Here is a 570,208-nt window from a genome sequence, read left to right as displayed (position 1 = left end):
AATTGAGGCTTTCTTGTGTAGTCTGTTTCCTGATCTGTTCTACCTCAAAGGGCTGACAAGTGGTGAATGAGACTCAGATCTCAGATCTCCATTAGGAATATTAATCAGTGTTCTTGGAGGCCTAGTGGTATGTGTTGGAATTCTTTTATTTATTTTTGGAAGATTAAAGCATTTGACAGTGGGACAGAAGTTGGGTCATGCTACGCAGAGAGACTTCAAGACATTTTGAAGCCAATGAGATAGCTGTAAGAGGAAAAGGTGACTGTTTTACTGAGTGTCATGGAAGTTGAAGTTTATTGAGATACTTAACTGCCCCACAAAAACCTTCACAAATCAACGTTGCAGAGCTTGGTACACATTCATTCCAGCACTTTTCTTTAATCAGTTTTGCATTTAATACCAAGGACATAAGCTAGTTTTGTTTGTGTGTTTTTAGTAATTGCACCCAGTTTGTGGAAATCCCTGTCAAAGAGGTTTGCTCCTCCCCATCCTTGGATTTTTAGCAAAAGAAGGAAGGAAGGAAGGAAGGAAGGAAGGAAGGAAGGAAGGAAGGAAGGAAGGAAGGAAGGAAGGAAGGAAGGAAGGAAGGAAGGATCCACCACTTGCATTAAATTTCATGTGGTAATATGTTTTTAAATGATCATAAATGTAAATTAGTTCGTGGCCTGTGGTTGCTATGCTTTTAAATGGTTTAACAGATTTTAAATAGTTTGATTCCATTCTCTTGCTACTATAAAAAAATACCTTCTCCTGTTCTTCATGTGATTATTTTGGTTTTTAAAATTGTCCATTGACCTTTGGGGCAAAACAGCAATTCATCTCCATTTTAATACATGAAATAAATGCACTGAGTTTGACTTAAATCTCATTATCTTAATTGAATTTTGGAGCCCTTGGAGGGACAAAAAGGTGGGCTAGAGATGTCCTTAAATAAATGAATCATCAAGCAACTCGTTGCAAATTCTTGCACCATCCAAACTACACTCTCAGGGGGGCAATGCAATCCTATACTTCTTTCCTGGGAAGAAAGATTCGCTGAGTTCAATGGAATTTAATCATAAGTTAACATTTATATGATTGCAGTCTAATATTTCTCTTTTTGCTCTTGTGAGATTCCCCCCTCCGCCCAATCTATTTCTCCTTATTTTGGAGATTCAGAGGGCAATTTTTGGTTTTCTGGGTCACTCAGAGAAGTAATGTAATTGTATTAACAGTAAAGTAGCTTTTACTATAGCTTGAAAGAGAATAAATTAATTAGGAAGTGTCTCCTTGGATTCTTCTGTCTACCATAAATGTACTCCTTGCTTTAGAAAAGAAGTGACAGCATGGCAGTCTCCTTCTACTCGTCTGTACTATGGAAATAATAACAATATTTATCTTTACAAAGAATCTGAATACACATACACACATACACATATACACACACATATATATAGTTACAAGATAATGATTGCAAAATATTGTGCATTTCCTCTTAATTCCAAGTAGATGCACCGATGAATAACTTTACCTTGAAAAACCTGAAAAATTCCTCACCCCAGTTAGATCTTTCAAAGACCCTTCTGCTGAGGAGAGAGAAAGAGGGAAAACACGATACTCCTGACAATTTTGTTTCTCACAAAATCCAAGAACAAAAGATTAAGTAGTTTGAGAAGGTGCATGTTATTTTAAAACATCGAGAAAACTATCTTTTCAACCCATGCAAAGTGCACATTGCCACTGATATTCAAAGAAAAAGAGAAAAAAAGTCTGCCGAGGGACTTTGTATGGAAGCACACAGTGATTCAAATAAAAGAAATTATAGGCTTAATTCTGGAAAGAGTCAGCCCGCCTTGGGACTGCGAGTGACTTTCCTCCCTCTCTATTGCCCCCTCAAGAACACTTGATGGCTGTGGCTGGCACTTTAATTATTGGGGTTTTATCTGCTGGATAAAGGGACGCACTCCGTGGTGACTCCCACTGACTCAACACTTGCTTGGAACTGCAGCTGTGAAAAAATGACAGAGGGCTTCACCTTGGAAGATAATAATCTTCTCCCTGGTTCTTGCTGCTCCTTCAACAGTCATGTTTGTTTTCTCTTTGGTAAATGATCCAGTGCCATTTGCAATACCGCCACCAGAAACACAGCAAGGGAAGGGTCAAACCAGGCAGAGGTGAATAAGGCACAGAAGAGCATGAATCGACATAGCATGTGAAACCCTGAATCTGGATTAACAAAACACCAGTGCTGTATTCACATAACTTGAAATGCCCAGACAAATGGATCGTTTTATGGCTTAAGGTGATGGCCTGGTTCATTTAGCATCTTAAAGGGATGGCTGGGTTCCTCACAAGTCACTGAATTATAGATTACTCAGCTCCATTTTAGCTAAGTTTAAGTATGGCATTTGACTAGTTTAGTATGGCATTGCAAACCCAGCCAAATTATTAGATGGTTTGGAGAAGGGGGAAACTCTGAAGATACATTATAATCCCAATGGTGTATGGCCTCAGAAGAGAAAGAGAAACCAAGAACAGGGCCATTGACAATGGGACATGTTCTCCCAGGCCAGGCGGAGGGGAAGTTGGGAGCAAGGTTGCTAGATTTCTCCTCATCCAAGTTGGTGCACTGAACCACAGTGGAAAACACTGTCTCAATGAATTAGTGTCACAATGAATCCTGGGACTGTCTGGACACAGAGCCTGGTGTGGAGGTGTGAACAAGAGAGAGTTGGCATTTAAAGGCCTGGGACTGCCACATTTTTGTCCTGGTCCCTATGAAGATGGTGAGTCAGAAATGGCTTTGTTCATGCTGGGCGTGACATTTGCTAGGATCTAGATGATGGAAGTGTGCCCCTTCTGGTCCCTTTAGTTCCTTCAGTGACCCTTGTTATTGTAATAACCATGTTATTCTTCTGGACCTCCTGTATGGGTTGAAGAGTGGGGCTCTGATCTTCAACGTTTCCACTCCTTTCTTAGTAGATGGTTCCAGTGAATGATGGTAGGGGAGGTCAGTCCAGTGGCCACTCACCTGTGGACTACCACAGAGCTCAGTTCTCAGTTCTCTCCTGCACTACCATATACAAGAGGCTACTAGGTGAAGTCATATTTTGGTTTAGGATGTGCCATCTTGACTATGCTGAAGATATTCAATTGTACATCACTGCCCTGAGATGCGGATCATATAGTTGAAATCTTATCTCAGTGTCTGGAGGCTGCTGGGGCCTAGATGGGAAGGAACAGGATGGCTGAACACCTGCATAACAGGATGGTGTTTATTTATCAAGGTTATCTGTCTGTTCTTGTTTTAATTCTCAAAAGGTAGTACTCATCCTGAGGGAGCAGATCTTTGACTTGGGGCTCCTTCTTGACTCAGAAATTATTGCTGGATGGACTGGTGGAATCTATAACTAGGAGGGCCTCTGCCTGGCTCTGGTTAGTGCATCAGTTGCAGCCCGAACTGGAGCAGGAGGATCTTGCAATGGTAATTCATGTCCTCTTTACTACCCAGATGGACTACTGCAACGTGTTCTACATACAACTACCTTTAAGGACCACTGAGAAACTGCAATGGGTGGAAAAAGAACAGCCCACCTTTTAACTGGCACAGGACTCCAAAGCATATTACATTTTTGCTATAAACCTTGCATCAGCTGCTAATAGGTTTCTGGATGTAATTTAAAGTGTTGTTTTTAACCAAGAAGATTTATACGGCTTAAAGCAAAAACTCCTTTAGGACCACTTTCGCCAATCGGGATCAACCTGTCCAAGACACTTCCTGGAAGTAAGTGGTAAAATCCATACGTGAATGTTTTTGGTATGTTGTTCTGGTGGTTTTAACATATATGTTAAAATCATCACCATCATAATCATTAATTCCCAATAAAGATTAAACCAGTAATGTAATTCTTCCCGGTGGTCAGCATAACTCAAACTTTCTCATCCATCCCAACAACTGTAAATTAATGTGCAGAACAATTGTATGTTATGATACGGGTTAGTTAAATGAATATGTTTCTCCATCTAGTATATACTTCTTTTTGCTTTGAATTTCTGTATACAGGTAGTCCTCGACTTACAACCACAATTGGGACTGGAACTTCTGTCGCTAAGTGATGCAGTCATGAAGTGAGTCGCGTCCAATTTTACCATCTTTTTTATCACATTGTTAAGCTAATCATGTGGTCATTAAGCAAATCCAGCTTCCCCCATTGACTTGGCTTGTTGGAAGCGCCCTGGGAAGGTTGCAAAAGGCAATCACATGACCCCAGGACTCTGCAACTGTTGTTAATACATGCCGGTTGCCAAGCGTCGAAATTTTGATCACATGACTGCGGGGATGTTTCAATGGTTGTAAGTGCGAGGACCGGTCATAAGTCACTTTTTTTTAGTGCCATCGTAACTTCAAATGGTTGTTAAATGAATGGTCATAAGTCGAGAACTGCTGTATTATAATGCCTTTATATAAATTAATGGGGAGACTGCATCTGGAATATTGTGTGCTATTCCGATTGTCACACCTCAAAAAGGATATAATGGACCTAGAGAATGGTTAGATGAATGGTCACAAGTCAAGTACTATTTGTACACCTGCTGCAAAGGCCATTGCCTGAAATAAATAAAATGTAACCATCCTTTATTGTGGGAATTCAGGGTAGGTGTTCCTGATATAGATGATAGAAATTTAGATGGATATTCTACTATTAGTAAGATTAACCCCACCTCCTTCAGATGAGGGGATGGTGATAATATATTGTATTATTGTAATGTAAGTATAAAAGGACTATTGTTGCTCTTTTCCACTCTCAACAGCTGATCTTGTTTTTTTGTGGGTTTATTTTTTTATTTTTTTTAGCATTTAGGAAATATGCCAAGAATTGAATAGCATCTTATATTTCATGTTCTTAGCTTGAACTTTGAAATGACAATCTTTGAAGTGTGATTGTATTAAAAGCTATGCATTAGTGCATTGCATCAGGATTTAGCCAAAATCTTAAGAATCTGTTCATGTTCTAGGCATTCTGACCATATGCTATATCTGAGGTGGGAGACATTTTCTGGATTAGGAACTGTATTTGAGGATTTATGTGGGCCTTTTTTCAGCCTCCAGGGGCCAGCAGTGTTAACTTCACCAGCTCCTGGAACGTCATGACACCATCAGCCGCCCCCCCCCCCCGCCATGCATTCCTCAGTCAATGGGAATGTTTATTTTATGTTTCTCATTTGCTTAGGGGGATCAGTTGATATATAATCAAAACTGTATTTGATAGTAACATTAATGAACAGATGACAAAGGCTATATGTTGTTTCTGTTTGGATGTACAGAACTCCATGCTTATTTACAGAATAATAGTTTACTTTTTCACAATGGCCATTTGTCTCTTCTCTTCTCTTCTCTTCTCTTCTCTTCTCTTCTCTTCTCTTCTCTTCTCTTCTCTTCTCTTCTCTTAACAGTTATGTAAAGATCTAACTCTCTTGAGAAGTTTATAATGCTGGGAAAGATGGCAGGAAAGAGAAGAGGCCAACCAGGAACAAAGTGGGTGGATTCAATTATAATTGTGATGGAAGCACCATTGGAAGATCGGACAGACCAGGTTGGGGACAGATCATCCTGGAGAATGTCTATCTATGTAGTTGCTAAAAATCAACACTGACTTGATGGCACATAATCAATAATCAAGCCAACACATCTGATTAGAGGGGAGAGGACAACTCTGGGAACTGCGGAAAATAAGTGGTCCATGCTCTAATCTGAACTTTTTCAAGGGTGGAAGGAAGGGAAGGGAGACACACAAAGGTTATCATTATACTAGGGTGTGTGAAGGAACATACAGTATAAGGACTGCAACAGCCACTATGTAGGACAAACAAGCAGAAGACTAGCAGTACACATCCATGAACACCACGTATCAGTCAGAAGACACAATGAAAACTCCTTAGTCTCACAACACATGGACAGATTCAACCATAATTTCAACTGGGAAACTGTGAGCATCTTAGACCAAGCTAAATCCAAAAATGCTAGGGAATTTCTGGAAGCTTGCCATTCAGACAAAGCAGCCATCAATGGATACATAGAGATAAACCACATTTACATACCATTCAAAAGAGACAATGAAAAAACTAAGAAGGAAACAAAAAGTCCAGAACACATTCTCTCCAGCAGCTTACACCCAGATAAGCAGGGATTAACACCAGACAAACAATCAAGCAGAAAACAATACCCTAATCAAGGAACTACCAAGGAGAAAACCACACCCCGACCAACACCGGCAGGGCAAGTACTGTATATAAACAGGGAGCAAACCTCACACTCCCTCACATTGATGATGTTACCGAGTCAAGTAATGAAACGTCTGCAAGCAAACAGCCAAGCTCAGAGAGCACCAAGGACTCTACAGTTCAACCCTGAACTACATATATTCTGTTCTATTGGAGATAAGAGATTCTTATTAACAAATGTCTTCACTTGACTATGCAAAGGAACTGGCCTTCAGCAAAATCTCATTCCTTGTTTCAAGAGCCAGACATTATGAGATGGAAACATTTGTATTTCAAATCAGAAAATTACAAATGATTTCAGGGCTATTAGTATGAGTGAATTATAGCTTGTCAAAAAGATCCATTCTAGCTTTGGTGGCCTGAATCTGGATAATGAGTTTTATCAGCCAACATTTGTTAGTGTGATTCAAAAGAAAGAAAGAAAGAAAGAAAGGGTTCCCTTGAGATGAGCAAAACTCCTGATAAACCCTACTCATTAAAAATAGGACGGAGATTGTTAACAGTGATTTATTTGTAAGATTTATAAAATGCTTCACTTCTAAGGGCTCCAGGCAACATGCAAAATAACAGCAGCCACATAATGACAATATATATTGTAAAGCAGAAGAGACATTTCATATTGTCTCTCAAGTTGAACTCAACTTATAGTGTCTACATGAACACCATGCAGTGTTGTCCACAATAATATTGATGTGGCATGCTATGGATTTTGTTCAAGGATGTTTTTCGATGTGCCCATCTAGTTCATAAGCCCACTAACCCTTAATGGTCTCTCATCTAAGCATCAGCAAATCCTGGCACTATCTAGCTTCTAAGTCCAGACAAGGTCACCTGGTGCTGCTATTTATTTAAATAGATTTTAAATAGATAATAATATTTAATAATAATATTTAATAAATAATATTTATTAAATAAATATAAATATAAATATAAAATATTTAATAAATAATATTTAAATAGATAAATAAATATTTAAATAGATAATATTTATTTAAATATTTAAATTTAAATTAAATTTAGATCACTTCTGCTATCCGTTGAAAGTACCTCTAACCCTCCCCAGTGTTAATAAATTTGCTAGACTTTGCTAGATCCTGAAAAACTCTTCTTTTTCCTATAACCCACACCAAATCAATCCTCCAGAAACTACTTAAATTTTCCTACAGGTCAATAATTGCTTCCCTGGAAACTTATTTAGGACTCTGAAGGTTTACAGAAAAGAAAAATGTCCTAGTCTGGTTAAGGCACCATCTTAGAGAACCAGCCCTGCTGAAATTTTGCTTCACCACCTTGCAACAAAATGACTAATTTGGGAAAAGTTGAGTCTGCTTGACATCACTTCACCTAACTTCTCATTCTCATTCTTCCTCTAAACTTCAGTCAGAGTCTGTCATATGTGAATCCCTTAAGAATATAAGTGCAGATGATCTATGTCAGGCTAGATCAAGGTATTCCTTAGCTGCCTCTTTCTTATTTTAAGAATCAGCATGACAGTCAAGAAAACTCCACGGGGTGCTTTTCCCTGGAGGACTAAGCTACATATTCATTCTAAAGCTTTATAGTTTGGGGACTAAATAGATTAATCTTGAGTCTGTGGAAACTCAGGAAAGAGGAAAAGGGGCAGAAGAAGTCTCTACTAATCCCAGATATGTGCACTGGAAGGCTAGATTCTCTGAACTTTCTCTGCTTCCTTGCACCATCAGAAGATGCAAGATAGCAAATCACCCTCTGAGTAACTTCTGAAATGCTGCTAAACTAGATAAAGATATTTTCCTTTTTAATATATCTCTGATGTAACTAGTTGTTACAGTTAGGTGGTACACCAAGAAAAGTAAGAACATTCTCTGAGGTCTGCAAGTTCTTAGTGGTTTTCTCAGAATGATGAAGGCCCTGGAAAGTTGTACCCCAACTCCACTGTCTGGGGCAGGTAGGTGATGCTGTGACTCATGTGAAGAAGGGGCAGAGCTTGGATTGCAGTGCCATGATGCTGCCTTCATGAGTCTGATCTCCCTTGTCCCACCGGCAGATAACATTGTTTGTAACTGCTGGGTATGACTCTTTTGCCCTTTTGGGGTTAAATTAACTCCCCTGGAAAGATGTGTCATATGAATATTAGCCAGAGCGGGGAGGGGGTGGAGGGGAGGTTAGCTACCTCTCCCAAGATTGAGATGATATCCTAGATAATGGGGCTCTTCTAGGAAACTCATCTCTATTGCTATTCTGGTTTCTATCTCCCAGTAGCTATAGGGAGGAGGAAAAATGGTCAGAAACAATGGAGTGAGTAGCTCCCCCCAAACCTGTCTGTGGCGGTAGACCCTCACCTCTGTGATTCTTTTTTTTTTTTTTCCTCCCTCCAAAAAGGAAGGAAATGAGAAATGAGACAAAAAACAGCTGCCTACAAGCCCTTGTTTAGCTGGCTTGGAGAACTGTGGAAAAAAAAAAAAAGGATGGTGCACGAAAAACCCACTCATCCTGAGGTGGACTTAAGATGGGGCACAAAAATCCAGATGACCATTAGATGGCAACAAATCTTTGTTTTGAATCATTATCCCAATTTTAGCAGCTTGGATACTTACTCTTCTGTTTACCCCAGCAATTCCCCAATTCCAGTCCAACGACGACATCATATAGGTATCCTGTAGTTGTGTTCTCATGACACACTTAGGCATAGCTAACTCATTCATGATGTACTCAATTTTCTGAATTTTCCTGGTTCATGTGATGCACGGAACCACAAACTATTCCCAGGCATTCACTTCACACAAGCCACCAAACTAAAATATGGTCGGTTCTATTCATTGGACAAGCAACCGATTATTTCTTTCCTGTGCCTGTGCAAAGAAAGGAATTTTAAGCTAGGATATTTTCCTCTGTGCGTGTGTGTGTGTGTGTGTATGTATCTCACACACCAAAAGTGCTTCTATACTATTTGTTCCTTTAATAATTCTGAAGCAATTCATAATTATCAGTCCCGCTTTTTTTTATACTCTTCATGTACATGGGCCAAAGAAGACTGATTCTGCAACTGTTGTCCTTGTAATCTTCCACCAAACTGTTGGAAGTCTAGTTACAAATAGTATCAATTAGGAAGAAGAGCAGGAGCAACGGCATGGATGCTTCTTAGCCCTATGCTGCTCTACGCTGTAATACCAAGTGCTGATATAATTAACATAAGCACTTGATGTCAGTTAAAGCCTTGCATAAAAACTCACACTTGGTAAGTTGGGTATCCAGTTCACGTTATACAAGGTGACTCTTTCCATGCAAGAGAGAAAGGAGGAAGTAGGGAGATGGCATGAAAAGACAGCTGGCTTGCAAAGCAATTTTTCAAGGAGCTGAACTTTTTCTCTCTCTCAGTGACACTCCCAAACAGTGGCCATTTATCAATAAGTGAAAGAGATTTATTGGAACTTTTCATGGGTTAAGGTAAAGGAGGAGGGGAGAACTAAAGATAAGATTCTAATGCCACAGAAGAATGGCCTTTGGAAATGATGCCCAGGTTAGTTCAGCCAAATTTTAAAGCACGTTTTGAGCCTGATCAAATGCTGTCCATGTTCCTGCACACTCTATGGAGCCATATAAGATCCTGAACACAGATCAGATGGCATAGATATGAACATGGAGTGAAAGGGGACTGAGAACATGTCCCTTTGACATGCTCCAACCCATTGAGGACCACATGCCTCAACTGTGACATGCATAAGCTCTAAGTATATCTTTTGTAGTTCAGGATGGGCCCAGTGAAGTGGGAGCACTTAACTAACCTTGGTTAATCTTACAAAGCTAAGCAAAGTCAAACCTGACTAGTGCTTAGACAGAGACTGCCCAGAAATCCTAGGGTTGCAGACAAACTAGCAAATTGAAAGAAGAAAAAGTCAATGACAAACCATTTCCATGGATAGCAAATCCCAGTTTACTACCATTGAAATCTATGGCTGATTGCTTATGCATTCTTATATTTAGTCTACAATAATAGAAGATACTACTAATCACACATTCCTAGCCTACACACATTGAAGAGTATCCACTTCATTTTCAGCCCATCTAACCAACTGATGGATTGATTTATTTTAATCCAGTTTTAGATGACTTTCAAGTCCAGCATCAGGAAGATTGAATAGGAATAAGGTGGTGTGAGTTCCCCTTCACTGGACATCTTCAAGCAGAGGCTGGACCAGCATCTTAGGGATTCCTGCACTGAGCTGGGTTTGGGTTGGGTTCCTTGGCCTAAATGGCTATTTCCAATGCTATGATTCTAATGTCTTACCTTTAAAAAAAAAAAAACCTAACTGTAATGAAATATAATCCCAAAATATCCAATATTAGTGAATGCCATGAGAATGTTTCAATTAAAAATCAGAGACATTGGAAAAGATTCCAAAGATAATCATAAATGGAACCTGTCTGAATCTCCTGCCATTGCTTTTGATCAAGTGAGTAGATCAGTGGAGCCTGACAGTATCCTTCTTCTCCTTGTCTCACCATTTACACCTATTTTCCATTTACTGAACCAAGAAATAATACATTCATGTTAAGCAAGATGGCAATGCAAGAAAGAGAACACGGGAAAGCCGTGGGAAATCTGTCAACCATGTATTGATCAAGTTCACAGTAGAGTTATTGGAGATGCAGTGAGAAGAACACTTCATTAAAACATATATTTTTGCAATATCCCAATATTCTGGGAAGAAGTAATTACGTGTATTATTTGGACTTTGAGACAGTTTAGTATCTTTTGAACTATATACTTATTACAGGGACATTTACAGCCGGACAATAGAAATGGATTGTCTGTGCCCTTCTTACTGCTAAGACACTTGTAAAGACACATTTATGGCCCCAATACTCAGTGGGTTGAGAAGCTGATGTTGCTTGCATGATAGAGATAGATAGAGATAGAGACATATAGGTGATGTATGGAAGATTACAACGAAATATAGTTGTCCTTTATTGAAATGTTATGTACAATTTCATAAACATATTTATAAATGTATGAGAAGCCTGGGTATGTATAAATGACGTTGTATTGCTTTCTTATGATTATTATTGTTTTATTCTTTTATTGAATAAAGTTTTTTTTAAAAGAAAATAAAAGTTCACAGTGATGGGTCATGAAATCTGCAGTACTTCATGAGCACAGGAAAATACCAGGAATACTGTTACAGCACTATACTCCTAGATTCGTGTAACTGGACAAATGCAGTTCTCTGTAGAGAGTAAAGAAGATGACCCTGATGGAGATATGCAGGATCCATTGCCCAGGCAGAAGGGGCTGAAGCATTTGTTAGGTCCAGATCTACATTATAACATTTGGAAGACGCTCAGGGAGACACCTCCCTAATTCACTGAACTATAAGAAGGAGGAGGAGGTACAGCACAGTCAGACATGCAAGATTCTGTTATTATAGCCAATGTCAATAAAAGTAGTTTTAGCCCTCCTGTAGAGTTATTTCCTGGTCTGAGAAATGGGGCTGACATTCTCCTTTTCAAGTGTTTATCTGGTTTGAGCCAAACTCAACTCAAAAACTTCTTTCTCTTATAGGTATCTCTTCAAGTATGGAGGGCCGCTTTTAAGTGAAGGTTCTGATCCAAGTTTTGTTACCTTCTGATGTAAGCAGATTGATGTGAAGACCAAGGCTTTCACAGTCATAACACCTTACAAAATTTACTCTCTACAGCAGTGTTTCTCAACCTTGGCAGCTTTCAGATGTGTGGACTTCAACTCCCAGAATTCCCCAGCCAGCAAGATATCAAGCAAGCAAGCCGCCCACCAATCACTTGAATGGAATTATATGGACCAAATCTGGAACAAGAATGACCAGGAGGAAAGAATTAGTTAGTTGTAATGCTAAATGAAAATCCACCCTGATGGATGGTCAAAAGAATGTTTACTGGCACAGATGTAATGCTGCAGTAAGAAAACAAGTATTAATTCAAAAACTAGAGTTTCAAATAAAGTTTTGACTAACTAAATAACCTGGTGATTGCTCAATCTTAAAAAGCTGCACAAAAATTAAATATCCCCCCCCCTCCAATTTTTTTTTCTTAAATACAGCAGATGTTGATGATGCTGAATACCTCTGCTTATCCCATTCCCAAACAACACATAGCATTTATGATAACAAGTTTCAAATGTTTCCTTGGAACTTTCAGTGAAAAGTTACACTTCTTAAGACGAGCTTTGTGGAATGGAAAACTACTGCTCTTTCTATATACTAAAAGTGTCAATAGCTTTTACGTGTCATCTTAATACTGTTTACAGTTCATATAAATAAGGAATGCATTGCCCTGGGCAGGTTAGCATGAAATTCAATTTGTATTAATCTGCCCAACATCAAGAGAGTGTGAAATATATTGCATAATATGAATTACACTCGCAGGAAGTTCATTGGTCAGACTTATGACTCACTTTTGCTTGCGTTATAAGATATGGTTTCCAATGTGTAGTATAACATGCTTCATGGTGTGTTTATGTAAATATGCACTACATGCAATATATGTCGTTGTTGGGGGGTTTTTAATCACACTGGTTCTTGTACACACAAAAGAGAGACAGAGAACACACACTTAGGGGTATCAGAATGGCCAAAGCAATTCCTAATGAGTTATAACTCTGAAACTCACACATTATCTGAAGCGTAATGGTCTGTGGGAACATCCTTGAGAAACCGGAGGAAGAAGAGCCGCAGCTGGTGCAATGGTCAGATAAGAGATATCTCAGCCCACAGGAGAAATGGAAGTAGAGAAAACAACTCAGAAGGGACCCTCCCTTGTCCTCTGGAAAGTAAAGGCAGGAGAGAAGTACTTTCAGACTTGCAAGATTCTGTTACCGTAACCTTACAATAAAGGTAGTCTTAGTACTCACAGCTTTGGTTTCCTGTCTGGACTACCTTGAAGGGTTGACAAGCATTCAGATATTAAGAACTGGAGAATTAGCCATGTAAATGTTTCTCCCCCTCAGAAAGAACTCAGAAAATAGACTCCAAATGGCTACACAATTCCCAATCTTGCAAGGAAACTGGAATATAGTCGATGCAAAGTGTACGCCCACCCTGATTCCTAAACAAAGGCTGAAACAAGGATGTGTATAATTGTAATAGTATGTGGGAGTGACTTTGGGAGACTGGGCCCAGAGATGCTGCCTAGAAAACGGTCAGATAAGAGACAGCATAGTCCACAGCTATGGGGGCAAGAGGCTCAGAAGACACTTCCCTAATTTCTTGGGGTGTAAAGGAGACGAGGAGAGAATTGTACTTTCAGACTTGCAAGATTCTGTTAATGAAGCCTTACAATAAATTAGAAGTAGCTCATCGGGTCATATTTCCTATCTGGTGTACCTGGTAAGGCTGACAATAATTTTCTGCTTGGAAAAAATGGTCTCAAATGTCGAGTTTAGGAGAAATGCCTGAAAATGGAATGCTAATATAGAATCATGGACTCTATTGTACCATATGCTAGATAGGACTAATATTGTATGAGTCAGATCATCATGTTAAGCTATATTGTTCATTTCTTTGAATCATGTTACGTGAATACAGGAATTGTTTTTTGTTTACATGGATGTAGTTATGGATACCCAGCTAGGAAGTGGGAAAGGTCTATTTAGATTATCAAGTCCAATCCACTGCTCAATGCAAGGATATAACAGAATGGGATAGATTGTCCCTCCGGGGGAGATGGGCAGCATACAAATTTAATAAATAAATAAATAAAACCTCATCCAGCTTCTGTGTGGACACATCTAATGAAGGGCAACCCACCATCACAACCTGTTCTCTACATTCTAGAATGAAAAGCACGGAATAATTAAATTACAGGAAGAGAAATTCCAGATGAACGTTGGCAAAATAATTCTAATGGTAAGAGCAATTTGACAGCAGAACCAAAGACACAGAAATATGGCGAGATTCCTCGCCGGATGTGTTGAATGAAGACTAGACAGCCATCTACTAGGGATGTTTTAATTTGGATTCTTGCACTGAAGGATTGGCTGGGCTCATTTATCCCACTCAACATTTCTAAATGCAGCAATCTATGATTCTGTGATCTCTCTGGTTCATTGGTTCCACCATTAAAATGCTATTGGTATTAGGACTTTCCCTCCTTGCATTTAACCAGAATCTGCCTCCCTGAACTTAAAATTGTTTATTTGTTTAAGCCATTATTCAACATTGGGCATGCCAAAATAATGGAGAATGCATCTAGACTGTCTTCTGTATGGTATCTAACTGCTGATGCCCAACGTAGTTTTCCACATCCAATATCCTCCTCACATTTCCCAATATCCTGATCTCCCATTACTGAGAGGTGAATGTCTGCAGTGGGGACTCTACTTGTGTTCACCTAAATTCAAATAGCACTTTTTGTGCATTCCACAATCCCGTGAAAGCATCGTTCCCCGTGTGTGGACAATCTATCCTGTTCTGTTATGGTGTTGCATCAAGATGTTTGAAATGGTTCCATTTTGTATGATCCAATTTGGAATGAAAACTCCCTTTGTGAAAGACTCAAGATTTCAGAATCAATGTGAAAGTTGCATTTTCAGATCCCTTGGCATCTTCACTGCTACCATAGAAGCATTTCAAGTATCAGGGGTTGGGGAGACCAAAGTAAGAAAAAGGAAGGGAAGAGAAATCGAGATTTCTGTTGAAGAAGAAAACAGGAGCATGGGGAAGAAAGGAAATCCCGCTATGCCTGCTGTGATGTTTTGAAGGATTTGGCAGGAACTGTGTTATAGTCAGAACTCGATTCAGAATTAATTCAGCTACATTCTTTTTGTTTCATTAGAGAAAAAAAAAAAATCTTTGCCAAGCCAAAGTCTAATAAAATTGGTGTTCTGAAGGAAAGTATTTACTTTTAGTCCTTGGAAAGAATCGGGTGTTTTTGAGAACTGGCAAAGTTGTTAGTTTGGGGGCTTTCCTTTCAGCGTTTCAACGGATGGCTTTCCCAGCTTTTTGTTAATTAATACTTCCAGTTCTTGTCAGAGCAATCCATCACTTCCTCCAGCAATCTTCATAATATTACCTACTGCAGTGGCACAGTTATTCCTTGTTAGGTACAGTCCAAATGATCTTTCTAATTACTAGCCCACAGTATAAATAGTCTGCTATCCTGCTTGGGGAATATAAAGGGTGACTCAGAATCAAATGGGGAGAAAAGATGAGATCAGCAGGTTTAGGTCTTTTGCCAAATGAAGGGGAGGAATTTTGTTCTGATACTGGACGAGATTGAAAATGTTTGCCGCAGCTGTAGTATTACCAGAATTGAGTTCAAAATTAGACAAATACAGGATCCCTAGAATGGCTGACCACCAGATGTGTTGGATCACACACTTCTTGAAGGTAGACTTCACTGGGTTGGACTACTTGGCCACGGGGAATTTTGGCTGAAGATTACATGGGCCTTTAGCCTATCCCATCTGAAAGGCTCCTGAAAGGACAGGTGGCAGCTTTTGAACTGAATTCCAATCAGCACTATCATCATGATTTTATTTCCAAATGAAATCGGAAGTGCTGATCATTCTCTTTCAATTCCTGAATGACAAATTTATTTATTTATTTATTTATTTATTTATTTATTTATTTAATATTTCAAATGTAGACACTGCCCATCTCATGAGGAAGTGATCCTGGGCAGTTTACAATAAAAATAGCAAATAAATATTAGTTAAAATAGAATATAAATAGTATAAAAATACAATAAAGCCAAATACATACATAAATAATATCTTCCAAGATGCGGGTGATCAAAAAGATATTAACATACAGGAGTATCTTCAAGGTACTGGCCACCCCCAAGGTTGGTTGCCCCTTTTCTCGTCCCATGCAAGTTGGCAGAGCCAGGTCTTGACTGCTTTCTGGAAGGTCAAGAGAGTAGATGCCCGCCTCACCTCTGGGGAGAGGGTATTCCATAGGGTGGGGGCCACGGCAGAGAAGGCTGCCCTTCTGGGCCCCACCAGTTGATATTCCTTCATTGATGGGGTCCACAGCATACCCTCTCTGCTTAACCGGGTGGGACGGGTCAATATAATGGGGGTGAAACGAACCCTCAGGTAACCCAGTCCCATGCCATGTAGGGCTTTAAAGGTGATAACCAACACCTTGAATTGGACCCAGAAGCAAACTGGGACCCAATGCAGTCATTTAAGGGAATCCCTTAAACATACCAGCGAGGGCATAATTTCTACAGGACATTTGGGCAACCCAGCCTGCAAAAGTTTGACCAGTTGCAATGGGGGTCCTCAATTGTCTCAGTCACTTGAACTGATCCTTTGAACACGCTGTCTGTGTATGAGATAAAAGGCCTCCCATCTTTGGTGGCCTTTCAGAAGGGCTTAAAAATGCACTGCTGGGGGACCTAGTGGATGTTTTAATAGTTTAAAGATACTTTAGCGGATTTTACATTTTTAATGCCTCCAGCTGTGTTTAAGTGTTTGTAATCATTTTATTTATTATTGGATTTTCCTTGTAAACTTCCTAGAGAGGAACAGCAGGCAGTAGAGAATTACAGAGTTGGAAAGATGAGGCCCAATCTTCAATTGGGTCAATGCTGGAATCCAAAAGTAAACATCCTTTTCAGATGTCTGCCTGTCTTCTGTTTGAAGTCACCACCTCACTTAGTTATGAGTGATTGCTGAATTGCTTTTCCTGGTAGGAAAGATGTTTTTCCCTTAACATTCCAAGCCTACACATAGAAAAACAATATTTAATTAAATAATTAAATGTTTGGCCCCAACAGGTGTGAAGCATACTTTATTCCATTGCAAGTTTCAACTATTGGAAAAGTTCATGCTTAGCTTCTTTGTACATGGTGGGCTTCGAACAGGCAAAACCTTACTGGTTGGGCTCTGAAAAGATTATGCCTAAGATAAAAGGGAGATATGTAAGTGAAACTCTTTTGATGATACTTTTTAATATAATGTTAAGAAGAAACTGTTTGTTAGTTGTAAGTCATGTTAACTGGCTTAGAAATGGGGAGGGGGGAGCAGCATCCATCTGTGAATGATGGATGGAATCTTTGGAGTTTGCTGGAATGGATAAACACATAAAATGTATTCATAGGTGAATAAGCAATTCTCAAATAATTTGCACAGCTCATAAAGTACCTAAATTTATTTTGGATGGGAATAATTATTTAAATTTGCCAGACCTGTATCAGAATCTATTTGAGATGTAATGGAAGTGTTAGGGGGAAAAACCCCATCATTTATGCTCAGTTGATAGGCAGAGCTGCAACAGCGGGGCACTGCAAATTTAAACCAAGTTATGCCACTGGTTCATCTAGCACCACCTCTTTTGTCAAATGGCAGGTGCTCTCCAAGGATGAGAAGCATTTTTATGCCATGTACTGCTACAGCCATGAACCATAACTACGTTCAGAAGTTCTGAACTCAGGCCTTCCTTGTAGATGATGGAAAGTGTTAGCAGATGGTGGAGAGTATTGCTATACCCTTCCATAAATGGTGAGAACCTCAAAGTTCAGTACTAACTGGGTTTTGTGCTCTTATGTTCAGGTTCAGGTTTTAATACAGTGGTACCTCGGGTTACGAACTTAATTCATTCCGTGACTCTGGTCGCGACCCGAATTGGTTGCGACCCGAAGCAAATTTCCCCATAAGGTTCAATGTAATTACCGATAATCCGTTCTGGCGTGGAGGACAGGGAGGCGGCTATTGCTTGGAGGGAGAGTCCCCCTCCCTACGACCATGCGTCAGGGGCGGAAAATGGCCGCAGACCACGTGTCAGGGGCGGAAAAACGGCCGCAGACCACGTGTCAGGGGCGGAAAAATGGCCGCGGACCACGTGTCAGGGGCGGAAAAATGGCTGCGTATCCTGCTCATACCCCGAGGCGGAGTTTGCAAACCGAGGTAAATTTTTGCGGCTTGAGTTGGTCGTAACCTGAAAAGTTCATTAACAGAGGCATTCGTAACCCGAGGTACCACTGTAGTTCCTTTGCCTACAAATGTCCACGTAGATTATTAGTTCAGCAGACTCTCATCTGTCACATCCCAAAAGAAAGGACCCAACACCCTTAATTTCATGATCTCTTCTACTTCATAGTACATTTTCTTCCAAACAACTTACTCTACTATTTTCTTTCTCTTGTTCTCTTTCTCCTTCTCTCTGTCTCGCTGTCTCTCACACATGCACACACATACCCCTCTCTTAGTTGCTATTAGGGAAATGTAGAGACTTTAACTGTGATAATTCCATGTAAAAGCCATCTAATCAGTGTTTGCTTTCCTGAGTCTCAGATAAAAGTTTTGTTTAGATTGTTATTGTTCAATCGAATAGGGTAATGCATTTATTTTGAAGAAGACAGGTTAAACAAATGGAATTTGTTCCTATTGGCCTTGTAGTATAGATTGTTTCAAGTAAGAAAAGTTCTTCTAATAAGCTGATACAGAGTTACTTTGAGCAGCCCAACTACAGCATATCTGTTTTAGGCAAAAAAAAATACTGATATGATTAGCGTGTCCCATATATGCAGCATCATGAGGATAATCAAGTCATTTTCATGAGCTTCAAGGAAGAACCAGTATAAATTGAAAACTGAGAAAAGAGTGGACCAGAAAAGACAAATGTCAGGATGATGAGAAGGAATTCCAGCCAAGGAATTTTCATTTGTGCAAACTGACTCCCACGTTCCTTCACATCCAAGTAAATGCTCCATAATGATCTGTGTGCAGAAAGCATATCTGAATGATTAAAAGAACTCACTAGCATCCACAGAACAGCCACTTGCCAGCAAAAGAAGCCCTCCAAGCCAAGATCCGTTAAGTTGGGCTAATTGTATCCCCAAACTAATAACACTTTTAGAATGAGAAAATGGAGGGAAAGAATTTTGGGAAGCAAATTGGATTGTCCCAATCTCCAAATACCAGGTTTTAATGAAATTGCTGCTAAGGACTACTGGATTCTCATAGAGATTCAGTTATCTATGTACTTAACTTTTCTCCACATCCAGTGTTTTGCCATTTTCTTTCTTGGTGCTTTTCCAAAGAAGTATATCTTTCAAATGCTTTAGTCCTAAAATGACTTGTTGTCAAATCCCATGTAGCTGCCAAATGAAAGAAGTGAGAATGAAATAGATTTCAGTAAGGTATCTTTATTGCTAGTCTGGGGTAGATACAAAATCTTGCAAACTATAATGAGAATTTCCCAGCCTCTTTTATAGTGAGTTAATTAAGGTGGAGTTTCTTTGACGTGCTTTTTCCCAGATGTCTCCCCACCTGGGCTGAATTGCTATTTATGAGATAATCCATCAACTGACTCACCCTCAGCTTTGTCAGCCTTCCCACTAGTTTGAAGAACACTTGTCTGAAGAAATTAGATTGGACTGAATGCCTCATTGGATTTTACCTAATTCTGTGGTCCTCATTTATTTGTGTCATCCTAAATTCTTCAGGCTGATTAAGGTATCCCATAATGCTTGTACACTGCCACCTGCTTGCTACTGCTCACCCACCAGCCCATTCTCAATTGCTTGAACTCCCCTTTCCATTTTAATTTCAGATTACCCAAAGCTGTTAAGCAGAAATAAGACCCATAAAAGCCATATACTATCTGTGAAAAACAGATATTCCCACACATAGTAATTGATAGACCTGTGGCAAGGTGATCTGGATTTGTCTTGATGAGTTGCTTCATGCTGCAAAGGCAAACTAATAGACCTCCTTGAGGTGAAGAGTTGACATAATTTGTCTTAGAATAATAGAATAATTTAGTTAGAAGGGACTTTGAAAGACTTCTAGTCCAGCTCCCTGCTCATTGAAGGTTCCACAACAGCAACTCTGACAAATGACCATCCAGCTGCTGTCTGAACACCTCCAGTGAAGGAGAACCCACTACTTCATGTAATAACCTATTCCACTGGCCGAGAGCTGTTCCTCCTGATGTGTAGTTTGAACCTACTTAGAGTTTTAACTTATTGGTTCTGTCTTGTTCTTCCAACAGAGAAAAAGCCTTGTCCTGTCTTGACAAAGCCCTCTGCTTCACAGGTTCTTATAGCCCTTGCAATAGTCAGCCACTGAAAATATGTGAGGAAACTTCTGCCTATGTGCACTATTAGATCAGTCCATCCTGATTGGGTTCCAGAGGGAGCTTGGGGTTGTTCCTGAGGGTCTGCTGCTTGGTCCGACTATAGTGACCACCTGGAATGAGAGGGTGGAGAGGATCAGATCGCGCCCCAGTGGGCTTTCCCCACCCAAAACTCCCTGGTTTACAGAAGAGTTGAGGGAGATGAAGTGGATGAAAAGATGCCTGGACCACTAATTGAGAGTCATGCAGTACAAATCTGATCAAACATGAGTTAGAACTGCTACTGAGGCCTATCTTGTGGTGGTAAGGGTGGCAAAACATCTATATTACTCCACCTTATCTGCAGATAGTGCCCTGAGGCCTTATTTTGGGAGGGGATGGCTCAGAGGTTTGTGTTGAGGTATTTGCAAGGCATCTGATGGGTAAAGTAAATCAAATTCATGCTACATTGGACTCTGGCCTTATAGCAGGTCCTGTGGAGGTGACTGGGGCAAGATCTGGCTTGGTTATCTAGGAGGTGTTTGATCCTGTTGGGCCTGAGGAAGTGGACAGGGTTCTTTCAGCTGTTAGCTCAGTCACCTCTGTATTAGATTCATGTCCCTCCTGGTTGGCTAAGGCCTCCCAGGAGATGATGTTTGGTTGGATCTTGGCAGTGGTTAGTTCCTCTTTGAGAGATGCAGTGGTTCCAGTATTTCTTAAGGAGGTGGTGGTCCACCATCTCTTCAAGAGGCCATCATTGAACCCACTGGTACTGGATGATTTTCATCCAGTTTCGAACCTTCCCTTTTGGGGGAAAGTTGTGGAAAAGGTGGTTGTGCAACAATTTCAAAGGACTCTGAAAAAGCGGATTATCTGAATTATCTTTCAGTCAGGATTCAAGCCTGGGTATGGGACTGACATGGCATTGATCAGAGACTTGATTGATCTGGCACAAGCAGGAGAGGAGTGGTATGTTCATCCTTGCTTTTCATGATCTCTCAGCAGCTTTTGATACCAGTGATCCTTTGAATAGTATCCTTTTGGACCAGCTCTGGGAGTTGGGGGTGGGCCACATTGTATTCTGCTGGTTTTCTTTCTTCCTCTGGGGCTGGTTCCAGTCAGTGTTGGTAGGACAGAAGAGGTCCAGCCCGCAGCCCCTGCTATGTGGGGTGCCGCAGGGCTCAGTGCTGTCTCCTCTCCTGTTTAACATCTACATGAAACTGCTAGGTGGGATCATCCTTCAGTTGAGGGTGAGGTATCATCAGTATGCAGATGATATCTAGTTATATATCTCCACCCCAGGCTATCTGAGTGATGCTGTGGAAGTCCTGTCTTGGTTCTGGATAAGGAACATCAGGTTTCAACTCAACCCTAGTAAGACCAAGACAAAACTGGGTTTTGAACCTCCTGGTTCTGGGGACCTTCCATCTCTTGTACTGGATGGGGTGCACTGCTGCAGACAGATCCTATGTGCAATTCAGGGGTCCTGCTAGACTTGCCACTCCTGTCAAAGATCAAGTGGCAACTGTGGTCAGGAGGACCTTTGCATAGCCTCATATTGTGCATCAGATGTTCCCATTCCTGGACCAGGAGGTTCTACTCACAGTCACTTAGCCTTAGTCACTTCCCAATTGTATTACTACATTGTGCTCTACATGAGGCTACCCTTGAAGAGTATTCAGAAGCTTCATCTGGTGCAGAATGAGGCAGAGTAGGCAGTTATGGGTGCTGGTCACTCAGCATATGTATCTCTTCTACTCCACATGCTGCACTGGCTGCTGGTATGCTTCTGAGTGGAATTCAAGGTGCTGGTAGTTACCTTTAAAGCCCTTCATGGCTTGGGGCTGTGTTGTTTATGGGACCATCTCTCCCCAGTGGTATCTACCAGGAGAGGCATGTTCTGGGTCCTATCCACAATAAAGTCCATCTACTGCGACCCAGGAAGAGGGCCTTTTCAGCTGTGGCACCCACCCTTTGGAACATCCTCCACCTTGAGATCAGATTTGCCCCGACCCTGTTGACCTTTCATAAGGCACTAAAAACTCAGCTTTGCTATCAAGCCTGGGGCCCTGAAATGTGGTTAAGCCCACTTTTCGATTATATTGACTGTGAGGTGTTCAATTATTCTCAACTGCTATTTTATGCTATGTTATTTATGTCCTTAATTACTGGTTGTGTTTTTATTCTGTTTATATTTTGTTTGAACTGTTAGCTGCCCAGAGTCATGCATATGAGATGGGCAGCCATATAAATTGATTAAATAGATAAAGAATGAATGAACGAACGAACAAATGAACCAGAAGAGGCTGTCATGGAGACTTCAGAGCTGAATTTTAAAAAGCAGTCGAATTCATGCACTTACAAAGTAAGGAGGCCATCATGAAACAAACTTGAAGAGGTGCATCCCTTGAATTTTGAACCTTTGTTGCAACGAAGGACACACTCTATATTGATATAACATATAATTTGATTCAAGCATTTAATCCACATAAATAGCAATACTCCCCTTGGGCTCTTCTGCTCAGTAGTCTTGAGCTGCTTGGCTCACTTATTGTAACCAGATGGAAACAAAAGCCAGCTTAAGAAATTGCTGTCCACATTTCAGCCCTTCAGCTTTGGCAATATTGTTGGCCAGACGTGGTTACCATGACCCCTGACTGGTGGCTTTCACTGCTTCTTAACCTCTCTCGTCCATGCTGGGAACCAACCGCTTTCCCTTCTATGGGCACATCTATTATCAAACTTTAAATGAGCAACCCCCTCCATTGACTCCCACTTGTATTTCTGACTTACCTGTCCAGCAGTTCCATAAGTGAACCAGTAGAGAAAACAAAAAAGGAAACCCCACAGTTTTACCATTCTTCCTGGCAGAATTCTTCTAGGGAGGGAGGGAGGTCTACTAGTGCCTTCTATAAAAAGAAGACTCCTCATTCCACTAATCCAGCAACCCACAATAAAGCAGTCATGAACATAGTGAAGAGTGATTGGAAGGATGGAGCCACATGGTATTACTGTGGTACTACATTATATTGGAAGAAGTTGTAAAACACTGTTTTTGATGTGGTGCAAGAAAAGATAACAGTGGTTGCCTCTTTTTGGACTGGGTACTGGTTGAGGATGATACCATTCATTCCATTCTCAGTATATAGTTAGTGGGCCTCCTTGCAGTGGGACAGTGGGATGTGTGGATAAGCCTATAGTTGCACAGCACATGAAGGATTAAGTGAGAAGGGCCATACTCCCCAGCCAGCACATGGCTGGCTAAGTCTGAAGAATGCCTGTCTCCACAGAGGAAACCCAACATGCACAGATGGCTCATCTCTTTAGAATGAGTCAGTCAAACAGAAGTCTACCTCCTTCAGAATGGGCCCATCATGAGTCTTTAGGGGTGCACGATTAACTAGCCAAAATTATTCCTGTTTTTTTTTTTTTTTATTCACATAAGCAAACTTATGAACCCAGTTCTAATTAGAAGCAAAGCTAGTGAGTGGTCACTTGGGGTAATGAAGGCGTGTCCATCCATATGCAAGGTGGATAATCTTGAACTATAACTTGGTGCATCCTTAGTATTGGCCATACTGGCAGAACAATCTGAGGGCCGCTAGACATGCAGTGCTTTAGAACAATTTGAATGACAGTTCTTTGCCCCCCAACTAAAAATAAACAAAATGGAGAAAAAAGATAAGCAAGAAGAGTGTAGGGTAAACAGAGGAAGAATATATAAACTGGGCAGTGCTGGGCTTCAAGGTTTAGTGACCATAGTCTAGACAACAGATTTCCTGATGTTTCACTGGCAACTGTGGCTGGCATCTTCAGAGGCAAGATGGTCTGCTATGCAGGCAACAAGCAACTGAGCAGGGACTGACTGGGCTCCTGTCTTTATAGACAGGTGGCCTGATTGCTGATTGGTCTTTAGCTGAGCTGGTTTCCGATTGGTGCAGCTTGGTGAGGGCTGGTCTCTGATTGGTATAGCAGCCCTCACCAACTGTGAAAGCTACACCAGGATAATATATGAATTGTTTGGCGTTTGTCTGTTTTTAATTTACAGGCACATAGTAATAAAATGTTGACAATGCCATCAATCTCTATGGCTTTCTATACCGTTTAATGATTAACAAGATAAGACTGTGCCAAAAAGGAACTTGCAATCTAAATGTTAGCAGGGGAAGAGGCAAAAGCAGGAAAAAAATGAAAAGAGGAGCTTAAGGTCTGGATATAAATACACACAGTTGTATGTACTTAGGGTTTTGTTCAAGATGAGGTGAAGCTGAAGCAAATTTTGAGAAGAGGGGTGGAGTCCTTGGGTTCTCTGAGCTTGGTTGTTTTCTTGCAAATGTTTTTTTAACTGGTTAGGTAACATCTTCAGTGCTAGAACGGGATGGGGCTTGCTGTCTGTTTATATACTGCAATGTATATAAACAGAGAACAAACCCCACCCCATTCTAGCACTGAAGATGTTACCTAACCAGTTAAAAAAACATTTGCAAGAAAACAACCAAGCTCAGAGAACCCCAAGGACTCCACAGTTCAACCCTGAGCTACACATATTTGCTTCTATTGGTTTAAGAAGAGGGTTTAAAGGAAGGGACAGGTCAAGTCCATGCTGAAGAAGGAAGCTAATCTGAAAAAAAAAATAAGAAACTCATTATACAGATTGGCAACTTATACTTCGTCATCTCTGTTATATGGTCAAGATTGGCCATTGGATTCTATATTATTAGTTTTATCGTTATTGTTGCCACCTCCACAACCAAGTTCTGACAAGCATAAGGTTCCACCCTAAAGAATTTCCCACCCAAAGAGCAGAAATCGGGAAGGAAGCTGGACACAGATGTTTCTGAGCATGTTCATTACTTTCATTTGGATACTGCGGTACAAGGGAATGAAAAGTTTTCCAGCAGAGGTAGCTCCAAAGATGGGGTTGAAAAAGGTGCAATAAAAATGGACCATTCGATGCAATGTTATGTGACTTATAGCAAGCTTCTGTAAGTTGTGCTCCACCAATTTATGAATGTGAATCTCCAGCATGAGAGGTAGGCTATCAAGAATTCACCAAATCCTGGTCAGACAACATACATGGCCGCTCTAGCCAGTAAGGAATTCTGGAAGGGCTACTAGCAAAAAGGTTTTCCTGTAAGCCTTTGTAGATCTAATTTCCTCTACCATGAGGACTTTAAGTAGTGTTAGCAAAATTTGAGAGTTCCTGACTCTCCCCAGTTAGGATTCAGTCCGGCAGAAGATCAGACATGAAAACACCAGCTGAGATTTTAAAGTTTTATTGAAAGCAAGCCAATAGAGTCAGCTGAGGTCTCCCCTTAAGGCAGAGAAACACCCCAATCACACTCAAAGAAGAAGATTTTATACACATTTCTTACACAGAGATACAGCAATTAACAAATTGATTGGCTAAAATTGGCATAAATTCGGGATCCTCATTATTGGGGGAAACCTATCTCCCCAATGACCCATTGGTTGCCAATCAAAGTTCAGGGCACCCCCTTTGATCTTCTGGTATTTATTGTTTCATGGAATGCAGAGACATCACCAGAGCAGCTAAAGGGTGTTCTGAAGTCTATCAGATTGGGGTCACTTCCTCCCATATCTTTATGGCCTCGACACTTAAGGAGACAGGATGTCTGCCCAATATCTTTCAACAATAACAGAAATGAGAGAAATGTGTGAAGGTTCATGAACATTAGTTTCCTTGTCATCCCTTGGCTCCCCAAATGTAAGGAAATAAAGATGAGAGAAACTGAGAGCCCTTTTTCATAAGGTTTCAGTAGTATCTTGCCAAATTCTCATTTAACACAGAATGTCTGGCTCTTCCTCCTCTTTGATTCCCAGTATCTGATTTTCTTTGCGGGATGGTTGGGCAGAATACTCTTATCTCTCTAACCATAGGTCTCATGTGTCATTCTGTCTTGATCTTTCCCAAGGAGATTGCTTGATCTGATGCAGGTACTTTTGGGGAAAGCATGCAGAAAGTGCCGAAGCAAAAAAGAAAAAGAAAGAAAGAAAACAGTTGTTGTTGTTGTTGTTTAGTCGTTAAGTCGTGTCCGACTCTTCGTGACCCCATGAACCATATTGCGCCAGGCCTTCCTGTCCTTCACTGCCTCCCTGAGTTTGCTCAGTTTCATGCTCATTGCTTCAATGATGCTATCTAACCATCTCATCCTCTGCTGTCCTCTTCTCCTTTTGCCTTCAATCTTTCCCAGCATCAGGGTCTTCTCCAAAGAGATCTCTCTTCGCATTAGGTGGCCAAAGTATCTGAGCTTGAGCTTCAGTATCAATCCTTCCAATGAGCAATCAGGGTTGATTTCCTTTAAGATTGACTGGTTTGACCTCCTAGCAGTCCAGGGGACTCTTCAGAGTCTTCTCCAGCACCACAGTTCAAAGGCATCAATTCTTCGGCGCTCAGCCTTCTTTATGGTCCAGCTCTCACAGTCATACATTACTACTGGAAAAACCATAGCTTTGACTATGCGGATCTTTGTCGGCAAGGTGACGTCTCTGCTTTTTAATATGCTATCTAGGTTTGCCATAGCTTTCCTCCCAAGGAGCAAGCGTCTTTTAATTTCATGGCTGCAGTCTCCATCTGCGGTGATCTTGGAGCCCAAATAAATGAAGTCTGTTACTGCTTCCATTTCTACCCCTTCTATTTGCCAGGAATTGATGGGTCCAGATGCCATGATCTTAGTTTTTTTAATGTTGAGTTTCAAGCCAGCTTTTGCACTCTCCTCTTTCACCCTCATCAAGAGGCTCTTTAGTTCTTCTTCACTTTCTGCCATTAGGGTGGTATCGTCCGCATATCTGAGGTTGTTGATGATTCTCCCTGCAATCTTAATTCCGGCTTGTGATTCTTCCAGCCTGGCATTTCTCATGATGTACTCTGCATATAGGTTAAATAAGCAGGGTGACAGTATACAGCCTTGTCGTACACCTTTCCCTATTTTGAACCAATCGGTTGTTCCATGACCGGTTCTAACTGTTGCTTCTTGGCCCGCCTACAGATTTCTCAGGAGACAGGTAAGGTGGTCTGGTATTCCCATCTCTTTAAGAATTTGCCACAGTTTGTTGTGATCCACACAATCAAAGGCTTTTGCATAGTCAATGAAGCAGAAGTAGATATTTTTCTGGAACTCTCGTGCTTTCTCCATGATCCAGCGAATGTTGGCGATTTGATCTCTACTTCCTCTGCCTCTTCGAAACCCAGCTTGTACATCCAGTAGTTCTCGGTTCATGTATTGCTGAAGCCTAGCTTGTAGGATTTTGAGCATAACCTTGCTAGCATGTGAAATGAGTGCAATTGTGAAGAATGTTTGAGCATTCTTTGGCATTGCCCTTCTTTGGAATTGGAACATAAACTGACCTTTTCCAATCCCGTGGCCACTGTTGCGTTTTCCAAACTTGCTGGCATATTGAGTGCAGCACTTTAACACCATCGTCTTTTAGTATTTTAAATAACTCAGCTGGAATACTGTCATCTCCACTAGCTTTGTTGTTAGCAATGCTTCCTAAGGCCCACTTGACTTCACTCTCTAGGATGTCTGGCTCAAGGTCAGTGATCACACCAGCGTGGACATCAGGGACATTAAGATCTTTCTTGTATAGTTCTTCTGTGTATTCTTGCCACCTCTTCTTAATCTCTTCTGCTTCTGTTAGGTCCCTGCCTTTTTTGTCCTTTATCATGACCATCTTTGCACTAAACGTTCCTTTCATATCTCCAATTTTCTTGTAGAGATCTCTAGTCTTCCCCATTCTATTGTTTTCCTCAATTTCTTTGCATTGTTCATTTAAGAAGGCCTTCTTATCTCTCCTGGCTATTCTCTGGAAATCTGCATTCAGTTGCTTATATCTTTCCCTTTCACCCTTGCTTTTCGCATTCCTTCTTTCCACAGCTATTTGTAAAGCCTCATCAGACAGCCATTTTGCTTTCTTGCATTTCTTTTCTTTGGGATGGTTTTAGTTGCTGCCTCCTGTACAATGTTACGGACCTCCGTCCATAGTTCTTCAGGCACTCTGTCTACCAAATCTAATCCTCTAAATCTATTCATCACCTTCACTGTGTACTCACAAGGAATATGATCTAAGTCATACCTGAGTGGTCTAGTGGTTTTCCCTACATTCTTCAATTTAAGCCTAAATTTTGCAGTAAGAAGCTCATGATCTGAGCCACAGTCAGCTCCTGGTCTTGTTTTTGCTGTCTGTATAGAGCTTCTCCATCTTTGGCTGCAAAGTATATAATCAATCTGGTTTCGGTATTGACCATCTGGTGATGTCCATGTGTAGAGTCGTCTCTTGTGTTGTTGGAAAAGAGTGTTTGCTATGACTAGCTTGTTCCCTTGACAGAACTCTATTAGCCTTTGCCCTGCTTCATTTTGTACTCCAAGGCCAAATTTGCCTGTTATTCCGATTACTCCTTGACTTCCTACTTTAGCATTCCAATCCCCTATGATGAAAAGGACATCTTTTTTTGGTGCTAGTTCTAGAAGGTGTTGTAGGTCTTCATAGAAGCGGTCAACTTCAGCTTCTCCGGCATCAGTGGTTGGGGCATAGACTTGGATGACTGTGATATTGAATGGTTTGCCTTGGATACGCACTGAGACCATTCTGTCGTTTTTGAGGTTGTACCCCATTACTGCCTTTCCCACTCTCTTATTCACTATGAGTGCAACTCCATTTCTTCTAAGGGTCTCTTGCCCACAGTAGTAGATATAATGGTCACCCGAATTAAATTCACCCATTCCCATCCATTTCAGTTCGCTGATTCCCAAGATGTCGATGTTCAATCTTGTCATCTCATGTTTGACCACATCCAGCTTGCCTTGGTTCATAGATCTTACATTCCAGGTACCTATACAATATTGTTCTTTACAGCATCGGACCTTCTTTTCGCTTCCAGATACATCCACAGCTGAACGTCCTTTCGGCTTTGGCCCAGCCGCTTCACTCTTTCTGGAGCTACTTGGAAATGCCCTCCGCTCTTCCCCAGTAGCATATTGGACACCTTCCGACCTGAGGGGCTCATCTTCCGGCGTCATATCTTTTAGCCTTCTAACATTGTCCATGGGGTTTTCTTGGCAAGGACACTGGAGTGGGTTGCCATTTCCTTCTCCAGTGGACCACATTTTGTCAGAACTCTCTGTCATGACCTGTCCGCCTTGGGTGGCCCTGCACGGTATAGCTCATGGCTTCACTGAGTTACGCAAGCCCCTTCGCCACGACAAGGCAGTGATCCATGAAGGGGAAGAAAACAGTAGCCCTTCCCAGAACCTGGGTTGGCCGTGCAATTTTATAAAAAGCCATGCGACCTTTCATCTGAGCAATCCAATGAAAGGGAGAATTGAATTACATTCCTTCTGAATAAAACTTGATAAAACAAGGCTGAGGTTATTTTGGTAATCAAGAAAGACATAACTTCCCTCTCTTTTTAATTGTTTTTACAAGCATGTAGGGGGAAAAAATGCTAGTGATTGTGCAAAACATAGAAGGGCCAAAATAACAGGCTGTTCACCCACGAAATTCATATTGGGATGGTATTCCAAACCTTCACTGTGATGTCAAACATCCCTGGTGCTTTCACTTCGTCAGGCCGAGGCCATTCTGTAACTGCACCCAATGTGGAAGAAGCAGATTTGTGGACTCATGGATAGAAACGTAGTGATTAGGCAGGCTGATAAATGCACACAGAGATGTTTCATGAGTTATTTATTTATTTTATTTATTAAACCAATTTATATAGCCACCCATCTCACCACAGGAGACTCTGGGCAGCGTACAACAAAGCTAAAAACAGCAAATAAATACATTAAAAATATAAAAATTGAAATAGAACAGAGAATAAAAGGATGTTAAAAATAAGGGAGCCACCTCACCAATTCCCCCAGCCCCTGGAGTCCCCAGCCCTGCTGGCATAACCAAGTTTTAAGGGACCTCCGGAAGCTCAACATTGATGAGGCCAACCTCATCTTGGGGGGAGAAGATTCCACAGCGCAGACGCCACAGCAGAAAAGGCCCACCACCTGGGGCCTACCAAATGTAGCTCCCTAGGTGACAGAACCTGTAACATGCCCTCTCTGCTGGATCTGGTAAGATGGGCAGATAAAATTGGGGAGAGGAGGTCCCTCAGATAGCCCAGCCCCATGTCATAAAGGGCTTTAAAGGTCAACACCAGTACCTTGAATTGGACCTGGAAACAAACTGGTAACCAATGCAGCTCACAAAGCAGAGGTTTAATATGTGTTCTACTAGAAGCACACAGAACTGCTCGCACTGCTGCATTTTGTACCAGCTGAAGTTTCCAGATACTCTTCAAGGGCAGCCCCATGTAGCCCAGGAGGTGACTAGGGCATGCATGACCATAAGTCCCTCTCATCTAGGAATGGGGACAACTGGCACACAATATGAAGTTGTGCAAAAGCCCTCCTAGCCACGACAGCCACCTGCTTTTTGAGCAGAACTCCTGAGTCAAGGAGGACCCCCAGTATGGCCCCATCCAGTACTAGAGATGGTAAAATCCTAGAACCAGAGGGGCTCAAAACCCAGTGCCACTCCATCTTACCAGAGTTCAGTTGAAGCCTGTTGTTCCCCATCCAGATCCTCACAGCCTCCATACACTGAGATAGGACATCCACAGCATCGCTTAAGTTGCCAGGGTAGAGATGTACAATTGAGTATCATCAACATACTGATGATACCTCACCCCATGGTGACAGATGAGCTCACCCAGCAGCCTCATGTAGATGTTAAATAGGAGAGGTAAGAGTACCAACCCCTGCCACACCCTGCATAGCAGGGGGCCGGATCTCTCCTCCTCAATCACCGCCAACTGGAATCAGCCCTGGAAGAAGGAGGTTTACCAGAACAATACCATGCCACCTAGCCCCAATTCTCTGAATCAATCCAGAAGGATACCATGGTTGATGGTATCAACAGCCACCGAGAGGTCAAATACGGCAAGGATGGATGCCTAACAACCATCCCGCCCACGCCAGAGATCATCCAAAAGCACAACCAATGCCATTGCTGCATCATGCCCACATTGGAACCCTGGCTGAAAAGGATCCAGATAATCCACTTCATCCAAGGTCCTCTGAAGCTGCTGGGGAGCCACCTTCTCAATCACCTTCCCCCAAAAGGGGAGATTGGATACCTGACGAAAGTTGTCCAGTATCGTGGGGTCCAGCGGTGGCTTCTTGAGGAGGGGGCGAACCAGAGCCTCCTTAAGAGGTGCAGGAACAACCCCCTCAACTCAAGGAAGAATTCACCATTGCCAGAACTCACCCACATGACACGCCCCCCCGGGCTGCCTTCACAAGCCAGGCAGGGCGTGGATCTAGAGAGCAGGTGGCTGAGCTCACAGTCCTAAGGACCCTCTCTACCTCCTCAGGTCCAACAGGTTCAAACCATTCCCAGATAACCAGGCAAGACTCCACCCTAGACACCTCCCACAGATCTGCAGCAAAGCCATGAGTTCAATAATTCCTGATTCAAACTCAAGATTTACCAAAAGGTTGTGTAACTATCAATGAACCCACCTTCCAAGAATAGTTTATTCCCAAAGAAAGACTATTCTAGCTGGTGAACATGAATCACAGAAGCACTAAAAGGAAGAAGCTAAGTGCACCAAAATGATCAGAATAGATGCACTGCAAAGTATCTTGGCAAAGTAACTCAACAGTAGATTTGCTAGATCTCCTTCCTCAGTGGCCCAACACAACCATGCTGAAGATATTTCTAAATTCAATCTCTGGCATCTTCAGTTGGTGGCAACATCAGCTGAACTTCACTTGGTTTGGAAGCTAAGCAAGTTCAGGCCTGATTAGTAGATGGATGGGAAACCACCCTGTAGGCTGGGAAGCTAAAAAAAACATCCTGGGAAAAGTTGTCAAGACCCACACAGCTGGACAAATTCACCCTCATTTACAGTGAGCTAATTAAAGTGGAATCTCCTTGAACAGTCTGAAATGTTTCTTCCCAAGTTTCTTGGCATCTTATGAGATAAGCTATCAGCTGAATCACCTGCTATCTCTTAATTGTTTATGTCTGATTTCCCTTCCCTTCCTTTCTCAGCCTCCTCACAAATTGTACATCAGCATTTCTGCCAAGAAAACTGCATGGAGATGTCTACATAGTCACAAGGAATGGAACTCATCTCAAAGGAGACTTAACTCTTCTTACTTTACCTTTATGTAAAATTGGGAAAAAACTTATTGAAACTTTGGAGAACTGCTATCAGTCAGCATGATTGCAGGTATCTGTTCAAGAGAAGGTAATTTTTTGGGATACTAAACCAGATACAGTAGTTCAAAATCATGCCCAGCAGAATTGTAAAATTCTGAAGGAATCACAAGGCTATTCTTCACAGGAAGCAATGGAGTAACAGATGTTTTTGCAACTATAGCCTGGCTCTTCTGAAATTTATCTGCTTCCCCAAAAGCTCCAGGAAGAAGGTTGTTGTTGTTGTTGTTCAGTTGTTAAGTCGTGTCCAACTCTTCGTGACCCCATGAACCATATCACGCCGGGCCTTCCTGTCCTTCACTGCCTCACTGTGTTGGCTCAGTTTCATGCTCATTGCTTCAGTGATGCTATCTAACCATCTCATCCTCTGCTGTCCTCATCTCCTTTTGCCTTCAATCTTTCCCAGCATCAGGGTCTTTTCCAAAGAGTCCTCTCTTCACATTAGGTGACCAAAGTATCTGAGCTTGAGCTTCATTATCAATCCTTCCAATGAGCAATCAGGAAGAAGATAGAACCACCAAAACATCAGGTCAAATCCTCACAGTGAACAGCCTTACCTGATTCTCATCAAGTGCATTCTCAGTTGTCTTTAGAAGACTGAGATCTTACTGCTTACCTCACAATCTTATTTTATACATCCTTGTCGTTCTGCTTCTTTTTTCTCTGCATATTTATGGCCACTAAAGAAAGTGCCAACTGTACAACATTAAAACCATGTCCTTTAACGGTGCTGACACTGTACTTTACTTTCAAAAACCCAATGGGCAGAACAAATCCAAAGGGCTGTTGTGTAAGTTTTAATAATCTAGCAAAGAAGATAAAGATTTGTGTTAGAAACGTTCCACAGATAGAGCAAGCTTTGAAAGATCAGATGTTCATGGAAGAGAGTAGAGGAAATTTTTCCCCCAATATACTTCTATTCTATAATGGACTGTGAGAATAACCTTGGGAGAAAGGAGGAAGAGCCACATCCGGGGCAATGGTCAGATAAGAGATATCTCACCCCACAGCAAGAATGGGAGTGGAGAAAGAGTCTCAGAAGGGACCCTCCCTCATTCTCTGGAAAGTAAAGGCAAGGGAGGGGGAAATACTTTCAGATTTGCAAGATTCTGTAACAGTAAAGTTTATTGTACATTACAATTATTTAATTTTAATTTAATAATTTAATTTTAATTATTTAATATATAATAATTTACAATTATTGTAAACTTTATTGTACATTACAATAAAGGTAATGTTAGTGCTCATGGTTTTGATTTGTGGTCTGGACTACTTTGAAAGGCTGACATCTTTTCTAAGGTCAAAGACCTTTTCAGAAAGTTTAAAATGAATGTTGATTCAGTTTAAAATGCAAAGATTGGCATTGCAACCACAGACCTCCCTGTAGCTTCCATGTATTGAATGGTTCTCTGTGCATAGATTTTCTACAGGCAGCTGGAACATGCGGGAAGTTTCTGTACTTTTACAAAACTTATCCATGCTTGGAGGTTGGGAGCAGAATGTGTCGGAATAATCCTGACCCCACTCTTCTATGTACTTCATTTATTTGGCAAAGGACTTTTCTCAATGGCTACTTCAAATTACTAATTGTCTTTGTTTTTATGATGATACTAAATGACTTTTTTCAATGGTGTTTGAATTGCTCCATTAATCTTGCAACTGCAGCTTCTAGCCCATTTAGAAATCTTTCCAAAATTCAAGAGGGAGTCAGAGGGCCAGCGGAATGAATCAGTAAGCAGAAAGATAGTTTGGCTTGATGTTACCATAGTTCCCCCCTCCCAGTTTTCCTCCTTAACTAGGGAACTATTGAAGACAACACCTTCACATTTGTATACATAGGTTTCAAGGATCAAATTCTTTGCATTTTCAATCTCAAATTTAAATTTATTCCTAATAAATTTGCCGAGGAAGAAACTGTAGAGTTCACCTGAGTTTGCAACTCAATCTTATGTACGTTTATCTGGAATCAAATCCTAGTGAGTTAGTGAAATCAACTCTCAAGTAAGTTGCCATACAATGGATTGAAAAGAGAGACTATCCCATTATTTAGCAAGTCCTGTGCGCTCAGATTTTTTCACCGCCACCTAATGGTTTTTTATATTAAAGTCTTTGATTTACATAGCGTCATTCTGCAAGTTCAAAATACATAAAGACTTCCCGTAGTCTCATATTTTCTGTATGCTGGATGGAACATTGATATGAATAATTCTATTTTAATGGTTACTGTTATTGTAAACTAGCTAGATGCCATATAAATAGCTAAATAAATTAAATATATTTATTAAATCCATCTGAGAATATCAGTTGTCTTGCCAAAATTCTTTTAGATTATCTTAGAATCCCTTGAGTGTTTTATCCAAGTAGGGACCTCTAAATTCATCCTAATATTCAAGTTACATGGGATTCAGAAGTCACAATTCTTTTCATTATCCTTATCAGAACTGTTAATAACACCCAGGCCTAGTCCAAACTGCATGGTAAACCAGTTTGCAAAAACTAGTACTTACATGCACAAGAGGACTATATGCAGAAATCTTTGGGTATCAGTTTAAAAAACTGTCTGGCCATCTCCAAGGCTCAAAAATGTGCAGTGCTGTGCAAAATGACTCTACTTTGATTTCAAAGCAGAGAAGAGAAAATGGAGAAAAAATGCTGAGAACAGGGTAATCTTTCTTTGTCCTTAGATCAAAATTAATGTATCATACTTCATTGATGAGCGAGCAGTCTTTTCCTTCAGCTCACTGGTCTGAAGGTAAACATGATATACTAGAATCAATGGTGCTTATGGCACTTTCTGTACCTTCTGGTCTTCTAAGAAGAACCATTCTTTTTTTCTTTTTCTCCACACAAGATAAGGCTTGATTTTTCCCCAGACCACTGCCTTGCAATTATCAAAGAAACATTGCAGCCAAATTTGACAGATCCATTCCTGTCTATTGAAAAAGTCTCAACTTTTTGTTATCCCATTTTACCTCTTTATCCCTCCTTCCTTGGTTTTGACATCTTGCCACCTGAAAGTTTCATCTAAATTAATTATCTATGAAGTGACTTTCCATCTGAATAAGTAGTTTAGCTCTCTTCTGATGAAATCATGGATATCTGCTGAGCACAGAGTACTCAAAAAGATGAACAAATGAGGAGCCTGTAGATCCTTTTGTGTGGCTGTGGGTTGTTTTCACTTGTTTGTTTGTTCATCTACCCACCACACTCCAGAGACTGTCAGAAAGTTACAATCAAGCCATTAAAATGGCACAATACATTAAGTAAGCAATTATAAAAAGTCATAAAAAGTTAAAAACATAAAATAAAAATCATACAAACAATCAACGCAAAGACAAAGAAGAAAGATGGCATCATTTAAGAATCATGTCATCTTAATCATCTCTATTCAGAGTAATTTTCCAAAGCTTAACAAGGTAGGAGCTAATCGAATTTCAACAAAGAGTTCCATAATTCTGGTGCCACAATAAAAGAATTATGTCTGTGGGCCTTCATCCTCCATTGTGCAGGAATGTGGACAATGGCCTTGGGAACTGGAAAGGAATGAGCAAAGTACTAATGGGAGAACTTCAGAAGACATTCCTTAGTCCTGAGAAAGAAGAAAGCATGACAAAAAAAATCAAATAATCTCACCTTGATTTTGATTGGTATAAGATGGACTACAGAGAAACTCTGACTGACAAGGTTCCATCATTCTACCCCACAACAATAAAGAGCATTTATTGAGGTCAAAATCAAGAAACAGGCACATCAGGAATTCTAAGGATGCTTTTAATGGTTGTGGAGACAACATATAAGGAGATCGGGAGGAAATCTCAAGAAGAGTTTTACTGATGAATGTACTTTTTTTTCTCCCCTTAATTCCATTTCTTCCATTTCCACATTAATTTGCCATTTTTTTTAATTGCATTTCTTTTAATAAGGAAAATACTGTTTCTTATTATCTGCATTTTTGGCAATCCAGTGTATTTTTGGCAATCTACTTCCCTATACGAGGAATTTCATATAAAGCAAAAAAAAAAAAGCTTAATAAACAGAGTGGTATTGTAACAGGTAAATGATAAAGCAAAGAAGAAAAATAAAGAACTGGATAAATAAAAAGAAATAAGTTAGCAAATAAGGGCTATGTTTCAGCGTTTTCCTAAACACATTCCATTTCCAAGCCTTTATTGCTAGGTGGGTTTGCTTTCCCACCACCATTTTTCTCCTTTTCATAACTTTAATCACCATTTGAAAGCCAGTCTTGTGCATTGATTAATGGCACCAAGCTACAAACCAGAAGACTGTGAGTTCTAGCCCTGTCTTAGGCACAAATCCAGCTGAGTGACCTTGGGCCAGTCCCTCTCTCTCAAACCCAAGAAGAAGATAATGGCCAACCACTTCTGAAAATGCTGTCAAGAAAACTTCAGGGACTTGCCCAGGCAATCACCAGGAGTTAAGACTGACTCAAAGGGACAGAGGGGAAAAAATCACCATTTAGCTTTTGGTAATATTTTTGCTGATCTCCTCCATGAAAAATAAAAGTATGATGCCAGAGATTTGCTATCAAAATAAGAGAAGAACTGGAACTTATTCACTGCTTTCATTTTCTGTTACTAATTTTTCCTAAAGAGCTCAACAATTTTGGTAAGTCCAAGTTCTATCACAGCTTCCAAGGACCAAATGGCAAAGAAGAACCCAGCCCTTTAGCCAAACTGAAGAGGTTGGAAAAACTAAGTACCATGTGTTCAGATCTCCAGCGATTTAGGGGCAGAACAGATGTGACACATTTGTAGGCTGACAGCATTCAGCTTGAGAGAATGATCTACAGAGGAAAATGGTGAGCTAAGAATTGCAAATGATCAACCATAGAAAAATATGTTGAGTTTGACTTCCACAGCTAGCTACTAATTTCTTTTTTGGCTCAGATTCTTTTGATTTTTGTTTAAAGTGCATAATTGGGAAGCTGGCATCTTGAAAAAGAACTGCCAGTCTGTGCGATCCTTTCATTTGCAAGACTACTCTGGGTTCCATTCTGCCTTCAAGGGCATTCTTAGAAAATAAGAATGCAGGGACTGTAGCTTAAAGCACTGTTGGGAACTAAAGCCATCTACCAGAAAGGAACCCAAAGTAAGTTGAAGGGGTAAGGAGCAATCTTAAAGCCAGACATGAAGAACAATCCTACCAGTTTTTCTTCTGATAAATGGAGGTTTCACATGGGTGTTTATGGGAGGGCCGGTGGGGGACATGATGTCATGCATATAATTCTGTCTTGACTCAAAGTCTGTCATTTGCATCCTTTGCACAAGAAAACCATGATGCATCATGGCTTCTACCAGACACTTCTGGGGTTTCACGACTGAGCCCAACCACCATGGCAGCCATTTTGAATATATGCAGATCTGTCTCCATGGCATCCATGGGGGGAAAGTTAGTGCCACTTTCTCAAATTTCAGATGTGTGCACTGGCCCAAAACATTCCTTGATCTGCACTCTTTTATAAAGCAGTGTAGAAAGTTTCTGTCCAATTGCTTGTGGAGAAATAACATTAAATAAATTTAAACATTTTAGGTCATCTGCACATAAATTCTGGCTATTCTTTGTTGACTGAACTGTAATTCAGTTCCAATGTTAATAATATAACTATTTAGAACTCAATTAATATCTAGCCTTTTGACCCAGTAGGAACAATTGCATCTTTAACACTGAAATTAACTGTGCATCTTGATAATTCACTATTAACCTGCCCAATTTCATTTTTTTCCCATGTCTATTTTTTAAATTGCATTTCTTTTAATAAAGAAAATACTATTTCTTATTATCTGCATTTTTGGGAATCCAATGTATTTTTGGCAATCTACTTCCCTATACGAGGTATTTCATGTGATGAAGATAATTCCAACTTAAAACAAAAATACAGAAGTGACAGCATTCTCATGATTGTCTGAATGATTGGGAAACACAAGCTTATGATTTTGAGATATTTAATAAAAAAGGTTCCATGGTTTTCATTTTATGGACTACCAAACAGGAGATGACCTGCCCAAAGCTTCTAATGTCCATTTTTCTTCCGTAGAAAATGGATTCCATATCCTTGCAGAATGCATCTGTGTGTGTGTGTGTGTGTGTGTGTGTGTGTACAATATGTCACTGAAGTTCAAACTTGAAAAAGCTACTTCTGACTTGCATGACAAGTTCAGATATTGTGAAATTAATATTTATGCAGGGGTTTTTTTCAGAGGAAATGCTAACAGACCCCTGGAAGTCATTCATTCAGCCGTCAAGCATCATACTGCCTTTCTGTAAACTAGTTTTATTTTAAATCAAATAGCTATTTATTTTGTCAGCATATCATAGTAGCACGATTTGAGCCTTCAGGTAATTTGATGGGCTTTCAGTCCATCTGCCTACAACCAGGACTTTCCAATAGGTTCATTTCCAAAATCTGTAACCTGATTTCTGGAAATTAACCCTGCAAAAAAGACGGGATTCAGCCAGATGAACTGGATATCCGTACATCTCACGAAGGACCTCAATGCCAAAGTAACCATATTTGTTCCTAATATACCACTGCATTCTTTGATTTGGAATATGGAGCCTAAGATTATTTTACTACATTTCTTTCTTTTACAAAAGCATCAGAAAAGCTTTAGCTCATACATCTAGCCAAGGCATCTATTTAATCCATCTTCCTGGCAGAGATTAAATGGATTCCTTGTTATGTTATTTATTGATATGTTCAGAATAGCTGTCTGTAAAACCACCAAGCTGCTTTTTAAAACAACAGCAAGAAAATAATGATAATAATATCAGCAATAATATTCACTAGTGGCATGAAAACAAGCAATAAAACTCCCCTAAAAGATTATGAGGGTTGCCCAGAAAGATGGTGTCGAGGTAGCATCTGTTGTTAAGAGCTCCCTCTAAAGCCAAATTTTAATTTTTAATTAGCTCTTTTGCTTTTATTCCATTTTATTCCATTTTATTTTATTTTATTGTTATTTTCATTGTATTCTCATTCTGCTGGAGATCTGTATTTTTACTATTTTTACTATGAGGAAATGGAAGAAGAGGCAGTGTTCACATTCTGCTTCCCAGATTTCACTCGAGCCTACTAAATAGTTCAAAGTTGACAGATACCTAAAAAGCAAACAGCTACTTGCCGTAAGTAACCAACCCACCCACTCCCCTTATTCTTCCTGATCACTGCTCTGATAGATATGACCCCTGGAATGCGATCTACAAGCAGAGTTAGAGAGCTCCCAACTTTTAGATCTTTCCACTTCTGTGCCTGAGGAATCTTCCCCCTTGCAGATCACAGCCATCTGCCCAGCTGCTGCAAGGCTTATACAACAAAGGGGTGAGGACTTCAAAAACGAAAATGTTACTGATTTTATATCCAGACAATGCTTACTGACAGCACAAACGGTATTGTCAATTTCTGAGCTTGTAACTACAGATAACAACAAAGTGGACACCCTACAAGAGACCTTGATTAAGCTTAAACAAAGTCGTCCAAATACTACTGCTGAAACAGTCCAAGCAAGCACATTCAGGGACAACTGAGTCTCAAAAGCAGTTAATAGTGGTGGAAAGGCAGGTCCTATTTTGAAATCTAAAAAGAGAGTGAGGAATAAATTAAGAGTTCTAAACCAACATCCAGAGGAGTGTGTGAGGCAAGTCCCTCTCTCCCAGGAAGTATTGGATGAAAGGCAAATAAATCGTAACTGTCACTTACAGCCAAATCAGATCACTCTACAAATCCAAAGTAACAGAGCGAATAGAGGAAAACGGGGACCCAGAAGTGCAGCCATTCTTAACCCTCAGTCAGCTTCCACACTGTGAAAGGCAGCTGATTGATTTGCAGAAGGTTGAATGGCTCCCATTCAGGAGAGACTCCAAACAAATCCTTCTAACCTTTAAACATTCTACGATCGCCAGCATGTTGTTTAAAATGAAGCCTTTTCTGAGCAAGTTTGAGATCTTCCCGTGGCGGGTGTTTCACACAGAGGGAGTTAGCTCATTAATAACTCATCTTGCTAATAAGAGTGCTTTTACCTTAAAGTTTAATTGTAGCAACATAAAGGTAGGTAACTCCAAGGACGGTCTATCACTGCGGAGCAAACAATCTGTGCCTCCCTCAGCGAGTCAATCCACCGAGGAACCCTTTGAGACAAACTTGATGAACTCTTTCAGTACCTTGCCAGAACAAATTTGGGCTGCATCTCGCTTCTTCATGTCTATCGGCCTCAATTATGATTCCATTCCTTACGTTTTCTGAGTGGTGTAATATTTTATCAGGAAGCAGGGGGGAGTATGGTAGAAACTCCTCCCAAGGACTCTTTGTTGTTTTTTTACATGTCTATAATCTGTATTAAAGTAGGAGGAAAACCAGCAGATGGTTTCTCAAGATAGATACTATTTTCCTGGGCAGTTGGGGTGACCAGCTCTATTAAAGGTTAGGCAGCTTTACATGCTTTTGCTAATAATTCCCTCGGATCATCTAGCTTTTTTATAATACCCACTTATTCTGGCAAGCTACTGAAAGAGTTAATCGAGTTTGTCTCTAAGGCTTTAGGAAGTAAAGAATCTGGTTTTATATATCCTTTTACATACCATTCAGGAAACTCTAGCAGTGTTTTAGACTGTGTATGAGTTACACGAAACAAGACTAGGCTGTTTTCAGACATCCAAGCCCACGTGAGGGAGGGCAGCGATCACCAACCAATCACAGTCCATTTCCAAGGCAGATCTGATACTGGATAATCCATGCCTCATGATAAGAGGTGACTAGCTAATCTTGATGTGAGGCAGAATAGAATAGAAGACTCAGCTGGGCTAAGGTAGATACTAAGGCGATATCCACCTTCCTGAACTCAGAACGTCCAGATCTGGATGCCAGATTCGAAGTGCAAGCTGGCCAACACAGAATAGAGAGGAACAATGTCTTTTCCCTCTCAAAAGAAGCTTCAATTTTTCTTACTGTCAAGTTGTTTGAGAACTATAGGACATATCTATTTTGTTTTTATTTATTCATTAGATTTCTATCCTGCCTTTCCTCCAGAAGCATGGGACAGTCTTCATAGCACTTCCCATTTCTCCTCCCTTGCAAACAACTCTGCAAGTTAGGCTGGGATGAGACAGAGTTGTACCCTACTTCATTCACTGATTTTCCATGGTTGAATGTGGCTGGAGATAGTCTTGAACATGGGCTTCCTTGGTCTTAATCCAACACCTTAACAGCTAGGCCACACTGCCCCTCTGATTGCAACAAAAAGGCTTTACAAATATAAACAATAATAGTATCTGACAGAAAGGTAAGCAATTCTTATCTGTTTCTGCATATTAAGCACTGTTGTGTTAATTATAATTCTGTGGCTCCATTCAGAACAGCCTGAGCTTTCCCATGTAGGCGCAAAAAATTATTTAACAATATCTGGCACATATTCCAGCTATTTTTATCCACTGCTACATAGGAATAAAGCATCTTTTAAGTTTTCTGTAAGAAAACAGACCTGCCGCAAATGTGCAGGGGTTTCTTGTACTCGGAGCTAGTAGCAATTTGTCTTCTTGTTTGACAACTCCATAGCCGAGCCTACTTCAGAATATGCACCTATTAGCAATACAAGCACTCACTGCTGCTTGGCTGATCAAAGAAATCACAAATCATACTTATTCTCCAGTCATGGGTTGTAACTGAGTTAAAATAGGGTTGTCATGATCCTCCAAAAGAACTGATTTTGAAATTTATCTGAAGATCTGCTCTTCCATCTGCCTGAACAATGGCTGATTGGTGACCCGGTGCAGGTCTTTAAAAGTGGAGAACATGATCTGCATCTCTATCTCCATTGTTTAGCTGTCTAGGGCCAGTGTTTTATTACCACTGAAACTTCTACATGCTTTTCTAGAATTGTTCAATGAAAAGAATGTTGGGTCTAAATGTGATCCAGTCAGCATAAGGATCAAATGTAAAGTCACCTTCAAGTTGAGTTCAACTTCAGATGACTTCAAGGACTTCATGGACATATTTATGTACTTTTCTTGGCAACATTACCGAAGTGGTTTTGTCATTGTGATCTTCCTGGGTGTTTGTTAACTTCTCCATTTAGCCTACAGACTTGGGATTTCCTGATGCTCTGTCATCCAGGCACTTATGAAGTATGACCCTGCTTATTTTTCAAATCAACCATGATCAGTTAAGTGCTGCCACCTATCTGGACAAAGTAAAGACAGCCTTGAGTTGAACCGAGCTCCTAGTGACTGCATGCGCTTTTCTTGCAACACTATAGAACTGATTTCCCTCTGGTTTTTTTTTTTTTCTAGGGTGTTTCTTCTACTTTCCATGCTAACAGACAGCCTGGATATTCCCCAGTGATCTGCCATCAAAATACTAACCAAGTGTGTCCTGGCTTAGCTTTCACATCAGACAAGTTGAGACAGCTATAATCAAAAGATAAGGTCTCCTTCAACTTGAGCTGATGACTTCATGCCACATATGAAGGGTTTTGCCAACAATACAGAAATGGTTCTATACCCCATCTCTCATCCTTTTCCAAAAACGATTCATTCCAAACTTCTGTTCAGAATTTCTACTGACCAACAGTACCTCTCTCTTACCTGGATTTAATTTCAATTTATTCATCAACATTGAAGTTGGCAGTTTGCTTCATGCCTTAGTCCCTTTTTGGGAGCCCTTGGAGCTTCTTCTGACCATGATTACTAAAAATGGAATGCATTGTTTCCCGCCATAATGATGCACGAAACCCCTGAGAAGTATGGTAGAGTGGTTAAGGTCTTTCACTAGATTTGGGGATGTCTAGGGTCAAGTCCACCCTCAGGCACAGAAACTCACCAGGTGACTTTGAGTCAGTTGCTCTCTTTCATTCCAGTGTATCTCACAGGGTTGTTGTTTGAGAGAGAAATGGAAGGGGAGTGCTATATATGCCTCCTTGAACTCCTGAGAGGAAGATGGGATATAAATATGAATGAATGAATGAATGAATGAATGAATGAATGAATGAATGAATGAATGAATGAATGAATGAATGAATGTTTGGCATAAACTCTAACATAGTACAACATAGTTAGAAAAAAGAAACTGGAGTTGAGATCAACTGAAGGGCATCTTTTTACTGACTTCCACTAAAGTCACCTCATCTCTAACAAGTAACTAACATGGTCTCTAGAACTTACTCTAAGGAGATTGCACCAGCAGGAGGCAGTGGTTAGCCAGCCTTGGCTAATTTAGAAAATTTAACAGGATTAGCCCTGATTACTATTTCGATGGGAGACTATAGGCTGGATTGGGAAGTTGAAAACAGTATCTTGGAAGCAAGCAATGGCAAACCACTTCTGGAACATGCCAAGGAAATTGGATGCATCCATGAAGTCACCAGGAATAAAAATCAGCTCAAGCGAGACTTGATTTAAGTCCTAAAATAGCTGTGATGTTGCTTTAAAAAGAAAAAGAAAGAAAGAAACTAGTAATACAAAAAAAGGAGGAAGAAAATTAAAGCCCAAACTCTATGTGTGAAAGAGCCCTACCTGTTTTGCATCATCTCATCTATGATGGCCCTCATCTACCTCACTCATCTATGGTGACCTTCATCTTAAACACAATCCTTTCCCACCAAAACGTGACCCACCCCCCAAAAAACTATAGAAGATCTTTTTGCATCATTCAGACTCCAGATTTGCCTTTCATCTATTCCTTTCAGCTTCCCAACTCACCTTATTGTCCTTTTTTCATCCTGTGGTTCTCTCACCAGAGTGTCTCTGGGCAGCCATTAGTTCTAGCCACTTCTTTTATCTCCCAGGTGTGTCTCTAAAGGATGAGGACTTGGGGATCAGGGGTGGTTTAAGACAACATATTAAACACAAACAAAAAGTCTTGAAAACTGTCCTCCTCACCAATTTTTCCAGTGGAACTTTTTGATTTAGTTTTAGTAGACAGGAAAACAAAAAGTAAAGCAATGTGATAATCTGGGGTGTCTACAAGGTTTTTTTTTTTCCCCCAAAAAATGTCAAGATGGCACAATCAGCACATGATCATAGCCCCCCCTTTTTTACATGTGTTGCATGCACGCTGCATAAAAAAAGGAGAAGGGTTTTCCACACACCACTGCAACCCCCTTCACTTTTTTTGACCTCTTCTGAGAACACCTCTGAAGCCAAATACCCATATGAGCTTGTTGATATAGTCAGTCAGGTATTTTAGTCAGATTTATAATGGCAAGAGGTGATTGTTTCAAAAATTTGGCCCCAATTTTTTTAAGACTTCAGAATTATTTGGGGTTAGTAAATCTACAAGCAGGGTTAAGAGAGGCATAAAGTGCATTCTGGCTGGTACATTTTGAACTAGCTGCGCCTCCTGGTTGCCTTCAAGGGCTGCCCCATGTGTACAGCATATTGCAGTAATGAGTAAAGCTTGGATTGCTGTGTTTATATCCATTCTTCCAGGAAGAGACAGATCTGCCCCGTAACTGAAGCTGAACCAAGGCGCACATGGTCACAGCAGACACCTGTATAAACCCCACCCTAGAACAAGGCTGTCCCCAGAAGAATGCCCAAAGTGTGGACTTATCTTCAGAGGTACAACCCTGTGCAGAAAACACTGGATAAGCAATCCACAGTTCAATATTAAGCAATAAAACCAATACATTTATGACATATCAGTAATTTTCACTAGAAAATTCCCAATTTATACCCTTCTCCCTTCTGTAGATATTGTAACCATGGTTGTTTCAATATCACTTTGAATTCTGCCACTCACTTCAACAGTAAGATTATAGCACCATGTGAATATATGTCCAGAATGACTTTTCTCTTGAAATGAATTGAAATGCTGACTTCCTTTGGCTGTTTAATTATGTACCTTAAGATTTATTTGCTCCAACTGAACCCTTTTCTTTCCATATTCTTTTGCTTCCCACGTTGCCACTGGTCCTACTCCCCAAGTCTCATCTTCCCTGTTTTTACCGGGGCAAAATAGATCCATCAATTAATTGGTGTGATTAGCCAATTTACCTATCTAACACAGCTTTGAAACGTGACCTTTCAATTAGTTTTTTAATTGGAGTGATTCCCTAGATGAGGGCTCTCACTGCTGATCGTGTTATTGTAAATAATTTATGCCTCATCTTTTGCTCCTGGCAATGTTCTCTAAAGTGATTTCACAAACAGTAACAGATTTGTCTGGGCTACTGAATCAGGGAAAACATTAATTTCCATGAAGTATCTACCAAATATTTTCCTGTTTTGCTTTCTGTCAAATGTTGGATGTTAAAGTGTCTGGAACGGGAACATTTGTATTAGATGACATGTACAAGCTGCCATAAGAAACCATGTGCATTAAAGCATCCATACATAGGGAAGATTCAAAGGCTTAGAGGATGCGTGCCCACAAGAGTTGTTTTAGCAAACAACCCAATTCTCCTAGGACCGATCCAGGGTTTAAATCTGGGTCTTTTCATATTGCTCATCACTGGACATTAAAAAACAAAAGAAAAAAATACAGTTAACTTTTTGTGTATTACACAGAATTAGTTGAAATAGTGATCATAGCAGAATTTCAGAAGAATAATTCAGGGGCTTTGGAATTATAATGAATGAAAAAGCTTTCTTTGTAGGGGGTTTTATGTTTCATGTTTCAGTTGGTATCAGAATCACAGACAATGCGATAGTCTGCAATTGCAAATTTCATTTAGGCCATTTTTCTCCTGAACAGGGCTGAGTGATCTAGTTGACACTGCAAGATCAGATGGGGAAGAATAATGAACTATCCAGACACAAGGCCGCTGATCTATGATTTTTCATCTTTTATTCAATGTTTAAGGCTAACCACAGAGAGAAAGAGACAGGGCAGAGACAGAAGGGAGATGCGATACAACATGTAGGAAACCATCAGCCTAAACTATTCTAAAATCTCATAAAGAGATAATTTTGCAGTTGGACTTATATTTGCTGCAAAGGAAATTGGAAAATTCTTCTTTCTATCTTTTTCTTTTTACTCTTTTTTTCTGCACTTTTGCTTTTTCTCTCTCTTCTTTCCTTTCTTCTTTACTGTTTCTATTCTTTATTAAAACTTTTAATAAAAACATAATTTTAAAAAAATCCAAAATCCATATTTTGTCAGTCACTTTTTCACACTCACATTACTATATTTTTGGATAGCTCATATGTAGTAGGAGCTAGGAAGACAGATGAGCTTCTACAGGAGGTATTCTGTAGTGCATGTGACATCATCTCTCTCTCTTTAGGGCTATGGCTTTTATAGAACTCTGGCTTGCCATCCTTTGAACCTTCTTGTAAGACCTGCCCTTGAAAACAATCAGGACCTTCAGCTGGCCCAGAATGCAGCAGTGCAGGTAGTTATGGGCGCATCTCATTATACCCACATAACACTGCTTCTCCAAGAGGCGCACCATCTTCCACTAGGCTTCCAGTTGTGACAAAAGTTATTACCTTTAAAGCCTACATGCATAAAACTGGGTTACTTGAGGGACTGCCTTCTCCCAAGAACATCTGCCTAGCCCACAGACTCCCACAAGGAGGTCATGCTTAAGACCTGGCTCTTCCACCAGGAATTAGCAGCCAGTTCAGTGGGAGTCCCCTTCTGGTTGTTTTGTTATGGCACTTGGTCACCATTTTATATTACGTATTTATGTATTGTCTATGTTTACTGAAAATGGTGGGTTGGCGGGGGTGGGTTGGTTTTCTTTACTGGCCATGCTAGGTCATATGTCTGGGAATCTTCACCAAGATTTCAACCAGAGAAGAATGAATGAATGAATGAATGAATGAATGAATGAATGAATGAATGAATGAATGAATGAATAGGATTAATAAGGATTAAATCTGAGAATAGCACTTGATATGAGTCCCCAACATTTTTGGGTACCCTCCATAACCACTCCAAAACTTGCCATTAAACTGTTATCTGTGAAGTATCAGAAGGAGAAAGTACATGGGGAGTAATCAGATTTCATGTATTTAATTGTATTTTTGCTATATTTAAATTGTTTTGTTAACTAAAGAACCTTGGAAAATTGGATCGTTTAACATTGGCAGTAAACCCTGATGAATGGATTCCAAGGAAGGAATCCATAATTTGAGAGCTGTAGCAGCTTGGCGCAGGAGAAGCAAATTCGGTAATGCAGGAAGAGTGATTGTATAAACTTAATTTAAATCTAAGTTAAATAAAATTTAAATTTTTATCTAGTGCCTGCACACTCTTTGCCCTAGCTGCACCTAATTTTTAGATGTAGGGTGAGTTAAATGTGGCCTTCAGGCAATAGAGATTGTGAACTATAAAATGTGGTCTCTTGGCCAAATTAAATTTCACATGTGGATATTTGGAAATACCTAGAAAATATTAGGGCCTGTTTGAGGAGAATCTCTGATTGATTGATTGATTGATTGATTGATTGATTATTTATTAAATTTATATAATTCACACGCTTTCTTTGTGGGCTTCTGTTTTTCTCTCTTCTGTCATTTTGGAGGAAGGGTTCAAATTCCTCATTTGAGCTGACTTGATTAGTGGAGACCATGCAGCAGAAGAGGTTGCTAGTGGTTTTCCTATTTTCCATTATTTTTCATCCCTTGGAAATCTCTCTGTCACCACAATCTGAAAAATAATCTGGGGGAGTTCCTTGATGAGGTATTTCCTTGGGATTTTAATGAAAGCGCGAGGAACCTGAGAAACAGCAGACCTTGGCAAGTATGATTGTACACCGAAAGGCAGAACATTGACACAGACAGTGCCATAAAGTTCATTGCTAAATAAAAATAAGAACACCAGCACTCACCCATGACACCAATATCACCTTCTCCTACAAAAGGAATTTTGAAAGTAAATTCTCTTTCATCAAACTGAAGGATAATGGCTTGAGGGAGGGAGCAGATCTTTTATTTATTTATTTATTTATTTTCTGTACAGAAGTACCTAAAATTAAAAATCTGGCCTAAAGCTGAGAGATTTCATTCACTCAGGCCACTTCTTGTTTTGCCTCTCAGGAGCCAATGCTCCTCTTGTGTTGTAGTAGGTTGAGTGGTCAGGCACTTTTTGATAAAGTTACGTGGGTATCCATTTTGTTGGGAGATGTTGCATAGGTGGTCTTTTTCCTTTTTTTGCTGCTCTGGGTTGCTGCAATGTGTTTGAGCTCGCTTGAATAACATTCTTACACAGCTCCTCTTGTGGGAGGTCGGGTTGTTGCTTTGGTAGTGGAGTACTTGATTGGTGTGGGTTGTCTTCCGATAACCTACTACAACACAACCCACACAAGCCATGAAAAGGATCACACTGCTATACATCAGAAACATCTCAGAAACCACCAACAAATTATTACAACCATATGCATCTTGTAGCACACAAACCAACAAAATCACTCCAAAATATCCTAAGTAAACCAAAAGACCCAGTAGCCCAAGAAGAAAAAACAGGAGTCATCTACAAGATGCAGTGTAAGGACTGTAACAAACACTATGTAGGACAAACAGGCAGAAGACTAGCAGAGCGCATCCATGAGCACCAACTAGCAGTCAGAAGACATGATGAAAATTCCTTAATTGCACAACACATGGACAGACTCAACCACAGCTTTAACTGGGAAACTGTCAGCGTTTTAGACCAAGCCAAATCCAAATATGCAAGAGAATTCTTGGAACCTTGGTATTCAGACAAGGCAGCAATAACAGACACATAGAGATCAACAGCATCTACATACTATTCAAAAGAGACAGAAGATCAGAAGATCGCCTCACCAGCATTCAATCACTAGCAATCATCTCCAGCAATCATCACCCAGATAAGCAAAGGTCACCACCAGGCACACAATCAAGCAGTCAACAGATGCTAATCAATGAACTACCAGAAGAGCAAAACAGAACCCCCACCCTCGCCAGCACTGGCAAGGCAGGCCACAGCAAATAAATAGAGAGCAAACCTCATCCCATTTTAGCACTGAGGATGTTACCTAGCCGGGTAATGAAACATTTGCAAGAAAAGAACCAAGCTCAGAGAACCCAAGGACTCCACAGTTCAACTCTGGGCTACACATATTCGCCTCCATTGCTACTCATGGTTTTGGTTTCCTGTCTGGACTACCTCGAAGGTCTGACACTTATGCTGCATACAGGAATCCAAATTAAAGCATCTTTGATGGATGGCTATCTAGCCTCTGCTTGGACATATCCAGTGAAGGGGAACCCTTTAAGTAGCTGGTTCTACTGAAGAACTTGTTCTACTGATGAGTTTTTCTTCCTGTTAGAATTTGCATGCTACCATTCTTTCTGTAACTTAAGGCCATTATTCTACATAATGCATTCTCAAATGACAGAGAACAAGTTTGCCCTTTGATGGTATGATATTATCTTTGGTCTTTCAAGAGTGATTTCTTTTTCCCCTTCCTTACTCCTGTTTCCAGTACTTTCGACCTCCCTTCATAGGATTTAGCCTCTAATATGCTGATCTTTTACACCGCTCTTCTTAAAACCACTTTCAGCTTAATCTTTCTTAAAGCGTGATGCCCAGACTGGTTTTACCAATGCAAAATACACTGAAACTATTGCAAGTCTATATCCATTTCTGCAGCCTAAAACTGCATTTGCCTTTTAGGCAGCCACATCACACTGCTGGCTCACATTCAGTTTGTAATCAGGTACTCCTCTTTAGGATCTGCTCTAGAAAATTCCCAGTTATTGATATGAGACTGACTAGTCTGTAGTTCCTCCTTGTTTTCCTTCATGTGGATAGGGATAATATTTGCATTCTTCCAGATGTCCAACATTTTGCCCATTCTGTAGGATAGTAATAACTATCAGAACTGGGTGATGGAACACATACCTTCTTGATGGACCCCAAACAGGAATTGAATAGCTCTTCCTTTTCATAGGATTTTGCTGTTTGCATGGGGCACCTGGTCTGTGATCCTTTTCTCTTCCTTTTATTCTGAACATATTTGAAACATTCTTTGCTATACCTGGCATCCTTCACTAAATTCAGTGCAGTTTGAGCTTTTCTGACACAATCAGTTCTGGACAGCCTGCATGTTCTCTTCTTTTGTGATCTGTCCCTATTTTCACATTCTATATGTGTCCTTTTCCCTCCCAGACCTGGATTCTTTATTAAGCTTTTTGTGCAGCTACAATGGCTGTTTTTCTTCCCCTTCCTTTTCTTTCTCCATTTTTTCTATTGAAATTGTCTGTACTTGGGCTTCTACTGTTTCATTTTCCAGCAACTCTCAAGTCACCTTGGACTCCTTTCCTCATTGGTTTCTCCTGCTATCATGGAGGAATCCACCAACATACATATTTGACCACAGTTAGCTTTCATTTCATTTAAAATCAAGAACTTCAGCATTACATGGTTACTTTCCCTCAAGATTTCTGCTACTTCTACTTCCTCAAGTCTTCCCCTCAGTTAGTATCAGATTCTTGTACAGCCATCCTCCTCCTGAAGGAGGAATTTTTCAGCAAGACAAATCAGAAATTTTACTGAAGGACCATGCTTGGCAGAGTTTGCATCCCAAGAGTTTTCAGGGTGATTGAAGTCCCCCATCGCTACTTCTTCACAGCTGTTTGAATGATCTGCGATTCATCTTTGAGAGACATCATTTACCATCTTCCCCTTGGTTGGCCAGGAGAAAGTAGACATCAACAACATTGATTTTATTTGTTCCTTCATTTATTTCAACCCAGATACTCTACAGTTTTGCCAAATTCATTCACTTTGATTTCAGAGCAGGGGCAGATACTTTTAACTTACAGTCAAACTCCTATTCACTTTATTCATCCTGAACAAAATGTATCTTTCAATATATTGTTATATTCCAATCGTGGGAGTCATCCCAACAGGTTTCCATTATACCTATTAAAAACTGGCACTAGGAATTCAACTTCATCTTGTTTATTTCCCATATTTTGTTATATATTTTAAAGGGGAAAAAAGTCAAAAAAGAATAAAACACACAATGAATAAACAAATTTACAAACATAATTAAATTGAATATGTTAGATAAGAATTTTCAGCATAGTATTAGTTTGGTTTTACATAGCTCAATCTCTTATATTCTTTTAAAAACTGCAGGTCATTACTAAAATCAAATTAATATACATGTATCAACAACAGTAATCAACACAGTATAATTTGTGAAGCAAAATAGGAAGTTGCAGTAATTTCTGTCTAGTCAGTAAAAGGTCAATCTTTATTTCAAAGATAATTGAAGACTTAAATATTAAACTTTATGTTAAGAGAAAATTAAGTATCAGATGTGCTATAAACCCATGTATGAAATTATAGTCCAAAAATGATTTCCATATTGATTTAAATTCTGAATTAGTTTCGCTTTCAAATAAAAAGTTTTTGTAGACATCAAGTTGTACTTCCACAAACTGATTTGTCATTCTCCTACAGCAGACATTGTATATACTTCCAATGAGAAGCACAAAACTTCTTTGCAGCAGTTATCATATATATGTCTAATTCAGTATTTTTATGTGGATGAAAGCTTTAGTGATATTTAATAGAAATATGGAAGGTTAGAAAGGAAATTCAACTTTTAGAATTTGTTTTCATCTATCATAAATCATTTTCCAAAATTGTTGAGCTTTGCCACCAAATGTGAAAGAATGATTCAACCTGATTGTTTCATTTCCAACCATCCAGATTATTACATTTACTTTAGAAAATAAACTCTCAATTTTAGAAGTCAATACTAGAATAATATACCATCAGTAAAACATCTTATACCAGTATAATATTCACTATAAATTTAGTGTTTCTTTTCCACTGAAATTACCATTGCTGCATAACAACTGTTATGTCTAACTTCTGCATTCATCTGATCATACGGTTTTTAACTTGTTCAGGTTTTGAGTCATATTTCACCAACAACATATAAATAAGACCAAGAAAATATTCCAAATTTAGTGTTGAAAGATTTTCAAATTCAGGCAAATCCCTAAATGTTCCCCACTGTTTTACAGTTCTTTTAAAATTATACTATCTAATTGAAAATATTGGAATCAGTAAAGTGACTCTGTCCATTCCAAAAGACAGAGTCTCAAAATATTTCATGTTGTGCTATTAATAATCCTGCAATCTGCGTGTTTTTTTGTCTCTCCATTGAACAAATTTCTTTGAACTTTCACCTCTATGAAAAAAAATGCTTAATAATGAAGCAAGAGGTGATATATCTGAATTGTTTTTTTTCCTATGTTTGTCCAAAACTTTTAATGTGTTGCATATTATTGAATGAATACTACAAGTTGTCTGTTCCTATTTGTATTAATCCAAAAGTATTCGTGGCAGCCATTTGGAAGACCTGCCCCTCAACCAAAATAGCCTAATCATAAAGGGATACAATCCAATCTGTAATCCAAGTTAGACAGCCAGCTCAATAATACAATTTGAAGTTTGGTACTGCCAGACTATCTGATTCTTTTGAATCCTGTAAAAGTGCAAAATCAGTGAAGGCTGTGAGGTTGCTCCAGCCATAATGAATCAAGTGGAGCAGCCTCTAGTGTGATCGTGCAGGGCAGTTCTGAGGAAGAAGTTTTACAAACTGATGCACCTACGTCATCAGCAATCTCCAGAAATTCTTCCTCACATATCAGGTTGCTGTCCTGCTGTGCAGCATAGTCCATGGTCCAGAGAAAATTCTATTCTCTCACTTGTATTTAATTAATTAATTAATTAATTAATTAATTAACTTTTCAACCACCCATCTCCCCCCAATGGGGGAACTCTGGCCGATTCACAACAAACATGAAAAACATAAATATATATAAATACATAAAGCATTAGTTAAAAACATTACTAAAAAGGAGAAGGAGAGTCCAAGAGGATGAAAAATCTGAGGCTGAAGACAGAAGGCCTCTATGGGGCTAGCCATCCCCATGCTTGAGTTATTTCCTCCCCACCCCAGGCCAGGTGGCAGAACCAGGTCTTCAAAGCCTTACAGAAGGCCAGGAGTGAGGGGACCAATCAGACCTTTGGGGGTAGAATGTTCCAAAGAGTGGGGGCTACCGCAGAGAAGGCCCGCCTTCTGGACCCCACCAGTCAAAGTTCTTTCACTGAGGGGGTCCGAAGCATGCCCTCTCTGCGTGATCAGGTGGGATGGGTTGAAGTCGTGGGGAAGAGGCAGTCCCTCAGGTAACCTGGCCCCATGCCATGTAGGGCTTTAAAGGTGTTAACCAACACCTTGAATTGGACCCAGAAGCAAACTGGCACCCAATGCAGCTCGCGGAGCAGAGGTGTTACATGGGCCCTCCTTGGGGCTCCAACACTAGCCCACGCAGCTGCATTCTGGACCAGCTGTAGCTTCCGGATACTCTTCAAGGGTAGCCCCATGTAGAGCGCATTGCAGTAGTCTATCTGGGAGATAACAAGGGTGTGAGTGACTGTTCAAAGGGCTTCCCGATCCAGGAAAGGGCGTAACTGATGCACAACCCGAAGTTGTGCAAAGGCCCTCCTTGCCACGGCTGCAATCTGCTCTTCAAGCAGGAGCCGTGAGTCTAGGAGGACCCCCAGATTACGCACTGGGGCAGTGCTACCCCATCCAGCACCAAAGATGACAAAATCCCGGATACAAAGGAGCCATTAACCCACAGTCACTCTGTCTTACCAGGGTTCAGCTGAAGCCTGTTGTTCCCCATCCAGACCCTCACAGCCTCCAGGCACCGCGAGAGGGTGGCCACAGCATCACTTACTTCACCAGGGATGGAGATGTATAGCTGCGTATCATCAGCATACTGATGATACCTCACCCCATGATGACGGATGATCTCGCCCAGTGGTTTCATGTAGATGTTGAAAAGGAGCAGAGAGAGAACCAAGCCCTGTGGCACCCCACAAAGGAGGGGCCAAGGATGGGACCTCTCGCTCCCTATCACCACCGATTGGGATCGGCCCTGGAGAAAGGAGGCGAACCAGCACAAGACCGTGCCGCCCACCCCCAATTCCCTGAGCCATCCCAATAGGATACCATGGTTGACAGTATCGAAAGCCGCTGAGAGAGCAAGGATGGTCACACTTCCACCATCCTGCTCCCACCAGAGGTCATCCATAAGTGCGACCAATGCTGTTTCCATTCCATATCAAGCCTGAAATCTGACTAGAAGGGATCCAGATAATCCATTTCCTCCAGAACCCTTTGGAGCTGTGATGCCACCACTTTCTCAACCACCTTCCCCAAAAAGGGGAGGTGGGAGACTGGATGAAAATTGTCCAGCACAGCAGGATCCAGGGAGGGTTTCTTGAGGAGGGGGTACACCAATGCCTCCTTAAAAGCAGCTGGAAACACTCCCTCCTGCAAGGATGTAGTAACCATCGCCTGGATCCAACCACATGTCACCTCCCGAGCTGCTTTCACCAGAAGATGGCAAGTGGTGGCCTTCACAGTCCCCAGGATCCTGTCCACTTCCTCAGGAGCAGCAGGATCAAACCATTCCCAGATAACTGGGTAAGAAGAGTCCCCCAGTATCTCCCCAGACCCTGCCCCACACTCGGAGCCTAACTTGGAACAAATCCAAGTGACTTTGTCCTGCAGATGCTCTGAAAATTCCTCTGCATGCCCTGCAAATGAACCCCCACATCCCCCTTACCAAGGAGGGACCTAGTGATCCTAAACAGAGCTGCCAGGTGGCATTCTGCAGATGCGATAAGGGCGGAGAAGTAATGGCACTTCGCTGCTCTTATTGCCACAAGGTAGGCCTTGATAGCGGCTCTAACCTGTGTTCGGTCGGATTCGGTCTTTGTTTTCCTCCAGCAGTGCTCTAGACATCCCTTAACCCTCTTCAACATCCTCAACTCCTCCGTGAACCATGGGGAGTGTCGGGGCTGATGTGGCAAGAGAGGTCGCATAGGCGGAATCCTGTCCAAGGCCCCGGCTGCCTCCCTATTCCAGGCAGCAGCCGAGGCCTCCGCTGGACCGTGCAGCAGATCCGTGGGAATATCCCCCAGCTCCTTCTGAAACCCTGACAGGTGCATCAGGCGCTGGGGGTGGACCAATCGCATGGGTCCGGCCTCCCTGCTGAAGAGGGTGGCATAGGAGAAACTCAGAGTCACCAGGATGTGATCTGACCATGACAACGGGGAAAGCTGTAGAACTCCCCTTAGATCACTTTGCCATTGCTCTGACAAGAAAACCAAATCCGGCATGTGGCCACTATCTCAGGTTGAGTCCCGCACAATTTGAGACAGGCCCATGGCTGCCATGGTAGCCATGAACTCCCGAGCCGCCTCCGAGGACCACCCCGGGGACGGTAGTTTGAAGTCCCCCAGAACCATAAGCCTGGGGAACTCCACCACCAGCCCCGAGATGGCCTCCAGCAGCTTAGGCAGGGAGGCTGCCACGCAGCAGGGAGGCTGGTCCAATAGTAGAACTCTCAACTGTTCATGGGCGCCCAACCTAATAAACAGTGTCTCACAGCCAGAAACTTGTGGAGCAATGCCCCTGAAGGCCACTAGAGATTCCCGGATCAAAACAGCCACCCCTCCTCCCCTGCCCTGGCATCTCCGCTGGTGCCACACCGAGAACCCAGCTGGGCACATTTCTGAAAGGGGCAACCCCCCCTCGGGCCCCAGCCAGGTCTCAGTAATGCATGCCAGGTCTGCCCCCTCCTCGGTGATCAAGTCGCATATGAGGGGGGCCTTGTTGTTAACTGACCTGGCATTAAGCAGCAGCAGCCGAAGGCCAGGGCCCCTACAAACCTGCTGATCAGGCTCTGGGAATGAGCCAGGAGGGCCGGAACACACCACCAGTAACACCCAGGAATATCCCTTTTAATCTCCTCCAAGATCCCAACTTCACCTGGAGGCTCCAGATAATGCTCCTTTCCCATCTTAAATATCAAAAGCAGATTTCACACTACCCTTAATGATCCAGATACGGGGGGGGGGGGGGGATACAGCATGGAAATCAAACTGGCACAGGTTATGATGACATATTGGAAGATGAGGCCATCAAGAAGCAGGAGGGAAGGCGAAATGAGGGCATGATGAACCCTTTCTTCTTGTCAGTGGTTCTTGAGAAGGTTTTCCATACCAACACCCCCCTGCTCTTCATCCTGGGCTAAAATCCAGCCTTCAGTATCTCTGCAGGCTATATTTCAATTTTGTAGTCTCAGGCCATATAAGCTTCAAGGTCAAGTTAATGGGAAAGGCAAAAAGAATCACCCTGGATTTCTTTTATAAATGAAAAGCAAGTTAGGAGATTTCAAAGAAGGAAAGGAAGAATCAGGGGTGAGATACTTAATTCCTTTCCTGCTGTCTTGATTCTTAAAATCAGCCACCCATAGAGAGGCCATATACAAATCATCAAAAGAAAGGACCATATTTTAGAGGCAACACAAGAAAAGTTTCTCTTCTGCACATGTGATAAACAGCCCTTGACAGCATACAATCTTCTGAAGGACCTCTTAATGTCTCCCTCAGTTCTCAGCAGGAAACCAGTGCCTCAAACAAAAGATTTTAAAAGTCCAAATCAACTCCTTCACATTGTACCTTGAAGCGAACTGGCCACCAGCACAGATGTTTCAATACGGACACCATATGATCCCAGTATCAGGCACCAGTTAGCAGTATGTTACACTTATCAAAGCTTCTGAACCTTTTTCAAGGGTGGCCCCTCGCTGAATGTGTTCCAACAGTCAAGTCACAATGTAAAAAGGCACTTAGAAATCCAGGGATCGCTGAGGATCAAGGAGCCAAACGGTCATCAGGACCATGCATAGCTCAAGGGAGCATTCAGTTTAAAAATAGGACACCTGACAGTAGGAAAAAAAAAATATCAACCATCTCCATGACTTTATGCGACCTAAATCTCTACAGCAAAGGAAGACAGAGACAGGGAGTGTGTTTGGAGATCGGTATATTGTTTCTTAATAGTTTTAACTGCACCTTATAGTTCAAGGAGGAGGTTTGAAAATAGAACTGATACTGATCTGCATGCAGGTTATTTTTAGAGCCAGCCTGAACAATATTGAATTATGAAGGCGTCATTCTTCTTAATACTGTAAAATGCAAAATAAGTATACTTTGAAGGGGCTAGAAATTTTAGAAATCGAAGCTGGCAGCACGTTCATTCTAATTCTGCAGAAAGCTTGGGAGAAACCCACTGAAAAGAGGGTAAGCTAGATGTCAGACTTTATGAGTTATGTCTTACACAGTAGAAGGCCTGCCAGGAACACATTTGCTTATTCTAATTCCCTTGAATATGGAAAGATAAGGTCCAGCTTAAAGTCTTCTCCCTACTGGCAGTTCATACATAAAGCTTCAGGTGTGCTGAGACTACATATTCCAGCTGGCTTGGAATTCTGGGAGTTGTGGTCCCAACCCATCCAAAGGGCTGGCATACATAGTGAAGGTACATTTTAAAATGCATCTTGGTCCATAGAAGAAAAAAAGAACAAATCCAACGTTTACAATATTTTTATTAAGACCAACCAAAATGATACAAAACGGTATGCAATTCTTCAGGTTATCCAGAATTTTTCACTGGGTGAGATGCTGTAAAATCCAAGGAAGAACCAAGAATCGAATAAATGCCTCCTGGTTCTTGAAGTCTTCAGGTCACAATCCGCCTCAAAATGCAGATTGTAGACAGAATGCATTAGTGTGTGGCAGGTGTTAAGGATATCTGGTTATATGCAGCATTTCAGGGGAAATGTTTGACTTTCCCTTCCTACCTTTCAAACTGAAAAGGCCATTCAATCTACAGCCCATTTCCTCCAACAGGTTAATCAACAAGCACAGAGCAGAAATAAACATTACAGAAATACTAGCAAAGTCAGAGAGTAATTTCTGCACCGCATTAAGTACTATACTTTGTGTGACAGGTTATATCAGCGTTTCTGAAACTCAGTGGAAGTCAGGACACAATCAGGGACAGCTTGGGAAGTAAATATACTTTCTGCAGTTTTCCAGAAGTGATTTTTGGGGCTATTTGATGCAGCTCTTTTCTCTCAAGGACAAAGAAGATGATGACCAAAGATTGAGGACAATAATGATGGAGGCAATACTTTCGTTAGGACAGACATGGGCAACCTAGAGTCCACAGAGCACAATCAGCTCCCAACAGCTTTTTCCCAGCATTCCAAAATCATGCAGCCAAAATTCAGTGCCAGATAGCTGAGTTTTCAGATTTAGGCACATGGTCAGGCATTCACAGTGGGGTCCATCAAGGTAAAGAGCAAAGGATTAGTTGCAAGCAATGCTAGGAATAAGCAGCAAGGCTGCTTAGATCCTCCAGGCTGACAGTCTCCCCTTAGGTCCTGCTTGATGAATCTGCTGTGACAGCATGGATTTTCACTGTAAGCTGCTAGCTGTGTCTTAGTCCCTGCATCTTGACTTGTCTACATTCTCTAGGAATCAACTTCTCTTCACTAGTTGTTTCTGCTGTAGAAGAGGCATTCCCCTTCAGCTTCTTCTTAATAGGTGTTCTGGTTTTCCACTTCCTGCAGGTCTTGGTCTTGAAGAAGCATCACCTCTTCCTCTTCATCCAAAGACTCTTTGGAGCCAATCCTAACAGCTAATTTTTCCATGGTCTCTCTGGGAGGTGAAAGCCTTCAGATCTGGTAGTTGGATTATGCGCTTCATCAACCAGCTAAGGATGGGATCTGAGGAAGAAGAATTAATACTTGAAGTAGAAGTTTGCAACATGTCACCTAAGTGACGTCTACAGCCCAAGAAGGCATCTATGTATCTGGTTTACTAAAATGGAAAGATTGACAAAATTTTGCAAGATCTTGCACAGGAATACAGAGATCTCTCATTGATCAGCAATGAGGGAAATTATTGTGGTGATGATCAAAAGGATCCCCATCTTTGCCATGGATACATTTACATTTTTCTCAGGCTTTGGAGACTCCTGTTATCTCCATTCTTGCGTCTAATTTTGGAAAAAGATAGTTTATACAAAAATACAAATGCATCTATGTTCCCAAGAGGGCTAGAAACTTGCCCACTGATGACAGAAACCTGATCTTCTGAGTAAATATGGAAATTGGTAGTACTTCAAGGCTAACCAACTTCATTGGGGCATAAGTAGCAGTTCACAAAAGCTTACACCCCTATAAAGTTGGTTACTCTTGAAAATGCTTCCAGACTCCATATTGGCTTTGTTTCCACAGACGAACGTGTTTCTTCCTCCCATCTGATCTTCTTATCCATCAAAGTTTCCAGTTGCAGGACTGGAGGTTGTTTGTCTTGATTTTCCTGATGGAAACAACCACATCAAAAGCAATTTTAGACCTCCTATTGATGAGTGCAAATCAACATGGACAGACAGAAACAAAGGAGTGCATCACTTTCTTATAGCTTCCTTCCTTTCATCATCACCAGATCTATCCCTTTTTCCATCCACACTAAAACAGCCTCTGAGCTGTGCTTTAGTAATTTCCCATCTAGACCTTCAGTAATCTTCTCCTGCCTTCCAAAATGCAATCTCTCTCCTTTAAAGCTGCATTGTATCTCTTTTGTTACTTTCTTTTTGCTCAGCTTCAGTCTAACATGGCCTCTTTCCTGTATTTTGATCTATTGGTATCTTCTCCTTCATTTTATTTTGCTTGGTTTCTCATTTTTCTTAAAAGCTTCTCTGTTCCTCACCTGCTTTATCTCTACTTTCTCAGTCCTGTGTTTTTCATTGCAGCAATCTGAAACCTATAATCTTTATTTAGAAAGTCAGTCTTCACCAACAGAGATCCATCTAAATGTTTTGGATGAAAATTCCCACTACTTGTCATGCCAGCAGTCAAGATATTGGAAGAGGTGATTTAAAAAATGGAGGGACTCATGTTGGGATGTCTCCATTAATTCCATCCATTTCTTCCCCTCAGTCCTTCTTATAAGCCATGAATTTGGTGGGAAGGCTCTCATGGTCCATCTCACCTGCATTTTTCTCCCTTGATCTCTAAGTAGAATTGAGCACAAAAAGCCTTGAAAAATTCTCCACCAAACTCATGGGCAGGGCAATTAGGTGGCTAATTTCTCCAGAAAAGCCTTCATAGTGCTTTCTCTTGGGAAACCAAAGACTGCTGGAGAAAGAGTTGTACAGTTAAAACAGGTTATCCTAAGCTGCACTGATAGAAGGGTAGAGTCAAGAAAATTCACTGTTCATCTCTATTCCACATTGGGCAGATTACACTTACCTAGAATATTGAATCCTATTCTGAGTACCACATTTTAAGAAGGGCATTGATAAACTGAAGCATGTCTGGATGGCAGTGACCAACATAGGGGGAAAAAATCCTAGAAGGAAAGAAATATGGGGAGCAGTTGGAGGCACTGGATACATGTAATCTTGAGCAAAGAAGATTGCATAGAAACAGGACAACAGTCTTCAAGATTCTGGTGCTGTCATGTAGAAGATAGGCAGAATTGTTCATGGTTATTCTAGAAGGCAGGATGAGCAACAATGGGTATAAATTACAAGGAAGTAGATTTTGATTGAACAGCAGGAAAATTTCCCTAGCAGAAGAGCTGTTCAACAATAGAAAGACTGTGAGCCAACTAAACCTCCATCTAGCTAACGAAGCTGGTTTGGAAGGCATGTGGGAGTTTCACTTTCACCACTCCCTATTCAGCAGGAGAAGTCACAAACACAAAGACCCAAGGTGCAGGGAAAACAAGGGTTGAAATGCAATCAGTTATTTCCCCTAGGAGAAAAGCAACACACTGAGACAAGAAGACCCCAGGGGAAAATCCACATTCAGACAAAAGAAACATTTCTATTTCTATCCTACAACTTCAAGGAAAAAAAATCATAGTTTGAAAATTTCTGGAAAATCTCTGCACATAGTAAGTGAAAAGTAGGCATTGAACATGGAGGTCTATTGCTTCTCATTTTCACCTTCCTAAATCAATCAGAACTTCCTGGCAGAACAAAGCCTTATCTTGAATCATTTTTGATCTATGCTTACTTTTCAGTACATGCTGAGAATTCATTTAAGCCCAACTACCTCTCTGCATGTTTAGCTACTTATTTATTTATAACTTTTGCATTGCTGGAGATTTCATCCTGTCTTTGCATTTATGAGTGTTTGGACCACTAGAGCATTCTACCCTAAGTCTTTCTTAATAAATATACTTTTTACTTCAAATATCATGAATGTCTGTAAGCATACAGTGGTAGCTGAGCTAAGCTTGCATTCTGCATCCAAGAGAACTATATTATGAACATTTTTCTTTCTTAACGGGACCTTCTGCTACTTAATTACCCAGCATTCTTTCAGTGTTCTGCAAAAACTCCAGAGCAGTTCTTCTAACCAAGACTCCTGCTAAACACCCATAGACTCAAGATGGTTGACCTAACAAATCATAACAACTTAAGGTGCAGAATAGCATCAACAACAGTTATCAATAAACTTCCTCCAACAAATTGATTCCAGAATCAACCCCTATAAACCCTTTGAAAAAAAAAAACCACATTAAAAAAACACTGCTCAGCCTCACCATTACTGTCCAAATATCCACCTAACTAAAATTGTTTCTGCAGGTTACAGAGTCTACTGTTGTTTTAATACAAGAGCCATTTTCCTTTTTTTTTTTTTTAATTCTTCTTTCCAAATGCCATTGGCTTCATTGTGCAACAGACTGTTAAATCCTATTAGCAAAGTTTCCCCAGGAGATGCTGTATTAAGTTAAGAACAGGTACACCCTTGCCTACATAGCTCCCTTTTTTTGGAGGGGGGGGTAAATGAGTGTATTCATTCTGCAGATTGAAAGAAAAAAGGCAAGCTAGATTGATGTGGGAATGAATGAGAGAGATCTGTGCTGCTTCCCTGGGTTGAGTAACATGTTCTCTCAAAGGAACCATAACTATCCATGAGACCATTTGTCAAAGTGACTGGGTGGAGAACAGGGGTTCGGCCCATATTTAGCATTATAGTATCACACAAGGTTCATACTGCCCTCCTCTGTGCTAGTGGGATTAGGACAAAAATTCAAATCGATTTCCTTTCAGTAACTTCTGATTGCATGTATTTATTTGTTTGCTTAAAAATGACTTTTTATTTATTTAAAACCATTTGTAGGCTACTCCCCATTAAAATATCTCAGTGTAGTTTCCAATATAAATATAAATATAATTCATTTTCTCATTTGTTTGTTTGTTTGCTATATTGGTATCCTTACCTGTTCTCCCAGAAAAATATAATGAAAAGGAATATTCATGGAGTCCTTGGTGCTCTCTGAGCTTTGTTGTTTGCTTGCAGATGTTTCATTACCCAGGTAGGTAATATCATCAGTGCACTGATGATATTACCCAGTCAGGTAATGAAAAATTTGCAAGCAAATAGCCAAGCTCAGAGAGTACCATAAACTCCACAGTTCAACCCTAAACTACAGAAATTCTCTTCTAAGAGGAATATTCTCTAGGAATGGGTTTAGCAAATTTCCCCTTGTGTTCTGCATAGCATTATAATTCATTAACAATCTTTGGAAAACTCAGGGGGGTTATCCAAGACTTTTGGGTCTGGCCCCACATAGCCCTGGGGCCTAATAGTACAATCTGTAATAGAGGATTTGAAAATATGAGTGATCTTTAGCAGAAGAAAGCCTTCCATCTCCCATCATCCCTGATAATTGCCCATCTCAATCCTTGATGAGACTGAAAATTACAAAATTAGCAACAGGCTCAAGAGAGATAAAAAAGAATTTACTCACATAAGGCATAATAACCATAAACTGACAGAATTCATTGCCAGAAAGTGCACTGATGGCCCTCAGACATCTTTTCAAGGATTTTGAGAAGCTGAGAATGATTCTCAACCAAGAGTCATGACTTTAAAAAGCTAAATGAGATGGTTTCTGGGTCTTCTATATGATGGTCCTTCAGATATCTAAAGACTGCCACCATATCTCTCCTCTTCTGCAGGTTTATCATACCCAGATCCTTTAATTGTTCCTGATAGGACTTTTAACACAGAGAAATTTCAGGATATCCCACTAGATTATCAGTGACAACTTTAGACAAAGAAAGAGAAGCAATCAGTGAAGTCTTTCACATGACAACCCGGTTCCCTTATTTGAATATGGTATCTCTATCTTTCACTGGGTCTGTGTAGAGTTTATGAGTGTTGACAAATATTCCACCTAAGAGGGAATGTGTACATAGGACACTCATAGTTCTTGTCTCTTTCTCCTTCACACTGTTGTTGTTGTTCAGTCGTTAAGTCGTGTCCGACTCTTCTTGACTCCATGAACCATATTGCACCAGGCCTTCCTGTCCTTCACTGCCTCCCTGAGTTTGCTCAGTTTCATGCTCATTGCTTCAGTGATGCTCTCTAATCATCTCATCTTCTGCCGTCCTCTTCTCCTTTTGCCTTCAATCTTTCCCAGCATCAGGGTCTTTTCCAAAGAGTCCTCTCTTCGCATTAGGTGGCCAAAGTATCTGAGCTTGAGCTTCAGTATCAATCCTTCCAATGAGCAATCAGGGTTGATTTCCTTTAAGATTGACTGGTTTGACCTCCTAGCAGTCCAGGGGACTCTTCAGAGTCTTCTCCAGCACCACAGTTCAAAGGCATCAATTCTTCGGCGCTCAGCCTTCTTTATGGTCCAGCTCTCACAGTCATACATTACTACTGGAAAAACCATAGCTTTGACTATGCGGATCTTTGTCGGCAAGGTGACGTCTCTGCTTTTTAATATGCTATCTAGGTTTGCCATAGCTTTCCTCCCAAGGAGCAAGCGTCTTTTAATTTCATGGCTGCAGTCTCCGTCTGCGGTGATCTTGGAGCCCAAATAAATGAAGTCTGTTACTGCTTCCATTTCTACCCCTTCTATTTGCCAGGAATTGATGGGTCCAGATGCCATGATCTTAGTTTTTTTAATGTTGAGTTTCAAGCCAGCTTTCGCACTCTCCTCTTTCACCCTCATCAAGAGGCTCTTTAGTTCTTCTTCACTTTCTGCCATTCGGGTGGATCGTCTGCATATCTGAGGTTATTGATGTTTCTCCCTGCAATCTTAATTCCGGCTTGTGATTCTTCCAGCCTGGCATTTCTCACACTACCTATGATAGAATCCATCAGGGCAAAGCTGAGCCAAAGTATTTTCAAGGATCACAAATGCCACACTTGATTCCTTTACAAACTGGTGCCATGGAAAGAATGGAAGTAAGAAGGGGATTAGAAGGAAAAATCCAAACTCTGTTTGTTGCAGAATGGGGAACTTGGTGCTCCAAACCCATGTACAACCTCAGGGGTGTTCACAAAGTGTGGACAAGAAAGTCAAGATAGTGGCTGTGATGGTGTAATTGAAGTCCTGCCTGTTTTGTATGTGTATCACATCATTGTGGCCATCTTAACTTTTTTTTTTACCACATCCTGTAGACTCTCCTCTACAACCTTGCAGTTCATCCATGTTAAACCCAAATGTGGCTTAACAAAGCACAGTTCCTATGTTCATATAACATGCTATGCCCAAATGCATAAATAAAACTATCTATGAAATGTAAATTGATGTACAGTGTAAGTTTTCCATACTTCATTACTAAGTTATCACTATCATTAAATAATCATAAAAATATCCCAAATCTGAACAGAGTCTAGTCATATCCCTTTGGAACATCTTTTTTCCTCCATCTCTGTTTATCTAAAACAAGCTACTCTCATTTTGGTTACTTTAAACAAGCTTGCTTAAGCCTCTATTCCACAGAATGCATTCTAATTGTGTTTGGGTGAGAAACTAGCTTTTACCTCTGAGTGTAGAACAGGTTGTGTGAACAATGTGACATTATATGCTACGTTGATTTATGATATATGTGTATGTCTGCCAAAGGATGGGACTTCTAGCATAATAGTAGAATGATATGGCCCCCACTGCAGCATCTGTGTTTTCTGTGCAGAAGATTCCAAATTTAACTGTTACTGCCAGAAGAAATGCTACTGACTTCGATAGTTTCATATGTCCAAAATTGAGAGGCTCTATTAGGGAGAAGATCAAGCCAATTCAAATTCATTTGTGGTGTATACTTTAGATCCAAGGAACGGTTGAGCCAAATTGGACCCACTCAATTCAACCCAAACGCATTCTGAAACATTTTTCCTTATCTCACTCACTCACCATTTGGGCCACAAGATGCCCTTTATCAAAAGTAGGAGATTATGTTGTAGAACAATTTCCTTGAAGGCTCCATTTAAAGTATCCAGAATGCTCCAGTTGTGATGTTGTCACAAGGCATTCTGGGAAAAGAGGCATGTAGTTTTTAAGAGATTCTGAGTAAATAAATCATGGCCGCCATTAGTCACCTTCTAATATTAGCGTCACCAGGTTTTTGATGAATAAAATGCAATAACTGTTAAAGCATCAGAATGTCTCAGACCCAGAAAAGGCCAAGCTAATTATAAGGATACACATTTGTGCCTTTTCTTTCCTTTCCTTTCCTTTCCTTTCCTTTCCTTTCCTTTCCTTTCCTTTCCTTTCCTTTCCTTTCCTTTCCTTTCCTTTTTCCTTTCCTTTCCTTTCCTTTTTCCTTTCCTTTCCTTTCCTTTCCTTTCCTTTCCTTTGTAACATGCTCAAATGAGAGAAGGGGTGAGAGCAGAACAGCAGGGAAGATATCTGAATGGGCCTTAACTTTTTTTTTTTTTTTTTTTAGCTTAAAACAGGTGTGAAAAGCAACCGCCCCTAAGATTGCCAAGCTAATTGTGGTTCACAAACCTTTCCCTCTCACACCAGGCCTTCATTAGACAAGCAGTCAACAGGGTAGACAATACCAAAAGAAGCAATCAGTTCATGCAAATCAGCTTCCTTAATGGGCTGCAAAAGTTCCAGTAATTAATTTAACTAGTGGGGCTGAAAGAGCAGATGGAAAAATTGGATCCAGTTAAGGAAATGGTTCTAGCCAAAGCTTTTGGTATTAAGTGTCTAATTGGACCAGTATGCAGCATTTCTAAGAGTCAGTACCTAGTAATTTACATACTTGTCAGAGCTCCTCATGTGAAAATAGTATTTTGTTAAGATTTTTGGCACACATCGTTCAAGAGGCCTGGAAAAAAAGAGGAAATTGGGAAGCTTAAAAGATACATTGATTGTCCAACTCAGACACCAATTACTAGGCAGAATAGAGTCACGACATAGTGTTAATCAGATATTTGTGAGTCAAGGATTATACATCAAACAATGACTATGCCCCATGTTTTATAGTTGCCAAGGTCTCTGCTAACCACACAGAGACTATCTGGGACTGGATGCAGGTTACTAATTCTATGAACTAAAGTCTCCATGTAGAAGACTGAGATATGGCATTTAAGGTTTGTATTTCTCAAGAAGCCATTAGCTTCACGCTTCCCCACGTAGTTCGCATGAACATTATGAATATTACTTTATATCTTTGTTGTCTAATTATTTCACAATACAGCAACTTTTTGTCAACTGGCCTTTTCATTTGAGAAGGCCATTCATCATTGGTAAGTGCCTTGTGTTCAGACTGGTTATGAATAGATCTGATGGGAGTTTATATTGTTATCCTATCCCTATATCTACCTATATAATTAATACCAGCAAAAGGAAACGTGTTTTCAAGCCTCTAACCTAGAACCGCAGAGCATAGCAGTCAGAAATGGAATGTCATCCTACTAAGACAAGCTGAGAAGGCTCTGTAAGGACTCAGAGTGTGTTGACCAGGAGTAGGGCCAAGATGATATGGCCATTGCTAAGAATTCTAGGTTGAATTCTGAGTTTAGCAGTTCATCAAAAACACCACAATGAGGAAATAACTTCATGTTCTTATATGCATGCTTCAGAGTCTTGTTCATCCTTGTCTTTGTCAGATGTACAATGAAAAGTAACTCCTACTCTCCATCTTCATCTTCCCCATCCTCCTCTTATTAACCACTGATTGAAATCAGTCATGTAACAGGACTTTTCTTCTTAGTTATTCAGGATGACTCACTGAAGCAAAGAACTTTAAATCCAATTTAGCAAACCCATCATTAAAAACAGAATGGCATGAGGCTATATGGTTGATAGCTACAAAGACTTGCAGATTGGATGGTCATGGTGTTGATGCTTAGAAACTGCTACTCACTTTTCCATCAAGATTAAAATAGTTAATGTGAAAAGGAGGACAATACTTAATGGTTTGCATGTCCATGGTTATGCACATTCAATGTGAATAGCAATGCCCAGTCCAAGCCATTTCACATTAAAATGATCAGCAAATAATGAAAACAGCTTTGCAGATGGCCTACTATTCCGCAGTTAAGATAAACCAATGGCCCAACTCAGCTAAATATAATTTTATATGTTCAGAATAAATGATCATATATGTGTGTGTGTGTGTGTGTGTGTGATTTTTATTGAAACTTTAAGTGTTTCAGTCAGTGGTGACTGAAGTCACCAATAAAAGTAGATAGTGTCTATTCTCTAATCAAAGAAGTTAATTTATCCATCTCAGCAAGATCTGTCAATTTCACCAACCATTCCTCCATAGTGGGTAGTGTCGAAACTTTTCATCTCTGTTCATATAGTAATCTTGCTGCAGTAATCATATCTTGAAATAATCTTCCATGGTTTTTTTCTAATTGTTTATCCATTAATCCTAAAAGGAAAAGTTCTGACTTCAATTGAATATTGATCTTTAAAATCCCCTGAATCAAAGTATATATTTGAATCCAATTTTTTTTTTTTTTTGCTGTTTTACATGTCCACCAAGCATGATAAAATGTCCCTTCATGCTGTTCACATTTCCAACATACATTTGAACTGCCTTTATACATTCTAGATAATATTTGTGGTGTCATGTATCAATGATACATCATTTTATAAAAATTCTCTTTAAGATCATAACACAATGTAAATTTCAACCCTTTTAACCACGTTTTCCCATTAGTCCATCTGTATATTATAACCAAAATTCTTAGCACACTTTATCATACATTCTTTAACCTGTTCTTCCTCTGTTTCAAATTTCAATAAAAGTTTATACATTTTAGCAATTATATGTTCATCACAATTGCACTTCAAATTCTGTCTTACTTTGCTCCATACCATAAATCTTTTTGTCCACTTTAAATCTTTCTGACAACTGTAAATGGGGAAACTATTGACAACTATATCCTTCTGCTATTAGTTGCTCTCTTGATTTAATTTTAAATTCCCCTTGATGGTTTTCCAATAATTCCCAGTATGTCAACCATTTGTCTTTCTCTGCTGTTTCTCTTCTATGATAGGCTTCTTGAGGGTGTTTTTGAACACAACCTGGGTTTATATCTATTCCATAGTCTCAATCTGGCACATCTAATGAAATGATTGTTTAAATCCACATTAACTTTAACTTTACTGTACTATAAATATCCATGCCATCCAAACCTCAGGTCGTGATCTTCTAACTCTAAAAATCTCTTGTTTCTTAGCAACATCCATTGTTTCATCCAGACCAAACAACAAGCAGCGAAATACAATTTCAAATCAGGTAAACCCAGTCCTCCTCTTTCCTTTGCATCTTGTAACACTTTGATCTCAACTCATGTCTTTTCCCTTGCCATATAAATTTAGATATATCTTTTTGCTATTGTTTAAATGGTACATCAGTTGTAAAAACAGGTATTGTCTGAAAAAAAAAAAAACCACCATTCTTGGCAAAATATTCATTTTTTTATCACAGAGATTCTCCCCAACAGTGCAAGTTTTAATTTCTTCCATCTTAACGTGTCCTCCTTAATTTCATTCCATGTCTTAACATAATTATTTTGAAATAACATACAATTCATATTTGTCATGATAATACCCAAGTATTTTACTTTTTTCTCAGTCTTAAAACCAGTTTTCTCTCAGTTGTATTTGATCTTATTTCATTTTTTTTTTGTTAACATCTTTGTCTTCTAATTATTAATCTTAAAACTTGCTAACATACCAAAGTCCTTTAATTTTCCCATTAATGTTTCTACTCCCTCTATGGATCTTCTAACATTAATACCAAATCATCCACAAATGCCCTTAGCTTATAAATTTATATTTTAATCTTAACTCCCATAATTCTCTCAACTTGTCTTATGCCTCTATTCAATACCTCAAAAACTAAAATAAACAAAAGTGGAGACAGCGGACATCCTTGTCCCTTTTTGAATCTCACAGGGTTTTGATAGTTCTCCATTAACAATTATTTGTGCTTTCTGAGAAGTATAAATTGATCTTCCCCATTTAATAAAATTAAGGTTCATATATTCCAGAACTCTAAACCAAAAAAATCCAATTCAAATTGTTAAGGGCCTTTTCTGGATCTAAAAATAGCAATTAAGTTTGTTTTTCATTATGTTGCTCCACGTATTCCAAAATATTCAAAACATTTCTAATATTATCTTGTAGTTGTATTTTAGGTAAAAATCCACATTGATGTTCATGAATAACATCCTATAAAATTATCTTCAACCTTTTGGCCAAAATCACGGTAAACAGTTTGTAGTCATTATTCAATTAAGGTATTGGTCAATAGTTTCTTGTTAAAGTCAAATCTTGTCCCTCTGTAGGTATTAATGCTATATTAGCCTCTTTCCAGCTATCAGAAATTTTTCCATTCTGTAAAATAATATTCATTGTTTGTTGTAAAGGTTGTAAAAGCTCATCCTCAAAACATTTATAGTAAGAGGCCAGCAACCCATCTGGGTGAGGTTCCTTTCCTGTTTCAGTCTCTTTAATAGCTTCATACAGCTCCCTTTTTGTTAAAGGTTCATCCAAAATTTGTCTCTGATTCTCCAAAATCTTCAGTAAATTCTGTTTATGCAAATATTCATCCACTTTTTCTGAAGAGATTTCTTGACCTTTGTATAAAGTAGTATAATACTGATAAAACAATTTTCACATATTTGCATTATCTTTTATTGCAGTATTTTCTTCTTATAACTTTAGTATCACTTTTTCTTTTCTTTTTTTTCGCACAACTTGAATGCCAACCATCTCCCCGGTTTCTTTGCCAATTCAAAATGTCTTTGTTTTGCATTGTTCATCTTTATTTCCATCTGTCTCACTGTTAATATAGATAATTGCCTCTGTAAAAGCTTAATTTAGTGAGTAATAGTTATCATCCCTGGGGATTTTTTAATTCTTTTTTTCTAATCTCATCCAAAATCATTTGTATTTTTGCTTGCCTTTTCTTTTTAAATTCACTACTATGTTGTATAAAATATCCTCTTATAAAAGCTTTACTTGCATCCCAAATCAATCTTATTTCTGTTCCTTTATTAACATTATTCTCAAAAAATTCCTTAACTTCTTTTTACAATCCTCCACCACCATTTCCTTTTGTAACATCTCATTCAATCTCCACCTAAAAGATCCATTTTTCCTTTTAAAAGTTAAAGTCACTGGACCGTGATCTGAAAAACTCAGTAATGTCTCCAGTTTATAAACATTATTAGCCAAAGTCTTAGAAATCCAAATCATATCTATTCTTGAAAAGATCTATGTCTTTCAGAAAAATAAGTATATTTATTTGAATCACCATTTTTATATCTCCATGCATCAAAAGCTCCAAATTATCCATTAAATTAAAAAAAAAATCTTTGGCAAAATAACTCCATTTTTTTTCAATCCTGCTGAAATAAATTCTTCTCCCAGATTTTTATGACTTTTTATGTGACTTATATGACTTATTTTGACTTATTTTACATCTTATGTAAAATATGACTTATTTTACATCTTTTTTCCTAATATGTATTTCTTGTATGCAAATCAAATCTCGTTTTAACTTTTTCAAATAATGATTTTTTCTCTCTCTCTCTCTTTTGAGGAGCATTTGCTCCATTTATATTCCACATTAAGCATTTATAATGCATGGTTGGGCCAAGATTTTGGAAAAGTCAATACCTGTATTGCCCAGCGTGGAATCTTCTTCAGGTCTTCTATCTGTTGTAGCATTTGTTTGGTCTCATCTGTTATTGTCACTTTCATTTGCATTTCCTCCAGTTGTTCTTTAAAATTTTCCAAAAAATCTCTTGCTTTCCAAATCTCTGTCATTTAAAAGTAAAAATAATCCCTTCCAATTTATCCCATCTAAATGAAATTTTCTTCTGTTTAAGTTTGTTTGTCAGGTAAAAAAATACTCTTTACTGTTGTGTAGTATTCTAATTGGAATTTCCTTAAATACAATTACATCTGTGTTATCAATCCTCAATCTAGTATTAAAATGCTGCTGTAAAATTTGGTCTCTTGTCTTCTTCCTGATAAAGTGCACAAGTGCAAAATGTGTATTAATCCTATAGACTTTATCAATCTCTGTCTCAGTGTCATCTTCCTCCTGGCCCAGAAAATTAGAAACTTAACAATCTTTTCTCTGATATCTTCTCTATGTCGTTCTAGAATTGCTCTAAATCTTAAGCAAAATTCTTTTTCTCTCAGTTCCAGTAATGCCAAATTGTTCAAATCTTTTTCCATCTCTCTATTTATAACTTCTGTTTTACTTTCCAAAATATCCACATTGTCAGTTGTTTTAAGTCTGCCACCAGTTGCCCTACAGAATCTTCAATGTCTTTAACTTCTTCGTTCACATCTTTTTTTTATTCCTGCAAATCCTTCTTCCATTCCTTTTTAACTGTTGCAGTCATCTTTTTGCCAAATTCTTCAAACATTTTCTGCAATAAATCTGGTGAAATTCCCTTATCTGGAAATTCTAGTGAACCCCTGCGTCCTTCTCCTAATTTAGCAGCTTGTCTAATGGCAGTTGCCATTATGAGAAAGTGAAAGTATGTCAAGTAATTTGGTGAAAGTAAAAGGCAGGCTTCTTCTTCTTCTTCTTTTTTCTGTTTTGCTTTTCTCTATCTTTAGCACTTTAGTCCCAATAGTTCTCCATAGCTTACAGTCTCACAGTTTAGCCAATATTATCCTTATCTTCTTGTTTTGTAAAATCCACCAATTATCTACTGTCCTTAAAAATAAACAATCAGCATTGCCACAAAGGTCCAGTCTGTTAGTCTAATTAATTTTGCTATTTTCATAGGCACTTTGGTCAGAAAAAAATATTTCTTCTGGGGTTTTTTTAAATCACTGTCCCCTTTATCCATTTAACATTTTTTTAGATCACAATCTTGTTAAGCTTTTTGCTTTTAGATTAACATCCTTTAAGATAGTGTTGTTGTTGTTTTTTCCCCTCTTCCTAATTTCAAAAAGAAGGCACATCAAGAGTCTTTGATCTTCACTGCCATTCGGAATACCTCTCTTAGGCTATAAAGTAATTAAGTCCAAAGGTGTTTAAGAAAGTGATGCTTTTGCTGCTCAAATGTCTATTAAGGTTGCACAGCAGTTAAGGGCACATTGCAAATACCTCGGCTCTCAAGCCGTTCAACTCACAAGAACCACAAGAAGCTCAATTCCTGTGATCTCTTCATGAGGAGCAGCTCTTGCAGAGTGCAAGTGGGCAGTCCCAAAGATCTATCCTTATCTCCAGACAGATTTTCATCAGCCAGAATCTGGCTGGCAATTCCACCACAGTTCTATCCCCACTCAAGGAGCTGATCACAGGGACATCTAACCCGCCATCAGTGCTCACCTGGAACCCATGTCAAGAATAAATTATCATGGTCAAACTCAAGTTTAATGGTTAAGTACCTCCAGATGGAATTGTAGGAAAGATTCTTCTCAGCTTGAGTGCCAAGAGTTCTGAACAAGCAACACTGGAAAAGGTGGTACTTGATCTGATCTGATTATACTTTATATTTTCTATAAGGTGTTATATGTTACAGATGTAAATTTCTTACATCTGGCTTTACTTTTTCCTTGCTACAAGTCTCTACCCCTTTTAGCCCTGATTCTGTTTCATTTCACATTTCTTTGCCCTTGAATTTCTTCCAAATGCTTCGGCAATTTTTCATGCTAGTCTTTTCGTCAGATGGAGATTCAAGTGGATGGAGGATTGACTGACAAAGTGAGCTCCCTTGAGGGTGCTGGGCTAGGAAAGTGGATTCATAAAGGGCTAAACTGAAAAACACAGTTCCTTTGTTTGCATAACAAGCTATGTGTCTCCCAAACAGACCAACTTGTAATGACCCATTTCATACAACATACTAAGGCACAATGTGAATTCTACCACACTGAATCACAAACTACACAATCCCAATCTAGCATAGTCTAATACATTTGGCATCTCAGTTGATAGCAGCATCTGGCTGACTTTGTTTGGGTTCAGAAGCTATGTAAGGTTGACTGTAGTTATTTCTTAGTATGGTGTGCATGAAGCGAAAGATTTGTTTTGTCCATGCATGTTGTCCTTCAGCTGGACCATTCCAGTTGAGATGTGATCCAGATGCTGTGAAATCCAGATTATTTTGGTTGATTCAGATTTCAGCCAAAGCAATTCCAGAGAAGACTTAAGGGGCAAGTAGGACCAGACTGGTGTATCTTACCCCTCTATTTAGGCCACCTCTTGTCATTCACCCTGCAGACCCACTGCCCACCTCCAGCTTTTCTTTCCCCTGTTGTTTCCCACCCTGGAACACTCTTCTGTAACATGTATGTCCTGGGTCCATATATGAACCAAATATGTATGCTGCAATCTGAGCACAGACTGCCCAATATATATGGAATGCCTTATACATAGAACAGTTTGCCAAAATTGAATCTATCATCTGTCATTTAGTGAGGGCCAGTTGCTGGTGCTCCCCCCACCCTTATGAAATTCGTGGGTTTAGGGTTAGACAAGAGAGCCTTCTCAGTGGTGGCTCCCATTTATGGAACACTTCGCCCACAGAAGAACAGATGGCCCTACTCCACAAGTATTTTGAAAAAAATCCAAAAAAGCACTGTTCCAGCAGTCCATTGGTCCTTAGGTTATGTGAATGGCACCTTTGATGTACTAGTTTTTGTTTATTATAAATAAAATATATCCCTAATACTTGGATGGAAGAGCTTGTGCTGGAAGCTAGACTGGGAAGTCTAAAACTTTCTAGGAGAAGACAATGGCAAACCATTTTCATACTGTTACCTGGTTGCCATATAGTCACCAAGATCTGAGTTCAGCTCAGGAGGGTCCTTAACCTTAGTAATTTATTATCCAAACCCTTAGAAACTGCAACAGGGGTGGGGATGCGGCTCATTAATCTGAGCACTAAATAATTAGAGAGCTCTCTCCACTTGAATGAAGGGAAACACCATTCTCAAGCACGTAGCACTGCATCTACAAATCAGATCAACTATGGCAACTGCAGATCTTTGGATCAAATAACAAATAAGGGGACATTATGCTCATGACTGTGTAGATAAATCCTCAGAGGTGTACTATTTCCATTCCGTACACAGGGAGAGAGAGAAAGAGAGAAAAAGGGAGGGAGGGAGGGAGGGAGGGAGGGAGAGAGAGAGAGAGAGAGGGCTGCTAATGGATAGGCAGAAGATTGTTTTAAGCAATACTCCTAATTGAAGATCTCACCAAGGTGAAGAAAACTAATTACAATCAGTTAAGACACATTCTGTTCTACTTGCAGGTACTTGTGTAAGCACCTGTACAATTCTTTTTCCTGGTTTCTTTACCCTTGCCAAACAGGATAAATATTATTTTGAAATCCATGCAGGGTAAGAAAGGTACGTCCTAATGATGAGGCTGGAGAAGAAACTGAATAATACATAGTCCACAGTGGCAGAACTCAAGCACCAAGGCACAAACGTAGGAAGGCAGGAACAATCATGATGCAGGCATAGTAAAAAATTACAGTTCTATTCCCTGGCTGACTTTTCCCTTCCTCTTCCTCCTTCTCCTTCTGCTTCCAAATTCTGTTCTACTGCAAAGGAGCTGATCAGGGTTGATCATCTGAGAAAGACTGAAAAAAGAAAACCCTGTGATTACATACAATGGCTGGTGAGGCAGCCTTCTAGTGTTCACGCTAAGTAATCCATATCATATCATTTCTATAAAAGAGAAGTCTTTGATAGATGTCTCCTTGCTGACCTCCAACAGGCCTGGTTACATCCTGCTCTCCACAGACAGCAGAAAGAAGATTGTAAACCTTTTCATGCTAACCTACGTGAAACTATTATCACATCCCTCCAAAACAAGAATCAACTGGTTATTAATCTTGGTGGGGTGGGATTACAATTCAATATATTAATCCTAACTTTTAAATTGAGAATTTAGGATGTGGCTGTCAAGGAAAGTTTAGGATGTGGCTGTCAAGGAAAGTTTATCTCGCTATGAACATTCTCAGCTCTAAAGATCTCCAGGAAAGGATGTTTTGAGGACACTTCAGCTTCCAGAGATCAGGCATCCATGAAAGGGCATTGCTCCCAAATTGTGGCAAGCTTCCCATATCAAGGTACGATTGATTCCAAACCTACTAAGCTTTCCCCAAAGAGGTCAGCTAAATCTCTTGAACATAGTCTTAGAAAGTAGCCAGTGAGGCAATAAGATAGCCTTGATGTTTCAATGCAGTTTTGTTATTTGTGTGTGATTCATTGTATAGTCTCTTGACTGCATTTGTGGACAGAGGTGGAGAATGTCATTTTTTAATGCTCTCCCAGACTAAACAAACCAAAAGACAAAGCCTCTAATCTAAACAATCAAAGAGAAAGGTTCATAATTATTTGTAGCTGGCTGGGAGTTTTATGTGTAAAGGAGGATCCAGGCATGCAATCTTTCATCTGCATTCTGAAATGGTTGGCTCTATGTGGCTATTCCAGAACCAGAATTTATGGAGTTGGAAAGTCACCTTAGCAGTGGATGTCCAATGTTCCAGTTCATTCTTCCCCCTCCCTACACAGTCCTCTGCCTTTTTAATTTTACAGTGACCAACTAACTACACAATAAATATCTCTAGGAATCCCTGTATTTCCTACAAAACAGGCAGACTCCAACCTCTCTCTTTCACAAGAGGTAACTGAAAACTGTCCCATGTGAACACAGACTCTGCTTTCAAAGGTTTTAAGAAAACGCTGAGTATCTCGCAGATATGTTTTACATCTGGTTCCACTCAGCTCTGTGTCCTGATCTTGCCTGACAAGTCGTTTCAAAAGCGTCCCTAGATTCTGCTTCTAGAGAATGAATAAAGGAATTAAAAAAAGGAAAAAGAGCAAATCCTGCTTGAGAGAAAAGCCATTTATGACAATCTGAGCTATAAAATGTAAAAGGGGATGAAAAAGTACCTGTGGCATATGCACGCAGCATCACCATTGATGTCGCCAGTAATGGGTCTACAACTTAATTTACTGCAGCGCTGTGTATTGCTAGAGGATATATTATCTCTTTTCAAGTTCTCTACTGTGTGTTAGATGTATGCGATTGTTGCTCATGGATTAAGTGAAGGCATTTATTACAGAGCCTTTTGCCAAAGAGGAAAACAGTTTCCTGCCCAAGGTGTAAGCATCAGCAACACGGTCAGCTCCGTGTCTAGTTGGGCTAATGCAATATTAAAGGGAGAACAATATGTACTGTCAAAAATGACTAGTCTGCTGCACTTGTGTTCCTCCAAGAGAGCCATGAATTCCTCCTTTTTAAATTGCAGAGTCAGGTAGAAGACTAAGTAGATCAGGAAAGGATCTAACTAGAGCATTTTTCATTTTCAAGTCATGGCTGGGCTAGCATTTTTTTCCAAATGCAACTGTTGCTCAATAAGGGCAGGGCACTGTCTGCCATGTTTGAAATGTGATTTGGCACCATTCACCAATGTTCTAATCATGGAGAAGGTAGATCATGGAGTTAGAAAATCATTGGTGTTTTATCATTATCATTTGTAATATGATTATACACAACCCATTGTCTATAGCAGTGGCATTGTCATGGTGTCTAAATCAAAGCGCTTAAGCTGCTCAGGGCAGAAATCTGTGTTGCTTTGAGTAAGCAGTTGAGCCTCTACTGAAATCCAGTTCGTAATTTGAGCATCCTTGCCACCATGTCAATCTCGTTATTGAGGCTGTTGAAGATTAGCATCAGCATCCTGAGTCCATTGGAGTTATCAGTTCAAAAAAAAGAAATAAATAAATCCACAGCTCTGCAGCTGTGCCTAGAAGTGGTTTAAAAACAAAGAGGGTGGGATTATTTACAGTCACATAGCTGTGTAAGGAGACCATTTAAAAAGAGCCTTTTTAAAAAGTCCATTGTGGATTTCACACTGCAGAACTTTTCCCCATGTTTGAGGTCACAGAAGAAGGTTGGAGAAAATGTATATGGTACACCAACATGAAGATTTATGAGGAGGTAAAACAACATAGTTATGGGATTTCTGCCATTTTCTTTTAAAACAAAACTAGTTCCTCTATCTTGAAGTGGGGCCGCAGGGGGGCCATCATAAAGAGCAAGAAGGCAGCTACAATTGCTAAATAGAAATTGTGCCCCTTTTTACATACATCATGCACACCACAAATGTATAAAAGGGCCAGTTTTGATCACATGCTCAGGTTCACCATCTTAACTGTTTTATCCCCCCCCCCCCTGCTAGAAGTGACATTATATCATGGCACCCAACACTTGAAAAACTTACTCCTCTGTCACTCTTTTCTTTCTCATCCTCAGAGAAACAAAATACAAGATTAGGATCTCAGCAAGATGACTTGGATTAGCCTCAACAAAGAGCTTCTCCTTGTAGAGTCAAGCAATTCTCTTCAGCAAAGCCACTTGCCCTAACGTAGTGCTTCATGTGGTGCTTGCAATAACTAGAAGAGGCTTTTGCACAGAAACAGAGCAAGCACACAAAGCTCTTCCAACTTTTGCAATGACCGGTTGAGGCAGATGAAGCCAAGCCGTGTGGCCATTGTGCTCCTTAATCAGGGAGCAACACTGCTTTGCAAAACAGCTTCGATGGGATCCATCTTCTTGAGCATGAGTCAAAAAGAAGCACATCTCAAAAGTCCTCACAGACCTAATTTAGATGTACTCTCTAACTTCCATTTTCCATCTCATTTGATTGTCTTTCTGCCTAAATTTAGACTGTTGACACCTTGGGGAAAAGAACCTGCTCCTACAAAGAGGGGACTGGATATAAACAGTGTAGTTGAATAGCGTTCTTGTTGCTGCTGATTGATTAAGCATGCCTGTGATCTTATCTTGTTTCTTGATTACCTCAGCCTGCCTGCATATGTTGTAATTTTTGCAGACTCCTTGGAATTAGTTCTTCTGGAAGTTTCAGTAAAGCAGGAAGACAAAAAGCAGGCTTCTGGCTCGAGTGTATTTTGTTGCATCAGTAGAAAAGATGTAATGAACAGTTATCATCACTTTTTTATGAGGCATTTTTCATACTTTGAGAATGATGGCTCTGGAGAATGACTAGTGCCACTGAACTGGGTACCATATAGATCTCCTTAGCCTGCTTCACTGCAACAAGACAACAGTTGGTTCAGCTCATGTTGCTTCTGTAGGGTTTCCTGGCCCTGAAGTGAGCCAGGTGCTCAGAGATGATGAACTGGCATTTGCTAGAGCAGGCCCATTGAATCCGGAAAACACCTACCAACCCCAGGACTCCTGCCCACTTTGCTAACTAATCTGAGCAGTGTCCTTTTAATAGACTCTCATTCATTATATTTATTGTGTGACTTAATAAATGCAGGCAAAGACCCAGGATTTAATTCCTCCACCAAAGCTCCTTGGAGAAGAGGAGACAAATGTACCAGAGCCAGGAACCAAGTTGGCTTGTTTTCAGACTCACTAACTGTTAAAAGATGCTGGGACACTGCCAGTGCTGGAAACAATCAAACATCTTTCAAGCTCTCCAAAGACCTTGCTTACTTCAATGCGACACTGAGTTTCGGGGACTCTGGTCAAGCCCCATGTATCTTCTGTTAGCATGTTTGAAAGCAAGCCACTCTTTCATGATCATATTGTCAAAGAGACTGTTTTTCACTAGTCGCATTTATTTCCATTATGACTGTGATTGTTTACCACCTGCTTCCATGTAGAGCAGTAGATCTCAGCTCACCATGAATATAGAATGTAATGTGACCCAGGAGCATGGATAGGTAACTTCAGGTCCTCCAAATATTTTGATCCATCTCCCATCAGCTCCAGAAAGTATAGTCAATAATGAACCCATTTGAGATAGTCCAGACAAGAAGTCCTTTATTAACTCTCTTTATTATAAGGTTACATTAACAGAATCTTGCAAATCTGAAAGTACCCCTCCTGTCTTTTACTTTTACTCTCCCAAAAACTAGGGAGGGTCCCTTCTGAGTCGCTTTCTCCATCTCTCCTTCTTCCGACTCAAATTTCATTTATCAGACCATTGTCTAGACTGCGGCTCTTCCTCCTGTCTCCCAAGGCCATTTCCACATATCATTACAATGATGAGGGATTATGGGATCTGTAGTCTAAAATACTCCCTCCAAGTCCAGCTGTGCTGCCTCATTGTTTTGGGGGGGTGGTTCCTGGGAGAGATGGGAAGTGGGAATCTGAGAACATCTCATTGTCCTCATGCAAAACCTATACACAGATCAGGAAGCTGCAGTATGGACAGAACATAGTGAAACAGACTGTCTCCAGGTTGGCAAAAACAAGAAAGACAAGGCTGTATACTCTTCCCTTATTATTCAATCTATGTGCTTAATTCTAATGAAGGATGCTGGATTGGAAGAAGATGAGAGTAATTTTAAAATTGGAGGAAGAAACATGAATAACCCACATTATGCTGATCTGCAAGCTATAGTAATGAAAGTCAAGGAACAGACTGAAAAAATAGGACTGAGATTAAATATAAAGAAGACCAAACTAATGAAAAAAGATACAGCCACTAGTCAAAAATATTCAGAGTCCCACGTTGTCTGTTTCTGGTACATTGTTTGTGCCAGTGGTCCTCCAGAAATGTATAGTCCTCTAGAGGTTTCCAATCTACAGCTTCCAGCACCCTCAGTCAGCCAGGGCAATAGCAAAGGCTACTAAGATTCAATAACTTCTGAAGGATCACGGGTTCCCTGCCCCAGCCTCCAAGGGATTTCTCTCTCTCTCTCTCTCTCTCTCTCTCTCTCTCTCTCACACACACACACACACACACACACACACACACACACAGAGACATCATTGGACAATTGAGAAAATCTGCTTCTTCTTTAGGATGGTGGGTTCATTTATATGGAACCAAAAACAAGTTGACTTACTAACTGGCTGAATCTGACTTATCCAAATAATTGCTTTCATTGTTCACATTGTTCTTGTAGCCTACTCCCTTTCACACTGTGAGGTATCCTCAAGGAGGAATGTATGCTGAACCTCTGTGAGCACTCCACTTTATTTCAGCATTCATAGAGTTAAATTTTGCATTACAATCTCATTCTGAATTCTGCAACAGACGAGGTCAACCAAGTTGGATACTATAATAGATCCTAATGCCAATCATTACTAGTGAGGTGGTGGTCAAAGTCAACCTGCTGCTGATGGACCTAAGAAGAGTAGCAACAACCCAAATCAACAATGAAGTGGTGGCAGGGTAGCAGTGCAAGTTGACTTGTCTATGAAGTAATGGGGACCGTTTTTTGTTTTTTTTTAAGCCAGAGATTTGGGAGAAGGAGAAAGGACTGAGATAGCCATTGTCTCCCCTAGAGATTCGGGTTCAAACTCATACCCAACTAAGACCTTCACTGAGGTTAGATAATGATGGTCACCAGTACAGAAGATTTTAAAACAAGAATGGACAAATGTATCACTATCTATTGATGGCTATGTGTCAGTTCTAACTTCCTGAATCATAGATTACGTATTTCAAATATAATCAAAAGAGGATGTAAAAGTATGTGTTCCAGTATCCAACTTCAACTTTCAACTTTTCAACTTTATTGATTAGTCTTACAACCATATCAACAAGGATAAGAAACATCAGCAAAGGTGAAACAAATAACTAATACACAAAATCCATGATACAATAAAATATTATAATAATAGAATGGGATAGTACAAAGTATAATACTACTATAAAATAATAATGTAACGCTAATATCATAATCCAGATTCATATAAGACCGTCACCCCTACATGATACTCCAATCTGTTCTATATATCGGGCTCTCAACTGAGCTGCCTTATCCACAAACTTGGCAGTCCTACTCACAATACAGATATTTGTGCCCAAAAGAAAATAGGATAATCTGTGTTTAGAGTCCCATGTTCCAGTATCCAGCTGGCCATTGACCAAATCCAGCCTCAGGACTCATGTTCTCATAAGGAACTCATGTTCCTTATTGTTTTAAGTACCTCTAGAGGAATAGTGGTTTGAGTAAACCCTCCAAGGAAACTGTCTATTGATGTTTGCTTGAAATTTATTAGGATATTTTGTCAGACCCAAAGCTTTCAAATGTAGTGTTTCTGGTCCAATAGCATTCAGTGGGAACTAGAGGGAAGAATTTATTATTGAAAAGTAATCATACATCTCTCCACAGGGGGAGCTCCAGCTAGAGTTGAAAACCTGGAAAATATTCTGTAAAACAGATAATGGTAGAGTTTCATACTCACCAATTCCATCAATTCTTGGAATTTATTTATTATTTATTTAAGACTGCTTTTATATTGTATTTTAATTGATTTTATCTTCTCTGTAAACCACCCAGAGTGGCTTTTTAATGAGATGGGTGGTGACAAATTTGATATATAAATAAAATAAATAAATAAAATACTGTTATCAAGAGAAATACTTGGGCATAGCTGTGGGAGTACCAGGAGTCAACATTAACTGTGGGAGACTTTATTAGTTCATAGGAAAGTAAAATCTCTTTTCCTCCCACCAGATGACAGCTAGAGATCTGACTTTGTTTGGGCTTTCTTTTAAAAAAAGTAGCAAACTCCAAACCAGTTGAGATTGGGGGGGGGGGGGGGGAATCATTTAAGTCAGTGCTAGAGAATTCTGGGAGTTGAAGTCCACACATCTTCAAGTTGCCAAGTTTGAAAACACTGATTTAGGTTCTATGGACCAAATTTTCTATATGCAATATTGATTTGTGCTAGCCAAATAATCAGAATTAAATGGTTCTTATTCTATCCTACTCATTTTCTGTTCCAAAAGATACAACCAGATTTCTAAAAAGAAGGGAGGGGGATTAATTTGAAACCATTACTGCTATGATTCATTTTTAATGTATTGCTGCATTTTAATTTTTTAAAATCACATGATACTGATTCATGAAGGAATCTTTTTTGCAGCAGTAATGACATATATATAATGTCTCTTTTTCTAAATATCTATATTTTCTTACTCACTAAACATGTCCAACGATATGATTGATCTTAATGCTTTATTTAAAAAGGAAAGAGAAATATTACTATATAAGCCAAATGGCCCTTTTTTTTTTATTCCATTAATACTTTGTTGGAATAAATTCCAGGTTCCACACTTTGTGCCCTTTTCTTGTCAAAGCTGGACTGATTCCTTGCACTACAAATCTACTTGCATGGTAAATAGATTATATTTCTGAAAAAAGCAATAACTGGCAAGACTTTGCATTGAAATGTATAAGCATGAACAAATTGTGCAATTCCTTATACCTTATATTATTCCGTCAATGTATGCGCAAAAGCAGGCCACCTTTGAAATATATCAATTCAGGCACAGAACTGGTAAGCTGGTACTAATTCAAACAGGGTAAGGATCAGAAGAAAGCAAAAAAGCTAATCAAACTAGAGAAAGATTTTTTTGAGGATGCAGAAAGTCAAGGATGTCCACAAGGGAGGTGAAAAAAAGTCAAGATGGCCGTCACAAGTGGGTGATCAAAGCCCCGCCCCTTTGTATGTGTGTCACGGTATGTGCAAAAAAGGGGAGGAGCTTTGATCACACAATCATGGCTGCCATCTTGACTTCTTTCATCTCCCCCTGTGGATACCCCCGCAAGGAATCCTTCTAAATGAAAACTATGAGAATTCTGCAGACAGCTCATCACTCAAGTCCATATAGGGAATCTGTACAGCAAGTTCAGAAAAAATTTAAATGCCAAACACACCATGGCAAATGGTTCATTAGCAAAAACCATTCACAACCTGGTGGTAAGGTATGACACGGGCATGTTTGCTTAGACAAGCAGATTAATCACTGTAAATATTTTGTGAACATCTGCAGGATAATAGTGTAGGTGTTTGTTTATTTATTTATTTATCCTTGGTGCTTTCTAAGCTTGGTTGTTTTCTTGCAGACATTCCATTACCTGGCTAGGTAACATCTTCAGTGCTAGAATGGAGTGGGATTTGCTCCCTGTTTATATACAGTAGCTTGCCCTGCCAGTGTTGGTGGGGGTGTGGCTTTCTCCTTGGTAATTCCTTGATTAGGGTATTAGGTAACCCAGACTTTTGTATGGGGATGCGGTGGTGCAGCGGCTTAATGACGCTGAAAGTTGCCGGCCAGAAATGGTCGACACTTCAGCAGTTCGAGCCCAGCTTTTGCGCAGCAGAGTGAGCTCCTGCTTCCTCCCCAGCTCCTGTCAACCCAGCAGATCGAAAACTTACTTGAGTAGATAAATGGGGACTCTCACCCCGGTGGGAGGAAAAAGGCTGGCGGCGCCTTGCAAAAAGGAGTCGGGAGCAGTTGCTGGTAGCACGGAAGCCGCGCACACCCAAAAAAGGCGTGAAGCAATGGAAACCCCACCTCTTGCACCTGCCAGCTGGGCTCTGCTCTAGGAAGGAGGTACTGGCAAACCACTTCTGAAACACCTTGCCTTGAAAACTGCAAGGACTTGTCCAGGAAGTCACTGCAGAGTTGGTAACGACTGAGTGCAGATTAAAAAAAAAAAAGACTTTTGTATCACCAGATTATCTCCTAAATAAACCTTGTCCTGATTGTTTTATTTCACACAAGCACCAACCTCAAGAATACTTGCTGTGAAAAGTTGCATTTCTAATGCTAGTGTTTCCTTCTCCATACACTCTTTTCAGCATATAAAGCTACCTGCCATCCAACATATGACTACTAAAAAGCCTTCACTGCAGAAACCATGAAGCACAGTTCATTTTTTTTCTTCAGAACAATCAAGGTCAGACTGTATCTTCCGAAACTCTTGTTTGGCCCATTGTGATGGAGGACTTGGATGAGGAGGGTCAAGGACAGAAGCATTTCCTCAGCCCCCAGCATGAGCATGGGAAAGCAAAGAAGATGAGGCTGCCACCACCCTAAGGAATTCGTAGTGTTTAGTTGCAGACTTTGGGAGTTAGAGTTAGTCTGGTGAGATTCTATGTATTGTCGAAGGCTTTCACGGCTGGCATACGATGGCTGGTGTGCGTCTTCCGGGCTGTGTGGCCGTGGTCTGGAAGTTCTGTTTCCTAACGTTTCGCCAGCACCTGTGACCGGCATCTTCAGAGTGCAGGAGCACAGACAGGTGAGATTCTGTCTAGCAGGGGCAAGCTAATAACGTAGCTGAGCTGTTCCAGTACTGTCTCATGGAGTTTCTTGGGGTGAACCTGACACCCATGTTCATGACAGTATTGTAGACCGAGAACCAGTTGAACCAGTGATTGTAGTCCATTCAGGTAATCATAAGTGTGTTTGGGATGTGCAGTGCAAGCTTAAAAGTCCTCTTCCATTTCTGTAAACAGTTCCCATGTCTGTAAAGAAAATGCAGAAAAGGTAAGAAAACATAAGCAAACACCATGTATGTTTTTAGAGACAGCCGTGTTATTGTGTCTAACAAAAACAGTGTAAGATGTAGCTCATCAGTAGCCTTCACATTATCTAAGGCTAGGTAAAATAAATATTTTACAAGTCAATCTCAATTCCTGAACTTATTCATTCGTTTTCTTTGCAACAATATGGAATTGTCTTGCCTTTGCCTCCTCCTAAGATGTTGATTTGTTTATTTGATTGTTTTCACTTCCCAATCTAGCCTACAAGCATGTTATTTCCTGGCAGGCTCCCATCCAAACGTTAAGCAGGCCTGATCCTACTTAGCTTCCAAGATTAGCCGAGATCAGTCAGTATACACAGCCAAATACACAGGATGGTAGTCCTTGCACCTGCAAAAAAAAAAAAAAACTATCTTGACAACATGTCATAGGACAATATTCTGGAACATAGAGCCATAAGGGACTAGAGGCACCTTATGATTATACAACAGAGGCACCCTATTATACAATAGTCTCTGTAATCTTGATAGTTCCAGAATTGTTTATGTGGCCCAAGATATATGGCATCATCAGGGAATTAAAATATAACCAAGGGTTTTACAGCCAACTTATGCAAATTAAACCCTGTGCAAAGTCTTTGTGTGTGTGTGTGTGTGTGTGTGTGTGCATGAGAGAGAGAGAGAGAGAGAGAGAGAGAGAGAGAGAGAGAGAGAGAGAGAACCTTTAAGTCAATCATGACCCCAAGTCCATGTAGTTTTCTTAGCAACTTTTTCAGAAGTAGTTGCCTTCTTCCTAGAGCTGAGAAAGAGCAACTGTCCCAAAGTCATCCAGCTGGATTCACAACTAAGGCAGGACTAGACCTCACCAATTGCCAGTTTGTAGCCTGGTGTCTTTAACCAAAGTGGATCTCATGCTTTATGTCCAGGTGTCTCTTCTCATTCACAATTTCTCCTTCTCTGCCACCATCAGTGCTGAAATTCACTGGAACCATTTCAAGTTTTTTCCCATTGGTTTTTAGTGTTTTTTTTAGGTGCTGGAAACATTAAAAATTATATGTGGCTACATATCAAGGGAGTCGGGATATTCTGGAGACAGATCCCAGCTGCTTTTCTGGTACATTGCATTCAATCTCCTGACCCACCCTGCATGTAGACTTCAGCTTGGGAAGAGGTTTTATTTTTTTAATATAATTTTTATTGAGAATTTTTACATGGATAAAAGGCAAATACATAAGTATATACAGAAAAGAGAGAAAAAAGAAAAGAAAGAAAAAGAGAAAAGAAAAAGTGCAGAAAATAGTTTTAAAAAAAGAAGCAACTTCTGACCTTCTTTACAGCAGTTACAAACTCATTATCCCCCCTCCCTCTTTCACATTACAGTCACCTCTTCAGCCTCTTATTCAATCCTTTTTCAATCATCAAATCCAGAAATCTCCATTTCACTTTTTTCTATTTCCAGCAAAAATCCATGAAAGGTTTCCGGTCTTTTATAACAATACTTATTGTTTTTTCCCAGCCTGGGAAGAGTTATCCATCCATTCTTTAAAGCACTGCATATAATATATGTGGACTTCATACATTATTGATGCTATATTGGTACATCATTCGCCTTGTTATTTATGTCAGCTGCACTGTAGTTCTGATGGTCTCTGTGACTAATATATCAGGGTAAAGCGCTGGCCCCATCTTTTCCACCTAGCATCATCATACGCTTTGTAGAGTGGCCGAGCCAAATTGAGAAAGCTGGCACTTCATTCCACTGACAGCTTATAAAGACTCCTTTCAGTACATCTTCCATTCATTCTAGATGTGTCTCCAGTAATGGTTTTATTTCCCCCCCGGTGTCTTTTTTGCAGATGATTTTGAAGAGCATGCAATTTTCTTCTCTAATCATGTATGTTTATGATGGGCTGACTATATATTTGATAGACAGAAACACACACACACATATACACACACACACACTTATGCATACATAGATGGGAACTTCCCAGAGGTTTGCAATATGGAGTATGGTCACATCAGAAGAATAAAGGACTTTTTCGAAATTGTGGGGGTTAGGGTTCATTCAATCTCTTCTTTCAATCTCTTTCAATCATTCAATCTCTTCTTTCATGCCACTTTTTCAGGCTGAACTTGGCTGTTCAAAGGCTGGTTAGAGGCTGCCTTCCATAAAGTAGATGACCAATGACAAAGGAATAGGTATGTGGACAGAAGCAATATTTCAGCCTTTTGTGGCTGACATTACTGTTTGTAACGGTATGTGGGAATGATCCTGGGAGATGGGGGGAAGAAATGCTACCTAGGGAACAATCAAATAAGAGGGGGAGAGCCCACAGCTGCATAATGGGCAGAGAAAGGAACTGAGAAAGGATCCTCCCTAACTTATCAGGCTATAAAAAGAGACAGCGAGAGATTTGTACTTTCAGACTTGCAAAATTCTGTTAATGTAGCCTTATAATAAAGTAGAATTAGCTCATCTGATCATGCTTCCTGTCTTGTCCACCTGTAGGGAATATCAAAAAAGTCAAGGTGCCAATCAAATGGATGTTTTAGGACAACACCTCCCAGTATTCACAGCCAACCAGTAACCCATTTGGAAGATGTAATGTCCAGAAAGGTTGGTTTGAACTGTACAGCATTAGACCTGGATCAGATGGGTTACTGGCTTCTTATTATAAATGCTTTGAGGAAGTACGTTTACAACCTTTACAAAACATGATAAATTCTATTTTACAGAGGGGAAAGATGCCAGAGAGCTAGAAAGAGGTTAATATAACATTCATGCCTAAGAAGGGACAAGATTTGACTTTAACAAGAAACTATCGGCTGATATCATTATTGAATAATGATGTTAAATTGTTTACAATGGTTTTGACTGAGAGGTTGAAAATAATTTTGCAAGAATTTATTCATGAGGATCAATATGGGTTTTTACCTAAAAGACAGTCAAAAGATAATATAAGAAATGCATTGGACATTTTGGAATACTTAGAGAAATTTAATGAAAAACAAGCTGCATTGATTTTCTTAGACACAGAGAAGGCCTTTGACAATTAGAACTGGGCCTTCCTGTTTAAAGTTTTGGAAGATATGAATTTTGGAGAGAATTTTATTAAATGGGTAAGATCAATTTACACTTCACAGAAAGCACAAATAATTGTTAATGGAGTTCTAACAAAACCCTGTGAGATGCAAAAAGAGACAAGACAGATATTCCCATTGTCTCCTCTCCTATTTATTTTAGTTCTTCAAATATTGAATAGAGCTATAAGGCAAGATGAGAGAATTGTGGGAGTAAAGGCTTTAAAAAAGAAACTTAGAAGTTAAGCACATTTGCTGATCTTGGTGTTGATTCTGGAGGATCCACTAAAGGGAATAGAGTCATTAATGGGAAAATTAAAAGAATTTGGTACACTAGCAGATTTTAAGATTAATAATCAAAAGACAAAAATGTTAACAAAAATATGAAAATAGAGGATCAAACAGAATTGATTAAGAAAACAGGTTTTAAGATTGAGAAAAAAGTAAAATATCTGGGTATCATCATGACAAATATGAATTGTATGTTATTTCAAAATAATTTTGTTAAGACATGGAAGGAAGTTAAAAAAGTTATGTTAAGATGGAAGAAATTACAGCTGTCATTGTTGGGGAGAATTTCTATGATAAAAATTAATGTTTTGCCTAGAATGATGTTTTTGTTTCAGACAATACCAGTTTTGACAACTGATACACCATTTAAACAGTGGCAGAAGGATATATCTAAGTTTGTATGGCAAGGGAAAAAAAACATGAGTTAAATATAGGTGTTACAAAATGCAAAGGAAAGAGGAAAATTGGGTTTACCGGATTTGAAATTGTATTTCACAACTTCTTGTTTGGTTTGGGTGAAAGAGTGGGTGCTGCTGAGAAACAGAAGGCTTTTGGAGTTAGAAGAACATGACCTGAGATTTGGGTGGCATGGATAATTGTGGTACGATAAAGTTAAAGTTAATGTAGATTTTAAAAATCACCATGTAAGACGTGCTGCATTGAGAATATGGAATAGATACAAATCCAGGTTGTGCCCAAAAACACCTTGTGGTTCTCAGCACAAGAAGCATTTTATAGATGAGAAATAATAGGCAGACACAAATAGCTAACTTACTGTGAGATAATAGAATTTTGTAAGGGGAATATAAAATAAAATCAAGAGAACAACTGATGGCAGATGGACATAACTGTCAATGATTTTCCTATTTATAGTTATCAGAAAGATTCAAAGTAGACAAAAGAATTTATGGTATTGAACATTCTAAGACTGACTTTGAAACGGAACTGTGCAATGATGGACATGTAATTGCTAAAATGTATAAACTTTTTTGAAATTTGAAACAGAAGAAGAACAAGCAAAAGAAAGGAAAGTGGGCTAAAAAAATTGGTTATAATATACAGATGGAACAATGGGAAAATATGTGGTTGAAAGGATTGAAATTTGTACTATGTTATCATCTTAAAAAGAACTTTTATAAAAGGACGTACTGTTTTCTGGTATATGACACCAGAAAAATTATCTAGAATGTATAAAGGTACTCAAATCTACCTTGGAAATGTGAACAACAAGAAGGGTCATTTTACCCTGCTTGGTGGATGTGCAAAAAAGCTAGAAGATTTTCGGCTTGATGTAGATACTGATTCAGAGGATTTTAAAGATTAATATACAACTGAATCCAGAACTTTTCCTCCTGGGACTGATGGATAAACAGTTGGAAAAAAGTCATGGAACTTTGTTTATATATGATAACCTCAACAAGATTATTATATGCACAAAGATGGAAAGGTTTGGCAATACTCACAATGGAGAAATGGTTGGTGAAGATGCTAGAACTTGCTGAGATGGCCAAATTGGCCTGTTTGATTAGAGAAAAACAATATCTACGTTTATTACTGACTGGAAACCCTTTGTAGACTTTTGTGTAAAACAGAAAAAAAAAATAAACTTATGAACTATGATTTTGATGATTAGATAGGATAAATTATAGAAAGAAGAGAGTCACGATGTAACTTTAGAGAAAGAGGTAAATCTACAATTGTACTTAGCTATAAAGAAGATCAAAAGCTACTTTTTAATATCTTTTTTCTTTTTTTTCTATTTTTCTTCTACCTTTGTTCTTTTTTCTTTTTGCATTTTAGCTTTCTCGTTTATTTCTCCCTTTTTCTTTTTTCCTTCTTACTTCATTTTAGTTTGTATTAATTTTTACTCTTGTTTTTAAGACTTTCAATAGCATTACATTAAAAAAAGAACTGTACAGCATTAGAGAAATAGAATGTCAAGGTTTTCTAATTCAAAAATCCAATTTATTTTCTACATTAAATAACTTAGATTATAAACCCAAACAAATCAACTGTTCACCAATCTTCTGCTCTTCTTCATTGATCCACAGCATATATTTATCTGTGACTGCCTTGCAAGATCAGGCCAATTTATAATTTCAGCCAATAGGAATTATAACAGCAATCCTGACAGTTCCTGTAAAATATATGGTGTCATTGTACCCGACATGCAAATAACAACCTTCACAGTGATGTATTTTCAGCTTTCCTACCATCCTAGTGCATTACTTATCTCCATCATTTATTGACTTTTATTCTTTTCTTTACAGCTTTATATGTAATAATAGTAGGAAATGATCCTGCCCTAGATTCCTAGTTAATGAATCTGAAACTGTCAAATATAAGTTTGCTATCCAATCCTCTATTCACACGTACAGGTTTTCTTCTATTGGGTGGAAATAGTGAGCCCAAAACATATCTTGGCCTAAAGACTTTGGCTGTCGACCTCTTCTCCCACAACAGCAACATTCCTGCCTGAGCTGGCAATGGAGTCTCCAAGGTTGGTCATTCTATAAGTCTTTAAATTGCCCTCATGTGGCATAGGGTTTGGTGTGGCTCAGGAATTTGTGGCCATCACAGCTACCATAGACTTGATCCATGCAACTGAAAATCTGATACACATGGGTGGTTACACATTAAATCTAAAGTTTATCTTGGGGCAATTGAGATGTCAAGATCTAAAGGCAGAGGATGCTACCATCAGTCCTTTGTCAGATCTCTTTCTGGGTACTTTTCAGATTACTGGTGCTACTCCTACCACCTTCCCCTCCCCCCAACAGGAAGGTAGGACCTATTTGATTGGTCTACCCTAGGTGACTAATAGACATGGATGGGTTTCAAAAGGAGCTTGGGATTTTGGTAGGAAGTTTGACCAAGGCTTTAGTCTCTACCTGGAATGGAGGCATGACAAGGGCCTTGTATCAGATTGCTTCAATGTGGCCGCTCCTTGTTTGTTGGTACCATGCCATTCCACGGTCTTCTGAGGAGCTCCAGGAAATGAAATGACAAAAGCAACACTTGGGGTTCCATTGGAGAAAGATGAAGATTGAACACAACTCAGCAAGAATCCATTTTAGGATGGATTATATCATGGTAATAAGAGTGGCAAAATGTAGTTATTTTTGTAAATGAAGTATGCCTCCCCCTCAAGAAATATCATTGGATCCAAATGTTCTGGACAATTTTTGTCCTGTCTCTAAACTTCCCTTTGGGGATAAGGAGGTTGAGAAGGAGGTTAGATTATACCGTGGAAGGCCTTGGAAGAAGCTGACTATCTGGACCCTTTTCAGCTGAGTTTCAGGCTGGGGCATAGTATAGAAAAAGCATTGACTGAGCTTGTTTATGATCTTTGGCAGAGCCAGCGTGGAGGTGATGTGACTATTCTGATTCTGTTTGATCTCTCAGCTGCCTTTGAGACTATCAATCATAATATTCCTCTAGACCAGCTATCAGGTTTTGAAGTGGGAAGCTTAATGTTGCCGTGGTTCTCTTAACTGTGGTCAGTTCCAATTGATGCTGACAGCTGGGGAGTGGCCTATCCCCAAACCCCTATTTTACACAGTGACTCTTTCACCTCTCCTGTTTAACCTCTACATGAAACTGTTGAGTAAGGCTACTCATCAGTATGGGGCCAGATATCATCAGTAAGCTGATTACATTTGTATAGTATAACTCAACCCCTAGTTGGCCAAGGGAAGCTGTCCCTATACTTGGAGACTGTTTGTGTCTGGATGGGGAGGAACAAGATTAAGTGGCTATGGGTGCATGGTTCTTCCTATGCCAGAGGTTCTCCATCTTTGGTTCTGAATGGGGTGGCACTTCCCCATATAGAACTGATAGGCAATTAGAGAGTCCTTCCAGTCTCATAGCTCCTGCTTGAAAAGCAGATCACAGTTATGACTAGGAAGGCCCTTGCACAGGTTTACTTAATGCAGCAACTATGCCTTTTCCTACATTGGGAGTCCCTTCTCATGGTCACTCATGTCTTGGTCATCTCACATGTGGATTATTGTAATGCACTTACAGAGCATTGCCTTTGAAGGCCAGTTGGAAGCTACAGTTGGTCCAGAATGCAGTGGCTTAAGAGTTATGAGTGCACCTTAGTACACTCATGTAATACCTCTGCTATGTGAGCCACAATGATTACCAGAGAGCTTCCAGGTACAATTCAAGGTGCTGGTTATCACCTATAAAGCCCTTCATGGCATAGGGCCTGGCTGTCTGAGGGACTGTCTCTCTCTCATCACTTCTGCTCACCTCATGAGATTCAACAAAGCAGGCGGGCTTCATGTCACATCCAACAAGCAAAGAATGCATGCCTTCTTTGTTGTAACACCTACCCCTTTGGAAGAGCAATGCTCAGGAGGTTCAGACTGCACCAGCCTTGCAAGTCTTTGAACAATCTCTGAAAACCTTGTTTTCTTTTCCTCCAAGTTCTGTGATGGGTTGGGGTGTGCCCATCTGGGGTGCAGTGTCGGTTTTGGTTAAGCTATGTCTGTTCCCTGTTGTTACATGTGTTGTTATGTTTACTTTTTATTTGTTTTTAGGTATTATCTTGGTTTTTAATCTGTATGCCAGCCAGAGTCATTGTTGAATTGGGCAGTTTTATGAATGTAAATGACAAACAAATACATTCTCCCATCATACTATAAGGGGGTAGGATTTATTTTACTGTTAAGCTACAGTTGATTACTGCAAAGAACAGCCCTGAGATTACATTCTTCTAGATCCTATACCAGGCTGAATGTGATGTTACCTTTAAAGCACATGGGAACATGTGAAGCTGACTTCTAATAGGTCCATAGTCCATCCAGTCCTGCAGCAATGATTGCAATCATTTTTCTGGGCTTCAGGGAGATATTTTTCAGCTCTACTTGGAGTTAGCAGGGGTGGAACAGGAACCTTCTACATCCAAAACAAGAACTTAACCTCTGTGATATGGCTTCTCCCTAAATGTTTGGAGTGGTGCCTACTGCTATGGTAATGCTCCATCTGAGCCCCGATTTCCATTCTACTTTACATGGCATTTCAAAAGGGCTCAAATGCAGCCTTGTAAACTATCTTACAGACATTAGTATCAGGTGGATTATGGAAACTAGGGAATGATTAAGTGTGATATATAACAATCAGATTTCCAAAGATTAATAGAATTATACAAATTGAACAGTCCACTTTATTCAACAGCTAGCAGGCTTCATTCTTCACAAAATAGAGATGCCTCAATTAGTCACAGCCTTTAAAAAAAAAAAAATCTTGCCTGCTCTTGATCTAGGAGAAGAATCACCCTGCAGTGGTATCTTCAGGGAGAGGGTTCAAAAAGTCAACAGGGTGGCCACCACTATGTGATCAAAGCCCCCAAGCAAAGTCATGACACACATTAAAAAGGGGTGGGGCCTTGATCACATGGTGGTGGCCACCACCTTGACTGTTTTGACCCCCTCCATGTGGACACCTCTGCCACACTGAAACTTACGGAGGCTGAAAATGTACAGTGGCAAAGTTGCTAATGTCTGCAACACTGGCCTATAATGTGCAATCATTAATGTTACCCATGAACTCAATGTGCTCAACACAGTGACTGCTTTGGAAAGAAGACAAAGCAAAGCCATGTTACAACAGCTCAGGCAATCTTATTTGTGCAGACAGTACTTCGATGCCTGTGCTATTTTTAAAGCCTTTAAGAATTACTCATCTATGTTTAACTCTGGGAAAGGAGTGAAAAAAAAAATCCTTCCAATATGTCTCAGATGTTCATGTCAGCAAGGCAGCCTAGAGGCTGGGAAATGTAAAAAGGCTGTTCGTGAAGACTTAGCAAGCTCCCTATCAATCCACCCTTGCATAAAGTGATGGGAACCAAGGTTGGCAGGGGAAGTTTGGCAGCAGACATCACTGCCATGAGAACTATGACTTCATTGGTTGGGTCTGCAAGCACGAGTTGCTGCTTTCAACAGACAAATGTGGTGGTGGAGGAGGGTGTTTTTATATATATTATTATTTGTTCACTGGATTTCTAGACCAGCAATTTTAACAGCTGAAAATGTTACAAATAAAGAGCAGTGCCCAAGTGTAAATGATGGTGGAATCTAACTGAGAACCTTTTTCATACTACACCACACACACACACACACACAAACAAATGTAACAATAGTCTAAAGTCTCCATCTTTGAGCTGGAGTCCTGTCCTCATTGTCACACCTGCATTGATATGTAGTGGGGTCTATTTCCTTTTTTGATCTATTTTCCTTCCTTGATGTTGCACAATCACTCAAAATTGGTTACCATTGCAGGCAAGTTCCATGACATCCAACGCTGTGTTGTGTATCATGACATTTCAGTGGTTTAAATGTTTCTTGGCTACCATTAGGGGCAAAGAAGTAGCAAGGACAAAAGCTATTTGCTCTTTTCCAAGTAGACTTTTTTTTCTTTATGCGGGCCACACTTTGATGCTACCCTCAAAAAAGATAGTCTGAAGAGCATAGCACAGGTATAAGAACATAAGGACATAAGCAGTGCCTGCTGGATGGGACCCCTGGCCCATCTAGTCCAGTAGTCTGTTCTCACAGTGGCAAACCAACTGCACCAGGAAGTCTACTAGTCTCCCAGCAGATGGCCTTCAGAAGCAGTCCCACTGCCATCAAGACTAATAGTTATTGATCCCATGACTTCCATGAATTGGTCCAATGCTTCCTGGAAGCTAGCCAAGCAAATTCCAACATTTAATTACACATTGTGTAAAAATATATTTCCTTTCATCTGTCCTTGCTTCTTCCAGGATTTATTGGGTGACTCCTGGTTCTAGTATTTTGGGAAGGGGGACAAGCTTCTCCTTGTCCACCTTATCCACCACATGCCTCATCTTGTACACCTCAATCATGTCCCCACTCATTCACCTCCTATCTAGACTAAAAAGCTCCAAATGTCACTACCTTTCCCCCTAGGGAAGCTGCTCCAACCTCTGATCATCTGAGTTGCCCACCTCTGAACCTTCTCTAGTTCCACTACATCCTTTTTGAGGTGTGGCAATCAGAGCAGCAGACATATTCCAAATGTGGTTGCACCATTGATTTATATAAAGGCATTATAACACATTGGCATCTCTACGTTGGCTTCAGCATGGACATCTTTAAAACAGCCTATTACTGTTCCCCCCTCAAAAAGTCCTCCCAATTATTGCCACATTAACTTCAAAAACCATTGGTGCAGTGCTTGTTATCCAAGACTTGGGACTTTTTATAGAATCCTGGGGATTAGAAACAGTTAAGTCACTGTAGATTGCTTTGAGTAAGTGTGGCTTTCAAATCAGATTACAACTGGGAATGGTACAATGCCTTTTAGACATAGCCTTGTCAGCCAAGAAGGGGAAGAATTTTTTAAAAGGGATTTCTTATGTTCTTGAGCTCTTAGAAGGTTTCCACCATTAGAAAAGGCAGGATGGAAGATGAACATCATGCATAGGAGACAGGTGGGAATTCACTGGTCTATTTGCAAGGTCAGACACAACACAGAGAAAAAAGATTTATCACACACAGAAGGAAGAGAAGGTTTGTGGAACAAACACCTTTTTCCCAGCTGATTGAGTTGCCTCTGTGTCACTGTCATTCAGATTCTGAAAAAAGCCCCTCTTTTTTGAGTTGCACAAAAGACCACTTCTGTTTATTTATCTAATTTATTTCATTGCCGCTCATGGGAGGAGGAGGAGGAGGAGGAGGAGGAGGAGGAGGAGGAGGAGGAGGAGGAGGAGGAGGAGGAAAGGGTACATGGAAGAGGGAAGTAAGACTGGTAACAGCAGCAGATGAAAATGGGAGAAAAGTCATCTTTTTTGATAAGGAAGAATATCTGAAGAGAGAATTCTCTCACCACTGATTGCAGCCTGTCATTTCAAAACAGCAAGGGACTGTTACCTTTACAGTTTTTGGACAACAGTAAAAAAAGAAAAACATCAATAACTGGCCTGTGCTGATGACACTACTCTGCTGAAAATGCACATGATCTGCAAGCTCTAATAATGAAAGACAAAGAGCACAATGAAAAAAAAATGGGACTAGATAAAGAAACCCAAACTAATGATCAGGTAGAACAACCAGCCTTAGAACTGACAATAAAGATATCAAAGTGGCAGATAGCTTCTGCCTTTTAGGATCAACCATCAAGAGTAAAGGAACAAGCAGTCAAGAAATATGCCACAGACTAGCATGTGGTAGAGCAACCAGGAAGGCCTTGGAAAAGATATTCAGATACTGTGATGTGTCTATACTTACAAAGATCAGAACTGTGCAGGCAACTGTGCAGTTTTCCCTACGACATTCCATGGAAGCAAAAATTGGTCTTTGAAGTGGCAGAATAGGAAAAGTATTGATACTTTTAAACATCAGTGTTCAAGAAGACTCCAGAGAATACCATGGACAAGCAAGAAAACAAGCAAATGAATCACAGAACAGACCACTCCAAAGTTCTCACTCAAGGCATAAATGATCAGGCTCAAATTATATCTCAGACATGTTATGGGAAGACCTAGGTCTCTAGAGAGGTCTATAATGTTGGCAAAGGGAAAAGGAAAGGGGAAATGAGGATGACTAGCAGCAAGGTGGATGCTCAGTTATAGCTGTGTTGGGTCATCATTGCAAGATTTGAAGGACCAAGTTATGGACAGAGTCCTGGAGAAAATCTATCTATGGGGTCACTAAGAATCAATACCGACCTGATGGCATGTAATCAATTTTTTAAGAAGTTTATATTTGGTTTGTGCAGTACAAGATTATTTTTCCCCACAAATAACAACCTTGTGGGTTAGGCTGCACTGAAAGAAAGTCGCCTAGTAAGTTTTTGCAGCTGACTAGAACCTGGGTAGCTGTAATGGGATGTGAGAATAATCTTGAGGAACAGGAAGAAGAGCTGCAACCAAGACAATGGTCAGATAAGAGAAATCTGAGTCTAGGTCAGAAATATAATTTGGGAAAGCACCTCAGACTTGACCTTCCCTAATTCTCTGGAACATAAAGGCAGAGAGGGGAGAGGCCCATTTATACTTGCAAGATTCTGTTACGGTAACCTTATAATAAAAGTAGTATTAGTATTCATAACCTTGGTCTCCTTGGTCTGGACTGACAGTTTCCTTATTGCTAGTCTAGTACCTCAGCCTCTACATTACACTGGTTCTCAAATAATTTCAAATCACCAAAGGAATGTCCAAGACAGCATGGAAGATCTCCAACCTGGTGCTTATCAGATGCATTATGACTAAAAGTCTCAGAAGTCTTCCTGGGAATTCTGGGAATAGTGGCTCCCTCCGTGTACTGGTGGGCATCAGATTAGGGAAAAGTAGCTTCTGTAAAGCAGCAGTATCTTGTTACTATTTCTTTCTCTTGCCTTCTTCCCTCTGTTTGTGAACCACACTGGGATAAAACTTCAGCAACCTCCAGATTATGTCCTACCATGGCCTGATAGATGGCCTTGGAGCAAGAAGGTCCCCCCAGCTCTTCCATCATTCTTCTGTTCCTCACTGTCGGTGCTATTTTAATTTCATTCGTTCTGCTCTTCTGCTCTGCAAAATTGCTCCAGAGTGGAGGACATCAGTAAAGGAATCACACTCCTTCTTTCTCTTCTTATGGTTTATTTATTTATTTGGAGAAGTCAAGAGAAGAAATGGTAATGAAAGGGGGGGGGGGAATAATAGGGCTAGGAAGCCTGGATTTAATGGATGAGAAGATATAAGCCTAGTAACAATTGTTGGGTTTGTGATGCAATTTTGCAATTGTCAAGGTTCTAAGGCATTGGGGTTGAATTCTGGTCCAAACCATCTAGGAAGCACAGGACTGCCAACTGTTCTTTTGAATAACAGATGTTTTAACAGGTATGTTTAGGGGGTGCTTGTGAACTCTGCCAAGTGGTAGGGCCAATCCCACCCCCTTTCCTCAGCTGCAAAGCCCTCTGGTGACTACAGTAGTCAAAAGAGGGCAATAACTTTCCCTTTCAAGGCGGGAAACACAAAAATGAAGCAAACCTAAAAACAGATTTTATATTTGAAAAATAAATTAAAATCTCAAGACTCTTCTCCTCAAATCCAGAAAAAAAGCTATTGTAAAACGACACAGTCCACACACCTTGCATCCTCACTGTTACTTTTGTGGGCCTTCTCCTTCCAAAAATGTTATGTGTGGCCTCTGACCATCACAAGATTATCTGCCTCTGCTGTAAGGAAAAGAAAAATAGAAAATGCATGGGTAAATAAGGTTCTCCATGAAAGAATTCTTAACCCCAGGGAGCTAACTTTTTCATGGCCTTTAACCTTCCTGCAGCAGAAATGTTTTGATAATAACAATAATATGTCTCTTGGAGTCCCTGGTTCCCAATCTCTATTAATGGAGATAGTAGCCCTCCCCAGAATGTTGGGAAGATTAATTAGCTAATGGTTGTACAAGGGCACAGTATTAATTATTAAGTCAGGCCGCTGCTAAAGAAAACTAAGATTTTTTTCCCTGCCTCAGATTCTCTCACTGCCTTCTGCACAGATTTACAGCATAAAGTAGAATCTGAGAAAAAAGGAGGAAGGAATCCACAAACTTAATTAACAGAAACAAGGAGCTTTTGGTTTGGAGGCCTGATATTGATTGATTAACTGATTATGTACCATCAAGTCAGTATTGCCTGTTAACATCCATATAGATGGACCTTCTCCAGAAAGATCTCTCCAACCTAGTCCTTCAGGTCTTCCAATCATGCACCCAACACCACTGTAACTGAGTCCATCCCCCTTGCTGCTAGTCATCCTCTTCTTCTCTTTCCTTCCACCTTTCCCAGCATTACAGACTTCTCAAGAGAGGAATGATATTGTGTAACTGTTTTCCAAAGGAGTCTTCAATAGAAACATAGATGTTACCATTCAGAGATGGCCTTCTGGAAACATCAAGAGCTTTTCATTCATAGCTTCAACTTTGCAGCCAAAAATAGCTGGCGAAGAGCTGAAAACAATTTTCCCAAAGAGATTTCAATCATGCAAAATATTCCTTTGCTTTTTCAAAACTGACTTGACAAAAGTATGTACTAGTTGAAGCTCATAGAACTATAGCCTTGCATGGTGTGCAGAATCAATTTTCCTTCCAATTACCCTGGAATGTAGACTCCTCCATGAATATTATTTAGTCAAGTCAGTTTTGCTCACCCAAGGTCTTTAATCGTTTGAAAGTCTACTGTTGGTTCATGGAATTGCTCTGATTTCAAATGCTGCTGTAATATGGATTTAAAAACCAAGGTCTCCTTTGAGTTAAGCTTTACTTCTGAAATCTTCAGGGACACATCCTTGTAGGTTTCTTGGCAATGCTAGAGAAGTGGTTTGGTACTGTTTTCTTCCAAGTTTCCCTGGTGGTCTCCCATCCAAGTGTTAATTATGCCCACCCCTGCTTAGCTTTTTAATTCAAACAAGGACAGCCAGGTGCTTCCACTTGCTTAAAAGATTTATTTTAGGTAAGTTTTCAAGCAACTTGATTAGGGGTGGAAAACTGACTATACTTTGATGCACTTTCCTTTTGCATGTGTTCGCCCTTATGCCAGTTTTGTACTGAGTTTGGGTTTGGTTTTTTTTTTTAATGTTCATTGAAATACACCTTTAAAAATACATTGAAAAGTATTTTTAATTATTGAAACACACCTTTAAAAATACACCTTTGAAAAGCTCACTGAAACACATCTTGAATGGAGAACTGTTTCAATGCATTGGGGAAAGGCAGCAGATAACTCAATTCCAATTGACATATCAGCCCAGAAGCTACAAAGCGGATCATCTCATATTGGAATTTATCAAAGGCCAAATGCCTCAAAGAACTCTGAACTTTAATAGTTCATATCCACATAATTACCAGGCAATCAGTGCACCAGGCCTCAAGCTAACATCAATAATTTGAGAAACAACACCACAACGTTGATTGGTTATCACATGGGATATATATAGTGTGTTTGTGTGTTTGTGTGTGTGTGTGTGTTGTATGTTTCTGTGTGTCATCCTGTGGAGACCCCCGCTTCCTGGATTTAAAGGCATAAATAATCCCAGCCAATCGGTGATTGGTAACACAATACATGAAACCAAGACATTCCCACATGTATTATTCAGATTTGTCTAGAAAGTGTCATTCTTGTAAATAAATAAAGTCCACTGAGAGACGCAGAACTAGAAAGATGAATATAAATGTATAGGCAGACATTGTCTCCTTTCGGTGTTTTCTTATCATGGAAGTTCTCCTGTTGGTCTATGCTGGTTATCTGTTTACTGGTTGTGTGCATTAATCTTTTATGCAGGAGTGATAGCTAATATAGATAATTTGGAGATATAATCTCCAAATTATCTGTATTAGCTATCACTCCTGCATAAAAGTTTAATAGATATATTAATGTATATGTGTGCATTTTCTATGCTTATGTGTGTCATTATTAGCTATCACTCCTGCATAAAAGATTAATATATATTAATATGGGTGTGTGTGTGTGTGTGTGTGTGTGTGTTGTATGTTTCTGTGTGTCATCCTGTGGAGACCCCTGCTTCCTGGATTTAAAGGCATGAATAATCCCAGCCAATCAGTGATTGGTAACACAATACATGAAACCAAGACATTTCCACATGTATTATTCAGATTTGTCTAGAAAGTGTCATTCTTGTAAATAAATAAAGTCCACTGAGAGATGCAGAACTAGAAAGATGACCATAAATGTATAGGCAGACATATATATATATACCCTAACCCTATTGTAGTGATATGAAACATCTCCCTGAGCAATCATAGCCATAGTACATTCAGTACTAATTATCATCATGTTTTAATTCTTTCTAGCAACATTTGCCACTGAAAATTGGATTGTTAGAAATATTATTATCATCCTCATCATCATTTCATTTCATTTCATTTCATTTCATTTCATTCCTCTACCATTGTTCCTAAACTGCTTTTGTTTCCAAACTATCGGATCTCTGTGGATTTGGCCATTTTTTTTTAAGAGAAGAATTGATGCTATTTATGAATCAGGAATTGCCTTTCTTCACATTTTAGTTTTAAGTGTGAGCATAGGCTTCTGTAACATAGGGCAAGGGAGGGCAAATCCAACACATACGTGATGAGGTTAAATGCTGTGAGATACAATTCTTGCATTAGATGTTCAGACACAAATATATAATGGCAACATTTTGATGTCATTGTGGGTTCCGGTGAACTCTGCTATGTTTCAATAATAGTCAAGAGTGGTTAGATAGTAGTATTACTGGAGAAGAAATATTTCAGAGAAAAGGAGTGTAAATATTTTTGTCAGTTATAATGCCACAACCTGGGGGCAACCAAGGAAAGACTTTTTTATAGTGCAGAAGTAACTAAGGGTTTCATTTTCCTCTAAAGGCGATGACAGAATTTGTCTCTAATGGTCTTTAAAAGGATCAGACAATTCATAAACATGAAATCATCAGAGAAATTAGGTATTTAAAAATATTGAATCAGTAACTGTTTCAGGCACAAGATATGGAATGAAATTAAATTCCAAAATCTATAAAAAATGCAAAATTGCATTAGATATCAGTGATCTTATTCCTGAGAGCTGCATGACTGCTGAATCCTCACATCTTGTAAGTCTTACAAGAATCCCAAGATCGCTTGAAATTTTGGCATCCTTACTTGAAATGTGAACTCTTGCAACAACAAAAAAAATACTGACATTTTGTGAGATTTGGCAATTTTGTGTGATTTGGGCCATTTTTTCCTCTAAAGATATCAAACATAGGACTACAAATATGTAGCTGACATGGAATGGACAGTGCGAGTTACCTCTGGGACCGTGTACTCCAGGTAGAATCTAATCCAATACATGTTGGTCTTTGGGATCGGAAAGAGTGGAGACCTTCTTAGTCAAGGCCTCCTCAATATGAAATAGTTCATGCCTCAAAGTTAGGGTGGCCCCCTCCTTATTGACATTCCAGAAAAGCATTAAATAGCATTAGCTTTGGGTACAAGAGATGCCACTTAACTGGAAACAGCTGCTGAGTGAGGGCTGGTTGTTTGATTTGGGGTGATATGGGGCCATTGCAAGTGTGCCTAATTTGCATTTTATTTCATTGATTGTGAGCCACCTAGAATCTCGAATGAATTAGGTGGCATGCAAATTTGTGTAATAAATGAGTAACTATCCCGAGAGGCAATTTTACCATGAGCCAAGGAAGAAAAGCTTCACCGTTAACTATCAACAGTGAAATAAATTATTGCAAGTAGGCAAATGTCTTTTAGTCTGTATCCTTTACAGAATTCACCAAATCCATTTTTCTGGGTACCGGGTTACGATTTCTTTCCAATGCAAATGATTTAGAGCATTATATTCAGGGTGGAAGAGATATTACACAGATGTACATGAATGATATTGACTATCTGGATCCATTTCATTTGGGCTTTCTGGAGGAATATGGTATTGGATCTGCTTGGTGGTTGAGATATGCCAGAATCTGGACAGAGCAAGTGGAACCCTACTAAATCTTGGTCCTCTAAATGGCTTTTCATATCATTGACCATGGTAGACATGTGGACTCTGGTAGGACTCTTCAGGACAGTATTTTGTAGTGGTTTCAGTCCTGTCAAGCCCTTTTGATTAGCCTTGGTGTGGTGTAATACTATGAGTACTGATTTCTTAAAAGGCTGCACAAAAGAGAGGAAAAAGATAAAATCATTTTCCTCCACTCCAGCCCTGAGTTCTCTAGGTTTAAATCTTTTTCTTTCTTTCTTTCTTTCTTTCTTTCTTTCTTTCTTTCTTTCTTTCTTTCTTTCTTTCTTTCTTTCTTTCTTTCTTTCCCCTTCTTTTTATCTCTGTCGACTTCTCTGTTCCCTTCTTGTCGCAAAGAATGGACTGACTCTGGAGCTTAGGAACAACCTGCCTTCTGTTATATCGCTTTTTTCAGAATGATTCATTCAGCCTAGCTTTTATCTCATTAGATTTACTCTGTCAACTGAGGTTAATTCCTGCAGGGACTTGGGAAAAGCGTTGCCCTTTTGCTCCTAGCTGGGAGATAAAAAGTGCTCTCTCTTTTAGTCTAAAAAAGCAAAGTAGTTTCAGACTATCTGAATATCTCTCCCTCTCACGGGAAGGAAGATAGAATAAGTTAGTTCATGATACAATCCAATCTTGTGCATGATGGAAGAGATGTCCAGGGGTATCTCTGTCACGGTGAAGGCTATGACACCATCTGAGCCAGTATGATGACCTGGTGACAAGACTATTAGAATATGTGAACTCAGGCTTCTGTGAAAAAGGGAAAGCTGTCAATTTCATTAGGACAATGAACTACAATGGCCACAGCACAATGCGAGTTTTGTTGGAGGTGATATGAGAAAGTAGAGAAATTAAGTAGAAGAGGTAATCCAGAATATGAGAATCAAAAACAAACCTGAGAGAAAAAGGTAGAGAAGATAAAATACTGGGGGGTGGGGGAGTGCTTATAAGACATTGGGATTTGAAGAAGCCTCACATGATGGAAGGTTAGGAGAAGACAGGATGGAAACTGGCTGAGAAGATGTTGGACAAAGTAGCAAGAAGATCAAAAGTCAAAAACGTGAGGAAAAAAGGATGGTGGATGGTGGAAACAGAGCTGGAGAGAGGAAAAAGCAAGTTAAATGGGTATAAAACCTCATATAGAGCCCAGGCACAAGACTGGTTGTACATTCCCTACAGAAAGAAAATGGAAAGACAGGAGAGGTTTGGACAGCAATGAAATATGGATTAGGGAACCAAATGGAAAGGGATGTTTCATCTAGATCTGAGGCCACCTGCGGCCCTCATCCTGAATTAGTGTGGTGTATCATTTGGTTCTTTGAACACTGTGAGCCCTATTAAGCTTGTGGCCCACCTTGTTGGAAGTATAGAGTTCCCAGTTTAAGAATGAGTTTCGTTCCCAAGGTCTGTCCTTAAGTCAAATTTGTATGTAAACTGGAACAGTATTATTGTATCATACTGTATAAGTAGTATTGTGTAATGAACTCAAAGCACTGTGTATTTAACTCAAATCACTGTGTATTTAACCCAAATTTTGCTACAAGAGGCATCCTACAGGGACTACCTGTAGCTTCATTTTCTAATTTTGAGTATGAGAAGGATTGAATTTTTCATGTTCAACCAGTCCTTCGATTATCAACTTCTCTTTATTATATATTTCCTTACCTGATGTGGCTATATGAAACGGATGTACTCTGGTTTGCCCTGACTGTCCCATGTACAGGACTTGTTCTTTGATGAAGGGATTGAGAATTTGCTCTAATAGATCCCTTCACCCTTTGTTTACCTATCTTATAGTATCCTTGGGGTGGCAGAGATAATTCGTGAGTGACAAATTTGTGAGTGACAAGGCTTTGCCTATGTTACTAAGTGGCCCTCTATCAGTGATTGGCTGATCCAACATGGAGTGTTCACTAAAATGTCAAGAGATAATTCCAATTTCCAATGATGCACTGCAATTTATGTGAATGAATTGAATAGGGATGACATGAACAACTTAATCGGCACCAAAACTAGAGGGACAACTACACTGATGCCAGGTTAGGAAAAATTAAAAACATGAGATAGAGAGGCAAGTGCAAAACTCAGTTAATGAAGGCTAAGGACAAAGGAAGGTTACAAGAATAAAAATACAGAGGCAAAGTTGGTAAGCTGAAATCTGGTGTTTTTCAGCATCAAGAAATGCTTGTTAGCCAATTTTAAACATCTCACTTTTAAGCATGAAAGAAGTGTTCTACTTTCTTTAAGTATAGTCTATTTCATCAGTTATCACTGTGGATATGATATTTTAGCAAATCCAACTTCTTTGGTTTGATTGTCAAGCTTACATGCTTAGCAAAGAGTTGTCATTAAACAACACATGGTTTTCCTTGTGGGAATTGTCTTATTTGAGATTTCTCTATGCTTCTGACATTTGAAAGTGTCTTTAACTCAGTGCTAGAGTATATATTTTGTGCATAGCATCTTTTCCATTGTCCCCTGGTGTTTCCAGTTAAAATGAGGTGGTAGAGCTAGGTTATATCTTTGAGGCCCTGCAGATCTTCCATGCATTGGATAGAAACATTGAATGGAGAGACTATTGGCCATTGAACTGGCCATAGTTTTTCTGGATCAGGCCAAAGGCTGATTTATTCCAAGCATTTTCCTTCCAAACTGGATTCTACATACAGATGTATAAGCATGACATGAAGGCAGCAGGCCCACTTCCATTTTGTCTTCCAGCATCACACATGCCAGCTGTATCTGACACTGTCCGGATTGGGTCATAGCATAGTGACAGTGACTGATAACCTTTTCCAGTCCTGAGAATCATTATGCCATCTCATCTCTGCAACCCCCAAAAGAAAATCTATGTGGTGAGATCATGCAATATCTCATCTGCAATTGCCAGAATGTCAGCATCCCTATCTGAATGCTCATGAGATGTCTACACCCTCACATGAGATACTATGCAAGAACTTCAAATTTTCATAAGGGTTTTCTATGTTGTACATTTGGAATGATTTTATATGGAGTCAGGGGTACCTCTCTGGGATCTGTCAGGCAACCTGGTTCCTGGTATGCCAACCTGATTTAAAAGATCAGTCAGCAAATGTTGTGAAGACCTTCTTTGGCTAAAACTTGAGTGGGGAGAGGGGCGTCTCTAGCCAAAGTAGGCAACACTGGTCTACTTCAGTGTTTCCCAGTCTTAGCAACCTCCAGGCCATTGTTGGCTCCTACATCTGGAAATTGCCGAGGTTGGAAAACACTAACTTAGATGAACAAATAGGATGAATTGGTTTAAGGTCTTTTCTTTGTCATTCCTACAAGCAGAATTCAATTGCCAACTACTTCTCAGTATGGACGTTTCATATAGTGACCCTGATTGATTCATAGACTGAATTACCTAATCAGGGGCGGCTTCATATATTTGAAGCACCAAAGCTCCTGCCTCTGATGTATTTGGCCACAAAAACAATGGTAGAGATGTCTAAAAAATGCAAGAGTGCCTTTTCTGCTCAGTCTTACTATGAATCATTCACAGTGAGCCACTGGAGAAGACTATTATTTTTTCACTCCCTGCACCCCTCAGCTTCGTCATGTAGATCTCATCGTAACGTTTTCATTACTCCAAAGAAAATAGTTAATATTTCTTTTCCCAGCATCTATTCTTGGCACCACACTGGGACATTGCCATGGTAACAGTGATAATCTGGAATTAAAGGCACACTTGCTCTTTCTTATTTTGGGTGTTCATAGAAGTATCAGCTCTGAAGATTATTTTTGTTCCTCTTTCCTGCTGTATGTAACATTTTGGTTGTGTTTAACTCTGTGATGTTTATTATTGGCATATATTGCTTACTCTCACCCATTTTACTTACTCTCAATCCATGAAATAGGTAAGGCTGGGAGAAACTAACTAGCCCGAGACCTCTCAGAGCTTTACAGCTGGATAGAGGCTTGGACTTTATTCTCCCCAGTTCTTCCTCAACAATTTAATGCAGCCCTTCTGAACCTGATGCCCTACAGATTTGCTGTCCTTCAGCTCCTATTATGAAAGGTGAACTGGCTCTCATATTTATGGATCGCCTAAGGGAGAAATGAGGAAGCTGTGACCTTACAGATGTTCCAGTTGTCCCAAATTGCATGGTTAGTGGTGAAGAATGCTGAAGGCTATAATTCAGCAACATCCTTACCCTAAAACCTCTTTTCATATATTGTTACAATAGGTATACATAAAGATGTAAATGATGAATGCCATCAGACAGAAGCTAAAATTGTAGGGAGATTGTATCTCCCCACTCCTCAGGAAGTACATTAGCAAGAGCAAGAATAACTTATAGCTGCAGGGAATGTGCTTTGCTGCAAAGAACTCTTGGTCATAACATCTTCAAATCCCTAAGTCTATTTTTTTTCTAAAGGTATGTTCAGTGTCCAATTTTTGTAACTGTACATTATCTCCAGAAGACCACTGTTGTAACTACAGTATTCTGATCCTCATCCTTTAGAAATATACACCTGGAAATACGATATTCGCAGGTGCTTCCTACTTGCTATACAACTTAATGGCAAACTATTATTGATATTGTGGACTACGAGAACTGATTCACCCATGCACATAGGTATACCATATAATTTGGGGTCAAACTCCATGAGAAGTGAACTGTACATGCCTTGCCATAAAATGGACAAAATCCAGTCTAAAATAGTCCATTTTCAGATCTGAGGAAATCTGAATTCCACTCTGGAAATCACAGAAATGAGTAGTATTACACTAATTCTGAGTGAACTTGGTCAAATGGCATGTTCCATTCCTAATCCTATGTTTGAATTTACAAAACTGGGCAACATGTGCTTTTAAGCTGTTTTAGAGAACTCTGCAAGACTGAAGAAACAATGAGATCATCAGTGAAGGTCAGTTATACTGGTGACCTTTCCATTTTTCCTGTTTTTTTTCCTTTTATCTGAGTTATCAGAAAGTTGATGGAAACTACATTCCTTTGTCTATAACTTTATTATCAAGGCAGATTCTCCTCCAGTATTCACTTCTGATATAATCTAATAAGATTAAATGACCTAAGATCCACAGTCGAAGCAAAAGTTGAAACCAGGCAATTAACATTCTTCCTACCTCTGAAAAATCTCAAAAACGCACCAGTGCCATAGGTCCACCACTTTAGGCTTTAGGGTTGCATATGGCCTAGGAAAGCCTTGGATCAATCACCAGATCCCTTCAACAGTTGCAACAAAATTATGTAATGGACTTAAATACATTTATATCTATATGTAAAATTAATTAAATGTTGTTTTTGTCCTGGCTTCACCAATATCTTTGTCTGGTCCTAGAGTGTTTTTCATTCTAGCCTCTGGCACTATTTCCCAAAATAAGTTAGCTGTGTTTCTGTTGGACAAGTGTTAAACATTGCTACATACTGTACTTCCTGAGCATACATAAAACCTTTCCTGGTTAAGGAGTAGACTTCATATTTGAGTGGCATGCCACGGACCATACTCAAAAACAGCAAGGTTAGAGAAGTGGGAGAAAACAAATGCTAAATTCACTTTCATTCATAGCAAATTTAAATTAAATCAGTGAAATTGAGATTACAGGATTCATTCCTATGTGATTCTCTCCTTATGTCTCATATTTTTTAAAAAAATCACAATTATTACATTTGGAAAGTCTCTGAAGGACCACCCAACACCTGCAGGGTTGCAGGATATTGACCTCTTTTACACATTCTTTTATCACAAAGACCTCCACAACTTCTCTATCCAAATAGCTCTATGACTGACTCATTAATCTGCTCCTTCTCAGCTTTTATGTCTTCAACTCAATCTGTTCTCTCAAAGAAGAAATATTCTCCAAATTGGCTGCTGGCTTCTCTATCTATTGCTTCTGAGGATCTCTGGCTGTCACTACAAAGTGACTGCACTTTAAACTATTCTTTCTCTTCTAACCATGTAATCAGACAGTGACATTAACATTCAACATGTCCTTCCTACCAGAATGGGTGCTTCTTTCTGGTTCCTGCAAGAACAAAATCCCAAAAAAAGACTTCTGTACTTTGTGGTCACTTGGAAGACTGGAATGATTAATACTTGTCCAGCTCTCTTTCTACCAAGAAAATGTAGAACCATCTGTAGGAGAGTTCTCTGTGGCAAGCAAAAAGGACAAATCCTGATGTCCTAAATGCATGAGGCAGCTGAGCATGAAACAGTATGGTACAGAAACAGAAAATGAACGATGTAACTGGGGTGGAAGGATTCAGGAGAGAGGGGCTTTTTAAAATGTTGACGTGTCATTACAAAGCTAGGAAATTGACGTCTTTCTCAAAATCTGACCCAATCAAGCATTCCAACAGTGGGTGCTTTAAAACAGGAGCAGGGAGTCCTGTGTTTTGTTTTGGTTTTTTAGTCAAAAGACATGTGCCCTTGGGTTTGTCTATAAAGACAAGTAGCAGTAGATGTGTTCAGCACCAGACGTTGGTGGGTCTTGATGTGCTTAAGTCCCATTTTCTCTACCTGCTGTTCTCTTCTCACGTTCTCTTTCCAATATCTCCTTCTCTCCACCTCCCCCCCTCTTTCTTCCTCCCCAGCAGATTGTTCTTCTGAGAAGTCTATCTGGACTGCTTGCAGCAATTGAGGATGATGTGAAATAAGGCCAAGGGCCATGTGCAGCCTTCTGCCTTTGTTCTTGTACAGAGAAAGGCCTAGGATAATTCTGGATAAGGCACTGAGTTTTCAAGCATTGCAGTGGACTGGTGTCTGCATGAACACTGTGAAGCAATTTATATGCATTTTTGCTGTAGATTATGTGAAATATTCCCCAAGTGACCTTTACTTTACCTCAGAATAAATGTGATTGAAATAGGCAGGGTCAAAACATGTATCATTCTATGTGGAAATGTGTCCCAATGCATTAAAAACAAAATGGAATATATAAGGCTTAATTTTAATTCGGTTTCTGCAGATATCTTCCATCAGAAAGTATATTGCCAAAAGCAGTGATAATTTGCATGAGAAAAAATGTGTCCTAAATTAGATATTACTTTGGCTTTAGCTCCCCTAAGGTATCCTGTTCATATTAGAGTCCCTCGCTGAGTTGGAAGCTGTGCTGTTTGTTTGAGCATCTCTGTTGACACACAGAAAATAAGGAAGATTATTTTAGAGGACAAGATTATTTCAGATGTCATGCAGTGAATGTCAAAAAGTTTTCAGTATACATCGATATACATGCGGTATATGACAGTAAGTCAGTTAAAATGATGGTCAAGCAGATGAATGGATAATTGTCTTTTTTAATCTCAAGTACAAGTTTCTTTGCAGTCTGCCACTCCAGTTGGTAAGTATGTCCATTGATCTTGTTAAGAGCAGAAACTCTGGTTTTATGAACAAGTCAACATTAGGAGAGTTGGGGGAATCTTCCTAACACAGGAAGGGGTTCTACAGGGTATGGCCAAAAAAAATCAAGATGGTGGCCATAATGATGTGATCAAAGCTCCACTGAGATGCCCATGAAAACAGGCAGAGCTTCAATTATACCCATCTTGACTTTTTTGGCTTCACCCTGTGGACACCCCTGAACAAAGAGATGTCGGACGTTGCCTATCAATGCCTGCATTACCTTGGTCAAGATTTGTTAAAGGGTTCACTCTCCAGGAGGAGGGATGACTAGAACCCAAACTGGAAAGGACAAAGAGGGCAGGTGGAGTGGCAGATGTAATCCTTACCTTCACTCGGTATTTAATGGAGAAAAGACATTTCGTGAAGGCTGAGTTTAATTAAACCCAATCTTCTGCAGGTTTTTCTCTCAGCCTTGCAGCTGGGGAATAGAGTAGAACAGTATAGGAAAAAAAATGCCAATAGTCTTTAGAGTTCTTGCTGACCTTGGTGGGTTTTTTTTTTCTTTTGCTCTAAGTAGGCAGGAAAGAAAATGTTCCTCCAAGCTGTTAACTCTGTCAATGTTGGTCACTCTTCAGTTTTAACTGGAAGGCTATTTTCACACTGTAATGCATGAGAGGCATGCTTGTTTCTTCCTGCATTCCCTGTGTTCATTGAATTAAGGAGAACTTTTCATCATAACTTATTGCTTATTACACTAGGTGATTCATAGGTGGAGGGTGAATGTGGTGCAAGCATCATGAGGGGAATAGCCTGGAGAAATCTAGCAGACTCTTGGACTTCCATATTTGGCTCATAACCTGGAAATTATGTATGGGTTATGTATCAGTTTTGCATTGTGGTTTTTATTCTTGTAAGCTGCCTAGAGTCACCGTGATTGAGTTGGGCAGCCATATAAATTGCTTAAATTAATTAATTAATTAATTAATTAAAAATTCACTTATCCTGCTCTATGTTGAGGTGATAGATTATAGATGGATGAGAGAGAGAGATGATAGATAGACTGTCTATTTCTATGATATCTATCTATCTATCATTATTCATTCATCATGGTCACCATACATAACCATCAATCCCTCTTAAGGATGGCTAAAGAGTCTTCTCACAGAAGCAGAATCTTCACACTGGTTTCCACTAGGTCCTATGAGACACAATCCATGGTTTTCATCAGAAGGCAGAGAAAGAAAGGTGAAGCTCATTTTTCTTTTTGAAGAACAGCAGAATAGAAGTAAGGCAACGGGCTGTGGGCTGAGCTGAGCCAGGAAAAGGTAACATTCTTCAGCCCCTCCTTTATCCATCAACAACATGCAATAATGCTGGCATAACAATGTATAGTAATTTTGTACACATGACACGGTAAAAGCTAGCTCTCTGAGCTTGGAGAAGCTGACATATCTCCATTTGAGGAGACAGGGTGAAGAAAATGTTTGTGGACAGAACTGAACAAACATGTTATAGGCCAGAGCAGGGTCAAGTTTACTCCATGAATACTGCTTCTGTATCTTACAAAAACATATTAGCATGAGATTTGCTTTCAAGCCAAACTCTGCTGATGCCTTGGGCATTTTTTTTAACCACTTGGAAATGGAGAACACATAACCATATGCTATAATAATAATATTACAAATGTGTTGTGTCAGAGGTTATGTCCAGGTTGGATAGAATCTGGACCCTCTCCAGAGAACAAGAAGTGGGAGATGGGAGACATCAGTGTGCACCAAGATGGTCCATCCTCTGACCAGCAACCTTTGGATAGCTGTCCATACGATTACATCAGTGTGCCACAAGCAATGTGGCACAAGCACCAGAGATCAAAAAGAGAAAGACGTGTGTGTGTGTGTACACAGAACTTGTCTGTATCATCTTCTCCCAACAGTATAAGACCATATTTTCTTAAAGTAGATCTCCTTGAAATACACGATGCCACACTTCCTCTTGCATATCCCTGTTTATAAAATAAGCCCATATGCGTTTGAAAACGTGCCATAAGATTTTAATGAAAAAATTAGAAAAAGTGCATTTATTTTACAACACTACAGTAAGTGATTCTCTCTCTGCATTGTTTTTCTCTTGTTTTGTAAAGACATTGTAAAATATATACAGGGTTGCTTAGTGCATTCGTTACAGGAAAAAAGAAGAAAAGAAAAGAAGAAAAGAAAAGAAAAGAAAAGATCCAATCCCTTGCATAAATTACATATATTTTACAGGGGTTTACTGTCTACTTGGACTTTGTAAACATTGGTCTGGTATAGTTTCCATCCTTTAAGTAAGCTGCAATACATTGTTTTCTGCTCGTCTGCCTATTAAGCCATTCTGCTGAATCAAGTATGGCATTTGAAGGCCATGTGTGAGGTCTAGATCTCCCAACATGGAGAAGACCAATAAAAGAAATGAAACTGAGACACAAGAATCATTTTGTTTGGTTCACATAGTAACACGATTCAACTGGTTGCAACTTGAGACTTTTCACCAATTCTTAGTTCACTTGACAGCAGATTCAGTCATTCAAACACTGGATCACTTTATCCATGGAGATCATTGAAAGTTAAAACCAACCAAGAATGTTATGGCACCTCAAAGACTCATCATTTGATTGCATTATGGCACTCCATGGCCTAGGGATTATGTGCAAAGGTCCTTGGACATTTTTGAAGTTTCATTGAGATGTGTTTCTCTCCCCCTTCTTTGGATGTTCCACTTGAATCAGGAACATTCACATTAAAAAAAAAAATTCATTTATTTGATAGATTTAAATCCAACCTTCCCTCTGGGAGCTCAAGGCAGCATACATGGCACTTTTTCCTCCAATTTTCCCCCCCAGCAACCATCCTGTGAAGTTGCAGGGCAGAAAGAGAGTGAGAAGACTAGCTAGTGGACTTTTACCAATCAGTGCCATGTAAACTGACAATATCACCTAGTGCAGCCAAACGTTGCAAAATTGTTATTACCATGTAGGAGGCTAATAATTTAGATTTTTTTAAAAAAATTATGTGCTTTAAATCAGTGTTTCTCAGACTTGGCAACTTTAAGACATGCTGGCTGGGGAATTCTAGGAGTTGAAGTCCACCTGTCTTAACGTTGCCAAGTTTGAGAAACACTGATTTAAATGCCTATTTTCCCCATGCCATGGATATGATTAATCAGTAACTACTTTCCTTCTTTTCCGTGTTTTATTTTAGCTTTGTTCTATTTCATGTTATTTTTTTTCCTGCTTGGTTTTATTTTGTTGTGACTTCTCAGACTGCAAATAAAATAGCCATTATTGTTGTAGTGACTGGTCCAAAGTCACCCAGTGAGTTTCCATCGCTCAAGGTGGTCTCCCCAGCCCTTATCCTATTTCATCACTACACCACCCATTTCCTTTGAATTAACAGTCTACATGGAGTTCAGGAGCATGCTGTGACTGCCATTCTTCAACAGTTGCCAAACTGACTGTAATAAGCCCTTGATTTAACGGACCTTGATTTAGTGGACTTTGGATACAACTGACAAAATGTACCTATACAGTATATGCTTTTGAGTATACACAAAATCCTTCCGGTTTGCCAGACATAAAATGAACATGTGTAAAACTCCAGTTTCATTTTATGCATGTGTAAAATGTGTAAAACATGCCTGTTTAAAAGCCAATTCAGATATCAAGGACATTCTGTTTTAACAGACATCCTTCCCAGATTCATCTATTAAATCAAGGGGTTTTCCTCAGGTACTCTTATCTGAGGACCAGCTTGCAAATATACTTTTAGATTTGACACCAGGCAAAAATGTATTTCCACACTCCTGGCCTTGGCATCCAATAATTCTTGCCATATAGATTTTCCAAATGTTTGGTGCCATGGGATTACACCCCGTATTTGCTTTGCACATTGCAAAAACCACTGTTACGGGTTGCATCTGACATGGGAAAGTCATTGTAAATGATCTCTCCAAAACATGATAGTCTCCAGTTGCTATGGATGGAGATTTCCGTTCATTTCTGTTTCTATCTATTTCTTATTTTTTCTAAGTTCATTTCTACCACGTTTCTGCATCTATTTGTAAGGCGGTTTTGAAAAATCCATATAAAGTTTTGTACTCATTTTCAAGGTCATTTCTCCTAATGTAGGCATCTTCATTGATTCTTTTTCCCAATGCAACACTTCTCCCTAGCAAATACAATTTAGCACATTTTTTTCCCCACTGGAGAATACATTGCAAAATTTAGAAAAATGCAGACATCTGAGTATAGCTGTATTGATTCCCATCATGGTTCAAGAAGTAACAATTAAATATGTTTGCATTAACTTATGAAATAATATGCGTTATCTTAGCCAAATGGTCAAGAAGCAAGTAAATCCATTTCTACCCAAAGCCCAGGTAGGTCCATCACCTTGTGGTTTGTGTTACTCTTGCTTTGCATAATTTGCTCATACAGTAATAGCTCTAGTCTATCCTTCCCCAACCTGGTACCCATCCAGATATATAAGGATAACAAGTCCCAGAATTCCCAGCCAACATGCATGGAAGCTTGCAGAATTCAAAGATTTCATAAAAATGTTGAAACATGCATTGACATCTGAACACATCTGGAAGGTACCAATTTAGGGGAAGTTTAATCCACAAAAGTGCCTTCATTCTGTTGCGGGAAGAAAAGCTCATATCAGCATTTCCAGTGGCAATCTATGTAAGCCTTCTGTTTCTGCTCTTCATCTTCAGTAATACGTTCACACAATGCCATCAAAGTGTCAACAGAAACAGCATTAACATGTACACACACACATGCACGCTCATGGACACACACCCACATGAACATACATGGATAGTGACTGCAAACTCCAGAATGAGGGTAACACCTCTCATTCTGGCTGGGGCCCTTTCTGTGTTTATTTTGAATACAAGCCAGGCATAAACTTCGATATGACTCTCTAAATCAACACTGGAAAACCTTTTATCCCTGCTTCTGATGGACAGAACAGTGAGCTGAAAGAAGAGCATCTTAAAGAAAGAGCAACCCAGTATTTGGGGACCTGCTGGAAAACTTCATCCATTCCATAAATTTCAGGAGATTTACTGAGTCCATCTGCTGTATCAAAAGCAACACTAAGTTTTGTGGTGTCTTAAAACTTAAAATGTTGCTTATGAGATGAGTTTTGGACTTTAGTCCACAAATATTTATTCCTGGAGCCCCCAACATGTCACTTAACAGTGTCAGTATATTCACAGATACCTTCCTTGGTGCCCACCAGATTTCATGTCCCAGCTCCCTTTTTACATTAAAAAAATATTTTTTTTTTCATTTTTGTTTCGTTTTTTTAAGAAATGTTGGCATGCTGCAAAGGAAAACACCAGCCTTGTCTTAATTTCTAAGAATGTCTCTGGGTCCCCAATGGGCAGCATAAGCTTTCTTAGAAAACCCAGAGTTTAGTTTGGAAGTATATCACCTAGCCAGGAAAAAAGACAAAATGAAACTACCTGCTGATCTAAAGGATGAGGCAGGGAATGTTCTGGCAAATCCATGCTTTGTAAACTGGTGGTGTCCCTTACAGCAGCGATTTGGTGAATGGAAAAGCCCCTCAGCATCTGTTCTACAATATGTTCTCAAACTTCCAAATGAACCTCCACCCCAGCCCTAAAATATTGAAGGGAGAGGGTTATGTTATATAATACATATATATTTGTAGTATTTGAGGTGCCACAAGACCATTTGGTTTTTCCGTTTACTTGACTATCTGGATTCTGCGATGACGACACAATAACAGCAAAATGGAGTAAGCCATAATTGTTCGTTGGTAAGGATGACAATAAAGGATCCTCAATCCAATGACAAACTGTATCAACGTGAACTATTTCAGCTTTCTCCAACTTGGTACCATGCAGATAGGTTGGTTTTCAACCCCGAGAATTCTAGCCAATGTGGAATTTAGTTTGGCCATTCTAAAGGGGAATTCTGGAAGTTAAAGTCTGCAGATCACATACAATAATAGAACTGGGAGGATGACCTCTAACAAATCCCTGCTCAGTGCAAGAATCCAAATTCAAGAATCCCTGAAAGGTGGCTATCTAGCCTCTGCTCTAATGGATCCAATGGTGATCCAATGTGAATCCACCAGATCTAACAGTAGGTTAGGGGAGAATAGCCTCCTGCTTTTGTTTTCCAAGAATGATCCAAGATTAAGAATGGTGGCCAAGGTTCCTTGAAAAAGAGCTCGCCCATATTTACCATTCTGCCTCTCCAGTGTGGAGGGAAATGTTAAATATTTTGGTCACCTGGAGTTAAAACTAAGGCCTTGTCAGTGCGCCATTAGTTGAGTGTGCTCTTGGAACTGCCTTCTCAGCAGACACTTTTCAGAAGGTAGAAAGTTGTGCATCTAATGTTTAAGACTTTAAGGGCCTGAGTCAACTGTAGTGTAGCAGCTGGATTTTTATTTCACTGGAATTATGAGATAGGTCATCTGTGAATGGCTTTTTTGTATAGAAAACTGGAATATAATGGGGGGAGGAGTGTGAACTAGAAGGTCAAAATCAAGTCTCACCTCCTCAGTTCAGTGACCATGGGCAACCTAATTCCATCCCTTAGTTCCCTCTCAATCAGTTGTTTGGGGAGCCTGGCCAAATTAGTCATCAGTAAGATTGTCTGTAAGATATTCTTTAAACATATGAGATGGGGAATATAAAGGCAAAGGAGTATGAGCTGGTGGACAGTGATAACAAACCCTTCACCTCAACTCATCGCTAGGTCTAGGAAGAAACATGGAAGACGAGGAAAGAGGCCAACATTATCTGTGGCTAAGCTGGTTGGTATCCAAACACATCTGTTGAGTTGACACTGGAAATGCAGAGCTAATATAGACTTAGTCTCTGCTTCAACCAGTAAATCGTTTAGTTCCTGATATGCAAAGAAACCTATAATCTAAGCAGGTTTTCAGCACCCTTTGATTAAGAACTGAACTCCATGATCCAGAGGCTGTGCAAATATGCACACTTATTGTATTTGCACATATAAGGACAACATAGTTGTTATAGGGCTTCTTATTGCTGGAATTTTCTGTTTGTTTGCTTGTTTTGTTTTTAATTTAGATACCAATCTCAGCCTGCTCTAGTTGAATCTTCCTTTGTGTGTATGTCTTTCCTGGCTTTGAGATTGTAATGATTTTTAAAATGGGGTAGAAATTTTATACCTACAGTATATAAAATAAAGATGGGTGTGTGTATTTCTCCATCCCTGTTCTGGTTTCTTCTTCATCTCTTTCTGGGCTTCTCCATACTACCTAGTTTATGCTCTGTCTTCCTCTTCTCTTTGACTGCCACCACCAAACCTACCTATTTCTCCTTATCAGTTTATCAACTTCCTATCTTAACCTTGCTCTCTGGCCCTGTTTCTCCACCTTTTTCCTGCCCCTCCTCAGCTCTTCTCCTTCTGCTTCCGCCCCCTACCCCCCACCCCCCAGCTTTTGAAAATTTGGAAATGGAAAAGAAACTGATGATGTTCCCGTATCTGGAATGTATGTTCCTCATCTGGGTGAGGGCTGGGAACTGATAGGAGGTGACCCTTTAACTCACTCTTGCTTCTGGATTATGGCTGTATTGAGATTCCTGCTGGGGGCAAAAGTGAAATTTTTGGGGGTGTGCATGAAAAGATGATGGTGCTAGTGAGGGGTGGGAAGCTTTATGGATCCTTTTTCTAAAGTACTGGACAGAGAAAGTATACCTTTTTGTACTAGTTCTTATTCAGTTTGGTAAAAGACAAATTGCTTTAGATGTTTCTTCAAAGGAAAAGATTTCAGTGAAAATTTCATGGGCAAAATGTGGAATTTTTGTACTTCTTGGCAAAAGGCTGAATGTAAATATCCTATTTCTCATTGCACCATTATCTCTCCAGCCACCTCTAGCTTCCCTGCTGGATTTCTACATTTCATTTAAATTCCAAGAAAGACTTCATTCAATAATTTCTCCCATGGAGGCTTTTCAGTAGTGGTGCTAAGAGGAAGCCCTACCCTAGGGAAATTATCAGAGAATCTCTCCTCCCTCTGGAGAAACTTGAAGAAAATGTCCACCCCACCTTCCCAGTCCCCCAATTTGGTGAAGAGGGTTGAAAGAGCATTTGTGAGAGTCTTACTTTTCTTTACATTGGCTTCGCTGGTCTTTGCAGCTCTGCAAATTCATAATAACTGAAGAGGAAGCACTGGATCAGAATCCAAATTAATTAAAACGGAATTCAATTTGGAGGATTCTGATGGGAAATTCATTGGCCTGCTTTGGCTGCTGTGAAATTTAAATGAATTCCAGTCATTATTTCTAAATGTTCCTCTAATAACATAAATTAGCACAGGCAAGTTTTAAGCATCAATGCCTAGTTGTTTAAAGGCTCTCTTTAAGGCCTTGCCATTTCTTGCTCCCTCTCCATAGTCACCCAAAACAGGCTGTATTTCTCTGCTATTCACGGCCTTCCTGGTTTTTTCATAATATTGAAGAATTAGGAGGGGAAGTCATCACCCTAACATAATTGTTAACATTCCAAAACATTGATGCCAAGGGAAGATAGTGAACAAACAGGCATGAAAAAGAATCAGACAAGAAACCTGTCATTGTAGCTCCTTAACTAGGATTTCGCTTTTCCTGCATCTACAACCTTGTGATCTTGATAGACATTTTCCAACAACCTATTCTGCAGGGGAAATGGCACATTTATCCAAGCCGCTAGATGAGTACAAACAGAGGTCCAGGGAGGGGGGAAAATACATTTTGGAGCATATATTTTTAGTTACCAGAACAACCATACAATCCACTCCAAAGAAGCAGCAGTGCTAAATCCCATCAGTCTGCTGGATGAATTCTGCTTCTTATGCAGAGCCTAGAGAGAACAGCGATTGCAATGGTGAATATTAATTACTAAGGGGACTGCACCATTAATCTTGGTCTGGATTCTCTTTTCTTTAAAAAAAAAAAGTGTTGTGAGTGTTGACATATAGGTTTGTGCCTTTCATGATCAGCAGCCAAGGTAGGAAAAGGTTGACAAAACAATTAAGTAAACATGGAATGCACTGGGATTAGATCTTGGTTAATCAGAATATCCATTTATCGCAAGCGAAAAGGGGGAGAGAGAAAAACTCTATGAGAGACGGACTTAAAAATAAATTCCATGAGTATCTTTCCAAAAACCACTAAAAGACAGTGTGGAATAGATTAGGGCCAGATCTGAATCCTCAGTATTCCATATCACTTGTAAACTGGGTGAGTTAATCTGCTCAACCCCAACAAATCATATCATGGCTTAATGGGATGGCTAAATTCACATAATATGCTAAGAGGAGGACTGGGTTTCTAACACACTCTGGACAAGAACCCACTAGGGATCTACACAGCGCTTTGCACACATACAAGATACTCAACCTATTGTAGCCTAGCTTGTTGTGCACACCCAGACAAATGGGGGCCCTGAAATTCCCACAATGCACATCCTTTAAAGACCTCATGGCTGAATTCACCCAATATACTGGGTTTGGTTAATGTGAATTTTGATTCACTTTTGTAGGGCCCAGCGTGTGGTGCCAACCCAGCCCTTTGTATTGGTTAAGGTTCTACATATTGTGTAAACCCAGAAAATGGGTTAATTCACTAACCAAGATGAGTGTGTGTTGCAAATATGAGCTATCTTGCAATCTAACCTATCTGGTGGACTTTTTATGACAATGGAGCTTCTTTGAGGAAAAGTGGAATCTGTGCCTAGATGCCTAGAGGATTGGATATTCGCTAAATATCTAAATGTGCAGAACAAATAAATTCACCTGTAGATTTGCAGCCTAGATTGTCACTGTCACCTCTTCCTGACACCACAGTATTAATGTTCTAGTGTTCACATGCAGGAGTTATGCACGTGAGCATCCACAAATCACCCCATGTATATCAGTCTCCCCTCTGATCCCTGGAGGATCACTTGCTGGGGAAAAAAATCTATCTATCTATCTATCTATCTATCTATCTATCTATCTATCTATCTATCTATCTATCTTCAAGTTCCTGTACTCATCCTTACAGCTGGATCAACCAAAATTATTACAAAGCAGATTTAAAGGAAACATCTATGCTGGGCCAGTACAAAACAAGGACAAGACCAGTAGGGCCTTGGGCCCCTTCAAACTATTTGCCCTTTCAACATTGCTGTATTTTCTGACTGGAAGCTCTCGAAGACTCTCAGGAAGATAGAGACCTTTCTCATCAACTATTATCTGAGATTTTGAATTGCAGATGCCAAGAACTGGACCTGCAACCTTCAGGATAAAAAATAGGTACCCTACCAATTTATTGTCTCAGTTCCCTGTGCTTTGTTCAAAAGATCTGGATTCGTTCACCAGGTTAAGCCATGGTTTAATATGTTTTGCTGAACAATCACAGAGGCCTTGTTTGCTATAATCAGTGTTTGGCTTCTCAGTAATCGGATGTTTTCTTTGTTCCGTGTGATATGCTGCAAATCAGTTTCCCTGATCGCTATAATCAGTTCTTCTGAGATGGAGCCTTGATTTCTGTAAAGCAATATTCTGATCAAATTTCAGGCCTCAGCTTCAATAATCAATTTAGCATATCTGCTACCTTCTTGTAATGGAAACTCCACGTCTGACTTAATTATGTGCTTTAATTGCACTTTAATTATTTGCAAATCCCACTCAGAGGAACTGGAAGATCAATTTTTTACTTTAATTTGCTTAACAAATCATTAAACTGAATAACAAAAAAATATCCCATAGTGCATTCAATCATTAATTAATTTTATATACTTCTCAAAATCTCATGGAGTTTTAGCTGCTCTAATTTTCAAAATTAAAGGTTTCTTTGGATTTTTTTTATACAAATGATGCCGCCAAGCAAGTGATTTCTGTTTTTCATCATCCTAAAATGATGTTGCATTTCACATTGCTGAAATAAGTAACATGTTGATTTAAGTTTGCACTAGACAGCATCAAAACTGTATTAAAACCTACATTTTAAAGTCCATAATATTACTGTGATACACATATTCCAGAATCCCTTTCTAAATGACATGCCTTTAAAAGATTTTAATTTAATGTCTTAATTAGATCCCAGATATTAGTATGAACATTATAAAGGAAAAATATGCTATAAATCTCAGATTTGTACTATATCTTTTATAATTCTTCCATTCTTCCATAATCCTCTGTATTCCTACTAATGGAACAATATTTCCATTTTCCTCAATAATCTTTTATTTAATCTTAAACCATATACCTGGTCTCATCCACCCACCCCAAAATAAGTGGATAATCAAGACTACGGCATCAGATTCTTAAAAAGGCAACCTTGGATTTATGGTGGAAAACAGCACAACACTATTTCACGGGTAATGTCAATTTTGTTCCCTGAAAGTTGCTCAGGCAGAGGTGGGGGGAGCATAACTTGAAAAAAAGCACATAGGAATTGAATAGCAAAACAGATGTTTTGCATGCTGAAAGTCCAAAAATTGCAATGCTGGACTTCTCCAGATTAAGGAAGTTCTTCAGTAGGAAACATATTTCTCTATGACATTTTGGAAAGCAGCCATCAATCAAAGCAGGTGATATTATTGAACAAGAGACCACAACTGTGTTGAGGGACGATTGACAGGACTAGGCAAACCATGCTTTCCAGGGAATGGTCAAGAGAAACACAGAAGCTCCACTCAGGTTGATGCCTTCATTATCACCTGAGGTCTTCCAGAAATCATCTGCATATAGAGATTGGAGGGTTACAACGAATTAGCAGCAATATTTCTGACTCAGTATGAAAGGGTACATGCCATGCAAGGAGCAGAGCATTTGCAGGAATCTCTATGGACATGAGAGAGATACTCTACTTTTGTGATCACATGCAAGAAAATGTTTCTGTCAGATTCATTCTTTTCTTTCCTACTCCTTCCTCCACCAATCACTGGGACAGACTGAATAGTCTGGGACTGTCTAATGCTTCTGGTAATCACTGACTGAACAAAAGGCTATTAGAAATCATAGAACAACCCTGAAATTTTAAAAATGAAAAGTCTGATAGAAGTGTGTTTAATAGATTAAAAATAGCAGGAGTCCAAGAATGGCCTGTCCTTAATACTTGAAAACCACTAGCAGAACTGTCTACTCAATCATCTCAGTGAAAGACGCCTCAGTGTTAAAATCAAAAACTGGATTCAGACCTCAAGCTATGCCATAGTTTGTTTAAACAGGTTTGGTGGATAAACCCCAATTGAACAAATCAACACATTAAGCCATAAACCGGGGTTGGCAAATGTGATCGCAGATCCACACAACTTACTAGGTCAAAACGAAAAGCCATGTTATGGCTTCAAACCAATGTTCTCACACTTTGCGAGGCCATGACTCTGTAAAAGGGTAAATAAATTTGTGTGAAAAGTCCCCATGAAGAAGACAAATGATTTCACTGGGGTTGGGACTGGGCAAGAAACAGAGCACGTATTTTTAATTCTTAAACTTTAATCTATAATCTGGAGCCCTCCGGATGTCTCCCAACTGCAACTCCAAGGTGAAGGATGTTAGGCACCGCAGCTCAGCGCCATCAGAATCTCCCTGTTGCACCTCTTGATAGATCCTGTCTCTGATTGGGTTAATCTGTATTTAGTCTCCCTGAAATTGGCTTACCTGCTCACTCAGACATAGAGTAGGGTATCCACTGTCATCAGGCTGTCTTGGAAAGGGACACTCCCATTTCCAAGGAAGACACATTCCTTTTCTGCTCCCATCCTCTTTCCTCCATCGCCTCTGCTCAAACTTTCAAACCTGCTATTGGATGCAAGAGTGGAACCACCACACGATTCCTCGCTTGCCCTGCAAACAAGATGCTGGGGGCAAGCACACTAGATACTGGAGGTAGGGTAGTGTAAGTAGATCAAACACAGTAGGCAGAGAGAGTAGCTGGAGCCTCGTCATACAGTTCTGCTCTGACGGGATCAGCTTTTGCGTGTGCAAACCCAAAAAGAAAAAAAAGGCCACTCTTCTCAGATCGGCTCACGACCCCCTAGGATTTGTAACCCATAGTCTTAGTGTAGTATGTGAACCAGGACTTACTTTCTGAATGCGTACAAGTAAGAACTAGTCTCTCGCACACATCTCTTGAATTTCTACACAACTCAATTTTATGGATACCTTTGCTCTAAGGTCAGGACATCCTGCTGTGTCTCTGACTCATAAGCATTTGGGTGATCTGACCCCAGGGAGGCTAATTACCAATTAACACGCCCAGAACTATGATTTATGAGGAGCTACCATAGAGAGAAGCCTCTTAGAGTAGTTGTGGCTCCACTGGTTGTACACCTCTGCAACTGAGTGATTCTGTTGCATCCAGGCCAGACACACTGAATTATGCACTGCGAGTTGAGGCTGATTGGAAAGAGTCTAGTCAAGAATAGGGATTCATGCAGAGACACAGCAGGGAAGTCTCCTCTTGCAGGAGGGGCATATTTAGGACTCACTTATGCTTTTCCTTTCTATGTTAATTTGTTTCTCATCACGCCCTGGTAATCCTCACAGTTTGGGGATTTCTGGATCATGACTATGTCCTCCCAGATGTATTTTTTGTAAAGAAGATTCCAAGGAGATCCTAAGTGTTTTGCTCATCTAGCTGAAGCAACTCCATTTAAAGGCGTTCAAGGCAGAACTAGTTCTGACATGCGCAGTTGCCTCTATTCACTGTGTCAGGGAAGGAAGGAAGGAAGGAAGGAAGGAAGGAAGGAAGGAAGGAAGGAAGGAAGGAAGGAAGGAAGGGAGGGAGGGAGGGAGGGAGGGAGGGAGGGAGGGAGGGAGGACAGACAAACCTTGGCCTTACATGCATATCTTCAGCAGGTCAAAGCACAAAGGATTTCTGAATCCTTCCTGAGACTAACCAGCACTTCTTCTACTAGTAGCATTAGTATTAATATCAGTTTTTATTTTTATTAAAACAAGGAATACCCTGTTTTCTTTTATGAGAAATAAAAATATTCATCCACCTCTGTATACCATCCTTGTTCAAGCATTCCCAGATATAATTCCTGTGCATGCAGGTACAACTGTACACCGACAAACACGCGATCACCCCTGTCGGGCACACTCATTACACTCACACAAATAAAAATAACACAGAACTTGTTGTTATTCAAAGCTAAATAAATAAGGCCCTAAAAAAATAAATAAACACTCATTCATTCTGACCATTTCTTACATCACACCCACATACACACAGAAATCTCTACAAGCCTGGTGGATACTTGAAACACCAATGGGAAAGAAAGAAAATGCATTTAAAATCCATACTCTGCTTCTGAGCATTGTTTCCATCCTGTGGGATTTGTTTTCCTCTTGTGTTTTCAAAATGCATATCCATTTTTACAAAATGCATGCTTGTATTTTTCATATATATATATATATATATATATATATATATATATATATATATTCCATAAGGACTTGACCTGGCAAGCAAAAGCAACCTTTCTTTCCTGCCTTGTTCTTAAATAAAAATAAGAAGTTAATACAAACTAATAAAATCTAGCCTTAAAAAAAAACAAACTTACAATGGTTCACTCAGTATATTGACCATTTATGGTGCATGCTTGACTCAGCGAAAGAAAGAAAGAAGGATTTGCAGCTCTTCCCTACCCCCTCCGTTTTTCTTCATTTCCTTTTTTCGTTTCCTTTTTTGTTTTTCTTTTGGATCCAAGAAAGCAGGCCAGAACACAATTTCTTCAGAGGAAGAACACATAGAAAATGAAATCAATACCTGAAGCTTTGATATATACTTTTGTTAGTCACATGGCACTAGTAGTGGAATTGTGCGTGTGCACCCGTACCCACACACTCAACACTCGCATACACACCCGAGTTCGCACACATAACGACCTGCTTGTGAAGGAGAAGAAAGAGTTTGTTAGGTCAAGAGTGCCAAAGGGCACAAGAAAGCTCACAGGTGTGTAACTTTGGAATTCAGATACCCACTTCCCATCACCTCAAATCTCAGATAGCTGAGGGAGGGTAAATGTAAGGCATATTTTTGCTGGAAAAAAAAAAGTCTGTCCATGCTTCATGCTCCAGAGCCGAGTTTCAGGGGAGAGGGGTCCTTCCCTTGGTTTCTCTTTCCTGGATTTAGGTTATCCTCACTCTGGCTCACACGAGGAATTGTTTAAAAGAAAAACCTTAGGGGAAAAAAATCCACCCACCCACCCACCCACTCTGCAAAGAAAATGCCTTCAAATGGATTTCCGTCTTCTCATCAGCCTGTGGTTCTCTGTAAAGCTGTGCAATCCAGGGGAGATAGAACTGACCGGGGATGGGAATAGGCTGTTCTTTAATGTGCTTGGTGAGATCTCCTCAATCTTGTAGGAGATGGAGTGAAAGTACTGAAGGTTCAGCTTGGAACTGAAGGAATTTTGGTGGGAAACGACCCGGCTGGTGTATTCATGGGACCTGTAACACATGCAGGAACAATCAGACTGAAGATCCGTGACCTCAGCCTTGTACCGTGGACGGCCATGCTGAGAATCCTCTTGAATGTGGACCACCATGCTGCTCCGGTTTCCTGCCAGGGAGGCCCGCTCCTCGGCCTCCCGTCTCTCTTCCTCAATGTTCATGAACAACCTGAGAACGACCAGATTGAGAAATGCCCCAATGACAGTTAATCCCACCAGGATGTACATAAAGCTAAAGGCCACATAGAGCGGCTTCTTCTGAAGGGCTCCTTTCGTTTGAAGGGCCACGTAGTCCCCAAACCCGATTGTAGTCAATGTGATAAAACAGTAATAGAAGGCCTGGAAAAAGGTCCACTCCTCACAATGAGAAAAGGCCGCTGCTCCAATGCAGAGGGTGCCAATGCAGGAGAAGAAGCCGACAGCCACCATGTTTTCCATGGAGACCTCTGTGCTTCTCATCCGGCAACATTTTTTCATCCGTTGCAAGAGGTACTTGACAAAGGTGTTCATGCGTTCGCCAAGGCTCTGGAACATGACAAGGGTGAGTGGAATGCCCAGGGCGGCGTAGCACATGCAGAATGCCTTCCCAGCATTTGTCCCAGGGGCGGCATGCCCGTAACCTGGAGAAGCAAAAGGACGACATGGATAAGTGATGGAGGAGAGAGGCAGTTTTGATTGCAACTAAGGGGCAGCCAGAAGAATGAAATGACTAGAGCCCTTATGACATGAAGAACATTTACAATGTTTGGGACTTTTGGGGGGGGGGGGCGGGAGGAGAAAGGCACAGCCTGGAGGAAAGAGAGAGGGAGATGGTCCAGTCTCTTGGTCATAATAATGAACCTCAGGGTCATGTGCCAAAGCTTAATGGTGGGATTTACAATCACCCACCTTTGTAACAATTTGCCCACACCTTTGGTAGCCAGAGCAGGGTAAACTTCATGGGGGAGAAGGCTATCAAGGCTACCTGTCATGGTTTATGGGTTCAGAAGGACTTCTGGTATCAGAGTCAGGGGTTGGATTCACACCACACACAGTTGTTGTGTTCACCTAATACAAGGCCAAGTTGTACAAGATTCTGAAACCCATTTCTGCAGCCACAAAAAACTTCTCTGACCACCCATCCTAAGCCTGTTGGCAAAACTTTGAAAAATGGTGAAGCGGTATTCCTTTGTACTCAGGTTTATATTACTGATTTAAGCTTTGAACAAACCCTTAATGAGCCCCTGAAAAGCAGGGAAAACATTGTAAATTATTTTATGATTCATCTCCGCTCCCTGCCATGGGTATCCATGGAAGGGGCAAGTGTCATAATGTGATTCATAATGTCAACACACAAATGACACAAATTACGTCATCTGTATCCTTGGTGCAATGACACTGTGGCACAGGTGATGTCATTGTGGCTACTACTGGATACCATACAGGTGCACTGTAGTCCTCAGAACTGGAAAAAAATACAGTCCAAAATACAGTTCCCATCCTGGCCATGAGACGCTCTCTAGCCTTGAATTGATTGTCAGGGCCACACATTCCAAGTGACACCTTCTTTAAAGGACCAAAGTTCCTTATTACCTGGAAATTAACCTTTTACAAATCATGAATTATCTCCAGGCACTGTATCCTGGGGCCGGCTTCAACAACATCAAATTTGCCCAAATTAATTTCCTATATGGAGCATTTTTAGAGAGAAGGGTTGAGCTCATGTGCTGCCTGAAATGGTTCCACTTCAGAAAAATGCGGACTGTATATATTTTTTTCATCCTGTAATCCAGAATTAGAGTCACTGGGAATCATGTGGCATATACATTTTAATAATAATTATAATAATAATAATAATAATAATAATAATAATTTTTAAAGAATGCATGAACAACAGTTGAAATGCAACCCCTCCCCCCGCAAAAAATATGACCACATTATTACAATTCCAAATGTAATGCCCCAGTATCTAAGTTCAGTTGAAAAGGCACACATTCTCCTCAAAAATACATCTTGCCATCATTCTTGTACAGATGAAGAGTGTGGGGAATTTAAATCAGAAATTCCCAGTTTGGAAAATCAAAGCAGCAGGCAGCCCCCAAAACCTAGAATATAGCCCCAAGTGTCTTCCAAATATTGTTATTAAATTATAATTGTTAATGTGACATCAGGGAAAATTATTGAAAACCTGGACGGAGATTAATCCGATTACCTATATTTAATGTAATTTTACTGTAATTTGCATGCAAATGAAATCAATTTCGTTTTCTTCTTCTGCTCTCTACTTTATGGAATGTGATCGTCTATTGCTGCATTTGAAGAGCAAGCCACAGCTCAGGAAAAATAAATCATTTTTTTTAGGGGGAAAAAAAAGTTTTTTTGAAAATCTGTATATACTCTTCTGGAAATAAAATCACCAAAAAAGTACACCTGGCACATTTAAAGTCACCCTATCAATTGCCCCAGAATCTCAGATAATAATAATAATGGTGGTGGTGGTGGTGGTGATATGGCCCATGGAAGAAGTGTACTTTCAAGTTTTTTATCTGGTTTTGGATCTTTACTGCAGTGTCCAGATCAAACACCAGTGCTTTTTGCTCTTATTGATTCAATCAGTTGGTCTATAACAGTGTTTCTAAACTCTGGCAGCTTGAAGATGTATGGACCTCAACTCCCAGAATTCTGAGAGTTGAAGCTCATACATCTTCAAGCTGCCAAGATTGAGGAACATTGGTCTATAAGAATAATTGCTGAAATTCTAGAGAATTCAGGGGTGCTGTGGATATTAATTCAGGATTGTTGTCAAACTTATTTTGTTTTCCAATCTCAGCCTGGAAACCCAAGGAAGGAAGCGTGCAAAAAATCAGTTTTTGGGGAGCCCTGTCTCTGTCTCTCATAACAGCCAGTATGATGCAGTGGTTAAGGTACAGGAGATCCAGGTTCTAGTCCTCCCTGGTGTGTGGAAGCCAGCTAGATGATTTTGGGCCAGCCCCTCACTCTCAGTGCAAGAGTTAAAGAGATATAGGGAAGACTCAGGTTCTACTTCTCTCTCAGTTATGGAAACTCCTTGGAGGGACTTGGGCCAGTCACTCTCTCTCAACTCTTGACTGGGAAGCTGAAAAATATCTATTGACCAACCCACATTAAACTAGCATGGGAGATTATGGTCTATAAACTTCTGTGAAGAGGCCTTCAACCTTCAGTGGAGTGATTTGGGCTGATAACAATTTTATTTATATAAACTATTTTTTTTTTTATTTCCATAGTGAATATTGTGAATATTCTGCTAGGATGTAGAATTTGACTCTCAAAGATGGTTTCCTGGAGATTTCCATTAGTTTCTGAGGCAAAAACAGCTTACGGTATCATAGAATCACCCTTCCTAAAGTCTGTTGCTTTCTAGTTGCCTTTATACAACTCCCATAATTTCCAAGCAGTGTGGGCTTTAGAACTAGTCTGGGGCAAAGTGGTGTATGTACACCAAAGCTGGCGGCAGCCTTAGATGGCAGATAACAAAAGAATACAGTAATTGCCCCAAAACATAAAATGTACAGTTCCAGTATAATGCAAGGAAATGTATGCCACAAATGAAGGGGGGGGGGGAACCCCTGTGTTTCTTTGGGGAGGGAAGGCAGGAAGATCTGATCAAAATATATCAGGAATCATCTCAAGATGCTCAAACCTTGCATTCCTTCACTCCATTAGGCTATGAAGGCCTAAAGCTGTGAGCTACGGTCTGAAAGATGGGCAGTGGCAGTCTTACCTTAACTTGACCCATCATCTTTACACTTGGCAACCAGTCATGGCCCAGGCATTGGTTGCAGTCCATTTTGCCCCCCCCCTCCCCCTGGTAGTTCTGTTGCCCAACGGTGACCCAGAAAACCCCATGCCACGTTACCATTTCTCTTCCTTCAGTATGCTGAATCTCTCTATATGAGACTTGGGCAGTATGTATCTGTGTGAGAGAATGAGAGAAAGAGGCTATGTGTATGAGAGAATTTGGGGTTGATTTTTTGCTTTTTGTTTCATTTTGTTTGATTAGTGAAATCACATACTTTTTCATGTTATTTGGACCTGGTAATCAAAGGAGAACTGAAGGGGATCACCACAGCTACGTTTCTGCGTGTTAAAACTAAACAGCTTCATAATTTCAATCATTAAAAACAATAATATTACAATGTCATTCATTTAATTTTCTTCTCCTCACTGTGTTATCTTACTTATTTGGCTCTTTTTTACAATGTCAATGTAAATTGTAATTTTTTACAATTACAATCTCATTCATTTAATTTTCTTCTCCTCACTGTGTTATCTTACCTATTTGGCTCTTCCTTCTTTCACAGTCCAGCCCCTCCCAACATGCTGTTCAAAAGCTGGTAAGACCCTCCACCCAATGAATATCTCAAAGACTGGTGAGACCCTTGGACCAAGGCCCCCCAGTCCAATGAAAATTGGGCACCCCTGTGCCCTTGAATCTCAGTGTAGTGAGATAAAGTCTTCTCCATTCCATCTTGCTTGTGAGTTTCCAAAAGGCAGTGGAAGATGCTGGATTAGAAAGGACTCTTATCTGATCCAGGGCAGCTATTCTTCTCTTCTCCCATTAGGAGGTATCATTTTCATCATCGAAAGCAAGGGCAGCAAAATCCAGAATGCTAGGGTTGCTTCTCATTCTGGTCCAATTTCACATTTTCTGTTGAGATGGTGTGGCTTTGGTAGTATATCCCAATTGTTTTCCTCCTGTGCTCCACTGTGGAAGGGCAGTAGCTCAATAGAAAAGCACCAGCATTGCATGAACATGGCCTTGGCTTCAACCAACAGCATCTCTAGACAGAGCCAGAGAAGCTACTCTGAGATCCACTAGCTATCTTCATTTGTAGCAGCAAAACAGACAGTCTAATGGCACCCTATGAAAAACTGGGCAATAATAAATGCATTAGAGTGCGAGGTGCCGCGAGACACTTTGTTGTTTCTGTCAGTTATTAGGCAACACTGAGCCAGACAGACTGATGGTCTGATCTGGTAGAAAGCAAATCAATTCAGGCGTTTCAACTCTTTCAACAGCAACATTTTTCGTTCCTAAGAAGCTTGGCAAAAGCAGAGCTCGGGTGCAACCTTAAAGATATCCACCAAGTGTCTCCCATTGCCTCCCACTGGACTTAGCTGTCCTGAGTTTGTGCTGTTAAAAGTTTGCGAGAGGTATCTGATAATCGGTGACAGCTAAAACAGGAGTTTTTTGTGGTACCTTGAAGCCTGACATATTTAATGAATTTAACTTAATTTGAACAACGAAAACAAAAGTAAAGTCAAAAGCAGCATAGAAGGAGCAGAACTTTCACAGTGAGCCAAAAAGAAAAGCACAGTGATATCAATAGAAGAGATTATCTGTAGCTCAGGGTTGAATTGTGGAGTTCTTGGTGCTCTCTGACCTTGGTTGTTGGCTTGTAGATGTTTCATTACCCAACTAGGGAACATCATCAGTGCACAGTGATATATATGACAAAGATTAGCTCTAAGGATCAACATACTTCCAACAGCGTCCTGGTGCCCACCAAGTTCCTTGCCTCATCTGACTTCATAAAGATTCCTTTAACTAAATTATTGAATAGGAAGTTGGCCTGTTGCAAGGCAAAACACCCACCTTTGAACTCCACAAGGTCTTAGAGCATCTTGAGAAGGAATGGTATATCTTCTGGTAAATAGGCATTGTAATGAGCCATGCTTCCTCCTGGCAGACCTTTTACAAGTAGGCAACATTTCAAACAGATCCCTGGTCCATAAATGTTGCCAAATCCTGCAATATGGGGTCAGGGATAACCCAAGTCAGCAAGGCAAGAACAGAGATCAAGCCAACTTCCCCAACTTAGTGTCTTGTGGGTGCACCAAACTTCGACTTCAATACTTATCAGACAATCTGGCTTTGCTGCAGGAGATTACTGGTATGTAGTCTAACAATCAACCAGCCATCCTCAAAATACATAATGGGGACTTCTGAACCAAAGTCCACCACACTGGTTTTCTAAAAGAAACAAATGAAGTGAAGGAGCTTGTGACTGTGAGATATGGTATGCCTGAATTTTGTTTTCTCTTGCATGCCTGAAAAATGAGTTTCTCTGCCTAAATCATCAGTTAGCAATTTCCAGATGCCAGTCAAAGCTTGGTTATGGTAATTCAACTTTTTTTCCAGGGATTAGAGTCAAATATGACCTGCTTTGATGAATACAATGCAAAGATCTTTTTGACTCAAACCAAAGGACTTCCTTGAAGAATCTCCCCAAGAAGAAACTTCTGGTAGGCATGCAAACTTTGACTGCCCCAACCCCCAGTATTTTCTCTTTCTATCAAGTAGCTGAACTGACTTCCACCAAATCTTGTCTAAAAGTGAATTTCAGTACAAAGGAAATGCTGTTTGGAATATAACATTTCATTTTTAAATTTCCTATTATTTTTTATTGCTTATGTGCTATCATGTTGTTGTCAACTCTTAGGGACCACAGAGACAGATTTCCTCCATGATCCTATTATTTACAGGCTGCTTTTCTACAAGGGTGTACTTGAAGCAATGTACAATTAACAGCAGTCAGATAAATCAAGCACTGTTTTCATTTTGCACTGAACGGCAAGTGAGATTGTACAATCACCAAGCTCCAATTCTTGAAATTCTATGACTCTGAAACAAAAATTAATTGTGAAACTAACTACCAAAGAGGAGACCGTAGAGGATGCCAGTACCTAGCTGGCCTTGTCTGTACTGAGAAGCTGAGCAAGATCAGATCTGATTAGTAGTTTGGAAATTCTACGGCTGCAGTCTATGGTGAGAAGTGACAAAGGCATCCCAGAAGAAGAAAATAACAGACAATTTCTTTATTGCTACCAAGAAAACTGGGCCGTTGTCTCCAGCCAGTCATTCAGGATCAAAGTGAGCTCAAGGACATCTTTATTTTTAGGACAATAAGGTACCGCCAGTTACAAATTCTGAATGTCTGTTTAAAAAAACCCATAAATAGCTTGCTTAAAAATGCCCGAGGTGGGAACAATCATTCCACTTGTTATTCTTGAGAAGACTACATAGTGCATGATATGAGCAAAATACAAGTGTATTTTGAATCTATAAAGTAAGCAAGAAGTGAGCTAATTAGAATTACAAAGGGAGTCAACTTTCTTTATAGCTAGGCAGTGGACTATACCAACAGATGAGGATAAAAACTCTGAACTTCAAATGAATCTCCCGCATCATCCTGGATACAGGTAGTTCTCACTTAACAACTGTTTGTTTAGCGACCGTTCAAAGTTAAGACAGCGCTAAAAAAGCTACTTACGACTGGTCCTCGCACTTATGTCCATTGCAGCACCCCTGCAGTCACATGATCGCGATCTGGGCACTTGGCAACCAGCTCACACTTATGACAGTTGCAGCATCCCGGGGTCATGTGATTGCCATTTGTGGCCTTCCCAGCTGGTTTCCCAGCAAGCAAAATCAATGGGGAACTGTGTGATTCACTTAATGACCAAGTGATTTGCTTAACAACTGCGGTGATTTGCTCAATGATTGCCGCAAAAAATGTCATAAAGACAGGTGTGGTCACGTGATGTTTCACTTAATTACTACCCCGTTAACAACAAATTTTCCAGTCCCTATTGTGGTCATTAAGCTACCTGTATAAGCAACAGAATCCAGTGTATTTTCTCTCATAAAGTCTATCACATCATTTGGCTGACTCTTGATTCAGAAGGGCAGAAGGTTGCTCCAGCATTACTCAGAAGAAGGATGGCTGCCTCATCATGAAAAATTATTCCCCTTCCACCACCACAGAGAGGACTATAAGTAAATCCCATTAACATAGTTCAGTGCTTGTCAGAAAATCAAACAGATGACAAGCAAAGAGGCAAGATTATAAGGGTCACTCAGAGAGAGGGAGACAATGGCCACAACATCCGTACTTCTTCTCAGAGTCGGTCAACAATTGGAGCAGCATAGAAGCCTAGTAAAATGAATCAGTTGATTGATCAATCAATTCAGCATGGGCAACCACCAAGAAGGATGCTGAGTTTTCAGCAGTAGCTATGGCTTGAAGAAGTCAGTTGGCACCTCCTTTTCATTATTAGTTGTTTCCAGTTTGATTTTCTTGTATTTTTAAGTAATGCATTTGTTTCATCAATCTGAGATGTAAATAAAATAAAATAAAATAATTTAAAAAACAAGCAATCCATTGACTGAGGGTCCACGGAGAGGAGCTTAGCAGTGCTTCCCTTTGGGAATCCATAGAATTCCCTCCACAGAATTAGAAAATCTGAAGTGGCATGTCATCTGCTTTGACATCATCAGGCATATTTGTCTATCAAAGGCCTTTGTCTACATGTTTCTATTTTTCTTTAATCTAAACTTTCTATCTCTGTGTTCCTATTCCTATGTTGGTAGCACTATACTTTCTTATCTTAACTATTTCTTCTTTAAATCTTTCCTTTTCCCTTAGGTCTTGAGCTCTTGCAGCCAATCTCATTCCATTTGCATGTAAAACCCTTTTCATTCCTCTATAGATTTGCAAATGGGCTTTTCTTCCCCCTCTCCCCCCAGCACTCCCACTCCTCTGTTTCTGGAGCTGGTGTATGGAGTTCTGCCCCTGGGCTGCTGTGTGCCATGAGCTTGGTTGGGTTTGCAGACTCTGGTTGGGCACTGTGCCCCTCAGAAGTCTTGCAGCTCCAAGAATTGCAGTTTTCTCTTGCTGTCTGAAGACAGCTACTGGGGTGCTTGCCTTTGGGTCGGAGGCCTCTCTTCCCTGCGTCTCTGCTGTCTTCCTGGCTTGACTCCTTTCTTGACACACCTATCCCACGAGCTTGCTTCTGGATCTCTTTTATGAAACAAACTCTCCAGTTAAGGAGAGGGTGGGGCTGTTTTAACCCTCCTTCCCAGCAACACCAAAACTCCAGATCCCAGGAGGGAAAATATGCCTTCTCACTCTGGGTGGTGAGTTCACTCTTCTGCAGGGCTTAAATTAAATGCTCACCCCTCCATAAATAACTTGCACATCCCAAACTAGCATTCCAGGGAGAATGTTGGGCTGAAATCTCAGGTGATCTTCATTTACAGTTTGAAGTAGAATAGCCAATGTGTAGATCCTCCACATCTGCCTCCTCTCTGCTCACGTTGTTGGACAGGTGCCCACAGAGTTCACATCATGCCTGACCTGATGTCTCATATTAACACATTCAAGAGATATCCTCATCGCACGCCTCTCTCCCCCTTTGCCCATCTGTCAAACCTCCTAAACATTATATCACAGGACGAGTCAAACCTTGAACAAGATTCAGTCAGAAAAAGCAGATGGACAGACAGATACAAATGAAATAACAACTCTTTAGGTCAATCCAGAAACCCTATCCCATATATCAGTAGTTCCAGAGTATCTAAGGTGCAGAATATCTCATTTTTAATGTCAGGTGATGCACCCAGGGTGTCGTTATACAAATTCAGGTTGATCAGGATTTCATTTAATCACAGAGTTGACAAGTTGGAATTGGCCACTAAGGCTATTATTTCCATCCTTTTTGGGAATGCAGTTCAAAGCATCCCTGACAGATTGTTCTCCAGCCTCTACTTCTAAGGAATCTGGAAGCATCATGTGGATACTTGCTGTTTACCTCTTGGTATCTCCAACAGGAAGGCAACAAGAAAGGAAAACCTCAGGGCTTGACCCAGGAAGGGGTACAAATATAGTTCTGTAGAGGTTGGCCAGAGGAGCAGCACATGGTAGTGTATGATGGGAAGGGTCTCCATCCTCCTGGCTGCACCTGACATCCCCACCTCCTTCCTCCTGGGTGCATGGTACAGCTTCTGGCTATGGGCTATGTAGTGTTTCGCTGCCATCACCCACATTCCTAGAGGAAGGAAATAACTTGACCAGGTTCCTCCTCTAAGAGAGATGGATTTTTCATAGCCTGTGCAATTTGCTCACCTGTAACCTGGGCATAACAATGGTGATGGCCATAATAATGATGGTGATAATGGCAATAATGATGAGAAATGAAAACAAACTCCATAACATCTCCTCTTTGCCCTAGTAGCTTTGAGTTCTGTGGCCAGAGAACAGCAGCCTGTTCTCTTTTTAAGGCTATAATGGTAGACCTTCGTGTTCAAAGAAGACACACTGTTGTGCGGTTCATCTGTGAACACAAAGGCAGCTCTGCAGTCCCAGTCTGGAAGTGCAGAGTCTACCACAATGGGGGTGCTGGAAGTCGACTATTGCCGTAATTGTGAGTGTTCTTCTGTGACGCCACTCATGGTTTTCTATCAGTTTTTGGTGGTGCCTGTCCTCAAAGCCAGCGGAGGCTTCATAGCCCAGGCTCACCAGTGGGTTCTGTCAGCAGCCTCAGCTTCTAGTTCCCTTGGCTGGATGTCACAGTGGTGTAGGGTTTCTTTCACAGTGTCTTTGTATTGCTTGTGTGGACAACCTCGAGGTCTCTTCCCAGACTCCAGTACACTATAGAACAACTGGCAAGGCATACGGTGGTCATCCATTCGGATGATGTGTCCCACCCACCATTTCTGAGCTCCGATGATCAGTGATTCAATGCTGGTGGACTCCATGCAATCTAAGACCTCCAGGTTGGAGACACAGTCTTGCCAATGGATGCCAAGGATGGAGCACAGAGTGTGCTTGTGAAGTTTCTCCAGGTGTTTGATGTGTCATCGGTATGGAGTCCAGGACTCACATCCATATAAGAGAGAAGGGATAACCACAGTTCTGTAGACTTTCAGCTTTGTGGAGATATGGATGTTGTATTGGTAGAGCACTCTAGTATGCAGCTGTCCCAGGGCCTGGCTGGCCTTGCTGATCCTGGAGTCAATTTCTTTGTCCAAAGATCCATCGCTCAATATGATGCTTCCCTAGTATTTGAAGCTTACGTTTGTCAGCTGAGTGTCATCAACAGTGATTTTTGGTTGGTATTTGGCATGGGCTGGTAAAGTACTTCAGTCTTGTCCAGGCTGATAGTCAGGCCGAAGAGCATAGCAGCGTTTGAGAATTTGTTCGGCATCGACTGTAGATCACTGTCTTTGTGCACCAGAAGTGCACAGTCATCAGCACTTCAGAGGGTTGAATGACTGTATGGAGGCACTTCATCCATGCATTTGAGCAGCAAAGGTCAAAGAGAGAGCTGTCCAATTGGTACCTGATGTACACTCCCTCCTTCAGACCCTGGACAGCATGTGACAACATGCAAGCAAAGAACAGATTAAAGAGGACTGGGGCTAGCACACAATCTTGTTTTACTCCATTGGAAATGGCAAATGCAGCTGATGTATCACCATTATAAAGGACCTGTCCTGTCATTCTGTTGTGGAGTAGCTGAATCAACTTTGCAAATTTCCTCGGGCATCGATTACATCTCAGGATGATCCAGAGAGCCTCCCTGTTTACAGTGTTAACAGTTGTCAGGTCAATGAAGACAGAATAAAGAAGTTTGTTCTGCTCAATGCATAACTCCTGGACTTGCCTCATGGCAAATATCATGTCTGCTGTACTCCGTTCTGGCCGAAAGCCACACTGCACCTCTGGGAGGTTCCTTTCCAAGGCAGTGACAAGTCTGTTCAGGAGAATTCAGGCAAAGATCTACAACTACAGGTGAGATACCCCTGTAGTTTCTGCAGTCTGATTTGCTTCCCTTATTTTTATAGACAGCCACAATAAAAGCATTGCGGAAGTCATCAGGCATCTCCTCTGTGGACTAAAAGTCTTCCAAGATGTCTTGGAACGCCTGTAAGGTGTTTGGGTCTAGTGCTTTGTAGATCTCAGTAGGAATGCCATCCTGCTGAGATTTTTTTAAGGAGATTAAAAGAAAAGCATCAATCTTATGATTTAAAAATCAATTTCATTAAAAATAAGGGAAAGAATAACCTTCTTGTAGCTTGCATTGCCAAATGCCCAGTTACAATAGGATGGAATAAGGCATTTAGCACTGATGAATATCCAAACAGTGTCTCAAATGTCAGTCTTCCATAGAATGCTGTAGGGAGACTGGGACACAGATCCGATGGGTGGGCTCTGGACTCAAGTAGCTTGAGATGGTACAAAATATACAAGACTTGAGTTAGCACAAAAACAATAAATTTGGGGTACATAAATCAGAAGCAAATTCCTTGAGATAATTAGCAGACACTTCTCAAATATGAATTCATAAAGGAATTGGAATTCATGAAAATAAAGGTATCTGAACACAGATCCTGGAACACAAGTCTGAGTTTACCTCTGAGAAAAGGGAAGTCCCCCCAGCTTGCATCTGAAGCCAGACGGTCCTGACTAATCCATGACTCCCTGGATTGCTACTTTCAAACAAAGTTTTGGAGCACTTCCTCTTAGCTCCTGTTAATTGAGATTTCTGGGTCACAATTTGGTGCCTCCTCTCCCCTCTGGCCCAGATGCACTTAGCTTTGTTCCTCCCGTGAGCTCAGGTGTCACACTGTCCACCCAAAGTCTCTGCCTCCTCCCCGTATAAAACAGGCCTTATTTCTGCTCCCTGAAGGTTTTCTTGGCTCTGAGTGAAATGTTCGGTCCCAGAAATGTTCAGCTTCACTCCTACCATGGTTCCTCCTGACCAAGTGCTACTTAGTTCTCTGATTCTCGTGCAACCTAGCTCACCAAGGCCATGTTGCCTTTCTCAATCTTCATCTTGCTTACATCTTTCATTTGTAGTGTGTGTGAAATTCAAAGAACATGAGTCCTTTATCATGCTTCAATCACTTCCTCATTCAGATGAGATTTGTCACTGTCCACTGCCTCCATAGGGCACGAGGGGCCAATTAAGATGGTCTGCCTGAGCACCTCTTAGTCCCAACAGATCTCAGAAGATGCTCATAGGAAAGAATTGGCTGGAATCAGAAGGCAGCCAGGACACTTGATGTAATTGCTCCTGAGTGGTCTCTGTCTGGTCAATCCCAGGGTTCTCTTTGGTATACTGAGGACCTCCAGGAGAAGTTGTGGAAAAGAGATGCCTGGAAATTCAGCGGAGAAAGGCAAAAAGCAAATCTGATCAAGCACAGGTAGGAGCTCATGTCTGAGCCCACCCTGTGGTGGTACTTCTCTGCTCTTACCATATCGAGGGTTTTGCAATTCTGCAGCCTTTCTGAAAGCTTACCTACCCATTCCTTGTCAAGGAAAGAGAGGCAGAGTTTCTCCCTGGCCATTGTGACTTGTTAGCACAACACTCTACTGATAGAAATACTCAAATCATGCTGGAAACAACATCTTATATTATCTAGGATTTTTTTTTTTTTTTTTTTTGTCTGTATAGTCCAATGAAGTGGAGACAGGGCTCTCTAGTGTGTCCTCTGCCAATGTGGACTTGATCCGTACCCCTCTTGTTTTCTTTGGCTGCTAGGGGAAATGTGATGGCTGGATCCAGGAGATGATTAATATTTCCTTGAAGGAGGGGGTGCTCCCATTCTCTATGAAGGAGCTGGTGGCACACCCCCTTCTTAAGAATCCTCCTTCGGGCCTATTTGTTTTTAAATAACAGACCCAGTCTCTCAATGTCCATGTTCAGGGAAGGCTGTTGAGAAAGTAGTGTGGAGCCAGCTACAGCTTTCCTTTGAAGAAGCAGATAATCTGGACCTCTTTTGGTTTGGATTCTGGACTGGCATGGAATGGAAACTCTATTGGTTGTTCTGGCTGATGACCTTCATTGGAACTGGATGGGGGAGTTTATCTTTCTTAATCTAACTGGACCTCTCAGTGGCATTTGATGTCATCAACCATGGTGTCCTTCTGGGTCACCTATATTGTTGGAAGCTGGGAATACCGTACTGCAGTGATTCCATTCCTTTCTGAATGAGCATTTGAGAAATCAGCCTTGTGGGCATTTATGGATTCAATCTCCTGGAAGAAGTCATTTGTGAGTTTGGGATGAAGTATCACCAATACATTGATGCTACACAGCTTTTCATCTTCACCTTAGGCCAAGCTGGAGATACTGTGGATTAGCCTTGTGGGTAATCCTAAAAAAGACGTAAAATGTGATGGCTGACTTTTTACACACTTAGAAACGTGGTGGACAATTTTTTCTACAGGTGGAAAAGGTCAGTTGCTGTTCACACATGTGCAATATAGTAGCTGATTTTTTGCTCATGTGCAAAAATTAGAGCTGGGTTTTTCTGCACAAGCAAAATGGCAATCCAAACTATATAAAAGTTGATTACTTGCACACAGGTAATAAACAGGTCATGTAAGCTAGTGATAATTGTATTCTTCCCAGGGAATGGAATCCCTTTCCACACTTTTCTTACATTTGCACAAATCAAAGGATGATGCTTCTATCTCTTTTTTTAAAAAATGAAATCTGAAAATTCAAGCAAAGGCATGGCATATTTTAGCACCTTTTCTTTCCTTAGAGTGGAACTGCTTTTCAAAGTCATTTCTCTGTCTCGCTTTTGCTTCTTTTGACCTCGTGCTGCTCCTCAGTCCTGTGGTGATGCATCTGTTTTGGTTTACAAGCTTGCCATGACATCACCTCATCAGATTTAGCACTGTCTCATCATCAGCAAAACTGTGTGAATCACCAGATTCGGCAGGACTCAATGGAGGTGTAAGGAAATGAGGCCAAGAATTTTAAGGGCGGTGACCAAAGCAAATTGTCCAAGGTGAAGACAACCAAAGTGAGGGAATTTCATCTCAGTTCTTTTCCTCAGTCTTGGAGTAAACAGTCAGGCTTTCTCTTTTATATCTCAAACAACAGCCTCATCTGCATGGCCAATAGTCAGAGGTTATGGGAGTTTCAGTCCATAACATCTGAAAGGAGCCAACGTTGGAAACACTAGCCTAGACTTTTTGTCACTAGAGGCTTGCACTGAAATGTTTTAGTCCTTTCAGATTTTTTTCAACATTTGCAGCTTGCTCATTGGATCAAGCAGTTGTGACATTTGGAAGATTAGAAGGAGACCAAAAAGCAAAAAGAAAAAAAACGGTGTTACAAAAGCTGATCTAGAATTAGCCTGATTCTATGTGATTAACATAGTCCTCATCAGGCATACCTGTTGCCCCTCAAAAAAACTAAATGTTCTACTATATTCAATACTGGTAAGACCTCACCTTGAATTCTCTAAGTTCTGAATTTCATGCTCCAAGAAATATTTGGACAATCTGGAACAGGTGGAAAAAGCAACAAGGATCAAGGGATTAAGGTCTTATGAAGAAAAATTGAGGAGTCTGTAAATGCTCAGCCTTGAGAAGAGGGGGATTAAATATCCTTCTTTAAATAATTGAAGATAGACCTATTTTCTATCACTCCAGGTAAAAGAGATGGAACATTCACTCACAGGGAGGCAGATGCCAGTTGACTGTTGGGAAAAACATCCTAAGAGCAGTTCAAGAGTAGAATCCATGACCCAGAAAGGTGACAGTATTCCCCTTGTTGGATTAATTCAAGAAAAGGCTGGACGACCATCTTTTTGGGATACTTAATTTGGACTCCTGCATGAATGTTGCTCTAGAATCCTTGAATTCAAAAGGGCCACTAAAGCTATGGAGTAGGAATTGGATTCCAAAGCTTCAGTGGTCCTTTTGAATTCAAGGATCCCAGAGCTACATTCACAATGCTTTACTCAGTCACTGAATTTTCTCCATTCACACAACACATTGAATCATAAACATGCCAACATGCTAATCCTAAACCAACCAACCAATCCTAAGTTTAACACAAACCAAGCTAGCAAGCTGTGCAAACACATCTGGGAGGCTTTACTGGACCTGTTTGGGCAAACTGTGAGAATACAGCCACTTTCTCCTTCACGAAGGAAAGTGAGCATGCAAACCATAAGAGGTGAGCACCGGTCAGCTGGACTAGTTTGACTGGTTCCTTGCATTCCCTCAAAGATATCTTGACCCGAATTCATTCCTCTAGCACCCGCTTAAATATTTATTCATTTCTTAAAAGTTTCTGCTGTTTTGCCATGAAAAGAAGAGGAAGAAGCAAGCAAATGTGCCAAGTAGGTGTTCCATATTAACAATAAAATCAGTGGAAAATGGGGCAACAAATTAGTATTGGTATTCAAAACTATACGTATAGTATAGAAAAATATAACCTACTTTTCTACAAAAATGAAAAGGTGGTTTATGTAAGAGCAGCATAGAACAAAATATGATTATATAAAACATAACCTCAGAATAAAGCACATGAAGAACCAGAACAATCAGCCAGGAAAAACAGACCAATCATGCACCAACCTTGACTCTCTTCATCAAGGTTTGGAATCAAAACCTCTCAAGTGGAGAAAATCTTATCAATCTTAAGCAGTCTGCTTATTTATTTATTCAATTTAGGAACCGTCCAACTCCAGACCAATTCTGGGTGGCTCACGATGTAACAAACAGGATAAAAATATAAGACAAATGATCATTAAAAAACAGGTGGCAAATTCAGCCAACAACACAAGATATATTCAACAAGCCGGCAAGGGGCCCCAGCCACCTGGCCTAAAGCCTGGGAGAACAGCCAGGTCTTTAAGACTCTCTGAATTGCCATCAGGGTGGGAGGTTTCATACAAGGACTAGTTTCATACTTCGACTGATGTAGGATATGTCACAACAGGGTCATAATTTTGGGACCCAATTTGGGGGCTTTTCAGGGTTTGGGAAGGGTTAAAGAGCACAGTGAAAAAGTGGGAGTAAGATGAAATGTAAAGACGAAACTCATGGCGAGAGGAACAGCAATCAGTTTTAGAATGGCAATGGTGATATTGAAGTGGTGAATAACTTCTGCCTTTTACTGACTATCAACAGTAAATGAACCAGCAGTTAAGAAATACACTGCAGATTAGCACTTGGTAGGGTAGTAATGAAAGCCTTGGAAAAGATATTCAGATGCTATACTTACCAAGATCAAAATCATGCAGCCAGTGGCTTTCTCTGTGACATTCTATAAAGTGAAAGCGGATTTTTAAGTAGAATAGAAAGAGTATTGATGCTTTTGAACATTGCTGTTAGATAAGACTCCTGAGAATATCATACATAGCCAAGAAAACACACAAATGGATAATACAATAAACCAATCCAGAGGCACTTGAGGCTCAAATGACCAGGCTCCATATTTTGGACGTGTTATGCAAAGACCCAGCTCTCTTGAGAAGTCCATAGTGCTGGAAGGAAAGAAAAGAAGAGGATGACTAGCAGCAAGGTGGACGGGCTGGGTGATGGGTGATGGGTGATGGGAAGTGATGGGTACACCATTAGAAGACCCAAAGAGCCAGACTGGGGACAGATCATCCTGAAGAAGACCTCTCTGTGTGGTCACTAAGAGTTGATGCTGACTTAATAGCACATAATCGATCAATCAATCAAGGATGGGGTTGATTTTCCTCCCAGAGGCTTCCCATTCCCATTCCTGCCCTTAATTTTGCATATAAAGTATCACTCCCCCAATACAGGAATGTCTCTTTCCTATACTAACTCACACTGAGCATTTTAGGGAACTAAACGCACTTAACAAATAGGGAAGATCCATAACAGTCAAGGCAGTATTGCAACAGGACTCTGGACAGTGCAAGGGGAAATATCTCATCGAATGCAGGGCAATCTCACCCAAAACAATCTTTTGTTTTCCTGGAGGGCAGAAGACTTCTGATGCTCTACATGAACTGACCAGTCTGGATACCTTCCCACCCTTTCCATGGAACTGTTTACAATCACTGGTTCCTACAGCATGGGGTCAGCAAGTCTACAAGAAGAAAGACAAAACTGCATCTTCTTGTCTGGATGGTCTTGAAGGGGGGGGGGATAATGGGTCTCCAAGGAATGCTTGTTTTCTTTCCTTCTTATCCCAAGATGGAGGGGAAATTGAGGCCAGAGACGCTTAAGAGTCTTATAGTCAATGGACACCCTTTAATCTTGTTAGATTTATGAGATTAATGACTACACCTCTTATGCTTGATTATTTTGGAGTTCTAATGCTTTCTTTTTTGCAAAGTTGAATAATGGCAGTGTTAGGAAAGACAATTTTCTATTCCTCCTCCAATGCTAGTATTAAGATTAGGGCTGCATCACACAATGTCTCATGTGTGGTAGCATATTATATCCAAAGCCAATCATGTTAATAGTATCTGTGGGTCCTGCTACCTTGAAACCCATTTATAAAACAGGACTCAAACATCTCCATGAAGAAAGTCATAATAAATGATCAACTACACAGTGATGGCATTAAAATATAAGTTATGGAGGGAATTGGCTTCTTCAGTACTTGACATTGTAACATTCAGGTCAACTACTTCAAAAACCCATTGCCCCATAGCATTTTTACATCCTCTAGACTCCACTACAATGCAAGCTCTCAGAGAGCAAGGGAGAAACTTCCTCATACATGTCTACTCCCTATTATTTAAGCAATTATGGTCATGACCCATGTCTTTTCTGGGGTGATAATGGCCACCTTAGATTACTGCATTCATGCACTATTAGTCCCAAACTATCCTTAGCTGCCAGCTCAGCTATGAGTCTGCTAATAATACTCCCGGCACCTGCTATGAGACAATCTTTTCTGAATTTAGAGGCTCTGCCAGAAGGAAACCCCTTCAATATCAAAAAGATTCAATGCATTAAGAAATGGCTATCTTGGCTAGAAAAGATCCCACTTGTCTTCCTGGCGCCATCAGAAAATATAGGATTTCACTTAACAAGCAAGAAAGGAAATCTCAAGCTTGATGTGGCCAGAAGTTTTCGTTTTTCCTTCCCCTGAGAGCATAGTCATACTGTTTCACTTTTATTTGGATTTCTGTCCCACCATCTGCCTGATAATCACAATGTTTTAAAGCAAAATACATGAAAATACCCCTTATAAACAAAATTTATATCAAGAATGGAACCACTGTTGAAATCTGCATCTCTCATATTTCTCAACATTCCTGGAGGCTTTGGGCCAATCACCCAATCTTGTTCCTTTTGCAGAATGTTGTACAATATGCCAGAAGCTGCATCTGGATGGGTCAAAGCAGAAGAAGGCTTGTCCAAAATAAAATATTCATCTCCATTTAGCCTATCTACTTTTCTTCATAATTTGATTCTGCCACATCCACTCTCTCCCATCTTCTGCAGTCCTTGTGAGAGCCAGTGTGGTATGGTAGTGAAGCTGATGGACCAGGATAGGAAAGACTTAGGTTCAAGACCACCACTAGCCATGAAAGCTCACTGGGTGACTCCAAAGTTTGGGCTAAACACTGTCTCTTAGCCCAGCTCACAGGGTTGTTGAAGTGTGGATAAAATGAAGGCAGACCTCCATATATACTGCTTGGAGTGGAGGTCTTGGAGAAAAGGCATGATGATGATGATGATGATGATGATGATGATGATGATGACGACGACGACCCAAGGTTTAATTTCTAAATTCCAGAATTTAACATAGAAACTTCTGTTAACCTTGGTGTTTAACTGGTGATGGTTCCCCCATTACTTGCTTATATTGCAGGTTTTCATATATGTATCTGGGAAAACAGTGATACCATGTTGCCATTAAATGATTAAAATGGACCACAGAGTGGTTTGAATTCAGCTCATAATGGAATTGGGACATTCTGATCTGAGAAAGTTTGCTTCTGGAGGTTAGGTACCACTTCCTATATGGATTATCAGAGAAATCTGGGGCAGCTTCACTTGCATGTCTTCACCCCAAATGGCCAGCGAAGGAACCCAGACCAGTTTGCTTGTGCCATCTGCTCCCAAAGGGCCTTTAACTCTGACCAAAACAACGCTGATCTATATTGTGCAAGTCAATTCCTCTTAGTGTCTTAAAATAGGAAGCCACCTCTTGTGGGATATAGATGTGCTAGACAAATACGAAATAATAATTATCCCCAAAGCCCATTTATATGGGGGGGTGGGGAGAAAAGCCAAAGCTGAGCCAACATTGCTCAGAATATTTTTTTTTTCCTAAGTAAAATTTAGCATTTTCTCCCCGCTCGACTCTACGCCCACTTCCCAGAGAAAGATAACATTCTGCAAAGTATTTCCTGGACCTTTATGGGAAGAATCAGTGACTGTTTTAAAGATAATTGACTGTTCTGTGCATTTTTCCCGCCAATGCCTGAGGTCTTTGGCATTTTATGACAGAATATTGATTTGCAAATGTAGAGAAAGTTATGCTTCTGCATTTCTTATTGTTAAGTTATGACTTACGGTCAAGGGAACCAGCAAACCAAAAAAAAACCCAAATCTTTTCCATGCAAGGAAGTTGACTAGCTCCAGTTCATCTTCTGGGGAGCACAAGATCAATAAATATGGAATGTCCTTTCAACACCTCGTTCTTCTTCCATGGTGGTGGGGAGGGCTCAACCACAGTGCCTCAATATGCATTTTGTTTCTCCCTTCCCACCCCCCATTTGCTTTATCATTTTGTTTTATAATTATATGGTACCCCACCAGGAGATGCAACACATATAAAAAATAGGAGCTTTGACTGCAGCTGGCATCTTGACTTTTTTGACCATACCTTCTGGACACCCCTGTTATCAATGTGGAGAGCTGAGAAATATTTTAAGAAATAGAAAGTGAGAGCAAGGCAGAAGGAACAGCCCCAACCTTTTGATCTGGAAGGTTCCAAAACTCTGATTTAATCTGTAACCAAGAAAACACTACCACATGGCCTTTTGACAAATCTCTAGGTTCTAAGAGCCTTTGCAAAACAATCTCAAAGGCTCTTGAGATACTAACATCTCTTCAGGTGTTTGATAGGAATAACCCAGTATGAGATCATTCAGACATTGTTCATCAGTGTCTGGCAGGGTAAGTTATCCTGATGATCTGAAGGTTAAAGTGTTTCTCTGTATGCCAAACCCAGATTCAGAGTCCCATAGACACCAAGAAGCCTCACACCTAATGAAAACAGCTGGATGCAGGCACATCTGCATTAGAGCTAAAATTATATAAAAGGCAGAGGTGTTGAGCAATGGAGGAGGAGATGGCTAGACATGGCTGGAGTTGTTTGGGTATAGCCTGGAGTTATTGTTTGCATCAAGGAACATGAGGAGGAGGAATCTTCAGTTGAAGACCTAGCAGGACTAAAGGACAGAGCTACTGAGGGGACTTGCTGGTGGAAAGGTCTATGGCTTCTAGGGGACATCAGTGACATTAGCTTGACAAAGGTGCTGGAATCCCAGAAGCTCAGGAAAAGTTTATTTTTCCCTCTTCCCCTCTCCCCAACCCACCCAAGGGTACAAGCAACCCAGGAAGTGACAGACCCTACGTGAATCAGGGATGGAGTGAGTGGCACAGATAAGCTCCATTTGAAATTGTCTGTGGAGAACTGTAGATGTACTGTTTGTCAAGCCAAGGCCATTTTATCGACTGGAAATGCACACAAATTATCCACCTAACAGCACCCTAACAATAAACATTGCCATTTAGAGAGGAATGGTGTTCCTGACTCTGTCTCTGGAAAGTTCCTGTCCCTTTTTCTCACTCTCTGAAACCATGGCAGAAACCTTTATTACTTCTTTTTGCCAAAGAAAAAAGAAACGAGGGGCCTTAGATTAATGAAAGCTCACTGATTTGGCTTTTCCCATCAGAAGAGATTCTTATGTTCTCTCGCCACCACATCCCCTCAGGGTTCGGAGCCTAAAAACTGCTTTGGGCCTCATGTCTCTATGGGTCAAGGAGGAGTCTGAGGACGCCTCCCAGACTGGGAGGCGACCCAAACTGTACTGAGGTTTGCATTTTCCTCTTCACTGCGTTATATATTCTTGCCTTGAAGGGGAAGACATTTAGTTTGATAAAGTTTAAGTGCTGAGATGAAGTCTCTTCCTGACAGTTCAGATTTTTATTTTATGTTCAGCACATCCACAATTTAGGAGAGTGGAAATTTAAGCCAAATGCATCCATTATCTACACAGCTAAACAAAGTTTTGCTGACCTCCGTTGTTCACAGCCATAGGAATCCACTGAACTGTGTGCACATCTGGTACTTAAGTTATCATTTCTTTTCACGGAGAATCAGCATTAAACTTGTGAAGTCTCCTTTGAGTTGAGCAGAACTCCTAGTGACTCCATGAAGATGTCCATGTAGTTTTCTTGGCAGTAATACAGGCTTTCTTAAGTCTGTCTGTCTGTCTGTCTGTCTCTCTCTCTCTCTTTCTCCCTCTCTCTCTCATTGTTCCCCATTCTAACGTATAGCCCGGAGACTTCCTGGCAGTCTCCCATTCAAATTCTAACCAGGTCTGGTCCCACTTAGTCTTTGAGATCACCCAAGAACAGGTAAGTGCTAATTATCTTCCTATTCCTGAGACACTGGCCTTGAACTGACTCTGAGAGTCCATAGATGTTGTTCTGCAAATAATAGGGTTCAACACAAAGATAAACCCCCAATGATCTGCCATCTCATCTTTGGTAATTATGAATCCTTATGTCAAGGTTAATAGGCAACAGGGGTAGATTCCAGTCCCTGGGGAGTTTCAGACTACCTGGAGGGCTATCTGTTGGGGATAATTTAGTGGATTTCTATACTGATGGTTGAAAAACAAATTTAAATGAAGAGTGCTGGCTTAAATGCAGGCCCATGCTATGTATAGAGTAGGTCACCAAGATGTGGGAGAGACTCTTCAGGAAATCATGGGGATTGACTACCAGTCAGAACAGACTCTTGGTCTAGAACATGGCACCCAGGGATGGCAATGGGGCATGCCTACCTCCCAGACTTTCTCCCTTATTTGATTTTTTAAAAATTTCCTTTAGTTTAAAACAAAATAGAAGCTGCCTCAAACAAAGATAGTTGTATAAAATACAGTGGGTGGTTTTTTGTAGTACATTGTTGATTTGTGGCAGTTGCGCCATCAAAATTCAGCAGCATGGTTGAAGGTTGCTCAGAGGGCCTGCGGCAAAGGGCTTCAGGGGCTTCAGCTTGCCCCTCTCTGATCTAGTCCATCAACAGAAAAGAATCTCTCTCTGCTCCAAGTCCTTCTGTCTCTCACTGGTTGCTTTTGGTGATGGTACCTATTTTTGTAGGCTCCAAAATTTCTGATGAAACATGACAGAGTCCTGAAGGACTCCGTCCAGTTCTGGATGCTACAGTTTAAAAGAGAGATGGAAATGATGGGGCAAATTCAGAGTAGAGCTACCAGAAAATAAGAGGTATGTAAAGTAAGCCTATGAAGAATAGTTAAAGCAGCTGAGCACATTGAGGTTACAAACAAGAAAGCAAAGAGAAACATGAGCGAGCTACAAATACCTAAAGGCCTTCACACGCAAAAGGAAATGGAGCTGTTCTTTGCTGAAATTGCTAGCAAAAGAAGGAGTAATGAGATGAAATTCAAATAAAGGAAATTCAGGCTGAATGTTAAATAGAGCTATCCGGGGGGGGGGGGGCAAAAAAGTCAGTAGGATGGCCTACATGCAGTGCATGTAAAAAAAAGATGATGGGGCTTCACAATTGCAGTTGTGGCCACCGTATTGATTTTTTTAACTCACACTCCTCCCCCCCCCAACAGAAGTTCCTGATGCCAGAATGAATTCCCTACTTAAGCCATAGAACAGCCTGCCTAGAATAATGGTGGAGTCTTCTCAATGGAGTTTTGCAAATGGGTTGGATGGCCACCTGCTGGGGAAGGTTAAGTAGACTCCTACATTGAGAAGAAGTTAGACTAGATTACCTGTAAGGTCCTTTCCAACTCATACATTCTGTTACTTTTGAGTTTCATTCCAAAACTAGCCTCCTTGTGCTTTAGTGAAGCACATTTGAAAAGCGGGATGGAGAGAATCATGTCTTTTATTAGCTTGCAACCTCTTTAGCCAGAGAAACCTCCCTTGCATTCTTCATTTAAGCCTGCATCTTCAATCACAGACTCTTCCTATCACCCAATTTCCCCTCCTTAATCAGCAAATGTAGAAGGGTTGTCCACAACTCATAATACTTAGCATTTTGGTAATTAAGTGGCATTATTAGGAGTAGCACCATCCTATGTTCCTTGCCTAATTAAGTGGTCAGTAAATGAGATCTTGAAGATCATTAGTCAGGTCTGTTACTGTATTGGGTCTTCTTTTTTCCCCCCTGTAATGAGCTGCAGAAACTTGTGTTTGATTGTTGGCAAAGGATCCTGCTTAACTTTCAGTAGAAATACTCAATATACATGTACCCCTGGGGGTCTGCATTGTATTTTCTCTGCTCAAAGCGTAGAAAGAATAGGGAAGGGCCTTGAAGAACAGAAGGAAGAGTCACTACCAAGGCAATGGCTTGAACCTTGGCCAAGAAAATAATGTGAAAAAGTGTCTCAGATAAGTCCCTCTCTACTTCACATGAAGATAAAGAGAGGGAGGGGGAAGCACATTCGGACTTGCAAGATTCTGTTGCTAATGCTGTTACAATAAAAGTAGTCCTGACCTATATGACAGTGGCTTCTTCATCTGGCCTACCTTGTTCGGCTGACACAAAGATGAATTAAGCCAGACCAGTGTTGTTGGCTGATATCAATAGAAAAGAATATACGTAGCTCAGGGTTGAACTGTGGAGTCCTTGGGGTTCTCTGAGCTTGGTTGTTTTCTTGCAAAAGATTTATTACCCAGTTAGGTAACATCTTCAGTGCTAGAATGGAGTGGGGTTTGCTCTCTGTTTATATAAAGTTGTTGGTTGATATACTAGGACACTTGCTAATAGCTCACATCATAATTCTGTTCATGCCACCTTATGCTCACCCAGCCACACCAGTGCCAACCTGAGCTCCGCAACATCACTACCCCTGTCTGAACATTTGCTCAGGAGTCCTTCTCCCTGTTGCCACCAATTTTGTCCCCCTCCCCTCAAAGTCATGCTTACTTATTTAAATACCAGCTATAATTATGCGTTTAGATGTGACAGAGCCATCAGAGTCCGCTCCACTTCAGATAGCTGACATGTTACATTCCCCAGATTCAAAGCATGAAGTCATTTATGAATTTCCTGAGAAAACTCAATGTTTTTTAAGAAAAAATAAATAAAAACCTCAAGATTTTTCCTCTGCTGAAGTACTTACCACCAGGAAAAAAAAATGAAACGCATAACTGAATCGGACCATATGTTACGGCTTGTTGAATTTTATAGCTCAACTGATGTTATTAGTTCTCAGCTGCAGCTTCTCTGTACTAATTTTATATATTGCTGGATTGTATTGACTTTATTGGCCTGAATTGATCACTCTTTCGACAGCTTCAAACCGAAAGTGTGCTATAAAAAAATTCATTGTGTAAATATAGGATGAGTTTGGTTAATTGTGCTGAGGCTCAAAGTCTTCTAAGTCTAAAATTCTGAGACCAAGTGAATTGTAACAAATAGAGACATTTACTCATGATGGAGAAATCAATGGATCAGGAACATGGATTTAATATCCAGGAACTATGCTGTGCATGCATGCCAAAGCAGCTTGTTTTACCCATACATATAATTTATAACCAGGATCAAGATTCATCCAAAATTAAGGAATCTTAACAAGGAACATTTGCACATGACCTTCCAAAGCAAATGAATGGTAGCACTTCATAGTGAATGCTGGTTGCAGGGAATCACATTTAATATTTAGCATTTTCAGCCACAGAAGAAATTTGGAGGAAAAGTGGCAAGGGAACATTATGAGCTGAACAAATAATGAACCAAACCAAACTAAATTTCAGCACTGTTGCTAGGAATGCAACGTAGCATTCAGCACCAAAGCATGCATTCATAGAACCAATAGAACTGTGGAGTTCGAAGGGTTCAACCCTCTGCAATGTATAGGACAGTGTTCCTCAGCCGTAGCAACTCCAAGATGTGTGGACTTCAACTCCCAGATTTCTGGGAGTTGAAGTCTACACATCTTAGAGTTGCCAAGGTTGAGAAACACTGGTGTAGGAAAATCAACTGGATCATTCTTGTGAGGTGAATATCCAGACTCTTTAAAATCTCTAAGAAATTAAGAAGCCACCATCTTCATAGGCAGACTGTTCTACTGTTGTATAGATCTATATGGAAGATTGTCTTTATATTTAAATGCAATATGGGAGCTACAATTTAAATCTGTTATTTCTGGTCCTATTTACTGTATCTATGGAAAATAGTTCATGGCCGTGTGGCTTCCCTATACCTGAACATGGATATAATGTCTCTCCTCAATCTTCTGTTCTCCAGATTGATCAACCCATTTCCTTCTGCTTGTCCTTAGAAGACATGGACTTAAATCCCTGTATCATTTTTGTCCCTGTATCGTTTTCTCTGGGCTTGTTTAAATCTGCTAATATCTTTCTGGAAAGGTGGGCTCATGTGATGGAATGGAATTATGAAGGCCAGGCTCAGGGAGATAAGCACGTTCTTAGTTCACCGCAAGAGCGTGGGAAGTTCAAGAGGATGAGGCTGGCACCTCCTTAAGGAATTTACAGTGTTGTGGCTGGCTGGCTTGGGAGCTAGGGTTCAGTCTGAGGAGATTTTCTGTCTAGAGGTTGTAACTAATAAACACAGTAGAACTGAATTTGCATTGTCTCTTGGAGTTCTTTGGGCTAAACCTGACAGCTCAGAACTGTACACAGAGCTCCAGGTTTGGTCTCACCAATGTCAAGAGAGAGGCTATTACTTCATCTAATTTGCTTTTAAAATGTGTCCTTAATCTGGTAGCTTTTATTCTGAAGAAAAGAAGGGCCATGGTATACTGTACTACTCTCTGCACCATTATTGTAGTATGGATTTCCAACATCCCAATGATTTAGGACTAAAAATCCCTACCACCTGCTACTTGCACTGTGATGTCCTGAGGGCATCATTTTCAGCAGCCTGGTAGTATGGTTCCCCATCCATATCATATTCCAGAACAGCTTTTCTTTAAAAAAAAAAAAAAAAACCTTAAAATTAAAGTGTGTTTTTTGTCCTCAGTAATAATTTAAAAACAGTGTCATGGTTTCAGTGTCATGATAGGGGAGACTTGCCATTTTTATCCCCATTCAACCAAGAAGCTCAGGACATAACAGTGGATTAATCAGCCTTTGTGGGTGAACGCAGCCAACATCCTGAAGGGTTTTCAATTGCCAGAATAAAAACATTTCCTTAAGAGAATTACAGAATAATTGCTCCTGGAAGAATAGCTAGAGTAGGGTTCTTAAAATCACAACCCTCCAGGTCATTATAGGTAGCCCAAAACAATATTTAGGAAAAGAGATGCCAGAACAGAAGAAAGTGCCTCTCAGACGCAGAGCAGGAGAAGATCTCCTGGCAGTAAAGCAGCAGCTTCCTCATCTTGACTAGGCGCTGCTGACCCACCCTTAGACTGGAAAGACTCCATAGGCAGAGCAAGCCAAGGGGTACTAGGTGCCTTCCTAGACCTACATTGAGGAACCATCACAGCTAGGGCCAAGGATGGTCCTCCTCCCCCTCCCACCACAGCTCTTCCTTGCTTCAGCCAGTAGAGCTAGGAATGCAGCTGCCCCATGGCCCTGCCCGTGATGGCTTTACTCCTTTCTTCCCACCCTCTAGCAACCTAGGCAGATGGGAAGCACCACACTGAGGGAGGATGCAGGATCCACAAGCCCAGTGCAGAGCAATGGGCTAAAACCAACTAGTAGAAGCAAGGAAGGAGTACCTCCACCTAGACCAGTGTTTCTCAACCGTAGCAACTAAGATGTGTGGCGAAGTCCACACATCTTAGTTGCTAAGATTGAGAAACATTGATCTAGAGCTTCATCAGTTCTGCATGACAAGAGGGTTTCTGGAGTCCTCTGCAAAGCCAGGAGCTTAAATGGCCCTAGCTACTCTCTGTATACATGTACCATATACCCAACCTGATTGTCAGTTGAAACCCCAATCATCAGTATATGACCATAAAGTAGCCTCAAAACAAAATAGCAAAACAAAAAAAAAAAGGAACTCTGTTTCACAATAAAGATTAGTTGTGACTACCTCCTTAATTTTTTTTTACCCCACCCCCACCCCTTTCAGGGTGAATGCAGTTATGCTTAATTGTTTGCCATGTTATTCTTCATTTTTAACTTGCTGGAAACTTTGTATCAATGTATGTAAAGGCTGCAATGTTCGTGTTGTCATGGGGTTAGAAGGAACCTGGAGATCATTAATCCAACACCCTGCCCAAGACAGGAATCCTTACCCTTTACTTGAAAGCCTCCACTGATGACACACCCTCAAGCTAATGAACTAGTCCTGATGAACTTTGTGATGATATGAATGTAAGACCCCTGGGCTAGAGTAAGGACTGGCTATAACAACAGTCAACTATAATCCACAGAAACTTGTGCCTTAACAGGTCTTTTGTGCCTAACATCAGACACAAAAAGCTAGAATCAGGCAAAGCTAGAATCTTCCAGCTTTTGATCAAGCCCTGGCAGAATACCATAAGATATGGTCAAGATACTACCGCATTCTTCATATCAGAGAGAAAGAGAAGAAAGAAAGAAAGAAAGAAAGAAAGAAAGAAAGAAAGAAAGAAAGAAAGAAAGAAAGAGAGAGAGAGAGAGAGAGAGAGAGAGAGAGAGAGAGAGAGAGAAAGAAAGAAAGAAAGAAAGAAAGAAAGAAAGAAAGAAAGAAAGAAAGAAAGAAAGAAAGAAAGAAAGAAAGATGTATTGATTGCATTACTAGAGGTCTAAAAGATAGAAAATAGATTGGATCCAGATTTCATTATGCTTAGTACCGAAATCTTGCAATCAGTAAGACTTACATTCATCCTATTCTAAATATGATTAAACCCAAATTTAATTTCATTGCCTGCCTGTGATCTAGTCTGAGTCTTGAAGCATAGTTTGCTTTGTTTAGTTTAACTTAATCTCAGCAAAAGCAACTCTCTCAATCTTGCCAACAGCCTAAACCAGAACTGGTCCCTTCTATGGATTGAAACTAAAAGCTGAAACTGCTGAAGAGCAGGTGACTCACTTGGGCTGCAGCTGTGGGGAGCCGTGCCTGTTACAGAAGGCTGGAAGATATATTTGTTCCGTTATCACTGGGTTTCATTCAGCTTTCTCTGCACTTTTCCCATTTCAAACACTGAATGGGAATTCCTCTCATAATCCAACCATCAGGACAATGCTTTTTCTGAATCAGCTGAGCCCCCTTTCCTATTGAGCCTCTGTCTTGGGTACATCTGAAAGCCCAAATGCAAGAAAGCAATTTCAAAAATTGGTGTACTTCATTTGAACTGAAAATCAAATTAAACCAAGCAAAAAGTTAATATTACCATGCCAACTGGAGGTGGGAAAGACATTGCAAAACCATTTGAGCTGTGGTGGGCTGGGTAAACCAAAGACTAGATAAATAAAGACAAATAATACGTGCAATTAGATAGCCTTTGTTTTGGAGAATACCTTTAGAGATACTACTAATGTATGAAACAGATTTCTCCAATCTGATTTATTAGAAAACCCGTTATTCATCCATGACATTTCCATGTAAACAGGAGAACTATCTGATAAGCTGAGAACTATAATTAGGGTGGAAGACCAATAGATAACTCACTGGCAAGTAGCTTCTGGTGAGTTGAACGGCTGGGAACTGAGGGATTTCAATCAAGCTCGCAGCCATAATGCAGCCTATATGGACATAAGGTTCGTACGAGCCTCATTTCTTAACCACTTTTGGATGTAACTAATCTAATTTTGTAACTTCCTATCTGTTGAGTTACAAAACTCATTATTTCCAGCTAGCACACAGAAGGCTGGGTGTGTAGATTTTATTACCTCTACTAGTTCTCAGTTGAAACAAGTGCATTTGAGGGAGATGATTTTGCTTCCACTACACATAGCTCTATCTCCCAAAAAAAACAGCCTATGATTTTCATCTTCAGACTCATTTTCAGTTGTGAGCTCTTCTCAATGGGTGTAGAGAATTGTAGAATTGACCTTGGAGAAGGAATGCAAAGGAATTGGCAAACATAAATTAAACCTGGGAAGGCAAGATAAGGTAACAAAGAAACTCAAGATTGTCCCATCTTGACTCTGTTATAAGGGGGATGGAAGGGGAAACCCTATCAGGCTTTCAAAATTCTGTTGTTATAGCTTAGCTCATAAAAGTAGAGTTCCAATATTTCTTATGGAGCCTGTTTCCTGATCTGGCCTACTTCAAAGGGCTACCACCAATCTTGAAAGTCTGACAGCGTTTCTCATACTCTCTTTCCTATAGAAAAGAGACTGAAGGCTTTGGAGAATCAAGTTTAGGGTTCTTTCTCATGTTATTCTGCCTTCCTGGGCTTAATTATGTTTTGCTAATGGCCTTTGCATTCCTCCTCCACAATCAGCTCTGCAGTTGTCTACAACAGGATCCTGTCTCTCCATTCATTCCATCCTCTATTATGTACCTTCATGATGCTGTAAGAAGAGGTCCTTTTGCAACTGTGAAGCTTTGGGTGCAACTTTCATGCAAAGATAGTGAAATAAAATGAAATTCAAGGTCCCCTGCATTAGAAGCTTATTCATTGGCATTTCACATAATAGGGGTTGGGCAACCTCTAGGATCACCTTAGTGGGTAGCCCCTGAGCCCCCAGTTTGCAGCCCTCAAAGCCCAGGCATTCAGTAGAAACCACCATGACATCATTATGTAAATAATGTGTTTGTGCAATGACATCATGATGAGCATAATGTCCCTTTCCCCCCACCTGAACGCCCATGTTCCAGATCCCCCTCTGACTTTGATTGTCAAAAACTGAAAGGAAAGTTTCCTGTTATGTCAAGGGGGGGTAACACTAGGAAAATTCTAATGCAAGTCATAGAATAGGTATATCATGATTAAAACCAAGGAGGAAGAGGAAGAGGAGATACCCAAACATCCCCCATATCCATGATCCACCCACACATGAGATATAGTTTCACTGCTTTTGCACCCCTCAGGTGCCCAAATATGTCCAAGCATCCCTTGGCCACCCAAAGGTTGTTCCCCACCACCAACCCTATAGTAAAAGTTATGAAGAATGCTCTCAGTCATTCCTGCTTTACATTCCCCCCCTCCCCTTAGCATAACATAGCAACCTCTCTGCAAAAAGCAACATTCATCATTAACAAAAATCCACACTGAGAGTCCTAAAAATAGCATGAATCTTGGGAGCACCCAAACAAAGAGTCTCCCACACAACAAGCATTTGAATTTGATGTGAGATCTCAAGACTGCTCATTTCTTCCTGGATAAATATCCTGAACCTCGTCTGTAGTTCACCTCCTGTTCAAAAGGATTGTAGTTCAAAAACAGCACATAATTTGCATGCAGAAACTTCAGTTTTCAAACGCTGTCATTGCCAGCTATTTTAGCTGCAGAACAACTCCGAGGAAATGGATTATCTGAACGCTTTTCAGTCAGATTCCAGACCTAAACATGGAATCGCATCAGTCATGCTAGTGGATGACTCGAGATGGGACCTGGAGGGAGAGAGTGTGCCTCTTCAGCTTCTCTTAGATCTCTCATCAGCATTCAATATTATCAACCATGGTGTCCTTCGTGACCACCTAAAGGGTTGGGAGTTAGGGGCACCATTTTACAATAGTTCTGCTCCTCCCTGTTCCGGTCAACAATAGTGAAGGAGTATCTTTTTCCTGCCACCAAGGGATCATCCAGACTCTTGCTGGGTTCAGATAGTAGCCCTAAGATGCAAGCCTTGAGGGTAGGAGAAATGGCTTAGAGAAGCAGTAGAAGCAGGATGAGACCAAATATGGGGAAGGAGGATAAGAGACGAGAGTGCCACAAAGTATGCATCTATAATCTAGATTATATATTATAATCTATAATCTTGACTCGTAGAGGTTCTCCAGCACTTCAGATAGAGGGTTTACTTAGTTATGTGAAAGTGTTGGCTATTGAACCTGAAAGCATTTTCGTGGAAAGCAATTGCTGTTCCAATGAGCAACGAAGAAAGAATGGACATAAAAGACAATAATTTTCAGGTTTGAAGAAAATTACCTCTTTTTTTTTTTTTCCTTATTGGCCCTGATACTATGCTTTTAACTGTAGACTGAAACATGGAAATTACCAAAGAGGATTTTTTTTCTGTCACTTTCTTTCCTGCTGGGGCTACCATATCAGGCTGCAAAATGCCAAATGATCACCAGATGGCAGCAAACAGACCAAGAAACCTATTTTTGCAGCCCCCATCTGGTAGCCCTGGTAGTTGGTGGTCTCTTCTCACCTGACATCTATGCTGAAACCTCAGGTTTTGCAGGAATTACATGTTCCAGCATTTCACTATGGATTCCATGTCTCAGGCACCATAAATAAATGAACATCTCATCAGTTAGCAGCCCAGATATGACAAAAGCAGGGAAAATAGGTGATAGGATATATCCAAGTCTTTTGGATCTGAAGCTTGGGAATTTTGAGAAAAGGGAAAAGTTTGAGCTTCACTGGATTCCCAATTATGTTCTCATGTGGCCATGCTAGCACAACACAAAGAAGCAAAACCCTCATTTTAGGTGAGCAGGTTGTATAAATCCAAATTCTGAGGTGGTGTCCCATCCAAGTGTTAACCAGGCCTGATCCTTCTTAATTTCCCAGCCCAGTTAATTCCCATCCTACTTAATTTCCCGGTTGCCAGATGTTTCTATATGTGGAGAATGCTATTAACATTTTCATATGTGATGATATTCTTGGGTACTACTAAAATAGCTGGGGAAAAGACAAAGACTGGAGTATTTCTACCAGCAAATAGGTGCTCTTCTAAAATAGGGCTATCATACATGGGCTGCAGAACTTGGAAAGGAGAAGACCACTAGATGGCAATGAAGAGATTTATGTAACTCTAACTAGCGGTTGTCCAGATTTTGCAGCCCGTATTTAAGTAGCCCTACTCTAGAAGTCAATGACTTGGGCACAATTCAGTGTTATTCCATCTCATTATGACACAAAACCTCATTACTCTATCAATAAATTCTGATTATTGAGGAAAGGAGGAGAAACAGCACTCTCTTTTGTGCCCTAAACGTAGCTGTTCAAACTCAATTATAGATTCCTGGTAAAATTCCCAGATTTTGTTCCATTATTGCTTTTAAAGCAAAGACTGTTGTCCCATTCAAAAACAGCAAGAAAGTTCACAACACCTGCCTTAATAATCATGATTATGATTATGATTAATACTATCTGGAACAAAAAAGCAAGAGTAGCAGCTGTGCAGGGGAGGGGGAAAACCCCAAGTATCCTCTATTTCTAGTGTGGTTTGAATAAAATGCTTTATTACGAAGGAAATTGTTGTTGTAGAACAAATATACATGCAAACAAACCAACATACAAGTTTTGTGGTTAATTGGAAGGATTTTTTTTTTATTTTGCTTGAGTCATATCAAACAAATAATAATCAGCTGACCTTAAGCATGACTGAATCTGGGGAACTTACTATCAGGTGTGCATATATAGGATTCCAGCAGCAGAATTTTCTTCCACGTTTTCAAAAGGCTAAAAGTGCCCGTTGTGTTGTGTCTGTTTAGAAATAAGTTCCATGGGATGGGCTTACACTGTAGAAACCCATGTCTCTTTCAATCTGCCATCATTTTTAATGTTGTTTTGAGCAAGGGCTGCGAGAATAACCTCGGGAGACAGAAGGAGGAGGAGCCACAGCCTAGGCAATGGTCAGATAAGAGACGTCTCAGCCCACAGAAGGAATGGGAGTGGCGAAAGCATCTCAGAAGGGACCCTCCCTCATTCTCTGGAAGGTAAAGGCAAGGGAGGGGAGAAGTCCTTTCACACTTGCAAGATTCTCTCACTGTAACCTTGCCATAAAGGTAGAGTTAGTACTCATGATTTCGGTTTCCTGTCTGGATGACCTCCAAGGGCTGACGGTGTTCCTGTACACAGGGTTGTTTGACTTTTTAATGTGTTTCCAGCAACAATTTCCCTATAAAGAGAATTTGTTTCAGGATTGGATGAAAAAGAAACTTTCTTTTCCTACAAAGTTGCTATTATTATTTTCATGCAGTCCTGCTCACTCCAGCTGTTTAAATCTCCTGAACCTCAGTGATGTTTCAGAGTCTTTTTACAGGACACTAGTCAAAGGCATCCCCCACTGCAATTTCCCTTCTTCCTCTTTCATACAGTGTATGTAATGCCATGACGCCTTGGCAATGGTATAAGCGCTGTTTTCACCATTTGCCCTCCTTGACCCGCCCTACAGACACCACTGCTAACAAGATCTGATTGCAGAATCTAATTTTCAGGAATGCAAGGTAGAAAAACCTTTCCCAGTTTTGAGAATGGTGAGCAGGAGCAGAAGCAGAAGGAGAAGGAGGTTATTTACTATGCCTTCAGTCTCTGGTGACCTCATTACACAGTCAATGCACTGTAGCGTCATAGTATTGTAAGGATTTTCCTCTTTCAGCTAATAAAAGAAAAACATCACCGTGGGCTGTTGTTTAAGCCCAGCAGTTGGTAATCAATCTGGAGAGACCGAGGCCATCAGAGGCATGTTATCAGAACTGAACCTCAAGACAAGAACTGCTGCTAAAATTGTCTGTTTCAAATAATATTTACTTTATTAGAAAACACACAATTGTTCTCCCACATCCTACAGATACCTCTGGTTTCAGGAGTAGGTGTAAACGAAGGAACAATGCTGAGGCTCATTCAGAGTAGGAAAGCCTCAGAGAAAACAGCTAGGGCAAATTGGGCAAAGTTCTGAGCTTGCTCTGAGCTCATCCCAAATAAAATAACATAATGTGAAACACTCTCAGTCTGGTTACTTAACTGCATATGGTGGTCTGGGTGTACTTGATTTTCTTTCCTCAAATCATGAAGATTTCGTTCTTACTCGGAACAAGCTTAAACAACTTTTCTCCCCCAAACCATAATGCTCTTTCTCTTGGACATTTTGAAGACCAAAAGAAACTTCCTAGCTATTCAGTCTTGGGGTGGAGAAGTTGGGTGTTCCCTGAAGGGTTAGCCAAGTGGATCTCCCAGGCTTCCTTACTAGATGTAGATGATATCAAACTCTTCCATGGGTAGGTCTATTGCTGGGGATATTACCTATTTACCCTGCCTCCAACATTATAGGTCCCTCTACATTTGTGGGAAGGAAATTTTCCTCCCACCGTACCGTCTTCCTCCCTCCATACAGTCTTCTGGCCATAGTCAGGGCAAAAGGTTAAAAATTCCAATTAGAATGGGCTCAACACAAAAATTAAAATGCAGCAGGAAGCACCAGTCTAGTCGGGTAAATATTCCTTCCAGGCTGAGCTGAACTGCAGGTCTCCTTGATTAAATAAGAAAAGATCCTTCTCTGAAAGAGATTACCGTTTCAATCCACAATGCTAAACAAGCGGAAACCGTGATTCAGCAGGGTGCCTCTGGGAATGCCAGCTAAGTGCATTTCCTCATAAATCCTAGGGGGCACACTTTCGCGGAACAATAGCAAGGTTCCCCTATATTGGTATTTCTCAACCTTGGCAACCTGAAGATGTGTGGACTTCAATTCCCAGAATTCCCCAGTCAGCATGGCTGGCTGGGGAATTCTGGGAATTGAAGTCCACACATCTTCAGGTTGCCAAGGTCGAGAAACATTGCCCTATATAAAGGGCTTTGGGGAGGACTTGGCAAGGCCATGTTGCGCTCTTGGAAGTCCACCTCACTTCTGTTTCAAGCAACTGCCTGCATATTTTATTCCTGGCTCGGAAATGAACCTGGCAAGGTTTCTTTCTAACACCTTCAACCTAACATTATTTTTAAACCTAATAAACCTAACCTTAACATCAGAAGGCCCTCCGCACGGTCACTCATGTCCTGGTCACCCCCCCGGTTGGATTACTGTAATGCGCTCTACATGGGGCTACCCTTGAAGAGTATCCAGAAGCTACAGCTGGTGCAGAATGCGGCGGCGCAGACAGTTCTGAATGCCCTAGGAGGGCACGTATAACACCGCTGTTGCACGAGCTGCATTGGTTGCCAGTCTGCTTCTGGGTCCAATTCAAGGTGTTGGTCATCACCTTTAAAGCCCTTTATGGCACGGGACCAGGTTATATGAGGAGCCACCTCACCCTGGTCCAGCAGAAGGGGCATATTGTGGACCCCACCGGTCAAGGAATTTCGACTGGTGGGGTCTAGGCAGAGGGCCTTTTCTGCTGTGGCCCCGCCCTATGGAACAATCTGCCTCCCAAGGTCCAGTGTGCCTCCACTCTCATGGCCTTCAGGAAAGGGGTGAAATCCTGGCCATGCCAGAAGGCCTGGGGGCCGGATGGGGGCTTGCATCAGTGGAGGTGGCTTGTGGAGTGATTGATTTTGCCAGCCCCCACTCCATCATCTTGAATGTCTTCAGTATTTATGTATAGGGTTTGGTTTATAAGGGATTTTAAGGGATTCAGTTTTTAATTATTTATGGGTTATTTTAATTGTTATAGGCTTTTGGTTTTTTAATTGTGAGCCACCCAGAGTCATCCATTGGGAGAGATGGGCGGCATACAAATTTAATAAATAAATAAATAAACCCATATACCCTGATTATGCTCTAAAGTCACATATTTAGCATCACTGGGAAGGGAGCTTGTGAATCTACAGTTGCATATGCATATGGCACTTCCATGTCAGTAAGGAACTCACTTCACCAAGTGTCCTCTTCCATAGAAATGGGAACCCGGATTAGCTAGGCCCTTTGTAGGTACAAATGTATGTGTGTAGACTTCCTTCACAATGATACTATCCAAGAAGCTTTAGGGGATGTGGCCAGATAGTTGTGATCATTAATGAGTCATGACAAGCAGCTATGATCCTAACATGTCTATTGTTTATTTGAGTTGGGGCTCTTCTGAATGTCCATTATGTGATAAATCCAGGAAAAAGGCTTAATTGGGGATTTAAATAGCAGGAAGGAAAAGAAGGAAGGAGGAGAAGGAGAAGGAGAAGGAGGAGGAGGAGGAGGGAAAGTAGGTGGAGGAAGGAGAAGGACAGGAAAAAGGAAGAGGAGGAAGGAGGGGGAGGAGGGGGAGGGGAAGAGGGGGAGGAAGAAGGAGGAGGGGGACGAGGAAGGAGAAAGAGAGGAAGAGGAAGAGGAAGGAGAGGGAGGGGAAAGGAGGGGAAGGAACCTATTTATTTGGTGTAAATGTGTTTGAGGAGGGAATTCAATCCTGCAAAACAGCTAGTTTCTGTCTCAAAATTCAAATCAAAGAATATTCGAGAGAGTTGTCATCTTGACCTCTGTCAGAAATGCTTTTCGAAAGCCAGCCTCTCTTCAGTCCTAATTTAGCTCATCTGACAACCAGCCTGTCGTGATTCAATACCAGGAAAGGAATTTTCTCCCTGACCTGTGCAGGGTGATCTTGTTTTGCAAGGTGAATCTAAATAAAAAGAAAATCAAGTTTCAGGCAATGGTTCTCTATCCTTTTAATCAGACGGTTATGCCAGGCATCACTCCTGCACAAGGGACAGGCTGAACAGTGGGCAAGACACAGAGAAGGGGACTCAGCAGCGTGAATTCCAGTGCTTCTGCAATTGAATGTCAGTGTCTGACGTCAAGCCAGAATGGTCTCCTCCTTGTACAGTCTGCCATAAATAGCCAATAAATCCCCTTAACTGCACAGCTAACTCTGGAAAACCCTATGCCCTGTCCTGCATTTTACTGTCTCTCTCCATATCATCTGCCATTTACTACACATTAACGCTGCCTTTCCCATTTATTCTTTCCCAGTCCTTCCAAATCGCTATCAACCCACATGATCAGGGTTAGGGATGAGTATCAGGTGGAGAGTTCTGCATTGGGAAAATCAGGTGAGCAGTATGCAGTGCACACATACACACTCACACACACAGGTAGATATACAGTACATTTGGGTGAGATGGCCCTCACATCTTTTCCAGGAATAGGTTAAAAGCTTTGCAACTCTTTCACTCATGACCGAAGAAAACATCAGGGGTTCCGGATGATCCTACAGAGACCCCACTTTAGCTCTGGTTCTCCAGTCTAGTCACAATACGATTTTTGCACAATTGTTCTGAGGACAAAAGCTTTTATGCTAGAGATATCCAACTTCTTCTGCACCAAAAGCCACATTTGGCTTCTAACAAGGATGCCTGGAAAAAGAGTCCCCTCCTCCCTAAAATAGCTGGTGGGCCCAGGACTCAAACTAATGTTGATTTACATTTCAATTTAACTAAAATTAAATATAGCACATCATTTCTCTCCATGTGTATTAAGTAATTTTCCTTTTCTGTCTGGTACCAGCTTTCAGAGGTCCAGTGGGACCACCTTCTCAGCTTTCGTAAGATCCATGAAGAACTAGGGCTCAGACTGAGTCCTCTGTTTGCACTAGTTCCAAAAGAGAAAGGAACACAGTCCCATGACAAGCAGTAACCAATGCTGCTCTGAGTGTTCATAAACAGGTTTCAACAGCTGCCTCGGCAAGCAGTTACAGCTGAAAAAACTCATTTGTATCCACTATCATTCTCATCGACGGTGCTGTATAAGTCCTTCAGGCCTGCGGGAAATATTTTAAAAGCAGAGAGGTGGGGAAGCTGTACTATATGTAAAATGGAATGGGTAGAGTCATCAATTGCTTGATTGTGTAAGTTGAGGATGACCTACAGAATAGGAAAGAAATCTCTGAAATCAACGAACCCTATCACTGAACCCTTGCTGTGTGTTGCTCAACAGACACCAATGGTTCACTTGTACAGATTCCTTCCCCCTTTACCTCAAGCGACCTTTGAATCATTCCTAATCACATCTTGGTATCCAGAGAGGGGAAAAATCAGCCAGCAATTTAGAAAATAATTGAATTGATGGCTCCTCAATCAGTCAAAAGTCTGGATACTAAGATTAGTTAAAATGCCCTGCTCTTTTTCTCTTGGTTCACATCTCTCCTTCCTGAAGCCTACTTGAAAATCTGGTGCTACAACTCCCACAGTCCTAGCTAGCATGGCCAACAAGGAGAGGATTATGGAAGCTGAGCAACTATCTAGAGCAACTTTGGCCAAGTTCACACAGCGGCAGGAGGAGCTGGTTGAAAAGAAACCATAGTAACTTTCTTCTGCCATCTATCAAAGGTTGATATAGAAACAGTGAGGTTGGTTTAAAAATGGGATTGAGGGGTATATCTCACCTTTCTGAAAGGTATCAATGTACAACCATTGATTATCTTTGGAAGCGCCCCCTTGTCCCACTTTACCTGCTATGATAGCTTTGTCATAAGTTCATATAAAATAAAAAATACATCTTTGCTATAGTTGCACAGATTTCGAAATCGTCACGGCAAGCCAAAAGGAAGAAAAGTCAGGTCACAGGATAATAGAAAATAGAATATACATAATATGACATGTGGATATTGTAATATCAGTGGATTTTAATGTTCAGCTTGGGAGAAAAGCAGATGCATTTCCCCGGAGACATGCCACTGGCCCATACTGTCAACTACATACCATGAATGCATAACCACTCCTTGACATTAAAAAGAAAAGTAGCCCACAGATCCCTTCCCATTTTCTTTTTTATGGGGCAGCCAGCCACACACATGTACACACAGGGTATACCAAAGTCAGCCCCCTCTCAACAATTTATTATATCAATGTCAGGTTCAGCCCAAAGAACTCCCCAAGACCGTGCAGATACAGTTCTGTTGCGTTTATTAGCTTCCACCTCAAGACAGAATCTCTCCAGACTGAATCTAAACTTCCCAAGCCAGCAAGCCACAACACCATGAATTCCTTAGGGTGGTGCCAGTCTCATCTTCTTAAACTTCCCATGCTCCTGCTGGGGGCTAAGGAAACGCTTATCTCCCTGAGCCTGGCCTTCATAACAACATTCCATCACAATCAATTACATTAAACGTTGGAATTGTTTGCCATTTTCTTCTAAACACTTCCTTCCTCCTTTGACACATGACCTTTGAACACTCCTAAATACAGTAACATTTTCCCTGGGGGAAAATAATAATAATAAAATTAATAAAACATCATGATTGTCCTATGGGGCCTGACTTTTGGTAAACCTCATATATGCCCAAATATACATTCTTGCACCATTATTTTTTTTCCCTAATGGGATGTTCTGCTACTTAATTATTTATATTCTTTCAGCACCCTGCATATGCTCAAGATCACATCATGTAGCAAGGCCTCCAGCTCATTTCAAATGGCCAACAAGATCTCTCCTCCATCATGTGCTCTGGATGTAGCAAGAACCATGCTTGGAATCTTGAATGGGTTTCAGTACAGAACTCAGAATGGCCCTCCTACAGCCCTGGATCCATATGTGGCTCTTGACCGAATTCCATGCATCTCTTCACTGGATTTCTAAACATCCTCTACAATCCAGAGAGACCTCTGTCAAGAATGATCTGAACCTCCTTGCACATCCCCCTGGACAGACCAGAAGAGGGAGGGAGAGGGAGAGAAAGAGGCATCAGAAAGAAAAGGGAAATGGCAGTGTCAGCCTTGCGAGGTAGTCCAACAAGAAGCACATCCAGAAATACTAACTCTATTGTAAGGTTACATTAACAGAATCTTGCAAGTCTGAAAGTACATCTCTCTCCCCTTGCCTTTACAGTCCAAGAAACTAAGGAGGGTCTCTTCTGAGATATTTGCCATGCCCCCATTCCTTCTGCAGGGTCAGCTATCTCTTATTTGACTTTTGCCTAGTCTGCAGCTCTTCCTCCTGTCTCCTAAGGTCATTCACACTTACCATTACAGGCAGAGAGATAGAGAAAGGAGGGGCCATCCGCTGGAGCTCTGGCATGCAGACCCCAAAAATTACCCCAGAATAATGCAATCCTCAAAAGAAAGAAAGAGTTTCCTATCGCACCCTATCACCTTCTCTTGACTGGTCAATATCAAGCAAGAAATGCAAATTAAATAGGATATTTGCGTTCTCTGTTTTTCATTCATCTCTTTATTGATTTGTCTCCTTCGTCACTCTTTACTTACCTCTTACTCATGCATTACTAAACTATTATTAGGAAGAATGTCATGTCTGTAGGAAAATGACCCATGTTCCAAGCAAGTATTTCAGAATGCTCTGGGTACATTGAGAAATATTCATTTTGCTCAAGGAATGGAGGGTTCATAAACATTCAGAGTCACTTCCTGTCCATTTCCCCTATATTTGAAGCACAAGATAAGAGACCTTCCTCAAACATTAACATTCAAGGAAAGCTGAAATAACTTCTCAAGAACTCCTTCACGGTTCTTATGTGTAGGTTCCTCTTCTAACATCGCAACAGAAGCCCAGAAGTTTAAAACAAATATATTTTATCATCATCATCATCATCATCATCATCATCATCATCATCATCTTAAATTTATAAGGCTGTCTGACTCTGAGTGGCAACTCTAGGTGGCATACTATATTAAACTTTAAAAATACAAACGGGACAGCAACAGAGATCTGGGGGGGGGGAAAAGCCTCAATCTCTAAAAGAAGCCATATCGAACACACTCTAGACCAAGGCTTGGAAGAAAAGCCAGGTTTGGTGAGTCAGCATATAGACGGGAAGTTCAACAACTGGTCTTGTGGTGTGGTTGTAATAACTTGAAATTGAATACACTTAAAACCGTGGAGATGATTGTGGACTTTAGGAAGAATCCTTCTAATACTCCTCCCCTTACCATACTCAACAGCCCAGTATCAGTGGTAGAGTCCTTCAAGTTCCTGGGTTCTATACTTTCCCAAGACCTGAAATGGACGCTTAGCATTACAGCCATCATTAAAAAGGCACAGCAAAGGATGTTCTTCTTGCGGCAACTTAAGAAGTTTAAATTATCCCAGGAGCTCTTGGTACAGTTTTACAGGGGAATCACTGAGTCTGTTATCTGTTCCTCTATAACTGTCTGGTTTGATTCTGCAACCAAACAGGACAGACTCGGACTCCAACAGATAGTTAAGTCTGCAGAAAGGATCATTGCAACCCGCCTGCCTTCTAAAGAAGAACTATATACTGTGAGGGTCAAAAGGAGGGCAGAGAGGATATCTGCAGACTCTTCTCATCCTGGATATAATCTGTTCCAACTTCTTCCTTCAGGACGGCGCTACAGAGCACCATATGTTAAAACATCTAGACATCGGAATAGTTTTTTCCCTTGTGCCATTGCTCTGTTAAATACTACATGACTTGATATGTGCTGGACAGCGGCTTCTCCCTTTGAAAAAGTTATTTTACTGTGTAGGGTTACTGTTTATTATTTTTCTGTTGCTATCCAAACGCACCGTTGATCTTGCTGTTCATCACCGAAGACAAATTCCTTGTATATATTTTATACTTGGTCATTAAAGTAACTTGTTATCTTGTTATCTTATCTTGTTTAACAAGGTCAGGAAGGGCCAAAGAAATGCTGTTCCAGAGGGCAGGCACTGTGACAGAGAAGTCCCATTTCCCGGGTTCCATCAGATGACATGATGGGACCTCAGCATGTCAACTTTGTCCAATTATATGGGATGAGTAGAAACTACTGGAAACAGGCCATCCCTCAGATAGCCAAGTCCTTTATTATGAAGGGCTTTATAGATGATTACCAGCACCTTGAATTGCACCAAAAAGCAATCAATAGCCAGTGAAACTCACAAAGCACAGGTGTTACATGTACATACCATGCCTTGTCCATACCTGCCCATGCCACAACTTTCTGGACCAGCTGCAGCTTCTGAATGATTTTCAATGGCAACTCCATGTAGAGCCCATTGTGATTATCAACACATGAGTTGATCAAAGCACGCGTGACTTTTCAAAGAGCCTCACAGTCCAGTTAAGGTACAATCGACAGAAAAAAATGAATTTGTGCAAAGTCTTCCTGGTCACTTGCTCCTCAAATACTGTAGAAGTGGGAGGATTAAGAAGACCCCCAAATTCTGCACCAGTCTTGAAGAGAGAAGCACAACCCCATTCAGTATCAAAGATGGAATATCTCTAGGGTTGGGTAGTCCAAATACCTGCAACTACTCAGCCTTGTTGGGGTAGAGTATGAGTCTGTTCCTCCTTAGCATTTAGGGGAATTGTACATTATATGATGTCAGTTCCTGCCATGTTCAAATGGTTTTGAACTCGAACGCTTAACATAAACTAATGACTTTTCTTCTTGTTGCCAGAAATACTGTATCCTGTTTCTGGTTAAACCTAATCCGTGCAGTATCTGAACAGCATGGAAATGTAACTCTTCCAATATTTCCATGCTAAATCAGACTGGAAACCATCTCTCTCTCTTCCTTATGATATGTATATTCAGACTTACTGCCTAATAGCTTCAAGGTGGATAATAATCAGGCTTCAAAACCTACTGAAGTAGCAAAATTAGGAAAGACACCACTTCCTCATCTCCATGGATAACTGCAGCAGATAAAAGTAAATGAAATCAACTCTCCCCCACAAAAAAAGGACAAAAAAGGCATGAAAAGCCCATTAAGGTTTAAATTAAGGCATAGGGCAAGGGAGTTAAGGGAGTTTGACTGAGGGAGATCTCCCCATGAAGGTCTTGGGTGGAGAACAGGTAGGTTTTCCAATCATGTGGCTGCAAAAGGGTGTACTCTGGAAGCATTTGTTCATTCTGTTCACTATTCTACCACTTGTTCACTGTTCTACCACTCTCTTGTAAGACTGGGAATAACAGAAAAACACCCCAGCAATGAAACCCATCGATGTCCTTTTCAGATAGACAGCATAAAATCAGTTCATTAACCAAAACATACAACTAAAGGTTGCCCGGTGTTGATTGTTTGACATCATATGCCCATTTCAAAACTAAGGTTTTCAATATGTTATGAGATACCAGGAGCATAGGGACGAAGTGAGCACACCTCATGGGGGAGCTTATTCCATTAAGTGGGGCCAACACAGTAAAGTCCCTGCCTTCTTATGTCTCGTACAGGTGGGATCCTTTCTAGATGCCCACGCAGGATGGGCAAAATCAAGTTGGATGAACGCAGACCTTGACCTACCCTGGAGCTGAGTTGAATCAGGTTTTATTAACCAGCGCTCACTGCAAAATAGGTGTTAGTGTAGAGTAACAGGTTTCCCTACTAATGCCAAAGGAGACTGTAGACTTACTAGGTCCGAAGATATCTTCCCTTTCCTGAACCGCTATTTTTTCTTCTCACTGGACCAAAGAAACATGCACCACTATCAGCACCACCAAAAAAGGGGAACTGCTAAGCATCCCACCTTCTGCCCCAGAAAAGGTGGTCCACTAGCCAAAGGGATGTTATTTCCTACACTACAGGTGCAAAGCCTATATCCCATGGACCACAAAGGTTCCCATGAAACTCCCTTTCGCAAAGTGAGCAGGGCAAACATTTTTTCATCTTTATGGAGTGGTTGGGATGACTAAGGGGCCAAGTGGGGTGCCTCAAGCCAGCTTAAGGTATCTATTTCACCTCTTTAAACTGCCTTAACTCCCACCACCACAACTAGCTGACTTTTCAACCATTTGGGGAAGAGTTTAAGAGACAAAAGCTTCTACACAGAGTGAAGCACTCACTTCATTCCTTTAGAATTCCTTCCTAAAATCCCCACCCCAAAATAACCAAAAGCCAAGCCATCATTACAGGGACACTGTTCAGTATCCAGCAGCTTCTGGCCATGAAAAGTCCTCTGTTCCTCCTGAGCTATCGTTACATTCCTAGAACAAAAAGAGAAAAAAACAAGAAGGGCCTCCCACCCACTGCAGTGGTGTTTGAATAGAGCGAGTCTATTCTTTTCCATCCCACACCATTCCAAATCTATTCCATTTCTCCCTTGATAGTAGAAAAATGTTGCATTATTAACTCCTATTTATCTTGTTTTTTCTCTATTGCTTCCCAAAATGCTTCTCTAAGGAGGTTTCAGATCTGAATGAATCTGGAAGCAAAGTTGGATTAATCATCATAAGCACTCAACGGCTTCTCTGCTTTTTTCAGAGAAGTATCTCACCATCTCCTTCACCTTTCCAGTTTTCTGAGATGCTCTGAATGGATCGTTTCAACAAACTGTCATCCAGGAGGTTTGGAACCCAGAGGACCCATAACTCATTGAAATATTATCATTTGTGTAATTTGCTTAAATTGCTTCCTTCCGGTTGGGTTGCCTTACACTCCTTTATGCTGAAATACATTAACCATTAGGTTGGCAATTCATAAAGTTTATTAGGTCTTTCTAGAGTCCTTCTGATTCACCTCTCTCCCCTTGATAAGCTTTAAAACTGTATGCATTTTTCTATTAACCACCTCTCATACTGGAATTGAACCATTTTTGTATTGTTCATTTCTTGCCTCTCTACCATGGTTTTAAAAGTCTATGGCTGTTTCATCACATCTGGCAATTGCTAAACTACTCCAACAGTTTCAGGGAAAGGACTATATTGAAACCATTTTCAGCAATCTGAATGCAATAAATGTCTCCACCACAATCATGTTGTCCTTGTCCACCCATGCCTAAAGATAGAACATTTCCACATGAAGCAGAAGTAAGGTCCTCTGAAACGGTTAACTGGTGGGGTTAACCGTTTTATAACCTAAAGTCTTATTTATGAAGGCAGGTGGAACAAGAGACCACCTTTGTCTAATATAATTCTTGCGTCTTGTAACAAGGTACACCAACAGCAGTTTTATACGTTTGATAATAACTGGGTGTTACCAATGTTTCAAATGATGAGCTCCCTCCATTTCTGCCCTGCCTTGATATTAACAGAAGATGGCTGGAGAAATAGAAGGATTAAGAGCTGGAAACAAAATGATTGAAACTAAGGCATGTTAGTACCACTATATTTATCAACACCACGTTTGGTATCTGCCAGAGTCCTTATCCTACTTGGTTTAATTTTATTTCATTTTAGATTTTTTTTCCCAAAAAGTTGGCATGCTACAAAGCAAAGCGTGGACCTCTGGCACTACCTATTCATAAGAATGCCCCAGACTTCAGTAGAGATGCTTAGAAAATAATGGGAGCTCAGAGTTTCATTTCGAAGTGTGCCCACCTGCTCATTGGCTCAGAAAGATAGCCTTCCCTTGGAACCCTAAGCACAAGAACCTTCTGGATTCCATGGTTGTCCCCTGGGTGATCTGGTTTTCAGTTGCGGATCTATGAATTCTTGACATACTGCAAATAAGAACATTGGCCTCACAAAGCACATGATGGCATTTGCAAACGTACAGAAAATTGTACTCCTGGCATTTAGCTTTTGAACCCTTGACTTCCAAAACCCCCCATGCTTTAGAATGGTTAGCATATTTTGATGGTTTGGCAGGCATCAAAATGGAAATCCTATACTGTAAGCCAGTGTTTCTCAACCTTGGCAACTTCACGATGTGTGGACTTCACTTCCCAGAATCCCCCAGTCAGCATGCAGTGAACAGAACACTGGTATAAGCCACCAGTTGTCAAATATCAAATATTAGCTATAGCTGGTTAAAAATGTGGCTGCACAGGCAATCTTGGGTGCCCCAAGGATGGCACATGTAACAATTTTGCTGTGGGAGCTGCACTGGGTTCCAGTTTGTTTCCAGGTCCAATTGAAGATGTCGGTTATCACCTTTAAAGCCCTACATGGCATGGGTCCAGGTTACCTGAGGGACCGTCTCACCCCCATTACATCGGCCCGTCCCACCTGGTCTGGCAGAGAAGGCATGTTGCAGATCCCGTCGGTGAGAGAATGTCAGCTGGCGGGTCCTAGGAGGAGAGCCTTCTCTGCCGTTGCCCCCACCCTATGGAATACTCTCCCCCCAGAGGTAAGGCAGGCTCCTACCCTCCCAATTTTCCAGAGGGAATTGAAGACCTGGCTCTGCCAACTTGCGTGGGGTGAGGAAAGATACAACCAACCCTGGGGATGGCTGGCGCCTTGAAGATGCTCCCTGAGTTTAACGCCTAATTAACATCTGCCTCTTGGAAGTATTATATAGGAAGTTTGTTATTCTAGCATATTTTAATTAATGAATGAATACTTATCTATTTCACTTAATGTTTATTCCGTTTGTACTATAAACCGCCCAGAGTCACTCTGGCAGTTTACAAATTTTATATATGTTTGTGTGTGTGTGTGTGTGTGTGTGTGTGTGTGTGTGTGTAAATAAATAAATAAAAATAAGTATGTGTCAGCAAAGCATGCTAAATAGATGACAAATTTCAAATCCCATTACTTGTGAAACACAGCTGTATGTCAACAATTAAACACTAAATAACCCTTCATTTCAACTATCTTATGCTCTCAAATACCATATATATCATAATCTTTCCCCAGATGTCAAGAACAGATACTAAGCATTCTACAAAATATTTGAATATCAGAGATTACTGGAAGCATATTTAAACTCAACATTCTAATTCAAGATACCAAGTCTGATTTATTACTAGATATTATAGATGCCACATGGCAGGATTCAGCTAGAAGACCCATTCCATATCACAGCTATGAAATGCTTCTAACACGCACCTGATTCAAGAGTATAATATACTACTGAGGGAGTCACATATCATGTTAAGCCATGGTTTGCTTAAAAAGTGTTCACTGAATAAATCATCATCAGATGGTTCAATGAAACATGCTAAGCTATAAACCACACTAATCAGACTCTTTTTTCCCTTTTCCTTTTTTTTCCTTTTTATTGTGTTGTTATAAATCTTGATACATTGTATTATTTCAATACAGTGTTGTTTATATAATTAAAGATTATCGACATTACTATTTAGATAACTTAGAGTATTGAAAATAGAGAAAAAACATTCTGTCAACACTAATTACACTACTGGGTGACCTTGGGCCAGTCACTCTCTTTCGCAACCCTACGAAGGAGGCAAGGGCCAACCATTTCCAAAAGATTTTGCCAAGAAAACTGCAGGGACTTGTCCAGGCAGTCACCAGGAGTCAAGACTGACTGGAAGGCACCAAAATAAAAAAAAAGTTATACATTTATTCATTTTCTCTCTTTTTAGTGCAAATCTCCACAGTGAAAACTCTTTTTAGAGCAAGGCTCCATCCACATGAGAGATTGATTGATTGATTATGTGTCACCAAGTTGGTGTCAACTCTTAGCAACCACATAGATAGGCGAAAGAGAGATACCTGTGGCTAATATCACACATGTATCTGGAACTGAGTTGCTCAAGTTTTGCCCTATGCATTAGCATCTGATCTCAGACACTGATCTCCTCTTCCCAGGTTACAGAATTCACTAGAGAAGAATGTGAATATATTTTTCCCATATAAGAACTGTGTCTAATACAGTGTCAGCTTTCCATAACTCAGTAACTCCAGATGTGTTGATGGGACTACATCTCCCAGAATTCTCAGACACCATGTCTAAAGGGGTTTGGGAAGAATGGAAAATGCTAGATTGAAAAGGCTGAGTCTTTGGTGCTGGGTTTGGATGAACTCAGCTGAAGCCTAACATCCATATATTTTTATCTGCTGTATATAAATAACAATGAGTCTGTGCAACACTGCTTTTGCGATAATGTGCAGTAAAAGGTCAGAGAATAGAAAATCTGGGTACTAAAGCACGGGAGGAGAGCTTTTCATTTGCACTGCCCAAATAATTATGCTGAGGTTTCATGGCAACATTTATTAAGTAGTACTAAATGGTTCCCTCTGCTTTCCAAAGGCTTAGAAAATCATGATACGCACATTCTTCACATTTGTTATGCAGCGCAGGCAAGAAAAATGACAGCCAAATATCTGAGCAAATATTTTTCCTTACACAATATCAGATATTTTTGCTCAAAGGCAGTATCTCTCTGCTCAAAGAAATTTGACTCTCTCTTCTCTGAAGTTTCAGCTATAGTATCTCCAAGAGTATCCTAAAGATGAGGAAGGGAGAAAAGACGGGGATTTTAGAAGTTCAAAGGTGATCAGATAATTATGAATTGGATTCATATCATCTGTGTCTGCAGAACTGATAAATGGAAGGCGTGAAAACTCAGTCAAGCAACTGTGTACTAGTTCTGGCTCGTATGTGACTTCCTGACATCAAAGAGTGACATCCTCTTAGTAGGGTGCTTAGTAGGGTGCTTAGTAGGGTGCTAATCTTGTGCACCTTTTCTTCATCGGTGTCTGAAGATGTTTTCTTGTCAGCCCATACTATCCCAGGTAACACTCTAAACTAGGTCCAACTTACCAGGAGAAACCATGGCATTTCTGACTGAACCCTTATAATCCTATTCATCCCTGTGAATGGGATTAAAAAACAGTACAAATCCATTATCCTATCCCCACAATATTCTTACATAGGTGTAAGCACCAAATAGGAGTTAATTGACCCAGGAAAACAATTTACTGCAAAAGAGATCTCGTTGCCCAGAAAGTTAAACTAACTTCACCTTACATACCTAGTTTTAAAAAAAAATAGAGCTGGAGAGAAAGAATACCAGATCCAGTTCTAGGCATCACAATCTAAAAAAAAGATCTCGGCACCCTAGAGCAAAGTCAGAGGAGGGCTACCGAGGTAATGAGGAGACTGGAAACCAAGTCCAGTGAGGAACTGGGTATATTTAGGCTGCAGAAGAAAAGACTGAGAGGAGATACAATAGCTGTCTTTGGATACATAAAGGACGGTCATGTAAAGGATGGAGTAGACTTGTTCTCTGATGCTTCAGAAGACAGGATTAAAATGAGTGGATTGAAACTCTAGGGAGGTAAATTCAGGCTAGATATTAGGAAGAATTCCCTGGATGAAATGGATGCTTAACCCATGGAAGAGGTGACTATCTAAGGAGGTACATTCCCATTCACTGAAGGTCTTCAAACAGAGGCCGGGTACCGTGTGTTTGAAATGCTTTACCAGATCCTACACCAAGCAGGGGTTGGATCAGATGGCACAAAACTAGATTATTTATGGGACTGCCTCTCCTAAGGATATCAGCCCATTCCACTCATTCCAATAGGGTGGACATGTTTTGGGTCCCCTCTCTGAAACAGTGCCGTCTGATGGAATCTAGAAGGTGTGTCTTCTCAGTAGTGGTGCCTGCCCTTTGAAATAGTCTCCCACCTACCCATCCAATTGTTCAGTTGACCTTGCTGGACTTTATGATGGCTTTAAAAACATGGTTATTTCCACAAGTGCTGTGATCAGGTTGTGCAAGTTCTCACTGGAAGATGGTAAGAATGTAAGCCAAATGACTATTTGGGTTGTTTTCTTTTGTAAGTCACCCAGAGCCACATTGTTCACGTTGGGTGGCCCTATATATTCTATAAATAGATAAACAAGCACTGTCACAGCTGTTGCAGAACACAGAACAATTCCATCAATTAGTATTACTGTCCCTTAAAGGATATTTTATTCTTTTTTTGGTGGGAGGACCTGTGATGAAAGAGAGCAGTAGACCAGATTTGCTTCTGTTCTTCTTATATATTTAGCTCTTCCTTTCCTGAGAACTTCTGATGTTTTTGGTGTGAATCCCATATTAGCATCTCTCTATCTAGGATTCAGCCTGAGCTTTCAGGAATACACGCATATCAACCATTAATTTAAATGGATACTGTCTCAAGTCTACATTCCCCAAAGGCCTGTTACTAGCCCAGATTTTAAATAAAAAAGGAAGTCTCCAACCCTTTCAGAACCAAATTTGCAGACAGTGTTGTGCCCAATCATTTTGTAAGAAAGAAATGCTCTTCCACTTTTCAGTCCAGCTCTGACAGACAAATTGCAAATGCCACTAACCACAGAGATAAGTGCAGAGTGATTCAGAAGAATTTCCCGGTTCATTTCCAAGTTTGAACTCTCTTAGAGTAGCGACTCCGACAAAATTAAATTGAGAAATTCAGAATTTTAGAGTTGCACTTCCAACTCAAAACACCTGGTAGTAGCAAATACAAGAGTTGAAAGTTCTTCCAGCTCAGATTATAGTTCATTCCTCATTGAGTTATCAAAATGATTTATTTATGGAAATTAAAGTCTGTCTAACAACAAGAATAGAAGTTAGGCTGGTGGTACACTTGTGCTCACACTTATTTGAGCCTCAGTTTTACTAGACACAGTTGGATGGTTTGCAATCCTACACGTGCTTACCTTGAAGCATCTGCCTTATCTATTTCCCTTCAGGGAAGTTGATATTTAGTGTCTGACCATGGATAACATGGCAACCATTTTTGATGGGCCACCTTCTCCTTTCTGTCAAGCCCCATGCAACTGGAAAAGAATAAGGAAGAACTACACAGACTGCAATAGGTATCTTTAATGCTAGTGCAGGGTAAATACAGAACCTTGAACATTGCAAGAGGAATATCCCACCCTTATTTATAGTGAGTTGATCAAAGAGGAGTTTCTTTGAATACTTTGAAATGCTTCTTCAGAAAGACTTCTTGCCCATCTGGGCTAGGTTGCCATTTATGAAACAAAATGGATTTGCCCTCTGTCTCTTGATTGTTTATGCCTACTCTCCCTTTCTTTTCAAGCCTTCCCACAATATTCCGCACTTTCTATGACAGCACCCATGATGTGCTCTCAAAATTCCAAAGGTTGCCACTGCCCCTAAAGGTCCATGCTGGCCATTCTGCTAGAAGTATTCCAGCAACAATGTTCCAATCCCAGTGGTTCTCCTCACTTAGCGCAGTCTAAAATGCTAGAGAAAGCCAAACTGGTAACTGGCCAACATATTTAGTAGCCAAGACCAGCATCTGTTCCATCCCTGCTGAGGTATGTTACTTGGGGGCAAGTATTGACTCTAGAGCTGACTTCCTAAAAGAAAGACTGTTTTTATTGTTCCATATTTTGGACCCAACAGGTTTTGCTATTAGCTCTTTCTCAACATTTTGTAACAAAGCAAGTATCATCTCTAGTCTCTTATAATTTATGGAAACATTCTATTCTGTTTTGGGATTTTTTTAAAAAATGGCTTTTTGCTAACTCCAGTGGAAAAAAAAAGTCAAGTGCCCTTGCACTGTGCAAACAATACTGCAACGTAAGTTCTACTACTATCTCGGGGAGCTCCAAGATCTTGACAGAAATATAAGAGACCATGAAGGGACTCTGAAAACTATATATCTCACAAAATATCTCACAGATATCTCACAAAAGCCACTAATAAGGAATTGATCAAGAACTAAATTTTTCACAAAAAATAAATGGATGTTCAAATATTGCAATCATTATAGGAACAACATGACCTATGGCAGTTTCTACAATCAGCACAAACAATGCAGCTTCTTCATAATGTGGTGGAGAAGTCAGTGATGGAAAGTTCACTCTGCTCTTCTCTGAATGTTTCCATCTTTATGTTCTTCCATGATAATGGAAGATAATACAAAGTCCAGGAAAACTTTGATCCCTTTGATTTCTCTGGCTGTAAGAACTGCATATTGTATGGACCACAAAGCTGAGAAGGGATGTCCATAGACACAAAGAAGTATATTTTTTTTTCTTCAGCTAAGTTTTAATGCACATGGAATTCTACAAGTGGGCTAACTTTCCATACCAGGCTATTCTACTATTGTATTGATAGAACCATAGAAATGTCTTGCTAGTGTCCATGATTCTGAAATCAGATAGAGCATGATGTTCTTGCATTCATGGAGTTACAAGGTGCCAAGGGGGAGGTAGAATCTTCAGTGTATGGTTTGCATCTCCCTGGTTGTCCAGGTTTCCATGAAATCCCATAGGAAGGCACCATAAGAGAACTTGTCCCATTGTCATCCCTTTAAATTAGGCCAGGTCAAAACACAGACCCCACAGGAGTTCCAGGAATGCTACTTTATTGTGGTAGGGTACAATAACAGAATCTTGAAAGTTTGCCCAAGTTTCTTCCTGTCCCATCTTATACTACACAAAATCAAGACAAGGTTTGAGGTTTTTGTCACACCCTTCCTTCAATCTCTGGACTGTATAACCTTTCTTGTAAGTCCTTCCTTAATAGTTCTGCCATGCCTTCCCCAAGGTAATCTCTAAATTTCTTTACATGTATATTTCTATTTGTATTTCAGATTTGTCACCATGTCATCCATGGTGCCTTTTCAGTAATGATGATGCATTACCATTAAGGGAGAAGCCTGTCTTTGGAAAACTGTTCAAGAAGATCTCCTTCTCCTGGAGATGTTTGGAGGAACTGTCACCAAATTTCTTGGACCACAATTTTGGTGCAGAAATTCCAAAGACTGACTGGCTCATCTAGGAAAAAAAATACATGTTTTGTATCTGTGGCATGCCATTAGAAGACTGAAGATGGTTATCACACTTCTGTAAGTTAAACAAGCCCATCTGCTTTACCCTCTCCTTCATCTTCATTATGAAACACCTCCTATTATAAAGACGCCCCGCTGAGATGGCAATACTTAGTTAACCTTGGCTGATCTTGAAAAAGCTACACAGGGCCACAGCTGCTTAGTTCTTGGATGTGAGACTATCAGGAAAAAAACAGGCTGCTGGCTGAAACAATGCCACCCATTTCTGTATTGTTTCCAAGAAAATTGAATGAACAAGTCACCTAGAACTGAGCTTCTATAACAAAGAGAAGAAATCGTACGCCACTGCTTTTTCCTGCCCCTTTGGAAAGATGCAATTTTGGTTTCCCTTTCAGAAGTCAATCATTCAGGAAAACAACGCACAAGTCACAACATTTGTTTTTTAATCACTTAAACAGATAGAGTTGTTTCCACTTCAGGCTGCTTTTAATGCGGCCTCCTAATCTTTCAGTTTTACTTGGAGGGGGAGAGTATTTCTGCCCCCAGATTAGTTCCACTCTCTTCATGTGCCTTTTTCCTTAGTTTAACACACTCTGTGTGTGTGTGTGTGTGTGTGTAGGCATGTTTGTTCAAAGCACGCCCAAGAACTGGGCTTTAAATGAAAACTCTTGGCAGAAATGAATTGAAACAGAAGGGTGATACCGAGTGGTAAGCAAAATCTCTGAACAGTAATTGTTTTCTATTGTTAGAATAATGGTAAGAGTTATAGCTATAGCTACGGTGACCGTATTTTCTTGCAAAAAATAAAGGACTAGCCTGAAAAGGGGGCAAATCTGAAAGAGATTCGTAAGGATAAAAAAATATATATGTTTATAACTTTGCTTTACAAAGGAAAATTCAAGAGCAAAACCGAGAAAAACTTTACCAAAACACACATTCTAATAAATATATCTAAAATCAAACAATATATGTAATTTTATTTTAAAAAGACAATTCAATTTCCATATTTTCACATGAATGTGAAAGACTGTGCATGAAGTAGTACCATTTGTATGGTAAAAGTTAAATGACCCAAATAAAGGGCAAAAGTGAGTTTTTGAAAAATAAATACATCTAAAGGACAGCTTTCTGAAATAAAGGATTGAAATGTCCACAAACAGAAACCCTTTTTACAGTATTAACAGAAGAGCTGGAGATAGATTTTCAGGGCTTTCACTGAGTAATATGTGATGACAGGTTGGCCACTGATAGGACTGAACTAAGCAAGAGAAACCTTTGGGAAGAACTGCTGTGAATGTTAGCTAATTTGCCAGTGGCCAATTCATCTACCAGAAAAATGAATTACGCACTGGAGCTTTCCATTCATGCCCCATGTCAGCAATTAGTAGTTAAACATCCAACTCTGTGCTATGGAAATGCTGCTCAAATAATAATTAATGAGCTCTGCTTGATTTCAAGAGCATCTAGGGAAGGTGAAATGAGGAAGGTTGGGCTGCAAAGCAGAAGGCCAGGCTGGCATTTCCTGGGTGTTGGATCAGAGCTAAAGAACCATTTAATCCAGCTACTTTCATCCTTGAATCCCCAAATATTGTGGAATGATTATTTTTACCATCACTAACTATTGGCCCTGCTGGCTGGAGTTGTGGGTCTTTTATAGCTGACTGTCCAAGACTGATGTGTGCAGAGCTCTGCTTCCAATACTAGCCTGTTAAGCTGCTGAAATTTAACTTTGCATGCACTGGCTTTTTGCACCTATAAGCGTGTTTCTAGGTCAGTGCTTCTCAACCTTGGCAATTTTAAGATGTGTGGACTTCAGCTCCCAGAATTCCCCAGCCAGCTTGCTTTGAGCTTCAGCAAATGCTGAAGATGTTAGGGTCGATCATCTTATTTTAATCTTTCTGGTCTTCACCCATTGGTTGTTGGTTGGAGTTACGTCCTGCCACAATCCAGATTCTTGGCAGCTAACATGACATGAGAAGGTTAAATAAAACATCTGTGGTATCTCTAGCATAAAAACAAATAGGTCGTAAAATCATAAACTGATAAACCATATCAACAGGAAGGAAGGAAGGAAGGAAGGAAGGAAGGAAGGAAGGAAGGAAGGAAGGAAGGAAGGAAGGAAGGAAGGAAGGAAGGAAGGAAGGAAGGAGGAGGGAGGGAGGGAGGGGAGGGGAGGGGAGGGAGGGAGGAGGGGAGGAGGAGGAAGAGAAGAGAAGAGAAGAGAAGAGAAGAGAAGAGAAGAGAAGAGAAGAGAAGAGAAGAGAAGAGAAGAGAAGAGAAGAGAAGAGAAATCATGAACTTAGCTGGAATACTCTCAAAAAGACCTCAGTTTTGATTTAACCTTTTGAAAGCCATCAAAGAGGAAACTAGTCTGATCTCCTTCCCATTCCCATTAACATTTGAAAAACCAGAGACTGCCTGAAGCCACAATCCATACATGTAGTCATCAAGTAAGATCTAAGCTGATTTGAAACTTTGTTTCATACTAAAAGGGAAGGATAGAATGCATATATGTATGTACTCAGACACAACCTGTATACTTTTCTTATGCTTCTGCTGTTGAGTTTGAAAGAAGTAGACTAAAGCTTGAGGCATGGGAATAATCCTTAATTCCAAAGTTCAGGTTAATCACACTCTGCTGATGTTGTCGAGCTGCTCACCTCAGTAAAGCCTCACCTCATTTAGGAGAATGACTGAGAGATTCTATTTCTCATCAGTCATGATGCTAAAGAATTTCCGTATTCTTCTCCTTCCATTAGCCCAGAAAGAAAAAAAAAAAGAGGTTTCTCCTTGTCTTCCTCCTGCCTGACACCTGATTTCCCAAATCCAGATGATCTATCCTGAAGTGAGAATGTGTTTGCACTTAATTTGCTAGATTTCCCAAGAAAGGGATAAAAAGGTCCCCACTCGTTCCAGAATTTGGAATGAGAAGGATTCTTGAATTATAATAATAATAAATAATAATTTATTAAATTGATATGCCACCCGACTCCCAAATTCAAGGAAGGGTCTGAGCACCTTTCCATATTCCTTTTGCTTTCCCTTTCTGTCTTTTTTTTTTTTCCCAGAAGAAGCTAAGTCAGTTTCCATAGTATCCAAAGCCAGCAGCAAGGTGAGGTAGACTTTTCTACTGACTTCTATTTCTTCTAATTGGTCAATAAATAAATCAATCATTTCTGTATATATCTTTTTCTTAAGTCTTCATCATGAACCCAACTTCTGCAAACCCTCCTGAAGTTTGCAATCAATATTGTTCCTCAATTCTTTCCTCTAGGAATCATTCCAGTTCTCCATCAATATCACTTCTCATCTTCCCTTTTCCCATCTTTTGTAGACAAATTCTTACTGTACCTTCAACCTTTTCTTCATCACCATTCTGAAGTACGTGCTATAATAAAGGTCCTCAGCTGAACTACTAACCTTCACTGATCTCGAAAAAGCTACAGAGGGAAAGACCTGATTAGTATTTGAATGACAAGCCATCAGAAAATATCAAAGATTGATGGTGGAAAATTTAGAAAGTCAAAATATAGCTTACATATAGGCAAAGCAAACCATTGCTCTATTATTGCCCAGAACATTATATAAGCATTTTATATGTTCATCAAGAATCAGACTCCTATAACAAAGAAAAGAAGTCCTTCCAGACAAATGCAAAGTGTATTTCCATGCCATTAGATCAGTGATTCTAAATTTCAGCAACTATAAGATGTCTGGACTTCAACTCCCAGAATTTCCCAGCCACCCCATTAAATAGCTGTAATTTGGGCTTCTGAAGTTCATCGTTTTTGAAAATACTGCACAAGTCACAACATTTGTTTTCTGATCAGTTAAATATCTGGTGCTTCCACTTCACCCTCTTCTTAATATAGACACTCAATCATATCAGTCTTGCTTTATAAAAAATATATTTCTGCCCCCAAATCCTTTCTGCTCTGTTCATATGCTTTTTTCTTAATCTAACAGAGTCTATGTGTGGGTGTTCAAAGTAATTGGTTTCTGTTGTAAGAATAATGGTAAGAGCTAGAGCTATAACACCTTCACACATACATATATACCCAAACAGAACCCCTTTTTAGAGTATTAATAGAAGAGGTGGGGACATTTTTTCAGGGCTTTCACTGAGTAGTATGTGCTGACAGGTTGGCCATCGATAGGACTGAGCTAAGCAAAAAAAAAATCTTTGTTGTGCACGTTAGCTAATTTGCCCGTAGCCAATTTATCCTCCAGAAAGGACAGATATATTTCTGTACTAGCTCCTATCTCTTCTAATTGGTCCATAAACCAATTAACCTTCCTCTGTATACCTTTCTTAAGTTTTCATCATGATATGAACCCAACCACTGCAAATTCATTTGAAGTTTGCAGCCAACATTTCTTCTCGTCTCCCCTCTAGATTTTTCTCCCAATTCTGCATTTGTCTCATGCTGCCTCTTCCCATTCCAAACCATTTATAGTCCAGTTCTTATACATATCAGCATTATTTTCACTGCGACCTCCAGGGAATGTATGTACGTTTCACATGTACTAACCGTTTATCTGTAATTCTAATTCCCTGATGTCTGCTTGTTTTAGTTCTCCTGCTGTAAACCAACTACTGTTTTTCAGAGCTTTGTTTGTGGTCTTTGCAGGTATCCGATTTTCCCGAAACACATCACAAGATCCTGCATAACGTGCATTCAGTCATACGCGTGGGCATGCGTGTAAATGAACATACATGGTAGGAAGTCAATCAACCAACCCTAGGAAGAATGGATTGGAGGACCTATTATAGAGATACTCTTTCTGCAATTGGACGGTGCAATGTTTAGCTTTATCACTTCTATCTACTGACTCAACTACCATCTGTTGATAGTTGAATTCTTCTCAAGCTTTAGCAACTGGCTTTCAATACATCCCAAGGCAATGAATTAATGTGAGACATGCACAAAAGGGGTGGAGCTTCAATCACAGAGTCACAGCTCCCATCTTGACTTTTTTGACAGACACAATCCCCAACCGACATCCTTGCAATTAATTTCATAAGTCAGGGAGTGTTTGATAATTTAGGGGGAATTTTGGGAGTTGAAGTCCACACCTCTTAAAGTTGCTGAGGTTGAGAAACACTGGGCTAGAGCAAAAGATTTCGGTAGGGCTAGGACAAACATTTAATTCAATTTAATTATTTTAAATAAATGCATTCCACGCTTTACTCTCTTTCTCTTTCAGACTAAGCCAACACACACACACACCCCAAGGTACAATCAACTGAACCAAACTATCCAAAATTCAGAAGCTAAATTACAAAAGGTAAACCTTCAGACAAGATTATGCCAACGATAGCAAAAGCACACTCAGTGACACAGCAGCCCACATTTAATTAAAATAAAATTCATTCCAGTTTAACTTGGCCATTTTGGAGTCTTTCAGAATGGGCAGCCAGAGTAAATTTAAATACATAAATAAATAATTTCCCCCCGGCAGAACCAATATTCTTCTGTTTGCAGCACAGAGAATTCCTGAATGAAAAAAATACTTGTGCACCACAACTCAGATGAGAAGTCAAGATATCAGAATAACCATCTGTGCTATAGACAAATTTAAAAGTTGCACTGATATTGTTTAGGCCTAGTGACATTCCAGCTTTTTGTACTTATAGGCAAAGCATATATTCCTGGTTCATCTCTTCACTTATAAATCCATCCAGTTTTATTTCTCCTTTAGCCTACATTTTTAAAAAAGAAATCGGGGGGGGGGGGAAACCCCTATATTTCTTAAGAAACATACCTTATAAATATTTTTTTTCTTTCTCTTTCAGTGCACTTTTTAAATATATTTTGATATATCCTTAAGGCGGGAAACTATCAGATCATTTGGGAACCGCCAAATCGAATGGCTAACTAAAAACCAATCAACACTTTAGCCTGAAAGGTAGACAGTCCTGCCATCAGCTGCACTAATCAAATTCCTGAAGCATTGCGATTTTTCTTTTTCTTTTTGGCCACAACAGGCTATGAATCAGTTCTAAATTAACTTTTGACATTAGACAACTCTTAAATAAACAGAACTGCAAGCGAGACAGTCAAGCAGTTTTATTTTAACATGCATTATGAAACCTATATATTTCCTTATCTTTCTAATAACTATATTTTTCTACACTTCTGACTCCTGAGAGATGACAGAAGAAATTATGTTTATGCCTCCCCAGAAACTGATATTTGTGTAATATTTTCTTGCCATACGTTCATCTTGTCAAGAACAGGGCAAAATAGGTCTCCTCTGTACTTACATCTCTGCCACGACAAACTCTGAATTGTCAAATCAAAGCATAAAGGGAAAGAAGGTCTGTTGGTCTCTTCACAAATATTTCAAATGTGGAGATCCACTTGAGGAGGTAATAAATCCTGTTACAGGAAAACATTGTGAATTGGTACATTAGCAAAACAGCAATAGAAGCCGTTTCACTGAGAATTTTTGTTGGGGAATCTGATCCAATTAGAAGGAAATGTTTAAAAGCAATAATAGACATAACAAAACGTTTAGTCTTTTTCATCTGAATATTATCTTTTTCCTCCTGGAAGCAATACATGCATATTATAGAGGTTAATTGGGTAAGTTCTAATGAATGAATAAACAAACAAACAAACAAACAAACGAATGAATGAATGAATGAATGAATATTATTTCCATATATTCTAGCCAAGCTTAGTTCTCATTAAAATTCTGATGCCAGAAAAGTTGCAGAACGGTATAAAATAAGATGTTTAACCTTGCAGGATCTTATATAAACAACACAGGACCTAACGAGAGTTTAAAACAACTGGTTTTCTTAGCTTGGTTCAATTTTTCTGCTTGTCTCCTTGTTTCATCTTAATGCGCATGCATTAAAGTAAATAAGCTAAAAATGTTTGTCCTCCAGCCAGCCTGAAGCTCTGGTTGTTTCCCCAGTGAAAGCATCTTTTAGAGTCATCCAAACATCATTGTGCCAAAATAACAGTAGTGGGGACAGGCTTTACATCACTTCAACAAAGGCCAGGTGATGCTATGAAGAAACTTGAAGTCACTAGTGCAGAAATGGCCTACAGGTCAGGTTTACTTTCTGTACTATAAATTACAGCTTTAACAGAGCAAGACAAAATTTATGGGACTGCTATAACTTCACAGGAGAGTGCAATTTAACAACCCCTATAATAGTAAGTTAAGAGCTAAAGAATTCATGAGACTCCAGCCCCAAACCTGGAGAACAGGATTCATACAACCTCTGAGAGGGAAGCTGAAGTACAGAGATCATTCCAACTTCCTTGTGAGCCTTTGATTCTGAAACAATTCAACCTGAGAAGAACAGAGAAGAGATACAAATCCATTGCAACCAGCCCACGGCGATTCCCCCAAACTACAATTTAATTTATACTAGTTCCCCAAAAGGAAAATACAGATGAAGAGGAGGAGGAGCAGGATTTTGGAAGTATCTGATTTGGAGCTCTCCCGTGATCAAGCAGGATTTCTCTGCCAGTAGTTTTGTGGGGCAGGAGTATCTCTTTATAAAATATGTATGGCGTCTCACTTCTGTTAAAATGGAGTAGGTCAGCATGGTTCCCACTTGGAAGATCTTCTGTTCTTTCTCCTGAGCTGGACTCTAGAGTTCTTAATAAAAGCCTTATCCTGAAGGCACATTTTTACCAACATTTGGACCCACTGCAACATGCCCGACCTAAGCAGGATTGCTGGGACAGGGAAATGAACTATAGCAAAGACAAATTATCATCCAAGCTAGACTTCCTAATGTCTGAACCTTGATCATCTAGGTTCAGCTTTGTATCATATGCAAATCTGATGGGCATCTCTTCTATTCCCTCATCTAAGCCACTTATGAGGAACCCTGGGCCCAGGACAGAGCCTACAACATGCCTCCTTCCATGTACACATAGATCCATTAAGGGCCATGTGTTGGTTACAGTTATTCAATCAATTGCAAATCCATCTGGTAATTGGACCACCCATCCTACAGTGTTCCATTTTATCAAGAAGGCAGCTATCGTAAGCTTTAACAAATGCCTTACTGAGGTCTAAGTACACTACATCAACATCATTCTCTTGGTCTTTTAATCTAATCACTTTGTCAAAAAAAAAAAAAAAGCAATAGTGTTTATCTGGCATAACCTATTTTAACAAGCCCATGCTGATTTCTAGTAATTACTTTGTTCCTTTTTAAATGCTTACAAATCCACTGCTTGATTATCTTCTCTAGATTTTCCAAGGTACTGATGTCAAGCTGACTGGTCTGTAGTTTCCTGGTCCATTTTTTTCCTTACTTTAAAGATGGGACAGCTTTAGCTCTTGTCCAATGTTCTAGCAGTTCTGCTGTACTCCAGAAGTACTCAAAGATTACAGACAGTGGTTCTGAGATCACCAGTTCCTTAAGCAGCAGAAGAAACCACAACTTTCTTGGTTTACCTTTTCCTCTTGACCCATTCACTATATTCATTCATTCATTCATTCATTCATTCCATGTACATATGAGCACTGTAGGAACTCTGGGTTGCTAACAGCATTTAAAATCAAAATACAGTAGAAACAATATAAAAGATCAATACATCTAATAGCAACTGAAGTAAAACCAGTTTGCCACAAGTAAAAACTTTATGGATTGAACCCCATGTGAACTTTTCCTTTATATATTTATTTATTACATTTGTTTAAGGTTAGGTCCTCATTCATTTTCTTTCTATGGCCAAACCACCTCAATGTACTTTTCATGAGCAGTCACTCATTTTTGTCCAGTCCACATTCACTCAACACCCATTTATTCATCCATATTTACTTCCTTCAACAAGCATTTTTCACAACAGACCACTCACCACCCACTACTTTTCTATTAGCATGTATATGTCTTAAAATTTCTCCATCCATTTTCCCATCTTTAGTAAACAGCCCTACCAAGTTAGACAAACATACCTATTTGCTCTAGTTTTCCATCATTTATGTAACTTGCAATCATTCCTCAAATTTTCCTTATCAAATACAGCTACTTTGTTTTTTTCATACATTAAAGTTCAAATCCACACTCCTTGTTGCCTCACTCAATATTTCTAATGCTTGCTGGAGATTATTCAGGTTCTCAGCCTACAATTTTTCATCATCTGGCAGGAGCACAAGGTGATGGAAAATTGTGGGGCCACCTCTTTCCAAGGGTTTCTGCCCATCCCACAGATCTGATAAGGTGGATGCACTCCAGGTCCACTCTATTAATCAATGTCATCTTGTGGGACCAAGGAGTTTTGTCTTCTCTGTCATGGTGCCTGCCCTATGGGACGGCTTCCTCTAAGATGTAGAGGGCCCCGATCCTTCTGGCCTTCTGGAAGGTCGAGAGGACCTGGCTTTTCCCCCAGAGCTGAGTCAGAATGCTAGATGAGCCCACATAGGTGTGGTATGGATTGAGTTTTGTGTGGATTGAGTTTTGCAGTGCCTGAGTTATTGAACTATGATCATTTTAGTTTTGTGTTTTTGTTTGAGTAATATTTTATTGCATAGTAACTACTATTATTGAGTAATATTTATTCTAAATAAATTAAATAAATAAATCTGCATACAATAGTGCAGATACATTCACATTCCAAATCAGCATACCTTTAACATCATCACAAGCATCCCTTATCAATTAAATACACTATACACTAATACATACATACACTAAGCAACCCAAGGAGACATCACATCTTTGTCTTATTCTCTGCTTGGAGCTGGATCATTTGCTAAGCATTTCACTTTTTCTCACTCTTGCTTTATCTCCATCATATACCTCTCACTGCATTCTGTAACCAATTCCACACACTTCTGTGGCACTCTAAAATATAATCCTTTTCACTCTGATCGAAGTAGTTTCCACTCTCTCTTTCCTTATGCCCATGTCCTATTCATTTTGTTGAGAGATTAATCTATCTTCTAATATTGTTCCAAACTGGACTTGCACTTTCTTTTTCTGCAGTTGATCTGTATCTCGCTCTAGTTTCTTTCACTTCTTTCTTTTTCTTCCATGCCTAGTCTTTTCCCACTAGCTCTCCTTGATACAATCAAATGATCTCTCCCACAATCTTCCATCATAAATGATCAAATCAACCATGCTTTTAGGCTTATCTTCATCCCTTTACCATGTAAACATATGAACAGACTTGTGCTTAAACCATGAATTTGAAACAAACATACTCTTCCAAGCAGATGCTCACTAGTCACCATCCCATTCTTATTCATTTCTGGGTCTCCAAATCACCCAATCGCTTTTTCAGTCATCTCTTTCCTACCCAACTATTCATGTCACCAAACAGAATATTCAAAAGGTTATACAGCATCTCTCAAACTGAATTCTGGTTCTTCTATTATCACTATTGATTGGAAGGTAACATGCAACTGTCACCAACTATGTGAACCCAGCACAACCTAGGTAACACCAATTTATCCATTGGTTAAATTGGTGTTTCTGACAACTGTGTTAGCCCTTTCATTCATAATTAAGCTTCAATCTCCATTTTCCTGCATGAATTCATCAAGTGCATTCCAGAAGATCAGACGAACTTCATTCAGATTTATTACACCCTCCCCCTTTCTTTGTGTTTCACAGTCACACAACTCATTGCTTTTCCTTTTATTTATGTCATTAATTAAGTAGTTAATTAAGTACTGTACCATTTACTTCTCTCACATTCCAAGTCCCAATCTTCCTTATGCTATAATCATCACCAGATGGGCCCATAGATCTTGATTTCTGCCACTCATTAAGGCTGTGGTCAACTAAGACTTCCATGCAACACTTTTTAGTAAGACAAAGAATAAATAGACTAGATTATCAGTCTTAGTCATAGCTATGCCCCATACAACATTCCCTGCTAACAGTAAATACAGTATGATCAATTTGGGCACATTTTGGCCAGTATGATGCAAGAACAACCAAAGCCCAGTTTTACCACAATCATATTCACACTATTCAATGCAAACTTTGATCTCTAATCTGGAGACTTCTTTGCAAATCAACATAGTTTTCACCCACATCCCACCAACGTAGTGACAAAAACTCAGGATTCTTAATTGCTGATCTTGTATTTAATCACTGAGCACATAAAAACTGATAAGGTCTACAAAAGCTTATGCCAAAATGAATATTAGTTCTTAAGGTGCCACAAGACTCTTGGTTGTGAAGAGTCTTCTGTCCATCCAAGTTTCTAAACCATGACCTCTACACAGCAACTCATAAAGTCAAACCTAGCATCAGGAGTTAGCTTACTTAGTCATTAGCCAAGATTCCAGAGAGATCATGAAATCCCATCTCTGATTCCAGCAACCTCAACAGTATAAAACCACTACAACTTTTGGCATCACAGCTGAGAATAGAAAGGGCTTCACCAGGGGCTGCCAAACCTACAGCGGAGATTTAATTAAGCCTCTCCAGGTAGAGCTACATACTTAAAAAATTACCAAGTCCCATGAGCCATCATATATGCTAGCAATATTTTAGAACTACATTTATAAGAATACTTTGGATAGACACCAGGTATCTGCCTTATCTCTATCTGGCATTTTTGTAAATGTTATTATTGAGAACATGGGATTTGAGGCACTCAATATTTTAATGTACTATTTTCCCCAATCCTGATGGTTCTTAGGCTATAGGCTAGTACATTATCTGACTATTCTTTGATTTGTTCTTTTTGGGTGATCCAATCTACACCAGAACATGGGGGAAATGTTTCCCCAAATTCTCTTCTGTGTGCCAGGTGAGCACAGATAAAATAATTCTCTTTGTGACTATATTTCTAGCTGTACAAGACTAGAAGGATTGAGGCCATAATGAGCGGAGAACTTTGGCTCCATCAAGTCTGGAGATCAACCAAGAAAATCATTCTACAGAAGTGGAAAGAAAACAGCACTTCAGATGATAAAGAATAAAGTCAAGAGTTGTGTTCTTTGTTAATACTTTGATGGAACACTACATTGCTACATGTTTTAGCTTTAATAACAGAAACAACATAAGTGTATATGATCAGTACATAGTGGATCTTTTTTCATTTTCCATTTATTGCTACAGTATTATACACATCTATGCATGTTTGAGTGATCACTCTTGCATTGCTTTTATTTTTGTTTTGTTAAAAAAAAAAAATAGGGGAAAAAAGGGTTTGAGGAAGAATTACAGTGAAGAAAGGCAATAGGCTACAATTAGTATCACTCACATCTTTGTAGTGATATTGAAAAATCATCCATTAACTTGCAGGATGTATCAGAAATTTCCAGGGCCAAAGCACAATTCCCATCTCTTCTGCCATGCCAAGTCCAGGGGAGAAAAATGAGATTTGGAGGTCCTTCACTGTAGAGATTTGTAGTCATGAACTGAGCTGGCTGTGTTGGGCCTCCACTTTTCATTTCCATGTAACTAAGAGTCAAGGACAAAGACTACCACTGTTCTGCAGTCAGAGTCCTTTGCCTCCAAACAAAAGCACACAGCTGCTTCTTATCTTGCATGGCTGCCTCATTGTCTTGCCTTCCAGCCTGTTCCTCAGCACCTGACCCAGGCATTTGAGTCAATCATGGATGGAGGGAGGGAAGGAACTCTCTCATTCCTTCTGTCTAACCATCTCTTACGAAAGTGGTTCTTCATGGCATCATTTAAGGTCTCTCAAAAGAGAATTCTTTATGCCTATGTCAAACTACAATTCCAAATTCACAGAGGAGTAATGCCAGGCTGATTAAAGGTAACATAGAACCAGTTTACATGTGTAGTGCTGAAACACACATTACTACCTCTTTCTGTTGATTTTTCTCCTTCTCCCAGTTTTTTTTTTACAAAATGGGGAAGGATATGTGTTGACATAATACTTGTGATTGGTCAGTTCCATTAACCCAGGTTTGCACAACTCCTGTCATCTCAAAGCTGTGCCATGGTTGAGTAGAATGCCAAGGTCTATACTCCGAAAAGGGTAAGACCAACTTTTGGAAATGGGGGATTCCAAAATTTTAGAATCATAGAATTGGAAAGAACCATTGAAGACATCAGGTCCAACCCTGGCTTAGTGCAGGGATCCAAATTAAAATATCTAAGACAGATGGCTGTCAAGCTGTAGACAGTAAGGAACATGAGCTTGATAGAGATAGCCTCTTAGCCTAAGCAAAAGGGGCTTAAGCATTTTTAAGTCCAGAACATCCAGTTAATGTTTGGAAGCAATTAGACATACCTCCCTAATTCCCTGAACTGTAAGAAAGAGGAAGAGGTACAGCACAATCAGACTTGCAAGACTGTCAGCCCCATTAGATAGAGCAGACTGTGAAATCAATTCTACAGGATGGTAGATGTACTTTTACTGAGACTGAGAACTAGAACTGAAGCTTTCAGATCTAACTGCAAGTTCTCTCTGTGTTCTCTGTTCTGCTTCAGATGTAGGTGAAGAAGTGAGCCAGTACACGTGGAAACCTCCTTACTTTAATTTGATTGACAATTGGTTGACTGACTGAAAAATTCCTTGGATTAAAGAAAAGTGACATGGAAGCTGGCATGATAGGAAGATGTGGAGAAAACGGATAGGTCCCGGTCCCCCTCCCCCCAGCCCCACATCATAATACTGTACTATAGTGAAGCTGTAATGTGGGAGAATCAGAACAGACAGAAGAAAATAATGCTTCTGCAGTGGCTATTTAAAACAGGGAAATTTACTATACCAGAAATTACTCTGTAGGCTACTAGTTGGATGGCTTCAGGGGGGGACTGGAAAAAATCAGGAAAGTTATCAGTGACTTGTAGTGGTGATACCTAAGTGTTAACTCCAGCAAAGGAACCTTTATGTTTCTTAATATAGCTGATACACAGCAAGAAGCATTTATTTTTTAAATAGTAATTTTATTAAAAATTACAATTGCAAAGATAAAAACTAATGCAAACTAAAAAAAGAAAAAGGAAAGGAAAAAAGAAAAAATAGAAGGTGCAGAAAAGAAAAAAATAGAAAGAAAAATAGAAAAGAAAGAAAAAATAAAAAATATAGTAAAGAAGAAGAAAAGAAACATATAAAGAAATGACTTCCCCCTTCATCACAACTATAGACAATTTTAACTTATCACCTCCTCTTAAAGCACAACAAATGATCTCTTCTTCCCATATCCCATCTCTTATCTATAAACAAATCCTTAAAGCATCATCACTTCAGTCCTGACCAGCAAAAGTCCATTAAGGGTTACCAGAGATAACAACATATCTATTTTAACCTTGATCAAATAAACCAACTTTATATTCCTTCTTTTTACTTTTAACAAACTTTATCTTTAGTCCCTTCAAATAATGTCCTAGAACTTGATTTCTTTTCATTTTTTCTTTGTCCCTTCTCACAAAATTCTTCAAAGTTTTAACAACACTTTTTTGTAACTCCAGTAGAGGATAATTATCCAGATCACTCTCTTGGTTTGTTATTTATATATCCCTTTTAATTATTAAGATATCAGCCGGCTTCTTTTGCATGTCCAGTGTGGCATCTTTTTCCATATCTTTCTTCTAGCCTGTCATTTTTAAATCCACTTTCAGATCAGTCTGTCTTGCCTGGTAAAACTTGTTCCTATTCCATAACATCTTTTAAACACAGTCTATCTATAATGGCAGACACTCTTAAAATTAACTTCTGGGTCCATTGTTCCAAATTATCCTTCAATAAAATATTTTGCTCCATTCTGTATTAATAACTCAAATTTAAGTGCTCTTCTCCTTTAATTGTAATCTTTAGTTCCTTCTGGTTCCCTCTAGTGTCCAACCTTCAAAGTCTCATCCTATCATGTTTTTAAAAAAAAAAAAAAAAGAATTCTAAACAAAAGCATTTTCCTATGTGAAGAATTCTTATAATTAATTCCAAAATCTTATTTCAAATCTATCTGGACCCTTACTCTGTAACTTTCCAAAATCAAAGTTCTAATCACCCTTTTGCTGTTTATTCCAAATATATATATGTATATTTTTTTTTAAGTCCTTAAACTTGTATTTAAAAGTTCTTTTGCTAAGGATTGAAGGAAACTCAACCAGTGTTTTCAAACTCATCGATTCAAAGGTTCCTAATAGCTACAAAGCAATCAACAAGCAATTTCCAAAAGTGATTAGAAAAAGAAGTATGTGAACCCAGTGTCCTTAAAGGCACCGACCGTGGTTTGAGCAAGATGGCTATTCCCTCATCTCCCAGAGTTCTAAACCCACTGAAGACCACTATTTTGTGGCCTCCTTATGAGGAGCAACTGTCTGGAGCACTTGTGGGTGATCTGTCCAGAGAGGAATTATGAAGAGCCAGTCTACTCACTAGCATTTCATTCTGCCATGGTTATTGGCTCTGCTTTTAGTGGAGTTGTCTTCAGTTCTCCATTTCTTCTCTGGAAGTCCCAGAGCAAGAAGCATTTATGACAAACATGTCCTGCTTCTGAGTTTCTTGTGAATATCTGGCTAACTACTTGGGAAACAGAAAACTAAACTGGATACAACTTTGCTTGGAACCAGTAGAGAAGATTATGGTAAAACAAGAAACAACATGGTCAAGAAAGATTCTGAATGAACATGTATTGAATGCAGATATGAATGAAACAAACCACAAATGAGGTGATTCTATCATACAGAGATATGAATAAGGATTCCATTGCAAAAGAAATGTATGATGGAAGAGTGAATGGATGAAGAGGAAGAGAAAACCAAGAAAGTCATGGTTGGGTGAACATGATAAGATCCTCAGTGACAGAGGTGGGAAGTTTAAAGAATGTAATACAATGTATGGATTGGTGTGGGGTGGAAACAAAGATGGCTTACAAACTGTACATAGGAGGAGGAGGAATTAGTCTATGATAACAAAAAAAGAAAAAGAGTCTAGTAGTGCCTTTTCTGGCTAACATTATTTTACATAACGCTTATTACTCCAAAGCCAACAGTTTGATGGGTAGGTATCCCTATGTTCTTCCTACACTGTGATGTATCAGACGTGTCATGATCTATCAGGGTTTACAGCAGCCCACTGAGTGTTGCCTTACAGTTTCTCCTTCACCTCTCCATTGTTTCTCCTGGACATTCGAGCCCAAGTCTAAGCAGCAAAGATAAGGTACCCAAGAAAAACGCTTCATCCTGTCTCCTATGCAACATTTGTCCCTTCTGTGTTTCATTCCACAAAACCATTGCTGATCCCGGTGCACATCACCCATGGCCTCAAACTCCTCAGCTTTTTTTATTCTTTAACATGAAGTGGCTCTAACTGGGATTTTAATCATCACACAGCTTGGTGTTTTGTGTCTTGTGCGGTGTTGTTTTGCTTTTGGAATCTGTTAAATGCAAGACTGCCTCCTTATTTTAGAAACCAGTATATTTTTATCACCTTGGTTTCTTGGATAAGATTTTTCAAAGAACTGATAGCTATATTTTCACCTGGATCTGTGATGTGTGGTTTTTCAGAAAAGAAAAAAAAAAAGACAATTCAGCCCAGGTTTAGACAGCTGAAAGGGGTGTGCAGAATGTGCCTTGTTTATCAGAGTCTTGTTATTAACCCTTGAATTATTTTTAATTAATCAAGACAGAAATAGAATGACAGGAGACTGCTGCGAGCAAATTCCAAGGGGCAAGCCAGCAAAATCCTACTTTTTCTCCTGAAAGGAGGATACAATTTTGTCGTGTTTTTTTTTTAAGTTGTCCTTTGGAGGTGAGAAAATATTCAGTGCCAATGACTGTACACGAAGCTGGAGTAATGTGCTCCGGTAAATAGTATATAAACTCAACCATCAGCACTTTCACTCCAGAAATTATACACTCCTAAGTCTCTCTCTCATTTTCTTTCTCTTTCTGTTATGTTTCTGTGCTATGTTTGCACAGCCCAGCTCTTTTCAGTACTGACAGGAGCAAAAATATACCATAAATATTTCTTTGCTTAAGCTTGCTTCGTTCTTAAGAGCAAATTAGCCTTTCCTTTTTCATTGTTAAAAGCAAAACCGCTTTGCCCGTCACCCCACCACCACCACCACCACCACACACACACACACACTCCTTGCAGGCAATTTACAAGGCCTCTGAATTATTCAAATAATTATTCAATTATTTGTGCTGCCATAGGAAGGGTCTGCCCAACAAAACCACCAAAGGTCCCAATGGTTGGGCCAGTCAGTCAAGCTGGAGAACTCTACTCTGGGGCGAGATCAGCTGTTGCTTTTCACTGTGTTTCAGTTCAGCACACTGAATTAGAGCTCTTTTTTTCTTTCTTTCTTTTTTGGTACTTGGCTTCCCTATATCCTGGGGACGAGGACCCCTCAGAGGCTGGATTTGTTTGGACTTGGTAATACAAAAAACTATCTTGGCTGAGCAGCTGTTGTGAATATTTCCCAACCTTCTAATCGCCAATGTCTTTTGGTCTTTCTTTCCTCTTTTCTTTTTTGGATTGGAGGTGCACTTCAGGCTTAAACTCCCTAGCAGTTTATTTTTAGTGCACCAGCATCAGAAATCCTTGGGGTTTTTTTTGTTTCTGCATGAGTTAGCGGGAACAAATGCTGCCCAGAGCACCTTGTTATGCAGAGGTACAAGAGGCAGCCTCCTTGGATGGTTAGAAACTCAGCTGCAATTCTGCATCAGAAGTGACGGAATCTCAGCCCCATAGAAGATCTCAGCTGGAGCCAATCCACAAGATTTTCAGGCCAGAGAACAATTATTCTACAAGCAACCAGTGCTCTCCTTTACCTGTGAGTAGATACTTCAGGCTTGCCAGGAGCATCACTGTATTACTATGGGTTAACCAAACCGCACAGTATGGAGAAGATTGATTTTGAATGTAAGCAGAGGCTGGAGTAGGGGGGAGAGCAGAGAGAGAAAACATGGCAAATATCTTCCAATTTATATCTTGCCTGTCCCCCTGGAGCTCAAGGCAACATATTCACTGCCAGCAAAACTGTGAAGTATGTAGGACTAAGAGAAAGTGATTGGCCCAAAGCCACCCAGTAGATTTCCATGGCTGAAGCGGGCTTGAACCTGGGTTTTCCCCATCTAAGCCCAACACTTTAACCCCTAGACCACATTGTCAAGGTGTTTCAAGGTACATTTGGAAAAGTCAGGATGAAGTTGCAGGAGCCAAAAAATTATACCAGGGAGTTAAGACTTTGAATCGGAGCTCCTCATTACTTCTGCCTCCTTCACATACTCACACACACCCACACCCACACACAGATCTATATCATAATTAAAGAATCAGAATGAATTCTACAAATGGAAGAACAAATGGAAGAAGAAATCATTCTGGAAATGGGTTCAATGTATGTAATTCATGCAGGCTGCAGATATATAAGTTGGATGTTCTTTGCACCCATTTTTGTTTTCTTTTCATTCACACAGGGATCAATGCTGGATAGTTTGATTTAAAGCAGAATCTTCTAATGGATGACCTGATCCACATTATGCTAATGTGATTTATCTGCTTTTGGCAAATAAATGTAAGATGTATTTTACAGTGTGACTTACTTGCTTTGGGGTTTATACAAAGGGCAACCTCCCCCATTACAAATTAGCATTATGTGCTAGCCAGGTCACTGTGGTTTGTTCAGTTAACCATTTTTTTTAAAAAAAATGTCCATATTATTTGTGAAGAAGGCCATTTAGTACTTCCACCTACAAAGCTTGAAATGAGTAGTGATTAAGGCTGGATCCCTCCTTGCATCAATCCACAACGCAAGCCTATCGTGGCAACATCGTTCCTCAACCATGAATCCTAGATCTTGCCTTCATCTTATCTCTAGTCCCTCAGTGAGATAGGTTTCAATGCTCCTCAGCTGTATTATTACCAGAGTACTGTTTTCTGTCTTCTTCTGGCCCTCTCCAAGGGCAGTCTCAAGATGTAGAAAATGTGTTAGACTTTGTCACCCACTACCTTGAATGGAAGCCAAGGGTCTGGCCATGAGACAACCAAGGCAGGAAAGGGATTGGCCATAGGAACAGCTTATTTCATGCCAGTTTAATTTTCTGCCAGCTCAAGGATGGGTGAAGAGCACTTCAACTCTATAGTGCCGAAGGCCCAAAGAGGTGGCAATCTGAAGCGCACAGGGAGTTTTCCTTCTGACTAGACTGCAGAGGACTAAGCTCTCGAGTTGTCATCCTGTGTGTGTTGCTTCAGTTGCAAAACCATGAAGCACTGACGGGCTTCCTTCTGTGCCAATGTGCATCCAAGGGTGGAGCTGGCAAATCAGGGAGGAGGAAATCCCTTTTGGATTTTCCTCTCTCTAAACCTCAGTCAGCGAGATTGGTCTTCCCCTGCTCCTGTCCTCAAAACATCCAGGTTGCCACAGAAGTTATCCTCAGAAATGGGAAAGGTCCTCTATGTTCTGAGGTATCACAGAAATATAACCGTAGTAGGCTTGATTCAGATTTGATGAAATAACATTAATGTATATTGGAGCACAGAAATCTTTTGGGAGAGATCTAGGGGTGGGGGAATTACTAACCCAGCTGGTATGTATGGCCCTTCAGTGAGTACGAGATTATGCAGGTTATGGCTCTCCAAAGTTCATTTGGAGAATAGATGATGCAACAATAGTGCACTCTTTTGCTCTCACTTTCACTCTCTCTTAATACACATATACACACAACAAAGAGTGAATTTCTGCTCTAAACCCATTTAGCAAATTATCTATTATCTCCCTTGGTGGTGCAGGCAAGTAATCTCTCTCCCTTTAATGGGTAATTTTATAGCTACTAATAACATTTGTAGCTAAGATAATGAGAAAGATAATCAAACCACATGCTTCAAGGCAGATGCCAGTAGCCGCAGTTAGGCAAGAAATCTGCACCATCCTGCATACTGTGTAGGCGTCCTGTGGATCTGCTGCATGAAGCTTTGAAGTAGAACATGTATCGGACATCCAGCTGAATGGATGGCCCAAACCTAGAAGCCTCAGGGCTGATTCAGCACTGCACGGTCGTTTTTGAAGCTAGCCTGTCTTCCTTTCCTACGCTGACTGATGGCATGCTACTTCTTCCATGTGCTTCCAGCCCTGGAAACTTCAAATGGGGCAGGACATCATCAGAAATGCATTTCCCTCTGCCACTCAGGATTCTTCTAGGGAGATAGACAGACCATACACAGACCAGTTTTCATTCCATGAGCAAGGATGAATGGGCATGCTTGTGCAAGGAATACAAAATCACAGGTCCTTGTTGTCTTTTATAGCCTTATCAAAGTATATATCTTAGAATATAACATGAGGCAGAAGAAAAAAGGAAAGAAAGAAAAGTCAGTGTGCCAATGAGAAGGAAGGAAGGAAGGAAGGAAGGAAGGAAGGAAGGAAGGAAGGAAGGAAGGAAGGAAGGAAGGAAGGAAGGAAGGTTGATCCTCTTGTGTATTTTCTTTCATTTTCACTAGTGTGAAGGAAGGGTACATTCAGGAAGTCAAACTGAACCTAGAATAGAAGACAAAACAATCCATCCTTTTCCTTCCGTCCTTCCTTCCTTCCAATAGATTCTGAACTTTTCTCTGAAAGTCTCAGTTGCATCAGAGCTAAACTCAGGAAAAAAATCAGATTATTGATTCAAATTAAGGGGTTCAGCCAAATAACAAAGCACCTGATGATAACCTTACTGATCCTGATGGCATTAGAATGAACACATAAAGGAAAACTATTCTTGGAGAAGGTTTTCTGGATATCTGAGTTTGATGTGCTACAATACTCTTTGGCTTGTCTAACAGGGGCAACCATGAGGTGGGGGAGGTCAAAATAGTCTCGATGGAAGATCTACCCTTTTTAATGGGGGCTACAATGCAAGTAAAAAGTGGTGGGGCTTTGATCATGTAATTGGAGCTGCCATCTTGATTTGTTTAACACACACACACACACACACACACCATGGATGCTCCTCTCACTTAAAAAAGCCAAAAATGTGGAAAGCACAGAATGGTTATACAACCTAGGATTCATCAGTTAAAGGCTGGTAATTCTTTGTTTTCCAAGCATTATTAAATGTTGGAAATAAATAGACTACTGATGTTCACTAATCACAGAGAGAGTTCCATGATTATGTAAAAGACCTTTCTTTTCTCTTCTAAAATAAATGTTGTTGTTCCTTCCCTTGTTTCGCTTGCTTCCGGTTGTACAATCAAAATTAAATAATATAAATTAAATAAGCATTTCTTTAGCACTTGTGCTTCATTCTTGGCATGCTTTATAAATCTTACTGGCTGCACTGAATAGCGACCTATTCACCCATTAACACCCCTCTGTGTTATTCATATGTGTAAATAATATGATTTCTTTTAAAAGTTTCTCATGAAGAATTAAACTGAGTGAGATGGTAGGATATGCCAGATCCATCACGGAGCCTCAGCAAGAACCAGACCAGAGCAAACTTCAGTTGCAGCTCACTAGGAACTCTAATGGAAGCCAATAGTATAATGATATGATTCCCTCTATACTTGACATATGTCTTTCTCAGCTGTTGTAAAACCGAAAGGGACAATGGAAGTCACCAGACTCAATGCATGCCATCAAACATGGGGCCTTTGAAAAATTATACACGGACTCTAACACCCAGCCCTTTTCTCCAGGGCACATATCAACCCAAGATTTGGAAGAACCATTCATTTGATATATCTCAACCACTTACTCCTTGCCAAATGGAGTGAAGGAAGAATCTGTGGATTTTTTTTCTAAGCATGCCCAGCAAAAGAAAGTTACAAAAGGAGGAACTGCTTGCGGGTGGACAGGGCAGCTTTTCTGAAGCTGCTGCACTACAGATATATTGGATGGACATCTTCTAAAATTCTCAGCTAGTGTCCATGCTGACTGGAGATTCTTGGAGTTGGAATCCAAACCCAATTGGAAGGCATCAGATTGGGAAAAGCTGGATAAGGGTTTAGCTGGAAAGCCCTTTGCTGAGAAAATCACCATCCAGCCTAGTTCTTTGACCTTTGGCCTGAATTTATCATCCCATGATACTCACTACATAATTTTTACAAGCACCTTAGGCTAACTATCTGTTCCTTATGTTGGAGCTTGCCCTGATTTAAGTACTTCCTGATTTTGCATTTTCATCATCACTACATCATTTAGACTGTCTGTACAACACCAGCTAGTCTTCATATTGCAATTCCCCTTTCCTTCTTAATTATCTCACTGATTGCCAAGCCTTTGTCCCTCCCTGGTTGGCAGTCCAGCCTACTCAGCATCTATCCAGGCTGAAGAGTCTTGATTCATAGCCTCCTCTTTCTCCCATTTTGCAGATGCAACTCTTGAAGTCTCCCCCATTGATTTTCATGCCTGAAATAATTCATTTTTCAGTACAGTCCTTCCTGGTAGAGGAGACTCTGACAGCGCAGATCAAAGTATCTACTCCGTCAGAGACAAACCAGCACTGACAAATGGATTTACTGATGCTTCTGGATTTATTTCAATCAGTCATAAATTCTATGGTGGGCTCAGAAGGCTCAAGTGACGACAATGACAGTAACAAAATGGCAGGAACTGCAAGAAACTGGGGAAAATGAAAGCTGAAACCAAGCTCTAATTTTACAAAGGTATTGCATGGACCAATAACAAAAAAAAAAAAGGGCTAACCCCTGAAATTATGCCACCTAAACACAGCAACTGAGAGTGTAGGGAGAAGTCATCATTCAGTGGGAAAGCAACATTCTGCAATTAGATGGTTTCAGAAATAGAAGTGGGTGCAAAGATTAAATAGAGAAACCATGTGCAATCTCCTAGCTACCAGCTATATTTCTGTAGTAAATGGGATGACCATAAGATATTTTCAAGTGCTAAGATATATCAATGGCTGTACTAAAGTTCCATTTAAGATGGGTTTTAAAAAAGAGCAATCCATAGAAACGAGCAAGTCTTCCTTATATGCATCAAGGCGCAGCATCTGCTTCTCCACCACGTTCATGGGCTTCTCAGAACCCAATGCATTTTAGCGAGCTGTATCCATGAGTATATGTATCCATTTTGGATTTCAGTGGCCAAGTCAAATATCTCACTCTCTTCTATAGTTTTGCTTAGAATGCCTAGCACCGTTTACAAACATGCCCATTCACTATTTGATGAACACAACATTTACACATTTTTATAGTGCCTTGAATCATATGGCTTGCTGCTGATCTTTCAATCAGACCCAGCCTACATATCTCATCCTTCTACGTGACCAAAGTTTTTTTTTTCCTGAAGAGATAGCCATCTGCAATCCATGAATATTTCCAGAGCATGTGACTTCTTCCACTTGCCTGAATAAAGAGAACTCTGATTTTCCAACTACAAATCAAAGAAAGATCAAGTCAGATATTACTGTCATGATCTGCATGCAGTTCTTGAGCCTGAAATTGAAGTACATTGTTCCTTGCAAAAGGGGGGAATAAGAGAGAGAGAAAGGTGTGTGTTTCAACTATATGGTGCCTGGAACTGAATGGACCTCATTTTAACCATAGCAACTGCTCAGTGGTGCAGAAGCTTAAGACAACACATGGTAGGAAAGAGATAATGCAGGGACAGAATCAACTGTACTGTAGTAAGGTTCATAGCAGTGTGTATTTCAACATCATTTGGGCAAGAGAAGGCATTCTGGGTGAAAACCAAAGCATCACCTTCTAGCTAACATAAGCTAAAGCAGGATTCCTCAACCCTGGCAACTTTAAGACAGGTGGACTTCAACTCCCAGAATTTCCCAGCCAGCCTTGCAGTTGAAGTCCACCCTTCTTAAAGTTGCCAAGGTTGAGGAACCCTGAGTTAGAGCACCAAGCCAAGTTCAGGGAGTGATTTGTACCACCTAGGACTCAGCCAGTTGGTCAAGAAGATGAAGTTGCTTGCTTCAGGCACATCCAATATAAGTGATAAGGAAAAGCAAGTACTAAGAGCTAAATGATGCAGCTCAACCTTTGGAAGGGTTGACTTTTGGTTGCCCTATGAAACAGGAAAAGCAGGAGGATTTAGATAATTCCACAGACATGGTTTCATTTATTTATTTTCTCAATTTATTAGTCTCCCATCTTCCTTTATTCGAGCGACTCTAGGTGGCATACAACAAGGTTAAAAAACACTAAATAGATTAAAAAGTATTTAAAAGTTTAAAAAACAAGTGAAACAGAAAATCATAGATGAGGGGATGTTAAAAATAATGGAGCCACTTCACTAGATCACCTGTCCCCGGGGTCTCCAGACCTGCTGACACAACCAGATTTTGAGGGAATTCCAGAAGCTCAACAGTGACGAGGCCAACCTCACCTCAGGGGGAAGAAGGTCCCACAGTGTGGGCGCCACAGCAGAAAAGACCTGCTGCCAAGGGCCCGCCATATGTAGCTCCCCAGGTATGGAACCCGTAACATTTAAAGGTAACCCATTGGCACCTTTAAAGCCTTGATGGCTTGAGACCAAGTTACCTGAGGGACCATCTTTTCCCAATGGTTTCTACCCATCCAATTCAGTCCTTCGCTGCTGTAGCCCCTGCCCTCTGGAACACCCTCCCTTCAGAGATTAGGATGGCCCCGACCCTGTTGGCCTTTCGTAAGGCTTTAAAAACCTGACTATCTGCTTGGGCCAGGGCCCCCGAATGTGTTAAGGGCCCCGTCTCTTGGCGCCACTGATAATTATTATGATAATTTTCTCAGCTGCCATATAGATTTATTTTTGTATTGTTTTTAATTGTTTTTATTGTTTTAGAATTGTTCTCTGCCCAGAGTCACTTGGTTGAGATGGGCAGCCATAGAAAATAAATAAATAAATAAATAAATAAGCAAGCAAGCAAGCCCTTTCTGCCAATGGTTATTTGGGCCACCAGTTCCATTGTCTAACAGAAGATAGAGATTAACACAACAGGCTGAGAGTCAGAAAGTTGCTGACTGGAACATAGCCCAAATCATACACTTCTTGTGACTTTAGAGAAATGAATATCTCTCATAGGGATAGGAGGAAGCAGGTTCTTGGGTTCATACAACAGGTTTAAGCAGCCTGCATTAAACCACAGGCAAAACCTGGTTAGTGTTTATTTTGGGAAGGTTTTGGGGGGGGTTGGGAACTGAGTGTATTATACAAACCCAGCTTGACTGCTTTGTTCATGGCTCCTTGAATTGACCCACCAAGAAAATAATTGAATTCAATAACCTAGTTAAGTGCATTGTGTTGATTCTGTCACTAAATTAAACTAGACTGTTACACACCTAGTTCAGCCTAGACTACCAGCTCCTGTAGTCCTACCATCTGCAAGGCCAAAGACTGAAATCAAACAGCCTGATGGTCTAGAGAGTACCTGGCTGGGGGAGTGCAGTAGAAATGATTGTCCAGCCTTGTCATATCCTTGAAATTAGCTCCTAAAATGCTGCACCTCAGTTCTACCTCCTTAAAATTTGCTCATGTGCGTGAACTAAGAAATGCACACTTGCCACACCAACAGTTATACAACATATAGTTGTTGAAAGAAGGGAAATTCTTTTTTAAAACCTTGTCATATTTTTGCTAAAAGCAGATATTCTGTCAGTCTACATTTGGTGTATTTGATAACAACATTTCAATTCAGCTTTTTGTTTAAGGGGGTCTCCTATATCCATTCCCTTTGCTTTTGCATCAGAAAAATAAATGTTTCATTTCCATCTCTCTCTCTCTCTCTCTCTCATTCTTTTCATTTTTTTTTTTTTCCAGCATTACATAAACTTTTTGCTAATGTTTGGAAGTTTGCCATAAGAAGGTTATGCAACATTAAATTGGCTAGAGGACTACTGGCTCACTACCTTTTCTAAAACTGCTTGCTTTACTGAGATGATAATGATATTCCCACAAAAAAAGGCAAATCTTTGTTAAGAGGCATGCTTGCATTTATATGCTAATTGGATGAGTATAAAGAAAAAGAATTTGTTGCTATCCTTTGGCTCTATTCCTATATGGCAGTGATGCAATGGAAGATGGAAAATATTTTGCCAAAGCACTACCTCATTAGAGGATTGAAGTGATCCAAGGATATCCAAGGGAACTTGGATTTGGGACAACAGATGAGTCTGCCTTTCTTGCTAAGTTTCAGCATTGCTTGAAGAAAGAATTGAAGGTACTTCTGAGTATATGTAGAGTCCCTTCCTCTCAAGTAGAGGTGGAAAAAAATTGCTTTTGGGTCTTGAACATCCATTCTGGTAGAAAAACAAAACTTACAGGAACCTGTAATCCTCACAACGTTTTTAGTGAGAGAGAAAATGGATTGTCCCAGCAATAATATGTCACTATGAGCAGCCAGAGCTCTGGGCACCCTTTCCAAGGTTGGATCAATAGTGTTGCCCCATTTAACATGCTACCAATATCACGCTCCTTCATGGATGATATCCTTGGCCACACATGGCTTTTTCTCAGTTATTACATCATCTTTCAGATTCGTCATTGCTCCACCTTCTGAACAAAAGACACACCTAGTTTTGTCTTTTCCCTTCTGGAATGCAAAGGAGCTTACTAAATAAATGTACAGTCTCAACTTGGGTAATAGATCGACCCCTGGGAGGTGATCAAATAACATCATGACCAGAGAGTTGTAAACCTGTGCAATCTCAGTATATTCCTATTGTTCCCTTGGATGGAGAACTTTTATTTCCAAAAAAAAAAAAATGCACTTTCCAAAACTGACAAGAAGTCAGGGGACAATCTAACACTTTTGCATGTTAGATTGTCCCCTACCAATGGAAGATGTTTCTTTCTAGCCTATTAGAAGAAGTTGCAGCTAATCTACCGCAAATGTTTCAGATCAGTTCAACTCCTCCCCACTTTGTCTGGGTTCCTGGCCCTGGGAAGAGTTTCAAAGAAAGGAGAATTGATTGATAAACCATTTGAACAGCTTGGATTTATCTGAGCTGCATTGTATGCTGGGATCAGAAGAACTGGGAAACAAAAAGGCTGTCAGCCTGAGGAGTGCCCCAGATATCTTGTTCTTGAATGGGCGGTTGAGATGCATTGGATGTTGGAGATTAAAATGTATAGAATTGGATACGTTGTGTCCCCTTTCTCATGCACTCTTTCTCACCCAATGCAGGAAGGCAAGGGTTCTTATGCTCTGTGTGTGTGTGTACACATTAGTACTGTAGTAGTAGTAACAGTAGTAGTAATACTCAGGTCATGGTTCTGGGGACTATTATGACAAGAGTGTGTAATTAATCATTTACAATACAGCACTGGTCACTTCTGTTATGAGAGAATTGATACGAGATGAGTGATAGGAACGTTTCCATAGATCATCTCATGAATTCCACAGAGACCTGCACCATCGGTAGACTTTGAAAGCAAAAAGCTAGTGGACAGTATTCCTGTGCTGATCTTAAGGAATTGTAAAACATACCTTCCAGCCACAAATGTGGAAATTGCTGGGAAAAAAAATCTGTCCTGATATCCCTTAGGAGGCAGAGACATTTGACATTCCAATTATAACGGCAGGTAAAAGGAAGTTAAGCTCTTCAGGAAAGCTGAAAAGAGCCAAACGCAATTATACAATAGTCAAGATTCTATTCTTCCTGTGCTGGACTTACATGTCCCTAAATTCCCAGTGAATGTGATCTTTGGGTCAGAACTGTAGGAATTGCCATTCAGCACAACTTCCAGGCTCCAGTTTGAGGGAAGCCTGCTAGAGGTGCGGCTGTGTGTGTTCAGGTCAGAATGGAATTAATATGCCTGCTGAAGACAAGAAGATACTGGCCTTCAGGAAGATCTGATGAGCCACATTTTGTACTACGAACCTGCCCAGTTACTCAGATCAGCAGGAGAGGCCCTTTTGGAGGTGTCCTCGCTGTCAGAAGCTCAACTGTTGGGCATGTGAGAGAGGATGTTGCTTCTAATCCCAAGGAAGTGTTTGCTCCTATTCTCTATTTCTTTCACCGTCCTTAAACTGCTAATTTAGTTAAATGATATTGGTTTTAACACTGATTGTATTGATTTTGCTGTTATGTTTTGTTTTTCTTTTTAATTACTATAAGCCACCTTGAGTGTTTGGACAGACTAAAGTAGCATATAAATTCAATTAAAAATGAATAAATGTAAGAGGTGTAAACGCATAGGGCTTGAATTTTTGAGGGACCACCTATCTTTGATGGTTCTGCTTATCTGATATTATCCCAGCAGAGTGGATGCATTTCAAGTCCCTTCAGTGAAGCAATATCATCTATCAGGACCTCAAAAGCATGCCTTCTCTGTCATAGTACCTGCTTTCTGAAACAGCTTCCCCTGGACATCCACATGGTTCTCACTCTGATGATGCTCAAGAAGACATTGAAAACTTTGTAATTTTCCCAGACTTGGTAGGGTAGTTGTTGAGTTTGTGTTTGTATGGCTTTTTTTTAATGCATATCACTTCTTCATTTTATTGCTTCTTGCTTTTAAACTTTAAACCACTCAGTCATTTGCAGCTGGGCAGTCTCTAAATAAGAATGAATGAATGAATGAATGAATGAATGAATGAATGAATGAATGAAGCCAGCACAGCACAGCAGTTAAGAACTGCAAAACCAGCACTGTGTCCTAGGGCACAGCCTTTGTACTAGCAAGATTCCATGTTCACATTCTGGCATCTCCAGATGTTCTCAAATGAGGTCTCATCATGCTTCACCATTGACCATGGTGCTACCTGCTCTTCATAGGAATTGGAATTCAACCATTCTAGAGGGCCACACATACCCCATCTCACAGTTAAAAATCACAGGTTACTGGACTTAGAATACCAAATCTGAGGCCTTTGAGAGGCAAAAGGGACATGAGTGAGGCTCTGGAGAAAAGTAAGCATGACTGTGCTGCAAACAGAGCCAGGATTTTCTGTTGTTTTTGAAACTGTTGCTATGTTTTAGGTTTTGGAGGTCTGCTTAACTGTGTCAAGCTTGTTTTAGCCTAACACAGAAAGTTAAGCCTACTGTTTTTCTCTGTTTCCAACTCAAAATGTTGGGAAAGTGTGCCACTGATGATCAGCAACTACATTCAGAAAGAACTCCAGGGGCATAGAAAATGGGGACAAGAACTGCTTGCAGCTCTTTGAGGCCATTTGCTTTAGAGAGCTGCTGGAGGTTGCAGATGGCTCAGTCAATCAATGGGCCAACTCAGCATCAGATTGCTGTTTATGAGAAAATTTAAACTTCTTGTCCTCTCTATGGGGGACGTGCCAGCATCTAAATCAAAGCTTAGTGGCATATCCATCTCCATCACTCTATTCTCTTTTGGGATAAGCAACTGCAAAACACAGAAAAATAGTGAGAAGTAGTAGGCAAGAGCAATTAAAGGCAGGAGATAAGACGGAGAAGAAAGGAAATCTAATTAAATGCAATTTATACCAGTGCTATACGCCATACCTCTTGACATCTTTCTATTCTTGCAAACTTTCCTTGCCTTCACCATATCCATACATCACTTGGTACCACGTCAGTGGTAGATACTAGACATGGAGAAGAGACCCCATGTCCCATGCTTTCCTTTGACCCCTCATCATTGGATAAAGCTGAAGGGCAGCCACAACTTTTTCCACCCGTTGGTTGCTTCAGTTCCTTTGCATTCTCCACCCAAGCTTGCAAAAATATTCGGTGTTTACCAGAGTTCCATGGTGTTAAAACAAGTATGGCTAACATTCCTAACAGCCTGAGAAATATTTGGGTGATATTGATAGTAGAAACACATTTTGACAGCACTGTTTGCTCTCTTCAGAATGGAGAGAGGGGCAAACAGATAAATTTTAATTGCATCTATAAGTGGATTCATGTCAACTCCACTTCCAAAATTCTCTTTATCCCCTGGTAGCAAAACTGGGTTTTGTGGGCATATATAAGCCCACAGATGTTGCAATCAGAATAAATTATGGAAATTACAAAATTAAACAGTCCAAATTGGCAGTCTCTAACCTTAGGAAATTTAGGGGCTGGCTGCTCTGAGCCCTAGAATGCATAATGGACTAATTTATTTATTATACCTTAGTCTGATACTGCACTTTTCCATTAACAAATGGCACTCAAGGCAGCAGATAAATAAATTAATGCTTCAAAAAAAATCATAAAGACATAATTAACAAAGGGCTACATTAAAACATATTTGAATATCTTTTCTGAAAGCAGAGAAGCATTAGAACTGCAAGGAGAGTGAAAAAGGTGACTGTTTTTCTCATATGTGATTGACAAGCCATCTTCTGGAAAAGACAAGTCCTCTCCTATAGATCGTAGACTCTGGCCAGGGTGTTCCTGTTTGGCACTTTCTGTTTGTCTATCTTTCACCCTCTCACTCAATATAAGAGCATCACTTATATGCCTATCTATGTTTTCTGGGACTATAAATCATAGTATTCACTCATAGGAAACATGTGAGATTGAATGGCTATCAGTTTGGAAAGGAAAGAGTTACACACTTATCAGAAAAGTGGGAGAGGAGGTTATATTTCAGGGCACATTCACAAGGCACACAGATACATGTGTAGGGAGGTGGGTAATATATAATAGAACAGGGGTTGAGCAAATGTCTATGAGACCAGAGCATTCATGGAAGTTCATAGCCAATGAACCTATGGAAAGAAGGGAGAAAACACAATCTAAAACAGCCCTCAGCTTTCCCCATCTTGCTGCTTTTCAAATCTGTTGGGCCTGAAAACTCCAGAATTCCCAGCCAGGTTTATATAGTCATGAACTGCTCAGGGTTCAAGTACATCTCAGTACTACACTGAATGGAGAAGGTTTGGGGTGGGAGGCCTGTTAATGAAAAACTATCTTTTTTCGCCCAGAGAGGGATAGAGAGTTTCTCTCTCTCTGTCTCTGTGAACCTTGAATGGCTCTATACGTCTTGTCCTAGACTACGCAGAACCCTATCCACAAATCTATTCTTCCAGATAGTAATGGAGAAGGAGGGGGAGGAATCTTCAATATGGCCAAGATCCATTGATATTTTTAATACTTTTCCTTACACCAGTGCAGCATAATATAGTACTATCACTACCCATCAGTCTTGTAGATAAGGAAGATGCCAAGGCTGAGGGTGGGAAGGGGGAGAAGGAAAGAGGGGGGCCTGCCTGTCCATCTAGTCAATCCAGGGCTGAGAGGAGCTTTTTGAAATGGCAGCATGGCTGTTCCCAGACTGTGACCTTTGACATCACATTACTTCACCCCTCTATGGATTTGGGGCTCCCATTTCAAATGTGTCATTGTAGAATTATGTACTGACTCAAAAGGCCGTGTTTTTGAATACTAACATCTCCAACTCACCAGCCATGCTTATTTCTGTAATCTGTCCAAAAAGAAATATCAAAATTGCTATACTTATGAAAGCTAGAAGTTGCTCAGTAGAGGTGGTTAGAAGAACCGTGAAGTGTCTTGGATTCAAAAGCAACAAGGGACTCTGGGAGAAGACAAAACTGCCTCAAGGAATTGCAGGTGGGTGCTAGGTTCTGTCTTCTGCATGCTCCAAAGCACTTTTCATCCTTCCAGTTTGAAGTGCTTGAGCACCCCAGTGGCTAGTAGTCAGCCCTGGATTAATCATCAGGCAAAATAAGCACATGCTTTGGGCATTGAGGAAAGGGGGCACCACAGAATTTTTCCTTAGCTTTCATGCCCTGAACATTTCCACTGTCACAGTCGACTTAAGTCATTTTTTTTAAATTGTCCTTATCTGCCGTGTTTAACTTTAATCTGCATTCTTTTAAAAAATGTTTTATTTGGCATGGTGAGTGCTGAAGTTTAAAAGTTGGGTTTGAAAATGTCTTCAGATGGCATGTTTGTTTCCATCTCATGGCACAAGAATTTGCTTACATCAAAGGGCACAATTGTTGGGCTGTAATTAGGCCATCCATTAGCCTTAATCTGGTCCTGCTAGTAGTCTGGCTACATTACAAAGTCAAGCACACTGAAGTGTCATTAAAATCACTGATAAGAGTCAGTTGAGCCCCTTGATATCAGTGGAAACTAAGTGCAATTCACCTATACTGGATGTACCCTACACAGGCTATCCCTGGACTTTGACCATATAGGATGGAGGGATGGATGGATGGATGGATGGATGGATGGATGGATGGATGGATGGATGGATACATACAGACATTCATAAGCACACATGCCCAGGGATCTGCTTACATGTGAAACAATAACCCAGGAGTTATTTTGGAATCCATTCTGGTCAACTCTCAGTTCATATTTTGTTTGCAAGGGGTAGGTTAAGGACATCCTTCAGATTGGTCCACATAACAGTAGCTGACAGAGAAACTGAACTGCACTGAAGATGTTACCTAGCCAGGTAATGAAATGTTTGCAAGAAAAGAACCAAGCTCAGAGAACCCCAAGGACTCCAGAGAAATCTCTGTAAACTACACATACAAATTGGAGTATTCAGTTGCCACATCTCTGCTGGTAGTTAGATGGCTTTTAGCCTTACGGAACTGAAAAAGATCAAGTAATTATCAAATAAGGAACTTCTTGTGTGTGAGTAGCATAGCTAAGCTGTCACACTCTTGGAATATCATTTAGCCTTCAGGGTCTAGCACAATATATGAAAAATGAGGAATGCTTTGCAAACACTCCCAGTTCAAAATTTGGTATTGCCAATTAAATAGCATTGCATAACATTTTTTCAGGCTGAGGGACTTATTTGACCTTTAAAGAGCATGCTGTGAGGGAATTCACTACCAAAAATGGGTGGGGTCAGGGCCAAGAAGAATCTGTAACTAACTCTGATTTAAGTTCATTTGCCTTTCATTCAAATTTAATTACTCCTCAAAGATTTAATCACCTCCTCCTTCAATCCCATTCAAAAGTGCCAGGGCTGTGAAACATTGAGCTACGCATCCTTTCAAAGCTATTTTGCAAAAACACTCTGGCTCTTTTGCTTCTAAAGAGTGAGGCAAAGCTAACCCATTGGTTCACTTTACGTCACACTTAGGCCTCCTCTGATACCTCTGGTTGCCCAAAAAAGCTAAGCCAAGTGTTTTGTCTTTTGGCCAGTAGAAGTATTTCAGTAAGTCAAATAACATTACTCTCATTTAGTGACCACTCAGAGCTTTTATGTAACCAATTCCATCCTTATTAGGAATTGCCAGACATACATATCCACATCTTCTATGGGATTCAAACCCTCTTCTAGGAGTTGAACTTATGGATTCTTGCACTTTAGATGCCTATGATGCTGCAGTGCATTAACTTTAGGGGCTATCCAGGTTCTGGCATTCTGTGGTGCTATATAGAATCTATATAGGAAGGGTTATATAGAATCTATCAGAATGGTATAGTCCTCCTTCCCTTAAACTCTCAGAGAGAGAAATATACAGATGTTTCATTATGTCATGGCCCTGTATACAAGGTTTTACTTGACTGAAAACACCACACAGGAAACTTAAGGGAAGGTGGACCGCTTACACCCTTCTGATAGACTCCATTGGTGAAACGAATTGCATAACTTCCATGCCTCAGCTCAGTGCTCCAATAAGTTCATCATGACATCCCAATAGAAGAACACGTCTAGCCAAAACAACATGTGACACCAGGCACATCCTTAAACATTACAATTCATCAGTGTTTTTGGAGAAGTCAGTTATAGCTCATGGAGTCCACGGATCTCTCTCCTGAGTTAAAACAATCAGGCACTGGGCTATGGGGAAAGGAAGACCTCTTCAGCCATCCCCAGGAACATATACCAGATACAGTTGACAATACTGGTCAATATCAGTAAAGAACCTGGCCGCTCTGAAGTAACTCACTGCATTGCTACATTGGCCTTTTGAAGAAACCCCACTGGTAATTAGACAACTTCAATGAGAAATAGACTGAAGGAACTCAGTGCAGCTATTCACAATGATAGTTTAATGTCACTTCTGCCATCCAGCCTCTACCAGATGTATTGGAGTTTAATCTACTCAAATCCATAGCCAACAGACCACTCACATCTGGAGAGGCTCTATGTTTGGGTCTATTGGGTCCCATCAATTAAACAATGTCATCTGTCAGAACCCTGGAAGTGCTCCTTTTCTATTTCAGAGACCACCTGCAAGAATAGACATGCAGTCCAACTCATGATGAAGTCATGATGTCATTATGCAAATAACATAAGCCATATAATTAGCTCGGTACCATCATGCCCCACTTTCCCTTCAATTCCCACCCCCACCCCCACCCCCATACAAGCTAATGTTCTATATGGTATCTACCATGGGGTCTCAATAATGGGGAAAATTTGGGAAAGAGTTAACAGAAGAAGAAATTGATGCAAAGATGAAGATCCTTTATCTTCCTTAATCTTTCCCCACACAAAATAGTCACTGTCACATAATGATGTCAGGAAGAAGTGCACATTAAGCCTTGATTCTCCATACTCTTAATTTCTCTATGATTAATGACTTCCCTCATAGAGTTGACATGAGAAGGAAATAAGACCCTCACATATATACTTCATGCACTTGTACACCTAAAAATGCAGTTGGTAGAAAAGCAAGACACGTGTTTGGAAACATACATCTACTTGTCCAAAGCAGGTCACCACTGACAGTACATTCAGTGGTAAGGTCACAGGTTGCGTGTACATTATACATTTAACCACATCATTCATAATGCTAGCAGATACATAAGCACACATGCTAAACTTGATTAGACTTAATGGTTAGACTTAATGTTGACTAGTTTAGTGATTTTTTTTTTCTGGCTTAGCCTAAGGTACAAACCCAATCTGCTTGATGAGTTTATGGATCAGTTCGGTGGAAATGCAGAAATTATGTTAATTTGGAAATCAGATAAACATATCTACTGTGCCACTATCTTTGGAGAACGTGAAAGAAGGATTTGAAGGCATTGGGTAAATCAATTCCTTCCTTCCTTTCCACTCAAATGTAAGTATAAGGGATGGCCTGTCCCCAGTCATGTCCACCCATGCCATTAGATCCAGCAGGACAGACAAGCTCCAGGTCCCATCTATTAGAGAATGTCATCTGATGGGACTGAGAAAAAGAGCCTTTTCTTTCATGGTGCCGGCTCTATGGAACATCATGCCCCAGAGATTAGATTGGCCCCAGCCTTGCTGGCCTTTCAGAAGAAGTGGTTTTGTCACCACACTTGGGAATCCAAATACATAGCAGAGCCTGTCCAAAGGTTGAATGGTGGTTTTTACCTCGGCACTGATAACGTGTGTGTTTTTTTATTGTTACATCTTTTTGGTATCATTTTTAATTGGTGTTAGCCACCCAGTCATGAATTTGAGATGGGTGGCCATATAAATTGAAATAAATAAATAAAAATTACAAATTATTTGTTGATATGACAAATTTGCAGATTATTTGTTGTTTATCACCATCTGAAAACTGTTAACTTAAAAAATAGGAATCCATTGGGTTAGAGCCAAACTTTCTCGTGGTAGGTTGGCCCTAATGAAATATTCAGGACAGCTTATTCACAGCTAACTAAAGTCCTATGGATTACAACAGATTAAGCTTTTCTGAATCTGGATCCAACTCATTAAAAGTGGAGGATAAAAATGCAACAGCAAGTCCCCCACCGCAGTGGTAAAATAGCCACAGACAACCATTTTCTTAGTTAAAAGCCATAACAGAAGTTATCAGACTTATGACTCCATCAAGAAGATCATTGGTGGTGTCCTAAACTCTTCCTCAATTTGGAACTTTCAGAGTTCCAGGACAATCACTGAATATACTTAGTTGCCATCTATATCCAACCTAAGGCCAGAACTGTGGACACCACAGGCCTTGGCATCACTTCCTACAAGACATCATTTCTACAAACAAGGCCAAAAAGACCAAGTGTATGCTGGGATGCCATGATACCGACCCAGCCCTTTTACACTTGCATCACAATGTCATTTCCAAGTATGTAAGGGGCAGAGTTGGCAGTGTAACCTTACAACGTGCAGTTTCTCTCTCTCACACACACACACAGAGTTGCCTATGATCATGGACATCTGCAAGAGGGGAAATGAAAAGAGTTGTGCAACATTGTCCCACAAATGCTGGGACATATGTATTTTTGCCAGATGGTGAGATGCAAATATGTAATTACAGCATTTGCAAGTCATCATTTTGGCATATCATCATGGTTTGTTGCAGATGCCACTCTGGGACATCAGTTGGCTACTGGTCTTGTAGGCTGAGAAACAGTGACTGGGTTCAACCCTTGTCCTAGGTCGCTGGGAGTTGGGCAGCATATAAATTTAATTAATCATTATTTAGTTTATTGTATAAACCACAATTGGGTCCATCCACACATTGCCCTAAGTCATGCTTGCAACTATGCTTTACAAATCACCTTAGGGCTTAGGGCAATGTAGGAAGCATCTCAGTGCTTAAATAGAAAGATCCCCAAACTATGCAAGGACAAAATATGTTTTCTTCACCAAGCTTTCATTTCACATCTGGGTCCACAGTTGAACACAACACTCAGCAATAATCTGTAACAAGATCATCCTATCAGCAGCAGCATTTGCTCACATTCATTCCTTATTAATAGTGTCACCCACATATTTGCTTCCCCTCTATTCTCTGTCCGACTTTACAGTGTCCATTCCTTGAGTTGAAACCTGTCTTTTGCGGTGTGGTGTGGTGTGATGTGGTGTGGTGTGGTGTGGTTCAGATAAAAAAAAAAAAATCAGTATCTTAGGAATAAATGTTAATAATCAAACTGTAAAAGGGATTATCAAATGCAGAGTGCCTCGGAGGAAACCAGACAATTTTAATTCCAGATGTTTAAATATTTTAAACAAACAGAAGATTCAAAAAAAGTTTAACCATCTCACAGTCAAATGCCAATTTATCCCCAGAGAAGCTAACCTTTGGGACATTATTATTATTATTCCCTTCCTTTCCCATCCCAGTCATTGATAAGAATCAAATCCAGAAAGTGCAGCTAGATGTATTTAGGGAAGATGGAAATTACATTTGCAAGAAAAATCCTACTGACCCAACCCAGTGAAACCCTAAATCTTTTCTCATTAAGCCACAAAATATGTTTTCATTCTGAATTGTACTCAGGTGGCTTCAGAAGAGAAAAAGTGTGAGCAAACAGTGTCTTCAAGGTGAGTTTAAAAATAGAAACAACCCCCCCCCAAAAAAGAACACCAAACATTCAACAAAAGCAGCACTCTTCATGTCAACGACCATTTTTTCAACTTTTAAAACTGTTCTTCTCTAAAGCCAAAAAAGAACAAAGGAAAAATTTAAGGGAGACAAATTAACCCATTAATGAGAGAAAGCTAATATACATATTTTCACTTGTTCTGAGAATGGCTAACATTTGCACATAGCAACCCATCAGGTAAAAGATCTAGCACAAACATCCACCGAACCAGTGTTAAAGTTGGTTAGTTTTTCAAGGCTTAAGATGTTGTACAAACCTAACCTATTTCATCAGTTTATGGTTCAGTGCGTACCGTGAACCTGGAAAATGGGTTAATTCAGTAACAAGTTAAGTGTGTTGTGCAAACAGAGTCACGGATTGTGAGTTGGCTGAATTCTGTGGGACTGAAATTAAATCATGACTAATTTCCCATTGATTTTGATATGTTCCGCAGGCAACTAATCCCACGATGAGGAGGAATGAATCCTTAGCCTCCAGCAAAGAAGTTATGCATTGATTTAAGGCAGAATGTTGCAGCACACCACCACGGGAATGCCCAAGGTTTGTATTTCAGCAAAAACATAAGAAAACCACTGGTCCAGCATTTTGTATCATAGGTGTATCCAGGCAGTTCATGAGCATGAACAGAAAAAGACAGATATCTCACTGTGGCTTCCTAGAAGCCAACATACATGAAATGCTGCCCTTCATTTGAAGGCAGAAGCCATTGATAACCCTTTCCATCCATCCAGTACCATTTATTAAATTTAGCATTTCTGTGTCCTTCATGACATCTGGTGGCCAAGGGACCTTCTCTGTCCTATTATCTCTGCCCAACCAGTAATATCTGGAAGAATTGGCATGCTCCATACTTCAGCTGTAAAGCTTTGGCATCTTGTGGAATCTAGGATTCACATCTTCTCCATAGCAATGTCTGTCCTTTGAAGAGCGTCCCTCCTAAGCCTTGATCCTGCTGGGCTTTTGTAAAGCTGTGAAAACTTCGCTGTCCCAGCAGGCCCTGGAATAGAATGCAGGGACCTACTACTTGTAGGCCACCTAGAGTTCCTTAGGTAATTGAGTAGATAGATGATAGATAGATAGATAGATAGATAGATAGATAGATAGATAGATAGATAGATAGAATGGAATTCCATAGCTGAACCCTGTATTGTGTAAATAAGGTCTTCCTTTTATCACTCCTGATTTCTGCAGTATTCTTCTAAAATGAAAGACTACAAATTCCAGTTGAGCAAGAGAAAAACATATTTCTAGCCCCTTTTTCATGTATGGTTTTATATATCTTAACTATATTTCCCTTCAGGATCTAAAGTTACCTCCAGGGCCTGCCTTCATTATAAATTATCCTAGGCTCCCATCTGTAAGTGTAACTGCAACTATCTAGACTTTTAAAACTTACAGTTAAGATGTTAGATGGATAGGTATAAAGTATATGATTCCTATTCTTAATGAAGCACTGCCAGCCCATGGCATCCAGGATTACTTAAATCTTGGCCACCTTTCTGATTTTTTGTTTTTAACAAAATGAAAACTAGAAATTCTAGCTACATTTGGGAGGCAGCCAAAAGCTAAGCATTTAAGTCTCCTACTAAAATTAACAGCTCAGAAAAGTTGAGGACAGCAAGCTTCCACAAATGGCTCCATTTGTACAAAAGATTTCCTCCTCATTGTTCAACTTTTGCTCTTATTATCTGCACTATTAACTTAATAGCCAACCCAAATGAAAGCAAAATCCTTGATATAACTGATTACAAGATGTTGCTATAGCACATAGAAATTGTAAAAGGGCACTTAACTAGAATAGATAGGTTAAAATGCCATAAAAGGAAGCAGTTGTACTGTTATTTCTAACGTTATGTTCCTACCCTTTCCAATAATAAACAAAAGTTAAAACTGGTTCTAAGCCACTTAGACTACGAATTCCACAGGGAACATTTATTATAAGGTAAGGAAGAGACTGATATGTGAGAGAGGAGGGAATGAGCACATACACGTGACACGCACAAAACTTTTTTCCCAAATGAAGACATCAATTACACAAGTGTGTTCGATTGTCTTTCCTTTAAGCAATTTGTTGCCACAGGTAAGAAAGTCAAAATTTAACCATAAGGTCAGTGGCAGCTGTGTTCTTTCCCTGACAGTTCTAATTAAGGTGAAACGGACCTTCTGTAGAAAACAGGCAGCATTTTCATGTATTAATGGCCCTGCTGGTGTAACAAGACCCAACGGTCACATGGTAACATCCATCTTGATTAATCACACAATTCTATTTGTTCATGTCCTGCCCAATAGAATCTAACCAAGGTATAATTTACCAACCCCGAAGTGATATTTGTGGACTGGCACAGGTGGCAGTGTCCTAAGAAAACCTATCCATGGGCTTATTAAACATACGCAACTTGTCATGGAGCAACTGCAGAAATGGTTAGAGAATGGAGCCTACCACTTGGATCTTTTCTGACCCTGCTTTTTGGCCAACTTCTTTTCAAGCCAGGAGTTTCAGGATGATGTGGTTGATAGACTCATATTTACTTTAAGTTTAGGAAGAAAAGTTTCCCTTGCGCGAATTGCCAGTTCTTCTCCACTATAAACAGTTTAGGTCTTTAAAGACTGTGAGGAGTTCAACTGTTGAAAAATAAATACTCCCAATGTTGTTATTGGGCTTGATGGATGACTACTTTCTTTTTCAGAAAAGGAGATAGAAGGTGTGAGCCTGTAACTAGTATAGTCATAAACACTTTCGAGACAATTCACATCCTTCCCTGAGTAAACGGTCAGAAGGAATGGTTAAAAGTATAATACTGAATTCTTTGTATCACAACAACTCTTGGGCTCAGATGTAACATCTTCCAAACTATCCGTTGGTATAGATTTCTATTTACCTCACTAGAACCATTTTATAATAATGGCCAGGGAACAACAATGGAAGTTTGCAAATCTTTTCCCAACCAAGTTTCAACAAAAGACTTGCAGCTCAAATCCTTCACACCTTTTCCCCAGAAGTCTGAGTTTGAGAAGAGTTGTTTCCAAGTGCTTATACATAGGATTGCAGGCCTAGTTGTTTTGAAAAGTTGCTGTGTTGACATTCTTTTCCAAATAAGTATTTCTGGACCATGGATTTCAAGCCAGTGACGAAATGCCAGAAACATTTCCTTGCACCTCCCTTAGTATTTCTGAGGAAACCTGTTCATTATTTGTGCTGTTTCCCAGACATGGGTGTGGAGAGATCAAAGCAACAGTTAATTTCCTCTCCAAGCTTTCCAGTCACTACTTTTACTCCCAACAGTAGCTTTTTGCAACGGAGAAAACTTTCCCCAGGAATATGGGCAAATGGAAGAGACCTAAATGTAAGTTTGGGAAATTCAAAGTGCATAACCATTTAAGGGAGGGGGAGACCCTTGGTGGCAACCCCCATCTCCTCAAGGAAGGGTGAAGTTCAGCCTGAGACCCAGGGATACAATTGCCCAACCCTTCAGCGGACCCCAGCCTTCAGTGGAGGCGTCTTTCCCTTCTCATCCCCTCCTTGCCCCCTGGTCCATCTTTCAAGTGCTCAGATGAGACCTGGCCTCCTTCGCCCCCAAAGCCACCCCCCTCCTCCGTGCCCCACTGACTTACCGATGGTGGTGATGACTGTAATGGCAAAGTAGAAGGAGCCGGCAAATTTCCACTGGACCCCCGCGCGATGGGGTTCCGACTGCATGATGATCTCTTCCAGCTGCTGGTAGTCGTCGCTGGTGATGTTGTATTTCCCCTTCAGCCGGGTCTCCTCGGCTTTCAGCTGCTCCTCCTCGCGCAGTTCGTGCTCGGACTCCAGGGCGTCGAAGACGGCCGCCCCCACCAGCAGGTAAGTGAACGTGCAGATGATCAGCGAGAGGGTCCGCACGTTCTGCCTCTTCATGGCCGCCAGGAAGGGCCCGCGGAGGGGACCATGTCCCCCCCTGGCCGCCCGCGGAGCCGACAGGGTGCACCCGAGGCAGCCGCCCCGCCAGGCGAGAAGCGCGGGGCGGCGGGGGCGGCGGCGGCGGCGGCGGGCGCCGGGGCTCCCCGGGCACGGCCGCTGTCCTTGGTGCTGAAGCGGCGGCGGCGGCGGCGGCGGCGGCGACTGCTCTCCGCCTGCGTGGTCGGCTTCCTGCGCGGCAGAGAGGCAGAGGAGGCTGCTAGAGCGTCTGGACAGCGGAAGGCGCAGCCGGCAAACTCTGCGCAAGAGCTGCGCCAGGCAAGCCGTCCCGGCGCGCAGGGCCATCAACGGCGCCTCCTCAGCAAGCCAGCTTGGAGCCGTCAGGAGGGGAAGGGAGGCTCCGGCCCGCGGGGCCCCAGCCCGGTCTACGCTTTCTCCCGCCTAGCCCCGCCAGCCGCCCCCTCTTGGCAAACTCCCGGCCCACGTCGACCCGGCTGCGCGGAGAAGTCCCGGACTCTTCCACTTCTCTCTCGCCTCGCTTCTCTTTCCCGGGGCGCTGCCCTCTGGAACTTGGTGACCGGGCAGCTCTTAAGCCCCGGGAGGGGTGGAAGGATGCGGAGGTCCCATCAGAGGGGCTTAAATGAGGTACGCGGGGGGGCCAGAGGGGAGAGGAGTCCCATCCGAAAGACGGCCGAGGGGCACGCCTCTTCCAGCCCGGGCACGGCTGGGCTTCCTCTCCAGAAGAGGCCGGCGGGCGGCCAGCGGTGCCCAGTCCAGTGGTGCTCTTCCCGGAGGAGGCCGCCCCGGCATCAGCCAGGCTCCCGGACTTCGGAGGGGACGGAGAGAGAACTTCCGGGAAGTGAGAAACCGACTGACCAGCTTGCAAACCCCGCGGCTGCCTTAGATCCTCCTCCTCCTCCTCCTCCCCCCCAGAAAACGTGTAAGGGGATGAGATGCAAATGCTCGGCAGGCAGGAGCGAGAGATCAGCCCACGGGGGACGCGCACCCTCGGCAAGTCCTGCGCGCCAAGCCTGGGGAAGCTGGGCACCCCTCTTCAGGCACGGAAGCTCCACTTCAGCCTGGCCTCCTCCTCAGCCCCCAACCTGGCCGGACCGGGGGGGGAGGGCAGTGGCGGAGAATGGGGAGCGCCAAATCTTCGGGGGAGGGGGGGGGTCAATCGCTGTTTGCCATTTCCTCCTCCGCCCTCGGTTTGTTCAATCTCTCCTCTCACTTAACTTTTGAGAGACTTGCTCAAATAGGGGAAAGGCTGGGGGAGGCGGAAGAGCCCGGAGGGAGACAGCCGCCCCTCTCCTGCCGCTTTCGGCTGGACCCGGCTGCCGCTGGCCGCGGAACAAAAGAAATGCTCCGGGTGAAGGTCTGGCTGCCGAAGCCCGACCCTTGCCGCGACTTCGGAGGAGCAGAGGCTGGCTCCGCCTGGCTTCTCGGCCTGCCTGCGGCCAACTCGGCGGAGTATGAGAAAATGCACATCTATCAGACAGGCTGGGGCGTCCGCGGAGACAGGTGTGCGTGCGGGAGCTTGGATTCGGGAGGCTGCATCCTGCAGAAAGTCTCCCCCCTCCCCAAACGTGGGAAGGGGAGGAGAGAAAGCCGCGAGGAGGAGGAGGAGGAGGAGGAGGCTGGCCAAGACTGCAAGCGATCCCCAGCTCGGCTCGGTGTTGGAGTCGCCTGGAAAGCGATTGATCGCCCGCTGCCCCCCCACCCGCGCCCCCGCCCCTTTCCCTTCCTCTCGTCCTCTTTCGCAGGCGACAGAAAAGAGGGAAGGGCTGGTCTGACTCCCGCAGCAGCTTTCCGAGACTCCCTGCTGGGAAAAGGAAGAAATCAAGATTAGGGAGACCAGAACAGGAGGGCTCGCCTGCCCTTCCCCATCCCAACCGCCCTCCCCTCGCCCAGGAAGTCTGAAGGAATCGGGGCGTTTTGCGGGAGTAGAGAGCTCTGGCAGGCACCCTTCCTTACAGGCTCGGCGGCGCCTCCGCCTCCCCAGGATCGAGACCACGGGAGGAGGCAGCCGGCGGGTGGCAACCTCGCCCCTCCGGTCCCGCTCGCCTGAGCCAGGCAGCCGGGTCGACTCCTGCTCCAGCCTCGGAGTTGAGCGGGAGTAGGGAGGAGTAACCCGCGTCTCGACTCCGGCGCCTTCCCCACCCCCCGCCACGGGGCGCCTGGCTCACCGAGCCGAAGCGGAGCCTTTCCCAGGCTGGGGGAGAGAAAAAGGCAGCCCGTGGTGTCCCATCCACCCACCTCGTCTGGCAGGGGAAGGAAGCTGGACTCCTCGCCTGCTGAGTCCTTGGGCTGCTGTCTTGCGGTCCACGGCCTCGTTGTCTCAGCCTCTGGCCCCGCCCCCCGATCCGGCCCCGCCCCCTCTGTTCGGGGTTTGAAATCCGGCTCTGTTTGCAGAAGGCGCGCGCCGACCGGCCTCTCCGCCTTTCCCAAGGCGTGGTGTCTTGCTGAGTTGGGGAAAGGGTTTCTCTCCGGTCCCTGCCGCTTAAGCCTCCCCCGCCGCCAGGAGGAGGAGGAGGAGGAGGAGGAGGAGGAGGAGGAGCTTCTGGGCTGGACAAAGATCTAGAGAAGGTGGCCTCCTTGCCCCCTGGCACCCCTGCTGCTGCTGCTGCACCTTGCAGGGCCCTGAAGCAGAAAGTAAATGGCACCTGCTTACTCCTTTTGAACTTACTCCTTGTTCAAAACTCTGAGCGGCTTGCAAAGTTAGGGTTGGCTGCAAGCTAACTGAGCTGTACCAACTGAAGTTGTCTATTCAGAGGTAAGTGAATGGTATCTAGAGTATCTGAAACGTCAGTCTCAAGGAACGGTCCAGAAGGCCCTACTGCTGCTCTGGATGAACTTCAGATCCAATTTCCTATCTTCCTCAGTGTAGACGGGCTGTTCAGTTGCACTCACATCCTCAGTTACAAAGAGAAAGTTCAACCAGAGGTATGTCTAATCAAGTGAGTTTCTGTCGAATGATTCTGCTGCTGCTGAAATCAACCAAAGAATTCACAATATTGCAGAGAAAGTAGATCCAAAATACTTTGCTTGAGTCTAGCCTTTTGTTTTAATTCAGGGTGAGTTGTTTTCAAAGATTAACGTTCCCTCTTTTAAAAATTGAGACACCAAAGCAATTTCATGTGTGTGCATATGGACAGGGAGACCACAAAAGTCAGCAAGAGGCAAAGAGGTTACAGATGCATCGGGTGTCTCAAAATTAAAGCATTTAACAAGAAAAATGGTCACCTCTTATGATACATCTTGCAATATCTTGGAAGAGATTATTTGTGTATGTGTTTGGTTTTTTATTCTATTTTTATTGTATTTTAATTAATATTTATTGCTGTTTTATTGTGAACCGCCCAGAGTCACTTTTTTGTGAGATGGCCGGTATCTAAATTTGAAATGTAAATAAATAAATAAATGCTTAGAACAGGTTTGCATGTATCTGTTGCTCATCTTCACGTCTTGAAGCATCAGAACTGGTTGTAGCTCTCTGCTGAGGTTTTGCATGGTGGAAAACCTGAATTTCCCATCATCTGTTGTGTGAAACACCCACCAGGATGCTGGTAAAGGCAAAGAAACAAGGCCATAGGGAAATATCAGAGCGTGAGTTTGTATTTACACATTACTAAAAAAACACCATTGAGCCCTTCTATGGGCATTTGTGTGTGTGTGATCCTGCCCCGTGCAAGCAAGAGAGTAGGTTGTGCTCCAACTATATTGCCGCTAATGCAGACATTACATTTTAATTCCAGGTTGGGGTTCACTGCTCGGTCTCTCTTCTTCAGTTGCTGGCCATTAAAAAGAGTCCTGTTGCTTTGCTGTGGAAAATGTGTGCTTGAGTTCGCATTTTCCCATTCTTCCCCCCTGCTGGTTTTTTTCCCTTGGATTTTGCCTTTCAGGCTGCAAGGCTCTGAGCAGGGATTCTCTTGATTGGGTTGACTAGAGGCAACCTGCACTGGGAGATTTTTCCAGGGAACAGTAAAATAATGTTTGAACACAGCTGCCCAATTCATCAAATGGTCCAAGCCAGTACTTGTCCCATGTGATACAAAGATAAGACTGTGCATTCAAGGGGTGGATTTGAGATGCCATTAAGCATGACACGGACGTTGTGTTTGCACACCATGCTTAATCAGGTCAGTTATTGCAACTGCATTTACACAACTGGTAATGCTTCTTAATGCTCTTCTTGAGGCTCAACTTGTTGGGTAACCTAGCACATTTGCTGACTTTATAGTTCTGGGTATTGTGCAAATTCAGGAAATGATCCATAGTACAAACTCATCTGTGGTCCCCCTTATTCCAGGACTACCCAAATGGACAAGATCACATGAGAAATGTGGTCCAGCATTTCCCCCACCCATTTGCATGTTAATTAATGGAAATGGTTTGGATTTTCCATTTCTGAAACCAAAAAGACTTTGAGATCTTCTTTAGGGCATAGTCTTCTCTGCAGGGTTCTGAGACAATGGAGTGTAAAAATATAATCTCCATTGTAATGCCCCTTCCAGAGTTCCACCTCTTTAGTCTGTTTATGCATTTGATTTTGGCTGAATATCAAAGAACAGAAATGGAGTGGTTTGTAGGAAATTAGCTGTGGTGCCAACATTGTCCCTGATGCTATGCAAATGCCATCACAGCCTGAATTCTTGCATCCCTGTTCCTGATCTGTCTTCCACAAAACAAGTTTCAACACTGGAGATGTTTTATGTTAAGCATACCTAGTATTTACCTTTTTCCCCTCCACTTGTTACATTGCTTGTGCAATTTAACAACACTTCTCCATTAATTACCTCACACAATCAGTCCAGCTTCTACCTTATGGTGGTGTTGTTGTGGGAAGAAAATTGATGGAAAGAAGTATAATGTGACTGCTTTGAGTGCCTGCAGAAAAAGCAGGACTCAGAAAAGTTCTCTAACAAATAAATTGAAAGTAAATAAATAAGCACATTACTCATGTTCAGACCAACGTTGACATTAAATCCTTTTGAGAAGATAAAACTAGTTGTACCCATCTATTAGGAATGCTTCTTTCAACTCGTATATGGAACTGTGCCAGACTCAAAATTTGGTTTTCAGAGCTCATATTTTAATTTGTTCTATAATTCATAGTATTAGTGGAATGCATTATTTACTACTGACACTTTCTCTTAATGATGTGAATGATGTTAACTAAGTGTTCTTTAGCTTAGCGCTCAACAGAGATGAACAGAAAATGCAATATGAGTTCCTAACGACGTATTGGAATATACTAGTTTCGTAATATTTCAGATTTGTTGTTTATCTGCCCACATTTTGCTGTCTGGGCCTGATTTTCTTTTTTATGTTACTTATGTTCTTTAAAAATATATACCATATTTTTCCGACTATAAGACGATACTTTTTTCTAAAATCCTTACCCTAAAAACTGAAGGGCGTCTTATTCAAGGAAGTCAGCCGAGAATCGCGCGGTGGCAAAACTGCCCATACTTTGTTTCTGCAAAAGGGCTTCCTCCTATTGCTAGCCTCCAATCACGAGGGAAATAGCTTGTCTCCCAAACAGACTTCCTCCAATCACGAGCCTGATGTAACTGACGTCAGCTGATGCTGAACAAACCAGTTAGAGGAAGGCTGTTTGCAGAGACAAGCTATCTGCAGTTTCACTCGTGCTTGAATGTAATCAGTTAAGCAAAAGAGCCTGGAAATAGAGCTGCAGAGAGACGGTTTGGACCTCCTCCCACCGAGTGTATCAGGTCAATGTTAACTAATGACTAAATAAAAATGTCTCCTGCACTATCTTTAAAATATTGATTTCTTAATTTTGGGCTGGAAAAGTGGGGGTCGTCTTGTACATGGGGATGTCTTATTGTCAGAAAAATACGGTAATAAATGATGGAAAAAGAACGTTTCTGACATTCTCATCCAAATTTTGTTCCATGTTCCCATGACTGATCTTGTTCCCCCAATGAAGCCAATGCATTAGGAATTCTCTATTCCTTTCCCTTAAAAAAAAAATAGGAATACAAAAAAGAATTCCTTATATACGTCAGACTTTGTCCATCCAGGCCCATGTTTCTCTTTTCCCTACAGTTCTCCAGTTTTATTAGTCCTTTTACAGAAGATAGCAGGGACTGAATCTTATTCTATCCCACCACTTTCAAATGCCCATGGCCCCTACTAAAATGGTGACAGATGGAGCATCTAGATCAGTGTTTCTCAAACCTGGCAACTTTAAGACGTGTGGACTTCAACTCCCAGAATTCCCCATCCAGCCATGCTGGCTGGGGAATTCCGGGAGTTGAAGTCCACGTGTCTTAAAGTTGCCAGGTTTGAGAAACACTAATCTAGATCAAGTCCCATCTGCACAGGATAGGGTCTCTCTAGGACTTTGTCCTTGGCTGATGAGGAAAGAGGCATAGTAAACCACTTGGACAATTGACCAGGTGGAACTTCTTTAGCCACAAACAGCCCTAAGACAATTTCAGGCTAAGCATCTCTGAAGTGTTTGGATCATTTATTTGGGTTTAGCGTATTCAAAAGGCATGCTACTTTGCCACATGACCCAGTTTAATGTGTTAGGCGAAGAAGGCCAGTCAATATCCAGTACACATTACTGAGTCACCATTATACAAATTGGGTGACAGTGTAATCATATTATTTTCCCATCACAAGATCCTCTGGTTAGAAAGGAAAAGCTCTGTAACCAAGTTAACCTCGCTCCTCCAGCCTGGGCTGTATTTGCCATATGCTGCTGTTTTCAATGCCACGAAATATTTCCCTTCCCCATTCTTCTGCTACTATGCAGGTGTGCATTAATAAAACATTACAAAAGCATCCATTTTGGTGTAAAGGTTGCCTATCTTTTCCACTTACTTTTAAGAACCCGTGTATTTCTATGCCCCAGTAAATGCAACACGTTTATCAAACACTACACTCAATAAAGTCCAGTACCATAAGAGCATATCATAGCTGTTTTGAGTGACTTTTGTGTAGTATTTTATCAAGATATGCACATTACTAGAATATTATACAAAAATTAATCATGGTGTAATTTTTAGAGTGAGCACACCTACACGATAGACATGGGAGGAGGGAAATGATAAATGAAGGGGGACATGTCCGTTGGGGACGTGTCAGTTCAAATTCAGTGACAGAAATCTGTCAAGCTGAACCAGAATTCGCCAGGACTAGAATTCAGAGCAGATAGAGCAGTTAAAAGAAATGGACTGTGGGAATTCCTCCTCTGCCTAGCCTGTACATTGCTCTCTAATCCTGCAAAAATAATACAAACGTGACTCATTGACTAGATTATCTTTGATGCCCAGTGCTTTTACAGCTGTAATCTTCTTTGCTGAAAAGACAATATTTGTCACAGTACACCATTAAATGAGCCAATGGACAGATTTTGATTGACACAGCTTAGATGTGTTTTGATTATCTTCTCATACTGATTGTTGCTGCTCCAGAAGAAAACAGATTTCCAAGAGTCTATTTGTACTTGGATAATTGTGTCCATACCACATTTATGGAATTGCTTGTGACTACTCACGGACATCGAGAAAGAACATAAGAATATCTGTGCTGGATTAGAACAAGGCTTACCTTAGTCTAGGATTTTGTTTCTCACAGTGGACAACAGATGTTTCTAGGGTGCTGGCAAGCAGGACATGGAGCCAATCCTCTCTCCCACTGTGGTTCCATGATAACTGATATTTGGGACCATGCTGCCCCCAACCCAGAAGTAACCCTGAAGACCCATAGTCCTTGATAGATCTGTCCTCCATGAATGTATCTCATCCCTTTTAAAGCCATTCAGATTAACAGTCCTCAGCACAGCTTATGATGACGAATTCCACAGGTTAATTATATGCTATGGAAGGAAGTCCTGACTTTCTTGTTTGTTCTACCTCCTTCCAATTCATCTCATTGGGTGACTCCTGGTTCTAGTGCCTTGAGATGAGGGGGAAAACTTCTCTTCATCCACTTTCTCTATGCCATGCATGATTTTATACACTCAGAACATGTTCCTTCTTAGTAGCCCTTTTCCCAAAGTGTAGAATCCCAAATATTCTAGCTATTTCTTGTAAGGCGTTTGAGCCCCCTGATTGATCAAAGACATTCTCTAGATGCTCAAGGGCACCGAGTCCTTGTATAACAGCCTCTTTCTCTAGACCAACATTTCCCACATTCCCTGAAACTGGGAAGAGTTGCTGTCCATCAGGGTTGATGATACTGGTTAGGAAGGAGCAGTGTTCTAACTCACGGTAATGTGGTTTCCTAAGTTATTAAGTGATATTCTAGGAGTATAAATAAGATAAACAATGAAAGGCCAACTGTCAGTTACAACCATGGAATAATCCCTGCTTGGACCCTCTTGCCTTCTTTCGTTCACTTTTGGCTTAGAGACGAGGCATATTTATTTGCTCTTGGCCTTCCTAAGTCTTCTTCTCTTCTAAGTGACCAGAAGGCTGCACAGAACAGCGATGAGTTCTTTCCACAGCCAATAGATTCTTTCATGCTTTGCACATGCATGGGGAACCCCATTTTGATGTAGACTCCAAAGGTTTCTACAAGGAAGAGAACAAGAAGATAGTTCTGGTCTTCTGGATAATTTCTTTTCAGGACTGCTATCAGCAAGACACATCCTCTGGGAAGGACTATGGGAAGACATCAGCACCCAGTAGGCCCAGGCATTGCTGCCTGGCCTGAGAGGACTTTCATTCTGCATCAAGAGACAAGGTGGCTATTTCAAATTCCCAGTGACTTCCAACTAAGCATCACTCCAGAGCACTGAAAGAAAGAAACATACTGTGGATGAAAAGGGTTACTCCTGTAAACCAGGGATAGAAAAAGGGTAGTCTAGGAGCTACATGCCACCTATCAGCATCTCTTTGTGGGCCCCAGAGTAAGTATGTGTTTGTGTGTAGGAACAAACATTTGTCTCCCTTTTTGGCAGGGGGAGGTCTGGATGGAGTTCAGAGGCCGCATGGATGCCTAAAATACCCATATCATTCTTTAAAACTCCTACCTCACCTTTCCAAAATGGCCCTATTCCTGCCCACTTTTTGAGTCCAGCCTTCAAAATGCCTCCTAAAATCCGGTGGGCCTCCAGCTGATGGAAGAGTTGCAGACCAGGATAAAAGGATGAATGGGAGCCACCCAAGCACACTTTTCCTTTTGGATTAGAATGGCATATAGGCCCCCAGTAACATAATAAAAATAAATAGATGAATAATCTTTGGTTGATTTTCCATCCTCATTTGGCTTTTTCAGAGCATCTAGCAAACTGAGGAAGGCGTGTGTCCAATTCTGCTGTTTTCTCATTTTATTGAAGTGAAATTTAAAGTTTTGGGATGGCAGGGCAATTAATGCACCACTTAATAGATATGTTCAGTAACCCTATCGCTGTGAAGCTGGGGAAGAGAACAAAGGCAGCATGGCATAAAGGGTTCTTTCTCTCTCTCCCCTGTTGCTTAATTGTGGATGACATTTTGTCAGAATAATAGTGAAGGCACTTCTACACTCTTTTTCTCTCAGTCTGAAATATAAAGGCAGGTGAGAACCAGGCAGATCCTTTGCCCTGGAAAATGGAGACAAGGGTAGGCATTCCAAATGAGGGATGGCCACTGGTCATAGACTAAAAGGAATGGCTTGGCTAGATCTACAGGAGTCCACTTTTGGTGGGGGAGACTTTGGCAGCATGCCACAAATTTATGAGCAGATTGCATTTATGGAAATTTCCAGCAAAGAGTGCAAAAGGGAGATGAGCAGTGTCCTTTGGCATCTTGTCTGAAGGAACAAGCCCAGGAGAACAACCTCCCAAATAAGGCAACGGGAGAAGAGGATCAAAATACAGGCCCAAGTTCATGATGAAAGGAAGTTTGAGGCTCCCAGTAGAATCCACTACCCATGGGCAGAACCCAAGGGTCAAATCAAGGGTCCAGACCCAAATTTTCAACACATCCAGGAGGGCCAAAGTTCCAACAAGCTCAGAGACAGATGCAGTGTCATCAGCTGCATTCACATGTAACCTTAAGCCAAAGATTTTTTACTGATGGGTAAATGTTTTAACCAAGGTTAAACAAACCATGACTAGGTGCATTATGTGATAACAGCCTGTGTAAACTGCTTCTGGTCTGGCGTAGTGCAAATGGGGGGAGGGATTCTGGTTGAAGGCAACCTGCATTCAGAATCTAGCATGATAAGAAGGCAGTTCCTTTTCCCCCAATATCTCTTTCCTCAAACATTAGCATGAAGAAGCCATAACAAGCCCATTATGCATATAACACTAAGTAAAATGGTAGGATCTGAACAAGACATTAAACCCAAACAAAAAATACCTTATGTCTTAGAAGTATATAAAACAAACCACTTTTGCTATTGCTGATTGTTCTGAACTAGCAGCTTAGAAAGCATCTCAAGACATAGCTGACAACCATGCCAAAAGAATTCCTCCCTTGCATGTAGGACTCTATTTCTGACTAATTCCTTATTCATAAGGAGGCCCATTCTTGAGATGTGTGCCATGTTTTTGGGTTAATCCCCAAGATGAGTGGGGCTTCTGCCTTTCAGCTTGGGCAAGGCAGCCTCTGATCTTTGGGTTGCACATCCTAACCACCCTCTCCTCCCACCACTGGTCCAGCAAAATAAAGATCCTGTGAAATGTGCAGGGATTCATATCCATCTTTGGACAAAGAGCCTTCCATCTGGGGAATGACATGGTTGTTTAAGGCAATCTAGTCCAATCAACACCCTCCAAGTAGTAAGGATCATAATTCTCACAATTTTCAGCCAACAGAGTCAGTGTCCACATGGGTGGGCATAATGGAGTCATAATCCAAATCGTCTGGAGGATACCATGTTGGGAATGATGGTGTGAGCAATACAGGAGTAGAAAAACCAGTGATGTGACTTGGTAGGAGCCTTGAAAGTCTCTGGAAGACTTTATGTTCTAACTGGCCACTACTCCTGTTTTTTCACCTCATCTTCCCACAATGAAAGATTTAGCAACATCTCAAGATTGAAGTTCCATGCCTGACATTCCTGTGCTACAAACATCTCTTCTACCCTCTTCTCGGACCTCAAAGTCTGATTTATGTTGGCCCTTTCTGATGCCCATAAGGAAGCACGGGAAGGGAATTGTATATAGCAATTTCTATAAATAGTTTGCGACATGAGAGTAAAGTTGTGGCACAGATCAATAGCCTGTCGCAAGGAGGGCTCCAAATTACATCTCCGGGGACAGAGATGCTGAAGAGAATTGATAAATGAGTTGCAAATTCTGCGGGTGTTGTGTGTATCTAATTAACAAAGGGTGACTGGGATCAATAGCAATGAAGGAACTGAGCTAAAAATAGAGCTTAGGCTGGAGATGCAACCTGCGGGCAGCAGCTTGGAATGAAAACATCCTCTTGAATGATTAACCTTTTTTGTCAGGAAGGAATGCTAAATGCTGCAAGGAAGCATTGCCTCCCCAAAAAATGCCCAACAAGAGGGAGAAGCTGCAAAGCATATGATGAGAGATCTTGGTAGGTTTAGTGACAAAACCAATGCCACTTAATTTTTCTGGGAGAATTATACCGAAATTGGACATCTCTCCCCCTTTCAGGAACTGAATCCAAGGATTATTTTCTCTGGAATTAAGTGTAGAAATCAATCCATCAGCATAATGGTTTAATCAGAGATTTATAGCACCAAGTTGGCAACATCAACAGGGTCTTCTTCCCACAAGAATTCCTCCCCCTCACCTCTCATCCTGGTCCTGTTCATTCCTTGTTATTTTTTTATTGAAAAAAACTAGATCTATATGCAACTTCATTCTCCTTCTCCCCCAAGTTAATATGGAATTCAGAGGATTTTGTCTGGACCTTTGCCCATGGCTTAGGGTTCATCCACACAGAAAGATACCAGCATGCCTTCCTCCTTTCCATGAGGTATGTAACACTGGTGAGCTACGTAACATGAGTAACTTTTGGGACAGGGGTTGGTTAAGTACCTCTCTCACTGAGTTCCCTTCTTCCTTCTGCTCCCACTGTGGGCTGTAGTCACTGGCTCAGAGTGACTCCATCTGCTTCCCCCCTCCCCCTGCAGCTACTTACTACTCCAGCCCAGGTGCCCTCAAATAATTAGCATCACCACCATGCACTTCCCCAAAGCAGCTGAGCTGGCAAAACATCTGGCCAGTTAACCAATAGACATCAGAATGAGCCTGCCCAGGAGGAACAGCCACAGGAGGTCCAAGGGGCTCCTAACAGTTCTTCCAACCCAGGCTGGTCAAGCAAAGGGAAGTCTGATCCTTTAAGTTTGTATGCAGGTAGGAAGGTCAACATTGTGGAAGACTTGCAGCTGATCTTCTCCTGACTGAAAAGAAAAAGAAAATAGCTGCTAGCTGAGGATCTATTCTCACTGGCAACCAAAATAGAAATAGCTGTGGAGGGCCACAAATGGTGGTCTTGCAGGGCAAGAGAAGGACATCAACCCTCCAAAGGCATCTCCTTCATGCACCATAGATATTTGCATAGGTGGCTTTATTCTATTTTCTGATGAAAAAGACAATTTTCCTGCTGGAATGTCTTGAACTGGCTTCAGTCTGCCCCAGCAGCAGGCTGGCACTGAGATAAGGGCACCACTGTGAGGATATGTCTCCAAGTGGGCCATCTTGGAGCTGGAGCAAGGGAGCTGTGTGGCCGAGTCCTTCAAATGCTCTCTACCCATCCTTGAGGTGACAAAAAACTATGCAAGCATAAAATTTGGTATCCCCACTGCCAAACTCTGTTCTGCTGTTATATCTTCCTTCCTGGCTTCCAGGAGAGTGGATTCCTGATTTAGGAGCATATAAAACACAGCATCACTGGCTTTGCTCTCCTCCCCTTTCTGAGCATCCTATCCAGTGAGCAAAAAGTCACCAATCACAGCAGCCTCTTCTTTCCCATGGAGGAAAAAAAGAAACTGGCTAAAGGAGAGGACCTTGGGTCCAGGTGGTGAGGACATGAAGAGCACCAGCTCAAATCTACCCCCAGGCGACAAGCTGATCCTGCTCCCCAAGAATCAGGTGACTTCAGCACCACCAGCACAGGCAGTAATGGGTACAGATTATTCTTGGACTGAAACTGACAGCTGTTGCTGTTGGTTTAAGGATAAATCACTACTGTAACCCCACTACAACTAACCATGATTTAAGGCTGTCTCATGCATGGGTTGAGGACAAGGTGAAGGCAATGCCATGAGGACATGGCAGAATAAAGGTGACACCATGGTTATATGCACCATTCAAGTGGGGAAAGTCCTCTGTTCTGCTACATATTCCAATACGGCTGCAATCATACAATCTGCTTGACTGAGTTATTGAATTCATCAATGTTCTTGGCTTAAACAATAGTTTGAACCATAGACCAACCAAACAGGCTGGGGTTGTACAAAATACTAACCAAGGTAAGCATGCTATGCAAATGCAGCTACTAGATCTGTAACTTACCTAGTTAAACATATTGTAGATACATTGCTTTTTGGTCCCCAGGCTGAGAGACAAGGTTAAGCAAATAATAAAACCCAGAGTGCCTGAGATCAGACATCATCCTAAACTCTCATGTGATAGGATGGGTCTAGTACTGAGTGCAGGCTTATTCAGCAAATCATATTAAAAGCAGTTTGGGTTGGGCATAATACATTAAGTCAGCCATGAAAAGTGTTCATGTCCTGGTGCACTGGACATGGGAGGGCAGATTATGACTGAATACATTCCCTTGCAGAAGGAAGGAAATGCCATACAATCTAACATGATAAGGAGAAGGTGCTACCTTAATATTTGCTTTTGCAGAAGAGTGCATATCCAAGTTCACAGGTATGATAATTCAATGCATCCCATTCTCTGAATTTGCAAAGCACACTGAAAATCCAGAACAACTAACCAGACAGGCTGGGTTCAAGCTAAAATGTGATTGACTGATCTGTGATTCACTGTATTTGATGGGGGAAACTTGGCCATCTGAACCTTCACCTCCTGAGTTACATTCCGCTGGTCAGCAATGGCAAAGGAGACATTTCTTTGCTGTGCTACCAAGCATACTTTAAGCCGGTAGGATACAAAGACTTTAAAAACTTAAAAACAATTAAACTGAGATTAAAAAACAACGAAAGTTCATTGAAAGCCTGGAGGATCATAAATATTGTCTCTGCTTGTGTAGAAGCAATGAGGAAGGAGGGAATTCCATAAGCAAGGTGTTGTCACACAGAAGACCTAATTGTGGCTTCCTTTCAGTTAAACCAGGCAGTTTCCAAATATTATCATACTGTAGCTTTCACATTAAATTCAAACAATGCTGGATAGATTCTAGGTGAGGATTTTCAGATTTTGTCAGGCCATGAAAACCTTTAGGTTTCTTTACATGATCCATGATCAAGAGGTGAACCTCTAGTGTTAGAAAATAGGCTGTGTTTGGTGAACATAGTTTTCCCCTAGTCTATCACAGAACCCCATCAAGATCTTGAGGAATGGTAGAGTTCACCATGGAACACAGACTGGAAAACTGTGCTCTAAATCAGGAGGGCTATCGTAAGTTGTTGTTGTTCAGTCATTAAGTCGTGTCCGACTCTTCGTGACCCCATGAACCATATTGCGCCAGGCCTTCCTGTCCTTCACTGCCTCCCTGAGTTTGCTCAGTTTCATGCTCATTGCTTCAGTGATGCTATCTAACCATCTCATCCTCTGCCGTCCTCTTCTCCTTTTGCCTTCAATCTTTCCCAGCATCAGGGTCTTCTCCAAAGAGTCCTCTCTTCGCATTAGGTGACCAAAGTATCTGAGCTTGAGCTTCATTATCAGTCCTTCCAATGAGCAATCAGGGTTGATTTCCTTTAAGATTGACTGGTTTGACCTCCTAGCAGTCCAGGGGACTCTTAAGAGTCTTCTCCAGCACCACAGTTCAAAGGCGTCAATTCTTCGGCGCTCAGCCTTCTTTATGGTCCAGCTCTCACAGCCATACATTACTACTGGAAAAACCATAGCTTTGACTATGCGGATCTTTGTCGGCAAGGTGCCAGCAGGAGATAGGATCTGCCCTTTGAATTCGACATATAACATTGGAAGCCCATACAACTGATACAAGCCTATACACTTGATACAAAATACATGTTTTGTGGTCAGAAAAATATAGACCAGATAGTAAATTAGCTGCATGAGGTTACCAGACTAGCTTTGCTAGTCTTTCGCAAGGTTGATCTTTTCCTAACTTTTCAATTAAAGTGATAAATAGTAAATGAAAACCAGACTTTTGCAAACAACTTATAATTAATTTCTATTTTCTACTAGTTAGTCTCTAGCTTAGATGGCTCTCAAAAGGATGATATTACAGAATATCACAGCAGACCTGTATTTCAGTGGTAATTACCAATGTTACTAAGGGCAGCCTTCCTCCAAACCCATCTCATAGAATTGTACAATTGTGGAGTTAGAAATTATCGTAAGGATCATCTCATTCAACCATCTACAATGTGCAGGAAAACCAGTTTAACCATCCTTGAAAGATGGCAGACCATTCTCCTCTTAAAAACCTCCAGAGACCCCCACAACTTCCACAGGTAGACTGTTGATAGATCTTCCATCAGGAAGGATTTCCTTATAGTTAAACAAAATCTAGATAGCTGTAAGCTATTCCAATTATATAATCCATAATATCCGGAAGCACCTCAAAAGTTGCCTTTGGTGGTTGAGGATCATGGGATCTGTTGTAATATCAGTCTGGTGGATGGAGACAAGTAGAAAAAAGTCAAGTTCAGGTGTTTTAGTAACTACCAACTGTTGGTAGACAGGAAAGGCTGCTACCCCATTGTGAGCATCCCAAGTTTCTTTTTCACCTGGATGCTGTTCTTCATGGATCCTGGATCTTATGTTTTTAAGTGTAAAGGCAAACAGGTGCACATAGAGCACATAGAAAAACTGATCTGAAATTCAGTAACATTCAGAAAACAATATCAGTTACTACCTCGGCTCTTCAGATGGATCTCTTGGACTGCTCAGCACATGCTTGTTCTACTCAGTTCTTCAACATTATAGAAAAAAACAGCCTTCACTACCAAGAAAATTGCTTGCAGAATGCAAAGAAAAAAGAAAGGTGGGGGGGAAATCCTTTCACTGTCCCCAAAGAGACTTGCATTTCCAGGAAGTGGTCTTTACAGAATGTAAAAAACCAAACCAATCTGGGAAGCTAGACTTCTCAGCTCTTGATAAATGATTGGACTTGCTTTCTTGGAAGAGTGATACATCCCTATGACTGTTTGACCTACAACCACTTGCTCCCTAATGCTGATACTGCAGTGCTAGTACACATAGAGATGACAATCCAGTTCCAACAAGGAATGCTTTCAGCAGCTGAGAAGATAGTGGCTATTTTTTTCAAAATGTTTTGCATTCGCTGATGGACTTGAGCCCCAAATGTAAACATCTTTCCTTTCCTTTCCTTTCCTTTCCTTTCCTTTCCTTTCCTTTCCTTTCCTTTCCTTTCCTTTCCTTTCCTTTCCTTTCCTTTCCTTTCCTTTCCTTTCCTTTCCTTTCTTGTCTTGGATGTCCTTCTGTTTGAAGTTAGATTTAAGTCTGGGGGAGGTCTTCAATCCACCTGATATTTAAGTTTCTGGGTTTGTTGTTCTCGTTGCTGTTGCTTTGGGGTGAAGCATTGCTAGCATCCAATCAATTTGGGTGGTGGCAATCTGAACATCTGGTCCAACCTGAATTCTCTCTCCAGTTCTATTTTTACTCAGCTGTATTGTGTTATGTGTTTTAATTATTATTCCACAGAGCTGGCATGGGGCAGCAAGGATGACATCACGCCACAGCTCTTGAGCCAAATGTCTCCATGAGAAGCAGTGTGTAAGACCTGAAAGATTTTATTTTTCAGAGATGAAAAGGGAGGGGGGGTCTCATCATATAACAGCATGATTTTCTCCCAGTGTGTGTATCACAGATTCTGCCAAAACTTTCCATGACTGCTGCTGGTACGTTTCTCACCAAATTAATCACATCAGCTATCTTCCCACTGGCAAATGAATACTAAATTTGAGTGTAAAGGCAAAACAAAACATCAGTTGGGTTTGCACATCAGACTAGACCAATGTTTCTCAATCTCAGCAACTTTAAAATGTGAGGACTTCAACTCATGCTGGCTGGGTAATTCTGGGAGTTGAAGTCCACACCTCTTAAAGCTGCTGAGGCTGAGAAACACTGGACTAGACTACATTGGGTTGGGTAATGTGTAGTTCAGCATTATGTGGGGAACTGAGCCATTTCATAGTATGTCATGTGAATTGGGCCCTCGCAATGACTTAGAATTATAAGTAAAATCACAGACATATAATCACAGGCTTGGAAGGGAACCTGAAAGTCTTTTAGTTCAACTCTCTACCCAGAGCAGGATTCCACAGGCCGTCCTAGACAAATGGTTGCACAACCTTTGAAAACTACCAGTGATGGAGCACCTACAAATCCAGGAGGCAAATTGTTCACTGCTTCATAGCTCTCATGGTCAGGAAATTACTCTTTTGGGGGGTTGGATATCTCTCAATAAAGCTTCCACTCTTTGGTTCTTATTCTATTCTCAGGAATTACAGAGAAGAAATCTACATACCCTTCGAGAGTCCTTCAAGGCTATCATATCTGCTATCATATCTCCCCTTAGCCTTCTCTTCTTTAGGCTAAACATATCCAGTTCCTTTAATTGCTCTTCATGGGATTTAGCCTCCAAACCCCTCACTCTCTTTGTAGCTTTCTCTACACTCTTTCCAATTCCTTAACATCCTTCTTGTGGTGACCAAAATTGGACAAAGTATTTCAGGTGCAGTCTGACCCATGTAGAGCTGAAGTATCATTGTGATCTCAACATTATACCTCTGTAGATGCAGATCTTTTGACAGCTGAGCACACTGCTGGCTCATGCTTAATCTGTGGTCTACCGAGACACCCAGGCCCTTCTCCCATGTACAATTACTGAACCAGGAACCACCTCTACATCTAATTTTTCCTACCTAAGTGCAATAACCTACATTTCTTGACCTTGAACTGCATTTTGTTGGAAAAGGCCCAGTGGTCAAGTCTATCAAGAGCCTTTCTGGACCTTCTGAGGGATTAGCAATTCCCCCTAACTTTGTGTCATCTGCAAATTTGCTGAGCATCCCTTATGTCTTCGGATGTAATCCATCCAACCCCAGTGACTTCCATTCATTCAATCTCTCACCACTTCCTTACCTATTGTCATCCCTACAAGGTAGATTAGATTAAGAAACCAGTGCCACTTAGGGGAGGACTACTTTTATTGTAACAGCTATAGTAACAGAATCTTGTAAGTCTGAATGTGCTTCCCCCTCCCTTACTTTGTTTTCATGTGAACTGGGGAGGGACAACCTAGCAACTGTGTTTGGTTAACCTGGATTTATAGCTTAATATTTCATGTTATTACCAACCCAGTGGGGACAGCTTCAGTCCTATGAGATACATAAGTGGCTTAATAGAGAATTGGGATACACACGTGCATATTCATACACATAGCACCACATAACCTTCTCCTCTCCTGTCTCTCTCCTTCCTAGGAGAGAGGATGGGGCTTTCTCCAATGTGAGGATCACATGGGTCTCCCATGATTTTGCAATTTTTGCAGTACTGGACTAAGGGAAAAGCTCTTAAATGCAATGCATAATTAAGTTCCTACCAGTATTTTGCAGGAATACAAACCAATACTATTTGGTTTGTCTGTTTAACTGATGTTTTCACCCTATCAAACCCCAGAGCCACCAAAAATTAACTGAAAAAGCCACATCTGAGGGTCTTTCTGGACTTCCTGTTCCCAGGCCAAGATACAATTGTCTTGAAACTTCAGAGAAGGTAAAAAGCCAGCAATGAGAAAGAAGCTGGGTCAGAACGTGAGTGTGTGTACTTGTGCTCTGCTTTCAAAGAGACCCTCCTGTTCCAGACACAGGAATGCATTTAAATTGCATCTAGACACCTAGAACAGGGGCTCTCAGAAACCTAGACTCAGTTAATCTCAGCAAATGGAAAATTTTCTGCATATATACTTGAGCATCACATGGCTTCTGGTGGACCCTTTTTGCTTTAAAGAGTTTAATGGAAGGAATACAGTTACCTTCTCTACTGTAGAAAAAGATAAGTTGCTGTGCCTTATCCTCCACTGATTTAATTTCTTCCAAGCTCCTGAGGACTAAATGATGAGTCTGGGGTATTTCAAGGTCTTGACCTGCTCTTTGCTGATTTCTATTTGTCTACTGCTGGTGTTTATGGGGCACTGGCCTTTTTGAGAAAGCCATGACCTTGGTTTTAGAGTAATTCATATTCACTTCAGTAGGTTGCTGAAGACTTCTTCTCTAATCCATCTGGGCTGTGGAAAGAATAGCTTTCTTGTTAGTTTATAAAAGCACTATGGGTCTCTCACCCAATGTAGAGGGGTGGAATTCTACATTGGTCAAACTTAATGCAATAGAGTTCAGTGAAATATAAAATAGGAGGGAGACAAAATGTCTCTCTGCTTTATCTCCTTCTATATAAAGATTTCAGCCAGTAGTGAGTTTTAGCTACCATATGTAGTTTATCCTCAGATGTTGTCATGCAGTTTGCTTGCTTATTTATTCATTTATTCAAGTATTTTTGTACTGCTCAGCTGTCTTGACTCTCGGAGGCTTACAATAGAGTTTACAAACCAAAACCAACAATCGTGAAAATCAGTATACAGTACATACATACGTGTGTGTGTGTGTGTGGGTGTATATATATATATTTCCTATCATCAAAACAACCCAACACAATCAGGTCCCAAACATCCACTCAAAGAAGATAGGCTTAAGTTGCAGATACCTTTGTGGAAGATAAGTTTTGTGGCTGTCATGCATGCATCTGAGTACATGGGGGCAAAGAAGGATGCCTTCTATCCCATGTCCTCTTGACTTCTCATAAGGATAGGACTTTGACCATCCCCCCTCTGCATTCATTCATAAGCCAGGCAGAATCTACATGGAGGACACAATTCCTAAACTGGATTGGTTTGACTTTAATCAAGAGTAGCAGCTAGTGATCAACTGAGGAGTAGGATAATTTTCTCTCTTTGACCCTGAAAATGCTGACTTTAGATCCACCAATGCCACATATGGACTTCCACAGGAGCTATTAATAATGTGCTTCTTCACTAGATATACAATGTGACACATTGATTCAGTGATGATCTCCCTTGTCTAAACTTCACTTTGTTCTCTGCCAATCTGAGAATTTTGAGAAAAGATGGTATTGTAGGGTTCACTGGATCAGTTTGGGTTCCCTTTTTGTAGGTGAGGATTCTAATGGCCCAACCTTTGGGATCCACTTCAAGCTATCATTCTGTGTCAATAAAGATACAGAATAGGAACTAGCTGTCTACATTTGTTTTCAACAGTTTAGGGGGAATCTTCTCCAGGTGCTTTCCCATTCCTTAATTGCCCCATTAATTTGATAATTTCAGAAAAGGATTCTGGAGACAGTATGAAATGCAGTTTTGCTGTGGGATTGGGGTCGAGCCCATGAACTAGAGAAGGTGCTTTTAAATGAATTCCTATAATATGCTTCCTCAGAGTTGCCAAGAACTATTCTGGGACATACTCTTTGTTGTAGGCCAAAAATCACAGGTTTGTTTATCTTCAGTGGCCTGAAATAACCATTCCCAAATATGTCATAACACCTCCCTCATTTTACTTCTAATTAAGGCTTTGTAGGATCTTGTCAACTCTCCCGATCAACTTCACCAAGGGGGCCAGTTGTTAATTCTGTATACTTTAAAGAGTTACCATTACACTTGCTTTTGCTACAATACATTCCTGGACAAACCACAACTTGGAGTAAATGGATGGAGTTTTGCTCCTAGAACAGAGATGAGCTGTTAGTAGTTTTTGGATCAGGCTTATTAAGTCGTAGCATGGGTCAAGAGCTTCTTTGTAATTTCTACTTATGATTAGGGAAATTAAATAAGAACACAACCCTTGACCCATAAGGATTTCTCCAAAACATTTTTCTCCTTTCAAAGACTTTTTCAAGCAACTTCTATTTTGCTTTCTGCTACTCCATAAAACCACTAGGAAAAAATGCAGAAGAATTTTTCTAGCTGTCCCTAATCTCAACTCAGACCCAACTTTGCCAACTGTTACATTAATAACAATATAACAATAGTAATAGTGTTCCTCTTTATAATCTATAAAAAGAGGTAAGCAATATTTTTGTGCCAGGAGTTGCATTCTACGTGTACATGTGTGTGTGTGTGTGTGTATACACATATGAATTTTGAGGAGTTTGGATGAAGTCAATGCAAATTAATTACATTAACCTATCAAAAATTTACCATATCTATTTTCATTCTTATCTTCACCACATAAAAAGTAAAAAAAAAATCATACCATCAAAAAATTGGATTTTGTAGTACAATCTTCAGGTTGCAAAAATGGGGCTGAATGGGACTCAGACAAAGTGTTACCCTCACCTGAATTTATCTGCACAGAAAGAGCTGAGGTACATCTTGCTCACTCTGAGTTTTAGTAGAACACTAGCTCCTTAACACCTGGGAAACTAGTGGGCCCTGTCTCTAAACAGACCTGCTTAGAATCAAGATGTGAAAGTGCTAAAGTAATCGTGGGTATATTTACAATCTTGGCAGCCACACTGCCTCTAAAACCAATTCCATAATTGGTCTGTTGCATGTGGGCGAGAAGGGTGGTAAAAACACACAGACTTCAGCGTGATTTAATAAGCACACCAGTCCAGGAACAGCACAGCCCACAGAAGAGTCAGTTTTCTAATATTGAAGACAACTTGTAAACACCCAAGTTGGTGTTTTTTTTTTTTAAAGGACAGGTGCTGAAGAGAACTGAGAAGGTTGAGAAAGAAGACTTTTCATAATTTTTTTTTTTTTAAGAAAAAAAGTTCTGTTTTCAGAGACAAGGAGAAGATGGTAATTTCCTAGCTTATGTAGCTATCTGTTGGGGTGAAGGAATAGAAAGTTGATTTGTGTGAAAAATGAAAGTCACTCTTTGGAACAATCCTGTCTGCATCCAAAAACTCCTGATTTAAAATTATATTTCACACAGATGTTCACATCTCTTCTATACCAAAAATGAAGATTGTAAGATTGTAACGTGCCCAAGAACTTCACTTACTGGGTGGACTGAAAAGACCAGCTCCAGGCAGAAAAATTATCCTGATTCTCCACTGCCCCCCCCCCACCCCACACACACACTAGTTCTCTTTTAGTTGAATGAGAGGGTATTTGCTTTAAAAAGTCCTTCAAAGAAGAACATCAACATTTTGCTGTCTCCCTTCCTTCCCACCCTTCAATTAAATTGCAAGGGAAGACATCATGAGGGAATTCCTCCACTGATTTTATAGGTTGAGACATACAAGCAGCCAGGGTGGGTTCAGGATACATAACAAAAAAATCATCATAGCAGTAGCACCTTCTATCACCTAAAGCAATAAAAGAAACAAGTGGCCCCAAGAGAAATTCAAAAGGAATTTTCAAGCTCCCTGAAAATAAAGTAGAAAAACAGTAGCCTATTTCATGAGGAAGAAAACATTTTGGAAGAAGAGAAGCTATGACCTTCATCACTTTATCTACATGATTCCTGGCAGAGATCTCAATGAAGAATCCTCATCTGCATATTTATTGCAGTTATCTTTCAGCACTAACATTCCACCTGTAAAATGAGAATAGAAACAGATTCAACAGGGATTGATGAATTGATTGATTGCAATGATTTGCATGCTGCTACTCAGACAGCTCTAGACAGCTTATGACAGTGCACTGGTTAAAAACATCCATCACACCCATAAGTATTAAAATCATTAAAATCATTATAAAACCTGCTGCTGTCTTCCACTAAACTCAAAAACCCAGTGGGAGAGGAAGATACTTGTTTCTCAAAGGATGAAAGGGTGAGAGTTAATCTAACTTCAGAGGGCAAGCCATTCTAAAGTGAGAGGGCTGCCATTGAGAATGCCATTTTCTGAGTTCACATCCCCAAGAATTCTGTAGAGTGACTCCTAGCCTGATCATACAAGGCATGGATATTCTACCTGGAGGAGTTGATCTCAAAGGTAACAAGGGTCCAAGTTGTATAGGGTTTAGGTAACGACCAAAACACTGAATTGAATCCAAAAGCCTAGTTGCAACCAGTGGAGCAGTTACAAAACAGATGTTATTCTGTTGAACCAGCTAACACTGGTTAGCAGGCAAAAGAGCTTCAGGTGAAGCTTCATCTTCAAGAGCTTCCATGTTAAAAAAAAGAATTGCAATAGTCTAACTGAGAGATGGCAAAGGTATGAGTCATGTCTTCAACATTGCCTGGTACAGGAATGGGTGAAACTGACCAAACCAGCCAAAGCTTCTTCTGGCCCCAGGTTTCATTAGCTGTCCCAGCAGGAGCCATGAATCCAGAAGAACGTTCAGCTCTTTCTAGGGCAGTGCAAGAGTAATAGATGGAACTTCCATGGAAACAGAGAACTTCTTTACTAACAACAACTCTTATCTTGCTGGGATTCTGTTTTGCCTGATCCAGGCCCTCATAGCCTCTAAGTTCCAGAGCAAGGTTCTCTTTTCAGCCTGGGGTTGAGATATGAAGCTGGGTATTATCATCATATCGGTGGTAATAGATCCTAAACCAAAACATTACCTCTCCCAATAGTTTCAAGTAAATACAATGGGGTTCAGGGCCAAGCCTTGGAGCAACCTACCCTGGAATGCCCAAGACTCAAAATCTTCTCTCCCAATAACATCAGTTGGAAATGCCTATTCAGGAAGGAGTGGGATCACTGCAAAACAGTGCCTCCAATCCTCTACACTCACAGATGGTCCAAAAGGATGCCACAATCAAAATACTGAGCACTACTGAGAGATTGAATAGGAAGAGGAGAGGGGTACCAGTACCACCTCTCTCCAAATCTTGCCATAGGACATCCACAAGAGTGACCAGTACAATCTTGGTCCTATGCACAGACGTGAATCCTAACTCATAGGGACCCAGATAATCCATCTCGTCCAGGATCCTCTGAAGTTGGAGCCCAAGTGTTTTCTCAACAACCTTATCAAGAAATGGTAGACTAGAGACTGTCTGATAGTTATCTAAGATGGCTAGGTCCAGGGATAGGTTTTCTGGTAGGAGGCAATAAGTTGAGCTTCTACCCATGTCTGGTCATCATGGTTCCTTGTCTTCTACCAGCCTCATTCCAGGTGTCTTCTAAGATGATTGTAAAATCAAAATAATATGAGGAAAAGAGAGGTAATGTAGAGGAAGATAAATTAGAAGGATTACCAGTGAAGGAGAAGGAAATTTCATTTACAGTAGTATAACTTTGGAACATCTTGCCCCCAGAGGTGAAACAGGCCCCCTCACTCCCGGCCTTTCAGAGGGACTTGAAGTCCTGGCTCTGCCATCTGGCCTGGGGTGAGGAGGGAGGTCATCAGATATGGGGTTGGCTAGCCCCCTAGAGGCCTGGTGTGGCTTCCATCGGCCTCCTGGATTTTTCCTCTTCCTTTATTCTGTGTAAATGTGTTTTTTTTAAATAAATTTTAACTATGTATTTATTTATTGTTTTAATCTATTGTAAGCTGCCCAGAGTCCCCCATTGGGGGGGAGATGGGCGGAGATAAGTTTGATAAATAAAATAAATAAACTTTTCTTTTTAATTGTGCTATTGAGAAACAACTGAAAAGACGCACGGGCCCTTTTGATTCACACCAGCCTTCCTATTTCCTAAGATTTGTCAACTGAGAGTTGCCAAGGAAAGGCGGACTGAGATGCAGGAGAAGAACCTTGGTGGCTCTGTCTGGATTGTAGGACTCCCTATCTTGAGTCAGTTTTGGCTCCTCTTGTTTCTCACCGCTTTTAAAAAATTCCAGCAGGCTTCTGCTCAGTTCAGGGATCTCTCTCTTTTTTAAATTGACTGCAGCTGTCTTTTTACTGCTACTCATTTTCATAGTGGATGATTGAGTCATTTCTGTTGGATTTTATTATATTTTAGATGGCTGTATACTGCCCTTGGCATTGCAAGAGCAGTAGAAGGGCGAGATATAAACATTTTAAATACATACTTTCATACATATAATAAAACTGGATATGAATACAATATCAGCATTCTGAATGCATGAGAGAAATCCTGGTATACCAGCTCTGTAATTATTTCAATCAGTCTCCAACACAACATGAGAGATTACTGTGAGGAAAAAAAACTAAACAAAACCAACCTTTATTAAATGGAGATCATTTGGCCAAGAAGTCAATACGGTATTTTTCCAAGTGACTGTTTTGGAGAAGAACTAAAAGACAGCTCCCCTGAATAATCAGAAGTGGGTGTATTCTCAAGTCACAATTGATTTCAAAAGGTGTTATCTGAAAGTATCATACAGGCTGAGTAACCTGATGCCATGAAGATGTTTTGGACTACAATTTTAATCAATGCCATTCAGATGGCTAATGGCAAGGAACTGTGATATTGTAAACTGAAATATCTGGAGGCTGCATACTTCTAGTAAAATCAGTTCCTAATCATCAGTGCTAGAGTAATGCTTCCTCCTACAGTATTAAATGTGTGTTATTTATCAAGACTTCATATTGTGGAATAGCCTGAGATGGGACTTGTCCCTCACTGATCATCTTCCAAAGTTGGTGAGGATGGAGCTTCTCCAACTTAGCATGATTCAGTATATAATAGTTTTTCCAAGTTGCTCCAGTTAATTTAACTTGTACGTGGGTTATATTTATTTAGTTTGGATGTTTTAATATTATATACCTTGGATTTTTATGCTGAAGCACAATGGATACCACTGAGATTAATTATAAACCATATTTTAAGTGGAGTCCACTTCACTGCTTCATCTGACTTTTACTTTAAAACTTTATCTTCTGTTTAAATGAGGTAGAGGGATGTTTCTTGAACCTGGAATTTTCCCTGGTGGTTGGGGATGGTGGGAATTACAATCTAGACATCTGGATAAGACTGAGCATAAAAAGACTCCCTATAGCATAGCCATTAACTCTGCATGTTTGCCTTAATAAGATTTGCTGAAGCAGAGCAAGTTGCTTACAAAACATGGTTGGAAGTTATAGAAGAATAGAATCCATTAAATTGAAAAAAAAAAAAAAAAAAAAAGGAGAACCTGTGTATATATATGGTTGGGAGCCCAAGAGAAGGAAAAGGTAGTAACACTGTGAAACTTCAGATGGGGAAAACTCCAGCTCCATTTCAAGTCAGTCCCAGGCCCTTTCAAGATAGACCCAACTTCAAATGAAGTACACACTTGGCAGCGATGGGAAGCACTTACCTCCTCAAGAATAATCTAGGGTCTCTTTAGCTATTTGGAAATAAGTTTTGGGAAACTCTGCTGGCTATGTTGATGGCGACGGCTGACAAGAATTCCTAAGATCCAGGATAGCAGTGAAATCCAGCCCTAGAAAGACTATAGACCAGGCAAGGTGTTTGGAGGAAACTAGTGGACAAGTAGTTGATGGAAAAACCCTGTTCAGTTTGTTGTTACTGTTCAAACCACTGCAGGAACTCTGCTTTATCTAACAAACCTGCTCATACTCTTCCAAAAACTCCCTGCTGAAAAAGAGTTGCCTGACTCTTCCTGGACTCTGATCAAAACCAAGACCTCCTACTGAGTAGTAAGTTGGCTTGTGTGAGACTCCTCACCTGGGTCTTATACATTGTGCTTGCCAATTAATGATTGCCTGCAGATATTTGATACAAGAAGAGTCTAAATTCTGGGCTTGTACTGATGTTCTTCTCTCTTTTATTTTCCACTTTAGAAGTCACTGTTTAATTTGGAACAACTGAAGCTTCAGGGACAGGAACATCCCTGACATCAAAAGACACCACTTGCATCATGATATCATCAAAAGGACACAACTTAGTACTGTACTTGCATCTCAGTGTTTGATGCAGAAATGTAGATCATGTCATCTACAGAATAATCTCTTGCTACATATGTCATCATCAGCCCCCAACTCCCACGCAATGCTGATGTTCAGGAGCTGGTTTACCTCCATAGATTTATTAAATTAATTTCTAAAAGTGCCCATTTAAAGGGATAGATGTGAATAAAAAGTCAATCTGAGGTTTTCTGGGTCATTTCCTAAGAACCCATTCACTTAGAAATAGTTCAGACCCCCCCCCCCCCTTACATCTACAGGGATGGTCCATCACATTTTAATGCCTTACCTGATAGGCCCCACTGTCTCCTTTAAGCTGCCCCCTCCCAAAAGGAGAACAGTAGCTAAAGAACAGATCTCATTACTAAGCCAATCTTGATTAGTGTTTTCCTACTGAAGAACATTCTTGGGAAGCAAGCTCTGAAAATTTCAGCATCTTTTTTAGCTGAGGAGAGATCTTGGAGAATATATGCACAGGAGAGTCCTCATACCCCAGTGCCCCATCTTCTTGCCCCATTTTTCTCTTCGGGGAGTAGTAGAGAGAAAAGTCAACTCCCCAAAATGGTGAACATTTTGAGCCCTGCTTTCACTTAAGTTCCAGTTAAGTGCTTAATCAGAATATTCACGAAAAAGAAGAGCTGATCTGAACACATATATCTTAGAATGGCAGGACCTAAGTATTTGTAATATCTAAATAAATTATTAGAGGTCAATAAGAGGTGCTGAAACCATTGTTTTCTGGGTGAAGAAATCCTTCAAACTATTGACTGAAATCCCTATAGCTGAATTCCTTCTCCAAAGCCCATCAATTTATTTTTAAATTTCAGTTTAAATGTATTTTCATGTTAACATTAGAAAGATTTCCCAGATTCCATTAATATTATTGATTATCAAAATCCATTACTGTACATTCATTATCAGGAGCAAGAGAGAACATTCAACCTGCTAACCAAACAGCCCTGAAAGAGATTGTCAATGGTGCTGTCCATGGTGCTGGCATACATAATTAGAGATTTGTGGGTGACACAATCACATTAACCATTTTTAAAAAGAATAAAAGTCAATCCAAACAGTGCAAGTTATTTACAGTCTGCTGAGTTAGCTAGTGGCTGATTTTGATTCTCTTTTATTATATTCTTGTCAAAGAAAATAACTTCAGGATGTATTTAATCACATTGTTCAGGATTTTTTTTAAAAAACTCATCCTCTTGGATACTATATTTTTGTACTGTAATTGTGTGTTTGTTTGTATATTTCTTTGAAATAAGTGTGACACTATTTCTTGAAATTCCACTCCTTTAAAGGAAAATGGCATATGAGAAGGCCAAAAGCAGGAATGTGCCCAAAACAGCTGAGAATACTGACACACTTATAATCCCACCATCAGTTCAAACCATATTCTCTCTACAACTGGTTTTTGTGAATACTTCATGAACCACTCTCTTGTTGCAAAGCTGGAATTCCCCAGTCTTGCATTAAGCCTTCTGCTAGCCTTTACCTCATTAATTCACTAAGATGTGGTGGACAAGATGTTCATAAACTCTCTAAGCCCTAGTCTAAATTTACCTGGAAATTTAAGAATGCAGTGCATCACATGTTTCAGTTAGGGACTGAGCACTCAAATCTTGTGTGTTTCTATGCTTTTGGAAGTGGTCAATTAAATAACAGCTAGGCAAAACTATGAAGGAGTGGTTCCCTTCAAGGAGGTTGAACGAAGCACTCTTCAAAGTCATGTGGTTCCGTTTCAATTACAAACTGAGATCATTTCTGGTAATTGCAATAGGTTGAAGAGGCATCTGGTCAACCCAACACATTACCATCAGTTACTGCTGAACCATGCCTTGGTTTGATATGATATCAAGCACATCACTGGAAACAGCTGCATTTCCTTCTGACCTTGACATGGAGAACTGTGTTGCTCCTGTACCACAAATTTATTTAACTATATTTGTGGCTCATACTAAAATGGCTGTCATTCAGAAGGTTCCAGAAATTGAAACTGCCAGCCAAATTTTGTTGTAGGTTACAAGTCCCAGTATCTGTTTAACTTAAAATGGCAGCAGTTTGGGTTCAGATGGCATGGTACACTAGAAATGTAAGTTAAAAGGCCATGTGCAAGTGGAGCAAAATGGTGTTGGGCACATGTGATAACCAAACTTTTTAGTATAACTTGTCCTGTGGGATAACCTACATGTACCTTACCAGTTCATCTGCTAGCTTAATGCCACCAACTCGTTTAAAAGATAGTTATAATTCAAATATGTATACCATTATGTGAACTAATGGTAAGCTATTTAAGAACATGAATATTGAGATGAGGCCCACTGTAAACATGACAGTTTAGACATAAATATTCATCAGCCCCTATCACACAGCCTTACTACATCACCGCCAGTGTAGGTATAATGATGCTCAACTATTAACAGATTTGATGTGATTCCCAAATTCCCAATGAACAAGTGTAGGTATCGAGCTTCCTGGAAGGCACCAGATTGAGGAAGGATGGTATGTTAGCCTGAACTCTCTGGAGCACAGATGGATGTAAACATGCATCAATTAAAGACTGAGTTCCAATATGTCTGATGACCACAAGGCAGGGGCTATCCCCATTCTGCTTTTTGATATTCTCCAACTGAATCCTCTCTTTGTCCATTTTGGACCTCTTTCATTTTTTTTTTTAAATGAAGCTTTGTGAAGCTTTTTTTTAAATGAAGTTTTTTTAAAAATCCAGTTGATACACAAGACACATTGTACATCCATTTTTGATATGATTTCTGGTCTCCGTAATAATCACTGAATACAAATCATATTTGAATTGGATTATTCAAATTTAAAATAATTCCTTGTTCCCATGGTGATCACCAAAACCACATAACCTCCAAACTAGGGATTCTAGCCAATAAGATGTCCAGCTGGATCCAATAGGATCCAACTAGTTACATTACCCATGGTAAGAATTCCCAAGAGCTTCATTTCCAAATGTTTCCAAAAGTGGTTATTCAGTACCTGGAATTTGAGAAAGAATAAACTCTTTTAGAGAAATCCTCTTTATTTAATTAGTTTAAATCAAATTTCTTGAAAGCATTCTCTTCCCACTTACATATTAGATTCTTACTATTGAACTCAATTAGACTGCACAGATATAAATATATTATCTGGCACAAACTTTAAATAAATTCAGATTAGTATACAAGTTCTTATGAAATTATAAATAGTGCTGTTTTTAAGGTTACTAGATTTAGCAAATGAATGTTGATGGCTGAATATTTATTTAACATAAATATGGAATTATTTTTACTTTGTTATGTTCAGTCATGAGTATTGCGATGCTGTGTTATCTGAGAGCAGGTTTTTATCAGTAGAAGGGTTGAGGGATAAGTCCTTAATGCTGTGGGAAATGTGTTTCCCAAAGTCTCCGATTTGGCTAGGAATTCAGGGATTCCAGGATTGAACCCATGCCTTCCACTTCTTCTAAACCAGAACTCCAGACACTTTCCTTAAAGACTCTTCTTGACCTCCAAGTCTGTGAGGCCACCATTGTGATTGGTGCAAGAATAACGTACAGAATGGCAAAAAGTGCTAGGCTTCAAGGCAGGAGCTTTGTGACTAAAGGGTTATTCAAGATTCAGGCATTTCTCCTGAGCAGATGATGCTCCATCTGAGGCCCAGTGGAGTTCTGTGCTGCTCCTGTATAACCCCTTAATAAAAGAAGATTGTTGAGAACAATATTGATTTTCAACTCTTCTGGTGTTCTTGTCCCCATTGACCATTGTCAACTGATGCAAATCAAAAAGACAGGCAAATTCAAATGGGGAGGGTTTATTTCCATGTCATAAGCTCCCTGAGAGTAGCTAGGGTAATTAACTAGAGAGTACTGGGACTTGCCTTGAAATCTAAGGCATCAGTGTTCTGCTAGGAGAAAATGAGCAAGGTGGAGATACCAGTATTGTCCATGAAAGTCTAGGGCTTGGTACCAGCGAGTTACATGAGCTAGTCCAAACATCAAGCTGAGAGACTAGGTGAAGGGCAAGGAGCAAGAGTGACAGGAACACAAATCCAGAGCCGGAAAGTTGTTTCCATTGGGTGGGGGGCAATGCCCTGGAGATGCTCTTACATAGTCCCAAGTACTGGTGCCCCTTGATTAGTAGTGTTGAAGCTTGCTGTCTCCTCTCAAGAAAGCATGTTGATTGCCTTTGCTCAGCCCTTCATAGCTAACCATGTATTCTTGGGGGATAGACAGCCTGCCAGAATCTGGCCCCTCATTATCTCAATCAAGTCCCACCTGCTAAGGCTCATTGTCCCCACAGATATCTCATTGCCACCAATGTCTCCTTGCCTGATGGTTCTTCAGGCTGATGGTCTATCTGGTTTGCATCTTCAGCTTCTGACTCAGAGGATTCTTGTCTCCAGTTTATTCCACCAGATTCCTGAACTTCAGTTTGTCTCCATATTTCTTCCTTTGGACGACTGGATTGTTTTGACCTATATTGGAAAAAAAAAAAAAGTTCAATTGAACTTTTGACTACTCTGTATGCCTTCTCTTCTCCAGAAACATCTCACAGGTTCCTAACCTTGGCCGACCAATCTACATGCTCTGTAGCTTGTTGAGACTTTTTCTCTGGTACAGAATATCTGCATCATAGGAGAATGAACCAGCTCTTAAGGCAGTGCCATCTTTTTTCAGACACCAGACACAGAATTTGAGAAAGAATGTGAGCCTGAAAAATTTAATGCTGTTCTAAAGAAGCCGTTGATTAAAAGAATCCACAGCTTAAAGCAGCTGTGTTTGTGTTTGTGTGTGTGTGTGTGTGTGTGTGTATTGGGATTGCACAGAAATCTGAAAAGTGTTGGGCTACTTTAATTAGTAACAGAGAGGTGTTGCACTCAAGATAGCTCCAAAGCACTTACTCTGAAGTATGCAAAGTTCAATACATATATATAAAATTCCCCTCTCACCCCTATGGGTGGTATGTGTCTTCCTCAATCTCGGGTCCTCTACCAGAGGCCTGGGAGTTTGAGGGTTCTGTGCAGGATCTGAGCTGCTGCTAGCACTGCACTCTTCTGGACAGAGAGCTCTGATGTTGTTCCTGGGATCGGTGGGAGCCCCTCTCCCAGATCAGGAGTCACAGCCCCGAGTGCTCCTACCTCCACTGGGACCACTTTGGCCTTGACTTTCCACCTAATTCCCCCTTCGGGCCCTGGTACTTCTCCAGCTTCTCATACTCCTTCTTCCTGATGTTGCTGTCACTTGGCACTGCTACGTCTATCACTACTGCTGTTTTCTGGTCCTTGCCTACTACCACGATGTCTGGTTGATTGGCCAGTAACTGCCTGTCCATCTGGATCTGGAAGTCCCACAGAATCCTAGCCCTGTTATTCTCCACAACCTTCTGTGGAATCTCCTATCTGGATGTGGGGGGGTCTAGCCCATACACTGTGCAGATGTTCCTGTACACAATGCCAGCTACTTAGTTGTTCCATTCAGCATATGCTGTTCCTGCCTGCATCTTACAGCCAGCCACTAGGTGTTGGACAGTCTCTGAGGCCTCTTTGCACAACCTGCACCTTGGGTCCTGTCTAGTGTGGTAGACCCCTGCTTCTGTGGATCTGGTGCTTAGTGCCTGTTCTTGTGCTGCTATGATCAGTGCCTCAGTGCTGTCTTTTAGTCCAGCCCTTTCCAGCCACTGGTAGGATTTCCCAATGTCAGCCACCTCACCTATTTGTCGATGGTACATCTCATGCAGGGGCTTGTCTTGCCATGGCACTTCCTCCACTTGACCTTCCTCCTGTGTCTGCTGCTGCCTCAGGCATTTTCTCAGCAGCTCATCATTGGATGCCATCTTAGTGATGTACTCCTGGATGCATCGGGTTTCATCCAGGACAGTGGCTTTGACACTCATCAGACCCCGCCTGCCCTCTTTGCGGCTGGTGTACAGTCTCTGGGTGTTGGACTTGGGGTGGAAACCTCCGTACATTGTGAGGAGCTTCCGGGTCTTCACATCAGCAGCCTCATGTCCTCCTTTGGCCAGCTCCCTATACCAGCAGGGTATCTGAAGATTGGCAGGGGGTATGTGTTGATGGCATGGATCTTGTTCTTCCCATTCAGCTGGCTCTTCAGGACTTGTCTTATCCTTTGGTGGTACTCGGATGTTGCTGCCTTCCTTGACTTCTCATTGTGGTTCCCATGTGAGTGTGTGATACCAAGGTAGCTGGTCTCTATGTCTGCTATGTGGCCCACTGGTAGTTCCACACCATCAGTCTTAACTACTTTCCCTCTCTTTACTATCATCTGGCCACACTTCTCCAGTCCGAATGACATCCCAACGTCCTCACTGTAGATCTGTGTCAGGTGGATCACTGAGTCGATGTCTTGTTCACTCTTAGCATACAGCTTGATGTCATCCATGTAGAGGAGGTGGCTGATGGTGATTCCATTCTTGAACTTGTACCCATATTCAGTCCTTGTGATTATCTGGCTGAGGGGGTTTAAGCCTATGCAGAACAGCAGTGGGGACAGTGCATCACCTTGGTATATGCTACACTTGATGGCCACTTGTGCAAGCTGTCTTGAGTTGACTTCCAGTGTTGTCCACAGTCCCACTGAGTTCTTGAGGAAGGTCCTTAGTGTCCTGCTGACTTAGTATAGTGCCAGGCACTCACAGATCCATGTGTGTGGCATTGAGTCATAGGCTTTCCTGCAGTCAATCCAGGCTGTGCTCAGCTTGGTCTGCCTAGACCTTGAGTCTCGGGCAACTGCTCTATCTATGAGCAACTGGTGTTTTGAGCCTGGTGTTGTTCCCAATGCCCTTCTGAGCTGTGCTCATGCACTGGCCCATATGGCCTTGTGGCTTGATGGCTATGATGCCTGATAGAACTTTCCACGTTGTAGGGAGACAGGTTATTGGCCGGTAGTTGGGTGGTGCTGTTCCCTTGTGAGGGTCTTTCATGATCAGCACTGTCCTTCCTTGTGTTAGCCAGTCTGGGTCGGAGCCTGCTGCTAGGAGTTGGTTCATCTGCACTGCTAGGCATTCATGCACTGCTGTTAGTTTCTTTAGCCAGTAGGTGTGGATCATGTCCAGGCCAGGTGTTGTCCAGCTCTTCACGTTCTTGACCCACTGTTGGATGTTTGCTACTGTGATGGTGACTGGTTCCTGTTCTGGGAGATTGCTTTGGTCTGCTCTCAGGTCCTGCAGGTCCTGGTGTTATGTGCCTTCTCTTTCTCCCATATGTTCTTCTAGTACTGTTCAGTTTCTGCTGCTGGTGTCTGTGCTGTTACTGTGTGGTTGCACTGAAGTTGGGAGTACACCTTGGATGGTTTGAAATGATGATAAAATCCATTCTTACACCATAAACCTGATTGAACAGGAGGGCTCATTGGTAGGTCATGTTATACTTTGCAGAATATTTTCTGCAAAGGCCTCAGTGTTGGACAACTGGCCACTTTCTTAAGAAGGACATTTCTTGGCATAAAAAAATAGTTCAACAGAGTTCTTCTGCATTGCCTTGCAGACCTGAAAAAGTTTGGGTACTCATTTTCAAAATCCTGAGTAGCTTGTGGGTAGAATCTTTCAATGAAACTCAATGAAACTCAATGAAACCTTACAATGCCAATACTCAAGTGAAGCAGGTTCTACAGAAAAGGAGATATTCTCAGTTATGGATCCATCTTGTTGAATGTGGAAAACCTTTTTATTTATCTTGCACTTCAGCTTTGCTTCACTGCTCCTGGCTGTGTTCTTACATGGTCAATATGTTTTGATAAATTTCAACCCCATTAGTTCATTTGTCTTGTAGTTTAAATGGTATAATAAGTATTTTAATTTTGGAGGGGCCTTAGAGAGGGCTGGAATGGTAGATGGCCTGTATTGTATTTCAATAAATAACATGCCCCATACACACAGAGAGAGAACCCCACTTTGAGCTGTTGCGTGAACATCTAATATTGAGCCGCTAGCAATGAAAGAGGACTTCCATGCACGATCCAACCCTCAGTCCCTCCCCATACATATTTGTTCGTCTGCCTGAACCTGGTGAGCACATGCTCCTCTTGAAACACTCCTTTAAAAAAATAAGCACGTTTGAGAACCACGCACTTGCATATTGGCATTTCTATGGTATGAAAGCAATGGGTTGTGTGCAATCTCTAGTATACCAAAGCCAGAGGGAAATAGCTAATTTCTGTCTTTAAAGGCAAGAGGACTTCACAGCACATCCTATGAAAGTGTCATAAGGGAAAGAACAGTCACAGAAGCTCATTAACAGCTTGATTAGAACGATAGAAACTAATCTTCCTGGCTCTTAAAACAAACAGGAAGGCAGAGGCTGAGCTAAATAGACACTAATTGGGAACAAAGAATTATGACAATTCCAATAAAGTATCCCCCAAGGAAGCAGGAATAAGGTCCCACTTACCCAAAGTGTCTCATTAAGCAGAGTTCCTTATTAAGTACTGCATATCTAATGGAGAGGCAACGGCCATTAGCCAAGTTGTGGAGAATGGACAGACAATAGAGCATGTCTTGTCTCTAAAGATTGGGGACTGAAAGCCAATGGTTGTCTAACAATTGAGCATTCTTCTCATAAAAGAGAAATTGCTGGAGGTTCCAAGTTAAAAGACTTTCAAAGACTGCCTTCTTCTCCTTATGACATGTCCTCCTCCTCCTCCTCCTCCCTATTACTATGCACCTTAAAAAATGAGTTGGGCTTCAATCACTGCTACCATATTGATTTTTTGACTTTGTTCCCATAGACAAGCCTGCCTTCTCTTCCTACATAAGCATACAGGAAGATCTTCCTTAGAGGCTTTATTCTACTCTTATCTGCAGCAGTGGTGAAACTAATTTCATTCTACAGAATCTGATTTCATTCTACGAGGTTTTATGTAATTATTCATTTTGCAAGTTTTTTTGAAATTTTGTTGGGCAGACAATAGAGTATAGCTGCCTAATAAAATAAAATAAAATAAATTGAATTAATTAAATTAATGAAGTAAGTAAAATAAATGAATTATTTCTAAGGGAGCATGACTCACACTTAAGTTCTCCAAAAGTCTTCTCCAAGTTGGCTCCCCAGATGTGTTGGACTTCTATTCCCATAACCTCCATCCACATCCCCAGGAGAGGGCATCAAATGTTTGCATGAACTATATTGTGGGGAGAGACCAGTCCACTTTGGAAAACTGATGTATTGATTTTTGTGAATACAAAAGGTCTCATGAACTTCTAAGGAATTGCAGAATCAAAGCCAAATTGAGATATCACTTCAAAACAAATTGAGGTAATTCATTTTTATGCTTCTTATTGACAACTACCAAGCCTAAAATAGTTAATAATTAACAGCAGTGTAAATGGTAGGTATAGATTTCCTTGAGCTGAGTCTGACTCTCGGTGACTGCAACAATGCAATGTTGCTGGCAGTATCATGGAGGTGATTTGCCATTGCCTTCTTCTGCAAGAGGTTTTTGGTTTTTTTTACTTCCAGATCTACCCAAGAGCTCTTGAATGCCCAGGTGAGTTCCCCATCCAAATACTAACCAGAGCCAATCCTACTTAGCAAAGGTTGGTTAGAAGCTGCCATCTGCTGAGGTCAACAACATAGCATACCACAGAGGGATCAACCTTCCTGGGATTTAGAAGGCCATTAGATCCTAGCTGGGGTAGCAGGCCTTGGGAGTGAATATGATTTGCATTATTTCCTCCTGAAGTGGAATTGTATGTTTACATCATTAATATCATTAATATTGTTCCCTTTCGTAGCAGTTTAATAGATTAGTTTATTTTTATTGTTAATCTTTATAGTTTTAACCATGTTTATATATGTTGTGTGTAAGTTGCTCAGTCAGTTGGAGTGGCCTATAAACTGAGATAGAGATGATTAGATAGATAGATAGATAGATAGATAGATAGATAGATAGATAGATAGATAGATAGAAGAGAGAGAGAGAGAGAGAGGAGAGAGAGAGAGAGAGAGAGAGATCAAAAGCCTGTGGCAGACCCGCATGGCAACTCTGCCCCTTAATAAACTCTGTTATCATCTTCTTTGATAACATTATTATAAAATTCAGAACATCACACACAACATCACCACATCATGACTCCTAGTCCCCCTGTGTAATCCTTAGTCAGCAATATCCAGTGGTGTGCTGAAGCCAGCTCATATCTGCTTGCAAAAGCCATGAAATCTCTCTGGATGAACCAGTCACTATTTCTCAGCCAAATTACCTAATAGGGTTGTTGCTGTGGGCAAAGGAGGATGGGTGCTATATATGCCATCTTCAACTCTTGGAAGAAAGATGGAATATACATGAATGAATGAATGAATGAATGAATGAATGAATGAATGAATGAATGAATGAATGAATGAATGATCTTCATAACAGTTTCTTCCTTCTTGGATAGATAGGCTACCACCATTGTTCTAGTTATAGTTTCCCCATCCCAGGGCAAATCAAATTTGCAATTCATATAGCAAAGACTGATTACTGGGCCTTGCTGGTGGGGAATGGTACTCAGCAATTGAGAAGAGCAATGAAAATGGTGAGGGGCTTGGAGGCTAAATCTTATGAAGAACAATTAAAAGAACTGGGTATGTTTAGCCTAAAGAAGAGAAGGCAGAAGGGAGACATGATAGCAGTCTTCCAATATTTGAAGAGCTGATAAATAAAGATAGTTCTGGGAGCTAGTGTCTGTTTCCCCCTTTCTATGTTTTTAATCAAAAGTGTCTTTAAAAAATAGAATACAATCAGATGGGACAGGGGACTTGAGAAGCATCTAGGGAGACATCCATGATCAGACTGGTGCTCTTGGGTAAGCTATGTACCTATAGTGAAAAGTTGTTGGTGGCCCATGAAGCAACAGAGCTCCCCACAGATCCTTTGAGCAATGTGTCAAGCTGGGAACAGAAGATACTCCTCTTCTCCCAAGACACAAGCTATTGATTCATTGACTTTAATGTCTTGAATGTCCTCCACCATCTCTTGAAAGTTTCAAAAGTGAGGTCTTCCCAGCCCTATGTCAAAATGCCACAACTGAAACCCAGGGCCTTCTTAAAGCACATCTGATGTTCAACCACTATTTTTGTTCCCAGAAAAAACAAAAAGGAGGCAGTGTTTAACCGAAAAAAAAGAGTTCTACCCCTTTGCTAAAGTATCAGAGGTGCTTATTATGCCTGGCTTATTTTGAGAATAAGTTACTTCTTCTCAGGGCCCACTAAAGCAATTCAAAAAATATTATCTCAACAATGCATCACAACACTTAACAGAAACAATGCAATTTATAAAGAGCTTTTGTATCACCCAGGGAACTACTGTATAAACAACAGTAGTGAAGTATTTTCTTCCAAAAGAATTAAAAACTCTCTATTCTTAGAGCTCTCCTTGTTGTTTGCTTATTCCTACAATGAGGGGCCAGACTCTATTATTTTATAATTAACTCTGTTTCTGTTGTTATCAAAAGGCATCAATGCCAATCAATGCTACTTATTCTTGAAAAACAGAGTAGGAAACATTTTAATTATCTTTAAGGATTATTGCAAGGGAATAATGGTTCAGAATGTTTATTTGAAGTGGATAATTAGCCTGGCATTCAAAGAAACCTATATTTATAACAGAGAGTGCATTGTGGGTTAATGTATCAATGTTTTAGTGGGACAACTCCTTTTCTTTCCACATCTCTTTGCTAGTCTTTCTCTAGAGGATTACTCTAGAGAAAGTTGTTAGAACAGAATTGTGACATTTAGGTGCACGGACTAAGACTAGGATTGTAATCCTACATAATCTTACACAAAAGTAAGTCCTATTAAATCCAGTGGGACTTGCTTCTGTGCACATACGTACACGAGACAGCTAAAATATTTGTCAGATGCTATATAAATTTCTTGTATAGCTCTTTGCTCCTAGCCACCCTTTGAAAGATCGCTTTTTAAAAGGACGATTTCCATTCTGGAGACCAGATGTGAACAGGAAATAAAACAGGTTAATTTTTTTCCATTAAGGAAGTTTTGTAAAAGACCTGAAGTATATCTGCAAGTGGTAGTATCTATCTGGCCTTTAATGAGTTTGAAAAAGTTAAGCAGGGTTGGAATACTTGGAAGACCGAAGTAATCCATTCCAACCCAATGCTTTTAAATTACATTCAGTGTTGTAGATCAGGGCTGGGCAGATTTATCCTTTCAGATGTTGCTGGACCTGACTCCCAATTGTTCTTGACATCATGGTCAATGATGGATGAAGGGGGTGCAGCTCAACAGGTGGAAACTCACAGTGCTCATCCCTGCTGTAGATTTTATACAATGATGTACTGCCTATCAAGGTACCCAGTAGTAAGATGTAGTTGGGTTCTGCTTCCCAAGTTTGAGAACTCCAGCACCTACTTAAAAATTGCAAATGAATAGGCCTTTCAGGGACAAGCTGCACCATCTATTACCAGTAAAACAGTCAAGAGGGGTCATATGTTTGAAGAAACAGATGTGTCACTTGCCTAGTGGAGAAATTTCACCACCTTCTGAAAACAGGGATTAGAAGGACCTAGAATCACAATCCATGATGTATCTGCTCAGGAATATTCACATGTCACAGAACTTACTGCCTGGGAAAACAAAAAAGATGCCAGTGTTTTTAAGCAATGAAAGAGTGTGATAGAAAAGGACTCCATGACTTCTTTTCCTTGACAGGATTGACTGGAATTCAGATATTTAACCTAACCATAACATTCTTTCAGTATCTTTGAGCAAGCCACTGTCTCACAGTCTGGCTTGTGGTACAAATTAGAAACCCAGTATATGGCAACCAGAAACCTTTGATAGAAAGGCAAGTTATATTTGATTATGTTTGTGGAACCACAGCCTAAAACTATGGCAACAGACTGATTTCTCTTAAGTGGAGGCTCAGATGTTCACCAAGCAGGGATACTGAACAGCAGATTGAAGGACTATTGAGATCTTCCTGGTTTCTATAGCCGGGGAGACAAAAATAATTTTAATTCATTTTTATTGGTTCAGTTCATTTTTATGGTAAATGATTTACATATGTTCCTATGATATGATTTTTATTTATTTAAAAATGTCTTCCTTCAAAACCCCAAAGTTAGAAGACAATGGAGGATAACAAAGATTTGTATTGTAGTAAGATAGCTAGATAGTTTAATATGAAACAATTCAATATAATAAATCGTATTTCTGCTTCTTGGATACTCAAAGCAGCTATCAATTTTAAGAACTTAAATTCTTATAAAAATAATCAAAATCACTATTAAACTAACTCAAGCTGAAAAAAAGCTTCACTATAGACCAAAGAATGTGAGAAATAAGAAATGTTTCAGTCTCTCTTAATCATCTTAAACAATGCCTCCTTATCCCTTTGCCTATTAAAAAATGCATTTGTTTTGGTAAGAAGAGTTTGCCCACATACAAGAGGTTAATCATAAGCTACCAAGCTGGCAGTGACTGTTCAGCTTGGATTAAACGAAGATTTGCTGGAACACAGTAATTTGTGTCTGTAATTGCTTTCAAGTTTATTGCCATATCCAACCACTTCTGTTCTGCTTTGTTCTCTGCCTTTGTAACGGTATTGCAGTGATGTAATGGGCACAGAATAATCTGTCTGAGGAAACTTTTAAAGAAACAGTCATAAGTTCCCATGTGATTCATAGCCACTGTTGCCAGAATCTCTCTTGGTCACCAGAGACCATAGATGAAAGTCAACATTTCTCCATTTGATTTCATTTCTAGCCAGGCTGGATTTCAAACTGGATCCAGGAAACCTAGAAAACTCTCATGTACTTAATGTAGATAACTTTTCTCACAAGGTGTATCTTCTAAGAGGATTGTTATCTCACAGCAAAAACAGACTGATGGGCCCACCATCACAGAATTTGATTCAACAATATCATTCTGCTGGCAGTATGGAATCTTAGAATGGTCCACCTCTTCTAGGGCAAATTTGGGGTATCTGCAGGGGATGTAGGAAGGAAAGTGCTCAACTGGAGTAGTAGATATGTGCACCCTTAATGCAGGATATAACCCACAGACTTGCAAGTGAAAGAAAAGAAAGCTAGAAATAAAGCAATGTGTAGGATACACTTCTTGAAACAATAGATGAGATGGGTACTCAAAACACTAGAGAAGGTAAGGTTGCTCCAGCAACAGCATAAGAAGCTCCAGAAGATCTAAGCATGGACCTTATTTCTCATGCATCAGTGGTGCCGCTCTTCCTGGAAGCACTTAATTCAAGCTCTTAACCTCAGAAGCAGAGCTCACCAATCAAGAATTTCATCTTCTATTGGCAGCATCTGTTGAGTTTAGCACCACCTTTGTCCTTGGGATCACAGAACGTTGGAGATTATGTGGCATGCGGTGGGTGGGTGGGAAAACCAAGTTGATAAAACCAAGTTGGCTAGATTTGGCAGAGATCAATGAAGTGTCATTTATTCTAATTAGCGACCTTGAATTTCAGCATGTACCAGAGTCTTTCCTCATCTGAGATGGTTACCGTTTCCGATACTTCCAGGGAAAAATAGGACTTAGTTCACATTCAATTCATTCTCAGTTAATATGGGCTAGCAGCATGAAGGGAAAGCCTAGCATGAGCCCTCTGCTTGAACTTGATCATACAACCTAGATCTTGGCCTGAGCCTCTTCTACCCTGTACGGATTTCACAGGCAGCGTTTTGGCAGCAGACCTTTTGGTGGGGAGGGGCATTCCTGAAGGAAACACTCCAGAGGACCATAGCCTTACTCCAAATCTGCTTGCAGTCTTAACTAGATATTCAAGCATGCCTTGCATTTCAGAAAATGCTTTTTCCTTAAATTCTTCTGGAAAGGGTTTTCAGCCATTTATATTATCGATACAAATAATCAAGCAACCACCACAAGACAGGCAGATAGAATAAACAAATCAATGCAGGACTTTGATCATGCACTCTCGCCCTCCTGCTCTTTGTCGAGGACCATGTCTTGAAAGGATAAGAGGGTTACCTCCCAGAATTTCCACTTGATAGGAGACATTTTTCCAGCCATTCTTGTCTCCTGTTAGATTGCATCATTGCCATTGCCAGATACAACACATTAGCCACTGACCTCCATCTGTGCCTTGCCAGCAGTCTTATGCAATATTCCTCACTTGTTATTGAAAAACTAAATGGCAGAATATGCGATCAAAATTAAGCATCAGTGTCTTTTTGGGGGTGGGGGGAGGTGAAAAAATTGAACACAAGAATCCCATTTCAAATCTGGGAAGATTTGGGGTGGTGGAGCTGACCTGAACCCACCCATCTTTTTTAAATATAACTACCTTATTTTTTTATTCAGTATTCTTGCTCCCAGGTGTGCAGTGTAACTGCTTTGTGGGGCTGTCAGCTACAAAATAGCTTGCATGGTCCTATCCTATGTTTGGATTGTCAGCCGTGCCTTCTCCGGATCCTGAGAATCAGATAGTTTAAGAGAGACCTTCTTCCAAAATCTGAGCTTCATTAATTTGCTGCTGAGCCCTTAACCTGAATCCCAACATTGAACTACACGGTGTAGCAAAAAGATTTTCCAAGATCTTTGGTGAAGATCCTGAACTTTTGCCCCAAATGACAATGGACTTCTCTCTCTTAACTTGCCATTTGCCCATTTGCCCCTTCGGTTCCAAAGCTGGACTGTGGAATTTGCTGCCATCAGAAGCAAGACTGACAGGACTCTAAATTCAGATTGCTGTCAAGAAGGACGATATATTCATGAATGATTGAGCTACCCATGGCTACTCGTCCTGGTAGCTATGTCCTATCTTCAGAAGCACAAGCAATCTGTCTTAATTACAGCTGCTAGGGACTGGTGATGGGAAAAAGGCTTAATCCTTTATCCTTCTCTCCAGGTCTGTGGGCAATTGCAGCCACTGCATGACCAACATTGTTGGATTAAATCCCCCCTCCCCCCCCACCCACTTGCCTAGTATTATGTTCCAGATATTTGTTGGTAACTTCAGATCAGAACTTTGGAACAGAAGAGTAGGCCACAACCCAGGGGCATCAAAAAAAAGTTAAGTATGGAGGAAGTGAAGTGGAAACCACATACAGTATTTCATAAAATGGCACCCTTTGACCTGGTTAGTCTGATGTGTGCCACCAGATCCAAAAATAACAAATTACGATTGTGTTAGTGACTGTCCTGGTTAAGCATGGAATTTAAAGGCAGCTATGTCCTCTCCGTCTGGTTTACTGATGCTGCTGATTTTCATTTTATGAGTTGCAGATTAAATCTTGAGCTTTCATGGAAAAAGGATGAGATTCAGTTACAGGAAACAGGCATTACTTCCCAAACAAACATAAAGTCCTAGCATTATCTACTCACTTTACCACCCTCCCAGATACAACATGTACCCAAACAAAGATTTGTGCTCATTTTTCCAGAATCACATGTCAGTTTAAAATCAGCAAAGCAAGAAAATCAAAAGTATTTTTTTCTGTTTTAATAATTTAAGAGTTCGTGGAACAATAGCCCAAAACAAAGTTATTTATCACTGCACACATAAAGCCTCCAGACACCAGCAGAGAAAAGGACCATTAAATACCATATGAATCTGGCATGCCGTGACCATTCAGTTGGTCTGAATAGCATTTGTATTTCTTAACATTTGAATAAAACATGTCTGGATGAACAGCAACAACAGTGGCAAAAAGTTTGAAGTCAGTTTCAAGAAGTGGGTAGAACGCCAATACTGTAAAAATGGTAACAGTTGCCTCCTGGGTTCCTGGCTGTGTTCACAACTGGGGCTCACCTCCTTCCTTGTAGCACCCCAGTGCTGAACATCAACCAATAGCCAGGATGTGATCTATTTTGGTCCGCCTGAGGACATTTTGACTGACTTTTACATCTCCATTCAGAAAAATGGCCTGTTAGAATCTTGGGACTGCTCCATATCAGACTATAGTTTGAAAAATGTGAGACCTTTCTTCTTCTTGTCCCTTTTTCTCCAGGGTCAGGTGGAATCCAAGATTCAAGGAGTGATGAATGTCCCTGTCCATGGCTCATAGCTAGAACAGAATTCCAAGGGGTAACTTTCCTCCATTATCCTGGCCCCATTTTCGGAAAGGCTATGAAAACAGAAAGAAGAATGGGAGGCAAGCAGATTGGTGGGAGGAACAAGGCAATTGATCAGCTCAAGTTGCTAGACCTGCAGCTTTATCTGGAAAGGGATATCCCATCCCGTCACTTGGAGATGTGCATGTTTGAATTTCTGGAATGCATTGATGGTAGTACTTAACTGATCTTGCTAAAAAGCTGAGCAAGGTGAAACCTGGTTAGGACTTAAATTGGATATCACTAGGAAATTCCAGGGTTATAGGCTACACTGGGAGGTCAAAACAAACATCCCAGAATGAGGTAACAACAAACCACTTTTGTATTGTTGACAAGAAAACCATGGGTATGTACGTAATTTGTACATAATTGACCCCAGGAGTCAAATTAAACTAAGGTATTTCTTCTCCCAGACATTTTACATTTTGAAAGTTTAGTTTTAATTCTCATTGCCTACATCATACTGAAATAATGGTTTTCATATATTTTTATGTCATTCATTTTCTCCTTGTGCTATTTATTTTATTCTTTTTATTGCTTTATGTGCCTTTTAACAATTTTGGCACCCACATAGAATTCTCTTTATTGGACATATTAAAAACAGAATGAATAATGACAAATAATTCTGGTATCATTGTTTCGCAGAGGAGGGCCATGTCTGAATTGAATTCAGACTTAACAGAAGTAATTTTTGAGTGCCCCCAAAATTGATTTGTTTTATCATGCTGGCTGGGGGAATTCTCCCCATCACTAAAGATCTGTCCCTGTGTATGTTGGCTTGTTGGTGTCATATCTGCTCATGTGTGATGGAATGGAATTATGAAGGCCAGACTCAGGGAGGGAAGCCTCCTCTTTCGTCTCCTGAGGGGCGAGGAAGAGATAAGAGGATGAGGCTGGTACCTCCTTGAGGAATTCACTCTGTTTTGACTGGCTGACTTTGGGAACTGAGTTTCAGTCTGGGAAGATTCTTGCTAGAGGTTGTAGCTAATAAACATTGCTGAACTGAATCTGCATGGTCTCCTGGAGTTCCTTGGGCTAGGCCTGACAACATGTGACTATGGCCATGTTCTGTTTTGAGTTCCAGATTCAGTCTTAGAGTACAAAACTAGCTATGATGTTCTTCTCAGTTGGTTCTAATCGCTCAAGAGACCATCGGCAAGAAACCATCAAAAGCACTCTCGGTTTGTAGAGCTAAGAGCATCAACATAACGTCTTTGCACTTCTGAAATTCAAGCCTCTTCATATTGGGTTCTAACAGCCACACTTCCCTGAATCATTCTGCATAGAAAAAGATCTTTATTGGATCAAACTGTAGCAGTCAGGAATGTATTGCTTTCCGCATGCTGCTGTTGGCAATTATGTCAAGTAGGCACAGAAGCTGGGTCTTTGCCATTGCAACATCAGAGCTCCCCTTTGTATCACAAGAGTTATGCACACGCAGACTGCAGGACACCATGTTTGGCTTTGTAAAAATAATAACCTGATATTGAGCTAAAGCCACAGGAGGTTTTCCTTGCCAACAGTGTAAGGAATTTCAGAGTAAAGCAGGACGTTTGACTTCAGAATGCTGGTGCTTAACACCCAGACTCCCCAAACCAGGTCAATTACTATGTGACCTTGAAGCACTGGAGTTCACCATTCAGCCTTTGAATTGCTGTTTCTCAACCTTGGCCAGTTTAAGATGGGTGGACTTCAACTCCCAGAATTCCCCAGCCAGCAAGGCTGGCTGGGGAATTCTGGGAGTTGAAGTCCACCCATCTTAAACTGGCCAAGGTTGAGAAACACTGCTTTATAAGGCACTTCTCTCTCTCTCTCTCTCAATCCTCCCCCTTCTCACTCTTGTTAGGCTGTGTTAACTATTAAAAGAGTGTGGCTTTTATAGGGATACATGGGAGGTTTTTTTCTCCCATAGCCTCTGGCCAGCTCTGGCCCATTTTCCAACTCAGAGTATCTCTTGCTGGCTTCTCCCATCACACCAAATGTGGTCCCAGGCTATTTTGCTTTCAGAGAGTTCTCTTTCTGATGGACAGACAGAAAAACAGACAGGAGCCCCAAGCTCCTTGATCTAATTTCTTTCCAGCATTCTGTTAGGCTAGAAAAAAAAGACGGTGGGTGGGACCTCTGAAGGGGGTGGGAATCTTCACTGCATTACGTCCCTGAGCCTGTGCTGTTCAGCTTTAGGATCCCAGTGGTTCCACCAAAGTCCTCCATTGCTGTATTGGACGTGAGTCAGTCTGCGGGTTTTTCTTCCAAGATCTAGTAGAGTTGTGGTATGATCGTGTAAGAGCAAGAGAGGGTTGGTGGTCTTGGGTCACACACTTGCATTATTTTGGAAGTGAAAAGACTAGAGGTTTTCTCTAAGTTCTTTTCTTGTCTGCAGAGGAGATTATGTTTTCCACCCCGTTCTACTGGCATATAAGGCCGGGCATACTGACAGCTGAATCTTACTACTGCATTGGGGAAAAACAGCATCCTCCCCATGTCTGAAGTCAGGATAATTCGGGGGGGGGGGAGGGGGGCAAACACAGCTCCTTCCTCCAAGCCTTTGGCACTTTTCCCTGATTGTTGACTTTTGGGACCTTAGGGAACTGTACCATTCCACCTAATAGTAGGGCTGGCCTCGCCACTGTCTCCTTCACCGGATCAATATGCTAAGTACCTCCAACAGAGATGAACTTGCAGATTGTTTTGGCGCCACTGGTCATGTGGGATTCTTTGTCATCCACTCTCAGGGCCACAAGATAATTAGCCAACTTGGCTCAACAGTGGCCTCTTGTTTCCAGGGTGAATAAAGCCTCTCCACAAGGAGTGGGTGACTTTGATAAATTATTCAGGGCAATCACAAGAGCTACAAGGAAGGAGCAATCCAGTCACCTTATTTAAAGAGCAGCATCAGCGCATGGCTACTCTCAGGACTAGAAGCCACATGAAGCTCTGAGGCCCTTCATTGCAAGATCTTGCTGCATCATTTACATGTGATCCCCTTAATGCAGACATGGATCCCTTCTTATACCAGATATTAATGTTCTCCCCAAAGGAACTTAATTCACTATGTTACTTCTTCTCCAGACCCAAGATGAAGGTACAATCACAATAACTACATCTCTTATCCGAACATTTGCTCATTTGCACTGATTTAGCTCAACTCCAAGCTACAAGGAGAATAAATGAAAAGCTGTCAAGACCATTTTTAAGACCGACCTCTTTGGAAGTTTCTCTTTGGTTCTGCTGTTTGGCTTTCAAGGCAGTCTTGGCAAAACTTGGCAAAAAAAACAACCCCCCCCCCCAAAAAAAGTGGCTGCATCTTTTCCCAGGTTCTTGTGGCAGATGGAGAGGGCAGCCATGCAACCCCAGAAAAAGACATAGCTGCTTTAATGAATTACAGCCAAGTACTAGTTCATGTTCCCGTGTTCTGAAGTGCCTTTTCCTAATAAAGCCAGAGATTAAAGAGATTGTGGTGGGCAAGAGTTACATTCAAATGATATTCTGAAATCTATAACTTGTCAGAAGGTATTAATTCTTGAGGATTTGACTATCCATTTCCAGGAAGGCTCTACAGTAGCCAGTTTAAAGGTTCCTGTCTGGATTATGCTTTTGGGTAATCAGACTTTCCTGAAAGCAATCAATTTAATGGAGGAGACAGGTATTACTCCTTGCAATATAACTCTTCTCCCTACCCATTCCTGAAATCTTTAGCTTGGCTGCCCTATGCAAGGAAAAAGCAAACTATAAGCTCTACAATGAACAGACACCCACATTCTTTGCCACAAAGCCTCTTGCCTTAAAAGATAAGCAGAACTTGGCAGTAACAAATAGACACCTTCCTGCGTCCAACCTGATGCTGTAGGACTACACTGCGCATCATTCTTAGCCGTTTGCCATGCTGGTTGAAACTAATAGAACTTGGAAGTTGGAACTCACTGTGTTCAAGTAAAATAAGAACATCAGGAGAGCCCCACTAGGCTAGACTAAAGTTCACCTAGTCAGCTTCCTTCAACCTGCTACTTTCAGATATTTAGGGTGGCAAGTCTCAAACTTTCCTGCAAGCCATGTTCTTTAGGAGGTGAGCTCCAATACATCTAGAGGGGAACAGAATGGGGAAAGCTGACTTGATCCAGCATCCTGTTCTCTGAATGCCAGATGCAGCGTGAAGGCTCTTCCTGACTATCTAATTCTGATGGTTCCACTGAATTATTGCTTTTTGATGTCAATGCTCACTCACACCCTGTCTTTCTAGTCCAGATCAAACCATTTGGGACAGTTAGCCTCAGAATTAAGAGCTCATAAATATCAAAACATAAAATCCAGCTAACTATATGTTTATGGACCTGCTGTCCAGGAATTTGTCCAAATTCTATTAAAAGCCATCACCGTGGTAGTGAATTTATGCAGCTGTTCTCACGCTTTGTAAAAACAGTCATGATTAATTTATTTCTTTTCAAGGAAGCTGCAAAAATAATGCAGGTTGCTTTCCCTTCCTCCCCCCTCCTGGTCCAGGTTATACTATGTATTTAAATGAAGCCATTCATGGCAATTATATGAATAATAAGGCTTATTACCCCATCTCAAGAGTAAGTTTTTATCACTGGTGTCCAGGGGAGAATTGCATTAGCTTTAATGAAATCTTATAAGCTTTTGGAAAGAGTAATGTCTTCTTTCAAAGTTGTCATCAGTAATGCTGTCATGTCTCTTTTGCTCATGGCACCGTTCACCATCAGAGAATGATGAAAAATGGTACCCACAACATGAGTTGCCTGGATGGGGCAAGAACCACAAGTTCAGGCTACACAACCACAAGTTCAAGGCTAGTTCAGAAAAAGTGGCCATTTGGGGTCTCTGCCAGGTGATTCATGCTATGCTACCTGTGTGCAATTTCTCTTCGAAATGTGTTTACAAACTGAGCCAATTATTCCACTGAGTCCCTTTCTAGTGATTTGATTATCGACCTGCAAAGACGGGAGTCAAAAGGGATTTGAAAGCAGACATTGAAGAGTAGAAAGGCTGAGCTTGCCGCTAGGTAAAGTTGTTCCCGCTGTCCTTGTGATACAGCAGCTGAAGATCACTGACGGCCAAACTGAAATGCAAGGCTGGCCAAGCTGTTCACCATGACTTGGCAGGCTTTTGAGAAGTAAATAAGTAAGACATGAGCGCATGGCTCTGAAACAAAATGGGGACATGGTGTGGGAGGGAAGGATCACCATCAACCCCTCCCCTGTTTCTCCTCCATGGGGGAGATGAAGCTCTCTCAGAGGAGCAAAGGGGAACTTCTTTCCTTCTGCAAATGCCGTTGCAGAGAGTTCAAGGTCCCCAAAGTTCATATTAGGATCAGAACAGGGGAGATCCCCTGCACTGTTCCTTCTAAACCCATTCACGCAACTGTTACTGATCTGAGTGGGATGGGCAGGGTTTGTAGAGCTGATGGGTTCCAAGAAAATCTTGGGAAGAGTGGGCTCCTCTTTTCCACCAAAAATATCCAGTGAAATACAGCTTAAGCCCAAGCTTCCTGCTATAGGAAGGATAATGTAGGGTTGGAAAAGTCAGCAAAAAGGGTAAGTAAAATCAAGGGATGGTTGAAAACTTAAAGCATCTGGGATTTCCTGCTTCCTTCCTCTTTTATGGAATGTGGAAACATTCTTCCATGATAAAAAATGGGATGGCAAGATATGATCCAACAAATATTCCTGAAGCATAACTCCCATCTCCCCTAACCATCAGCATTCTTCATATTTCCTAGTATGCTGAAATTAAGCATCGTCAAGAGGACACAGGTTCCCAAAGCCTAAAAGGAGAGCAAGAGAGATTTTGCTCCTCGCTCCTACTACAAAGAACCCAACTTTATCAGATAACAACTATCAACAAATCTGTGTGCCCTGAGGTATCTTCAGATTGCCTGGGATGGGAACAGCAGATGATTTTTCATTTCCCATAACACTCCTCATGAATTCTGTCTGGAACATGAAGGGGAATTAAAAAGGCAACAACAGATTTCTGACATTCGTTGTAATGTTGCCAATGCTGCTTCCAGGGAAGCAGTTGAAAAGGCTGGCAGTAAGTCTAGAAAAGCCTTTGCACAAAGGCGGAGAAGGAGAAGGAGAAGGAGAAGGAGAAGGAGAAGGAGAAGGAGAAGGAGAAGGAGAAGGAGAAGGAGAAGGAGAAGGAGAAGGAGAAGGAGAAGGAGAAGGATTCTTTTGCTTTGGAAACTGCTTCTGATTGTCTCTTCCCACCCCAACTGATGGAGCAAAGACTGTTCAGAAACTGCAGTTAGTTTTTCCAGCACTATATCCCACCAATGCTGAAATATCTGCATGAAGTCTTGGTCCACAAGTAAGCACAACTGTGGCTGCTTTTCTTAAAAGCATGATATGACTTGGAACTGGATCTTACCTCCATATCAGTTTGCCTACACATTAAGATCTTTTTCACAAGTGGCTCTCAGAAATGAGAAACAACCATCTCAAGGGTGGTTCCCAGCTGTGAAACAATATGCCAAGAAATATTTGCCTGGCACCAACAATTCTATCTTTTTTGGCCCCTGGAATTAATTAATTACTTGTTTTTCTGGACTTCCAACATCTGCTTTTGGGCTGTTTTCAGAGGTGTCCTCAGGAAGGGAAAAGTCATGGCAGCCACAGCCATGTAATCAAAGCACTGCCCTTTTTTCCGTGTTTCATGATGTGACTGCCATCTTGATTTTTCTGAAGACACCTCTGTTTTTTCTTTGCTTCTTAATTTTTTGAATTTTAATTTTTTAAAAAGTATTTTAACCTCTCTCCATAAAGGGGCCACCGCCATAGAGGAAAAGCACTTTCAGAAGAATAATGGAATAGATGCTCTTTTGTGCAACTATGCACACGCATATACGCACCCACACACACAGTAGTAAACATACCCCTCTTCTGTCATCAGCACTAAAGAAGTTGGAATAATTTCTAAGGAGCTGCAGAAAAAAAAAAAGATCAGGAAACCCAACTTCCTATGAACAGTCTGCCTGCCTGCCTGCCTGCCTGCCTGCCTGCCTTCCTTCCTTCCTTCCTTCCTTCCTTCCTTCCTTCCTTCCTTCCTTCCTTCCTTCCTTCCTTCCTTCCTTCCTTCCTTCCTTCCTTCCTCACATCTTCCCAAACAGAACTGTTCTCCAACCACATCCCAGCTTCCCAAATGAAGGCTTTTCATATTCAATATAAGAAACAATCCATCATGACTTTGTTTCCTTATAGACCTCCCAGTGTTTATTCTGTGGTTTAAAAAAGCTTGAATATGTATGAAAAAATTCATATCTCAGCAGTGCCTCAAACTGCTCCAAGCTCTGTTCATAAGCTCAGCCAGCTTAGCTCTGTGCAGTGACAGTCTTCCCTTTCAGATTGCTCCCAGGACAGACAGCTTCCTGGTGTCTATCTGACTGCTTCATCTCATAATTCGAGAAAGATGGAAAAGAGAACCATCCACCTTTTTAGAGCGACATCGTCCCCTTTATATACAATTTTCTGAAAGACGTTTCCTAATTTAGCAGACAAGCAAAAGAGTCTTTTCTCACTTGGCAAAAGGGCATGAATTTTTACACTTTTCATTCAATGTTAGTTTCATCTCCCTGCAAATGCTCTTTGTTGCTTCCTTGTGGAAATTGTTTAAGTGTTTAATGTGCTGCAGATTTCCCTGTCTTGTTGCTTGCCAAAATATTGGACTTCAATACCAAAAGGCAATGCTGGCTGGGAATGATGGGAGATAGGTCCACATATATTTGGCCGGTGATGCTTGATGGCTTTTGCTGAGCGCTTCTCGAGTGTTACACAGCTGCCAACACAGGCCTGAGAATTACTGCCTTGTTTCTCATGTGTGGCAAGGTGACAAAATGCTTCTGTAGCCGGGATACGGCTCCCAATTTTGAAACTTGTTCACTTGTTCGGGGCGGGGGGAGTTCACTTGATTCCCATGTGTCTTGTTTCAAAGATCAATTAAATACATATTTATTCAGCTGGGCACCTGCAAAATAACAATAGTCAAATAGGCTTTCTTTTGGATTGCCTTTAGGTGAATGCTTTAAAACGTTGTCCTCCTATTGTTTCATTTACTTCTTTTATGGGAATTTGTGTTTACTGCTGATTGCTTCAGATGTCTTTTATGAAGACAGTTTTTATGATTTTTTGTTTTTCTATGGCTTTGGACCTTTCTGGGAAGAAAAGCATGGTGGTGGTGGTGGTGGTGATGATATAGCTATGTTTCCTGCAGAATTTTGACATGGTGGTTGTTCAATTCCACAGCAACCAGCAACTTTGTCAAGAATCCCTTAACTAAAATAGTTTTTCAGAGTGATGCTTAAGTTTTTAAATTAAGCAGAGTTAATGAAGATCGATCTGTAGTAACTATTATGGGAATCTCACTGCACATTCAATAGGCTCATTTCTTGTTCATCTTGGAGGGGGATTCTCTGAACAAGATTGAGGTCCAAAATATTTTCAGCCATTTTCTCTGGCACCACATTTCAAAGGTATCAATCTGTAATTCTGATAGTCCATCTTTCAGAGCCATATCTTATAACAGGGAAAACTATGCCCTTGACAATGTATACCTTTGTTGTCAATGTGGTGTCTTTGTACTTTAATATTTTGCCTAGGTCTGTCATAATTTCTCTTCCCAAGTAGCAGATGTCTTTTAATTTCATGGCTATAGTCACCATCATATGCATTTCTGAGCTTAGGAAGTTAAAGAAAGAGCCAGTATGGTATACAGTAGTGTTTCTCACTTGGGAACTTTAAGATGTGTGGATTTCAACTCCCAGAATCCCCCAGCCAGCCAGCTGAAGTGCAGACATCTTGAAAGTTGCCAAGGTTGAGAAACACTAGTAGAGAGGATAAGGCATTGGATCAAGAGTGAGAAGATCCAGGTTCAACCACCCTCAACCATGGAAGCTGACTGGCTGACTTTGAGCCAGTCACTGTCTCTTAGCTCAACCCACCTCACAGAGTTGTTGTGAGGAACAAAATAGGAGAGGATGCCATGTAAGCTGCCTTGAGCATTTGAATGAAAGCTGGTAAATATAGCAAAGGTGTAAAAAATGAAAACAACCTAGTGCCTTTAATTTGGACATTTAAGTCAGGGTTGATCAAAGTGTTAACCTTGATCTTCAAAGGGACTGAACCCTGATCCCAAACAAACTGAAACTCTGCTTGTCTCTGGTTCAGCATTGTTGATGTTGCTTTTCTTGTCACCCAGTGCATTACCAGCATAAACAAATTACAGCTTAAACATTTTGGATTTAGATGGACAAGCAGAAGTAAATCAGAGTATCATCAACACATTGGTGCAAACAACCCCACAGTCTAGATGCTCTCTCCTTAGTTTTATGTATTTGTTCCATAACATGGGGACAAGATGCAGCTGTGAGGGATACCCTAGGGCAGAACCCATGGGTTGAACAGGAATCTCCCGGCATTGCTTTTTAAAATAATCTTCCCAAGAAATATCAAGATGACCATAAAATAATGTCTCCAACTTCCTATCCAGTGAAACAGTGATGGGTGTACAATTATTATTGGCTTCAAGGATACCCCAGACTTTGTAAAGCAGCACTCCCAGAGTGGTGGGACCAAGACGTCTCTTTTGTGAAAATGTGGAGCAATTTAAGAAATGAAAAAGCTGCCCTAAGCTCCTTAACCTCCTGACTCTAATGACAAATGCAAGAAAAGGGAGGGGGCAAATGTGCCTCTACCCGCTTGGAAGCCCTAAAGAGGGACACGGTCCTTGGTCTACAGTTTTTGCAAGTTCTACTCTAGAAAGATACAGTAGTTGGTGGTAGTGAAAATAACTGATAAAGGCACATTTCCTCTATCCAGTTTCTAATGAAACTTATCCACAAAAGCAACCAAAATGATTTCTGTCCAGTCAAGGGGCCCAATAGATTTCCCTCTTATTAACTACCAAAACTCAAAAACAAATCTTACCTAAAAGGGGCACAAAGACATTCTTAGCTTCAGAAATTGGCAAGCTCGTTCTAAGATGAAGAATGGATTAAAACACATCTGCACACATTCACTCTATTATAAGCATGTTAACCTTACGTATTTAAACAATGTTTATGCCAGAGGCTCTCCTAGCTGCCCTGCACACACAATGGGGCTAATCAAGTTTGCCAGATTTGGTCCGCCAACACCTGTTTGCTCTGCAACCTGGACCCAGCAGAGCCACCAACGGCTGCGCTTGTCCCAGCCTTCAAAGCAAGACGATGATGTCAATTTTTCAATCAGCAGAGGCTAGTTATAAAGCAATAAGCATTGCGGCTGACACATTTCCATTAACGTACACGATGTACACAGAGATAGAGGACAGGATCGCAGCTGCCAAATAGGACAGTGCTGCTGGGGGTGGGGAGGAGAGGAGAGCAGCAACAGACACTCAAAATCCTTATGAAAAATTAGCCTTTGAGTAGCCCCAGGATGGCCCTGATACTTTACAGTAGATCAGATAAATCAATATATACTAAAACATGAAAGACAGCAGCTGTTAAAATGTAGGGAATGCTATTTGTTTGTTCACAAAGGACTCTGGGTTTGGCTGGGGCCAGATGCTCTGCTTGGTGGACAGAATATGAATGAGCAGATGCGGAGTCACCCTAATCATACTGAATACCAAGATAACCCCCTCCTGGTTTTGCACCATTCCATTCGGTGGGGTTTCCTAGGTCAGGCCAATCCATTTGTGGGTGGTTCGGTTAAAGCAGTGTTTTTCAACCTTGGCAACTTTAAGATGCGTGTACTTCAACGCCCAGAATTCAATTTATAATTCAGATATGAATTGATTTGATAGATAGAATTCTGGGCGTTGAAGTACACTCATCTTAAAGTTGCCAAGGTTGAGAAACACTGTGTGAAAGCATCACCTGTGTGTGGATGTAGGCACACAAACCCCCTTCTTCTGGCTTTCCATAGAGCGATGAAGGCCTGGTTGTTCCAGAAAGCCTTCAGGGTCTGAGGATTGCATGTGTTCCCTCCAGGGGGATCAAGGTGCCTGTTGGGAGTGCCTGGTTCATTTATATGGGTAATATTGTATATTGTTTCAATACTATTACACTCTGAAGGCCTGTAAGCTTACAATGGTGCAGCTTCTTGGCATCAGTGAACATTCTTGTGACTAACACATTGAGCATCAGGACTATTACTGAAAGGTGTAGCTATATTCAGCCATCTTGCTAAGTGCCATGGTTTGTAAACCATGGTTTATGGCTTCATATGCTATATGAACCATGCAATTGTAATTTATTCAGAACAATTTGGCCAAGCAAATCCTGACATGGTACAATGGGTGAACTTGGTGACAATGTACACTGACCGGCTTTAAACTTGCCTCTCCAGCACAGCATGTCTGCAAAAGATGTAAAGGGTTTGAAAGCAAGCTTTTCTTGAATTCATTTCAATCTAAAATCAAGATGAGTAGAATAATAAAAAAAAATTGCTATCCCTACAGGATTTTCCAATTTCCTGTCCCATATTTATCTTATTTATTTATGCAATTTCTATAGCCACCCATCTCAATCCAAGTGACTCTGGGTGGCAAACAATTTCAATAATTAAAACCATTACAAATTATACATATAGGCAGCCAACAGTTATCATAAACATTACATAAAAATCAACAGTGCAACCAGGTAACAGGGCCCTTAACCCTCTCGGGACCCCTGGCTTGGGCACAGAGCCAAGTTTTTAAAGCCTTACGAAAGGCTAGCAAGGTCGGGGCCATCCTGAGCTCCAAAGGCAGGACGTTCCAATGGGCAGGGGCCGCTGCTGAGAAGGCACGCCCTCCGGTCCCTGCCAGCTAACATTCCTTGGCTGATGGGATCTGCAGCATCCCCCATCTACTAGACCGAATTGGATGGGCAGAAACTATTGGGAGAAGATGGTCCCTCAGGTAACCCGGTCCCAAGCAATGCTGGGCTTTAAAGGTGACAACCAGCACCTTGAATTGCACCTGGAAACATAGTGGTAACCAATGCAGCTCCAGTAGCAGTGGTGTTACATGTGCCACATATCCAGCACTATCTGTTACCCGTGCAACCGCATTTTGCACCAGTTGAAGCTTCCGAATGCTCTTCAAGGGCAGCCCCATGTACAGCGCGTGGCAGTAATCCACATGCGAGTCAAATCCATGTATGTATGCATGTATGCATTACTTGAAGGTACAGCCTGCCTGTTTACCCTCAAGCAAACAACACAACCCCCAACCCCAAACAAAATGGATTTGGCCAAAACCAACCCTAAGCTTCAAATCAGTAATTTAAAATAATTGAAAATTCAATGCCTGGCAAAATTGATGCCTTTTTAACATTGTCCTAAAAACTAGGAGTGTGGGTTAGAGTCAGTATTGGAGTAAAATGTACCTTAGGAGGAGGATCCATAGCCTGGAGGACCATGAAGGAGAAGGCCCACTCCCACATATCCAATAGCTGAGTTTCTGATGGGGAGGGCCATTTCAAAAGAGTTAGGGAGGTTCCTAGCAGAGGAGCACATTCCAGAAAAATCAAGCCCTAAAGCCATTTAGGGCTTCAAAGGCCACTATCAGTGCCTTAAATGGTGCCCAGGAGATAACTGATCACTAGCACAGATCATTCCATCCTGGGACTGTGCATCTCGGCCACCATATCTTGACCAACTTTTCAAATGGCTTGGGAATTTCTGCAACAAACAGAAATGACTACTGAGAGCCAAGAGACAAAACTAGTCTCAGAGACTGCGTGATTGGCAAATGTTAATACTTTGTGACAGCTGATAAATTATACCTATTCCTTAATTTCAGAAGCCATAAGAAAAATCAGTCTGAGCCTCCCAATGGATTCACGCTTGATTGCTCCTCCTACACAATTTTAAATTCAAGATGCTAGAGCATAGCCATAAATACATTCTCTAGGGGAGGTTCCTTGAATAACATTTTATTTCAAGAAACCTTGTATTTAAAAAAGGTTGATATTACAGGATTGAAGGAGAATCTGAAGAAACAGTAAGAAACTCTTCCTTACTGTTCCAGATCATATCTGCTGCTAAGGGAACATGTAATTAGAAATGATAAAAATCACAACAAAAATAAAGTCAGTCAAGCAATTGGATAAAAACCCCAAAAGCTATTTATTTGACAAGTTCAAATAATTTATGATTTCAATTTGTCTAGCATACACAGAACAGGCTGAATTCAGTCCTGAGTTTGTAACAGATTTTAAAACAAGGAAGGGCTTAACTCATTTAATGGTGTCACATCAGGTTTACAAGCAAGAGCTGACCCATTACATACCACATTAGGAGATAACAACATCAACTGCATTTCTTGAAGAGGAGAAGTTGAAGACAATAACTTACACATACATGCACAGAGATGCTATCTTTTAAGTGCATTCTCTGCAGGAAATGCCAATGGAATTCTAATATATTAAAGATTTTAATATATCAAAGATAAGGAAATAAAACAGAGGTGGGGCTACAACTCCCTTTGGAATATACTTCCATGTGAATGTGTCAAGACACACAAATGCACATCTGTGAAATAATTATTACTACATTAGGAAATTTACCTCTAACTAGAAACTCATCATTTTCAGGATTCTCAAACTATTAGAACCAACATTTTGTCTCTTCTTAGGATTTGTGCAAGCAAACACAAATGGGAAAATGCCAAACCAGATAATCATTCAAGTGAGCAAGAGGAGGGACAGATGCTACATTTCTATAATGGAACCAATTTGGAAGGTCACTTTGCATGGAGCAATATTTATTATTAAGCAGATCTTACTGAAAAGCAGTGTGTGAGTTGACTGCAAGGTGGAACATCTAGACATGAGGCTTTCTCAGTTGTACTTGCAAGAGCTCAGAAATGAAAAAGCAAAGACAATACAGAAACATTTGCTTATTTGGGAATGGTATTGGTTGCTAGGATGAGTGACCAGGATTTCTTGATCAATTAGCACAAGTGAAAACGTTACCTGCTCATCCAAAGCAAGCAGTACAGGTAACAACAGCCAATAACTCGTTGAAGAAATCGCTACATGGATTTTGACTCTTTAGGTAATGCTCCACTGAAGAGTAAGCACAGCTCTTTTAAAACTTGAGTAGAAGAAATCCAGTGATTTTATAAAAGTGAGCTTAACATCGAGGCTGCCAATGTCTCCATTATCAGATAATCTCTACAATACAGTGTATTGCTGGGTGAGAAAAGAAATAAAGTAAAATGCAGACTTGATCCATGTCAAAATGGAATGCAGATTGATTTTTCTTATTAAAAAAACACTACGTAAAATCCAATCAAAATATAGAGATTATGGACTGAAGCAAATGCTTCATTTCTAGGGACATTTTAAGTGTGGCATTTTCCATGGATTTGGCCTTTATGAACCTTTATTCTCAGCAGGAGAGACCTATACGTCAGCCAAGTGAAATAGGATAACTATCTCTTGCTACAAGGGGAGGGAAGATGTATAGTCTAAAATCCTCTTTGTAAACAAAAATGCAGAATCAAGATTTCTGCTCCATGAGCTCCCGAGACTGCTATTTAATATTGGATGATAATGCACACTAAGCAAAGAAGGCTGGAAATGTGTGGGAGAAAGATATCCCTTAGGCGAGCATCACTCACGCAACTGCCTGGTTGCCCTGAATATTGATCTCCTTGCTCTACTGCCACTGATTGACTTCGGTACTTCTTTTTTGAAAAAAATTAGTTCAGGCCTAGATCAACACCCATTGAAGCCAGTGCAAATTCAGCTTACAATCCCATTACCCCATCCTGTTGAAATATGTTTTTGATTATTTGCAAAAAAGAAACAAAATTAAACTATGTCTTCAGCCAAAGAAACACGGAAGGATGAAAGATCAGAATGAATCCTTTTTGTGGGCTGGATTTTATATAAACAACGTTCTTCATAAAAAATGAAGAACACTTTGTGTTCTTCAAAAGTAGTTAGAAGACCAGACCACTGAAATATACACCACACTAAATTAGAAAGAGAGTTTCAAGGTTAGGCTCTTTGGGTTAGAAGCAGCAGTTGGCTGGACTGAACTCTCTGCAAAGTGAACTAATCACTCCCCTAAGAAACCATGGGGCAAACCATGGTCCCATGCCTGCTTTTGCAAATGGCAGTTCATAGCAAGTGTAATAATACAGCTAAAGGGAACTAAAGGGATGGGCTATAATTATTTGAAATTCTTTTCCTTGGCAGGCCATTCCTTCTACTTCCATCTGCGCACACCTGTCAGGCAAATCCCACTGCCTAAATCAAAAGCAAACTAGTTCAGTTCATCCCTTTGGTCTCCACTGAAGAAGGAGAGAAAAGGAGAAAGAATGCATGTACTTGAAGCTCTATCCAGTCTTCTCCCTAGGAAGCAGCACATGGTCAAGACCATAGATCCTGCATTTCTGGTCATATGCTAGTTTTTTCTTTTTAAATTATACTGAGTTTGAGCACCAGTTCATTCAACTACACAAAGGCTTATCTGTGCCAAATGCTTCTGAAATTCAGCTGAAGAGAAAAGTAGCAGAATTGTCCCTTGAGTATATTTTCAAAGGCTGCAAACTCAGGATGATCAGAAGTGGCAAAGCAAAAACAGGAATTTGACACCTTGGTGGAACGATCAAATTATGTTTTGGCACAACAGTCTTCAAACTGGACTGGTTTACAAAAAGAAAAAAAAAAAGGTAGAGATTGTCAACAACTGTATTTAAATCCAATCCTGAGAACTGAAACTGACTCTGCCAGCAAAAGAAGAAAACCTTTGAGTCTCCTATACCGTTCAAAGATTTTAGAATATTTTTAAAAGTTCAAAAGAACACAGAAAATTCAAGTGAACACAGAAAAAGAATTTAGAAGTGCAGGTCATGACTTATATTAAGATAACTTTATAGACATCATCCAAGTAGACAAGCATTGATTCAATTAACTTGAAGATTATTTTTTCAAAAATCGATAGATACAGGCCAGTGTTATATTTTAACAGCAACCGAAACATATTTCTAAAAAGGAGATCATCCTGTAAACCATTCTGAAGGAAGAAAATTCAGTTCAGTTTCAGTATTCACAATTACCTCTTCTCAAATGAACAAAAGCAATTGTCCAGTTACAGTTAGCTACCTGTAGGTAGTACTTGAGCGTGCCTCTCTAGGGCATGTAGAAATCTTGGATTAGAAAGCAAGAGGGAGGTAAATGGGACCCAGACCCAGCCTTGCTGAGCAAGGTGGTCAATGCAATATTACACTATACTTTGACATCTACAACTTGGTTTGGATCACAGACTGCACTGCTCGGATGTGAACACTGGGCAGGCAAAACCATGAAGGGGGAAACTCCTTGTTTGAATTGTCTTCGTGGAACTTGATGTTCAAGTAAAAGTCGCCCGTGCAGAGAAAAAGAAGAGCTCCAACACACATGGAGTTTTCTGTTGGCTTAACCTGAAAGAAAAGGATGGGAGAATTTTAGCAGATTAAAAAGATACAAACTGTATTAATAACATGCGTCTGCTCAGTTTCTCCATCCCAGCACTAAAAAAAGAGTTCATGTTCCTGGTTTAGGTCTTGACTTCTCCAAATATGGCTTGCAGCAGAGACTCCAAGTATGGGCCTCTGGTGAATTACTGTTGCTCAGTGGAGATCAAATTCACCTCTTTGGTGCAGATTCCACATGACTTTAAAGAAAAGCCTGGGTAGTGTACATTGTAGCATCCATCTTACAGATCACAACAGTACAGTTCCTCATGCTTGTTGAGGGGGAGATCCAATTAATCTAACAAATAGGTAGAAGGACCTCGGCAACTGCAGTAAAACTGGATCCAAAGTTAAGATGATATTTAAAGATACAGCACTTGAGTACATACGTATCTCTTCCTGGGTAGGAGAGCACCCGGGGCAAGCTTGCCTCTGGCCACAAATACCTGTTATTTTCCACAAGTCATGAGCTGTGAATTCAATATCTCTACTCACTTGGGAACTCAACGGATAGATGATGATAATGGGGGTGATGATAATGATGATGATTAGCCCCGTAAAAGCCCAGATTTGGCAAACATTTGTCCTAACAGCAGGAAGTTAGAGACATCAGCACATGTAAAGCACGATCCTTATTCTCAGTGGATACAATAGTTGTTTAATGTTGGCCGCAGGCCATTGTAACACAGAAAAAAATGTGTTCAGTGGATTCAAAATATAAGAACAAATAATTGCATATAGTAAGTTTCATAATGCACATTGCTACTATCAAAATGGCACTTGTTCTCTGAATCTGAAAAACCAATGCAACTGGTTTTTAATTAATTTCAACCAATGCAATATATTTAACTATAAAATTTTATTTTATAGCGAACTTAATAGAAAACCGTTTAGGGACTGTATATAAATCATGTAAGATGATTGTTTTTAGCACAGGCTTCAGTTAACTTCAGCTGGTCGGTGCAGGCCTTTCTGTGTTTGGGATACAACAAGGGAGCTAAGCGTGAAGAAGAAACTAGTGTGAAACTACACACAGAAGCCCACAAAAAGAAGGCATGGGAGCAGATTACAGAAAAAAAGCCAATCCTGGCAGAATATAAATGCTGGGGCATAGAGGCAATTCTTACAGAGTTGTAAGAGACAGTAGGCAGGTATGGTCTTTGAAGAAGGCAATGTGCCTGGGCTTGGAAGCTAAGCAGGGTCATACCTGATTAGCCCTTTGATGGGAGACCAAAGTATTAATCAGGAATACCAGTTGTTGGCTAGGCTGGTAAGTTTTTTCTTTTTCTTTTTGGCCTTATTTATTTAACAAAATAGAACAGCAATAATAATAATTTAAAAAAAACTAAAGAAAAAAAAGGAAAGAAGCGATGCAACAAAATTTATATGTATAAGGGCTTTTCATACATGTGTATGAACTTTTGTACAAGCAGGATCAGACCTGGTTAATAAATGGGAGCTCACCAGGGAACTCCAGGGCTATAGATTAGACTGGGAAATTTTAAAAAATCCCAGAAGACAGCACTTATGTGCGTAATTTAAATGTAGTAGCAGCACTGTCTGGAGGGGACGCACAGAACGATGAAAGAAGTACCATGACACTGGGATGCAAGTCACGCCTCTTTAGTGTGTGTGTCGTGAGGACTCCCTGGTATACAAAAGGAGTGCAGCTTGAGGTATGGTGCTGTGATGCTATTTTTGGTGTTCTGAGAACAGCAGCAAGCTCTTGAGGACATCACTGTTACCAGGTGCTTTGATCACCATTTATGACCTTCACTGCAGTTTTCCAATAAGCAAAGCTGGCAGGAGGTTGCAAATGGTGATCACGTGAGGTTGTACCTAATGAACATGTGGGATTTGCCTAATGATGGCAACTGGAACTGCCGTCATAAGTTGTCGTCATGTGATGTCATGCTTTACAACCATGTTGCTTAGGAACAGATTTCCTGGTCCCAATTACCATCGTTAACTGAGGACTACCTATAGAAACCCTCCACGCTGCACATTTCATTAGTCTTGGCTAATCTTCTTTGACAGACTTCCCTCACAGAAATCTAATTCTTTTAAAGTCATCTAAGCCAGTGGCCCCTTGGGACACTCTATGGAAGAGAAAATTGGACTTTGACGAAGCAAGATAGAAAGAGCATTGATGCTTTTGAACTTTGGTGCTGGAGAAAACTCTTGAGAATACTATAGATAGCTCCCCGCAAAACACACACACAAACAAAACAAAAACAAAAAAACCCCAGACAAATGCATCACAGAACAAATCAATCCAGAGTTCTCATTCGAGGCACAAATGATCAGGCTCAACTTATCATATTTTGTACACATTATGTGAAGATCTAGCTCTCTTGACAAGTCCATAATGCTAGAAAAGGTAGAAGGAAAAAGAACAGGACAACCAGCAGATAGATGGTGGACTTGATTGCAGTGACAAAGGGTACACCGTTGAAAGATCTGAAAGGCCAGGTTGGAATCAGATCATCTTGGAGAAGGTCTATGTATGCGGTCACTAAGAATTGACATCAACTTGATGATGGCAAATAATCAATCAAGTCAATGGCTATCGCATTCTGTGGTTCTGTGAACACTGTTACTTCCCAAAAGCATTCTCATTTTTGCCTACCATATAACCAAACCAGTTTCATTGTGCGACCCTGTGTTACAAGGGAGAGAGACATCTTTCTCTCCATCTGCTTGCCCATACTGTGTACCCCCCAATCGTGTTCTGCCTCAATCATCTTTTTTTCTACAGTAAGTAGTTTGAAAGGACTACAAGACTCATTCTGCCAAAGGAGGATTTAAATGAATATTGGCTATTATTTGGATATATTTAGTCAGACAATAAAGAGCAGCCAAACCAACCCATTCTTAGAATATTTCAGCTGTTTCCTTGATCTTCTTCCTTTCCTCATCATCCTCCAATTTTGGCTGAAAGAAGGGTTGACAGAACATCCCAGTAGTTTGGGGAGGAAGGAAAATTTATGAGGATAAACTTTGGGCAATCTGCAGCAAGGAAGAGTATCTCTTTTCAATTTTAACTTATCTTTTATCTCATTAGACATTCATTTAATGCAAAGCCATAGTTAACCAAAGAAGGGAACAGAACTAAAACTGTAAGGTAGACATGAAAAGGTGATAATATTCTTAAAAAGAGGTTAAATATGAGCCGGAATCTCTCCCTCGGCACCAACTCTGGAACACACGATCAAAAAGTGGCTCTACCTGGAGCTGAAGTCTATTTTAATGACTGATTTAATTGTACTGATTTTTTCTTTTACACTTTATATTTTTTATTGTCGTAAGACATTCTAGGTGTTGGAATAAATACAAAGTGGAGTATAAATTAAAAAAAATTAATGTAAGTAAGCAAGCAAAGCAAAGGAAGCAAGTAAACAAACAAATCTATGCTTCTTTTTTTTTTTAACATGTGATAGGTGAGGAATTCCAAAGTACTTTCACAGAAAACGTTGAATAAAATGGCACAAAATGCCACTGATGCTCCTCTCTTTAACTTTCTACTTGGAGCCAGACTAAATATGATCAAACGTGACTTACTGTATCAATATAAAAGGTGTTGGATCCCACAAAAGTTATGCCATCTTGGAGATCATAATTGTGGACACCATTTTGATAATCTTGGTATGGGATCACAGTGAGAGAGAAGGGTCCTACACTGTGTTTGCTCCAATTGGTCAGTTTCACTTCCAGCTTCACAGGGTCTCCAACTGTGCAATCCGCTACTATATCTGAGTCACAGAGTTTTCCCTCCACCAAAACATCTGTAATACAAAAAGCAAAAGATGGGGTCAATGTTTTTTGCTTCAAGAATGTGAAATCCTAAATTTAATGTCTTTTGCAACACCAAAATAAAGCAGGTTATAATTGAACATGAATACCACAGTACCAATCCTTTCATATGTAAATACTATACTTACATTGTGATTTATCATCCTTATTCATATATAACTTATTGTATGACTAGCCTGATAATTATACTGCATGCCCATGAGAAAATCTGCTACAGTCTCCATCGCTTCTACTGAAGAAGAAACCCATTGGAACCAGGAGATTTTGTTTCTTTAACTTGCAGATTCTTTTAAACTGAGCCTTTATGTCATCCAGAACACTTATAAATTATTATACAAAGAGAAAGCAGGGTATGGGAAGATGCAATTCAACACCTTCTTGTAATAAATTCTGTCCTCACTATGAAATACAGACCACGTATACGTATAAAGGTATGTATGGTGACCATATTTAGGAAAATCCTACAAAAGGGGCAAATCTGAAAGAGGTTCATAAGGATACAAAATTTTAATTGTGTATGTTTATAACTTTGCTTTACAAATGAAAATTCAAGAGCAAAACCAAGGAAAACTTTACAAAAATGCATATTCTAATAAAAATATCTAAAATCAAACAGTATATGCAAATTTATTCAAAAAAGACAATTCAATTTCCATATTTTTCACAGGAATGTGAAAGACTATGCATGAAGTGGTACCATTTGTATGGTAAAAATTAAATAACCCAAATAAAGGACAAAAGTGAGTTTTTGAAAAATAAATATATCTAAAGGACAGCTTTCTGAAATAATGGACTGTCCTTTATAATACAGGATGTATGGTCCCTGTAACTGTATGAGACCACTGAAAGATTGTTGCCCAGAATCAAAAGGTGTACGCCAGGCTTCTCTGATGGAAAGGATGGGTTCTGTAGGTAGAACCCTCTCTAATGAGATGACCTTTTTTGATTGCTGTTGGCTTCACCATGTAACGATGAAGTTAATACTTTAGCAGATGGGTTGAGAACAGAAGTTTCTTCAAGTTCTTGGAGCTAAGCAGTGCAGATCTTTAGAGGTACACCACAGCCTTTCAGCTGTGCTTACAAACAGAGAAGAAGTTAATGATATTTCTTTGATTCTGGCAATGTACAGTATATTCCCAGAACCTTATCATACTAACAGCCAGGCAGCTGAATTCTGAACTGGCTGCAGTTCCTTAGCAGTTTTTAGCATCAGCCTTGTCATGTATTATAACTGATTTAGCTTTACTGGAGTTGCTATAACTTTAGCAGGGTTGCTCAGAAGGCAAGTGAGAATCTGCTAATGCAGCTCCTTTGAAGGAAGATAGGAAAGCCTGTTATGAAATACTAACTGAAGGACAGCTAAAAACATTTAATAGACAATAATGATCAATTGTGAGATAGAAATAAGTCAGTACAGTGATTGCATTAAGGAAAGCCACAGACACACGTAAACTTCCAGTGAATTTTACAGACCTCGTACATTAAAAAAAATGAGGAACAAGGCACTCCGAGTGAGATTAAATATAGTGCTGAATTGTGAAGCCCTATTGCTCAGAATAAAGAAGAGATGTAAGAGATGAAAAGCTTGTGTTAGTCAACCCAATATGCAGTTAAAGTTCTTGTTATAATTAATAAGCAATAAATATTTTATCATGCAGATATGATTTCGAATTAATCTTAGTTAAGCTTGGCTTTAGATTCTGCCTATCCTCAAAGAAGCCTCCTGGGATCTCCACTCATTTTGTCTTCACAACCACAACTCTAGGCAGAAGGCTGGCTGAGAAGAGATCTCAGTCAGTCTGAGGGATCAACCTGACTTCCCCTCATTGTGGTCTAACTTTTTAATTGCTACTCTATACTGGCTACAGATATCATACAGTGGGGCAAAAAAGTATTTAGTCAGCCACCAATTGTGCAAGTTCTCCCACTTAAAAAGATGAGAGAGGCCTGTAATTTTCATCATAGGTATACCTCAACTATGAGAGACAAAATGAGAAAAAAAATCCAGAAAATCACATTGTCTGATTTTTAAAGAATTTATTTGCAAATCATGGTGGAAAATAAGTATTTGGTCAATATCAAAAGTTCATCTCAATACTTTGTTATATATCCTTTGTTGGCAATGACAGAGGTCAAACGTTTTCTGTAAGTCTTCACAAGGTTTTCACACACTGTTGCTGGTATTTTGGCCCATTCCTCCATGCAGATCTCCTCTAGAGCAGGGATGTTTTGGGGCTGTCGCTGGGCAACACGGACTTTCAACTCCCTCCAAAGGTTTTCCATGGGGTTGAGATCTGGAGACTGGCTAAGCCACTCCAGGACCTTGAAATCCTTCTTACGAAGCCACTCCTTCGTTGCCCGGGCGGTGTGTTTGGGATCATTGTCATGCTGAAAGACCCAGCCACGTTTCATCTTCAATGCCCTTGCTGATGGAAGGAGGTGTCCACTCAAAATCTCACCATACATGGCCCCATTCATTCTTTCCTTTACACGGATCAGTCGTCCTGGTCCCTTTGCAGAAAAACAGTCCCAAAGCATGAGGTTTCCACCCCCATGCTTCACAGTAGGTATGGTGTTCTTTGGATGCAACTCAGCATTCTCTCTCCTCCAAACACGACAAGTTGAGTTTAGACCAAAACATTCTACTTTGGTTTCATCTGACCATATGACATTCTCCCAATCCTCTTCTGGATCATCCAAATGCTCTCTAGCAAACTTCAGACGGGCCCAAACATGTACTGGGTTAAGCAGGGGGACACGCCTGGCACTGCAGGATTTGAGTCCCTGGCGGCATAGTGTGTTACTGATGGTAGCCTTTGTTACTTTGGTCCCAGCTCTCTGCAGGTCATTCACTAGGTCCCCCCGTGTGGTTCTGGGATTTTTGCTCACCATTCTTGTGATCATTTTGACCCCACAGGGTGAGATCTTGCATGGAGCCGCAGATCAAGGGAGATTATCAGTGGTCTTGTATGTCTTCCATTTTCTAATTATTGCTCCCACAGTTGATTTCTTCACACCAAGCTGCTTGCCTATTGCAGATTCAGTCTTCCCAGCCTGATGCACATCTACAATTTTGTTTCTGGTGCCCTTCAACAGCTCTTTGGTCATGGCCATAGTGGAGTTTGGAGTGTGACTGTTTGAGGTTGTGGACAGGTGTCTTTTATACTGATAACAAGGTCAAACAGGTGCCATTACTACAGGTAACGAGTGGAGGACAGAGGAGCCTCTTAAAGAAGTAGTTACAGGTCTGTGAGAGCCAGACATCTTGCTTGTTTGTAGGTGACCAAATACTTATTTTCCACCATGATTTGCAAATAAATTCTTTAAAAATCAGACAATGTGATTTTCTGGATTTGTTTTCTCATTTTGTCTCTCATAGTTGAGGTATACCTATGATGAAAATTACAGGCCTCTCTCATCTTTTTAAGTGGGAGAACTTGCACAATCGGTGGCTGACTAAATACTTTTTTGCCCCACTGTATGCTGAATAAACCCTTTTAGAAATGCTTTAATAGAAGAAGAATCCTTTGAAGATTATGGCCCATATTTATACTATTAACAAAGAAGTAATTTTTTAGAAACTACATAATGGGAGCTGATTTTAGAATGATATACTATTACAATTTCCCAATCAGTCAAGCAGGTTATTCAGAGTTGAGGTATATACCTGTTACTCAGAAAAGAAAGTTTCTTTTAATTAAGACTTGAAACCCTGATAACAATAAATATTCATAAATAATGTCTCCACTTAAAGGGTAAAGTTCTGGAACTTTGGAACCTTTTTACAATTTTAGTCCATATCTTATTAATATGAAGTTATATTTTATTGAGATATTGGTTTTAAATGACATAAACAGAAATCTTTTACTTATTCTTCTTAATAAAAAACATCTGAATTCACCTAAGCCTTTTAATGTATTATTTTTTGAAAGGTATTAATAAATTGTTATCATTTAACAGGTGAAGAATTCACAGGAGGAGTGCAAGAAACTGACCAACAGAATCACAACACATACACACATACATACAAGCAGACATGCAATTGATAAAAATGGCAGATATTGGTTATAATCTTGATTAGATAGTAACTGCAGTTAATTCAAAACAGTATTGGATAACCCTAAAAATATGTACAGGTGTTGCCAGTGCAGATAACATTTTAAAATATATATCCATATTTTTTTTTCTGATTTTCAGCTCTTCCTGAATGACGCAAAAGAGTATATGTACCCTTAACACCTTCAGAACCTCATCAACTGATAGTATAGCAAAAACACCAGAAGCATCCATTTATGGTGGATTAATTTAGCAATAATAAGCCTCAAATTAACCAGGTCAACCTTTTCATTCAGTGCACGACATTCCTACTTCAACCTCTCATCTCTGATATTTTTAGTTTTGGCTGTACAGATCATTTTAGCTAAGCCTAATATTTTGTCACTATAACAAGCCCTCCCAGCTGCCCGCACCATTTGTGAAAAATCATCCCAATTATCTCACAACAGGTCAGCAAAAATCATTCCTATTAATACCGATTTTACATTTTTCAGAAATGAAAGAGGAGCAATTGACGCAACGGCTTTTTGAATAAAGAAATATCTCTTGTGAGGACTCTGCAAATGAACTTTTCATTTGTGCATGTGTTCAACATATTTCGGGCTTCTCTGCTGAGACCTACCCGGCAAACTAAATTTTCCAGTTCTGTTGGCAAATTAGGCAGGGGTAATTAGCAATCACACACTGAGCTCATCCCGAGAAGCACGGATATTGCCATGATAGTAAGCTTACGAACATGAATGTGTGAAAAATATGGCTGGGTTAGTTCTAAGAAAAAGCATGCTTTAATTTCTCCAATCTTTTTGTCCAAAGATTCAGGGTCAGCTGATTACTCTCATCCAGCACATTACTAATAATTAAAGTTGATAATGATTGGTTACTCCCTCTAAGAGGGCTCGATATACTGCTAGATATTTCATTGGCCTCCAATCGTTATGTTGTATCTGCAATGGGATAGTCCAATCAAGGGTAATTTTATCCACTTTCCCTTTTAATCTGTTGGTGTACAACACATCCTTTCCATGTGTACATGGAAAGCATTCCTATTCCACATCCAATTAAAATTTAAAAGGTCATAAGACAGAAACTTCAGATCAGAGAAATTGATTTCATATTTCTCACAGCCAATTAGTCTGCGATTGATTTAGGGTTTGTATGCTTAGAGAGACTAATTATTTCCTGAACTCAGCACATAACCTGGCACCAATAAAAGTGTAAAGACAGCTTGCTCTGTCAAATGATCAGCCATGTTTGCAGAAGCTTGGGAGGCAGCTGGTTACGGGAAACTACGCTTAGAGAGCTGCTCACATGAACCAAGAAAATATTTCAGTTTCACTCCCCTGCAGAAATGGTTTGTGGCCCTATGGAGAACTCATTTAACCTCTTCGTTTGCAAGGGGGTAAAGTCCGGTTGTGGTGTATTTGGCTTACTAACACAGATGGTGCATAAAAGCAGAGATTACTCTAGCTGTTAGTTTGGGGTTCGATCCTTATTGGCACTTGGGTAGAGCGGCTTTAACTTTTTATACAGCAGACAAATGGTGACTGCTAATCTTCATCTTGTTGGGTTTTGGCAGGTAAACTCCCTGGAAAAGGCACGGGAGCAGAGCAAGACCCCAATGAACCCAATTCTGGGAGTTGAAGTCCACCCATTTGAAAGCTGCTAAGGTTGACAAACGCTGGCCCAAACAAGACAGATTTTCTCTGTGGCAAGGGAAGCCACAGTGTCCATGGTTCAGGCTGCATATGATTATTTTGGGCCAATACACTATTTCTAACTTAAAGCCTCCATGAGCAATTAAACGGCTATGCAGGAGGTAGCAGAGGCATCCTCTGGACTTTTGCTAAGAACAATTTAGAAAAAGGATGCTTTTCCAAACTAATTCTGGGGCAGCATATTGTGGAAGGACTGTTGCTTTTGGCCCTGCTGTAGGCTTCTTAGAAACTGTCTTTCACAGAGCAGCCCTGCCCAACCTGTTGCTATGTTAGTCTTAATTACATTAAGCAAGATGCCTTGTGGAGAACCCCACTCCCGGACTACCTTTGTTTCTCCCTATCCTGTGACATGGAAATAGCATTTTCATTTTTTATAGCATTTGTACTATACTACAATTTAGAATGCAGCTGCAAGTATCAAGCCTAGATAAATACTTCCTAGGCGAAATGAATCACTTGCAGTACTGTATATGGGCAGAGAAGTGTTTAAGAAGCGTTGCATTGCACTTACTTCTTCATAAGGCATTGGAAGAACTACTAAAATCGAGAACGGCATCATCGGATTAAGCAGCTGTAACAACAAAGACGACTAAAGAATCTACCATTTGCCTAAAGTTCAGCTGAGAGTTCAAAAGAAGATAGAACAAATCTTAGGTCATGGATTATAAATAAATAAGAAAATATACTGGATGATTAAGTTCCTGCCTATTTTTAAACTGCTTGGAACAGTCTTAAGACAGGAAAAATGCTGCTCTCTTGCAAGCCAATGCAGTAATGATAGAAGCTCACCTTGCCTGTGCTGCTTAAATCAGGCAAATCCCTCCCCTCCCCTCCCCTCCCCTCCCCTTTCTGTGTGAAAACTGAAGTGGCTCCTGTCAGCTTCTTCTTTCAGCTTCACTAAGCATGATGTTTGATAAAATTGTTTTCTGCTGCTGAGCTGTTGTTCAAACCATCCAAATCTGTTCTGAAATTTGTTAATCGAAGAACTCTGGGCATTGTTCCTGTGCCATTGGAGCCCCTTGCACATTTCTGCACCAACTGTTTCCCTTTAATCTTCCCAACCTATGTCCTCTTTAATTTGCGTATCTGCAACCCCAGATCTGGCACCCTTGGTGCTTCATAATGAAAAGCCAGGAGAAGGCAGGTCAATCCAAACAAAACAGATTCATAAAACCTCACTCCCTCTCATCAGACGCATCCCACAAATGCCAAACGGCAATTCTGTGACAGCTGAGCCTCCTCATTACATGTGTATTTGCTGTAAATGTATTCTATGTGTTTCACAGCAGTGCCATCAACTTTGTGATTCACATTTAAACGTGGAAAAGAAGTCTCTGTTTGCTGGTAATAAAAAAAAAATACATTTAGGCAAAACCATATGGATAGCGGTAATTATCAGATGGCAGAGATTAGACAAAGGAATTCTACTATAATCCCTGCCATGCTAATTCCCCAAAGCAGCCTACAGATCTCTTCTTCTCACTAGAAGGTTTCAAACATCATTGTTCAGCAGCCTCGGATCCTGAACGTGATAATCAGCACGTGAACTAGAGGGTACAAGAGTCAACAGGTCTAGAAGTTCTAGTAGCAAGCGACTGTGGATGTTTCAAAGTGTGGTCACATTCCACAGCAAAGGTGGTACTCTTCAAAGACGGTCATGAGTGCTATTGCAAGGCTGGCCCTACTGTTAGGCAGTTGAGGTGGTCATCTTGGTGAGAGATGTTGGGAGGTGGCAAAAAAGTATCCAGAACAGAACTATGTGTCTAACGCTCCTTAATTGGACTCCTGCTTTTAGGACAACACTGTCCCATCACATGATGAATATAGATTTAATTGCCAGTTGGCTTTCACACATGGAATAGGAAGGATTGCCATTTTGCTCCTTGTCTTAGATAGTAAACTGTTAGCAAACAGTAGCAAGAAGCAGAAGAGGAAAGGTATAGGGCTATCCAGACATAATGTTGTGTACTTTTATTTATTTATTGGATGTGTAAACCACCTTATTGATTATTCCAAAATTCAAGGTTACTTACAACAATTAAAAAAATACATAAATGGAACAGTAACATTAATGCAATTAAAATTAATCTTATACTGATGGAAGAGAGCAGGCAGAACTAAGTCTTTGTTATTCATAAAAAGAGAATGTGTTAAAGCCAATTAATTCTAAAATAAAATGATTTTTAGTTTCCACTCCAATGAAGAATGAAGACACACAATACTTAGTAATGGACCATCTGGATGAAAACCCATCATGGTTGCTGTTCTGGGGTTGCAACTGGGGATGACAATATGCAGCTCTTCAGAGTTTGCTAAGATAAAATGAAAAATGATATACAGGAAATCTGTCCCCAAATAAAATAATGCTTTTATTTATGCAGGAATTGCCCACATGAAGGAATCTATCTCTGCATTCCTAAAAGAAAAGTTTACCACCAAAATAATGATTTTATTCTCCAAAATATACTCAATTTAAATAAAGAGGAGCTCTGGCTGATAGAAATCTATTAAAAAATTAAAAAAAAACAAATCAAGACAGAAACCAGGGTGGATGAAAGTGTTGCATGTATTCTGAATATAAAACCAAAAGAAAAATCTCTGTATTGCACATATCACCCCAAACCCCAGACTAATTTGTTGAACAGTCCATTGCTTTCATAATCCTTTTTAGCCTCCTAATCTCTGGTAACCTTCCCTTGCATGAACAACATTTTAAAATTGAATTAGTGACATTTGAGGCAGGCAGGAGAGAAGGAAGGAGAGAGAAGGAAGGAAGGAAATGATGTTCCAACAAATGTAAACTTTAAGCACCTTTTGATATATAGTTTTCTTCCAAACATTTTTGTAAAGGGGTCAGGGAGGAGAGAACAAACACATTAAAAGGGATGTAAGTCAATCGCAATCCATTAGTCAATTGCAGGGTTTTGTTTTTTACATTTTTTAAAACAGTGTTTATCATTGCTGAAAAGTCATGGCAGACTGTTCTCATCTGCAATGCACTGGAGACCCAACACAGAATATATTAAAATGCTTTTTGAAGAAGAAAATCCGATGGTCCCAAGGCCTCTCCCTCTAGTTCACCTCCCTGCAGAAACTGCCTTACTTTTGTTGCATCTCCTTTTTCTGTGTAATGAGCTGTAAATGGTTTGAGGATTGGAGGAAAAGAGAAGCTGTAGAGCCATTGACAAGTCAATATTGTGACTTTTTTTTTTGAATTAGGGTATTTGTAAGAGCCAAGACCTGGAAGACCTCGAAGGCCAGAGGGTGATTCTAAGAAAAAGATGGACTATGACCTTGAATTCAGATTGCAAACTCAGGTGATGCCTGAAGTTGAGAATACACAAGAATAAAACCAAGAAATCTGGCACAGCAGGACAAAGCAGCTGAGATTTCAGATGGAGAATGTCTAGAAAAATAGAGTGAGGTAGGAAGTGAAAACTAAACAAAGCACAAAAACAAGACTTGGCAACAAGAGATTATTGCAGAAAGGTTTTTCATGTATAATGGAAGCCTTTTAGCAACTGACAATTAAAGGCCCAGGTTAAGTGATAGTTTTTTTAAAAAACCAAGATAATGAGCAATTCATTTGCAAAACTGACTGCTATCTGGTCAATGGAGTGGGATTTGAAGGAACCACCTCCAGCACCTTTGGAGGATGATGTTGGGGGATGTGTGTTTGTGTGTGTGTCACCAGAAACAGATTCTACTCAATGAAGACTGGATATCTGAGCCATTTGGTTAGCTTTGATTAATTTTTCAAATACATTGAATACCTCCATTTTAGACATACTCAATTTCTCGTCCTGCTCCTATTTCCAAGCTACAAGTTATATGTATTCCAAAGTTCACAGAAATAAGGGAAACATTGCATTCCATGCTGGTACTTCAGATCTAATTCCCCCTCATTTTTCCTTAGTTATTTCCAATGCAAAGTGAATTGAAATTCAGTAATATCACATTATGTAGGTCTAGACTGGATTCATACATCAGGCTAAACCACACTTTGTTTAAATAAATACTACTGGCTGGGTTAAAGACACTAGGTTTAGAAATCACAATAGCAAGGTTAGCAATAAACAAACAAGACTTAGTATACTGTATGAAGTAGGCCATAGAACTAAGCATAATGCCGCTTTCAATTTTTTATTAAATATTTAAGCTGCATATGTTCCCTCTCTTTCTCTCTCTCTCAAAATTTCCATACAAGTGCCTTTTCATATTTGTTTCTTTAATATTTTATCCCATTCTTTGAAGAAAAACGTAAGAGTGTTGTGGAAAATTCAGAAGTACAGAGCACAACATTGAGAAGAACCAAACTTCATTACAATTATCAGCGGGTGCCTGCTTTTCAAGAAAGATGGACCCCAAACAATGGGAAAGCAAGAATTTTTTATACAAGCTGAGGGCTATAAGGTGGGAAATCCCATGGATTCGATCTGCTGGCAAATTTTGGGAAAACTAGGCAGGTCCTTGTCCATGTGCTGGGGGTATTTCACTTGTTAGGCAAAATGGGCAGCAAAAGTGGGGAAGCCCATCACTAAGGAGATGGAATGTCATGGTAATCAGGCTAATTGAGGATGCCAAGTTGAGGTTTCTCACTTTGGTACTACGTTGCCCTTCCCTTATTAGGACTGCCCTTAGACTAAACTGTGAGTTGATGAAGCGGATTCTAAGCTTTCGTTAAGGTGGGATTACGGGGAACTTTGTCTGGGGCAAGATGGGTCAATCTGGGTCCGATAGGATTAGGCAAAGAGAGGAGCTGGGTTTGGCCCGGTCACATCTAGAGTAAAAGACAGGGAGAAAAAGGGTACAGCCTCCATTTGGTTTGTTAGATTTTTTTTCTACCACAACAGTAGGGTGGCTAACAATATAGATTTGAAAGAAGATGCAATAAAACCAGGTTGTGCTTGTAATTTCCCAGTCCACAGTAAATGCCGTGGTCCTGGAACTATTTGGCTGATGAGAGTTGGTTAAGGTTCTGCAGAGCTACAGCACTGGGAATCTGTGCCAGGACTACACTGTGGCTTTCCAGCTACTGCAGTTGGGCAATCCAGTTGTTGATCTTATTACAATGATCACATAAGCATTCTTTGTAACTATTGATGAAAGAATCGTATTTTAAAGCAACATTTTACTTTCTTTTTTATTTTGCTCACTTGCATGAAGTTCCATCGTCTTTTCTAATTGCTAAATTTGTCCTTGACAAAATGCTGATCAACACTCTTTTTGGGACATCTGGATGTACTTCAGCTTTCTTCACTAGTAGGTGATGTTCTTTGTGGAAGAAAAAAGTTTGCCTCACTAAACTTTGAGAAGTGGTAGATCAGATGTCCTCACTGAAGAGTTAGCTAACCAATCATTTATGAAAATTTATTATGTAGAACTTCAAATCTTGGGGTCCAAAGGAATAGCTGCATGTTGACCTGTTTGCATACTCCCTTTGAGTGTTCCCACCCACTAACAGAGTCTGGAAACTGGAGAGAGGATCTTTTTAGCTGTGGTATGCTATTCATGCAACTCTCCAGTTTTCCAAACTGTTGTCAAGGACCTTCAGCATTTTTATTGCTACTTTAAGCATTATTTTATGATCTTGATGGATTTTTTTATAATACTAAAGAATTTATTTAGCATGCATTATGATAAACCAAACTGGAAGCATATCTGAGCATCTGAGTGAAAGCTTGGAAATTTCTTGAGCAAATTTTTCTCATTTGAAGTAGCTACTGTATGCCCTACACTTAATGGAAACATAGGCCATCATTTGGTGTATATATGCATTATATTTCTGACAAAGCATGGAACGCTGAGTGTTTCCCCTTATTTTGTAGCCAAAGGAAAAACATATGTAAAAGATTTTTTTCTCCATCACCTGCATATTAATGATATGTTATCAATTATAACGATGGCTATATATACTTATATATAGCGTATATCTGTGTGTGTATGAGTAATAGTTTAGTTATATAATTTATAAGAGCATATAAGAATATACTCTTCCCTTACACGCTTATACAGTAGATATTGAAAATGCAAGCTGCTTTGAATCACAGCAGCCACCGTGCTGTGGATGAAGAAATGGACATAATACAGACCTTTCAAACTCATCCGAGTTTGATATTCCGCTTTATCCAGGCTGATTGCAACAATCAAGATCCTCTTTTTTCACTAGTCAAGCAACTTGCATTCTACATAAAGAAACTTTCCACTTTCAATTTTTAAACAGGATTTTTCTTCTTTTATTGCATCAGTGAAATACAATGACAGGTGCTTTAGGACACTAGAAAATAAATTGGAAGCAGAGAAGTTAATGGATAGAATATCCTGCCTACAGCTATGGCTGTGCAATGCTGGAAGCCTGCCCATTATTTAAGGGAAAGGGGTCAAGGGAGAAAGACAGGCATCGAAAGAACCTACAATCGCTAAAGGACGATGCATTCAAAATCAGCAGTAATATTAAATCAATTCACTTTGTACAGAAGTCTTAGCAGTTAGAAATCAAATCTTTCTTTTGAAAGATGAACTCTGGGGTGATTAGCACAGAAGATGAAAACCTTCTAATCAAAATAAGCTGTCCAACTTTTTAAGACTACTTAGGAAGTAGAGGCTGAGTTATTATTCTCCTGAATTTATATTTCTTTTTTCATGTTATGCTGTAGCTTCTAATTAACCCAGCAAAATCAGAGATGCAACATACCTGTTATTTATTTGGATATACACTGGTTTGTTTCTTTATTTCTTTATTAAATTTATTAAATGTATAGGCTTATTTAAGATCACACTGCATCTATGGTATGCATATTGACACTTGCTGACAATTATAACTCTCTATGCAAAATCTTACTTGTATGTTATTAATGAAGTGGCCTAGGTAAAGAAATTGGGAACTGTTCCCTGGTTCCGTAGTATCCTAGTTAACTAGTTTAACTAGTGTCCTAGTTAAAAGCCTCTTAAAGGAATGCAAGGAAGGTGGCTGAGAAAGATCCTTTCAGAAACTGAAGTTTTACAGCATGGGCTCTCAGGATTCCTTGGCATAACTTCAGGGAAGTTCCCTTGAAAGAGAACATTCAATCTTGAGCTTCATACTACCATGCCAGAAAACATTACTTCTGAAATGTAAATATAGCAAGGTTTATTCTACATCAAACAAATGTTGGTATGAGTTCAATTATGAAATGATATTGTAAGGCTATTTTAAAGTTTTGGAATAAAAGAAAGTAAAAAAAGAAAAAGAAAAAGAAAACAGAAGATTCATTTTTCTACTCCAATAATGAGAAGGAAAATTTATGTAATATTTGATCATATCCCAAGGCATTTTGACTTCAGTGTAGTAGGCTATTTCTGGTGTATGCAAAAGATAATACATTACTCTTCTACTATATTATTTGCAAAGCCATCTCTGTGGCTGTGTAAATATGAATGCTAAAACCCCAAGCTTTTGTTGCTTTGTTGAAACCAATCATGATTTAAACACAATGAACTGGAATGAATTAGACACATTTAAGGCTTTACTCACAACCAAGCCTTCCTTATCTCAGCATTTTCCAGATGAAAGCATGAGATATGTGGCAACTTCATAATTCAGGCCAAGCACCTGCACTTTTAAAAATACATTTTAGCATGGAGGTCATTTAAGGCTTTTCCAACTATCAACCATCTGAAATATCATAAAGAGTATTTGTATTCAGCCTATGAATAAGAACGCTTCTTCTGATGAATTCTATATTAGTCTAGCTTTGCAGTATTATTAAGCAGGAAAGATGTTACAGATCTGTCTTTTCCAAACTTGCATGTACCAAAATAGGAGCAACTTTCCACTTAATTAGTTATATATATCTAAAATTAAACTAAATGACTATGTAAATTACATTAATCATGTAATATAACACATAGAAGAATGGACTTAAATCTGTCAATGCCATGTTAATAATGTTCCTTTCAACAACAAAAAAAAGTTAAGTTTCATCCTGTTCATAAATAAACTTCAAAATATGAAGCTTAAAAACTGAGCAAACTAAGAAATTCTACAACATGTATCTGGTAAGTATACCTGGGCTTCTCATGGTACAATGTTCTAGCATACACCAACAGCTGGCTGCAACTATGACTAAAGGTAGGAGGGAAAGTGTTTAATATCCAAGGAATCTTAAGATCATAAAGCAGGAGGAGATCCATACAGTTTATGGATCTTCTTGAGATGGAAAATCCAAAGAAAGAGCATTCGTTATAGCAAACGCCTTGCCTTTCTCTGAAGGCTTTCTGTGGGAGCATTCCCACCTACCATGGTTAATTTATGCCAAGGGAAGAAATGTTCTTACATGTAAAATATTTCTCCCAAGACTGTAATACACATAATGTTGGCACACTTTCCTGTAGGAATGGGCTACCGCTGGGATGGCAAGGAGGAGACAGGGAGACTTAAAGCAAAGCAAACTCTGGGAAGAAGACAGGAGGAGAGAAGAAGGTGTAATGGATGGCATATCAATATGGATTCAGAGAGCACTGGCTGTTAAAAGTTTGATGTTTGTCCAAGGAGAGGGCAGAACAAGACTCTCAGAAAAGGAGCTGCATGCAATCTGAAGAACAGCACTGAAGAAGAAGGGGCCTTTGTGGGACAATTCTATCCAATGCAGATGGGGGAGACTGAAGAAAGAGGGGGAGTTCACATCCTGCCAGGAGTGAGATAACAACTGCCAGCCCAAGAGAGAGGAAGAACGCCAGTTAGGTAAGTCCCTTTTACTTAATTCAAAGTAGGAAGTAGGAACAGAACATACAGTAGGTTAACAATATTCATGTTTAGCCAACACTCTAGACTACAGACATAACAAGTGAGGAGCAGGCAGCTTTACTTAGTTTGTAGAGAAGTACTTAGTTTAACAATGTGTGATAGCCATAGAATGGTCCAGCCCCGGTTGATTTTACTGTGCTTTATGGCATTACCACTGTTTCTCCACGGCTTATCACTCAGTAAAGAAGATGGGACAGCAGGGAGAAAGAAATGCTGCCTAGAAATGAAACTAAAAGCTCAGTTGCTTTGATTGCTGAAGAAAAAAGGAAAAAAAAAAATCACAAGCCATGTCTGATGTGCTGTGGTCTTAGATCAAAATCCCAAGGACCCACAAAAGCCCGTGACAAGTTACTTTATACCGGCGAGCGATACGTCCTGAAGATTTAAACTTATCATATTCCCAGACCATATTCCTACCAGTCTCAGGCTCCTGCCTCTTCATCGTGCACTTCAGAACTGCCTGGGGAACACCTGAGCTGAAATAAGAGTTGCGTACTTCTGCCTTTTTGTTACTTGATAGCATTTTGCCAGCTTCGCTGAGCAACTGGTATACTGTACTGATTTTTTTCCTTTTGTGGTCTTCAGATCTTTCGCTGCCAACAACTTATCCGGAGCTTCAATTTTCCTGGTGCTACAGTTCTGGGTTTCCTGTATTCTTCGTTGGTGACTTGTCTCTTTAGATGCCTCCTACATGTACCTGTTTTGTTTTCAGATCTTCAGTAAGCTAGCTTGTATGGTCATGCTGGCCTTTTCTACTGTCCTCCATTGTTTGAATTTCACTGCAATTGTTTGTAATTTATGCTTGTGTGTGTGTGTATGTGTGAGCACCTTTGAGTCAGCGTTGACTCCTGGCGACTACCTGGACAAGTCCCTGCAGTTTTCTTGCCAAGGTTTCAGAAGAGGTTTGCCATTGCCTCCTTCCTAGGGCTAAGGGAGAGTGCCTGGCCCAGGGTCACCCAGCTGGCTTTGTACCTCAGACGGGACTAGAATTCCTGGTCCCCCAGTTTCTAGCCTAGTGCCTTAACCACGACACCAAACTGGCTCTCAATTATGCTTTTAGGATCTCTTTTTAAAAGAAACTCTCATCTAGCTTGAACTTCTTTTCACATTCCCAACTATTTTTGCCATAAAATGCTAGTTATTAAAATTTGCTTGCTTGGTTATTATTCACTGATTAAATCTAGAAGGTTGCCCAATTTCTTAAAATGTTAGGAAGTATGCAACATTAAAATAGTATGAATAATAAAAACAAGAAAAGAACAGTGTACATCCGGGGGGGGGGGGACATTCCTGCTAACCGATAAAATCCCATGAGGGGGTCAAGCCCCATCCTACCCCCAGGCCTAGAAAACACCCAGATTTTAGACTTCTTAGACTTTGTCAGGGTGAGAGCCATTCAGATTTGAAATCCAAGATACGTTTGCTGCCACAATGAAATGATATGTGGGGATGACCTTGGGAGATGGGGGGAAGAGATGCTGCCTAGGGAATGGTCAGATAAGAGAGGGCATAGACTGCAGCTGCATAATGGGCAGAGAAACAGACTCAGAAAGGAACCTCCCTCACTTCTCAGGTGGTAAATGAGACGGTGGGAGATTTGTACTACCAGACTTGCAAGATTCTGTTAATGTAGCCTTACAATAAAGTAGAATTAGCTCATTTGGTTGTGTTTCCTGTCTAGTCTACCTGGGAAGGCTGACACCCAAAAACTGCTACCATCATGTGATCCAATATGTACCACTGGGAAGAAAGCTACTCAAATGATGTAATTATTATTTGAGAAATTATGGCTTAAATCTGTCACCTGAAATGGCTGAGAACAATGATCCATATAACCTAGATGTTCAAAATACTCTGTAGAAAGAGATTCCAGAAGTCACCTCACTGCAGCATTGGCAGGATATGCTCTATAAACCATCCACTCTGCAAAAAATCATTCTTAATTGTACACTTCTGTAATCTCCAGAATGTCTGATAATAGCACCTTTCAATCCATTGTAACTTGCTGGAACAGATCACTTAATAGAAAACTGGAGTTAAAAAGCTAAGCATTTAATAAAGCACAAGCTCAAAAGGAAGCTATTTCAACATAAATCCAGAAATGCAAAGCTGAAGAAAGGTAACATTAAAAAAAAAAAAAGGAAAGGATATGAAATTTAAACCCCAGACTCTTTTATTTATATATATATAAATACATATATACATACACACACATACTATAAATATTCATATAAATATAGATAAATTCTATAAACACACACACACATAAACGAGCATATAAACTTTGTATATGAGGTGATGTGGGTGATACTAGGTGGAGACAATCAACTCCTGGGCCTCCCTTATATGTGATGGTGTGCTTCTGGGCTCAGCACTCTCCCCACTCCTGTTCAGTATCTGCATGAAGCCACTTGGCGAGGTCATCTGCTGACACAGTATGCTGACACACTAATCAGTACGCTAATGATTTTGACTTTATATTTCAACCCTAAGCCAAACAGTTGCTGCCATGGTGATGCTGTCCAAGTAGTTGAGAGTCTTTTAGGGTCAGGATGGGGAAGAACAAGCTCAGGCTCAATCTGAGCAAGATGGAGTAGCTTTGGGTTAGGGAACCATCTGATTCAAGTAACAGTCCTTCTTTAAATTTGAGGGTCCTTGACTTACAATTCCCACTTCAAGAACAGATGGCAGCTGTGATGAGGAGCACCCTCTCGTAACTTGGATGACAGTGATGATTTTTCGTAGGTTGGGTGGCCCTATTCAGAGTTACTCGTGTCTTAACCTCTCTTGTTTCGATGACTGCAAAGTGATCTATTTGGGGCTGCCCTTAAAAATCACTAAGAAGTTATAGCTAGTCCAGAATGCAGCAACCTGAATAGTTAGGATTTACCCATGTAACACGCTTACTGAGAGAGCTGCACTGGTTACCTATTTGCTTCCACTTAGAATTCAAGATGCTGGTTGTCATTTCTAATGTTCTTCATGGCTCAGGAACTGGGTTTCTTTGGGACTGCCTATTATCAGTTGTACCTGCCATGCAGTAAGATAAAAAAGAATATTCTTTCCTCAGGCTCCCTTTGGGTTCTCTCTCTCAGGGAATGCCATCAACAGAGAGTACGAAGGAATGCTTTTTTAACTGTGGTCCCCTGGGTTTTTGGCCGGCTATTAAAATCTAATTGTTTCACCTGGCCTTGGGGATGGATATATTATGAAGCTGCTCCCTCCTGCAATGTTGATGCATTTGTTGCTAATGGAGTTGTATTGTTTCCTGGCTGATACATGCTTTATATGGATTGCTGAGTTTATTTTTCTCATGCATTGTTTTAATCATATTTACAACAATAAGTATGATGCTCCGTTGGCAACAATTAAAATAGCATATAGAACCAGTAACTAAATAAATAAGGCTACAAGAATGTAAAGCTATGCTACCTTATATTAAGTCTAATACTTGCTGAAAGCCTCCTAGGGTGTGTTGGGATTAAGACCATTATAGTCCAACCAATTGTAACAAAGAAATAGCACAATAAAACTGGACAACGTAAATGGATTCTCTGTGCCCTTACTATGGCCAAAAGACTGATATTGCAGCATTGGAAAGATAAATGTATGGGGCCCTTCACTCAATGGATTGAAGACCTGATTGCACTTGCCTCCTATGAGTGGATCGCCTATAGACATAGACTTTGTATGGCCGAGTATAATGAAATAGGGGACTCATTTAGACCAAATACAGTAGGTTAAAAAAAATGGTAGTCATATAAATGTATTGGCAATATATATGTACTTGAGTAATATTTGCCTTAGATAAGTATATACAGAATTTTAACTGCTTATTGTTATGACAATGACATATCATACTATGTTTTTTTCCTGTCGTACTTTTTCACTTTTTTGTAAAACACTTATGTTTTTTTCTCTTTGATGATATATGTATCTCCATCATCATGATCATTGTGTTTTGCCTTTTTGCTTTTTTCTTATTAATTAAAAAACAATGAAAAAGAAAAAAAGAAATAGCAATAGAATGGTATGTGTATATTTAAAAGGAGAAGAGAAAAAAAGGGGAGGGGGGAAGAAGGATAGGGGGGAAAAAAAGGAAGAGAAAATATATTGAGTTATGGAAGTCTAGTTAAGGCTCAGCATCACCCAATCCATAGCACTATTACTAGCTCTCTCCAAATCCATAATTCAAAGACTTCTATCTTCTTTCTTATGTTCTTGATATAATCATAATCTTGGCAACATTTTAAAAGTGGTTTGCCGTTGCCTTCTTCCTAGGGTTGAGAGAGGTGACTGGTCCAAGGACATCCAACCCAGTGCTTTTAACCTCTACACCAAGCTGGCTCTCCTGTTAGGTCTTATCCTTTCCATTATCCCTCTTAAGTTAGCTATTTGATTTCAAGTCCTTCTGTTTTTCCCTGACTTTTCTCTCTCCAAGCATGTTTCTGTTCTTTATAGGATCTTAGGCAAAAGTATAAAATTAATGCAATATTTTGTAATATGCATATTTTTTTCCATACTCCAATCTTCCCCAGTTGTTAGGCCACACAATCTTGTTAGTTCAGCAGAGTTATCAGCAGCTTCTCCAGAACTCTGAAAAGTTCAGCGTGTTATTTCACATGCATCTGATTGGTTCCTCTTTGACAGCTGGCTGGCTGCCTGTTGTACCTTACTTTCTAGTGGAGTCAGTCCCTGAGTATAGTCATTCTATAATCCTGTACATAAAAGGGTTTATAGTCTTTCTGTATTCCTTTAAACTTATTCGGTTCTCTTAGGTCTCTTCCATCTTGAATGTTCATACCTTAACTGTACGTTCTCCTGTGATCTTCTCAAAAACATCTCTCACTTCCTTTTTAGTTGTTATTTTCTCTATTTGTTGACATTATTGACTGAGATACTTTTCCTTTTTCTTGCTTTCCCCTGAAAGTCTGTACTGTTATACATCCTTCTGGTTGTCCAAAGCTTTCATCTTCCATTCTTCTTTGGTAATTATGATAGCTTCTCATTTTGAAAGCCAAAACTTTTCCCCCTTCCTTTGTTGTCACAATGTCAGTCCTCTCCTCCTATACTTCTTTGGCACGAGCATACTGGATCTGTTCCTTACACTGATCTCATATTCCGACTGTATCTCTTCCAGGTCAAATCTTCCTGGCATACACGTTTGCTCGAGACCTATAATTCACAGTCTGTTCCACAATCTGCATCTAGAAGTATCCTGGCTGACAGGACAGCACTTCTCCATCTTCTATTTACTATCAGGACATCACTATGCATCTAGAGATGTTAATCTGTAGAGTTTGTGCTTATGTTGCTTACAGGTTTTGGCGATAAATAAAAAATAAAAAAATAATCTTTGCAGACTTGATTAACCTACAGTATCTCCTGCATTACTGTGCTTATCCAGTCCAAATCTTCCTGTGATTCTAGGTTCCTCCATTTCTCCAACTTTAGTATTTCAGTCACCCATTAATTACATTTACAATTACAATGGGTAATTACAATTACCCATTACATTGATGGTATTACTGCAACTGTTACATATTTTTTAAGAAATAATTGTCCGTGTTTACATTCATTGTTCAGTTCCAAACTGCAGGGTAATCCACTCCTGATACATGGCATCAAGTTTGGTTAGTTAGGATATCAAAGCCTAACAAAGATAAGGCTGCTGTATATAGAAAAACAACTAACCCCAATCACCCATGCACTCATGATGTTATCTAGTTCTAATATAATAATAATAATAACAACAACAACAATAACAACAACAACATTCTAATCCATGTTTAAGGTCAATTATAGAAATTTGGGAAAAGGTAGCAACCTCACAAGTCTGTATTAGTTGTAGACCATCTTTTTTTAAGGAAATATTTGGGAGACAGGAAGGGGCAAAGGCCAACCAGACAGAATGAAGGATATGTACTGCAAGGGAATATTAGTTCCCCTGCCACAGATAAAACAAGAATGTTCAGATGTCAGTCCTACCTCATTTAATTTGCTACAAATATGTTCCTTTCTCTCCTCCCAACATAATATTCAAGCTAGTAAAAGGCAGGTAAATCTGAAAATTAATTCAAGATACCAGTAAGTCAATCAAAAGATTAACATCTAAACAATGTGCAATGTAAAACTTTGCCATCAGATTAATTAAAATACAAACTATCACTGAGGAAAGGGACGGGTTAATTTTGGGTTTCCATGTCTATGTTTATTCTTTGCCATAATTTCAGAGGAAATTATACTAAATAATTTCTAAATGATATATGACTCCAGTGAAATTGGCATATACAAATAAAAATAAATCTATGCACTGCTGGAATAAATTCATTAAGACAGGCACATATTTTCATCTGGGTTGAATATGCCCAAGATCAAAAACTTTTGGGTTTAGAATTTACAGAAATGAGTAAAATAATCCAATGAGAAAAGGTTAAAGAATCCGAGTAAACTTTAATCTATAGAAAAAAGACCAAGGAGAGATATGATAGCAGTCTTCAAATATTTGAGAGGTTATCATGCAGAAGAGGAAGTGGATATTCTCTGTTGCCCCAGAGAGAAGGACTACAACCAATGGGTTGAAAATACAAGAAGCAGATTTAGGTTATATGTCAGGAGGAACTTCCTGACTGTATGAGCTGTTAGCCAGGAGGAAAGAATGACGCATGGAGCAGTGGGTTCTCCTTTGCTAGATGTAGACTTCAAATGTTAAAATTCTTTAAAAGCAGATTTGTGAGTTAAGACTTTGATTGCTATGTTTAAATCATGTTTCCTGTGTTAGCAGTAACAAACACAATTACAAAGAAATAAGAAAATTGTTGGGATTCAGGAAGCCCTTTGATACTGTAATTCAGTTTAAAGTGACCTTGAGGAACATAGCAGAAAGCAGATAACAAGACCCACACTAGATTGTCGAGAAGACGTATGAAAATCCTATCATAACATTAAAAGGAATGTCTATTCTTTGGTTTAAAAAAACATAGATCAGGGTTGATGACAAGATCAGGGCACCAGACCAAGGCTAGGTCTGGCTGACTACTTGATTGCTAAGGTAGAGTTGGGGGCTTTTCCTGTCTATGTAATGTAATTACTCATGACTATCGATGATATTTTCTATCTCCTATATCAATGTTTCTCAACCTTGGTAATTATAAGATGTGTGGACTTCAACTCGCAGGATTCCCAGAATATATAATCCTATATGATCCTTTGCCAATATATTCTGGGTCTGGCTGGGAGCCCAGTGATAACTGTTTTAGTGTATTTTAATAAATAAACTTTGTCTCAAATCTTGCTTTGAAGATTGCTTTGGTAGTGAATCAGTATTTTTCCACAAGATATAAATCTTCAAACAGAGACTGGATGATCATCTGTGAGAGATTCTATAATGGATTTGAACTAGATGACATCTAAGTTTGAACTTTATAATTCTAATCAATCAGGAAATCAAAATACACCCATAACTAACTTTGTTGAGAATATTCAATGATGATAACAAGAACATGAAAACTGATTAATGATTAATATAGCAATAGTGCAACAGTGCTGGTAATAAAAGCAAGGATTTTTTTCCTTAAATGAATGGAATAATAAGCTTTGGCATATAGTAATGGCAGAAATATTAACCCATTTATTACACCCTCAAACAGGACAATCCAGAGCTCAACACCTTTGAAATATGGCAAGATTTGGTACTTTTCATCCCCAAAACCTGATAAAGAGCTGCCTGCTTGTTACACTCAGACATGGCAAGGTATGTGCTTTTAATTAATTAAAAATACTTTAAAAAGTAGTACTACATCCTTTTTTGATGTTGCATATAGCATCTCTTGCAATTTGCCCTCGAATTCTTCAGTGTTTTCCAGCATTGTGTCTGCACTAGGCATATACAATGGTCTAAGTGATCCTCACTGGATAGTTACTAATTCTAAATGGTGGTTGTTATTGGGTTATAGCCAAATACATATTTAGCTATAACCTTTGTGAATATCTTTGCCACTCTATCCCTCCCTTTATATGGGTTCATGTCTTAAATAGTACAACTTAAAATCTGATGTGATGTCGCTCATTTTGGTCCATGCAAGTTCATTATTTCTTAAACACCCAATGTGCATATTTCATTCCCACTTTGACCATTTCAGGTTTTCCTTGTTTCATGCTTCTCACATTCCATATTTTAAGTTGTCTGTCTCCTGGTAAAACAAAGAATTCCTCTTTCAGTAACTGGAACCATCAGTGAGCGCACTACCTTGATGTGCAACAGATCTATTTGTCCTTGCTTGGTTACTAGACAAGTGTCATCATCATTAGACAGCTAAACCCATCTAAATGTTTCAGCCATGTTTATTCAGATTTCTCGGCAATTATACAGAAGCGGTTTGCCACAGCCGCCTCCTAGGCTTCATTTCTGAGTTCTTTCTGCTAGGTGAATTGGATTCTCTGCGAAGCCTACCTGCTCTTAGTCTTATTCGCTTTGGCAAAAAAGCATAAAAATACAACTATAGCAGTACATATATAACTCACATGGAAAGCAAAAAAGCAATGGCAGAATAACAGGGACCCAGACTTAACCTTAAATGTTGGACCAAAAGTAACCAGCCACTGGTAGCTAAATAAGACTACTGTAAGAGATGTTGCAGTATAAGGGTAATTCAAACATGCTGTTTTTATTTTGTAGTCATTATATTTGGCCCACATTCAATAAGCTGATAGAAATTGTACTTTGTTTAGTTATGTCTGTTTGTCAATTCGTAGGATAGCCATTTTCCAAAGTTCAAAAAATAAGCAATGGAAGAAAAACATTCTTTTTCTGATTTTGGGGGGAAAGAAATACATTATGATAGACAGCATTTTCCCACAAGCTAACCTACAGTACTGATACCAAAATAATAATAAATAAATACAAATAAAATACAACCTCTTGAAATTAGCATCAAATTTCGCAAGATTGATTCCTTTCCTATAAGCAGAAGCCATTCTAAAAATTCAGGTGTAGTACAACCTGTAAGAAGCTGGTTTCTTAGCATATCATTGCCAGTCTTCTTAACCGCCCAGTTAGGTGATAAAATGTTATCCAAAGGTAATTGAGAACTGGCTTCTTAGTGGGAAGTGGGTTGTGGAAATGAAAGAAGCAGTTGTCAGATCTAGTCCTTGATTTGTAGGCTTTCCAAACAAAGATACAGGTATGTGCAAATAAATGTAGTTAGTTAATGAGGCAACAGAATTATTTCTGCAGGCTTTGGTGAATAAGCAGATGGTCTATCAGCTTATCTGCAGAAACTCTGATTACCAGAATTTTGCCCTGGCTATTCAAAAGACACAGTGGCATAATTAGAAAATGCAGATTGCTTGTCATAACACAATAAAAAGAAATCAAATGGAGTGTAAGATTTGGTAGCTAAAAGAGTTTAAATTTCAGTGTAGATCTATCCTATTGCAGGCTTTCATGTAGAATATTTTGTTCACTTTTGTAAAATTAATCAGCAAATGAAACCTTAAGACGTAATGCAGACATTTTGCCAAATGTGCAAATATCCCCAAAGCCAGGACTTAAAATGGGCTATAAATCAAAATTTGGAAAGATTTCCTGAATTCCACTTTCCCTTATGACTCTGGCAATGGAATCCCCACTCTCAATGGGCAGTGGAATCCTGACACTCTTTTATCTTTGGCCACAAAATGAGTGTTTCTAGCTCTGTACCCACAACTAAGACCATAGTTAACAGTAGTAATAAATCTACTCTAGATGGTCGGTAGACCGTTTGAACAATTAGAAAGTGATGAGGTAGGCTGGAAGAGAAGAGGATTAGCAACAATTATCTCTTCTCTTCACTTGGAGGTTCCAACTTAACATTTTCTATTATTCTGATATTTATCTAGGAAATACCCATTCCTTTCATTCCTGGTAAAAATAAAACCTTACCTCATTTCACTTCAATGGTAGTATGATAGAAGAGGAAATCAGGGTTTGTAACCCATGCTAAGACTGATAAATAGCTACTGGTAACTACATCTTAGAACAAATCATTTTAGATATTGCCTCTAATCTCTTGTGGTGCTTGTTAGGGGTTGAAGCAGATTTTCACAAGCCACAAACAACAACAGGACAATGAGGCCAACATGGGAATCAGAACCTTCAGATGCCTGGAGTCCTTGGGGTTCTCTGAGCTTGGTTGTTTTCTTGCAAATGTTTCGTTACCCAGCTAGGTAACATCTTCAGTGCTAGCAGTGAAGATGTTACCTAGCCCAGTAATGAAATGTTTGAAGAAAACAAACAAGCTCAGAGACCCCCAAGGACTCCACGGTTCAACCCCGAGCTAAACTTATTCGCTTCTATTGGTACCCAGATGTCTACTTTGCCCCCACTTCTACACCAACAGCACCATCAGATGTCCCAAGTACCCACAAATGATTAGAGGTGCCTTCACATGCTTTTCCTCCAGTGTGATATCTGCCAGCAATGCCCCTCTGGATTTCACACAGGACACATGGGACAAACTTTGCACAAAATAATTAATGGGCATAAGTTTGACATTGGGACTCAAAACAAAGACAAAGTAATCAGATCATTTCAACTTCCCAGGACACTTTATGGCAAAACTCAAAGTGACTGTTTTGGAAAAGTGGATCTTTAACAGTACCATCAAGTGAGAAATTGTTGAATTCACATAGGACATCAAAATGTTTCAGGCAATCTCAGAAGGTCTACCAGACTCCTGTTATTTGGCCAGGCCCTTTTATGGATCCAAGCCTTGTCATAGCATGCCATTCCCTGTGGACAGCAACATTGTGTAAAACAATTATAAGGTGCCACTATTTTCATTGTTACCTAACAGGGAAAGTACGGATTCCATGACCTGGAAAAAAAGCAACTTCTTGAAAAGATGCCTGGTTTTTAAAGAGTTCAGCCTCTAATACTTAGCCATTCATCTGAGCACTGTTCTTTTCCAAAATTAATTTGCATGAAAGCAAACCCTGTACCCACTTATACTCCAAGCAACAGAACCCTTTAACCTAAGAAAACAGGGCAATGATGACTCAGTGGGGAAGCCACTGGAAATCCATATTATCACCTTGGCAGGCCACCTTACCTGTGATTAAATATAGCCAATTCCTTTTCTTAAACCCAGCTCAGTGAAATTATGCTTCTTGGCCTGTCTGTTCCATTTTAGATGTATTGCTGGCTTGGCTTTTCATGACCATAACAAGATAATCATGCAGCAAAGTATGTTTAAATAAAGTTAATCAAATAACAGGAAAAGTGGAGTATTTTTCTAGTCTATAGAATACAGCTAGCAGACTTTGCCAAGCTCATCATAGAAATGAAGGATATTGATTCAGTGTAACATGGGATATTATTTGCTATTGATTTTAAAGAACAAAGACATATGTAAGTCATAGATAGTAAGAAGCAATGTAAAGGGGTAAATGGTACAACTCAGCACAAAAGAAACTCTTAACAGACTTTAACTCTTGCTTCTTTCCTCACAGCTGCACCACAACATAGGATGGGTTCAGAAATGCTACTTTAGGCTAGAGTGGATTTGGAAATCTGTGGTTCAATGTACTGTGGGGAATCCAGCCATTGTCTTAACATGCTGCATGAACCAAGCCTCTGCATGAAGGTGTATAGTTAACTGGTAGGTCATAACAACTTACGCCAACATAACAATTGTGCTTTGTGAATTTGGCTTTAGGACTGTGTTACCCAGCTAGCGGGTAAGACATTCAAGTGGTGAGAAGCACAGATGGTTCTTTCTTCACTCACTTATCTTCTCCATCATCCTTTTCTTGGGTTTTGTCCATTTGTCATTATAACAATGATATCCCTATAGTGAATTCTCTCTGCTCCTGAGTGTTATGGTGAGAAATCAAGCCAGCAATGTAGAATTAGGGGAATACCCTTTTGGGGCATTAGATAAATGTCTTCTGGAGGAATGGGATTTTGCAAAGATCTCCCTGAGATATATGCAGTATGAAATCTGGCACTTGCAAGTAAGATTCTCCAGTCTCACTGCCATGGCTTGTTCTTCTTTCTACAGTTCGGCTGAAAAGCAAGCCATGGCATTGTTTTAAAGGCTCAGAAAAATCCAATTGCAATCTTAATTAAACCAGATTCACTGGTATTTTTGGATTTAGCTTGGTCTAGGATGCTCACAGTTTCCCAATTGAAACTATGATTGAGTCTGTCCATGTGTTGTGAGATTGAAGAGTTTTCATCGTGTCTTCTGACCGCTAGTTGGAATTCATGGATGTGCTCTGCTAGTCTTCTGCCTGCCTGTCCTAAATAGTGGCTGTTACAGTCCTTGCACTGTATGTTGTAGATGACTCCTGTTTTTTTCTTCATGCACTACTGGGTCTTTTGGTTTACTTAAGATGTTTTGGAGGGCTTTAGTTTGTTTGTGTGCTATGGTGATGCTGTGTGGTTGTAATAGTCTGTTGGTTGTTTCTGAGATGTTTTTGAGGTATGGTGTGTGTTATTCTTTTCATAGCTTGTGTTGGTTGTGCTGTAGTGCGTTGACTGGTCAGGCACTCTTTGATAAAATTGCATGGGTATCCATTTTGCTGGAAGATGTTGTATAGGCTGTCTGTTTCCTTTTTTCTGGTGTTCTGGATTGTTGCAGTGCATTTGTGCTCATCTGAATAATGTTCTTGCATAGCTCCTTTTGTGGAAGGTTGGGTTGTTACTTTGGCAATGTAGCCCAAGGGGGAAAAAAAACAAGAGTCATCTACAACATACAGTGTAAGGACTGTAACAACCATTATGTAGGACAGACAGGCAGAAGGCTAGCAGAGCACATCCATGAACCCCAACTAGCAGTCAAAAGTCACAATGAAAACTTAATCTCACAACACATGGACAGACTTAACCATAGTTTCAACTGGGAAACTGTCCGCATTTTAGACCAAGCTAAATCCCAAAATGCGAGGCAATTCCTGGAAGCTTGGTATTCAGACAAGGCAGCCATCAACAGGCACACAGAGATAAACAACATCTACACACTATTCAAAAGAGACAATAAAAAGGAAACAAAAGACCAGAACATCTCCTCACTAGCAATCAGGGCTCCGGCTCCTGGGCTCGCCCCACTGAGGAAGCGGCGGAGTGAGAATGAGGCGGCACTGGTGTGCCCATTTCTGTGACCTCCTGCAGCCCCACTTGGGCCCAGCCCAGGCAGCGCCGGTGGCAGCAGCAGTTCTGCGCCAGCATGGGCAACACCGTCACCTGCTGCGTGTCTCCCGGTGCCAGCCTGAAGCTCGGCCGGGCCCGCGGGTCTGCGCTGGGGGCAGGCAGTGGTGGCGTGTGCGCAGGAGCCGGGCCCGTGGCCATGGGGCTAGAGCGGAGGGGTGGCGCTTACTGGGAGATCGCGGAGGCAGACTCGGGAGACTCGGATCCTGGTGGAGAGGGCCCTCACCTGCAGCACAGCAGTGACTGCAAGTTCCCGGATGATTTTGCATTGGAGTCAAACCCATTTGACCATCCAAGAGCAAGCACAATTTTCTTGAGCAAATCCCAAACAGATGTGAGAAAGAAGAGACAGAGCAACCACATCAACCATGTTTCCCCAGGGCAGCTTACAAAAAAGTATAGTTCATGTTCACCAGCAATCATCACCCAGATAAGCAGAGATTAACACCAAGATTACAACCAGACATACAATCAAGCAGTAAATAATACCCTAATCAAGGAACTACCAGAGGAAAAAACAAAACCCACCCCCCCACCAACAGTGGCAGGGCATGCCACAGGATATAAACAGAGAGAAAGCCCCACTCCACTCTAGCACTGAAGATGTTACCTAGCCAGGTAATGAAACTGCTCCTTTTTTATTATGACAAAGGTGTCGTCTACATACCGGATCCATATTTTTGGTGGTATGTGTAGGAGGGCTATAGTTTCTAGACGCTCCATTACAGTCTCTGCTATGTGTCCTGAAAGTAGTGATCTCATGGGTGTTCCTCTGATTTGTTGGTATATTTATCCATCAGACTGAAAGTAGGGAGTGAGGCAGAGGTTGACGAGGTCTGTGATTCTGGATATTACGATCTTAGTGTATTTGGCTAGGTCAGGGGTACTGTGTAGTACTGCTGCCATGGATTCTTTTGCTAGTTCTGGATCTATGGACATAAAGATCTGGATCTATGGATGTAAAATGCTAGATCTATGAACATAAAGAGTGCTTGACATTGAGCGAAATGTCCCATAACTACCTGTTCACCCATAACTAAGAATCCTGAATAAGAAAGCCACTTAAAGAAGTGTTTTGATAACACATTTCTCTGAAATTTAAAATAATTCTAAGAGTTTACTGCCTTTTAAAGACATATTGGTGTGTTAATAATTACGTCCCTTAAAAAGCATAATCTTACCATTAGCTCATCTCACTATCTTCCTCTAGTTTTACAAATACCTGAAGAAACTGCCTATTAACTTAGCCCCAGAAAACAAATTCTCAAAGTACAATAGCAAACTGCCAACTTTTACATCAAGATGAAGAACAGCACAGCATTTATATATTTGACTTTCTCATTATTCCTTGTAAGAAATGCCTAAGTACGTATTTTAATTTAGCTACAGCTGATGAGATGGAGGATGTTAAAGACACTAGTTAATTGAAGGTACCTTAGTCACTATTTAGAGGCTTTCCAAGCTCACACTGTCAACACAAGACCAGTTCTTTGACCCCAATCGCCACTCCTAATGCTCATATATGAAATCCACAATGAAAAAACACGCATGTAAGAAAGGCAGATGTGTGTAAACGGTCTCAATCAGAATAACATCCTCAGGTATGTTCACTGATTTGCCTCATACACTCTTGGCAACACTGCTGGCATCTTCAGAAAACAGCAACTTGAGTTAACCCTTGAAAAAGTAGTATCACTGGAATTCAGCTTAAATGGGTTCTGTTAGCAGGGAACCAAAATGGAAGGTGACAAAGATGGCTTCTGTTTTTCAGTGAGCCCAGTGTTCCCCCGCCGAAAACAGTGCAAACTTTCAGTGGCTACACACAAACACAGAAAAGAGGAGCAGCTTTCGACAGACAATGCCCTACGTGAACCTGCAAAAGGTTCAATCTGCCAGTCCTACCATCACACAAACAATTTATCTGATGATTATCGTATGACAAGACAGTCCTTCGTAAGCATCCTCCTCCGTCAGCTGCTATTAGTGACACATGCCAAAGCAGCCTTTTGGTGGTGATGGAAAATTCAAACGACAAGGTTGTGCCGTGCTGGATGTGGAGTTCATTAGCATTTCAAATGCCACAGGCATGCACAAGCATATTAATTTTTAAGGTGCTCAGATATAATTAAAAGCAGTGCATGGCAGTCTGGGCCTAACCTGGCTTGGGTATTAAGCACAGCGAATACCTAAGCCACGGGTAATATTCAGAACCAAGTCCCTTCCTCATGGGCAGATTCTAATCATAGCTACAATGTTTGTGTGTACTGATAATCTTGATTTCCGCTCAATTTACCTCCTCACCAAAAATGTTATTTGAGCAAATACTGTTACCTTACACATCCAAGTGTTTTTGTAAAGCTTTATTTAGCTTCCTCTTAGTGATTAATATTTTTGCTTTCAAAACATTGGTTATCCTGTCCCACAAGCTACTGAAATTTAAAATGATGTTTTTTATAAAATGGGAAACAACCATGATGCTTAATCCCACTTCTTTGACAAAACAGAGAAAACACTCAACTTCAGAACATAAAAAGAAAGAACATAAACCCATTTTCTCTTTCATCATTCTTTGCCAAACAAACTACAAACCAAAGCCAAAAACATCTCTGCCAAACCAACACGGCACTTACTGTAAATATAGCATAAGTTTGCTTATACAACCTTTTTGAAGTAATAGACACAATTGATATCACAACAAAGTATTGATATTCAAGCCACTAAGCTTCCAAGGACAGAGAAGTTTCGGTTGTTTCACTTCTTTCTAACCTTACTACCCTCCCACGTTCAAAGCTGCATACCGCACAAAATAAGTGAAGATTAGAAGTTTGCTGTTTGGGGTTCATGAAATGTGCCATGTTCCATGCTTAAACAGACTAATCATCCAGAGAACAGGGATTGATTTTCCTTCACTTAACTGAATGAACTACTGGAGTCGCTGTCAATAAATAAACCATCATTCACAAATCATCTGACATTTTTTGCTACATTTTTTACATTCTACAACAATACAATGATAGAATCAAGAGGGAAAAAAGCCAGCAATTTTCAGAATGAATCCTAGAATCCAGTGTGTTCTGATTTTAAGACAAGTTAAGATACACAGTAAAGATTTTTTTTAATGCTTCCAATGCCAGTATTTATGCATAAATCCAGATAGACCTGAGTCAGGTTAGGTATCAACAGATGGGATTTCATAAAAATTTATCTTAAGACACATGCAAAGAAACTTCTATAGTATATAGTTCTATATCTAATTCCAGACACTGACTTATAATTTGGATCTTATGACCAGTTCACAGTCATTAATATACATTTCTTAAGAAATCAAAATAACCAAATTGCACAGTTCATTTAATAATTGTTTAACTTAGTTATGTTGTGTTGTTGTGGACCTTATTTTCTTGTGAGATTACTAATTACTGCTCTGCACTGGGTCTATGGTTTCCTATGTATCCTTCAGTTTGGGGATTACAGAAGTGACTTCTGCCCAGGCCAAGTGCCCAAGGGCCTCCAGGTGGCTGTTTCCCCTTCTGCTGCTCACAAAGGACAATGTGGCCTCACCACCAGTCAGAGAGGAAGCAGCTGCAGGAAGGAAGGAAGGAAGGATTTATTTATTTATTTATTATTAAATTTGTATGCTGCCCATCTCTCCCAATGGGTGACATGAAGGTTGCTTCATGCTTCAATAACACAGTAGCAAGTAGTGCTAAAACAAAAAGTCTAGAAATAGATCTCATTATTTGATTCTTAAAAGTTGGGTGTCAAAAATGCACTTGTTTTCCCTGTCCTAAATTACTTCATTCCAACTGATCACTGATATGAACACTTCTTGGGCTTGAACTTTTTTTTTCCCAAGTAATTTTATTAAAGATTATAATTACAATAGTAAAAACTAATGCAGGCTAAAAGAAAGATAGAAAAACAGAAAGAGTAAAAGGTGCAAAGGGGAAAAAAAGGAAAGATGTAAAGAATAGAAAGAAAAAAGGAAAAGAGAGAAAAGTAAGAATACAGTAAAGAACCCCTTCATGGATCACTGCCTTGTCGTGGCGAAGGGGCTTGCGTAACTCAGTGAAGCCATGAGCTATACCGTGCAGGGCCACCCAAGACGGACAGGTCATGACAGAGAGTTCTGACAAAATGTGGTCCACTGGAGAAGGAAATGGCAACCCACTCCAGTGTCCTTGCCAAGAAATCCCCACGGACAATGTTAGAAGGCTAAAAGATATGACGCCGGAAGATGAGCCCCTCAGGTCGGAAGGTGTCCAATATGCTACTGGGGAAGAGCGGAGGGCATTTCCAAGTAGCTCCAGAAAGAGTGAAGCGGCTGGGCCAAAGCCGAAAGGACGTTCAGCTGTGGATGTATCTGGAAGCGAAAAGAAGGTCCGATGCTGCAAAGAACAATATTGTATAGGTACCTGGAATGTAAGATCTATGAACCAAGGCAAGCTGGATGTGGTCAAACATGAGATGACAAGATTGAACGTCGACATCTTGGGAATCAGCGAACTGAAATGGACGGGAATGGGTGAATTTAATTCGGGTGACCATTATATCTACTACTGTGGGCAAGAAACCCTTAGAAGAAATGGAGTTGCACTCATAGTCAATAAGAGAGTGGGAAAGGCAGTAATGGGGTACAACCTCAAAAACGACAGAATGATCTCAGTGCGTATCCAAGGCAAACCATTCAATATCACAGTCATCCAAGTCTATGCCCCAACCACTGATGCTGAAGAAGCTGAAGTTGACCGCTTCTATGAAGACCTACAACACCTTCTAGAACTAGCACCAAAAAGATGTCCTTTTCATCATAGGGGATTGGAATGCTAAAGTAGGAAGTCAAGGAGTAATCGGAATAACAGGCAAATTTGGCCTTGGAGTACAAAATGAAGCAGGGCAAAGGCTAATAGAGTTCTGTCAAGAGAACAAGCTAGTCATAGCAAACACTCTTTTCCAACAACACAAGAGACGACTCTACACATGGACATCACCAGATGGTCAATACCGAAACCAGATTGATTATATACTTTGCAGCCAAAGATGGAGAAGCTCTATACAGACAGCAAAAACAAGACCAGGAGCTGACTGTGGCTCAGATCATGAGCTTCTTACTGCAAAATTTAGGCTTAAATTGAAGAATGTAGGGAAAACCACTAGACCACTCAGGTATGACTTAGATCATATTCCTTGTGAGTACACAGTGAAGGTGATGAATAGATTTAGAGGATTAGATTTGGTAGACAGAGTGCCTGAAGAACTATGGACGGAGGTCCGTAACATTGTACAGGAGGCAGCAACTAAAACCATCCCAAAGAAAAAGAAATGCAAGAAAGCAAAATGGCTGTCTGATGAGGCTTTACAAATAGCTGTGGAAAGAAGGAATGCGAAAAGCAAGGGTGAAAGGGAAAGATATAAGCAACTGAATGCAGATTTCCAGAGAATAGCCAGGAGAGATAAGAAGGCCTTCTTAAATGAACAATGCAAAGAAATTGAGGAAAACAATAGAATGGGGAAGACTAGAGATCTCTACAAGAAAATTGGAGATATGAAAGGAACGTTTAGTGCAAAGATGGGCATGATAAAGGACAAAAAGGCAGGGACCTAACAGAAGCAGAAGAGATTAAGAAGAGGTGGCAAGAATACACAGAAGAACTCTACAAGAAAGATCTTAATGTCCCTGATGTCCACGCTGGTGTGATCACTGACCTTGAGCCAGACATCCTAGAGAGTGAAGTCAAGTGGGCCTTAGGAAGCATTGCTAACAACAAAGCTAGTGGAGATGACAGTATTCCAGCTGAGTTATTTAAAATACTAAAAGATGATGGTGTTAAAGTGCTGCACTCAATATGCCAGCAAGTTTGGAAAACGCAACAGTGGCCACGGGATTGGAAAAGGTCAGTTTACGTTCCAATTCCAAAGAAGGGCAACGCCAAAGAATGCTCAAACTATCGCACAATTGCACTCATTTCACATGCTAGCAAGGTTATGCTCAAAATCCTACAAGCTAGGCTTCAGCAATACATGAACCGAGAACTACCGGATGTACAAGCTGGGTTTCGAAGAGGCAGAGGAACTAGAGATCAAATCGCCAACATTCGCTGGATCATGGAGAAAGCACGAGAGTTCCAGAAAAATATCTACTTCTGCTTCATTGACTATGCAAAAGCCTTTGATTGTGTGGATCACAACAAACTGTGGCAAATTCTTAAAAAGATGGGAATACCAGACCACCTTACCTGTCTCCTGAGAAATCTGTATGCGGGCCAAGAAGCAACAGTTAGAACCGGTCATGGAACAACCGATTGGTTCAAAATAGGGAAAGGTGTACGACAAGGCTGTATACTGTCACCCTGCTTATTTAACCTATATGCAGAGTACATCATGAGAAATGCCAGGCTGGAAGAATCACAAGCCGGAATTAAGATTGCAGGGAGAATCAACAACCTCAGATATGCGGACGATACCACCCTAATGGCAGAAAGTGAAGAAGAACTAAAGAGCCTCTTGATGAGGGTGAAAGAGGAGAGTGCAAAAGCTGGCTTGAAACTCAACATTAAAAAAACTAAGATCATGGCATCTGGACCCATCAATTCCTGGCAAATAGAAGGGGTAGAAATGGAAGCAGTAACAGACTTCATTTATTTGGGCTCCAAGATCACCGCAGACGGAGACTGCAGCCATGAAATTAAAAGACGCTTGCTCCTTGGGAGGAAAGCCATGGCAAGCCTAGATAGCATATTAAAAAGCAGAGACGTCACCTTGCCGACAAAGATCCGCATAGTCAAAGCTATGGTTTTTCCAGTAGTAATGTATGGCTGTGAGAGCTGGACCATAAAAACGGCCGAGCGCCGAAGAATTGATGCCTTTGAACTGTGGTGCTGGAGAAGACTCTTGAGAGTCCCCTGGACTGCTAGGAGGTCAAACCAGTCAATCTTAAAGGAAATCAACCCTGATTGCTCATTGGAAGGATCGATAATGAAGCTCAAGCTCAGATATTTTGGCCACCTAATGCGAAGAGAGATCTCTTTGGAGAAGACCCTGATGCTGGGAAAGATTGAAGGCAAAAGGAGAAGAGGACGGCAGAGGATGAGATGGTTAGATAGCATCACTGAAGCAATGAGCATGAAACTGAGCAAACTCAGGGAGGCAGTGAAGGACAGGAAGGCCTGGCGCAATATGGTTCATGGGGTCACGAAGAGTCGGACACGACTTAACGACTAAACAACAACAACAGTAAAGAAAAATAAAAAAATATATAAAGAAGTGACTTCTAATTAGTTACAATTTTTGTAATTTCTCACCTCCTCTTAAATTATAACAAATGATCTCTTCTTCCCATATCCCATCTCTTATCTATAAACAAATCCATAAAGCATCGTCATTTTAGTCCTGGTGTCAGCAAAAGTCCATTAAAGGTTACTAGAAATAACAACATAACTATTTTAACTTTGATCAGATAAACCAACTATATTCTTTCCTTTTACTTCTAACAATCTTAATCTTTAGTCCATTCAAATAATGTTGTAGAACTTGATTTGTTTTCATTTCTTCTTTGTCCCTTCTCACAAGATTCTTCAAAGCTTTAACAAATCTCTTTTGTAAGTCCAATATAGAAAACTTATCTAGGTCACTCTCTTGGTTTATTCTTAGTATGTCCTTTGTAATTATTAAAACATAAGCCAGTTTCTTTTGTATGTCCAGTGTAACATCTTCTTCCAAGTCATTCTTCTAGTCTGTCATTTGTAAATCCACTTTCAATTCAGTCTCTGTCTTCTCAAGTAAAACTTGTTCCTCTTTCATAACATCTTTTAGACATAGACTATCCATACAGGCAGATACCTCTGTTGACATTGTTAATACTAACTTCTGACTCCTTTTTTCAAAAGTGTCCAGTACTTCCAGTGTTAGAATATTTTGTGCCATTCTGTAACTGTTAGTCAAGTTTATGTGTTCTTTAATTGAAATCTTTAGTTCCCTCTAGTGTCCAATTTTTAAAGTTTTATGTCTTTTAAAAAATTCAAAACAAAAGCATTTTCCCTCAGGAAGGATTCTTTATAATTAATTCCAAAACCTTATTCCAAATTTATCTGGACAATAGTTCACTTGTAGCTTTCTAAAATCAAAATTTTAATCAACCTTTTGTTATTTATTTTTTAAAAAATTAAGATCTTAAGCTTGTAGTTAAAACTTTCGTTCATTAAGGATTGAAGGCAAACTTACCCAGTGCTTTCAAAATTGTCATTCCAAGGATTTCTAATAGCTGAAAAGTAGTTAACAAGCAATGTCTGAAAGTGATAGGAAAGGAAGCATGCAAACTTAGTGTCCTTTCAAAGGTGCCGACCACAGTTTAAGCAAGATGACTCATCTCTCATCTCCCAGTGCTCAAAACCTGTTGGAGACCTTGTGGTCTCCTTCCAAGGAACAAGTGTCTAGAGCACTAGTGGGTGATCTCTTGTCCTCTCCTTTGACTGGAGAGATCTGAACAGTTGGTCCGCTCGCCAGCTCTTTGTTCCTTGCCACAGTCATCAGTTCCACTTTTTGCGGAGCCGTCTTCAGTTTACCATTCTTCCTCCAGAAGTCCTGGCTTCATTTTCTCATGTAAGGCAGAAATAGTAATAGCCACAGCTCGTAGCCTTTTCAGTCACTTATGTTTCTAAGTATATGGGCATATTTTCCCTGAAAACGATTAAATGCTAGTTCTGCTGATCTGTCTTTCCATTTCCCCCCTCCCTGCCAGTGGGGCCTGTCTTGTCAAAATAACCAGGTCAAGATCAGAACATTTTACAAGGCATGGTGGTTTTATTGATCTCCTTTCATTGTTTTCAGAAATATCCCCCCCCCCTCAAAATTCATTATTATTTGAGTTGAATTATTTCCCTACAGCAGTGAGGTAACAGAATAATGCTTAAATTCCAATCTGTTTGGTAACAGATTCTTGTTCACCCAGTGAATGAATCTTTCCTTCTATTAACAGCCAGGCATCTGACAATGATTGTTGCAAAAGACATGGTAGGACTGTAATGGATGAAAACCACAGCTGCTGATAGCCAAGGAGAGTCCCCTTCCTCAGCCCTAGACTTGCATGAACAGTAGAAGAGGACAACTGGCTCTTCCAATTGCTTAATCTGAGCAAATGAAAACAGGATTTTGCTTATCTCAGCCTCTACCATGCGCCTTTCTGTTCACAACTCCCCCCCCCCCCCATCTGATGAAAAGCTCTGGAGAATTCAATTATTTTGTGACTGTGATTTTACGTAATAAATGTAATCTGGATTTTTTTTTTCCTTATGACTATTATAGTTCTCTCGGTTTTTCAGAAAGCATGTATTACTTAACTGTAATTTTTATGTTTTTTGATTCAGGCAATAGGAAATATACCTCCAGATGGCAGTGTTGGGCATGCCACAGTATGCTCATGTGACACCACTGTTCCACGAGCTGCACTGGTTGCTGGTGAGACTCCAGATGCAACTGAAGGGACTCATTATCATCTGTAAAGCTTTCCATGGCACAGGGCCATGTTATCTGAGGGACAGCCTATCTCCCATGGCTTCTGCTCATCTGGTAAGATCAGGTAGAGTTGATGTACTTCAGGTGTCCTTAAACAAACAATGCCATCCACTGGAACCCAGGAAACATGCCTTCTCTGTTGTGGTACCTGACCTCTGGAACGATATCCCCCAGAGATCTGTGTAGCTCCCTGCTTGATGATGTTTTGGAAAGTCTTTAAAAACTTTGCTGTTCTCCCAGTCCTTGAGGTAGGGTGCTTACAGAACCCCTCTTGGTTTTTTGATATATGGGGTGTGGTTGTCTGGATGCATAGGATTTTCTTTTAATTGTTTTCTACTTTTTAAACTGTAAACTACCCAGAGTCATTCTGGAGTTGAGTGGCCTCTAAATCAAACAAATAAACAAACAAACAAATAAATAAAATTATCTATCTGCATTTTTCTCCTCATTCAAAGAGTAATGAACCTTTCTATCATCCATCATGCTCTTTTCTTAAGAAATCAATAATGTTCTCCAATTTATAGCCTAGATTTCAATCATTTCTTTGATGACTACACAACAGATGTTCTATCCAAATTAACAGTATCTCAATGGAGATGATTTAAAGATTAATTGTATAGAAACTTTAGAGAAAATTGTCAGAGGCTATACTGTCTAGTGGAACTTTAAAAAGTGACATTAAAAATTAAGCTTTAAATAGAAGTAAGTGGAATACAACCAACATGTTTCTGTCAACTAGCTTGGGGATCTCATGATAGATTGGGGCCTGCTATATGACAGTAAATTGAATGCACCCTTTGCATGTTTTCCCACCACTCTGTTTTTTTTTAATCTTTTAAATTTAAATTGGTTGTTTTAATGGTTTTTATGTATTTTGATGTCTTATTATGTACGCCGCCCAGAGTCACTATGTGAAATGGGCAGCTGTACAAAAGTGATAAAATAAAAAATAATAAACAAATATTAAAATATTGTATGCAGTGACAAATACAAGCCTCTAATAGGGAATGAGCTGCAAAGATGAGAGCCAGAGTACAATGTTGAAAATGTTGGACTACTTTTAAGAATTTATATTTTGTTTGTTACATCCAATAAAGATGTTTTCTGACCAATGGAATCTGCAAAAGAAACATTGCCCATACCTTTCCAGTATGTTGTACAAGACAAGTTGGTATGGTCTTTAAAATACTTTCAGTTTTCTCTTATTTTAAGGCATTTGCTGATGGTCTTTAAGATTTTACTATTTTATTTTAAAGTTTAGATTTATTATGGACCAATTTCCTAACTTTCAGCAAAAACAGCGGTATAACAATATTAATAACCTAGATTATGAAAACGACTGCTACTGTTTTGAACAAGAATTATATTCATTCATTATTACTGTTTATTGCATTATGATCTGAGGCAAACCAATGTACATTAAAACATACACAACAATTAAATGCATGAAAAATGACATAAAACCAAGACAATCAAAACTGTGAACATGGCGCCAGTCAGTTTCTATAGAATAAAACTCCAGACAGAATTTTTGCCGGTCCGGTTGATGCATCCGGTCACTTATTTAAAAGAAAAACAGTGCTCTCCTCTTTATGAGGGAAATTAAAATTTCTAATAATGAGGGTTATGAATTCTGATTCCCCATGTATATATAGTGGACATTTTAACAAGACATGAGATGCTGATTCAATCTCTGTGCTTGAATTTATTCAAGTACGATTTTCATATGGGAGACTGAAATATCTTTCGGTTGTTGCCCTGATGCACCAATTTATGCATCAACTCAGACGAGAGAAAAGAGCCTCCTATACAGACCAAAAACAAGCTAGGGTCGTTCTGGTTGCTTTGGTGACTCTAGAGCAGTGTTTCTCAACCTTGGGAACTTTAAGAATTCTGGGAGTTGAAGTCCACACATCTTAAAGTTCCCAAAGTTGAGAAACACTGCTCTAGACAACCTTGAGCCCCATGTCAGTGACAACATACATTTATTCATATTAGACAGCAATATGTCATCTCCCTCTTATGCATGTATCACAAAAGACTGATGCAATGGAATGGACTTCACCATGAGAAACATTTTAATCTTCTCCAAGTACTCAGCAAAGCTTCTGATACAGTTTTTCCAAATCTATTGCGTCTCATATAAAAGTTGTTAAAATGGCATACAAGCTCCTTGGATGAAGGCTGGAGTAGAAATACTGAGTGGATCCCTGAATCAGCCAAATCTACTTTACATCCTTCAGACAAATGACAAGAAACTGTGTCAAATCTGATAAAGGAGGAAGAAAATTATAAATAAATGTATATTATAAATTGATGTATTTCTATGAATGGCTTTATATTCACAACTCCCATTCACATATACACAACACAGTTTAGATGTTTTGTTGAAATTCCAAAAGAACTAGGCAGACAGGTCAATCTGAGTGAAAAAGAGCACAAATTAAATTTCTTTTATGTAGGAAAGAAATTGATAATAATGTTAAAAATCCCGAGTATCTTTTTCCTTCTTGGGGAAGAATCATGCAATTTTAATTCTTAATAGTGTACTTAAAAAATTGGCTTCTGATGTACCTGCTTCTAAATTTTTGTGTATCATGCAAAAACTAATTCCAATATGATTACTTCAGCAGGAAGAATGTCAGATAACATTAGAAAATAATATTTTAATCTGGATGTAATACACCAACATCTGACATGGATGAGAAACTGTGCAATTATAGGAGGAAGGATAAACTTTTTTGTAACTATCAGGGTGAAAATAGTAAGAGGATATAGTGAGAAAATGTACGAAAAAGTACTACTTTAGCTATTATGCCACAAATGAACCATACACCCATCACAAAGCACAAGCAGATGCTTGCAGATAGCTTTCTAAAACTATCTATTACTGCCAAAGGACTGGTAATAACAGCCAGAATGCAATTCTCCATGGCTGAACCTAAAGCCAAAGATTTTCCCTCAAAAAAGCTTACTGGCAATGCATTAGCGACCCATCAAGTTACTCAAAGTGTAAGTCTGTTTTCTTTCAGAAAATCCAGAATAGTCGTTTACATTCCTAGAGAGAGAGAACACTAGAGGGCATTTTGTTGAATCAAACTGCTGTAGGTTGGGCTCAGGAGACTTTCTAGAGGGAAGTTTCTTAATAAGGTTACTGATTACAGCACACTTCAATGTTCGGAATTCAGCAACTTGTCAATATTTGGGCTGTATTGTTTTAAATGGGAAGATCCCCTTATATATGAACTGTTTTTGAACAGAGATAACATAAACCTACTTCTAGAGAAGCCTTCTCCAATCTAAGCCACCCAGATTTGTGACCTCAACTTGCAAAATTCCCCAGCTAGCATGGCCACTGAAGTTAATATATACATTTAGAACAAAAATGAATTTCAGAATTCTAGCAAGCTAATTAAATAAACATAATTGTATCTGATCATACATGTTAAGTAGCTCTGTGCAATATCTCCTACATAAAACATCCTGATAAATCATTGTCTTTATGAAATATTGTTTCAAAATTATTGTTCCATTTGGGCCACAATTGCGTCTTGTTCATCTTTAACTTTTAAGACTATTACATCTTCATTTCATCTATAATTTTGCCCTGTGTTTTGGTTATGCTGACATTATGTTAATGAAAGTTATAAATTTTAAAGCCATATGTCAACCTGACAAAGCAGGGATTGAAGTTTCTAAAGACAAGTTAAATTCTTTATTAAAAATTAAATTACTTTTTCTCAAAGGGTAGAAAACTGAGAAAGCATAATACTGAATTCTTATTAACAGAATAACCAACTATCACTATTCTGTCTATAAAATCCTATTCAATTTTGCTCTGCACATAAATCTGCATAATCTAAACGGGAGCTAGATGATCCAACAAAAGTCATTCTTATACTTTACTAACTTTTGTCATTCATTTCAAATATTGGTAGGAATGATTAACAGCAATCCTCATTTTCTTCATTCCCCCATGCTACATCAGTCCTTAACACGTGACTGCTTTTAAAATCACAACCAAAGCTTGGGAGCAAGGACACAGAATTTTATTTCTGCCTTGTAGTAAGCATATAAACCACCAAGAGTTGTTTCAACGAGATGGGTGGTGACAAATTTGACATATAAATAAAATAAAATAAAAATAAATATGCATACTAAATTCTTTATAACAGCTCATTGGAATCACTTGGCTCTATTTAGATCTGTCTTTGAAACTGTCATTAAAACCACGAGTAATTTTCTGACTTTCTGGCTAAGCTAACTTCAGAAATGGAGGACATTTCCGACTGGAAAAAGAAGAATCAATACACTAAAAGACTGACTTTATTTATTTCAAATTGCCATAAAAGTTAGTTTTCTTCTTTCTCTCTTCCTCAGGCCTACTTCAAGGACCTCTGTACATGTTTTGAAGCACCCTCTATTCAACTAGGTAGTTCACAAAGTTTTGTTAAATCTTGTATTTTCTGAGATTTCAGCAAGTAAACTTAAAGCATCTTCTCTTTACATTTTTTTTTCTGGGTTAAAGGATGACTCTTTGACAGAAGCTGTCCTCCAACCAGACAGATTATGGTATACTTATGAAAAAGTAGAAGTCCACAATTTCAAAAACTTGTCCATTTCCATCAAAAACATACCAGAAGTACTTGACCCTATCTTTAGAAGGTTAGCTAACGGAAATCTGATTCACTGGTAATTACCCCTGACGCTGGAAATTTATCTCCAAAAGGAAGGGCCATAGTAGTTAGCCCTTGATCAATGGCCACTTGTGAACAGCTTCTACAGAGAATGGGGTTCAGGTGCTTGTTCTTGTCTCTGCAATTCTGTGCATCCACTTTAAGCTCCCTCTTTCATTAGAAACTTGCCTATGAAACCAGCAGCTGTTCACACAGGAATGGACAGATCGATACAGCACTCCATAACGCATGTAATACAATTCTTTGGTAATGTAGGTAATTTGGAGAACTTTCAGGATATCCCAATGAATATTCAGGCTATAACCTGGAAAAACCTGTTTATCTTCAGTGATACATGTTGCGCAGAAAACAATGTATTTTATTTATTTTATTTTATTTATATATCAAATTTATATCACCGCCCAACTTCCCCACAAGGAGGGACTCTGGGCGGTTCACAACAAAACAATTTAAAACCAGTAAAAACATAAATAATACAAATATAAAATACAATGATTAAATACAATAAAATCTAAGAGATGGTGATATTATTTCAGCCTGTGACCAGATAATATCGGTCAAAGGTAAGACTAGGGAACCAGCCAACCGCAAAACTAACTATTCCCATCCCCACCCCAATGAGTGATGACAAAACCAGGTCTTCAGTTTTTTTCTGAAGTCTAAAAGTATTTTCCAGTCCTGCATTTATTTTGAGTGTTAGATTGCAAGCTTCCAGTAAGTTTCCCAGATGTAATTAAGCATTCATTTCAACAATTGATGTATGTTATTTTTTATTGTCAACTTTTTGGATTCATCTATCTCAGAACCTGTCAAGCAGTTATCTCTACTGTACTAAAAAACATACCAATATTTAGTAGCAAACATTGCAACTATCACAACTAAATGTAAATTCATAATTCCTATAATGTTTCATAATGGCCTGAACTACAACATGTGCAACAATCACTGATTTTTGTTTTGCATTTCCCCCCCCCCTTGACCTTTTATTAAGATATTTTTCTAACTGCCAAGAGTGATAATTAACTGTCAAACAGCCTAGGCAATGAACAGCTATACTGCTGAATGCTACGAAACAGCTTGGTTGTTTAAGGAAAATAACCTGACACTTATTTATTTTTCCAACTCTCCGTTATCCTGCTTTATGTTCCGTTATATAAAGTATGCGTGTAATTAATGCCAAGGTGTTTTAAAATCAGTAACACCAAGGTAAAGGTCAATACAAATCCTTTATCTGATCCATCTTCAGGATACCTCGTTTTACAGAAACGGAATGTTATCAGAGAGCACGGTCACTTTTTTCCTACCACTGAGGATGGATGATAGATACAAATCAAATGATTATATTTAATGTATCCCCCAAGTGGGGGTAACAAACAAATAACAGCAACCAACCAAGTTCTCATCCCAATCCAGTGTGTTATAATGGCTAAGGTATCTGGCTAAGACTAGGGGATCCAGGTTTAAGTTTACTCTCAGCCATGGAAGCTTACTGGGAGACTTTGGGGCACGTACTCTCTCTCCTCTACCTACTTCATTGGGTTGTTGCTTGGAAAAACCAGAACAGAGAATGCTAGGACTGCCACCCTGAGTTCCTAGGATAAGGAGGATCTCAATCTAGCAAGTAGCAAATGTAGTAAAAAGAAAAAGGAGTATGCCTTGATCATCTCCCTTACTGTCTGTTCCCAGGGAAAAACTAAGTCATTCTATAAGCATATAGACATAGCTTTCAAACATTGTAGACAACATTGTGGTCTTAGAATTTGGTGCTTTCTGTAGAGGGTTTTTTCCATTATATGAAAATATAAAACTATTTCTTATATGCACACAAACCACTTCTCTATCGAGCTCAACTTGCCCTGCCGTGACTGTCACCGGCTCCCGTTCAGAACGCCAGGTGACATCTTTCCCAGCATGGTCTACAAGAGATCTTTTCAGAGTTGACCCAATGCCAAAGACCAGCCATATATAATGCATGGCAACATCCAACCCATTTATTATTACATGGTTAACCCGGATGTAATGATTATACTCAGGCAATCCTTTGTAATAGATACATAAAATGGAAATCTATATTCAGCGAATCTTCCTGAAGCCCTGATGATCATCCTTGCTTCTTTTCAATTATCTCTGTAATGAGTCTGCTCTTTAACAAGTGGTCTCTCTTCCTGCCAAATGATTAATCATTATGTTATATGAAATAGGCAAGGATGGGAGAAATGTTACATTAAAAATAAAGCACAGCAAAGGCAAGTAAGTGATTTATATATTATTGATATCATTTTTATTAATAGTAGAATGCCACTATCTGATGCAGAGATATTAGCATAATCCGTCCAAAAAGCCAACATTTCCATAAAAATAAAGCTGCTATTTAAGCCAATAATCCTGGAGAGAAAAAAACGAAGTATACAAATGAATTCATTATTCCTGTTTTATGCAATTCTAGGTGCAATCAAATCAGTGTCATTATTTTAGGTTTTTCATTTTGTTACAGCACAGAACAGTTTCACCTTTTCACCTGAGTTTCTTATCACATCATTCAATGTCTTTTTTTAACAGTCATAGTCCTTCAATTATGCAGTTATTGCAAAAACCTCTCCCACCAATAAAAGCTGTCAAAATAGGCTCATCACCAATTCTCCAGATGTACCCCTGGGCCTTTTCTTTTAATTCAACTCTAGCTCCATTTCTGTTTTGGTTTCCAATCATTTTTTTAAAACTAAAAAGTTCCAGACTCTTGATAGGATTGTGAGAAAACAGATTTGACATTTATGTTTAGTTTTTTTTTTTTTTTGAAATGCATGAATATTGCATGTTTATGGAAAACGATGATGCTGTACTATCAGATTGAAATGAACTATCATATGACAGAAGCTCTTTGAAAGCTGGCCACCAATAAGCAAGCTTATGCGATTGATATTTGTATGTGTTACTCTCTCAACTACAGTTTAGGAAGGAAGGAAGGAGGGGTGGGTGGGTCACTAGAATTTTACGCTCTTAATGAACCTGCAGTCCCCATGTTTCATCTTTCTGTGGTTTTACATACATCTCATTTCCAAAATTTAAGCATCATTGTAGGTTAGGAGATTTTCCAGTGCCTGCTGTTGCCTCTTTGGGTACAACCTCTTCTTTATTGACACTTCATTTCGTTCCACGCTTCAGTGAAAAAGCACACATCTGTTCTCTCTTGCTCTTACCTAGACATTCCCTTTTATATCAGCTATCATTCAGCTCAGCAATTGCACTGCTTTAACCCCGCCAATCGTTCTGCAGGGTACAGCTTGTGAAGAAGCAACTTTATGGAAAGATTGGGCTGTACCTCCTTGAAAGAAGTCCAGGCAGGCTAATTTTAACCATGACATAGCTGAAATGATTCCATGATGATGGGCACATTCCCTTACTGAGCATGCATTTTCCACTTGCCAGTATGCTATTTTTAGGGACTTCTCTGCCTTCAATTACTTGCACTGCTAATTTGTTGGTTTGCCTTCTGTTTACTTGGATTTAGGTTTTGTCCCAGTAGGAACACCGTAACAAGGAGAGCTAACAATTGGGTTTCAGCATACAGAGCAAAGGATTTCATCGCCTCTGATAAGGCCTCTTTCTAATTTTTACATAAAATAATCTCTTACAGAGTTCCCCTGTGCTCTCCACCTCCCATCAATAACTGACATAATCCAGGTGGACAACTGAAGTAGCAAAATCTAAGTGTCTAGATTCATAATTCTTTAAAAGTGGATCATTTACTTTAGAATCAGACCATGCACACATACAAGTACATGTACCATTCCAGAAGTAGCCCAGCTCATCAGCTGGATGGAAACCAACAGAATTTGTTTACAAAACCAGACTTTTACATAAAAAAATTCTCAACTGTTTTCCCTTTTCCCAAAATGCTGGCCCTGGAAATGTATAATATAGACAGAGGAAAGAAGGAAGGAAAAGCAAATATGCTGTGAGCAGCTCTGAGCAGCGTAAAAGCAGCTAGCATCCATAGTAAATATACAAACTAGCTACAGCTTGACAGCTTGCCTAAAGAGGAAAACCCTTCTCTCCCTACTGAAACCAGGTCTGTAGGCCTCACACCAAAGAATATTCAAGAGTTAGATGCCCCACAGATTATTGGGACAATGACAATTCGTTAACAATGTTCTGGATTCAGTCAGACATTCCCTCAATCAAAGAATTAACATTGCTGTAGCTCTGTGAGAAACCGCAAGCATTCACTCAATACAAGTGAGGTATTTGCCCAAACAGCCCCAAGACACACCAACACGGACTGGAGACACCATGCAGGGAGAACCACATGTGAAGCACCATTGTGTCCCAGGAACCAGGCTGGGATACAATGGTGTGCAATTCAGGTGCAGAAAGAATGGAGTTTCTAAGTGGGAATATTTGATTATTTTGTTTTTGAAATGAACTACTCAAGTGAAAAGTAAACAAAAATATCCAATGATACACAGAACTTGTTGGACTGCAGCTTTGTGATTAGAGAAATTTCTGGTTTAAATCTTGGTCAACTGTTAACTTAATGGATAGCATTAGGAAGCCATTATCTTTTGAGCTCTGTCACTATTTGTGAAATGGGGATAGCAATATTCCCCCGTCTTAAAATGTACAGGTAATCCTCGCTTAACAACCACAATTGGGACCGGAAAATTTGTCGTTAAGTGGGGTGGTCATTAAGCAAATCATGCAGCCATTAAATGAATCACGTGGTTCCCCATTGATTTTGCTTACCAGAAGCCAGCTGGGAAGGCCGCAAATGGCGATCATGTGACCTCAGGGACACTGCAACCGTCGTAAGTGCGAGCTAGTTGCCAAGCGCCCAGATCGTGATCATGTGACTGCGGGGGTGCTGCAACAGTCGTAAGTGTGAGGACAGATTGTAAGTAGCTTTTTAGTGCCACTGTAATTTCAAACGGTCGCTAAACGAATGGTTGTTAAGCAAGGTTTACATGTAATTGTAAAAATCACTGGGATAATGCTTTGTAGCCTTAGCACTTTTCCAAACTGAATCCTATTTACTAGGATTATTCTGGTGGAATTGACAAGCTCTGGAATTAGATGGGGAAGCCAGACTTGTAATACTTTATAACCATACCACCCCATGGATAAACCATTGTCATCTTGTTCCATAACATTTAACACAAGTAATGTCATGAGAATCTATCTAGGTTTGTTACCACATGATATATTGTTTTATAGCAACCATATCATTGGAACTGTATTACATTTCTTTGAGGATACCTTTTTGCTCACTTCCACAAAACAACTATTTTGAAATCACATTTCTAACAACTAGTATAAAATCAAAATAGGCTGAGAACCATGAAGGTGTTCTCAAGCACAAGTGAAATTTCATAATTTAATTGCATTCACATACATAAAATCATTCAGTGCATTTACCTTGCTGCTAATTTATATCCTACTGCTGGAAAAGAACACACCAAACAGTAAAAAGAATGAAAAATGAGTAAGGTTGGTTAGTTGATATAAGTTTCAGGGACAAAAAGAGAATTGCAGAATTCCAGAATGAAATAGAAAAAGACATATATTCCAAAAGTTTCCAAATACTTTAACTACTCAACACCTGTGTCAGAAACATTTGTATTTTGAGGTAAATTTACACTGAGAGAAAGAGATGGTGTTGTAATACAGATAGTCTTTGGGTTACAATGGCAACAAGGACTGTGAGGATTGCTGTCACTAAGTGATGCGGTTGTAACATGCAGCATCATGTGACCGCATCACTTAGCGACGGCAATCCTGGCAGTCCTGGTTGCCATTGTAAGCCCAGGATGCGTGGGTGGTTAAGTGGGAAGAGGTGGGAGTTCCAGGTAAGAAGCGCGGGGGTAGTATGCCGGTGCCATGGGGAAGTGCCATGGGCAGGTGCTAGGGAGTGTGGGCGGGTCGGCAGGGGCTGTGGGAGGGCCAGCAGAGGCTTTGGGCAGGTTGGTGGAGGTCGTGGGAGGGCTGACGGAGGCCAGGGGGTGCTGTAGGTGGGCACCTGCTACAGAATGCGGGTGGGCAAGGGGTGCTATGGGGCATGAGGCTCTAAAGGTCTCCTTAAGAGAAAAAGTGGCAGGAATGACTTACTGGGGTGACTTGCAACCTTCCCTGCCAGCTTCCCCATTAACTTTACTTCTGGGAAGCTGGCAGGGAAGGTCACAATGGCAATCACATGACGCAACTTGCTGTGACATTATAATTGCGAGCTGGGCACTTGAGCGCCCGGATCATGATCACATAACTATGGGGACACTGCGATGGCCAGAACTTTGTAAGTCCTTTTTTTCAGCACCTCCATAACTTTGAATCATTGCTGAATGAATGGATGTAAGCTGAGGACTACCTGGACTGCTCCTTGTCTGTTCTGACAGCTCTCTGAAATTCTTTGTGAAATTCCTTCATGTTTTTCTTGGCTTTGGCTTCTCTTCCTGGCAATCTCTACTGTTTGCTCTGACATCCAGTTAACTTTCTTCTGCTTCTTGATCTGTGGAATTTCTTTTCACATTCATCCTTACCAAATTCTTTGATTTCATTCCACCATTCTTCTGATTACCAATCCATGAAGTTCAGGATTTCAAAGTGATTCCCGATGTTCTTTTTGAAAACAGCGGGTAGATTCTCAGGATCATACTGTGGAAACTGATTGGCTTCTTGTTCTGCTTTAGCTTAATTTGGAACTTGCACAACAGCAATTTGTTCCAGTGTCAGCCCCGGAACACCTCTTTGCTATTATAACTGAGCTCTTCCATCTCCTTCTACTAATTATACAATTTGATTATTTGTGTACTCCATCTGATGATGTCTATGTATATATATATATATGTTGTTGTGTTTGAAGATGTTGTTAGCAATGACTGTTTCCTATATCTTGCATGTTTTATACCAGCAATTCAAGATACCAAAGCTATTTGAAAGATTTCTAAACTTGAAGACTTTGGATCCAATTCATCATCAAAGGATCTTCTGTCTGTGTCATTACTATTTCAGCTATGCTCTTCTTTTGTAATTCCTCACTACTATGACAAAGTAGATGGGGCGATACATGAACCACAGGAGAAGTGGGGCTATGTTTGCATCTCAAAGTGAAACTGATTCTAACTGCTGGCCTTGCCAGGTTTCAAAAGGCAAGCTGGCATATTGTCCAACCCCATTTATGGACTGTTCAACGGTTTTCATCCTTTGGATACAGCTGGGATTTAAAGCTGAAGCCTAAATGATCGGCAATCTCACATTTTTGGCCTTCTTGTTTCTTTTATACTGGTATGGTAGCTAACATGCCTCCATTCCTGCACTATCTGTCCTCACACTGGGACATCTTACGAATCTCTGGTAGAAGACTGACCCTCCTGCGAATTTGTCTGGATGCTCCAGCTGACTGCCACTCCAAAATCTCCAGAATTTACACTTCAGTTCCCTGTGTTCAAAGCTGCCAATGCCTACTAACCAGCACTGACGTTTTGTGCTGAGAGCAGTTCCGCCAATTAGACTTTTCTTTTCTTCACCTTTACACTAAGAGCAGATCTGCAGACTTCCTCAGCACACTTAGAATCATTCACAGATTGTGAGGAGCGTAAATTGAGCAAATGAAGGCAGAGCTTCAGAATGGGGTTGAACTAAAAGAAAAAGTAAAATGCTTTCTTTCTGAGATTCACCGTGCTACCTATCTCCAGCTACTGTGGAAACACAATGGCAGCGCCATTGGAAATCCTTTCTCAGTCACTTAGGTTTGATTCCTGACCAGAAACAGTCAGCAAAAGACTGCATTAAAATGACAAATAGAGAAATGAAAAAAGAAACAAAGAAATAACAGCTTTTTAAAAAGCGGTTTCATAGCATCTGGTGAAGGAGTCAAGCAGTTTCTCCTGTTCTTCATGAAATGTTTTATGATTGCGTTTAGCATTTTAATCCTCTTTCAATAGATCTCAAGTAAGGCTGCATGGAAGCGTGCTCTGCTGACAAATTGGTTAGGCTGACTTACCCAAATTACCACATAGCCCATTGCATCATATTTAGTTAAGTTAGACACACAGCCTTATATCATCACTGTGCATAAATATTCTCATTTCCTCTGTCTACCGAGTAGCAGTCATGGAGGCAGAATGATGAACGGTGGTGGTGTTGGAATGCAACCACAGGGTAACATTTACATCTTGTTTAACTACCCTAGTCTTTCTCAGTCAGGTGTCTGCCAGAAATACTGGGACTAAATTAGTATTCCTAACCAACATCTTGGCTCATAATTTAAGTCACTGAACCAAATATTACTGCATGATGACCAGCAGCTATGCATCCTTCATTAAGTTTATAAATAGAAAGAGGACAAGCAGGAATTGGATTAGCAAACAAAATTGTGATAGAACCACAAAATAATTTGCCAGTATCATAAACACTATCTTATAAATAGTATTTAAGCAGCACATCTAAAGTATTCCCAGCCCTTCACTATCATCCATCTCCACAATCCTTACAAGAGTTGATTCTATTAGGCCAGTGTTTCCCAAGCTGGTCTCCTCCAGGTCTGTTGGACTACCATTCCCATAATCCCAGTTACTGGGTATGCTGGCTGGACATTCCCAAATGCATGAAGTTGGAAAAGGTCTGGCTAGGTAGGAGTATCAGGTATTAGCCTGCTCCTGCACATGAGGTACGTAGATCGAACCTAAAATGTCTCACCTGGAACTCTTCCTAGGGGAAAAGCATTCTCTAACAAACAGGAATTCAGTCAGTCAGAGAAAAGATTTCAGAGCTCCTTTCTCCTGTCTTCTTCTGTAATTGTGTAATCTAATCTGACTAGTCACCTGGTAGAACGGAAATTCTCCAGCAATCAACTGTCTTCTGCTTCTTGAAAACTGCTTTCATCTTCCCTTTGTCAAAAAGAGTCTGGTGACAGGCAGCAGGGGCTGGTTTTTGAATAGGCTGGTGGGCTGAAGGACTGGCATTTCAAGTTTTGCCGGCCTTGCCCAGTGAGAAGAATAGTGGGTGATGGGAGGATTTAAACAGCTTTTGGGAGTCATACATTTAATACGCCAGTCCTATAGGACTTGGATAGATTCCATTTGCATTTCTTATGGGGACATGAATTCCACCAGATACAAAATTTTTAATACATTGCCATTATTATTTTTTTCCTTTTAATGCCAGTGGGGGTTACCTTTAAAATTAATCGAGGGATCATTCGTGCAACAGATGAACAAATACAGCAGAAGCAAGTTCCTAAAAATAGCCTGACATCTGAGGTGGAATGTTATTTGACTGAAGGGGAGAAGATCATTTCAGGTGTTCTGCTAAAAGGCCAACATGGTGCATACATGGGGGCTCTGCAGGGAGAGAAGGGAAGGATCCCAATGCAGCCGTAAATAGCAATTCTTTCTTTAAGGTGATAACAAATAACTAAAATCCTATTATTTTCAGCTCTAGTTATACTGTACTGGTGAATCTTCTGTATCTACACTAGCAGTAGACCGATAGCTCATCTAAGGGCAAATCCATACCACCTCTTTGCCCCGATGCAAGGACAGCCCATGAACCATTTCTGAGCACACGTCTGCACATCTTTGCCTCCAGTGGTTGAGACAACCCAAGGACAGCTCAAGGTGCCATGCTTCAGGATTGTTTTTTCTGTAATATCCTGTCAAGTGAAAAGATGTGCATCAAGAGGCGGCCTCAAATGATGTCCTCTTTTGGGTGCAAGGAAGATTCTGCCTTCCACGGCCTCTTTTTCCTTCCTTCCTTCCTTCCTTCCTTCCTTCCTTCCTTCCTTCCTTCCTTCCTTCCTTCCTTCCTTCCTTCCTTCCTTCCTTCCTTCCTTCCTTCTTTTTTTTAATAATGGATTGATCAGTTGCTCAACTGGCCAACCCAGAGAGTGCAAAGCCTTGAATATGACTAGCTCATCCCTGACTTAAAACATGTAGCTGAAAGTGTAATCGACAGAACTCAGCTCTTAAATTTCTGTAGTCTCTGCAGTTGGAAATTCCCTTCCCTATGGTTATTGCTCCCAGGGAAGCGCTGGCTCCTCCTTGCCTCTCCTCATGTTATGTTCTTGGCATCATTTGCAACTCCTATTTTGATCCCATAGCTAAATCCCTTCCTCAAGTTTCATCTCTTCAATAATACTTATCCAGTGGGGTGGCTCTATTTCAACAGCTTAATGGGGGCCAGATTCAAAACACCCCAGTTGTTTGCTGCCATCTAGTGGTCAATAGGTCATTGTAACCAATAGTTACAAGGGGAAAAAGAGTTCAATCAGCTGATACTACAATGGAAAGGTGAACTGGTTCAAAAGGAGAGCTCAAATAGAAGGGTCATCTACCATAACATTATTCATGTTTATTCATTCTTCTTTTGCAACACATACACATTTACAGTGATGCAGACCTCTGAAAAGTTGGCAGATTATAGGGCCTCTTTTTCTTCCTTCATATCACAGTGCATATTAAAAACTACTCTAGATGATCTTATGCAATTTGAATGGACAAGTATAGGTTGAGAAACTTTGTTTTTAAGATATTGTTTTCTAATTTTAGGAATGAACAATCAGACTTTTGATCAATTAGCCTGGTAGTTATAAACTATCTTCCTGATACAGTACAGTAGAAGAAAAATAAATTATTTGTGGATTAGGGTGTTATAAAATCTTACCCAGTAATAGCCTAACTCAGAATTAATTCTGGGCTAATTTTTCTCTACAAATCTTAGGGGCCCATAAATGGCTGTCTTAGATGATTAATTCATTATGTTCTACTTCACAGATTTGCTGGTCACTATAGAGGAATAACACAATGACTACTTAAGTTGGTACAGGGCACAGGATGTAACATCTTAAAGTACACGGTTTACTTAAATTGATTCTCTTGCAGTTTCAAAAGAACAATATAGAAACAAACAAATTTATGGAATGAAAATGAGCGATTAAAACATACCTCGGTTCTGAAGATAAGGTTACAGACAAGATATTTTTCCACAGCACCTTATTCTTGCCCACTTATTCTAAAACAAAATCTGCATTATTCTCCTGGGGACTGAACAACAAATCCATTGATAGGACTGCCCAGCACCCAAATGGAGAGTCTGCAGACCTGTTGCCCTCAAACCCAGAAGTCAAAGACAAATAAATCAACATCATGTCAGCTAGATCTTGAATAGGTCTTTCATAACAAATGTGATGGATTAGTGAGTGAAAACGGGAAAGAAAAGATCCTGGAACGAAAGTTTAGTCAAATCAACAAAGCACTATGTATAATATGTAAAAGTCGGAGGACGTATAGAAGAGGACAAATTAAATCTTACATTGCACACTGCAAAAAGAAAAGTCATTACAGGAAGGAAAAATAAACAGTAAAGTTAACTTTTATTGTCCCACAGGAGGAGGAAATAGAGTGCAAAGTATCTGGGGGAGGACTGTGCTGTTGGTTTCCTATGCCATATATTGCTCACGCGACTTGTGGATGTTAGAAAAACATGCCAATACCACAGCCAACCACCCATACACATTGCAGTCTGAAAGCATTTCTGGAGTATCTTTTGATATCAACCAGGTTTTACTGATGCATGGATAAGCAAGACCGCAAAGGAGATCATCCATGCCAAATTTCATTAAGATTCTCCAGCAGCTGCAATAAAAGGAATTAGCATGAGAAACAGCACAAAGTTGTCTGAAGCACACAGCAGAGAAAAAGAAGAAAAATGAACTCCTTGTGACACTGTATAATAATTTATTTAAGCAATAAAATGATTTGCTAAATAAGATGCTAGGAAAACACTAATAAAAACTATCAAAGAACACTTTTATTTTTAATACAATCTTCTCTACTTTGCTTTCATTAGCAAATATCAACAGTTGATCAGATTTTATTATCATCTTGTCTGGACAATATCTAATCAGCATTCAAGTACATCAGAAACAAAAAAATGCAGGGAGTGCAGCATGTAATAAGGTGACTGTGCTAAAAGCCAATGATGCAGGAAAGTCTTTACTGGTATTTTCTGACCTAGAATCAGTAATATAAAGGCCAGATATAAAATAGAGCTCTCTGCATGAACTCATGAGGTATTTATATATCAATTAGGTGACCATTTGAAGCCAGGGAATTCCCACTTAAGCAACTGGGGATTTAGTTCTGTTGCTCATCAGGGCTGACAACATTGTGAAAAGAGACAGTGTTGTGAAAAAGGCTTAACCATACTAGAACCCCCTGCAATTATTTAATGATTTGGGTTTATAATCTGCATTACTCTTATCTGTTCGCCCAAACAACAGAAATCTTACCTTGCACAAGTTCTGGCAAACAAGGCTGCCTCAATCTTTGCTGCCTACATGGAAAAATTCAAGTCTCCACCAACTCTAACCCAATTAATATTGACCATTTCTTCTGGCAAGATCAGATGTGCACCACAAGCTGACATCCTAGGAGTACTATAAATATTTAGTATTTAGTAAATAATATTTAGTAAATACTAAATTTCACTAGTACTCCTAGGATGTCTAAGTTCACTAGTATTTAGACATACTGTGAAACCATGATTGAGTGCTAATCATATTCCTTACAAAAAATTAACATGCAAATATAAACATCTTCCCCAAGCCCTGCATCTCACATGGGTTTCTTGTATAACTGGAAAAATGATGATTCCTCAGCAACCAGTGAATGAATGATCAGAATATGGAAAAAAAATATTTGGTTATAAAGACTATTTCTGTCAAAGGTAGAGATAACATAAGTGCAAAATTCGTTCATAGAAAAAGGGTATTTATTTATATTCCGTTGGAACAGCAGAATTCATGATAAAAATAAACATTGTGATACAATTTTAATTGTTTAAATCTTATTACTGGAATAAGGGAACATATTAAAGAAGAACAAAAACGGCCTATGTACTTAACAGCTGGTGTTTTGATAATCTGGGTCCGAACTGGAACCCATGTGTTTTAGATGTTTCAGTCCATACGCAGAACAAAACTAGGCTGTTTTGCTCAGATACGGTCAGCCTTTATACAGGCATGACTGTAAATCTCAGGACTCCAGATATTAACACCTTGCCTAGGAACCAGTTCCTCAGCAGGAGTCTCAGAGACACAACTTGGCTAGATTAGACACTTTACTGCACACAAGAATGAAGTCATCTACATACAAAAGTTGTTCCTCGAGTACACAGACATCAAGCTTATACAGTATATAAGTCTAGGCAGTTTTCCTCCTGCTTTTTTGGGTTAATAAATATTTGGTCATTCTCTTAATGGGCCTGAAATTGAGAAGCACATGTTTATAGAGACATAACACTTCTTTCTGGCCTGGGAACTGCTGGTTCCTGCTTGTAAGCTTCATTCGTTACAGATCCAAAGAGATGGAATTTAATGTTATATCCTTTTGCATACATGTTCCAAGTTTCTCAACAATTTTCCAGAGAGCACTTGATAGATTATCTAGGTAAATGGGTAAAATTTTCCACTAAGCTCATTTCATCTACTTCTTCTGTTGTTTGATTAACTAATGCGACGCCTTAGGCAATTCCAGTTGCAAAAGGACAAGGGGAAGAGTATTATGTTGCTTAATTCATGTTATCATAGCCTCCTGAAAGATTCTCATACAAAACCAGACACCGTACATGTGGGGGCAGTTTTTTCCCCCTCCCCTCTCTCTCTCTGTACTTTTAGAGTTTCTGACAGCTGCTTGAGTGATTAACAGGCTTTTTAATTGGTCATACAGAACACAAAAGGATTTAAGTATTGCTGCCAATCAATGGAGATGGACACATCTCAGAATAGTTTTCAAACCAGACTGTACATGTATCCTTATTGTACCTGCTCTTCTGCATAGTAGGTTTCTAAAGAAGACTGTACTAATTTTTTTTTTTGACACATTCAACCCATGGAATCAGAAATGATTTGAATTGTTTTGGGGACAAAGAAATAATTCTGTTCATTTCCTAATCAGGGGTTCCTGATCTATCAAATCAAATCAAATCAAATCACTTTAATACAGCCATAATATCTGATTTGTGGGACTGGCATTTCAAAAACATATTATATGATGCTCCACTAATGCCCTTTTTCTTAAGACATGCCATTAATATATAAACAGGAAAACTATAATATCTATGTAGTTGCTTTCACTGAACTCTTTTTTTTAAAAAAAAAAACAACCTAAGCTTCTGAGCCAAGATCCAGAAAGTCCCCTATAAATACTCATATCTCTTAGCAATGGAGGTGAATATGTGTAGCTCAGGGTTGAACTGTGGAGTCCTTGGGTTCTCTGAGCTTGGTTCTTTTCTTGCAAATGTTTCATTACATCCTCAGTACTAAAATGGAATGAGGTTTGCTCTCTATTTATCTGCTGTGGCCTGCCTTGCCAGTGCTGGTGGGAGTGGGGGTTCCTTTTTGCTCTTCTGGTAGTTCATTGATTAGCATCTGTTGATTGCTTGATTGTGTGTCTGGTGGTGACCTTTGCTTATCTGGGTGATGATTGCTGGAGATGATTGCTGGTGATTGAATGCTGGTGAGGCGATCTTCTGGCCTTTTGTCTCTTTGGAATAGTATGTAGATGCTGTTTATCTCTATGTGTCACCCCCACCAGCACTGGCAAGGCAGGCCACAGCAGATAAATAGAGAGCAAACCTCATCCCATTTTAGCACTGAAGATGTTACCTAGCCAGGTAATGAAACGTTTGCAAGAAAAGAACCAAGCTCAGAGAACCCCAAGGACTCCACTCATATCTGTGCAGACTTACACATTTACTACTGGTCCTCTTCTCTCAAATCATATTCTGCAGACTAGATCTACTGGCAGTCACCTTTTAGGAATGAGGTGAAGACAAGGGTAAAACTTGTAATACTAAGCTGGACAAAAATTTTGGTCATCCAATCCGGCTGCCAAACAGGCTTTTGGGAGCAGAATTCAGCCGGTGGGTTCGAGACTACTAAGCTCACAGTTGTGGAAGGATGGTGCTTGAAAACACTTTCATACGCTGGATATTCTTTGAGCTGGAATTCTTAAGTAGTGTCACATGACTAGAATGGTAGGCCAGAATGTATTATAATCAGAGTTTTCAGATCTCCAAAATATTGTCAAAATATCAAAATATTGACATTATTTTGGCCTCAGAAACTGTCATAACTTTTTGTTTGTTTCCACTGGATAAAAATGTGATACTTTGAGACAACTTCTTGCCATACTGAAATACTTAATAAAGCAAGATAAATTTTAGATTCATGAAAAGAACTATTTTAGGTGTATGTATGAAAACATCCAAAAATTCAAGGCCCTTTCCAGATTATTATAACTTGCCCAAGTTATGTTCTTGTTAGAAGGCCAAATAGTTGATTCACCAGCCAGGAGATCTTCTGTGGGACAGTCACGTTTTCTGAGTATTCAAAGAACAATATGATGTTGCTAGAAAACAGGCCGTTCCCTCTGCTAGAATTAATTGCTAGTGATGTTTCTATTTTAATTTGAAATGCTGCCTTGAATGTATGTGGTCATACCCATTGGCTAGTGTGTCTGTCAGTACTAGGAATGAAAGACATTGCTCTCTGTCTCATAACCTTTATAAATTAAAAGCCTTCCTTCCTTCTTGGGGAGTGGGGGTACAAAAGGTTATTTTTAATTTATTTGAATTGTAGATCAACTCCACCTGAAATGTTTTGGGATTATATAATATACATTAGCCATGGCTGTGCCTTACTACCTAGGAAGCATTTTAATGTGCCCCTGAATCTCCCCTGTTTATTACGATAGCCACTCTATGTATAATCATAATTTTTAAAACAAGCAATTGCTTCTACAGTTCCCCTGCTTCTGCAGTTCTCCTCACTGCAGCTAAATTTACTTTCCCAACTTCCATGAGGATCAGGACTCTACTAGTAGAATGCTAAATCTCCCCCTGCCCCAAATTAAAAAGCCTTAGAAATAGAAGGATCTCTTTGCTGATAAGTTTCCTTTGTTTCTCCCCAGCAAATTGTATAAACGATTCTAAGCTTTCATGTGTATTCCCCAAACAATTCCTTATATCCGGTTTGTACTGTTCTCTAAGAAAAACAATCGCCCTGTAGCCTCAGGCTTTGGTGCCAGAAAATCAATTTGTGACCTTTCCAACATTTGCACCATAGCCTCATTAACTGTCACCAGCATAAAACTTAGGACTGCAATTTTGTTGATAATATGTGAAGCAGAATACAAACAGTGCTTGATCTTTTGCAGCTATATTGCATCTATGTTACTGACAACAATAACATTTTGGATCTGTCAGCTTGCTAATTGTCTTAGCTATAAAGGAGGAAGACAGCTCTAATAACTGGGCAGAAGAATAAGGAGTTAATTTCCCTCAACATAATTCTATCTTAGACAATCCATTTCCTCTACATCACCAACACTGCAACTTTCACCAGGTCTTTAGTTCTTTGGCCCAAATGCTTTGCCAGAGTTGAAATCCAAACCATCTGGAGAGAACCAGATTCCTTAGATGAGAAAATCAACCATTTTATTCAAGGAAATGGTTCATCTCCTCAAACAGTGCAATCATATCATAACACTTAGCATGATATGAATTCTGTTCTGATTTTAGGATCATGCACAGCCTTCTTGAAATTATATGAGATGCCTACTGCACACTGTTTCTACATACCAGCTCGACATGTAGGTTATCTTGCATTACTTGTTTGGACCCAATGCTAATCCAAGCCACGAGCAGAAAAATTAGCAAAAAATATAGTATGAAATGATGTGGCAGCAAATGATTCACATGCAAGCTAGTATATATCGAAAGGGATCAGTGAAGGAAAGGGCTACCTCACTGATAATTTTGGTAGCCTCTACTGGATGATCTCAGAGAATTTTTATTTGGCAATAATCCTTCATTTACAAATGCCAGGCACATAAGGCCAAGCAAAACAGGACAGGTTATAAAAGGTGAAACAGAATGAAAATAAATGATTAAAAAACGGAAAGCTCATAAAGAGAGGAAGAGAAGTTTTGTTGGGTGGTAGAAGTCAGCTGGTTTAAATCAGAAGGACAAAATAAAAAAATAAATACATGTATGTATGTATGTAACTTTGCAATCCCATGTATGTAACTTTGCAATTCCTGGCAAGGAATTACAACAGCCCTAACCAGAGTTTTCACATTATCAATGGTTTTATTGTGAATATGCCTATTTTGGGGGATTTCAGACTTTCATGATGGGATTTTAATTTCCTTGACCTCTACTTTCATGTTAAAAAAAAAAAACTTGAGCAATAAAGACACCGCCATGCTCCACCCTGTGTTCTCTTAAGAGTGAAATTCTGTGCAGGAACTTGTTTACCATGAAGCAAAAATAATGCCCCAGAACTGCCCTTGGGGATTCTCCATGATCAAAAGATATAACTGAAAAGAAGGAAGGAAGAAAAGAAGGAAGAATTTTACCAAATAACAGCCCATTTATAGAACACCGAAGGAAACAGCTGGCAAAGCTATTCAGAAAATAATACTCATGACAGATAATAAAAGTTCACGATGGAAGGTCTCCAGTTTCAAACAAAAATAATAAATATAATAGCTTTCCTAGAAAAGATATAATCAAGCGTGAGGAGCTGAAGAGTAGTTTTTCACAGGAATGATGAAAGATGGATTCTATATCACTTCATGAGAGTTAAGCAACATATTACAGCCATTGGTCCTGGGTTGTGATTTAGAGATTCTCTTAGATTTTGAACAAAGAATTACCTGTTAGGTATTTGGGGGCAGCTTGCATAATGTTATGTGTGCCAGATATAACAAGAGGCCTGAATTTGTGGGCAGCCATTTCAGTTCATAAATGGGAATGAATGAAAACTCTAAAATGGCCAGAATAAAATGGGGAAAACTGATGACAGCTAACAAAAAGTGGTTCAAATATCAGAGGAAAGTCAAGCCTATGGATGTGATCCAGCTAAGGGGGTGGGGGGGGGGGTGGGTGTGGGTGGGGTTGGGGGGGGGTGGGGGTGGGTGGGGTGGGGTGGGGTGGAATAACATGGTATTAATAAAAATCACGTCTTCCACAAATACCAGGTTGCTGGAGTAAGTTGTGAACAAGCAAAGAGAATCAGCAAAAGAAAGAAAGCCTGCATGGGATATAAACTGATCTCCTTATAGCAAATCACGGCCTATGAAAAAGACAGCATTCAATTATCAGAAAAGGCAGATAAACTAACAAGGTAGCAATGTTTTCATAATGACAAAAAATTGTCCTGGGCAATCTGAACAACCAATAATGACTAGACTTATTTTGAAGCACAAGAACATAGAGCTGAACAACCAACATTTAGGAGACCACCACCACCAAAAAACCCCCCACACCTTGAAGCAACCAAACAGCAGCAAGACACCGTGACTCCATCTGCTCCAAAAGCCATCTATGAACTTATATGTAAGTGTGAAAGATGAATATCAATAACATCTAAAGTGACAGATCTGACTTGCCACAATAGGCACAGAGAACATCAATATTGTGTTTATGCTAAATAGTATTTCACATTAAACACATTTCTCTCTCTTACAACAACAATAAAAGAGAGTTGTATTGTATCTGGTGTCTGTCTGGTCTCCAGCTTGCCCAATACCTTCTTTAAGTGATCCCACAAAGCAAACTTCATAGCATATGTCAGAGGAGCATCATGTGCCCTAAATGTTTCCTTTGGACATAACGTGCTCCCTGTCCCACGTGATAATTTTTTTTTTTAAGACAAAAATTAAATAGGAAGCTCTAGCATCATCTTTTATAATTGGTTGGAATGTCTTTGGGCCCCACAACGTTGTCAGTCTGCTAGCTGTCATTCTGAAAAAAAAGGATGCTTGCCCATCCATTCTTAAAAAAAAGGGCTGCATAGGCATGTCTCATACGGCAGACATATGGTGAGTGCCACCTAACATATGGTCTCCAAATTCCAAAAGTGCCCTTGGCCCAAAGAGGTTGCCTAGGAAAACACATACACACTCCATGTATTTATGTGTGCTTGTAGGACAGAAAGAGCAGGGCATGGAATGGACAGAATCTCATTTCAATGCAAGATACTCTTTGCAGCTGAAAGGTCCTCTCCTCATAGTTAACCAAAGAACCTATACTCTTGACAATGCTGTTATGCCACAATGTATGTCATATCCATTGATATCTGTGATTTCTTTGAAAAAGAGATAAGGGTTTGATGCTACAACAATTCATAAGGAATTCCGTGAACTATAAATTCACGCAGCCTTTCAATAATTGAGGACAACTGTTCTGTATCCTTGTATCTATATAAAGTCTTTCAAACGGGCAAAATATAGATAAGTCAATGACTAAATAAAATGTCTGGAATACAAACAGGGGCAGAAGCTAACACAATATTTATGATATTTTTCCAAGGTAGTAAAAACAACACTCATCAGTATTCATCACAAAACTTTAGTTCTTAATTAACTTTTATTTGCAATCACTTGTACACAGTGATTCTAGTAGGTAGGAACTCATTTCATGGGCACAGCTGTGAGATTAACTCATCTCCTATTTTCAAGAGATAAATTTTATTGTTGTTAGAAGACAAAACTTCAGCCTTCCAGGTTAGTGCAATATATGTGACATCTATCCGCTGTTTTCCCATAACAAGCATGCTTTATACAGAGCTCCTCTATTTTGCACAGTACCCATATGTTTTCATGGATTTTGAGCAGAACTTTCTACCCTGTCTTACTTCCTAAATGAAAAATAACACTGGAAAATGAACACTTCTGTGGAAGAAATTAAAAAATCCAGAAAATATGAAGAGGTGAAAAGTACCTACAATTACATACAGTTTTAATAATCAGCAAGTCAACATCTTGCTTTTCTATTCAAGTAACGATATATTGATTTAAGTTAGTACTCCCTAGATTACTAGATTCAAGGCCATACATCAGGGTTTTAAACTTCAATTTTCTTTTAAATTCTATTTTTAGACAATTTCAGTTCTTACAGCTTACTAGCTTTGCTGAGTTAATAGCTTTTTGGCAAGCACAATACAAAGAAAAATATTCAAAAATCTAAACTGGAGCATTAAAAAATGGTAAAAGTATATAAAAACAAAGCATTCAAGAAAAAGATTACAGCAGCTACTGAAGTGAACATATTTATTGCTACATAGGCTTGTGTTAACAGGCACTGGAATAATTTCCTTCATGGAATTAAATACATAAAATAATAAAGAACCATAACTACAACCATCATTGCATATTAGCATTGAACAAATACATTAAACCTCATTTAAAATTAAGAACAAAAATACCTTATAATTTCTTTAGATCTAAGTAAGCAAACTGTGTACATTTCTAAGCCCATTGATTGATTATGTGCCATCAAATCATTTTCAACTCCTAGTGACCACACAGATTTTCTCCATGATGATCTATCCCTACCTGTTATTTGATGTCTCCCAATGTTGCACTCATTGCCACTGTAACCGAGTCCATGCACCTTCCTGCTGGTCATCCTCTTCTTTTCTCTCCTTCCACCTTTCCCAGCACTAGAGCCTTTTCCAGAGAGCTGGGTCTTTGCATAATGTGTCCAAAGTAGACAATTTGAGCCTGGTCATTTGTGCCTTGAGTGAGAATTCTGGGTTGATTTGTTTGATGATCCATTGGTTTGTTTTCTTGGCTGTCCACGATATTCTCAGGAGTCTTCTCCAATACCAAAGTTCAAAAGCATCAATACTCTTGCTGTCCTGCTTCTTTACAGTCCAACTTTCGCTTCCATACAGTGTCACAGGGAATACCATGGCTTGCACAATTCTAATCTTTTTAAGTATAGACACATCACGGCATTTGAATATCTTTTCCAAGGCTTTCATGGCTGCTCTACCAACTGCGAGTCTGTGGTGTATTTCTTGACTGCTTGTTTCTTTATTGTTGATGGTTGATCCTAAAAGGCAGAAGCTATCTGACATTCTGGTATCTTCATTGTCATTTCTAAGGCTGGCTGTAGAAATTGTCCTGTTCTACCTGTTGTCGTTAGTTTGGTCTTCTTTACATTTAATTTTAGTCTCATTTTCTTCACTGTGCTCCTTGACTTTTATTACTAGGCCTTAGAGATCCTTTGTGTTTCCAGCTATCAGGGTAGTATCTCAGCACAGCACAGGTTATTGATGTTTCTTCCTCCAATTTTAAGATTATTTATTTATTTATTTATTTAATAGACTTGTCCCTGCCCATCTCCTCACAACGGGGGACTCTGGGCGGCTTACAACAAATTAAAATCAGAAATACATAATTAAAAGTTATAAAAACCAGACATTACAAAGAATTACACTCATCTTCTTTCAGTCCAACTTCCCTTAATATATATTTCATACAGAGGTTGAATAAATAAGGGGAGAGTATGCATACAACTAAAATAGAGAAGATGGGGGAACGAAAAATATACACTAACTTAAACAAAGTACTATATTAAGTGATCTGGTTCTATAAAATCAGAATATATAGGAAAGTGAAATCAGTATTACAAAACAATTCCCCAATAGCAATAAAGCAGAACTTGGCTACCATTCTGGAGATTTCCAGGGATGAGTTAGCTAATAGAAGGAATACATTCTCCTCATCTGATCTGTCAAGACAGTTAGATAATACAAGGTTTTATTAACTCAAGAGCACCAAGCCAGATAAAATGTGAAGCACAAGGTAAAATGTGTGATTGATTTGAGCACCTCAACTGGACAGGGACACAGGTAAATCTTGAACTAGGGAAGAGTGATTATATCCCCATTCTCTGAGCATGGGAAGCAAGACAGAGTCTGGCTAAAATAAAGGTGTGTGACATGCACTAGATGTTAGTACAACAGTTAACTGGGACAAAAGATCTTCCAAACTGATGATAGTCAGAATAATAAGATATTGTATTCCGATCTTTCCGGAAGTCCGAGGAAGAAACACTTTACTCCAGCTCCAAATTGGCTCTCTCAATTCTAAGTGGCGTCAAAGACTGGGCAGGAAGGTCACTGTATACAAGATCCAATTCTAAGCCTTTCTTTCAAGAAGACCAGCAATTGTCTACAACAAACAGAGGGGATTCCTAATTAAAAGCCAATTTTAATCAAATTCGTAACGGGGAAGCCTCATACAGGCCTCTAAAGAGATTAACCCATATTCTAGACACAAAAGGGAACAGAAGATGTATTGGAGGATACGAAGCAAAGCTCTTGGGAACTTGGACTGTACCATTTCGAGGAGTCTTAAATCTTTGAAGTTATAGGTAATGCAAGCAGTAAAGCAAAAGACTCATCAACATTAAAGATATTGATACCAGCAGATACAAACTGTTACTTCTGCTGCTGGCAAAATGCAGAATTGTATTTGCCATCTTGTGGGCCTGAACAGTAATGGTTTTAATTTGTTCTTCTGCACTGCAGATGATTGAAAAATTACTCCTAGGCATAAAAAAGCTTTAACTTCTTCTAAACAGATTTATCTTCCAGCAGTGTTTACAATTTATATGTATTTTGCTAGACCATTACTTTAGTTTTAGCATAATTAATGAGCAGCTTTTTCCTCTCTGCAGTCTAAGGCAAGGGCTTGGAGTTTCTTCCTTAAGTCAACTAGCACTGTAAGAAGAATACCATCATCAGCATAAAGGAGAACCAAGGGAGCTCTGTGTGCCAACTCCTAGGGATGAAACTCATATTTCAACAAAGCCTGAGTAATGGAATTAATATAAAGAATTTTTTCCATCATTTTTTTTTTCATAGTTTTCCTTTTTTTTTCATTATGGCTACGAGGCTGAAAACACAACCCGCTCTGCTTACCCTTTGGGTTTTTTCTTTTTTTAAAATCTTTACTTTGTGCTCTTTTTACCTAATACATTTTGTGTTGTTGGTCTGAGCAACTAGAAGTAAAAGAAACAATTAAGATCCAGCTCTGGACTGAAGAGCCCTCGGAAAGTTTCAAAACAGCTGAAGACTGAGATTTTACCAGTTAAAGCACTTCAAGCTATAAGTGACTATTATTCTAAGTAATAAATATATTAGGAGTTGGAGATGTGCAAGCCAGAGGATACTTCCTCCAAATTTTGCTATGGGCTGACCCTTTATGAATGGATGCTCAGAAGCTGCCAAACCCATCATCCCTTGAGGCTATGGCCAAGATATCAACAACTGAAATATTTTCAGCAGATTTTACAACAAGCCAGTGCCTCAACAGCAGATCTTAAGTTTCAAAAATTATCTGCTATTACCCAAAAGCCAGATAAGCTTCAGCCTTCTTTAAACTGCAACCCTAAGAGGCAGAATGGAGGGGTTATAGAACACTCAATTATTAAAGATTCCAAGATATGCATTGATAATCTGGTAATCCTGTTTTTTTCCAAGCAGAGAGAAGTTCCCGAAACATTCAGCTATATGGCATGCCTCTCACCCAAATTCTTCAACCAGGTTAATCAATATTTTTTCATAAGAACAGCAATATTAATAAAGGAAGATTGTCTTTGCATAAAGTAGTTATGTTCTTTCTAAATTTGTTTTTACATTGACAGATATCCCAAAGAATCTTGGAAATGAAGGAATGGCTTTCAAGGATAATTGATGGCAGCATTTTGTTAATTGTTCAGGTATTCCATTAATGCTCCTCAGATGAAAAACATTCAGATGCTCATTCAAAACTATCCAAGCCATGCCTTTTGAGTTCTCTTCTACCAGAATCAGCTCATTCCAACTTAACCAACTGTAAGTAGTACACAATGATAATAGCTTAGATCTTGATAAAGTGACCTTAAAAACAACAAGCAATGTATGCCTCAAAAAGTTTTTAAAACTGTCTCTAGCTAAAGACTCCATGAACAAGATTCACTAAAGAAGTCATTTAGCTTGTTTCCAAATGAACAACAAAACCTTGTTTGTCACTCTTTCATTCAAATGTTCCATTTATCCCTTAAAAGCCTGTTATAGTCCTGCTCTTAATCAAGGAATTCTGAGGATCAGATATCTTAGCCTCAAGATCAGGAAGTCAATGTTATAATGTCTCTGTGTGATTTGTGAGAGGAAGCTGTGCCAGGGCCTGCTGACAGTCAATTCAAATTCACTCTACTCCTTTATACAGTGAGTAGAGGGTGGTGGGGAACATAAGTTTTAACAGTCAGTGAAACTACTTAATGGCCATATGGATCATTATTCAGTCTGGAGTAGAACAGCACTCAAGTGTTGACAGGGGACATCACATGTAAAGATGTTTCCTCTAAACCCCTCAAGATGAACCTCAGGGAGAATGATGACTATTCAGAAATTGAAGCCATAGTTAAGGTTCCTTAAGGCAGAGGAGCATCCCTTAGCATCAGTAACTCACTTACCAGAGGATATTCCTGCAAAAATGTCAGAAATGGCTCCTGGGTATTCAGTAAGAGATCCAGATGATTTTCTGGAAAATGGCTGTGCAGCATGTTGAAAGGAATGATCTTTTAGAGTTTTTAAGATAAGTTTGATTTTATCATCCTTCAAGAAACGTTGACACTTGGATCTTTAGAGACTGATATCTTTGTATTACACTCACATCAGGCAACTTCTAGTTTGAGAGGTGATCAAGCTCATGGAGCTCTCAATACCTGAATTTCAAATAAACTTCAATTTCTTTAGATGGTCAAAATCATATTTACCCACTGGCAGATTTTTGCATCAACGTAACAGCATCACAAAACATACAACTTTACGTATTCAGGTTTGCAGTCTTCTTACTTGGTTGCACCAAGATCAAATGAGAGAATTCAGTTCTTGAGGAACTGAAAGATAGCTCAATTGTGCATAATCAAGGAGAAGATGGTGTATGCTTGAAAATATGTAATAATAAAAGGGGGGAAAAACCTTTAAAAGGTTTTCAGCTGTTATTGTTTTGGACCCAATTACAATTATATTTCAGAGGTCAATTAAAACTCAGGGCAGAAAAAAAAGACAGCCCCTCCCCCACCAAATCTACCATTTTATTAGGGATAATAAAGTTTAATTTGTAAAATGCAGCACACTAAGCCAAACTGATGTGGTACTGAAGCCATTTCAGAATTTTTGCTGTCCTTCTGCTGCTCAGGCTATCTGTCACTTAAAAGAAAGTCTGCCTATAAATGTCTGAAAGGGTATGTGAGATGAGACCACTGGATGCTGGGTTCTGGTAAGTTCAATCCTCCACAGTCAGCTAAAGAATCAATATATGGCAGTAGATTTTAAACAATCTGTTCAGATATGAACACCACTCAACTGGGGTAAAACGAGACCCCTGAAATCAATAACTGCGATTCAGTTACTTTCCAAATCATCACATCTTTTAAAATTTACTACAGTGGTTGTAGTATGAGAAAACAAACAAGATATTAAAACAAAGGCAGAGAATATCCTCAGTAACCTGCAGAAAAACTGGTTACTGGTTATTTACCAGTAACTGCAGATGTTTGAAATTACATTTTGAATTCACAGACATGGGTTATGTGTTGGCACAGAGCATCATTCAGAACCTTCAAAAGCTCACAGAATTGTTTGATGGAAGCCTTGTCTTCCATGTGTATCATATAACTAGGCACAGCTTCTACTGAAATACTTCACTTCCTAAGACTCATTTCACAGATCAAAATGTACAGTGAAGTTACCCAAGAGTGAGGAAGCATAAAGGGTAAAGCTGATGAGGGGGGAACTAGTACTGTTAGGGATAAACAGAATAATTGAGAAGGTACCTATCAATTAAGCCTGAGAAAAGAACAGCCAGAAGTTCATTGACTCGGAAAGGCAGGAGGAAAAGGCTTAGGATTTAAAACCAGTGTCTGACATGCACATGGGGCTTGACATCTACAGTATGTTCTGCAGTAGGCAGATCTTCTAAATACACATGACTTCCTACTTATCTGCAATAAAGCAACTTATCTTGCATGTCAAGTCTGTAAATTTTCTGCCGGTAGCTAGTCACTGATGCAGAGATGTGTTTCAGGAGACTAGAAATGAAAGGCCATGCCTATGTAAAATTAAACAACTACAGTTATAGGTAAGTAACCAGTTCTTTTTCACAATAATCTTTGTGATTTATATACATGGGTGGGTAGCAAGCTTTATACTTGTCTCTTGGTTGTTATAAGTCAAATTTTCCAAAGACTGCATCCTTCTGGGAGTAGAGGGCCCATCTATAGTGGGGGACTGAGCCCATGGGGCTACCTGGCATAGCCCCAGTACACAGAATATCCTGGAGGAAGGCTACTTCATTTAAATGGCACAGGAAACCCTTACAAAATTTCCTAACCCTTCATTCTGCTGGAGCTCTTCGTTTCATCTTTTTCACCCACTTCAAGGAGTTATTTCCACCAAAATAACTATGAATTTTCTCTGCATCTTTTATTCTTAAACATTCCTTGCTTTGGCTGGTGTGGGTCTTCCGGGCTGTGTGGCCGTGTTCTTGAAGTTTTGTTTCCTAACATTTCGCCAGCACCTGTGACCGGCATCTTCAGAGTGCAGGAGCACAGACAGGAGCAGTTCTCTCCGGCTGGCCGTGAAAGCCTTCAACAATACATTCCTTGCTTTCTTTCACTATTCTTTGCAACCCTCTTTTTCTCTATACAGTATACTGTACACATTATGCCAGAGATTCCCAAATGTTCTTGGTTCACAGTACCCCCAACAGTTTCTAAACTGCGCACCACAGCACCCTGGATGCCGTGACAAGCTTACTAACAGTTCCTTTTATTAAGTAGTAAAACATTCTGCAGCACCCCTGTGAGTTTGCCCCAGGGTGTCATGGCACATAGTTTGGGAACTGTGGCATCATAAATATCCTTCTCTCGTCTTCATTTTTTGCAGCAATCATTTCTTATATGCATTTTTTCTCATCCACAGCTTCTTTTGCTCCATCATTCTACCAAACACCTTTTTATACTTCCTATTAGAGTAGCTCCACACACAATTATATTACATACTCTGTAATATAATTCTTTCACTCTGTTCCAAACTTCCACATACTCTTTCCTTATGTCCACTTTCCATTCATTCTCTAGGAAGATTAATCTATCTTGTAATACTTTTTCATACAGGACCCATTTTCTTCTCCCTCCCTCCCTCCCTCCCTCCCTCCCTCCCTTTTCCTCCATGTCCATTTTATCCCATGATCCACTCTTGACACTACCAGACAATAATCTATCCTACATTCATGTCAAGCCCCACAGCTGCTGATAAAACAAAGAAACAAGAACCACACAGATTTCAGAAGGGTATATTTAATGCTAGTTTGAAGTTAAAACATTGATCGTGAAAACTGCAAGGGTAAATTTCTGAGTTGGACTTATAGTGAATTAATTAAGGTAGAACCTCTTTTGAACATTTGCTTCCCACCATTCTCATATTTTAGCTGAATTGCTTCTTCTCACCTAAACTGCATTGTTTCTCCACTTCCCACAGTCTCTCACAATTCAGAACCCCTCATCACCTTTGTATCCTTTTCTAATAATCTGTCTTTCATCATTATCAAATCAATAATGCTTTTAGATTTAGATTTTGGCATTTATATGAACAAAAGGTGTAATATCCATAAATGTAGAAAAACTGTGGAGTATTCTGAATGTGATCCAGCAGTAAATGACATGTATGAATGGGTGGAAACAATATAAGAGAAAAATCTAAGTGGATATTTGTCAAACAATCATCATTCTCATTCATTCTTAAGTCTCCAAATCACCCAGTCACTTTTTCTGTTTTTCTCTTATATTGTTTCCACCCATTCGTACATGTCATTTACTGCTGGATCACATTCAGAATACTGCAGTTTTTCTGCATTTGTAGATGCTACACTTTTCAGCAATGAGTAAGATGCCAGACTTTCTGCTCCCATTCTGCTCTATAGTAAACAACATCTCTAAAAGTTTATATTGCATTTTGAAGGTTCACTGTAAATATTACAGAAGTGATGGGGTGTTGCAGAAAACAGTGTTCCTCAACCTTGGCAGCTTGAAGATGTGTGGACTTCAACTCCCAGAATTCCCCAGCCAGCCTTGCTGGCTGGGGAATTCTGGGAGTTGAAGTCCACACATCTTCAAGCTGCCAAGGTTGAGGAACACGGGTAAAAAACATTTCCACCTGGTGTCACTCCACAAAGAATCCATAATATTCTTAAACAGATTCCAGACAAGGGGCTCTACATGAGAATGTATTCCGGTGACAAGGACCCATCTATAAACTATAGCATTTACCCAATACAGCATCTACATGGAACCAGCTTTTTGTGCAACGTAACTAGGCTGTATCAGTGAGCTCTCAGATCATGGTCTGCCTTGATCCAGAGCAACTACTCTGGGTCTTGTCCAGAACTCAGTGCAGAAAGTTAGCTGTAGACGCTGAGATCTTGAGAACTCAAGCTCCCTGATGTCTTGCCTCTTCTACCACAGCAATACAAGATTAACTTGTTCTGCTGCCAAATGACTCTTACTAGCTGGAGAGAAGCTGCTGCTGCATTAGTTAACTGCAGCATTGCTCCTGCCTGCAAATTCTACAGATTGGTGAGGGGGGTTGTCGGTATTTTATTGGTGGTGAGGAGTTAGGTGAGCATGGCAAGTGATGCTAAGTGTGACTTTACCTACTTAGCTCTAGGGACAATACATGGCCTTGCCCACACCGCACGTTAATTTCATCCTGTTATATATTTCTTTTAAAAGGGAGGGGGTAAATGAATGTGCTCACACAGAGCCTGTCTGAAAATAAATTCAGATTCAATTATACTTCCACACATATACATGAAAAACAAAATAATAAGGTAGAACTCAGAGCTTACGATAATAAATATCATATTTACGAAATTAATAACCTATTAAGTGGCACAATTTGGTTCTGGATTTAGGTAAATCCATTGCATACCTCTAATTTAAGTTTATAATTCTTAGCTGTTTTGAGGCTTCATTAATATTACTTGCAACTAATACACAATGACCTCATCTTATTTATTCAATTTATATCCATTCAATTTATACCTTACCTGGCAAGTACTTGCTAAGAGCAGAAACTGTCAGTCAAAAGGACTCTACTGGGATATTAGCAGCAGGTAATTGTTGGCAATTCATATAGATTACTTTTATTTAAGAATAACCTCTGGGCAGATAGTATAAAGAAATTGTTCAAAGTTTATGAGCTGCCACCAAGCATATGTTTTTAGATAGGAATTTTAGTCCATTTCCTGTGACAGGCATGAAGGATCTTAAAGAAACTCATTCATTACTTAATACCCATGAAAAGCTGTTGATTTCTCTGCAAAAAAGCTGCCCGAGAAATGGCCTGTAAGTGAGAGAGGAACCTGAGAGGAAATGAGAGAGCCACAAAAGTCAACGTTAGGGTCAATGGGGAGAACTTGCTCTTGGTAGGAAGCAATGTTGCCTCTTTTTTATCTTGGACAGCACTGAAAAGGAAAACTGAACTACACTTCCAATTAGACAACACACTGGCCCCAAGCCTCTGATGGCTCATGTGCTGGAAATAAGATAATTCTTATGGGCTTATTACATGAATCAGTTAGGTTAAGAATTAAATAGGCTTAAAGAACGAGCAATTTAAACTGGTAATAGTCAAACAGCAGCATTAAGCACAGCAACTAATAAACAGCAATAAAAATGCACAGAGCCACAAGACTAAGGAAGTTACAAAGGTCAAATATAAAAGAGGGAAGATTGCAACAGGAAAAAGTTGCTTACCAGTAGTTTTATTTCTAAGAGTACAACCAGATTATATGAGGTTTGTGCCTGGGAAAAAACTGGAATTTTGTAGGGCGAGCTGTTACTGTACGCATATTCCTTCACTCTTACAGAGTTCTCATACTCCCCAAATAAATGCAAAGTTGGTATTTTTTTCAAACATGTTTTACCTGCAACAGAAAACACTTTTACTTGAATCAGTTCAGACTGAAGCTGAGAGATCCCCCTAAATTGTCATGTGATTTATTTCCTTTTACTAATATGTGAAGTATGAAGAAATTCCTGGATGGCCAGAAGGGTTCAAAGATGAACTGGCAGGAAATCCAGCATCTGCAGGCTCTGACTTCCAGGGAAGGCAGGACCCAAGGAGGTGCCATTTCAAAGTCAGGAAGAGAATGTGGCACCACGTTCATCACTTTGGATAATCACTTACTTTTCCACTCCTACCATGATATTCAGAGGCAGGGGGGATCACATAAATTATTGTTTCATGGTCATGGCACCACAAAGTTTGAGATGGTATCGATTTGATAGGACTCCTAAGAGGTCTTTTTATTTGTTATTGGTAGTATTCATTTTATCTTCCAATCCCCATGATACATGATTTGCCCTCTCTTGGGACATCATGCTCAACTATTGATAGAACCGTTTCACTGTGATTATTTTAGCAAAGGAACACCTTGCAGGAACTCTGTCATGATTGAAAATCTCAACTGCCAATTACCCTTCAAGAATATACTCTGTGCTTTTGGGGGTCTCTCAGATGGCACCAGATTTGGTTACTATGCAATTGAGGAAGAAATTGGAACAAGGACTATTTATTTAGCAATAGCAAGAACAGGATTCCAAGAAAGACAATCCCCAAAGCTGTTATGGCATCACCCAATATCGTTTAATCTATTTCCAAGTGGAAGCACGGAAATTATTTTGGTACATAATGTTTTCATTTGGTCAGAACTGGGAAGTAGTATTGACAGACTGAACCCCAGCTAACATCAGATCACAAACACACAAAAAAGATTTTGACATACAAGCACCCAAAAATGAAGTGATTATTTTTTGCCATCTGTTTATAAAACACAAATTTCCTTGATTAATCAAAGACTGCATCATTGTGGCCAAACAAACAATAAAGTGAATAAATAGTTATACATATTGACACTAGAATGAAAGAGGAAGAAAATATAATTAGTTGGCTATATGATTATTGGAAGGTTACTAGCAAGAACAAAGTTAATCTCATTATTATAACATCTTTAAGAACTGGCAAAATGGAACCCTAATGTAATACACAACGCCATCAACAGAATGATATACAGATCAAGGGCAACATTTATCAAGAGGGCTATCTGTATTCAGGGCAGCTTCATGCCACTCTTATCTCTGATGTATCTAGGAGATGAGGTATTGCGTCACAAAGGTCAGTGAGAAAGACTAAGAAGCACACACCTTTCACATATGGGTGACAAAGACAATTACTGAATCTTCAAAAGTGACAGTCTCATGCAACTCTCTAACATTTTAAGAAAGAATATAAAAATGTCATTTATCCTTGAAAAACTGTCACTAGGTTGGGTCAATATGGTCTATGTGATTAAAAGTGATGATGTTCATGGCAGGATCCTCTGAGTTTTCATGGTAACCAGGCTTCTGTTTTATATCTGGGCTGATGTAATTCATGCTTTTAATCCAATTCTTGTAAACTGTCTAGGGTCATGGGAGATGGGTGGTATATTAAATTATTAGTTTATTTTTATAAATTATAAAAATAATCTTATAAATTGTGTAAAATATATAAATTTTAAAGTTGGCCCAAGGAAAAGATAAGCAACAGTAGGCAAAGCAGGGTAGTGAAAGTTGAAAGGAAATTGAAAGTATATATAAAAGTTAATGAGTAACATTTGATGTACTTGAAAATGAAGGACATGTTAGGTACTAAGTTTGGGTGGAGAAGTTGGAGTATTTTTATGCACTGGACAATGGAAAAAGATAGAAGACTGAGGTATGAGTTTTATGGAAGGCCTGGCTGTGAGAACTAAGGTTGTGCAGTTTGCAGAGGCTGTGGTGCGACAGCATAAGGCATGAAGCTGCAGATTGGGCCAATGAGCCTTTAAGGAGAGAGAGGTTGCTTCTTTCAGGTGATAGGTGGAGGAGACAGGAGGTGATTGGGGTTGGGACTGTAGAGTGAATTCCCTCTACCTGGTGAAAGTGGGGTTGGAGGGAGGTGTGGATAACTATAAAGGTTTTCTGACTGTTCTGGCAAGTGCGACCCTCCAGACTAATTGTGATGGTAGAGGGCTGTGAGATATGTGGTTGGAACAGATCCCCAAGGACAGTGATGGCTCAGGGAGTCTGAGAAATAAAAGAGGCATTGAAGAAGGGGTAAAGAGTGGGTAAGGATGGGTAGAGGAAGATACGGCAGGATGTAGGAGTGAGTTATTATCGGGGTAAACTGAACTGGTAAATTGAGAACAGTTCCCACCTTTAGCCCCCTTTTTTCATCCAGGGGTCAGATTACCAGGTTCTTGGAGGCTCTTTGCTTTGATTAGTGCTACTTAATGATAGGTTTGCCTGTCATCTGACCGAGGATGAGAAGCAGACCTGGCTTGCATCACTGAAACCTTGTTGAGTGAAGGTGGGTGTTCCTCTCTCTGAAATGTGCAATGAACTTAGGACCATGGAGCTTAGGCAACCAGAGGCATTGGTCAGCAGATAGCCAAGTGTGAGGCCATAATCTTGGAGCTGGGTGTTGGGGACAGTAAGGACTACTGATGTCCCTCCCTGGACCTCATTGCCTAGGTGGTGGTGGAGTATTCCAGGCTTATGAACTTCAATTTCCCTTTATTGGGGAAGGATTTTGAGGGAGTCTGGTGTTCATGGCCACCATAACAACCAGATCATCATGGCCTGAACTCAAATGGGAAGCCACATATTAGGTCCTGGTCCTGTTTTTATGTCTTAGAGCAGATGCAATGACTTCTGAGGGTAGAGGATCTTAATATTTGACCTTTGGTATGGTCAGATCACTTTGTTGGCCAACCGTAATGCTAGTGTGACAGCAGTCTTGGATGGAAATGCGCTGAGTGGTTTAGTTATCATCAGGATGTTAATGCTACGCAACTTGATCCAAGGCTGAACAGAAGATGTGGTAGAGGGTCTACTTCAATACCTGAGGGCTATTGGGGTCTGGATGGAGAAGAATAGGCCCAAGCTTAATCCTAGCAACATAGATTGCCTATGAGCATGGAAATCTTCAGATTGCAGAGATGTTTCTCTTTAAGTTTGGACTGACTTCCTTGTGCTGAATTGGTACAAAATCAGGGAGTTGTCTTGGACAAGAACAAGTGGCAGCTGTGGTTAAGAGGGCTTTTACACAGTTATATCAGATGCACCAGTTACAACATTCCTGGACCATGTGGTCATGCTTACAATCACTTAAACCTCAGTCACTGTCTGTTTGGACATGACACTGCTCTTGAAAACCATCTGGTAGTTCAGCTGGTCCAGAATGCAGTTGCTTGAGTAGTGATGAGAGTACAAAAATTTATCTATGTAGCACTGACTTTGAGAAAGGCACAGATTATCAGTTTGCTTCTGGGCACGATTCACTTTACAATTTACTATGTGGCTAAGGTCCTGAGTATCTACAGGATTGCTTTCTCTCAGTGGCTTCTGCCTGTCCAGTAAGATAAGGAAGGCTACGTTCCCTTCTCTTAGAGACTGTCATCTTCAGGGGCCATAGAGTCAAATCTTCTCAGTTAGAGTCTTCTTTGGGCTGGTGTACCACCTGAGATTAGACTAGCTCCCATCTTGTTAAATTTTAGAAAAGCCACTAACACTTGGCTTCTGAAGAGAATCCTGGATAGAAGTGTATCAGTAGTGAGCTTCTAGCATTTTTTAAAAATGCTTGATTGTTCCTTAGGTGCCAAAGACTTTATAGTTGCAGGCTTAAATGTAAAATGCTATATAGTTTATTTTTATTTTTTTACCTTCTTACTGTCAGAGGGGAATATACACTGCACAGGATCCAGAATCCTTTTGGATTACAGCAGCATAGAAACCCTTGTAAATAAATTAAAAAATTAAAAAATAAAATTAATATTCTGATGCCTCTTTGAGTACAATGCAATTGTTTCTGGGAAAAGACTATGTATCTTAGAGATCTTAGTATATCTCAATGCACTCTGCAACATTCAGGTATCAAAACTAAATGATTACTTGTCAGTATCTGATAATGTAGTTCTTCAAGCGAGTTCAGGTTTTCGCCCTGCCAAACCTCAGTGATTAATCCTGCCAGACATCCTCAGGATCAAATCGCTTACATATCTTACAGAGAAAACATACCAAGACAATGAATTAACAACAAAAAAAGTCAACGTACAACCTTATCAGCAAATTTCTAATGGTAATATTGGACTATAAAAACGATGAGATACATTTTTATATAAAGTTGAGACAGACAAACGCGGTCAAAAAGGCAAATATTAAACAAGAAAGAAAGACTGAATATATACTAGGTGATTGCCCTATCTAGTACAGAATGCATACATTTGTAATTAGAGTAATGATCTATGCTTTGTGCATTTGTGCATCCAAGCTTTGTGCACTTGTGTGATAAACATACACCAAAAAACGTCATCCTAAGAGTTTTCGTTTAAAGAATGAATAAATAAGTGCATCTTAAAGAATCAGGGCCAAGGGCTTCCCCACCCACCTGAAGTGATGGTGTTACAAACTGACTCCTCCCCCCCCAAAAAAACTCTTGCATAGCTATGTCTCTCACACTCTAAGATACTTTTGTGTTTTAGATTTTCCTCCAAAATGAAGTTTACCCCCCTCCCCATAAATGTGACAAACCCATCTTCCAAGGCTGGTCAGCCATGGATCTAACTGCCCATCAGAGACAACACAGCTTCAGCTTTCACGCAGTTCTGTGTTCACATGGACATTAAGGAATTATCAACCCAAAAATTCCAGGAATATGTGTGATTCCTCTTGCAATCCCTTCCCCCCCCCCTCTTATTCTCTTGGCCTCCTCTTGTACAGTTGTAGCCTCCTTATGCTATTTTTACAGACGATATCCAGAGCACCTCACAATCATAGAATAAAACCATAATAATAAAGCCATAATAATAAAAAAAGATGTACTGCCTAATCAAAAGCATTTTTAATGAGAATGTCCACAGGCTGTAGAAAGAAGCAAAGTACTACAGCTCTTTCAGAAGACAAGCAAATTCTGAAGAAAGACCGTTCCGAAACCAGGGGACAAGAGGTGGATGTGTTTGGCTTCTTTTTTCGTCACTCACTATGGCTGTAGTATTTGACAGCCAGTGTTCTTTTAAGTCAGTGTTGTCCAAACTTGGCCACTTTAAGATGAGTGGACTTCAACTCCCAGAATTCCCCAGCCAGCATGGCTGGCTGGGGAATTCTGGGAGTTGAAGTCCACTCATCTTAAAGTGGCCAAGTTTGGACAACACTGTTTTAAGTAATTCCTCAGGAAGATACCACTCTACTTCAATATCTTGAGATACTGTAAATCTATCATCAGCAGGCCCCATAACATATTTTGTTTTAAATAAGTCCTACTATCAACATTACCATCAATATCATGACTCCTAAACAACAAACTTTTTGCCATGTTTCAGTATAGATTTATGAAACTGCTCAGTCCCCCATTATCATTTTAGCTGGATAATGACCGTTTCTTGCATTTTAACTGAAGTAACCATGGAGAAGCAAGAGTTCTTTTTTATTTCAGTTTGTTCTAACTTCATCAAGGGAATCAGTAACAGCCACTTCAGAAGAAAGGTCGAGGGAGTTAAGCCAATGTTAAGCTAAGCCAATGTTTATCCCTTACAATATATATACTGTACATGTTTTACTAAAAAAAATAGTTCTACTGCTACTCGAAATTAAAGGATCAGCAGGGTCCTCTCTATTTACAACAATTCAGTATTAATTTTCCTGGCAACCCTTTCTTGCCCCTCCCTAAACAAGGATCCCTGTCCTCTGGGGAAAAAAAGAAAATTATAGGGCTGAGAAAAATGTCTTCTAATGACATTTCTGGTACATCCATATGAAACTGAGAGAGAAAATATAAAGTATGGGCAAGAAAGTTCAAATAGTTGAAGTAATGTTCGGGCTGTTTGAGGCATGTTTGAAGGTGGGGAATGTATAATTTAGCAGACTATATTTGAATAAGTTATTCTTTATGTCTTTACAATTTTTAAAAAGAAGCTTTACAACCAGGGTTACGGTAGTAATATCCCTTTATTACTCTACAACAAAGAGGAAACCATGCTGTATTCTTTCTCAAAACACACAGTAAGAATATTCTGTTGTCACATAGCTTGCTTCTTCAGAGACTCTGTGGCAGAAAATAGTCATGTACTGAGGTTCTGGGTTTTCTACTATAGCTTTAACATTGTTACAGGACCAGTTTTAAAACAGAAAAAGCACCCAAAGGGAAGCCACTGGTTCAGTTCCTGAAAGTCCTAAACATTGTTCTGTCATTCCCAGAAGCATTAAGAAACCGCTTCACTACCTTCAGAGCTTGAACTGGGACTATGAAGGCAATGAGATACTTTCTGATCAGCTCTGAAATTTGAACCCTATCTATCCTCTGGACAAACGTTTTAAACTTTGCTGCAGCATTCCTTTTTTGAGTAAAGGATAACTTTTCAGAATAGCTTCCAGAAATCAGGAATGTGAATAAATCATATACAGATCTTAAATTCACATTTTGCTTTGACTCAGAACATTCCCAATGGCAACAACCTGGCTTCAGATTCTGGCTTGTTAAGAAGTGACAAACTGGAAATCAGACTCAGAGATATACTTAAATACCAAAACAAGTTTCCTAATTTTAGGCATTCCTTAACAGAACAATCAAGCACACTGTCATAGTATACTTGATCAATAGTTATAAGCTAGGATTTCCCCAAATTCTAGTTTACCACTGCACAAAAACCATCTCAAGATAAATGAAGCTAATGTTCCATAAGAAGAGGTTTTTCAAGCAGCCAGACTTTTTATAAAACAGATTCAATATTTTTCATTACCCATATTTGCTTATTTGGCATGCTAGTTTCCCCCAGCGGCAATTTCAATTCAACGATGTTTGCACAGAGAGACAAAAGCTGATAAACAGAGGACAATGGTCATTCGGTAATATGAAGTGTGAGGATGGAAAAGTAAACAGCCCATCTAGATTTATATAAAATGAACGAGAAAGGAATAGTATTCACCACAGCAGAAGGAATGCTAGCAGGATAGGAAAATAAAGGTTAGAGAAAACCTAAAATGAATTGATTAAAAACGTAAGCCTAATTATAGGAATTGTTCACCAAAGACTCAGAGATGGGGTTGCTTTTTTCCCCTTGCATTTTGGCCAATACAATTCCTACCCCCTCTTTCCCAAGATGGTTTAATGCTATGCCGGGAAGAGTTTTCTAAGTCAACCTTATGTGGAACTTCTTAAGCCGGATTCATCAGATCAGTGTCTCTGGATATCCAAGTACCTGAAACTAATCTAGATCCCAGACACAGTCCATGGTTATGGGAAGGAACAAGGATTCCCATAAATGAAACGCCAAATTCTTCCATATAATCATTCTGATATCCATTGTGATGAGAATTGATAGAGAGTGGGAGAGTGGAATAAATGTATTTATTTATCTAATTTCTATACTGATTAAACCAATTCACAACAGGTGACCATACAAATATAACCAAAAATACTATAAAATCCAATTCAAACATAAAAACAATAAAACAAGCACTAATATAAAATAACAGTAATGATAACCATGGCACCAATCCTAGTCTACAAAGCAAATTCAAACATAAAGACCCTCTGGTGGAGTTCCATTTTTAGGTGCCTTCTGGAAGGCAGCTAGCGTAAGTGCCAACCAGTGGGGCAGCTGTTCCACAGACTGGGGACCACCACGCAGAAACCTCTCTCTTGGAACTCACAGCTTTTACCTCACATTGTGAGGAAGGACAGGACATGCATACAGACTGTCAACTGCAGCCATTCCTGGGAATGTCAGATCTGGCCAGAGTGACACATGCTTTAATTACATCCTGAATGAACTACTGTCATGTGTGCAGTACATGAGACTGCCTTTGGAACGTGCTCAAAAATTTCAAATGATCCTGAAAGTGAGTCCACATAGTAGACTGAGGCTGGCTATAGGGAGCAGATTATACCCTTTTTAAAATAATGTGAAAAGCTTACTGTATGTTCTGATGAACTGGGTTACTACTGGATTCCATATCGGGATTACTCACTATCCTTACTAATGAATGTTCAGGAAACAAATTTCGTTTGAAAGAAAAAGGGAACATTAACTTCTATAGTGGGAATTTAACAAAAAGAAGAAAAAACACTCCAAAAACCAAAATATTGAGAAAACACAAAGAATTGCTATAAGAAGACTTTGACACTATATATCAACACAGAAATCTTAAGTCTTTAAATTTTCAGTCTAACCCCACATTGATATGCAGGTAAATCCTACACAGATGAGCACAGCCCGTGGAGTCTCAGGAGGAAGAAACGGTTACGTTTCTCTCTGTCCTTTTTCCTTCTAGGTCTTTCTCAGAGGAGTTCATGTGCCTGTGCACGAGTGCTTTTTTTTTTAATCTGAATTTGATTGTCATGTGTCATTAGCAAGATCTGAATGCAGAGATCACAAAAGTAAGATTCCGCTGGCAGCTTTTTTACCCCTAGCGACTTCAGAGGGGTGTTTCCCTCCTTTTATCTTAGGAGACATGTAGGATCTCTAGTGCTCAGAGACATCATTTCTTCTAAGAAATAGTGACAACTCAGCTATGGTTGATTCAATCAGAACAAGTCATGAGTTGTCCTTTTAGTGTGTACAGCGCCTGGTTCAAATAACATGATTTATGAATGGTCTTTTTCTAATATGTATCCTGACAATACTTTTCAAGCAGACATCTGGATTTAAGAAAATGATAGTAAGGAACAGAGAAGCATGTACAACTTCTTTAACAATCATATGAGCCTTTTCTGCTATCCTATAATAGAGAAAGACTGACCATTATAATAGCATTATCGTATAAGTGACAAATATTATGATTAAGCACCTATACATCCCTCAGAAAGAAGGATTTAAGTCAAAAGATATTAAAAATTATTTGGGTAAGGTGTGATGTTTGGTGTTCGACCATCACTTGGTAAAGGAGAAAAAAATGTACCAAATGGCCCATTCAGAAAGTTTATAAAGGGATCTGAAAATAAGCAAATTATTTTGTAATCTTAACCATTTTAAAAACATCATGTATTTGAAAATTGTCGTTACTTGGTTCCCACCATGTAATTTTCTAAATGGACACAGTTCCTAGGTGTAATGCCGGATTAGCAAAGAATGCAATAAGAATTAGCTAATGTAACTGTGTCTATGAAGGCATCATACAAAGTAAAAGGTAGAAAGAGAACGAAAGTGTCCTTACTGGACACCTCTAAAATGAAGGGACTCCAATTTTCTAATGTAAAAAAGCAAAATATAACATTGGCACTCTCTGTCACTTAACTAGGAATATTTTTTAATATTTAAAATGATTGCACCACCATAGTTTGTTGGTTTACCATAACTGTAACTTGCACATAAATACTGAAAACCATGGAATATAACAGGAAACAATGCCAAGTGCTTAATTATTTCTATCAAAATCCAATTATGGGGCAGATACTGTTGCGGGCATCAACGTATTACATAGATCAGTATGTAGACAGACAGGAACACAAACTTCTTTCAAGATTAACTTTCCCTTGAAATGCTGGGCATTTATTTATTTATTTATTTTTAATTTAGAGGTCAATGGACGCCATCTGTTACAGCTATCAGAGTGACCACTGGTACCACATTGCTGATCTGCAATGGAAACATGAACTAAAAGAAGAGCTAGCCAATCTAGCTAATTGTGAGCAGCAAATTGAGACTCTCCCCCTTTAGACCTGCTTTTTCAAGCTACAAGGAGTCTTCCTCTGACCCAGGATCACTAGATGCAATGCCCAGGCACTCCAGGAAGCAGAAGGCACAAACTCAGTTGATCAGCTGGTGAAGGAATGGTAGATGGCTTACTCACAAGTAAAAGATTTCCTCCAATGGGTTACAGCTGACTCTCTGATGAAGGTGCAAGAGGTCATCTTGAAAACCATGCAGGTTCCACACTACGAAAACACCATCCAGGAACTGGCATTTTGCTCCTTTAGTCATGCTTCACAACCTCCCAGTATTCTGACAAAATCCTTATGCTTGACTTTGTACTTTGTTGCCACTGTCCATTATTCTCTTGGACTCACTTTGCTTGAAACCAGGTTCTAGTTGTTGTAAGCCACCCAGAGTTATTGTGAGTTGGGTGGCATTCAAGTTTAATAAATTATTAAATAATACTACTACTACTACTACTACTAATAATAATAATGATAATGATAATAATAATAATTCTATTTCATGTCTTTGTTGTTGCTGCTGCTCTATTTTTACTTTGGACACGGTACAACTGATTCTAGAAGGTTTAATGAACTGAGAGGTGGTCAGTGAATTTGATACAGTATGGCTGTAGGCAAAGACAACATTTTTTTTAGCCTTAGTGTCCCATCTCTAAAATGGCAGTAATATTAATCTACATTAGTGCCTCATTGTAAAGACAAATAAAATAGATACAAATGTTTCACATGCAACATAATTACCAGTACTAGTAATAAGATAAGAATTTATGAGTGGACAATTCAGGCAATAATTTAAAGTTAGAAACTGTTTCCTAACCTTAAAGCTTCGAAACTACTTTTTGCTTTAAACCTATTATGTATTCTGGGTGGCACTATACATTACTGTGAGGGCAGAGATTAAATTGGAAATTGCTTTGAAAAGTACAGTATTAGAAAACTGAGTATTTTGTTACTTTGGATACTATGGGGATTAGTGCAGCTTTGTCAAAGCTCAGAAACAAGAGCTAATAGCAGTGAGTCAGGACTTAAACTGGAGAGTTAAAGTCAAGGAACCAAACCAGAATAGAGTACATTATTACACGGAAACATTTTAGATCCATGAAGACCTGCTTTTATAGTTCCTCTGGCTGGGACCAGTCTAGAACGTCCAAATACTTCATAGGAAGGACTACATTGCATTTTTGATACTGTAGATCACCAAACACAGCCACCTCATTCAGGTGCCTAGTTCTATCCTGAACTTCTTGTATCGTCATCTGCTGCTTTTGTTACTCAGAAGAATAAATTATGCTTAGGAATATGAAGCAAATGAATATAATACCACTGAATTCAAAGAGAATTGAGACAATTCTGGAATATCCTTCCTATATAATTTTATATTATATTATACTATTTATATGGAAACTGACTGTTCTGTTTCCCATTTTCCAATTTCAATCCATTCTGACATATTATTGTATTCTATACCTTGGTGATGCAAAGTGAAGGCTGAATTAGTAATAAGATGGGCTGTGGGAACGACAAATAGAAGTGCCTTGTCAACACTATCCTCAAAGTTTTTCAAACAACTTCTAAAAAAAGACAGCAGCACAAGAAGTGTCCATGTTGACAAAATGTTCAGAAGTTCATTTTCTAGTTATCTGCTCTTTCGATTTCCCAAACTTTTTTTCAAGAACACATCAGCTCTGCAGTATCTGCAATTTTTACAGAAGCAATTAGCATCCTGGGGATTTTGCCATGGATAACGCAAAAAATCTAACTGAAAGGGACTTAATCAAGAGTAAAATTAAAAATATGGAGGAGCTCACATATTCACAGTAGATTTTCATCTAATCAGTGTAATAGTTGTGAAGAAACTACTACAGACATATTTGAGCCTTTCCTTTCTCTGGTAAAGATGAAACTTGAACATTTGGGATCTCATAATGACTTAGGAAGTAATGAAGGTTAATATTAATGTGCAGCCTGACCAAGGAGCATTACTCTGACATGCTAATTATTTCTCTCCTCTTGCAGTGGGAAAGATCTTAATCATCACTTGGAAAGCAATGCTTTCAAGTCACTGCATCAGGCATGAAGTCCACACATGCACCCTCCAAATCAAATATGGCACTATTTCAGTCCTTTACTTTTATTATTTTGAGTGTTCAAGAACAAGACGGGAGGGTGTTTTTTTCTTTAGAGAAGGTGCGATGAATAGAAAATAGCACATTGTATGACTAAAATTCCCTTGAGTAGACAAGAAAAGTGAACATGACCATTCAATGAGATAAAAGCTCAGTACTGATTCTTGATCAGGAAAATCTACAGACTTATGCCCCATCTAACTATGGTGAAGTATTGTTTAAACAATGTGTTAAGGCCAATGCTGGAAAAGGAATTAGAATTCAAAGTGAGAAAGGAAAGGCTGTTGTGCAAGCTGAAGGAAGGACAAGGAGTGTTTGAGCTAACAGGAAGGAAAGAAATGATACACTGCACCGAGCAACATGGCCAATGGAAAGGAATTCAGAAATATATGTTTTCTTCTATCTTTTTTATATAGTGTGTACAGTTTTAACACAACTTGTTGTATGCAGCTAAGATGCTCTGCTTGGTTTAGGAAGGTCCAGAGTCAGTCACTGTTTCTCAGCCTAACCTATGTCAAAGGCTGTAGGTTAAAGTAGGAGGAAAGAGTACAATGCACATCACCTTGAGTTTCCAGAGGAAAAGTAGGATATAAATCTAATAAATACATAATAATAAATGAGTACTCCTAACATGGTCCCACTCTATAATCCTACATTTACATCTACATCTAATTCTGGAGGGTCACTTAAAAACCCACAGGAAAGACAAGATTGTTACCAAAACCAAATCACATGCATGAGAGAGAGCATATATGAAATAAATTACTTTATCACTCCTCTAACAGTCATTTAAATCATCTGTGTCCCATTTTCAGAAGCTGTTTCCTTCATACAGAGTTATTCCCATGGCTTCTCTTCCAGCTCCATACCTGACATCTAAAGTAGACTGAAAACAAGAAGAAAGTTCTTCAGAACATGGATGCCAGGGAGAAAAAAAACCCCTACTATCATCCACCTCTTTTGCAAACAGTGTATTTGAATTAAACCCACAAATTAATAATGGCCAAAGTAGGAATATATGAACTTACAGTCTCTAATAGCATTAACCAAAGTTTAAAATGTTCCCCAGCATTAACTTTCCCAAGCACTTCAGACTAATTGCTTGTTCTTACCTCAGACTAACCCTGGGTAATAAAGTCTTAGAACTGATATTTCCTCTTTTAGAAATAATTATTTGGCTTTAAAAAGGAATGCTAAAAGAAATGCCCTACAGCTATTCAAAGCCTGAGCAAATGATTTTGGCTTTGCCCTAGAAGGTGACTTTAACCTCAGACTGTGGGCATGTTCGGAAACTGAGCTAATTCTAAATCTGATCAAATTTTCTGTGTTAGGCTGTACCTGTATCTTCTCTCTTTTTCTTTGTAAATGGATTAGCTTGAAAGGAAACATAATTATCCATAGCACAAGAACTAAAAAGCACATTGTAAAAAACACTCAATTTCTTTCTCACCAGTGAATTAATGTTCAATAAATCAAATTGCTTCTATTATTTTTAAGGCACACAATTACTTAATCACAGGGACCTAGAGAAGACTCACATTAAGAGCCCTCAATCAAATATAAGAGAATATAGCCTAGTTGCATTAAATCACAACAAGTGAGAATGCTACAGAATCAAAAGTGATTTGACAATACTTCTGTCAATTGCAGAGTGGATGATTTACCGCTCAACAAGTCAACATGCTGCATTCAGTCAATGCTGCAAGAGCTAGTGGAGGTCAGATATAATTTTAAACCTTGTGCCTTTGCTTCCTTGTAGCCAGTTTCTCCGTCAAATCTAGAACTTTGTCATGCAAAAAATGTATCTGAAACAACATTAGGTTTGTCCAACAATGGAATGCTGAAAGTGAAAGTCAAAATCAGTGAATTTAAATTGGGGCACCTGATTCTTCCAGACCAGATGGGACATTCCACTGAATTCTTGCTTTCAGCATTCCTCATTATTGGCTGCTCTATAGAGCATTTTACTTCAAGCCAGTGTTGAAGTGGCTAACACAGTTAGGTGTTTTAACAGTGGACTATGGGAGAATTCTTTTCTTATGCAGACTTTCCTGAATTATTGCTGCAGGCTTTAATAATGAAACTGTCGTCAACATAAAGGTTTGGTTTCTAGCTGGCATTAATTTTTAAAACAGCAGCTATTTTATTCTACTACAGCAAAACAATGAAGAGACCTACACCATCTTCCAGGCGCCCTAGGACTTTTTATTATCTGAATGCTACCATATTGGGAAATGCGACAAGGTTTTTGTTGTAACTTTTCCCAATACGGTGGCATACAGATGATTAAAAAGTTTTTTGTTGGTTTAAATGAGACTGTTCTCCATGAAAGCATGCAGCAATCTTAAAAAGTAACTCCAAGAGCAACGATTTCAAGTGTAATCTATCCCTTCTAGGTTATTGTGATCCCCCTTCACCCATGTATCCCCCCTTCGCACCTCTCAGCTAGACAGACTGTAAGGAGCAGCATCAATTTGGGAGAATGACCCACAGCAAGCATTGCTGTGAATACTGCTTTGGATACTGCAAAAACCAGGCACAAGCTATATGAAGAATAACTTCAGTATCTATGAACTCTCAAACACCTTGGTTTCCCTTGTCTATCATTCATAATGCCCCTAAAAATATACCCTGATAACTAGACTTTGTCACAACGCATGAATATAATCTTAATGCTCTTGAAGTGCAAAACAGAATCAAAATAAGTATTTGAACTGGTTTATTCAGCTAGGTCGTCACTAGGAACAAAAACTATTGGGAATTCAGCATCAGTTAAAAAAAAAAACCACAAAAAGATTTTAATTCAGGCACAGCATGGCTACTGCAAGGACAATCTTCCCCATTTCTATCTAAAACACCGATATTCATTATATGCAGGGTCATTACAATCTGCAGCCCCCTCAGAACTACTTATCAAACAGTATGTTAAACAGAGAGAGATGTCAGAAAAGGCTAATGGCAAAAGCATGAAGGGTGATATACAATTCCCACAGATCCGTGCTGAAGATCAGTTAAGAATTCGTAACACCATCGGTTTATAAACTCTGTTTATAGTCTGACATAGTAGCTGGGTACAGAACTTTCTCACTCCAATCAAGGGCAGGAACCTAAACCATTAATTTTATCTTAATTCTAGGACAGTCTCCCAAAGCCTGCTTCCTCTGAGTTAAAACTACAAGGTTCGAAATTCCCAATGACTAAACTTGCTGGGAATTCTGGAAGTTGTAGTCCCAACAAATATAGAAAGCACTGAGTTAGGGAAGCTGCTCCAGGGTTAACTCAGTTGGAACATCAGTCAACTTTTAAATTCTTCAGGCTTTTAAAAACTTGTAAAGCTATTTTTGTTTTTCATTCAACTAACAGGTTTTGTGTTGCTCTTTTATAATGAAATGTTTTAAAATTCCTGATTTTAATGTCTTCATTTCTTTTATTACATGAACTGTTTATAAATCAAATAGAAATTTATTGATAACAATAATATGCTGATTATTAATAAAGGGCATTATTTGGTGATAGATTAGAAAAAAGATGCTTAATTTACTGGTGAAATGTTGTCTTGAGCACCTATGAACAAAAGGCTTCCATTAGTATTTAGAAAATAATTTGCTTTCCTTTATTTTAGTCTAATTCTTTTCAGGGATACACATTTTAGAGATCACGTAGACAAACTATTTTCACCGAACAGTCAAGTACACTGTCAGCTCTGAGAAGCAATAACTTCACTTAATGATCAGTATTGTAGAGTGGCATTTAAGCTTGATTTCAACTAGGTTTTTTGGACAATTAGAACAACCATGGTTTGTAGTGAAAAAAATGGCAATACCCAATTGAAAGGTTGATTTCTGTGTTTTTTCTTTTTCTTTGGGGATTTATTTAAATCTTACTATCTCAAGAATTGTAATGAGTTAATTAGGAAAACCTAGAATGAAAGGGTTGGAAAATGCTTTGACTATTGCCTAATCCATACCCCAACCTAATGCAGGAATAATGGGGACGTGGTGGCATAGGGGCTGAATGATGCTGGAGTTTGCCGGCCAGAAATGGTCAGCGCTCCAGCGCTTCGGGCCCAGCTCCGCGTGACGGGGTGAGCTCCCGTCATTCGTCCCTTGCTCCTGCCCACCTAGCAGCTCAAAAGCATGCCATCTGCAAGTAGATAAATAGGTACTCCCATTTTGGTGGGAGGAAATGCTGGCGGCGCTTTGCATGGGGAAGCTGGAACCGGTGCTGGACCCGATCGGCAGGAAAAAGGAACGCTGGACGCGACTGACGCAATAGGTGGAAAAAAGAACATCAATGGAAGAAAGCCTGGATGAAGCCGACTCCCTTGCAACTGCTGCTGGCCACAACAGAGTAGGGCTGTAATTGTAACTGTAATTGTTAGATGTTGTACTATGTGAGTCGCCCAGAGTCCTCCATTAGGGGAGATGGATAGAGATAAATCCAATGTAATAATAATAATAACAATAACAACAACAACAACAATAATAATTCACAATTACAAGAGTTACCAAATTTTTGAAGACTTTGTTGTCTTGAGTAAATTGAAATCTGCAGAGGTAGGGGTGTGTGTGTGTGTTGCTTGTCTCAATCCAATATTTAAACAATGCATACAGGAAAGCCTAGTCAAGGTCACAGAGGACTAAATGAAGCAAGATCTAACAAGTGACTCATCTACCAGCCTAATTTAATGACGCTGAAAGTTGCCGGCCAGAAATGGTCTACGCTTTAGCGGTTTGATTCCAGTCTTTGCGTTAACAGGGTGAGCTCCTGTTTCCTCCCCAGTTCCTGTCAACCCAACAGTTCGAAAACTCACGTGAGTAGATAAATGGGGACTCTCACTCCGGTGGGAGGAAAAATGCTGGCGGCGCCTTGCAAAAAGGAGTGGGGAGCAGTTGCCAGTAAGCACGAAAAACCGCACGCGCCCAAAAAGGGCGCAAAGCAACGGACACCCCGCCTCCTGCGCTCGCCAGCTGGGCTCTGCTCTAGGAAGGAGGGTCTGGCAAACCACTTCCGAAACATCTTGCCTTGAAAACTGCAAAAGGACTCGTCCAAGCAGTCACTGCAGAGTTGGTAACGACTGAGCACAGATAAAAAAAAAAAAATGAACTAATACATTAGCTCCTTCCTAATTATTCATTTGTTAGTATAATTTTTTGAGCATTGTGTTTGCTTCTGATTTTTCTATCTCTATAGTCCTGCTAGGTCATTTCTGTTCTTTATTCTGCAGATTTTCAATCCGTATATCAATACTTCTGGCTCTGATCAAATGTTAATCCCATTAAAAGCTAATTGCATTAAAAGCTACTTGATAGCTAATTCAATTGCATTAAAAGCTATTTGATAGCTTTAGATCTGCAAAAAAAACCCAAACATGGAATAAACTGATATCTTTGTTAGATGATTCCTCTTCTGTTGTTCTTCAGCAAGTACTACTTCAAAAGTTAGCTAAAGATGCTGCTTTTGAAACTTGGGGACTAAAAAGCTTTAGCTCCTCTGAAAAGTCTGATTGTCCTCTCACCGTTCTGAGTGATCATCTTTTTGTTTGCTAGGCTATTAATTAATTTACTGCTCATCTCTGTAGATTTAATGTACTCTGATTTATATTTCACTCTCATTTATTTCAGCTGTATATGATTACATAATCTAATTTATGCCATTAGCCCCTTTGAGAGGTATCTTTTATGTTTAAAGGGCATGGTATAAATAATAATTAATTTATTGCCCAAACATTGAGCTGAATGGATCATTAATGAAAGTGTTATTTAATGTTGATGGAATGAGATTCTAAAAAATTTAACAAGGCAAACATATCCTAGAGGCAATCTGCAACCTGCCTATATGCAATGGATTCAATTTCCCCAAAATAAACCCTATAAATCTGTAAGAATATTTGACTATTTAGTTCCTTAGTATTTATATTTGTACTTCTTAGAGAGATTGTATTAATATGACTAAAGGGAAATTCTCCTAGGAAGGAAGGAAGGAAGGAAGGAAGGAAGGAAGGAAGGAAGGAAGGAAGGAAGGAAGGAAGGAAGGAAGGAAGGAAGGAAGGAAGGAAGGAAGGAAGGAAGGAAGGAAGGAAGGAAGGAAGGAAGGAAGGAAGGAAGGAAGGTCCAACTAAACTCTGGGTCCCTGCCTTCTATTTCGCCACCTAAGAGGCCATGTAATTCTGCTATATCAGTTCACTGGGACTGATTAAATGGTCCAACTGCAATTCAGTGGAAGATAACCACAGTGTTTTGGCATGCATTCACTGCAATAGGAATGCCTCCTTCCAACCAGACAAAAGAGAACACACTTGAAACTGTAAGAATGAAACATGATTTGAATTTTAAAAATAGCATGCTTCAATTATCAGGAGCTTGTAAAAATCTCTCTGGTTTACATTTTAACTGGAGATGCCAGGGTTTGCATCTGGGATTCTGTCCATAGAGCAGATGATGGACCACATAGCTGGTAGCATTTTTGAGCTCTGCAAATGTGATGTACAGAATAACAAGCAAGCAAGTGTACTTATCTTTACGATTAACACAAGAATGAATGGAAGTTATGCATATGAACAACCCGTCACATAATCAGAGGAATCCATTCAATGAAGGAATTTCTGCTTGGCTTAACCAAGGAATTATTACCAGAGACTACAATACATAATTGGTTTGCACACCTGCTTCAGTGCATGGCAGCTTCACTGCCTTCTGTTCTGGACAAAATGATACAAAAATCCTGGACAACACCTGGATGCCAAGAAAGGTGGAAAATAAGCTATTTCTCTGGGGAATGGTAAGTCTTTGGCTGTAGGGCAGTTTTTTCCTGTCCTATATCCATTTTCCTACTCAAAACAAGCATAAAGGCTAAAAAGTAATTGTTATATTTACTACTTTTAAGCCCAAACCATCTGCCTCAGAGCAACAACAATAGTTATGCTAAAAAGTGATATCAGGTTTTCTTTTCAATCCGCATTGAGTATCTCATGCTATTCCTGACTGCAATTCATTTCGCTGATATATGGGCCTCTATCGTCACTTGTCCAGAGAACCAATGGAATGAACTTCCGTTCTGAGATCACTGAATAATAGATCTTCCAGAGAAAATTAGAGTCATCATGATTCTTCTTACACTACCAGTATTGAACACAAATGTTACCAATAAGAGATTTGGGATCTTCTTTTGCAAACGTTACAATATGTGCTACTCAATAATCTCAGTCCTCAGAGAACCACAGCAATCTGAAGTCTACATTTACTGCCGTTTGTGGGTATCTTATGGATGTCAATTATCGAATCAGAATACCTGACATTTGTTGGACCAGCACCTTATCGCAAGCTTCCTCAGAATGCAAATATTCAATCTGTGAGTAAATAGTTTCACAATATTTGACAACTGATCTAGTTCCATTTATCCTCATATTCTGAGTGCATTACTCTTTCTCCAAAACTGTCAACTATAACCCAGTTTACATAAAACTGAACATTCTGCTTTGACCAAAGCTCATAATGTTTGCTGCATCTGGTAGATTACTCCCCAGATCCAAAAGAATCACACCACTGTATCTGTTTCCAAATGTGCAATTATTTTGACTTGCTATCTTTAGCATTCAGACCTTGTACAAAAATTCATCACTGGCAAATCAAGTAGGATGAGTTCTACAAGATTTTTCAAAAGTCTGTTGATCATGCAAATTTCTTCAAGCTCTTCAAATGATTCAAATACGTTCTGCTCATTTTTTTAAAAGGAATACTTTGTGTACTAACATAAGCGCCAACCATGGGAAAATATGAAAATATAGCCTCACTGTTTATATAAACTTTTGATTGCATTTTCTCTGATTCTACATGGATCCACATCTTTTCTGGACATGCCTTTTTCTCGATACAGCCAATCCAAGGTTATTATGGATTATTATTATTATGGATTATGGTCATTATGGTTATTATATTATTAAAATATTATTATTTATTGTCTCTTGGTTTTCTTTCTACTAAACTTTCAAAAAGCCTTATTCTGAAACCACAAGTAGAAATGCTGAAGCCACAAGCATATATTTCCATGGCGCACTGAGTAAATTCACAGCGATATCACTATATTCTTTCTAGCAATTCTGCAGCATCTCAAAAAGAACTAAATAATGCATAAACTCCCTGACAAGAACATGCTTCGTTCACTATCATGTATTTCCTTGTCCTATGTAATTCTACTTGTAAAACTATGTTTGTTCAAACCCACATTTTACAGATTTTTTATGACTCTGCCCTTTAGTTTAATGACTGAATTGCCATATTTTGCTCCTTAGTTACTTCTGAAATGATGCAATACAAGTTTATATACTCCGCAGCTTTAAGAGAGCAGGTAGCAAGATTTTGCGCAGCAGCAATGAAGATCCGCCTCATCAAGAGACCAAAAGCGAAGAAAGGCGATAATATCCTCTGTAATGGCCTGTATATTATAGTAAATTTTTTATAATTTTGCCTATATATACTTTTACATATAGCATAGTCACAATGCAGATTTTTAAATTTTATACTTCACATTTAATATACTTTTAATCCGCACATAGTTAGGATAGATAATATAGGCTATATCCTAGACCTCATTTGTTGAGTTGAATAGGTAACAAGTGTATTTTAATATATATGCCTGCTACTACAAGTTATCAATATTTTAAGTATGACTATGTTTGTTTTATAAATTCATGTCTTTGTACTGGTCTATGACTGTAATAAAGATTGAACTGAACTGAAATACTCCGCAGCTTGCAAAAAAAAAAAAAAAGTACATAATAGTGTGGTCACAGTCTTCTTAGAATCATTTTTTTTAAAAAAATCTCTAGAATTAGGACATAAAAGGATGCATGTCCAACTCTAGCTATTCTTTTTTTCATCCAGAGATAGCTGCAGGATATGGTAAAGGAAGTCAAAATGGTAGCCACAGCCATGTGATCAAAGTTCTGCCTATTTTTTTTTTTTATATGGATTGTGCTGTTATGCTGACCACCTTGACTTTTTTTTTACCATACCCTGTTTTTTATGATTTTTTTTTACCAATAATAAATCTAGAGCATGTCAGGTTTCATTCAATGATTTTTAAGTACTGATAATTGCCCAAACCTGTCTGAAGGCAGATTATTTGTGATAAATCCCACAGAAAAGCTTGTCCTAACCACAGGTACACAATAGGGTGCTGCCTATTTTGGGGTCTGGCCCTAGCCATAGTGGGCCTGCAGACTCCCCAAGGTTCACCCAGAGTCAATACAGTTTTCAGGCCAAAAGAACTTTCACGCCCATTCTGGATTGATTGTTCCATTCCTTATTTAAAGGATAAAGGGGGCAACCCGTGTCCTCCTCACCCATTTTTTCCTAGCCCTCTGACTGTACTGCAAAATTTCAGTAGCATAATTGCTAAAAAGCGATGTTACGGCTTCCATTCTGAGAGGAGGATCATTTAAAGCGTTTGTGCAAATCCTAAAATAAATCTTAAAAAACAAAACAAACGAAAAAGCACACACACATAAAACTCTCCCCAAACAAGCAAAAACGAACAATCTCATTCATGTTTATCTAGGGCACAGTCACTTTGTGACCTTGCCACACCCAATGTGGCTCTCAATCTTCCCAAAAAGTGAAAGGCGGCTTCACCCACAAAACACTGCCCACCCCTGGTTTAATTCTTTCATACAACATTCAGAAGATTGAAAATGCATGGTAGTCAATCTTCAGAAAAATAGTACGGTAAGTCTGTGTGAGCAACTGGAGCAAACAGTATCCCATAAGCAAGGTACAGAAGCAACTTAAATATATTTTCCTTACCTTGTTATGGCAGGTATAATAAAAGTATTTAGTGGATGACCTTCCCTGCACTTGTCTGACCAGGAACACTCCAGGAAAGCATCTTGAAACAATATATAGTGAAGCCCTTGGTGTTCAAACCCCGCTGCCTTCTAGCACTGAAGATGTTACCTAGCTGGGTAATGAAACGTTTGCAAGAAAACAACCAAGCTCAGAGAGCCCAAGGACTCCACAGTTCAACCCTCAGCTACACATACTCTCTTCTATTGGCACAATATACAGCAATGTTTCTCAACCTTGGCAACTTTAAGATATGTGGACTTCAACTCCCAGCATGGCTGGCTGGGGAATGCTGGGAGTTGAAGTCCGCATATCTTAAAGTTGCCAAGGTTGAGAAGCACTGATATACAACACACTGTATATAGTACCAGTAGATTGTAGGGTGGATTCATCTGAGGACATTTGTTTCAGCTGAATGGTATGAAATACATTTTTGTAGCACTTAATTTCCTCTTATATCACCAACAAATGACAATCTAGCTCTTCAGCTTTCTCTATAATACAAAAGCATACAGAAATCTTCTAATTATCCCTTGTGTTGCACTGAAACAGTTCAGGAAAATAAAAGACGTTGCAAACAAAATTGCAGGTTTGCCCAGAAACTCCACTTTTTCTGCTGTAACCCTGTATGTAGCTTAATGATTCAAAGGCCACTGCAAATCTTTGCAAGAGGTAAGAACTATTCTCTTTCTTAAGATCACTTAGGATCTTAAGATACAGAGTGCAAAAGTTGATTATCATTTTAAAACATGAAAAAAATAATCCTCCTCAAGGAACTCCTGTCAGAGAAAAAATAGTAATTATTTATGCTTTAAAATACACGAACAAAATTATACAGCTGTGGAAAGTTACCTTTATAGATCAGGCTGCTATTTCTGATCAATCAATCAGTCATACATCCACTGGCTTATAGTGTTATTTTAAAACATTTCTGGACTAAATTTTATCCCCATACACCAAGCCTCCTCAGCATGAAAGTGAGAAAAACATATTTACTCATTATAATGACAGAACTACTATCACAATGTGAAAGGTTTGAGGGGCCAGCCAGGGATATGAATCAATTATACGTGCTCATGTTGCAAAACAAGAGTCAGGAACTAAAAGGTAATTAAAAGAATATTCCTCCCCAACTCCATTCAGAAGTTTTACAGAAAATTGCCCATGCGAAGAGACTGTAATTCTCACTATATAAAGCCGAGTCCTTCCAAACAAACATGATAAATTAGATTTCATTAAGTTTGTATTGTCTTGGGTGTACATAGCTGTAATTTTGGGGAAAAGAGGAAGGAATACTGCATATAATTAAAACCTATTTCAAACTTACAATAACTTCCACGACTTATGCAAAAGGAGCTCTGAACAGTGTTTTAAGTTCTAACATCTAATCCAGCAAGAACTTTTTTTTTGCATAACTTTCAGTATGTAGTTCTGTGGCCAGCACACATTTAATTCAAAGTATCCTGCACCAGAGAACCTAATATACTGTAAATATAAATGATGCCATATTTTTTTCTTTGTAATTTGGTTGATTATTTTTACCATTTTTATTCTATTATTTTATGGGTTTTTAAAATATTTACTTAATAGGTATTGTACTGAGGGTGTTTTAATGGCATAATTATAAAATGCCAAGAATTTGTTAATTGTAGTGGGTAAAAACTGAATAAATAAACCATCATGATATATTTTTTTTAAAAAATGGGTTCCCGTTATCCACATCACTGATTCTTTTAATACAACAATGATGTAAAAATAGTTCTTTTTTATATGAATAGAGACAACTATCCTGCTTTATATCAACCTTTAATTTTATGGTTTAAGCTGGATCATAGAATGCCACTAGCTCTGTTTGAACTTAATATTAAAGCATGAAGTTTATTCATTCATTTAGAATAACCAGTAAGTGGAATTTTTGAGCAGTATGCAAAGAGTAAATTAAAAGGACTGCACGTAATAAAACTAGGCTGAGCCAGCAACAAAGACTGAACATGGAAGCCCCAAAATAAAACAATGCAAAGATCTAAAATATCTTAAACCATTCGATAGCATCAAATGGCCTTAGCTATGCCAGACAGGTTTTTCTAGGAAGGACATCCATAGTGCAAGAAGAATGAACCAAGCTGATTACTGCCTGTGCAGATTTTGGTCTTGCTCACTGCCATCTCCTGTCAAATGAATGCAAGATCAATATGAATAAGAAACTTACTCTTCCTTGCCATCAAACTTTAAATTGTATTAATTTTATGATGATTAATGAAAATAAATCAGCTATGGTCTGAAACTGATTTCCTCTAACCACAACTGATTTCTGCTAATCACATCATATTCAAGACAGAATGATAACACAATCGCAGACTAATTAAAAATACAAGCAAGAGCTTCCAAAGTCTCTTTGCCATTCAGGGGAAAAGGAAGGGAGAACACGTATATGAGCTTGCTCAAACTCATACCATTAAACTATAGTTTAATGAACTGTTGTGAAATTCACTTATTTTTCTTTGTTATAAACCAGGGGTCAACATTTAGATGCTCAATGTCTTCTAGCTTCAATATTGAATTAAATACTATCCATAATCAATATGGATTCTTTAAAAAATTATGTCTACAATTTCTGACATGGAAAATGTACTCTCAAGCAGATGTCTGAGTTGAAACAGAGTAGGGGCAGATGTTCAGGGCCTATAATATTTCTTTTTCTTCTTTTGTCTTTTATTTTTATGCAGCTTTGTAATTGAATCTACTTCTTCATTCCCCAGTTCCTGATGTTCAAGCATGCTGGATAATTAAGAAAACCATTCTGTGTAAGCGATGGTAGAACTGCTGTGCTATTGTGGGATTCTCCAGAGGTATCCTGCCTTGGCTTCCTTTAAACATGGCAATGCTGTTCTCCCAAGCGCTGACATAAGGCATGTAATTGCTCAAGACAAGTGTGCTGCCTTTGCTACGAGTACTCTAGAATAATACTGAAACCATTAACACTTCAGTATCCTTAAATTCCTTGAGAGCTACTAGAAAGACTCATCATGAGTAACCAGCTTCCTGGAACAGCATTCTTCAACTTACCCCCAGGTATGCAAGACTGCTTGGAAAAACCAAGTTATCCTTTACATGTTACAGAATTAACAAGGGAAAATAAAGATTGGCGGGCCCCGGTTTTGGCCACCTTATTCACACACGTTAATAACACAGGAAAATTTCCATCTCATTAGAATCAGGCCATTGTTGCACCAATATACAAAAATAAAGGAAATAGACTGGACCTTACAAAGTATAGACCTATTAGTCTATTAAACACAATAAATAAACTTTATGCCAGATTTTTATATCTAAAATTAATGGATTAGATATAAAATGAAAATTTAATTGCTGAAGACAGGTCAGATTTAGAGAGGAATGATCAACATTACATCATTGTTTGGTTCTTCACCATTTGGCAGAAAAATATTCTGCGCCCCCTTGTTGCTCCCTTTTTGCAAACTTTGTTGGTTTTAAGTCAACTTTTGATCTAATACCAAGGGAGACACTATGGGATAGTCTGAGACATTCCACTATTGATAAAAGGCTGTTCATGCTTATTCAGTCACTTTATTCAAACACCTCCCTGAGAATTAGATGTACCCCTTGGGGACATTTATCTAAAGCAGTCCTAGCTTACAGAGGTATAAGACAAGGTTGCATATTAGCTCCATTACTTTTCAATTTCTATCTAAATCCAATAATTCAAGCGCTTGCTGTTCTAGCCCATCATCCACCCATTTTGGCTGACTCTATGATCCCAGCACTACTATATACCAATAATGTAGTTATTATGTCTATTTCACAGGTGGGAATGAGAAAAGCACTGAGGGGTCTAGCTTTATTTTGCACAGAAAGTAAACTATCAATAAATTATCAGAAAACTAAAGTCCTAGTTTTTGCCTGACACTGTCATAAAATTCACAAATGGCAAATAAATGGGATTCAAATTGAACAGATGCACACCTATAAATTCCTTGGAGTACAGTTCCATGCTGCCTTATCCTAGAATGCTCTTTTTTCTACCGTGCAATGTCACACAGCATACCTCTTCAGCTATTTTAAAATGTTACCATTCAAAAGGAGCCCATTATATCCCTGTAGCTTGCAAAGTCTTTCAAGCCAAGGTAGTCCCCCAGATTCTCTATGGCTCTCAAATTTGTTCCTTTGCAAAGCTTCGTATTATTGAAACCATTCAAAATAAGTTTATTTGAGCCATATTGATGGTTCCAAAAAATGTCAAAAATGCTATCCTATGTGTAGAAACAGGTATAGTTTTTTGGGATGCTAGGGCATGGTTTCTTCTTCTCACCTTCTGGTTAAAGTTCATTCTACTTCCTACAGGTTTAGCCCTGTCAATATTTAGAGATTGCTTTAAATCATCATGGCTTAAAAAAGTGTTAGATAAAATTCAACTGTTGGGCTTCTCTATGGAAAGTCTGGGCTCATTAGGTTTTGATAATGCTAGAACCGCCCTTAAACAATGAATTTGAGATATAGATCTCCGAACAAATTTATGTAAGGTGCTACATCCCAATACTTCTTATTTTGTCCCAAAAGGGTTTGTTCCAGCCTCCTATTGAACATCCATTACCATTTTGAAATTTCATAAGGCCTTCATTTAAGCCAGGTTGGATGCTTTGCCTTCAGGAATCCTTTTTGGTCCTATGCATCTTCGGTTGTGTCCATGTGGTGATGGCTCAATAGAAACTCTAAGTCATATGCTACCAAATGGCTCCCCATAGGTTTGGAATTTCTTATAATAGTATTTTATTTTGATTAATTTTAGCATTTTTATTCTTAATTATTTTAGTTCTTATTATATTTACTGTTTTTCTATCGTATGTATCTATGTAAGTATCTATGTATGTAGAAGGAGGTAATATGCTTTTATTCGATATTTTGATTGTATCTGGTCTTAGGGCTGTAATAAGCTTGATTGATACATATTAAGGCCCCTTTAAATGGCTTTCTCCACCTCCTCCTCCCAGCAGCTAGAAAAATATTGAGAAGTTGGTTTAAAATACAAGGAATATATTTGAATGTTGGATGGGAGAAAAATATGAGCATGTACTAACACTGTATCATCAAAAATTCATTTCAGTAAACATTATTTGATCCTGCTTCTTCAGTAATGTTTAATAATTCAATTGAAATTGGCCATCTGAAAAATTCTCCATATTGTAATTTTGCTTGCTTTAAGCTATTCCTGTGCATAGTATGTTCTTTGTCATTTGCAAAAAGATTTCAGTTTACCACCAAAGAATAAATCCTGCTTGCTATGCATATGGGTTTCTGAATCTATATATTTCATATTTTTTAGAGAATTTAGTGATGATGCAACAAGGCAAAGTGCCACGAATCAGAATTCAGAATTAAAACACATGTATAATACTAAACCCTTCCATACTTACAGTATGTGATTATTTTAGATGTTTTAAATGTATTTTTAGTGCTGTTTGATTTGTTTGTTTCTCCTTAGAGTTCCTTGTAAGCAAGCAAATCTTTGATTCTGGTGACCTCCATGGCCATAGCCATGCATTATTCTTGGCATGACGTGGAAGTGGTTTGCCACTCCTTTTTTCTAGATTTTTTTTTTTTTAATTTCCCAGCCTAGCTTACAGCTTAGTTTCTGGGATCAACCAAGGTCTGTTAGAGTTTGCCACCTAGCCAGGAATCAGACTTCCTGAGCAAAGAAGAAACTAGCTTAAACAAAAGAGTAAAAAGAAAAGGAAAAGGAAAAATATAAGTCAAAATCCTCTGTAAATGATTAGTGTGTTAATTCAAAATTGCAGTAATAAATACTTCCTTAAATGTCAAATGTCTACTAAGCAGTATTAAGGAGATTTCTAAAGAAAATGAGTATATTTTCAGAAAAAGTAAAATAACTGGTAACTTTACAATCAACAATAACAACTTGTTTAAATGATCAGAATGGTTTTTTTTCTTTAATGTTTCTGTTCACTGGAGAATATGTAAAGCAGACAGATACCTATGGCTAAACTGAAATTTTTGAGAAGAGAGTCTAATGGCTTGAGAAAAATATTGGTGACAAATATCAAGTTATAGATCTTATTGACAAACTGAAAACAAATTATCAGTCCAGGGGATATCCACTCAGATATAAAAACTATTGTAACTAAAATAGGTGATAAGTAAAATATACCATGAGGGCTAGACCATGGCTAAATTACTGCCAATTTCTAAAAATAAAATTCTAAAAAATGGCATTTAATACCTGTTCTCAATAGACTGATGGAGAACCTTATTAAACATAAGATTCTCAAGCATATTGAGGAAGACAACTACAGATGGATTAACGTAAATACGTAAAGATAAGTCCTGCCTCCCTAACTTTGACAATTTGCATATATATATATATATATATATATAATATACTACACCATGAAGACAGAAGTGATTTGGGGGGAAATCTTTAAAAAGATACTTTTGACAGTCTTCTGGGGAGACTTCTAAGCAAACTGAACATGAGACGGATTAGCAACTAGTTCAAGAATAAAAAAGAGAGCGTGGAAATGAATGGAAAGTTCTTCCAGTGAAAAAAATCAAGTTCCCCAAAGAATTTTGTTGGAATGACTACTTTTTAAACTGTTCCCTACATCACGTGGAATTAGAAGGGAGCAGTGGTTATTTGTTTACTGACAACACAAAATTATTTTAGATGGTTGAAACACATGAACAAAAAAAGGATGGTGAAAATTTCTAAAAGGACATCTCCAAACTAGAAAAATGAGCATTAACATTGCAAAATATTAAAAAGACCAAACTCATGTAAAGAGGTATAGCAACCAGCTTTATAATTGATAAAGAAGATATTGAACTGATGGATAACTTCTGCTTTTTAGGATCATCTATCAACAGTAAAGCAATCAGCTTTACTCAAGAAATATGCCCCAGACTAGCTCTTAGTTGAATAGCATTCATTCATTCATTCATTCATTCATTCATTCATTCATTCATTCATTCATTCATTCATTCAGTTAATATAGCTGTCCATCTCACATTTGTCACTCTGGGCTGCTGACACAATTAAAACAACAAGAAGAAACAGTAAACAAAATTCAAATAAAACAAAAATATATAAAACCGTTAAAAACCAGATTAAAACCACAAAAACATAATCAACAGGATCCATTATGTGAAGGTCCAGCACTCTTAAGAAGTTTCCAATGCTGGAAAAAAAAAGAGGTGGAAGGAAAGAGAAGAGGATGATCAGAGCAGCAAGTTGTATGGACTTACATTACATTATTAGAAGACCTGAAGTTCCAGGTTGGGGACAGATGCTTCTGGAGAAAATCTATCTATGTGGTTGCTAAGGGTTGACATCTACTAGATGATACATAATCAACCAATCAAAAGTGATTGCCAATGAGACAGCCACTGGGTTTAAGGAAAAAAGGAGGTAGGCAGTGTTTGCTTGAGTTGCCCAGTTTGGACTAAAAACAGTTCCCTAAATTTTGCACAATGAAATCTACGTATTTGTAGACCAGGAGTCTGAGAACAAAAACATTCACATAGCAACAAATTAACCAGTAAAATAGTGGTTAGGTGCTGAAATACTTAAGCAATATAGAATACAAACTTCTCCCCATCTCTGCCCTTTTAATCATGTCTGTTAAATTAATATCCTGAATAGCTTATTCTTTTTGTGGGCCAGCTGAGTCTCTATTTCAAATGAGAATAATGAGGAATTCAAGAGAAGTGAGAAAATATTGTAAAGGAACAAATTACTTTGTATTCAAAGATTAAGATTTTTAAAGCCTATAAAGTTTAAATTCATCAGTAATTGAGTTCCTTCTCCACAGCAATCTTTCCACCATCATCAAATATTTTATGGATAAAAACAAATGGATAATCAACCTGCCTTTTACCAGTTAAAAATCAAGCTTGTTTTAGCTGAATAAAGAAAGCAAACATGAAATCCTCAGTGGCCTCTAAGAAGCTAACCAAGTAACAGAAAGGCAATCATCTATAGCCCATTTTGCTTAAGCAAATATGCTATAAAATCTCAAACTTATTTGCTCATTTACACAGTTCTGTAAAGCATGTCAATATTATTCTCATTTTACAGGCAGGAAAGTAAGGCTTAGTGCTGAAGACTTGATACTACATCAAGCTCTCCTTTCCAGGACACAGAAGTTGACCAAACCTGCCTTTCGCTTTCTGACCGGTTATTCTATATATGTAGCATGATAAATCATAATGGCATCACTCTATCCCTAAACAAAGGTGGAGAAGTTGAGGCATCATTAAACACAGGCAAAGCCAAAGTTATGGATGTTAACTGCCATACTATATATGAACAATGGATCACAGTTCAGGTCTAGCAAGGATGTGTCTTTGGTCTTGCTCCAATTAGTGTATTCATTAACTCCAAATTCTATGGAGGTATACAGTTTAGTTTCCTTTCTGTTGCTGGGAGCCCTGGGGAATAGCAACAGAGTGATCCTTACCAACAGCCATCAGGCATTGCCTTCTATAAGCCTACTCTGAGTTTCACACCAGGGAGAATTTCAAGGGATTTATATACTCTAAAGGTATACCATTTACACTCTGTCTCATCAGTTACTGAGCATGTTATACATTCCTTCAAGGTCAAGGAGATAAACTCCAGTGAATGGCAAATCACTGGATAATCATCCCTAAATTCCCAAACTATATAAGGGTGCATATAGAAAAAGATAAGAGTCTGCACTTGAGTATGTACACTGTGTGCACAATTATTAGGCAAGTTGTATTTTTGAGGATGAATTTCATTATTGAACAACTACGAGTGCTCTCGGTCAATCCAAAATGTTAATAAACCTCAAACCTGAATATTTAAGAAAGTAAAAGTGAGTTTTTGGCTTTCTTAGGAGCATATCTATGTGTGCACAATTATTGGGCAACTATTAGTGTGCAGAATTATTATGCAACTAAATGAAAAACGAAAATTCCCCCATCTCACTCATTTATTTTCATCTGTTAAAGTGAGAAGAATGAACAAACAACTCAAAATTTATAAATAAACATTTCTGACATTTCAAACAAAAAATCAGTGACCAATATAGCCACCCTTCTTTGCAATAACAGTCATAAGCCTTCCATTCATGGAGTCTGTCAGTTTCTTGATCTGTTGACGATCGACTTTTTGTGCAGCAGCAACCACAGCCTCCCAGACACTGTTCAGAGAGGTGTACTGTTTTCCTTCACTGTAAATCTCCCATTTAAGAAGGGCCCACAAGTTCTCAATAGGGTTTAGGTCAGGTGAGGAAGGGGGCCATATCATTATTCTTTCATCTTTGAGGCCTTTATTGGCTAGCCACGCAGTGGAGTACTTCGATGCATGTGATGGAGCATTGTCCTGCATAAACATCATGGTCTTCTTGAAAGATGCAGACTTTTTCCTGTACCACTGCTTGAAGAAAGTGTCTTCTAAAAACTGGCAGTAGGTTTTGGAGTTGATTTTGAGTCCATCTTCAACCTGAAAAGGTCCAACTAGCTCATCTGTAATAATACCAACCCATACCAGTACCCCACCTCCACCTTGCTGGCCTCTAAGTCAAAGTGGAGCTCTGTGCCCGTTACTGATCCAGCCACGGGCCCATCCATCTGGTCTGTCAAGAGTCACTCTCATCTCATCAGTCCATAAAACCTTTGAAAAATCTGTCTTCAGGTATTTCTTGGCCCAGTCTTCCCATTTCAACTTATGTGTCTTGTTCAGTGGTGGTCGAAGCCTTCCTTACCTCGGCCATATCTCTGAGCACTGAACACCTTGTACTTCTGGGCACTCCAGGTAGGTTGCAGTTCTGGAATATGACAGCACTGGAGGATAATGGGTTCCTGGTAGCTTCATGTTTGATTCTTCTCAAATCTTTGGCAGTTAATTTGCGTCTTTTTTTCTCAACACGTTTCTTGTGACCCTGTTGACTATTTGCAACAAAACGTTCGATGGTTCTGTGGTCACGCCCCAATATCTTAGCAATTTCAAGAGTGCTGCATCCCTCTGAAAGACTTTTTACAAGTTTTGACTTTTCAGAGTCAGTTAAATCTCTTTTTTGGCCCACTTTGCCTGAGGAAAAGAAGCTGCCTAATAATACACCTTGATATAGGGTGTTGATCTCCTTAGGCCACACCCTCCCTCATTACACAAATACACATCACCTGATATGCTTATATCCAATAAGCATTCAGGTTTATACAGCTTAGAGGTGGAAAATATGCATAAAAATGATATGGTCAAAATACTCACTTGCCTAATAATTGTGCACACAGTGTAAGTATCTAACCTTAATATACTGTAGACAGACAAATGAAAGTAGAAATAATGAATACAAGAATAGTATGCCAATAGAAGAGAATATATACAGCTCAAGGTTGAACTGTGGAGTCCTTGGGGGTCTCTGAGCTTGGTTGTTTTCTTGCAAACGTTTTGTTACCTGGCTAGGTAACATCTTCAGCGCTGAAGATGTTACCTAGCCAGGTAACAAAACGTTTGCAAGAAAACAACCAAGCTCAGAGAACCCCAAGGACTCCAAGAATAGTTTAGGATGCCATGTCAAGTTCAAAACATACTTCAGTGTGGGATTCCATTCTGAAAAGATGTCCCACCAGTGATGCATTGCAAATTCCTCTGATTCTTGGGTGAACTTGTTCACATTGAATTTTTAATATCATTCCCCAATATACTATGTCATATTGGTACAAGGCCCTAAAAATGTTGTCTTTTAACATTTACATTATTTTAAGAGTTAGTTTAAAAGCTGATAAAGATTCAGGAGGCAGTTTGGTAAAAAGACAGCTGCAAGGTTTTCCACTATCTGCAAAGAGGTCTACCTCCTGCAAAGAGGAGGTGTCATTACAGGTAGTCTTTGGGTTACAACGGCAATTGGGACCAAAATTTCCATCGCTAAGCAATGCAGTCATAAAGCATGACATCATGTGACCGCATCACTTAGCAACAGCTATCCAGGTAGTCCAGGTTGCCGTCGTAACCCTAAGACATGTGAGTCATTAAGTGAGAAGCAGCGGGAGTCCCAGGCAAGCAGCATGGGGGTGCTGCAGGGGGTGAATGAGGCTCTGGGAGGCCCAGTGCAGGCCACACAGGAGTTGGGGGGGAGGGTGCTGCAGCGTGGCCTGAGCACAGGGAGGCCAAGGGAAGGAGGGTGCGGCACGAGTGCATGCAAGCACAGGGAAGCTGAGAGAAGGAGGGAGGCAGAGGGGGACTTACCAGAGTGAGTTGGACCTTTCCTGCTGGCTTTCCCATTGAGTTTGCTTGTGGGAAGTGGCAGGGAAGGTCACAAATGGCGATCATGTGATTGTGGGATGCTGTGACAGCCGGAACTTCAAGGACCAGTTGTAAGAACCACTTGTTCAGCACCGCTCCAACTTTGAACAGTTGCTAAACGAGTGGTCAGTAAGAGAGAACTACCTGTACAAAGAAATGGAGTAAATCTGCCCTAAAGTATTTCATGAAATAAATGAGTTCTGAAGCAGTAACAACTCATGTTGAAATTTCTGTAACCCTATCTTATTCAACTCATGAAATATTGTTAATGAAGTGTCTGTGAGATTCTTGCCCTCAATTTGAGGTAGCTCCCTACAGCTTAACAGTTACAGCAAAGAATTTCCAGAGTTGTGCTTATCTCAGCCATGTAGTGCTACCTGTAGAAGTATGATTGGATTGCTCCTGGTGTTTTATTTTGGCTGAATCAAAATAAATAGGACAAACGGCATTGTTAAGAGAATACAAAAGGTGTCTCCAGGTGCTTTGCTAAACACTTCTTCAATATGATGGGGCTGATTACAGTAATTGACCTGCACTTTTTTCTCCTAGGATTAGGTCATTATCTGTATCTCCAAAGGCAGGCAGGCAGGCTTGTGCGCGCATGTATGCTCACGCTCTCTCTCTCTCTCTCTCCCCTTCCTTCCTTCCTTCCTTCCTTCCTTCCTTCCTTCCTTCCTTCCTTCCTTCCTTCCTTCCTTCCTTCCTTCCTTCCTTCCTTCCTTCCTCCCTCCCTCCCTCCCTCCCTCCCTCCCTCCCTCCCTCCCTCCCTAACTTCCTTCCCTGTTTTAAATTATACACTGGGGTAAATTTTATTGCATTTTTCCATAAGTCCTCCCATTGTTGTAATATAATTGTTTCTTTACGATTTTGCATCTATTTTATCATACAGTATTTTTACCTGTCCTGTCTCAAACTCTGTCATCTGTCTTAAAAACCCTCCCTCCTTTTTTGAGGTTGCTTTTTATTCTTCCAGCAATCTGTGAATACATCAGTACATAATTACACTTTTCTTACAGTGATTGTCTCCAGAATAAAAGGCATCAGAAGATGAGGCTGAAGGCAAGATTGCTGGACTTACCATTGTTCACAAAATAGTTGTGCAACACATTGACCAGTTTGATAGTCTGCATTCACCACCCCTTCTAACAACACTTTATCTCTTCCAAAAGATTGAAATATTTTAGTCAGCATTATAATTTTTAAACAAGCTCTTTAATGGATCAAAAATCTGAAATTGAACTCAGTAGTTTTAGGAAAATAAACTCTTTAGTCTGATAGCCCTTGCTGTAGACAGCATAAATATCACTTTTTCTTTTTTACATTATTGGCTTCATATCCTCATGCCAAGCAGGAATTCTAGGTGAAATCCTATTTAAACAGTACCACATCAGAACCACAGACAGAGGCAGGACTGAAATACCATGACTTTTCATGCCAAGCTTCACAAGAAGGGCACTGGCTTCCTCCCCTGCTTTGTAATTAAAGATCAAGGTCTTATTTGCTTTTCTGATTAATTACAACTTCTGTTTTCACCGTGTTGTTTCACTTATCACAGTACCTTCCTCTTCAAGGTTAACACTGGAACTGGATTTAACAGGTGGCCAGGACTAATTTCAAACAGCAAAATAAGAAACTAGAGTTCACACTTGCCAAACCCCCTCAAGGGAAAGCTTTAATAGTGGCTCAAATTTAGAAATGCGGGGCATTTCTCTAAAGAGAAGTTCTGCTCAGGAGGCAGATCAAGAACCTCTATATCACCAGCATACTCATAAAGCAGGCCAAGTACCTGCTGAGGCAGCATAAGCACAGTATATTCCTTCTGTAGGATTGATGGCAGCTTTAATTTGCTCTGCCTGTAAAAGTTGGCTGCCAACAGCTAGATCAGGATCATGAACAAAGTGTTCATTCCACAGGGTCATCATTATTGCTGGATTCTGAAAATCCTGGTCAACCGAAGAGTATTTGCCTAGGATTTCTACCGGATCACAGCAGCCTGGGCTAGCTGTTATTAAGACTCAGGTTTCCTTTGCTGTCTGGATTTCTTTTTCACTTGGGTCCTACCAGCCTCTACCCCAGGTTTTGGGATATCATAAATGCCTCACCTTATATTGCTTGAACATGCACATCTGCTTTGCCTGTTTACAATGTTTTAGCCTGGCAAACTGGATTGCCATAGTACTGATTTGTTCTTCTGCTGAGCCCCTTCCGTCACTTTCTTCAAGAAAATGTGCTGCTCTTTTAAGGCAGCAATATCATCTGCTGATTGCTGTACTCACTTCTGAGCAGCTGCTAATTGTTTCCACACATAAGGAAATGCAGTGAATAGGACCAATCCTATCCCCGTCATAGTTTTCTGCCTCTTCCTTCCTCACAGCCAAATCTGCAGACATTTAAGTACAGCATTGGCTGTAGGGGCACCATTCTCACGCAACTCAGTCTCCTCTTACATGGGGTGAGTGAGGGTGTGACATCCAGTATAATACTTGCACGCTTGACCCTACACGCTTATGTTCAGCTATCCAGGGATAAGGCCCTGTTCCTCTTTCTATCCTGTACTCTTCCTTCTTCAAAAAGAATTTCCACTAAATCCTGGTGACTACGTGAAAGATATTACCAACATGCAGTGTTTCTTTTTGATAGGTTTCATAGATAGTACACATCAATTGGTGAAGATTCTAAACTTTTCTTGGACAAAACCACATCAAAGGTTAATCTACAGGAACAAATACATATTGTTTGTAACTCCTTTCTGTTGTTGGGATCCTCTGAGGAATGACAATGGAGTAGCCCCAATAATAGCCAGGATATGGCAGTTCCATGGGTCAAGGTTCTGTTTGGGAAGAGTTTCAAATACTCAAAAGATACACACTATCCTAGTGATATAAACAACCAATCAACCAATATTTTGTTACGGACACAGACCAGAATTGATATACACAACTATTGAGCATGTTTGTACATTTCTTCAGTGTCAATGAGATAAACTTTAGCAAGTGACAAATGCCCAATACAGCTACTTAGATTATTGTTCCTAAATGTCTAAACCATATAGTAGGCAGAGAAAGAGAAATGTGTTGTGTTTTTTAGAGATGATACAATAGATGTGAAGCTTTAAAAGAAAAGCTTCAACATAGTGTGAGAAGGAAATCAAATTTTTCCCCCCTCCCCATGTCAGCAAGAAGTCAAAGCTTCCCATTTGTTTCACCCTACCATTGTTTATCTTAACAGCAATCAAGGTATATGACTAAATTATAGTAAAAATGGGCTCACCTAAAAAGATTAAAAATGTAGCAGGAAGAATCAAGAGTCCTCCTCCCCAGCCCAAAATTAAATAACTAAAGACCGAGCAGGAAGGGCCAACATTCCTTGAAGCCATATTCGAATCATAAAAAGATTTCTTCCTCAAAGAAATTGAGATCTACATTCCAATTAGACAAAAGGGGGCGCGGTGGCGTAGCAGCTTAATGACACTGGAGTTTGCCAGCCAGAAATGGTCAACACTCCAGCGGTTCAAGCCCAGCTCTGCGTGATGGGGTGAATTCCCGTCATTCGTCCCTAGCTCCTGCCCACCTAGCAGTTCGAAAGCATACCATCTGCAAGTAGATAAATAGGTACTCCCATTTTGGTGGGAGGAAACGCTGGCGTGGCTTTGCACAGGGAACAGGAACCTGTGCTGGACCTGCCTAGATGCGATTGGCGGAAGATCGGCGGAGGAAGAAAGCCCGGGTGATCCGACTTCTCTGCGACCGCTGCTGGTCAAGTTGAGAAGATTAGTAATTGTAGAGAAATTAGTAATTGTTAATATATATAAATAATGTTGTATGCCACCCAGAGTCACTTGTGCAAGATGGGCGGCCATATAAATATGATGTATAAATATAAATAATAAATAAATACCAGATAAGGCAAACACAGGAAACCCTAGCTTAGTTGGGTGCCTGACCTCAGAACGCTCCCTTCTAAAAATCTAGTCAATTTCACCGGAGAGCACTTTCGGAATCCGGATAATTACCTTTTCTACGAATTCCTAGAGGGCGGGCATTCCTTTGCACCTTTCAAGGAACAATAGTATCTTCCCTATAAAAGGAACTCCTGGGGAAACCCCGAATGCCCCGACAGCTGATAATTTTATGTATCTGGCTCTGGGAAAATCAAGTCTTCTCTCTCCTTCAAGCAACCGCCTGTGTGTTTATTCCTGATCAGGGATGAACCTCGTAAGCTTTCTTTCTAACAACAGCAAAACTGGCAGAAGGTCTAGATATGAAAGGGGTAATGGTTTCATGCCATTAACATTCCCATCAAAATACCAAAGTCTTCCAGCATTTCTAAAACAACCACCCAAGTAGTGCCTTCAAATTCTCAGGTAGATGACTCATCTTTTAATGGTTCTCACCAGTTCCCAGATTTCATGTAAACTTCCCTGTGAATAGTCTGGGTGGTTCCATGTCCATCTCTTTTGAACAGATTGGGTAGTTCTTCATAGACAAGTTTTCTTGGATTCAGTATGAGCAATTTACAAATCTAGATTGTCCACACCACGTAATAACAAATATAAGCCAGTTTAATTTATCACCTTAGAAAGTCAGTAAGGTTTTTGCTTCTGTTTGCATCATTACTTATACTGCTAGAAGCTTCTCTCGTTTGGCTTGTAAAGATTTCTAAGTATTTCATCCTGTCAATGATTACTCAGAACTTTACTATTTTCTTCTTTTAGGCAGACTTACTTTAAAGGACTGATGGTGAAGCTCTTGGCTTAGAAACTAATTCTGTATCCAATCAATTTTAACAACAGTGAGCCAGTGACCAATATTTCATATTTAGTTAAGCTTGTAGAGCAAGACTTGGTGCTGCACCTCTGAGAGCCATTAGAAGAAATAGAAAATCTTGATCAAGTTCAGTCTGCCTTTACAGACAGATTTAACATGGAGATATAAGTAATCTATATCAGAAGAGAAGTAGGCGGAGTGGAACCCAGCTGACACTCCTGGATTTCTCACTGGTGTTGCACATTTAGGGGCACAGTATCTTATTAGGGTGTTTGTGCAATTGTGGTGTCTCCATTCCTATCTCTCCAAGTATTACTAGAAAAATATATTTGTTCTGCTTGATTACTTGGGGAGGTGTCCCAGAACGTCTATCTTGTCTCCAATGTTATTTAACATCTATAAGAAACTGCTGGAGAGGATCATTCACAAATCTAGAGACAGAGATCATCAACATGTTGATGATATTTAGCTATATATCTTTCTTTCTTTTTTTTTTTAATGCAAACCTAGGGTTGGACTTCTCCAGGGCCTCTGCCTGTCTCAAGCTGTGGAGGACTAAATGTGAGTTTTGAAGAAATGGGGTTTCAAGATTCAGAAAAGAGAATCTATTCTGGATAAGGCTGCATTCCTCTTAAGAATAACATTAATCAATGAATCAATAATTATCCTTGAATAAGGAAGAGAAAGAGTAACTGTTGAAACAAGATCTAGAAGAACCAGCTCAACTCCTGGTTTACTTATTTATTTTATTCAATTTATATGATTTTGAATGCATGTTTCTTCAGTAGATTTGTTCAGAGACATTACATTATGGTGTTACTTTTTAAAAAGCATTTTCCTTTTCCCCTCATTTAGAAGAAATGTTGCTATTTAGCCCAGAAAAAAGGATTTTTGTTAAAAAAAAATACCTATTTACTTTTTGCAAATGCATTTTTATTTATTTATTATTAAATTTGTATGCCGCCCATGTGCCCCAGTGGGTGACTCTGGGCAGCTTTTTTTTATTTAGTGGATTTATGTGGCCACCCATCTTACATATGTGACTCTGGGTGATTCACAATATTAAATAGTAACATACAAAAAATATAAAATCCATGGCAGGTGAGAAAAAAGATTACAAAGCCACAATCCAACACTCAATATAACTAAACAATGGCTTCATCCTAGACTTAGGGCCCCAGGCTTGAGCACATACATGCCCTTACCATCTCATCTGGATGACTGCTACACTCTTTATATGGGGTTATTCTTGAAGACAATTGGGGAGCTGCAGCTGGGACAAAATGCAGTGGCTCACATGCTAATTAGTGAAAGCAAGTACAACAGAGTAATGCCAACCTTGCAGGAGCTGTATCGGTTGACAATAAGCTTCTGGGTCCAATTCAAGATGCTGGTTGTCATTTATAAGGCCATCTCTAGCTCATCACCCCAATATCTTAGAGAAATCTGCTCCAAAAGAATCTAGTTTCTAATAAATAGAATAAACTTTTATATGATATAAAGGGGTGGGGAATAGACACAAGCCTTCTTGGTCATAGCCCTCTCCCTGTATAACAGCTTACTCCCTAAGGCCAAGTCACTTCCAAAGAGTGTTAAGACAGTGCTGCCTTTAAGGCAGGGGGTGCCACATAATTGGAAGAAAACCTTGAGCTGTTAAGTACTTTTGTAAAAGGCTGGAAACCCCTTATGGACTTTTTGCTGAAAATGGAAAAAAAATGAATTGATGATTTATGGATTTGCTGATTAAAAAAGGTTGAATATGGGAAGAAAGGAACCATGTAATATAGTTTTCAAGAGGGGCAAAAAGTTAATACATTTGTAACAGCTGTAAAGAAGAACAGAAGTCACTTCTTTATATATTTTTCTCTTTTTTCTTTTTCTGTTTGTATTATTTCCTGCATTTTTCTTTTATCTTTTTTTTCCTTAATTTTTCTTTATATTCTTACATGAATATAAGGAGATGATATATATGAAAACCTTAAGCTGTGGTTGGTATCTAGGATTGAGATGATAGTTTATGTTTCTGAGAATATTTTAATGTTTATGTTATGGTACAACTGGATGTAAGGTGCCTAGAATGTAAGATGAATTGGCAGCATACAAGTATCTGTAATTAATAAATAAATGAATGAATATGCAAATTAATAGGTTGAATAAACTTTTATATGATGATTAAAATATCACCAGTTGAGCTGCAGCCTTAAGATACACTTTGCTTCTCAATGAAGGGCACTGAGGGAAGTAAACATTGCATCTATTTATGTATGTCTATGTCTATGTCTATATATATATATATGTATATATCTCTCTTGTTTGCAGAAGGATAGAAGAAATCAAGTTTGGATGTGGTAGCAATCAGGACCATATACCAGACCCATTAAATCTGCTAATAGAAAATAAAGTGATGCTTTGATGTCTTGTTTCTGAAAGTCAATTTAATTGATATGATGACTGCAATTCAACCTAAATATTTAGTTATGCTGCCTGGGATAAAAACAGGGTCCTCTGCTAATGATCTAAAAATGGAAACTAGTCCCCATAAATAACCCCACATCCTTCTGGCAAGATTACTTTGAGAAGCCCATTTATACGGGCTATATCTCTTACATCAGAGTTTACCTCCAGACATAACAGTGATAAATATTTCTGCAATAATTTAATTATATACCCAGGTTTGGATCGAGCAATTATTACAATGAAAATTTGCCAGCCATTATGTAATCCCAACACACAATATACAGTAAGATGCAGTGATAATAGTTCTGGGTATTAAAGTGAAAACTAGCAAATTAATACTTCAAAAAGCCATAAACAAAATGTTACATTCTGCACTGGAAAAAGGAAATTGGATACAGTGAGTCCTCATTATCACAGATCACTATCAGGATCTCAGTGAAAAGAAACACATACAATTAATAAATAATTAATACTATATAATGGGAGTATACATTGTTTCATAATGTATCAGAATTGCCTCCGCAAATTGCTATTGCTCAGTTGAACATCTTATACCAAACTGTCACATTGTATTTCTCCAGGTAAATGACTTCAACATTGGAAGAAATGAATAAAGTGATAATATATATATATATATAAAATGATAAAGTGATATATAATAAAGTGATGAAGTATATTTATAATATTAAATTGGCATGGGTTTTACTATTTACTATAATTTTTGAATACTTTAAATATTATATCATTTGCTTTTTAAATCAAGATCACGTAAGAATTAATATATAGCAAAGGTTGTATTGAAAATGAGGTAAAGCAAAATGTACATACAAATGAAACAGCAACAGCTGAAAGAGCAGCAGGTAACAACTTTAATAAATACATACTCCAGCAAAAGCGAAGGCAAAATTTAAGAAGGATCACGCAAAAGCAGACAGAAATAGGCAACAGATGACAATGTGCAAAGAGTACACAGCTTCACTCTTGCTTTCAACCCTTTAAAAAACAAGAAAGGTCTAGACACAATCGGTTTAACTTGAATACTTTGATACACAATTGCAGAACTGCCATTATAGCAGTCCTTGAAAGTCTAATCCAAATATAGCACCTAGTGACACCACCATCACAATAAACAAATACTGTATAATACAAAAATGAAATGGTGCCTGGATTGAGTCTGACATTTGATCACAAATTCCTGAGCTGATGGTGTGCTCAGTGGAACCTCATTCCTTAATTCTTCCTCCAGATCTAAAACTAGTAGATCCAGCAAGCTTGTCTAATCAACCCTAAGTTAAAGCACATCAAGTCCAAATAATAATAATAAACTCTTATTTTCATTCCCAGGTGGTAAACGCAAAATCAGGATAGATAACAATAAAGTTTAAAGAAAGAAAGCACTAGAGACAAAACTGAAAGTTATAGTATATTATATTTGCAATAAGGGAATCTAAGGCAGATTTTCAGCTATGATTCTAAATTAGATGGAGAATCAATGAGGCAAAGAGTTATAGAACAGATGAGCCAGACTGCCTGAGCTATCAAGTACATAAAAGTCTTCCACCAAGAGTGGGGAAAGGGTGTACTGTAAAGGCTCATAAAAAAACTAGCTGGGATATGGAATTTGGTTCAAAAGTTAAGTACAGTAGTCAGATACTGTACTGATACACACCCTGAAAGTAACTAGATTAAATGGGAATTCTCCACACAGTAGCAGTATTAGAAAGAGATCAAACTCAGTTCATCAAGTATCTAAGGTAACCTCCTCCAACCTGAAGCCTTGCAAATATTGGTAATTCAATTACTGGAATTTCTGAGCTAGCATAGGCCTAGGACACATGGGCTGGAAATGTCAAGAATCTCACCACATTTGAAGTATAGCGGATTGGGGAGAGCTGACAGGGCTTGCACGAAGGACTCAAAGTGTTTTGAAAGAACTCATAAACGGACATGTGAAATGCTAAAAATAACAAGACTTTTCTGCTTTCCTCGTCTACTGTGTTTGTCTAGTAGGATGAAATCTCCTAAGGCGAATAGCTGTAACAAGTATGTTGTCGAAAACTGCTTACTGGTCAGATGTTGGTAGAGTTTGCCAGCTTATGTCCACAAAAAACAATACAGGACCTTGCTTGATCGATGGAACCTGGAGCGTGCCAATTGTGCCAGATTATATAGGATGAACAAAAACTAGGGAAGACAAGTGTCCCTCAAGTAACCAGGCCCTATGTCATGAAGGGCTTTATAGGTGATAGCCACCATCTTAAATTGTACCCAGAAACCTACTGGAAGCCAGGGCAGTTCATAAATCAGAGGTGGCTTTTGATACTATTGACCAGGGCATCCTTCTGAAACACCTTTGGCAGTGGGAGGCATGGTGTTCGGGTGGTTCTCCTCCTTTTTCTGTATCTGGTCCAGTCAGTGTTGTGGGGAGAAGACATCAAGCCAGAGACCCTTGACACTGGATGCCTCAGCACCTGATGCTCTTGCCTCTCCTGTTTAACATCTACATGAAAGCTCGCATGAAAATTCTGTTTTTTCACTGAATGAACTTATCAAACCATCTTATGAAATTATCTTCTCTAAATCAAATTTTCCAAACATCGCTATAGTAAAGTGATATAGGAGAACGCTATCCCTGATGGACCAAAAAACACTGAAGTGTTCAGGAGACCCACAGGAATGCAATCCTTGATCCCTTTCTTATGCCAGAATGTTCACAAAGATTCCACAGGCAACTTGTATCATGCAATTCAATAGAAATATACAGTGAAAAACCTTTCAAGTTGTGTGTGTGTGTAAACATGTAGTTTAAAAATTTACAGGCAATTTTCTGAGGAAGACTAAGCAAATATAGCATTTGTACCAGAAACAAACTTGAATATATTTAGAAGAACTGCACTTTTAAAGTTTAGATTTTCAGACTTAAGTGTTTCTAGTCAACCTAATTAATTAATTAATTAATTAATTAATTAATTAATACAGGTTCTTGGCTAGACACACACAAATTAAAGGGAATTAGTTGTGAAACCAAGAAGACATCTGTGCTTCCCAAGGAAAAAAGCAGCAAAAGCTGAAAGCTGACTAGCACTAGTTCAATCATAATGCCATTTATGCCAGCACTAACTAGAATACATCTGGTCTTTAATCTCTGGCAGAGTCTTCAGTGATGTATTATCTACATCTCCAGAACATGGTGGGATTCATATAAGCTATGGACATCTATTCAGTAACAAACAAGCTAACTATTGACATACAGTTGTCACTGGTAATTTAAAAATACTTATACTGAAATAGCAGTGAGTGTATGTGTGTGCGCATGTAGGTATGTTGGTGAATATATATTAGTTGCGAATATATATTAGCCTAATCACAGGGACACAGACTTAGAAAACCTGAGATCATCCCTGGCTGGACAGGACAGTACAAATATCATGGGTTTCGAAACTGCAGAGTTAAACAGAAGCAGAGAACATACAGAAAATGTATCCCACCATAGTTAAAGTAAATATTTCAGTACAAGTCAACAGAGATCCTCAAACAGAGGCTGGATGGTCATCCAACAGAAATACTGTAGTGGACTCTGCATTGAATGGAGGGCTGCATTGGATGACCTGTTTGACACCTTCCAACCCTATGATTCTATGAGTCAGTAAGTGGAGATAGATCTAAATCCTTGAGTCAAGCCTAGCTCTCCTTGGTGGACTAGTAAAAACAAACAAAACAAAGCAAAACAAAACAAAAAAACCCACAACATAGTAGATCCTGCATGCTTGTCTGTCAACCCAATATAAAGCACTCCCCCAATGGAAGACCTGCTGCAAAATAGTCACAAGGGCACCCAGTGCAGTTTACATTCGAAGCCCAAGCCTGAACTAAGACTAGAGGGGGTCCAGCTATTCTGCTTCATAGAGGGCCTTCTGTAACTGTTTCCCCACTATGTTCTCAACTACCATTTCTAAAAAAGGAAGACCAGTACTTGTTTAAAACATCTGGTAGAAGGCTGGCCTCTTAGGGAGAGAGTGCACTACTATCTTTTTCAAGGCTGATAGCATCACCCATTCCCCTGTTCCTTGTTCCCGCACCAGCGGCTTGCAATCACCAGAAAGGGCAAGCATTAAGCACATAGTATATGAACATATGTATGTTCGCCACCTTGAGTTGACCAATAGCTATATATAAAACAGGCAGGATCAAAATATTATAATATGAATAATAATTGGCACAGCCTATCTCATGGAGAACCGTGTCTACTTCCTCAGAGCTGACAGGTTCAAACAAATCCCAGATCAGCTTTCAAAACTGTTCTAGTCCTGCCTTCCCCTTCATGGATCACTGCCTTGTCGTGGCGAAGGGGCTTGCGTAACTCAGTGAAGCCATGAGCTATACCGTGCAGGGCCACCCAAGACGGACAGGTCATGACAGAGAGTTCTGACAAAATGTGGTCCACTGGAGAAGGAAATGGCAACCCACTCCAGTATCCTTGCCAAGAAAACCCCATGGACAATGTTAAAAGGCTAAAAGATATGACGCCGGAAGATGAGCCCCTCAGGTCGGAAGGTGTCCAATATGCTACTGGGGAAGAGCGGAGGGCAATTCCAAGTAGCTCCAGAAAGAGTGAAGCGGCTGGGCCAAAGCCGAAAGGACGTTCAGCTGTGGATGTATCTGGAAGCGAAAAGAAGGTCCAATGCTGTAAAGAACAATATTGTATAGGTACCTGGAATGTAAGATCTATGAACCAAGGCAAGCTGGATGTGGTCAAACATGAGATGACAAGATTGAACGTCGACATCTTGGGAATCAGCGAACTGAAATGGACGGGAATGGGTGAATTTAATTCGGGTGACCATTATATCTACTACTGTGGGCAAGAAACCCTTAGAAGAAATGGAGTTGCACTCATAGTGAATAAGAGAGTGGGAAAGGCAGTAATGGGGTACAACCTCAAAAACGACAGAATGATCTCAGTGCGTATCCAAGGCAAACCATTCAATATCACAGTCATCCAAGTCTATGCCCCAACCACTGATGCTGAAGAAGCTGAAGTTGACCGCTTCTATGAAGACCTACAACACCTTCTAGAACTAGCACCAAAAAAAGATGTCCTTTTCATCATAGGGGATTGGAATGCTAAAGTAGGAAGTCAAGGAGTAATCGGAATAACAGGCAAATTTGGCCTTGGAGTACAAAATGAAGCAGGGCAAAGGCTAATAGAGTTCTGTCAAGAGAACAAGCTAGTCATAGCAAACACTCTTTTCCAACAACACAAGAGACGACTCTACACATGGACATCACCAGATGGTCAATACCGAAACCAGATTGATTATATACTTTGCAGCCAAAGATGGAGAAGCTCTATACAGACAGCAAAAACAAGACCAGGAGCTGACTGTGGCTCAGATCATGAGCTTCTTACTGCAAAATTTAGGCTTAAATTGAAGAATGTAGGGAAAACCACTAGACCACTCAGGTATGACTTAGATCATATTCCTTGTGAGTACACAGTGAAGGTGATGAATAGATTTAGAGGATTAGATTTGGTAGACAGAGTGCCTGAAGAACTATGGACGGAGGTCCGTAACATTGTACAGGAGGCAGCAACTAAAACCATCCCAAAGAAAAGAAATGCAAGAAAGCAAAATGGCTGTCTGATGAGGCTTTACAAATAGCTGTGGAAAGAAGGAATGCAAAAAGCAAGGGTGAAAGGGAAAGATATAAGCAACTGAATGCAGATTTCCAGAGAATAGCCAGGAGAGATAAGAAGGCCTTCTTAAATGAACAATGCAAAGAAATTGAGGAAAACAATAGAATGGGGAAGACTAGAGATCTCTACAAGAAAATTGGAGATATGAAAGGAACGTTTAGTGCAAAGATGGGCATGATAAAGGACAAAAAGGCAGGGACCTAACAGAAGCAGAAGAGATTAAGAAGAGGTGGCAAGAATACACAGAAGAACTATACAAGAAAGATCTTAATGTCCCTGATGTCCACGCTGGTGTGATCACTGACCTTGAGCCAGACATCCTAGAGAGTGAAGTCAAGTGGGCCTTAGGAAGCATTGCTAACAACAAAGCTAGTGGAGATGACAGTATTCCAGCTGAGTTATTTAAAATACTAAAAGATGATGGTGTTAAAGTGCTGCACTCAATATGCCAGCAAGTTTGGAAAACGCAACAGTGGCCACGGGATTGGAAAAGGTCAGTTTACGTTCCAATTCCAAAGAAGGGCAACGCCAAAGAATGCTCAAACTATCGCACAATTGCACTCATTTCACATGCTAGCAAGGTTATGCTCAAAATCCTACAAGCTAGGCTTCAGCAATACATGAACCGAGAACTACCGGATGTACAAGCTGGGTTTCGAAGAGGCAGAGGAACTAGAGATCAAATCGCCAACATTCGCTGGATCATGGAGAAAGCACGAGAGTTCCAGAAAAATATCTACTTCTGCTTCATTGACTATGCAAAAGCCTTTGATTGTGTGGATCACAACAAACTGTGGCAAATTCTTAAAGAGATGGGAATTCCAGACCACCTTACCTGTCTCCTGAGAAATCTGTATGCGGGCCAAGAAGCAACAGTTAGAACCGGTCATGGAACAACCGATTGGTTCAAAATAGGGAAAGGTGTACGACAAGGCTGTATACTGTCACCCTGCTTATTTAACCTATATGCAGAGTACATCATGAGAAATGCCAGGCTGGAAGAATCACAAGCCGGAATTAAGATTGCAGGGAGAATCATCAACAACCTCAGATATGCGGACGATACCACCCTAATGGCAGAAAGTGAAAAAGAACTAAAGAGCCTCTTGATGAGGGTGAAAGAGGAGAGTGCGAAAGCTGGCTTGAAACTCAACATTAAAAAAACTAAGATCATGGCATCTGGACCCATCAATTCCTGGCAAATAGAAGGGGTAGAAATGGAAGCAGTAACAGACTTCATTTATTTGGGCTCCAAGATCACCGCAGACGGAGACTGCAGCCATGAAATTAAAAGACGCTTGCTCCTTGGGAGGAAAGCTATGGCAAGCCTAGATAGCATATTAAAAAGCAGAGACGTCACCTTGCCGACAAAGATCCGCATAGTCAAAGCTATGGTTTTTCCAGTAGTAATGTATGGCTGTGAGAGCTGGACCATAAAAAAGGCCGAGCGCCGAAGAATTGATGCCTTTGAACTGTGGTGCTGGAGAAGACTCTTGAGAGTCCCCTGGACTGCTAGGAGGTCAAACCAGTCAATCTTAAAGGAAATCAACCCTGATTGCTCATTGGAAGGATCGATAATGAAGCTCAAGCTCAGATATTTTGGTCACCTAATGCGAAGAGAGATCTCTTTGGAGAAGACCCTGATGCTGGGAAAGATTGAAGGCAAAAGGAGAAGAGGACGGCAGAGGATGAGATGGTTAGATAGCATCACTGAAGCAATGAGCATGAAACTGAGCAAACTCAGGGAGGCAGTGAAGGACAGGAAGGCCTGGCGCAATATGGTTCATGTGGTCACGAAGAGTCGGACACGACTTAACGACTAAACAACAACAAAAAGTCCTGCCTTAGGCAGGAAAGCCGGCTGGGTGACTTTGGGCCATTCACTCTCTCTCAGCCCGACTCACCTCACAGGGTTGTGGTGATGGTGAAATAGGAGGAGGAAGGAGTACTGAATATGTTTGCCGCCTTGAGTTATTTATATATATAAAAAATAATAATAAAGGCAGGATAAAAAAGCTAAAAAAAAAAAAAATCCCCCTTATTGGATTTTGGTCAGCCGGTGTCCAAATCCGAGTGAATGAGTTAATTTGATTTCAAATGATTTATAAATGAGTCATGGTGGCCTGCAGGTTGATCTCTTCCACCTTATTGCTTCCCAGGGAGCAGGCAATAGTGAGAAAGATGACTGGATAGTAATCTGAAAATGCAATCAAGTGCGGAGGAGCACTGAGGTTTTGCTACCTTTACTGCCATGGTGTAGGCCGAATATGACGTTCAGTCACATTTTATATAGAAAGATACAAAGCAGCAAAATTTTGAGTAATTCTTAATCAAGGAAATTATACAATGATTACCATGCTAATTTTCTCTGCTCTTCTGACGCCATCGATATCACTCTGGAGCAAAGATGAGATGAAATTATGAGACCCTTATATTTCACATAGTACTTATGTCAAAAGGAGCCACTCCTATTACCCTCTCTTTTTCCTCCATGACAAGGATATTGACATGGGGGAGGCGGAAGACAGCTAACAGGAATGGAGGTAGTAAAGGCAAGCCATAATGCTTTTCACACATGCATATCAAGTACCTGTTTTTCCCCCCCAGCTTATAACAGAAACACTCAAAATGATGACCAGTTAATATTAAGGGGAATTATAATGGGACTCACATATTCTGCATTTCACAAATGACCATTTAGATACACATCCAACGATTTTATTTTTTGTGTACCTTGATGTATACATTTTCAATCTTGAAAACCTCCATCAATGAGAAAATAAAGACCAACGACTTTCTCAAGGACAAAAGTCAGAGTGAAAACACCATTCTAACTTTAGATGGGAAGAACAATTCTACCTAAGGATATAGTTTGTAGCATCAACATGAGTAATCAAGATGATGTGTTAAATATGGGCTGTTTCTCTGCTTACATCACTTCACAGCACCAAATGTCATTTGCTACTCTAAATCACTTTAAAATATACAGTATACTAGAATCTGTAAGAATAAGTTGCAGCAATGCTGAAGTGATAATAGTAACTGTGACAGGCGATAAGAAAACAGGGATGTAACGTATTGTGGAATGTTTGAGCAAATGAGGTTTCATTTTTCCAATTTATGCATACCAACTTGATATAATTAAATAGTTCAAGGAGATGTAATTAGACATTTAAACACCGTGGTTACTTAATCATGAGTAGGATTAGCCAATTAAATATCACTATACTATTAAATGGCACAGCAGGTGGCAGTACCTACCTGACCTTGGCTGATTTTGCAAAATCCAAGCAATAAAATTTTATTAATACTTGGGTGGGTGATCATGGGAAAAACCCAGAGTTGTAGGTTAGACTGAAAAGTTGGGGGTGGGGAGCCTGGGAGAAGGCAGTGGGAAGCACTTCTGTAGTGTTCCCACGAAAACAACAGGAATTAAGTACATCTTCCTGCAGCACCAAATGGTCAACTGGAGCTACAGCATTTGTAACATGGTAATATATAGATCTTTGCTGCACACAGAAACAGCTTAACTAAATTGAGGCATTTGTGTGCTCCTGTAATCTTTCCCCTCCATATCTGGCAGACTTCCAAATTATTTTGTTTTTACTATCAAGATCTGAAAGGGATTCTGACAGGGGGTTCAAGTTGAACATGCTTCTAGAAATCTTACAGTGGCAAGGTTCCTGATTTACCCTGGTTCTGAAATGGGAACTTTGTAAACACATTCAACCAGACATGTTTGCTTCAAACTGTCCTGCAAAATGCAGATTTGAAATTCTGCCAGTCACAAGGAGATACTGGAAGTGGCCCACTTAGATTAGATCTGGGTACAGACAGATTCTAGTGCCGTTATTTATTAGCATTTTAGTTCTGGGTCTTCTCAAGATTTAAAGGCTTTAATAACTGCACATAATAGAATATCACCATTCTGAATCTCCAAGACACAAAGTTTAATGTGGCCAAAAAGCAAACATAGAGAAAAGAATGAAAATTGTTAACAATGAATATCCAACTGTTATTTCTACTTCTCTGAGACTGTTTTATTACCATCATTCCATACAGTAAGAATTATCCATTATTTTCTGATTCTATAGCTGGTGAAAAGATACTATTTGAAGCCAAACATCTTGGATCAACAGATCTTCAATTTGCCTTCTCCTCTCTCAGAATTGTGTCTAAGTGGTCCTAAGAAGGTAATCACAGGTTTTGGCTGCAGTTTTTATTGATCTGTAGGCTGCAACTATATTCATAATATATTTTATTAAAAATGATGAAGCAATAAATTGTGTTGTAAAAATAGGCATTTTATAAAGAGGGTCTGTGCCATACCCTCTCTTAGTAAACATCAGATTTTGTTGTTAACAGAAATAGTACAGAGAAAATGATAGTATAGAAAATCAGTCCTGTGCTTAATTAGGTCAGGGGAGAGGGATCTATACCACAGCAAAAATGAGTTAATTACCTTAGTTAACTAGCCTACAATACATAGGTAAATTAACTCTCAGGCCAATCGGTCATGTCATAGGAATAGCTAAGCATATCTGGTCTGCCAAGAAAAAGCCCTGGAGGAAAAGGGAGACAGAAAAATCAAGCCTCTCCATTACAGACTCTCTGCTGTGGTCAAGCAACAGAGAACCCACATCTCAAACATTGATTTTTTTGGATTGCAGAGAGAGAATTTTCAAATTATCTTCTGCCAAATCCTTTTAACACAGAATGAAGACCTCAGGAAATGGAAAGGGATATCTCTATCCCATCTTCCATTGAAAATCTGTGATCCTCACAAGATCAAAACAGATGTACTGTACAAAGCTCCTGTTGTAGGATACCTGGAACAGCAGAGAGGAGCCTTGGAATACACTCATGATTTTGCTCCAGGTCTCAAGAACATCAACAGATCTGGCAAATTATCTTCTCAAATGTGCATCTCGCTTGGCAAAGTGCAGAACAGCGCGCGCATCTGTACTCCAATATCATTAAGTGCACTTTTGGAAAAGGGCCTGTATATTCTTTGGAATTAGCTTCTTAAACAGGTATAACATTTTGGTTATTTTCCTGAAATGGCAATGATTTTATGTAAAATATTAAAAGCTGCAGAGATCCAAGGAGTACATATGTTGATTAAGTTCCATCAATTTTCTGAACTAGACTAACATAATATAATGGAACAACTTCATAGTTACACCCCGGACTCATCCAGCTAATGAAAGGACAACACAATCAAAACAAAAAGCAACCACTAGAATTGTGACAAAGTTGTTAAGTTACAATATACAGCCTTTAAAAAAAAAAAAGTGGCTTTTAGAAGGTAAGGATTTAGGAGAAAAAAACTGTAGCTGTGGTTCAATATTTTTCAAAAGCTTTCAGATTAAATATGATGCAACATAATGGTAGTTTTGCTCCTCCATGGTAAAACCCATGCTCTGAATACAGATGGATCCAGATTCAGTCCATGAATTCTCCAGATAAGGACAGAATGAATTCCTCTGACCCTTGAAGAACACAGATACAAGAAGTCAATTTCTAGGCAATTTAGTTTACATCTGGGTACTAACGGCCTTTTAAAGCTCTTCAGCAAATCTATGGGTAGAGGTATTAAATGGATATCTCATAATTTCTCCAGTGGACAGAGAAACTCTCCAACAATGTTGCTAAAGATAGGATTCCTTCATAGAGGTGAAAAGGTGAGCACTTATAATGCTGAAACCTTGCCATTTGTATTGTGCCTGAGAAACCAGGGAAATCACAGATTGGTGGAGAAGAGATCAGTCAATGAAGGGCATAATATTCACACATACTCCTTGACCAACTTGTCATATATAGGTACAAAAATAATACATTCCATTCCTGACAATTTTCCCAAAGTCCAGCTTCTCCTTGCAGGAAAATTTAGCTACAAATTCTTTTTCATCAAACTGAACTAAAACCAATGAAGATATTCTACATCCAGTGCTAATTTACATGAAACAACAGTCTGCTTTGATAGAAAGCAACTCTCTGTTCCTGGGAGCAGAACTCTGAAGTCCACAGAATGTAATCCTCTGGTCTATTTCACTACAGTGTAAAATAGAGTCCCATACTGTTGAATTTTCCCCACGTTAAAATCAAAACTCAATGGAAGAAATGGTAATTATACTGATTTTAAAACTGTCTTAATCTAAAATGAACTGTTTTTATTCTTATCTTTTAAATTTATATTTTTAATTGCTGTAAGCCGCCTTGAGCCTCAGGTAGACAGAAAAACAAGATATAAAAGTAGCCCCTGCGCTAGGAGATACCCTTCCCTCTAAGGTACTTGAGACTCCCATCCTGCTAGCCTTTTGCAAGGCATTAAATATCATCTTGTTCTACTGGGCTGTTGACAGTAATGCTGATGACAGGCGGCCTTGATGGAATGATTAATGGTTGGTGGTTTTCAATTTTTTTCTTTATGGTTTGTCTTCGTAGGTTTGTGTTTTCGATCTGTTGATTTAATATATATATATTGCAAACTGCCCAAATTCCCTGGAGAGGGGGTAGAATACAAATGTCTATATAAATAAATATAAAGATGGAGAGAAAAAGCATTATTAGGCCCTCTGAGAATCCCCTGCATAGAAACACCCACTGCAATGAGCACTTAGTTGTAACTTATATTTACATATTTTTCTACAGTCTGAAAAGATGCAAATCAATCAAAAAGTATCTAAAGAACAGAAAAAAGTTTTTGAAGACTGCGGTTTCAAAGCAATGAAGTATTAAATCTTAACACAGCTCTTACATTATTTTTCCCTAGAATATTTCTAAGTTACTCATAACGAAAATAATGCAGAAAAAGTAACTGACAGCATTTTGGGGAAAGGCAAATTCTAGGGCTCAGACCCTTGGAATAAATAGCAGAGATAAAGCCTGATGAAAATAGAAATGGTAATCTGCAGCAATCCATGTAAAATAAAATCTTATCACAACCTCACCAGCAATAACATTAATCCATTTTGAAACAGCAAGAGGAAAGAAAAGACAGCAGTTGACTATTAAACTAGACTTGGATTTAACAATTCACCTGGTATCCATAGGCAACCAGTTTCAAGTGTCAAAAATACTTGGGGGCTGAAACAGTCACCAGACATTCCCCTCCGTTACTTGAAATGCATTATTTTTTTTCAGCCTTCCATCATTAACTTTGCAAAATTCAAAAGTTCATAATTTCTTCAGCTCCAATGCCCACTTGAAAAAACTCCTAGCATTAAAATAATTACAGAATCCTAAATGATAAAATGTGGTTGAATCCCTTTTCGGCCTCTTTTTAAAAGAATCTCTCTCAAATAAAGTGGTGAAATCACGTCTTGAACGGCATACGACTTTTACTAAAAGCCTGGCCTTACATCCCTCCTTAGATACTTTGTATCTCCCTTAACAACAATCCATTGTATGCCATAATCAAATTACCAAAATGATTTATTCTTTAAACAGGACGGTCCCACACAACACGTCCCTAGATGGATCATAACACTTAGTGATCAACAGTTCTTAATATACAGCATTTCCTTTGTTGGCAGGGGCATCTGTAGAGGGAGGTCAATAATACTAATGGCAGGCGTGTCCAGACAATCAAAACCCTGCCCCTTTTTAATGTGCTTTGTGTGTATGCATGAATGTGAAAAGAACTACAGCTTTGACTGTCAAGTTGCGCCCTTATTTTGATACTACTGACCCCCACCTCTGCAGATGCCCCTGTTAGTTGGCATAGCCAAAATAGCCCCAAATCCCTAAAGATCTTCAAATTAAAATTTCAGGTGTTCCCTTTTTGTTTTCTCAAATTAGTGAGAAAGTTAACTGGCACAAATACACACACACAAATCTATCTATCTATCTATCTATCTATCTATCTATCTATCTATCTATCTATCTATCTATCTATCCATCCATCCATCCATCCATCCATCCATCCATCCATCCATCCAGTTCTATTTTTTATTCCTCCTCTTAAAACCCAAAGAACTTTTACAAATTTGCTTGATTTTCTTTTACATAGAAAAGTATGCCTATTCATTATAACACATGCAGCAATTTAATAATATTAAGATAGGCTGTCAATTTAATCTCTATGTTTGGTGAAATTTCAAAGTATACAGTTAGCACATCTAATTTACAACTGACAGTGATTAGCAAAATGCTTTAATAATTCAACTGGTATTTCATGAGCCAATATTTTATAAACTCGTTATTCATTCTTGTCGAGTAAGCTTTATGATTAAATTTTATGTAGCCATTAGATTTCTATTCCCCCATTAAAACAAACAAACAAACAAGGAACAGATTTTAAATATAATTCAGGCTGAGAGACAGTGGCTGAGCTAATAAACTTCCTTTCTGAATTGGGGTTCAAGTCTCCTCATATCTGGCTCAACATTCCAGGCAGACGTGGAAAACTTTTCAGACTATTTAAGTAAGTGTAAAATAGGTGCATGCACTACAATGGTGATTCATGGAAAAACATGCATTCCATCCTCAAATTTATCACTTTTAGGTCTGCACCCCTATAGTTATTTACTCTAGAATAAGTCCTATGAATTTGCCTGAACTTGTTTCTGTAGCCTCGGCTGAGCCTTCATTGTGCGAGAAACCAACGTGAGTAACAGATCTAAGTCTGCTAAGTCATGTAAAGTGATGTAAAAATTTAGTAAACCAACAAATAAAATTGTGCTTCCTTTGGAATTTTATTCGGTCAAGAACTGAGCAGCAACTGGAATTTGCATGAAGTCCTTGGTGCTCTCTGAGCTTGGTTGTTTGCCTGCAGACGTTCCCAACTAGGTAACCTCATCAGTGCTAGCGAGTCTGGGGTTTGTTCCCTGTTTATATACATCAAAACATCTCAGAAACAACCAACAGACTATTTACAACCACACGGTATCACCGTAGCACACAAACCAACTAAACCCTCCAAAACAATATATGTCTTCTTGGACTTCACAGGTTGGGAGGCTTAACTACTCAGGCGGATGAGTCCTTGCAAAGCCATTGAAAGATGCTTCCAGTTAAAAACAAATGGGGACCTTTCTAAAGTGGTGGCTTTCTCTCCAGTCCAAAATGACAGGGATGGAGGTCTTATTTCAGTGTGAGGATCAAAGTCCCTCTGAGTAACAGAAGCAAGCAGGGGATATAGTAACAGGCACGGTCACAGCCCAGACCCACTGCCAGGATGTGTTTGTCCAGAGCCACACACTCCCATGTCCTTCAGACCTTTTTCATACACACTGTCACCCTCAGCCCAGCAAAGGAGAAAGCTTCCCAGGTTGAGGACAATGTTTTTTGGGGGGGGGGGAGGGAGTATAAAGCCTCATTTTGACTGGCCAAAGGAAAATACTGGAAATGTGGTAGAATGATTGGTATGTTTATATACTGAAGCTCATCACTGTCCATTTGAATCGATCAATTGTCTCAACTGGCCACTAATCTGCTTGCAATAAGATCAGTCCTTAGAGATGCCATGTGATTCCTTGGGAAGGCAGCAGCAACTAAACTCATGACTCAAAGGGTTTGACACTAACTCTCTCCCATCGCATGTACTGTATACATATATTCCATTCCAACATACATACAGAGTCCAGAAGACACACACTTGGCTCAAAAAAATTAAAATAGCTTCCACTATTAACAGAGGCCTTTAAAGCACTCATTATAGGGAGGGGGGGTTGATTTTTCAAGGGGGAGTAGCAGCCCTGTAAAGAGGAGGGTCAACTTTTCCTTCTCAGCAGCACCATCCTTCAAAAATCGACCCGACCCCAGAACGAGGCTTCGGCAGCGGCTTCACCAGCTGATGCCGTTGCTTTGCTTTTTGTAAGGGGGAGAAGGATCCCAGTGCCCAAATATTTCCAACTTCTGTCCATACCACCTTAAAAAATCCAGGGTTTTTAAATACAGATTTAACTTGGACAATGGGGTTCCTCAAGGGAGCAGTAAAAAAACTAAGCAAGGGCAGAAGCTGAAAAGTTTAACTGACGGTCTGGGAAAAGATGAGTTCACTCCACTTTACGGCTGCTGTTCCAGTTATTATCTCTCTCTTCTTCTCCCCTGCACAGAATCTGAGGCTAGGGGTTCCTGTGCTTTCCTTTGGGGGGGATCGTCTCGGTAAAGTGCATTTCAGCAGGTGGCAGCACTTGACCAGTCTTACCTGGGCTTAGAAACGGAACTGTGTTGGCCTGAAGAGTGCCTGGACTAGAGATGGGCAGGGCATGCCAGAAGGCAATGGCAAACTGTTTCGATACTGTTGCCAAGCCAAGTGCCTGGTGTGCCCGTGCTGTCACAGGAGTCAACCTTGACTCAAGAGTATTTTTCCTTTATGGGAATGGTAGCTTGGGAAATGTGGACTTATAGCAGAACAAATTGGAGGGAGCCGAGAGGCCAAATATAGCTTTGCTAATAATAGAGTGGGAAGGCAAAGATGATCAGTAAAGGGCAAGCAGTTATCATGCAAATACAGAGAACACAATTCAGTGTTTCAAAAATTTAATAAGGGACGGGTTTAAAATGTGTTGATAACGCCATGGTGTCTTCATTCAGAGCAGCAAGTAAGCAGCCTCATGCTGAAAAAGAAATGAGCCACCAAACATTTTTGAGAGAACATATGTGAAATCTGAAAACAGATGGGCAGCAAAAATAATAAAACACTATTTGGTACATGTATGGCAGGCAGGCTTTTGTTATTTAATTACCAAAAATTAAACAAATGCATTTTTCTGTTCAACTGAAATAATAAAACAAGATTAAAAAAAAGAACAGAAACACGAGCAACAAGAATGATAGTTTGATAAACTTCATAAATAAAGTGTAAGTATATTGAAAGGATTGTTTAAATGAAGACAATGCAAATGAATGACATTTTTTTCCTCCATGAACATCAAGATATGCATTATTCAGAAGTAAAAATTACTAAATGTATTTAACTGTGAAAAGGCCACCAAGTGCTGACAAAGCTTTTATTAAAATTATTAATCAGGAAAGAATTATTAATCTCTCAAAGGGAGAGCAGGAGAGAGAGAAAAAATATTGTCATCAGAATGATAACTCTTTGGCTGCAGTTTTTAGCAATCTAAAACAGAATGTGGAAAATATAATGCAGATAAATTTTATTAGGCTACACATGCTACAATACTAGGTTTGAGGTTGCATCAAAGGATATATATATACAGTATCTAGCAATTATTATACTTATAATTATTATAATATAAATGCATTATATCATTAGATACATTGTATGTACATATTTTATTTTATATTATTTTTAGTTATGGACATTTTTCATTTTTTTAGACTGCTAATGTTAACTCACTGGAAGGAATATTTTTCATGGAAGATTAAAGAATTTTGCTACATATCATTAGGAACTGAATTCATGTTGGAAGTAGTAGTATGTGGTATTTGAATCCAAGAGTGCTATGGATCTGGCATCAGCTGCTTCTTAAAGCTGCACATTTTCCTGAGTTCAGATAGTACCTGTTTGAAAACTGTTCTTCATCCCTTTTGCTGGCTGAAGATTTACTTATGGGCTTATAAAATTGGATTATTAATTGGGCAAATTAATTCTCCATCACATGTTATGATTCTGCTCCTGCAACTGTAGATTAAAAGCATCCCCCATTGTTTTCTATCTGTATTCAGTATAATATAATGTCCAAGCATGGCATTTACTTTCGTAACTGAAATATTTTAAATGTTATCGGTGCAAGTTAAATCAGCGCAAGTTAAATCAGTTATCAGTGCAAGTTCAATTATATGCTTTCTCGCCAGTTCTTGGTTTTATCTAATGCTTCACCCTTACTGTGCTTTTTACTGATTGACATTTACAGCTATGTGTATTGTTTTGGCCTGAAAAATAATATGCAAGCAATTTAAAACAAATCCAAATAAAGGCAAATAAATGAATAAACACATATTACAATACAGTATTTTATGGATAAGAAGCCAGTGAGGTCTACATACCCCCTACCATAAACAAGAAGAGGGGGGAGAGAAAGCCAGAGGTGGTAAGTTTCTAAAAGATCAGCTTTTCTTATCTCCAAGTCTGCAGATTCAGATTTCTAAAATGAAAAGATCAATAATGATCATTCATTCTTTGTTTTCACATACTCCTGAGAGTCCACATTACAGACTTTTCCTACAGGTCGATGAAGTCTAAAAGAAATTTCCTTCAAAGCAACTCAGACTGAGGTGAGAGAGAGACTTCTTGAGACCAACTTCCTGTTCTCTTGAAACTTCAAAATGCCCTCATTTTGAAACTAGGAGTTTCTACGTTTGGGGTTGGCTTTGGATGAGAAGGTGCAACAAGAGAAAATGAAAAGGAATGCATAATGGCAAAACCAAAAATGTGATAACCTTTGCAACACAGATCAAGTAAAAAATATTCTGAATTTATTATGAACATGCCTCAAATATTGTGCAACAACTCAAGGTGCTTTACCTGGTTTAAATATTGATATCTTAAAGCTAAAAGAATGAGCAGAATCTTCTTTTGCTAAACTACAGAACAGGTAGTATTGTCTAGGGCACACTGTAAAAATCTCTTTGGTGCTTCCATTTTAGCTCTTACTTAAGAAAAGGAAGGAATGTAAGTGTCCTGAAAGATATTTTTGTTATTACTAAATATTCTGCCTTTGGTATTTGCACAAGGAAGTGGTTTGGTCTCACTACCTCCCTTGATCAGGTACTACTACATCCCTCTTGTGCTAGAGATATATTACTGCCTGCAATGGTAAGAGTGGAAATCGTACCCAATCTGTCCATCTCTGGGTCCCTCCTTTGTTCCACAAGTGAATATAATTACAAGAAAAGAGCTAATATAAAAGCCAATATAATTAAAAGAAAAGAGAAATTCCAGGACAAACTACATGTCAGAAAGAAAAATGGTCAGCCTAGCATAGAGAGAACTATCCTAGTTTTCTTATCAAATTCCTATCAAGGGGGACTTCTTACGGTCACTGAGACACTGTTGAAAAGAAGCAAAAGGACAAAGGTCCAAAGAGCTGAAGACATCTCTTATCTACACTAGCCCAAATGTTAAAATATTTCAGCAATAGACAAATACCATCTTTTGAAAATATCATTATGCCTAATTAAAATTATGAATCTAGTCCTGAATTTCAGTATTCTGGAATTTCAACATGCACTAGTTTATTGCAGTTCTGAAGACAACTGGGTTTTTGTATTACCCAAACATGAACTTATACAGCTGACTTCAAATACTAATAAGATGTGAACAGGCAATGGCAATCTGGGGAGCTGTTTTACAACTAGTGTAACATGATTTTCTTTAACTTGCCCCAGATCCCGATTCAAAGGGAGTGTGGTCATCCTGCAGGTCTATATTCTGCTGCCTTCTTCTGGAGCAGCCCTAATTCTGCTAGGATTCCAGAAGACCATCCAGACCTGGCTGTTCTAGAAGGCTTTGGGGGAATGAGGTGGTTTTTAGCTCTGCTGGAGAGCTAAAATGTTCTAATGGTGTTAGTTTTGTACTGTATTAGGTTTTAATCCAGTTATTGCATTTGGAGTGTAAGCTGCCCAGATCTGCTACAACTGGAATATGTCAGCTTACTGAGGTAGGCCAGATCAGGAAACAGAATTGCAAAGACTCCTGGAGCTCTATTGTTGAAGGATATCAAGATTCTGTTATATCTTGAAAGCCTACCACGTTTCCCTCTGCCCCTCTTATATAAAAGAGAATTAAGGTGAGGTAATTTTCTTGTCCTCTCCTCTTCCTCAGGGCTGAGCTGAACTGTTCTTAAATTCCTTCTTCAAGGTATCATTATACCCCTCTACAAAGCAGCATATATGTCTCTTAAAGTAAATTGACTGATCGAATGATTGAATGAATGAATGAATGAATGAATGAAACCCCTTATTATTATTATTCAAAAGGAGGTTATAAGATTGATAAATAAAAAGAAGGGGAGACAAAACCTCAGCAAGAGAAATGTAATGTTTTTATCTGTTACAGCTGGAGATCAGCTTAAGTAATAAGTTAAAATGTTTATTCCTACAAAGAACGTCAGAATGATGGCCCTGCAATTTAAAACTGTAGTAACCAAATTACATAAAAATACTGCCATGAAATTAATGCTGTATGAAAAGTAATGTTGTATAAAACAGCTTCTTATAAAACACAGTTAAATATAAATGCAATCAGCTTTTATAATATATAACCTGCTTGACTATGGGAGAAAAAACTTTAAAACCTGACAGTATAAATAGATTAGAAGTAACCTCAGTCATATAACTATGATCTTTTATTACCTCTTTAGTGTACTTATTAAGAGATGACAGTAGAGTATAAAGTATGCAGATATATTATCTCTTTTCACTACTGAAATATAAAATCCATTTAGTGCTCCTGCATCACTGCTAACAAACTACTGAGTACTTAAAACAGCCATAAATAAATTTAAAACTGATAGTAATGAACCTTCTAGATGCTGTTCACGTCAGCGTGAGAAAAAACATTGGAACAATTTCTGTTAACTGATAACTATCAGCATGCTTAAAATCTCAATGGATTCACCAGCTATCATGGCAGCCATTCTTTGGTGCGTTGGCAGTTTAAGTATCAGTATAATGATACTGTCCCATTTTCCCTGGCTTATCAGGGACATTTTGCATTTATACCTAGCTTTATTTTAATTAATTTCTATATCTCTCATTGCATTTTAAACACCTCGTCTCTAATGGCTGCAAGTCCATAAGATTTGCTTATTTAGAAATTTAGAAAATGTATAGGCCTCCCATTTTATATCCTCAATATTACAATTCCAAAATGTAAAATGTGGATTAAAGAACAAGTATACTTATGTATTATGCCAACCTGATCTGACCTCAAGAGATGCCAGCTGAAACTCACAGACATACATGACACCATGCAAATAATCACAACATTTTATCCTGGAGGCTCATCATAATGGTTAGGACAGAAAATAAACGTTTAATTCAGCAAAAACCCATAATGTCGAAAGCTTTCAGCATCCCTTGCAAGGTGTTTGCATTTGTAATGTAATGCGCATTGCAATACCAGGTACGGGATTGCCTGTGAACTTCACTCTTACTCTTGCCACCCTACTCCAGACTACGAAGTGCAACTGCAGGATGAGTTCTGTGGAAGCAACATTGGAATGCTAAAGAGGCAGAAAAAGCAGGGGAGGGTGAAGGGAGAGAGAGGGGAGATAATATCCTGGATAAGGTGCATGGTAAATCTTAGCTGTTTTATAGTCTCCCACGGTTTTGTTTCTTCTATTTCATGGCCAAAACTACAGGTAGGCAAACACGTTGCAACAAATCATCTTTTTTTAAAAAAAATCCAATCATGGAATGTACATAAGTGTTTGGCTGCTTCACCCATCTGTTATTAGAGCAACTGCTCTCTACACATAGCTTATTCACAATTACTGTATGAAGCCTAAACACACGCACACTAAGATCGATCCAACAACCATGATATGCCCCAACAGAACAGGAGCATAAGAACACAACAGCTGTCCTGCTGGATTAGGCTACAGGCCCTCTTAGTCCAGCATTTTGTATCTCAGTGGCCAACCAGATGTCTTTGAAGTGCTTTGCAAACAGAAGATCCATCTCCTATTTACAAGTGTCAGACTTCTCTTCTTGCAATCTGAACAGGGATAGATAGTCCTAGAACAAAAATTGGAGAGCTCTCTTTAATACTGCTTATTAGAAGAAAGGTTACAATTCCCCCACAAGATTTCCAGTGAATACTTTCAAATGAGAAACCTACAGATAGGCAGTAAGGAGACATGGATTCTTGTCCATTTTCTCGAGCTTTTTCAGAGGAAAAAGATGATGAGATGCAGATATTTTGTAAAGGGGGACCAGTCTGCATTAGGTTTATTGTTTTGGTAACTGCAATTCCTTCTATCAGCCTGAGAACTAACTCTTGCATCTGGTGGCCACTGCGAGAAACAAAATGCTGAGCCCTCATCGCTGGCTTTTTTCCTAAGCTAGAGAATCCAGAAGAGAAAGAGCATCAACAGAACAAGCCATGGACAACAATAAATGCTTATTAGAAGAATATGTAAAGGAAACACATATGAACCATTTAGTTTGGCAATGACTGTGTTACAGTCGGTGAGAAAAAAGTGTGTCCCTTAGCAAAACAGGTGAAAAAGAACAGCAAGCGAGACATGTAAATGCAAGCAGAAAATATTTTTAATTGAAAGAAACACAGCAAAACAGCAATCCATAAAGCATGATGAAACTTTATAGAAGGGGGAGGGAAAGAGGCATGGGGGGTAAACAGCACTGCTGTGCAACGTCATTTGAAGCTTCTTAAGAGAGGAAAGCAAAGGAGCTCCAGCACCAGTTAAGAAAAAAGGCAAAAATGTTTATCAACATTTCTTAATGCCTGGGTTTTCAAGAAAGAAGGGTGACCTAAATGAGCGCACTTAATTATTAAGTGCAAAGTCTAAAATAGCATCCTCCTGGAGGTTCACGCTGCCTTGACCCTGCAAGCCTTTAAATGATCTCTGAAAGCAAGGGACAGGCTGGGGTGTGCCCATCTGATGGGCAGTGTCTGTTTTGGTTAGGGCATCTCTGTTCCCTCCCAATTTTGCTTACCGTTGTGTTAATTTTTTGTTTGTTAGGTATTGTATCAGTTTTTAATCTGTATATTGCCCAGAGTCAGTGTTCAGTTGAATGGCCTTATAAATCTGAATAACTAAACAAACAAACAAACAAATTAAAATGTGGGGAGGTAGGCTGTCAACACACCTAATAATATACATCCTGTGATAGATAGCTGCAGAAATTTAAGTAAGTTCTGGTACGCTAGGATAGATACAAATATGGTTTCTCTCTCTCTCTCTCTCTCTCTCTCACACACACACACACACACACACAACCATAAAAAATCCCCTCTTGCCCCTATGGGTGGTCTGTGTCTTCCTCAATCTCGGGTCCTCTACCAGAGGCCTGGGAGTTTGAGAGTTCTGCACAGGATCTGAGCTGTTGCTAGCACTGCACTCTTCTGGACAGAGAGCTCTGATGCTGCTCCTGGGATCTGTGGGAGACATTCTCCCAGCTCAGGCCATAGCCCCGAATGCTCCTACCACCATTGTGACCACTTTGGCCTTGACTTTTCACATCCTCTCTAGTTCTTCCTTCAGGGTACTTCTCCAGCTTCTCATACTCCTTCTTCCTGATGTTGCTGTCACTTGGCACTGATACATCTATCATCACCGTCTTCTGGTCCTTGTCTACTATCACATCTGGTTGATTAACCAGACAAGAGACATACATACATACATACATACATAGTGATGGGTTCTGTAAAATACAGACACATTTAAACAAAGAGGAATAGCAATGCTCAGCTTGCCCCCCAAAATGGGTGGAGTTGCTTTGCTTTTGATGTGCAGGTGTTCACAGTCCTTTTCTCTTGCCAAGGTCCTAAGGAGCCAATTCAACAACTGTGCCTGATCAGAAAGGACTGGGAGTAAAGGATGACCTTAGACATACCCAACTTCCATGTCTACTAAGCAGACAGTATTTTGCACACAGTGATGCAATAGAAGTACTATAGCTTATTGCTTTTCTGCCTTGGGATTGTCTTGGTCTAGCTTAATTTTCCCGACAAAATGGAGATTTATTGAGACAAGAGGCTACAAATACAATTCCTTGTTGAACTTTTCTACTTAACTTTTATTCATTGTGCATGTTTCAAAATCAGTAAATAATTATTTGCATTGACTCAGAATTCATACTATGACACATTACTCCTTCACAGAAGCTATGAAAGAAATTCTTTGCTTGTTTTAAATTATAGGATTTTCATTGTTTTTATTTTCATAAGCCACAGGTATGATGGATGAATGCTTTGCCTAATATAGGTGGCCAAATGAGCATTTAATCTCGTTTTAAAGCCTATTTCTCTTGCTAGAATGCCACAGCTTACCATATCAATCGTACTTGATGCATACAGCCTCTAGAATTTTAATATCAGGGGAGCCCAACTTCTTGGTTCAACATTCTGTAACAAAAATTATCCTTTTTTTCATTATGGTATTTGGATGCTATCAAGAGTATCTCTTTGATGTTTGCTTTGAATTTAAGGTCTGTTTTTTTTTTTTTTAAGGGAAGTCATAAAGTATAATTTATAAACTCAGAAATAAACAAATGATGCCAAATGGAAATGTACTAGATTCATCCATCCTTCAGACCCCTTCAGTCACAATTAGCTTCTTAATTCAGGAGGTATTGGCCCCAGTCCAACTTTGCACTCTGCCTTTCTGTCCCTGTACTATCCTCCATGAGTAGCAGATTCAGGTTTTTCCCAATTTGCCTGCACTGCAGCACAAATGACAAAATTTCCATTTCGTGATCTGTGAGTCCAGAGCCCCATAGGGCTTGGGCACAGGCCATTTTTCTATTCTAGGGAATTCCTATCTCACCCTGCCCTCTTTTATTGTAAATCTAATTTTAAACCTTGTAATCTATTTCACATTCCTTATGAAAACTATCCAGTCTTAATTTTTTAACACAGCAGTTCATATGCACCCACTTCTAAGACTCAAGTAGCATGTACTGAATTTTTGCCTTGTCTCACCTTCTACCTTCTGGGCTCAAGTGACCTAACCCTCTTTCTCTACCCTATGTACCCAGGGTGCAAAACTCCAGGCTCTAAAACCATAGAGTCACAGTATTACAGCTTGCAATAGGGATTCATATGCAGGATGAGTGACACTTGACAGCGAGTCAAGTTTCCTGTCATACCAGATTTTTTTTTTTTGTAAACCACCCAACATGTACTGAAAACCTGGGCACTAGCAATTTTTTTGTGAGTCATTGAAGGGAGGGTAAAAGGATTTTTGTTATGCCAGGAGCTGCCGTAACTCAGGGGAGGGCAATGAAATTACACTTTTCCCCTCTTTTATTGGGTGGCTGGAAGGAGCAATAATTGGTTTATGGTGTTCCCTGCGTGCTAAGTTCCAATGTCAACAAGATTGATGATGGTCATACAACCGATTTCAAAATGCTTTGGATGGAGCGCGAAGTGGAAACAGAGCTATGTGGAAGTGCCCAAAAGCTTATCCTCTTACCAGCTGCATCTTTCTGGTACACAGTGTTGTCTATCTTTCTTGCTCTCTAGCTGAAAATCAATGAAGGATATTATATGAAGTTCTCAACTTGCACTAACTCTTATGATTTTTAACTAATCAAGTGCAGTGCATTTTGGTTCTGACACACTGCTTCTAATTAAATCCAGCAAGAACCTTAGTTTCCGTTAATTTATTTGTCATCAAGAATCTCTGCCACTTGGGTAATCAATTTTGATAAAATAAAATTAAAAATATTTAGTTGTGCATCTAACTGTGAGAAAACTGGACAGAGTTGAATTTGCCTCTATGCATGTTTAACCACTCAAAAAATATGTCAGTAGAGATCTTCTCAAGAATATATTTATTTATTTTTTATTTATATTTCAAATTTAGATACCGCCCATCTCACAAAAAAGTGACTCTGGGCGGTTCACAATGAAGCAGCAATAAATTATTAATTAAAATAGAAAAAAACAATATGAAATACAATAAAAATAGAATAAAAACCAAACACATACACAAAAATATCTTCCAAGATGTTGATGATCAGTAAGATGTTAACATATGGGAGCATCTTCAAGGTGCTAGCCACCCCCAGAGTTGGTTGGCCCTTTTTTTGCCCCATGCCAGGTGGCAGAAATGTATCTTGGAAGGAAGGGAGGGAAGGCTGTTTGCCTACTTCTTTTCAAGCTGTGTTTATTTCATTTGATTGAACATGCCTATGGAATTCTTTTTGTAAGTTGGAATGGTAGATATCCCAGGAAATTCTACTATGTAGCTTGCATTAATAGGGTGCTACAGAGATAGCTCGTCAGCTGGTATACTTACCTTACTATGAATGCTTATAAAGTATTTAGGTGTCTAGATTATAGTACACAATCCTTTTTAGGTTTCATTGTCCATTCCAAAGTTTTAGTCAAATTTAGTTCAAAATTCCAGAGCGCAACCTGAAATTCTGACCTCTGCTGGAGCAGCACTGGAGGAAGACGAAGAGTAAATCCAACCAAACATGAGCGGGAGCCCATATTTGGGTCCATATTTGGGCAATAAGGACAACCATACTGGTTATATGTCTGCCTTTACTGACTCCCCTGATAGGCATCCAGCAACCCCATTTAGGGTGACTTGCTTATGGGATGCTTTGGGGTTTGACGCTCTCACCCCTTGTTTAGCATCTACATGAAACCATTGGGTAAGTTCATCTGTCAGTCTGGGGTTCAGTGTCATCGGTATGAGTGGTACATCTCAATCCTGGGCTGTGCAGGTGATGCAGTCAATGCACTGACCCGGTGTCTGAAGGCTGCTCAGGTCTTGATGGGGTAGAACAGGCTTCAGCTCAATCCTGACAAGACTGAGTGGCTGTGGCTGTTGGGCCCCCTGGGTCACTTGTTATTAACTGGCTTCCAGGCAAAAGTCAAGATGCTGGTCATTACCTATAAACCCTTTATGGCATAGGGCCTGGTTATTTAAGGGACTGCCTGTCTCCAGTTATTTCTGTCCGTTCATTGTGTTCAGGCAGAGTGGGTGTGCTCCAGGTACCCTCAATTTTATGTCATTTTGTGGAACCGAGGAAGTGTGACTTCTTTGTCGCAGTCCCTGCTGCCTGGAAGAGCATCCCCCCAGAGGTACACATGGCTCCCACTCTCCAAAACTTCCAGAAGTCCCTTAGGACCTGGCTCTGTTCCCAGGCCTGGGAGTTACAGTGTTTGTGGAGTTTCTGTCGAGTCTTTTTTCTGGTTATCGGGAATGCTGCTTTAGTCTGGGCAGTCATGTTGTTTTAGCTGTCTTTTTATGTCCTGGCTATATTGTTAGCCATCCAGAGTCTTTCTGGAGTCAGGCAACCTTAAACAAATCTAATAAATAAATAAAATATTGGCAAGTCCCAGTAGAACTGACTTGCTGTGGATAATTAACAGGCAACTGCTTAGGAGAAGCTTGTGTATAAATCTGACAGATGTTCAACTGGCTATGCAAACTATCCCTGAACGTTTTAGTACCAAGAGACAATACTTAAGTATCTAAAAACTCACAGCTCAAATAAGTTCAGAAAAAGCTAGAAGAACATTTCACATAGAAAATCAAACAAAGAGGTTAGAGCATGGTAAAACTCTAGTTTTAGAGAAAGACGAAAATATGTTTTATCTCTAGTTCTCATTGCTAAAAGTAATTTTCTGTGTGAGAAAATGAAATATATATATATATATATATCGATGCTACGTGAGAGTTATTCTGGCTGAGGGCTTTAGCAAAGAATTTTGCTGAGCTGACAGTTTCCTTTTATTAAATGAAGCAACGCACCCCATAGGCTGATCTGGTGCGGCTGCTAATTTTAAACTGCTCCGTCTTGCAATGGGATCAGCAAACTCCAAACAGGGATGAATAAGCAGGGTGGATTATTGGCTTGTTTTTTCAGAGAAGAGTAAAGCAAAAAGGGAAGATTCTTTTTATAGCAAAAGAAAGCCTCAGGGAGTTCTCAGCACATCTTTCAACTGCTGCAACACACTATTTTTTTAATTAAGAGACCTGAGAGACAGGCATTTTAATTACTTTTCAGTTTTATATCCACAGAAACACAGCGGAGTGTATGCAGAGAGGGAATCTACAAACAAAAATGAATTAGAGATGAGCTGGCTGTGGCAAATGAGTCTTCCAGGCATGCTGATCTTTTCTGAACCAGCCAACTGGTTTAAGCAATGTTCCCAAACACAATGTCACATTGCTGATTAAATAATAATGTATCTGGTGCCACGATAAAGACTAAGGTAGTTATTATAACATAAGTATCTTCATTGGTCAAGGGGGTATTGTCTGTGGAAGATAAGTCCATCAAAGGTGACAGAGGTCTCCTTGTTGGTTTTCCTCCATCATTCCACCACGGGTATCCTTCTGGAAACACTGCAGTTCTGGACTGTAAAATAGGGAGCGAGGTGTCAAACGACAATGCAAGAAGGGTAACAAGTATTGTCATCATTCCTACTGCAAGGTCACTAAATAATGCAAAGAAGGTAGAAGTTCCAGAAAACAGGTTCTTTATTTGTATAGCAACAGCTGTACTAAACAAATATCCACAGCTTCTGAAAGTGTTGCTGCTTGCATTCTTCTACTTTTGCCATTTTCCTTTTTTTTTCTTCAACAAAATTAGACACGTTTTGCTGTTTAAAAAGTAACCCAACTCCCCCAAATCCAAAATGGGAAAAACAATTTGGTCCTGCTCTCATATGACATCACCATGCCTTCTCTAGTTTCTTAAAGTTGTCTGGCCGTGATATGTGGAACAGCCCTTAATATTTGCTTAGACACATGGAAACTACCCTCACACATAAAAATACGCAAGTATAACTTTGTGATCCATAGGCAACTGAGCAAAAAGGAAGACCAGTTATAATAAAAACCACATCTAATAATAAGAATTACATGCAATTAATAGTAAGTTGGTTACGTTCTTGGACTATGATTAGAAAGATCTAGGTCATGTCCACCCTTGGCCACGGAGACTCAATCGGTGATTGAGTCATACTCTGTCTTTCTAGTCCAATATACTTCACAGGGTTCTGGCTGTGCGGGAAAAATAGTTGTACACATTGCTTTGAACTCCTAGAGGAAATGTAGGATATAGAATAAATCAAATCACATCAACCAATAATATTGCAGAATTATGTATGCCCTTAATAAAGAAAGCTTTATTTGTGAGAGGAAGGGTAATATATCCAAAGCACCAACAGCTCGCTCGCTCTATCTATCTATCTATCTATCTATCTATCTATCTATCTATCTATCTATCTATCTATCTCAATTTATATGTCTACCCATCTCAAATTCATGACTCTGGGCAACTAACAACTGTTAAAAACATCATAAAACACATAACAATAAAAACAACACACAATCAGCAACCAAAGTAAAACAACAAAAACAACAACAAAAGCTGCTGAACCACCAACCACAAATCAACATAACCCTCATAATCCAGAAAATGAAACAATTAGAAGAAAATGAAGATATATATGATGGGACCAAAAGCAAATTAAAATAATTGCATTTTGACTGCTTGTCCTCTATCACATTTTTCAAGGTAGATAAATTTCACAATCTATAAGAAGTACCATACTTGGTGTATACAGGATACATGAGGTGCAGGCTCAGGTTACAAAGTGAGCACGGAGACTGTGCAACACACTTCAAGGTGTGCTTCCCAAACAACCTAACAGCTCCTGCAAACCACTGCTCAAAGTACCACATACTCTTGAAGGTTCAGTGTGGCTATTCTAAGTCACCCTCCTTCAAGTTGTCTGAGCTTCCTGTTGGCAGCAATATCTTCTTTCAATGCATATGCACACTCAGGCAATGGAGGAGGAGGATTTGAAGTGCCTTTCTGAAGGTTCACAAAGCCTGACTCACCAAGAGTTGGCAAACTCTATGTTGGCCATGATCCAAATAGAAAACAGAGGTTATCATCCTTAGGAAGATTGCAGTCAGGTGTTTGCCTGTTGTTTTCTTCAGAGGTCACTGCTGCAACTCTGCACGTAAGCAGCTATGATAGACAGGGCTAACAGATGAAAGTGGGCTAGAAGATGGTCTTGAATTCTAGAGATTATTCATTGGATCAACTTCTGAACAAAGAGCTCTAATATATAGTAATGTAATAAAAAAGATCTTAAAACATTTGCAGTATGAAATAGAGCACTAGTTAGCACGGTTTCCATATTCCATACTATCTTCTCACTATGAATGTGCAAAGACTTGGCTTATGACACTGCTTAACATATTGTCTCTAAACACAACTAGCTCATTTGCTGAACTATTCTCTATGATCATTGGCAAAGACATTCTTTATTATGCTGTACAGTTTGTGCAACTGGAAAGTTAATCTTTGTTCCTGTTGGCTTCTAAGATATAAAGCTGTTACACTGCACTGGTGACACACATAAAATAACTGAAGAACAGTACTAAGCCAAAACAGAATGTTATAAAATAAACTTATTTCCTTGAACGCTGATCTCCAACAAGATATTTAAAGGATGAATACAACCAACCCTTAATACAAACTTTCTAATCATAGAATATGTGCCATTCTTAATTGTGATCTGCTGGTTTGTGAATATTTCCATCATTATACCTGTTATGGTCAGCTGGTACGCAAGATAAATTATATTGTTCTTGTAAAATAAAGTTTGAAAAGGGCATAGCCAGGAATTGACAGTCTTACGAGACAAGACACTTTTAATTACAATGCACATCAATAACTGTCACTGGAGTGAAATGAATTGAATTTGAGGTCCATTTGATTTCCACAATTTGATATGAAATCAGTAAGTAACTCTCTAAGAAAGTCTTTATTGCTTCATAAATCTAAACATGAGACATCTAATTTAATCCACTTACTTAGAATTTGACATGTTTATACACCCAATATACACATGTACAGTACATCTACATAAATATTGAGACATGAATAGGAATACAAACGAAGTATACAAGTATGTGTAAACTGCCTGTATCAACAGGCATGCTGGTGTTACTTGTACCAGTGTTTTCACGTATGGAAGAGGCCATCAAAGTTCACACATATAGATTTGATGTGGACATTACCCTACTCTTTAGATGATTTTCTGCAAGGTCTTAGGCAGAGATCCTGCAAGTTGCTTCAGCTACATCATCTGAATGGACAGTTAAAAGATGGAACTGCAAGTTGCTTCTGCTACATCATCAGAATGGACAGTTAAAAGATGGAACTGGTATCTAAATCATTCTTCTTAAAACTGAGGGTCCATGGCTGTCCATGCGGGTTCCTGCAGAACTGGAGTCATCAGAAGAGTATGCTGACATAAATTGTGCTGTCTGGCCAAGCTCTACCCTGTCTCAGTTACAAGGATGGTAAGAGGTGATGTCTTGACAGCTTTAGCAAGTATCAAATTAAGGAGAGCAATTCATGGAGTTCCTGTTAGCAGGAAAAACATTCACCAGTTGTGCTTAATATAAGAGGGGGCTTGGGGGTGAATTTTGACATATGGCTTTAGAAAAAGAAACAGATTCTCTCACTGCCAAAAGCAGAATGGCCCTGGAAAACTGTCCTGGGATTACAGAGGGGGGAGAGTGCCTGTAGCAGCCTAAGATGACCAATGGGAGCTGAGCAGTGACTGCATCATCAATCACATCATCAGTGAGGTGTCAGAGATTGTTCATACAGCAAGATTTGTTATGGAAAAAGAGGGGAAACAACTAATTCTGAAATAGCTAAAGATGAATGTCAGCTGCTTCTGTGGTGGGCTGGGGATGAAATAAAGGTGATGTCAAGAGGCATGTTCTTTAAAAACGGTCAGCAGATGCTGTGGTTAATGGAATTTTAGAGTCAGGGTTAGGCTGTAGGGTAAACGGCACCTGCACTCAATTCCATTTGGCACTACCTACATAGAAAAAAGCAATGGAACAGTCCCAGTTTACTTTCTCTGAAGTGAAGACGTATATCATGACAATGATTCTGTCAATCACCGTCACTGATCCACCAATGTGACTGAAGCCCATCCCTCCTCCCCACTTCAAGGTTTATGTAAGGTAGGATGCTGATTACCTTTAGGCAGAAACAAGTCCATCTGCGTGTTGTATTGGATGGCTCACGCACATCTTGTTTTGTGCATTTGCAATATGGAAAAGGTCACTGATATCCAATGACAAAATATGTCATGGTTCAGTTTCATTTTAAGAGAGGCTATCCTATATGTAAGGTTTACCCCGTTCATCTCAGAGAAACTCTCGTGACACGTGTGTTCAGCAAAGACGTTTACTCAAGCGTAACGTAAGTAAGTACAGACAAAGCCAGGGTTGGCTTGGCATAGCTTACATGGTATTTTATAGCTTCCCCGTTCCCGCACTTTACCCGTTGCTTAGTTACAGATTACCCGCAGTAATCACCCCTCGCCCAAATGGCAGATTCAGTCTGGTGCTTTTGTCTTTCTGATTGCCGTCTATGGGTTGTGCTGTTGTTGCCTTTGTTGGGTTTGCCTGTTTGCGCGCAAAGCCGGGAGTTCTCAATCGCTCGCCCATTGATTGCTTCGCTTCCGAGCCTCTGCGCTTTCCTTTGTTTGCAGCGCCCGAGGGAAGCCGCGCTGATGCAAAGTATCCACTGGCGGTTTTGAGTTAAGCGCCGCCACCTGTCCGTAATCAGTTTGCGGTTTTCACTTCCCCTTTTCCTCGGCTAGCGCCTGGGCAGCGAAATTGACTAGGCGCGGCTGAGCAGTGCTTTGCCGTGCTGTGCTGGCGGAATCTGACACTATAGACAGAAAATGTAAAATTTCTCCGGCCAGGCTAGAATGAAACCACCACCACCACCACAACTTGAAATCAACTTGAGAGTGTATGTATGCTGTATTAACCATAAGCCCTTTCGCTTCAACATATGTTGAGATTATTCAAGCAACAATAAGGAAATGCTATTGCAAGTTCTATTAACCTTATAATAAATATTTTACTAATTGGGTTTTAGGACTTCTAATTGGCAGACAAACCTGAAAGTAAATGCATGTTACTTGAAATGACTTTAGGGCTGGCTTCCTGCCAATATCTTCCTGCTGTGCTAAAATTAACACTAACTGGATGCCTTCTGCTCATCATCAATGGCACATTTTGGCTACAGATTTAGATCTTTTTCACGTTTATCCTCCCTGACTTTTTCTGCAAGCATACACAAAGAATCCTTCTATTTTAAACTTTTTAAGGACATAACCTGTGTTGTAATCATTTAACCTTTTTATTTGTTTCAGCAGCATAAAACCAACATCATTTCTTTCCACTGCAGTTTTATGTATATATGAGAAGGTATAAATAATGGATAGTATCTAACATTATGGACTGCTTTTTGCGCAATTCAAAACAGCACGTGCACCCGTCCGTTCATGCTTATGTATGTATATAAAATCCTCATAAAGTACTTTATCGGGTTCTTGATGCTGCTCCAAATGATGCTTTGCCATCTGGTTCCCCACCCCACCCCCAAGTGAAAGATGATTTCAGAGTACGCATTTTGGCTATCATGGCTTTACATTATTAAAACGCATTTCATTACTAAAATGAAGCTATCTACTAAAACAGTAATTCCACATTTTCATATATCATTCTGACATTTTGCAGACACAACTATATTTGCAAAAAGTGAAGCTGAACTTGTGTAGGAAAGAATAGCTTCTAGATTCAGTCATTAACTACTTATATGTCAGGCATTGCTGTTCTTAAAACCCACACAATCACAACAATGGGCCTTGAACTGAAGTTCACTGGGGATGTGAGAGAGGCCAAGAAGCCAGTGAGCTGAGCACAGATTTCCCAAAAGAGATATCTCTCATGAAAGAAACATCCAGCAGATAGGAGGAGATCTGTATGGAAATTAGGGTCATGTAGCATCATAGCGAGATGCACCATCACCATCACTTCTCAAACAAAAACTTCAATGCCTCTTGTTCAGCCCACCTGTGGGATTAGGGAAAAAAAAAAGGACTCTCTTGGTGGAGCCCTTCAAAACAAAGAAATCAATCCAGTCCAACATCCACAAAATGCCCAACATACGCAGTAAAGACCCACTGACCAGGGCAAATCAGGGAAGGAGACCAGAAATCTGATGTTCTTTCTAATGAGGAAAAGAGATACTACTTTAGAGCAGAATAAAATGCCATGTATAAAGCCTGTATTGTTTCTTTTGAGGAGGAAAAACCATGAGTCAAACCAGAGATTTTATAATTTGTCCATCCAACTTTCTGTTGCTCTAGAAAGCAATAATATGCTATTCCAGGACAAAAAGGGGGGAAGGAGGGGGATGTGGTGAGCCGTTCAAAAGGTAGTGCTACCAATTGCAGCAGGACCACAGTGAGGCTTCAAGAATTTTGTAGAGATACTAAAGGTGAGACCTAGCAAAGACCTTCTTTAAATGACTATTCTGGATAAAGTCAACAATTCTGCTTTTAATAACAGATTATTGTAAAGCTAATCAAATCTCTATGAAAATGATGAATATCTTCCCCTAACAGAGTATCTGGGGATAGAAAACTGTCCTGATATGAAAAGTCTCAAAACCTGCTAAATGTCACCTGTTGATTGTTGTCTTGGTATTGAAGACAGCGTCTTCTATATACATAGCCTTGAACTGGGGAAAGAGCCCAGGTACTAAAGGAGCAATCTACACAGATCATCCTGAAATTGAATGAGCAGCTGGTGTCGAAATGCCCCTGAAGAGACACTGCAAGCTTGAATGAGCCTGAGGACAAGTGATTGGTTCAGCAGTACTGGGGATGTCCAGGTTCAAATCTATCCTCAGCCACAGACGTTCACTGAATGACCTTGGGCTATTCCCTCTCTCTCTAGCTAATCTGCTTCACTGGGTTGTTGTTGTAGGAGAAATTTGCAGAAGGACGATAAACAAATCTATATAAACATAGTTATGCATAGATAAAAAAGGCTAATTAAGTTGGAAAACCAGTGTGGTATAATGCTATCGTGTACAGTATAGCATGCTGGGAAATTCTGGGAGTTGAAGTCCACTCATCTTAAAGTTGCCAAGTTTGAAAAACACTGGTATACTGGTAAAGGTAGAGAACCAGTTTGGTGTGTGGTTAAGGCACCAGGCTAGAAACCAGGAGACCATGAGTTCTAGTCCTGCCATAGGGATGAAGCCAGCTGGGTGACCCCTTGGGCCAGTCCCTCTCTTCACAGCCCTAGGAAGCAGGCAATGGCAAACCACTTCTGAAATCTTGCCAAGAAAACTGCAGGGACTTATCTAGGCAGTTGCCAGGAGTCAACAATAACTTGAAGGCACCAAAAAAAAAAATGTGGTAAAGTTATTGGAAAGAACCCAGGTTCAACGACCCAGATTCAAATCTACTGTCAGCCCAAACTACTGTATCTCAGAGGACTGTTGCTGAGGGGGGAAAAGGAAGAAAGGAGTGCGAGGTATACTGCTTTGGATTTTTGAAAAGAGGGATATAAATCAAATAAATTATTTAATTAATTAGCTGCCTACGTACAACACAGTGTCAAAAGGCTGGAACATCATTCAAGTTGTGAAATTTTCCCATCTGCCCTCTCCCAAAGAAGCATTCTCACGGACAGTGCCTTGTAATCACAACATTGAAGCCCTGAAAACAAAGTAGGAGGAAAACTGCAGATTTCAGGGTCTCTGGCAATTGATTAGGATGCTATAAGAAAAAAAAAATAAAGATAGAGAGGTAAAACCAAGAGGAGTCAAGCCACAACATAAAAAGAATTAAGGACTGCGCTGATAGAAAGAGAAGAACAAATAAATAGAAAGAAGCATGGGTCTGTTTTAATACATGAAACAGCAGTCTCAGATGCTACCTTATGGCTGTTAAAAAGAACTGCAAAGGAAAAGGGAGCCAAAATTAGCTACAGATGTCTTCTCTGAGCACCTTGTGCAGAAGCAAAACCTGTATGTGGACATATAATGATTACAGAACTACTGGAGCTGACATTAAGGTGGGAAAATAACAAATAACTACACTTACTGAAAAGAAGGCTAAAATATTTATCTGAGATTCATGCCAATATGATAAGGGAGCCTTTTTTGTCTGATCTTCCTTTGTAGAGGCAGGGTATTTATTATCTGGCATTAAAGGTTTTCTTCCTTTCAGATAAATATGGGTAAATTTCATTTCTGCTATATAACACATAGGCTAGCCAAAGAGAAATTCAAGATTAACTTTTTGCTGTTACACCTACATTTATTTAATGTGATCATTATGGTTTTATTTGAAACACGTTACATTTCAGATAGAAACTTCTGACTATCCTTTAAGCAAAAGCCACCAAAGACTTTATTTTGCTTTTTTGATGCACTCTAAATGCTTGCAGTCTAAATACGAGTATACTCTGTCTCTTTACTCCATCTCATGTGATTATAAGGCACTGTCTCTGAGAATGCTTTTTTGGGAGAGGGCAGATGGAAAAATTTTCACAAATCCAATTATGTTCCGGCCTTTTGACACTGCATTCACTGTAAAAAAGCTGATCATAGGCATAACGGATCCATTTCTAACAGTTTTGATCTATCTTTAGACTTGCTTTGAGTATCAGTGGGACAAATTAAGACATGACTAAAAAGTTACAATGACTGGAAACTAGGAAAAAAAACTTTCTGGTATCAATACAGAAATAAGTTTATATTCCTGAATAAGTATCTAGAAAATCTGAGAAAGCTCATGTTTGTGTATTTGTGCTAGTGTGTGGGTATGTGTGTGTATGAGACAGACAGACAGACAAGCATGAAATATACAAACACAGGTACAATTTCCCCAGGAAATTGTGGCTAAACTAGTGAGTAAATAGTCTGAGTTTAAAAGGAAGTTGGACTGTAGCTTTTTGTACCTTTTTGTACTTTTCAGCTCACTTTTGACAGGTTTTCCCAAGTCACTAAACCTTTTCCCTTCTGATGTTTCCTACCATCTCCGATTGACAGAATTTCTTCCAAAATCACTATTTCCTCAGTCAATGGTTATTTTTTTCCAAGCTGATCTTAATTTCACTTGGAAGCATAAAGTCTCTGGAGTCATCCATCTACATAACTTATTTGTAAAGCTCTGATGAGAGAATGCCAGCACACTTCTTTTGGCATAATGAACCAGGCGCAGACAAGAGCCTACTTTTTTGTGACTCTGGGTCTCTACCAGCCTCTCATAGCAAGATAATTTACTTGCTTTCAAACTGAACAATGCTGATGCTGTCAGAAGACCAGTTCATGCACCTATGCAATTATACCTACCATTCACACACGATCTTTTTATTTTCAATAAGATTTTACAAAGCAGTTTTAATACTCACAGGTTTTCACACCTGTTATTTCACTGTGGTTTTACCTTGTGGTTTTGTTTCAGATTGTCAGGGTTTTTTAAAATTATTTTTGCACCACACTGGTTTTACTCTTTGCTACAGGTTTTACCTTATGTGCTTTTTATCACTGTTCACTGTTCTGTATGTAATGTATTTAATTTAGGCTAACATTATTTGCAACACTCTAGTTACTGGGGGGAGGGGGGGTTAACTAAAAAAAAAAGTATCTTGAAAACAGCCATTAGGTACCCACACATATTAGCAAGATGATAAGAATTTCTATAAGACTATTGGAAAGGGATTTGATATTCTCAAAGTCCTATTTTCAAAATTTCCTCAGTTAATAGGAATTATCTGTTCAGAAAACTATAATTTGGGCACTAAATTAGCCAGAGGACTGAAACTGATCATTTCACCTCAGAGCTGGAAAAGGGGATTCATGGATTCATATCCCTGCATATTCTACTCTTAAGATACCACTCCGATTACTATGTTGTTATTGAGAAGAAATTCCAGGAAATTGTTTTTGATTCAACGGCAATATGATTCTTCTCAGCTTTGGGACTCTCTATTCTTATTCCCCTCCCTTCCTTCTAGGTACCTTGCACCACTGCACTAAGGTTTATATTCAGAAATTTCTATTTATAGCACCATAAAAACAATGCTTAATTAAAACAAGATGTCTTAGGTGATTAGAATTTTTTTTAAAAAAAAAATCTAGATTTACTGAGACCCAATATAGGTTTGCAGTCTACTTGAACAGGTACCATAAGTTTTAGGATCTATCAGTAATATCAGAGGAAGAGAAATGCTATTTCAAGTTTGCAGTAAAATTTCCAAAAATAAAAGCACATGAATGTATTAAGAAGGATTGTATCAATTCAGAACATAAAATGAAGAAACTGTGTTATCTAATTATCTAAAACTCCAATCTATAGGATTAAGTGTTTAGTATGTTCATAAGAGTCTTTGAATCTGAATTTCACTCTGAACTGTATGATTATTTTAAAACATTTCTTTAATTTTAAGTTGTTGCAGTAATGCTTCGCAGTTTTAGTGCAGCTTTGCATCATAGAGCACAGCGCAGGGGAATCTCGGTTGATTTTTAGTACACACCAGTACTTTGTGTACTCTCTGTTCCTAAAAATGATCAAACAGATCTATCTGAAAGTGTAATCACTGTGATATATAGAATCAATGAACATATTTATGAATTCCAGTTTCTGTTTTTTTCCTCCATAGCTTCAACTTTCCCTCCAAACAAACATGTACTTAAGGATTCAATAGGTACTTAAAAGGGAGGCAGATTTCAAGAAACTGAACCACCAATGAGCATCCTCCTAATCCAAGATAGGAGAACTATACGATCTAGTTCCAAAGATACATCTTTTTCTAAATGAATCCATTCAACTGCAGATCAGCAAAGGCAGTGCTTTTCTGACCTGCTCTTTTATGAAGGAAGAAGGATTTGTAAGAATACTATTTATGATTGAGTTGCAGTCCTTTAGAATTCTCCATGAAGGATGTTTGCCAAAAAAGCAAGCTCCATTATCTTCAGAAAAATGTGCAAGATGTCCATTTCAATTTTTCATTTAATTGTTTTTGTTACTTTTAAATTGAATACAGCACTGTGTTGATAAGGATCAAAGTTTTCAAGTATATTGTGGAATTAAATCATTTTCCATAAATTGCTAAAAATATTTATTGATTGATCGCATTTACATAGCTGCCCATCTCACAAGGGAGTGATTCTGAGTGGCGTACAACACTCAATTAAAAAGAACCAATAAATACACATAAAATAATCAATAAAACTATAAAAACTATAAAAAACAAAACAGGAGGATGATGTTAACTGTAGTAAGGGAACCATTGCAAAATCTCCCCGGTCCCCCCAGGCCTGGTCACTTAGCCAGGTCCTGAGGGACTTGTGGAATGTTAAGAGGGATGGGGCTAACCCATCAGGTATGAAAAACAGAAAGAATTAACGCAATATATTTTTATTTGCATCCTTAAAGTCAATGTAAGCATTAAAGTTCACAATTCTTTCAACAAAGAATGTCCATCTCTACCTCTAATTGTTAAAATAAAAGGATACAACTTTTCATTGCAGAAAAGTTGCATTTTTCCTTTTTCCTTTTTTTTTTTAGTGCTGGGGAATAAGAAGAGTATGGAAAAATCTGGGCAAGAAACATCATGATATATACAATTTGTAGCCTGCAAAAAGAATTGATACTTGTTTTTAAAGTTAAACTAAATCATTTGAACCTTACAGCTTTATACAGTGACATTTTTCAAGTTTTCTCTGAATTCCTCAATAAGCCACTTCACAGTTATACTCATGAGTTATTCTTATCACTAAAAGCAATACCAAGACTGTCTGGAACACCCCCAGCCTCCCAGTGTTGATTGTATGCTAGCTGCAGAGGAAATCTATTCCACAGGAAGGCTAAAACTACTTTTACTGAGAGTGGCTATAATAGCAGAATTTTGCAGGACTGATTATGTTGCATCTCCTCCTCCTCCTCCTAGGGAGACGTCTGCTTAAGCTGCATTCAAATGGTACCTCGTAGTTCTGGACTTAAAAAATCCTTCAGCGTCTTTTACTGAGGCAACAGCTGCTGCATGTCTCCATCAAGGTAATTTTCCTTACTCTCTACAAGAGACAATACTACTCGCGCAGAGACAAGAGAATGTAATGCGGCCCACTTCTACCTCGAACTTTGTTTTTGATCATAAGGCCTGAGTAGGACCGGAACCGTAGGCTGAGCAGCTGAAAGGGATCACTTATGTCTAATTTCAACCCCTGTTCAGGAGAAGAATCCAAATTAAATGCTCTCTGATCCACCTATTGCTTCTTCTATTTATTTGTTGTTAAAAATACAATTGGTACTTGAAGTTTCTAGAATAATACATATTAATCATTATAGAAATATTTTGCTACCTAATATTTAGCATCCCTTTATAAACCACTTTATGTTTGGTTTAACATGTTCAACACTATCAGCTACGTTTCTTTTTCTGGGCCAGTGAGACTAATGTTTTACTTCACAATAATCTTGCTTTCTAAATTTAACTCTTTTTTTTTCTTTAGCACTTTTCAGATATGTTTTCTCAGGGCAGAAAAGCAAGAGCAGCACAACAAGCACGAGCACACTTTAGAGGAACAAAGATGAATCATCCAACAAAATGTACCTGGCTGGAAATCATTCATAATTCATCATCTTTTCTCTGTGCAGGATACTTGTGTAAAACATTTCTTTAAAACACATTTTTCAGGCTTACACCTACCATGTAACAGAAAAACTCCACAACAACATATCTGAGCTACTTGTGCTGAGAATTTTAAAACATTTGATAGCACAAATTGACAGGTGTACTTTACATCAAAGAACGTGTTTTTTTACCAGATGGAATCGGACAACTGGAAGGGCCATTTAAGCCACTGCATTTTGCCTCCTCGCCCAATGCAAATGACCAAATCAAACCATCTCTGACAGATCACTGTCTGGCCTCTATTTGAACATATCCAGAGGGAAGCCCACCACATCTCTAATTCCACTATTAAACTGTTATTTAAAAAAAAATTGCTAACGTTTGAGTAGAATTTACCTTCCTGTAAATTAAGAATATAAATCCACATCCTGCACTCTAGGGTAATTAACAACAGGTCTGTTTTCTTATATGTGATACTTATTTGGGTATTTGAAGAATGTGATCAGATTCCCGTTCAATGTTCTCTTCTTAAGGCTAAATATGTCCTGCTCTTTCAGGCTCTCTTCACAAGTTTCATATCTAGTTCTGTGTTTTTTCTGAACCTGTTCCTACTTACTAAATCCTTCCTGAGGGGCGTTTTCTAAACTGGACATAATACTCAAAATGGGACATGACTAGCAAGGAATGCAATTATATTTCACAAAGTGCTCTGTTAGTACCTCCCACCATCTAACCCTCCCTTCATCTATCCTCACCCATCAAACAAGTATTATCTATTCAGACTCCTTCTCCAATATATTTAAATATTCTACCATTTCTCCATTGTCATTACTGATTATGAAATACAAATGACACTATATCAATCACACTCATGCATAAAGACATACACACAGAGAGAGGCTCAAGGTTTGATCTTTAGCATCTTTAGTTGAAGAATACTGTATCCAAACTGGGAAAAGATCTTGGCATGTGAACCAATCAGATAGAGTAAAGGCCTCTTTTGGGAGTAATCTTTTGGGATCTATGTGAATATTTGAAAATCTAAGAAAACTATGCCCTGGTTGCTGGGAGGGCCTGCAGAGTAACTTCCTCAAGCAACTGAATATAAGGCCCAGACTGACTCTGAATCTGGAACACCTAAGCCAGTGTTGTCCAAACTTGGCCACTTTAAGATGAGTGGACTTCAACTCCCAGAATTCCCCAGCCAGCCATGCTGGCTGGGGAATTCTGGGAGTTGAAGTCCACTCATCTTAAAGTGGCCAGGTTTGGACAACACTGACCTAAGCACTTATGCACCCCGCCCCTCACAAAGCACAAAAGAAAATATCTGATTCACAAAAGGAAACTGGTGATGCTCAAACAGGCCCTCCAGGCACAAAACAAGGCCCAAATCCACCACAAAAAGAACCACCAAGCTTACACCCTCTGGTACTTTCTAGAGGAAATCTCTTATCCCATCAATTTTCTACTCACATTGATATTAGCATAACATTGGTTGAAAGTCTCACTTTGAATCCAAGAACAATGTACCTGTCAACTGATATTTTACTGCTGTACAGAAAGTTCAATTTCAGACCAAAAAAAAAAAGGGGGGGGGATATACCTTATAACAAAGATTTAGGAGAGTTACTTTTTTTTTCTTTACCAACTATCATCATATATATGGTTGAATCTTTTCCTTAGCTATCATCATATTCTTAAAACGCATATTCTTACACTGTTCCTTTGAATCCAACGTAAGCAGAACAGGTGTTCAAAGCTAACACAATTAAGCATTTTTACAGCAAATACAATTTCCTAGTTATGGCAGAATAACTGTTTATGAAGAAGGGAAACACTTTTTCAGCTTTAAAAATGTGAGACATATTCCACCATAGAACAGTCTCTCAGCTGCAGAAATTTAGAAAAAGACATTTGCTCTTCTCTAAAGCAGACAAATCATATAGGTAGCCCAGTTGGTCCACTAAAAAACAAAAGGACAGGAGAAGTAGCAGAACACATTCTTTAGATTCAGATCAACTTCTGATGATTAAATGGACAATGCATCCATCTTGTTCATTTGTCTCCCTTCTCCTACTTCCTGCAGTCTTGCAAAACACAATTATTTTTTCTAGACCACCATCCTCTTGCATCATATGGCCAAGATGTGAGTTCTCCTTCCTAATTATTGCACCAAGGGAAAGACCAGCTTTCACTTGGTTTAGGGCTGATTAACTAATTCCACTTGCAGTCCATGTTACTCTACATAATTATCTCAAAAACCACCGTTCAAAGGCATTTAATATCCTTTCTCTTACTCTGCCTCAATTCCAGCATTCACAGTTAGAAATTACAAATAAAAATATATGGCCTTGACTATTCTGATTTTTATTGTCATAGAAATGTTTGTATTCTTCATGCGCTTATCCAATTTAGCTATGGCCTTCCTCCTAAAGATTAATTATCTCTTGTCTTCCAGTACACTGACCATATTTATTCTTCAGCTTAATAAAACACAACACAATATCTACCACCTTCAATTCTTTGCTGAAAACTGTAAATTCATTAAGCATGCAGACTGACATTACCTATACTTTCTTCATATTTTAACGTTAACTCAGATGTTTTATTTCCCATTTTTACTTGCATAATGAGCTCTTCTAAGTCTATAATTTCTGCTAATGAAGGAGTGTCATCTGCATATGTGAAGGCATTAGTATGTTAATCTTCGATTTTGATCCTAGCTGTCCATACACCCAATCCTGCCTTTCTTATATTAATGGACTAAGTCAAACAGATATGGGTACAATATGCATCCTTGCCTCATTCCCTTTCCTAACAGAACCAATCTGTTTCTTCAAGCTCAGTCCTTACAGTAGCTTCTCATTTATTTTAAAGCTTCCTCAAGAGAATAATAAGGTATTCTGGCACAGTCACTGGCCTTAATATATTCTACATTCTGGCATAACTGATGACGGCTGCAGCTCTATGGAACATCTTATCCCCGGAAGCACAGATGGCTCCTGTAATGAAGGGGAAAACACAAGCCTCCTTGAGAGTAAGTCTCATCATCAACCTCCTTGGTTTTAAGAAGCAAATTTAAAGCTCTACTATTCCAGTGGGCTTCCTGCTCTGAGTTGTGTTTGGGTGGCCATAATACATAGACATGATGATTATGATAATGAAGATGATGACAAAGATGATGATGGGATTGTTTTTAATTATTGTATTTTTTCCACCCAGAGTCGGCATGGACTGGGGTGGCCTTTAGTTATTATTAATAAATAAATAATTTACTCAAAGGATTTGCTGTAGTCAATGAAGCAAAGGTTGTATTCTTGTTCCTCCCTCCATTAACATACCCTATATTAGCTGTCTGATTGCTCGGAAAACAATACAAAGCAAATGGCGTATGATATGGACAAATGGACATCTTAATTTGTTTAGATTTGTTGCTTGCCAGCAGTTTGCTGATGTGCTATTTTGCATGATTTCCCCCTCTGGGGAAACAACAAGGTAACAACGTTGCTGGTTTCACTGTACTTATTCCTGGGGCTCTGACTGTATGCAGTTTCTTCTGTGTAAATAATGAAACAATAAGCCTCATTTCTGATTCTCACCGCAGGATTTTGAACAGCTTGGGTAGCAAAGCATATTCTAATACTGCTTCTATTATGTGACAGCAATTACATTGAGCGGAATTGTTTAGAAGCTTTACCTTCTGTATCACGAGAACTGAGGTGACTACTGAGAAGGAGAGAAACCCCTGATGCACAGCGGCGCTTGAAGAAAAAGAATTTAGCCTCATCAGAATTCCTGACCTTTCTCCTTCAGCTCCAATTTTACAGCTAAAAATATCCCTGCCACCAAAAGACATCACAATGAAATGGAAATCATTGTGCTCTTGCTATAAATAGGAGCCCTCAGATGCCAATGAACTCACATTAAAAAAAAAACAAAATTGCAAACTACAGCGTAGAACTGTCATTAAGATTCGGTTCTGTTCTGTTCTGCAAAAATGGTTTTACCATCCACTAGATGTACATCTGTGTACGAAAAATGCCCTTTATATTTACGGTGCATAAAACAAAGGGAAGCTGCATTACTTTTCCCTTATTGCAGTAACAATAACAATAACAATGGGAATGGCTGCAGCAGACTCCAATCTCAGAGCTCGTCATTAATCTTTCCTAAGAGCAATGCCAGATTTAGAGTATAAAACGGAGTTAAAATTACTCCACTTTCCAGAGTGGAAGGTTATTTTTTTTTCCCCTCTAGTAGCATAAAGAGGGTTTTTTTTTCTTTTTTACACCCTGAACCAGATCTGAAACCTGGGAGCCATGCAAGCTTCACTGCACTGTGATAAGGTCAGTCCACAAAAGAGGGGCGGGGAAGGCAGCGTTTGAAGGGAAGGCCAAAAAAAAAAAAAAAAGGCAGATGCAGATGAAAAATACCTTACTATGGAGAAAATATTTGCTGGCTTTCTCTAGCAATGACTGGTAAAAATGGCAGTTACATTTTCATGTACTCCAAATATAAATCTTGGATTTTTCAGAACCTCAAGATTTAGATGAATACAAAAACTCAAAATTCTGTTTTTGATTTGATGACTCTCTCTCTCTCTCTCTCTCTCTCTCTCACACACACACACACACACACACACACACACATACACACTTCTATCAGGTGTCATTTATTTCAAAGAAAACTTATTTCTGAAGAAAGGTAGATTTCCTGTTACAACTGTATATCCCTCATGTTAAAGGTTTCTTTCAGATCTGTTACGCATCATGAAGTTGCAATATCCTGTTTTTTTATCATCTGCATTATGTGTTGCTTTATACATTTTTTGCATGTAAAGCAGCAGTTAAGAAATCCATGCACTATCATGACTAAACGTGATCTTTTTTCTGAATTGTTTCACATTCATTTTTCGTCTCTACATCATTCTGGTCCACTTTTCATTCTAAAATAGTATCTATTGCCTATCCATCTAACATCGTATCCCAGCCACTGTGTAATTTGTTTTATAAGCACAGAGATAAGTATTGGGGATGGAGGCGGGTGGTGGTGGTGGTGATGGAGGATTTATAGCAAAAGGATTTAACTTCTGAGAATCACAGGGTTGGAAGACCATCAAATGAATGCAGAGCAAATAATCCAATTAAAGAATCCTGGAGAGATGACTATCTGGACTCTGGATGAACAGATCCTATGAAGACGAGCCAATCACCTCCTGATTATTTGGTTTCAATGGTGAACTGTTCTTTCTAATAGTCAGTCAGACTCTCCCTTTTGTAACTTAAACCCTTTATTCCATGTCCTGCTTTGTGGAATGAGAGGGAGCATATCCTGACTTTCTATCTGACACGCTTTCTGGGTTTTGAAGAGTGCTATCGCATCTCACCTCAATCGTCTCAGCTGCTTCAATCTTTCTTCACCTTAGTTTCTAGTTTATTGATCCTCTTCACTGCTCTTCTCTGAACCTGTTCTAATTTCTCTGACTCATTCTCACAGTATAGGGCTCAGATTCGGCAAAGTACTCATAACTGACCATGGACAAATTATGTAATGTGCGGCACGTCACAGAGACACTAATACATAGAATTGAACCACAAGAGAGTGATATTAAAAAATGCTGAAATACTCACGCCGAAAGTCCCACTGCCCGTGGCTGGGGAGTCAAGGGCACTGCCTAACACTATCAGCAGATGAAGTTAAGCAGGAAACATCCTGACGCTTGCAGGCCAGGGCCAAGAGTGTGGCTGCATCAAGAGCATCCAGACAACAACTTTCTTGGCACAGTTATCCTGCTCCTCACTTACTAATGGGACCAAGTTTACATCTGCAGTCAGGGTCCCCCGTTGTGCAGAATCAGTGAGTGTTCTGCCATTTGGAAATAGCTCCAGTTCAGGTCTTCACAATGCCAGTGTTTCTGAGCTCAAGTTAGTTTTCCAGCTTTCACATATAACACCACAGAAAGCCTCAGAAAAACAGGCAGTTAATTGCAGATAAAGAGTAATTCAGCATTCTCAGATGTCTAAATGCTATTGAGAGACTGTTTAAATAATGCTTCTTATATTTTAAAGTAACTTCCATGGATAAAATTTGAAATGGTGCATAAAATTAGTTCTGCTGTTATTTTGTTAGCAGTTTGTTCCACTGAGAGCAGAACACGACTGAACAGAAACAGCTTACGTTACTTAATTAGGGAAAATTTGAAAGTTATTCAGTGTCAACATTATTAGTGAAAATTATTATTCACCTTGTCCTAGTTGGTAAGGGTTTAGACTAGAAGCAGAATTTTAAAACGAACAGAAGTAGCAATACTTCCATATCAATATTCTTTTTCCAAAATGCAGTATATAATATGATTTGCACATTTGCCAAAGAAAGGAAGAGAAACTTCTTTGTATCAATAGCTTCACTTAGGCCCATAACCTGTTATGCTTACTCAGCCACTCATATGATGTTACAAAGTAGTTTTGAAAGAAGATATGTCTCAATTAGAAAAGGGATAAAAATGCAGAGCAAGGGGGGAGGGGAGATTTAACTAGCAAGACAACATTGGATTGTCCTATTACAAAAGGGTGAGCTTTAAAACAAGCAAACAAAAAGCAGGCCAGCACAGGAAGAAAATCACAGAATAGTGGATTGTGAAATAATTCATGTTAAACAGAATTAAAACAGGGACCAAACTGCAAATTTAGAAATTTGATAGAAATGACTTCAAGAGGTACAGGTAGTCCTTGAGTTACAACCACTGGTTCAGTGACAGTTGCGGAGTCCCACAGTCATGTGATCGCCATTTGTGACCTTCCCTGCCGGCTTCCCACAAGCAAAGTCAATGAGGAAGCTGGCAGGGAAGGTTGCAAGTTGCTCCAGTAAGTCGCTCCCACTCTTGCCACTTTTCCTCTGTAGCAACCTCCCACGTGCCTGCACCCCCCACCCACAGCCCTCACCGACCTACCTGCACTCTGTATCCACCACCTACAGCCCCTACCAACCCACCCGTGGCCCTCACCAACCCGCCCATGCTCTGTAGCACCTGCCCGCGGCACCTCCCACACCTCATGACACCCATGCAACTCCCCACACTCCTTGCCTGGGACTCCTGCCACTTCCCACTTAATGACCCATGTGTCTTGGGGTTACAATGGCAACAGGGACTGCCTGGATAGCTGTCATGTCATGTGATGTCGCACTTTACAACTGCATTGCTTAGCACCGGAAATTCCGGTATCAATTGCAGTCATAACCCAAGAACTACCTGTATTGCTTCACATTGTACTTTTGTACTATTATTCTGTACTTACCACTCAACTCCCCTTCATGGATCACTGCCCTGTCGTGGCGAAGGGGCTTGCGTAACTCAGTGAAGCCATGAGCTATACCGTGCAGGGCCACCCAAGGCGGACAGGTCATGACAGAGAGTTCTGACAAAATGTGGTCCACTGGAGAAGGAAATGGCAACCCACTTCAGTATCCTTGCCAAGAAAACCCCATGGACAATGTTAAAAGGCTAAAAGATATGACACCGGAAGATGAGCCCCTCAGGTCGGAAGGTGTCCAATATGCTACTGGGGAAGAGCGGAGGGCAATTCCAAGTAGCTCCAGAAAGAGTGAAGTGGCTGGGCCAAAGCCGAAAGGACGTTCAGCTGTGGATGCATCTGGAAGCGAAAAGAAGGTCCGATGCTGCAAAGAACAATATTGTATAGGTACCTGGAATGTAAGATCTATGAACCAAGGCAAGCTGGATGTGGTCAGACATGAGATGACGATATTGAACATCGACATCTTGGGAATCAGCGAACTGAAATGGACGGGAATGGGTGAATTTAATTCGGGTGACCATTATATCTACTACTGTGGGCAAGAAACCCTTAGAAGAAATGGAGTTGCGGGCCAAGAAGCAACAGTTAGAACCGGTCATGGAACAACCAATTGGTTCAAAATAGGGAAAGGTGTACGACAAGGCTGTATACTGTCACCCTGCTTATTTAACCTATATGCAGAGTACATCATGAGAAATGCCAGGCTGGAAGAATCACAAGCCGGAATTAAGATTGCAGGGAGAATCATCAACAACCTCAGATATGTGGACGATACCACCCTAATGGCAGAAAGTGAAAAAGAACTAAAGAGCCTCTTGATGAGGGTGAAAGAGGAGAGTGCGAAAGCTGGCTTGAAACTCAACATTAAAAAAACTAAGATCATGGCATCTGGACCCATCAATTCCTGGCAAATAGAAGGGGTAGAAATGGAAGCAGTAACAGACTTCATTTATTTGGGCTCCAAGATCACCGCAGACGGAGACTGCAGCCATGAAATTAAAAGACGCTTGCTCCTTGGGAGGAAAGCTATGGCAAGCCTAGATAGCATATTAAAAAGCAGAGACGTCACCTTGCCGACAAAGATCCGCATAGTCAAAGCTATGGTTTTTCCAGTAGTAATGTATGGCTGTGAGAGCTGGACCATAAAAAAGGCCGAGCGCCGAAGAATTGATGCCTTTGAACTGTGGTGCTGGAGAAGACTCTTAAGAGTCCCCTGGACTGCTAGGAGGTCAAACCAGTCAATCTTAAAGGAAATCAACCCTGATTGCTCATTGGAAGGACTGATAATGAAGCTCAAGCTCAGATACTTTGGTCACCAAATGCAAAGAGAGGAGTCTTTGGAAAAGACCCTGATGCTGGGAAAGATTGAAGGCAAAAGGAGAAGAGGACAGCAGAGGATGAGATGGTTAGATAGCATCACTGAAGCAATGAGCATGAAAGTGAGCAAACTCAGGGAGGCAGTGAAGGACAGGAAGGCCTGGCGCAATATGGTTCATGGGGTCACGAAGAGTCGGACACGACTTAACGACTGAACAACAACAACCACCACTCAACTGTTGGATTATTAAAATAGATACATCAAAGTTCATTTAAGTCTATTTCCTGGCCCTTAAAGCACACACCCAACTACCTTTAAGCTATAAATTTTCCAGGAATCAAAAAGCTAATATTATTGTTCCCCTGTTCATAGACCTTCTGCTATGTCAACCAAAGCATTATAACTTTATTTACCTCACGGCAGGCTTTTTATTTTGCTTATCTTTCAGAACAACTTGTTTCAAGATAATGTAATAAATTCTAAATTTTCCCAATGTCACTAATTTTTTAAATTTATTTACCAAATTATATACTCTTCTCTACACCCCTTTTTACTAAATTGCATTGTTATTGTATACTTTTGTTACACAAAATCCACATCTGTGAGCCCTTACTTGGCCTACATCTTAAGAATTACCACTATAAATTAGTCCAAAGACCTCAAACTGCAAATTCAGAAACCCTCAGAATCAACCCTAATAATTTTATTTAGCTCTCCCACTACTCTGTCCATCTGTTATTGCTAGATTCCCACATTACTCCTCTTCAGATGACTAATGGCATCAGATGTCTATATCTGGCTAGTTTCTCTAGGTCAGGATGTTAGGCAGTAGAATGCTTGTAAACAGCAGAATTGACTAATGAAGCTTTAACATTTTCCAATAGTGATGCTTTCTTTCTAAAAACGTCTTAGGAATTTATGTACCAGGTTTCTTCAAATATTAGATTCTTCTTTCATCATTTTAAATAAAAGCAAATGTATATACAGCTAACCAACAGAATATCCATCCACATGCTTGGTCTTCTACTACTGTATACTTGTTTGTGATTAGCACTAACTGGAAGGAAAGCAACAAACTGTGATCTGTTGTTGTTGTTGTTCAGATATAGCTGAGCTGGGAAATACTGGATGCTCCTATCAGTTTGCTTCTCTTTCAAGACTCTCTCTTTGAGGAAGAATTCTTAGCTCAAGTACATTTCTGTTGCCTTTTTTATTACTGAGTGAATTGCATGCTGGGTCCAATAACAAGGATCTGAAGTGACACTTTCAAATTTGGTCTTCTCATAACAATAGTCACACTGGAAGCCTTACTATTATATTAGGAACTCCCAAGATACAGGCATTGATTAAACGCTGTACTGAAAGCAAGTATTGTCCCTAGCAACCATCTAGAAACAGCTACGATCAAATGGATTATTTCCTTAATACTATAATAATAAATGGATTTCACGTCTGGAATTACTGACACACTTACATAGCTTTAGAAAGAAGACTGTTTTAGCAAATAAGGAATATGGAGATACAGTATGTAAAAAAGAAAAGAAAAGAAAAGAAAAGAAAAGAAAAGAAAAGAAAAGAAAAGAAAAGAAAAGAAAAGAAAACAGACACTATTGTTGAATAGTGAACAGTGAATAACACCTTGCTGTTTTCACTGCTAAATGACCACAGAAGTCTGACCATCCACTTGTATGTATCATATAAGTGTTGAAGATCTGTTCTCTCTTTTTCTCATCTTTTTAAAGTCATAGTTCTGGGGCAGATGATCTCTTACTCTCTCCATTGGAGTATCTGCAGTAAGGGTGGAAAGTAATCACTGAATCAGCACCATGACATACTGCTAATTTGGATATTCTTTCCTTGAATTTTCTTGAGGAAAGTTGCATGGCTAGCAGCAGCAGAGAGCAACTCTGGACAAGAAGCACAAACTCTTCCAACAGCTCTGATTAGGAACACAAAAGAAGGTAGAGAAAAGATATGTAGCCATCACACCAGTATAAAGACTATGATGTTATACTGAGAAGATACACAGGATTGGGGTGGTAGATGCCCTGATCAAGAATCTCCCAACTTCTGAAGTTAACATTACACATCACCTTCTACAGCATCAGAAAGCAGGACCTGCTTTGATGGCTTCTCATGAATATCCAGCTCCTTCAACTGGAAAGAATGACTAAATAGATTTTCAAACTAGGACAGAATGTTTCTAAACTTCCACAAAATTGGAAGATACCATTGCCAAACTCTACTAAGTGTTACAGTGATCCACTTGAAACTATCAATATTCAGACCCCACCTCCACCACAAATGTCCAAATCTAATCAGAATCACTCTGCACCATCTTTTCACAGATATGTTGATTGAGTATAAAAAACATCTTCTTACAATAAGTACTTATCCACTTAAAAATCTACTCACATCCCTTTGGTTAATCAGGAAAAGAAAACTTTTTTTTTTGACTCCCTAAAACTGATCTTCCATAATTGCTATTCTTTCACTAAGACTAATCATCTCTTAGATTCAGTGTCTAACAATAAAGCAAAATTTAGAATAAATTTCAAAAGTCTTTTGAGTTTTTGGAGTTTTAGCAAGATAATTATTGTTCAGTTATTATTGTATTATTGTGTTAAAGGCAGCTAGTTTGGAAGTGGGCTTGAATCACTAAAGCATGATTACTTAAATCTATAATATACAATGAACACATGCCATCACAAACTAATACAAGTACTGACTGACTTATATTGTGACAACAAAGATTGATTGACTTTTTATATTTGAGAAAGATAGTAGGCAGGCAGGCAGGCAGGCAATGTGCAGAGCCACAGCCACCAGCAGGTGCCCCATACATCTGATTATTTTAGAGAAAGGCAATTTGTAGAAGAACTCTGGACCTTTTTACTTTGGCTTAGAAATCGAAGCAAACTGTCTAATCAACACCCAGTAATGACAGAATTATCACAGCCATACACAAATCCCATGATTTTTTTTTTAATTAAAAACCACGTTTCGAAATACTTCGATTCAAAGGCTTTCAGAGTAACAAAACACATTACAGGTAGTCCTCACTGAACAACCATTAATTCAGTGACCGTTCAAAGTTATGGCAGTGCTGAATAAATGGTGCTCAAAATTCAGGTGCTTGACAGCCCACCTGCACTTACAACCACAGGGATATTTCAACTCCCCCCACCCATCTCCCCCCTCATCTCTGCCCTTTTGGCCGCCCTACACTCTACTGGCCCTGCACTCCGCTGGCCCTGTCATCCTGCACTCTGCAGCCCCCAGCTGACCTTCACCATCTTCTCGCACCCACTGACAAAGCATATCCAGCCTGGCCCTACGCAAGGCAGCTGCTGGCTGCACGAGGCCTTCTTCCCAAGGTCGCATGCGGCAGTTTCCTTGCGAGACCTTGGGAAGAAAGCCTCATGTGGCCAGCAACTGCTGTGCGAAGGGCCAGGCCAGGCACGCCTTAACTGCAGAGGGATCAAGAAGATGGTGAAGGTCAGCCGGGGCGGCAGGGACTCGGAGTGCAGGGCAGCGAGGGCGGCTGTGGCTAGGGCTTCATGCCATGCTGCTGGGCTGGGTGAATGTGGCTTCGCATCACACTGCTGTGAGAGACAGTGAGCAGAAGGCCTGCGGGTAGGCTCTGTTGGTGCTGGGCTCTCCTCCACTTCTCACTGAACCCCGCAGGCTGGTTCTCCAGGAACACTTCCAATGTGAGCTGAAGAGTGTGCAGTGGAAGCACTCTTGGAGAATCAGTCTGGGGGCTTCAGTGCACTGGAAGCTTCTGACCTTTTGTGAGGCTTTACAGAAGGGAGGAGGCAGCAAGTTGTGTCTGGTGTGCGGAGCCCCGCAGGCAGACCAGACGTGCAAATGGGAATGGGTGGTGGGCTGAGACTGCTGAAGCGGGGTAGACCCACCAGGAGCCCAGGGTGGCGGCAGTGGCAGTGAGCCTGCAGTGACAGAGCCTCCGTGCCAAGGAGGAGGAGGAAGATGGCAAAGGTCAACTGGGGACTGGAGGGGGATGGCAGGTGTAGCCAGCAGAGTGCAGTGCAGCCAAAAGGGCAAAGATGGAGGGGAGATAGGTGGGTGGGGGGAGTTGAAGCGGAGGTGAGCGTGGCAGGGCAGGAGAAGCACAAGGTCCTGGCCTAACAACCGCAACTAGGACTACTGGAACTGCCATTGCTAAGCGATGTGGTCACGTGATGTTTCACTTAGCAATGGAAATTCCAGTTCCAATTAGGGTTGTTAAGCGAGGACTACCTGTACTTAAAATCAAAATGGTAAGACAACAAAAATAGATTACAGAAACAGCAGCAGCACCATCAGCAAAACAGTTCATATTCCATTCAATCCCATGGTTTCATCGATACATTGTATAGTATTAATATATAAAATCAAGCACCAATTACTAATAACAGAACTGAAAAAATAAAGTTCCCAGACCAACTTCTAGAAGGAGCAGCCAGGTAGAAATAGGACACCAGAGAACATTCTCAGCAATTTGTAACTTAAAGGATGACAATAATTGTATAATTCAAAGTACCAAAAGCTGTATTTTAACACATCTGCAGTCCACTGGAGCAGACAGCAAAACTATAACCCAACATTTAGCAACTGCTTTGAGGAAAATAATGTCTACTCTGGATGATTTCCCATGACTAAATGAACTAAATATAGAGACAATAATTTCATACTAAGCCATTTTGCTTCAATGATTTAATAAATGATCCCCAAAAAAGCACGGGTGGCATTTTGCACTGTTCAACTTTTCAAAGAAGCTTTTTTTTTTTTTCAAATAACCTCATTAAAATTTAAAACAAGAACAATAAAAACTAACAAAAACTAATATTAAAGATAAAGAATGGAAAAAGAAATAATGAAAAGGAAGAAAAAGAACACAGTCAAAAGTGCAGAAGAAAGAAAAATACAAAAAAGAATGACTTCCGACTTTCCTCATAACAGATATAAGTAACAATTTACACTAAACTCTCACTCTAAGTTTACAACATAACTTTCATTTTTCTATTGTCCAATACTGATTCCAATCATCAAATCTGTACCACATCATTTCATTCTTTTCTGTTTCACGCAAAAAGTCCAAAAAAGGCTTCCAATTAGCATTAAAATGACTCCATGTCGACTTTTCAGAAAGTTTCTCAATGCTTTTGCAAAGTGGTTCAGCCAGAAACAACACATCAGAAAATCTACTTGGTAGAACGATCAGTCTTTACATTACTCACCCCACTGGAGAGGAGCCAACTGCAGTTGCTCCAGGACAAGCTGATTAAGAATCCCTTCTACGCTTGCTTCCCCTTCACGCTTCAAAGAGGGGTGAATGATGGTTAAGGAAAGAAAACATGCATGCGCACAATCTTTAAGGGTGAACCTGTACCAAGAATTTCAGAGGACTGAGATAATGTTAAGAATTCGAAGTCCCACCTTAATAAGGTCTTTTTATTTTCCCTGTTGGCAGGAAAAAAGAGGCTAATTGAGAAATTTAGCAGATGGACCTCCTACACGTTACATCCAATTCTTCGGTTCAAGCACTGAGCTAAGCTATCATCTGGTTGGTTTGGGTTCAGTGACTGTGTGGTGCAAATCCAGTCCTGTGATTTCTAAACTATAATGATGACTTAGCATGCTACCAAGTTTAATGTATTCAGTAATCCATGATTCCATAAAGCACAGCTTAGTTTGATCAGCAATCTATGGCAAAGACAAATCTGTGTTCTGAGCCAAGAAATCCAGACATTACAGGAAGAGGTGACACTACTCTATATCAAGTCTGATCACTGTTACGTCTTTACAATAACTGCGTACTCACGTTTTCCCCAAAATGTGTGTTAGGCCTATAATTTCCATGCAGCATGACAATGATAGAACAAAAGGCAAGGAGGTTTGATGCCTTCCCACTGGTAGAAACTTTCCAAATTCTTAAAAGGCTTGTGACCCAGAAATACTGAAAAATATGGTCTAAATCATTGTATCAAGATTCCCACATTAGCAATAATCATACAAATGTTGAACTATATTTAATGCACACCATTTTTAAGGAATTTGAAGAAACTAGTGGTCTAATTTTATAATATGCTTCCTTTTATATAATTTCAACATAACACTTATTTGCAGACATCATCTAAATAATTCCACTTCCTCTACTCTTTCTCAGCCCTTAATCACTTTGCTACGCAGTTTGACCTCAGGCATTTAATTAAGATGTTTCTTTCTGTTTCACTTATCATTTCCCATAGGAATAAAAACAGGTGAGTGAATGTCCTACTTTAGCATAAATAAATCAGATTTTCACAAATAGAAATACTAACAAAAAGCGCTTATAATGATTAAGAAATACATCTAGCTATAATTCTGTCCTCTTACTTCCATTGTAAACGTTGCAGCATTGATGATCATTTATTTTTGAATAGTTTGGTGTAGTGGTTAAAAGGTAGAAACCGGGAGACCATGAGTTTTAGTCTTGCCTTAGGCAGGAAGACAGCTGGGTGGCCTTAGGCCAGTCACTCTCTCTCAGCCCTAGGAAGGGGGCAATGGCAAACCACTTCCAAAATCTTGCCAAAACACTCCACACTGAAAGGTGCGTGCATGCGCGCGGGCGCACACACACGGACATGCAATTTAGGTACCGCTTCACTACAACTGACTTAGGAAGGCTCACAATATATTACCATTAAAAAAAAAGTGTGCGTGTGTGTGTGTGTATTCATTGAGATTTTAGCTGCTATTGTTACCATGTAATACCTTCCCATGTTTTTCCAGTCTAATCCTTCCCTTTTATTTTGTTTTTTGTTTTGGGTTTTTGTTTGTTTAGTAGTTTTAGAGTTTCAAGAAAAACTGCAGGGATGAACTCAGGGGGTGTTGTTTCATGGGATTTAGAGACATGTTTTTTGACAACACTGGAGATGGCATGAAATATTTGGCCTCACTCAACTATCATTAGGACATTTTTCACATTTTCAAAAATATAATGTGCTTTCGAAAATCAAGTTCATGATGCATGGTAGTAAATTTAATTCCATCTGTTTGGACTGAATAATCACCAATGGTGAAGTATATTGCAAAAGAATAATGATTTTAATTTAATTAATTAATTAAAATTGAATTTTCATTAATGGTTTACAGCTATTATTCTCAGTTTTATTCATTCCTTTCATATGTGGCATTTTAACCATTCTCACCAGCAATGTTACCTCCCCAGCAAGTTATGGGGGGGGGCGCTCCAGGGGCTTATGGCACACTTTATAGATATATTTAAGAACTCATGAAGAAAGAAAAGCAGAAAAGGGGTAAGCCAGTGCTTAATATCCAGAGAGTTTTTTTCATTCATAGCAGACATTTTTCTAAACTGTCTGTGAATTTTCCTTTTTCATCTGAGTACAAGTGCTTTTCTCTTTCAAAATCTGAGCCAAATTCCTTACCAAAATTGTTTTTTCAGTTGCAAAAGTACTCCAAATAGAGCTCTAATTTTGAACTACCTATTAAATATTTAGAAAATATTAATAAAATGAAAGGTCTGAATAATATTAACCAGTCTACAAACTGTGTGCCATCTGCTCGAACACTGAATAGCAGAAACAACATTCTGCTGCACAGACAACAGCAGATGCCATTAGCACATGCTACATTAAAATGTAGAAGCCTTCCAATACTGGATTCTGAATAGTTGAAAAAAATCAAAATTGCTATAGGAACTTGGTTAAATAAAAATTCTAAAGATGTACATTAGAAACTTACAAAAATATTCTCCTATGTGAAGAAGAGTCTGTATATTCCAACATATAGTGTTTCACAATAAGAAGCTGGGCAGAAGCTCTTCCCTAGCTATGGTATGTTTGTCTCACAAGCATATCAACAACGATTCCTGTTTACCTGGTATCAAGGCCGTGGACAAAATATGGTCTGCAGAGGTACTCCATCCAGGTTGTCCACCCTTTAGACCTGCCACCATTCTTTCCACTTAAGCCAACTTTCTCTCATTGATTCTTGCCCCGAGGGCTTCAAATTAATAGACTGTTCACCTATGATTTGTAAGAGCAGAGACTGGTGAGATGGAAACCAGCAGTTCCCAGGCTACAAGAAACTGTTATGTAAACATAGCTGGGCTGCTGTCAAGCCTCCAAAGAATAATCAGGAAAGCTAGATTCTCATAAAATCTTGTTGCCAAATAGGGGTTATATTACCAAATGTTTGAAATTAGATAGGTATGTGCTTTAGCTCTGCTTTCATCTACTAAGGAAGTCCTTGATGCCTTTGATTTTATTTATTTATTTATTTATTTATTTAGCTCTATCTTGATTTGGAGAGGAGCTGGCTCCCCATTTATGAGACAAACTAAATGTACATCTGTTCTGGTTTGTCACTGGTTCATAAACAAGCCTCCTCATTCCCAGGTTCAGAGAATCCCATTAGAACTGCCTCCCAGAGCCACCAAGTGACCAACCAAGTATCCATTATGTCAGACGGGTGAGATAAAAAAGCTTAGAATATAAACTCTGGGAATGCAGATAGTTAAAGGCTCTGAATTCTTTGTTCTGTATTGAACAATAACATTTTGTGTTTAAGACTTCATTATCTGAGAGTCTTCTGACAAGTGAAGACAAGTGCTGAACAATGGTTAAGTGTCTGGAAAGCTGTAATTTACTGCTAACTATACTATAGTCCAACTGTAAATGATTTCACAACCTCAAGCTGACAGGTAATTTACACTTTAAAAAAAATTAGTGAGATGCTTTAATGCTACAAGTTGATATATGAAGAACCACAAAGAGTGTATTGTGAAGGAAAAGTAAAGCAAAGGGGTGCTTCCAATCAATGGACCTTTGTGTTTTCCATTAAAGTCTGCCATTTCTAATGCCTCTGGGGACTAGGCAAAGGCATTTCTAGCATCTCCCTAATCATATTTCTTCTCCTTACATCCAATGGATGTAAGTCCATTGTGGTCAGAAGGCAGTTTCTGTCTATTTTCTTACTGATGTTCTCAAAGTGCCATCTTGGAAGACTCAGAATTATTCCAATGTTCAAAACAATATACAATACAGTTCTTCATTATTTGAAGCACAAAACCAAAAGATCTTGTAGAATACTCAACTGAATCAGAAAATGAGAAGGCATTGTAAGAATCTTACCAAGAAATTAACATGCTGGGTAAAATGAATTTAAGAGTTTGCAGTCATGTGAAATACTCCATTTTAAGCCATTTCTTTTTCAGATTCATTCCTAGAAATAAATTGAATTAAACATCATAGCCCTACTTCAGAATTTCTGAAAAAAAGGATATAATTTTCCAGATAATGTCTAACTTGTTGTTGATCTCCAAACTTTTTGCTTGCTTTCTCTCTTCCTCCATCTGCTTTGAGTTTGCATATTGTGCTCTTTCACCAGGAGAGTCTGGGGAACTTTCAAAGTTGAACTTGTCAACTTGTATAGCCATGCTACAATTGAAAAGAGAAATAATTACTGGCAAACATTTATGGAACATTTCGTGGATCACATGGCAAACGTGCATCACATCAGTTAAGTAACAGGAAACATTAGTGATAGAATGAATTTCTGCTAATAAACATAAATCAAGGGAGTGCAGACTAACATTATGATTATTAAGACAAATGCTGAGCTATGACAGTAAAGCTGCTTCTCGGCAATGAGGACCTCTTTAGTATTCATACATTTCTAGAAAAACACATGTAGTTATCATTGAAGAGATTATAATTAAGAATTACTGGGAAAGGCAAGCATGTTAATAAAAAATACAGTTGGCTACCAAGCAACAATGTAGTTTTTCCTCTCCTCACACATGTGCATGTCAGTGAGAACTACACCGGAGAAGTTTCTTGTAAGAGCATTCCTATTTCCCTATGAATTGCTCTTGGTCCATACATTCAAGAGCCTTGCTAGTTATTGATCCATGAGGGAACACTGATCACTGGGGCAAATGTGTTCAACCAGTTGGCCCTTACTGCTACCTGTAATGACTACCCTTCCTTTCTCACAGTGCTGGGTTCAACAACAGCCTCGTTTTTCCATTCATTTAAAATATTTATACTCTGCACTTCACTGGAAAAGCTTTCAAAGCAGCTTACAGAGCAATATAAGAAGACAAGCCCTACTTTCAAGCTAATCACCTAAGAAGAAATGACCCAGAAGGTAAAGAGGTAGGGAAGGGAAAGAAAAACAAGAACATTCAAGCACTCAGTCATAATGCATATGCATCTTACAATAAAAGTGTACAAATACACTTTTATTTGGGTACAGTAGGGTACAGGGTACAGTAGCTGCAATGCAGCATTAAAAGAATTGTTGTTCTCCTTTTTCATAATTAGTTATCTCACAGCAACTGAAACAGAGGAGCCCCAAACTTCTATTCTCTTACCTGAGGCAAAGGAAAGTACCTGCTTTTCTTCCCCCTCACAGAAGGATGGAATGGTTGTAGGATTCCCATTCCTTAGGGCAGTTTTTCTCAACCTTGGCAACTCTAAGATGTGTGGACTTCAACTCCCAGAATTCCCCAGACAGCTGGGAATTCTGGGAGTTGAAGTCCACACATCTTAGAGTTGCTAAGGTTGAGAAACATTGCCTTAGGAAAACAAAGTCTATGGGAGCTGAGACTCTGATGGAAATCAGAAAACTCAGATGGGCTGATGCTGGCCCAGCATTTCTTCCAACATTTATTTTAACTGTGTTAAATAAATGATAACTATCATTCATGTATACCTTTATACAATTATTGAAAAATGTATAGGCTCACTATTTATAAAGCACACAAACAATGAAAGAAATACTAGACTAAAAATGCATTTCATAGCTGCTGTAAAGGCCTGCAATGTTAACTCCTAGTTTCTGAAGGGGGCATATTCCAGAGTTCAGCAGCAACTACTGAAAAGGCCCAGTTTTGACTTACTGCTAAGATATCCTGTAGCAATCAGAGGGGACTCTTTATGGCTGACAGATGCCACCAGATCTGGGCTGCAAAAATCTGGATGACCTCTGGTTGGCAGCAAATCTAGAGGTCATCTGATGTTGACCTTAATAAGTGACAAGAATCATGTCAAGTACAGCATGTATTTTCTTAGGCAACCCAGACATAAGACGATGTGTCAATTTTAATGCTTGTGTGCTAGGATCTCTGGGCTGTTGCAGAGAACAGTCTGGCTGCTGCAATCAGTACAAGACGTTTTCAGCTACATACAAAGGCAGTTCCACATACAGTTCATTGCAGAAGTCAAGTGTAAACAGCAGCAGCTGGTGCTCCACCTTTTTAAAATTGTATTCTTCTACAAACAGCCACAGCTGGCATATCAGACAGAGCTGATAAAAACTCTTTCAGGCCATTATCTCAATCTTAGGTATCAAAAGCAATTAGGTCTACTCTTTCTGAGGGAGTGTAGTTCCAACCAGAACAGATTTATCATATCCCCAGAATTAGGAGAACTTCATAAAGAGCATCTTTGCCTCGCTTGAATTCAATTCTGTTATCCCTCATCTAATCCGTTCCAACTGTAAGTAGCATTTATGTCATTTCTTGATGATATAGGTATAGATTTGGGAGCTTTCAGCATATTGAGAGTAGCTAGCATCAAAAATCTGGATGAACATCATCAGTGGTTACATGTAAAAAATAAATAAATTAAAAATTCAAATCCTGGGGGGCAGTACAGTACATTTTTGGAGAGTAGCGGTCATCAAGCAACACCATCTGGGATCCATCAAAAAGACTTGAAACACTGCAGAGCTGGGCTTCTTATTCCCAAATCTCACAGATAATCCAAAGATATTATGATTGATGGTATCAAAAGCTTCAAAGAGAGCTCAGAGAAATAAGATAGTAACATACCTTCTATTGGTTCATAGACAACGATCCAATAAGGTCATCTCAAGCCTGGGACTGAACTAATACAGTTGTTCTCACACAATAGTTGCCACGGGAACTTTACGATTTATAAAATGGCTACTGTAATTGTGAGTCACAGAATGCCTATTTACTGGTAACCATGTTGTTCCCTGCCATTCCCTCTACCCTTCTCCCAAATCCTTTCCGTCAGACTAGCTTTATCCTTCTTTCTAGGCAAATGGGCAATTTTCCAAACAAAGCACTGGATTGCAGCTATCCAACATCTTTATTTTCTAAAAATGTCCATGTGGTACCCAGAAACACTAATATAATTCCAACAGAGGAGAATATATGTAGCTTAGGGTTGAACTGTGGAGTCCTTGGTGCTCTCTGAGCTTGGCTGTTTGCTTGCAGATATTTCATTACCTGACTAGGTAACATTATCAGCTCTAGTGAGTGGGGAGTTTGCTCCCTGTCATCTCAGAAACAACCAACAGACTATTACAAACACATGGCATCACTGTAGTGCACAAACCAACTACACCCTCCAAAACAATGTATGTGGGTTGGGAGACTTAACTTGGACTTTATGGGTTGGGAGGCTTAAATACTCAAGCAGGTGAGTCTTTGCAAAGCCAGTGAAAGATGCTTCCAGTTAAAAAGAAACGGGGAACTTTCTAAAGTGGTGGCTTTCTCTCCAGCCCAAAATGACAGGGATGAAGACCTTATTTCAGTGTTAGGATCAAAGTGTCTTTGAGTAAGAGAAGCAAGCAGGGTTATAGTAACAGGCATAGTCACAAGTCTCACGACCCACATATACTGCTGGGATGCATTTGTCTAGAGCCACACACTCCCATGTCTGAATCACTCTAGTTTAGAAGAAAAAAATCTATTTTCTGTTGAATGCTGTAGATGAACATGCAACAAAAACAAATTGCATTGTTTGCAATTGCCGCAAGGAACATACGAAAGCAAATGTTGAAAAACAGTGCTGTTAATATTAGAGGGAATGTATTGAACTGATATGGATTGTTATAATTTTAAATGAATTTTGCTAAAACCTATGGTTGCAAATAAATGATATGTATATATATACAGTAGCTTGCCCTGCAAATGTTGCGGGGGGGGGTGTTTTCTCCCCCAGATAGTTCCTTGATTAGGGTATTGTTTTCTGCTTGATTTTTTGTCTGGTATTAATCCCTGCTTATCTGGATGTAGGCTGCTGGAGGGGATGTGTTCTGGTCTTTTTGTTTCCTTCTTAGCTTTTTTGTTGTCTCTTTTGAATAGTGTGTAAATGTGGTTTATCTCTATGTGTCTACTGATGGCTGATTTGTCTGAATGCCAAGCTTCCAGGAATTTCCTAGCATTTTTGGATTTAGCTTGGTCTAGGATGTTCAGTTTTGCAGTTGAAACTATGGTTGGGGTCCTTAGAGTCATCTATGGTTGGGGTCCTTGGAGTCATCAAAACAGGAGTCATCTACAACATACAATGTAAGGACTGTAACAGCCATTATATAGGACAGACAGGCAGAAGGCTAGCAGAGCACATCCATGAACACCAATTAGCAGTCAGAATTCATGATGAAAACTCGTTAATCTCACAACACATGGACAGATTCAACCATATACAGCAAGTATCTGGAGGCTGAGTCATGCCAACTGGGCTTCTTTTCTTTTGGTTAGATATATTTCGCTGCTTGTCCAGGCAGCTTCTTCAGTCTAGAAGATTGGTTAGGGGGGACCCCATAAATGTCTTCCAGGGTGGCTGCGTTTCTCACTAACATAATGGGCTCGTTGAAGGGACAACAGGAGATGTGATTAACAGAGTCTTTGGGATGTGGATGTCTTACTCCTAATCCCTTACTCATCCCACAACACAGGACCAGAATCAGCAGTTTACCTTCATCTAAAAGAAAAAGAACACTCACTCGAGGACAATAATGTTCACATTTTGGACAGAGAAGATAGGTGGTCTGAGAGAGGAGTGAAGGAATCCATTTATGCCAAAGTGGAAAATCCTTCCCTCAATAGAGGTGGAGGCCTCAGACACAACTTGTCTCCCATTTTTCGTGCTGCTCTTTCATCAGTCCCCAGGAAGATTAAAACCACTTCACAAGTTCACCAGGGAGGCAGCACTTAATGACCCACTTGGGGATGAATGAGGGATTAGGAGTAAGACATCCACATCCCAAAGACTCTATTAATCACATCTCCTATTGTCCCTTCAATGAGCTCATCATGTTAGTGAGAAATGCAGCCATCCTGGAAGACATTTATGGGATCCCCCCAACCAACTTTCTAGACTGAAGAAGCTGCTTGGACAAGCAGCAAAACATACCTAACCAAAAGAAAAGAAGTCCAGTTGTCATGACTCAACCTCCAGATAATCCCACCTGGATGACTGAGAATCTTCATCAACATATACAGCAAGCTACTGTGTATAAACAGGGAGCAAACCCCACTCCCTTCTAGCACTGATGATGTTACCTAGTCATGTAATGAAACATCTGCAAGTAAACAACCACACTCAGAGAGTACCAAGGACTCCATGCTAATGTAAATCAAGATGACACCACAGGATAGTGCTTAGCTTTGCAGAGTAGCAGTTTTTTTTAAAAAATAATTATTTGAAGAATCTCTTAAAAGTAAAATAAAGTCAAGAAGGGCACAAAGGTGATAAGCACTAAGGAAGATTTCTGCAGGCACAGTGGTGTATCTGAGCATCACACTCTGTACCCCCAATAGAAATAATCTGTTTTATCCAGGAGTATCTGAAACTGAAGAGTTGGATTATAGGCCAATTTATAACTCTTAATCTCTGAGGAGCGGATCTAGATTTTTAAAGCAATTATCTAATAATCCTCTCTTTTAAATGGACACCATGTACTGTCTCATAGACATTTCTATAGTATTCATAAAGGACACCTCCAATAATTTCCTATCTTGATAATATAAAGTGTATTGGACAGGATTGAAAGGATCAGATAGTAATTGCATTCCTCTGTCATAATCTCCAAAGTGGATGTCCTGCAGCCAATACATTATTGCAAGGCCAATGAAACTGTACAAGAACCTGACAAACAATCTACTTGTGTACCTTCTCAAAATAAGGTATGCTTCTGCTATGCTTCTGAAAAGTTTGATGGCATCTCTGCTCAGTCCCTCCTTACTCTCAGAGCAAGTTACACATTGACATACAAGAGGACTTACAGAGATACAGTGGTACCTTGGGATACGAACTTAATCCGTTCCGTGACTCTGGGAGTATCCCGAGTTGGTCATAACCCAAAGGAAATTTCCCCATAGAGTTCAATGTAAATCCGGTTAATCTGTTCCGCCCTCCGAATTTGGTCGCACCCCGAGGCAAATTTCCCCATAGAGTTCAATGTAAATCCGGTTAATCCGTTCCGCCCTCCGCCCGAATTTGGTCGCACCCCGAGGCAAATTTCCCCATAAGGTTCAATGTAAATACGGTTAATCCGTTCCGCCCTCCGCCCGAATTTGGTCGCACCCCGAAGCAAATTTTCCCATAAGGTTCAATGTAATTACCGTTAATCCGTTCTGGCGTCCGCGGACCACATGTCAGGGGCGGGAAAACGGCCAGGCGCGGCGGGAAAACGGCCGGGCGTGGCAGGAAAACGGCCGGGCGCGGCGGGAAAATGGCCGGGCGCCGCATGGCGCGGCGCGAAAACAGCCCGGTGCGGCACAAAAACGGCCGGGCGCCGCACAGCGGAAAAATGGCCGCAGACCACATGTCAAGGGCGCAAAAATGGCCGCGGACCACGTGTCAGGGCCGGGAAAATGGCCGCGGACCATGTGTCAGGGCGGAAAAACGACCGTACCCCGAGGCGGAGTTCGCACATCGAGGTAAATTTTTGCGGCCAGAGCTGGTCGTAACCCGAAAAGTTCGTTAATAGAGGCGTTCGTATCCCGAGGTACCACTGTACTAAGAATATGTGTGTTTCACAGAACACCTCATGAAGGTAGTATTTCCAAGGGGGATATTCTGGTCACCCTTCCTTAAGGAAATATAGGTGCCTTTGAGGATCCTTGAAAAGAAGCATCAGGTATGATTCCTACACAAAAGTGTTAGATTATACTGGTGTTAGAATATATGAGTGTTAGACTATATTAGTGCACGCCACCTGTGTGGCATTGATCCAAAACAATCAAGGCCAGATTAGATAATCTTCATTCTTTCTTTGTTTTAAATTCCAGATAATCTACACCCCTCACATCTATAATTGCCAAGGAAACTTGAATATCTGGAAGAAAAATAACTCCCATCAACTGTTTTTTTACACTTCAAGAATTTTGTAATGATATACTAATATCCTTAGTTTAATGGATTGACTATGTGCAGAGCAAATGAAAGGTTAAGTATTTGCAGACCTGGATCTGGTGCTTCCAGAATCAAGATCACTTATCTCCAGCTAAGAGCTCCTTGTTCAATAACCTGTTGTTTCTGCAATTCTGTTGAATAGGCCTATTTGCACAACCTGAATCTCTACCATCATGTGCAGCCAGACAAGACTTCTACAAGATGCATTCAAAACCTTTGGTAGCTTACATTTCAAGAAGAGGTACTTTTTATTAGATTTCCATTTGTGGGACCTACATCTAAACTAAGGATTATAAGAGCTCATCCTTCTCATGCCAATTTTGATGGGATTACAGATCAGTCTTATGGATTTAAACACTAACCTATAATGGCCCAGTACTATGTCTTGATTCTTGGTCCATTTCATCCACTGTACTGGCATTTTCACCAGCAAAAAGATAAATAACATGTTCATGGATGACAAAGAATGATTCCATGGACTTCTAGATCATATTATCTCAGCTGACTGTGAAAGAATCATGATCTCATCACAATGATTAAAACTTGTCTAAAGGTCTGCTTTTAAAAACTGCTAGGAAACTGGAAAATCTCCACTTATTAAATCTGCCTTCCTGCAGTGAAATTAATTTAATTTTTATTTATTACAACCCCAAGCCAGCATGTAAAACAGAAATCAAAAGGGGGGGGGGAAGACCTAGTCAAAATAGATAAACAAAAATAAGCATATATAGCAATCCATTTTAAATCTTAAAACTTACAATGGATCACCTGCAGAAGCCTTAATATTAGAAAACAAAATTTTGCAACCTTGTAGGTTGTATAAAGAACAGCGAGCAGAAAATCAACCTAGAAACTGTCTTGATTATCCAGGGATTGGTGCTAGAAGGAGAAGAACAAATTTTGACACAATGTTGTATAAGGCCTACAATATAAAAAACTTATGTGATTGATTCTACCTCTTATGTGGCCCAAGGGCAGATGTAATGAGCCATTGCAAGTTTGTAATATTTACCTTGCAACAGTGCTGAAGGAACTGGTACAAGCCCAACAGTAGTTTGAGTAGGCCAAGGAGTCAATATAGGGATCCATGCCTCTTCAGTATTTTTGGTGACCTACAAAAACTAGGCAGTCTGTCCAAATTACCCTGCAGCTCACTTCTGAGTAATTGTTGGACAATCAGATTTTTAGCCAGAGACCAACAAGGTTACACCAAACAGTCTGAGAAAGACGACACGGAAGGAGTTTCTGCTGAAGGGAATGTATCACTAAAACAGAGTAAGCAGCCCAGTGGACTGATAGATAAGGTTAAGCCAGTATTTAAACATTATTAGCCAAACTCTTGTCTCTCCTCTGATTAGTCCTGCTCCTAGTCTAAGAGCTGCATTTAAGAAGCATTTGGGAGTATCAAATATAGGATTCCTGTATAAGGAATACAGTTGGAATATGGACTGACTACTTCTACAAATAAGAGCTGTGCTAAAGCCTTTGCCTGATAAAGTGTAATGGCTACAAGTGTTCATTTGTATTCTTGCTGATTAACATATCTCATATCCTCTAAGCACTTTTCATCTATGAAGATAATATTTAATAAAATAAGGTGATGCTTTATTGTTCCAATCATTCAGCCTTAAGCAGTCACTGTTCCTGGTTTAGGAGTACACAAAGGAAAGATTTCATTTATTCTGCTGCTGATTAATTTTGTACTGATTTACTTTTGCATATTATCCCTGTTGCTCCAGCACTTCTAATATGTTGTGTCAGAGGTCTGCACAAGTGCGAAACTTGGAAGGGTTCCTGGATTTAAAAACATATCACCATTTCTTTTTAAAGAATGCCTCGAATCGATCAGTTCTGTCACCTGACTGAAAAGAGCACAATCACAATACTGTATTATTTGTTTCGTCTGGAAGACCTACATACCGCTCGTGGACTTCAGCTGATTTGCAGCCCGTTTTTTAAGGCGCTATTTCAATGACTGGATATTGAGTGGCCATAGGTGGTGATCTGCTGACATGACTAGAGAGGAAGGAGTACATTCCTGCTGGCTGTTCTAGAACTTCCAGTGATTCTTTTTATTCCGTTATCAGGGAGGTCCTTCCAGACTGTCTACTGGTGTTTGGTTCTGGAAATGTGGTATGAGCAAGCAGTGCTAAGAAGTCTGAGCATTGGCTTGTCAGGCATTTCTATTTCCATATTGCATTCTGTGCTTTTTATAACTGTATTTGCACGTGTGTTGTGTTTTTATGCTGTAGCTGATAAATGGACGGAAACAGAGGGATAACATTATTAATACTTCCCCCCATGACCTTTTCTTTAGTCTCTTTTGCACCACGCTAGACTTTTTTAGTTTCCCAAGATTTTAAATGCTGAACATCTGAATGCATTGCATTTTTTATCTTGTGTGTACTTGATACTATGATTAGAACTGCGCATGCTTCAAAAATCATTTGGAAAAAGTGCTTTGGACTTCATGCGAGTCCAGCAGCTTTCTGTTATTCACGGAAACACCCTTTTGTTTTCAGACTTCTGTCTGTTCCTGAAAGGAATCCACCCACTGAAGTCAGTGCAACTCTTAAAACAGCCACGTTTTTCAGCTAAAGCCTCAAGCCTAGAGAACAACTGGCTGCTATAATGAATAGCAGAAAAGTGCTGGGTTCCCAAAATCTGAAGCACTTTTTCCAAATTATTTCTGAAATGTGCGCAGTCTTACGTTACTGAGTTTTTAACCTGAAGTCTGTTTTTTTTTCTTGTTCTGTAATTATTTTAATGTTTGATTTTCTGTAATCCATTTAGAGAACAGTCCTTGGTCATGTATAAATGCTGAAAAAAGGCTTCTCTGAACACAGCAGTTGCCCCTCACAAAGAATTTGGGAACAGGCAGCATACAAAGTAATTTTAAAAATCAATTTTGAGTCAGAAAGCCTGGGAATATTTATCTTCTAAATAAAGGGCCAACCTGAATGACTTGTCTTTATGCCTCTCAAATAAAAGCAGGTTATTTATTCTTACTTTTTCAAAATTAAGCTTTATAACCTGGAGAATAATTACCCCAAATTCTTATGACTTAATTTATTTTCACTATAAGTACGGAAGAAATTGCTTTGCAGCAAGTTAGGCGAGCCCTATAAGCTATAAATGCACTGACAATATTGATTGTTTTAATTTCTAGGCTGCCATCTCCAGAACTACTTTAAGTATACAGGTGGCATAAGGATAACCTCTCTATTTATTATTTGATTTCTCTATAAAAGGTGAACCAGGCCCCGCTTTAGAGCTTGCTTCATTATCTTCAGCACAAAAAGAACATTTGCTCATATGGTTTTCTCTATCTGCCCTCACCACTTACAGGGGAAAGAAAAATATAATGCCTTCTGCTACTACTCTACACAAATTTGAATGAAAAGTTAGTCATAAGCATTAAAGGTTTGTCTCTAGGAGATTGAAATCAGCTTCATATTGCTCGGAGGAGATTAAAAGAATGAACTACCAAAACAATTCAATACTGATGAGTCACAATGCATATTATTATTATGGAAATTTTCTGTTGCAGGTCACGGTCTTTCTGCACAGTCAAAGTGAGGATCATTTAAGAGTTAGAAACTGATGATTATACAAAGACATATTATGATCAACAATCTAAATGAAAATATTCCCAAGAAAGTCATATCTGACATTAAGAGACAGTATGTTTTTACAGTGAGGTGACAGGTAAAAAAATAAGCTACGTGGGAAAGTCAAGGAATCAACTTTTTGTAAATGGCTCAAAATTGCTCAAATGTGTAGTAATAAAAAAACCCCACTACACCACATACTACAGATCAGGGAAGTACTGGTAAACTTGAGGTCAACAGGATAGTTAAAGATTAAGGCTTAATCTGAGAAAAAAAGTGGCTTTCTTCAGAAAATGGACATCTCCATCCAAAGGGATGGAACAAAAAGGAACACAAAATTGCATTTTAAAAGTGCAAGAAGAAAATAAGCAATTGTAGGAACAGATCATCAACATCAAGGCAAAAAACAAAATTTCAGGAATCTTGAGGTCACAGAGAATTTCTCATTAAGACCATGTGTGTACAATCTCTGTTGAGCACAACCACAACCACATGTGGCTGCTGAGAAAAAGGCAGTGCCTGTGCTGAAGATCATTAGATAGGAAATTTAAAATAAAACTATCATAATAGCTTCATATAACCAATGGTGGAATTCTATTTGGGATGATCTGTATTGTTCTGAGGCCAGGACCTCAAAAAGCCCATAATAAAACTGGAAAAGGTTCATTGAGCCAGTCATCTATTAATCCTTCCTGCAACATTTGTTTGAAGTTATTTGCAAGATGAGAATGCAAAATGAATAAGATCTTTGAGCCAAACTCCACAAAGCTCATCTTTTCCTAGTGTACTTTTAATTCTTCACCTTCTTCGTTAGTTCTTTTACAATGTCTGTGGTTAGAATATTTTCAGTTTGTTCACATTTTGCATGTCTTTCTGTATCAGATATCCATGTGACCACTTGTGTTTTATTTGGATATCCCAAATATTTTTCCAAAATTTGGAACTGTACTTTCGTATATATCTCAAAATATATATGATGGCAGTAGCCCATTATGTTCTGAACCAGATTTACTCCAATCATATGTAAAGGAGATGAAAAGAATTATTTTTAGAGCCAAAGGGTGGGAGTCAAGTCCATCTCTTTTCTTATGGCCTTTCCTTTCTACAGGCTTTGTCTTGCTCTCAGAACTTTCTCTCTTCACTCAATCACAGATATCAGAATTAAGTTAAGAGGGAGAAAAGAATTCTTTGAGGAGAGTTTATGTGGTAGGAATAGGGAAGAATGACCCCCCCCCCATTTACATATCCTTTTACCTTGAATTTTTATGTGATTAGAGAAGATTTTGGTTACAATGTATCACATGTTATTTCAGGTACAGACTCCTTACATTGAGTAGGGTGGCCAACTGTAATATCAACTTTCTTGCACTCACCGATCAGGAACTAAATCTATTCTATGTTTGGTAAAAACAATGGTGTTAGTTAACATTTACCATTTACAGTTGATCTATCATTTTTGCTATATTTAACAGGTGAAATTTTGTTAACATAGGTTAAAAATAGTAGCTTCTATGGGAAAGCTTCCCAATTAATAGCATTTGCCACAATAACCTTTCTCAGAATAAATGCTATGTGTAAAACTGATATAGTTACTATAGCAACTAAAGGCAATTTCAAGCCACCATTAATGAGAAATGCAGTATTTGTCACAGAAGAAATTGGATGCTGTTCCTAGTTTGCCACTATTTAAAGAACGTGATATTTTTCTTTCTACTCCAAGAAACAGCATACAGTAAAAGAGCTATGAAAGACTGTTTAACATCTTCACACAGCCACAATGGATGTTCCCAAAAAGAATGATGTTAAATCCTTAAGGTGAGGGTGGGAAACACTTCAATTCCCAGCCATCTCTTGAGTTGGGCTGGAGCATGTGTGTCACACGTGCACATACAACAGATCCAGAAATAAGCATGGTAGATTCAAGAGTGCCTGAAGATCATGAGAGGTGAAACTACACCTTCTCTTTCCAGTGATTTTGCTTCTATGGAGATTCCTCCAAATAGAGCAAACACTTTTTCTTCCTCTGGTCTACACCTGTCCCTTCATTAAAATATGTGTATGTGGGGGGGAAATGTATTTACATTTAGTGACTTTTTACATTGTCTCTGGAAAATAGCATGTAGCTTGCTATCAAATTAGGCAAGATAGAATAATTCTGTTTCCAAAATGCATCTAAGATACTTTTCAGTAAAATTCCTCTCTATAAAAAAAAATATTTTGCACAACATGAGCAGGCAAATTCAGTCAAAAATATACACGAGAACACGTAGTATCTTAATTTCTTAATAAATCAAAACTTTTAAGTTAGTAGATCATTCCAGTCATATCTCACTTATTAAGCCAAGATACAAATAAGAATTTTGCTTGCAAATACAAGCACTCTATTGCTCTCCTAGTATAAGCCAGAAAACAAATTAAAACGTTTCCCATTAATGACCGTTTTCATTTCCTTCAAACAAGTTGGTTTTTTTCCTACTTTAAATTGTGATGACAGTGGAAGAAATCAGAATGTTAAATCAATATCAAATCAGAAGTTGATCTAAAGATAAAAATGCAAAATCTAGTATTTATCAAGATTTCAGAATTATTGTCACAAAGTCAGATGAGTGATGAATAAGAAAGATTGCTGAAGCTGGGCAGCATACTTAATTTGAAACTGGTGGGTATCTCTGCAGTGCCATCTTTGGGCAAAAGGGTGGCAGTTGTATCTGGAAGGAGAAAATGCATTCCATGGGCAGAGAGGGGTGGTAGAGTTGGAGACATCACTGTTGCTTTTGGGACAGGTAGAGGGTATATGCAGATACACCCTCACTCAGCAGCTCAGCATTTTCATAAAATGAAAGCATTTTAGCCTTTCATTCACAAAATAAGGTTATAATCCTGTTAATGAGTTTTAATATTTAGATATCTCAGTATCTTATTACAGAGTTATAATAAATAATATATTTTGCATATAGCAAAACTCTTAGGTTTGACAGGAACACTAGGCTATATCCTCTCATTAATTATGTATCTCAATCGTGATTTTTTTTTTTTCCCAAGCTCTCAAATCTCATAGCGGATTTAACAGTAAGACAGAGTTAACACAAAATGAAAGTTCATCAGCTATAGTGATGGAAACTTGATAGATCAATAACTCTATGACGTTATGATTCAGGGAGGTATGGAGTGTATCCTTTGATTTGTTCTTAACATCAGTGTCTTTGTACATACAGGCAGGTAGCTTTGTGATTCACTCTGAATTGAAGAAATGTGAATATAGTTATGCTTTTATTGGAATATGGACCGCAACCAAGGGGTGGAAATTGCTACTAACGCTCTTGAGATTCCTTTGTATAGGAAAGGCTTACTCTCTGTTGTGAAACAAGCTGAAACACCTCTCCACCAACAGATCTGCACAGAGAAAGGGAAACTTCAATCCGCCACATGACAGCCTCCTATCTGCAAGCATATCACGCTAGTCCAGAGAGGCTGAGGAGGACACAGATAATGATGGCATCTCATCAAAAAGGTCCTCACTACCACTTTGCAGAATTGGGTTGGGGGCGAGGGGAGAAGAGATACATACCATATACTTGTTCTCAAAATATATTAGGAAAATAGCTGGTGCCGACACACCTTACTTTTCAAATGGTTACATGGATCAGCATCCTATTCCTTGTGTGACCTAATGTCAGATCCTTTTAACTTAGGTGAGTTTGTTATTTTCGGGGAATGGATATAGTACATAAGTTGGAAAAGCCTGCCACAATTTTCCATAATCAGATCATCCCTCCTTCCAAGCTTCTGCTAATACTTTCTGATGAGGTACATGGGTCTATTAATGCCAAAAAGGTTGATCCTACTGCCATAAATAATAAATTAATACCCTCCTCCTACTTATTCTGCTGGCTGACAAGCATTTCAGTTTGGAGACAAATGAAAAGAAAATCTCCAGCTATGCAGAAGGGAGAAGAAGGCATTTGGAAAGAGTACAAATGACTGGCAAGTCCTGCTCGCCATACTGTAGAATTATGGGTTTCCTCAAGGAAACAATAATCAAATACCATCTTCTTGCTTTCTCTGATCTCCAGAGACTGATTATACAGATCAGCCTAGATTTTCTACAGCCAGCACAAATCTTTCATTGCCAAAGAAAAGAGCATTTATAAAACTATTTAAAAATACAAATGAATCAGAGCAGCATTTAATGATACGCTTCACCTCTTTTCTTACTCTTTGCTTTTAATCACATTTAATTATATGCTTTGTCTGTTTTCTTCCTGTCCGGCTCCTCCTTTTATTGCTCACCTGCTTTTGCAGTAAAAATACTCTTTTCATCATAAGAAAAGGAAGAGGTCAGTCAGGTTGCCACAAATCAGAATTAAAGCACTGGATTATTTAAAGGAAAATAAGTAATTGAAACAGTTGATCAATATGAATGTTATCAGATAATCCAGACTATCCTAAAATGGCAATTGTTTCTTCTAGGGAGAACTCTAGGATATCATAACATGACTCTACTAACCTCCTGATTAACTGCCAAAAGTACTGTTTAGTTAGCTGCAGGACTGTTTTGGCAGGAGACGCCCTGGGCTTGTTTAGAGGCTATTTTGCCAACAGCAGAGTGAATGAGGTAACAACCAAACATTCATTGCAAAGCATATGGGAAAAACTGGCTTCATAAAACTTAGCACATAAATCAGATATAGCTTGGGAATGCACGAAACATTATGACTCATTTGTTGATTGCAGCTGCTACAACAAGCTTAGATTTTTTTTTTACTCAATTTGTACTTTCCCCCCCACATTACAGTGTGATGCGTGGCTTCCAGGTTAAGTGTGCAGGTTAGAGAATACCTTTTCAAAATCCTTAATTTTAACAATGATGTCATTGGGGAGAGCAAGGAGATCCTTATTTCATAGCGTATGCAATGCCGACAAAGAACACAGTCCCTATAGTCAGAAAGACTAAAAAAAAAAAAACCTCAGTAATTTTTGAAGATGTGTTATACAGTCACCCATGATGAGTCCACTCATTGTGAACAAGAAATACTCTAGCCAAACTGTTAAGGTATTAACAAAATGAAAAAAAAAATTAAGTAAATACGTTCTTAATAACAAACTCCTTACATATTTGAGATGCTCCAGAAAAATACAAAGTGGCATAAAAAGCCCCATTTGAAAGCTGAAGATTATATAATGACCATGGTTCTTTAGAGCATGGTGAAGCTCCGTCCCCATTTACTAGAAAAAATTACTAATATGCACGGAAGCATATAGGTAGAACCAAGGACTGACATATTTGTTTTGTTCCTCCTTATGGCTATCTCCCACATGTTTAATATTGGAACAACTTAAATGTATTTTCTAAATAATACTTACAACAATAATTCTAGTTAATATCATTAACTTATTAATCGTAAATGGGGGAACTGAAGTCTGTATGGAATATTGATTTCCTGGTTATGTAAGATACAGGGCACATATTTTCTTCTATTTCTGTGTTTACAGAGTACCTCAACACATTACAGAATATATTTACTATATTTAAACTATTCCAGGCAAGAGGAATTGAAAAATTACAACAAGGAAGGTCTGGATGGAAGAGTTAAACATCACTCTGAGAATTAGTCTCAAAAATCTGCACAGTCAGAAAACTGCCCAAAAAGAAAATTAATTTTCAGCTACTGAAAAGGTTATGATGTTTTCAAGAATGAAGTGTGGATGAGAGGGAAGAATTAGACTTCTTTAGTTTAGTATTATAAGAACAGTATCTGGAAGCATCTTTAGCAGTAAGACCATAACAAGCCATACCAATTAAATGTAATTAGCATAACTCTAAAATTATATTAAAAAAAATTAAAACAAGAGATGCATTTTAATTTCATTGTGAGAAAATGCTATTCTTTTGTAATCAACATTATCAATTGCCAATTGAAGTGCTGAACCCTCTTCCTTTGGATGTACGGAAGCTAGAAAATATAACAAGTGCTGAAGCTATACATCCATTGCTTTCCGAAACACTAGATTCCTTCACACTTTAAAAATATGCAGTCGATTACATCTTTGGAAAACTGCATTTCCCCTTGATCTCAGTTTTAACATTACTATCTATTCTGTCTAGATCAAATAACTTTTTATACAAAAATCCCTTTCATAGAAGTGAAAACCATTCAGATGAAAGGGAAGTGGAATGAGAGCTACTCTTTTTTTCGATCAACATTTTCACAAACCGTTTCACTAATGCTTTAATTCAGGGCTATTCAGTGCAAAACACTGCATTAAGAACCCAAAACCTTAGGTAATATAAACAATAATGAGTCCCACTTCTAATTATAAATCAATATCACGCACTGTAACATTAAATATAAATCATAATTAAAAAAAAAACAAATGTGGATTATGGATGCCATTGTCTCTCACACATTCTGCACAATTCTCTGAATATCTTCATTACCTTTTTTTAAAATAGAAAATCAAGGCAGACAGGTACCGCACTGGCTTCCAGGTTAAATGTGCAGGTTATAGAATACCTTTTCAAAATCCTTAAATGTGAGTATCAAAAGCAAGTGTTTGAGTTTTCTAAAAACAATTTCTATGGCCGCCCATCACACAGCAGTGACTCTGGGCAGTATACAAAGTTAAATCCAACAATGAGAAAAATCCAAATAATAAAGGCCTGAGATCACAAACAACAAATTCTAAATTTACAATAAAATAACATCAGTCAGCAGAGCTGGCATATAAGTATATAAGACCAGAGGACTGTTCAATCTTGGCAGTAGGAGAGGAAAAGGAAGCAATGGTGCATGTATTAACAGGGTATTTATTATACTGTTAAATTATATGTACACTGGAGCTTTTAAACTGAATATAATTTTTAAATCATTATTTGATGTTTAATTTACAAAACAAAATACACAGAAGGAAATCCTTAAGGAAACCCAGAACTCCTCTCCTTAAAAGTAGAGTAATGTTTTTGATCAAAGCTGTTATCTCATGACATTGCTCTTATAATTTTGTTTTTTGTTTGTTTTTGTTTTATTTCTGCTTTTCCTCCCCAGTCATCCTCCACATGCTGTCATAAAGGTAGAAATGCAAAAAGCTTACTGGTAGAAAAATAAATTGTGTTGAAAAAATAAACTTTTCAAATTAAAGTATCTTCTTCAATATAAGGCTGGACATACTGTAAACTGCTATATCTGAAAAAGAGGAGAACCCAGTGAAGAAACAGAGATTAAACTTACCGCTGGCATTCTCCAGCATGCAACACTAAATCTTCATTGTTCTTTGCACTGATCATGAGTTCATGTTCTGTTGAGTTGAATACATCAAGGAGCAAATGGCATTGGCGAGTACTATTTGAAAAATTAAAATAAATAAAACTGTGACATCAGAATGTATGGTAACGATAATTTTTATTAAACACATACTTTTACAGAATGTTTTTCAGACCAGTCATATATGCAAAATATATGAAACATACAAAAAACAGAGCTCTTGCACTATCACACAGATTCACTATTGGATGAGGACTGTGGCTATCTGAAAACAAGTCTAGTATTTTTCCCAAATAATTTACCTTTAAAAGCGGAGAAATCGCTACAAATATGACCTTGAGGGCAGATTAGGTTTTCTAACTTTTCTTTTTGTGAGATGGGAGTCTCTTAAATTCAACGTCATCTTCTTTTAGGGCAAATTCTGGAGATGGCTCACTAGGCTGCTTAAAAATACTTTTCATTATATCTGCAATTAATTATTGTGCAATAGACATTAGTTTGATACCAAATCAAGTTTCACCTTGTCCTCTGCATAAGTGTTTGTGGCATACTAGAACTGTTCCAGCTCTGTCCCAACATATAGCAGGGAATACTGCATGTGGCACAGCTGTGGTGAGGAGCTGACATGAAGATCTACAAACCTAACAGGGAGTGATCTGTCAATGAAGGGACCGATCATAACAACCCCCAACTCCAGATCATATTGTCACTGCCCCAAGACAAAAACCAGATCTAGCATGTGATCCTGACAGTGAGTCAGGCCATTAATAACATGGATCAGGTCCATGGTGAACTGCCAAGCTGATCCTGGTCCCGAGAAGGCAGATTAAAGTCCCCCAACATCAATAGCCTGGGAACTCCATTGCCAGCTCAGCCACAGCATCAAGCAGTTCAGGCTTTGCAGAAGGGAGGCTGGTACAATTATAGCAAGTCCCACTTGATAATAGTTGCATGTTATGCTCCAATGAATGGTAATAATGGAAGAACCAGAAATCAGTTTGAGAGGATTCAGTCATTCTGAATGAATATGATCTAGGGAGAAAAAGTATGTTGTTAGATGGCATGAATGGATAGGTGGGAACAAGACAAGAGAATAAAGAAGTTGGGCTAGTTGATGAGCCAAGAATGAATGGGAATAGTGACAGCATAGAAGAAAAGTGTCTATTTCAAACACATGATTTACACACGTCTATTCGTGCTTATTCATACATTGCAAAGGAATGTATATAAATCTAAAAGATTTATAATTACAAGAGTGATGAGAGGTCAAGAAGAGATAATTTTTTGATGGGTCTTAGAAAAAATGGACATGAAAGAAAAGGAAAGAGAAATAAATGAGAATGAATGACTGCAGGAGGAGAAAATACAAGTCTTGCATGAACAAGTATTAGAAGCTAGATTAATATCCCAACAGAATGAATGGAAAGTAGATGTCACGAAAGAGTCTACGAAAGCTGCATTGGAACAGAGTGGAGAGTTATGTTACAGAATGCCACAGAAGTGCGTACAGCTATGCTAAACAGGAAGTATGAAAAAGAATATTTGGTGGAATCTTAAAGTGAAAGAGGCTGTAGATAAGAAAAAATTGCATATGTGAGAATGATAGCTACAAAAAATGAGGATAAGAGAGGAATATTGCACAATGTGAATCAAGAGATATTGATAACGGCAAAGAGTGTAGTAAAAGAGACCAAGAGAAAATTCAGTTATTTTGATGGTAATTAAAAAAAATGAAAGTGGGTGAAGAAGACTAAATAAGGAGCTTCCAGCAGAGTGAATGGAATTAAAAAGTGATAAAATGATATAGGACAAAACTAAAGTGAAGCTATGCTGGAAGGAATATTTAGAGTTTTTTGGGGGGAATGATATTGGTATGTCAGAGAGTATAGTTGAAATGAAAGCTATAAATGTTAAGTTTCTAAGTGAAAGTGATGAAAACAAAGTCATAAATACTGTGAGAATGCTGAAAAGTGGTGAGGTTCAAGGTATACCTGAAAACTGTAGAAATGTTAAAATACAGGTGTAATTTGCTTTTGGAGTGACTATGAGACTTCTTTAACATGTATGAAGACTGCATCTATATATGATGATTGGAAGGATCATTGTTCCTTTATACAAAAGGAAAGGTAGCAAGAATGAATGCAAATGCTTTAAGATTAGTATGTTAAGTGTGCCTGGGAAGATATTTGGCTTAGTTCTAACTGAAATGGTACAACAGGTGACAATGAGCAAAGTTTAGAAAATGCAGTATACTTTTATGCCAGAGAGGGGTTTGCAGATTAAATTTTCTCCTTCAGAGATCATTAAGAAATGTATGAATGTGAGAAATAAAGTTGATTTAGAAAAACTGATTTAGAAAAGGCCTATGAAAAAGTGAATAAGCTTGACCTACAGAAGATTTTGCACAAGTATGCGGTTAAAGACTGGTTCCTGAAGGAAGAAGTGATTTAATCACAAGGAAGTGTGATTTAATGTATTATGGATAAATACGGGAGGAATGTTTTTATTGATGTTACAGGTGTGATGGTTGGGCACATGTACATTGGCGTGCAGATGATGCTCACTTGTTGGCTGAGAATTCAAATATTTGCAATGAACTTTAACTAGGTTATATAATGCTCAACAGAGACTATGGATTTTAAAATTAATGTATCAGTGACAAACAGTTGGGGAAATGGAGTAAATAGTTGGAAGTTATAAAATGGCAAAAGAAAATCCAGATTTCTAGGCCATCCAATTCCAAAACTAAAGCAAGTAGATTAATTTGTGTACCTTGTTGCTATTGAAGATGGAAAAAAGAAAGGATACATTTTAAGATATTTACATGCTAGTAAAAAGTACTGGATAGCATGTGGTCTAATGTGAAGAATGAGAGTTTGTCAAAAACACCTGTGTATAACGGTAAGCTTCTACTCCCTTTGTTATGTGGAAGTGAGAGTAAGTTATTCAGGAGAAACATAAAGTAATTTGAGCATAGGGGGAATGGATTAAGAAGTGTGTGTGATAAAATGAGAGAGAGTCAAGAATGTGGACGGAATACAAAAGTGAGTACAGTATGAAATAAGTATGTCAGGGTGATTCGGTCACATACAGAGAATAAATGAGGACTAAACTGAAGATTGAATGTATGAAGATAAAGGGGAAGATTGAGAGTGTTGTGGTTTGATGGAATCGATGAGATATTCAAAAAGAAAGAGGTGAGCCTTTTAAAGAACAAAAGACATGTGAAGCAGGGCTTGGACATAACAGAAGCAAGGAAGGTTTATAACAACGAGATACAGTAAACATCATTTAAACTACTTCAAGCTCTGTTTCCTTTTCTTGCTTCATGACTTTAATTTTACTTCTTTCTCTCTCTCTCTCTCTGCATAACACTCTTTTTTCCAAAAAGGAAGTATTTATTAAGCATATTAAAACACTGCTGTCCCAAGCAACATTTTTATAGACAGAGGTAATCTATTAAGAACCACAATGTTACTATAACTGAAACATGAGATCAAACGTGAGTAATGTAATTAACTAAACAATTTTAAACAGCAATGATTGAAAAAAAATAGTTTTCCAGTGTTTTGCTATACTAAATAGAATAGCTAAAAATAATAATAAAAAAAGGAATTTTCTTCTGTTGCATCTTTTTAAGGACCATACTTGAATAAAGTATCAGAACTAGTTCTGTAATTTTTCCAATTAACTTATATTTTTCAAATACAAGGAGTCATTGAATAGATATTGCTATCATAAGAAAGCACGTGGGGCCGGCAGATGTTCTCAGGAGAAGACAGTCACACAAGTAATCCAGTCCTAAGACACGTAAGGCTTTAAAGGTGATAACCAGCAACTCGAATCGCACCTGGAAGCCTTTGGGGAGCCAGTGCAGCCAGAGTAGTGGTGTCAAGTGGCATTGTGAGAAGTGCGTCACTGCATTCCAAACCAATTGAAGCTTTTGGATGGTCTTTAAGGGCAGCCCCATGTAGTACACGTTGCAGCTGTCCAACAGGGTCATGACTAAGATGTGAATGACCAAGAGTAGAGCCTCCTAACCCAGAAATGGGTGCAACTGGCACACAAGATGCAGTTGTGCAAAGCCCCCCCAACTACAGCTGCCACCAGTTATGCAAAGCCCCCCCCCCCCCCAGCTACAGCTACCACTGACAATGATATCCTTCTAGACCAGCTGAGGGGGCTGGGAGTGAGAGGCCCTGCTTTGCGATGGTTTTCTTCCTTCATCTGAAGCTGATGCCAGTCAGTGTTGATGGGAAGCAACTGGTTGAGCCCTAGGCCCCTGCTTTGCAGGGTGTCTCAAGACTCTGCCTTCTCTCCCTCCTTCTCTCCTTCTTTTAGCAGGAGCTGGGAGTCTTGGAGAACCCCCAAATTGTGCACCAAGTTCAAACAGGGCAGCGCCACACCAAAGATGGAAACACTACAATTCCCAGATCTGGGGGAACCAGAACCTATAACCACTCAGCTTTGGTGGGGCTGAGTCGTAACCTGTTCTTCCTTATCTAGACTTTCATAGCTTCTAGATGCTATGGCAGAACCTCAACACTTCACTTGGACTGCCAGGGGCAGAGATGTATAACTGGGTATCATCTGCATACTGATGATACCTCATCCAGTACCAACAGTTGAGGTCTCCCAGAAGCTTCATATAGTCATTGCAAAGGAGGGGAGGGAAGGCAGAGTCTTGAGACACCCTGCAAAGCAGGGGCTTAGGGCTCAATCACTTGCTTCCCATCAACACTGACTGGAATCAGCCTCGGACAAAGGAGGAAAACCATCACAAAGCAGGGCCTACCGCTCCCAGCCCCCTCAGCTGGTCTCGAAGGATATAATTGTTAATGGTATCAAAGGCTGCTGAGAGCCACTACTCTCATCTTGAACTCACCACAGGTAATCAACAAGTGAACCAAAGCCGTCTCAGTATTATACCCCAGTCTGAATCCTGACTGGAAAGGATCCAGACAATCTGCTTCCATTACTGAAATGGTGGATAGCTTCTGCCTTTCAGAATCAACTATCAATAGTAAAGATACTAGCATTTAAGAAGCATGCCACAGACTAGCATTTGGTAAAATAGCCATGAAAGCCTTGGAAAAGATGCTCAGATGCCATTATGTATTTACTGTATATCTACAAAAACCAGAATCGTGCAGGCAATGATTTTCCCTGTGACACTCTATGGAAGCAAAAAATTGGACTCTGAAGAAGCAGGATAGAAGAAATATTGAGAGGTTTAAACTTTGGTATTGGAGAAGATTCCTGAAAATACCATGGATAACCAGGAAAACAAACAAGTGGATCATACAGACTTCTTACCCAAGGCTCAAATGACTACACTTAAATTATACTTTGGACACACTATGAGAAGACCTAGCTCTTTGGAGAGGTCTATAATGCTGGGAAATGTGGAAGGAAAGAGAAGAGGATAACAAGTACCAATGTGGATGGACTCAACTGCAGCAATGATGTGTGCACCATTGTAAGACCTAAAGGACCAGGTTGGGCACAGATTGTCCTGGAGAAATATATGTGATCTTTAAGAGTTGATACTGACTTGATGGCACATAATAAATATTATTATAATCCATTAATAAATAAAAAATATACTTGGAGTAGTGTACAAATTGTCTCTTACTTTTCCTCAAGAGAAGTCTTGATGAATTACTTAGAAAAAAAAAGTAGATGAATCAACAAATCTAATTGCTGATAAGCCTTTATGTGTCTATAGATCTTAATATCTGAGTAGTAAAGTCACTACTATTTGAGTTTTTGGCAGAAAAAAAGACTATTTCAGAATTGGTGTTAAGCTTTATTATTACTATTATTCACCTTACATGAAGAAATACTTTTCCCCATAAACACAACTTACCTTGTTGCAGGCAAGGTACTGACACGTGTAAAGAACACGGATGGCTCAACTTCCACATGAAGCCCTAAGGACAAGTTCCTGTAATATCCGTCAGCATGTCCTGGGCCTCCTGAGTATCTGAAATTCAAGATGGCTTCCAATGTCTAAAAAAAGAATAGTAAAAAGATTAAATCTGTTTATTTCTCACATGATACTATTTGTTTCTAAATTGTTCAGATAGCTTCAAGTCCTTAACCCAAACAAGTATCTAATGACCTGTGTAACTTGATATTCACATCAAATGCAGAAGTTCAATATTAGATGTATATATGAAAGTATGTATGCTAATCAAATATGTTCCAATCAGTGTAAAGATATGTATGTCTACAGAGAGATTTAATTAGCTAAGATTTAGTTTAGATTTACTTCAGATAGTTCCTCTGGCTGGTCAAATATGAATTTACAGAGCTTAAAAAGCCAGCGCTATGATATACTCCAACAAAGTGCATCTACCTTAGACAATCACCTCCATTATTTGCAATGGGACACAAGCTGAATTTTTATTTAATTCCAAAGGGCAGAGGAGGACTAACCATCTCTCTGACACCACTTCTGCCCCCCTAATGAGGAAACTACAGGGTTCTGGGAAAGTTGGAGCTCCAACACTGGCGTTTGTCCTTAATAGCTTTACAAATTATGTATTAATACAAATGCTATATTAAATACATCAAATGCCAGTTCACATCAACATTTTTGAGGAGGGAGACTGTTGCTTCATTGGATATAATTTGATTCTTTTTGCCCTTTGGTACTTGGCAAAGGACAGAAAGTTTAGTACCAGACAATAATCAATTAAAAATATTAGTAAATAAAAACATCCAACCATGTATTTCTATAATAAATGTTTGAGCCAAGCTCAAATCTATCCATGTAGTTTTCTTGGTAACAATATGGAACAGATTGCCAAATTAAGCAAGATAAAAAATACCAGTTCCAGATAATTTATTTAAAGCAAATTTGCAGTGGGAATACACTCACATGTACCAAATCTGTTATTGTGAAAGTGGCAATTGTGTCCAATTTTGTAAAACAAGCAAAAATGCAGTGGCTGATCTTTTGTTCTGTATTCTGAGACTTGGAGTCAAACTATATGTGATGTTAGTAATTTCTTCAAATCAACCACAACATTTATATTTTATTCCATAAAGCCCCAAGCAGAAACATTTTCCCTGTTCAGAGCTGGGGCCAAGTCTCATCCTCTATCTGGAAAATATTTGCTATCCCAGAGGTGCTGTTTCCTTTAACGAACAGTGTCAGAGGCCAAAAAGAAGACATTTTCAGGAGGAAAGCAGAACATCTAATCTGAACCAGAAACAAGTACTAGATGCTAAAGTGAAATGAAACCATTTTTTACAGAATTTAACTACAGGATGAGACAATGCTCTCTGTTAAACTCAAATGGGAAGAGTATACAAACTGAAGGACATCAGTTCTGAATTATATATAAACTCATATAAAGTTAGGAACCTACAAATGAGGTGACTGTAATGAGAATTAGCCACAGAAACGGAACACTACTTAATAAACTGTCTTCCCCTTTAGTCACATAGCAAGTGACTATTCATAATATCATTGAATTCTGAAATACATCAAGAATGAGGCACAACAATGAGGAAAAAGAGTCCCCAAACATATGGGGACCCAGATGAAATCTACCATCCCTCTGCTGGACTTCTGGGTTTCATGTAATCTGACTATTGGATGAAGGGAGCTTGTCGCACTGTAAAAATTGAATACAATAAAATATTGGGTGGGATTTTTTTTTTCAGACTGCCATTTTTAATTAATTTATACATTTTTGGGAGCCACCCAGAAGTTGTGGAATTGGGCAGGATAGAAATTATGTAAATATAATTAGTTAAATGTGTTTGACTTCAGATGCTTTGATTACAATGGTTGTCATCACTTGCTGCCCTCCAGATGTTTGGTTACATTTTACAAGCGCTGACTTTTGTTCATATTGGCTGAGGATGATGGGGTTCTTAAAGAATACAAGGCTGAAGGAAACTGCCTTATCCATCAATATCTTGCTGAGGCATCATTGTGACAGCGAGATGAAAGCCAGTCTGGTGTAGTGGTTAACATGCTGGCCTAGAAACCAGAAGATTGTGAGTTCTAGGCCTCCCTTAGGTATGAAAGCCAGCTGGGTAACCTTGGGCCAGTCACTCTCTCTCAGTCCAGCCCATCTCGCAGGATTGTTGTGAGGAAAATAAGAGGCAGGAGTATTAGGTATGTTTGCTGTCTTGAGTTGATACACACACGCACACCTGTAAAACACACACACACACACACACACACACGATAAAAATATGATGATGATGATGATGATGGAGGAGGAGGAGGAGGACGAGGAGAAATCTAGCATTGGTATCTATTCAGTGCTCAAAACTTCAAACACTTAACTTGTCCTGCCCCACTAACTCACATAAAACTGGCATTTTGGAGTGTTGCTGGTTTTGTTTTGCTTTTTAAGTGAATTACTTTCGTTCCCACCTGCAATTCTTGAAACTAAACATGTCATAAAAATGGAGCACAATATTCATGAAAGGGTTAGCAGTTTTTTCAGAAAGAAAGTTTGGATAGGGGGCAGAACAGCTGCATTTTCATACAGTTCTTCCAATTCGCAAGGTCCCAAGCTGTTTCACAGAGCAATGGTTACCTGCAGTGAGGTAAATTTGCAGCAAAGTGTCCGTGATCGTGCTGTGCTATGTCCATTAACCTTAATGCAGACTTCACAGCTAGAGGCCCATTCACTGCACTGAAAGTACATCTAAAGTGCAGCGTATAACAAATTGATAGAAAATATTATTAAATTGACAAACGGAACTTTCCATTTGCAATATACAGATAAACTCCATGAATGAATGACTTGGGGTAAAACAAATGGAATTCTACCACCTTAATGTAAAGAAGCCAAACCTGAAACACTGAGGAAGGGAAACAAATGCTTTTTCTAGTTGGTTGGGGCCACTGAGGTATCGAGTCACAACACTGCGCTCAGTGTGAGAATCCAAAATAAAGCACCCCGTTCAGATGGCTGTCAACCTCCTCTTGAACATATCCTCTGTTTGGAAACCTTTCTGATCGTTCAGCTGGTTTCTAGGGTTGTGCGGCACGTTGCGTTTGAGGCACCAAATGGGATTCAGAGTGAACCGGGGGGCAGGTACCACCTGCCAGAAACACTTTGAAGAACAGCTGCATTTTTTCTCAGCATCACCCACTGACTTACCGTGGATTCACGCGGGTACCTACTGTTTAAAAATGTATTTATTGATATCGACATGTGGACAGCCAAGGTTATATCATGTGGCTTGCCCAAGGACTATGAAGTTACTCTATCTGACACGTATCTTTAGATCCTGGAATTGGGGGGAACGTCAGAGTGGGAGGGGGGATGGTGGACCATCTGGAATTTTGGAGAAGCGTGATTTGAATTCTCTCATAAAATAGCAGCTGTGCATAACCCATTACAAAAATTTCTTCACCAATAAGGCAAATGGTTAGAATTTTTCGCTGCAACCACTCTGCCCAGCCCAATGTGCCCTTCTTGGCATATCTCTGTCCTTTTCTTTTCTGGACTGCTGCTGAGAACACCTCCAACACAATACACCTAAAGCATGTATCTACTCTGTATTTATGTGTATGCGTATGTGTATCATAATTCTGCAAAATGCAGACATACATACGATATGGTACTGGGTGCAAAAATCAGCAATGGGAAATTTGTAGATGTTTCTGAACATATACTTAGAAAAGTGGGCGAGTGCTTCCTAAAATCTCATGAGTCCAGAGTAACTGCTGAATTAGGTACTTAGTGAATATTAGACTGCAACCATCATGCATTATTTGTCCATCCCTATGTCTAGCAAAACCAGTTAAATTACACAAAATTATACATATTTGACCCTTCCTCCAAGGTAAACAAAACAAATTTATTTATTTGTTTATTTTGCATGCTAATCATAATTCAAGCAAGGCAAATGACAACTACAACAGAGGATAACTCAGCTAGACTCCTGCTTTCCTTTTCGATTCAGCTATTACCACCAGCTGTTCTGGGGAAATAAGACAGATGAAGTCTATACTGAAGACATCTCAGTTGGCCTCTTCCCTCCCTCCTTACAGTGCCATTATCACCAACCACTCTGAGGAAAGAATTCTAGAAGAGATGATGATGATGATGATGATGATGATGATGATGATGATGATGATGATGATGATCATGCAATCCTAGTCATTAGATATACAGCTGAAATAGTGGACTGGACTCAAGCTGAACTAAAATAAAAGTCCTGGATAGGAAGACCACAAAAATAATGACAATGAATCATGCCCTTCATCCACACAGCAATGTTGACAGACTCTACTTACCAAGGAGCATAGGTGGGCGTGGAATGTTGCAAGGGCACCAGACAGTTGAAGAAGAAAAATGGGCATTGGAAGAATATCTGAAGGACAGTGAAGAAAATGCACTGAAGCTAGTACACCACAAAGGCTTACTGAATACCAAAGAAACCAAACTGGCCTATAAGAAAGACCAAACGAAGAACAGAAAAGAGACACGGCAAGGCAAAGTATTACATGGCCAGTATACAAAAGATCTAGCAGGCAAAGCAGATAACAAGACCTGGCAATGGCTAAGAGCAGGAAAGTTGAAGAAAGAGACAGAAGGGCTAATTCTGGCTGCACAAGACCAAGCCTTAAAAACAAATGCATATAAAGCCAGAACTGAGAAGACAGCAACAGACAGCAAATGCCGCCTCTGCAAGGAAGATGAAGAAACAGTGGACCACCTAGTTAGCTGCTGCAAGAAGATCACACAGACTGACTACAAACAACGGCATGACAAAGTTGCAACAATGGCCCACTGGAATATCTCCAATACCATTTGTCTGCAAGCAAGAACTAGTGGGATCACAAAACAGACAAAGTAATAGAAAATGAAGAAGCTAAAGTGCTCTAGGACTTTAGAATTCAAACAGACAAGAACCTGCCACACAACACCCCAGACTTAACCATTGTTGATAAGAAAGACAAAAAAGTCTGGATAGTGGACATTGCAATACCTGGAGACAGCAGAAGAGAAGAGAAAGAACTGGAGAAAACCACAAAATATAAAGACCTGCAAATAGAAGTAGAATGACTATGACAAAATAAAGCAAAGGTAGTACCAATAGCAATAGGCGCCTTAGGAGCAATCCCAAAACATCTGGAGCACCACTTGAAGACCATCTGCACTGACAAAATCACCATCAGTCAATTGCAAAAGGCAGCTTTACTCATGATGATACCTTTAACACCATCAAACAAAAACATCTGCCTATCCCAGGTCCTAGGGAAGGACTCAATAGGTGGATAAAAATGCCAAATCCAGTCTAAACATCTGGCTGACTGTGAGACTAAACATCAGCATCATCATTATCATCATCATCATCTATCCCCCAGTGAGGTACTACCTTGACATGGTTGTAGGGCTTGTGTGCTCCAAGGAGGATGAGAGCTATGTCAGAGGTTCAACCATACTGGACAGGTCTCATCAGAGGAGCTGGACAAAGAGTGTCTCTCCCATAAACAATATGGTGAGATGTAATTTACAGAAACCCATACCGGATCGGTCTTCACCTGGGTCAACAAGGACCGTGCTAGGTGTTCTAGTTCTCAGACATCTGGTGACAAGTGGGCTATTGAACTCAGGACTGTTGGCTGTTTAACCAGGGCCAGCAGCTGCAGAACTACTGGAAGAAAAGTTGCTTACCCATTGCAAATATATGAAGACTGAAAACAAAGAAATAACGATCTGCTATTGCAAATCAAGTCCAATGAGAAGAGGATATCTGAAAAGAATGCACCAGTTCTGGAAAGAACAACATCCAGAATCAGAAACAACAGAACAGAGGCTAACAGATCAACACTGATTTATAATACGAAATAAAGTATTCACAGAAGTAGGATGGGAAGAACTGAAAAGGTCTACCCAGGGCAAAGAAATTGGAGCCCTGCCAGAAGTAGCTCAGACTGTAGAGGCAAACCAGGGAGAGTCAGCAGTAGGGGAAGCCAGCATAGTTACTGAATCATTTTCATTCCCAAACCAGGCACCCTCTCCTCTGCCTTCTCCTCAGAAAGAACAAAGCCCTCTAACTAAAAAACAAGAGGAATTGAAAGAAAGAATAACTGAGCATCTAGAACAACAGAATAAGGTTGCCTGCACTGAAGTTTGTTATAAAAAACAGCTGGCACAAGTATTAAAAGATGCCAATACTGTAATATCAACTATAAGCACCAGCTCACTGCAAGAAACAAACCAGCTGACGTACGGCATGGCTGCAGTTATAACTGAATACCTGGATGCAAAATCAACAAACAAGGAAAAATGCAAGGACTCCACAGTTCAACCCTGAGCTACACATATTTTCTTCTACTGGTTCTTTTTCTCCCCTTTTTGCAGATCAAACCAGCCAGACCCAACATTGACAAATTAATTTTCAGTGCCACTCAAATGAACACAAAAGGACAGTCTCGGAAAAAATGAACACCCAGGTGAGAAAGATATTCCACAGCATGAAGTCTGAACTACATTCTCGGAGGAAAAGAAAAAAGGGATGTTAGCCCAAAGTTGGCAAAGAAAGGGCATTTGGGACACAGCTAGACTTAGCAAAAATCAATTTACAAGATGAAGAACAGAAGCCTTTTTTTCCTGAAAAAAAGAAAAATCTTAATTTCCTATAGAAACTCCATGTAGTGGCATTATCTTTGTGGGCATCTCACTGTTTAAAATGTAATGAGCTGTGATGAAGATTAAACCTGAAAAATAGCTGCTTTTCAACATATCTACTCCACAAAAAGCTAAGCAAATATTCTCTCCACATATTTAATAACTTCTATAAAACTACTTGAAACAAATGATGTGATTTACCAAAATGCCCTCTGCTCAGTAGCATGACCATCTGTCAAGCCAGCTAATAAATCTGAGGCCGCTAAGATATATGCAAAACCAAGAAACGACATTAGAGGGTCTGCCTGATTCTGCTCAACATGCCTAAAATAGTTCTCTGCTTAACCTTCTGTGAGGTTAGTTGCCCTTGAGAGCAACAAGAGCTTGGACCACAGCTGTATGCTGACCAAATGTTTTGGGGCACAATTACTCACGATAGTTCTGCAAAGCTGTAAAGCTTTCCCTTAGACACAATGCATGTAAGCAGAATTTCAGAAACAGGACGCGCACTATGCCACGTGTTTGGCTCAATTATTCATCTATATGAATGTCCCATCAAGCCCCCGAGCACTGAAATTGCATCATCTCCTTATATAATAACAAAGCCATAGTAGCCACTGGAGGGAAAGAAAACCTAAAAATGGATTCTGCATAATAGTCTGGGTTGCAATGCATGGTTGACTCCTCCTCCCGCTTCCTCAGCCAGACTGCGTAGCACTCGACTCTCATGAAGCATTGACTTTAGGTCAATAAATCACCTTTTCTTCCAGGTGCAGAAAGAATATTTTACATTTCAGCTGGCTGAAAATAGCCTAGCTTATAACAACTGGAAGTGTGAGCAGAATGATATTGCATTTCAAAGCAGAGAAGGGATGTGGTACAGCATTAACAACCTTACCCAATCCTGTATGTACCACGTTACCCAATCCTGGGGGTGGCTAGTGCCTCAATGACGCTCCCTGAGTGACTGCCAATTATTTCTGGATCTATTTATTTTCTATTTATTATTGTAATTTTGTAATTTTAATTGATTTTAATTGTTTTGTAAACCGCCCAGAGTCATTCAACGAGATGGGCAGTGGCAAATTCAATATGAATAAAGAAAGAAACTAACTAACTGCTGGAATCAAACCACCACTGCACATGTTCAGGTTGGTTGCTTCTCCCAGAGGTATACAGAAAGCAGAACCCAAAATGGAAAAGCCTTGCACCTTTCCTCCTCCTCCTCCTCCTCCTCCTCCTCCACCACCACCACCACCACCATCACCACCACCACCACCTTTAAATCTCTTATAGCTGCTTATTCTGGCAGATTCAGGGCAGCCTAAAAATCCAAAAATAATAAAAAACATACACAACACAGACAGCTCAGACTGAAGCAACCATCATAATAACAATAAATCACAACAGGGGCCCCACTACCAGGAAAGCAAATGGTATTCTTTCCCTCTCTCCACACTCCTGAATGGTACATACCACAACTTGGTCTGTTTCAGTAACTAAATAATACTAATTTGGATTTGTTTGTTCATCACATTTAGATAGCTGCCCATCGCACACAAAGTGACTCTGGGCAGCAAACAACAATAGTGTGGCATATCTGTGTCAATTCAAAGGCTTCACCAGCCACTACCTCTTCTAGTAATATGGACAAACATCTGCAGCTATTTCAATAGTCTTTCTGTTAAAGAACAAAAAACAGAAGCCCAATCCAAGGTGCTTCCACAGAAGCAAAATATAAAACAAAATCTATCAGGAAGGTGTTAAGATAAAAAAAACTAATGGTAAGACAACAACCCTAATATAAAAATCAGAAATTTAAACTAGCTATCTCTTGATTGCCTCAAAGTGTCTATTAAAAAAAAAACAATCTTCGTCTGGCTTCTCAAAAAAGTATGAATAAATCTATGTTTTTATATTTGATTCTATAATCTGCTCATAAGTTTGCAAATTTTGGCTGATTCTGATCCTAGCTACCACATTTCTGCTCTAGAACCTTGCTGCCCTCCTGCCTAGACTGGCAGAATGAAGTTGCTGATTTTGGGTGTCATTAAGCAGCTGCAAATAGTTTTCTTATTAATACTGCATTTTTATTCACAAGGAGAAGCACACCAGGATTTTTCATCTCAAGCATTAGAACAACTTGGGTGGTTTCATCAAGAGTGAAACAGGGTTTCATGAACTGATAGCCAAAAACTATAGACACAGTGGGACTGGGTCAACTTTGTAAGTGGTTGGGGACACAGTACCCAGCTCTGATTTAATAGCTGAGATCCTATCAAACCCATGAGAGTGCAGACATCTAAGGTATACGGGAATACATATTTCTACTCTTATATTTCCTGGAATATCTCATATTTCAGTTATTTTAAGAATGGTAGTGGAAGAACAGGTACAGTAGCAGAATATACAGCATATACATGTAAGAAAAAACCTTTAAACAGTATGCATTATGAAGATTTGCAGGGACTTTCCTGATTATCTTAGTAATTAGTCTAGATCTGTAATGAAACAGATGGCTTTTCAGCTAGTTTGGCTCTAAATTGTTTAAAGATTTAAATGTTAAGAGTAACACATTGAATCAAGCCCAGAAAAAAACTGACAAATTGTGCAGCTCTTTTAATATGATAATAATACTTTGCACCATTTCACAGCTTAGTTGCCATACATTTCACCAATGGAAGCTTCAGATTTTATTCAAAGGTAGCCATACAGAGAATGAATTTCAATAGTATATGTGTGAAGTTATCAAAACACAGATCAGTATTGTCCAAGAACGGTCATAGTTGGTGTACTAAGCATAATTATGCAAATGTATTTCTTGCCACCACCACGCCAGGAATCTGCACAATCAGAACATCTGGAAATGTGGAGCAGAAGCTCTAGGAGACAGAACAGTTGTTCATCATCCTCAGCACAATCGGCCACAGAACATACAAATGACACAAGCATCAGAGCACAACTGATACGATACACTCAGAGTTCATTTCGTATCCAGAAACAAACTGATTGGCGGCTGAAACTGGTAGTCAGAAACCATTTGCCACTGCACCTGGGTTAGAGATTGTTCCTAAGAGAGGAGAATGGTTAGGACTCCCAGAGGAAATGGTGAGGAGGCAGCCACTATTCCTGCTGTGCAACATGCCTGCATTCTTCCAACTACAAGGTTGATTCTGCACGGGAACACAGCTTGAACCACTATCTGCCAACCGCAAACATCTCTTACTTTGCAGGAACCTTCCCACCTCAATCATGCGCTTGAAATCTAGGCCAGTGAGAATATTTTCCAAACCAGTGAGGCACTAGTTTAACTAGTTTTCTAGAAATATTCATTATGTGTACAGTGAAATTTGAAACTGAATAGAAGCCATTCTTATTCTTATTCTACACATTTTGGAATACAATTCCAGGCATTTTACAACCGTAAGATTAAATACAGAAATCAATTACACCAAGCCAAGACTCAGCAATTAATATAACGTCCACTTAAATAATACAGGCTTTACAGCCTTGCCAAATACCAGCAGGCAGAGCTCCGCAGACAGGGTATCCCAAAGCATAGGGGCCACTTCATAGAAGGACTGTCTCTGGGCTAAAGTCCCACTGATCTGATGCAAGGACAGGACCCTTCTGGTCTATGCCTAGGCATAGTCACCACTTTTCCTCTCTGTCTCACAGAGGAAAATGTCTGATAGGGCTTCTAAGCCCCCCCAAATGGTGTCCCTTTGGTGCTTCAGTGGAGGCAAGCTTCATTCCTGATTCTTTTGCTCCCTCCAAGTTCTCCTCTGCTCTGAAGTTCCTTTACATCAACCAGCACGCCCTTGTACACTTGCACTTTCTTCTCTCCTCCTGGACATTTCCTCCCTGAGCATTCAAATGCTTAAATTCTTTGAGCTCTGTTGATTCTTCTCTCTTCTTCTCTTCTTAATTTCTAGTAGACCTTTTTCCTCTTTTTCTGCAGCAAACCTCCACCAGGCTATGCTGAGAGCCTCTGTTGTCAGCTTAAAAAAAACAAAAACTACTAGTCCAATAATTCTATTTAAATTCTGAGTCTACCTCTTACTTTCAGAAAAGTGTGTATCTGACAGATGTGATGGATGTGTTATTCATGAGACATGGTCATAGGTGGACTGATGACGGTGGTCATCCTCTCTGCTATTTCAAAAGGATGGCAGCCCATCAAAAGCTATCACAGGGACTGTGTCTTGACCAAGATTGTTCTGAACAAATAGTAACCATGTCCTACAGGGATTTAGTGTGAACTTGTTTCTTTTTACCCATGCTTATCCTCACAGTCTCCTGCTGTTAGAAGGTTGGGACACATAGGCATTTTATATATATACATATAGACATTTTAGATATTTGTAGACATTTTGGATATTTGGACATTTAGATGTTTTAAACACTTGCCTTTACCTGCTTGTGTAACATGAAGTAAAAGCAGGCCCAGCAATATGCCAATATTCCCTTTCCTGTATGTATGGTTGACCTCACAGTAATTGACCTTATTAAAATTATCAAAAGGTTGCATTCTTAAGGGTGTGACCTTCAACACTTCTCAATATCTCAAGGATATGATAATTGCTCTCATGGTTTGTTTCTTCCTGACTGGAAAGAAGACACTTCATGTGAGCAGATAAACTATCTTGACTTGATAGTTCTTTCCTGTTCAGATGACCCTTCACAAAGAGAGATAAGCGGTCCTGACCTTGTTTCTTAGGGATGTAGATCAGGACAGCGCCCGGTGAACAAGCAGAGTGATAAAGGATGCTTTACATATGGCTGTAAACAATCAAGGTGATAGAAATTAGTTTACATACAAGAAGGGAGAATCTTAATCAAGACCAGAGAAAGGGGTCCTGGGTAAAGGGAGGAGTATGGATCAAGGTAACTGGCTTTGATTGGATCAGAGGGTCATGACATCTTAATGTAGGTCTGAATGTAACGAAAGGTATATAATATGCTGTATGGCGGGGGTCCAGTGCGGCCGCCCACCTAACTGCTTGCTGTCATTGCTTCTGCACTTGGGTGAAGAATAAATCTCCTAACTTCATGCAATTCGTCAGTGTCTTTACTCCCGGCTCAGAAACAGACTTGGTAAGATAACTTTTTCTTCCAACACTGCAATCATATGAGGCTTTCAAAATTAAAAAAAAAGTTTGGGAACCTCTGATATATTTATTTATGCAAAATGTAATCACTTTACATTCTTCAAGATGATAAAAGATAAAGAATACAGATATTAAAAAGTGAAATACTAAAGTAAAAAAGTAAAAAAGAGCATATTTTCAGCTTCCCTTCCATTGTTCCCAACCACTAACCTCTACTTAAGTATTTATACTTTTGTTTGAACATTGGAGATTATTGGTTGTATCTATTTAAATCCTCTCATCTACTGTTATTAGTCACTTAATGCTTTTTCTTAGAAAACATATTCCAAAAGTCTAAGCTTGCCTTACTGTGTGATGTACTGCTTGCGGGGGAGCCAACTCTGCTTTAATTTAGTTGAACTTCTGCTTTGAAGTCAATTTTGCCATTGCTACATATTGTTTGATTTTGGTCTCTCATTCTTGTATTGTTGGCAAAGTTTTACTTTTCCAACATTGCGCCAAATTAGTTCCTGCTGCTGTCAGCATGTGTCTTAATAGCTTGTGATACTTTTATTTATACTGTTTGAAATTATTCCTAAAATATTTGTGATTTCAATTTCAATTTTAAGATTTTCTGAATGTTTTTGGTTTATTTCTTTCCAATACTTTTTATTTTTTACATGACCACTGCATATGATAAAATGTTCCTTCTTTATTATGGCATTTTCAGCATTTGTTGTTATATAATTTATCCATCTTGGTGATCATAAATTAAAGCATCTTAAACAGGAAGTTATTTAGTCAACATCCAATAAAGAGAAGCCCTCACATCTCTGAGGAATTGGCTTTTCTGTTGAACTGTTGTTACTGTGAAATCCATTATTCTGTATCCTGATTTCAGAAACACAGACAACTGGTCATGATTTCATACTACGTGACATCCTTTCAGATATCTGAAGAATGCTATCATGTTTCCCATATCATCTTTCCTCAAAGCTAAGCATACCCAGTTCCTTTAATCTAGTCCTCTATTCATCTGCATTGCCCTTCTCTGAATCTGTGCCAATTCCCTGTACCTTTCTCAGTATGCTCCCTATAACTGGACCCAATTTTCAATGTGGGGGCTGATCAAAGCATAAATGGAAAAATTACTTCCCAAGTGTCTTCAAGCTAATTCCAGCTAAGCTGACACCAGTTTCTCCTCTTTCTTCACAGAACACATACTGAAAATGTATATAACTCTATCATGTCTCCACCTCGTTTTTATGCTTAAAAGCCCCTAATAATGCATTCTTTCTTCATATAGCATTGAAGATGCTATGTGACAGCTGATAGGAAAACAAGAATTTAGAGCCCAGAAAGACAGAAGGAGGTGAAGAAAAAACTCAAGATTGCCCTACCCTGGGTCTCTTTGGTAGAAGTGGGAGGGATAACGAAACTCTATCAGGCTTTCAGGATTCTGTTTAAATAACTAAATAACCATTCCTCCCTCCCTACAACCTTAGAGTTCCAGTAGTTTCCTGACCTGGTGCACTTTGAAGGGCTGACCAGGGGGGGAGATTAGTAGTGTGCAAAATAATTCAAATTCCAAATGTTTCCAGTTAAAAACAGCTGTTCCAACTGTACATCAAGAATTTCCTGATACTGTTCTGGCCATTCTGGATGTGTTCCAAGCTCAACAGGACCACTTCAATCTTAAAGCAATTGTGAATCCAAGACAGGGCTGTTTTGAGTTTGAAAACCTTCTCCAACATTAAACCTGCATCTAGACACTTGGGTTGTTCTCAAGTGTCTTTTGAACTCCAAACAACTATTTTTTTGCTCAAAACAGGGTGTTTTGAGCTCACATTGTTCCAAATTTGAAACAGTTTGCACACCTCTAGGACAGACATTATGCCTTTGGAAAATACACAAGATCTTTCACCTTCTGAAGGCACAGAAGGGACCTTACCAGTCATGCTCAAAATAATAGTAGTACAGTATATTGCAATTTGAAATATATCTATTCTGATTTTTCCACCCTAACCCTTACTCAACAATATTAAATGCAAATCATGACTGAAAGTAATAATCCTTCGATTCCTTAAATAGACAAGCTTAATTAAATCCTTACTGCATGTCCTTTTCTTGTCCTTCTGTCCATCTGTCGAAAGAGGAAACTGCTGACTCACTTAAGTGCCCATTATCCTGTCACAAACACCACTGAATGCTTATTACACTTTAAGTAATGAAGCGTGATCAATGCAACATCATCACTTTTTATGTCTTTATCTCTCCTGAAATCCAGAATCAGTCTCTCTCTGTCTTGGTATGTTGAAAAAAGAAGACATTAACACCTCCAAATTATTAGAAAATTAGAAAAAGAGTAAGAGGCATTAAAGCCAAGGGAGAAATAAATAGTTTGGAATTTGGAGATCTGGACAAAGACTACTGTATAATTTCAGGAAGCAAGCAAGGAAACAGACATCAAAGGAAAATCTCTGTGTGCCTTGAGAAGTGGAAATCTGCTTGAGCCCTGTAGAAGCCCCACACTGAGGAGGGTTACACTGAGAAAACCATCTTTCAAACAGAACTAATAACTGGAGTCTCAGTGCTGTCATTAGAACCTCCCTGATGACTTTTTCTAAGAGAAGCAATATTAACCCTAGTGATCTGGCTAAATTCCAAATGGGTAATTATACTCCTTTTGCTCCATAATTCCCAACATCTAGGGGTCATCAAAACAAGCACTTTATGAGACCTTAGATCACTATACCAGAGCAGAAAGAATTGTGAGATTACAAAAGTATGCAAGTGCTTTAAATGTCAACCAAGCAAGTTGATATGCAGTTAAAAAAAAAAGACTAAGATAAAAATGTGGATTTAAGTATGTAGCCCTGCCTGCCTATTATTGCCCAAAAGCATGATTATTCATTCCAACACTGAGAATGCACTTTTCTACACTAACTCTTTTAACAAAGAAAAGCTTTCACAAAGAAATTAGAGAATAACCCTGAGCTTGCGTAGTGTCACTTCGTACTGCAGAGTGGCCCATGTCATGGAAGAAGACTTCTGTTGACATTTACTCTGCTACTGCAGGGTTTTCAAAAGATGTTTGGTGAAGTATGCATGAATGTGTGTATGTGTAAAAGAGTACTAAGTCCTCTCAGATAAAATTTATAAGCCAAAATGCTTTTTGCACACAATCTGGTAGTTCACCTGCTGTTCACATGAAGAAAGGAAAATGAAGAGATCAGAGGATGTTTGAACGTGGACATGATACGCTGCTGCTACTGCCAAAAGGAAATACTCTTTGGGTAAGTAATATTTTCACTCCTCCAGGAAGAGAGCAATCTGCAGTAAACAAATTCAGGTAATCCATCACTGAAGTTCACAATTCCTTGGCTGGCAGTACAAATCTCTGTGATGTGTAACGTAACTCTTACATATAAAGAGAGCATTACAATTTCTTAGTTCTTTGCTGGCTTAAATTAAAATCCAACTGGGCTCTTTTGCCCACTTTGTAGCAAGCCAAAAAGCCAAACATGGATGAAAAGCAATGCAGGTGATAGGCACCTAGGAAGAAACTGAAGGAACATTTATTTTTAAGTATTGTAATTTATTTTCTAATCTCAGAACCTTATATAAGCCAATTCTCAGTGTTCATACCAACCAGGCTTCCTTTTATAGAAGATGCCTCCATGCAAATTCTAAATGCTCTAGGTCTGTAGGGAGAGGGATGTAGAAGCACATTACCACCAATTTGTTCCTGAAACCAAGATGACTTTTGATATTAGTGTGGCTATGGCATTTGGGGTAAAGATGCAGGGGACAGAACACCCCGCACAAAGATACATACACACAGAACTGAAAGAGAATATAGGATTCAAGATTCTGGATTAGTTTTAAATACTTGGCTTACATGAAATCAACTCTCTGCAACAAAATGTAGGGTTTTGTAAGATCTTCTAGTCTGTGAATTACCATATATCACACTGCACCTTCATTACTGATCCCTGTTTCTGTCCCAGTAACAATACTGGCAACTGGTGCTGTCCTTACTGTTTTAATGTAAGACATATAAAAGAGAATGCTGGATTCTCCTGGCTTCATTTGCCCACCCACCCAGCATTACCTATCAGTAGAAAGGCAACCACTCTCTTTCAGTGGGGAAGGGACGGGAAGCCTGGAAGTGATCCATACCTATAACCTGCCTGTTGGACTATTTCTGAACATGTCTAAACACTCCTGAAACAGCACTAAGCCTGTGTTCTAAAATAGCTGTGTGGACAGGTCAGAGGTGTAGAGGAGGGCTGAGGGGTGAAGCTGGAGACAAGGAACAAATTCTGTTCTCAGCTAATGCTTCGGGGACTGGTCAAGGCTGGCAGCACTGGGAAGTAGCGCATGGGACAGATGTAAGAAAAATATAAGTAGATACGTAATAGGATAAATGGCTGTGTTAACTTCTAAATTAAACATTACGTGTTATGTTTACCACTGACCAGATTTTGTTGTTGTTTAGTCGTTAAGTCGTGTCCGACTCTTCGTGACCCCATGAACCATATTGCGCCAGGCCGCGCCAGATTTTACAGCAGTGAAATAAAATGGTTTGCTTTCAAGAATTCATTTGGAGAAGAAACAGAAGGTCAAGAATAAAGGTGCATCCTTAGATTTAACTAGCTGAAGTAACTAAATAATTCAGTCAGTAATGGCACTTGATGGAAGAGGAGTAAACCTAAGAATATAAGGAGTTGATTCAGATGAGAGAGAGAGAGAGAGAGAGAGAGAGGGAGGGAGGGAGGGAGGGAGGGAGGAATTGATTCTGCTGATTGTGAATGCCTGTAAAAGTGAGGTAAAAAAAGCATTTGGGGCAAAATATTGGCTTTTTAAAAAAATATATGGTGATATATATAACATTAGCAAGTAGATTATACTTTTACAATTCACATAAAATCTGTTTGTGTGATAATGCTGTGCTTATTACATTGGGTTGGTATAAATCATCTAATTTTGCCTACATATGAATTACAGCTAAGTGTGCTCCATGCTTAAAAATCAATCTGTATACAAGTGATTTAAATTCCACAACATCTGTAAATTAGGTGATATTGATCAAATTTCATGTATTTGGCTAATTTTTCAAGTTCATTCTGATTTTTCTAGTATAGGATGAAGCCAGGGTACTTAAATCCCATGGTCTACAGCTACTGGAAACTGTTCAGATACCTGTCTAGTATATGAGATATAGTATGAATTGCTCATACACTTTCAGCACCACTGAAAGTAACCATTGTTAGCTAATATATGAACATACACATCATAAAGAGCATGCAAATATTAATTAATGCATGTACAATAATCAGGAACGGAATATGGAATATTGAAAAGTATACTGAATTTTAGTAGTCAGGATAACTCTAAGATTTAGCCTATTATAAGCCATTTAAAAGATTTTAAATTTGGTGAAGAGACACAAAAAATGACCAACATGCAAAAGAAAAATAAACAATCAACAGTCTGGTTGTGGCTTGAAGCTAATGGACAATTTAGTGACACTGGTATTTACTCACAGAAGAATGTCAGTGATTTAGAATAATAAATCAACTCAAGACTGATTCAAGTTGCTTTCATTATCAAACAAAGTGGATTTTGTTTTATGTTAAATTAGGTTCTGCTGCTTCATTCAGATGAGACCAATCTAGATTTAATATGCTACAGGCTATGAGAAAAGTATTTACTTGAACAAGTAAAATTATGATTTTCAGAGTCCTAAAAACTGAATCACACACTTTCAAATTCTCCTACAATATAGGAACTGGAATTTTTTTTTCCATGAAAGCTGAGAGATTCACAGAAGATAACTCAGTATCTACTTTCACAGGCTGAGTATTTCCCTGTCCCCAGAGAAGCACAGCAAATAAACAATTCTGCAAATAACCAGACTGTCATTTTAATACATTTTTTGAACTCACTAGTTGGTAACTGGAGAGATATTTTGAATTACAAACTTTGTTAAAAGAATTGCTTATGACATCACTGTACAGAATTCCATAATTTGTTGTATATTTTACATTCTGTATTCCCTTATTACTCAGTAAAACAGATTAACATGTACCATTTCAACTGTGAAAGCAACAATACATATGAGAAATTCCAATGTGGACGATTTGGTAACAAGCACTTTCTCCTCCATTCTGAACCACCAAGATCTATCCCTCTTGACTACTACATGAACTCAAACTAGTTAGCATTTCTTGTCCATTTTTCACCCAGTAACTATGCTGACATTTAGAACAGAACCTTTACTTTCTCTCCATGCCTTGATTTGAAGCAAGCTTGTTTTTGTATGTTCCAAAAGCAAACAATGAGTATACAACCCAAAATTTGGAACAGAGTGACAGAAATAAAAAGAACATGAAGAAGGTCAAGTCAGAGAATATTTTTTATGATTTAAACATGCAGGCTACTTTCAATTCCGAATAGTCATGCAACTTAACTTTATGGCCACAGTATGAATTGCTTCATTTGGTGAAGCTGGCTTTCCCTATAAATGCAATTATCACAATCAAAGAGCTTTATCAGAGGTATTACTTGTGTGTGTGTAGAAACTATGGCTGCATTACTTTGTCAAGTATATATTTCCAAACTTGTGAGCAGTAAATCAATAGAATGATCTTGTAATTAGCCAAAAGGTAAAGGAAGATGGCCCTGCATTTAAGGTGATCCTGCACTGAAATAATGGTTAGTGATTAATATTAACTGCCTATATAATAAGGCACCTCATTTGCAGAATTCACTGATCCACCAATTACATATATAGTACATACAAATCATTTTCGTATACACAAATTTCTCTTGCTTGCACACATAGTACAGGCAAGTACCGTACACTCATATTCACAGAGAAAAGAGCAACTGAGGGAATCTGGGGTCAGCATATTTACTCTGTAGTAAACTCACTGAGATAAATTGCTGTTACTCGACAGTAAGCATGCTTAGGATTTCTAGCTGTATTCCATTACCATGTTAGCATCATTTTCCTATTATTCCCCTTTTGTAGAAGATAGTATATGAAATGAAGAGCCTCTTCTAGGCACAAAGACTACACCAACTATAGTCTGTATGGCTACACTTTTCATGCAATGCAACTCTGGGCAGCTAACTATTGGGTTAAAGCAACAATTTAAAAACCCAAATCAAAAACATAGCATGTCTGAAGTCATACAAATCAATATCTCATACAAACATAGCACTTGGGCCCAATCCCAAGGTCAAAACACCCTGTCCCATGAACAATGTTTTAGGTGGTGCCATAACGTCCAAGTGGTCTTCAAGGGCAGCCCTATGCAAAGCATGTTACAACAGTCCAAACAGTCCAAGACGTAAGTATACATGAGCAGAGACCCTGATCTAGGAACAGGCAAAATTGGCATGCAAGATGGATTTGTGCAAAGGCCTCTTGGTTAGGGTTGCCACCAAGAGTCTAAGAGGCCCTCTAAACTGTGTACCAGTTCTGCAGGGGGAATGCTACTCCATCCTGAGCTAATGATGTAAAGTTTCCAGATTTGGGGAGCCCTGAAACCAACAGTACTTAAGCTTGCTAGGGTTAAGCTGAAGTCAGTTTTTGACATCCAGACACTGGGAGTGTAACTTGACACTATCACGTGGCCAGCCAGGGGTAGAGATGTACAGGTTAACCACATGCCACTGAATGACCTCACTCAGTGACTCCATGTAGATGTTAATTGGGAGAGACTAGAGTCCTGGGGAACCCTACAAGGCAGGTGCTTAAAGCCAGACCTCTCCCCACCCACCAACACCAACTGGAAATGCCCCCAGAGGAAGAAGGAGAACTACTTGAGCACCATGCCCCCCCAATTTTGCCCCCTAAGCTAGTCCAGAATGATACTAGGATTGAGGGTATCAAAGGCCACTGAGAGATCAAGGAAGGCCAGGATAGGTACACCACCACCATTCTGTTCCTGCCAGAATTCATCAAAAAGTGTAATCAATGCCTACTTGGTACTATACCCAGTTCTGAAACTTGACTGAAAAGAATTTTTCAGACTAACCCAGCACACATTATATGTGATGAGCAGAAGGCAAGGTTTCATACCAGTAACACTTTTCCCTGTTCCATATTCACAAGCATACAGGTTTGTTTACATATCACTGAAAACTGCATAGACATCCAGCAATTTACATCCATAAAAATAATAAAAACATTAAAATCAATACAATATCATAAAATCATAGTACCATAAAACAAAGACAGAGATGGCCACTCATCAGCCCCCAAACATACTCTGGAATAGTTCCATTTTTACTAATTTCTGGAAGGCCATTAGGGAGGACACCAACCTGGTCACGAGAGGGAAGCTACTGCATATCTTAGGGTATGTAATGGAAAAGCACTGCCTGAAAGCTCTTGCTTCCTTCACCTCTTGGTTCTGGGGACCACTAACAGATTTTTCTGGGCAGTACATACTTTATGAATCTAGGTGGAAAAGGCAGACTTGCATGCACCAAGAGCCAAGCCATGTAGGTTTTAACCTTCATAGATTAAAATAAACACTTTGAATTGGACCTATATTGGCAACGTATGCAGATCCTGAAATTCAGGTGTTATGACTGTGGTGGCTCTCATTTACTAACAAGTAAATCAACACATTCTGGACTGACTGCAACTTCTGAGTAGTACTCAAAAGCAGCCAGTGGCTCAACAAGGAACTCAGTAATTCCACTTACATAAAGATAGTCCTTGGGTTACAATGGCAATTGGACCAGAACCTCCGTCACTAAGCAATGTGATTGTAAAGCGTGACATCATGTGACTGCATTGCTTAGTGACTGGAATCCCGCAGTCCTGGTTGGCATTGTAACCCCAGGACCATGCAGGTCATTAAGCAAGAAGAGGCAGGAGTCCCGGGCAAGCAGGCCGGCAGGTGCTGAGCAGGGGGCGGGGAGCGCTGCAGGCAGGCACTCTGGAGCGCGGGTGGGCGAAAAAGCAGCAGAGAACATAGGAAATCACAATTACATGACCACAGAACACTACAACATTGTAATTGTGAGCCAGTCGCCAAGCGCTCGGATTGTGACCATGTGACCCACAGGGACACTGTAAGAGCCACAACTTTGTAGACCAGTTGTAAGTCCCCCTTGTAAATCTGAACAGTTGCTGAATGAGTGGTCATAACTTGAGGACTACCTGTATCAGCATTTCATCTTTGAAATAGCTGCATAAGTGTTTTCGAGGAGTGTGTAAAGCTATTCTTCCTTGTCAAGCTGTTTTCCAGTTCAAAACTGGCTCAGGTCTCAGCCTAAATACCCAAGCTCCACCCAGCTAGAACCACAGTGCTGAGCACAAATCAAACACACCACCTCCATCTAAATACGTACACACCCAATCACTCCAGGGAATCAATAAAGAGATACGCTGTATTTATTCAGTGCAATGCTATGGCAACTGTCTGCCCAAGCTCATTTTCTGAAATATCTGTTTCCTAGCAACAGTGGGGCTATTTTTCCCCCCTGAATTAGCAAGCAAATAAAAATTCTAGCTCTGGGGAAAAAAAACTACAGTGCTGGCCATAAATAACTTAAAGCATACGACTTTTAGTTTAGATATACTTACATGAAAAGCAGTTTGAAAAGCCAGACAGCCTTAATTGGCTGGTGGACTGTTGCCTTAATCTCTAATTGGGTTGTTTCCACATAAAGTTACCATTGCAAAAAATGTATATTAACATGTAACGGTGTGTTTCGGGAAAGTATATGGCTGTACAACATAGAAATGAACGGAGTAAGGGTAACCATGGCACGGTCTCCAGGAATAGAATTATCATCTGTAAAGGAGTTCATGCTGTGGCAACTGACAGAATGGATATAAATACACCTATTAGCAATCTCAGCTGAATCTTTAAACAGCACAGGACGGATAGCAGCAGTCTAAAAATAGCCTGACAAGGCTGCATTTGAACACTTGGCCTCAGAAGCCCTCTCTCGTGCCTACCCTGGGTGAGTTTCGTTCTCTCCCTTCGTGCAGTTCCAAATGAACGTCTACGGCACATGCGACAGAGGTGGGGCAACATTCTCTGACCTCTCTTTGCTGAGGCTTCCTTACAGATGCAATACAATAGTACGTGATGGGAGAAAAGGGCAAAGGAACAGGCAAGAATTATTGGAATATTAAATATTATGAGCTAAACCCAGCTCTTAAGGGATATAAATTGATTTAATAAATAAAATAAATTATACAAAACTCTTGAAATTATGAAAATGCAGTGTTGAGCGAGCCGGAGGGAGGGTTTGCAACAATACGTCTCCCATTTGGACTGCTTGGGGCTTTCTGGGTCCAAAATGACAGCAGCATCACAGAAAATCATCCTTACCAACCTGGGGGAGATAAGATGATTCCTTTTCTTCACTTAAATCAGTTATTCCATTCTCATTTTTGCAAGTAGACTTTTGCTTTAGATTTAGGAACTACACAAAATTGACCCATTCTGGCTGAACGCTACGATCAGTTGTATGTTTTAAAATGATGTTATTCATTAGATTTATATCCCTTCCAGAGGTCAAGGAGGTAAATACCCTAACCCTCCTCCATTTCCCCCCTAAAAACAGTCCTGTGAAGTAAGTTACACTGAGAGCGCCTGGCCCAAAGTCACCCAAAGTCTCTCCACTCTTATTTCAACCTCTTCATTACAGGGGTCAGGATTTTTCTAAGCTGCATCTCAAAACTGGTGGGATAGAGATTAGCCCCAGGTCCTTTCTTAACATTTGGATAGATCCCTAACTTCACATTTCACAACAAAGGAGCAAATTTCGTCTCTTGGTTTGTATAACAAGAAAATGCTGGATGGATATCTCAGAAATGAGATACTAATTTCTTCATTTCTATTTTGCCTCTTAGGAAATAGTACATTCTTGATTCTAGCTTTATGGTTTGCTTAAGAAATACTTGTCTTCACAATTACATAAATGAGATACTTCACTCTGACAATTAAAACAGCTTTAGCTATTCTTCTTTCTGGTAGCAATATTTCATCTTCAAGGCTTATTTGAAGCTGTTCAATTCCCTCTGTATCTTTGTTTGCCCCTCACAGCATCTTAATGGATATAACTCATTAAACTTCAACAATGGTTATTTTACTACTGTGTTCCTGAAAGAATTGTTATTGCTATTTATAACAGCAACTAGATTTTATAAAATGCACTCCAATTCCATCTCATATTCTGGAAATCTCACCATATTATTCAATTAAAAGAGTTGCCTCCTTTATTTCTAGAAAGCATCACCCCAGTAGTTGAAAAATTTAAGTCTGGACATGTGAAAACTGAATTCCAGTAAGAAATTATCTTGTATACATGGGAGCCAGTTTCGTGCAGTGGTTAAGGCATTAGGCTAGACCGTGAGTTCTAGTCCCGCCTCAGGCACGAAGCCAGCTGAGTGACCTTGGGCCAGTCCCTCTCTCGCAGCCCTATGAAGAAGGAGGCAAGGGCCAACCATTTCCAAAAAACCTTGCCAGGAAAACTGCAGGGACATGTCCAGGCAGTTGCCAGGAGTCAAGACTGACTCAAAGGCATTAAAAAAAAAAAATCTTGTATACACATATATAATCATTAAGTAGGTAGATATAAACATGTACCAATTCAAAGCATTTTTATTAATGATTTCAGATAAATTAGAGAAAGAAACAGCAGTTTCTAGCTAATGCTCACACTGTTACATGATCCTTAGACCATGGAAGATAAAAACACATGTTCCAGATATAACTTAAAAAAAAAAAACTTGAACTGGGATGGAAGTTGAAGAAAACTATATCAATCAGATAAGATTGACTTTTATCAGATTCCACCTGTCCATGGGGGTAACTTAAGAAAACACAATACAGGTAGTCCTTGCTTAATAATGGTAACTGGGACCAGCAACACTTGTTGATAAGCAGTGTGGTCATAAAGCGCAACATCAAGTGACTGCGCCGACTTAAATGGCAGTTGTGGCAGTCCTAGTTGCCATCGTCTGGCGAATCCCACACAGTCGCAGCATCCCGCAATCACGTGTCCACCACTTGCAATCTCCTGCCAGCTTCCCCATTGATTTTGCTTGTCAGAAGCCAGCAGTGAAGGTCGCAAGGTGGTCATGTGACCACAGAACACTGCACCTGTCGTGTGAGCCAGTTGCTGAGCACCCGAGTCATGATCACGTGACCACAGGGACGCTGAGATGGCTGCAACTATGAGGACCCAACATAAGTCCCCCTCATCCAGCACCATCGTAACTTCAAATGGTCACTGAATGAGTGGTCGTTTAACAAGTACTACTGTACTGAAGGGTTGGCTGTTTTTCTTCTTTCCTTTTGGAAAATTTGCAAGGATTCAGATGAAATGCATTCTACCTAATTGTTTCTTATGGAGATAACAGACCAAAAGGGAATCTCCCTCCTGCTAGCTAGTGGAGTTCACAAAATCCAAGAGAGTTACCTACTGAAACAAAAGATAACTCAGGCATGGTATGATTCTCTGTCCTTGTCAGATATTTCCAAGAACAGCCTCCGTTAGCACACTGCTTAGTGATACAAAAATGCTCATGGCCACTAATGAAAACTGGGCATCCAGTTCACTGCTGCATTTACAAATATACCAAACTATGTACTGAGTCTTCAAAAGGGATTCAATGCCAACCAATATCACCGTCCTCTATTCCGCCTTTCTATAGAAAAGGACCACCTCAAATTTGTCTGGATGAATTTGTTTATCTTCACCCAATTCACCGACAACATTATATAGCAGATCACAACTTGAACAGCTTCCTTGGAAATATCTAGAAAAAAGAGATAAAGTTTGGTGCTGATATTAATTTAACAACAAGCTCTTATTGGAGAAGGAGATGAGATAGAAACTTCAGAGGAATTCAACAGCTAAGATTCCCCAGCAACAGATTCTGAGATTTCTTGTTCAAAAGGCCTGGAGCCAGTATTTAATGTGGCCTCTAAGCCAGAGATTCAAAATTGTACTGCAGTATCAAAATTCACAGAGAAATCCAAACAAACTGGAACCAATTCCCCACGTCTGGTGCCAATGTCAGTTGCCCTCCAAGTTAACCAAGGTGCTGTCCAATAAACAGGGGTGAATTATAACATCATGATTTGCCTTGAAGGCTTGAAAGTTATCCAAATTACACAGTTGCCCTTTGTTTGAATGGGCTTCACCATAGCCACAGGATGAGCATCCAGACGAAAAACCCACTGAAGGGCCGCATATTCTCATTCTCATCCTACAACAGTGCCACATAATAACAGGAGCTTGGGCTTCAGGAAGACGAGGCCAAGCCCCACTTATAAATAATTGTTCTACATAAAAGAATGGAGTGAATGCTCCCTGCCTTTACAAGCAGCAAATAATTATTCATAGAATTTGAAAATGTAAAGATGTAAAAACTGTCCTTGGCCGAGGAAAAAGTCAGACTTCCAAGAAAGAGCCTCTCATGATTATCAAATTATAATGGCTCAAAATTTAACATGAAAAGAGTCTACTAATCTAATAACAAATCTACATCTCAAGTGTAATTTAAGTCAAATAAAACATGCTGTCAGATGTCACCAGTCATGGGAATAAATACTGACTCTCCAGAAATTCATCCTGCATTCTGTAATAGCAAGAGATTCATGGATTCAACACAGCTAGCTAAGTTGTATTGCAGGCACAAAAAGGTCATGTACAAACAGACCTCCCTACTGCAGATAGGAATCAAAATATGCGTGCATGTGTGCATGTGTCCTTCCCAGGCCTATGCCTTTTATTCTGCCTTTTCAAATCAACAGACTTTGGGCTGTTCCTTTCTTGATCTCGAGAGTTGGAGATGTCTATTCCATGTTGACACAATGGCATTGATTCCCATCTTGCTAGCTTCAACCCTTACATACAATGAGTTAGGATGTCTTGCCTAAAGGGTCAAGTCTTACCAGCCAAGACTCTTGAGATCAGAATTTTAACTTGCATCCTACATGTTTAATCCTCTGCTCTAATCCTCTTCTGCAAGACTGTTTGCCTACTGCAAGTTTCATACATTCATGCTCAATCTGTGTTCTATCCTGACCTGCCACAGAAGTTCCAACATAGGAAACTATTTCCAGTGATGTTTTTGCCACTCCTGCAGCAGCACTATAAAGCAAAATAACAGTGGAACTTTTTTTACTGAAATATACCAGATATTTCCAAATTTTAATTGGTCTACAAATATATTTATTTATGATTTGGTTTTGTTTATCAAAATCTTTTGTTTGTTTAAAAAAGCAAAATGAATGTATACTTGAATTAGTTCTTCTGAAGAAGCCTATCATACAGATGCAAATATCAAGCCAAATCCAAAAATGCTAGGGAATTCCTGGAAGTTTGGCATTCAGACAAATCATCTGTCAATAGACACATAGAGATAAACCTCATTTACACACCATTCAAAAGAGACAATAAAAAATCTAGGAAGGAAACAAAAAGACTAGAACACATTACCTCCAGCCAATACTCAGATAAGCACCGATCAACACCAAAGAATCAGGCAGAAAACAATACCCTAATCAAGGAACCACCAAGGAGGAAGCCACACCCCTACCAAAAATGGCAGGGCAGGCGGCTATATATTCCTGCCCTGTGGAACTTCATCCCCCTGGGGATTAGACTGGCACCAACCTGCTAGCCTTTTGAAAGTTCCTGAAAACATGGTTTTGCCAATAGGCATGGGAACCAAGAAATGTGGTAGAGCCAGCACAGTGGTTGCGTTAGTGTTATTGTTAGATGTGATTACCTCAGCTTTGAATTTTATGAATTTTTAATGATATTTTTATAGGCTTTTATTTTTTTTTCTTGTTGTTAAAATGGTTGTATTGTTCTTTTTGTTGTTTTATATTTGTTTTAATTATTTGTAAGCCACCCAGAGCCATATAAATGACAGCTATATAAATTCAAATAATAAACAAACAAATGGCAGCAAACCCCACACTCGCTCCCATTGATGATGTTACCTAGTTGAGTAACGAAATGTCTGCAAGCAAACAACCAAGCTCAGAGAGCACCAAGAATTTCACAGTTCGACCCTGGCTACACATACTCTTTTCTATTGCATACAACTCTGCACTGTAGTAAAAAGCGTTTAATATAAGTTATAGGACTAATTATTGCAGGGCTGATCACCTACCTTTATGTGACTGAAGTCACCAACTTTAGTGGCCTCCTGTGGATTTATGGGCTTATTTTCTATACGTGGCTTTATCACTTGTCGAAATGGACTGGAAAGCGGAAGACCGCTCACGCTAATTCCATCTACAAAATGGGGAAAAGGTCAAAGTTACTATTATTTCACTTTCATTTACTAGGATACTTTCCAGATTCTTATCTAAAGACTATGTTCACATGACATGCTTTCCCATAGTTAATCATGGTTTACCAAACTCAATTTTCTGTGTTCACAGGATAAACTGAACTATAAACTATACCACATAAAATCTAGCTGAATAATTTTAGTTCGATATGGTACACGAACACAGCCAATAAGGTGGAATTTGATTCAAATAAATCTGAATGTTTTACATAGTGTAAAGAAAAGAAGATTAAACCATTTGAACTGAAGTTTGAAAATAATGGGGACAATCATCTCTAAGAGAAATGCTGGAAGAATTGCAAATCACAACTAAATCATAGCTTGCTCTTTTGATTTGGAATGTGATCAGAAACTATAGCTGATTTGGAACTAACAATGCTAGATAATTTGACTGTGTGAAGACAAATAAAGAAGCACAGAAGTCCAAAGCTTACACATGATTGGAATAATATGTTTCGGCAATACTTAGAATAATATTCTAAGGCAATATTGAAAACAGAGAAATTGAGAAGGAAGAAATCAACATATTTTTAAAGTAATAGAAATGCTAAATCGAAATGTGACCAAAGGATGCAATATTCAATCAATGTTGAATGGATATTTATTAGTATGAACTATCCCCAGCAAAATAGCATTAATATTTGTCAGATAGCCTAACATTAATAACCATACTTACACATAAATGCAATATTATATTATACCAAGAATCTTTTACAAGTGATTTACATAAAACTTTCCATTTGTCATTCTACATATTATAGAAGTAACTAAAAGCCTGCCTTTTGAAATCTAGCCTTTTATCATAACAGGCATTTACTGCTAGGCCATCCAAAGGATTGACTTTTAAACAAGTAGCTTTTGTCTAAAGGGAAAAAAGGTGAATAACACAGCTCATTAACCTGTTATTTCCAAAGGCGAGAAATGGATTTCAACCTTTAGCTTTGACCCAATTTAAATAAATATCAACTAGCTGTTATATTTGTTGTTATATCTGATATTGATTTGTTTTGATATTTATTTTGTATTATATGTTTTAACGTAATTCATGTAAATTGGGAAGTATGGCACTCAGATTCATTTGCAATTCGAGCAGCCTATAAACCCAATAAGATAAATAAATAAATTAGTGGCCAGATCTTTGTTAGATGCCTTAGAAAAGGAGCCAGCCGTTACTAACTGACTGCTTATGAAGTACAGGCAAACTGTCTTTACGCTAACCTAGATATGAACTGATTATTTAAGAGAAAAATGAACATAACAAACAGAAACCAAAGAGCTCATTTTCCAGTCCTAGAGCAGTAGGATATGAAGGTCCTTCTGAGAAGCAGTTCTCTACTCTTTCCTTTGCCTATCTGCAGCATATAAGAGCACAAGGCATCTGAAGCAACTAATCTGCCATTATACAGTGCATGTGTGAGTATGTAAGTATGTATGTTTACATGTGAAAAAGAGAGATAAAATTTTTATGCTTCAGAAAGCAAGACTAAGACTGGCCCAGTTCTTTCCTGCTATAAATAGGGATATTAACATTGCTTCCACAAGCACAACTCAGAGAACCTCAAATAATTTCTCTTTTGGGGGGCATTTTAATATATGTCACTCCTACAGTCTAAAACTTCTAACACCAACGACAATACACCTTCATCCTAAGGGTCTGCTAACTTCTCCCATAGAATAGCAAATGCATTTTCATCTAAAATCCGTTACAATGAAGTAATTAACTTACCTTTATTAATACTGGTTTAATACTAAATAATTTACAATGAAGTAGAAAGCAATCACTATGTATTTAGTACTGCAACTGTTAATTAAAATATGAAGTCATTAGATTTGTATCAATATATTATAATAATACTTTTGCCTGGAAGAATTTGTGGAACACCAACTGCAACTTATAAATTATGTATACGGTATTTCTCTTGCATTATTAAAATTATCAGGTTTGTCAGATACTGTGCAATATAGCTTTTCCATTATATTCTAGAAAATGCTGAAAAATTGTTTTTCTCTCTCATATCACTATGTACAATATATTTAGCAATGTAAAACCAACTCAGGGGGTCTGATCCTCCAACATCTTTCACTGGGTTAACATAGTGGGAGTAATGTGTTTTGGAAAATTAAACAAGGTAGGGAAAGCCTACAGAGCACATCTTCTGGAGTTCTTTCCAAGACCTTAATATTAGCATTCTCTGGGTCATGTGACCAGGAGGAAGGAGGAGGTGGGGCTTAGACTGGAAGCAATAAGGGTAGAGAAGTACTGACACTTTGCCACCTTTATCGACACAAGGTAGTATCAATAGGAGCTCTAACCTGTGTTCGGTAGAGTTTGTCCTTCATTGAGCGCCAGCAACGCTCTAGATGCCTCTTCTCTCTTTTCATATCTCTCAGCTCCTCCATGAACTACGGGGAGTGACAGGATCCATGAGAGGAAAGAGGGTGCATGGGTGCGATCTGATCCAAAGCCTTAGCCACCCCCCTATTCCAAGCAGTGACCAAGGCTTCAGATGGACCATACAGCAGACCGGCAGGAACAACCCCCATCTCCCTCTGAAACCCATCCAGGTCCATCAGTCACTGGGGGCGTACCAATCTAGTGTGTCCAGCCTTCTGGCAGCAGACAACAGCGCTAGAGAATCCCATGGTAATCAGGGCATGATTTGACTATGACAAGGGAGACATTAAGAGCCCCCCCCAATTTCAGATTACATAGCCACATCAGATGTGTGACCACTGTCCCGTGTCAGGCTCTGGATGATCTGAGATGGGCCCAAGGCCGTCATGGTGGCCATGAACTCCCAAGCCATCTCAGACCCCTCTCTCAGAGAAAGCAGACTGAAGTTCTCGCAGAATGCAAGTCTAGGGAACTCCACCACCAACCCAAAAACTGAGTCAAGGAGCTCAGGCAGGAAGGTTGCTATGCAGCAGGGAGGCTGGTGCAACAGCAACAATCCCAACTGATCCCTAGAGTCCAACTTAATGAACAGGGTCTCACATCTAGTGACCTGTGGAGCAGCATCCCTGAAAGCTGTAAGGGATTCCCAGAATAACAATCACCACAGTTCCACCCTTGCCCCGGAGTCTCGGCTGATGTCATACCCGGAACCCAGCTGGGCAGATCTCCAAAAGGGCCACACTCCCTTCTGGGCCCAGCCAGGTTGGCCCTCTTATCAATTATTAGATTGCAGATAAAGGAGGCTTTATTAGAGACCGACCTTGCACTTAAAAGCAGCAGCCGGAAGCTGGTTTTTAGTAAAGTTTTTAGTGAAATGAAAATCACTGTATATGTTTTAAAATAAATAAAATGAGCCATCTATATGGTTTATAAATGATAATGAACATTATTCACATTTCTCATCTCCCAAATATGGAAATTTGAGTTATGGTGGTGCGTGACATTTCTTGTTACTTGTTATTCTCCTAAATAACATTTCTTTGCATTGTACTGTGAATTTCTAGAGTTAGCGTGGTTTTAAAGAGCTCTAGGGGAAAATTAAAAATGACTTGTCTAGCCCGCAGCCACCGCAATTTATGATGTGTTTGCAAAAGTACAATACCAAACAGTTCATAACTCAAGCAGAGAAGGAAGCTGATTTCAAATATATAGCCAAATGCAGGCCTTCCAATCGTTTTTATGGCTTCTTTTTCTTTTTCCTTTGCTTTGTGCACACATGACAAGAGGAGTAAGAACAGAAGCCTGTTACCTCCCACTATGTGCTGTGATGTTTATGCACATCTTAATGCAACCCTCCAGTGGGTTTGACTGAAGCCATAAGATTTAAAAGGACTTATGGAGAGGCATCAGCAGGATCTGATGCCTTAATCAAAATGATAATAGCAGCATTACACCAAGGCAATGCAAGCTTCACCCCTTTTGTATGAGTACGTGATGTCATGATGCGGGTACAAAACAGACAAAGCTTGAAATGCAACAATGCACCACTGCTTTTGTCATCTGCCCCACCCGTCACCCTCATGAACATCTCTAAACTAGGAAAACAATTAGGGTTTGATAACTTTCCAAATGTAAACAACATGCCAACATGCCTCTAAACCAACTCTTCTTGCCTGCCAATCAGACTCTGCCTGAACCCAGTCATGGGTATTTCTATTTTGTGTGCTGTTTATTTTTGTGAGGATAGAAGCGAACCAAATCAAAGTCAAGTGTAAAGCGGTATCATTGGTAATAAGAACATTCCAAATTGCTGACATCGCAGATTCATACTTAACTTCATCAACTAACATGGCTATCACACTAGCCATAAGAAAGATCTTATATCAGGATATCAGATACTTTTTAAAAAAGAAAATAAAGGTGCACAAAGGTAGACCCAAAATCTAGTAAATAACAGCTTAGTTATAAATGATCCTTGAGAAAGGAACAAAGTTTTGGATCAACCCTACTCCCAAAGCCCTCAAGTCAGTCAGGCAAAAGATGTAGGAAGAATAAATTTAACTTGTTTGTTGTTCCACATTGTCCTCTTTCCTCTATTAATTCAAGCTAGAATGAGTTTTACCAGCCATCTGATGGGACCTAGGAGGCATGCCCCTTCAGTTATTGTGCCTGCCCTGTGGAATGATTCCCACCCCCATTGAGATTTGACTAGCCCTAACCCTGTTAGCCTTTGAGAAAGCTTTAAAGACCTGGATGTTCCTTCAGGCATTGGAGCCAAAATGTTAGGTGGAAGGTTGAATGTATGTAGTTACATTCTGATTGCGTGATTTGTTTTTACTATTGCAGTTTTGAGGGAGTTGCAAATTGTGATTTTGTTTTACGGTTCTATGCCACCCAGAGTTGTATCTTTGCAAGTTGGGCAGCCAAATAAATAAATAACCAACCAACCAGCCAACCACCTAACCCACCCACCCACCCACCCTGTCCACATTCTTGTTATACAACCTCCTCTAACCTTAATATTCCCTACAACTGGCAGGGAAAAGAGCTAATAATGGATTTAGCAAGGATGTAAAATGGCCTGCCCAAAGTTGACATCCTTCCTTCCTTCTATTCTAATCCCACTTGAATAGTCACTCAAGAAGGGGATATTAATATAGTTCTGCTGAAGTTCAAATTTGCATCAGTCTTTAGGAAATATATGAAGTAGCAATTGGAATTTTGTTTTAAATAAATGGTTCAATTCTTTTTTCTTGATTCAAATCACGAGTTAGGTTATCACTGATCAAAATCCACCTGTTTCATTCAATATAAATTGATTAATTGATTGAATGAATGAATGTACACGCACGTGTATATTCATTCATTCACACTGTGTGTGTGTGTATGTGTGTGTGTGTGAGTGTGTCTACTGAATATATAAAACATTCTCCCTGCCTGAGTACCTCATCCACTAGGCAGAAACATTCTTATATACATTTGGAATCTGCAAAGCAGGATTGTATTAGCTACAAAATGAGCATGAATATACTTTTTACAAATTATTTTCACAAATCTTAAGACCTAATTCTCTTCCACTTTCTGATTGATATGAATAGCAAGAATTATAACTATTATAAATTAAATACCAACATGAACTCTGTTTCTAAAGACATATGTACACTCAGCTATCAGCTGCTTTTGCCATTTCCATGATGTTAATATTTGCAAAATAGAAAGGTTTTACTCTTCAGTTTTCAAACATCACTTGCTAACTAATTAGAGAAGCCTGTCAAAATTAAAATGTAGCCCTTCATATTAAAATAAAACTCTAAACCCACCATCATTCAGATCTTGCAGAAGGTTTTCCTGACAGGAGAAATCAAGCTTGACTTTAATGTACACAGTAAATACAGCAATACTTCCTGGCTTTAAAGGAAACTGGGAAAGTGTATCTTCTAGATTCCAACTCAAGAAGTCACCAAACAGTTTTCCTAAAATAAAAATATGCATAGGTTATATGAAAATGGAAACACATTTAATGTATATCCCTTCAGTAACATAATCCAATGTTAAATACACATACTTCTGAATTTGCAGAGATTTTAATGATTTCTCAGGAAATTTTAAAAAACCCACTGATTTCCATCATCCTTCACTGTTTCTGCAGTACAACAAAAACAGGTACTGTAAGGTGATTAAATAACTTTTCCACTATTTTCATGAACAAATTGGGAAGGCTTTCCCCCCTAATCAAATAACAAGGAATAAAAAAATTGGTTTTTTTAGAATGTACTCTAAAATTTCTTTAAATTTAGACTATCTAATACTGAATGAAATTTCTATAAAGCATATTTAGAATAGTATTCTACGTTACATATAATATCAGAAGACTTGAACTGTCAGTTCTTGACTTTTTGTTCTTCAGTTGTATATGGTTAGTCTTCACAAACCTAAGTCTACTACTTAGGCTAATAAGAATGACTGTTCCTATATTTCAGCTTGCAATATGGTTTTGGAGAGGGGAAAACAGTTTTCTCTGTCCTAGTCAAAACCAGCCCAGAAGGAACTGGAAATTCTTCACAGTATGTGAAGTATTTAAAACACATGTAAAACTTGTCTGTTGGGTAATTTGAGAAACTACATTTATTAGTGCAGACAAATCTCTCTGCTTGTAAAGCACAAGAGCCTTCAATCTGTCCGATTCTGGGCAAGCCGCAGAGTGCAGAAGAAATGCAATCCCAATTAGAAAAAGAATCTGGAGAGGACAAAAAACTGAAACAAAACAGCCCACTAGGTATAGAAAACCAGGGCGGAGCAGAAATGATTTTATAGCAGTTGGGATAACAGTAATATTAACCTTTTACATTGACCATTTTTGATGTAACCTCCAGCTTCTCCAAAGGTTCTGTTCCAATATTTTCAAGTTTAATGATGAGTGGCTGAGTCTCTCCATTGTACAGCTGGACAGACACGCTGGTAGTAATTTCATCACCTGAAGAAGGCTGAAGTGTACGAGCAGACCTTCAAAAAGGATAGGAAAGATGCCAGTAGGTAATGAATCCATCACTATAAAATGAATCCACATATTATTAACCATAGGTTCATAGATAGCTAGATGTTTTTAAAGTGTTAATAAACAGCATCATCTAACTTTATTAACCATGAACTTATGGTTAATAAAATGGGGATGATGGAGAGCATAAAGAGCAGTCAGCCAAGAACATCCACTAGCCATAAGAAGCATTTAAAACCCCAAGCTTTAGCTTGGCACTAATTACTGTGAGAAGGAAATCAAATTCTTCCCCCCTCCCCATGTCAGCAGGAAGTCAAAGCTTCCCGTTTGTCTCACCCTACCATTGTTTATCTTAACAGCAATCAAGGTATATGACTAAATTATAGTAAGAATGGAGTCACCTAAAAAGATTGAAAACGTAGCAGGAAGAATCAAGAGTCCTCCTCCCCAGCCCAAAATTAAATAACTAAAGACCTAGTAGGAAGGGCCAACATTCCTTGAAGCTGTAACTGAATCATAAAAAGATTTCTTCCCCAAAGGGATCTACATTCCAGTTAGGCAATTCCAGATAAGGCAAACACAGGAAACCCCAGCTTAGTTGGGTGCCTGACCTCAGAATGCTCCCTTCTAAAAATCTAGTCAATTTCACCAGAGAGTGCTCTCTCTTGGAATCCCAGCAAATTACCTTTCCTAAGAATTCCTAGAGGGCAGGCATTCCTTCGCACCTTTCAAGGAACAACAGTATCTTCCCTATAAAAGGAACTCCTGGGGAAACCCAGAGCAGGGCCGCTGGACAGCTGATCCTTTTGGGTATCTGGCTCTGGGAAAATAAAGTCTTCTCTCTCCTTCAAGCAACCACCTGTGTGTTTATTCCCAGCTCCGAGATGAACCTGGTAAGCTTTCTTTCTAACATTACTATTACTTGAATGGCACTCTTTATTACTGTTCTTCACCTGCCACACTTGAAGATTGGACTCTGCATGAGCTACAACTGTAGGCAGAGGCAGATGTAGAGAATTTTATTTTGGAATCTAAAGTGCAAGCTAAGTCAAACTTAGTGTTGAACCAAGCTAAAGAAAGATACAATTAAAGTAACTTCTGCCCTTGGAAACTGACAAAAGTGTTAACACTCAAAGCTAATTTATTTTGGGATACAATTAAGGCATACCTTTGAACATAAATTTAGCACTGAGAAACAGGTATTTAAAAAAAAAAAACCTCCCAAAAACATTAACAAAAAGTCTAAAGCACATATAAGGTAATGAAACAGCTTACTAAGGGAACAGTGTAGATAACTTTATTATTTCTCTCTCATATATTATTCCTCTCTCTCTCTCTCTCTCTCTCTCTCTCACACACACACACACACACACACACACACACACACTGCTCTCCTTTAAAAATTTCAATCTCTTAACTGTGATTTTGATCAGGCATTTGGAATCTATTTCTAAATACAGTTTCAAGCATGTTTTAAAAGAAAACTATGCTGAACATTCAATTCAGGGCAGATATTAATATTAGTCATAATAAAAGACAAAAAACAAGCAGAGAAAATTCCACCAAGACTTGCTTCCAAAAGTTTGTAGGACCCTCCAGAGCAAAGCTGAAAGGTGCAGAGGTAAGCAAGAGAAATCTCACTGTAAGAACATATATCCATACATGAAACATGGATGTAGTCAAGATAATTTCCTAATTGGAATCACTAAAGGTTCAAGTTAAAAATAACTCCTTTACAAACAAAGACCCTTTTTTTGGCTTAAAATAGCAGGACTCAAACAATATTGCATTTGGAAGCCTCATCCATTTTCAAAATGATTTATAACACAGCACTGAGGCAAATACAATTTCATTATTTAAAATCTGCTTTAAGAGAAGATAAGCTCTCCCTCAGGGAGTTTCACTGTACATCAACTCTTAACATAAGATGACAGGTTAAGACATTTTTATTCCTCAAACTTTTGGCAGGTTATTGGTGGCTGCTGCATTCACTGATGGGGTTTCCTCATTTTCATTCATATATGATTTGGTGTTTAAATGATAGTAAACTGCTGTTTTTATTATTAAGATGAAGTATTATTTCCAATTATTCTGAATTTTTTAAAAAGAAAAGCAGTTTGTGTTTTAAAAAGATATTCAATTAGGAGACACATAATACTACTCCAATAGTTCTTTAGATGCTGATAGATGTACCCAAACTTTACCAACTTGGAAATCAACCATCAGAATTCTTACCTTGGTAACGAAGTACTAATCTGCAACCTAGGTAAAGAGGGAACAACTTCCACTGTACAACCACTGGTCTTTATTCCTAGTAGTTTATCCAAAAGGCAATCACTGAAGACTCCAAAAACTGAGGTATGATAGCCTGTCATCATGAGAAATGGGTCAGAAATTGAGTAGAAATGATCATCAAGCACAAATGGAAATCTACTACAGCTGTCGGAACCAGGGAATTATTTAATTTATGAAAAATGTACAGAAGACCTAAGTGTCAGTTGGACATGTAACTAATTTGCTACTGTATAGTTAAAACATTCCTAGGACAATCATTATGGCTAAGAAACCTCAAATCTCAGCCAGGATTTGACATTACAACATGCTATTTGAATGGCTAATGCAGAGAGATTAGGAGAACTGCATTCTCTGCCTGCTCTTCCTCCTCTTCCTCCTCTGATGGTCTGGGGAGGTAGGGGGCATAATAGTGGTATTATTGAAAGTAACAAAGCCAAAATTTTGGGGGCTATAAAATTAGCAGAAGTCAAATACATACAGTTTGCTTATTTTGACAAAAATAATAAATCTGGCAAATTGTGCCACGGAGTCTTGGCACCCTGAACTGTGGGTTTGAGATTAATAAAAATGGGGCTGCAGAAAATATGTGCCCGGCAGTTTACCCACCTCTCTTTTAAGGCTCTAGAAATCTATTACTGACATATAAGATAAAATAAAGAAGCAGCACTTAGAAACTAGCACAAAGTCAGACTCTTCTGGCATACTGCCACTCCAGGCATTCCTTCTGCTGTTTCTTCCCACTCTTCATTAATCTGCCATTTATAATTTACTGGAATAATTGTTTAAACACCATATCAACTGCACTACTGTTCATGTTTAAGTAAATATTGATGGGATTTTCTGTTGAAAACTATATTAGAACATTTCAAAAGTACAAAAGCTAATCAATAGCTAAAATTTCAAATCACACATCAGTCTGCCAGACATAGATCAGGTCACAATATCTTCTGCATTTCATCATAATCTGTAGTCCAGCACACACTCTTTGGTGATTACATTTGGAACTGCAAAGGATCTTAGTAACAGATTCTTTGGGGTATTAGATTCCTAAATCATTTTTTTGAAACACGCTGATGAAAACTGATTTAAAATGAATCATATTCAGTAAAGATAAAGCTTTTACTTCATCCTTTTCATTACTATTTTTGATATAGTAATAATATCAACCTAGAGCAGAAAAGCCCTTGCCTCATTAAAAAATCAACACAATCTGAAATGGCTTGCAGCAGCTTACACTTCTCATTGTAGAGCAAATCCTACTAGCAATCTTTACCGTTGATGTTGATCTGGCCTGGAGACTGAGGAACACCAACAAGGGTCACAGGATAGAGACCAGACTCTGCAGGTAAAGAGAGAGCGGCGGGGAGAGATTCAAACTCAACTCCACTCGTCAGCAGCCCCTGGGGAGAGGAAAAGCAAATTCAATTTAGTTGCATTAAGCTAAAAGCATATTGAATATAGGACATTATATTATGCAACTGGAATAATACGCTAATAAAATTTTCCTTAAAAATATTTAAATAGTGATACTATTAGGAATAGTAATCACTATTCCTAATTTCCTTATGATTGCTACATTTTAACTACTGCCTTAGATTTATTTTATTGTATGTTATCTTGAGTACATTTGTAGAAAACCATTCGTGTACACTATTCATTCTGTGGAAAACATTCCTAATTTAGTACATACACAAATTACCTGTAGAGCACCTGAGTGAAGGGAATGATTATGGGAAGAACCTGAACTGTTGACATTTATGTTATCAGTTTCATCTTTAAAAATCCCTTTTTAATATCAAATTAGTTTATGCAACTCATATGGTTAATGTGCTCATTCCACCAACATTTGTAACTGTGACAGAAACACTTTCTTGCAAGGCATAATAAAGAAAAGTAAGATTTTCTTCAAATGTATTATCCCCTCTTACTTCTTGGGACATGCTATAACAGTGTACTGTCTCTACAGACAAAAAAATTCCCATTAATTAAGAGACATTTTAACATTTTTGGAACATTCTACTGGCTGGATTTATGTACAAGTGAATCAACAAGTCATCTGATCTGATATCAACTGACACAAGGCTTGACTGTAATAGCTTTCGAATGCCAAAGGAGATAATGTACTGGATTATCCAATTCAGCAACTGTGAAGAAAAAGCACCATAACAGCAGAGCCCATAATAGTATTATACAGAAGATATAAGGACAACAGCTGAAGATACAGAGGCAAGTGTGAAAGGGCTAAGCACACTGAAGATTACAAACTAGAAATTCACTTTTCTAAACATCTAGGTACTTCACTCTTTCAATGCCCAGAGCTTTACATCAAACATTAATATAAGAAAATACAACCCCACTCAGTTAAACAGAACAGACAAGCTGTTCTACACAGCATAAAATATCATAAACATTCCCTTTGAAATAAGTGAGTTTTTGGAACAGGCTGAATCAGGAAAAACTACCTGACAATAAATAGGTACAGCAATGTATCTTTACAACATGGAACAGTCTATCTATGGAGACTGTGGGTTCTCTATCTCTGGACTTTTTTAAGAAGTGGCTGGACAGCCACTTCTTGGAGATGGTTTAATTCGTTTTCCTGTACTTTTCAAGGGTTGAATTAAATGATCCTTGTGATTCCTTCCAATTCCACAATTCTATGATTTTATGGTTCATCCCATCTGGAAAAGTGAGAGGAATTATTTCAAAGAGAAGGTACTGTCCAACCTTACAACAATCACAATAAAAGCCTTGCTTTACATAATAAATACCGTCTCATTAAGCAGCAAAGTCACAAGGTTCAGTTATGAACCCTTTTCTAGGTAATCTCAATTATTTTACTGTATATTTTCTAGGCCATACATGGGTTCAACTGTAACCTCTCAACAACCAGCATTTATTCTTGTATGCCTTGAATCCTGAGGATAATTATACATCCACCCACCATCTGTGTGTTTAAACTTTTCAGTTAAGTTTGCAAAATAGGGCTTACTTTCCAATGTAAATACATTTTGAAAATACAGACCTGGTGCATTTAGTATTGCTTGAAATTTTATTTCACTGATTAAGGTCTACCTATTGTTTTCCTTGTTCTGGATGATGATGATGATGATGATGATGATGATTAGACTTTTATCCTCCCTCCCTCCCTCCCTGTCTCTCTCTCTCCCTCTCTCTTTCTATATAGATATAGACATAGACATGGACATGGACATGGACATGGACATGGACATGGACATGGACATGGACATGGACATGGACATGGACATAGACATAGACATAGACATAGATAGATAGTCAAGTCAAGGTAGTGAACGTTCTGGGAAAACCCTAAAACACAGCTCATTCTCATTAAAACCTATAAAGGCACTTAAATCAAGGCAACAGTTGTCTTAATATTGGCCATTTCCTGTTGCAATTATCTTTTTTGAGTTTCACAGCTTTTGATTGTCTGCATAGAATCCTCCATACATGAACTTCACATAAAAATATGCGATTCATTCTTTTATCAAACAATATATTTTAAAGCACCACCCAATTCCCATTTCAGGGCCAGAAGCCCCTCTTAGGGTTAAATACTTTGCTTCCGTTCTGTCTCAAGGGCCTTGTGTTATTCTGCATGCCACTCCAGCCTATTCAATCTTTCCTCCCACACCTAGCATCAATTGCCCTATCCATGCTAATGGCTGTAACCACTCACTTCACAACCACTTAAATCCAACATTCTTCAAGTGTTTTGCCCTGACTGAGAAAACCTGATCCTAGAGTTCCCTGCAGGGACTAAGCATCAAGAGAATCCTCCATTAGATATGATCACCAGGGTTGCTACAGTAGCTGAATGTCACAATTGTGATCACCAGGGTTGCTACAGTAGCTGAACGTCACAATTCTTTTTATCTTACTTATCTTATCACATCTTTCTCTGCAGCTAGCATCCTGTCCAAATCAAAATGATCTTCATTTGCATTTCTACTGTATCATGTTCTTTATTATGTCCTTGCTATTAAGCAATAAACTTATATTTAAATATTTTGCTCCTGTTCTATCTGTAAGAAAACAATGAGCTCTACACACACACACACATTTATATTCATTTGTTCATTTATCCATTCAGCCATTCCACAATAACAGTTGCACTCTGTTAACTGCCTTGTATATTCCTTGTTACTCCTTTGAGGAATATAATATTAATTTATTTATATTTATATTAATATATTAATTAATATATTACAGGTAGTCCTCAATTAATGACCACAATTGGGACTGGAATTTTGGTCACTAAGTGATGCAGTCGTAAAACGAGATGTCATGTGACTGCAACGCTTAGCAACTACAATCCTGTCAATTCCCCTTGATGTTGTTAAGCCTATTTTACCAGTCATTAGCCAAGGACCCACCCCAACCCAAGCCATTCCGGGCTTGGTCCCTCCCAGCTCAAGCCTAAGTAAGGTAATGGACTGCCTCCAACACCCCCCACCTGCCTATCTCCCCCCACCATCTCTGCCCTTTTGGCTGCCCTGTACCCTGCCTTGCTGAGCAAAGGAGAAAAAACAACAACACCCAAGAGCTCTGTGCAAAGGGACTGCTCTCCCCCCCCTTTTCACAGTCAAAGCCCAGCCCAGCCCTGCCCAGCAGCCAGGCTTGGCACGTCTCGTCAGCAGCGGGAGCGAGAAGATGGCAAGGTAGCTGGGGCAGTGGAGTGCAGGGCGGCAAGGGGCCAAGAAGGCATAGATGGGAGAGGAGGTAGGCAGGTGGGGGGAGTTGCAGCACCCCTGTGGTTGTAAGTGCAGGCAGGCTGCCAAGCACCCAAATTTTGATTATGTGACTGTGGGGGTGCTGCAACAGCCATAACTTCGGTCACCGGTCATAAGTCATTTTTTTCAGTGCATTCATAACTTTGAATAGTCGTTAAACAAATGTTCGGTAACTGAGGACTACACCTGTATTAGGAATATATTATTCCTTTGTGGAATATATTCTTACCCCAATAATACATGGCATGCCTTTTAAAGTGCTCTGCTATTAGGCAGAAAACTCAGCTTCTATGTACATTTCTGGTACTAAATCAAAGTTTTAATAAACCCACAACATGTTGCTACCTATGAACTTGCTGTAGCTGTGCCTAATAGCCATCTTTACTATATCAATCCATACCATTTGATAGCATTTTTAATAATATTTGCTTCCATTCTCTCTTAATATTATTGCTAACAGACCTGATGTCTAGAAAACATCAAGTTTCTACAAAAACCTTTGATCTTGTGTACACTTTGGTTCTAAATTCAGGATTTCAGAGAAATCTGCACTAAGGAACTCTAACTTTCCATTGGTAACTTTGAAGTAAACACCTTTTGTGTTTTCCCTAAATTATATTATTATTTCATTATTTATTTCGTTAAATTTATTATAGCTGCCCACTCCAATAGACTTTGGGTAGCTATAATCACAAAATCTAATACTGATTAAAACAATTAAAAACATAGACAAAGCAAAGCAAAACAGCCCAGACTAAAAACAGCCATTAAAACATAGCATGACAATCAGCCCGTCACCCCCCTGCAACACATTAACACCAGACCTGGGACCAAAGCAAGTTTTAAGGACTTTTTGGAACCCCAGGAGAAAGGGTGCTGTCTGTATCTCAAGGGGGATGCTGTTACAGAAGGCAGGGACCATGAAAGAGAAGGCACGCTTCCTAGGACCCACAATATGGCAACATTTAATAGAAGGGACCAGGAGTGCACCCATTCTGCCCAAATGTACCAGGCAGGCAGAAAAAACGGGAGAGAGGCAGTCCCTCAGGTAATCAGGCCCTATGCCATGAAGGGTTTTAAAGCTATCTACCAGCACCTTGAATTGCATTCAAAAGCAAATTGGTAGCCAATGTAGCTCATGCAGCAGTGGTAACATAGGGGCACGATGAGAAGTGTCCACAACTGCAGATTTTGAACCAACTGTAGTTTGGATGGACTTCAAAGGCAGCACCATGTAGAGCGTGTTGCAGTAGTCCAGTCATGAGTGACTGTCTGCAAGGCCACTTGCAGATGTAAAGCTGGGTATCATCCCTGCACTGATGATACCAAACCCCAAACCGATGGATGACCTCACCCAGCAGTTTCATGTAGATGTTAGATGGGAGGGGGAGTATCAAACCCTGAGCCATCCCCAAGTGAGGAGCCACAGGCACAATCTCTCCCCTTCCATCAACACCAACTGGAACTGACCACTGAGGAAGCAGGAACTATTGCAACATGGTGCCTCCCACTCCCAATCCCTGCAGTCATTCAGAAGGATACTGTGACTGATGGTATTGAAAGTCTCTGAGAGATAAAAGAGCACAAGGATGGATGTATTACCACCATCCTGGCTCTGCCACAGGTCAAAACAAGCATGACCAATTCTCAGATAAACTGCACAGCTGGATGAAAAATAGCTCAACAAAGCAGCCAAAAAATAATACGGCTAATGATCATGGATGCTTACCTCAGACTATATCAACACACCAGAAATAACCTCAAGGAGCAAATGGAACAAACCATGACCCTATAACACACAAAAATGCTGACAACCACCATCTACATCTCTAAGACAAGCAGAAAAAAGGAAAACAAAACTCCAAACCAAACTGCTCAAGCTAAACATCAGAAGCAAGAGGTTGTTGTTGTTGTTCAGTCGTTAAGTCGTGTCCAACTCTTCATGACCCCATGAACCATATCGCGCCAGGCAAGCAAGAGGTACCTGAACCCAAATGGGTAGTCAACATGACTAGCTGCCCACTATCCACCACAGAACACACTATCCTCTAGAAAGGGCTCAACTATAACATAGACAATGATAATCAGTTAGAATTCTTTGCAGCCTTAGAAGCAGCATTTAAAACCACAGGACTTGCCACAGAGGCCCAATGTAAATATAAGGCAGACAATTATACTACAGACCAGAAGAACACAGAATCAGAACCAACTCAAAGCAGAGGACAGAGCAGCCCTCAAAAACCTAAAGAAGGACCAAACCATCACCATCCTCCCAGCAGACAAAGGCCAAACCATGGTTATCATGGACAGAACACAATACATACAAAAAGCCAAAGAATTGCTGGAGGGCAAAGAAACTTACATCCCAGTAAACACCAACCCCAATATAGAAACCAGACAAATTGATCAAGAGAAAGAGCATTATTCATACGAGTACAAGTGTGCTGCAGCAACCCAGAACACCAGAAAAAGGGAACAGATCGCCTATACAACATCTTCCAACAAAATGGATACCCATGCAACTTTATCAAAAGGTACCTGACCACTCAACCCACTACAGCACAACCAACACAAGCTACAAAAAAAATAATACTGCCATACATTAAAAACATATCAGAAATAACCAACAGACTATTACAACCACATGACATCACCGTAGCACACAAACCAAACCAAAAGACCCAGTAGCCCAAAAAGAAAAAAACAGGAGTCATCTACAACATACAGTGTAAGGACTATAACAGCCACTATGTAGAACAGACAGACAGAAGACTAGCAGAGCACATTCATGAACACCAACTAGCAGTCAGAAGTCACAATGAAAACTCTTTAATCTCACAACACATGGACAGATTCAACCAGTTTCAACTGGGAAACTGTGAGCATCTAGACCAAGCTAAATCCAAAAACGCTAGGGAATTTCTGGAAACCTGGCATTCAGACAAATCAGCCGTCAATAGACACATAAACCACATTTACACACCATTCAAAAGAGACAATTAAAAAAGCTAAGAAGGAAACAAAAAGACCAAAACACATCCTCTCCAGTAGCCAACACCCAGATAAGCAGGGATTAACATCAGACAAACAATCAGGCAGAAAATAATACCCTAATCAAGAAACTACCAAAGAGAAAGCCACACCCCCACCAACACTGGCAGGGTAAGCCAGTGTACGGAAACAGGGAGCAAAACGCCACATTCACACTCATACTCACTAGCACTGATGATGTGACCTAGTTGGATAATGAAACATCTGCAAGCAAACAGCCAAACTCAGAGAGCACCAAGTACTCCATAGTTCAACCCTGAGCTACATATATTCTCTTCTATTGAAAATGTAAAATACAAGTAGAATTTGGCAACACCAGAAACCATAATATAATCACAGGGGAAGATTACAATTAGGACATGTATAGAATGTAAACAATTCTTCTAGTTGGTTGGTATTTACTTAAATATTCATTCTTTTAACCATCAACACAGGCACTCTCCCTAGTAGCTGTTTATTGAAACAAATCCCACAAAGTAATTCCATACAAATGTTATTTTAAAAGTTCCAAACTCAAGGATGGGGCAACTTCCAGCCAGATGCACACACAACTTATGCTATCATCAATATATATGGACTGATAGCTCACAGAAGATTTCAGCAGCTCAGTTTTGCCCAGGACAGATAGTAGTTGCCCCAGAGGAGTTGGACAAAATGCAGCATTCCTAGATTTGATGTACATTTGTAGATTTGTATTTCACAACTGAAGATTAATTCATTTTAATAAAATATGTTCACCATTTATTATTAAATATATATATATATATTTCAGGGAAAAATATGTGAACAACCAACAGCACAGAGAAAACTGAGAATCCTTCTGAAGATTCCTCAGCTCTTTCAATTCCTTAAGTGAATTGTCCCATTTCACCTTAATCATAGCTATCACTTATGACTGACTCCAATGATACCCATAGCTAAACCATACTAGGCTTTATGATGAAATAGGATTTAAAACATACCATATTTTCTACACGAAGTTCAAAAGGCATTGGATTATACACCATCAGCTGAACTTCACAAACATCTCCCTGAACCCACTGAAAATCTACAGAAAAATAAACAAAGAAAGTTAGTTTCCCAATTATAGAAAAGAAACACACTTAAGCAGAGTCAGATATTGTGATCACATATTACTACAGACTGTCACATAATATTCCAACATATAGGATCTTCACAAAGCTGTTGTCAAGGGCAAATATAAAAAAGTTCCTTCTAAGCTGATATTGTGTCCCTGTGGAGAAGGATCTATTGAATCCACAGCCTATGTTGTTATACTGTGCCTTTACAGACACAAGGGCCCACTTTATAACTTCCTATTCATTGGAGTACTCACATAATTCTCATTTATTTTATGTACAGTTTCTCCTTGCAGACCAGTATAATTCCATTTCCTTGAATATGGCAAAATTTTGTTACACTTTTTGTAAAACGTGACATGCCTTGATTGCCTCAATTATCTAGAAAGTGTTTATTTTGTTGATGTGCAGAATTCTGATCAGTGATTGTAATAAATTACTACTACTATTGCTACAATTCTAAGCACTTGTAACTATTTTGGGCCTGCTCTCACTTTAGCAATCTTCTGCCAAAAAAAAAATAAAAATCAATAAATAACATTAGCATAAACAGCATATGGCCTGAATTATCTATGGTATATGGTAAGGATGAATCTTGTTCACACTCTACACATTGGAGATACATTACTGAAACACATTAATGCATACTTGTTATCAAGGGTAGAAAGGGGCATTCGTTAGAATGTTATGCCACCTAGCATCTTTGGACTACTTGCTCCAAGAGTCAAGTTCCCTTCAAGGGATAAATTAAGCCCTCTAATCTAACATTTGTCATGCATTACAGGGAGGTTAAGAAGGAACCCGTATGGGTGGGGGGGAAATATAATCACAGATTGCAACACTGTTAGAATGAAAACCTTTATACAGTTGATTCTGTTGTTTTAATATGACGTAATTAGATATACTATAGGGGTTAGGGGTTTGAGTATTCCTACAATAGATATTATGGAATATTATGACATTGTTGGGGTTTTGGTGTTCTCTGCAGATGCTTTGATGATGTTACTTAGCTTGGTAATTGAAATGTCTGCAGGAAGAGAAGCAAGCTCAGAAAACTCCCAACAATTCAAGCCTGAGCTATATATATTCTTCAATATGGCATTAAGGAGTGAAAGTTACCCAGAAAACGATTTATGAAAACAGCACAGTTTAAACTTTCCATTCTCAAAACCACCATAATAATTTCACACGACAAAAAATGGCTGCATTCAAATATAGCAATGGTAACCATTATAAAAACTTGCCTAATTCCCTACATCATGTATGGTCACTCTTCCTTTAATGTAGTTGTAATTTAAGCAAAAGAGGAAAATCTTCAGCTATGACTAGTTGAAAGGAACCAAGTAGCTACAATTATGTTTTGACTGCGCCTAATTGAGTAACCATAATGAAAACTATTTTTAGGGGTAGGATCCAACACTAAACCTAAACTTAAAACAAACCTAATTAATATCAGAAGAAAGCTATGCAATCTTGAAATTACTGCAGAAATTGATAAATACTGGTGTACTGTTAATGTCCAAACCAGGCTTGTATCAGCTAGTCATGTTGCATATGGATTTGGGGAAGCTAAAACTCAACCACCATCACTGCCATTAAAATGAGGGCAAGTTAGCAAATTAGCATGTGTCATATGACTTCATCAATGAATGGGTATAATAATAATCATGATAATTTATTAAATGTATATGCTGCCCAATTTCCAGTAGTTCATAAATTGTTAGAAACTTTTTAAAAAAATAAACACACACACACACACACACACACACAACAATACCACAAAAGAAACAAAGATGGCAGAGAAAACAAACCTGGATGGGAACAAAGAAAAAGAAAAGGGGCACCAATCATCCTTGCCCAAGGCCTGGGTGAAGAGCCATGTCTTCAGGGCCCTTCAAAATGCCACTAGGGTGGGGGCTGTTTGAATATCCGGGAGAACCACATTCCAGAGGGCAGGTGCTACTACAGAAAAGTCACACTTCTGGATTCCTGATAGATGACATTGTTTAATTGAAGGAACCCGGACTGCACAAATCCTGCCAGATCAGACTGGCCAGGCAGATACTATGGAAAACAGATGGTCCCTCAAGTAACCAGGCCCTATGTCATGTAGGGCTTTATAGGTAGTGACAGCACCTTGTATCACATCTGGAAACAAACTGGCAACCAGTGCAGCTCACAAAACAGAGGTGTTACATGAGCATACAGAGGCATGCCCATCATTGCCCATGCTGCAGCATTCTTGGTGGTCTTCAAGGGCAGCCCCACGTAGAGTGTGTTGCAGTAGTCAAGCCAGGAAGTGATCAGGCATGAATGACTGTCTGAAGGACCCCCCGATGCAGGAAAGGGTGCAACTGGTCCACCAGATGAAGCAGAGCAGCCTTCCTGGCCACAGCGGTCACCTGTTCAGGGATACTCAGTAATACTCAACTCTAAAAGTTCAGCTAGCTATCTGGCCTCAAAATGAAGAAAACTGATGTGGTCTAAAAAATATTAGATTCTGGTTCAAAATATGTAAGTAATCTATGGGATCTACAGGAATGAACTGGTACTATATACCAAAATAGATTATATATTTGCTAGCTTCATCATTCAAAGGTCAGCAAAACATTTATTTATGAAACATGTTTCTGAAAAATAATGCAGATTTGATAAATCTGTGTACAAAAAACATATTTGAGGGGTATTTGCATTTTTTAAAAAAAGTGCATAAGGAAAGCTTACGTTTTCAAAACACATGCAGTAGACAGATTTTCATGTTTAAAAAGGGGTAAGTTTTAAATGAGAAATAAATGCAGACTAATCCCTCTAACAGAGACATTGTGGAATAATTTAGATTGATCTGTACGTTATTAATTCAAATCTCATCTTTCAGCCATTATCTCAATAGGTGGCCTCAGGCGTGCTACTATGTATAAATATACTGTACAAGGAAACTGTTTGGAGAAGCTCAGCTAAAAACATAATTTATGACCTGCAATATGGGATTATTACATACCTCAGAGGTTTATTATAAGAATTGATGAAAAAAATAACTAAAAAGCTGTGTATTAAAAATGTATATAGAGTACAAAGCACTACTAATACAGACTCATCAATCTGGAAACTAATACTGTCAGAGATCTCTCTATAGTGGAAGAGAATCTGTGTATCTCATGATTGCACTGTTGGGTTTTTATATTCTCTGAGTTTTCTTCTTGCAGACAATTCATGCTAGAATTGGGATTGGAACAATACCTCATCAAAGAAGAAACAACCAAGATTTGTAGGAAAAGCTAACTCATTCATATACATAAAAATAAACAGAACAGACAGCAAATTTTACTGTTTCACGCGCTAATGATTTTACATAGCCTGGTAAAAGGTCTGCAAGAAGAAAAGGAAGCTCAGAGATCACCAACAACCCAGTAGATCTCTCTATGAACTCAACTGAAGTATAATTAGATACATTTTCTTCTGCACATTTTAGAACTATTTGGGACAGTGAGATAGAAAAGGAAGCCTATTTCCTAATCACCAGATACTTCAATTACAAAGTGTTTAAAGCATTTTTATGCAAAGCAAGACAGGACAGCTTGGAAGGAAATGGCAGAATTTGGAGCTGAGGTTTGAACATCACTTGTATTCAGACGGTCTGGCAAGACATCAATAACTACCGAGCACCAATTTGCCTTGCTTCAAAAGAAATGATATACGTAGGCTAGAAATAACATTTGTCTATTTCAGTAAACTAGGGCGAACATGTTCAAAAGATCTAAATACACTTCCAAAAGCATAAAAGGAAAGCATTTTTATTAGGAATCCTTGTAGTCAATCTGTAATACTACCACTGCCTAAATCAATTTTCTTGTGGCAATAGGCTAACGACATACCCTACAAAGAAAGATGGATACGTCTGTGCCACGTTGTCAGTTTTATAATCAAGAAGAGGAAATAGCATATTGATCCAAAAATTGGCAATTGCTATTTGATTCAATTTGCAGCACAAAAGCCAGAAAGCAAGTCCCAGTGAGATACTGCATATAAAAGGAGAATGCATGTTAAAAATAATGAGTATCAGGAATCAGCTTCTCACCTATTTTTTTACTTTGCTCCTCTCCATGATTGTGAGCGATTATTGGAGAATATATAAAGGGACTCTTCGTTGACATGTTCTGACCCAACAAGCTTTTCATTTTCTGTGGCCGAAGGCTAACAGGGAGGTTTAAGAGCTTGACAGATCTGTTCAATGAACAATGGATTGTTTTTATGTAGAGCTGCTGTGCACAAATGCTACTTAATTCTGATTTAGGAGAGACAATTAAAATGACACATACAATAGCATGGATTATCAACATGATAGATACCAATTATAGTTTTTCTTTCCAATTATCCTGATCTCTTTGCCCACTTCTTACAAATTCCCTGAGAACAGTAATAAAGGTTTTCATTTAAAATGATAGATAAAATGAGAAGATAAAGTACATAACAATATTAGAACATCCTAGTAAATTATTAATAGAAACATTGCATTAGTGAAATGGAAACCATTAGAACAGTAAGAAGGATCATTCTATTAACACAAAGTTACTTATACATAAAATAGGTTGGATCTAATCATATGTAAAGCAGACTCACTAAAATCACTGAGACTCATTAAAATACAAAATGTCAAGGTCTACTCTAAATATAAATAAACTAAATATTGATTCAACGTACATTCAGTATTATCATCATCATCATCATCATTAGACAAAGTAATGTATATGAGTTATAAACTGATCCTAAGCAAATGCATATTTAGATAAAAAAATATTTTGTGGCACCTTAAAGACTAAATCCTCCTGCTTGGAAGCATGGAATTCAACATGCTACTGAGGAAAAGCTGAGGATCTTTCAGAGTACTAATGGTACTTATAATGTGGCTAGATTAGAGTTTTTGGAAGTTGCTATACAGGAAAAGAAAATCCAAAGCTGCAAAAATAGAATTATAGTGGGAACATGGGATGTAAGATGCCTAACATCTTACATCCCATGTAAGATGCCAACATGGGAAAGCTTAATACAGTGAAAATTGAAGTAAAATGACTGCAGACTGACATTTTAGGCATCAGCAAATTGAGATGGATCTGGATTGGACACTTTCAGACAGAAGATTACACTGTTTACTACTCAGGACATGAAAAACAAAGAAGGAACAATGTTGCTTTTACCGCCAGGAAGGATATAGCAAGAACAGTACTTGGCTACAATGCAATCAATGACCAAATAATATCAATTGGACTTTGTGGACAACCCTTTAATATGACAATCATCCAAGGTTATGCTCCAACCACTGATGCAGAAAAAGAGCAGGTTGATGAATTTTCTGATCAATTTCAAATTGACAGAACTTGCAAGCAAGATGTGCTGCTTGTGATTGGAGACCGGAATGGCAAAGTCGGAAATATTAAGGAAGAAAATGTAGTTGAATTATATGGTTTAGGATACCAAAATGAAGCAGGAGTATGACGATTTCTGCCACTCCAATGATTTCTTCCATCTTCAAAGCACCAAAACATGCCTGTGTACATGGGCACCACCAGATCGAAAACAGAGAAATCAAATTGATTATATTATTGGTAAAGGAGGTAGTGGATCTCAGTTATAGCATCAAAGACATGGCCAGATACTGATTGTCTAACAGATCACAAACTGATCATATGCAAGTTCCAAGTTAAGCTAAAGAAGAAGAAAACCAACCAGTTTCCACAATATGATCTGACCATTTTCAAGGAGAACATCAAGAATCACTTTGAAGTCCTGAATCTCACTGATAGAGAATCAGAGGAACTGTGGAATGAACTTAAAGAAGTCATTCGGATGAACGTGAGAAGAGACTGCTGAAGATGAAGAAACAGAAGAAAGCAAACTGGATGTCAGAACAAATCCAGGAAATTGCCAAGAGAAGAGAAGCCAACGCCAAGAAAAAAAAAGACTCAAGAAGGAACTTTTCAGAGAGTTTCAGAGAGAAGAGACAAGTAGTATTACATCTATAAAGTCACTGAAGATAGAAACAGACATAGAAAAACAACGAAAGGCTTCCAAAAGATCTCTGAATTCAGAAGGACTCAGAACTCAAATAGGAATGTTAAACGATACCAATGGACAAATAGTAACTGATACAAAGAATGTCAAACAAAGATGGAAGGAATAAAAATTCTGGTCTGTGACTGTAATCAAATATTGAATGATTGATGGAAGGAATATACAGAAATACTGTATAGTAGAGATGTCAACATCCAAGATACCTTAGATGATATTTCTACTTATAAGAACCTCTAGTACTAGAAATTAGATCAGCATTCCAGTCATTACCAAGTCAGATGAACATGGCAAATCAGACTGGCTCCAAGTTGGCAAAGGAGTGTGACAACGCTGTATACCTTCCCCTTATTAATTCAACCTATATGCTGCATATATATTAAGGGAAGCTGGATTGGAAAATGAGCGCAGTTTTAAAATTGGAGGAAGAAATATCAATAGTCTGAGCTATGCTGATGTCACTATCCTGATAGCCAAAAATGCAAAGGATCTCAAAGCTCTAGTAATAAAAGTCAAGAAGCACAGTGAAAAAATGGGGCTAAAATTAAAGACCAGACTAATGACAACAGGTCAAACAATCAACCTCAGAATTAACAATGAAGGTACTGAAGCAGTAGATAGTTTCTGCCTTTTAGGTTCTATTATCAACAGTAAAGAAACAAGCAGTCACGAAATATGCCATGGACTAGAAGTCAGTAGAGTAACCATGAAAACCTTGGAAAAGATATTCAGATGCTATGATGTGTCTATAGCTACAGAATAGTGCAAGCAATGGTATTCTATTAAAAAAAAAAACCTAACTGGTACATAAACTTGTAGCAAATGTTTACAGCTTTCATCCAAAACATACCACAAAAAACACAGTTTATAGCCAACAATTGTAACACCTCATTTATTGATACCCATCACAGAGAAACTCAGCTAAGAGATTTTAAGCAACAATTTTTCAAACTACAATATGTACTCAATAAAGTTAAACCAATACAGAAGGGGAGCACAGCATTTCCAAAGAATAATCTACCATGCAAGAAAAATTCAGAAAACAGTAGAACATTCCTTGTTACCTAACAGCTCCTAGATACAAACACTCAAACGCACCACCAGTGAGCTATCCACAGTCATGCTTCCTTTTTATAGTCCTTGGGTGCCTTGCTTAAAGACAATCGTGTAACCAGAAATAACTGCTAAATACTAAACTATTAAATATTAACTACTAAATAACAGTGGATCACATCACAGTCATATGGACATGTAGCATGCAGACTCAAGTCTACTCCCATATCTTTGCTGGAAGCCCTGTTACAGGATCTTATGACTTAATGTTTAAGACTTCACTCATAACATTAAAACCTCTGTGGAAGAATCAGTTTCTTATCTTCTAATGTGCTGCATATCTTCATGTCTGCCATCTCCTAGCACTCTATACACTGGGCAGACTAGCAAATCTCTATGCAAAAGAATAAATGGACACAAATCTGAGATCAAAAGGAACAATATCCCAAAACCGGTGAGTTTTAAAATGGGGAAGTATTTCAGCTCCTTCAAACTCAGTTCCTTGATACAGGAATTACAAAGTTCAATTGCATCACGAAACAGCTGTGTAAGAATTGATCAATTATACTAGAAAGCATAGGATAGGATAGGATAGGATAGGATAGGATAGGATAGGATAGGATAGGATAGGATAGGATAGGATAGGATAGGATAGGATAGGATAGGATAGGATAGGATCCACTGGAGTTAGGCAGCTAATAAATTTAAATAAATAAATAAATTTCACTAGGGTGCTTCAAATCCGGCACGGGCATCCTCCCTGTACCTGTTGGTTGTTCTTTAAAGGAGCTGTGCATTTTCCAAAGTGTACATCATAGCTCAAGAAAATACTTGTTCAAGTTAGGAAGGCGGTGATGACAAGGTAGCAACATCTACAAACAGGCACACCATAATATCACAGAATACAAGAGGTGGTTTCAATTACTGCTTGCAGAAGTTTCAATCTCCTCTGAATGGCACCTGCTTTTACACAAGTGATTTCATCCTGAAACAGTTCACTGCACTTAGTCTAACATTGTTCTCTAGCACCTTCTCTAAGGAGGCCTGTATGACAAATGATTCATTACTATATAATATCACACAATGTAAAGAATGAAAACAAAAGGTAGTTACCTTACAATAGGAAGTTTGGTGAATGGAACAGGGGGGAGCTTTAAGCCATCTGGAAGTGTAATGAATTCCATTGTTCCTGGGCATTTTGATGTATAGTTTTCTAGACTTTGTGTTACATCTTTCTTTTCTAAAAGAAAACAGAATTCTCATTACTGTTGTATCAAAATGATAAGAAATTACTTCCATCTCACAAATGATGTAGAAACAGAAGATGTGTACTATGTAAGCAGGTTAATATATCATGGATTTTAAAAACTGTGAAAGAAAGTTCCACACTGGCTGAAGAAGAGATAAAGGAAAAAGACTGAAAGGCACGGATCTCAAAAATACCGGACTGCCATTTCCTCGCCATACCCTCAAGAAGTCTATTGAGAAAAAAAATAAATAAATAAAAATCTGCTGCATATTCCCAAGCTGTGGAATTCATAAAATAAGTAAAAGATTATTCAGTTAGGCTCAGTTGGAAATGATCATTTCAACTTTGGTTTTCACTAGGCTGCAACTGGCTTATATTTTGTTTTATTGATTTTAATTTATCTGTTAGCTGCCTTGGGTGTCCTATGTGTGAAAAGGCAAAAGGTAACAAGATAGAAAGAATAAAAGAGTGATGCCAATGAACTCATAATAGATGCCATGGTTTGAAAACTCAGGACAGAACAAGAGGCTTGAAGTGGAAACCTTGGAACTTGGAAGTGAGAAAAACAGCAGAAAACTAAAGATGCTTTCATGAAACACAAATATGATATAGGCAGAGCATAAAGGAATCTGACTTTTCCTGACCAAGCCTCAATTTAGGACCTCATTAATGAAAATTTCAAGCAGCAGTTGCTTGATTCCTAGATTCAGGGTTCCAACCTGCCTTATCATCAACTCTGCTCCTAAAATCAAGTACAGTGAAATGAAAAATGCACCTGTTCTTATCAAACATCCAATAAGACAAACCCTGACTTATTTTATTCAAACTAAAGAAATATGTATTACATTAATACAGCAGACCCAACATTCCCCAACATTCCCCAATTAAACTTAATAGCTTTATTCCATTGTCATCAGGACCTTTATTTAAGTTTACAGGACACCATGGTTTGAACTCTTCCGGTTTCAGAGTTTAATTTCATGCACCAGCCATGCAAAGCAATATCCTAATACATCTCTTTATTGTGATTTTCTGGAAAGCTGTTATACATTAGATGCTTTTGTTCTTTATTATCTCATTCTTCACCAACATCTCTTTTCTTATTAAAAAGGTGTATACCAACAATAATGCTTCAGGAGTTTTGACAGTATAAGATGGACAATATAAAACAATCTGCTATGTCAAGTGAAATTTTCATTTTGTCAATAGGAAGGCACGCAATGATTTTTTTTTTTCGTGAAACAAAAGTCTGGATGTACCAGGTTGCTCCTATGTGATCTCTCTCTGTGTGCTGATCCTGGGATACACCTTGGTTCTCTGAGGAGCTCCGGGAGATTAGGTAGCACAAGCAACATGGGAGGAAAACAAAGAATCCGACTGAACACAAGCGAGAGCCCATATTCAGGTCTACAGCGTGGCAATGAAGGTGGCAAAACTTTGTTATTTCTCCACTCTTATTGCATCTGCTGAGAGCTGCTCAGTGGTCCTGTTTAGAATGACCTGTTCTCTGCTTCGGGGGTGGGGGGGGCAGGCCACAGTATCATCTGCAAGGCTGCGGTAAGGAATATTCATGCTATTTGGTGGAAAAAAATCGCTTGGAGCTGGACTCTGACTGGGCAAGTCCAAATGAGTTGTCTGGGTACAGTCGTTCAAGGTTATCTGGACTAAAATTGGGTCTTACACCCAAGGAAGCGGACAAGGTCCTCCAATCTGTCAGTTCAGCTACCAGTCGGATAGATCCTGCCCTCCCCTGGGAGGGGTCCAAGAGATGCATTCATGCAGTAGTATCTGAGACAGGGGGTGGTCCAGCCAGCCTTGAAGGAGGTGGTGGTATGCCCCCTCCTGAAGAGGTCATTACTGGATCCTTTGATTATGGACAATTATTATCCAATCTCCAATCTTCCCTTTGTGGGGAAAGTTGGGGGAAAAGGTGGTCGGAAAGGAGCCACAGAGGATCTTGGAGGAAATGGATTATCTACACCTGTTTCAGTCAGATTCCAGACCAGGGTATAATAGGAGACAGTGCTGGTCCCACTTGTTGTTGACCTGTGGCAGAGCAGGGATGGTGCATTCATCCTTGTGCTCCTTGGTCTCTCAGCAGCTTTCAATACCATTGACCATTGCATTCTTTTGGATCCAGCTATGGGGGCTGGAAGTGGGAGGCACTGTGCTACAGGATTCGACTCATTCCTCAGTCCCAGTTGGTGTTGACGAGCAGGGAGAGATTGTACCCATGGCCTATCATTTTCAGGGTTTCTGACAAAAACTTCTATACCACAAAACCAGTCTCTATCTTCTGTCTTCAAGACAAGATTTTGTAACATTACACCTGTTCCAAGCCACAAAGCACAACAGCAGCCAGTTCCAGTCGCTGACAGTCCCATAATAAAAGTGCAGGGAAGAAAGGAAGATGAGAAAAAAGTCAACACTGCCACTGTTCCATATAGCTGGGCAGACAACAACTGCTAGACACAGGTTGGTATCTTCACAGGACCACCAACCTGCCTGCCTCTACCACTGTCCCAGTCTCAGGCGCCTGAAAATATTTAACATATAACCAGGCATATCCAGGCCACCACTCACTGAGACTTCCTATATACAGGCCAAAGAGAACAGCCACCTCTGCCCCACTCTTAACCCTAACTGCAGTCCTCCAGCCTCCCAAAACCAGGATGACTTTCCAACCTGTTTCTATCTGTGGCACAGCCACTAACATTCGTTACTCGGTGGCACAAACTCTATGACAATTTATTAAACCCTTATAAATAACAAGCTTATTTTAGAAAATAAGAACCAGTGATTTATTTCACCCTACCCTTCAGTGACACTATTTGTAAAGAAAATGCAAAACATTTTGGCAATTATAAAATAATTTTGGTAGAAGTTTGGATCCAATTTTATTTGTAGCCATATTTGACATGCCTGTGCAATACTGACAATGCAATACCCTGCAAACCATTTTAAAAGTGGCAAAATATGTTCCATTTTGAAAATAAGAAATATTCAAAGGACATTTGCAATTTGGTCAGGAAAGCTAAGAGCAGGACTTGTCTTCCACCCAGCAACAGACAACCAGAATCACACTAAACGTTCTGCAGCTTTTGGATATATCTAACATGGCTGATTGGCCATTATCATACATAATATTACAGGAAATTTGCTTTTTTAGTAAAATGAATACCTTGATCAGAAAGAAAATCCAGCATGGTTTGTAAAAGAAAAGATAAGTGTCGGACTGAAAGTGCTGGGTTTCCCATTCTCCTGGAGGCATACACTAACTCGTGAAGTAAACGCATCTGCACAGCAGCCCAACCACGATGAGTTCCTTTAAAAAGAGTCCATAACAGGTATTGTGTTAAGGCACTTCTAAAACAACAGTATTCACTCAATATTCACTGAGCAATCACCTCCATATATCCATCTGACATGGACAAGGTTAGCAAATCCTACAAATGCAGGGCTATCCTTGGAGACACAATGGAATTGTTGCATTTATCTTTCATCTGCTAGAATCAGTACCAAATACAATTATCTTGTGATATAAAGTTTCATAACATTCCTAGTGGAAAGTCATCAGAGATGCCCAATACCTATCAGAAAGGGTTACAAAGATCTCCAATGCCATAATCCCATGCTCTTCTAGATAAGAAATTTGAATTCATCTATGTTAAAGTCCACATAAAACTTTGAACTTCCTTAAACAAATCTTCGTGTTTCAATTATGCTAGCATATATTATTCCTTCTTCAACATAATAAAAATATTTTTGCCTTATGGAAAAAACAGATTCATATTTTCCATTTCATCAAATGACTTACTCTGTAACATAAAGCACAAATCATAATGAACGTTCAGATTTTTATTAATACACCTCCAATCCAAGATTCATGTTCTCTCAAATCCTTTCTTATCACTGTTACATAAAACTCATTTTATTTACCATTCAAGCTAAACAGAAATAATTTTATCTCATAAACATTAAGTCATGACAATTAAATTCTAAAAACACTTTCTGTAAAACAAAGAACTCCTTCCATCCACAGAAGGCTTTCCTTCAAGGAAGAGTCCTGCTTGAGGGAAAATAACTTGGGCCACTTTATAACTTGGGCAACAATGATGGAAAACAACTTGAGCAACTTTAGCCTACTGATTTTTTATTCTCACTCATTTTGCTTTCGTACCTAAAATGCAAAAGAGTAAATGCTGGGTTTGTTTGCTTATTTCTCCCTATCCCAAACCTGGTACCTTTGCTGAAATCTTTGGGATCCAAAGACAGACTATAACCAGGAAGTGTTTCCAGAAGCAGCTTATAACAGGCTCTCCAACCAGGTTCTACTATGCTTGGTGCCACACACTGCATTGCTGCTACTCGTTTGAAAAAAGCAGACTTCCGATGAAATCCAATTCGCTCGTAAAGCTCGGAAAGAATACTGTAGCGCTGAATTTTTTCTTCTTCAGAAAGCTGAAATAGAAAATAGAAAAAAATCATTTATTTTAAAAGAGTTTTAATAAACGAAATTGCCATAAGCATAAGTGCAAAAAAGGCAAGAAAAGTAACCCTTGAAAGCATATGTCTATAAGGAAAAAGGAAAAAGGAAATAAAATTTCATTCAGCAAACATTTAACGTAAAGAAGGGATGTAGAAATGCTGGACAGACATTTTTACTTTAGGTATTTTCTCACTGTATCCTAAAGCAAAGAACAGTTTGCCTCTTCCAAAGTGGAAGTAGCTGCAATAATAAATCATCTTAAACCACCTGTACTGAACAAAGCATGTTATAAGGACATTGCGCGAAGCAATGCTTCTCTATTCTGCTCTGACTCTCTGAAATATGATTCTCCTGTTGGACGCTGGACTAGCCCCTATTTTGATTACCTTTTAGAAAGCAATTAAAACATGGCTTTTCACACAGGTCTTTGGAGACTTAACATCTGCATTCCACTTTGCATCCAATCAGCAGGGGGCTATTTTAACATTTTCTGGAGAGTTATTGCAATGCTTATAATTTTCATTATTTTTAAATTTTGATTTGTAAACTGCCTAGAGATGTGTGACTGCAGTGGCAGAAAAATAAAAGTGAAAAACATTTATCTGAAATAATACAAAATACTGCGAGAGCAACTCTGCTAAACTCAACGTAACTTGGTTAGATGGCTAAAAGAAAAACAGATTTTTTTTCCTGCTGGATTCTGAACATCTGATATATAAGCAGTTGAGAAACAATTATATAAAAATAACTGTAATTAGCATAGGAAAGGATGCTGTTAGGTTTGTTACAATTGAAATTAAATCAGTCTTTTGGAAACTTGTAATATTTTGATACACAGCAAGACCTCTCTACTCACCAAACAAATTACTGTAAGCAAGAACTATCTGCTGAATAAGTGATGATATGTAAGCTTTTAAATCTGTAGGAAAACAAACTACCATAAATCTTCCTCCTCCTCCTCCTTCTCCTCCCATTTTCTTAATACAAAAACGTTGTATGGTCAAAAGTATATCCTACTTTAGAAAACCAGCCAGCTCTTTGAATACAGAGAAATATGTTCTGTTGAGCACTGAAATATCCACGTTGCCCACTATGAAGTGACAAACAAATCCGCTGTGAGATGGAAGCAAAATGTGCCTGAGTTAGATCAAAGAGTGAAAGCCATCTCATGACTAAGGTACAACGGAAAGTTACCCCAATCAGAAATTCCCTGAAAATGGAGTTCAGTGAGTAACAAGAAGTCTTGCTGGGTATCAAAATATTACAAGTCCCCAAAGACGGATTTAATTTCAGTTGTAACAAACCTAGCAGCATCCTTATTGTATCGAAACCCCACTGGGTTGTTTAACCAGAGGTTGGGTGCATCAGATCCCAGCAGGTTCCCCTTCACTCACTCCATTCAAGCAGACTGGACTGCCATCTGCCCAGGGCGCTTTAATTTGAATTCCTGCACTGAGCAGAAGGTTGGAGTCCATGATTCTATGTTTCTATTTTTGTCATTTAACTATTCCAGTTAAAGACAAAAATAACTCTGCAAAAGAGAGTAAGCCCAAAAAAGCAAAGCGGTATATTTGGATAACTTAACAGTCTATTAAACAGTATTTTCTACGGGTAGTATTCCAAATCAGAGCATTAATCATTCTTATGATGCAACACTGCTGACCCCTAGTGTAAAATGTAAGATATGAACACAAAGACTGCTACAAATTTTGTTCAAGTACTGTATACCAAAAGATTCTAATGAAAGGGTTTTTTTTTTATAAAACAAAACAGTAGTACGTTATCAACAAAGCTGAACATACACAAAGGAAGTATAATTACTGATGTTTGCAGCAGGCCAGCTTCCTTCCAATTTTTAAAAAAATTAAAATAATCTTTACAAAAATGTTAAGTGGGACAAGGAACTTGGTGAGCACCAAGCTAAGTGCCAAAAAAAATATAGTTTGTTGCTCGTCTGTATTATAACTGAAAAAGGCAATTAGGCTATATTAGCACTGATGTAATCAAGACTGCCAAAAACACAAAAGCAATTCAAAAAAGATCTCCCCCCAGAGAAGATAAAGGGGAATATAAGCATGGGGAAGATCACACAGTGGAACAGACTTGCTAATAATAAAGAGGATTCTGCTACACAGAAATCCCACGACACATCACTCGTACAATAATTGAGCTTGTACTGGGAAGGTAAAATCAGAAGTAATATAGAACTTAACTCGCACACAGAAGATAAAGAACAGACTCAGCACAATGCTAACTAGACATTTCTCTACGTCTGCCTAAGTATTAATTTCTTGAATGAGAAATTCCTTTCTGATCTAATTGTACCTGGCTTTGCTTTTTGCTTTTCTAGAAATTCCAGCTTAAACCAGGCTGAGGGGAGTTTTTAACATTCACCTGTTCCAGCCTCTTCTCTAGCAAATTCTTTTGTTTCAAAAAGAAATGTTATTTTGCTTTCTAACAGAAAAGGAGAGGGCTGGACAGCCTTTGGCAGACATGTTCAGGTAAGCATCCTCCTGCCAAAAAATGTATCCCGGGATATATGCAGGCTGCAGCTTGGTGCTTGGCCAGAAGGACTGGCAGGCGGACTGGGCTGAGTGCGGTTGGTCGCCTCTGCCCATTCACTACAATTATACCAAGCCAGAGCTCCCTATTATGTCTGAACTAGGGAAGCACTCAAGGATATGTAAGAATAAGAATAAAGGTAGCACACGTATCAATATGGAGCTAAAGGCAGTTCCACACCCAACAGCTTTTCAAAAAGTGGGTGATAATCACTTTGGTAATCTAGTGTATTCAAAATGAGTAATATGCACATTACTTGTTCTAAAAATGTTTTATAATGTATATGCATTTTATAATATACATTCTGTGGTGGTAAAAATAAAAGACAATCTTTTTTTCAATATCTAAGGGTGAGATAACTGAAATGTGAAAGGTTTATGAGAAATCATATACGATGAATATATCTGAAATGTCAATACTTTCAATCTTTAAGAAACAACTGCTTTCTAGATTCAAGCATTTATGTTTGAAGAATAACTTACTCTGTATGCAAAACAACAAAACAGAATGGACATATAAATAGAGAATATGGTTTAATACTATTTCTGAAAACTCAGATATTATCTTTAGGGAATGGCTTTTTACAGGCATCAAGGTCCTCACTGTGTGAAACAAGGTGTAGAACTAGGCAGGCATTTGGTGTCATCATAAAGGCCCTTCTGTTCTTAAAAATAGTTCAAAGACTGATGGAGAAATTAATTCTTAGCTGAAAGGAAAGTATTCTCACCTGACGAAGGTTAATATAAACAGCATTTTGAAGGAATTCAGAAGCTTCCATGCTTCTTTTCTGTATTGCAAGCACTCTCACCGCCTTCACGCAAGCTTCCAGCTCAATAACACCAGCATTCTTATACTATAAAACATATATAATGGATTAAAATATTGGCCTATTATATACCACATTATAAAATGTATTCCTACCTAAGAACACTAGCCTCTCTGGTGTAATACACTAAGCTAAGTTGTTCTACAACTCGGCATGAATCTATTTTGCTGAGATGCAGCCAGGCCTGAAAAATGGTCTCTTTAACCAAGTCATATGGTTGTATCTATGAATACATAAAGAGCCACAAATTATGAAACCATTCTCTTACTTTTAATAGCACTTGAATAATACCTAGTAATTCTACTGAGTAAAATGATGCAGGAGATGGCAGCCAAAATCCAAATATGTCCTTCCTTCCTTCCTTCCTTCCTTCCTTCCTTCCTTCCTTCCTTCCTTCCTTCCTTCCTTCCTTCCTTCCTTCCTTCCTTCCTTCCTTCCTTCCCTCCCTCCCTCCCAAGATTAAATGTGGTGCTGAGACTTTACTGTAACAGATATGTCCATGTTTTTGATCCAGTACTGCACAGTATCTCGTGCTGAATGAGAAGGTAGCAGACACCACGAAGTTCACTGGTTGCTTTTGGGCTACCAGACTATTTCTCAGTCTATCTTACAGGATTATAGTGAGGATCAGGAAACAGGGAAAATTAATGATCCCGGCCCTCAACTTTCCAAATGAAGACAGGCTATTCTCACTGTTTAAAACTAGTAAGATCATCAGGAGCCATTTTGTTCCATTCCCTCTACTCAGCAGGCAATTCATTGGCCCTGCTCATATTCAGAAAATACTTCATTGGAATGCAAAGCTCAGGCAGGGAGGCAGAAAGTTAGTTTTAACCCAAGTCAGGTCAGGTCTACTGTGTTATGAGAACATCACAACCCAGTTTCCAGACTTGTTCAGTCAGGCCTTTAAGAAAAAGTGGTGGTGATACAGAGCGACTGAAAAGCAAGCCTCACCAATACAGAATTGACTGCCAAGACCTGACACCAGAGAACACCGTTCCCTAAAACTGATAAGCAAACAGTTAATATTGCAAGCAGAATAAATCATCAACAGTGCAATAAAATAAAGACAAATATTTATTTTGGACTTTTCTTAACACATATAGAAAGAACAAATTAAAAAAAAAAAAGCTGCCGGTGGGATCCAAAGCACAAAATACATATTTTGCCATGTAAAATTTTTAATCAGTCTCATTTTCTAAATCTGAACTATCACTGTTCACAGTTTCTAATTATTCTAATTTTTAATCATTTTCATGTACTTCTGGAAACAGAAAAGTAAGCCTATGTTGAAAAAAGCTTATTTACCCTTTTACATCTTATTTTTTATTTAATAGACTTCCAAACATAAGCACATTCTTTCATATGTTAACTGTTTTGTATTCCTTTAAAACAGTATTAGAAATATTACCTTGCAATTCTTTTTTTCAAAAGGCATTCAAAAAAGGTACTAGAAAAAAATAATGTATTTTTTCCCGAAATGCCTGGGTTTTCTCCCAGCCATCACATCTCTACACTCACTATCCAATATCTTTTGTTTTCCACTCAAACACCATTTAACCTAGGATATAATTATATTTCAAATGTCACATTGCTACAACACAAGACATTGATTCATCACAGCAGCATTTTTAGTAGCTTTGCTATAGCATCTAGCTCCAGAGTACTAGGGATCTAACGTGCTTAAAAAGGGAAAACATATGTTTAAGTCAGGCAAATATTCTTACTTCTTCTACAGCGATGCCTGCTTAATAATTATGCCTTTTTAAAGACAAATTGCAGCTACTCCACCTAGAATTCCTAACTTGATCCCCACCTTCCCAGACCATCACTTTTATCTCTTCCCCTTTCAGCCCACAAGACAAAAAGGAGGATAATGTTTAAAAATGGCTTTATACCTCTACTGCAGGTCAAATGCACTTATTAATAATAAAAAACAGCAGCAACATTTCTCAACAGACTGACTGAATATATGAATCTGCAGATCCAGCTTCCTCCTAAACCTATCCCCTCCCTCTTCTGATACGGTCACAAGCAAAAAATAAGCGTTTGCTTCCTCTTTCAATTAATGATGTTTAGAACTACATCTAAGTTTTCAACTATGGTCGCTATGATTTATTGGAAATATATTTAGTTATTATATTTATACCCTGCTGCAATCCTGAAGGACTCTCAGCGGTTTACAAGAACATCTATGGCTGACATAAAGCACGTAAAAATAAACCTTGATCATGGCATCACCCCAAATACCCTCTAGAAGTGCTTTGTTTCCTCAGCCTTAGCCTCCATCTCCTCTTGAAAGTGGGGAACAAGGCCCTATTGATCTAAACCTTGGTTGGAAGTTGATTTGTTCCTCCAAACTACTTATTGCTAATCACAGTCTGCCCAAGTTCAGGGAGAGATAATGATTCATTTCTACTTTTCAGTGAAGACTCCAAATTACTCCTGTGCAACTGAGCCAGAGTAGGAAAGGAGAAAGGCCTGGGGAACTAGGAAGCCCAAAGGTTTGATAAAAGATTCATAAACTATACATTTATGCTACTATTCATTCTAAAGATACAAATAAAACTTTTGCATTTGAGTATGAATCTAGAATTTTCCTTAAAAAAAACACATAATTTAAACTGACATTCTTCTTTAGCAAACACTGTTGTATAAAAAATGAGCAGCTGTAAAAGGTGCTGATTCATCCAATTAGCACTTCCACAAATCTCCAACTGTTCTTTAAGTCTATTACCAGCCATGTATGCTGCTGTGTGGAGTCCATGACCATTGATGCATATTTATGATGGATTTCTTTTCACATATAAAAGCTTGCTTATTATAGCAACCTTACCTTGCTATAGTAGGAAATAGCCTCTTTGTACTTCTCAATGATGTCTTCAGGGCTCAGACAATTCTTAGCTCGTCCTATTTCAGTACTTGTATCTGCATTGATGCCGTTTGACGTGAGGGCCCCTGCATTGGATTGAAGCAGGAAATTTCAGCTTAACCACGACTCCCAGGTCAGAATAAAACAAAAATGTTTCGGAAATCCTTTCTAGCTAAAAAGAAAGTTTGAGCAAGGAACAAATGGATGAATTCAAAATGTAGACAAAATGGCAGAGGTCTGGAGATTCTTCGAAATTTACTGCGTCATGCATTGTAGTTTTCTTACAAAAACTGTTTGAATTAAAGCTGGAAAGAATATATATTGTTTCACAAGCATATCGGAAAAAAATTCTGGCAAAATTAATAAATTGATACTGAACTCTTATATTCTGTACATATTAACATCACTTAATTATATTATCACTTAATATAAAATTTTGGAAGATATTCTCACAGCCACTGCAAGTTACTTAAGAAAATGACTCACGGCATTTTAAATGAATTTACTACCATAAAAATTACAACAAAAAGTTGTAAATGAACAGGTGCTGAAAGAAAAGCAAGTTATTTGTACAAAAGAAGTATACTGATTTGGTCATACTGAGGATCAAATTGCAAAGCAACATATGAAGGAAGGAGGAATAGGTCAAGAGAAAGACCAAACAAGGTGTGCTTAGATGCACTGATGAGATTCTCAAAAAGAGATGAGAATTTTAAATTAAAACAAAAAACAAAGGCTGCATGGGTGTTGAGAAAGCAAGATGGTTTGCAAGGATATGAGTACAGAGAGATAAAATGAGGGGTGCTGGTATAAACTAGACCTTTCCTTTCATTTCTAATTCTCCTGTCTTTAATTTATTTTGCTCACTCTCTCTCACTCTTTTTCTGTATTTTTATAATACTGTTTATCCCAAAAGAGAATAGCATGATGAGTCTATATGGCTTACTAACAGTTCTTGTGGGAAAAAAAATATCTTGGAATAATGGTTGATTTTCAAGTGAATGTTAATCAGCAGTATGATGGTTGCAAAAACCAGAGAAATGCATGTATAAACGGCATCAACCAAAGTATAATTTCTAAATAACAGAAAGTTTTTAAAAAAGTATCCTTCAAATCAAAACTGACTCCTGGGTACTTCCTAGACAGACCCAAGCACCTTCCTCTGCATAAGGATGGATATGATTGGCCTATAACTTCTTCTAGCCTACAGTACATAGAGTTAAACAGTTCTGAAACATATGCATTTTATTTTTAAACCACAAAAACCTGAAAATAGTCGAGATGGTCGACTTCGCCATCTTGTACTCCAAGGCCAGATCAGTCACATGAATACCATGATCGTGCTTTTCTATAATGTCCTTCTTAAGTTCGATCGTCACTTTTTTCTTCAAAGCCTTATTCTTGCCAAGCCTGCTCTGCATTTTCTTTGGAGCCATGCTGACAAGCACACCAAACACCTTCCAAATGCCACAAAACACACCACAAGCCTCACCGAACATCTCCTTGCTACTGGGATCTCGCCCACAGGAAGCCGCTACCGCATGGCAGCAGGGAAAATGGCCGCGGATCCGGTTCGTAACTCGAGGTGGAGTTCGCAAGTCGAGGTAAATTTTTGGGGCCGGAGCTGGTCGTATCTCGAAAAATTCGTAAGGAGGGGCGTTCGTAACTCGAGGTACCACTGTACTAATTATATTAGGAAAAAAATCTTCCTAACAGTAAAAGCAGCTTGACTTTGGAACCAGTTATCCAAAGAAGTGGTGGTCTCTTCACTAGCCACGGTCAAATAAAGTCAGGACAGCTGTTTGTTCAGGATGCTATAATATGACTTCCTTCACTGAACAGGACTCAAATCATGTATTTTTTAGAACACAGAAATGAAATATTACTAAAGCATGTAGAAAACAATTAATAAAATCTATTTGATTGACAACACACAATTATAAAGACAACATACCTGGATCAATAAGAACTTCTTGTGCTCCTAAGAAAAAATCAAAACAACAACATCAACTTCTGTACTGCCTAAATAAACAAGATTGCCAAATATATTTTACAATGAATCACCCAACCACAAAATCTGTAGAAAACCAGACTGCTCACTGAAATACAACACATCTGTTGTCATGTCATTACGATGAAATTCATTATATTATTTTTTTTACAGTTTATAAATGACTCTCTGTAAGTAAGTTAGATTTTTTCTGGATCATATGTCTTCCATGTACCAATATTAATTCTTGATGTGTTAAGGGCCTGCATGTGTTTGAGAGAAAGACAGAGAATTCTTGCCTAGTTACTTAAAGGAATGAAGAATTGCTTTCATATAGCAAAGTCAACCTAAAATGCTGGGAGTTGCAGTCCAAACACACTTGGAGGAATTGCAAACTAAAACAGCATATTTATTTATTATTTATTTAATTACATTTATATGCTGCCCATCTCCCCCAGAGGGTGACTCTGGGCAGCTCACAATTAAAATAAAATATTAAAAACAGTAAAAATGTAAATAATTAAATTAGCAAAAAAATAATACTATATAAAGAAACTATACAATTCAAGATGACGGGGGGGCAGAATCAATTACCCCACCAGCCAATCCCAACAGCGCGAGCCCCCATCAGGCCCCTGGGACATCTGGCATAGCTAAGATTTCACACTCTTCCAGAAGGCCATGAGGGTGGGGGCATACCACACCTCAGGTGGTAAGTTCTTCCACAGGGTGGGGGCCACAGCAGAAAAGGCCCTCTTCCTAGACCCCACCAGCCGAAATTTCTTGACTGGTGGGATCCACAACATGCCCTTTCTGCCAGACCACATGGGGCAAGCTGATATAATGGGGGCGAGACGGCTCCTCAGATAACCTGGTCCTATGCCATGAAGGGCTTTAAAGGTAATAACCAACACCTTGAATTGGACCCGGAAGCAAACCAGCAACACTTCCTTGGAAAACAAGGCCTTTTTCATGCAGCATTCCCCAATACACACTATGTGTGTGCATTTTTAAACCAAAGAACTTGGTTGCAAATTCTGAGACATATGAAACCAACATGTTTATTGTGTTCTATTCATATAAGGCAATAAAGTAACTGATAGGGTCAAATCAGAGACTTCAAAGTCTAGCATTCTGCTTCCACAGATGCCTTTATGAAGGCCCTAAGCAGATGCCTTTGGGAAGCAAAGTCAATAGGAAATCACATTTCTCTTTCTGGCTCATTTCATTCCCTAGGACCAGGAAGCAATACTGTCTGTTATACTGAGGGAAACAGCTATCCATCATGACTAACACAACCTAACACAGAAATATCTGTGTTGTTGTTTCATCAGGTCTATGGGTACAAAGAAACCAGACATGTGCTCATCTTCCTTCTGATGTAAAAATCATAGCCTTGTGTTCCAGGATTCAGTGTAAGCATTCAGAATGACAGGAGCCTGAGGGTCAGGAAGAAAGCAAAAGGTACTGAGACACACACTGCCAAAGTCGCTTGCTAACGATTTCCAGTGTTCCCTTATATAATAAAGTAAAAACCACAAGACTCTCTTTTCTGACAAAGCTAAAAGCCACGCAACTTCTGAGAACTAGAAGCAGGCTGCACATCTGTAAAAGCATGTCTCTTTATTCAGCACTACATTGAGTGTAAGGCAGTGTTGTCCAAACTTGGCCACTTTAAGATGAGTGGACTTCAACTCCCAGAATTCCCCAGCCAGCTGGCTGGGGAATTCTGGGAGTTGAAGTCCACTCATCTTAAAGTGGCCAAGTTTGGACAACACTGGTGTAAGGGCTCAGGTATATTAGCCCTTAGCCAGCCTACTCCCATGGAAGTTTACTGCAAAGAAAGACATGCTGAGTTGTAAAGCATGCTGAAAAGAGTTATCACCTAATAATATACCCTAAGTCGATCAAAAACTTGGTGCTGCTAATAAAGAAATCCATTTGTTAAATAATTTAAATTTAAATTATTTTAGCTTTAATTTAAAAACTTAAAACTAAAATGTAATTATTTTAGTTAAATTTAACTAAAGACATTGCTACTAAAAGGGTGCTCTGCGTAATAATGAGAATACAGAAGTTTAAATCAAATAAGCAGGCGCCTCCATAGGGGTATGTCAGAAAGAGTCAAGATGACAACGATCACCATGTGAACTAAGCCCTGCCCCCCTTTTTTTTCTTGCATCAACATCACACCCCCATACAAAGAGGTGGGGTTTCAATTGCACAATCATGCCATCTTGACTTTCTTTATCCTGCCCGGTGCACACTCCTTGCAAACAAGTAGCATGATGTATGTTATCCCTTAATCAAGACTTGGATAATCTGTTTACTTATTTATTATTATATTCATATCCCACCACAATCTCTGTAAACAAGTCTGTGTTCTGCAAATACAGCCTTGTAAATGATTTAAGATCACAGCATGTGGAGGACCATGAAGATCTCCATGAGACACTCTTCTCTGCATTCCAGCAATGGATAAGGATTTTTTCTCCCTTGAAAAAATTACTTTAGTTCTTTGTCACTAACATTTTGTGAGAGGACAACAGCCAATAATTTGGGTTTATTCTTGATCTCATGGTCAGTTAATTTTACTCAGATGTTTTCAGCTTCTTGAAATGCTCAGTGTGGATTTAGTTTTGGTGTTTGGGATGTTTGTCATTGGCATTTTAATAATTTATTCTTGCTTTACTTAGAATTTGATCATTAATTTTACTGCTAATTGCCTTGAACAATAGACTTTTTGAAAAGCAGAGTAGAAATGTATTTACTGATTTGATATATATTCCAACTTTCATTCAGAAGTTCCAGGCAATATACATAGGACTTCCTCTTTCCATTTTTTCCCACAACAGCCCTCTGGGTTAGGTTGGGTTGAAAGAGTCAGTTTCCAAAGCTCAGGGTAGAGTTGAACCAGAGTCTTCCCAATGCCAGTCCAGCACCTTATACACTACCCCATTATTCTTAACAAATTCTTTCTAAAACATTTTTATTTGGAGTGGTCTCAGAAGTGTTGTTCTCTAAGTGCCACTGGCTCCTACTATATCCATGGCACCACCATCGATATCAACACTTCAGATTCAGATGGGAGCAAAACTTCTTTAGTCTCAAGTCTAAAAGTCAGCTTTTTTCTCCTCTAGCATCACACACCAAAACATGTTCAAATTCTAACTTTTATTTGAATTCTGTTCCAAACTAAAACTAGTTATTTGTAAGCTTTGAAGTCAGTTAGTTATACGTGCAGCAAAGCTATCTATCTGCAAGGTAGGTGCTGTTTTCCTCATGTGGATAGTACATCTGCCAATTAAAAAAAAAATACTAAATCCTGCCTTTGTTATGAGGACAAAATGTTGTGCTGCTGAAAATTTAGAAGCTGTAGGATTATATAAGGCTAAAATAAATCTTAAATGCAGCATGGGCACACTTAGAACAGAGATTCTGATTAAGCCTCAAAGAAAAATACACACTTGAAAACTTGCGAACAATATTTAATCAGCAAAAAATTACTAGGCAAAAAAAATCTCATTACAATTTAAAAAACAACACATGCTTTTGCTTACCAGGTCTGTGCCGGTTACCTGCCTCTGCAGAAAGCGAACCTCCTTGTGCCCTGCGAGACCCAACTTTACCTCCAGTACCTCCAGGATAGTGATAGATGACAGAGGCTGAACATAATCCTTCAAGAGCAGCTATAGATGAAAACAGCTCTTTAAATGGCAATTCTACCAAGGCCTGTTCATGTAATGAATATAGTACATCCAATGCAATACATTGAATACGAGGTAGATAAGAAGGCACTTAAGCAGTTCAGGTACACAGAATGGTAAAACATTTAAGAAGAATCTTAATGTTCACCTTTCCTTCTATAGGAAGGTGGAGGAGGCAATATCTATACTCAGAAAAGATTTCACCACCTGGCCAGAAGTATAGAGAAAATACACAGAGCAATTTTGACAAAGTTTTGCTTTCACATTAACAGTATTTTCCCAGACTCAGTGGTCACCAAGTTTTATTTCAGCACACTTTTTACACTGAGAAACAGTGCTTGAATTTCTATCCCGTATAGTACAGGTAGTCCTTGCTTAACCACAGTAACTGGGACCAGAATTACTGTTGCTATGTGATGCGGTCATAAAGTTCGGTGTCACGTGACCGCATCACTTAGCAATGGCAATCCCAGCAGTCCCCGTTGCCTTCATTAAGTGAGGACTGTGGGTCATTAGGCGAGGACCTCCTTGCAACTTCCTGCCGGCTTCCAACAAGCAGGCTGGCGAATGGCTGCTGCGGTGCTGTCCAAGCGCAGCTGGGGGTAGCTGCTACAGGGCATAGGAGAGTGTGCAGGTGGCTGGTGTGATGCCACGCAAGTGTGGTCGGAGCAGGGGTGGCTGCTGCAGGATGAGGGAGGGTGCGCAGGTAGCTGCTGCGGTGCTGCACGAACATGTCTGGGCAAAAGGTGGCTACTGCAGGATGCACAAGAGCAGCCAGGAAGGCAGGCATGCGCTACAGAAGAAAGAGGGGAAGTGCTTCGGGTGGGCGCATGCTATGGAGCATGGGATCCCTGGGATCTCGTACTCCGTAGCCAGGCTCCTCGGGAGAAAAAGCAGTGGGAGTGGTAGCAACTTACTGGAGCGACTTGCGACCTTCTCTGCCAGCTTTCTCACCGACTTTGCTTGTGGGAAGCCAGCAGGGAAGGTCACAAATGGCGATCACATGATGACAGGACACTGCAACCATCTTAAGTACGAGCCAGTTGCCAAGCGCCCAGATTGCAATCACATGACCATGGGGGTGCTCGGACAGCTGGAACTTCAAGGACCAGTCATAAGTACCACTCATTCAGCACCATCACAATTTCGAACAGTCGCTGAACGAGTAGTCGTTAACCAAAGACTATCTGCATAGTATTCCATATTTCATGGTCCGAAAGCATAGAGAACACCATAAAATCTGCTCACAAGCAAGTAGGAGTTTGTTCTCTATTGTTTCCTGGAACTGTTCCCATTCTCTGTGCAATGGAAGACCCCCGAGAATCACAAATTATTGTGATTTTAGAGCCATATTTATTTTATTATGATCCTTTATTATTGCTGTTGTTTATTATTAATAATGTAGACTCTAAACCACAAACCATTTTCCTAGAGAATGCAAAGTTAAATAACATGATGGCATCAGAAGTTATGCCATATAGCCTTCTAAATACAATTATATTTTATTTCCAACACTATCATCCCTACCTCCAAGCCACAAAAAGTCATTTACAGAACGGAGAAGTTCCACAGCCATATGATAGTGTACCAGGGAATCTTGCAACATCCCTGCTTGTAGACAAAGGTCACCAACATGTTTCCGCATACGACCCTGACAACGCTTCTTATAATGTCTAGGATACAAAAACAAACAGTGCAGAATTAGTTCAACTGTACTCTTCTAAAAGACAGTGACTTTATTTGCTTAACTCTTCTGCATAAGTTTGCTTCTTACTGACAAGCAAACAATCATTGGTCCTCATCAAGAGCAAAGAAGCCTATTCCCAGCTATCAGTATACTCACTGTAGTGGATGTAATATAAGTAAGGATAGTCACCATCAGAAAATATGACATTGCATACCTGGAAACAAACCAGCAACATGTACATGGAATGCTATCAATGGTTTCCTCAGGATAGCCTTTGTCTAAAAGTTCAATATGCCCCTCTTTATCCATGGAATTGGGTGAACCTCTTCTTTTTTTAATGCGTTAGCTCACCAAGCAACACAGTAAGTTTGGCAAACAGAGGTATCATATGAAGACTAGGAAGATCAATGCTTGATAAGTTAGGATGGACTCAACATAACTTCCAAGCTTAGCAACAGGTAGACATACCATATTGACCATTTTTATTACACCTTCTAAGGGCAAAATAGTTTAATGGTTTGGAATCTTTTAAGAGAGGCAAAGGACGGGTAGCATTTTTTTCATGCACTTACAATATTTAAATTATTTATATTGTGTAGTATCATTAGATTATAAATTAAAACTTAATTTAATTCCACATCTTCAGATTACCTGAGAGAAAATGATATTTTAAAATGGCAAGATAATCACACTTTCTCCAAATCTGAAGATATTATTTATTTAGAATGAGAAAATTATTTCCTAAAAACTAATTATCTTTATAAATAGGTTAATTATATATTCTATGGCACAGCTGGTTACATTTCACTAGAATGACTGTTCTGTTTTAAATTACAGTTTTATTACTGACTTCTATTGACAACTGATATTGCAAGTTCTTATGGGTTGGGGAAAAAAATAACTAATATTGAAATATTGCAAAAATACCAGAAAAAAAGTAGTTATAGATACACCTAAACTGATACAATACCCTAACATTGCAGTATTTATTGCATTTATCTAGCATATACACAAAGGAGAATAAAGTATTATATACAAAGTGTATCAATTATATTTATCGCAGGCAGCTGTAAGACATATAGATGATTATGACATAAAGATATATTTACATAACTAAAAGAAAAAAAATGAAAGGGTGTGCATTATGATCTGTTAAGATAACTAAGGTAAAGAAAACTTTCACTAAAAACTTTAGTGAATTAAGACAATTCAGTAAATTCTTCCTATGTCAGCTGGGTATTATTATCATTAGAGTTTTTGCCGCTCAAAAAAAGAAAAAGATATACTTTTCAGGCATATAGTCATAAAGCTCCATCAACGGTATCCTTGGCAAACCCAAGGATTATTTTACAACTCCAAGCTATTCAAACAGAAATTAAGTATAGATATCTGGTTACAATCAGATAATAGGTTAGGTAAATCTGAATTTAAAAGCAGAGGTATGCCTGAATGAATCAAATTACACTAGGGACCTTCTCCAAACTCTATGTTAGTAGTTGAGTGTGAAGTGAAATATATTCCATCTGCTCAGCTAAGGGATTAGCTCAGTGATGGTGAACCTATGACACATGTGTCAAAGGTGACACGCCACAACATTTTGGGTGACAGGTCACCAACACCCGACAACTATTCTCCCTGTTTGAGTAACCAAAGAAATGGAGATTGTTTTACTCGTATTTCATTTTTGTAATTATTTGATGTTTCTTTACATAATACATAGCACCACACGATTGGACTGTATTTTTTTAAATAAATGAATATGTAAAGAATTGTTTCTCTTTTGTCTTGGGGGGGGGGTGTGACATGCCAGCAGAGTCAAGTTAGGCATTTTCTGAATTTTTCACATGCCAAGCCCAAAAGGTTCGCCATCACTGGACTAGCTCCTTGTAGTTGAATCTTTCCAGAAACATTTATTTTCAAGTTAGTTGTTGCTGTTAGCTCATTTTTATCCTGCCTTCTCACCCAGAGGATACTCATCTAGAATAATTACGTTAAGAACTGGAATTTCAGTTCCTAGTTTTCCCTTTCTTCATCATCCTCTTTTTGCTTTCGTTATTCCTCTTAATGCTGGGAAAGGTGGAAGAAAAGAGAAGAAGAGGATGACCAGCAGCAAGGTGGATGGACTCAGTTATAGTGGAGTTGAGTGCACCATTGGGAAACGTGAAAAACCAGGTTAGGGATAGATTGTCATGGAGAAATGTTATCTATGTGGTCACTAGGAGTCAAAAATGACTTGATGGCACATAATCAATCAAATCCTCTTAAATGTAAAATTGAAGGTGGGCAAATAAATACACACACACACACACAAACTTTTGATATAGACCACTCTCATATCCTTTTCAGCTGAAGGATAGTTTAAGAATGTAATAAAAACCAAAACCATAACACTGATTGCCAAAAAAGGATTTCATCTGAATAAAGCACTATGCATTTTAGGCTACAAACAAGAAATAATTGTCTATGCATGGTAAAGAGGAAGCAATAAGCAGGAACAGAGAATACAAGGTACATAAAAAGCACACAAGGAGTAAGAATTCTTGTTCAGGCAGAAAAAAACACAGAACTAGAATGACAAGCTATGAGAAGAAATCAATTGGGTCCAAATGACAACATGGTAGTTTGCAATTATATAAATGAGTCTGAACCTTACACTTCCGTTTTTTTCTTTCGTGTCAAACCAGAATTAGAAGCCACATTTTGATTACAATTCCCAATGTTTTTTCAAGAAAATTATGACTTGTGCTATGCCTACGCTAGAGGAATTATAGGATAAGGGTGCCTGTTCACCCTTAGTATAGGATAAGGGTGAACAGGCAGATGTGGAACAAAATCCAAGAAATTAAAGACAAAGCTTCAGGAAGCACAGACTTGGATTATTATGAGGAAGAAGTCACTTTCACTCAAGTTTGAAAGAGAAGCCAAATCCCACTAAATTCTAAGAAATGTAGGCCAAAAGAAAATGACCCATCAGTAACAAGGGCTTACTCAGGAATTAACTCCTATTCATGAAAGTACACATCTTGAATACATGCGAAGCTAATCCTGAGAACAGCTCTGATCTTGATGGCTTTCTACTTATCCTTTATGGAAACAATATGTCTGAACTTCTAGACAAACCAATGATCCTGTTTTCAGAATGCTGATTTTATCTGATGCTTCATCTTCTATGTATGAAAAGCCAAGCTTCTGAATTTGCTGAGAGCTACTGATTTTCTGCATTACTGACATAGTTAGTAGCTTGCTTATACACAAAAGGAACAAGCTTACCATGAAAAAAAATTCAGTAGGATGCAAAGAGATGGAGAATGCGAGCCGTGGACTAACTCCCATTGTTTGGCATTACACCTGAACCAGCCAAGTATGATAATGCATTTTGTACTCTGCAGGGGATATGAAATTGTTCTTCATACATAGAAGTACAAATATAAATTAAAATACAGCAACTTCCTTAATGGACTGAAGTGATCTTTTACAATAGCCAGAAATTTTAATACATATCAATCATTCCTGAACTGGAATGAGCGATAGGTATTAAAATGAACAATCAGGAAGTTATCAGAAGTCACCAGATCAAAGATTCAGAGAGGAAAAAAAGCATGCAAAATTAATTAGTGAAGATCTTCATGTCAAAAATTACAAAATAATTGTCCACTAAATTTAAGGTAAGAAAACATGCTTAGCTAAATGACTGATAGCTGTAGCATCACTCAGGCTTCTGAAGACCAGCAAAATTTACTGTAAGCTGAAGTAATCTTTTCCATTTGAAACTGCATAAGCAGAAGCTTAAATGTGTTGTAAAGTTTGAAACCAAAAAACAAAATAAATGCAAAACCAGCATGTACCAAAAAAGATATATTGGTTTACTACTACTTTTTACTCCCTAACTTGACAAGGCAAATAAATGAAGAAAAGTAGTGTCTAAAACATTAGCCAAATGTCAAAAGAATGAAAACTACAATGGAAATTCAGGCAGCAGCAATCAATTGCTGTGTAAATAAAATTGCCATATTATAGAAAGACACAGAAATGCAACATTACATTATTCAATGATGGCAAAATAAGAAGGCAGCATACAAAAACTAGCTAGTTTTTAAAAATACAATGTGATCAAAGGCCTACCTTTTGAGACCCAAAAACACACTCACAGGGCAGTATGAGAGGAAAAAAAAACAAGAAACAAGAAAGGAAGGAACAAAACAAAATTAGAAACATACAGGAATAGAAAAAAATTAAATAGCCACAAATAGACAGAGCTAACAAAGTTTTATTTAGTAACATACAGTAATAAAGCATGTCCTAGATGTCTTATTATCTGATTATTTTTCATCACCATGTGGACGTAGAAAGCAATGATTGGTGCTATGTCACATTACGTTCCCAACACTCCTTGTGATTAGTATGCCATTTCATAAAGGCAATTTTTTTTAAAAAAAAGTGGAAAGTAGAAAAATCGTCTATGAAAAATTAATTCCTATTGCAGTAATTGAAATTAAGAAAGGAAGAACCAGAGTGAAGTTTCCTAACCAAGAAAGTTGATAATGGCAATGATATGTTGATAACAATTCAGATCTCACGCTAGTATTGAGCACAAATTAAATTGCATCTTTTGGATGTTTGTGTTTCCTGGAAATGAGCTAAATCCCCACCTTTGGTTTTCTGTAGAAATATGATTAAAACTGTCGCTAGGTCATTTAATCTATATTAGAAGCAACCTAGTAGAATTATTTAGGATAAATCATCCTAAACAATTCTACTAGGTTGCTTCTAGTATAGGTTAAATATCTACGAATGACAATATAGTACATTCACAAAAAATGTGCAAAGTCTTCCAAGCTGTCCCAAAGCCAAATACTGGCCTCCATAAGACTTCAGCACCATGGACAGTGAGATGCCAAGAAATGCTTAAGTTTACAGTAGCCCAACAAAATCATATATTTCTTTCAAGAAATGATGCACACACCAATATTGCATCACACATGGCTTTCAAAATCCCCATTGATTTCAGAAATGTATTTTGAAGTATGAAATAATACTGTTGGAGAAGCGGAATCTAGAGTAAAGCCCTCACAGAACTAATTTTATTGCTGCTTGCGTTCAGGGCAGCATTACCAATGGGAAAGGCAGCCTTTGAAGTGGGAAAGAGAAGAGAATTAATCAGAAAGCTCTCAGCCACCCAATCGTGCACTTCAGGACTATTTGTAGATTTGGACTCAGACTCCGCTGCTCTTCTGAGCAATAACTGCAGGCGTAAATACTGGGGCTCTGGATTCAAAGGGATAAAAGTACTTTGAAGCATACCGGGATGCGCACACAGAGCCTACCAGCAATATCTTAAACCAAACACGGAGGGCAACTACAAGATCCCAAGAGAAGACAAAGCTACTGTTTTCACTGCCTCTGCACACTCCTGGGTACCTTGTTCTCCTCAAATTCAAAGTACAGACCTAATAAATAAATAGATGGGCATATGCACACGTTCATACTTACTGAAAAGAGAAATAACTGTTTGAACTGTAACTATTTTAAAAGGAGAGCCTATATAGAAATGTTGTTAATTAAAATCTGTCAAAACAAATGGAGACAAATGGAGACAATTTATCTGGAGTTACACTTACTATAAAAAAATGTGCAGCTGCACATAGCTGTAACTAATATTATAGCTGCATTTTATTTCTTTTTCTATCACAACAGTCTCAGCTCCAACTTAAATGACATTTTCTCCACAGTTAGTTCCACTACTCCACAGATGTTAAGCAAGCATTCTATCTTTAGAATAAACTCTCAAAGGCTGTTTGCCCTATAGTTGCGCTAGCAGTGTAGTAAATAGAAACAAACTGGATCATGCAGGGCCAATAAACTTAGACAAACATAGAACACTTCCATAATTGCCTTTTCTGCAGGGAAGAATATATCCATGATATGAATGACTTTTAATGCTAAAGAATAATGTGATTTATTTTTGCCTTAGTATAATGGGCAGCCAATCAAGAAAGATAGAAACCAACTGATCAACCAAGATAAACAAAGTAGAGTGGATGGGTTAGCACAGCAGAAAATGCCAAACCATATATTATGGCTTAACATTATGACTGAACTAGGCTACTGCAGACTGTGTAGATCATGTGCTCACTTGTATGCATAACATTTTAATCACATCTAATGATTTAAATTTAGTAAAGGACGCTTCTGATCCTGTTTATAGAAAGCATTCAATTATACAGTCTCTGCAAATCCTTGGTAGTACGGGAATAAGCTTTCACATATTCCAAAACAGAAAAATACAATTTCCTTTTTGGCTGCACAGAGCATTGCAAGATTTCTGCTTTTATTTTCTGCATGTAGCACAATAATATACATTATTCAGTAGAGTATCAACATTCCAGCACAAAATAATTACAGCCATTTTCTCCTATTATCAGAGCAATGTATTTCTGCAATATCTCAATCAGACACTGCACAATAAAGGATATTGAACTAGCTTTAAAAAGCAGAGTTAAACCATTAAATAATCTAGTTTTAAGCATGTTAATTTTACATTTCCCTAACTTTAAATTTATATCTTCATTCAAAAACTATAAATCACTTAAATAATCCTTTTCTTTGCTGATTGAAATAACAATTTAAGAATCACTTCCAGGCAAACAGGCATGAATTAAATTGTACTGTACATGGAAAGAGCTGAGTTTCTGAAATGTTAATCTATCCACAAATGAAAGTACTTGTTTGGGTAGCAGGTTGTCTAGCAAAAGGAATGTGTGTGTTTACACTGCTGCTGAAGTAAATTCTTTGTGGCTTCATCAAAAGCAAGTCTTTTCCCATTCATATTTTACACTTTTAAAAAAATCATAAAACATGTGGATGGGGTGATCTGGTAAGACACCATATATTTGAACTTTCAAATCCCTTTATTAAAGTCCCTCACCAAAGCCTCACAAGCAAAACTAAGAATCATGGGATAAAAGCCTGTATTCAAGTTGGGTATCCCTTCTCTTTTCCCTCAATTCTTATATCACGGAACAAGCTGTTCAGTTGGGTCTCTCAATCTTCCATAAGACTCTTGCCTTAGGAGACCTGTCAATTGGAAATTATTATTGTTGTTGTTGTTGTTGTTGTTGTTTCAATTTGTACGGCCACCCATCTCATCTAAGTAACTCTGGGCAGCTCGCAACAGGTAAAAACAATAAAAAAAAATTAAAAACCAGTATGCAAACAAATGATGAAAATAAGGAGTCCACCAACCAGGCTCAGCTATGTCTTCTACATAATATAAATACGATGAAAATCGATTCACCAAAATCAAAAGCTAGTAGAAACATTATCAAATAGCCTGAAGAGCTTTGCAATCCATTTATATCTATTTGGGGGTCCCTCTGGACTCACGGCTTCTGCTCCAGCAGTGGGTGAAAGCTGTGGCTAGAAGGGCCTCTGCCCAGCTTTGGCTAGTGCACCAAAGGCAGACCTGGTCGAGGTAACCCATATGTGTATTACCACCTGATTAGAATACTACAATGATTCTTCATGGGACTGCCTCAAAAACTACAACTGGCCCAGAATGCAGTGGCCTGCACCCTTACTGGCATCTTATGAATCACATAAGCCCTGCAGTGGTTGTCTATTGATATCAGTGAACAACTCTGCCACGTAGGTTTTGACCTATAAAGTCATTTTTTGGCTTAGCCCCTGGGACCCTGCAGGATTCCCTATTTCAACTAGAATTGGACATACTCGCATTGTCTCACATTTCGAAGAAGTGAACAGAGCTGAAGTCAGAAGGTGCTGCTTCTCCATAGTAGTGTCAGTGTGCTGGAATAGTCTCCCAGTGAGGACCATGATATCTCCTTTAATTTTTCAGAGCGCATTTTAACGGAGTTCAAGCACTGCATCATCTTTATTCATTTTTAGTCTTGCTTATTTTTAGGTATTTTCTTTTGGTTATCTTGCGTTTTTCAGCTTGGGGTTTTATGATTGCTGTTTTGTTAACATTTTTAGTCATACTGTGGATGTTTTTACTTTCTGCTACATCATGCAACCTGCCAAGTGTTGGTGATTGTAGCAGGATATAAATGCAAATAAATGTGTTCTGATAGTGAACACACTGAAAATGCTGGCAAACTTTAATTAATTACTGGTAGCATCTTCAATATTACAAATTCTTTTTAAAGTATTACACCATTACTTTCAGGAATAATATTTCCTCATCTCTATACTTGGAGACAAATATTTTTAGAAGATCTGTATATAAACTGAAGCTACTTACCTACTGTCTGTATCCAGGCCAACAAAATCTTTTTTTTCAAAAGGAACACACAGAAGTGGGATCTTATCTCCAGATTTGTCAATAGCTCTGTCAAGACGTTTGGACTCCAGTACAATGAAGAGAGATTCAATGAAGTCTTCTATTCTCTTTTCCACATTTTCACATTCATCATAACTAGGATAAAATGCCACATCTGTACGAGTTTGCTCTGCAATTTCTCCCTGAAGTCCAAAGACAAACAGCCGGGAATCATAAAGGGTTGAGCCATAGATTTCCTTTTGAAGGTGGAATTTTTCAAAGGTTTGAGGCCAGTCTTTTCCAGAGGAGCAGTCTGTGATGGTTATTAAACCTACAACTTTGCGATGCGTCTGAAAATCTCCCCATTCATTGTTTTCTGGTGGGTAATGATGTCTGTAGCGGATATAAAGAACTCGCTGAGAGTCACGGACATTGATCTGACTCACTGCTGAGATTCGTTTGTAGATCTTAAAAAAGCTCTCTTCAGGAACAATCCCGTCTGGCTGGACCACAACTAGTAACGTTTGATGATCCTCCGCACACTGCATATAGTCAGGGACACTCATTTTGCAACCTATGTATGCTAATGCAAACATAATAAAACACAAAGGAATAAAACTTAATAAAACATAGAAGGAAAAATGTATAATACTTGTATACTTAAGAAGTATTCTTCATTTTACAAGTGATACCTTCCTGAAGTATTAGACCTATTACACAAAATCATGAAAACCCAGAGTTTTCTTAAACAGTAGGCAGCATTTGAGTCTTGATCCCATTGGACTAGAGCAGGATGGTCTGCATCATGGTTTACTGAGCTCTTACCACATTGTGCTATACTGACATTATTTACTGAAATAGTTTTACTCTTCAGCAGAAAGACTGAAAACTTGGTAAAAGTCTCCTCTGAGCTGAGCATAATGTTTAGGGGCTTTAGAAGAGTCCATAGGGTTTTCTAAACAGGACAGTTTGAAAGACATGACACAAAAATAGTAGATGGGGAAGAAAAACGAAACCAAAAACCAGGACCAGACCTTGTAACTACGAACTGAGCTCATTGTCCTAAATCCAAAGGCAGAGAATCTCATACCAGAACTTGACCATTTGTTAGCATCCAATCCAAATTGCTGGCAATTCTCCCATTGCCAGCAATTTCACTCCATCTCAGAGCCAATGGCTCCATAACAATACTCCAAAGTGGGACTGGGACCAAAAGACATCCCTGTTGTCATCCACAGAGGACAGTGATCTGTACTGTCACTTTTTACCTCATACCTCTTAAAAGTGATCCTGTGAAATACACTGGATGGACATCACTCCATTATGTTGTATGTGGCCAATTTAAAGAGTCCAGCAAGGCTTGTGGGAACCAAAGTGAGCTTTTGTTTGCTGGAGATACCAGGAATTTTTTCTCATTCAGATATTAACTTAAGGTGGAGAAATCCATGCTTTGAAAGTTTACCTCTCCTCTGAGAAAGGATTTTATGAGCCCTGAATATATCATAAATATTTACATTAGTAACCTGTCATGTGATGGTGCACCCAAGCTTCCATCTTACATGTGAATGTACTCCAACAGCTGATATTCTGGATGAAATATGGTACAGTCCTGAAGTTGTAAAATATGGAATATTTAGAAAAGTGACTAAGAGATGAAATAGCACAACTGAGGCGCTAATATGTAAGGGCTGAATACACACAGCACTAATCCATGATTAGTGAATTAACTGAATTGCCTGGTTTTGCAAAAAAATACCAAACCAGTTCATTGACTGGATTCGCATAACACAGACCCACAAATTAGCCAACCATATTTTAGTTCGCAGGCAAGATGAACCCATTCATGTTACTTCATGAGGACAGCACTACCCACAAACATTTTTTTTTTTTAATCAAAACATGTCCAGAATTAAGCATCTAGTGAACCTGTGGGGGTTTCTTTCCATGTACTTTTCTACATGCAGTCTGTGGCAACCAGGAGCTGTATAGAAAAGGTGCATGGGATTTCATGTGAGGGAATGATCAAATTAGAAGAATAAGGGTGAAGCATTCTGTTACTCCTGTGCCAGGCAGAGAATCCAACTGGACTGACATAGAAAGGATGCCTTCTCTTGTGTGCCCAGCAGAAAAATGTCATGCTCTGTTCCTTCCCTATCCCTCCCAGCAAGCTAATAAAAGCAGTTTGCAGGCTAGTAATTCTTATTAAATTCAATGGACATAGATGCACCAAATTTATATACCTGACTGCCATCAATTTTACTGCCCAAGTCAGAAAGCCAGATGTAATCAAGTATTTATCAATTCCACAGGTGTCTATATTCTTTTATGCTCCGTTAAAAAAATAAAAATATCCTTGAGTCGAGCCTGACTTCTGCTGGCTTCACGGACATAACCATGTAGCTTTCTTGGCAACAGAGAAGAGGTTTGCCACTGGTTTGTTCCAGGCACACAAGAGTGGGTTGTATTAAGTATTACATTTTACATTTTTGGCCAATAATGACAACACAGAATTATAAACCGAAGTAGGTACCTTACAGAAACAGGCACAGGAGGAAAAGCGGTACAAGGCATGCTTATGAAAGAGCCTGAATGGTAAAGATGAGAGTGCCTCTGGGAACGTGCAGAGCGGACTTCCTCTTCTCCTTCCCACCCAAAAACCAAAAGGCTGCCCTGCTTCAAACCCTACTTTTCGGCCCCCAAAGGGAATGCCCCCAACCCGCCTCTGTCCACCCACATATGTGCATTGGTATAAGGCAAAAGCACAACACACCAGCCAGGCACTGAGACACAACAGTAACAGCAATAAGCGAGGAGTCGACTCAGGCAACGAAGAGCAGAGGCTACATTTGCAAAATCAATACATAAATGCACGTCTGGGACTTCAGTCTCAACCATCTCTTGCTCCCGGCCTTGTTGGCCGCGGCTGACGCCTGGCCCCAAACATCTGGAAGACCACAGGCTGCCTGCGCCCAGGCCGGGCAATACTGCGCCCCGGCCAGGCTCCCCGATCTGGCTCCCTCCGGGTGTGTTTGGACTACCACAATTCCCATCATCCCGGGAGGAACTTTGCGCGTGGAGGGCGCCAGAAGGGGTGGGAGAGTAGTTCCGGGGCTTCCCGGCCCCCCCGCGGAGGGAGGGAGGGAGGGAGGGACGGCTCGGCTCCCCCCACCCCCGGGCCGGCTCCCTCCAGCGCCCCCTCGCCCGCCCCGCTCGGGGGCTCCAGCGGCTCACCCACCACAGTCGGGGCGACGTAATAGCTCCGCCTCCTCTGCTCTGCCGATCGCTGAAGACGGAGGGCGGGGCGGGCGGCGGCTCACTGCGCAGCCGCCAGCCCGCGCATGCGCGCGAGGCTCCCACGCGAGGCTTTTGGCGGTGGCTTGCTGCGAGCGCGAGCGGCCGTTAGAATCCAACGGTCGGCCTCCTGAGGGAGCGGGAGTATTCCGCTCATTATGCTTTAATACAGAGGCCTGGAGATGGCCGTTTGTACGCCTGTTTGGTCCCACTCGCACCCAAGGAGCGCTTCCCCTTCAGAGGTGCGACTTGCACACCCATCACCCACAGCCAGCTGCTCCGATGGAACTATCGGAAGGCTGAGGCGGGAAGATGGCTGGCAATTTTCCCGGAACCTCCTGACAGCTGCATTCGTTTTTCTTTAGCTTAGCGGGGATTGTTTGAAGGCCGGTGCCCGGATTAAGGCACGAAAGCGGGTTAAACGAGGCGCCGAAGGCAACGCAGCCCCCACTCTGCCCTTTTCTCTGGGACGTCTCCGCCCTCTTTGAGCGAACTGCCTTCTGGGACGCGCAGTCTTCCAACCTAGAGCGCTCCGATTGGCTCCAGTGAAGCCAAGCAACGACGCAGGGGTTCTAGTTAAGCTGTGCTCGCAAGGTGCTCCTGGGGTTCGTAGTTCTTTCTACCCCAGCAACGGCGGCTCAGCGGCGGGCGGGAACTACAAGTCCCAAAAGGTGATGCGGCTCTTCCGGCGGTAAGCGCGCGAGAGTGTATGGTCCTCATCCGAGAAGGCGGAAGATGGCGTCGAGAGGGAGCGGAGCCGCTGCCGGGGGCGAGAACCGGTTGGTGTCGTTACCTTTGTCGCGGATCCGGGTGATTATGAAGAGTTCACCCGAAGTCTCCAGCATCAACCCGGATGCGATTTTCCTCACCGCCAAGGCGACGGTAGGCCCTGCGGGGGCCCCCAGGAAGCCTTCTGGGAGCAGGGACGGTCCAGATGTGTTGGCTGCAACTCCCCCAGGGCGGGAATTGGGACCCCGCCACATCTGGAGGGCCTCATTTCCAGGCTGAAAGCGCGGCAGTTCCCTGAAAACGCCCTTAAGTAGAGAAAGCTGATGCTCTGAAGCAGTGTTTTTCAGGGAACTGCCGCGCTTTAAGATGTGTGGACTTGTTGCTAGCTGGGGAATTCTGGGAGTTGAGTCCACACATCTTAAAGTTGCCAAGATTGAGAAACATTGTTCTGAGGGGGAGGAACCGTAGGGTAAAAACAGTGGCTACAGGAATAAAACTATTTGAGTTTTGAGTAAAAAAGAAAGAAAAAACTAAACCAAATTTTGGCAATACTCTCAAAACCCTCTATCTATCTATCTATCTATCTATCTATCTATCTATCTATCTATCTATCTATCTATCGATATAGATATGCGACCACTATCGCACGTCCCTCACTCTCAAACCAGCTGTTCCCATCTTCATCCCTTGCCCCGAAAATTGTGCTTACCAACAGACTAGACTAGACTTATTTCAGAATGATTATGTGCCAACTGTTTTCTTAATGGCTCTGAGAAGATGTAATAAAAGCAATAATAAAAGATTAGTAGCCAAGAATATAATGTACAAAAAAGTAAAGCATAGTTCATAGCATTAAAAGCAAACGTTAAGAGGCTTGTTTCAATCTGAATTACAATTTGCCCATAATGTGCGCCTGCAAGAAGCATGATCATCAAATACGGTCACTGTGGAACCACAGAAGGTGCCTTGTTGATGACCTTAGGGTGCAGCTCAAGCTATATGGGAACAATGATTCTGTAAGTAGCTTGAGTCTGAGCAATTGCTATGGCCCATGCAGGGATGGGGGGAGATTTTTGCCTCCCAAAGGTTAATAAACTACTTTTCATTCCAGGGACTGTTACACTGTTGTGTTTTCCAGTCTAGAATAGCACAGCTATTTTTTTTCTGAAGTGTTTTGGCTTTGGTGGGCTCAATTACCATCCTGGTACAATGCTAGGAGACAAGCTGGCCTCTACGAAAGGATAACAGGGTAAAGGAGGCCAAACCTCAAGGGGAGGAAGGGGGAGCTTTTTCTTAAACTTCAGTGAAACTTTAGTGTCTCATGCCACATCACTGACATTTCCTTTTGTATTTATAGGAATAGGTTCTATATGTTTTAAACACAGTAATTGATATAATTAGCCAAGAGTAGTGTGATCTTTAATATGTTTGAGCTGTAAACATTATCTTTTCCTTTTAGGAGCTGTTTGTACAGTATTTAGCTACTAATTCCTACAAGCATGGCCAGGGCAAGGAGCACAAAGCCCTAACATATACTGACCTTTCACAAACTGTAGAGAATTCTGAAACTTTCCAGTTCCTTGCAGGTAGGTCTTTACATTGCTGGTAACATAACTAGGGTGAAATAATCACTAAAATGGGGAAAGGGGACTGTGGAATGTTCGATTTCAGTCTTTATAAGCTGTTAAGACTTTCAGGCTATATTTTTATTTATTAATGGGAGATGAGCAGGCAAGTGGTCAAGAATCCCAACCCTTGTTCACTTTTTTTTTTTTAACAGTTGAAGTTGAGAGTTTTTTCAGATATAGCCGAGTTAAGGATTAAGTTGATGATCCACTTTGCTGGGAAGCTTAGTGGGTGCTCTGAGGCCTTTTTCTCACCAACCTCCTCAGGGTTGTTCTGAGGATAGGCAAGAGAACCTTATATTAGCTGTTTTGTACTTAATCTTAGAAGGCATTTGATAGTTGGTATTAGCACCTTTCTAGATTTCCTCCAAACCATAGTAGCTAGAGAATTTGTGTAGGATCTTTTTATACCATTGTTCTTCTCCTTGGGATTATTAAGTCTCATCTTGCCTCTGTGGCTGTTTTATAGTTGGTCTTTATTACAGTAGATCATAATTGAGAAAGACCCTGCAAGAAAGAACTATGCTCCTTTTAGTCTTACTGTGTCCTAAATGGATCAAGGTATGAACATCACTCTAGAAACATGATTGATTTGATTGCTTACAATGAAAGTTTGAGAATTCATGAAACGTACAAGGGTGGTAAGCGATTCTAAGTGTGGGACAGACCGCAGGCTACACAGACCATAGGCAACTGAGCAGGGACTGACTGGGCTGCTGTCTTCATGGCCAGGTGTCCTGACTTCTGACTGGTGTTTAGCTGAGCTGGTTTCCCATTGGTGCAGGTCGGTGAGGGCTGGCCCACCTTGCCTCTGAAGATGCCAGCTACAGTTGCCAGCAAAATATCAGGAAATCTATTTTCTAGACCAGTCATTAAACCTGGAGCCCGATCCTGCCCAGCAGATACTGGCTGTGAAAGCCTTCATCAATATAGTGGAACAGACTGTTATTTTGTAGTGTCAGGAGTGGATCTGGAGAGAAAATGGATGTGGGAAAAAAGAAAAGAGGTGAATGAAATGAAAGTATATGAATGTAGCAAAGGAAAAAGCAAATCCTGTCTGAAAAAGAATTAGTAGATTAATCTTCCAACAGCATGAATGGAAATTAGATGTATGGAAAGAGGATGTGGAAATTCCTTGGAGCAGAGTAAATATTACAGAGAAGTATGTGGAGTTATGCTAATATGAAGTATGAAAAAAGATCTTTGATGGAATGATGAAATGAAAGGGACTCTGGATAAGAAAAAAGTGCTTATGAGAGAATGATAGCAAAAAAATGGGGATGATAGAAAGATATTGTTTCGTGGATATAAGAGAAAAATATAATTGCAAAGAATGTAATCAAAGAGAGCAAGAAAATTTTAGTATTAAAAAGACAGAGAAATGCAAAGTAATTTTGACAGAAATAAATATGTTTTGAAAAGTGGATGAAAAGGGCTAAACAAGGAATCTCCAGCAAGGTGCACAGAATTAACAGTAGAAGCTGAAATTATTTTTGATGGAATTAAAATAAGGGAGCGTTGATAGTTTTAAAGATGTGCAGAACAGATTTTTGCTCTTCAGCACATCATTTAGAATTATATGAATATGAGAAAGTTTATGCCTGTTGATTTAGAGAAAGTGTGTGAAAAGGCGAATAGGTTGGTATTATGAAAGATTGTGCACAGATATGGAACTGAGGATGGTTGAATGTAGTAATCATGGAAGTAAATGCTTAGCAAATGGCCTAACATTCAGCCAGGAACAAGATAATGATACAGGATGTCCCTTTGATTATTTAATTTATTTGTAGCTAAATCCACAAAGACTGCTTGTGATATTGTTAGAGATGTGTTGGTTGGGGACATGAATGTATATCAACGCCAAGTTGTCTGAGAATTGAAATTACTTGCAGTCATTATTAGGTAATATGATGCAACAAAGAGTAAAAATCTGAAAATTAATGTATCACAGACTGAAGTAGAGAAAATGGAGTTTAGATTATAGAGCAAGTATGATAAATTTGTGTACCTTGACAGAAAGTTTACTGAAAATGGGGAAATAGATGGAGAAAGTTTAAGATATACAGATAGTCCTCGCTATCTGGCCATTCGTTCAGCAACCGTTCAAAGTTACGATGGCACTGAATGAAGGAACTTATGATGTGACCCAAAGTTATGGTGATCTGGGCCCTTGGCAATCGGTTCGCCCTTACGACCAGTTGCCAAGCACCCCACGATCATGTTATCACTATTTGCAATCTTCCCTACCGCCAGCTGGGAAAGTAGCCAGCAGGGAAGGTCGCAAGCTGCTGATGCCTGTCAAGGACTCCCTTTCGTGTCTGAGGGCTGCCTGAAAAAGCTCCATGCCAAAATCCAAGCTCTGTGTGCTAAACTCCCCATGCCAAAATCCTCCTTGGATTTCAGCACAAAGGTTTTTCAGGCAACCCGCAAACCCCTGTGTGAAGCTGGGGCATTTTCGGGCAGCCCCCATGGGGCATTTAGTGAATGGAGCTTTGGGGGCTGCATGAAAAAGCTTCATACGGAAAATCCAAGCAAGATTTTCAGCCACGGAGGATGGGGGAGGGAGTGAAGGGGTGCATGGGGGTGTGTGGGAGGGCTGGGTCAGATGTGCGGCAGTGTGGTGCAGGTCGGATACTGACCCTCCCACACACCCCCATGCACTCCCTTCCCTATCTGGCAGCGCCTGGGGCTTGCAACTTCCTTCCAGCTTCCCCACTGACTTCATTGTGGGAAGCCAGCGAGAACTTGCCTCACCTAATGAACTAGGGCATTCACTTAATGATGGCAACTGGGACTGCCAGGATTGCGGTCGCTAAGCAGTGCGGTAACGTGATGTTTCACCTAACAACTGCATCACTTAGCAACCGAAGTTCCGGTCCCAGTTGTGGTCAGGTAGCAAGGACTATCTGTAAAAATACTGGTGGAAATGTCCTACGTCTGTTGTGAGAAACAGTTGAAAAGTTGCAAAATACTTGTGTTTAAGGGTGTGCTGCTGCCCATTTTGTAATATGGAAGTGCTAGCTGGATATGTCAGGAGAAATGTAGAAGTTGAATAAAGTGCAGTTGGGTTACTTAACTATGTGTGGTAAAAGAAGAGATAGGATAGGAATCAATGGGTACGTAGACAGAATATCAAAAGTAATAAAGGAGTGTGTTGAACTGTTTTAATCACGTAGAGAAAATGAATGAGGATCGAATAGTAAAGCAAATATATGAAGGAAGAGTGGAAAGAGCTCAGGAGGAAAGGGAAGATCAAGAAAGTTGCAGTTGGAAGAGTTTGGGAAATTCTCTAAAAGAAGTGAGAAGTTTAAAGAAGAAAAGGCAATGTATGGGCAGGGTAGGAGCAATAATACAAACAAGATGAACTGAATTGTACCTAAAGTGCTTCAAAGTTTGTATCAGCATAGGAATGTGATTTCAGTAAAGAACTGGGGTTTGTATTCAAATCTAATCTAATTTTCCCTCAAGAGCTTTTAGTTGTGACAACCTATTTTAGGGGATAAAAACACTTTGTTTCCCTTATTAAAACTATTGAGAATTGGAAATCATTATTTGTTGCAAATCTCTGGTAGATCCTGCAAATAAATAAATTAATGGTATATTAGGATCTATTGGCAATTTTATCTCACTTTCTTGTGTAATAATTGTGTACAATTATCCATCATCCATGACAGTTTTAGGTTTATAAGATACATTTTTCATTGTTTTATTTTTATTAGAGCCAGACAAAAAATAATTTTGTACAATTATTTTTTGTCTGGCTCTAGTAAAAATAAAACAATGAAAAATGTATCTTATAATCCTAAAACTGTCATGGATGATGGATATGCTAAAAATTAGGTTGCTCAAACTGTGTCCCCATCAGAGTTCTCAAAAACCATTTTATAAGTTGTTTTTGAACTTATTGCTTTTTATTATTTCTATCTATCCATCCATCCATCCATCCAGAAGAGTGCAGTGCTAGCAACAGCTCAGATCCTGCGCGGAACCCAGATAGATAGATAGATAGATAGATAGATAGATAGATAGATAGATAGATAGATAGATAGATAGATAGAAAAATTCCCCTCTCACCCCATGGGTGGTATGTGTCTTCCTCAATCTCGGGTCCTCTACCAGAGTCTGAGGGTTCCACGCAGGATCTGAGCTGTTGCTAGCACTGCACTCTTCTGGACAGAGAGCTCTGATGTTGTTCCTGGGATCCATTGGAGCCACTCTCCCCGCTTAGGAGTCACAGCCCTGAGTGCTCCTACCACCACTGGGAACACTTTGGCCTTGACTTTCCACATCCTCTCTAGTTTCTCCTTCAGGCCCTGGTACTTCTCCAGCTTCTCATGCTCCTTCTTCCTGATGTTGCTGTCACTTGGCACTGCTACATCTATCACCACTGCTGTCTTCTGGTCTTTGTCTACTACCACGATGTCTGGTTGATTGGCCAGTACCTGCCTGTCCATTTGGATCTGGAAGTCCCACAGGATCTTAGCCCTGTTATTCTTCATGATCTTCTGTGGAATCTCCCATCTGGACTTGGGAGGGTCTAGCCCATACACTGTGCAGTTGTTCCTGTACACAGTGCCAGCTACTTGGTTCTGTTCAGTATATGCTGTTCCTGCCTGCCTCTTACACCCAGCCACTATGTGTTGGACTGCCTGAGGCCTCTTTGCACAACCCGCGCCTTGGGTCCTGTCTAGTGTGGTAGATCCCTGCTTCTGTGGATCTGGTGCTTAATGCCTGTTCTTGTGCTGCTATGATCAGTGCCTCAGTTCTGTCTTTTAGTCCAGCCCTTTCCAGCCACTGGTAGGATTTCCCAGCGTCAGCCACCTCAGTTATCTGTCAATGGTACATCCCATGCAGGGGCTTGTCTTGCCATGGCACTTCCTCCACTTGAACTTCCTCCCATGTCTGTTGCTGCCTCAGCCATTCTCTCAGCAGCTCATCTTTGGGTGCCATCTGAGTGATGTACTCCTGGATGCTCCGGGTTTCATCCAGGACAGTGGCTTTGACACTCATCAGACCCCACCCGCCCTCTTTCCGGCTCGTGTACAGTCTCTGGGTGTTGGACTTGGGGTGGAAACCTCCGTACATTGTGAGGAGCTTCCGGTCTTCACATCGGCAGCCTCATGTCCTCCTTTGGCCAGCTCCCTATACCAGCAGGGTATCTGAAGATTGGCAGGGCGTATGTGTTGATGGCATGGATCTTGTTCTTCCCATTGAGCTGGCTCGTCTTATCCTTTGGTGGTACTTGGATGTTGCTGCCTTCTTTGCCTCCTCATCATGGTTCCCATGTGACTGTGGGACACCAAGGTATTTATAGCTGGTCTCTATGTCTGGTACGTGGTGCACTGGTAGTTCCACCCTACTGGTCTTAACTACCTTCCCTCTCTTTACTACCATCCGGCCACACTTCTCCAGTCCAAATGACGTCCCAATGTCCTCACTGTAGATGCATGTCAGATGGATCAGTGAGTCAAGTGTCTCATTCACTCTTAGCATACAGCTTGATGTCATCCATGTAGAGGAGGTGGCTGATGGTGATTCCATTCTTGAACTTGTACCCATTTAACTATGGAAGTAATAATTTATTATTATTTCCATAGTTAAAGGGAAACACTTGCAGTGGACTATACAGATGTAAATTATTTTGTAGTGATTGGAAATACTTAGTAATTTAATGAAAAGGAGTTTTTTTTCCCAGATATTGTGCCAAAGAAGATCTTGGCGAGCAAATACTTAAAAATGCTTGAAAAAGAAAAAGAAGGAAAAGAGACAAAGGAGGAAGAAGAGGAAGAGGAGGAAAGTGAAGCTGAAGAAGCAACTTGACAGTAAAGCAGGTCAATTTACATTATGGCCTTGTTGTATGAACACTTTTTAATGACTTGTGGTCAAGTAAATTCCTACATCCTTGAACCAATGAATTCTCAGAATTGCCAGTTTGTGTACAATTACTCTGCAGAATATGACAAAGACTTCCATGTGGGACTGAACACATATGCAGATCCTTGTTTTTCATCTTGAGCTTACAAACACGATTATATGGATGCCTGCTCGTAATATACCAAACATTCTTGTTAATTGAATACTGTATTTTCAATAGAGAATCATCTTCTCTGCCCACATTGGGCAAATCTAAAAGTTTATAACTACTTTTACATGCCAATATTATTGCTTGCTTTCCTTTCAGTGTAAGTTAATAAAAAATGTTTCAGATTCCCTAAAAGTGAACTGTTTATATGAATAGTTGTATATAAGCTGGACTAGCTTCTGTTGGAGTAATGTTACACTGCTGTAAATAAAAAGGAATTCCGGGGTTTTGTATAAATACATATATGGGGAAGTTTGAAAAAAATCAGTGTGGATCCTTGTATGGTTTGAGATGACATTTGTACAGCAGGAGACTGAGTAAAAGAACACCAAGGTTTTTTTCCTATCAAAAACACTTTAACATTTCTTTCACAAATGACCAAGTTCACAAGGGAGGTTGTTAGTCAATTTGTGTATGTGTGTGTATGGAGAAAAGACTGAGCATGCCAGTCAAAGCAGTGCCACTCCTTAGGGTGGTGGGCATTGAGCAATAAGAAAATAAAATTAAGCCCTTTCTTTGGAACTGAAGCAAGAATCATCTTTTTTTAGCAAAGGAGGAATTGGCTTGAAACCATTTGGCTCAGTTCACCCAGCACAGTACAAGTAGTCCTCAGGTTACAATGGCGATTGGGACCGGAATTTCCATCGCTAAGTGCAGCAGTTGTAAAGCGAGACGTTGTGTGACCACGTTGCTTAGCAACCGTAGGCATGGTTGCTGTCCTAACCCCAGGACCGCGCGGATTGTTAAGCAGGAAGAGGCAGGAGTCCCGAGCAAGGCCAGCAGGTGCCCCCTACAGGCAGGAGGATGCCGCAGGGGGGGAGCGTGGACAGGTGCTGCAGAGGGTGCCACAGACAGGCACTACAGAGTGTGGGGGGACAGGTAAAAAAGTGGCGGGAAGAACTTGTGACCTCTTGCTGGCTTCCCCATTGATTCTGCTTGTGGGAAGCCAGCAGGGAATGTCAGAAACCGCGACTGTATGACTGTGGCTCGCTGCAACATCATTGCGAGCCAGGCACTGAGTGCCTGGATCACGATTGCATGACTGCGGGGATGCTGCAACAGCTGGAACTCTGAGGACCGGTCGTAAGTCCCTCTCGTTCAGCACCATTGTAACTTCGTACAGTTGTTGAATAAGTGGTCGTAACCTGTAGACTACCCGCAGACCAAAAGCATGGCTGACTAGTTTGTGGCTGTATCTGTGGCTTGGACACAGCTTCATTAGGAAAAGGCTAGTCCCACGCAGGGGTGGAAAAGATTGATGAGAGGACAGATTCAAGATAAAAGATGTAAATTGCTGCACATGCTACCTGCTGAAGTGATAGATGCCAATTCACATCTTTTTAAAAAGGGA

General features: G+C 39.6%; 3 protein-coding genes and 1 long non-coding RNA gene across 9 annotated transcripts; 2 read left to right on the top strand and 2 right to left on the bottom strand.

The window, feature by feature from the left end:
- Positions 1 to 125,386: 125,386 nt before the first annotated feature.
- Positions 125,387 to 221,092, bottom strand: KCNK9 (potassium two pore domain channel subfamily K member 9). Its single transcript, XM_088149284.1, has 2 exons — positions 219,122 to 221,092; positions 125,387 to 126,225 (listed from the first exon to the last, which is right to left on the bottom strand). The coding sequence occupies exons 1-2, from the start codon at positions 219,747 to 219,749 to the stop codon at positions 125,387 to 125,389; spliced, it is 1,467 nt and encodes a 488-aa protein (XP_088005410.1). The 5' UTR covers positions 219,750 to 221,092.
- A 57,929-nt stretch (positions 221,093 to 279,021) lies between these two features.
- Positions 279,022 to 560,639, bottom strand: TRAPPC9 (trafficking protein particle complex subunit 9). Of its 6 annotated transcripts, XM_088148920.1 has the most exons (24): positions 559,901 to 560,255; positions 558,654 to 558,739; positions 557,113 to 557,713; positions 548,693 to 548,838; positions 547,019 to 547,147; positions 543,423 to 543,449; positions 541,433 to 541,554; positions 538,498 to 538,623; positions 534,964 to 535,180; positions 533,901 to 534,044; positions 530,584 to 530,710; positions 526,430 to 526,575; positions 522,238 to 522,323; positions 514,744 to 514,870; positions 513,411 to 513,543; positions 511,020 to 511,183; positions 510,001 to 510,153; positions 504,103 to 504,227; positions 477,087 to 477,229; positions 471,185 to 471,295; positions 453,453 to 453,606; positions 449,401 to 449,491; positions 283,383 to 283,606; positions 279,022 to 279,788 (listed from the first exon to the last, which is right to left on the bottom strand). In XM_088148920.1, the coding sequence occupies exons 1-24, from the start codon at positions 560,023 to 560,025 to the stop codon at positions 279,609 to 279,611; spliced, it is 3,687 nt and encodes a 1,228-aa protein (XP_088005046.1). In that variant the 5' UTR covers positions 560,026 to 560,255; the 3' UTR covers positions 279,022 to 279,608. The 6 variants fall into 6 exon arrangements, with proteins under 6 accessions (XP_088005046.1, XP_088005051.1, XP_088005047.1 ...); XM_088148925.1 differs by lacking the exons at positions 558,654 to 558,739; positions 559,901 to 560,255 and adding an exon at positions 560,366 to 560,639; XM_088148921.1 differs by lacking the exon at positions 558,654 to 558,739.
- Positions 430,881 to 439,369, top strand: LOC148214734 (uncharacterized). Its single transcript, XR_015797545.1, has 4 exons — positions 430,881 to 430,963; positions 434,846 to 434,952; positions 438,407 to 438,566; positions 439,192 to 439,369. It is a non-coding gene; the product is annotated as an uncharacterized LOC148214734 (long non-coding RNA).
- Positions 560,640 to 561,111: 472 nt separating the features above from the next.
- On the top strand, positions 561,112 to 568,642 carry CHRAC1 (chromatin accessibility complex subunit 1). The gene is made up of 3 exons (XM_007425596.4): positions 561,112 to 561,303; positions 562,610 to 562,736; positions 568,471 to 568,642. The coding sequence occupies exons 1-3, from the start codon at positions 561,157 to 561,159 to the stop codon at positions 568,593 to 568,595; spliced, it is 399 nt and encodes a 132-aa protein (XP_007425658.1). The 5' UTR covers positions 561,112 to 561,156; the 3' UTR covers positions 568,596 to 568,642.
- The last annotated feature ends 1,566 nt before the right edge of the window (positions 568,643 to 570,208 follow it).

This window comes from Python bivittatus, unplaced genomic scaffold, assembly GCF_059951505.1.
Source record: "Python bivittatus isolate LINGU-HERP-01145 unplaced genomic scaffold, Pbiv_v1 ctg000590_np1212, whole genome shotgun sequence".
NCBI lineage: Eukaryota > Metazoa > Chordata > Lepidosauria > Squamata > Pythonidae > Python > Python bivittatus.
The sequence above is the reverse complement of the archived record's forward strand: the minus strand, read 5'-3'. Positions and strand labels throughout refer to the sequence as shown.

Bases quoted from the DNA above. Each gene is read 5' to 3' on its own strand.
- KCNK9 (XM_088149284.1), bottom strand. From the start codon at position 219,749: ATGGCCCTGCGCGCCGGGACGGCTTGCCTGGCGCAGCTCTTGCGCAGA. The intron at 126,226-219,121 runs GTAAGTCAGTGG...TTGCTTCTCCAG, and splicing joins TACAGTCATCACCACCATCG to GTTACGGGCATGCCGCCCCT.
- CHRAC1 (XM_007425596.4), top strand. From the start codon at position 561,157: ATGGCGTCGAGAGGGAGCGGAGCCGCTGCCGGGGGCGAGAACCGGTTG. The intron at 561,304-562,609 runs GTAGGCCCTGCG...TTTTCCTTTTAG, and splicing joins TCCTCACCGCCAAGGCGACG to GAGCTGTTTGTACAGTATTT. The intron at 562,737-568,470 runs GTAGGTCTTTAC...TTTTTTTCCCAG, and splicing joins AACTTTCCAGTTCCTTGCAG to ATATTGTGCCAAAGAAGATC.
- TRAPPC9 (XM_088148920.1), bottom strand. From the start codon at position 560,025: ATGGTTGAGACTGAAGTCCCAGACGTGCATTTATGTATTGATTTTGCA. The intron at 548,839-557,112 runs GTAAGTAGCTTC...TTTGTATCCTAG, and splicing joins GGCCTGGATACAGACAGTAG to ACATTATAAGAAGCGTTGTC. The intron at 543,450-547,018 runs GTAAGCAAAAGC...ATTTTTTCTTAG, and splicing joins AGGTAACCGGCACAGACCTG to GAGCACAAGAAGTTCTTATT.